This window comes from Mastacembelus armatus, chromosome 22 (assembly GCF_900324485.2).
Source record: "Mastacembelus armatus chromosome 22, fMasArm1.2, whole genome shotgun sequence".
Classification (NCBI taxonomy): domain Eukaryota; kingdom Metazoa; phylum Chordata; class Actinopteri; order Synbranchiformes; family Mastacembelidae; genus Mastacembelus; species Mastacembelus armatus.
The window spans coordinates 4988159-5543308 of record NC_046654.1 but is presented as its reverse complement, the minus strand read 5'-3'; the positions used below and the strand labels follow the sequence as shown (position 1 = coordinate 5543308).

The window sequence follows — 555150 nt, the reverse complement described above, 5'->3', positions numbered from 1 at the left end:
AGTGTTGTCCAGATGTTTCTTTGGGTAACTGGTGGTCTTTAACCATAGGCCTGTCAGTATCCAGAGGTTTTTTTTTTTTTTGGTTGTGGTTGCCAAAAAAGGCAGGATAGGAGAAATTATATATTTTAGTTTAGAGGTTTAGGCCTCAGAAAAATGCAAAGTAAAGCTTGATTTAATTTTTCTATGCTTGTTTCTTTTGGCTATGTTATGTTATCTTCAAAACTTAGCTTTCTGGCTTGATTATTAGTCTGGCCTCAAACTGCAGGGCTCAGTTGTCCAACGATCCATCCATCCACCTGCTATGCCACCTATCCTGTGGAAAGTTGCTGCAGGGCGGACTGGACCTGATCCCAGCTGTCACTGAGCGAGAGGCGAGGTACACTCTGGACAGGTCACCGGTCTGTCACAGGGTTGGGTTCAATCGGTTCTCGAATCCTCTACCTGTTGATCATCTGGGTAAGTGTGTCCAAACCTTTCACTTGTAGCCGGAATAGGAAGATTTAGGCTGAACTTTAGAGATAAGTGGGACTTGCAGTATATCAACCAGAGTAAACTAATAAATACAGTTTTCAGAATCAATATTCATATTTATAGCATGTATGCCCAAAAAAAATGTCCAATTAATCGTGTATATACAAGAAGCATACATTGAAGCCATGGTAATACTTTAAATTGTCAACCAAAGCAGTGGATACTGTAGGTAGATATATGTCAAATACTAAGGGGTCACAGTCAGTCAACTTTCAGGAAACTGAAAATGTGTCATTAAGGGCTTTGCCTCAGCTGCTCAGTAGGTGGCAGTGAAGCGTCACATATAATAGTTTAACTTTGAAGTCTGTCTTTGATCTTTCTGTCAAATGTTGGACATCTAATTTTACAAACATTTCAATATATATAATAAAGTGAAAATGTGGAACTCTACATGTATTTTATTAGAGGGGTGACTACTTAGACACAGGTAATATTTTTGACTGTTAAAATGTCAAAATATTCGTTTTCAAATAAGCCCACGTCCGTAAAGGCTTATTGCTTTCAAGATATACAAATAATTTGCATTGGAAAATAGGTTTTTAGAGGAAAAACTACATACACTGCACCACAGGAATCACTTTGCAGTTCTGGGAGACAACAAAATCCATTAAGCCATCTGCCTGGCCCCTGCAGACCAGCCTCCAGTGCTTCCGAGTTATTTACTGAGATTTTCTGAACTTTTTAAGGCTTGGTGTAAAGCTCAAACCAGGAGGATTGGCAGTTTTATGGGTCATTCCACAGCATTTCAAACTTGTTTATCCAGACGGTGAAGCTGTTGGATTCCTAGCTGATGTTTGGAGTAGATGGATGATTTTGGAATGATTTGGTGGTTTTGGAATGGTTTAAGGGTAGAGGGCTTCTCTTGTCAGTGAGGAAAAACACTACTCTAAACACACATGCATGTAGGCTACATGGTGGGGGACTGAGTGTAAGTGTGTAAGTGCAGTACATTTATCTTTAGATAGTATGGGAGAAGAGATCAAAGTAATAAATGTGGTCTGGGTGCCTATTACATACAACAGAAACATTATTGTAGCCATTATATAATTACTAACCGCCACAATTGTCAAAGCGCAGGAATGAATCCCTGAACAGTAGCTGTACATTGGACAAAAGCTTTTAAAATCACATGTTGCCCACCACCATGTCTGCATGTTTAAAATGGACAGGAAATGCAAATATGATCACTCATCAGTGTTGCACAGAAACATAGGTTCTGTATGTAGTTTGGAACTGAGACGCCAACGAAAGAGACGGGCCTGAATGAATGAAGTGAAAGAAAAGAAGTGTTCAGGTCTGTGTTGCTTGTTTACTTTTTAGTGGTTAGTCCTAGGACTAACCAGTAACAGGACTAACAGGACTAAGTTCTGTATTAGCTGTAATCCATTCTGTCTTAATGGACTAACATCATACTAGTCCATTAGTATGACGAATGATTCCGTCTGTATTGTGTAACCATTTAGGGTGGGTGTCTGTCTATGTAGCCTACGTATGTGAATTTTTGTGCATGCATGTGTGCAGGGGGTGCTCGGCATGTTTTTGAAGATCTGTGGAGTTATTGAATCCAGATTTTTGAAGTTAAAAAAGTGGAGAGAAAGAGCACTTCATCCTCAGCCCCTGACAGGATTTGGAGGACTGATGGAGGACAGAAGGATGTTTTTTTTTTTTTTCCTTTCATGTGCTCAGTCGCACTGAGAGCAGAACAGTAGGGAAGGTTTCTCTGTGTGTGGTGAGGTGTTTATGTGTGTAGTGGGGCCGGATGAATATTGATAATACATTCAGCAGCCATTCAATGGTTATGAAGTATTAATATGTTGTACCATCAGTGTGACTCTGGGATTGCAAAGTCTTTTGGTCGGTCCACGTCTTGGTGTGGATTTAAGTCTGCTAACATTTGAACTCTTAGTTTCAGTTCCCTTTTTAGATGTGAAATTGTTGCACATACTGTAAAACAACAGCGAAATGTTTGCCGTCATTTTTAACAACTAAAATTGTGTCTATGTTGCCGGGAAAAAACAGGAACATTGTGCACGCCTGTCTCAGGGTGAGTCTTTGTATTTGTGCGTTTGTACAAGACCGTGATCAAGACCAGAAGGCCAGGGGAGTGTTCTGACTTTACAAAAAGTTATGCTAACAGATGTGTTCATTTGAGAATGAGGCTCACAGCATGCACTTTCTATTTTAAACGACAACCTTCTGTACAGTCATACTGCTGGGAATACTCTCTTGTCTTTGGGAAAAAGAAGCCCTCCCTGAAAGAATTAATGAGTTCACAAGAAAACAAACTAGACTACACTGGTATTGGCTGTTTTAGAGTCAGACAGAACAAAAACAGTTTTTTGTTGTTTTTTTTTTGTGTAGAACCACTTAAGTGATTGTACATTAAGCATGTACATGTACACTTCCTCACAAACTGACAAAATAATGAAAAACCGAAATGGTTTTCATGGTGCTAAATGTAAAACAATGACATGTTAATTTGAATATCTCTGAATAACTGGACTTGTGAATTACAAGAAGTGTGCATGTAATCCAGTAAATGAATAAGGGGTAGCTATGCAGCTTCTATTTCCCTGTCTGTTCTCTGAATGAATGGACTGTGAGCAATTGAGGCTGTAGCCTCTGATAGACCTCTGGTCAAATGCAGTATGTTGTTTCTGGCCACCTGCTCCCCTCTGGCACAGCTTTGAACTTCCTTGTGTGTGTATGTTACTCAGAGCAGTTAGTAGACTAGTAGTTGGAATGTGGAAAGGTTGTGTCCAACATCTGGAGGTTGACTTCAGCAGGTCGTGTGGAGCACATGGGTGGGGAGACCCTAAAGAAGAGCTGATGGGAGGTGGGTTGGTGGTATGGTCGTTATTCAAACCAGATGAGGGTAACTTCTCATAGCTGAGGAATAAAAACACTCCAGTCTGTACTTTATTTGATTTATATTTCTTTGACTTTACCAGAAAGGCATTGCTCAGTAATTCACCTAAAATGATTTCATCTTTGAACCATCTCTTTAACAAGGTTGTTGTTAGATTCAGAATTCAACAGTCACTCCTCTTGTGGCATTGTAATGACTGTACATGCAGTGGGCTTTTTTTCCTGACGGATGTGGGTTCAAAATTGAGTGCACTCTAAGGAAATGTCATAATCAGGCAGCAAGATGTAAGGTGAGAAAATGACGCAAAATGACAACAAACGTACTCAAAAGTACTACACATTGATCATAGATGCAAAAAGATCACAAAGGGCACATGGCATGATTTTGTACACAAACCACTAGTTGTTACCTGTCACGGTCTTATAGATGGCTAAACACCTTAATGTTTATTCAAACATATACATCAGATATTATTTAGTTATTTAGTGTCTGAGGTAAGTCATCTCAGGTTGTACAAAACTCATTTGCCATATTACTAATGAATACTAATGAACTACTACTGATGTACTTAGATGTTGCTGGTTGGAGGTTTTGGGAGTGGTGGAGGAATGCTGAGGCGATGGTGTCACGCTAGGTATCTGTCCACTTTCCTCCCACTCCTGTTGATTTGCAGAACCTAGCTGGAAACTCTGGACTTGTGTTCCAAGAAACAAACACTCATGAATTGTTTGCTTCCAGTGATGCTGGGATAGACGTGGTTTGTGTGTAGAGATTGTCTTGTGACCTGAGAGTGTCAGGTGTAGTCACACATAAGTAGAAGAAATAGTGAATCTATACTGGGTGCTCTAAGGTATTGCATCCTGCCCTCCAGTGCTGAAACTTTTCAACATAATTTTTGACCTGTGAATAAAATGAATTCTGTTTTTAGAACAGCCTCAGTTCCAGTTTATGCCTGAATGTGTAGGAGTGGATTCTTCCACAAGCATCTATTGTTTAAAGTATTCTGACAACAATCTCAAGGACATCCTGTGAGAGACACTTGCTGATGATGTGGGGTCTTATCACTCTTTGTGGAAATGAAACAACACTGACTTACACTGTGTAGTCACCCAATTTAAATAATCAGTAACCTTAGATTGCACACTTGCTGAACTGACTTAACCCTCCTCTTGTCTTTGGGTCAGCTTGACCGATTTTTGAAAGTTAATATCTGATAACTTTGGTTTTCTTCCGTATAATTAACTAAAAATGACATGGATGGTTCCATACTATAAGTGTAAAATATATGGTAATATGTTGAAAACAAGTTCACTAAAAAAAGTTGAAACAAAAAAACTGGTGATCATTATACCCTATGCTTTATAAGCTGTCAAAACAGAAAAAAAATGAACTCGGCAGGACAAAAGGTGTGTAGTCAATTTGAAGACAATACGACATTTGATTCTGAATTTCTAAATTTCACCCATGGGGGATGAGTAAAATATCTATTTACTAACTTTTGAAAATGGGTCAAATTGACCCGAAGACAACAGGAGGGTTAAACTATGAAGAATAATGATAAAGAAAGAAAAATTACTCAAAAACGGCTTCAGTACTTCATATAGCCACACACTTTGAGTGTTGTATAACACACTGTGTGTGGTAGTTTGGATTATTTGTCTGCCTAGGCTTGTTTAGATTGCCTAGAATTAATATCGGTATGCATAGGAACGAAGTGGTCTGTGTGTGTATCTGAATTACTATAATTATTGGAACCGTGCTTATTTCTGGAATGACATTTGAGAAGCTTTTTTTTTTTTTTAAAGTGTATTAAATAGCACTAACTTAGAAAAACAGTCATTTAAAGTTTCATTTTTGAGTAATACTTTAGTGTGTTTTTGTGTGTGTATATGCATGAGTGAGGCGATCAGTGCATAATGTGGTACATATGTTCTGTGGTTTTTTTGTGTTTGTGAACCAAGGACTGGGAGCGGTTATAAAAACAACGTTACCCAGAGTACAGTTCTCCTGGATCACAGATTACAACCCCAGGGGATTGTGGGATAGGCTGGGCCACTGTGGGGAGCGGAAAAACCTGACAGCAACGTGTGTGTGTGTATGTTTAAGTGCTTTATTGACCTCAAAAGAGCAGGAAGTAGAGACTGATGTGACATCATAGTAAATCAGAACAAAGCTGTTTTCACCCTGTTGCTATAATCACCTCTAACGGCCCTATTTGAATGTGTCTGTCTAAAACCATATGTGGAGGATGGAGTCACAGCTGCATCCCTTCATAATGCTGTAGTTCAAATGTAGGAAGCTGTGACCAAATGTTATAAATATAAATTTCAAGATGTTAGTTCCAGGAGAGTAGTTGGCTTAAAAGCTGATCTGTTAAGAGGATAGTGGATATGTGTGCAATATGGTTTCCATACAGCAGGTGGAGCCACAATCACTCAAAAACATGGGCAACATTGACCATAAGTATGGCACTAAAAAGCATAACAAAAAGACATCTGTTTTACCTATTCTTCAAAGAGAACCTGGAGCTTGAGAATACTGTCTGGGCTGCAGAAACAGTAGCAGCAATGATACAAATGGACCTTTAGTTGAAATATCAAAAATCCACCTGATTTAGTATATTATTGTCTATATGCTAATTATGCTAATGTTATATGATAGAAATAAATAATTCAAAACAGTTTCACAATTTCATCACTATTGCATATGTCAGCATTTGTAAAGCAAATTAACATAATTCACTATTTGCTCTCAGTGTTTCCCCGTATGAGTCCATCCTAACTTCTGCACCTTACACTTTCATTTCTGGTCTATCTTCATTTCCAGTTGATAATCATCCATGATACTCGTAATCCCCTCCTGCTTTTAGTCGTTATCTTTCTAAATCCCTAATACTCTGCCTCATTGTATTTCTAATGCTCTATGTGTCTTTTGTGTTCTCTTTTCCCTACAGCCTTCTAGTAATGTTTTAGCTCTTCACATCTGGGATACACCTGTGTGGTGAGAAATCAGTTTTCCTATGAGGCTCTAGTCCATGTAAAGATAAAAAACAACAAATCTAAATCTTTACCAGCATCACTCATAATGTGGACGTTTTTGAGTTATCTTTTGGAATCACCTCATTCTTAAACTTTATCACACAATACAGCGTTCCGATCTGACAGCACTATGGTTGTTTTGTTGCAATTGTGTTCTGGAAGATGGGCAGTATAGTACACACAACTGCAAAGCAGTCAGAGACACTACAAGGCAAGGTAACATACAAGATTATTGGTCAAGAACCATAGCTTTGGAAATTCCTGATCTTTACTAAATTGACATGAGACTTAATTTATTGTTCGATTTCTTGTCCATGGCCAAAAAAGTTAGTTTTTGTTTGTTTGTGTGAAAACAATAAGTTTGTCTAATGTGTTCCAGTGTATGTACTGGAGTCCTGGGTGTTTTTATGTGATAGGCTGGATCATCCTCAGTGCTGCTCTGAACTATTGTTTCCAAAGCCTGTTGCCGTGGCAGCAAGAGGACTAAAGGATCTGACCAAAATATAACCACATAAATCTGCACTTAAAAGGGAACTTGACTGTGTGTGTCTGTGTGTTTTGTGTGTGTGTTTGTGTGCGCGTGCGTGCGAGCGTTTACTCCAACTCCAGTTGCAATGGTGAATCATAGTATCAGAGTTTCATTGATGATAGTTTTTTTTAGTCTTCGTGTTTTATTAACTCAGAGTGAACTCACTGACTAAGATCAGTTGTTCTGGAGATGATAACTTAGAGTTTACCGTCTCAGGGCTGGTCAGCTCAGAGTTCAGGGTTAAGTTTATAGTTTGTTGATCCTGCTCTCTGCTACCTCGATGTTTGAGCCGCCAATCTGTCTGCATCTAATAACAAACATCAGCTCGTGCATGTGTCTCTATGTGAACTGAAGTTCACTAAGCAGCCCTTCCTTTTCCCTGTGTTCAATAATAAACATTAAGGAGGTTGTTGTAACATCTAAGACACAAACATACATGTTCTCACATGTTCAGTCAAGTCGGCCTCCTGATGAAGTGTGTGCCACTTTGCCTTTTTCCCACAGTGGAAAGAGACAGGAATCGCTGATTAAATATACAGACACACCCACCTTAACACACAGTTATATTTCTTAACTATCTTGTACCTCGTTCTTCAGCATCAGTGATGCCATTCCTTAACAATTGTTGACTGGGACTATATGTGCAATATATATTTTGATTGCACTGTATTTGCTAAATTTCTACTGTCATAGATTATGTGAAAAACACTTTGTTTCATCAATAAATCAGCACATCTTCTTAATTAACCCTGTAAAGCCCAAACCATTAAATAATTGACAGAAAATTCTAATTCTTTGAAACTGGAGCCTTTATTGGTCATTCTGAACAAAAAAAAATTCAAATATCAATTTCTGTACATGAGTTTCAATTTGTATCATATGTGATACATCGGGTCACAATGCAATTTTTTACTAATTTTGGCGTTATAGGGTTAAACATACCCTTGCTGACTCTATATATGACATGATGTTAAAAGCCCAATACTATGGTTGCAGGTAAAAAGTGAGCGTTGATTGGGCGGTGATGATCCATGGACTTGTGTTACTGTGTAGAGATCGGATTTTATAGTATTAGAAAGGCAAGAAAACATAAGATCAGACTTTTATTTCCTTCTAACATTGGCCTCTTTAGCTTATTAGCTCGCAGGGATATAGAGGTTAGATTTCTGCTTTATTTATTGTATTTCTCCAACAGTATGTTTCACTTTAACTTCACAAAGAAAAAGACTTTTAGGATGAGGACAGACCAGTGAGTTTAGTGAATGTGATGCTATCTGTATTAAGTTTGGCTGAGTTTGTTGGAGGGTAAACTTCGCAGAGAGCCACTAATGTTGGCCTGTTCTGCTTTGATGTAGTAGCTACACAGTGGAAGTCGTGAACAGAGCCAATTACAAAATGTGTTGAATGGCTGTTGCTGAAAAATACCAGCCATAAATAGAACCAATATTGATGCAATAAAAATCTTACAGCATTAAAAGCTTTGTCATTAGATTATGTTTCCATTTTGATTAAACACAGTTAAACCAATCGTTAACTTTATGGTTGTTAAATTTATCATCTCCTTCTTTGACAGTAGTTTAGTGAGAGTTCAGAGTTCTCATGCTGGGCCAACAAAGAACCCACTGAATTGAAGTGAGAGATGTGCATGAGAGAAGGCCATGTTGCAGACAGTGTAAGGGATTTGGCAAGCTGGTGTGAGTATGAGGATGAAAGAGAGCACTGAGATGTGAGAACAGGATTGATGGGAAAGACTGGAGAATGTCAAGGGGCTAGACTTCTGGTGTGTGAGAGACCTAATTGAGTTAACTAGAAAATGTAAGGGATGTTAGCACATTGACTTTCCAACACAAGAGAATTGGTATTAGCCGCACGTATTTTTAGAAAACACATTGTATCGGAAAATATTTTATTTCATATCTGCTAATTTGCAAGAAGATGCTATTCTAAATAGAACGAGCGGATGAGCTGCTTGTTCCTGGGATGTTGGTAAAGTGTTTCTCTAATGGATGTACTCCAATGTGCTGTTGTAATGCAAACACAAAGCTTGCTGGCTCGAGATTTTTATGTCGTCAGAAATGGGTGAATTCAATTCTGTTTATTGCTAAGGTCAAGTTGGTATTGTATTGCACTCCATTATACAAGATAGATATTTCTAAATGTTTTACTCCACATTTAGATGTGTAGAGACTCTACTGCCACTGTTCAATGAATGCAGCAAATGAATTAGTAATCTTAAAATTACTTATGGTAAACTTTTTTATTATTATTATTAAACTATTGGAATTAATGCGAGAAGAAAAAAATAATAGGTTGTTGGTATTAACATTGGGCTGTTTTTGTCCATTGCTTACATACTGCTTTAGGTGCAATTGTTACAAATGTGAATGATTGTGAAGGGGAGGAAGAGATGAAAGAGTACAGCCTACACTGCAGTGAAGAGAGTAAAGTGGCTGAACTCTCGGCAAACCAATTTGGCAAATCGGTGATTGTTTAAAAGGTCATAATGTTTCCTGTAACAGAGGAAGTGCTGTCCATGGTGTTGAGCAACCAATAAACCTTTCCCTCCACCTCTCTCTATTATTATAAGCCCTTTTGGATCACAACAGTTGGATTCCTGCAGTGTAGATCTTAGTAAACTCTTGAGGGCAGTACTAGTTTACATCTGTGCTTTGGTCACTATTGACTTCTAAGGCACAAAACACTTAACTACCTTCACCAGCTAGTCTCCTCACTAACTGTCTGGCATTTATTCCAAACTTTATATTTCAGTTGACCCTTTAATATAGAAATATTGATCAAAACCTTTTTTTCAGCCCAACAACGGGCCCCGAAGAACAAACAACCAACCAAAAAACAGACACAGCATTACATTTGTTTTTTTGAAACTTACAGGCCAAGCCATTAAAACGGTTCATAAAACTAAGCATTTGGTTATAGATCATCGCTATTATAAAAACATTTTGCTTCTGAAGAACATAAAGTTGCACTGAGTCATGATTTGGAGCCGAGAGATCATTCCATGCCGAGCATCCGTTGCAGGAATTTTATTTGTGGATCAGCGGCTTTCTGTGTGTGCGTGTGTTTGTAGAACAGCGTGTGCGTATGTGTGTGTGTATGCTTATCTCAACATGCTCACTATGAACATTACACTCAAATCCAAAACATGTTTTCAACTACTGTAGGCTGGGCACACATGAGAGAGAGAGAGAGTGGGACAGAGAGCACTGACACAAACATACACTCACACTATGGTTGTTGGTTAAATAATATAATCCACCAGTGGTCTTGCTTACTTTGGCCCCCGTGTCTCTTTCTTTGTTATTCCTCTCTCATTTCATCCTCTCTTCTTACCCAATGTCTTTTTATACATGATCAAAGGCTGAACCTCTCCCTGTGAACACACATTTTCAGAAGTACATGCAGTATTCTCAAAGCTTTTTGTGTTATGCACACACTAAGGCACAAGAACGTGCACGAACACTTCCTTGGAAATGTTCTTTAAGCTGATTTGCTGTATTATTCATACATTCCCAGACCAAACATTTGTAATAATGTAGACACAGGCCATTTGGAGGGTGGGTATGTTTTGAGGTGTGGTGATGGATTTGATCAATACCTTGTTTTAGCAGACAAAGTGATGACTCTCTGGAGACTGTGAAGACAGTCAACCAACATCATTTTCAAATTCCTTCTTGATTCCATTTTTACTCTCCACTCTCCTTCTCAGTAGTCAGCCCTGTGCTTAAACCAGTTTCTGGCTTGCTTTATAAAAACAAAACCTTTTGACTAATCAAATCCTCACCATCTGTTCTGCAATCCCTTCAAGCCTTCTTGCCATTTTCAGCAGTCCCTGTGCTCTCACTCAGTCGTTTCTGTAGCAGCATTTTGAATTTAAAACTGACAGGACGTTCAAAACCTTATAAAGGCAATTTGATGACAGACCATTCCTGATATGAAAAACAATTCTCTTTAAAGAACATAACATACATGCATAATGTTGAGCCAGGATTTGGGGCTGCGAGGTCATTTCATGCAGAGCGTCCAGTGCAGTGATTTGTTGAGCAGAAATTCCTCTTCCTTTATTTTTTACCTTCTCACCTTTTCTGTCCTTTCTCTCTCACTTATGGCACATTCTATGAGAATAGATCCTTTTGTCAGATCCTCTCAATTGTCCCATGGTCCCATGGTTCTGGTCCTTGTCTGGTCTGGTTGATTTTGTGAGGGCTACAAAGTGGTATTTTCATCTTAAGAAGCTGCAAAATAAGAATGCTGCACTTCCTTCCCAAGTTTAAATAAACCAACCACTTTCTAATCAGATTGGGCAACCACAGCACTGAGGCATGCAGGTATGTGCACATTCAGCACTGAGACTGCACATTCAGCATTGTTGAATTATGCTGTATTACAGTTACAAATACTCACAGGATCATTTAAACATATTTTAAAAAATGAATAAAAACATTATGCAACTCAAAACTTATGCAGGTGAGGACACTGTATTGCTTTATATGAATTCCCTAGAGTCTTCTGCTAACCCTACCCACAACTGCAAGTCTAAGACCACTATCTTAACTCTAACCTGAAAACACACACCAAATGTCAGTGGTATGGGTTTGCCATGCAGATTTGAAGCAGAAACACATTGCAGTTGATTCCCTTACAAGTTCTTATAACAGAAGGAGTAATTGAGCCAACAATTTTAGCTAATACAATAAATTATACTATGATTCTGATAAGCAATCATGGTTTCCAGGCCTTTGCTGCAGTTTAATAATACTCCTTTGTCTGATGAGTGTGTGTTATTGAGAGAGAGAAATTTAGTGCTTATCAGTGGCGATAGCGTCTGAATTTGGCAGGCTTTATTTTATTCTTGTCTAATGCTTCTGTGTGTGTTTTTTGTCTATTTATACATTTACATACATACATACATATATATAAGTCTCTGATTCTGGTCTAAGAGACCATATGAATAATGGGTAATTGTGTACATTTTCTGATCTTTTCTGTGGTGTGTGCTCTGATGTGTGGGTACATTGGCAGGGTGTGTGTTGTGCTAGTCTGGCCCCAGTGGTTTTATGATGTATATCAGGCAGCTGCTTGGTCTGGCATTTAGAAGATCAGAAATGGTGCTGTTATTCTAGTTTTACACATGTAAACCTACATGCCAGTGTGCTGTATATACACAAGTATACTATGTGTGTATACACGCACGCACGCACGCACGCACGCACGCACGCACACACACACACACACACACACACACACACACACACATACATGCATACATAGCCTGTGGCTTCTGTTTCCAGTTCTCTGTCCTTGCATTCTTCAGTCTGCATTGACCTTTCAACTGAGAGGTCAGATAACATCTTTGGGGATGTACAGTGCTCTACCAATTGAGTTTCTTTGAATTGTTAACTTAGTAACAGTAATTAGTTAGAATTCAACTTCATGTAAGCATTTCATAGAAAGGTATTTGCTGCTAATATTTCAGACTTTGGTTTGGGGGATTTTGCTCCCCAATATTTTTAGTTTTATTCCCTGCCTCAGGCTGTTTAAAGGAGGAATGCACGTATAACTGCACACAACTCATTTATGTGTGTGGAGTGCTTATATGTTTTGAAGGATAAATGTAGTTTTTATCCAAAAGTAGAAATATTTGTGTGCACAGTGCATAGATAGGTACACACACATGCATGGACACATTTGCACTGATGTCTCAACTGATGTAAGGTGATCCTTGTCATCTGGTTTTGGTTTAGATAGAGCCCATTTCAAGACTGATTTGATCTAAGTTCATCCTGTGGTGTTGCTATTCTTCCAAGGCCTTTATGACTCACTCAGACACTGCTTTTCTAGCTGTACATTACATACACACAGGCGCTCGAGAAATTTCCTGCACACTGAAGTCACTTGACCCTGTGTCCCAATATGTTAATCATTTCCTGCTGTATAATCCAATGAGACGGTTGAATTCACAAACTTATTAGATTAGTCAGAATGGTGTCTGTTCTGAGGAAGCAACAGCAGAACTGGGTCTGGACTCAATTCAATGGAAGAGTGCTTCCATTACAAAATCTTCCTCCTCACTTTCTTCAGGTTATGACATGTAGGTAAATAATCTCCTCCAACTTAAATCCTAGTGACAGTGTTTTCAAAATCATCTATCTGCATTAAGAGGAACAATTTAGAAAAACATACTTTGCCGTTGGGTGGGGGTCTAAATAGTCCCATTTACTTAGTGAAGAAATGCAGCGAGAAATGTGTCTGTACAATTTCATTGATGTAAGATAGTTTGAATCTTTAATAATGCTTGTTGAAAAATGATATATTGCAATAGGCCTGTAAGGTCATATAGAAAATCATGGCTAATTAATATATAAATGGAAACATTTTACAGCAACTATAGTGTGCAGAACGGACGATGGAGATTATTATGAGTGCCCAGTCAATGAATTAACAGCTAACCATGATTAGTAGATTGCTTGTGAGGACTAAGAAAATCCATGCAAATATTTTGTGCTGATTTTAACTTTGATGTGTGCATTGACCGACAGCACAGCTAAACACTGAGGGTACAGAAAGCCTTTGTTGCATTATCCATCTTTATTTTTAAGCCCTTTGTGTTGGAATATAAACTGCTCCACTAAAGTGTTTGGAGACACTTACATGTAAGACAAGAATTGATGGTATTGTTGCAATCAAGCTACAAAGCCTGCTAACTGAGACGTATTTGCCTAAGAGCACAGACAGCTTTTATCTCCCTCTTTACTAACTGCTTATTGAATGAAATGTTATCCAATCCTGAGATTGGTTTGTCAGGAGAGAATCAGCAGAGAGGAGACCGGGGTCACCAATGGTCTTTGAGTGAGCAGAGGAGTGGTATGCAGCACATCCACATTAAGATGTTCACATTTAACTTTGACCCCCTACGTTCACTTCACCTCAGGGATGTCTTCTTCCTGTCTACTTGTATTTTAAGAGGAAATGGGGCCATGGTTCAGGTGACCTGCATCACTCAGGAAAACAATAAGGACATGTGGTCATGCTTCATAGCATTAGATGTGATGAGGAACAATTCTTGAGTTAGCCTTCATAGCATGGGAAACTGAAACTTAGGCACCCAGCTCGATATGAATGTAATGGACAGAAATAACCTTGCTATAATGGGGTAGGAATGCACACATCTCACATTTTCTCTGCAGTAAATTCTCCACTTTCACTTCTCCTTTTTCCTTTTGTCTCTGAGTTATAGCTCTCTAGCTTCAGTCAAAGCGCTCCATGGCATCATTTATTCATGACCTGTTTGCGGCACTTGTCCCTTCTCCGCCTGGTTGTTAAGCTCCATCAGGTCTCCGAGGGCCTCAGCGTACACTTCTATTTGTTGTGTTTTGTGTGTATGTCTGTGTGTCTATGGATCTACATAAAGCAATACATTAAAAGTTGATGTGAGCAAGTGAAAGAGGTTATAAAACAGAGGATGACACGTAACCAGCGGAGGAAAATAAAAAAAACTGAGGAAGAAATAGTCAAGAGTGGGTGAAACAGAAATAGAGAAAAGAGATGTTTGCTGTCTGGCTCTGTTCTTTGTAATGGGATCCTGACAGCTCTTTGTTTGTCCTCCTGCACCTGGCTTATGGGGGTGGGTGGGTGTGGAACAGTAGCGGTAGACGTGAGCGGCAGATGTTGAACAAGCATTTCTCTTTGTATCACAGTGTTTTAGAGTATGAATGTGTGTGCTTGAAAAGGTCCTTGAACCTTGTTGAGCCTGTGTAGTATTTTAAGAGCAGTGCAACAATATTGTAATTCATATGTTAAAATAAAGTGTGTGTGTGTGTGTGTGTGTCTGCACATTTGGAGTGCCATTAGGTTTAGGCTGGAGTTATGGTTTGAGTAAGGACTGGGGTTAGACATTTAATTCTGATGATTAATTTAGAGAATGCATTAAGTGTCCTCACAAAGATAGCTGTACAACTATGTGTGTGGAGTTGTACAAATGTGTAGGTGTGTTTGCTTGAGTCTCAGGCCTCTCATTAGCTCCCCATTGTGTGTTTGACTGAATTATACAATCAAAGTGAACAGAAGACAGACTCACAGCAGCACTCAGCATCAACATTTACTGCTGTTATGCTGAGGCGAACAGAAACATTTTTATTACTTTTAATTATCTAGATTTCATTGCTCTTTCATGTTAATACAACTAAGGTATAATTGGAATTTTGATTGGTCATGGCACAAAAGCTCCAAATATGTTATAGCTACATACATATGTCAGGATTTTTTCCAGGCCAACTATCAGGCTGCACTGGATACACACATACAGAACTTTCCACTGTAGCAGTCAGAGATTAAGTTAGTTGCCTTGCTCAGAGACAACTGGTCACTAAGGGTATTTATTTACAAATTTTCCAAAGACCATTTCAGTATTAAAAGGGCCACAATCCAGTAAATGATTGTATATGCAAAAAAACTAAAGGCAAAACTGGAGCATGAAGACAAAACAAGACAGGTTTCGAGAACCAGCAGACACAAATTCATAAGTGCTGAAGAAATGTTCTTTAAAAATCCTGGTTGTCTTTCGTCTGAATGAATGGGGATTCACAAGATAACACTTCACTCGCAGCACTAATCCACCATATTTTACTGCAGTCAGAATTTCAGTTTGCATGTGAAGAATATAACTTAAGGAATGTACCTGTGCAGAGCGGTCAGCTTTGAAGATTAAGTCCTGAAGTCATGCTCACATAAATCATATTTTAATTTACAGTGCATATGAAGTACTGAAACTTGATGTGTGCTTGCTTAGTAGGCTGAACTGACTTTAATAATCTGCATTGCTACCTATTTTGCAATATAGATTAACACAACCTGTTCCATCTAATGTGCCACAACACTGATTGGACTGCTAAGACTGATTAAATTTGACGATCCCCAATTTCTGTGACTCAAACAGGTGAGCATGTTTCCTCAGTGTTGAGGTAAACAACATTAAAGCTGTGCACCAGTCAGACAGCTGGGAACTGGAACAAATGAAATAGGTACATTTGGTACAGGTTTTTAATCAAACAGATATGTATTCAAAGTAACCCTTAATAATCCTATTACCACCCACCTGTGAGTTATGTCTCTAGGTCTGTGTGTTGCATCTTTGTGTGTGTAGCGGATGTAGAGGAAACTGTGTCATCACCCGGAGCAGACACTGAATGAGTCATGGCTGGCCTTTGGCCGGATTGTATTAATGAGTGAACAGTGTCTATTTCAACAATCTTAAAATGAGATGAAGGAACAGATACTGCACGAGTTATGAAAGAGACTTAATGATGTCGAATGTATTAACATGGCAGCTCAAAGTTGTGCAGACAGAGTAATGAAAATTTTGTGGAGAGACATGGAGATAATTAAATTGAGAAGATAGGAAGGGTGGTATTTTGTCTGCATTTTATTAAGTCCTCTCCCTCCATCTTCCATCTCCATGGTGATCTGTATGTTTGTGTGTGTATATGGGGGCAGAGGGGCAAACATAGCAACGACAGCAAATCCGAGGTTAAATATTAAGGGAAAGAGTGCATGAGAGCTGAATGGCCATCTTCCCCAAGGTAGAGGTGGTAAATTGTCTCCTTTCTTTGACAGAACTCTGCCTGCTGCAGTACGCACATTATTGCCAACCACACACACACACAGATACACATATTGGACCATAGTCTCTCATACCCTGCAGCTTAATTTAAATACAGTTCTCCAGAAATCTTTTTACTCTGATATTAAACATTGTTTGCCCTCATTTTCCATTCATTTTCTTTCTTTCTCGCATTGGTGCATGAGCCAAACTGTCACCCTCAAAGCAGTAATGAGTTTGCTGTAAATTAATTACACTGTTTTGGAGGAAGCTGTGCTGTACTGGACCTTTGTTGTCATGGTAACAGTGAGTTTATTTGCATGCACCCTAGTATCCTGGATATGACCAGCTTTTCAGAGTAACCTAGATATTTTTTGTGCACATAATATATCCCAATGTCTCAAACTGGGATATACTACCTAAAGTTCCCTAATAGAAAACAGGATAATAGTATAAACAAATTATCCTGGTTTCCGGACTTTGTTTATTGGTGCAGACTTTAGTGGTTCAGATGCTGAGAAATGAAGATACAATTGCAGATGGTCAAAGACCTGGTTACTGTTAGATTTGTGGAAATTGATTCATCTATAAAATTAAATCCCATCGTTAGGGAAAAGAGTCACTCTGCTTTTAAGCTGTGTAGCTCTGTTGCGCTTGTTGTTTTTGTTAAAAAATTCCATTTCTACCTACCATCTATCACTAGTTAGGAAAATATATGGGTTTAGGATGACAAAGGTTACATAACAAGCTAACCTGAGAATCTTTTGTCTTTGAAAATATCTTCTTGACTTCTTGGCAGTTGTCACTTCATATTCTGTCATGAGAAATACTTAATACACACCCCCTATATACTCGCTATACTAATTTCTACATAATTTGTTTAAATTAAAGCTATCATTATACCCACTTACATTTTTTTAATGATGTCAAGACTGCACCAAACTATATCCCTTAAGAGAAATGTTTCTGTTGCACAAGCTCACAGATGCCCACAAGGCTATAAGCATAAAACATCCACTCTGAAAATAGGACAGCGTATATTTCCTACACTAAGGATATATACTGTGCCTTTACCTCTTCACACGTGATTATGAATGTGCTATTTCTCTACACACACATACACTATGTAATGCATGTGATCAATGAGTGAATGTTATTAGGTTATTATACATTTTGTGCTCCTCACATGGACAAGCAAGTGGCTGGTTTGTACAAACCTGTGCAATGCCAGCACACACACACACACACACACACACACACCATGGTTACCATGGATACCTCCTCAGTGTGCTCCTTAGATGTTTGTAGGATAACTGAACATCTTCATTGTACATCTCTCTCTCTCTCTCATGCTCAAACACACTCTAGCTGAACCACTTAAAATGTTTATTTTATTATTTTAGTTTGCACTTTAAAACCCAGTACAAGCTAAATTTCCAGAACTCAGCAACGTCTGTCAGAAAATGAGGTCAGTCTTCTCACCTCTTAAAAAAACTGATTTCATGGAGATACAAGGTTTTCATCCGCAAGCTGTGAACTTGTTTTAGAAATTCACACACAAATACACACAGGCTCTATGTCTGAGCTGCATTTGAAGCTGAACCCAGTGTACAGGAATAGATCTGTGATATCTTCATGTGGGAAATGTACAAAGTTGATTGTAGGTTTTGTTTTTGTACACTTGTGGGGACCAGGAGCCCACTTACAATCTGGAAACCGGTGCGACTTCCTACAACATATGTAATTGAATTTTAGTCCAAAAACTTGATTGTAGAGGTAGGTTAGGGGTTGGCAAGTAGTGGTCACAGTTAAGGTTAGGGTAAGTGTCCAGGAAATAAAACAAAATTATTTTAAATCCCTTACGAGGAATGAAAATAAATATGTATGTGTGTGTGTGTGTGTGTGTGAAAGAGATGGAGAATGTTAGAGACTACAAAAGAAAACAGAAGAATGTGAAACAGAGCAGCTGCAATATGGAAAGTCTGTTCATCTAGCGCCTTAGATGATGTAGCTGTAGTGATGATTCTTATTATGCTGTGCTATCCTTTAATGTAAGACAAATATTAGACGACATTTCAAAATGATCACTTATCTTATATGTTTGCTTGTGGTTTTGCCTCCACCCACAGTCTTTTCTGACATTTCTGGCATTTTAGGGAGTGAACAGTTTCCTGTTGGCTGAGTTATGGCCGTACGGGGAGACGTTTGTCAGTTTAAAATGCAGCTTGCTTGCTTGCTCCATAGGTGGGAGCAGTCTATGGTGTTAATCACGCCTGAAACAAATCAACACACTCATACAGACATACATCAGATACCAGTCGATACATATTCGCAGAACAGAGACACACGTGCACTCAGTATTATACTAGCCCCGGGTCCATCTGTAGTGTTGTTTGTCTGCTTCGGCTGTGTTGCAGAAGCTATTTATTGGGCCTGTTTTGTGTGTTTGTGTGTGTGTGTACAGCTGCTGTGCCAAAGCCCTGGTGGAGGCTGTCGCTAATTACCAACCATGGAGCAAAAACCGGTAGGGAATAGTCAACCACAAAAGAGCTGCAGAGGATCACAGGACAAGACCCGCCATGACTCAAAGAGACTCAGGAAACCATGGCATTAACTCACAGCATTGCCAGTTAGTGGTGTGAGCCTCCCTGGGTTTTGCCTTTTGCAGAACAGGTTTGTGTCAAATTATATTCAGCAAGACTCTACAAGGTTTGTCTCAGCTTGTTTAGTTACCAGTTGAGAAGGGATGGCCAGAGATACAAGGTGCACATTAGAAGCATTCTTAGAGATCCATGCATAAGGTATTTTAAGACATTTAAAGTTTTTTAATGGCAGAACTTCTGAGATTTAATCTAATCTAAAGCTTGCTTAATCTTCATGTTTGCATGTAAAAGTTTGTTTGCAACAGAAAACAATTTGCTGTTTTTACAAGGCAAGCCTTCTTATATTCTTTTTCCTGGATTCTTAAGGCTTTAAAAACAGAACCTAGATCTTATCTAACTTGTTCTCCAAGTCCAGTTCAGCCTTTAGGATACAGGTAGACATTTATTATTTTCGAAAGCAGGCCCTGAAGACAGAAAAAATACATAATTAGGGATCAGAGAAAGACAGGACCACAATGTCTTTAACTCCACAACCGATGTATTCAAAATATAAACAAAAGCATTTTGCTCAGTTTACCTGTTTTTTTCCAACTCACTCATTGCTCGTATATTGCTCTCTTTATCTCTAACATCTATCCACTTCTATCTTTCTATCCTTATTGCTGTCCTTTGCTCTCATTTTCATTTGACCTTTGCTTTCCCTCTGTCTTGATTCCCGTCTTCAAAAGCCCCTCTCTTCTCAGTGTCCCTATCCAACTTTCTCTACCACCAGTGTGGCAGAGGGAGGAAGGCTGCTTTTGGAGATTGTGCTGAATAATACATGCCTGTTAGAGCGCAGCTGAGAAGGATGACATGGATGGAGGAGAGACTATTGAGCTGGATATAGAGTTTTTATAGCATGTGGATATGGAGCATTTATTATGATGAGATATGAACAGGCAGATCAGTTACAGAGTGGAGATATGAGATTCTATAAATCTATTAGATTCACACATGCAACAAGAAAAAGTGCAGTAGCAGCACACATTTATTTTATGATACACAGTGCATTCCTGAATGTGCACACAGCTAGACACAACCACTGATGTATTACCAGGCAGGGCATTGAGTAATGGTTAAATCTTACTTTGACATATATGGAGAATGTCCTGATCCTGCTCTAATCTGACATACGATGAAGCAGGGTGTGTGTGTGTGTGTGTGGGTGTGTGTGTGTCTCTATTCCTGTAGGTTCACATCTGACATATGAGGGGTCACTCCTGCCCTGTAGCCTAGTGACCTCATCAGACAGTGTTGAATTATGGGTAGTGGCAGTCAGGTCTCACAGCTGTCTATTTGCTTAGGGCACAGTGATAGTGAGTCATCTCTCAGTCACACACACACACAGAAACTCCCACACTCACACTGCAGCTGGACTGCAGGGTAGCTGACATTTAGCAGTGGATGAAAAAACATGGAGTGTGAGCTGGAAAAAAACAACATATATGCAGCCATGATGGCATTAAACACCTCAGTGCAGCCTAATGTAGATTAGATGTATTTGTATTTATAGTGATCAAATGGTATTTGCCAGTTAGTCTGTCCTTACTGACCCTTAGTTATGTTTAATGACAGAATTAATTCCTTGTCAGATGACCATTTGCTCAACTCTGTCCCCTGTAGTCACTGTTGTTACACACAGTGAACTTTCTGTTCAGGTCCCTGTGTTTGAGGATGCAAAATTGTATTGATGAGGGCATTTCTAAATATCAGCTTCCCTGCACCACTTCCCACCTCACAGTGGAGACTATGCAGTTACTGTGGTAGTCCTGGCCAGGTCCACCCCAAAAATGCTCAACCCCCTTTTTCCCTCCTTCTGAGCAAAAGAAGTTATAGCTAAAATAAGTGGGTGTTAGGGGCACAGAAAGGATTGCATTAACACATACAATAGTGTTTCTTCCAGAAATATGTGTTGCTGTGATGGAAGTACCATTTGGGCCTGTGAACCTCCAAAACACATGCAGAAGTAAAGATGTCAGGATGATGATTCCTCTAGTTATTCCTCTAGGTGAGTTGAATAACTGCATTCACTGGTAATGCTGATTGATGTTGTAAATTCTAACACATGCACTGTACAACCTGTACAGCCTCTTTTTACCTGTCAGTCAGACACACAATGCAGCTAAAATAAATCAGCTATCTATGACAAATAACATGGCCATCTGCTGAATATTTGATCAGAGACCAACTCAGGCTTAATAATTTAACAACAGGCCTTTAAATGACTCACTGCCACTGTTTTTGGAAACGAATGGTGGATGATAGGGATCCACTTCATTTCATGACAATGTCGATGCAGTGCTCTCAGACCCCCTTAGGTCACTGCATCACTGGACAATGCCACATGTCAAATCACCTGACATCATTCGGTTTGACACAGCTGTCATATGTGACCTATAGCACCCACTTTGCACTAATTATTGATTTGTTGCTGCACCACTGTGTCAATTTCACAACCCACTGATCTCCTATAGGACTGTAAAACTATTGGCAGGTAGAGGTTATAGGTTAGGGAGGAGAATAACACTTCTAGTGAAGCAAGCTGTCATTCACAATAATATCTCTAGTAACTAAAGACAAATGAAATGATGTGATGTTATGGTAAATACTCAAAATATTTGACATTCATTTGGCCCCATCAGCTCCAGATATTTGATGCAGGCTGCTCTTTAACTGAGTTTCATGGATCAAAACAAAAACTTGAGGGTTTATGAAGCTGAAATGTCCCTTTGACTCCTGGATGGATGGTTTCTGACAATAAAATGCGTCATCTTGTGCAGTGCCAGCAATAAAGCAATAATAAAACTACATACAACTAATTATACAAAGCACTAAATGGATGACCCATTATATAACAAGCGTGAATTATAGCGACACTGTGGACGTACGGTGATTATCCTCGGTGTAAATGACGGGTTGGACAATGACATCCGGTCAGCTCGGTGTCTCCTGGCCTGTCGAGGGCGATCAGGAAACAAACCGGATGAATACACCGTGTCCACGGTCACATGTCGTGCAGCGGGTTCCTGAATGATTTAAAGCATTTTACATCATCAGCCTCACCCTCCCTTATTCCTTCTCTCCCTCCCTCCCTCCCTCCCGCTGATGTACCGCGCAGCCCGGAGATGCTGCTGCTGATGCTGGTGACCGACTGCAGCATCCGACATGGGCATCCTTTAATCCGACCGTGCCACAGTGAGTGTTTTTCCACCACTTTTCTCTTCCTCTCAACCCCTCGTTATCTCCAACCATCACCCTTTCACTTTTCTACCACGTCCCCGTCCCCTCCCAACTCCCCCCTCACTCCTCCTCCTCTCGTTTTTTCTTCTTTTCCTTTGTTCTTTTTTTTTCTTCTTTCATGAGCGATGGCGCATAACGCGGCGGAAATCGTGCGTCCTCACAGAGGTCGGGCAATAGTCCCATCCTGTAGCCTATGCACACCTCACTTTAACGGCGTGCGTCCTTGCGTGAGAAAAGGGAAGAGAGACTTTAGGGCGGGTGTCGCTTCTCCCACCGGACTAGAGCTGCAGCAGGCTGTTTGGACAAGAAAAGTACCTTGTAGTGATAGAGGGGCGACTGGGATCCGAATCAAAGAGGGTGGGACGTTTACCTAAGCGTTTTGTGCAGGTGAGAGCATGTGGTTATTGATTATATGGAATGTGTTTAGGTGTAGCCGAGAGAAATGGGAGACAAACAAAAATGCCCTGGTGAGAGTTATTGCCTTTATGCTCAATAAAGGAGATCAATAGGCGATTAGTAGTTAGATGTAAAGAAGCCTGAATCATAGTCTTTTCTAAATGATCATATAGGCTACATCATTCCTTTATGTAAGAGATGATCAGATCAGATGTGCAGAAATAATTTGATTAATCACAGCCTGGCTGTCTCTTTGTTATGGCACACATTCAGATCTGTCAAGCAAAACAGTGACTTCTGTCTGTCTGTCTGTCTGTCTGTCTATCTATCTATCTATCTATCTGTCTGTCTATCTATCTATCTATCTATCTATATATCTATCTATCTGTCTATCTGTCAATCTGTCTATCTATCTATCTGTTGGCACCACACAAACATAGTGAGCCGCTAGATGCATGTCTCTGTCTACGAGAGGACAAGAGCACTGTGAAAGCCTCAAGCTGTGGAACTGGGCTAATCCCTAATGACATGGCCAGATCACTCTTTCCCTTTCTCTCTCTCTCTTTCTCTCTGCCATAAGGTCTTGTTTGTCTTTTTTTTTCCTCCTTAATTCCTTTTTCTCGTCCCTCATGCTCAGTCGTGATCACGTGCTGTCCCTGGTGCTGAAAACAGTCATCAGCAGATTGCTTGATAATATGCTGAAGCTTCATGGTCCTGTCAGCACTCAACAGGTGCTTATTACTTAGTTACCATAAGGGACAGCTGCAGAGAAATAAAGAAAGTTGATTTCAATTTGAATGAACTTACTTTAAGAAGATGATGAGATTGCTAGGAGGGTGGGCCAATGGCATATTCACTGCACAGAAGTGATTACATTGTCAACATAAATTACTGATAGCACAAAACTAAAACAAGAAATACTTCTTAAAGCTTAGCAAGAAAAATAGTTCTAGTTTAGTGGGCAAAAGAACTCAGTTTCCCAATGAGTCATCAACATATTTTTAATGTCATTGTTAAATTCAGCTGGTAATTATTCTCAATGTGACCCATTGGGAAAACTAGAGAAATAAGAACATGAACATTTTAGTGGGCATGAATACTGCTGTAGTTTTGACGTTACATGAGGGAGAAGATTTACAATAGGTTAAATTCTCTGCTCCCCGTTATAGTACCAAACAGAAAGTCCATATAAGAAGATGAAGATGATGATGATGATGATGATGATGCAGACAAGGAGGGTGAAAACAACTAGAGGATTATGTAACTGACCAATTTGGCAACTGCAGTTTGTCTTCTTGCATAGCCCTCACACACACCCCCAGGACATCCAAAACCACAACATTAAAGCAAAAAATGCTTATTTATATTGGCTCTTTCACATGATAACATCTTACTAAAAATTATTACTTTTTTCTATTTTGAGATAATGATAGTTGAGAGGTGAGGGAAAGGGAGGGAGAGAGGTCCTCTAGGGTTGTAGACACTGAGTCATGCAGGCATAGCAAAAAAATACAGTTTTGTGTTCTAACTAAGTTAGCAAATAATAGCAAACTCTAAAATTTAGCCTTACAATAGTGCATGTGTGGATGTGTTATGAGGTAAAAAACCGTGAGTTCTTTAATACAGCAATATCTGTTTTCTTTGTTCTGAAATGAGCTAAAATTAGCCACCATAAGCTAATGTGCCAGACAGTGATGTTAATGCTTTTGAATTGATTTATTTGTAAAAGAATGACTGTGCTATTTCTAATTTCAAATGTCACATACTGTACATTTAAAAGTCACCGGCCAAAACAGAAAGCAGAAAATCCACAGAGGGAAATTGTTACTGTAGGGTTTATGAAACACCACTGCTTCCTCATTCATCTTTATTAGGGATAAAGGATGTGTGTGAGAGTGTGTGTGTGGACTAGTAGTGCTATACAGTATATTGTGAGGACCATGTTAAGGTCCAATGACGTTAGGAAAGTGAGGACAGTTTGCCCAGTGATGAACTCATCAAAGGATAGTCTGAAGATTAAGACTTAAGATGGGGTAGTATTAGGCTTGGTTAGGTTTAGGTTAGGGTAAGAGTTGGGGTTAGGCAGTTAGTGATGATATACGTTCTGTAGATAAATAAAAGATTTTTTTAAAAACATTGATTTCTATATGCCTGTTGGGTTGAATCGGACATGACAGATTTTTTTATGGCAGATGCTTTACATCTACTGATGTCATCAGCCAACTCTTAATGTAAAATATAGTTGTGTGTCATTCACAGACACACACACACACACACACACACGTTAAGTTTTTATGAATGTCTGACTGGCTCCCACCACCTTTCTCCATCAGTTTCTGCTCAGCACTGACGTCAGTAAACCTGCCTGCGCATAAAGGCTAATAGAATCAGAACCTCACAGACATAGGCACACATTGCATGCTTTCTTTTGTCTCTGTCAGCTGCTCACGCACACACACACACACACGCACACACACGCACACACATGCACACGCTAGTTACTGGTTCAACAGGCACTAAAGAGAGAAAAGAGAGGGAGAGGCAAAGAAAAGGACAGAAAGAGAATGTGTAGTGTGTCCAATGTGTAGGAGGTGGGTGGCCTTGATCATTATCATTACAGCATAATCTGGTTTTAAATTTCTGACTGTAGTTGCTTCCCTACAGGTATACAATACCTTTTCCTATATAGACAGTTCTTTTCTCCTTTTTATCTTCACTTTTGTTATTTTGAACACTTTCTCTAAATAAGATGTACCAACCTTGAAGCTGTTGCATTTTAAGCAAATATTTTTTAAAGATTAGACCAATGATATGAATAACTGTTATTTATTTGTATGAAGTCTGTGGCATTTAATGTATTTTCTGTTTTTAAAACCACCTACTATCTATTTTACTTAAGATCTGCCTTTCAAAAATAATAGGATTGAAAACCAATAAATTCTGTTGCACTGACAGCACAGTCAAACATTTTGCAGGCACATAGTACAAGTACTGCAGTTCCAATCTGTAAAAATCATTGCATGTTTCTAAGGTGTTTTCCCAATGATTCCTTGCAATAATCTTGTTTCCTCTTATTTTCAGTGTCTGGAGAGTCCTTTAGTGCCCTTGAAAAAGAAAGGCATAAGGTTTGGTAAACTCCTTTATACCCTAACAGAGAAACAAAAGCACAAGCTTGTGGTCTTGGTGATTCATTATGGTGCCCACTATGCTAAACTTGAAGGTCAAACTTGTTTTTGGACCAAAGAACTTGGTGGTGGACCATTATTTATCTGGTTTCCATAGTTAAGCACTCCAGGACCAGCCTCTGAGAAGAGACAGAGAAAAAGAAAAAGGGAAACGGCAGCCTGAGAGAGAAGAAGAGGAGATACACTTGGGAATCTAGAAAGGGTAACAGGTGAAGGTAGAATTGGTGAAATAAAAAAGACCATCAACTGTCAGCGGATTCTTTGGACACAGTGAGCAGTGTACACAACAGGCATTACGATAATTTGCTGGCATGAAGTATAAGCTTATAAGTGTATTGAGCGGATAAATTAAAGAGTGAGGTTAAAGATTTAGATGTTGTTTGTGGCTCTGGTCTGTAACAAATGCATTTTCCTCAAGTCTGAAACAGTTAAAGATCAGGAATATACTGCATGTTTTAGTATAGTGACTGCACAGAAAGTTGTCCAAGGTCCTACAGGACAAGATCAATCACTGCAGGAATAAGGATTAGCGAATTCCATCAACAGAGCCAATACTGTGTGGAAATATGTGTTTCTGCAACCACTGGCAATATATCCTATCTCCATTATCTGTAAGTGTTGCCCACATTTCTTTGTACTCGAGTTCCTTGTTGAATAATTAGTCAGTGGGATCTGCTTCCCTGTCTGGAACCAGAATCAATGAACCAGTTTTAGGGCCATGTTATAAGCCTTGTTTTAGACTAAATGTCTTCAGATGAAGGTTTATACTCAAGCATCAAGTTAGTGTACGACTGCCCTGAGTGTGTAAAATGACCCTGTTGTTTTTATAGAGCTTAAGGCCAAACAGACTGAGATGTCATCAATATGGCTGGTTTGTCAGGGAGCTAGAGGGAGTGACACTGTTGCTTTTATTTATCTGGCAGTCTGAAGCTGGATCCAGTGTGCTTCGAGCTCCAGGCTCCCAGAGTGCTGCATTAGGATAAGATAGATGGGTACAGACATGGCAGGCCGAATTGTGAGTGAACTGGGTTGGCTGACAGGTCAGTCATGCAGAGATATTTGTGTGCCCTGGCACCAGAGCCAGTGGGTTGAGAAGTTTTTCATAGATAGTGATGATGTACCTTAAGCAAACCCACTTATTTTGTTTAGTCTTTCTTTACAGATCAACATGTCTTGGCTTAACGTTATCACTGGAAGTGAATCAGACCCATTAGCAAGCCAGAAAATGAGCAAGCTGGTCAGACAGCCAACTAATTAAAGCAGTGGGACATCCCTGTTTGTCTTTATATTTATCTAATGCCAGTTCAAGTACTGTCTGTCAATGAAACATTACACTCGATGGAAAGGAGTGACAGAATGTTGTTTAATGCATGCAACCATTTATTTGTTTATACTCTATATCAAATTTAGACTTTACCAACTTTTGAACTTTGCACATGAAGAGGACACACAGCCTTCTCAGTGAAAGCAATAAGATCACAGTTCTCACTTAAGTCAGTCTATGAAAAGTCAGATGGACAGGTATAGTCGAAGTGTGACTGATAAGTTAGGCAAGAAAATCAAACTGGCAGGAGGTAATTTCTTTTTAGTGTCAAGTGCAAAATCAGATTCATTAGGCTTGTCAGAGAGGGACACTGTGATCAGTCAGCCACGGCACTGACTTTGTCAGATAGTCACCAGAATATCAGTCAAGCAGAAAGAAATGGTTAGTGACTTCACATCTCCATTTTATAACCAGCCAATTACTGCTGATCTGTAACAGTCCTCAACAGGAGCTTATACTTTAATAGATATTTCTGTGTATATATGGCATTTAATTAATTGTATACATAAAGTTGATGGGTCATGTTTTTGTTTTCCATTCAGGGCACCTAGGGCATCTAGGCAGAGACATAAGGCATATAAATATTCTGTTTAGTGGTTGAGATTTTTCACTCAAAACCAAAAGGTGCTGATAAAAAACAAAAGTCAGTTGGACCATCAGGTTTTTATAAAAGTTTGTGCAAATCCATCAAGTTGATGGGATATTTCAGCTTGAACCAAAGTAGTAAACCGACAGACAAACTGACTATTGCAACATCCAATAACTTGTTCCTCAAAAGCAGTATGGCAAAACAGCGGCTCGATTTGAGCAGAGAAATATGGTGAGATGTGGATGAAAAAAAGAAAATAAAGTCACATATCAGTATGACAAGTTTTCCTGACTCAGGTATCCTACTAAATGATGATGAGTTAGCTCCTTCCTGTTCTTTCTGCAGGCTATGAGAACGGGGCCAGGGTTCCTTGCCAGCTCTGATTTCTGTAGGGCCCAGGGCCATGCGATGTAGGCCGGTTGCCAGGTTGGATTTGAGTGAATCAGAAGGCCCTCAGATCTATTAAGCCGATGCAACACTTACTGTAAAGGCAATGAGAGCTCAATCAGGTTATTCATCCAGTAATTCAGGCACAGGCAGGGGCGGACACAGAGACAGGCTTAGTCATGGCTGATTAGACGTGAGGATGGATGTTCTGACAGCTTTCTTAGCTGGAGTAGAAATGCTCTGATGCTAAGATGTTTGAGCTGGTGATGATGATCATGATGGCAGGGTTTCAGCTATTGATCTTAAAAGTAGCACTTTGAGCAGATAATGGGTGTTTATTTAGTGCTGTAATATTGGAAAAGTCTTGTCTGAAATTCAGTTATACTGGGAGATGTTTCTAATCTTTCTTTAATCATCTGATTTTTTTTCCCCCTCTTCATGCTGTTTTATTCATATACTGTATATATTAGTGTTCCCAATAACACTTACTCTTTTTATGAATTTTCATAATCAATATGATTAATTCAATGGCTAAGTTTAAAATGTTTTTGGCCCAATGCTTTTTTTTTAACAATTCAGTTTAGTTTCTTGTTCCCAGAGTCAGGGGAAGGTGTGCTATGCAGAGGTTGTCACTGGAGAAGTACCACCTGGCACTGCATACACTGTCTGTAGTGTAATGAATTATTAGTGCTGAGGGTTTTTTCTTTCTCTTGCAGTGAAATAATCTGGCATTCATCTGATGCCTTTTATTGTACAACAGTTACAATCACTGGACAAATCACTTTGTTAGCTACAGCAAGAAAAAGTCATGAGAGTCAGATAACATGATGCACATCTCATATCTGTGTATAACACGTATGTAAGGTTTCTCACCTGGAAAACTTAACATACTATATATCTTATTCACACTGAGCACACTGACTCAGTGTACAATGTACACACAATGTACACTTTCAAGTGACAGTAAGATCTAAATGTGCCTTTGGTTATGCTCTTGTTGTGACAGCTCTCACTTATGGGCATATCTTTTAGGCAGCCTACCCATCAGGTTTAACTATTGCACCCCTTTAATTATATTTGCAGTGAAATAAAATACATAAAATTTGCATGAATTAGATACAATGTTTATGCTATTCCAAACTGTTTGGTCAATTTGATGTTCTCACACTGACATTTGATGTTCTCACACTGACGGACTCTGTTTCTAGAAGAGTTAACCCTTTCCCCAGTGAGGACTGTTAGTAAACTGGATTCAGTTTTCCAGCAGAGTATGTGCAGCACCTGCTGCCGCAGCTTTTTGTGCCACGGCATTTGGTTGATCCATGACTGTTCAAATAGTTCATACTCAACAGAGGGCAAGTAGTGGTCACTGTCAGTGAAACTCGCTGGAGAATATTAAAATGTAATAGGTTTTTGTAAGACAAGCTGCTTGCATGGTTTGATCTGTGATATGGCGTGATGAGAGGCAGTGTGTGTGTAGTGCTTACACACAAGCTCAAAGAAAGCATATTTTTATTTTTACTGAAAGTGACTGGATTCGTGCGTAGATATCAGGTGTGTACAATTAAAGCTCTTAGGGTTTGCCTGGTGTTCCAGACACTCCTTCTCTTACACAGATACACACATTTATTGACAACTCCCGAACAAGAGGATCAAAGCTTGGTGCTCTAATGAAATGTTGTTTTTCAGTCTGCTCATCATCTTCATTTTTTTTCTTCTTAATCTGTTTATCTGTCCTTTTCTCTCTCTCTCTCTCTCTCTCTCTCTCACACACACACACACACACACACACACACACACACACACACCACCTACATCCATACACACTAATGCTCCAGTCAAAGTAGCAGGTGTTGGCCAGTGCTGATGACAGTGCGGACTTGAGTTTCCAGTCTTCATTACCATAGCAAGATGCATATCTGTGTGTAGCATGTTTGTAATAGTTGGCTACTGTATATTTGTGTTTTTAGTGATGAGTTAGTATGTATATGTCATTACTGTGATTTATCAGTTGTGTGAAATGTTATAGATATTTAATTTTTGGTTAAAGGTTTTCATTCTTTGCTGTCATAAGTTATTTGGAAACATATTCTATAGTATAGTAGTAGAGTATAAAATGTACTGCTCTTCTGGGGCTGTAATTTTAGGAAATGTGCTAAACCATCCATTCAGTCCACTCAATTGCAATGTGAAACATACCTGTCAGTTTAGAAGCGCAAAGCAAAGTGCTATAATTTTTTGGAAACATGATGTAGTTCTCTGCCAGTATCAGAAAAATGAAAGTCTCCTGTAGTGAGCAAGACTACTGTCTACAACGTGTAGGTATGGTGGATATTGCTAACTTTATTCTCTAGGTAATTGTGTTAACTCTACTTTTGTGCTAACTCTTTTAATCCTGATGAAGGTTCATATTTTCATATAATCACCATATATGTGCACTGCCGCCCCCAGCTTTCTCTCATATACTGATTAAATCACTCTTTGAGCTTTTTCTAAAGCTGTATGTGCTTGTATTTCCACTAAGTGCAGCGACAATGGCAGCCCAGGGCCACTCTGCTTTAACAACTGGGTAATTGCAGTCATCATTTGAGTGGCTCATATTATAGCTGTGAGTGGGGATGTGGGTGAATGTGTGTTTGTTCAGTAACTTACTGAATGCTTGTTGTTTAAATGGGATGAATGGAAAGTGTTAGTTCAATTCTTTTAAGAGATAAAGAGGAAAAGGTGTACTGGGTTACAATAGATGATTCTTATCACAAAATCATTCATGTGAGATCATCATTGAAAAGCTGTGGAAAAGTGTATTAAAGCCTCAAAAGTTTGAAGAGGCTCTATCATTGTACTACATACAATGTAGTACAATTGTACTGCTTCATGTATTACATAGTTGTTCTAATTAGTATTATATATCAGATTTTTTGTTTTCTAAAAAAATCAGTTTTGTTTCTAAACATAATGAAACATTAATAATTATCCACAGTTGTTGTTTAAATAAAAGTGGCAATTCCACATTGATAAAATACTCCTCAAAGCATCAAAAGTCATTTATTAATTTACCACACGTGTATGCGGCTCCATGTGTATTAATTAATATACGTTAAGTTGTACTTAAGTACCATATTATTTTTGCACTGATTCTACAAATAGAAATCTGTAATTTGAGCAGTGTGGAAAAAACTGATCACTTGTCAAAGATCATATTATGAAGCAGTGCTATGGATGCATACCATGAACCTGCGGTATAACATCCACACACCCACAAAATGAAATGATGGTGCCTCTGTTTGGGTCTTTGTTTGGTCAAAAACCTGTTAAATGGAATTCTATACACATGCACATTTCTTGTATGCCCTGCATAAAAACAAGTGAAGATGAGTGTGTCATTCTACATCACTAATGAGATTGGTTACTATATGAACATGTACGAACATGTAATGCATCTCTATCACTGGCTGCTTGTGTCTTGGCATGTTTACTCAAAAAGCGTTGTGTTAGATGAATAAAATAAGGCAATGTGCTGTGAAATGCTGTGAAAATAAATCATCCCACCGTTGTTTTTCAGATAACTGTCTCTCTTACCATGTGAGGAAAGTCTGAGATGGCACTCAACTAACCCAGGACGAGAGAGGTAGCAGAAAACGTAGTCACAGGCAGCAAGATCTTCTATTATACATTTGAATTGGGAATAATTGTTTTTTTCTCAGTGCTCTACACAGTTGTTTGTTCAAGAAACTGTGAAAGAGCAAAAATAAACACATCAGAGAATCACAGGCTTCCCACTTTTTCCCTTCGACCCTTGACCATTGGCCCTCAAGATGAGCAGTCTAGTAGGAAAGCTGGACCCTCGCAGGATACAGTGGGGCTCAACATGGAACACTTTTGCATCTCGTGTCCTGAGGACCAAGCCTGTGGAGTCTATGTTGGATTCGGCCATGTCGGGCACTGGATCCCACGGGACCAGGCTGGCTCGGGTGTTGTCGACAGTGGACCTGGTGTCACTGGGTGTGGGAAGTTGCGTAGGGACAGGGATGTATGTGGTCTCAGGGCTTGTTGCCAAGGAGATGGCTGGTCCAGGGGTCATTGTCTCCTTCATTATTGCTGCTGTGGCCTCCATACTGTCAGGTGAGACTGAAGCAAATGTGGATGAACATACCCATTTACGAACTCAGGTTTTAAATAGTGTGTTACTGTATCTCTCTCATTCACACAGACACAGTACATGATATTGATTTTAACATACTATGGGTAAAGTAAAGGTTACCTTAAATTAATAGTATTTATATGTCGAGCCATTTGTTGACCATGCTGTTATTACAAAGGCAAACACATTATATGGAGAAAGCTATATTACTAAATGCACTCAAGGGATGCTTAGTACTTCCCTAATGCTCCTGTTCATAAATTCTACTCAGCCTTTCACTTGAAACATTATGTAATCAAATCAGTGATATTTATTTCTGAATGTATGTGCGTCCATATCCGTCTCTCCCTCTGTCCCACAGGAGTGTGTTATGCAGAGTTTGGCGTACGCGTGCCCAAGACCACAGGTTCGGCCTACACATACAGCTACGTGACTGTGGGCGAGTGTGTGGCATTTTTCATTGGGTGGAACTTAATTCTGGAGTATCTGATTGGCACGGCAGCTGGGGCCTCAGCTCTGAGCAGCATGGCTGACTCACTGGCCAATCACAGCATCAGCAACTTTATGATCTCACGAATCGGGACGCTCAATGGCTTGGGTGAGTGAAACAAAGATGTGTGTCTGTAAAGAACAATTTTAATTTCCTGATTGCTTCTAATGTTGAAATAGTCATTTTAAGCTTCAATGACACAGTAAAGGGGGTTTAAGTAATTTGTTCAGTAATAACAGGAACTGTAAAGTAGGAAAAATCTAAAGGAAGTTTATTTCTTATACCACTTAGTCCAATTCAGGGTTGTGGTGGGCTGGTGCCAATCCCAGCTGGCATTGGGCACAGATCACCAGTCTATCACATGGCTGACACATAGAGACAGTGTGACACTCATAATTACAGTCACACCTATGGGCAATTTAGAGTCACCAATTTAGCCCAAACTTCATGTCTTAGGGTGTGGGTGAACAATGACGTAGACAAAGAAAACTCACGCAGAGGATATATACTAACTACACACAGAAAGGCCCCATGTTCGAACAGGATTTGAACCCAGAACCTTGCTGTTGTGAGGCGACAGTGCTAACCACTTCTGTGGCGCTGTAGCCTGTTCTCACAAACATTTTATTTTTTGTCTGATTACACTAGAATAGTTTGAGTCTGTTGCTCAGTTTATCAGCAGTGCCCTAGTGAACTGTCAAGCAAAGATTGCTTTTAAAACTATTAAGAGACATTCAGCCAAGCGACCACTGCAGAGAAATTATCCCTTTTCCTTCTCACTCTGCACAAGAAGGTCAGAGTCAGCTGAGTCAGTACTGTAGTTGTATAATGCCAATATTCCTTGTTATTGTGGGTTGAACTTGATTTTTCCTGAATTAAGTGACAGTTATGTTATCTGTTGAGCCAAGGAAGAAAGTGTTTTTGTGGTAACACTGCTTGTTATGTAGAGTCATGAATCACAGAAGTACAATATCTTAGTAATTGCAGGCAACAAACAAAAATACTTGCGAAGAGGCAATTTGGAAGTAGTGTGCAGCCCAGACACTGCCTACAATTATTAATACGTCTTTTGCAGTTCTGCACACTTCCCTACAATTTTGGGCCTATTAGCTACACAATATAAGCTCAGTGTTGTCTGAGTTAAATATATTGTATGACACTGTGATATAATGCCATCTGAGAAACCAGCCAACCCATACCTGTTGTTTTCCAGCTTAACTTGGAAATCATGGCATTATGGAAAGTAACATCTTAGGTTTCTAAATGATTCATGCACCACAGTCTTCCAGGTCACAGACTGGACGATGAGGGGAATACCTGCTGATCTGGTGTAATACAATAGTTGACATGTGTGCCAGCTGTGTTCCTATCTGGGTGACAACACCCTGACAGTCTCTTCCTGTTAGGCACTGACAAAGCAGTGGTCGTGGTCACATGCCAAGTAGTATGACCAGCTGGTCCACATCATAATGGAACGTTAATGTTTCCTTTTCCTGCAGGAGAAAAAAATTTAGTTTATCCACACCCTCAAGCAAAAGTAGAAATTAGCTTAATATACTGTATCTTGCAACATGTACTACGGAGCTTTTTTACTGTGCTGAGTGTCTAGATGGGACAACTGTAAAACTGCAGTGTGATTGATAGTTTACCTGACGAAAACTGTTTTGTTGATGTTGCAAATATAAATGTGTGTCCACCTGTGTCATTTTGATGTTTTACTTCAGGAAATATTACCACTTCCCAAAAAAGAAATGCTTCTCAGAAGTAGCCTGATGATGATCCACATGTTTTAAAGAAACTGTGCTAAGTACTAACATTGTTTAAAGTAACTTCTTTAAATAAAACAAAGGCCGTGATTTGTAAGGGTAGTGGCTAGTCTACTTATGCTTGAGCAGCCCTAGAATATCTTACTTGTTGCTCCCATTGTTTTAATTTTGTGGCTTTTATGGCTTAGTATACCTGCTCTACCATCTCAATGAGGATTCATTCACTGATAAAGGACATAAAATGTGAAATTCTTGGTGCACCTAGAGTGTTTATATATTTTTTTTCAGTACTTTTACAACAACTTTAATAACCGATTACTTAAAAAATAATTTATAGTTTAATAATAATGAAAATAAATGTTCATTTAATCCCTGTGCAACAGATCAGCAAATGTATCTGGGTTGTTTTTCATCACATTCTGCCAAAGTGACTGGATGATTGCTCTCTGTCTTTCTGCTGTATGTATTTCAGCCTGTGTGTGTGTGTGTGTGTCTTTTCCCTCTAGGTAAAGGGGAGCAGTCGTACCCAGACCTGCTGGCGCTGGTGATAGCCCTGCTGGTCACAGTGATAGTGGCTTTGGGAGTGAAGAACTCCGTGGGCTTCAACAACGTTCTGAACGTCATCAACCTCATAGTGTGGGTGTTCATGATGATCGCTGGGCTGTTCTTTGTCAATGGAGAGAACTGGGACGAGGGGAGATTCCTGCCCTTTGGCTGGTCAGGGGTACGTGCACGTATGCAAACCCACAGTCTTATTAAACTGCCATAAAATAAAACACTAGGACTGGTAGATAGACTAAGCCAGCTGCTTTTTCTTCATGTAAGCCATCATTTCTCTTGCTTCTTTGTTCCAGGTGATGCAGGGAGCAGCCACATGTTTCTATGCCTTTATTGGATTTGACATCATTGCTACAACAGGAGAAGAGGCCAAGAGTCCCAACACCTCCATCCCCTATGCCATCACTGCGTCACTCATTACCTGCCTCACTGCCTACGTCTCTGTGAGTTACCTCTGAGACCACAGACAGAGTCCGTACATATATTAGTAATAAATGCTTCATTTGTTTTTAGCACTTTAGAGGTAAGGTTGCAAAACAGCAGCAACTAAACACAATTTTTCTGGCTGATTTGAACCAGTGGTGGTGTGGATGTGAAATTATTTAATTCACTGGCTCTAGTGATAAAAAATACATTTTTGACAAATATTTTCATAAATAAATGTGATCACATTGATTGTGAGAAGATGGATGATAATCACAGCTCCTAATTAATACACCTATGAAGTTTTATTAGCAGTGTGACATTAAAAAACAACTATTTAATGTAAGGGATCACTGTGAGGAAAACAAGCAAATTGTAGTGATTTCCGATTAAGGTTGTGTTTATTGTTTTACAGATTTTTTTTCCAGTTTCAACTTCAACTTTTAAAAGAGCTACCACTGCTTAATTATCATTTTTCAGCTTAACACCCTGAGCTTCACCCTCAGCTGATCTTTGAGCTCTAATCACCTTTCACAGTCAGAAAGTGTTACCCCAAATTTAGAGAAGTGTCAGACACAAAGTTGGAAAGATCAAACATCACGATGCCTCCCTGGCACTCCTGTTGTGCGGGTGTGTTATTTCATCTCTGATCAGTATTCATTTTACGTCTTGAGTTTGCACATCCTAACAGATTCTAACTTTCTTTGCACTGGATAGGTGTTGCTATGGGTACCCTGACCTGCAGCCAATCAGGAAGCAGAATTTTTTGGGATTGCCTGGAGCAAAGATTACATCAACTTCAGAAATCAGCTATTCTTTGAATATCTTGTCTTTTTTCTCTGTGTATCTACCAGCAGCAGCTACTGCATCATCTCAGCCCTCTCCTGTACTCCAGCCTTTCTTAATCTCGCTCAATCTGTAGGTCTGTTCTGAAACTTTCAGTTATTATATGATTGTCATCAACAAATGGAGTTCTCCTGGTTGTCTCACAACTTTATTCAAATTTTCATTTTTTGGGAGAAACCAATTACAACATGCTACATTTAGCAGCTGTTCTAAGCTTCTAAACATATCACATGGTCTTTATAAGCTTTTTCTTATGGAAATTGTTGGTGACCATTGGTATCTACCAACGTGGGACCACCAGAATCAGAAATTACAAATGAAGCAACATAAAAATGTAAATATTGTACTTAGAGATAGAAGTGACCATTTAACAAACTATGTTTGTAGGCTAGCTCCTTTCTCTGTTAGCTATATTTCACAATGAATAACGGTTTTGCTTTTTTCTCCAAGACCTGAATACACTGAATTTCTAAATGACCAACTCGTGTGTTTGTGTTTTTATTTAATCCATCCAGGTTTCTGTAATCCTGACCCTGATGGTACCATACAATGAGATTGATGCAGATGCCCCACTGATGGAGATGTTTGCCATGCATGGCTGTATGTTTGCAAAGTATATCGTGGCAGTAGGATCTATAGCTGGGCTCACTGTCTCCCTCCTGGGGTCCTTGTTCCCCATGCCCAGGGTCATCTACGCCATGGCAGGGGACGGCCTGCTGTTTAAGTCAGTCCACAAGTTATTTCATTGTTTTATTTTTAGCACAACAGTCTTGATGGCCTGTGGAAGTGTCTCAACCTATTAACTGTGTGTGTTTAGGTTCTTGGCCAATGTGTCTTCCTACACGGAGACCCCTGCTGTTGCGTGTGTGGTGTCAGGCTTTCTGGCTGCCCTGCTGTCCCTCCTGGTCAGCCTCAGAGACCTCATAGAGATGATGTCTATTGGAACCCTGCTGGCCTATACACTGGTGAGCTGTGGATAATTATGGTGGACACATGCATACACCTTCAGGTTGCTGTGACCTGAATACAGTGCTACAGTGCTCTGTATTATCAGATTTGCTTTTAGTACTTTTTGAGATGGGAGGTGAAACGCTACACTTTTTTGAAGGAGCTCTTAAAGATACTTTTATTTTATATTTATATTTTTTATATATTTTATTTTATATTATTATATTATAGACAATTCTGAGATATCCATAACTTGTTTGCTTTAAACAATGACTACCAAAAGAAAAACACTTTTTGTGACATTGACGTCTTCTTTTAAATTAAACAAATTGTTTGTTTATTACTCAAATTGCAGGTGAGTCTGTGTGTCCTCCTGTTACGTTATCAACCTGAGGGTGACATCCATGGCTTCGTGAACTTCCTCTCTCAGGAGCAGAACAACAAGAGGAAGGAAGGTGTTCTGGCTGAGTGCGAGAAAGAGGCCTGCTCACCAACAAGTGAGGCTGATGAATATGGAGGTCCACCCACTAACACGTGTGGAGCCAAAAACCTGCCTTCGCTCGGTGACAACGAGATGCTGATTGGCAAACCAGATAAAAATGCTTACACTGCCAGTCACCCTAACTATGGCACGGTGGATATGACCACTGGCATTGAAGCAGAGGAATCAGAGGGTGGCATGTCCCGGCGGTTGAAGAAGCTGATTGGACCACGCTACTACACCTTGAGGATCAGACTGGGTCTCCCAGGAAAGATGGATAGGCCAACTCCAGCCACAGGAAAAACTGTCACAGTGTGTGTGTTGCTACTCTTTATCTTCATCTTCGGTTTCTGCTCCTTTATCATTTTTGGTGAGGACACGTTAACGAAGTTTACACCCACACACACACACACATACATATATATTTACAGTGTAGTGTGGACACATATTAATTGTGCATTTCTTTTTTCTTTCTTTTTGTAGGAGCAAGCTGTATAGGGGAGGGACGCTGGTGGGCTTTGCTGCTATTAATCTTCCTTATCATTACCATTGCCCTACTCATCGTCATTATCCTCCAGCAGCCTGAGAACCCTAAACGGCTGCCCTACATGGCACCTTGTGTGCCCTTTGTACCTGCTTCAGCCATGCTGGTTAACATCTACCTCATGCTTAAACTGTCTGCCATCACCTGGATACGATTTTCAATCTGGTGTCTCGTAGGTAAGCAACTAATTCACTAAAAGGTAGTTTGTCTTTCTTTTAAGTGTTAAAGGCAGGATTTATGTTATTTCTACCTGTAAAAACCTTCCATGTTTGGATGAAGTATGAACTGATGCTTTTCAATCCAAAGAAGTCTAATCATAACTGTTTTTAAAAGCTCTTCCAATCTTGTCAGTATTTTTGTGGTCATGTATGTATTGAAGTGTATCTATTTCCTCATAGGTGTGCTCATCTACTTTGGTTATGGCATGTGGAATAGTACTCTGGAGATCACTGCCAGAGAAAACGAGGTGCATGCGTCCACCTACCAGCGCTATGATCAAGGTGTAGACGAAGGCTTCTGTGGCTTTGATGATGATTTTTACCCGCCCACCACTGACCCTTGGGGTGCACCTCAAGCGGGATCAGGTCTCATCCCAGCCCCTGAGGCAAAACCTGAGAGTGATGGGACACCAACAAAAGGTGGTGGCAGGACTGTTTCCAGTCATGGTCTGGCTGAAGAAGATCCAATGGATTTCTGAAGGGACTGACTCTGTGTTACCCAGAATGTACTGCCTTGTCTGCTGCCTGGGGGAAGGGAGGGGAATAGTAGTGTGAGTGCATGAATGATTGTGGGTTAGTATATGTGTGCGTGTGTGTTTCTGCATGTGTGTCTAACCCTTGGGCTAGATTGTTTATTGGTAGTGGAACTGCTTTTCTTTCACCTTACTTTACGACGCTTGGTTTCCCTGCTCACACAGCAAATGTGGACATCAGGGTCATGAGTATCCTGTCACAGTCACTTGTTATTCACTTACCAGAGTCCACATCCCACACGGAGAAAGACCAGATAGATAAGTGCGGATGCAGCATGAGATAAAATATAATGTGGTTCACTGTACTGTAAACCATGTGACATTGTGTGCAATCAGTTAACTGTTAACATCTAAGAATTTACGGGATATAGGAGAGGAGATGGGGATGGTCATGGGACAGATGAATCAGCACCTCTCTTCCTGCTTCAGCATAGACAGACAGGAAAGTTAGATGACAGCATGCCAAGCCCAAGGTATTTCCTATGTCCAAGTTGGAATTTGTTTAATTTTCAGCAGACAGACAAACATGAGAAAAACACATTGAAAAACCTTCTAAAAACTCAAATCTCTTGGTGTCTATAAATATTTGCCCTGATTCCTAACATCTAGCCCAAGGGACTCATGAGTGGGAGAGGAAAGGGGTATTGATGTTTTCTGTCACAAGTAGTACTTGGACTTTGCTTGCAATAGTGCCTTCATCTTCTGTATCTGTATGTGAGTTTCTGATTTTGTCTGTTTTCTACTATAATTTTCCTTGCATTTGTGTGAGGGTATATGTTCAATCAAGCTCCCTCTTTTACATTGATTCTTATGTCTGTGTGTGTGTGTAGATGTAAAGTGTGTTTTTCGCATTGTTTTATGTCGGTATTTGTTTTGTTTTATTCCTCCCACTCTTTGCCCCAGCATGAGGCTCAAAATCAATCACTGGCAACAACACAGTTCATGGTGCAAAATAAAACATGCTTGTCAGCTCATCAGTGTACTGAAACAGAGAAAACAGAAGAGAGGATATTGCAGAGTGAAGGAAAAGATTGAATCCTAACTGACAACCTGCATGCTTTATTGTGATGAATATCATATTTTCTATTGGGTCTTTTCTGTGTGCTTGTCTCTTGTTAATGCATTTCCTGTTATTTAGGAGGGATGGGAAGGAATTAATTTTCAGTTCATTCAATTCAAAAAATATCTCCTTGAGACGAAAACAAATTTAGGAACAATAAATATTAGACTGAGGGGAGCTATATTTTATTTCAGTATTTGTTGTAGATTCAATTGTAAAACAAAAAAAAAGAAGAACAGAACAATTATTTTGATATATTGTGGCAGGTTATGGCATTTTGATTCTATTCAAAGTCAAGAAGAAAGTCCATCTGAAATACTAATAATGCTGTAGGGAGACCTTTTTTTTTTTTTAAAGTGGGTGTTCAAACCTACGCAAAATAAGTTTACTTTCATACAGAGTGAACTGATATCTATTCCCTCTCCCATTTCTCTCCATTTCTCCTCCTTTCCTGTTTTTTACTCCTTTCCCTCTTTCTATCATACATTTTTGCACTACTTCAACCCACTCCTTTGCTCTTCCAGCCTAACTCTTCCTTAATCTATTTGCCAGCTCACCTACCTTTTGATATCCATCTGGCCATGTCAGCAGGGATTTACCACTCTAAATCACAAGTGATACTGCTGGAATGAGTTTCTAGTGAGGTTTTTTGCCATCAATCCATTAGCTCCTCACCTCAGGGTGCCTGCTGTCACTTTTCTGAGTCCCTCTTGGAGCAGTTACCCTCCCTGTGGTTCTGCTCTGATCCAGGCTGATTCTGGTCTTATTGAAAATCCTTGTGGCCCCTTCCTCTTCTGTTTTCATGCATATACTGTAACTAGAGTCCCAATCTACGTGTTACAGTCCCACACTTCACGTTACACTACACCTCACCTCAAAGAGGTTTTGTGAAAATCAATCAAATTCAGTCATGTTTCTGTATAGCCCAGTGTGTAGGACATGTAAGCTAAATGCTGCCAAGGTTCGTGGTTTGATTCCTAAGAATGTATGCACTCATGGCACTGTAGGGGGTTTAGGCATACACCAAATAGCATACATAGGTTATGTAATTAAATTAAGTGTGGGCACATTTCTATAAAAACTGCTGCTGTTTGCTCTGATTGTCCTTTTTCCTTGTGCCCCTGTTGCTGCATCTGTCCCTTCCAGGGAAGCCTTATTTGTATAATGCACTAAATCTAAGGATGCCACGCTAAATCCCCACCCTACCTCTGCACCTCTGCCATTCGTCCCCACTCAAAAAATGTTTCCTGTAGGAAAAGGCCCTTTGGTGTCATCCAGTGATAACAATTGTGATGCCGGTAACACAAAACAGCTCAGTGTCCCAGGGAATAATTCTCATATTAGATGATTCTGTGATTTGCAAATGCAAGAGTTAGTGTATTTTATCTATAGTGTAGTCGAGCACTGAACATAATCTGAGGTTTTGCAGAATCTTCCAATATCAACATTCCATCTGGCACCAGGGCTGTTAAGAAAATCATATTCTAAAATGTGTTCACACTATATTTCACCCGCATCTAAACATATATTCATAAGATTCAGCCAAATAACCATCCCCACCCAGATCACCTCCCAACTCAGCCAAAAAAATCCAGTTGCTTTGCATTCATAGCTCAGCCAAAACCAGAAGTCAAACTGAGGTGGTGCCATTGCTCTGGCACTGAACCGTGCAGTGAACTTTCTATATTATCTGCTCTGTGTGTATGCATTAAGCATGTGTGAGTACATGTGATGTATGTGTGTGGGCTTGTGGTCTAACTGGCGCCTCAATGTGACTGTCCGTTGAATGTGTAGCATGCCCTCATGCACGAGGCACAGACTGTAAATGTTGTACTTGCATGTGGTGACTACAACGAGACATAATAGAGCACTAAACTAAACCAAACGGAGGCTTTGTTCTTGTACCTGGGAACCATGGCTTCTGTGCACTGAGATTATTTACCGAGTATATTACAACTCAGTCGGCAACAAAAACCCTCATTGTTCAGGTCTGTTACCAGTGCACTGAACTAAAAATACTAAATACTTTATTCACTACACAGTGAATACATTTGTCAGAATTAAACCCAAACCATTCTTTCACTTTACAGCTCAATATTATGTTAATTGAGAAATTAATACTATGAGCTAAAAGAATATTGTGATGGATTGAGTTTTAATCTTCAAACATGCTCTCCTGTGTTTCCAAGCTCATTCAGTAATCTTCACACCCAGGTATTGAAACCAAGGCTCCGTTTGAATAGTGAGTAGAACATGTAGCAAACGTGCAGGAGTTGGGATGACTTATCTCTTCCCCTCAACCACTTAGAAAATACCTGCTTTTTTGTAAATCCCTCTTCTCAACCACAACCTCTGCAAGCCAAAGTCCACAGTGTGTGTTTACTTTTCACGCTGAGGAGACTAACCTCTTCAACAAGATCACTTAAGATTTAACAGAGCTAATATTGCTAATAAGCTACTAATGTCAGTTTATCACAAGAGACTGATATTTTTTTTTCACTTTGACTGTAGTCAACAGTGCAATTTTAAAAATCCTAGTTGTAAGTTGAGTCCAAGTATTTCATTAAACGATTGAAAGTATTAGTTTTGATTCAAAGGACTAGCAAATGCATTCATCTAGCATTGGCATGATGCAATGCAAAAGTACAACACTAAAGGTCAAGTGAACTAAAAGAAAAGTATTTTTCTACAGCTGTTTCCCATCCACTGGCCCTCTTTGGGTAGGTGTGCACAAAGAGCTGGGAGCTGTTATCAGCCTTCGCTTTCTGTATTTTTATTTAATGACACGGAGGCCTGGGAGAACTGCTAAAAATATATTTTTAACAACCGTAGTTTCTCTAGAAACAAAGCTCATTTATAAACCTTAATCCTTTTCCTTTGAAGGATTTTGGAATGGTTGCTCTAGACACCAATAGCACTGTAGAAGGTTTAGGAGAAAGAATACTACAGAAAACATGCAGAAACTATTTTGCTACAATTCTATAAAGTGTAAACTACAAGAATAATCAAATATTGCCACTAATGGTTTTAAAAGCAGCTACTGTTTGTTTATTTTGTCTCGGAGAAGGTGTGCCATGTTCTTCCCGTGCTCTGTGTTTGCTGTGGCCAAGTGTCCAGTCAGTGTGTGTTGGACTTGTTGAGATTGGCTTCTCTTGCAAAAACTAGATATTCCTTTATTCTTCTGTATATTTTGGCACAAAGCTGTATAATGGAGTTGTTTCTTATGTTAAAATTTGAATGGTTTCTTCCATATGTGTAGTTATTTTGCTCCTGGGTGCACTGTTTTTGCTGAGTTGTTGATATTGCTTCCATGCAACAATGAAAGTTATTCATTGCAAATACCAAACAGAGGCTTGCTCATTTGTTTGCACATAAGACAAGTATGCACATAGCGTTATATTCATATACAATTATGCAGAGGTACGATGAAGGGTTGAATTCATATGGCCCAGATGTCAGTGAGTTTTACAGGTGGTAGTACAGTAGGTGGTCAGTTGTTTGCAGAGAACTGCTGTTCCCAGCGACTCCAGTATTAAGCTAAAGTAAACATCACTCCACCCTAAGTGTTACTTCTCATTAAGGAAGAGGATGGATACACGTCCCAAAAACTGTTGCTTAAACCAGGCCCTTTGGTGACAGTCAGGCATTGTACAGCCTGGTAATAATTGGAAATTTTGAATATATCAGTTGTTATCAGGAATTTTAGTGTCTGTCACTCACAGTCAAAGAACGGAGCAACATCTTGAAACAACAAACTCATTAAGCCAGAGGCAGAAATACCACAAAGAGGGAGAAAAGAAAAATAAAAGACCTCCACCAGCGGTGTAGCTTCAATAACTGTTGAGATAATAGGATTTTACTTTCACTCCCTCTTCACTGGGAAACTGGCTGTTGTAACATTATTGCTATTATTTTTGCTGTATCCAGCTACACAGAAATACACAGTGGAAGATGAAAGTTCATGGATGTTCTCTGAATGTTGTATTCTGGGCAGAAGTAAAAATAGACAAACCACATTGATGGACAGTGGGTATGTGAAAGTACAAGAAAATCAAATAATCAGATAATTATTGCTTGAAAAGATTGAATATCGCACAGTAATAAGAAGAGTTTCAGTTTAAATTTCTTAGACAACTTTTTTGATGTTGTTGTTGGTAGACACTGACTTTAGATAACATCAGTCTAGCTTAATATCATGCAATCATTTTCAGCAATACAGGACAGCTTGGTTGTCCACCACCCTCCTACTGGCCTCCTGTGGACCAGATGGCTCTATGCCTGGAATAGCATCATGACTGAGGGAATACACACACCTGCACACATACAGTACAGGCATACCAGGAAATGCATAAATACATGCTAAAATAATCTGTAGAAACACAGTAAATGAGTGGAGATCAGTGTGTAGGAAGGGCAGATGATTGTGTGTGACTGTGTGTGTGTCTGAAGATAAGTTGAGAACAATGAGAGCAAGAGTGCACATTGTTTCCAAAGTATCATGTGTTATCTGTGACTGACTGACCTTGATGTGGACACAGGCACACACACAGTTAGCTGCACACTGGACACAGTTATCTTTTTTCATTGCATGTGAGGCTGTGGAGGGGGTTGTTGTCAGCAGGGGAGGACTGGTACTGTCTGTGGCTTTCAGAATCTTAGGAACAGGCTCTTCTGTGCTGACCTAACTCAAGGTCACTGAGTCACATTTGAGATTACTGACAATTCATGTTTTCTTATTGTTCTCGCAAACACTGCGATACAGCACATCCACACATTAGTCAATAATCCATCTCACAATTTGCTTCAAACAACATAATGGGCAGCTTGTTCCAATACAATGATTAACACTGCTCAAACACACACACACACACACACACACACATCATCATCACATACTGTACACAAACATTCATTCACCTTCTGTCTTTCTGTTTGTATCAAGTCCAAATTTAACAGAGGAAGAAAAGTGATGTTTAAGATGAAATCATTAAAACTGACTCCAGACAAAGGCATTTTTTATTTTTGTGCCTTTATTATAGAAAATCAAACAATAGCACATCAGTGAAACAATAAATAATCAGTTAATACTGCACCTGTATGGATATGAGTTTGCAAGATTACGTTCTTTCAGCTTGGGAATATGAGGTTCTGTCTCTGAGATATTGAGCATTCCAGTCATCACAATCCTTTAAGATATCTAATCTACATTATACTGTTTTTTGTGCACACAAGTGATTTTTCCACAACTACGGGATAAACTACTTTTTGTTAATCAGTTATTCAAACCTTACAAAGAGTCAAGTTATACAAATAAACAAATTACTCTTAAACTAACATATGATGAAATATCACATCAGACATTACTGACTATAGATGAAATTTTGAAGTTATTCATGCTAAATCAATGCATACAGTAAGGATCTAAAACACAAACTGTAATACCGCTGGCTAAAGCGCTTCTGTTAAATTTATGTTCCCATCATTCTACAGTCGGGCAATAGGAATAAATGTGTTTTTTTAAACCAAGCCTATCACTCAAGAAGCAAATGCCCTAGAGTGTTGTATAATACTGTCAAGGAAAAACCTATATACATAAACAATGTTAACATTTTTTCAATTTCAAGCACAGTACTTTCATACCCTGCTTTTATACAAACAATTTATTATATTATATGGTATAAAAACACATCAATGCAGACACTTATATGATTTCATTTCTAGGTACGTGATAAAAACCAGAAGTAACATAGGACATCAATATTTTGGTCCACAAGGCCCCAGGTGTTTAGGACCTCAGGCTTCAGTTACTCAGGAGCTTGTACAATTATGTAACAAAGTGGGAGAGTCCACACCACACCCAACATGAGGAAGCTTGAAGATGAGCTCTGTGATACAAAAGGAATCCACTGGGAAATCAAGAGCTCCAATGTGCTCCAGATGTGTGAATGTCTCTTTTACAGTATGTTTGTGTGTTCATTCAAGAATTTGTGTATTTTCCTTCACATACATCAACATGAATAAGTATGTTTATGTCTCCTCCTTTTCCCGCTTGTGTGTAATTGCAGTGAATGTGTGTGTCTGTGTGTGTGTTCTCATGTATATGTCTTTATATGCAAGCTGACCACAGTCTTCTATATGTCCATGTGGGATTCAGAATCTGTCCCATTTCAGACGTGGGCGCTCTTGGCATGATTGGTGGAGGAGGTGGCTGGCGGGTTGCCACCTCCCTGTTTGGAATAGTAGAAGCGATTGTTGTCCTGGTAGGAGTGGGAGGACTCTGAGGAGCAACAGGTGAGAATAGACCCACCCAGCAGGCAGAAGATAGTGCCCACCCAGCCAGTGTAGAGAGAAAAGCCAAATGACATGAGGCCATGCTCCTGATGGGCCCCAATGGGAAACCAGACTGTAGATACCACACCACACAATCCTGAGGTGAAACAGAAGGAAAAAGTTAAATGGGGAATATAAAGAAGAAGTAGCAATATGGTAAAATACATACTAACACTATGGATGGAAAACAGCAGCTAATACGCAAACAAAAGTATAAATCAGCAGACAGACTGAATGTATAATTAGACTGAGAATAAAAAATGTTGATTAATAGAATGAATATACAGTATATGCATGTGTTTATTCTTTCTATATAATGAGACAAAATATATTTGAAAAGATAGATGTGCATAGAACTGCAAATGCTTCCATTTTATTATTCCTATATTCCTCCAATTGATAAATACACATTTTGTTGACTTTTTAAAATAGTTTTGTTGTTTTGGTTCCTCACAGTGGACACAAGCGACTTGACTGGAAGAAATACTAGGCACAATAACATTAACTCTGCTTTACCTTGAACTAAAGAAGGGACCTTATCTAAGACCAATATAAATAATATAAATATTCAGTTTTTCAGTCTTCAGTTTTCTCACAACTTGCTACTTAGTAATATTATTAATTTGACTTTAGGAAAAAATTCATTACATTCAGAAACATCCATCCATTTTCTATACCCGCTTACTTAAACAATAGTTTTAAAATGTCCATGTCTTAGTAACTAGCAATAAGTCTTCCGGACAAACTGAATGTCCTTAAACGTCTCATCGGTTTTTAATGATCAGACACACCTCCAGTTGTTTTTTTAGTACCGCCCACTTTTCACCCGCGTTTTTCAAACGCAGGTGTTGTCGGTGTTTCCAACTTGTTGCAGAAAGGAGCTAAATCCAAGTGTAAAGCACAATTATTGCCAAGTCTGAAAGTTTCTTTGTAGAGCTAAAAAAATACCACGGACGGTCTGAAGAAGCACTAGACGCTAATGAGCGTCCTGGGGCTTGTTGTGCTACCGAGTTGGAGTCTGACAATTAGACACCACAAGAGCAACGTGTCCGAGCTAAGCAGCAAAAGTCGGATATGCTAGACTGTGTTCACCAAATCAGGCTAAAGCTGTTAGCTCATTAGCCACGTCCATGCCAACTGGAAGCATTGACAGGTGAGTTCTTATTAATTTACACTTAAACTCTTGGACAGGTGATTTTCTTCACAGGTGCATCTGGTTCAGCTTAAGGCCCTGTGAGTTTTTGAGAGTGGATTTTGCTCTTACAGTCATAAAAATCATGAAATGTCTTTTGGTTTTGCAGATGTTTTGCCTTGGGATTGAAACATATTACTTTTAGTAAGCGTCAGTGTTGGGTCATTTCTAATACATTGCCTTTGAAGTAGCTAATTAACAACAATCAATATGCACCAGAGGCTAAAACAAAAAGACACCGTTAAATAATTTTTGCCAAGAGTCAAAACTGTTGATAAAACAAGATGATATTTCAGAGTAAACCTAAATAATTATTGGACTCAAGCTAATTGTTGTTGGGGCATTTTTTTTTTTTTTTTTGCTCCCAGCATCGAGTTAGTAATTGGCAAAATGACATTTGCATTTTGATTCTGCTGTTCATTTTTGCAAACAATCAGACAACTACACAAACATCTCTGATGTAAAAATGTTCCCCAGAACAAAATATCCTGACTCAGCCTGGGCTTTTAAAATCACGCTGTGCTTACAGGAAATTATTTATGATCAAGGCACATGCTGCACATGTTGGAAATACTTTTATGAACTTATGGAGTGTGGAAAAAGTCAAACACTGAAACGCATGAAATTTTCATTTAAGGGACTCTAGAAAATGCTGGAACACCAGTCAAATATTTATAGCATGGTAAACTGCACAATTCAGGGAGTGAGTTTCCATGTTGTTTGTGTAGTTTGGGACAAAGGCAGGGTGTGGATGAGAGTAGGTGTAGGGGAGGGATTTGATGGGATCTGAGGGGGACAGATTAGAGGAACAGAAAGACATATATGTGTGTGTGCTTGCGTGTGTGTGTGTCCACCCACTGAGGAAAAAACCACAGTATCCAACATCCTCTTCTCTGAGCAGCTTGTAACCATTTGAGGTGGGGTTAAAAAAGGTTATCAGGAAGGCTAAACTTGGCGTGTGTGTGTGTCGGTGCACAACAGTCTGACCTGTTATAAATTATCATTGGTCTGACCATGACATTTAGCTTTTGCCCATGATTTTTGACTTTATTTTTTTGCCCTATGTAAATGAAATAAAGTTGTCTCTTACCGACTATGAGTATAAGTACTCCTCCCAGGATGGTCCGTTTGTTCTTGGAACTCTGTGGTTCATTGCCAAGGCTGATGCAGGGCATGGACATGAGGAGCATTCCCACTGCTGGCAGACCCAGGATTGAACCTGTGATCATGAGGGCACGAGTTGTCTGGATGTAGGCTATAGAAACACATGTAACATGAAACATATGATGACACTGTCCACAAAATCAAAGAAAAACAAAAACTTCTATTGTTACTTTACTTATGTGGAAAATGTTTATCGACAATAGGAATAAATGGCATCAGAGAAGCAACTATTTTGATCAGTGATTTTAAAAAAAAAAAAAAAATGTTAATGTTTAATTCTATGTTTTGAAATAACAAATGGCAGCATCTGGAAAAAGAATTGGTGTAAATAAAACAGTATCATACAATGTATAACGTGGATCAAATGTATCTACATATTTAAAACCACAGGGATATATAGAAGAGTATCTACCTGGTAGGTCCAGGATCTGTGTTAGAGAGACACAGTGGTAGAGTCCTGTGGAGATGACACATTCCGCCCAGGGTCCCTTGGCTCCCAGCTCATCCATCTTCTTGCAGGTGTTCAAACCATATTTACACATAGTCACCCAGTCGTTGGTAGCTGTAGCAATCATGATGCCCAGCCAGCCCAGACAGCTGACAAGAAAGCCACTTAGTTGGAGACAAGAGTTCGCCATTGGGAAAACTGTACGTAAAAACTCCTTGTTCTAAGTTCAGAGCTCTTTGAAATCTTTTAAAAAGAAGAAGGCTGAGTATAATTAACAATGAACACTAAACATTGACAATGAACCAAAGTGTCAATTATTCAGCATTAATTCTAAAGTTAGAACTGATAGTCCACCATGCAAGTAAATCCAGTGTTAAAGTTTTCTTTTCCTTTCCAACTGTGTTACTCCAATTGAGCACTGTTGCCTGCATCAAAAGAATGAAGCTTTCACATCATATTGTGGGTTTTATAGGGGAAAGTTTAGTAAAGGGGGGAAAAACTACTCTAAAATGTTCAGCCAATCAGATGCTTGACTGATATGGACAAAAAAACAAAAAACAATCCACCCACTTTTATTGTCCCTCCAAAATGTTGGAGTGCACTGCCCCTTTCTTGTGTTAAGTGATGCAGCCTGTTGACCGATAGCTGGATGAATTGAGCTGAGAAAATGTAACAAGAAGTCTACTGCCATCTACTGGCCACATTGCTTTTTCTCCAGGAACATGTTGTACATCTACACTGATTCCACTAAGATGCAGTACCTCATTTATATTTAGATTTATTTTTAAATAAACGATAATATCAAAGAGTAAAAGTAACTTTTTTTACATAAAAGTATGCTATTATCTGCAAAATATATATTAAATATTCCAAGTAAAGTACTCCATATACCAAATGTCCCCTTCTTGTGGGTTACATATATTATATACTAGATTACTGCTGTAATTGATGTGTTAATGTTGATATATCGTTTTAAATGCTTCGTGTACTGTTGTCTATATCCAAAGTTATTCTACATATTTATTCTTACTATAGCAGTCTAATAAGTACATTTTTTCTGACTGTAATGTGGTAACATAGAAGTCTGGTTTTATTTGTGGAAAATGTAAACTGAATTATCTTTTACCAGTTGGGACAAAAGCAAAACTGAGAAGAAATAACGTGCTTGATGTACAGTAGGCAAAACCTCTCTCTAAAATCTTCTTTATGACCTTTAAGGATTACTCATAAATACATAGATCACTTTAAAGCACATTACACCGACTTACTTTAATTTCCTACATTGTTATTCAAACCTTAATCATCACCACTATTTAACCTAAACTTAACTGTACCTTAACCCATAAGTAAGTCATCATTTTAAGATTTAATCATTTAAATATATATACACTTGCTTTTTGTGTCCAGAAGGCAGGGGAATTCCCACACTGTGCCTGTGTAAACAAATTAATTCCATACATGAGTAACACCTATGCACACACATGAAGCTGCTGTATGTAGCACATGGGTCCCTGGCAATTAATTAGTCACAAAGCAGCTTGCACAGCAACGATAAATGACCTTGAATATTTATTGATATTTTGGTTTTGTTTACTATCGTCCCATATGGCATCTTATCCAGTGTGTCAGCACTAATTACACAGCTCCAATTGTTTGCAGTAGTTCCAGTCACCTAAGTTATGATGTATGAGCATATGTTATGTTATGAGCATATGCACTGATGTAGACACTGAGCAACTGTTAGGTCTTGTTGGAGATCCCAACTTTTTGGTACCGCTGTTCTGTACTCCAAATCACCAACAGAGGGTGATACAGCACAGCAATGGTCTACTGTTGACATGTTCCATGTATGGTAGGACGTTGTGTTTGCTTCCTGCTGGCTTTGCTTGATGGAATTAAGTCCGTCCACTGTTTTTGACATCAGTCCAGTGTGGTGGTAGCACCATCCTCTAGCAATTTTAAAAGCAAGGCAGAGATAGATTGAAGATGCTTCAGATGGTTGCACTAGGTCAGTGACTCCAATAGCACTGACTGGTTTGCCCATTGATCTTGTGGTGTTGTCTTGTTTGTACGATCATATATAAAGCTGTCCTTACACTGCCTGTGTTGCAATTATGTTTTCTCTTTTTTTTCTTTAACCACATATGATTCAGATCAGGTATGTCTTATGAATATCTTGGCAGGTAGAAGAATATAATCTGATATTGAGTTTTCTTATGTTACTTGGCCAAGAACAATTTAAAAAAAAACAAACAAACAAAGCAAACAGACTTGTTTATATTGCTTTAAAAAAATCTTCATTATAGTTTAAAATAAACTACTTTATTCTAAATTAATATTATGCATTATGCTTTTTCACTGCATTTTTGACATGAGATGAGTTTCACTCAGGTCATTTGTTTAGATGTAGAGCTGCAGGCACTAACTGGATTTTAGGCAATTAGAAATCTACAAGCCCCTGACACTGCTCTGATCAGCCCTCCAGCATTTACAACAACCCCAATTGATATTCTAGCATGTGCGATTATGTTTCTTTTTGTGGTCATTGCAAATGGAAATTAGGCTGGGTTTTCACTGAACATTAGGCTTCAAATTATTCATGTACACATGTCGGGTGGATTTACAAAAAGTAGAACATCAAGAAAATGAAAATTGAAAACTCTCATGATCGGTGGCAGAGCTTTTCTCAAATAGCTGTGTGTGTGTGTGTGTGTGTGTGTGTGTGTGTGTGTGTGTGTGTGTGTGTGTGTGTGTGTGTGTGTGTGTGTGTGTGTGTGTGTGTGTGTGTGTGTGTGTGCGCGCGCGCGCGCGTGTGCGCGCGTGTGTAAAACATAGAGTAAATGTGATACAAACACATTATAGATCATTGTAGTAAGTGGATTGAGCCAGTCAGCCGTGCAAATAGACAGTATCACACTTCATCTCTCCCACCATTACTCTATCTACTTCAAATTTCTCTCCTGTTCATTATAACTTGATCCCTCTAGTGGAGTTGTCCACTCATACAGCGAGACAGACAGATTATTGTCCATATGTTGACAGCAAAACATATGGACAATAAAAAGAAAAAACATATCCCAATATGATTCCCAGAGCAGTTTGTCTGAAACACAAGGACTGTGGTGGCAAGGGAATGGGAATATTATGCAAATAGGGTGAGGATTGCCACAGAGACCCTGACACAGAGAGATGATGGGATTTCAGCCTTGCTGGGGAGGGAATGAGGCGGCAGCAGTGCATGTAGACAGTGTATGTGCGTGGGTAGATGGGACATGTGAACACAGTGGAAAGTTTAAAACACAGTGGAGCAGGAAGGAGAAGAAGCACAACAGAGTAACTCCTCTTCTACCCTTCATGCTGTCAGTGCTGTCACTCAGGCGTTTGAAAGAGATGAGAAGCAATAACACACTCTTTGTCTTGGCAAAGCAAGACTAGTGGTCCAGTTCAGAGGTGGGGGTGCAGTCAAAGAGAATTAGAGTTATGAGGCGGGGGGGGGGGGGGGTTGAAGGGGAGTAATGATAGAGTGATTGGAGAAAGAAGGGAACCTTTTTAGGCCATCCTTCTGTGATGGAGAGGCAGCCACACTGGCTGACTCATCCTGGCAGAGAGGAATGATAGGCACTTTTTCAAATAGTTGTCAAGTCACATTCTGTGATTAACAGGAGGTAGAAGCTGAGGAGAAGAGGATCGGTTTATGCTACACTGACTTGACTTGAACAGATGAGGTTTCTGTCAAAATGCCACACAGCTGATGTGTTGGAAGAAAATAAAGCTTTGTATTCATCTGGTTTGCAGATCGAGTAGCAGGTTGCTTTTGTAAATACTTGGTGTCTTTTAGGAACAAAACTTGTTGAACCTGCAGTTATTTCGTCACATGCCTTTTGCATTAGTGAGAAACAGAAACACTTACTGAATCCATAGTGTTTAGGTTTTGTTGAGTAAAACTGAAAGCAACAAATGATCGGAATTTTTGTACAGTATTTCAGTTTTTACTGGCATTTCGATGTAAGGCATTGTCATAAAATCATTTCTTGCAAATCTACTTTAGCTCAGAGCTCCTTCCAAAGTTATACTGGTAAATGATTTTAGATCTCTGGCTCTATGTCTTGTATTAATGTGCATCTCTTGTCTGGATTTTGCGCAGATGCAATTAAGATGGATTATGCCTACATCTCTCATGTAATATGCATATCCATTGTTCATATCAACTCCTGTCTTTATTTTGTGGTATGAGCTGTATACCACCCGTTTGGCATGCATGGCACACATTCTAGTTGATTTTTGTATGCAAACATTTGTGCCTCATTTTACATGAGAGAAGCTCTTTTTTGTTAATTTGTTTTACTTTTGGAATGTGCTATGTCCTTACAGACGTAAAACTCAACATCTAACTCTAATTGAAAACCAGCAGTCATTATTTAGCATCTTAGTTGTAAAACTGTGAATGTCACATGTCACTAGTGGCCGAAGTCCTGCTTAACATCCGTCTTAATGTTTCATACTGAACGCTGTAGATGGCAGAACAGGCGGTACATGTTGCTGCAGTGGGAACCCAGTCACAACTTGATTTGTGTCTAATCCTCCAGTGTGTCTGCAGCGTAGCAGCCATCACTCACCGCTAACTGTGTTAGCCATTAGCATCAATTAATCTCAACAAACGCTTTTGGCCATTACACTCAATACATCACCCCAGGCTCTGCTAACTATGTACTGCGCAGAACAGTGCGGTACAGCCCCGTTTCTCTGTGGGAGAAGATGAGAGATACATGTGTCATTCAGCATATGGCTAAGTGGAAGACAAAGAGAGCTACAGCTAGAAACAGGGAAAAGGACAGAGGCAGGAGAAGAAGAGTGGGGGGAAAAAATATATATAATATATACTGGGACCTGAGGAGGGCAGCCTCTGTCAGTGCAGTAAATATACTCTCAGTATTTGTCATAATAGTTCATTAGTGCTGAGAAGAGATTTACGTAGGTAGCAGGGGTGAAGAGAGAGGATTAGGAAAGGGGCGTTTTGTTTTATAAAATGCATGTTCTGAAACTCTCATATATATATATATAAACATACTTTAAAACTCCTCGACAGTTGGCACTTTACCACATGAACTTATTACCATTAAGCTTTAACTCCCTCCTTTCCCTTCGCTCATTCTGTCTCTCTCCAGCATTTTCAAACTGCTTAAATTAGCCTCCTCATCATTCTGCTCTTTATAATCCTCCTCCCTTCCCCCTTTCTCCTCTGTTGTCACCAGGAATAGAATAATCTATTGCTCTTTACACGGTGGACTGTGCATTATCTAATATAGAAGATGGCAATGTGTTGGGCAGTGAGACAGAAAGAAAGAGGGAGACATGTCATGACTCGTATATCATTTTGATGAGGGGCTCTGCAGTCCTGGACTGAGTTGAAGTTGGGCCATATGTGGACTATAGATTATATTATTTTACTTAAGGAGATAGTTCAACATCTTGGGAAATATATTTGTTCTCTTTCTTTTCAAGAGTTGAGTCATAAGATTGATGTCTACCATAAAGACTTTAGCTGGGATAAACACTTGGTCTTAAACAAAATGTTTATACCCTAAACTCTAAAGCTGACATATTTAAAATATTTATGAATCTTGTTTGTTTAAGGGATATGTCAAACAAAAATTATCATTCAGTTCTACAGGTCTTCTCAGATTCTTTTTTGCATCTTTCAGCTCATCATGACTTCACTGTTTGTCTTTCATAACCCGTGTTTCCAGCCACAGCAGCTGCTCACATAGATCAGTTCAGCTAAATGCTCAGCACCAAACAGGTAGAAACTAGCATCCAGTAGCTAAAAAGCTAGATGTTTCCCCTCTGTAATTGGTTGAGACCAAAATGGTGCAGGTCCCCACAGCACACATTCATAATTAATATGAACAAAAAACCAAAAACATAGCCAATTATATTATAAGATCCCTTGGTCAGTCTGGCACTGTGGCTGATTGACTGACTTTTGCTGCCTTTTACAAAGGCAGAAACTGGCCCTCCTAAATATTCTGTGGTACTGCTGAGGCACTGTCATGAGGATTGTCTAAGTGAAATTCATTATTTATTTTTCAGATTAGATTAACTATAAGAGACGGGGTCAATGATTCAAGAAGATCATTACTTAACCACTGACTGAGGCACCGGCCTATACCTTGCTATTCCTCAATTACCTGCTGACGGACAGGCATGTGGAAACAGGGTCATGCCAAAGCCCTAAGCTCTGTACGTATATTAGACTAAATCTCCTTCCTCTCGCCCTGCCACCCCTCTCTGGCACTCTCCAGGGAACATGGAAGGGATTGAGCGCTCCATTGTTTCTGCTAATGTGGTTTAGCTGCCTGTCAAAGTGGCAGTTGGGAACGGCTCCTGTCTTAACCACCAGCTTTTCTTTGACAGTTACTGCATGTGAATGTATGTGCTCATGCACTGGAATGTGCTAATATGCACTTATGCATTATGTAGATGTGTGCGTACAGTGCATGCAGCAGTTAATGTTAAATTAGTGTCAAATGTTTATTTCATCACCCATTTCCTTATCAGTGTTTTCTCATTGCTTTGCTATGTCCTCTGTTAGACTGCTGCTATCCTTAAAAACATGTATTTATCACTTTCTCTCTGGCTTGTCTCCCTCCCATTCCATGTGAATGCTTAACCATACAAATGCATTTAAATGTATTTACCTCCTATCAGCTTCGCTCCCTGACTGCCAACCTTGCTTCCCCCCTCTTAAATAAACCAATTTAATCATGGAGGCTTCTTTGCCCTTGTGCATTTCTGTGTGTTTGTGTGTGCGTGCGCTCGTTTGTGCTTAGAAGATCTCCACAGACTTGTACAGACTTGTACGTGTTCTTGCAACTGTGCATGTGCACCCTTCTCTTAACTGTGTCAGTGTTGGGTTCAGTGATGCCCAACATACTCATCCAAAATCTGCGTGACCTTGCCAGTCAGCTAGTCAGTCAGCCATGGCAGGGCATCTAGTACACCTGTCCTCTTTAGCTTGTATGTTTGTGTGTGTGCGTTTGTAGGTGTGCATAACTTATGTGCGTGTCTGAGTATTTCCTCCGCTTTCCTGTCTTATGTCGTGCAGCTTTATATGTAACAGGCAAACAAGGCCCCATTTTGTCCCACTAGATCAGATTATTAGCATCTGATTGGCCATTTAATCCTAATGACTTTTTCGACCACACACTTTAAGATCTCACTGGCTTTATTACCCATTTCCAGCCAATAAAACAAGCTCCCTTCAGGCCTGTCCTGTAGTGACAGATTGTTTGTCACATTTGGAATGTATTTAATTTTTGGAAAGTCACCACTTGAGATCGCAAGACAAACTGGGAATACTGAGGGAGGAAAAAAAAATAAAAAAGTAAAGGCTCTCCCTCTCCAACAGCTACTATCAAAATGTCCGAAGGCATTTGTCAGGAGCTTATTTTGTATTTGTTTCATTAAAACTGGTCAGCAGCTGACACTTTAACTGTAATTGTTCTTGAAATCGCCTGAAGGTGAATGTTTTTAACTAGCTGTAAAAATGCGACTTAGGGTGTTACTGCAAAAAGAGCTGAGTAAACCTTCCCTGGATAAATGGAGATTAGAAACACACACACACACAGACAAACACATACACAGTTGCCAGCCAGGTCTTTGTTGAAATAGATCAGGCTCAGGGCAAATACCAAACAATGCAGCAAGGAGCTGTAATTTCAGGACTGGTCTGAGAAATTCTGCGCAAGGAAACCCTGATCTTGCATCTCATCAATCATTTCTGTACGAACAGCAGCACCCGCATGTGTGTTGTTCTCATTCTGTTCAGTCCTGTAAACTTTCTGTCCCCCATGGGGGGACATTGAGCTTAATTCATTTCTCCAAAGAAGCAATCTGGCTCTGGGCCCTTCACTGGTAACCAGAGCAGTGTCTCCATCATCCTAATATTAAAATGGCCTGCATCCCTCCTACTGCCCCTCATCTGCTGTGGCTGGCACGCTCCGCGGCCGTTTGTCACACAAACAGCATCTCATATGAGAGTGGGCCTGACATGGGTCCACGAGGAAAGGCGAATGACACATTTCACTACACCTTTCTGCAGTTGCAGAGGCTTTTCCGTCAAACTGCTGCAGAGAAGAGGAGTGTGTGAAAACCCAGTGGGCCAAGGCAAAAATGAAAGGAATATTGGTTCTGATCCTTCAATAAGTCTTTTCTGTTCTTAACTCAGCTGCTACTTTCCTTCATCTCTTATTTTTCTCTGTAATAGCATATGGAAACCCAGCATAACCACTTCACTCAAAAGCCATTACATGTAGAGACTTGATGTGTTCTTAGTTAAAAGATCAGTTTGTAATTTTAAGATGGCAGTTGCCAGGACACAGTAGATTTAAAACAAATACACTGAACACTAGTGGCTGGCGCACCACTGGTCTTTATCATTTAGCAGGCTTGTCAGATGCTGTGGGTCTGTACTTTTGAGAGCCTGTGCCATCTTGTTGTATAGCTTTAATGGATAATATTATATACAATAAACAAAATTACATTTTGTTTAATTGAAAAAAACTAAATGAGGCAGAACAACAAACATACGTGTGGAAACCTGAAGACTTTGAAATCAGAATTATTCTCACTATTTTGCAGCTTTCATGATTTTGTTTCTTTTTTTCTTTCTTTTCTTCACCTTCCTGTAGAAAACTGTTGGAGGTGATTTAGTTTCAGAAGAGCTGGTGAGGAGGAAGGAATTGGGCAGCGGGGGAGTTGTCTGAAGGGAGTAATAAGTAGACGGACAGGGATCATAAGGGGAGGCAGGAGAGCCGTGGAACTGCCAACAAATTGTCTTAATCAGGGTTTCTCAAGGACTTTTATAATTCAGTTAGAATTTGACCTGAGGGATCACTGGGAGACGAATGGAGCAAAGGTGGAAAGAGACACTGAAAGGATTCGGAGAAAAAGAAATAAGGGAGAGGTTCTTGCTGGGGCTGAATAAATTGAGAGAACAGGAAGGTGAGATGGATTGGTAACTGATACAGTGCAACTCTAAGGACAAATAAGCTCTGTTGCTTTTCAGAATCTCAGAAAGCAGCTCAGGTGGTAGTTGGTGCTCCTCTGTTATCAAAGTGTGTGGCGAGTGCTGACAATTAATGAGACCCAGGAGGCTGTCAACAGAGGAGATTAATGCCAGATATTAAAGCTATTGCAGTGGACAAATCATGCCTCAAGGTGTAACTTTGAACATAGACTCCTAAAAGGCAGTAGAATACATTGGTCAATTGTTCTTTGGCACACCTGCTAGAAAAGCACTTCTGTAAGTGGCCACAGTTACAAGTGACCCATCATCATTTTAATTCAGTAGTGCTCCCTGTTCTAACTGTGTTGCAGTAACTTTATTGACTGTTAAAACAACAAAGCTCTAATCGTCTCTTGAATTTGTAGTGTGTTTAAGTCTTGAGAGGATCACATCCTTATCAGTACTAAAACAGGCGCTGGAGTCTCGCACCAAATCACACTGCGATGGTTATATATGCACACATAAATATGCAGGCACAATGTTCACATATCAATATGTCTCTGTATAGAGACATGAAACACAGAGGCCTACCTGTGAGTGGAGCACCCAGAGGCTCCTACGGTTGTCCAGTCATGTATGTGTGTGACTTTGAATACCTTAAAGACTTGTGCCATAGCATGCAACTCCACTCGCTCTGCAGCCTTAAGCTGTGAGAGGCAAAAGATTTACCACAGGCTGCTGAAATGACTGCGATGCTTTGGCGAGTTCTGCTCATGTGGGATTGAAGTGATTGAGAAATTCGAGGACAGTTTTTACTCCACTGAGTCATCTGTCTTTGGCAAATTTAATACACAAATGCAGGATTTAAAACCTTGGGGGCAAGAGAAGCTCTTAACTACTTCCTTTTCAGCCAGTTGTAGTGAAAAGTGTCATTGTGAGCTAAAGTACCATCCATAGCCCTGTTGGTGCACTTTACAATATATTTGTAGCATATATCATAAACCGTGCATACACAGCTCATAGACTGACTTAAGTCACAAATGTTTATCAATGTGTTTGAGGTAAATATATAGCATATTGTGAAATAGCACTGTTAATCGCTTATGGTTGCAGATATTCTACTGTACAGTTTTTTCCTAAATCTATCCAATGTGTCAGTTCCACTGGGTTCCCTTTGCTTATCCTTAAGCCAGGACAGGCTTAGACTGATAAGAGAAGCTAGCTGAGGGTGAACAGCTGCCTAGCCTGTAAAGGCTTCTGCATGTGTCTATATATGAATGTGTGTATCTCTGCATTATGTGCAGGTTTGGTTGTGTGCATGTGTATGTGTATGTAGGCACACTGTTATTATGTGCCAGCTTATGCCCAAGCTTTGTGGTGCTTTGTCACCACTTTAAGGGGTCAATCTTCTATACCTCCGATTTACTTGTAACTGTATGATCATACAGATAAATACCATGGATGTTTCAGGATGTTGAAATGTAGTGCTGTGTGCATTCCTCTATATTAATGTAACTGTTTTCTGTGCAGTGCGATATAGTCCTTAACTGTATTAAGCTTTAAATTTGACTGACTTTCCACATACTGCTTCATTTAAATATACTATAATTAGTTCTGTATTCTAATTCTCTCTTGTAGTATTCTTTATTCTACTTTAGTCAACACTGTATCTCTTTCATGTCCCGTCCCCCCCCCCCCCATGTTCCCCAGTCTACCAAATTAGATTATGTGGATAACAAGATGAAGAGGACATAGAAATGGTGAACAGAGTAATGAGAAATTATAGAACAAGTTGCACAGCCCAGACTACACATATGGTGGCAGTTAAGGGCTGTGTCACTTCTTTTTGGCCCCGAACATGTTTGCTTATGAAGCGACACCAAGTCTGGTTTTTCTTTTTAGTAGTGCTGGAGAAAATTAAGGACAAAAGTTTCAGTTGGTGATTTTGATTCCACACCAGTAACACTGAACCAGGAAGAACTGTACTCAATAGACATAGTACAGTAAAACTAGCAATAAGTGCAGTTTTCAGCAGTCAAGTAGCCTGCTGAAACTCACAGGAAAATAAATGGCTGCATTAACAGGGCTCATTATACGCTTTGTTTACCTAAGATCTACTTCTTTTCATCTACTGTGTAGTTGAATATATTCGTTGTTAATCATTAGGCATAATTCTCCGACTTAATTAATATTTAATGCCGTGATGCAAGGAAAAGAGGCTGAGATGTTGACCAGTGTGCACGCTGTGATGCAGATACAAAGTTGCACTGTACTCTTTTCAATTCTTAATAATCTGAGCTGATTTACACCAGTCTTTTTTTTTTTATTCTACTCTGGTGCCACCCATGTCATTTAGTATTGAACATAACCCAAGCTAACGTTTATGTTCCCTCCAAAACATATTTTCTGCTGCACTTGTATAGAAACATGATTTTTAGGTTTGGCAAACAGCTGCTGTGCAGCAACCTTAATAGAAGAGATGATGATGACCAGGCTTGCAGGCAGGTAATGGGTAGCAAAATAGAGGTAGCAGAAATGGTGGCAACAACCCAAGTCCCCAACATCGACAGCATAAAGTGAGGCAAACTGGGACACACTCAACAATCTGGCAGCGAGCAGCCAGAATTGGCTTCCAGGTGCCTGGAACTGGACGGAAAGTAGGTGGACATCTGGTGGTTGGATCAAGAATGGCAGTTCTGGAAAATTTCATAAAAATACTGGAACCCTGGGGCAGTGAGAATGTGTCTGCTGAGGACATACTGGGTGGAGCATGCTGGGCAAATTAAATAGAACTGGGGTAGGAATCATGACAACTATAGAGATTTTAGTATAACGTTTTGTACTATTAGATGGAGAGAGGGAAAGGTCTTCATAATCTAATGGAGAGCAGGGACTGCAGAAGAAAGAAGCATCAATGGCAGTAAGAAAATTATATGGCTTTTAGCTGATTTAGAGTGTGCCTTTTGTGCTATTTCAAGACAATCGGATTTTGTGTAAAAGTTGTTTATGGCATACTTGTAAATCTTGTTCCTTGTATTCTCCGAATATTTGCTTTGGATTCATCAAAGACAAGTGTCATTATTTTGGAGGGATTATTATCTAAGGTATTATAAGCTCTGAACTAACTATGCTGCATGCAGCATCGTAACACTGGACATAAATTACATCTAGTGCCGCTTCAGGGAGCACTGCACCGCTGAGCAACACAACTTTATGGAGCAACGAGCATCATCGGATATAAGGGTTTAATATTGGAAATTTATGCCTGTGGTTAATAAATCAAGTGTCAAAGTGGCTTTAACTATTTCTTAACAGTGGAAATTAAATGGATTGGTGTAAAATAGTTAAAATACATGTCAGCCAGATATCTACTTTATATTCTTTATAATTAGAGAGATTTCTGTCTTTGATGTCAGAATTTCCATGCCAGGATTATTGATTCCCTTTAACTCCAACTGTGAATGGGATCCAGCTGGAAGAGACTCATTAATAAAATAAGAACTTTTGAATACATACAACTCAATCTCTCGTTCAGTTATTATATACAGCTCCCCATTTCTCTCTCTGTTCTATTTAGATGACAAACACTTTCTCCAATGACATTCCCAGATTAGATTTACCAGGACGGAACCACGTTTCTCATTAGATGCTACTTTTATCCTTTGGGATCAGTATTTTTCCTGTCTGCCTGACTGAGTGAGTTCACATCAGCCGATCAATATATGACTCTGTTTACTATGTGAAACAAACATACCCAGCAGGCCATTATTCTGTCTCTGAGTGTGATAGGAAGAATTCATCATAAACATCCAACTGGCTCCATGCCTGGAAATTGATTATGGCTTTATTGATACAAATGTATGATATGAGGTATATTATGCCAGTGACTGCACAATTTTCCACTGGTTTTCAAAATGTTGACCTTGCCTTATGTGTGGACAGTGGAACACATTAAAGTGAGTCATGGTTTCACTCTCAGAAATAAGTGTGATATATCTGTGTTGGTCATGTGTTGGATGGAGGTGTTGACTGTTTTTTTTTCTCCTGAGAGATCAATATTCATTACTTGACTTTAAGAGCTCAATTATGGATGTTTCTAATTAATACTCTGCTTGTATGATGAATGATTTCCATTGTCCTGGTGGCACCTTGTGCCAGCAGCGACAACAGTTTACAATATCTTTTCTCCTCTTAGCCCTTGGTGAGTTCATACCTTGTGACCCTGTCATCTTCATACATTTTCTGCCTCTGCAGACTGACTGCTAATCAATCAGCTAAATTGTCTTATACATAAAAAATGATACAGTACTGCCTGAAACTAATGCATCACAAATGGAGTCAATGAAAATGATGTATCTTTTTTAAAATTCTCTCACATTTTTTGTATCGGCAGGACCAGAACAGAGTTGCAAAGATCCAAGAGAAATTTAGGTTGTCCAGTACATTACGTAGGCTCGGATGTAGTCCTAGCTGTATTATTAGTTTTTTTTTTTTTAGAGATTTAAAACTGTATGGTATTGGATAAAAAGTTTGACAAAAAGGTTCATGTCCTGGAAATGCTGTAAAGATTTTAGCTGCATCTTGTGGCTTCAAATGAAGATGCTATGATGTGACCTTATTGAATTTTAGTCGCACGTCAATGGGTCGATGGATATGGGTGCAGGGGGATCTAAAAGTCAAGATACAAGCTTGTTTACATGAATCCATATAGTTTGAAGTCTGGGAGTCATACTTGACCTCTGTCTTTACAAGACATCCAATCACAGTGCACGGTCTTCACTAACAGCAAGTGGGAGATATAGATTATACAGATACAGCTACAGTATTTATATCACTTCACTTTCAGATCAGAGTTGGTCAGTTTTACGAATGATGGAAACCATAATTGCAGTGTTTAGAGCATGGAATGTGTATATGAATAAAACCCGATGGCCATAATATAAACTTACATTATAGTATCTTTGAGATTCCTGCAATATGCCAAAGCAGTTTGTGCAAGGTTTACATTTCTGTAATAGTAAATATAGAGAAAGATGTATATAAAGAGGAGAAGTGAGACTGTACACTACAGTTTACAGTAGATATTTGTCCCGCTTGAGTTTCTGTTTCAAGTGCTTCAGGATGTCTAATGGCCAAGTATTTGGAAGGCAGACTGTAAATTTGTGAGAGGTAAACAAGTTAATGGGGTGACATGGGACCACTACCCAGTGGTGTTGGTTCAGTTCAGGTATGCTGTGTTTTCTTATTGCACTGCTTTAACATTGGCTCACAACATTTCCTGAAGGCTGAGTAAAGGGACCAGAAAGCCTTTTTTGTCACTTATACTTGTACTGTATATACACAACATATAGTGCTGAGAAGAAAGCACAACTCTGTTTCTTTGAATAGAAAAATATCTTGTGTCATTTCTAACAGGGAACTTCATTTAGGATTGCTTGAGAAATTTCAGAAGGTCTTAAGATTCAAGGGAAGAAATGGTCTCCAAATGAGCACTGACAGTTTGGTTTATTCTTCTGCCTCAGTGATTTATCAGTCATCAGCTGCCCTGAGAGCACTAGGGGGCTGGAAAGGTCTTGTTGGGTGTGCGTGTGTGCGTGTGTGTGTGTGCGTGCGTGCGTGTGTGTGTGTGCGTGTGCGAGATTATTGACACCAGCAGAAGGACAGAAACACCCTGAGGTTAAAAGAGGATGAAGCATTCTCTGATTTATTTTCATTTTTACGCCATACCCCATAGGGGTACCTTACAAACTATTATATTCGTTTACAAAGACGGCCACACAGACACGGTGTACACAGTAAATATATATGCACAGCATCACTGGAATCCAAGGATTAAAAGCTTCTGTTTGGTCACAAATTAAATGTGTGTGTCTGTATGCATGTGCTTGAGAGTGTGTGTCACTGGTGTGATGGAAAAAGTGAGGGGGGATTTTTGGCAGTGTGCTGAGAAGGTTCAAAGCTGCAGGCTTTTTTTTTTTTTCCTTCCCTGCTTCAGCATGTGCACCACCAATGACCTCAATTAGCTCAGCGTCTGATACACACACACACAGGGCATCCTTAGATCACACACACATACATCACACATATAGTGGGGTATAGCATAAAAAGAAAGGGGAGAAATATAAAGTGATCATAGGATTACAGCTACACCTTGCCTTCCCCTGTCTTGCTCCCTATTGGCCAGAAAGAGGAGTGTGGTAGAGTGAGTAAATGACTGAAAAAGCAAAAGTGAGAGAATCGCAGACCTTACCAGCAATTGAGACAGGTGAATGAGACAGTGAGTAGATGTTGGGTTTTGAATCAGAGAGATGAGGGAAAGAGAGGAGAAAGACACAGAGCCAGCAAAAGAAAAGTAGGAAGCGAAGGGAGGTCAGCAACAAATGGGAGGATGAATAGGACAGAAAAAGATGAAAGAGAACTTAAAGGGAAATATGAATGAATGAAAAGCAAAGAAAGTGAAAAGATGGAGAGGAAGAAGTGAACTGTACAGTGCACACAGATGTTGATGGAGGAAGCAGGGCTCTGTCAAATGGCAAGCACACTGAGAAACAGTGTTTTGACCTTCACGGGACAAGCTACCACTGACAAGAATTTATGCACGCTTTCACTTTGTATTATTGGTTTTCCTTACAGTAAGTGTATATGTGTGCCCAGCCATGCATGCATATGCGATAGTGTATGTGCTTTTGTGTGCAAAGCCATTTCTGTGTGTCAGTAAATGTGGAAGAATACACAGGACTATGTGTGCACAATGTGCAGTGTGTGGGCGATTGCCAGCCACAGCGTGAGTAAGGTAAAGATTGAGAGGGGTTCCCTTCATCTCCCACAGTCAACGTCCTTCTCTTTCATTTCTGTTCTGTCTCTCTCTGCAGCCCCATCTCCCTCAGCTCTCCACAGGAACTACATTAGACCTTGCACTTTATCTTATCCTGGAAAAATAACCAAACCACCTACAGCTCAGAGCAATTACTGTACGCCACATTTGAGATGTTACTAATTAAACATGGCTTGGGTCATGCATGTTTAGCTCTAAGCAACAACACACAAGCAGTTGTTCATCTTGCTGTGTCACAGGTAATAATCAGATGCACACACCTTAAAATTGTTTTAATTGGTTATACTAATAGGAATTTGACAGTACCTGGACAAGTGTTATATAAGAAGAGGTCACCTTATAATGTTAATGGAATTTCAAAAACCCAGTAATCAATCAATAACCCAGCAAAGAATAACGTTAAGTGCAAGCAAGGGGTTAATATGTGTGGCATTGGTGGCTCCAGAAAAATGCTAGTAAATGAATAATTCTATAAAAATTTAAAACCTCTGAAGCATTTAGTAGAAAAATAATAGCATTTTGCCCAAGAAGTGGGTGTGATGGGGAAGGTACTGTAGCTAAATGAATTGTGATCTAGTAGAAGTCTTAGATCCTTCTCTACTAGAACCAAGACGTGAGGCAGCGGCTCATCAAGACTTTGATTTTAACAATGCTGAACACATACAATTAGTCATGCAATGTGAACATTTGTCCTTCTGCATGTGAAACTGTGCAATTTTTTTGTACTTGTGAAATTCTATCAATTCATTCTACTTTATTTCTAATGCGTTTTGAGGTTTGTGGGCAGTTTCTCTGCAGCTCAACATTACATAAGTGAATTAACTGCAGCCCATTGGGGATGAATACGGATGGACTGGAGACGACATATTTTAGACATTTTTCGCACCACTGCTGTACTTACGGGGAATACTGTAACCAAAACAAATTGCCTCCTTGTAGCCATTTTGCAGGGCTAATGCAGGATAGCTGCATGCAGGGTATAATTTGTACATAGCCACCACTGCAGGTTCATTTTCAGTGAATTTAATAAATATCTGCTGTGCAGCTCAAAATGTCAAGGATCTTAAAAAATGTTCACCAAGGGAACAGAAACCCAGTTTGCAGACTCTGCTTTTTTTTGTTCTTTATTTCCTCACTGGTATCTATTCTGATCCGAGTCTGCATACACACACACACACACACACACACACACACACACACACGTCAGGGTCTGAGTATGTATCATGGCTTGGAAATGGTGTGTCTTTGCGAGCCTGCATGTTATTGTGAATGCCTGAATCTCACAATCTGGCTACTTGAGAGGCATCTGCATCTGTGCAGTCGTCCACCTGTTGTGCAAGCCACCATTACAGGAGGCTTTCAAGAGCTTGGAAAGAAGTGGGAAATTATCACAAACACAGACTGATAGCTTCTGATTTCTAGCCATGAAACAGTTGGAGAGTGGGCACCACACCCCAACATGGGATTAGAAAAACTAGAGGGCACAGTTTTTATTCTTTTAGTTTCTTCTTAGCCACATAACACACAATAGCTACTTGATGGCCTCAAATGAATGCACTAATATCTAGAGTCATTTAGCAGGGTGTTTTCTCTTGCATAGAAGTAATACACAAACACAGGTCAGAGACTGTTTCCTGACATGTGACTTGTGATGATTCCTAAAAGTTCAAGTGGCCTCAGACACAGATGCACACATGAACACACACACACACACACACACACTGTATGCACAGACACGTGGGTAAGTTGAAGAGGTTTTCTGCCCAGTAGTTGTCCTTGGGCAATATCATCACAGAGAGAATCAATAGAGCCATCGCTCAGAGTGAATGGAAAGAAGGAGAGAGACGGAGACATTGAGGAATATATGGGGTGGGGGGGTGTACAGACAGATTGGGGGTAGAGGGAGAATAATAGATGTGAGGCAGGAGAAAGAAGAAGGGGGGGGAGAAGAGCTGCAGTGAGGAGAGGGAAAAGAAAAAAAACAGAAAAGTGAGTAAAAGTGTACCATTAGAGGGAGTGAGTAGTAGTAATAATTGGAGGAGTGGAGTTAGGAGCTGGCAAGAGCCTTTGAGGTAAAGGAGTACAAAAAGAAGCCAGAGACAATGTGACAAGGATGAATGAAGGAAGTAAGTAAAATAAGAACAGATGGAGAAAAGGAGGGAGAAAAACAGAGAGTGAACAAGTAGAAAAGCGGAAATAAAAATGATGGAGAGGATGTGGGAAGTACAAAAGTGCCATAAATGTTTGAGGTTCAGTAAAGAAAGGGGTGAAAAGGAAAAGATGATGGATAAAGGAGGAATGGAGTAGTGAAGAATGAAAGGGGAGAGAAAGTTAAGAGAATGGATGATATAGAAGAAAGGAGAAGTTAAATGTTTAAGTGAGTGAGTGATTTAAGTTGGAGAAAAGTGACCCTGCAATCAAGTGTTGTCAGATTTATGGTTCACTGTACCTGAGTGACACTATTATGTTTGAGGATCAAGCTGTGATGTAATTGCTCTTGTGAACATGGCTGATCATAGTGGGGATTTCTGTTGGAGCGGTAATAAATTCCCTACAGTAAAGCTGAACATAAAGCACAGCTACATATAAATTTGGTGCACAAACCCAAGGCATTCATTGATAGGTGAAGTCATAAAACATACATCATGTAGTATAATGTGCAAGGAGTTTTTTTGTGGTGGCACTCCTGCAGAGGATTGTCACCTGAATTCCCCTTTTAGCATCTTTCAGTATCATTTTGTTTTTAGTTTTACTACAACTTTACTGTTCATTTGTCCCCCCCCCCCCAAGTCAGTTAAAACTGGCTGGCTCTGCTGCATGTGGTTGGGTAAGGCCATAAATGTGCCCTGCTGCACCTTTAACCTCAACCAACTGTGTCTGTAGTTTGGACATGGAAAATCTATGACTGAGGTGTGTTAAAAAGAGAAAGGTGGTGTAGGAGCAGGAACAAGAGGTGGACAGAGCGTATGTGCTTATGTGAGGGTGTAATTACATTGGAGTGGTCTCGGCCAGGAAGGCAGCCTGTCGTCAACTTCATTAGCAGGTCCCATGTTAATGCAGTGACAAATGGCTTACACAGGAAAGAGGCTGATTAGATTAGAATAGATCATAGAAGACGCAGATTAGCTGATGTTAGTCTCATGCAGGACCTCTTATCCAGCTGGCCTGAGCTGCTCTAAGGGTGAGCTTGAGTTCCCCAGCCCTGCTCTTCACTGCCACTCTGCACTCAGCAAAGTGCAGGGAATACTTGGAGAAAGGCATAGTGGGTTATATTAATGTAATCCTTTGCACCTCGCTCTGCCAGCTCAGCACAGTACAGCCTCCCTTACAACAAATAGCAGTAATGGGCACAGCCCTTATCTATTATCAGAGCTCACTATTAGCCAGGGGGACATTAACCTGTGGAACTCAACAAGTGCATCTTCCTCACCATGATAGCCTGCTGCAGTCTGATTTTCCCCCCCTTACCACACCACCACCCTCGACACGGCGTGACGAAACAGATCCAAGAATATTTAATGTCAGTTGCATCTATATTGCTGTTCCAAGGGATTCTCTCTCGGAGACCGAGCACTGGGAACATTTATTGCTCTGCAGCTAAGAAAACTGCAGTTGAAAAATAGTTGCCAGGTACAGCTAATCTTTTTACCCCGTATTCACAAAAAATGTAATCATTCCACACATTCTTCAGGCATGAAATGAAAAATGCACACACTTAGTTCGCATATATCAGGTTGTTCGAAGACAATTTTCTTGATATTTGTTCAGATCTTAAAGACACAAATTCTCTGCTGAAACAGTCCTAAACATTTAGCTCACTCCGTCTACAGAGAGTATATGGAAATGGGCAAATATTATGGATCAAAGCCTTGAATGAGATGATGAAATGAGACGCGTGATGATGAAATGAAGAAATTAAACTTGAGAAATATAAGGCAATAACTCAGCCAGACTTTTATTTTCAAAGACTAAACTTAAATTTAGACCAAAAAGACAAAAAGACTGTGCAAATTGTGTAAAAAGATGTAATTGAGTGATATGATGGGTAATAATATCTTCAGATTGGCTCCTATATATTTTACCTATTCTGCATAAACGGAGGTACAAATTAATTAGTCTGAATCCCAGCAGCAATAACCCAAGACAAATACAGAGTTCATTGGTATACCCACAATAGCATGCTGGTAGTCTTGCTACTGTAATGCTTTTGCTTATCTAAATTAATATCCTCCACCTACATAGTTTTATCTGTGCATATTTTAAATGTTTTGTGTAAGAGGTTAATAATGTTCAAGAAATTCTTAAGATTTTCTTTCCACCATGTGAGGTCATATGAAAACTTTAATTCAGCTTCAGGCTCTTCCTTTTATATATAAAAGTTTCGTGCCAGTCTGACCTGAAGACTTGTCGTTTATGAGTCTATACACACATATATATATATATATATATATTACTGAATATCTCAGTAAAGGATATTTGTGTATGAGTATCAGTATATGAGACTGTTGTGATTTGCAGGCCCATTATTTTTTAGAAACATCAGTATGTCTTGTACAGTACACGCCTGAGCATTAATATGATTGCGTCCATTTCAGACTTGTGCCATATTAAAAGTGATACATAACTGTGAATAGGTCTGGCTTCATCAGACAACCACTGTGCATGGTCACTTTTACAAAGAAGTGACCAGAATGCTCTTACAGATGAGTGGAAACAAATGCATGTATGAAGTCAGCTTCAGAGTAACATTAGCGTCTATGTTTCGGGCCACCTTATGAAATATTATTTATAAAGTTTTTTTTTATATATATATATTATTGTTTATCACAACTGTTGTCCATTGTTTGGTGGGATGAAGGTCATGTACAGTCAAACTATAAGTGCTTCTTTGCTGAAAACAGATGCTGCAGCTGTAGGTTCATGAGAGCAGTACGACTGAATCAACACTAAAGTTGCAGCATGAAGAAACCGAAGCAATAAACTAAAACTCTGTAGAAGGTAACTGCAGAGTTGGGTGATAAATTTTTTTTTTGTAGGTTTGTTGCTATAGGCGATCCCTTTCATATTACAGTGAGTTGGACTGTTTAAAAACTCTTAGTGCACTTTTAAGTCTCATTAAATGAAAATTCCATTGATAATGTAAATAAATCACTATTACTAAAACCATATTTGTTTGAATTTGCTACAGTTGCAGGTTAAGTGAATAATTCACTTTCATGTCATGAGTAAATAATACATTTCATTTGAACTGAGTCATTTCATAATACAGTGCTATGAAACTGTCAAACTGGAGTCACCATGGGATTTTCCAGTAGCTAATAAAATCGAATTTGTGAGAATGTAAGAAGGAATCTCAAATGTCAAAAGGAATCTCTCATTACTGATGACAGAAAACTTCTTTGCTCTGACAAGCAGCTTAGATTTTCATCACAATGACAGATTATATAATCATTTACAGTAAGTTAAATTCTACTATGCATGGCTTATAGTAATTCACCATTTCCATCATTTTGGCATGTATTTCTTTCTCATGTGAAAATGACAAACCCCAACAAGATGTTCAAATGTTGATCCACCCCAATCTGCATTTTTTTCAGTCCCATCTTTAGTGTGTGCATCAGTAACAGGTACTTATGTGCATGCATCAACTGAGATAAAATAAGCAATGGAGAATCATAGATGTCACTTGTGCGTGTTATCTTTGTTGTTAAAGATTAGAACGAGCCTAATGTGTTTGGGGCCTTATGTTGAACATTGTGATAATCAAAAGCAAAAAAATAACATAACACTCAAAACAGCAAAAGAGCTTCAGGCAAGCCCAAAGTTTTCATTGGGAGAGTTTAAATGATTAGAAAGCTCACAGTATCACCCTTTCCACCATCCTGCTGCTCATTATGCAATGTGTTCTACTATTGGACCTTATCATTTTCTATAATTGCCCCCATTTGTTGGACTTCTATCTGGTCTATTTTGTCCTGTTGTATTGAGAAATGAAGGCATTCCTCTAGCGACCCTGACCTGTCCCAGGCCTTGTCATTTGACTGACAGCCCATTAGCAGATCATTGATTGGTTGAATCTTGGAATGTGCGAGCCAACTTAATTAGGTCTGAGTCCCTCCTCTCTGAATGTCAATTTCAGATGTTTGGAACTAACAAAAATGCAGGCAAATTAGGCCTTTCTAATCGTCTGGTAGGAGATTACTGTTTTTAAACAGTATCAGTTTACAGAGCATTTAAAAACAAGCGTGTTTAAAGATTCAAATGCACACAATCTTGGAGAATGTTATCTAAAGTACAATGTGGTAGGCATATATTAATCAGTTGTGCAAATATTCAACTATGCAAACACACACACACACACACACACACTTGGGTGTTGAGTGTGTCTTCCCCTCTGTTTCACTCCAGTCACCTGCACAAACCCTCAATGGGAGGTAATTGAGCAGACACACACAAATGTACATTTGCATACACAGGAAAAACACAGCTTCCTATAGCCAATTTCTGTTGCAAACAGATGCTCATTGTAAGTGCGCTTTACACACTCACATGTACATGTGCTAAGAGGCTCATTGGCTCACTGAGATGTGTGCGTACATGTTTTTCTAGGATCTGGTATTGCCTACAGCACGTTTGGAGACTGTTTGAGCTAATCAGTGCGGTGGTCCACCACAGATGGCCCTTGACTGAATCTCCTACTCTCCTATCATTAGTCATCTCGCCTCCTCTTCTCTGTTTATGCAGTAACAACAATGTATTCCCCACAAAACTTACCTTGACAGTTTGGATTTTAATGGGTTTGTGAATTCAGTCATGAAAGTAGAACCACTTAGACATGCTAATGATGTTTCTGTTATGAAAAATTAGCTCCATTGTAGATGACAGTTTTCGTGCTTTCTTGGGATAAGATATTAGATGCTTATGTGCCAATTGTGAGAATGATCTGTTAAAAAAACTAATATGAACCTGCTCTATAGTGTTAGTATCTATTTCTAGTATTGACTGTATATTTCTTCAGGGAAATTTATTTGTGGAGCAGCTCTTTGTGTGGAGCCAGGCAGTGCTCCATCAGAGTCAAGTTTTGGGTATGTGAGTCCTTTTAAGGACATCAACCAAACTTGAATTGGTGGTCAGCAACAGTTCTCTCCAGAAACCCAAGAACAGAGTAGTGAGACAGCCAATTAGGAAGCACACTGACCACTGCATTCACTTCATTCACAAGTAACATATAAAACATTGAGGCCCTATTTCAAAAATCCATAAAAACTCTGCAGTGCAACATTAACCAGCCTTATGCTGCTACTTTTGAATCTGCAATATGCATTTGTTAAAAGCTTTGTGGGAAATAATTTAAGACTGAAAGCATTTCTTTGTTTTGAATGTTACGTAAGGGTTTTAGAACTCCCTTGTCCAAAAGTGTTTATCAAACTTTTTTGTCTGTAAAAACAGATAATCAAGACACTTGTTGAGTCTGTTGATTGAATATGGAGACCAGGTGAAACTAGAACTTCTGGGTTTTGTTCTGGAACAAGAAAAAAAAAAAATAAAAATTTGCTCAAAATCCCACTTATGTTTTCTAAACTTTAATAACGAAATCCAGCACAAGTATTTTTTATTTATTATGTTTTGTAGCAGGTAATTAACACCCTTAAAGCCTGGGATATTTGCAGTCTAAACATCATGGCTTGACAGAGGAGGCGGGTCCATGAGCGAGTCAAGGGGTCATAGTTAGTTCAGATACAGTATGTGTGTAATAACAGAAGGACATGGATGACTGAATGCTGGTGAAGTTGTTAGACAGTATGAAAGAAATGCTAATGAGAAATTGTAATGAGTATTGATGTCATGTCTTCAGGCTTAGTGTTTTATTTTCTTTACACATTAAATGTTAATTAGATGTTCGTGCACTGATTTAAAAGACGTACAGTTTTTCTATAGCAGAACTTCAGCTGCTTAACATCCAAGAAGAGCAAGTTGACACATCAGAAAGCCCTGATCAACTTTTTCATATTCAAGACAGTTTGCAGTGATTATCATTATATTATGTTTTAATTACATTTTTCTTAACCGTGGTTGTGGATATGAGGTCAGCTTCTACTGACAGTAAAATTAAATTGTATTACCAAGTGATAAAATCTTGTATTAATTACACTGTGAAAGCATAAATCTGTTCTCACAGTCACATAATGGAGACCCATGTCCCATTTGGGGACCATTATATTTTATGGGTTAAGATTGGGTTGTGGTTAGAATTAGGCATGTAGAGATGCTAGTGCTAATTAGCACTAAATGCAAATAACAGCTGAGGCTGAAGATAATGTCACAGGTTTTGCAGGTATGTGGTGATAAAGCAAAATAATGAGTTTGTGCCTGGTGAACACGGATGGAACGTTTAGATTTAACAAATTAATACAATTCTTTCTGAAGAGGATGTGAATATTTGTACCCAATTTCACTCTGAATCGCAAATGTGAACCTTGTTGTACTATAAAGGAAAGTCAGACACAAATCATTAGGATACATAATTGAGATCCATGAGAAAATCCAGGCATGCAACATTTAGATTATACATCCATGTAGGCCTATAATATAATTTTGCAAATGCCTGCACAATCAAGTATTATTAAATTATCTAGCATCGGTAAAACACCACTGTAACAAAAATGTCAGTCTTGGTTTAAAGAAAAGAGATCTTGGCACATAATGGAACACCCACACTAGCCCTCATAATGCATGACCTTTGCCCCACATGCATATCACCAATGCACAGTGCACATGTACATTCAGAGATACACACAAACCAACAACCACCAAACAACAGAGGCAGACATACATATACTTGCACACAGACACACATACACATGCAGAGCGCTGCTGTTGTTTCCAGATAAGTCTCTCTCCACAGACCAGTGTCTTTGTACATCAGGGGAAGCAAACTGAGAGGAATGAACTCATGTTAACTCCAAAGACACAGCGTACACCAACACCAAATCTGCCCTAAACATTCCCATTTCTCCACACTTGTGTTCCGTCTCATGCTCCATACAAGCCTTTCCAGCTTTGTTACACTTATTTGTCTTTTTGTCTTTCTTTTCTGCCCCTCTGTCATTCTGTTCCTGTTGCTCTGTCTTGCTTCTTGTTAGTAAGCATTGTGCTAAAAGGTGATATTAGTGCCTTTAGTGCTGTGCCAGGAATGCTAACACAACTCCCTGGCATTTCAACAACCTCTGTGCTACCTGGGTCTGTACTGCCAGATTACTTAGGATTATATTTACACACACACATGCATAGACAAATTATTCCCCCTCACAGAAGAGCACTCACCCTTACTCAAATTGGCAGTTGTTGTTGGCTCGTCCGTCAGCTGAACCTCTGTGTTCTCCAGCAGTCTTTTACCAGTGTAATTGCAGTTTCGGTTTTGGGATGAATCATTGATGTGGTTTAATGGTGTGGGTTGTGTGTTTGGGGCTAAATAGCAAATTTTCTGTCTACCTCAAAAAGACACAAAATATGAAAAGCAGAGTGAGGGAGTGGGAGGAAAAGATCACAGGAAAAAGCGATGAAGGCAGAAGGAAATAGGTGGAGCTGCATAGATAAACGAAAGGGAAACGGATAAAGAGAGGTTGTGCACATGTTTGAAATGCAAAGACAGAGGGCAGGTGGGAGGAGATGTGGAACAAACAGAGGGCATGAAGGTGCTGAGTGAACAGGAGAAGGAATCTCACAGTGAAAAAGAGACCTGGCCTTCAGTAGCAAAGATGAAGGACTACTTTAATTAGGTTTCTGATGCCTACTTAATCCTGTTCTCCATAATAATCCTTTACAATGTACATAATCAAAACAAATACATCCTTGGGGGAGAAGCTGTTCTAATACAGTAATACAGATAAAGTATCCATGTGGGACACCTGCATTCAATTTTTGGGAGCACACTAAGGACCCCATTGCTTGTCATCACTCTCTGTCCAGTAATTTGACACTAAAGTGGGTTTGCTATCAAACCTAAGACCCTTAATAAGAATCTACCCCTGGAATGTGTTGTGCTCCTGAAATTTCATTGTATCATCATCCTGTTTTGAGGTTTATTTGAAATTTAAAATGTCACCCCAAAATAAACTAATTAAATTTGCATGTCATGTCTGTACTTACCAATGCATGTCATTTATTTCACTGTTCTTTCTTTTTATTGTCATGGTAAATATATACTGAAATATATACTGCTTTTTATATAATGTTAAGCCTTGCTCTGTCATTTCTCAAGTGACTTTAAATATGTGTATTTTAGTGCCAATGGGGGAAGAAGAGAACAGTGACAACAGAAAATGAAAATGAGGGAGTGTTATGATTTGTGCTCTGCCGCCTCTGGGCCTGGACAGCATGCCATCTTCAAGGGGTAAATGAATTTCCAGGTTTATCAAGATATCTTACAGGATATTGTCAGGGTGGCTGTCCACCAGTTAAAGCTCAGAAGTTGGGTGATGCAACAAGGCAATGAACCTAAGGACGGATGAAAATCTAGTACAGACTTGAACCAAATAAAATCCACCTACTGGAGTAGCCCAGTCAAAGCTCAGACCATAACTCTGTAGTGTTGTTGTGAAATGACATTAGATGAAGCAGTTCTGTAAGAAACCGTGGTCCAAAATTCCTTCGAATTGGTCTGATCTGTAGGTGCAGGAAACATTGGTTACATTGGAAACATTTGGTTATTTTTTTCCAAAAAAGGTTGTCCAGTTATGAACTTGACTTATTTTCTCCACCAGACCTGTAAATGTTTAATGCTGTATTGAGTACAGACAGGGTGTGTTACTGACATAAGCATGTTATGTTTGTCTATGCAGTAAATCAGATTTAAAAATTAAAATTAGATCAGATTTTATAATTTAAATTATGAGTGCACTATAAGTGAGGGCATTGTTTTTATTGATTTGTAATTTACCCTGAGTAAACCAACTTCTTGGTAGAGGGCCAAATGACTTTAAACAGGCTTTTTTAATGATGAAACAATACAAATAATTGGTGTATATGTAGATTGTGGTTTATTTTTTATTTATTTAATTTAAAATTGTAGGTAACAGGTTTTTGTTGTAAGTAAAGAGCTAGTAGCATTATCAGAGTATGACTGTCCTTTCATGGAGAAATGAGTCAGTGTTTTAGGGGATTATATTTTATGAAAACCAACAGTTGCACAGGAGAGATACTATTACAGGTAATATATAGTAGACATTAGTAAACATTCTTTACCCTGTTCTCTCATTCTCTTTGCCTTGTTGTTGACAGGGTGTGTAGTCTGTCTATTTATAAAAGACAACTTGGTTTAAAGTTGAAGTTACTTAGGTTAGGGGTTAGACCGCCGATGGCTGTGGTTAAGGTTAGGGCATGTGTGCGTGTGTGTGTGTATGTGTGTATGATGTTTGGCTTTCCTGAGAGCAGGGATTTAGGTTGTGGAGTCTGATAGCAGCAAAGACCAGCAGTAGCACTCTTTTACTCACTGCAGGTGGAGCAGCGTGTCACTGAAGGTGCTGCCCAGTGCACTCGGGGTGACCTGCGTGGGGCTTGAGGTGTCAATTATGAACAACAGCTTGGCCAGCATCCCTCCCTCTCCCTTTTCCTCTGCCAAGTCCATAGAGCAGCTTAGGACAGAGCTGGCCTTCTTTTATCAGTTTGTCTCTTTCTGTCTGCTGCTGTGGTGCCACCCTCCCAACAGACCACAGCATAAGAGATGGGTCACGCCACCACAGAGTCATAGAATAGTTTGAGGTGTACCTTTTAGCTTTGTCTATCCTGATCACTAATCATCTCTTCACAATAAAAATAGACAGAAATATGTTGGAGAACAGTTTGTACTCAGCTCTACCCAGCTTCAACAGGTACCTGAGGGAGAGTGTGTGAAAAAACATGCAAGTTTAATGCTGCTGGTTTCTACAGCAGAACAAAGATCACAGTGTAGGTTTTCATCTTTTCTCTATATTGAGCAAGTGGAGCATGACGAGGAGGAGGAAAGGTAAGAAAACACTTTTTGCCCAACTGTCTCAGATTTGTCAGTAAACTGCACCGGTATCACATCAGGTCACCCAGCAGGCTGTGAAATGACTTGTTGATCCCTGGAATGTGTGTGTTAGGTAGACAGAGAGAGGCAGTGATACATCTATCTGCAGGTTTGCCAGAGAAACCTTTTTACGTCAGACCTCACGCTCAAACGGCCCGGAGGCTTCACCCCATGCCAAAACCGCAGAGGGTGTTTAAAGCAAAAAAAAAAAAAAACAGGAAAGCAAAGGCAGAAAAACAGGAGGAGTTAGTCATTTGAAGGATCTGCTATGTCTGACAACAAGGCATTTTCAGAAAAGAAGACATGGAGACCCAAAGAACCACACAACACTGGCCAGACTTCACTTGGTGGCTGTAGAGATTTACTAAATGTTCTGCTCTGATAAAGGCAAATTAGATCAGGGGTAAGAGAAGTGAGTGCAGAATGACTGGAGGACTGAGTGCTGTCCCTTGCATGAAGCCAAATTAGCATGCACAGTAGATCTCTTTTATGGTATTGGCGCTGTCCGTGGTGCTGAAAAGATGTGGTTACACAACGTGTAATGTTCTACTTGGACGGCAGGAAAGAAGTGGGAATAAATCTCTGAGGAAAACTGAGATTTCAGCAAGCTATTAGCTTTGTGTTGGCCTGGCACATCGGTGGTGCAAAGGTGTTTCAAATTGGCCTCTTACCTCACAAAACAAACGATGCAGACGCATTTAATGGAAAAATGCTAATAATAAATAAATCCTTTTTTTTTTACTAATCTGTCTGAACCTTATAGTTACAGTAAATGTGTGTTTTTAGAGGTTTAGTCTGTGGGTTAAGTGTTGAGGTGGGTTTTATTCTCCACTCAAATGTAGAAATACAAGAGTAAACACTGATCTAGGAGGCACAAACTAATTTCTGTTTCAGATTGAATCTTAATCGAATCATAAATTAATTAAAAGGAAACATCTTCGATTGCTTGTAGTTTCAAATTTAAATGAAAACATTAAGTGCAGATTCGCTCCGGGACCCGGCAGAGCGGAAGGAAATGTTACCCGACGAATTTTCATTAAAATTCAACAAGAGGCAGGCTCCGTGAGAGGTTAGATTATTGGCGGGCAGGCGCATGGACACACACACACACACACACACAGACCGAGACACACTCACATACACACTTCACAGCTGGTATGCCTTCCTCCAGCAGAGACTGACAGAAGCGGGGCGACTGCTCTAAGCTGCGAGCGCTCACCTCTCCTCCACCGGTGCGTCTTTTACTGTTGACATAAAAACTTTGAAGAGGTGAAAGGCGAAACGTCAAAACGTCGACACATCACCGTGGACAGCGCGAGTCAACAAAGAGAAGGGGGAAAGAAAAGAACCATCAAGTCCGGGGTGAAGCGGTGGAGCCGGAAGAAAGAGGGAGCTATGCCATCTCCCGCCGAGCAGAGCCCAGTCCTCCTCTGTTGCGTGTCGGAGCTGCAGCATGGTGTCTCTCTCTGGACTCTGGACCTACTGCCTCGCCCCCGGGAGACCTCATCTCCTCTTCCTTACTGCAAGACCGCTTCTGCTGCTTCTCTTATTAACCGTCTTCTCCTCCCCCGAGCCCTGTTTCCCTCACCCGCAGCCTTGCCACATCCTCGCCCGGATAGGACACACCATGCGCCTCGGTGCGCTCCTGCCGACCCGCCAGCCGGCACGGATACAAAACGCGCTCAACCGCGCCCTGGCTAGCCTCCGACACCAAAGCGGAGGAGCCGACCCCTCCACGACTACCTCCCAAACACCCCCTCTGTTGCCCTATAACCTGAGTCTCGAGATGGTGGCTCGATCACCCGCAGGAGGGGACCCGGAGTCGTTGTCCCGTACCGCCTGCCAGGACCTGGTGGTCAGGGGGGTGTCCGCAGTGCTCGCCTTTCCCCGCTCCAGAGAGGAGCTGATCCAGGTGGAGTTCCTCTCCTCTTTTCTGGAAATCCCCTTCATCTCTATCCTGGAGGACACAGAACCTCTTGTGACCAAGGTATTAATCTATTTTGTGTGTGTGTGTGTGTGTGCTGTGATATGCACCTGTAACAGTCATCTTTAAGAAGCACTGAAACAAAATACTGAAGGTTATTTGGATATATTTGGTTGTTGTACTGTATTCTGTACAGTGTATCTCAATAAGCAGCAACTCATAGACATATTTCAATCTGGACCTTTATCAGAGAGTTGATACTCAAGGATGAACCTTTGACTGACTGTTAGCCTGTGGCAAGGATTTTGCTTTCTGAGCTTGTGCAGATCTGTTCTCACTGGCCAGATCTTCAAGCTGTCTAAGGACTCCCAAACAGTGTGATAAAAATACAATCTAACAGAATAATAAGAGCAGATATTCCTAAACTTTATCTGAAAAATATTAAAACAATAGTGTCTGGGACATATGTAGTAAAAGTAATGTGAATAATAGTGATGTTTAAGACCGTTTAGTGTTTTAGTTTCTTCAGTTGCACCACTAAATGCCTTCCTTTGGCAAAGTCTGATGTCAGATCAATCTGAGATGAGCTTTGCTGGTGAACCTGCAGGCCTTTCACATACAAGTTTAATATCTGATAGCTCTGTCTTGGTATACCCTAAAGCCCTCCAGCAACGTAGACTCAAAGTGAAAATCCTTTTTCGTCATGTGGGCGATAAGAGTCTGACTCTGTAGCTGTGTGTGTGTGTGTGTGTGTGTGTGTGTGTGTGTGTGTGTCGGAGTGTGTGTGTGTGTGTCGGAGTGTGTGCATGTATGGCTGAAGATGGCTGTTTTGGCACCTTTCAGAGTGAACCATGCAAACATCTGAGCTCCTGATAGAAGGAAGCTGTGGAGAAATGTAGTGTCTAAAACTCATACCATTTGTGTCATTGCCTTCGTGTGTGTGTGTGTGTGTGTGTGTGTGTTTGGGTTGGCATTAAACTATTTGAGTGTGCCATGTTAGTATTTCCAGAAACAATCAAGCTGCTTGCAAGTCAGTCAATCTCCAGTCACATTCCACCTCTGTTTAACTGAGCAGCCAAATGCATCTCACACACATGCATACATCTGAGTGTACACACTCTTGCTTAGGGGCAAACAAGACACCATACACACAGAAAGGCTTGCACACATAATGAGGACTTTCAACTTTTATACAGGTTCATCTGTGGCACACACACACAGATCTTGAACTAAGAGGAAGAATTTGGGAGATAGGAAGGAGAGAAAGATGTGTAATTTAAGACAAATCTTTGTCCTGTTGCATCTCTTTGCCAACAATGGATTGGGTATTCATTTTCAATAAAGCATGCATGAATAAAGGGTCACACCATTTGATGAATGTGTCGCCAGTACAAGGAGATAAGCAGTAGAGAGAGAGGGAGGGAGATGAGGTTGAGAGACAGAAGAAGGGGTGGGTTGGAAAGGAGGAGAGGGGGTTTTTTTGTGTAGCTGTGGGAGGCCTTTCACTTCTTCAGAACTGTGCCAAACAGTCACTGGGCAAGAGAAAAACAACCATCACTCTCATCATTCTCAGTGTCTCTTTGCTTTTCAGTGTCTTTAGGAATAATTTCAAGCAGCATTTTCATGTAAATAGATGCCTGTTTTGGTTAGTTTTGGGGCTTTCTGCTACACAGAAATGGCTTTGCCTTATATTAAATTCATGAGATCTTTTTTCCATTATCAGCACAGTCTTTCTTGGTTTATTGAAGGTGATGTGTTCTAAATATTTGGCTAGCAGTGGTGTCTCTGTTTGCAAACAGACACAGCATTGCTCCGAGTAACAGCCAACAGACTAATGAATGAATGACTCAGGCCAGAAAGCTCAGCATTGTGAAACAACGTGTGACCAGGGAGTGATTTCCAGGAATTTACAAAATAATAAAAAAGCGTTGCCATTTGAAACAAAAAGTCAGTAAAATAATATATAAAGAATCAATAAGCTTCTTTTTTGCTGTTGTAATAATACATTTTAATGGGTGATAGTGCTGAAGTGACAAACATTTCATCATTTATCTGCAAAGTACGTCCAACTTTCATTTGTTTTCAGCTTCTCAAATTTGAGGAGGTGCTGCCTTTCCCTGTCATTACTGTAAATTGAACATCTTTGTGACTGATGTTTTTTTGGGCTGTGGTTGAACAGAACTAGCAATTTGAGGTAATTGTCTTTCTTTAAAGGCATTTTTTCTTTACAGTTCTGTCATGTTTTACACATTAAAACATTGACTGACACTATATTGCTTTATTGATATGAACAATAATCATTACTTGCAGCTGTAACCCATTGTGAATTTCTGTACATGGTCAGTGAACGATTGTATAGTGCATTCTCTTTCTCAAGCTCCCTAGGGTGCATGTCAACAGAAAGGGAGAAATAAAATAAAAAAGGTCAGTAGGAGGTGGGGCAGGTTCTTAAACACATACAGAGAGGGCAGTGACAAGTGGTTTAGGTCAACAGGGAGGCAAATTGTTACTCTGTACAAACAGGGAATGGTACACCGGTTTCTCTGCTGATAGCGAAATACACAAATACAAGATATATTTCTAATTAAAAATACGATTTACATTTTCGAAGGGGGTGCTCCTGAGAGGTGTAAGGAGGGTTGGAGAAATGCAGAGACAAAGCAAATGCCTTTGCCAAAAAATTTGCCAGATCCGTCACAGATTGATTCAGAAAGAGGCGGGTGTTTTTTTTTGTTTGTTTGTTTTTATTTTTTTGTTTGTTTTTGGAAAAAGAATCTTCCCCCTTGAGTTTTTGAAATTGTGCAGATTTTTTTCCAGGTTATTGGGAACTGTGCCCATGTTTTCCCCGGTTGAACAGATCTCTTCCCTGGACATCAGAGAGATGCAGAGAGAGAGATGCAATTGCATATTCAGGAAGAGACACTGCTTCCTCCCAGCTGTCAAGTAAATTTTTACACAAATGTTAATATACCACAAAAAATGAAATGTGACTTGTTGAGTGTTTCCATCACAGGCTAAATAGACTTCCTCAAGGTCAAAGAACATGTCCATGAAAAAAAAAAACTTTAAAGAATTAATTAGTATGTGGCACTGTATCATTCTTCTTCACTGTCAGCTATTTTTGCTGTATTTCACATTTCATCTGAGAAAAAAAAACAAAGAAATGTACTTGGCAGTGCCAGGATGGGGGCGTCATACATACAGCGTGTGTGACATTTCTTGGAGGTTGTGATGATAGATTTTTCCAGTCTACCTTTCAGTATACCCAAAACCCTCTGCTGAAGGGTTGTCATCATTATGTACCTGATGAGTGAACTTCTCCCATAAATTACCATGATAGTTGTCTATTGTCAAAAAAGTCACAAGAATGGGGAAATTGTCAGCACCAGTGTAGACAGACACAAAAGGACTTGGACAGAGAGGCAGACAGAGACATAGGTCAGCTGTCCGGTTGCATTCTCCTCTCTCTGCTTAGTCAGACAAAGCTGTGGGACTGATGTGTCTCAGCAATGAAATGTTTATTTCTCCCAACCTACTTAAGCTAATTAGAACCACCGTGTGATCCCTAAATGTAAATCTCTCCTGTCCATCTATGGCAGGGATGATGGGAGGAGAGGAGAAAGGACACAAAGGGAGGAGGGACAAGAAAAATGAAATGAGCTTCTAATTCCCATCAGGGTTATTATGGGCATTTAGGAAGGTGATTTGTTCATCAGCAGCATTTCGATGGAATGAGGCTAAGAAATGAAATTGAGGATATTTGATGTTTAAGAAAGGGAATCCAAAAATAACCCTAATTAACCTGAAAAATGAATGGAATTAGTTTTGGAATTGGTATTCTACTAGTGTGTTAGGGTGTGTTGGCAAAAGTAACATAGTCATTATAGAATAAATTAATTCGGTTGCTCAATTGCCAAAAGATGTAATTGAAAGGAACACCACACATGCAATCTAAGTCCATTTTTAATGCGCCCAGCCTTTAAAAGTGCAGTCTTACCAAACAATTCCAGTTTCACTGATAACATCGAAGAAATTATTTTGTGGATCATGATTTCTATTCCGGAAATGTATTAGCTGGGAGAGCTGAAGGAAATAGTTTTGCTGATTCCTGAATGTGATTAGGTGAGAGGGGTGGTATGGTGTGAATTCATTATTTTTTATGCTTCACAGTGGAAGCTGCACTTCACTTTACTCTAAGCTGCACTTAATACTATTGAAATACATCCTGAAATCCTTCCATAAAGCCCAATGTACAGGACTACATTTCACAGAGTCTAATATTGAATGCTATTCATATTTTCTCCCTCTTTGTAGTTAGGTTACCTCTATCATTCCACATTAAATGTTATATTATAATGTTTCCTACAATATAGAAAAGCACTTTATTTGTATTTAAGAGTCTAGTTTCTGCCTCTTTTTTTTTTCTTTTTTAAATCATACCTTGATCATAAATATATATATACTCCAGTGCAAAGGCATATTTGTTTGGATCCTTGTTCTCCGATCCATTTACACTTGTTACTGCAGTTTTTTGTTTTTTGTTTTTTTTTGGCATTGGTAATTTTTTACTAACATGATTTGTAATTTAGTTTACTATACTGAGCAGTTTCAGTTTAGGTCCCTCTGAATCGCAGCATTAGTTGAAGGCAAATGTTGATGGCATTGTCGTTATCCCTAAAACATAATCACTGCAATCCACTCTCAATATAGTTGTGCAGTGTATTATTCATGAGCTTATCACTGTTTACGATTCGGAACAACCTTTATGGTTCTGGTGGGGAACTACTTGTCCCTCTGCAATCTATCCATCCTGCATTCTTTCATTAAGTCACTTTTTCTTTTAATGACATACCTCATTCTGCTTAGTAAAATGAAGATTAGTACAGTAAAAAACCCAATTTGCGACTTTGAATGAAATTACATTTTAATCCAGGGACCCTGCTGAATAAGACACATTGTGGCTCCGAGCTAGCCCTGCTCTCAACGGACCCACACATTGCACACTCATTTACACACCTGCACACACATCTATGCACTCAAATATGCAGGGAAGCGCGTGCACACACCCCACACAAATGTATGCCTGCATATATGAGATTCACACGCATGCAGTGTCTGCTCTGTGCTCACTAAAGGTTATTAAGCCTAATGAGGCTTTACAAGGCCATGCTGCCTTTAGTATTTTCTTTGAGATGATGAGGGGATTTGCGCCCAGACCACAGTGGAATAAATGAGTGGCAAGAGAGGGACAAAACTTGTGCCGAGCTAGAGCCGCAGGCAAACTGACAGTTTGAGACAAGCAGGGCCAGTTAATGCAAACAGCTCAAAGCTTTTTCTTTATTAGTACTATGATGACAGTACAGCGCGGTCTTGACTGAGCCAGATTAATTGAGCGGAGCAGAAACAGCAGTGTATGTATTACCAAAAGGACTGTTGGCCTGTTTGAGCTGTTCACTATGGCATTTGAGTTAGTGTTCTTGTGTTTGGCTCATGTTTTTGCCTCTGGTGAAACAAATGTCTCCAGTAGCTCCACACCAGTCCAATAATCCTCTAAAGAGCTAAATAAATAAAGCTGGCCACTGATGGATAGAGGCCAGAAGGAAAGGAAATACTATCTGTATCAGTAAGGAATCAAGAAGCAAAGGCTTCAAAGCAAAGAAAGAGGGAATCAGGTGATAGGAAATGGAGGATAAGGTGTGGAACAGGGGAAGGAGTGATCACTAGGGGAAAGAAGAATCAGGTAGCAGGAAAAGAGGAAAAAGTGAGGAGGTAAATCATGAAGGAGGGATTAAGGCATAGAGGAAGGACTAAGGAATCAGGATATGAGAAAAGGAGAGATCAAGAAAAGAAAGGGGACATGGGTATAAGAGAGGAAATAGATCAGGTGGGAAATGAGAGGCAATGAGGAAAAATGAAGAGAAGAAATAAGGGGGAATGAGTGAAGGAGTAATCAAAGAAGAAAAAAATATTAGTGGAAAGAGGGAAGAAAGAATCGAGGGTGAAGGAGGAATTAGGTGGCACAGGACAGGGATTGGAGCAATCAAGATAAAATGATGAAATCAGTGTGGTAGAACGACTGGAGGGATTGAGTAAAAATTAAGGAATTAGCTGGTAGGGAAAGAGGGAAGAACGGCTTGAAAAAAGGAATAATAGATCAAGAAAGAAAAAAACCCCTTGGGAAATAGGTAAAGGTTAGATTAGAAAAGGGAGAGGCATCAAAAACTTGGGAGGGATCAGGATGTATGGAAAATAATGACAGGAAAAAGACAGCAAGCACTATGTAAACAAGCAGGGATGAATGGAGGAATCAGGATTAGGAAGGGATCATGAAAGAAATGGAACTAGGGAAAGAGATGGAGTGATCAACAGAGGAAGACAGATCGAAGAAGCAGGGATTGATGGAGGTAGGGAGGGTATCGAAAAAATGCAGGGAAGGATGACAGGAGGTCTGATTCTTCTGCTTTCTCTTCCATTGAAGGGGTTGATGGAGGCAGTTTTATCTAAACTGTGCCGGTTCATTAGAGGATTACTGAGTGATAACTTTGCACTATCTGTGATTGAAAAACACTCACACCAACATGTGCACACCCAGAGAGAGAAGTGACTGCGCACATAGAACACACACTAACTTCCACAGACAGTGCAGACACAGATTGTACTCAAAACACACAAGGAAAAATAGACATACTTCCAAACTTTCCTCATCTTTCTGAAGTGGGTTCCATTTTCCTCTACCATAGAGCTAATGTTTGTGCATGTGTGTATACAGTAGGTGCCGACTGAGGCAGAATATCAGAAATTTAGACCAGGTGGGCCTTGGTGATAAGAATGACACATATGTGGCCCTGCAGAGGTTTTCAAAGGTCACAGGTTAAAGACAAGCAGACGCGAGAGGTAGACAGGAAACAGGTGAGAGAAGGTGAAAGACGTGCTGATGTGAGATGAAGCAGATGCTGACAGATGGCTGCGGGAGACGGCTGAGCGAGTGCCAAAGTGACAGGTTAGCCAAATACCCTGGGGTGAAGATGAGAAAGTGGGGTAAATGTCCAGAAATAGGGAAGGCAATATTCAAATAACAAGGGGCAGAGATTGAGCAAGAGAAAGAGATGCAAAATGAAAGTGACTTAGACAATGAGCGATTCAGACAGTTGAGAGGGGGAAAGACAGATCTAAAAAAAAATGAAAGCATTAGGCTGCAAATGTAAAGTGAGCAAGCCAGTAAGAGAACAGAAGGAAGAGAGACCATGAGGTGACAGAAAATGTGACAAAGTAGAAAGCTGTCAGAGCTGAAGTTACTTGAGAGGCGGGCAAGGTGTAGACAGGGGATTGAAAGATGGTAGACCCCTAGGTAACTTCTGTGTCGCTTCTGGGATATTTATGTTGGGAGTTGGCAAGAAAACAGGCATGATTTAGAGCCCATCTGGATTGGCTTCAACTCCTCCTGCCCACAGAGAAAACGCTGTAAGGAGGCACACAACAGTGCATCAGTGGCGCTCACTTACACACACACACAAATACGCATCATTACTTCAGTTACGTCAGTTACATGTGTAGAAATGCAGCTGTTTCCTCCATTTGGCTTCATTCCAGTTTACTGGAGATGAAATTAAATAATCAGTATGAGGTTAAATACTGGCTTTTGGGACAACTCGCTCGGCTGGTGGTCTTAAACATAAACACAAGGAAGCCAAGGACTTTTTTATGCCAGTCTCTTATTATTATCTTGTTTATTCAATATTCTGACCTCAGTCCTCTGTATTATTTATTTCATGTTGTGAAGGCAAGAAAACCCATAGCCACCAAAACACTGCAGTACAGGGCTGGCAGAGCTTCAGGAGAAACCAGGTGTCTGCTGGAATATAGATAATTTAAAGTCCTTACATCTTGTCTAAGGAAGCTTATACTGTAATGAAAGCCAAGTAACAGTTACAGCAAGTTTCCATGTTTTAAAACCATTTTCTTTTATACATTTTCAGAAACAGTCTAAGCCTTAAACTACTTGGTCAGCATGTCAAATAGGCTTGGTTCAGAGGTGGCTTTGCAAGGAGACCCACTATTACCTTCCCATAGTGCGTAAGCAAGTAGTGTACATCAGTGTATACCCTCCAAACACTAATAAAGACATACAGTAGAGTGAGCCATTAGGAATGGAATATCTGTCCTTTTACAACATTGAAGTGTAAAGCAGTGCTTGTCTTGCATTATAAAGGAGGATGTCCAGCAGGTGTTGCCTGTCTTTGTATTTTCCACACATGGCGCTGGATAATGAGCGGCCTGTCCAGACTGTCATTCTCAGCAATGGGTAGTCCTGTGACATCAGCAGGTTACAACACAGGGAGTGCAATATGGTGTAAGGCAATGGAGTAATATAAAGACTGCTGTAAGGTCACGATGGAAGCAGTGGATAATAATGTAGACCCCCTGGCAAGATGGCTGGATGTGGGAATTAAAGTGATATAAGTAGATTTAAGATCCTGCACCAGTCAAATTGCAGCACAGACCTTTGTCAGTGATACAAAAATGTGTGACTGCTGGAGAATGTTCAAGGCTCGCAAAATCTGGTAACCCGACAGGTTATCTGATGGTCCAACGGGCAGGGGTGGTGATACATCGCAAAATCTGATAGCCCGACGGGCAGGGTGGAGATAAATTCTGGTAGTCCGGGTGGAAGACACAATGTCCCCGGGACGTCGGGCTAGTAATTTTGCGAGCCCTGATGTTATTAACTTATAAAAACAAGTATCATTTACATTAATTCATTTTTGTAGTTTTGAGAACAGGCCATATTACTGTTTTTAGCAAAAAAATTTCATTTACATCAGAGGTGGGTAATTACAGACTATTGCTGCCTTACCCACTGCTGGTTACCTGGATCAGGTGTTCGTCAGTCGGAAGCTGGAAGATACCATCTCTGATGAGGGTGGTGTGGGTGAAGACAGTGTGACTTGGTATCTTCAAGCTTCAGATTGAATGAACACATCTGATCCAGTGGGTAGGGCAGGGGTGGAAAACAAGCAGGACAGTGGCCCCAGAGGACCAGAACTTCCCATCCCTGGGCTACAATTTCTAAACTGTTGATGTAGATTAAATCTCAGTAGTTAAACTTCACTGTATAATTTCAAATCCTGTGTGCTTGAGGACAGAGCCAAAACCACAAATTTATCAACACCCACTTTCTGACTCCAGTGAAATTCCTCATCCTCACACAGATAAATGCACACTGCACAATGTGGAAACACACACCTCTTTATTCATCCCCCTCTGGAGATGAATAAAGTTTATCTTATTTTATCATATCTTATCTGTAACAATCATCTATACTGCAACACTCACCTAACCTCCATATACTACATGGACATGATGCTGTAGATGTAAGTGTATAGGCACATGTCTGACACACTCAGACATGACAGTTCCAGGTCTGCCCCACACATGCATGGATATACACACTGTCAGATTTTATCGGGGAGCATCCATCCTTCACATGAGCAGTTGTCATTTCCAAAGTCTTGTTTTGTCCCCACCCCCTGTTTCCCCCCTTCTCTCTCTCTCTCTCGCTCTCTCACTCTCTCTCTCTCTCTCTCTCTCTCTGTATTGACCTCTGTTCAAGCTACCTCCATAAAGTAGAGCAGAGCGGAACAGCAGATAAATCCTGAGTGATATCCCAGGCTGGCTGGTGGTGCAGGGGAAACATCAAGACGATCTGATATTCATATGCACAACATCTTAACACATAAACACTATTTATGGATCATAAGGAGACATGCAGACATGGTATGGAGACATGGAGAGATTCACAGTGAGAGACTGGGTAGCAAAGAAATTATTTGAGAGGCAGAGGACTGAAGGCACTGGATGAGTGAATGATGCAAAGAGACAACAAATGAGAGCTTAAGGGTAGGGGTGACACAAAAAACAAAGAAGAGAGAGAAATAAAGGGTAAAATTAAGTGTCAAAGGGAGAAAAGAAACAGGATGTGATCAATTTTTCTTCCTCATTGCCCTTCACAACAAAGGACAGACTGTCCTCCAGATAGTGCTAAAGCAGCCTCCCTGTCGCACTTATCTCATGCCAAGACGCACTAGAGAACTGAGCAATATTTCACTCTAATTCAGGTCAGGAGCGTGCATATATCTTGCATCTGTTCTGCAATCACACTGCCTTGTTTTTTTAAGGAAGAACTGAAGAAAAACCACAAAAGTACACTTTTTTTGGACAGTTTTGGAGATTTATTCCATGCCAGAGATATAGAAAAAAGGGACATATAGTCAGATAAAATGACAAATGGCATCAAATATAAACAAATCAATAGTGTATGATAACTTTATGGCTCAATGCCATGTTTTAATGAGAGCAAACTCCACCAATCTAGGCTGTCACTTGAGTGAACTAATTTAAGTTGGATTTTCTGATACAGTATTGGATGAGAAACATAAATGATTTGTTTTCTTCCTGTAACGAGTTTGACTAGGAAACGGTACAGAATTGGCTAGAATCAATAAGTTCAGAACTACTTCAGGCAAGGAAAACAAAGCGTGAACATTTTTTAATTGAGGAAAAAGGAATGGACAAGCATAGAATAAAACAGTGAGACAGTGTTTATGAGCAGAGTGGGCTAACATGAAGTTATGTCAGGTTGAGTTTTTTTTTTTTTATGAAGGAAAGTTATTTATTTTCTAGGCACAAGAGTGAACTGGTATTAAGGCAATCAGGTGGAATGGCTTGGTTGAAAGCATCTTTTCAGACAGGACAGCAAGGCAGAATGGTTGGATAGAGATATCGTTTCCTTGCAGCTCACTGGTAAGTTCTGCTGTAGAGAATTGTCAGGTGTAAAATTGGACAGGGGAAGAAATGTCAATTTTGGTTGAGGTGCTTCAGAAGACTGGATCAAATCATACACCTTATGATAATGTAACACATAGTAAGAACTACAGAAACTACACAGGTAACTCAACCCATATGGCTTTTGGGTAAAGCCCTGTGTGTTGACTTCCACTGAGCTGTTTACATCAAGAAAATGAATTAAAACATTTGTGAAGAAAGTATAAAGCTAAAGTTTTATACTCAGCTTTGAATGGATTCTTCTTCACACATTTTGGTTGTAGAGTAATGTCCTTACAAGTGAATAAAATTCACACCTCCAGGCCACTATGGTGGAATATCATTACCCATCAATAACTATAAATCAGTTGCAGGTTTGAATTTGCCAAAGTACTTAAATCCTTGTGATACTGCCTAGAGCTGTATAATAAATATATTACTCTGGAACTACCTAGATTGAATTCCCAACCTACAGTTTCCCTATGAGCAGTCAAAAAAATTAGGGTACATTTTCCATAAGAAATGAAACATGAAAATTATAATTTCAAGTTTTGAGTTTCCATTAACCCTGCGATGGACTGGTGGCCTGTCCAAAGAGAGCTGGGAAAGGTTCCAGCAGATTCCCTTGACCCTAAATAGGAATAAGCAGGTATAGATGATGGATGGAGTTTCTATTAAATTTTTGCGCCAACAAAATAAGTAGTTGGCTTTCACATGTAAGCAAACTGGGAGACGCAGGACTTTTCATGTGGTCACTGGTGCACATGATTATCCTGTTATAGTGTGATTCTTTTGTTTTGTTTTTTTGTTTGTTTGTTTTTTGTGTTGTTTGTCTGCTTGGTTTTTGGCAGAACAATCAAAGCAAAGCTTGTGACTCAGCAAGGCAATCATTGCATTGGACATTCCAGCAGCAATCACTCCCAGACTTTGTTTAACAGGGCTAATTTTCAAAATGGCACTGTAGAACAATTGCAGCATTCATTGACAGGCTTGTCAGTACTGGTTAAAGGATGTCTGATAGACCTGGAGGTTGCACAGTGTGTACTTTCTGTTCATCCAGTGTTGGTCTCAATCAGACCATCATGACTGCAGCAGCACTGAGCTACAGGTTGGCTGCCAAAGCTATTCCAACAGTGACAACGCTCTGTCAGTGTTACTGTTTGTGTGTATATCATTGTCATGTTGCCTGATGGGAGAATGTTTTATGTGCCTTGTGTGTTGTTATGAGTGCTAACATGTCCAACTGGATCTGGTTCTAAGTTAGTGAGTGACTTTGACTCTTTAAAATTCTTGAGTGTCATTTCAAATGTGAAAACCTGAAAAATTCTTTCAGTGTAAATTTTGAGTTTTATTTGTAAAAGCTGTGTCAAAGGATTTGTGGCTACTTGGGTGGAGCGTGGAACGAGCTGAAAAATTGCCTCACCTTATCAGGTCTTTGGAGAAAATGTATTTTAACATTAGGGTTTATGGTTTTCTGGCTGATGAGAAAATACAAGATCATTGTTCACAAATGTTTATTCTTGGTGATCACTCTTTCAGCACTCTCTTCACCAACCCCTGAGAACCGACTCTTTACTCTCTGTAGATGTTACTTGATGCTGGACAGGTGGTGTACAGTGGAGCGTACAGTTAATGCTAATTTAAACAAGGTTGATGAGCTAAAAATGCTAATGGCAAATGCTTAAGAAAAAGTGCTTGGAGGGGACCAGTTATAAGTGATAATGCTCTGTGGTGTTGTCACTCACATTAACACATTAAGTTGTAACAGCTTAGTTGATAACCAAACCTAAATATATATCACGTGGGATTTCAGACATGTCAGGTTTAATAAAACAGTTTTGTTCAGATGAGTTGAAAATACTTTGTAACCTGGTCTCATTGTGCATTAACAATAGCATACATGTATGTATGAGTTACCTGTATATACAGTAGATCATACAGTATGAGGACCGCTGGTCTGCTGTAATTCTTTGCTAGCACTTAAAGGATGAGATATTGATCACAGCACACACACTTATTTTCCTGCTTTACATAAATCAGTCAGTGATTGACAGGTCCTGGACCTGGAGCTGTTCATCAACTTGACTTGATTTTATCAGTATACCTACCTCCATTCATCAGGCAGCCAGTGGGTTAACCATGCTTTTTAAATCAGCATCACCTGCATCTCCAAGAACATTCATCAACACTGGATATTTTCCAAAACCAAATAATATAGCTTTTTTTTCTATAAAGCAGACCTGATTTTGCACAAGCCTAAGTGATTAGTTTTGCAGTGGCACAAATTGTTTGGGGGTAGATTGTTAGCAGAGAATGCACTGGGTCCTCAGGAGGAAAGCATTCAGTCCTCCAGCTATTTAATTATGAGGGTGGCAGACCCCTGGGTGCGTGGCTTCATTCTCCCACAACAGTGGCTCACTAACAAACTCCACTGAGCGCGTTTGATTGATTTGAAGCAATTTGAAATGGCCATGAAAAGACAAAGGCAGTGACAAAGAAGATAAGGGAAAGGGGGGAAGGTGGGAAGAGAGGAATGCAGAGACAGGAGGGACAAACGATGGAAGAATGAAGAAGGAGACAGCATGTGGGATGTCAGGAGGGAGGAAGACGGTTTGAGGGATGAAGGGGAGCAAGGCCTGGATACATGGCTGGAGGGCTGGGCAGACTGGGAGCTGGGGATGGTGGCATCTTTCTTGGCACAGCCATTTCCTGCACACACAACATCCACACAACTACACACAGAGCCAGGAGGCACATTTACACACAAGCCCACACAAAACACACTTTGTTAAACTGTTGTTGGGCCTTTCACAGTATCAGAGGAGCAGAGATGTGGATATATTTGCATAAATGGGTATTACACTCTGAGCCAATGGACAGTAGCGATGGCTAAAGTAGATAAGATAAAGCTTTCATTCTTCCTTTCTATCCCCCACTGTTACCACACACAAACTCTCCATTTATTGCTTATTCTCCTTTTTTTCCTCATTTTCGCTCAGGACAAAAACCTTCTCTTTTCCTCCTTTTCCTACTCCATCTCCCAGCAACCTCACCCACTCAACCCATTCATTCTATACATTTGTTGTGCAGCTAGCATTTGTCGCTTCCAACTTCTGCTCTTATCTGCTTTACTTAACTCCCACTGTGAGAAGTTTTTCAATTATCCCTGCCTCCACCGCTGAGGGTTAGGGGCGAAGGCACTGTTTTGGCAGAATAAAGAGTCCGCAGAGGAGAGAGGGAGAGGGAAAAAGAGGTGGATGGAGGGGAGAGATGGATGAGAAGTTGAGGGAGAGATTCCGCAGTGACTCCGTTCCAACAAGTCATCTTTCATTTTTATGACTTCAATCAAGTGTCCTTGAAGCCTAAATATACTCAGATCATGCACTTTTATGCTGGCTGGAAGGCTGGGATACCTTTGAACAGAATACCTGTGCTGCCCATTGTGTGCACAAATTATAATGACTGTCACTATAATGCTGTCATCTATTAGTGTCCTGCTCCTGCTCTACCTTGGCATACAAACAAAAATACACATTACCTCCTTTTTTCCCTCTGGGCCATTGTTTGTCAGTGTGTTTCTCTCCCCGTCTGCCCCTCCCACACTGTTTTATTCCCCACTTCCACCTCTGTCTTTCTTCCATTCACATGCACACACAGTCTCTTTCCCTTGGCAGGAGACCACTGCAGTTTGTCACACACTGTGCAATATGTTACAGACTGGCGTCACTAAAACTGTATTTCTCTGTTTCTGTCTCTCTGCTTCTCTCTCTCGCTCTGTGTGTGTGTGTGTGTGTGTGTGTGTGTGTGTGTACATGTGTACGTGTGTGTGTGTGTGTGTGTGTGTACATGTAAGTATATGTGTGTGTGCGTGAGGGTGAGAGGGACAGAGTGTGAACTTGCTGAGGATGTAACCTTGCCCAGAGAAATCTCACTTCAGAAAGTCTGTCACCTTTGTGTGTGTGTGTGTGTGTGTGTGTGTGTGTGTGTGTGTGAGGGTGTGTGTGTGAGGGTGTGTGTGTGTGTGTGTGTGTTCCAGGACAGTTACAGAGTTATATAGTGTATAATTCCATCTGTCAGAGTCTACCTCACTGGGATGCAGTGTGTGTGTGTGTGTGTGTGTGTGTGTGTGTGTGTCACACACAGTTGGAATGCCTGCTGTTCCTTTAGCTATTCCAATTCCTTGTCCCATTTCCATCCTTCATGTTTTTTTTTTTATTGAGACTTGTCTTCTCCCTTCTGTATCTCCATCTTGCCCCTGTTTCCCATTATTTAATTATGCCTTTCCTTGTCTCTTTTTCCTCACTTCTTCGCCCCTCACCACCTTGATATAATTCTTGGCATATCCATCTCCTCCACTCTCCATTTTTGTTTTACCTCTCTCCCTTTTGCTCCCTCTTATCACTTTCCTTCCCCCTCTTCTCCTCCTAGTTATTTCCCACCTGCATGGGATTGCTGTTCAGAGCCATTGAGCTCAGGGCTTGTAATACCCTGACCAGAGTTATTTAGCTACGCTATGACAGGTAGGGAAATGAAATCACCACTGGCCGTGTGTGTGTTTTTCTTTTTGTTCCCTGTTACTGTTTCTCCTTCCCATTTATGAGACCCTGCTGCTGGGTTATTTTTAGTCAGTTGCCACCTTTTCACTGGCCTGTAAAAACCAACCACCAGACATTCATTTAGGCAGAAATTCTCTATCATGATTGCACAATTGATGAATGATAGTGTGGTGTGCAGTTATGTTTTGGCATGAATAAAGGGTTATACCCTTGCATGGCCATTTTTTCATAACTGCTTTGGAGAAGCAGAATCTAAGCAGAACTTGTGCTTCAATTTATCCATTTTTCAGCTGCCACTCACTCAGTTTATCATCTCTGTGACCTGACCTGAGTGTGGCTGCTGCTGCAACTGTTTATCTTATTGTCTACGGTTCGATGTCCACATGCTCCAGGGTGTTTTTTGTTTAACTCAGTTTTCAGTGTGTTCCCACTCTGGGACTGCTTATAAAGCCAACAAGCACTAACACTTAGTGTTTGATAGCAGCATAGTTAAAGTGCCAAATACTGCTCCTGACGCTACTAATCAGTGAAAGTTTTCCCACTTTCTTGCACACAACCATGTCTAAATACCCAATACTCATCTACTGCTGAGATGCACTGTTGTCCCTTCAGTCTGTTGGAAACCCTCCTGCACACCCTTGTGTTTACTGAAACCTGTAAGCCCCAGAGGTCCCAGCTCACTGGCTGAACTGGAGGGGCTCTGTCTGATTCATGCAGAGAGGACCCTTCAGGCAAGAGCAGCAGTGGAGGGTGTATGTTAATCTCAAATTCAAATACATTACACAGTGAGCGAGATAACATAGACCACGGATATTGAACTGCTGTGCTTATCTCTAAGACCCTTTTACCTTCCAAGGGAGTTTGGCAGTATCCTTATTTGTGCAGTCACCATTATGCCAAGTGCAAATGCTTCTAAGGTGGCAAAGTGTGCCCACCAGCAATTATAACAGGCTCCAGGTGCCTTTTCATTCTTGGTCGTTTTAATCATTGTAAACCTTAGCAGTTTGTTAATTACTTATTGGTATCTCTCAGCAGGTCAGAGTAAACAATTCATGTTCTGTGGTCAGGCAGACCAGCTCAGGCTCTACACAGATGACTGTCAAGCACCCACTAAGATCTCAAACAATCCTGCAGTTCTTGTTTTGCTTTAGAAAGACACCAGTCATTCTGTATACCACTGAGGAAAGCTTGTGAAGTGGTGCGGCTTCAAGCACTTTACTGTCACTCTGGAAAAAACAAAGAAATAGTCTTCGATCTCCGGGCAGTGGGTGATCACAAGCCAGTGCTCATCCATGACATAGGCTACTCATTACACAAGTCACCACACACAAATAGTTGGCAGTGTGTTCGGTTTGATAATCTCTCTGCACATCTTAAATCACAGCTGGCCTGTACCGTGCACATCTCCATGAACTTCACTGTGGGACAAGAACATCAGTCCTTCCAAACCCTGTATGAACTGTCAGCTATTAAAGATGCACACAAAATTCCATCTGCTTCAATACACATTCTCCACTCAGAGCACGAGCTCCTCCCCTCAGGCAGAATTTAAAGTGTCTCACAGTGCAAATCTGATCGCCTCAAACTGTCACTCATCCTAACCTCTGTTAGACTATTAAACAGCACCAAGACACAGATATTAATGTACCGTATAGACTTTTAAATTATTGCATTTAATCTTTCATTCTCTTCAGCAGCATGATGTGACAATGTTTTAACAGGCACATGTGGAATATCCCTCTGCTCCTAGTGTTTATGTATATTTATTATTTATACTGTACATCTTCTTGTGTTACCTTTGTATTATCGGTTTCTTTTACACTGAAGCGCTGGTTCCCAGAGTGAGGTGCATGGAGCTATTGCTGGGGGGTCACGAGGCATGCTTGAGTTCTGATAGCATAACATAGACAAGTTTGTGAGAGGGCTCCCTGCTAAACATAATGCTACAACAGAGGCTGATGAGTCTTCACCAACTCGAAGCACAACTTCCAAAGCAAAGACAAGAGAATATGACAGGACCTATATCGCCCTTGGCTCAAAAATATGCTTACCCTAAAAGTGGAGATCGTGCAGAATAAGTTCACGAACCACTGCACTAGAGACAGACATAAGCTGCTCTCATTGGCCAGGATATATTTTCTTTTGGGGAGACTAAATATGTTCTTACTCACATGCACATGTTGTTCTTAGCCATCCTGGAGACTGGGTTCTAGAGAACCCTTGAGTTTTCATCTAACGACACTATGTTGACATTTGTGGTTTTGAGTGAAATATTTTTACAGTAATTGAATGGAATGCTATAAAATCTAGAGATGGCCCATCAAGCTACATTATAAATATGTTCATACCTTAATTTTGATGATGTAATTTTCATGATAAAATACCTGCAAAGTGCAGCCACAGCTTTGTCTTTAGTGCTAATTAGCACATATTAGCATGTTAAACTGCTAAACAGCAGCATGTTAGCGTTGTCATTGAGCAGCTTATCATTGTGTTGCCTAATGTGGCCTAATGTGCGTCTGTGCGTGCTGCCAAAGGCTGTCATTTATGCTCTTGCTTGCTTCCTCTGCTGATTCTCCTTTCTCATGTGCATTAAGCATGTCATTTTGCATGTGTAACAGGCAAGTTGGCCGCCCCACTTCACAAGCAGAAAATGTTCGATTATGTTCTCTGTAAGGCCCTGTTTTGTGTCCAAACAGAACATGAACCAGAGGTGTCAATTCCAGAGTTCTTGTATTTCATGCAAAACATTTCAACACTCTCCCGAACCGATCCCTAGTACCATGTAGATCGATTTGCTCATGCTTCTGTAGAGAATTGGGTGTTGTTGCCTAGAGGCCAGAGAAACTGGTTTGGATTGCATTATAGCTGCAAGGAAAATGTGAGAATTGTACAGTATAAGGTCCTTTTTAAGAAACTTGGTGGAGGACTGTAAAGGACTGGTGTGAAAGTACCAAACCCTGAATGAAAGTAAGGTGAATATAACAAAACTTGTGCATGGTTGGTTGATACTTTTTGGGAAAATTTACAGTTGGAAAAACTCAAAAAAGTGATATAGTGTAGAACCTTTTTTCCTTCACGGCATACTCTTTCAATCTGCATACTTTTTTTCAAGCTTAGGGGCCCAACTGAGGTGACAAATTGGTCCCAGGGAAAGGAGAGACTGCCTGATGTTCAAGAATGGAAGATGTGTGAAGTTCTGATCCGTAAATGTCATTTTATCTCTTGGCTATCTTTCAAAAAAATCATTTTCTATCTCTCTTAAGGGTGTAATTTTCAACACACACACATACACTGACACTCCCTCTCTCTTCCAGCATCTCGTTCTCATCTGTCATATGCTTAATCTGATATTAAACTCCCAAATGCTACAGCATCCTTCTGAGCTCTGATTTAACTTTGAGACACATGCATACCTGCCAGAGACACACACTCTCTTGTGTCTCATTGTTGTCTCATCTCTCATGCTCTTAAATATGGAGACAAACCTGCCAAAGACATTGATTTCTTCCCCTCCTTCTCTCTCTCTCCTTCTCATACTCACTGACCTGCCAGTGCCACAAAACACCTTCTCCCTTTGAGCAGCCTCCCTACAAATGTCTGCTTGGGCATTGAGGGGTGAAGGAAGAGGAAGGGTGGATGCTGGGGGAAGATGGGGATTGGGTAAGAGATACACACATCAGACACAAGGAGGATTTCACTTTTGCGTGAAATCACGTTATCAGACTGGCACAGAGTATGCCAGCTGGGAGTGGAGAGCAGGAGGATGAGAGGCTGAGCGGCAGTTGTTTTAGACACTGTAGACTTTCATAACCTGGTTACAAAATATTATACACAGAAGAGCTGAGATTTTGTTAATGAAATATTACTCGACAGGCTCACGTTTTGTACCCAGAACTGTTTAAGTTGTTAATTTGGATGTGGTGTGGTCCAGTCTACAGAATTGGGTGTCAATTTCATGGTTACTTTGTCTTGTACACCAACCTAAGCTTCAAAGAAACGGCTTAGATAAAAAGAGGAGCATATAATCACTAACAATACACGCTCACACATACTCATGCATACTATACAATGCATTGGCATAATCTTCCCTGCTTTGGCATGTGAATGCACATTCAAGTGTGCACACACATTTATTGTATATACAACATACTAGGTGCAGTATATAGCAGAAAATGCCTTTAAGTAGTAAGCACACACACACACACAACACCTTGCTATATACTATTCATTATTTTGTTATTCTTCATTTTGTTTGGGTTATATTAATTATTCATCGCATCTAGCAGCCTGCAAATATCATCCCAGGAGATTAATATAAAATGTATCTGTCCCACTTCCTCACCAGCATGCTCACTTATGCCCATGCTGTACCTGACAGTGAGCAAGAAGCCTATTTGCTATGCAGGGAAACCTCTGACAAGCCGAAGACCTAAAGCTGAGTTAATTAAACATTAAGCATTAATCATAATGAAATCGTTAATCTCAACACGATTATCTGTGATATTTTGTATATTATGTCTTCCTCCTCAGGCATACTGAGTGTGCGGGGACACACACTCCGGCACGCACACAAGCTCATAGACGTAGAGACAGAGTGAAGATAATTTGCCTAACCTAATGTGTTTGCACATGTGCGTGTGGGCTGACGAGTCAGCTCTCATTGCTCTTTGATGCCCTTTACATGTTTCAATCAACATCAATCAACACTTGGAATACAGCTCTTCATATTAATTGAGACTAAGGAGTGAAACAGCAGAGAAACAATGAGGGACAACATTCACAGATCAGTGGATATTGCTTATTAGTGATTTTTTTTACGTTATAGGGTCAAATGTCATTGTAGACCACAGTAACTTCACAAACCTGGGTGCACACATACACACACACACACACACTCACTCACGCACTCACGCACTCAGAGAAGTCGTACAAGCTCACAGCTGCTCTCTCTAATTGAAAGATCACACATATCCAAGGTGTTTGCCAACTAAGGAAATTAAGTTTGGATTCTAAAAGTCCCATTACTTAGAAAGATCTGATGCATGTAATCTTACTTATGAATCTAAATTGGAGGTGACTTTGTAGAGTGTTAAACTCTGAGCTGCATTTACAAAGATTATGCTTTCTCTTTTCTTCTTTACTTTTCTGCTCTTCAGCTTTGAGGAGAAGAGCTGCAGTTATCACTTTGTCAAGACACAGACTAGGTTTGTGGTTCTGAGGCGAGTCTGGGTCTTATCACTGGCTGATTTTGTTTCTGAATATGTCTGTTTCCTTTTGGCACGGACACAAGAAAAGACTACACACTTTCTTCTACATAAAATGTTGATTCTGTGTCATACACTCACACAAACATAAAAGATCTGTGTTTTCTTGTACATGCATGGTCACCTAAGCCCATTTCACACAGTTACATACACATATTCAGTGTTCAGCTCCAGAGAAGTTACCATCTAATCCCTTAATTTGTCTCCAAACTGACAAGAGTTACTTTGCTCTAAGTGGCCCACCCTTGCGCCTTTGTTGATGATAGCATCAAGTTATTTTCCATAACTACGCACTGCTTCAATTATACCCCCTGGCAAGAAGCGCTAATGGCAGATAAGTGATTAGGATGTAGTGCAGAGATTTGGCCCATTTATTTGATGTAGTTGTTAATACTGAAACTGAGGTAGCATAGATTAGCCAGATTAGTGATGTATTTTCTTCTGTAGCCCAAAGGGAAGAGGCCATATGGCCAACACTGGTATTGTGATTACATTTCTACATAAATAAAAGGTTTTAAAAGTCTGTTGGCTTAGGGTCAAGTGGATTGTGCCAGAACTTTCTTCACAAACTCACAATCAACATGTCTAAAACATCAGTCACAGATCATGAACGAATGAAGCCTGATGAAGGCTGGAAGAAAATACTGAAAATACTTTTATTGGTTAATTTGATATTGTGCTTATATGGTGCATGTTCGTACAGAATATCTGTGGTTAGTCAAATGACTAAAACTGATTAGGGATATGGAAACATTGTGGTTGGAGTTAAAGTTACTACTTTGTTAAAGGCACTCTGGAGTTTTTGACATCTGTGTCTTATGAATTTATGTACTATACTTAGCAATGTGTCAACAAAGACTAGAAGGAAAAAGATTGTATTGAAAGTATTGATATAAATAAGGCAGATTTGAAAATGTAAAAAAAAATCTGCTTTATAAATGTTTTATAAGGAAGGAAAGTCATTCATCACATTTGTTACCCCTTGAGGATATACAGAATATGTTGTGGTGTGAAAGACATTGAGCACAAAAACTCCACAGGGCACTTTATAAGGATGGGAGACTTTACAGTATGATTAAGGTAACTATTGGCAGGAAATGCAAAGTAGACCACAGTCTTCCATGTTAAGCTGTAACCCATGAAACCACCTTGACTTCCACCTTGTGCAGGCTTCAAAAGGTTTTGTCACGTGAATACATATTTCATTTTTGGGGTGTTTTCTGAAAGAGCTGATGATGTTTTTCTGTGGAGGACAACCTCTCTGTCATGTGCTTGGAACATGTGGAGCAAAATAAGACCACAGCTATTTTATTAAGCCAGAGACTCCCTAGCGGATTAATTAGCTCTGTCAATGATATGTGCATGAGTTAACAAAATGCCTGTAAACAGGGTGGAATTTTAGTAATGGTGAAAATTTAAATGGCAGCATTGACATATTTTTGCATGGTTTCAGTTACAGGCAGCCTTGTGTATATGTGTTTGATGCTGGTGTTTTTAATAGGAACTGAACAATAGTATGTTTTTGTCTTGTAAATAAACCCATGCACATGCCTCTTGCTTAAAGGTCACATCTGAAGGGAGAGGTTGCAGCAAAAAATGAGACTTCTGTATGCAGGATGAATTATTAAATTGACTAATGCTACATCTACAAGGAAATAAAGGCTCTTGGGCTTTGTTAAGTGCAAGTTCTTGTAATATTACTTGCATTTTTTTAAAATCTGTATCATCCCCCTCGAGTATGTTAAGTATACCATTTACTGTAAGCTCAGAAGAAATCCTTGTTTATCTAATGGGTTCCTTAAGTGAACAGAGTGACAGCTTATTATCTTGTTGAACAAATCTGTTACATTCCCCATTTATGCAATTAGATCATGTACAAAACTGGTGTGACTTACTATAAAAACCTGTAAATAACTCAGTGCTTTGCCTTTGAAAGGAATAAAGATAATGTACAGGAAACTGTGTTTGCATAAGTTTGAGATTTTGTATTTTGGTTATCTGATATCTGTAATGTAGTACAATGCCTATTTCTTAACATCACAAGGTTTCCAATGGCATTTTGTATGCAGGTGAATCTTTTGCTGAGATTTGACCCTGAGATCAACATAAGTCGTGAGTGAACTATGTTCCTCCCTCTGTTTGGATGAATAATCAAACAAGCTGCAAAAATGACTGTTTACTATTATCCAAGGAAGTAAACGGGGCAAAATATCTTCCCCCTGAGAGACATTTACTACATTCGAAATCTGCATTTGACAGCTGCAGTGCTGTTGTTTATGTTTTGTAGTTTAGGCTCTGATGAAAAACATAGTGTGAGGAATGCGTAATCATAATGGAGCAGCTTACAGGGCACACAGCTGGCAGTCAAGGTCACTAGTTTGAACCCCCCCCAATGCCTTATGTTGGTGTGAAAACTGAATGTGTTCTGACCCTTATAAATGTTAACTGTGCTGTTTTACTCGTGCTTTTACTTACTCGTGCTCACTCGTCAAGATTAGGATGTGCTTGTGCTGTGCCACTCCGAATATGACGAAATGTATAAAGTGTTAACGGGTGGATTGCTATAAAAAAAAAAAAACATGCATGCTCAGCATACACAGCAAATCATCCCAGGCTAAATCAAGGTTTAGAAAAATGTCCACATCTGTCTTGAATTACTGATACTGCAGCCAGTGCAAATAATCTTTTTTAGTCAGTAGAACATTAGCACCGTTTATTCACATTTTATTGGCAGACTGAGCTAATGACAGGCCCAGATGCACAAAATTTATGTGAGCATGTACCTTATGTTTACCAATGTGTTTGGTTGGGAAACATCAGTCAAGAACATCCTCGTCTTAAAGGAAGATTCTGGTTTAATATACCCTGAGTCAAACATACTGGTTTTCAATAAATGATTAGGTTAGTAAAACGTATTTGTAAGAAAAAGCACACTATATAAATATCTTTCACTATTTATACATTAACTTATCTAACTTCCCATGTAGTGAGGCCTTATTAGCAGTTAACTATGCTCTCTTTAGTTTCTACCACAAAATAAGAGGGTATATAGTCTTGTTAAAGCTGTTGGTTTGGTTATGAGCTGTCTGATTGTCAGACCACTTACTTGTTGCCCCAGACTTCGTTGCAGTGATGCCACTGTTCTTCCACGTCAGCCTTTTCTTTGGGTAGTTTGCTTGAATAATTCGGTGAAATGATGTGCAAAACTCCAAAAACAAAACCTGAGGTGTAATAAACCGTAATATGCCTTTAAAATTTCTCCTGTGCTTTGTCAGTGTCAGGGATTTCAGTGTAGTGATACTTTGCTAAATATTCATCAAGTAGCCAGAAAGATTTCTAAGAAACTGGATTTAGATGAGAAACATTTATAATAATGTTAATCTTAAATGTGTCTCACACTAATTCTCAGTGTTTTTTTTATTCTTTGGATTGAAACCGATTTCACCGTTCATTTGTGCAGTGGCTACTTCTGCAGGCTTGACGTTGCATATTTGATCACCCAAAGTGGACTGAGACCAAACAACATTACCCAACTGTGTCCCAAATCACCTTACCCCACATGGCCCCTCAGTCACCTGGAACTCACATTAGAGAGGCACTTGTGTGTAGGTGTCTTTTGTCATACATATTATCGCAGATTCAGATTGGAGTCTAATTGTCTTTTTGTTCACTTCTTCTGTCAGCATCACTCTTGCTCCCAAAATTTTCTCTCTTCACTAATTATCTCCTTTGTGCTCGCTCTTGCACTTGAAATCATTCACTCTGTTCTGGTCATATTCATCTTCTGAGTCTCTCTCCCTCTGCCTCTCCATCTCTCCGTCATCTCTCTCTTATAGAGATGGATGAAAGAGGATATCAGGGAGTCTGGGTGGAGAGCTCAGCTGATAGGCTGAATCAAGGCAGGTCATTTACTAACGGCAAGCCCATCCATCCTGGGAAGCCCTCACCCCCTCCCACTCACTCACACACACACACACACACACACACACACATACATCCTTGACTCAACATACCCTCTTGCACAAACACACTGCTCCTAAATGACTTCCATCTCTCTGGGTATATTGTTTAACTCCAGGGAAGTCTGGCCTGAGTTTCAGTATTCAACCTAACCAAAGCAAAGGGATCTTTTCCATTAGGAACTTGTTCTGTCACACATCCAAGTATGCACACTCGCCAAACTAAACACACACAAAATTGCACACTCTTAAGACTAAGACGTATCACACATACTCAGAAATGCACCCAGTACCCAAAGCTCTAGACACCTCATTACTGGCATGGCATGCTTTCACTACTGGGTCCTGTTAATAAAAGTGCCCCCCCCAAGGTTTTTGCTGTTTGCTGCCATGCTCCCTGTGGGTCGACTGTTAATGACATCATGCCATTCTGCATCTGTACTTGGGGAGCTGTTGGTATCATTCACCCAGTAACTAAATAATGTTGCCACCTCATTGGTCCAGCTGCCTGATGGTCAAATTACAACCCAACAGGAGACTGTTTTCTACCCTGACAGCCGCTGCACCGGCCCAGACCACTTATTTTACCCCCCACATTATAGGATGATTACTGCAAATGGTTGATGCCACCTCTAACAGGTTAGCAAGTCAGTGAGAGAGGAAGCTAAAACTGGGCTAGTGCAAGGGAGAGAGAGTTATGATCTAAAAAATCGTGGTGTTGGAAAACCAGAGGAAAGTGTTCTGAAAAGAGCAAGGCCATGTTGCCACTCCATCATGCTGTGGTTATTGACAGATGTGTGGCATAATCAGAATACAGCATGTATGCGTTACTGTAAAGCGGATAGATGAGTCGGGGGAGAAAATGCGATTATGGTGGCAATCAGAACTCAGATTAGCCTTCCTCTGTACCTCTCTCCACTGTTCAACATAGGAATCAATCACCACACATTCACTACGCCTCCCCACATCACACACAGGGTTGCATGAAAAGGACAAATATTATTCTCTCCGCTAGGGAAAACAACATTGTCTATAGAGTAAGGACAACAATCATTCTCTTTAATAAATAGCGGCAGCTATTATGATCATAAATAGTGAGGGGGGCCAGAGGCGGTTTGTAAGGGGGGAGGATGATACACAAATCCATTCAGCATATTTCTGCTGTGGGCTTGTATCTCTGGAACTAAGGGGATCAAAGGAACTCCTGACAAAAGAGGCGCCGATGCAGCGTGCTGAGATGACAGCCTTCACCAATGCTAGGAGTGCACTCAGCACTAACATTGGCTGACTAGAGACCTGACTAACCAGTCCAAAACAGCACATTCAGTGCCCCTACTGTTTCATCTGTCAGATCATTATTGATGACATCAGGACATTTGCTGGCCTGTGGAGACTCATTAAATTAAGAAGACAACTGGTCAAGAAAGTGAGCAGTCTGCACAGGATTACTTCATTTACTCGACACTACAGACTAGCAGGGAATCATTTGCATACTTTGATGTGCACTTGCATTTTAGTTATTCCCTCTGGATCACCATTTGTTTAAACTGTGTGACTTGGAATCATGTAGCAAAAAACTACTTCATGGATATGTACAAGGCCCAAAGCACTTGGCTGGTTTGAGTATGTGATCACTTTGTGTTTGTGTCCTAATGTGAGTGTGTACGTGTCTGTGTTTGTGTCCAGGAGCAGTAGACATCTTGTTGTCTCAGTTCTACAGAAGCTTGCGGTGCTTTGGGGTGAAATTCTGATGTGCTCTGTGTCTTGATCATTCAAATTAATTTGGAGCCATGCTGAGAACAATATTCTATCAAATGGTTTGTAAATCACAGGCGTTCACATTTATACGCACACACATACACAGTCAGCACTTTGTGTATGCATACACATGTGCAACTTCTTACTCACACAACTACAGAAACACATTCACCTCGCTATGGTTGGTTTGGCGCCAGTCTACACAATGACTGAATCCCATTTTCTCTCAGCTTCTCTCATTTGGAATGATCTCAATAAAGTCAGAGCCTGGAGGAAAAGAGAAGACATGGCCCGTCAAGACTTTTATGGCTTTTCCCACACTTGCGCAGGACTACAATGGTGTTTTACGATGTTACTGTATAACCCATCCCCTTCTAGCCTACCTCACTACCAAGGAAACTAACAAGGTCCTTATGTTTAATGGACTCAACACACTCACATCTCCAGCAGTTGCCAAATTGTGAGTGTGATACGAGGAGCCTAAACGACAAGCACCAATTTTGATCTAATCAAATCTAATCCCAAGTGTGCTTTACACGTTCACCTCCTGTGTCCCTGTGCACGTGCCACAATCTCCCACGTACTTTTCCAGTAGATCACTTTAAGGCGGTGGTGACTGGAATTGGACTGAGTTAAGGTATATATTTGCATATGTAATTTAGTGGTGGCAACTGTAGAGACATGGCAGCAACTCCATCAACTATTAACTGTGAAACAAGATTTAGCCCCTCTTTCAATCTGTGGTCAGTCCTGTGCTGCCGCCTAATAGTGTGTATCTTACTGCTTATCACTGTGTTTCTCTGAGCCAACAGACTGTTATGCTTAGATAACCATAGTCATTTTCTGTGGTAAGTGCCCAATAGCTTAACAGTTGTTTTGTGCGCATGTGTAAGTGTGTGGCAGAGTGTCATGCACATGTAAGCACATAAATGTAATTTGCTGCCCCTGCCTCTGTGTGTGTGTGTGTGTGTGTGTGTGTGTGTGTGTGTGTGTGTGTGTGTGTGTGTGTGTGTGTGTGTGTGTGTGTGTGTGCGTGTGTGTGCGTGCGTGCGCGTGTGTGAGAGAGCGAGAGTGTGAGTGCACTTGCATCTGCATGTGCCTGTGCTGCATATAAGAACGCCAGCCTCTTTGCACCACCAAGTTTGGTTCCAGTCCCCAGCAGCATGGCTGGGTAAGATTAAAGTCACCTCTATTACAGTAGTAGTGCCAGGAGACATAAGGACATCAGGAGAAAATTAAACAATGCTATTTGCATACAGTTACACAACAGCACAACAAACTGCCCCGTTACCCACAGTCTGGTCAACTAAAGAGCGTTGGTAAGTGTTTCATTAACTATGTGAACAGCTTTGGTTGCACTTATTTAATCAAGGATGTTCATCTGGACTGTAAGAAAAATAAAAAATTTAATATATTCAACAGTTTATTATAAATGATCTGATGCAAGCACATGATGCTAGTTGCCTCGGATATGAAACGAATTCTGCAGTGCAGGTTAAATCAAATGATTTAAATTGGATTTAAATGATTTTACACATTGACATTTAACTTTGGCTCTGAGGCTACAACATGCTCAGTTTTCATCTCGTGTTTGAAATAGAGGAACTACATTACAAACATATTGAGGGAAATCTCTCTTCCCTGAGACACAAGCATACTGTCATCTCTGTCTTGTTTAAACTGCTCTGCTAGACATGCATTCAGATGCAAAACCATCACTTTTTAGCGCCTTTCACAAATATGGGTATTGAACCAAATGTGAATTTCTCTTCCATCTTTCATCTCAAACATATATTCACATCCACCTCACTGATCTCTGCCTCTTTTCCTATCTCTCCTTCATCCTCTCTCCATACAGACAACTCACCTGGTGACAGTGCTGGTGAAATATTAATGTGTTCAGTGAAGTGTTGTTGTTTGGAGTGCTGCCCTGATCCATAGCTTTGTTTCTGGACAGAGGAGGAAGCTAAGCAGCCATTCAGAGGCTCAGGCAGAGGTCGGCACAGCTGCATGAACTCTAACAGTGAGGACAGGTCCAAGTACTAGCTTGCTGTCTCCAATAGCACATTGCTTGATGCAAATCATTCAGGACTGCAATGTTAAGCCCAACTGGGGCTACAGTGATAAGTCAAGCTGCAGCAAGTTAAAGAGATCCCTTGCCTGGAGACAGGACTAGGGGAGATACCCAGTTTTAAGAGCTTCAGCTCACATCTTTAGTCTCCCTCAGCCACTCAAACACTCACACACACACACACACAGAAACATTCGTGCCCCAAAGTCCCACCTCATTGCCTTTTTCTCCAACTTGCTTTTAATAAGCTCTGAAACTAGTGGTGTTGCTATTTCTTCTGTGTTTCTCTTTTATTATAATTTTTTTTTTGGAATTGTGCATTTGATTGCACACCTCCCAAGTGTTGATATTTATCTTAGCGAGACCTAAATAAGGAATGAGCTTAGTAACTGGGAACTCCTCCCTCCTGTTCTGATTCAAACCACATTCCTGTCAGTTTGCTTACTCCACATTGCCCATAGATTACTCTGGATTTATGCTCAAGTATCCACACCGTTGTGTGTTTGTACTGTGTATGTGTTTCTTTGCAGTAATGCCTGTGTGTGTCTGTTTGTTTTTGCCTGCTGCATGTGTGCTGGTTTGCTGTCTGTGCGCGAGGGTTTCAATGCATATATTTGTGCAAATGCTTTTTTTTTGTTTGACGAGCTGAAAATCTTTGGGCAAAGGCATTACACAGCACTCAAACAGAATTTATTTAGTCGAGGCAGAGGTTCAGGCCAAGCCTCTTAATTTGCAGATGTGTGAAAAGGTGTATGGATTTTATATTTGATACTGGAATAATGCTGACATTCCTTTTAGCTATGCTTATCTCGCATCCTTAGAGCGTCTTGGAGCTTTTACCTGAGAATAGAAAAAAAGATAAGACTGTACACACAAAAATACACACCCACACTCATACTGGAGATTCTTACCGGTCAAAAATGTGTAGCTGCTTAGATAAAACATCCATTATGTTTCTATCCCAGCCTAAAAAAGACCTATGTGCTTCAGAAAAAAGATCAGGTATGACCTGTGCAGTAGAGCTGGACAGGATCAAGCCTAATTTTGTCTATTTGGTCCCTGCACACCGAAGCAAATCCAAAAAAAAAATTATTGTCATACTTCTGTCATTCAAAAGAAGCTGCCAATACCCTGCAAACCTTCTAGTTCCAGACAGTACAGCCGTCTTTTATCTTGTCTAGACTGTGACATCACAGGAAGTAAACTGCCTGCATTTCTCTGTAGATCAAAATGTGACTCTGATTCCCTTGGGTCTGTTTAAAAAATGACATTTTAAATTCAAATGTCCGATAAGCGCAGCAGCAAAGTTGACCCCATCTCAAGACAATAAAGCACAGGATGTCAAAAACAAACACAGATTCATGCAGGCAGCCTCGAGTAGCTTGAAAATTTGTCGTTCACCTACAAGAATGCAGACATATATGCATAAATTACACACCCATACATTAAATCTGGTGTGTCACAGGGAGAAACACAGATGCTGCCAGCTTGTTTAAGATAAAACTGGATTAAACTGGAGTCTTGACAGGGAGGGATTACATTGTTTAGAATACAGTGCAATACTTAAAGGTGCTGCATGTAGAACTGTCACTGCTTGGCTAAAGATAATTTCGGTCTGTTCTGAAAGTAGAAGGCAAACGGCTCTTTATTGGTGTTTTATTAGTGTCATTAAAGAACAAAGTGTGTGAGAGAGAGAGAGAACAGATTAACAACTAAGACTGGTTCACTGTCAGTTGCTGCAGCTAATCATGAGTTACTTCAGATTCTAGCTAAAAGCTGCACCCAGTGCTGTTCAGTCAGAGGTGTCATATTTGAATTTTGTTTGTGTTGCATTACTTCAAACAAAACTGTGTGGACAGTGCCGTGCATCACATTTTACCTTGAGCACAGCACAGAATGCTGTCTAGAATACTCTTAATATATCACTTGAATTATCACAGTATTCAAATGTAGGCAAGAAGTGACTGCAGTTGTAATAGGCAATAGCTCTGGTGATGTGGGTTTTTTTTTTTAAGTTTCATTGGGTCCACTTTGGTGCTTGTCACGTTTGATAGCCCACCGATTTTTTTTTTTTTTTTTTTTTTTTTTTTAAGTCCTTTCTCCTACAGTCAAAGCAGCTAACTGCTTCCCCGTCGTATGGGCTGGAACTCATGCTTTCATAAAAAGGCTCATCACCTTATCTCTTCAGAATCACATCACAGCTCCTGCATCTGCCTCCTCTCCTCACTCTCATTTGCTTTCTGTCCTAACAGCAGCCACCACAACTTCTACCATGCTCCGGTTAGCTGTTATTATAATTCTCACATCCCTGCTCTAAATGTAATTCTGCTGTTTGGCTCATTGTGAGTTGCTCTGGATGAGAGTCCCTTCAATGTAAATTACATTCTAAAAGAATCTCTTTAAAAGTCAACCATGTTATTCATTATTGTTAGTTAGAGAAATGCAAGAGAGAATAAAATAGTTGGCACAGACAATGATATATTCACCAGAGGCCATCTCTGGTTTCCTAACAAGCTATATTCACTAGGAGTGTGATTTATAGCTTTTTGTACATGATGCTTATTTGCCATAACATAGCCTTGCATTAACGTTTAGCCATACATTTAAATAAAGGGATAAATGGCTTAGATGGATCATACCAAGAGCAAACCCACAATGAGAACAGAAGATTTACATACTAATTTCTCCAGCTGCCTCCAGGCTCAGTTTTGATCTTCTATCATCACAGTTTGGGCTTGAGTCTTTTGATAACACATGTCTTGACGTTAGTTTCAAGATTCTAAACAATTCTCACACCTGTAGCAGGCACCTCCTTCCTATTTTCATTCTTTTGTGCCACCTACTAACCTTTTTCCACCAATCTCAACCACCCACTCCAACCACCTTCCTGGCCCTCCTGTGAGTTCAGATGTAGAGGTCTATCTTCACTTGTCCCAGTCACGTACACAGCCTCTCCCAGGACGATAAATACATATGCTGCATTAATTCATCCATGTCTTTCCAGACTTCAATCAAATTTTTTTTTCTTTTTTTTTCTCCCTTTATCTTTTTCTTCCTCTCTTTAGGGACTCAAGGACTTTGAGCAGAGGGTCACACTGTTTACTCTGTACTCCCGTGTGGGATATTTCCATTTGAATGAATGTGTGTGGATATATAAATATATATACATATATATATATATATATATATATATATATATATCTCATCTTCAGACACACGGGTGTGCATGTGTGTATTCCATAAGTGTGCATGTTCTATGGACCCGCAACAGTACAGATTTATTGAAGTTATGCAGTATGTGAGTCTTTTTGATTTGTGGGTGGGCACATGCACTTCTGCATATGCTGGAACTATGAATGCTTTTTTGCCACAGGTTGTTTATGATAGTCTGTATTGCACAACTCTCAGTTCAATGAGTATTGCCATCCAAAGTAAATCCTAAGTCATGTTAAGTTAAACTTCAGGCTCTCTATATACAAAAGCCTCCTCCACTTCCCCCAACCTTGCCTGGAGTACTAACTGGATGAAAAGGGGATAGAAGCCCCTAAGGAAGGAGGGATAAGGTCCATCTGTGAGCTTCATTCAAGGACAACAGTGTTATCCACTTTGGAACAGTATGAAACAAGCTAGTGTTTTCAGCGGGGTTTTGGAAATGCGGGCTTCTGGATGAACTGTGGATGCTGCTGTTGTCTTGCCAAGCCAAATGTGATGCTGCAGATTAGATGCGAATCATTGACTCCTTGTTTATATCAGTGCAACTCTTCTCATTCCGAGTGAGAGATAATGAACAAATGTGACTGATTGTTTCTGATCAGTGTTGTGGTGAATTATTGCTGCAACGTGGATTGTTTTGCAGTACTCTGGTGCTCAGAAAAGCTGTGTTTATCGTGATTTTATGGTATTCCTCTCTGACGTGTTGGGGTTTGGCTGTATCTATTAATCTGTGTGTTATCTTGTTTTCTCTCCTTCCTTTCTTCTCTCCCTCTTTGCTCTCTTCCCCATTATCATTAACTTTGTCCCTTTTTTCTCCTTCTTTATGTCCTTTTCAACCTTTTTATTTCTGTCCTCTCTGACAGAACCGATTCCACCTGCAGATGTCAGCCCGTGTCCCTCCATCCACCCTGGGCAGCCTGCTTCTAGCAGTCTTGCAGGGGGAAGAAGGGGACAGGGACAGAGGAAGCCGCAAGGAAGACAACTTAGGAGGAGCAGCTGTTATCTGCCCTGGGTGGGAGGAAGGTGGTGATGGCTTACTGTCTCGCCTGCAGAGACACAATGGCTCTACCTGGCATTTGTGGGACATTATCAACCTGACCCACATCACAGTGGGTGGGGATAGAAAGGCAGAGGCCAGCGAAGAAAGGAGGGAGGATCAGATGGAAGAGGAGGCTTTGAAGATTCTCTCCACCCGTTTCCTGCGCTCCCCCTCTCCTATTTCCTCTGTTCTTCTCCTGGGCTCTGACCCCGAATGTCTTTCCTCTGTCCTGCGGGCCGCACAGCGCCTCGCTCAATCACTACCAGCACTGCAATGGATCATGGGATACCCCTTATCCCCAGATTCCCTGCACACTCTAGGAGGTCCCCTTGGACTGCTAGCCTATGGGGAGGTTGGCCGCAAGCCAATCAGCTTCTACATCCGGGATGCTTTGCAGTTGATTGGCCGAGCGGTCACTGCGGCAACCATGGTGAGGCCGGACTTGGCTCTGATTCAGAACATGGTGAATTGTTATGATAAACCAAACCGACATGAGCTGCCATCTTCAGGACAGTATCTAGCCAGGTAAATGCACACATACACTATGCACATAATACATACTATGTGTTGTTAAAATATGTTTTTGTTTGTCAGGTGTGAATGATAGAGAAATTTCTAAACATGGGCTGGACTGGGCTTTATAAAGTCTCTATAACCCCTACAATCTACCAGTCCAACTTTTATTTATTTATATATATATATATATATATATATATATATATATTTTTTTTTTTTTTTTTTTTTTTTAACAACTCCTGGATACTTAAAAATTCTTGGACAAGGCCCCAGAAGTGTAAATCCCAAAATGATGTATGGAAGACACAAACTGCAGTGTTATTTCTCTAGTCACACCACTAAATATCTCTGAGCTTGTTAGCTTTCTGAGTGATGCTTTGGCATTTCTGTGAGGAGTTTCTGGCTCCACTTGTGGTACTGTCTGCTCCAGTTGCTGCCCTTGTCTGTCCTCTGCACCATGGGGGTGGTAACTTCTGAATAACACTGTCATACTGGGGGTTGGGGAGGAGGTCTTTATGGCATACAGATTTGCAGAGAGTGAATCTGTCCCTGCAGCTTTTAAAAAGGCCTCTGGCAGCTTTTGAGGGTTCTGTAAAGGTACAGTACAGTCTGTGGCAACCAAGCACACACCACACCTGACGTACAGAAAAAAGGCAATATGAAATACATATTAAACCATAAACATTTTCACTTAAAGCAGAAAAGACTAAATCCTTGTGTTTGTACACATAAAAAAATCCACACTCATATACTTTACAACCCCTCTTAAGCCATTTGTGGCTGAGTGATGCACTGAAGCATTGTGCCATAAACTCGCTCCAAAGTTAAATATTTCTGCCCTGCCACCCTGTTGACATGGCTATTTTTCAAACAGTGCAATGGATAAAAACAGCATGTATCCAACTTCTGTAGTCACATGGTACTGGTAAGAGAAGGATTTGTGATTCGAGATGGGCTCACAGCAAATATTGAACACACACAGTGCTTGCCAGCTGAGAGTGATCATAAACAACACCCACATAATCAAAAGCTGGATTCTCAGTGTTCCCTCCTTCTGCAGTTTAGTTGAGCACTGGGACACCAGAACCATTTGGCACAGCGAGCCAGAGGCTAAAACAATTGGGGTGGGATTTGTGTTACAAAGCAATATTATTGGACATTCATTATTAGAGTTAAGAACAAGTTTATTAGGTTTAATGTTTGCCACTCTAACAATGTGGCTTGATGGATGTCAGTCAGTTCACTACAGACTGAAATGAAAATTGATTGCTATAAAATTTAGTATTCATGTACCACTTTGGATGATTTGTAACTACACTGCTGATCCTTTGCAAAACAGCACTGTGTGTATGTGCAGACTCACAGAGCTGTGAGCACGGCTGTAGAGTCCTAGTGTTGTTACACTTAAGACAATAAAGAAAATAAGCACTACTTTTAAACTGACTCAGGCCAGGACACCAGGGATAGCCACAATCTTTCTGTGGAAGGCCAATTAGGACACATTCTACACTATCAAAAATGACTATTTATATAAAAGAGTCTTGCACAATATAGTGTTAGTGACCTTTGTTCCTGGCCTGTGAGAGACTGATAAAAGAGGTTGTTTTATCACACTATTCACTCTGGTCCAGTTAGACTCCTTAGCCTTCAGTGCACTCCGTGATTCATATCCCTCCCCTGCAACAGCCAGACATGCCATTGCTCTGGAGAACCCTAACAAAGCTGAAAAAAGTAAGAGGCTTCCACAAGGAAAAGGCAATTAACAGCTCAATGCCCAAGGGACAGAGTGAGGAAGTCAGGGAGGGAGGGAGAGAGGATGTCTGGAGATACAAACGCATAAGGAAGGTATAAGGGAATACAAGAGGGGGAAAAAAAGTACAATGACTGTTTTTGATTCAATGCAGTGCCACAATGAGGATAAAGCAGAAATAAAAAATTTTAAAAAACTGGCCACTTTTGATGTAGTTCTTCCAAATGTCCAGAAAAAGAAGATCCCTGGGTGCTTATTCCAAAAAATACATTAGAGAGAAAACAGAAAGTCAAAGACAGACAGATGAAAGACAAGGGAAGGAAACAGCTAAAGGAAAATAGAAATAAAGTCAAAGAAAAGGAAGGGGAACCATGGGAAAAGAGGGGAGGGAGGAGAAAAAGAGAAGGAAATGGAGGGTTGTTGTTATCAGAGTGAGATCTGCCAGTCAGTGCCATCTCACTCGACACGGCTGCCACACTGATTCTATCTCTGCTGAAGAGATTAAACCCACTGAAACAAGTAAGCCTCATATGCTCCCCAGCAGATAGACAATGACAGAGGGAGTAAACTTTCCTCCAAACTAAAGGAGATAGTGGATAAGACAGTGAGACACATGCCTGGGACTTTTTATAGAGTCATCATTTACTGGCCACTGCACTGACATTTCCTCAGTGTGTGTAAACTTGGGCCAGGTGTTAGTCAGAGGAAGCCATCGCTCTCTGACACTGCTTGCTGACTTATCAACCTGCCATGACATCCACAGTCATTCTTTAAATGCAGCCGCTGGCCTGATGCAACACAACAACACACAGAAGCCATAACTAAGAGGTGATACTGCTTGAAAGCACTTTTCACACCTTTATCAGCGTTTTATCTCACACTATCTCACATCCTTATCGCTCGGCATGAATCCAAAAATGTCACCACCTGTGAATGGAGGCTTTACACCTCTCTGCTCTGATAACACATGTGAAGTGAAGTCTTTGGTTAATTTTTCTGTGGCCAGTCATACCCACTGCAGTCTAGAGTGTTTTGGCAAAATGAATGTGCTGTCTGCAGTATATGATGATTCAGCCACACTATTACCATGAGTGATTTCAGCTCAAGGCAGGGCTAGCACTTCCGCTTATTGTCGCAGAGACTGAGGGAGCTGCTGACGGGGAAACATAAGTTAATGTTTAATGGGATCACAATGACTTTCAAATATGAGCCATTGTTAATCAGGTTGTTGAATTATGGCGCAAGGAATTGATTTATAAATTAATATTGTGCCCTTAAATTAAATCACATTGTGAAATGACAGTGAGTGAACGCACAAATAGAATACCTTTCATATATTCACATGTTGTACATTCTGTGTGGTGCCTACAGGCTTTAAAGTGAGGTTAATGACTCTTAAAAAATAAATTTCGTCTTTTAATTTTCCTTTACGTATCCCATATTTAATTGAGAAACTTTTCCAACAACCGCTACAATGTTTGCTCATCATTTCATACAAGTTGAAGATCAGAGTGGGAGAAAAACAGTGAAGAGAACAAAGCAAAGAGTGACAGAGAAAAGTTATTTCTGAGTTGAAAAAGGAAAAAGCGAAGGCTTGACCAACCTTTTCCATTAACAGGAACAAAAACTTGCCATTTCTAGCCCTGAACCCAGACATGATCAACAGTCCTGGCACGGTTCCTTAGCCACAACAAATGCAGTGATCCAGGCATGCTTTAACATTTAAACAACCACCCTTAAGCTTTTTAATGACCTGCTGACAATCGCCCACTAATCAAGACATTCTCCAACAGTACTTGTGTCACCTGACTGTTCACATGCTAAGACATGAGCTAACAATCCCTGCATGGCTCTAGAGACCAGGGCAGATTTATGTGCAACAGGGATTGCTCTTCCTAATGTATTCTGTCTTAAAGACCAATGAGGGGCCACCAGGCAAGTGAGACGAATAGCAATGACTGTATGGACTGGTAGACAGGAGGAGACCATCATTGCACTGCATTAACTTTTAATTATGACTTTCTGGGAGATGCAATTACCCTTCTGAGACTAGATTTGCTAAAGTTCTACAACCAGAGCATGACCATGTGCAGCAGCATTTGTACCTATTTTTTTTCCCATCTTGGTAGTTTAATATTATGTATTAATATGGGCTACATTTTAAAGCAGCGATATTCTGGCATTTCTTTTCAGTTTTATTGTCCCCTGCTTATGGCCTACTTGTCTCTCTCTGTCCCTTGAGGTTTCTCTCCAACACCTCCTTCACTGGGGCAACAGGCCTGATCCAGGTGGATGCTGGCCTTTCTCGGGTCCTCTCATCCCAGCTATTCCATGTATGGAGTTTGAAAAAGGGTGCTTTGGGCCAACCAGCCTGGGTTACTGTAGGCCAGTGGACCCGAGGCAGACTGGAGTTAGAGGGAGGGATCCCAGGGCTGGTGGGAGGGTTCACAAGCAGCCAAGGCCAAGGTCTTGGGGCTGGGGTGAGGGGAAGCGACGGCCAGGGGGACAGTAACATTGGAGGACGTTGGAGACCAGGACTTTCTGTCGAGGGACACCGCCTGAGGGTGGTGACACTGGTGGAACATCCATTTGTCTTTACAAGGGAGGTGGATGAGGATGGATTGTGTCCAGCTGGTCAGCTCTGTCTGGACCCCAGAACCAACCGGTCAGATATAATCCAGGGTCTCTTTAACCAGCTGCACAGCCCAAACACTACAACTGCTGACTGGGAAGGCATTGGTGAGTTTCGGTTGTGTATTTACTGTGAATCCCTGGTGCTCTGTGGCACTACTGTAATACTAACCTGTTGGAATATAAGTACACATTCTAATTAATGTTAAATGAAAGATTGTCATGGAAACTGTTGGCTTTCATTGCTGTCACTGGCCACAATGCTCCTGCTGCTTTTAAAAGATTGAGGTGGATTTTAGAAGTAAAATCAATAAAGGATCATGGCTGGTCAGTCCAGTTCAAAAATATACCTGTTTGTTGTCGAGACCTGAGCTCTGCACATACAGCACATCTTCATTTCATGAATGAAGAGCATTAATGGTGTTAAATCAATAAAAGATCAAGACTTCTATGTCTGACAAGTCCACTGTGTAGAAGTAAAATATAAAGAACCCTGTCTTTGACTTAAATTAGCTGATGAAGAGAACAAAATAAGATAATGGGAAATTACATTTTGTTGAGGATGATTCAGGAATTAAGGAAAGTGAGAATTTTTATTCACTAGCCCGATTGTAAAATACATAGGGGTGGTGTTCCTTACGCTAATTAAGAATATATTTGTCCACAGAATCCCATATGCTCGTTTGAGTCAATAGTTGTCTACTGCTGAATTTTATTAACTTGAGTTTGCAAAAAAAGTTTGCCAAAAAGTGGTAGAAAGTGTAAAAATTGATTTTGTAACTTATTCATCTTGCTTCCACCATTTTTTGTTAAATGGTGGGTAAACTTTCGTAGCTCAGGATTTAATGGGACTAAATGTAGTTTTATCCTGGATGGTCATTAAAACAACATAAGTTGAAGTGTCTTGAGAGGATCCAAACATTTTCCATGGTCTATAATAAAAAGTTGTGGAAGAATTCCCAGAAGTGCAACCCCTGCACTTTTAGAGCGTGCTTATGTATTTCCAAATTTCACATCATCATCACTTATTTCCTCTCAGAACTACCAGAAGACCTCAGGAAGTGCTGCTATGGGTACTGCATTGACTTGTTGGAAAAACTGGCAGAAGACATGGGCTTCACCTTTGACCTCTATATTGTGGGAGATGGAAAGTATGGGGCATTGAGCGGGACAGGACGCTGGACCGGGCTGGTCGGGGACCTGCTGAGCGGAGCCGCTGACATGGCTGTCACGTCTTTTTCCATCAATTCTGCCAGGAGCAGGGTCATTGATTTCACATCGCCCTTCTACTCCACCAGCCTGGGCATTCTGGTATAATTGCTTGAAGTCATCATTAGTCTCTTTCAGTTTTGAGTGTGCATTTTAATCATTGTAGAAGGCACAGGGCATGCCCTGAAGATATACTGCATTTTGAGTCAGTGGCAGCAGTGTTATTTTGATTTGTCAGTCTCTCTCTCTTTCACTGAGGCTGACAGTATTTTACTGTGGTTCCAGGATGGTCTGAAACTACTTAATTTTCCCCTGGTATCCCACTCTCTTAGTCTTCTGGTGAATAAGAGATCATTATTTGTTTGCTGATTTTTCAGTGGGCATGTTGATTATGAGCGATCAAATTGAGAGGCATTTTAAAAGTGTATAATGACTCTGGGAGGCAGTTTGAGAAGCCATTTTAGCAGTCCTCAAACATGCTGCACTTACTCTTTGATTTGTTAACATCTCCCTCTGTGGCTGACAAACTGTAATGTGTGATATGATCTGACAACACGGTTCAATTTGAAAATGAGAACATCATCATTTCAAAACGTTTTTTTTTTTTTGTTTTGTTTTTTTTGCCCTTTTAAAATGACGAAGAGCACAAAATAAAAACAATGCATAGTTTTTCAAATCAAACTATGCCTAGGAGCATTTAAGTAAAGTTTACTAGCAAGATGCTACAGACTGGTGCCTGAATTCTAATCAATATTTTGTAAATAAAATAGAAATACGCTGTATGTCATTTGTGTAGACAGGAACTGTGTCTCTTCACAATTGTTTGTTTTTGACTTACTCTACCAGGTACGTAGCCGGGACACTGCAGCTCCCATCGGTGCCTTCATGTGGCCTCTCCACTGGTCCATGTGGGTAGGGATCTTTGTCACGCTGCATCTCACCGCACTCTTCCTCACCTTGTACGAGTGGAACAGCCCTTTTGGCATGACACCCCATGGCAGGAACAGGCTGCGTGTGTTCTCGTACTCCTCTGCCCTCAATCTCTGCTACGCCATTCTATTTGGACGCACTGTCGCTACCAAGGTAAATTTGCTCTCCTGTTCGTGAAAAATAGGCATCATGTAGGGACAAGCAGTGAATAGAAATTGTACAGAAAGGGAGGAGGGGATGTGCATTATGGGAAAGAGTGCAAGTCAAAAGAGGAGGTGAGAGAAAGATGATAGAATTGGCCAGAGATGGGAAAAGATGGATAGGGGAGAGGTTAAAAATGTAGGCAGTGATGAAGTACAGGTACAGGGAGGATAATGCACATACGGGGAGAGAGAGGGGAAAGGGTAAGTGGGCCGACAGAGATTGAAGGAGTTATGGTGAGGGTAATAGGGATGGGTGGAGGTAAAAAAAAAAAGGGGGAGAGAGTAAAGGCTAAATCTAGCCAGCCAGACACAAAGTTGAAAATAAAAAAGCATGGGGAAGAGGGCCAACAGGGGGGAGGAAGGTGAGAGTGCAAATCAGAAAATGGGTTTCAAAAAGAATGTAATAGGGCAGTTGACAGAAAGATTGTGAGATAGGGCTGAAAGGGTAAGTGGATCAACAGAGATGAGAAAAGCAGCAGAATGAGGGCAACATAGTGGTGGGCAGGATGATTTAAAGGGGAGAGGACAAGGGAGTGGGCAAAGCCGGAGAATCAGGCAACAAAGGTTAGTATGAGGGAGACAGGCTGTAGACAAACTGAAGTCAAATCCTCACATTTAAGCAAGTCCCCTTATAAATACTTACCAATCTAAAAACCTGTTTCCCTTGCAGATAAAAAATGACCTTGTTTTCATCTAATTTCTTTCCTAAGTACATGCTGTAAAGATAATGTATTTTTGCAGTAAAAGCATTCTTCTTGCCAGATTTGAATGATCATGTCACATCCACAGCCACACTACTGGCTCCTCAGATTTTCATGCTGTGCATTCAGATAAATATCTGAAACATGATTTGCTTAAATGATTCCTGTCTATCCATCCTGTGCCACTCAGTGAGCATGCGCCCTATTAGACATTTTCTTTAAATACATAATCACACTTTGTCCCTGATACAAGCAGTCCAAATGATTTGGGTGGAACAGAGGTCAAGTGATTAGACAGACCTTCCTATAAATAAAAGGTCACAGCTTTGATCCTTCCAACTGGCAATGTGTCATTTAACAGGTTGTGTTCATTAGCAGTCTTATGATCTGTTAAAATGTCCTCCAGCAACACTCTGAACCTCTGTGATGGGTCAGTGATGTTTGTTTAGACTCTAGGGAAGATGCTGGGTAAACTGACTGCTGAAAATGTCTTGTAGAGTTTGGTTTTGTTGATATTTAAGCAATTAAAACTTTAAACTCCAAAACCAGAAACATGAAATCTAACAGTGTTTCAGTGGAAATGCAAACTTGTGCTGCACCATAAAAGAAGTTTCAGCAATAGCACATATGTAGTATTTCTGCACTGGTCTACAACTAGTCCTGGAGGCTCAAGCAAACAATGCAGCCCACTGATTGGAAAATATATAATGGTTCACAGCAAATCTTAATGCAATACAATAAACAATACAACATATTAAGGCATTGTAGTGGTGCATTCAGGTGTACAGTTATGCTAACTTTTTTATTTTTTAAAATACTCACAATCGACTCACCACCTCTGTAAGTCTACCCCAGTTATGGGTGTAAACTGCATATAGAGCAGAAAGCTTGACAGGTGTAACAACATTAACTGAAGCGAACAGGAGCATTCAATTACATTCTGTGTGTTACTGGCATTTCCATTAAATAGATAGATGTAAGCACAATGGGAGATTTTGGAGAAAACACATAGGCCTACATGGGAGCACATTCACTTAATGTTCAACTATGCACCATAATCAACAAAGAACATTTACAACGTCCCTTAGTTCAGCTCTTCCCAGCAATAATGAAAAATTTGATCTTTGTAGTGCGTGCCCTCCTCCTTTTCTCCTTTTAAATTCAGCAATTAATTGTGCTAGACGCTGAAAACATTCCAACCACCTTCGCAAGAATGGGTTACAACCTTGTTGGTATAATTAATGTCTCATTTATCACAAGCTTTTAAAACGCTAGGAATTCATGTTTTCTTCTGTTAAGTGAGTTTTAATTTGTTGAATGAATAAATGATCACAATGCCAAATCAAATTGTTGGTTTTGTGGTCTGTTTTGATTCATTTCATTACCTTCATATGAGGGTTAAATTTGGATTTTTTGAGATGAGGAGGAAAAGGTGAGAATTTCAGGAGAGATGTGCACTTACTGTACGGCAACACCTGAAAGCATTTGTATTTTTAATTGTTTTAACCCCATCCCTTATTTCATATATACTTTTTTATCTTTGTTGTTGTGTGTCAGATATTTTTAGTTTCCTTTATCCTTAAAATCTGCTATTTATTCTCTTTGTTCTGTTTCATTATTTTTTTTTTGCTAATAATTACACAAAAACAGAACCAAACCAAACAAAAAAATAATTTCACTTAGTATACATCTCCCCTCTGCAGACTCCTAAATGCTGGACTGGGCGATTCCTGATGAACCTTTGGGCCATCTTCTGCTTACTGGTGCTGTCCAGCTATACCGCCAACCTGGCTGCAGTCATGGTCGGGGAGAAGACCTTTGAGCAGGTCTCAGGAATCCATGATGACAAGGTTAGGCTGCACACAGGGACACAAAGTTACAACTGCATGCATGTTAGCACCCTGCACACACATACAGATACACCACAACATAAACACACAAGCTAATCTTACTCAAGGACAGGCTAATGAGTAAAGAGCGGAATTGTTTGTGAAGGATTATCGCTTTCCATATCCCTAAACCCTGTGGGAAGTTCAGGGCTACAGTGAATTTTATATGAGCTCCATCATCATATCTACCCCCCTCTTTCTCGTTATTGTCTCTACCACCTTCTCCACCCCCTCATCTATTCATGCCTTCCTGTGTCACTTCCCCAGCTACAGCATCCCTCCCTGGGCTTTCGTTTTGGCACGGTGAGGGAGAGCAGCGCAGAGGATTACATGAAGAAGAGTTTCCCAGAGATGCACAACTACATGAGACGCTTTAACCAGCCCACCACACCGGAAGGCGTACAGATGTTAAAGTAAGAACAAACACACACATGCATGTGTACATTTGTAAAAAGGACTGATTTACGCTTGGCACTAAAATGCAATGCAGACCCCAAAAATCCACCTGTAAATATGTCGTTGTCTGTATTTTGTGCATTTAGTTTTCATATGAACTGTGCGTAAGAGTTCTGGGTTATGACAAACGGAGCATAAATGGCAGAGACAGAATACAGAACCAACTGTGCAATTCAAAATAATCCATTAAATCTTAAATATTAAAATGAAAGAGTTTTATCAGGTAGAGACAAATCCTGGAGCCCTTCCATACAGTGAATAATGGAACAAGTCCTTGCATATGTGCACAGTTTCTCCATCTGTACAACCTACATTCAGATGTGAATTTAATATCTCAGTCATAACTTCTACAAACCATTCATTAATAATCGATTGTCCATGTACCAACTGTAAAATGTGTCACCTGATGACATCATCCATGCAAATTATGGATGCTCTAATCATCTGGCTGAGAGAGACGGCTGTTTATGGTCATATGTACTCACCTTTACTATCCTAAATCACAGAGACAGTTCAATTCAGTTCTGCTTTGATTTTTATGGGTTTTTTTTCTCCCAACCAGCAGTGATGTTGTGTCTCACCCATCGGTGGATGGTTTCTATTATAGCAAACATTCGCTTTGCTTTTGCATCTGACAGATACAATCAAATACTCATCACTTTGTGAGTTGCATATATTTACACCCTGCATTAGAATGAGCTTTCACCTATCCAGAGACACTACATTTTAGCACAAAGTGTAAGTGAAGGGGAAAGCATGTGAATACCTTTGGAGGAGGCTTGGAGAACAAATTCCATTAACAGGTTGTTTTTGGAAATGAGGCATTGAATGTAGGAATGACTGAGTGTGAGGGACAAGGGGGGGGCAAGGACAAATGGCTGAATTGGATGTTGAACGGCGAAAGTGAGCAGATGAAAGCAAAGAGGCAAGTTTATTTTTATACTACATTTAATTTATTAGGTAGCTTTAATAATTTAACTTTAATTTAAAAACACATGCACATCAATTTAGCAGTGGTGGAAAAATATTGTACTCATGTACTTAATTAAAAATAGTAATACTGCAATATTATAATACCTAATTACAAAATGTGAAAAGTGAGAATATATATTGTACTTCATAAGTAAAACTATCCATAATACAGAAAAACCCTTTCTGTGTTATCCTCCTATTTAATTGGATTATTTTTTCTGAAGGATTTATATGTAGCAGGGACTTCACCGTTATACTGGTTTAGGTGGAACTAATTTGAACTATTTTAAATACTTTTGGGATGGTTGAGTAAATAACAATCCATCACATTGTATAAGTTGTTTTGTATGAAAAGGTTTAAGCGTATTCTAAAGCTATCAAATAAATTTACTAAAATCAAAGTTACATTATTTCCCTCTGGAAATGGAACTACTCGAGTAAAGTAAAAGTACTTAAATATGTAATTACTGTAAGTACCGTTCTGAAGTAAATGTACTCTGTTAAATTTCACAACTGAAACTCAGTCATGCTATGTAAATGGAAAACCACACACACACACACACACACACACAAACACACACAGACACACAGACAGACAGAGAGAGAGAGAGCAAACACTATCGCGAATATATACAAAGCCTACTCCATAGAGCACCAGCAGAGATGCTGAGATAGTGCATGTGCTGACTTCGTGATACAAGTGGGAAGATACAAAGCGCTGGTTCAGAGAAAGAGGATGAGAACAGGGAAGATGAAGGCGGTGTTGTTTGCAAGCGAGGCAAAGCAGAAGTGTAAGTCACAGCAGAGCAGAGTATGAGGCAATAAAATACTGCGTTGGCAGAACTACTGACCCCAATACTGCACTCAAATCATAGAAGAAAAAACTCACAAGACCTTCGTCTGCAGAGAGAATGGGCTGCACAAGGACTACATGCAACTGCATGCAAATGTGTAGGCACAGAGGAAAATATGCATGCTCAGAGATGGATGCACACACACACATTGTGTTATTGTGCGCTAGGTATGGGATAACTTTCGCCCTTCTTTACTTCTAGCAGCCTCATGCCTCTCTCTTCTCTCTTCTGCCTGTGCCTCATATTTGACAGATGTAGACAGAGAAAAACAGACTTTCCTGCTTTGCCAGCACAGCAAAGACTTTATGAAGTCAGCCTTTTGTTTAACAGTAAATGACCTGAATAACAAGAAGTTGCAGGTAATTTGATCAGTCTGGTCTGGTTTTCCCATTAGACTGACTGTGTGTGCGTGTGCTTTTCAAAATACATGCGTTTATACTTGTTTATGTGTCTGCCATTTAAATTAGGTGTATGTGTATTTATGTGCGTGTAAATTGTGAGTTTATGTGTAGATTTGGATTGCTGGATGTTTAGTCAACAAAAGGGTAGCTGTGCTTCTTTATCAGTTTGTGTGGAGGTGTATTATTCCAATCCTGTATGTGGTGCTTTGCATCCTGAAACTCATCTCCCGTGAGCCGCGCTCAGCAACAGAGGCTACACACAGAGGAACGCTCTATAATTAGAGGTCAATTAGGGTCAACTGGATCGATATTGCCAGAGTAGGAAAGTCTTCAGCAGTGTGTATAATGCCTTATCAGTCCGCCACAGAGGCTATTGGTTTAGGTAATGATATATGTGTTTACACTGTGTATTAGAATGCAGTTAATCTCATCCTCTGTATAAATGACAAAGTGGGATGACAACCCCAAATATAGGGTTCCTGCACTGGTCTCTGGAAACTGAACAAATTTAAGAAAGCAAATCTGATTTACAGGTCATCAAATGCTGGAGGTCATGTCTTTAATTAATGTCTCTTTCCCCTTTGTGGTGTGTGCGTGTGCGTGTGTGTGTGCGTGTGCGTGTGCGTGCGTGTGTGCGTGTGCACATGTTGGTGATGAAGGACAGATCCTCCTGCCCTGGATGCGTTCATCATGGACAAAGCCCTGTTGGACTTTGAGGTCTCTATTGATGCTGACTGTAAACTGCTTACTGTGGGGAAGCCTTTTGCCATTGAAGGTACACACAAGAAGACACTTGCTTTTATCACTTGAGGACTCTGTATTGACTTAAAGTCATTCCCTGGAGTTTTTTTTTTTTGTTGTTTTGTTTTGTTTTGTTTTTTTAAAGCATCTTAAAACTTATTTGGTTATTTTTTGTTGATCTTATAATATATTTTGTAGTTTTTTGCATTTTGTGCCTCTGTTAAGCACTTTGAAGTACTAATTTGAAAAGTACTGTAAAAATCTGATTTGCTTTCTTTCTTGTTTTGGATTTCAAAATGTTTTTCAGACAAACATTGCTACCTGTCTAACCCAGACTAAACTAAGCTACATACACTAAACATAACTGTATTCTCCACCATAAAACATCTTAAGTCTTAATGTCCTAAAATAAATTGATCCTGTGGGGCCCTTTGATTTATGTTCTCATATGGAAAGTGGTGCCCTACATGATTAAGTATAAATACAATATACAAGATGCACATTCAGCAAAAAATCCAAATACACACATGTATACACCTGAAAACATGCACATCTGCACCTTCAAACACACATATACAGATGCACATGGCAACATAGCATGTACATATTCAGTAAGGAGGTTAGCTACCGTACATGACTGACAGAAAATAATGATTCCCTGAATGAGCTTATTATGCTGCAGGGCAGTGGTACTCAATCACTGCCCAGCCAGAACATTTTTGGACTCAACACTCACAGATCAGACTAAGTGCAACACAGTAATGAACCATAAAGACTGTTCCACTGCCAGTCAAAAAACAGCTAATGACCCATACAGGGGGTGTCATGTTCACGTTCTTGTACATTGTTACATGAATTCTATTCTTGAAGGAAAGTGATTTCCTTTTAGCCTTTCAGAGAATAGACTTTTTTTAAAGTAAGGTTTGTACTTTTTGTTTCATCTGAAAATCACTATATGAACCATGGTGGACAAGGAAGAAGCACAAAATTGAACCACAAACCACATTATACACTGCTGTCATGCTTTCATGTTTAACTAAGTTGAATTGTCCACTTTATCAACCTTCTATATGAATCTATATATGTCCTGTGCAACCTTTCATTGAGATGAAAAAAAGGTTCAAGCCATTGAAGGTTTGAGAGTGTTCCAGTCACAGGCTGCCTGCACATGTATGCCTTCTGAAGGTGACTTTGAAGTGAGATTTCCACTGGCAGAACACATTTATTGGATATATCAAGCATTTAACCTCTAACCCAACTCAACTTAGGCTCTAACAGGTTTTACACAATTAGCACGTATTATGCAATCAAGTCTACCCACTCACTGTTTTACTACTATATACATACGTGCATTTGTGTGTGTGTGTGTGTGTGTTTGCACTTTCTTGTGCATTTCAGTTCGGTCTTGTCTCCTTCCATCTCAGAGACAGGCACTCACCGATATACAGACAGTACCCTATTCCCACCTTTTCTCTGTACCACTCTTGATTATCTACCTCTTTATTCACTGCATAAGACAAAATGCAGAAAGACTTCACAGTGGCATTACTCATGATCATGATGACAAGAAGCAGGGCTCATTGGTATGTAGGCTGGGCCAGTTTGATGACTACTTGATTCATTATCTACATGAAAAGGCAAGCCAAGAATGTGCACTGCCTTTGGTAACTGTTCACCCCTTGATTTTATATGTGGTCAAGCAGGATGGGAGTGAATAACTTAGTGAGTCTAAATGACAGAGGAAGAAAGAGCAGACAGGAAATGTGAGTGAGGAAAAACACAGTGAGGAGGAGAAAAGGCTGAATATAAGATGGAAAAAAAATAAGTAAGAGAAAGAACAACAAAGGTAAACACGGGGAGGGCCAGTGAGGGTGTGAGCGAGGTGGGAGTTGAGCACAAGAAGGAGATAGAAGGCTTTCATTTGCCCAATGCCAGTTTGCTCCTTTCTGCACAACGAGTGATAAAAGAGTCAGCCAACAGAGTTCCCTAATCAAGACAAACCTTCAACTCAAACAGATGGAGTGAGGGAAGGGTGAAAGGACAGAGAGAGAGAAACAGTGGAGGTAAGAAATAGAGGATGTGTTATTTGGTCTATATGAGGATGCAAGCAGGATTTATAGAGGGATTTGTGGTTAGGAGATACCGAAGAATGGAGAAATTGGGAGCGTGGAGTCGCTGCCGACAAGGTGCTCTGCTGAAATCTTCAGTATACTTGAGTGGAGAGAGGTGTGGGGGTGTCGCTGTGTGTCTGTTTCCACAGAGTGCTGTTGGGAGATGTTTACGACAGCCTAGGCACACCCCATTAATAATTCTGCTACTGAACATGGAGCTGGTCGCTGCCTTTGTGTGTGTGTGTGTGTGTGTGTGTGTGTGTGTGTGTGTGTGTGTGTGGTCTACACATGCTCAGTCAAGCAGGACAGAGCACATCTGAAGATCAAAATGAAGCTGGCAGAAGATTTTGTTGCCTGTGTGAAACTGTTGTTGGAAGGGCAGGTCACGTCTGGCAGGAATGACGTACAGTCACCTTATGGTTTATTTCACAGGCTTATGGTTTGTTTGTGTGTGTGTGTGTGTGTGTGTGTGTGTGTGTGTGTGTGTGTGTGAGAGAGAGAGAGAGCAAGAGAGAGTTTCATATCAAAGCAAGACAGTATCATTTAAAAATATATATTTGTGTCTATTCTTACACTATGCACTGAAAATAAAACAATGTAGAACTGAACTGACTGATCGATTGACAGTAGTTGAAAACAACTTTGATAAGCAACGAACCATTTAAAGCCATTTTTATTAGCAATTAATCATGAGAATATAATGCAGTTTTCTGTCTTCTATGTGATAATAAACTGCATATCTTGGCTTTTAGGCTGTCAGCTGGACAAAATAAGCATAATAAAGATGTCACTTTGTCCAAAGTGGGTGGGTGGGTGGATGGATGGATGGATGGATGGACAGATAGCGAGAGAGAGAGATAGAGAGATAGTATAAGATCAAATAATACTGACCATGTTAGTGCAGTATTACAAAGACAGGAATTTTAAAGTTATGTAAGCTCATAAGATCCTTGCTTGCAGAACAGTTATATTTTTTATCTGTATTGTCAAAATAAGGAAGTAAAATGTTTTACAAACTCATATATAGTATTTTGGATCAACCCCTCAAGTGTATGGGTGTGTACTATATGTGAGTGAGTAGGTGTGTGGGAGACTTGAGTGACAGCTTTGGGACTTGAGGCTTGGGATGGAATATGCGGATGTCTCAGGGAAAGAATCAAAACAAATAACAAGTGACTGCCCACTTCTATTTCACAATCTGACTGAGTGCTCTGAAGAAATGTGGATGGAGATAAGCTGATGACAGAAAAATGGTGTCTGTCTGTTGAAGGAAAAAGAAAGGGCAGGGTGACATACAAAGACAAAGAAATGAACTTGAGAGAGGAGCCGAGAGATAAAGACAAGAATGGAGTGAAGAAGAAAATGAACGAAGGTGAAGGGATGACAGAGATAAGGAGCTGGCTAACTAAGGAAAGGGCTAGCGGCAATGGTTAGAGACAGATTACCTCAAACAGAGAAAGTGGAAGGATGACAGGGAGGACTGAGGGCAACGAACAAAGCAAAAAATGAGGAGAGAAGGGAGGGTGGCTTAGACAGTCTACGTCATGTAGGGGGCAGAGTGTGACAGTTACACGAGCCTTCACTATTTTTTGTTTCTGTCCACAATCCCCACCAGGTTCACACACCTTGACAACCAACATACACACCCAAATAGCTGCCAGGCCTGAGACAGTCACACTAACGCTGTTGGCATGACTACTTTAGACTGCAGTACAGATGAAATGAAACAAATCCCCAGGCGGTCTTGTACAACAACAAATCTCTAAAGGAGTCTTTTGATTCTAAGCTTTTATTTTGTACCTGCAGACATATGGGCTGTAATGCAAAACAGATGCAATTTCAAAGTCTGAGCAGAGCAACGTCCGTCTGTACTGTAGTTTCCAACTTGTGTGATCTTAAATCTGACACTATTACATTAAAACAATGAATAGTGGTGGAAAAATGATGGTTAAAATATTATAGTTATAATAGGATATATTTTATTGCTGTGTCTGGTCTGCACATGATGTTTTTCCTTTAACAACAAGGAAATGAGGAATTCTTAAGCAATTCCAATCAAGTAATGATGAAATGAATTCCACAAATCAAGCAGAGGTGAATATATTATACATTGTACTAATGGTTAGCATTAGGAACTGAAAAATTAAAACATTTCTGCAGGTATTATATCAATATTGTTCATACCTGCAAGATCGAAATCTCATTTCAACTGATTTGAACTCATTTTCCTCTAAAATTAGGTGTTGAAAGTTCTCTCAAAAATAATCCTGTCTTAAATATAGTCTGAGCACTACCTAAAAACTGTGGCTGTTATTTACAAAAATACAACAATAAAAATATTTACTATATATAATACATACATAGGTACAGATGAATCTATTAACTTTAGTGTATTCATTTCAAGGTGATTTTTTTCCTCAGTCAGAGCAGTGTAATTGAAACCTTAGATGCAGACACAGTCAATGCAGTCACGAAACAGCCACAATCACCACCTGCAGTAAAACACTGCAACAACAAATAGAAAGGATCAAGGACAGCACAATCCACAAAAGACCTATAATGGCCACATATTGTCAACTTACTGTGACCATTGAGTGTAACTGGCCTTTGTTTGGCCTTTCTACAAAACAGGATATTATGTCCGTAACCAGAGGGGATGAGTGTGAAGTGTGCATGGAGTGGATCATCTGCGTCATGGACTGTGAAAAGTGTTTCGCTAGTAAATGCTTCAATGGTTTAGGTCAGGATAGGTAAAAGGTAGCAGGACAAATCATTTTTATGAGTCTCCAAGTGTTGTCACAAAACAGATTTAACAGCTGTAAATTGACTGTACTCTTTCTTAGCATATTCAGATTTTTGTCATAGTGTGTGTCATAAAGCCGTGGATAAAAATGGATTAAAACATATATCACAGGTGCAGGGTTGAACTTGTATAAAGTGCCATGTACTGTTTCATATTCTTCAGGCAAGCTTAAGCGAGACCTGTCTGAAAACACTGAGGAAAATGAAGTCCGACAAAATTAAAACAATAAAGCATGGCAGAAACATTAATTAAGGGTGACAAGGGAAAGGGAGTCTTGTGTGCAGGTGAGAAAGGAGTAACAAAAGTCTTCTTTATAGAAGGCTGCATAACATAAAAAACAACTTTATCATTTTTACAGCTAAATTTTGTCTTACTACTCAAAGCAGAGTTTAAGGTCCAGGTGTTGGTCTTTGACCAGCTCCTCCAACATAGTATTTTAATGTAAACATGAGTGAACTACGACACAGTAATAAATTGTCACAAGCAGAGCATAGCCATAAGACTGTACCCTAAGAAATGTGACTACCTGTAGGTGCACAGTCTGCTAAAATATGAGCATATTTTCACCCCATCTGCTGAAGGGAGTGTAGAGAGTGACATCAGGCTGGAGCACACTCCAGCCTTTAAGCCGGAATCAGGCTCCCTGATATTAGCTTAGAAATGGCCTGTCCTGACAGATGGTAGACATTTGGGAAAGGAAATAAATATCATGCACAACATTTCACTTTTTCGTGTAATGTTTCACGGTGGAAGAAAAGTCTAGGATGCCTCACAAGGCACTGATGGAAAGACTAGCATGTCCAAAATGTTTTGCTCTCTCACACCAGTTTACATTTACATCATATGGCACATCTGTGTTTCTGTGCTGGAGTGTCACAGCGTCACCATAATCACTTAATCTGCTGAAATATAGGGATGATTTGGAAATACCTCACTGTCTTTTAGTTAACATCATATTTGCCAACTTTTTTGTAGCGGGCAACTTCTTAATACCAGAATTTGATCCTGAATGTGTTTTGTACCATAAGACATCCCTCCACCAGTTTTAACGGGTTAGTGCTTTGTTTCCCTACACAAATACTACACCATAGACAAAGCCCAGGACAGTGTATTTGCACTGTGCTTGGTACAACACATGGTTGACTGATTCCAGTTGAAGCCTGTAAACCCATAAATCTCTTTCTTCTAGGGGGCATCTCCCCTTTGGCTAAATACAACTGTGGGGCTGTGGTTTCCTATATAGAAATACCAACATAGCTCTGGTCTCTTTCTCAGGTATGTGTTGCTCTCAGCTTTGTCACTTATTCAGTATGTATTTACATCTGTATGTGTGTCTCCTTTCAGGTTACGGTATAGGCCTGCCCCAGGGATCTCCTCTAACCCGTAATGTGTCAGAGTTCGTAAGTCGCTACAAGTCTGATGGCTTCATGGACATGCTACATGACAAATGGTATAAGGTTGTGCCCTGCGGGAAGCGAGTCTTTGCAGTCACTGAGGTAAGTCATTGGTGAGAGAGTGTGTTCATGTACTGTGTACGTGTATTGTGTGTAAAGCAAAGCCTTCTGCCGCTGTACTCCTATAAATGAGTCTCCTTCTGGGACATTGACAGGATTGCCTGCCAGCTAAGCACACATACAGTGAAAGTCATATACACACACAGACAAAGGCATACAATCACATAAACTCAGGCCAATTTACTGACCTTAACCAGAGTTACGCGCTCGTACTGTCTGGGTGTCTATACTTATTTGTATCTGGTGTGTGCTACGGAAGAGTGCTCAGTTCCTGCCTTCCCTATTCTTTTCACTGTTTTTAAGAACCTGTGAATCTCTAGATAATCTACACTGGATCTCTTGTTTGTGAACAAAGAAGTTATTCAAGTCCCTTTGGCCATCGCTTTTAAATCCCACTTCAAAGTTGAATCATATTATAGCAACAGAAACAATTACACAGTCATAGGTTCCAGCAATGAAATGAAAACCTTACGTTCACTGTGCGTCAGGAAGTTATTACTGCTCATCCTATTTGAAGACCAGACACTGGGCTACTTTCAAACAGTGTGGGCGTTCATGCGATCTTGCCCTCTGGATTGGGAGCAAAAGGAGGTCAGTCCTGTTGCTGATAAATTTGTGGAGTCAGCATGGGGCTAATTGCCATCAGAGGAAGTGCAGAAATGTGCCGGGTGGAAACAACATGATTAGAGACTATGGGAAAAGCTCGCGACTGCCTCTTCCACTTCATCCAGACCCATGAAAGACTCATAAGAGATAGACAATATGTCAAAGATTATGTGGGTGAACCAAATGGGAGCGAGCTGCACTTCTAATAACCATAGTCTCTTTTTACAATCACTCTGCTACCTGTTGTTTCTTAATATTACTCTCACTTTGCATCCCCCTCCCCCAAAGCTCTTTATACCTGTTTCGTCCCCTGCCTTAGTTCTCCACATCCTTTTCTTCCTCAAAATGTCTTCTCTGCTGTTGCTCTACCTTCACTTTGTTTCTATTCTTCTGGGCTAAGCTAGATATACAACAGCAGAATGTCAAATGCATTTTCACAAAAGTGGCCTAAATGGTAATTATGTAAATACAAATCATCAATCTCTGTATTTTTCTCTCTATTGACTTAAGTCTTTACTAATCTGTGTCACACCCCCAACCTCTCTCTCTCGCTCTCGTTCTCTTTCTATCACCACCCCCTCAGACTCTACAGATGGGGATCCAGCATTTTTCTGGCCTGTTTGTGCTGCTGTGTATGGGGGTGGGTGGAGCCTTGCTGACCTTGGCAGGTGAACACACCTTTTATCACCTGGTCATCCCTCGCCTTCGGCGCACACACACACTGCAGTACTGGCTGCACACCAGCCAGGTGAGTAAACGCACTGTTGATGTAGTGGCATGAATACTGACACGCACTCTCACACACAAACACACACACACACACACATATGTGCACAGTCACCACCAGCATACTGCTGTTGGCAACATGCCCTCACCCCCCCCCAGGGTTAACTTTTTTTTTGCAGGTACCCTACACCCTCTACTGTTGGAAATGGATAATAACAACCTAGAATAACACTGTATTTAAAGCTAAATCATATTATGTTTTATCGTATGAAATAGTTTGGCTTTAAGCTGTGTTAGATGAAGTACTTTTTAATTAGCTAATGAATGCTTTCACTGTGCTATATAAATGAGCATTTTAAATTAATTTGTTAATATAGTCAAGGTTATGTGTTCCCATTGACAGTGCTGTATCAATTGGTTCATGACCACACATTATGTCCTTGCCTTCTCTTTACTGAGGCAATTGATTTATAAATCACTAGCACAAATTATTTAATGTACCTCTTCATTCACATTCCTGTCTCACCACTTTGAGCTATATCCAAAAAAGCTGTGTCCTTTTTTGAGCTAAAATTTTGAATTCTGTTATTTTTCAACCTAGTTAAGTTACAAAAGTATGCAAAGTAGCATGTTTAGAACAATATACATCAAAAGAAGCACAAATTGGGATTTTAAAGGTCATATTTTGCTTTGCTACCAAATGAGGTGCCAGTGGCAATACGTTTGAGTGAATAATGGAACAAGCTGTGTGAATAGCAAGAGTGCTCAGATTTGTTTGCTGCATCCCTCTGAAAAGGCAATAACTCCTGGGCAGCTTCAATTCCTCATATATGTACAACCTGGTAGAATAATGGCTTTTTAGAAATTCAGATTCATCATCTCATCACTAATCAGTAGTTCTCTTATGTCTTCTGTTTTCTTCTTTGCTTTCAGAAAATTCACCGTGCCCTCCACACCACATATGAGGATGTAGGGAAGGAGCTGACCGGCCTCGACCAAAAGTAATGAAGTCACTGATTTATTTACCTAAACCCTTAATTGTCATATTCAGTCTGTGTTAACCAGAATAATCCTTACATCCATAAACATATTGCTCTGAGTTATTACATTTAAATGAGTTACACTGTTTGTCTGGCAATCACTTTGCAGGTGAATCTCCATTTTGTTGAATTGCTTATTCATGAAGCTATAGGTTAACAGGCTGTTAATTATTGAGCTGTAGATGTGCTGCTGGGTGTATTTTGTTCATTTTGAGTGGTTCCCCCACTACCTCCAGGCTGGCATGAACACCTTATGTAGTGTACAACATAGTAATGCAACCATAGGGGGGCACAATACAGTGTCTTCATGTGCCGGTCCCAAGTCTGGGCAAATGCAGAGGGTTGTATCAGGAAGGGCATCCGACGAAGAAGGAGAGGAGGAAGGCGTGTTCGTAGGCAAAGAGAGAAGAGGAAGGGCAGGAGTGTAGGACTTAGAGTAGGGACTTTGTCAGGGAAAACTAGAGTTGGCTGATATGATGGAGAGAAGAAAGGTGGATATCTTGTGTGTTCAGGAGACCAGATGGAAAGGTGGCAAGGCCTATAGATTAGGAGCAGGATTCAAGCTGTTTTATCATGGTGTGATGGAAAGAGGAATGGAGTAGGAGTTATCCTGAACGAGGATTTTGCTTGGAATGTTCTGGAGGTGAAGAGAGTGTCAGATAGGGGGATGAGTCTGAAGCTGGAAGTTGAAGGTGTGATGTTGAATGTTGTCAGTGGTTATGCTCCACAGGTAGGATGTGAGTTAGAAGAGAAGGAGAAATTCTGGAGGGAGATGGATGAGGTGATTCAGGGTATCCCTAGTGGTGAGAGAGTGGTGATTGGGGCAGACTTTGACGGACATGTTGGTTAGGGAAACAGAGGTGACAAGGAAGTGATGGGTAAGTTTGGTATGCAGGACAGGAATGCAGAAGGACAGATGGTGGTAGACTTCGCAAAAAGGATGGAAATGGCTGTGGTTTTTATTTAGTTTTATTTTTCCAGAAAAGGGAGGAGCATAGGGAGACATATAAGAGTGAAGGCAGGAGCACACAAGTTGATTACATCTCGTGCAGACGTTTCAAACTGAAAGAGATCAGTGACTGCAAAGTAGTGACTGGGGAGAGTGTAGCCAGACAGCATAGGATGGTGGTGTGTAGGATGACTCTGGTGAGGAAGATGAAGAGGACAAGGGCAGAGCAGAGGACCAAGTGGTGGAAGTTGAAAAAGGAAGAGTGTTGTGTGGCTTTCAGGGAGAAGCTGAAACAGGCTCTGGGAGGTCAGGAGGTTCTTCCAGATGACTGGACACCTATAGCTAAAGTGATCAGGGAGACAGGTAGGAGGGTAAAGGAGGAAAAGGTTAGCTAAGAAGAAGTGGGACACTGAGAGTACAGAAGAGAACAGACAGGAGTACAGGGAGATGCAGCGTAAAGTGAAGGTAGAGGTGGCAAAGGCCAAACAAAGGGCACATGAGGATTTGTATGACAGGTTGGACACTAAGGAGGGAGAGGTGGATTTGTACAGGTTGGCGAGGCAGAGAAACAGAGATGGGAAGGATGTGCAGCAGGTTAGTGTGATTAAGGACAGGGATGGAAATGTGTTGACAGGTGGCACAAGTGGGATGGAAAGATGGAAGGAATACTTTGAAGAGTTGATGAAGGAAAATGTCAGAGAGCACAGAGTAGAAGAGGGGACTGTTGTGGAGCAGGAAGTAGCAAAGATCAGTGAGGATGAAGTGAGAAAGGTGTTGAAGAGGATGAAGAGTGGAAAGGCAGTTGGTCCTGACGACATACCTGTGGAGGTATGGAAGTGTTTAGGAGAGGTGGCAGTAGAGTTTTTGACTGGGCTACTTAACAAGATCTTGGAGAGTGAGAGGATGCCTGAGGACTGGAGGAGAAGTGTACTGGTGCCCATCTTTAAGAACAAGGGAGACAAGCAGAGTTATAGAAACTACAGAGGAATAAAGCTGATGAGTCACACAATGAAGTTAAGGGAAAGAGTAGTGGAGGCTAGGCTGAGGTCAGAAGTGAGCATTTGTGAGCAGCAGTATAGTTTCATGCCAAGAAAGAGAAAAACAGATGCAGTATTTGCTTTGAGAATGATGGAGAAGTACAGAGGAGGCCAGAAGGAGCTGCATTGTGTCTTTGTAGATTTGGAAAAAGCGTATGACAGCGTGCCGAGAGATTGAGATGGTTTGGACATGTTCAGAGGAGGGACAGTGAATACATTGGTAAAAGGATGCTGAGGTCAGAGCTGCCAGGAAGGAGGCCTAGAGGAAGACCAAAGAGGAGGTTCTTGGATGTAGTGAAGGAGGACATGAGGACAGTTGGTGAGGGTGAGGAGGATACAGAGGATAGGGTTAAATGGAGGCAGATGATTCGCTGTGGCGACCCCTGAAGGGAGCAGCCAAAAGGAAAAGAATCAAGAAAGTAGAGTACAACATAGTATTGATCTGTGTATTTATTTAAATGTAATTATAACACTTACATACTGATGTACTGTATTATATTGTGTTTGGAATTTTGTATCAAGTGTCCATGTACTGCTGTACAGTATATCTTATTAGATATGTCTTTTCCTGTGATCTTCCTCTCTTTCACTAGCCCCTCCTCTTGTATCTCAGAGAACTGCACCCTACACAGGAAACAGCATCAGCCTCCCCCTCCATCTCCTCCCACATCCCTCCTGGCTTCCACTACAGCTGGAGACACCAGCAACTCCTCACCATCCCATGAGCCCAAGGAGAAACGTGTACACTTTGACCTTGAGACCACCCACAGTTACCGCCTGCGCACACACACCGCCTCGGTGCGTGGCAGACCCGGGATGGTCGGCCGTCCTGGGCTCGGACTAGGAGGGTTGGGGCTAGGCAACCTGGAGAGTTTTACCTCCCGACCACAGATTAGCCTCCATGCCAATGGGGGTCCTGTTTCGGCACTGGCTTCCGCAGGCCTATTGCTCTCTCCTCTGGGTGGCAGGGCCACTCAGAGCAGCCTGTGGGAGGGAGAGCTTCAGGAGCTGCAGGGTAAAATTGAGACGTTCCGCAACCAGCTGAGAGAAGCTCTGGCCAGGAGGGCAGAGATCCAGAGCAGCCTGGAGCGAGAGAGGAGCGGCCATGTACGCAGAGATATCAGTCTGGAAAGGGAACGGGACAGACAGAGCATACAAACTATTAACACAGACAGAAGTAGCTCCACTCATTCTAAACTCCCTGAGAGGGACAGGACCAGCCCACTGCAAACCCTGAATAATCAACAGACAGGTAGGGCTAATCAATCAGGCAGTCCTGTGACTTTGGAGCATGCAAAAAGCAGCCAGTTAAATACAGTTAACAGTTTGGACAGAGGGAGAGCCAACCAATTACGCTCCGTTAATACTTTGACGGGAGAAAGGACTGTCCATTCACGTACCTCCACTAGTTTGGAACGGAGTCGAGTCAACCAACCAGGTGCTGGAAATGTAATTGTCCAATCACGGAACACTTCTAGCCTGGATAGACAGAATGCTAACCTATCACGTGCTCTGAACACTTTGGAGAGGACAAAAGCCAACCAATCAAGTGTAAGCAGTGGGACTTAATTGTCTTTCTGAATCCCCAGATGTGTTAAGGTTGCAGAGGGCCAGATGTGTAAGGCTGTGGAGGGAACAGTGTGCTTCTTGCATAGCTTTGGGAAGATGTCTTTGTTGGAACATATTAAGTCTGGGGGGAGGTTTGCTGAAAAATTCTAATATGTTATCACCATTACTTACTGCAACCTAATTTTTACACACAGTTATTTCCACGCTCGCTTAAAATTACAGCTAAAAACCATTAACTGCAACATAAGAGCTGATGAAATGTCTGCATTACCCATGAAATAATGAATAGGCTGTTTAGTCTTGTTAAATGAAACGTAAAAGTTATTCCTAAAACCTCTCAGTATACTTTCACAAGGACCAGATAAGACAAATCAGAATGGTAATGCTAAAATCACTGTGCTTATTGTGGAGACCAGTGGTTCATTTCAAGAACCATCCACAACAGCCGTCTACTCACAAACCTATCAGCTGAATTAAATTACAGCCTGTTACACTGGCTGAAGAGGTCTGCAAGCACTGTCACGGCATCGACAAGAGCACAAGCCCACTGCGGAGAAAAAATAAATAAATAACAGAATCAGACAGAATCCGTTAAAAATGCACATACAGTCTCTGCATTATCTGAATTCCAGCTGTAGGAGACAAAGATGCAAACGATAAAACACATTTAAGTTTCCCAAAAATGTGAATTATAAAGGAAGAATCTAAGTAAAAGAACAATCAAAACAAAATCTTCTTAATATCCCCATGAATATTTTAAACCAGTTGTTTTGATACCTTGAAACATTATATTGTCTTATTGTCACATACCAAAAATATGCATTTTCCCACATTTTTATAGCTAAGTTCCACCCTTGTCTCTTCATAAAATGTGTCAAAATGAAAAGGTGTCTTGTACACTCAGCCATTCCCAAACTGATGCTTTGAGATGGTAATTTCCTTCTGTAATGTGAAAGGTTCCACATGAAAAAGGCTGCAAAGGCAGATCTTTTTGGAAATTCATGTTAATGGAAAAGAAATTGCTAAACTATGTGTAGATAAAAATATTTAAACCTCTAGACCCAAGCACATATTTTTAAACAGCAACTTCAACAGTTTTACATGTTTAATGGTCTGCATTAAAACTAAGGAAAATCTAACAAAAAATGTAGAAAAAATGTAGCGTTCATTGTTTTTATACTAGACTTAAGACTACAGTGAAAGTCAGGATATCTCATGATCTGGTGCTTTTAGTTTTAACCACACTGTTTTTACAATCTGTCCCTTGCGACTTTCAACTTTATGAAGTTTAGTACTTAATCACTGCACTATCCCTATAATTATAATTCTGTGTTTTCGGGGTTAAACACAGCTAACCCACCCCATTATTTATAATGTTAATATTTAATATGTCCATCACTAGCTGCCGCAGCATGGGTGATAGCTGTAGTTTAAAAAATGTTTTCATTTTCCAACATTGTGTTTATAAGGAGACATGCAAAAATACAGAGTAAAATTACAATCTCAAAGTTGTTTCACAAACATGTAACTGTCAGATCATCCCAAATTTCCGAACTGTTGCTTATCTGCTTGGATTGTGATGAACAGTGTCATCAAACTGCAATAAATTTGTCCACCATATTTATTATTGAAGTAACCCAATGCTACAAGTCTGGCAACAATTTTGCACTTAGTGACTGTGCTGCGCATGAATTCATAAAATGAGGAAGATTAAAGTATTAATAATTAAAATAGATGTATACTTTTTTATTGTTTCCACTCAGAGCATATTTTTGCTTTTAGCTAAAACATAGTATGTCTCATGCTTAATGCCATTAATTTGGAAAAAGACAGGGTTCTTCAGCGGCTGGCTGTACTGAGACACTCCCTCAGTCAGCCAGCAGAGGGAGCTGCAGTCCTGCTTCCCGTGGCTTTCAAGGCTGGAGAGTGTGTTAATTATGGTTTTGTTCCAAGAAAATCACAAATAACTAAATTTAAGTTATTGAAGAAATAGTGACAGATGGAAGCTGCATTTTTTTCCTGCTGTTCTTATGCAGCTTCAGAGGATCTGGAGAAATAAGGCCTTTATGAAATCGCTCCACCTGAATATAATGCAATACCACCTGACTGTAGAGAGATACTTGATGTTTTGGTCTCTCTGAACACTTTAAGCAGGTGCCGGAGATCTCACTGGCCCACAGATCTGAGATACGGGCAGTGATGTCACTAAAACAAAACTTTAGGCTGTCATGATGGTACTGATACACATTTAAATGTTTCAAACTTTTCTGTGGTGTGAAGTGGTTGTGTTCACATGCCATGGTGTCTACAAGGAAAAAAAATGTAGGTCTTTATTGAGGAAGAGCTTGTGGTACATGATATTTAAAGAAACACTTTTAAATTTACCCCTTATAAAAACTGTATCAGCATATTATTGAATTTTATCATAAATGATCATTCTCATGATTTGAAATAAACATTTATATACTAATTTACTTGCAGTTTCTCTCATATTTTCAGTGTAAAGTAAATGTTTAAAAGAACAGTAAGACTGATATTTTTAAAATACACGCTAACTGAACGCCCGTAGTGTTGGAATCATTTTGATTAATTACAGCCCCATTAAACTCATGAAAAATTCAATAGTCCACTGATTTTTATTTTTTTTTCGCCTGTGCATGGTTAGAAAACCAAGCTTTTTAGTGCTTTTTGCAGACGCAGGGTTTCATCCAATTTGTTGAGGCCACGTTTTTCATGAATTTCCCACACCTGATATTAGGATGAAACCCCCTACAATCAAATATACTAATGTAAAATTGTTGTCAGAAAATATTAAGGGGTGTAAAACTGTAGCTTTACCACTTGTGAGGACTACGAGAACATGCTGTAGTGCTAAAGCAGATTTAAAAACCTGTGACTATCTCTGGCAATTTTAGGTAAAAGACAGGTGAACACTGACAAAACAGCACTACACATTCAAATACTGCTGCAAAGTAAAAAAAAAAAAAACATGATGCAAACCAAATGGCATCTCTTTTATAAAGTTGGTATTACCTTGAATGAGTAGATCCACAGTACACCCACTGTAACACCCACCATAACAGTGTTGCCATGGAGCACTGAAGCTGTTGACCTAAGAGAGTCTTGTGGGTGATTGTGATATTCGTCTTGTCAGAGAAATGATAAAACTTGAATGCTCTGACAGCCCTTAATCTATTACCTCCACACTGTAACTCAGGCGGCAGACACAGTCTTGTCAAAAGGAAGTGGAGGGATGCGGCACAAAATGTGACGAAGGGAATCAAAAGTAGCACAGTTGCAGTAAATTGTCTAAGCAATGCCCAAGGCCACTTGAGAGGAGGTTTATGCACATACTCTAACAGATGGTAGTTATAATGGTATTGTTTAACTTGTCATGCAATGACAGCTTTCAGCCACGCAGCGGCACTTGAACCTGTGCCTAAGCAGATGGATGTAGTGTGGAATGTTGGTACTTGCAGAGAATGATTTCAAATTATTTCACTGAGGGGGTGATGGAGATGTGCACTTGTTTCCAGTGGTTTTATCTAAAAGATGTGCTTTTGGAGGTGTTACGTGTGTGTGTGTGTGTGTGTGTGTGTGTGTGTGTGTGTGTGTGTGTGTGTGTGTGTGTGTGTGTGTGTGTGTGTGTGTCTGGACCGTCATGTATACCTACTAGTCAGTCACACTTCAGTCAACCCATGAGGTGGTGGCCTAGATAACATGGCAGATCAAATCACTGTTACACATTTAATCTGTATTGATTGAATTTCATGTTCCTGGGGAACACTGTCTTAACCACATGATTATAGTAACATTAATATTCTTTTAAAATCCCGTTTTACACACTGAAAACTGAGTGCTTAAATGAAACCTGACAGTTTGTGAAGAGAGAATTGAAATTGATATCACAAAATATAATTCTGCAGTACAGATGAGAGCTAACAGCTTGTGGGCTGTTTGAAGAGCGAGAGAGAGAGAGAGAGAGAGAGATAGAGATGGGAGGTAGAAAGCTGATGATTTAGTGCTGGTGCATCGACCAGACTGTATAAAGTGAAGATAATCACACAGTGATAAAACCAATCAATCATGCATCTCTGCACTCGTACATGGTTGGAATCTCCTTGTTGTGAAAAAATAAACAATGGGCTCTGTGTCACGTGTCCTCAGAGCGGTGTGGGTGCTCCGAGTGGGTTGTAAAAAATAATCAATCAGAATCTAGTCGCTGAATTGAGGGCTTTCATAGATAGATAAGTGGCATGTGATGTGTGCGCTTAGTTTACATGGCGTCAACCCGGAATCCTAAGCATGGGTTTCCTCACACTGCTGCATGTGTGAATGTCTTGCATGTGGGTTGCATGGGAATGGAGATTGCCGGGCTTTTGCTCAGACGAAGTAATTGGGTCACATGTGTGAACAGCAGTCAAAAAGAATTTTAATCAAACTTAAGAATCCCAAATGTATATCCCCTTCAGCAATTACCATCCAACCGGAGTTTAATGGCTGAGTGATGATAACACACTAACTCTCTATTAATGAAAATACAGTTGTGGTGATGTCTCTATTTCACAGGTGCTTTAACTGTGTTAATGACCAAAAAGCACCAAGTTGAGGAGTGTGTGAGTGGCCTGTGGGAAGCATAAAGGAGTGTTCCACCACTTCCACCTCACATGTGTCTCTCCCTGTCTTTCTAGGCTATACTGCTTTGTCTAGTGGGTAAATAGGAGCCAGGGACTGTGAGTGATGAGTTTATTAGCTCCTGCCAGCTGTGACCAACCCTTGGGTATTATTGGCGGGGTCGCTGTCTCAGTGTGTGTGTGATGTTGTCGGGCTGGGGGCTCTAGGCTGCATAGAGGGAATGAGGCGGGGAACAGGAGGGAGTCAGTGAGGAGGGAGTACCCCATGAGAACCAGTGAAACTCCCTGGCAACTGGAGACAGGATCAACATTAAATGGGGCTCCCCCATTCATCTAGCACCGAGCAGTGATATAGCCAAATGGCAGATTCAAAGAAAGGAGAAGGAAAAGAGGGTCTGGAGTGCAGATACTCCTGTCTGCAAATATCTGAATGAGTATTTAAAAAAAACCCACTGGGGTCTGGTCAGTAGGCGACTTCCTGCTTTGCACTTTCTCAAATTGGGTTCTTGCACAGATATGAACATACAGGCTGAAAGTGTCCCTGAATGTGTCCCAATAGTTCTAACAATGACTGAAGAGAGAGAATAAAACGCAAACATGCATGTTCATGCTCAGTTTTAAGATGCATTAGGGATGAATGGGGAGCGCGTATGTTGAGCAGATTCCTTGTAGAGAACATCTTCAGTAACCATGTGCACGTACGTCTGTGATGGTAATTGCGCCAATGTCACTCATGATGAGTCAGTGAATCACAGAGGTGTCTGTTGGGCTTGTTACACGGGGACGTGCGTGCGCTCGCTTGTGTCCGCGAGCCCCACACCGGGTCCTCAGGGGGCAATCCAAATGCACCACAGTGGCCAGACACCTGCCACACCCTCAGTAGTAAACAAAGGAGCGGACATCTGAGCCGCTGCTCCTCCAGAGATGAAGAAGTTCGGGGTCGGACAATGAATGTGACGGTATTTACAGCGGCACTGGGCGTTTCTGATGGCGAGCCTAATATTATAATTACAGAGAAACTGCCTCTTGCTTAGGCTACAGATGAGAGGTTCTCTCCGAACCCGCCCCCTCGCTTTTACGCACACATGCGCAGGCCGCGTTTACTTCACGCACACATACACACATTCCTAACTCTGCCCCTTTGTCTTGGTTGCCTCACGGCGGTAGCCCCGAAACGAATTCAGCATGGAAAGGAAGGGACAAGTGTGTATGTGCGTGTGGACCAGACTGTCTCCTCCCCCCACAATAAGCGCACACAACACACTCTCCTCCCCCTGTAACCCCCTCCTCCACATCCCTGCTCCTCACCGCCCCCCAGCCCCCCATGCCTTTGTGTGTGTGTATGTTTGCTGTGAAGCCGACTGCGTACCCGAAAACCGTGTGACGGATACCTTTCATATAGAATAAGCTTTTCTAGAGATTCAAATTGATCTCTCCTAGATTCTAGAGAAATGAGGAAAATCTGTAGGTGCAGATAAAGGCGAGGAACCGGGGGGACGCACGTGAATCTCTCACTTTATCTGAAGCCAGGAAATAGAAAGGAGAGAAACGCTGTACCAGCAAGTGCCGCAAATTGGACTTTCCACCATCAGCAACGCTCCACTCTCTCCTCTCCTCTTCTCTCTCTCGCCATCCCTGCTCCTCCTCTGTAGGTCTCCCCACTTACTCCCATCCAACCTCATTCTCCCAGTCTCCTTCAGTGATCCCAGAATAGGCTCACACCGGAGCGCTCTCTAAATACCCACAAGGGGGGTTTTGGATTTTTCGGGGTGACTTGGAAGAAGCTGGAGATGGATTAAAGGGACGGTGCACCGCAAAACTGGAGCAGCACGCACGACCGCGCCGGGGAGGAAGGGGGCGACGGGAGTCGGTGAATTCACGGAGCACCCGGGACAGAGGTGAGTGCTCAGGCTGCCCGGTACTATTGCAGCTCTCACCCCCGCATGCAGCCCCCAGCAACCTGCCGCTCCTCCTGGCACGAGCTGAGAGGCGAGCGAGGAAAAATCAGCACATGGTTTTCACGTTTCCATAATTGATGATCTCATGCGCAATCTGCTGATTTCTACTTGTGGTGGAGTAACATCCATATTAATATTCGCCTATATGTTTCTCCTCTGATAGGAACTAACTAAATGTGTAGTCTAAACACTGAGAAAACAGTCATTAAAGCAAAGTGCATGTTATGAAAACTGTTTCAGATCTTTTTTAATTCATATTGTTAGAATACATGTCATCTCACAATGATGTTTAAACTCCCCTCTTCATTATAAAGGCAGCAGAGTTAAGTTGGGCAAACCTTCCTCCATAAGGCCACAATATGGCCCTTTATGTCTCTCTGGCTGTTCAGGGCCCTGCAGTGGCTATGGCTTTGCACCAACCTTCTTAGTGACTGGATGGACGAGTGAATGGAAACAGGATGAGCTGTACTTTATGTTCATCACCATCAATTCATTTTCAAGTTCCTATTCTTATATACTGTCCTGAATGGTTTGCTTAATGTCACATGTACCTGTGATAAATAAGTGGATTAATAACTTATTTGACAAACTTTAAATTGATACTAATGATAGAAAATATCACTTAATGCTTATGTATGAAAAGAATCTATACATCATCTTAAGATGTTAATTAGATCCATGACAAACTCCAATTGATATTTCACAAAGAGTAAAGTCAAAGAGAGATCTGTGGGATAGAAAAATCATCTTCCCTCTCTTTGAATCATCTCATGGATCCTACAGTCACTAAGCTAGAGTGTGCTACAGTGTAGTACTGAAATGAACAGTCAATTAATTGATGAGAAAATTGATTACCCCTGGGAAGACTGTGTGAAATTGTGATGATGTTTTCACTACTAAATTTTCTAACAATTTATAAACAAAAAGAGAGAAAATATTCATTAGTGAGGAAAAATATAAGAAAAATTGAATTAAAAGAGCAGAGAAACCTAATGAATGGTTCCTACCAAAGTCACTGAATGGTCTGAGTATGAATATAATGAGGATAATAAGCTATGGCCTTCACCGTCACTAGATCTCAACCCTAGCTGAACATCTAGTAGACATCATTTTCAAATACCTTCATAAAAACACCAAATAAGAGAATGTTTTTAGAAGAAGGTTGAAAAATCTGCAGTAGCATGTAGAATTCTAGGAACAGTGACTGAAGCTGTTTGGAGACTTGTGGTTGCCCAAGATATTTTAAATTTGAGTTTCCTTTAACTTGCCATCCATCTGTATCGATTAGAGTATATGCATTAATGCCTCCAACACCCCCACCCTGCCCCTATGCTGGTGGTCACTGACTCTTGTATCTTCATCGCTGCCTGACAGATTGTTTCTGTCCACCTCAGGCTATACAACCCACCTTATTGTTGTGCGCATGCACACACAGATGAGATGTACACAAACTGCTAAAACTATAGTCTTCACAATTTTTGCAAGCACAAGCATACAGCAGCAGGCAATACAAACATTTTGCAGTCTCGCAAACACACGCACATATATATGATGTGCCCCGGAGGATAAATGCCAGTGTGATAGATAAACAGGCCCCTTTTTCTATTAAACACACTCATTCTGTGTGTGTCTTATGTGAGTTGGGGTGGGGGAAACTGGGAGACTGAGACCCAGGACCCAGCATCCTCCTAAGCTGCTCTCAGCTAAACTGGAATCCATCCATCCTAGTATCCTACCTCGTCTCAGATCCTCAACCTTACACCCACAACCCCCCTCTACCAACAGAAATACACATATACACACACAAACTTCACACTTTAATGCATTTTGTTATTTATCATCTCTTTTTTAAATATTTCTTCCTCCTTATGTCTTTGATCTCCATTTATCTTGTCCCTAGCTCTCTATTTTCCTCTCTCTCCTCTTGAATACATTTCTAGCAGTCATGGAAATTAGACTGTAGAATTCTTTGGTTTTCTGTGCCTTACGCCGCCTCAGGGTCAGGCCCTCTTATCTCAAAAAGAAAGGGATAGACAGAAACAGAGACTGAAAGAACGACAGATGCAAAAAAAAATAGAAGAGGCTGAAAGAGGTGTAAAGGAGGAGAAAGTGGTGAAGAGAAGAGAAAATGGAAAATGAGTGAAAAAGCAGAGACAGGGATTTGTTTTCAGATATACTGCAAAAAAACAACAGTGAGTAGAAGGCATAGAAAAGGTCAGTGTGAGTGGAAATAAGCAGACTTAAGCAAAAACTACATAAGACAATAAAATGGAGAGACAGAACTACAGAACTATGACTTGACAGCATATATGAGTTTCTTGAAGGGTAGTGTTTTTGGATTGGAGACTCAGATCAGCTGACTCAATGCTCATATTCAATCTGCTTTAAATTTGACCATTTTGTCAAATGAGATAAGCTGTAATTAGAAAGTTGTATATCTACAATCAATAGTGAGGGGACCAAACCTGTCCACCGAAACTCATTCCAAACAGTGTAAATCATTTTATTTGGGCTGTGATTCAAGGTTGTGCAGGTTTCATTGCATGCTTTATAGAAGGACACCCCTGAGGCTTTTGAGCAAAAGCTTATTCTCACTTTCATCTCATCGACCAGTATGCAATTTAGATTAAAAAGTCAATATTGACCCTGCATCAAGATATCACAAAAGCCTTAGTTGGATGCTGGCAGAAAGCAAGAGAAGGAAAACAGATGTGGATAAAGTGACGTAAGACTGGTAGGAAGAGAGAGGAGTAGATGAAAGATGATCGAGAAAGAACGATAAGCAAAATAGGACACAGATGTAGGTGGAAGAGGTAGAGACCGTAAGATGAGAAAGAAGGAGGGGAATAGGGAGAGGACACAGATACAGAGATGGAAGGACAATTAGAGATGGGGAGAAATAGGGAGCTATGAATATCAAACTGTGTTTTGGCCCTTGGCTCTTATTGCTCTCCAAGGCTTTTTGAAGGCCAGAAGTTTACCAGTGACAGGTGATGTCTCCATGTGAGCATCTCTGAATGTGTGGGAATGATGAGTTTTGGTGTATAAACATCCCTCTGTAGGTTTTAAACCCTCCATTTGAATGAGTTTTAAATCTTTTTGTCTTTGTAGATTTAACCATCAACTAACCTTCACGTTTCAGCGTATTAATGACCTAGTGTTTTTTATCTGAATGCATGCATATTTGCACATGAGTGTGGGTATTGAATGCGCATATGCAGATTTATAGGCCTAATCATTAAAGATGTCTGTGTATAAGGGTGTGCAAAAACTGATAATGCAGCGCATTACCAAGCAACACTATAGCAAAACTGTCTAACAGGGTCTCATTCTTCACACTAATGCATTTTAATTTGTGCAGTAAAACCATTCAGCCTTAACCAGCCTTTGGAAACTTTTTGAGCTTATGTATCATTCATCACAAAAGTCCAATCCTGGCAGAAGCATGAACATCTTGATTCCTTCAGAAATATTGATGGTGGAAATCCATGAAAGTGCTCACAACCCACCTCACCCCCCTTCTGACATCTCGCAATCTGTTATCCCAACAGGCTGTGACTGGTCCCACCCCAAGATGACATCCCCCAAAAACAAAGCCAAGAAGAAACCACCCAAAGACAGCATGACGCTGCTGCCATGCTTTTATTTTGTAGAGGTATGTGTGAATAGATTGGATGTATTGATGAATCAGCTTTTTCATATACCAGCACTTGGTCAGCACTTGAGTCATTACATTTACTGAATTCATTCGAATCACTTTTTATTGTTCACACTTACTACTAGGGAGAGTTTTGTGTTGCATCTGATTCTTATTTTTAAAACAGAGATTGATGATTTTTCACAGGCAAATATTAGTGTCATCACTTTCTTCTTTGCTATTGTGTGTATGTGTGTGTTTAAGGGTATGTAGTGGTTTTTATGGTGAGGAAATATTAAATGCTAGTCACTCTTTGCTTTGTCCTTGTGCGTGCGTGCGTGCGTGCGTGCGTGCGTGCGTGCGTGCGTGCGTGCGTGCGTGTGTGTGTGTGTGTGTGTGTGTGTGTGTGTGTGTGTGTGTGTGTGTTTATTTGTGTGTGCGCGCCTGTCTAGCTCCCCATTGTTCTGTCTTCCTTGGTGTCCCTGTACTTCCTGGAGCTGACAGATGTGTTGTCCCCGGCGATGGTGGGCTTCCGCTGCCATGATCGTGACCTGTCCATGCCCTACGTGGAGACAGGCGATGAACTCATCCCACTGTTGATGCTGTTGAGTTTGGCCTTCGCTGGTCCTGCAGCATCTGTAAGTTTATTAAACACATGAGGTCACTGATAGGAATTGACACAAGTCCTCTGAAAAATCACGGAATGTTTAATACCTCTGTTTTTGGGCAGATGTGCACTCACATCTCTGCATGTAGTTTGATCATATATTGAATAGTACTGTCAAAATAACAGAGTCCAGTTCATGGATGTCTGTGGGATCAAAATCTCTCACTAGTTATCCCCCAAGTGATATCGTATATCTCTAAAGACACGTAGTGGATCTTAAAGGGCCATAATGCATCTATATACAAATTCACAAATGAAGAAAAGAAGTGATATCAAACCAATAGACTTCCTATTGACATGATACCACAACAAAATGGAAAATGAGAAATAGAAAGAAATATGAGTATGAATGAATCTAGTAGTAGGAACTTGATCCAAGAGATAATCACTTGGGTTTCGGTTGGGTAAGCTCACTCTTTAGCATCCTTTAGCATGTCATTTTTACCATTGTATAATTTTAAGAGAAATTATTCCATTTAAGACTAATGACAAATAAAAGGTTATAGAGCAGTACATATTGCCTTAAAAAGCTAATTTACCCAGTGCAGCTACCTGCAATTACAAAGGAATCTTACCATTTGTATTGTATTTCTGGCCACCTTAGGAATAAAAATTTACTGTCAGCTATTCATTTAGCTCTCCTGTTATTGTAATCTGTAGCTCGTTAGATGTTTTGTTCTTTGCAAGCTTGTCACCAACACTGCTATTCAGTGCTGGGCAGTTATTCTGCAACTGGGCTTATCAGATGTTTTTTTTTTTCTTACTAACAACAGCTACCACTGCTGGAAACTGGACTAATGAGAGTAGAATGTGCCAGCGGTCAGAAAATGAAGCTAAAAAAATCCATGTAGCTGCAGATTTGAGTCATTATTTTCTGTGGTTTTTTTACATGTAGTCATTTACTGCAGTATTCATATAAAATATTTACACGTACAACTCTTTAAGATCTTCCCAGATTACATTCATTTGAAGAAAGTGTTATCACAAAGGATCAGTGATCATGCAGAAACATTTGTGTCCAAACAATCACACAAATATGCAGGTGTATGGCTTCTCAAATGCTCACAAGGCAAATTCAACCTTCCCACAGAAATGCAGAATCAGTGGACACACTGATGAATACACACCTGACATTCCAATACACACCATCAAATACCCCCACCCCCTCCTGGTCCACACACACGCGCACACACACACACACACACACATACACACACACACACACACTAATCCATCAGCAGTGGGGAAATGAGCAGACACATCTTTAGCACATCTATCACTCTGATTGGAAGTGATCACTATTCAATAGCACTGATAAAGCGAGCATTACCTGCACTCGCTCTCTGTAGCTCACTCTCTCTACAGATCACAAACACACATCTGGGTAGCTGACATTAATAACCATTTTCCTCTATCTTTTTTTTTTTGTTTGTTTTGTCTCTATCTTAATTTGTTCTTTCAGTGGTTTATCGTGTGGACTCTATGACAGAAAATAATATATTTCAAGATTGTGTTTCTTCCATTCTTTTCTTTACAATTTCTGTCTCGCTTTTTATCTACTTCTCTCCCATTATCTGTAGATAATGATGGGGGAAGGCCTGATGTACTGTATGCAATCCAAGCTCAAGACTTGTCCCAAGTCAGAGAGCAGCATTAACGCTGGAGGCTGCAGCTTCAACTCCTTCCTACGCAGAACTGTGCGCTTTGTCGGTATGTCTAACTTCCATATCTTTGGGGTTTTTTTTTTGAAAGTGGAGAAAGTAGTCAAGATTGCATTGTAATCGAAATGAACAGTTGTGAACAGGGTTAAGGATTTGCTCAAGAAACCTAGGGCAGGGCACAGTGCTGGTGTGGGGGCATCTTTCATAGTCTTATTAATCACATAGTTTGTCAAACAGCATTATTTTCACATAGATGCTTATCCAGCTGGATGCAGAGTGTACCTAAGTTAATTGGTATTTTGGCATTGCAACAGGCTCAAATATGTTTTCTCTGACAAATAGGTTTCAGTTCAGGTTCTTAGTAATTAGGAATAGAATGCTGTTGTTTTTAAGATGGAAATCAGACAAATTATTGTACTTACTGACTGAGCCCCCAACTTTATTTCACTTTTTAGAGTAGGGAAATAAGCTAATTGCATGCATTAAATGGAGGCTGAATTAAAATGAAATAGGCATGATATAATGCTCCATGGGAAATATCTCAAGGCAGCCTTTGTGCTTTGAAGTGAAAAGAGCAATTAATTCACCTTGCCAAATTTCACTGTCTGCAGAAAAGCTTCCTAATGCAACAAACTGAAGGCTGGCAGTGTAACTTCAGGTTGTTGGACCAAATTCGACCCTGTTTTTGACTGCAGGTGTTCATAAATGTACACTTTAGTATAAGGAAACCACCAGGGCCTTTTAGTGTGTTTACCAAGGCTCCCGTACCATCTCGTGTTACCTCTGTCTCCCTCAGGTGTTCATGTATTCGGTCTCCTGGCAACAGCCCTGGTGACAGATGTCATCCAGTTAGCTACTGGTTACCACGCCCCTTTCTTTCTCACTGTCTGCCAGCCCAATTACACAGCCCCCGGAGTGTCATGTGACAACAATGCCTACATCACACAAGACATTTGTATGGGGAAAGACCAGTATGCCATCATGTCAGCTCGGTAAGACATGCAAAATCCAGATTTACATCTCAGTAGAAAACATATGAAGATGCATATATATATATATCTATATATATATTATATATATTTCACTAAGGTGCTGGTATCACTTGAGGCAGCTTGGCTTAATAATTTATGCCCAGAACCATTCATATATATATACACACACCTCAGGGGCTCTGCCTTATACAAACATAGGTTTTATCGCAGAACATTTTGAGCTACATTTTACTACACATTGCTATACATTACTATTTTACAGCAGTGTATACAAACTACAAGACAAGAAGTCAACAATAGGGTTACACAAGATAATTAGTGAAATTGTTCTTATTACAGTTTGTAAAATGATGCATCATTTGCGTATTAATAAACTGCTTCTTAGTAAAGTTAAGTGTTTGTTTGGACAAGACTACCAGTGCCCTTACAGATTATCACTGTCAAGTGCACTTGTCGGTATAACAGCTGAGTTTGACTTTTGCCGAGACCTTTTAGCTGTAAAATGTGAAACAAACAAACAAGCTGCAGCGTGTGGGTATTAGACAGGCATAATAAACACATACAGACAGCAGAGATTACAGCTAAATATAGCTGATACAGGCATAATCCTAGAAGTATTAATGCTCATGTTTGTACTGCTATTCTTGTGAGGACTCACATTGATAATAATGCATCCCCTAGTTCTAAGCCATAGACTTAAATGAATAGTTTGGCACTTTGGATGATTTGCTTATTAATTTTCTGGCATAGAGAAAAGAAAAGCAAGAAAAAGCATATCATATTCACACTGTACATGTGTGTTATATGTACACCTGCACCCAGCAGTTTGTTAATCTGGATAGAAAGAACTGGCCATGTGTACGAGGCTTTATGCCCTGGACTTTATGATTTGGGAGCTGTTGTTATACAGTCATAATTTTTCTCACGTTTTTTTTCATGTACTTAAAAATGGCCAGGCTGTAAACGTACCAGTCTCTGTGCTAAACTAACTTATATTTAAGAGATGGATGAGGATGTTATCAATCTTTCATTCTCAGGTTAAACCCTGAAAGGTGTTGTGACATAAGGATAAACACACTTACATACTCACACAACTGCTTTAACATGGCATGTTTCTCAAAAGGCAAATTAAGTGAGATTTATGTTTCAGTTTTCTGAACTCTTGTGGCTTTGACCTCCACCCACGCACTTACACTCCCTTAATGTTCCCACTGTTGCCCCATGGTGTTCTGTTTGTCTTTATTAATAATCATATCCAAGGACACACACTCGATTTGACAAACACACAGTGGAGGTAGGCAAACAGGTTTTAATGACAAACACAAAGATCACAAATAAGAGTAGCTGTGACAGTTTTATTTAAGTGTATTCATGATGCAGTAAATAAACTCATAATTGACACAACTTTTTATGACAACATGAATCTCCTACCACTCTTCCCCATTCTCCTTTCAGGAAAACATTTCCATCTCAGCATGCAACGCTCTCTGGCTTCGCTGCTGTCTATATCTCCGTAAGCACTTCCTGTTTCTTATTTGCCTCCTGTGTCTATGGACCAGGAGTATGTTGTATTTGCATCATATACGGTTGCATAATGCTTATGTGGTTTCATGATTTTAATATGCTTCTGAATATGGGTGTGGTTTATTGGTTGTAGATTTCTCATCTATTCTATTTTCTAATGTATGTAGGTTACCTTTAGCGTAGTAACCAGTGAAACCAGTTTACTGTTTTTCTCATGGAGATTTTCTTTATCGTTCTCTGTTTAAATATTCCAGCTGCTGCTCTTATTATTAGCACATAAGCTGCTGGCAGCATAAAATTTGTTCCTGTAGATGAGAAGATTTTTGCTGGGATGAAATTAGCATCATTTCATAAATAAATCACTGTTGCATTACACTGCTTACTGAAAAATATCACTTCTGCAGCCTGTCCTCAGGCCAGAGAAGCATTTAATCTGACAGTGAATGTATTATTTGAGGTCAGATTTCAGTGTTACTTCCTACTGTAATGTGTAGCTTTCTGCCATTCTCCAGTCCAGTGCTGACAGCAGCAGCATGTGAACTGTACAGCAAAGCTTTACTGTCATTTTTCCACAAGATAACACACACACACACATGCACACACACACACACACTTCCTCACCATATATATGTTGAGCTACAGCCAATATCAATGCTGCCTCTCTGAGCCCAGTGTGTGCTCGTTAAAGCTTAGTAGACAGATTTGAAATGAGGGAGAACAGAGAAAAGGAGAGGAAAAGGAAATCATTTGTTAGAGTCTAATAATCTTTACAAATTACAATTAAATTTGATCAATTTCACAACTTTTTTTTTTTTTAGAAATTTACTGAAAGTAGGCAAGTAAGGCAGAGTATTTCACAAAGAAGACACTTTACAAGTAATGAGTAATATTGAATTGCGCTGAAAAAAGTTGCAGCGTCACCCTGCTGACAGGTTTTCCTCCCGCTTGCTTCAAGAAAAGTCTGATTTTTATGCTTAGTACAAGATGGACAAGCTTGTTAAAATGTACATTTTTGCAAAGCCTGCTTTTCTGTCACTCAGCTGTCCTCTACTTTATGTAATCGAAACATGGTTTGCATGCAATGAATGTGAATGTAACTGTAAGTATATTCTTTTTCCCTTCCTCTGTCTCCTGTTCTCACTCCTCCATTCTGTTTTCCCGTCAAATAATATTCATGTTAATGACCCAATTAACCTCATATGCAGACTAAATGGGAAAACAGCCTATCAAGGTGCTGATATTTTCATTCAGAAATTTTTTGGAAAAAGCAAAAGCTTATTTGCTCACTTGAGAGTTAAATTAGAAAGCTGATGTCGCTCTCATATCTGTTAAATATGAAATCTAAGACCAGCAGCTGCTTAGCTTAAAATAAAGACTGGGAGCAGGGAAATCTAACTCAATCCAAAAATTACAAAACCCATCAAAATCACTGCCTCAAAGGCTCACTCAATAACACACTATATCTTGGTTGTTGGCTGCTTGGAGTCTTTCTATCACTGTACATCACGGTTACCAGGATTTAAGTAGAAACTTCAGGAAGTCATTGAACTGCACCAATTAATAGCCCAGATTGCAACCTGCCCTTTTCCCATGTCAGTTTATGTGCAAAAAAAAGGTGCTGGTCAGAGGATTTATTGTATTTTTTCAAACAGGCCATGTGGTTGGCCTGGTTTCCTCCTGCTTCCTGTCTTTATGCTAATCTAAGCTGTTCTCTGACCATAGCCCGATGTTTACTTTATAAACATGAGAGTATAATCGAAATTCTAAGTACTCTGAAAAATGACACAGTTAATTTGAGAGCAAAATATGGGATGTGTAGGATGACATTTACAATATATTTACTTCACCCTTTAAACTGTAATTGTCTTTGTGCAATGTAGGTGAAACTTTTGCTGCAGTTTGTGACAATGCTAAAATGATGTCATGCTGAATTTATATTTATGTCTGTCTCCTCAGATGTATTTTAATGCCAGCATCAGTAGCACGACCAAGCTACTGAAGCCACTCCTTGTGTTTGCTTTCTGCATGGCGGCGGGCCTTGCTGGGCTGACACAGATAACTCAGCACCGCAGTCACCCTATAGACGTCTACGTGGGATACCTCATCGGAGCCGGCATTGGCGTTTACCTGGTCAGTTAAACAAAGTGTATAACAAGCATAGCAACAGATTGATCAGCATTATCAAGCTGTGTGCTAAAATATGTAGGCAAATAAGTTGAAGACCTTATTTTGCATGTTTCCCACAATTGTAGAATAATGAAAATCTATTTGCTGTAAGAGATTTGATCAAGTAAAATTTGTCCTCAACTGGATGTCCTATTTCAGGCTTTAGTTTGGCAAATGTGTTTTGCACCAATGTTTGTACACATCTATAGGATTTGATTTGTCCCCTGAGAGTAGTTAACAGCCATTCACCGTGAGAATGACAGACTATACATACAATTTTTATTATATAAAGCGCTTTAGTGACTGAATTGTCTCATTGTATTATTCTAAGACTATCAAATGCTACTTTTTTTCCTCACCTTTCCTCTCTGTGTGGCTTCCATACTTTTCTCTCCCAGCAGTTTTTGGCAGGCTATAAATAGCCTTTTCTATTACAGAGGGCGGAGAGAGAATGAATAATCCAATAAGAATCCTCTGGAACAATTTCACAGTTCATTTTAAGAAAACTTGTCGTTGCCATTTTCCACGGTTCCCCCCTCCTCTCACTTTCTTTCTGTCTCGTCTTTCACTTTTTAAGAGGGGGAGCATTTCCCTCTGTCATTAAAGGATGAATTCTGAGAAATGGGGAAGAAAGAGATTCATGCTGACCTCAGACTAAAGAAAAGGAAGAAGGACAGTTGCATATTCATTTAATTGCTTCCTATTAATATGAATATCAATTTTTTTCCCTCCCAAGGATTAAAGAAAATACATTTTCACACTTCAGTCTTTTTTTAACATCCTGGGTACTTCTATCTTCTCATTTATTTCTCCACATCCCTCCCTCTCTCCTTCTGTGCCCTGTTAGGCTGTGTATGCAGTGGGAAACTTTAAAGCATCAGAAGAAGATGCTTCCTCTTTACAGGGGTTGACCCCAGCTCAGCAAAAGGACAGCCTGAGGGTGCTGAGCCAGCGCAGTCATGACTCCCTGTACAGGAAGACTCCCAGGGTGTCGGAGAGCAGAGAGGAGCTGGGCGCAGGTCTGGGGTCTGGGGCCCGCAGTAAGGTGAGGAGGGAGAAGGCATCCCTGGCCTCCCTCAAACGAGCAAGCGCTGATGTGGAGCTTCTGGCAACACGAGGTCCCATGGGCAAGGAAACCATGGTAACCTTCAGCAACACCTTGCCCCGAGTTGCAAATGGCAACAGCCCCATCTCCCCCTCAGAGGAGCCTGTTACCACACAGCGCCACATGACCTTCCACGTGCCCTTTGACCCGCAGAGGTCTCGGCAGCTGGTGTCAGAGTGGAAGCAGCGTTCACTGGAGCTCCGCAGCCAGAGCTCACGAGACAAGGAGGAGGGAACGGATGAGAGAAATGGAGGAGAAGAAGTGGGAGCAGCAGCAGCAGCAGGAGAAGAAGGAGACCAAGGCATGCCTTCCTCTCTTTATCCCACAGTGCAAGCCAACAAGGGAACTGCCACACCAACTGCATCCAGGATGGTAGTGGCACCCCCACTAGTTCACATCCCTGAGGAGGCTACTAGGCCACCACCTGTCTCTCCCAAGAGTGCTAAAACCCGTGCCAAGTGGCTGTCACTCACTGAGGGAGGAGGGGTGAAGGAGCCGGGAACAGGGCCCATTGCAGTGTCAACTCCCCGTGTGCCCAACATGCAGCCCAATCAACTGCCAAGCCAGCAAAGCATCGTTCAGGTGAGGTCAAAATTAGAAAATGTATACTAATATTATTACTATTACTATATACTCATAAAAACTTTATTTTGTGCACTAATTTTTCCCAGTTTAATTTCTGGTGGCACAAAGCCAGTTCAGAAATATATAGTTCAGACGGGAGAAGATGTAACTGCTGCCAGACTCTGTGTACGCCAAACACCTCTGATTTATTATGTTGGTAAAATCAAAACAGAACAACATGGGTGGAGGCAATTTCACTGATTAGTTTTCAATATAAAATACTTGCACAAGGGTTCAAACACTACTTATAATTGAAGGTAAATCTTATTAAAATGTCCTTGATGAATATTATATATGTTACTAGTACACTTTTCAGTTTTGGCTGTAATAAAAGTCCTTGATCTCTTGGATCACATTGCCACATTGTGCAACAGTTTTATGATTTAGATGTTCGCTGCTTACTGATATGATTTTCCTGCAGGTGATAGCTGTGTCTAAGCACCAGGGTCATGGGCCCATCACCTCATCCACTAAAACATTGGAGGGTGGCTCATCCTCTGGTGGAGGATCCAACTGCTCTGAGTCTCCCTATTATCGGATCCAGTCCGATCGAGACAGCTGCACTGGCAGCAACCCCGGAAGCATTGCCGGAAGTGGGAGCATTGTCACGATCGATGCTCATGCCCCTCATCATCCAGTGGTGCGTGTGTCGGCCACTAACGGAAAGCCATGGGAGTGGAGAAACACAATCAGCGGTAACATGATGACCTCTGACACAGCGGGGGAGAAACACCGCGCGGCACTGCAGCGACAGGACAATGTCAGTCACTACCGGGATTACCGGACACTCCCAGTGAAAACAGACTCTCTCTGCTCCTCCTCAGCCAGCGGCAGCACAGAGGGAGGAGCAGAGCTGCCTCCCCCACCTCTCCCCACCTCCTCCTCCCCTCTGCCTCCCCCACCTCTCCCTAGTTCCTCCTCCCCTTTGCCTCCACCACCCCAATTGTCATCATCCCCACTTCCACCACCACCTCCTCACTCATCTTCCCCACTGCCGCCCCCTCCGCACCCAAGCTCTTCCCCAATGCCTCCTCTTCTCCCTCAACCTACCTCCTGCCATATGCCTCCACCTCCTCACCCATCCTCTCAGATGTCCTCACCTCCTCACCCATCTTCCTCTCAAATGCCCCCACCTCCTCACCTATCAACCTGTCAAATGCCTCTACCACATCACCCCTCTTCCACCATGCTGCCTCCTCCTCATCCATCCTGCTCCAGCATTCTTCCCCCTCCGCCCCACCCCGACTTACTGATGGACAGCCACAGTCAGGCGCTGTCCCGCTCCTCCACCCTGCCTCGTCAGCCTTCCGTCTCAGCCCGCAGCCATGCTGAGCAGGAGCACTACTACAAGGCCATGCAGAATGAGAGGATGTTATAGTAAAGGCGAAAGAATGGACATCATTGTGATAGCAATGATTGTACTTTTTTAAAATACTTAGCTGAAAGAGACAATGAAACAAAGTAGGTTGTGGCAGGTGAATAAATAGGTATGACTTGTAAAAATGACAAACAGATTTTGAAGCACTGAACTCAGAACAACATCTTTAGTCAAAACACTGGAAGCTTAGAGGCAGCAGAGTGGAGGTCTATGGAGAGGTCTGGCAGCTCACACAGTCAGCAGGGGATCTGGTTTTTCCCTGCTGGGGCTGCCTAACACTGGCTCTGTGGCCCTGAAGAAAGGGGGAGTTGAGGAGCACGGGATGCAGGAATAAAGTCCCTAGTTCATTCAGAACACACATTATCTGTGTTTCTTTAAGACAGTCAAAGAAAGAATAGAAGAGGCTGCAGCTGAGAGAGAGATATCACAATCCATGGTCTGGGATTTGCTAAATCAGGTTTCCCTTGAGAGGGGGGATAAGAAGGCGAAAACAAAACAACTACAGGCAATACTAGCTCTCCATAAAATAGCACAGCTGTTTGAGGATACCAACATTTACACACAGAGAATTTGCTCTTATAACCAGCTGAGAAATTCATTCTTTGCCCAAAAGCTATGAATAAAAGTAAGAATGCAGGAATGTCAGGATCAACTACAGGTTCAAGAGGATTAGCAACAACTCACAAAAGCATGGCAGTCTTTTTACCCCTCTGAATAAACAAACCAAAAGGGGAAATTTATGTTTGACTCTAGAGCTCCAAAGCTGTGGGTATCCACCAGACAGAGCCAGCTTAGAGTAGGATCTGTGTAGGATATGTTGCCTATGAATAGGGTATGAGAATGACCAAGGGGACAGGTATAAGGAGGATCACGGGCAGTTGGGCACCCCTATAAAGACGTCACTGAATGGATTACTGTTGTAAACATGAAAGGGGGAGGAATGGAAAGAATATTGTTCCTAAAGTGAAGAGAGTGGCTGGACCGCACAGTACAGGAAGCCAGGCAGCCAGTCTGTCTTTGCTGTGTGCAAAACTTGCCATGGAGCCAGTAGCAGCGCTAGGGGGATTAATGTTTGTTTATGAAACCATGCTAGCACACACTTTTCACTGCATCACCCTCTGCATTTGACTCTGATTAAATCACAATGGGGATGGGAATGTTAATGGAAAGCTGCCCAGCCACTGGTGCAGTCTGCCATCACCACTAGCATACACACTGGCTCCAGAAGATGCTGGTTCAATGCCACTAACTGCTGGGATTGTACCTATAAGCATTTTAAAGATTTTGCTATCACTTTCTGACAATGCATTCTTTATAATAGGTGTATATGTTTTTTTATTAATGATAATTTATATATGTTTCATATAGCAACTTTTGGGTTGTCAGGTTGTAAAACGGTTTTACCCTATTAAGTATGTCTTATTAGAAAGTGATACCATGAAATAAATGTCAGGTTTGCTGAACAAAAAATACTATAAACAGCCATCGAACACCATGACAGGCCTGCAGAATATTTTTAAAAACACTCTCAAGTCAAGCTTTACATGTTTATTTGCTTTTGAGCTTTCAACTGCATCACAAGGTCTTTACCAGCAGCTGTAGATTGCTCGTTTGCCATGTAACTGTGTAAGTGGATCTTGAGTTCATGTTGTTCGGTCAACTGCAGTTTAACAGGTCAAAAATGAGCTGGTAACATTTAATTAGCCCAATTATTATTTTAGTCCTAAGTCATTTATCAAGTAAAAATGACAAACTAACCTTAATGCAATTTGAATGTTTAGGGATTTTCTACTGGTGGTCAGACAAAACAAGTTATTTAAGCTGTGGAAAATTGTAATGGACATTTTTCACAAATTTCTGATGTTTAAAATTAAATAATTCTTCATTTAATCAAAAAATTGTAGCCAGTTATCACGCAGTTAAATAAATAAAAAAAAAAATCTACAGTATGTTTTCAGCTGTGAAACATACTGTACACTTATTAAAGAGTTATCTATAGGTATGCTGGACACATATTACCTGCTGGTGTTCTTCTAGCTCACTTCTGCCTCTTGTGTATATTTATACTCTGTTGTATAAAGTCACTACCTGGTATTCACCATTTCATACATCCAAGTTTTTTTCTGTCAGAAAACCAGTCCACTGCCAGGTGCTTTATTTTATATTATACTTTGATCATTTTAATGAAGAATAGAGACATAAACACACAGATGAAGAATTTGGTTTCCATCCATGTACCTCATCTGAACATCTGAAGCATACTATATGTGGACCAAGTTTGTAAAAGTTGTGCTAGGAAGAGGCTGCGTTAAATGGACCAAGTTGTATCGTGTAGTGGCGTTCCTCAGATGAGGAGCTGGTAGGTAACGTGGCTCATCGGTTTGTGCTGCATGTGTGTATGAGCGTGTTTATTTTTTGTTTTTAAATACCTTTACTTCTGTGCTTCAGATCTGTTCTGTTACCTTTGACAGAGAGACATGCTGCATTTTTTCAGTGCTGGTGATTATCGTACTACTTTCCCCCATTTCACTGTAAATACTTGATATTGCTAATATTAATACTATTATTATTCTGCCGTCCTTTTTTAGGGCTAATGTTTTTTATCTGTGGTAACGTGTAACATTATTAACCTTACTGAATAAAAAAGTTAAGAATTCGTAATTAAGCGTTTATATATTGTGAAACCACAGTAGCATGCGCACAGCTAAAAACAGAGAGAGGGTCAATGCTGGAGCAGCATTTACCATCACTCTAATGAAAAGGATCTTCTTCATTGATTCCTGGGTTATGAGTATTTTACACTATTGTACACTCGCACACTGAGATACACACTCACCCAAACACCAAGTACACATAGCCAGACGGATAAGGCACATACACACTTGTAGTGCAACATTTCCTCCTTTCCTGTGGGCTAGTGTCAGGTTTCCATAATGAATTCTGGTAGAATGTTGGTAAATCCCAGATGACCTGCAGGGATGCAGCAAGCACAGTCTGAGACCTATATATGTGTGAAAAGAATTGTGGAAATGTGTGCTTTTCTACAAAAATATACTTTTGGATGCTGGAGTATGTGCACATTCTGTGTTTTCAGGTAGTCATGAGCCCATTTGTTGAGTCAGATATACATTTTTGCAGGATTCATATGTATTAAGGTGAATGATTATGCAGATATGAATTGAGATTTTTGTGTGGATTTGTGATTTATTTTTATTATTTGTGTTTATTTGTGTATTTATGTAGTACATGACCCAGATGTTGTAAGGTTGAGTGTCCATTACACATTTTTCAGCATGTATGTTTGAGGGTTTGTTTCTGCTTGTATGCATATGTGTGTGTGAGTGTATCAAGCGCTGCAGAGCACTGAGCTGTGTGATGAGGCCATGGAGGCAGTGGGGGTGCAGATGGTGTACCGAGGCCTGAGGACAGTCAGCCTGTCCATGACTCACACCCAGCAAGCCAACAGCTCTCTTTCTCTCTCTCCTCGGTAGCACAGAAGGCACAAGACAACAAGTATGTATTTGTGTGTGTGACTGTTGCAGGAGCCAACAGAAAATGCGGACTGAGCTGTCTGTATGCATATCTATTTTTACGACTGTCTGTGTATATGCCTATATCTGTGTGTGCGTGACTGTAAAGACGTCTGTCCAGGGAAAGCTACTGACATCCTTTTCAGGACTGATTTACCACAACAGCATAGCACTAAAGCCTTTTGTTCCCAGCTCCACTTCTGTCTTCTTCACTTTGTCACTGTTATTGTGCCTACTGCCATCCCAACCAGCTCCTTGTGAATCTTTCCTCATAGAAAGGGATTTGGAGTTATTGCTCTCATATCCTGATTTTCCTTCAGCCTTCAGTTTCTTGAACGAGGAATTAGGATTCAAAAGAGTCATAGAATTAATTTTGCTCTCTGTCTGATCAATATATGAAGTGATTTTTCCCCAAAATCAAGTCAAAACAAATTTCGCCTTTTGGTTATAATCTTAATGGGTTTACTTTATGGACATAGCACAGCACACATTGGAAAGTATTAATTCCTTAACAGGGTTCATTGCTGAAATAGTTGAAGAGCCCCTATATACCAATGCCCTTAAAGGGCTTTACCTATAATTAAAAGGAAATTAAAGTGATGGTTTCATATTCCCATGGTGCAATGGTTGTAAAAACCTTCAGCCTGGGATCCATAGGAAATTAAATTTAGCCTTACAAGGGTTTATTTGACCATTTTAGAAATCCTGTCATTTGCAGATCCACCAGGCACATCCCTAGCAGTGAGCTTTTTTAGATCCCGAATGATAACCAGGTTTAATGCCAGCCAGTCGTCTACCGCCACAGCTAGGGGCTAAGACTGACATTTCTAGGAGGGTGGCTTCACTGAGTCAGTATTTCCAAAGCTGGTTTCTACCTAAGAGTTGAGAAAAACAAAGAAATTTTTTTTTCAACAGTTCTTTGCATGCCAAACAATCTGACAACCTCCCAAAGTAAGAATCCGCCAATATTTTACTGGTTGGAGGAATTATTTCCCTCCATGAATAGAGTCCTGGAGTTGAGAATATAGGCTAGCTTGCCTTTTATAGCCTGCGTAAGTAGCAGGCTATAAAAGGCAACAAATGTCTTACTAGGCTAACAGACACACTGATACAGCTCAACTGGGAGCGAGCCTCATAGTTTTTATGCTATCAGTTGCTAATTAACAAATTTCATGAGTCTGTCCCATAATTGTTCAGAATTCAAGCAGAATCACAAATGCCAACCTTCAAGTGGCACAATGGAAAAATCAACATTAGTACAATGAGGACCACAAATATCTGTGCAAAGTTTCATGGCAATCCATGTAATTGTTATGATATTTCAGTCTGGACCAAAGTGGTGGATCAACCAATCTACAAAGAAATAGATGACTAACAATTTTTAAATCCAACTGTGTTAAAATATTTTTCAAAATCTGATTTTGCAAAGCTGTTAAGTGTCCATTCAACAGCTTAAAGAAACATTCTACTTTGCAGATAATGTATGCAAGTCTGCCTGTCCCCCTCTGCTTGCTTCTCCAGTTATACTAGCTTGGCTGTCTTCTCATGCTTCACTGTGGGACTTGAGATAAAGATGGACACAAGAAAACCTCTTCCCTTTTCCTCACAAGTATGGATGCACACTTACTTTTGCTTCTTTAACCCTGCCTACAACTAAAGCCAGAAGAGGGGTATTGGTGTGTGTGTTTGAGCATGAGTGGGCTGATATGGCTGTGGCCTTACATGCATGAATAAGACTGTACTGTACATGACTTCAGTGCCCTACAGGCTTTGCTATGGGTAGTAACACACTGGCACAGTTATCTGACCAGCATAAAAGGGTCTGGGACTGTTTGTGTGTGTGTGTGTGTGTGTGTGTGTGTGTGTGTGAGAGAGAGAGAGAGAGAGAGAGACCCTTAAATGCTGTCTGGTAACCCTAGAAACAATATTTTATGTCTGCTCTATTTCACCATCTTCGCACCTTAAAAAAAAAACCCAAATGTGGGTGAATGTGAATGAATGTCCCTCCTCCTGAGTGCATTGTCCCTTTATAAATCTGCAATGACTGAATATGTGACACCGTCTACTGCCGTATATCTACTCAATTTTGTAAATATCATTGTCCTCCCAGGAAAGGCTGTTTGAAGAGTTTTCTATGGAAATTTTTGGCAGAGGATTATGCACCCTTACAACTGTCTGACCCAGTTTCCATCCTCACATCCCCATGGTTAAGATGCTCAGGGATATCATGCATTATATGCAAAAACACATATGCAAACACAAATATTTAGCCCCCTTTGCAGCATGGCACACTATGTCCCCAGTCTAATTGTATGCTGCTCCAACTCTGCCAAAACATGCAGATGAAATTAAAAAAGACGGTCCCATCATTAATCCAGCTTAAATCTGTCAATCTGGGAGCAACAGTTTAATGAGTAAATTGGAGAATTAGAGCACTGCAGCAGTACACTCATCCCTACTCATGCCTGTGATCCATTGTTTTTACATATCAGCTACCAGCAGGAGAGTAGAGACAAATACCACATCTGAATGTATCCGACTCAGGCTAAATGTACTGTTTTTATTGTTTCTGAGTATTTTCTAAACTGGAAGTAGTGCTGTCATTATGTTTTATTTTAGGGGTGGTAGGTGATAAAGACAATAACTGAAAGATCCAAGGAGGGAAAATGGGAAGGACTGAGGAAAGAATAGAAGATAGGGATGGCAGCTGTGAAAAAGAAGGAATGTTGAAAGAACATTAAGGAATTAAGAAATTAGCACAAGTGTGATGAAATGAGGCATGAAAGAAATTAAGCAAAATGAGGAATGGTTGAAGGAGTAAAGGTGAGGTATAAAAAAAGGCAAAGAGGGTAATTAACAGGATGGCAGGGATTGATGGATCAAACAGGAAACGAATGGAACAATGTAGTAGAGGATTGTGCATAAGGAAAAGAAAGAATAATAAAAAACAGAGAAATTACTACGTGACGGAGAGAGAAAAAAGATCCTTGTTAAGTTTTATGGTGACTATATTGATGAAAGACCGGAATATAAGAGCTGTCACTCCACTGTGACTCCCAGTTGAGCCTATGAATGGGTCTGTGGCTTCCCCACGATACTCACTGACCTGCATAACAGCCTCCGATTAACACATTGTCACATCTGATGCCAATTTGATCCAGCACCAAAGGGAGGGATAAATCTTAGTGATGGTGTGTGTACGAGAGAGAGGCAGATCCTGAGAAAGCTAGAAGAAGGAAATAGATCTAGTAAGCCAAACATATGTCTGTGTGGGTGGAAGCAGTGACAGGACAGTGACACTAGGTGTGCAGCTAATGATGCTGCCTTACAATGAGGCCAACACATCCATTCACATTCACATATTTCCACTGCATGGCCACCATTTTCCCCCTGGGGGTTCACCAATCCAAAGTAATGCAAATTTGTGTGCATATTCAGAAGGACAGCTGGTTTAGGAGAACACTATTAAAAAAGGATTTTGACGTAGACCAAACACTTGTTTTTCATTATTCATGTCTGGTTTAATGGCAGTAATCTGCCGCCATGAAGAGAATAAAGCTGGAAGGAGAGAGGAGTGAGAAGAATGACAAAATGACACATAAGGGAAAGAGGAGAATTAAACAGAGACGATGTAAAAAGGGTCAGAGAGAAACATTATTTTTGATGTACTGCAGTGAAACAGCTCATTACAGACCAGAGCAACAGAAGAAAGTAAATTCTCCAGCTCCCCCACACAAACCCACATACACAGGCGCTATACTGAGGAGAATACAAAACAATCTACTAGTCCACAGAGGCACGTTTGACATTAGAAAACATACAGTGAGAGACAGAGATGAAGCAGGTAGAAGGAAAAGAAAAAGACAAAAAAGAGTGAAACATTTTGGGATATTTCTGGCCCAGTGCACTGAGGGTATTCCAGGAAGGAGGAAACTCTTTATCTTTTCCCAGGCCTCAAGCTGCCTTTCAGCTGCCTCTCTCAATACTTTGAGTCTCTCCCTCTCTCTTATCCATTCACTTTCTCATCAACCCTCCCTCCCCTGCTGTGGATTTACACCCGCCTCCTCCAAATTCCACATTTTGGGTAAATTTTTTTCCAGCAATGTTTATTCATGACCAAGGTTTTGAGAGTGAAAGATAAGAAGCCAAGTACTGAGCTGGCCCCGAGGGCTGTGAGGGCTCCAAGTCAGTCTGCATACACAAAACTCACATATACATAAACACATTAAAAAGCACCTACTGTGTGACAGATGCGAGTTCACATGAAAGCACACACACACACATACATACATCAATCAACCCTCCCACAAACACACACTGTTTCTCGTTACAGGTCATGTAACTTCACTATCGCAATTAGAGTTAAACTGAGCTGGCTCCTCCTTTTGCTGTTTCCGTTTGTTGATTAGAGAATCTTTTTTTAGAGATGTCACTACAAACCATGCCTGACCCTCATCTGTCAGCAATGTTTATCATGATGTCATGACAAACACACACACGCACACAAGGGAAGCTGTGTTTCTTTTCCAAAACTCTCCTCCTACGCAGAGTTACATTTGCATGTTGCCTATTTGTTTCTTCTGTGTATGCAAGTGTGTGAAATGGCTAGAGGGAGTGACAGACAGGAGACATGGTGTACACAAAGTGCGTAAGAGACAGACAAAATTAGGCGTTTGTTTCTCAGAGTGGGCTGAAACCCCTCTTATGTGCTTTCACTGGCCCCCAGAGCTGCTCAATCCATCTCTTATGTACATCTTCTCTAAGTCCCCAGATTAAACGCACCAATCTCTTCCTTTTCTCTTCTTCTCTTCGCCACCTTTTCAAATTCTGAGGAACCAGGGGCTGAGTCTGAGCTTGTGTCAAGCATTACAGTGTTTGCTGGTTTGATCACAACAGTGGAGATTCCTGAACTATCCTTGTCTGAATTCAGTGTAGGTTGTAAGAAATCACCATATTTTCTACTTTACTGTGCAGTAATGCAAGAAATGTAGACGGATAATGTCCAGCCAGTCCCCTTATTAGTGTATATGAGACACTATACTGTGCTATTAGAAACTACTGTGTAGTTATTTGTAAGTGAAAACACATTTGAGATAAATTTAACTGAAAAGTTAGTTTTCATTATTAAACTATAGGTGCAATGCAAAGCAGGCCCCAACTTTTATTATACAGAAATAATATAGTCAATGTAGTCAGTTCTGTTGCAAATAGTTATATGTAACCTAGATGTTCAAAAAAACTTCACTTTTAAGTCAAATTTCATCTAGTTTTGACCTGGACATGTGCAGTACAGACAGTACAGACAGTATATGTTGACCACCAAATCATGACATCTTTGCATGCTGGGAGGTCATAGGCCCTGAAAATCTGATTCCCCCATCACTGTCCTACTCAGAGAAATTGGGTCCTGCATGAATATATGATTTTGTGTCAGAACAGCTTTGGTTATGTCACATGAGCAGGTTTTCTGTTTTTGTCTGTGCTCTTCTCACCAAGGCAAGTGATGCTCAGTTAGAAAAAGAGGTGATGTCAATTACAGTTTAGCAAAATCTGATCTGATTTGAAAATGACAAAAATCAGATCAAAACACACGCACATGGTCCGGATGAACTAGTGTTTGTGTGTTCAACTCTTCATAAATAATATCTAAGAATCACTTTTTAAACTTTACTTTGGATGTTTCTTATTTAGCTTATTTATTTTACAATTAATGTGAACATGGAACATAATGGAAGACTGCGTGTAGCCAGAATTAATAATATGTCATTTTTCTGTGACATTCTGTTGCTTGTTGCTTGTTAACCTGTGGAAACGTGTTACCACCTGTGTTTGTGTTCTTCTCACCTGAGTTAACGTCACTGTGTGACATGTTTGTATTTCTTGGTCCAACCAGCAACACTCAATAGAAGACTTTCAGAGCCTTGGAATGAAAAATGAACATGACTGCAACACGAGCACCACCCTCTGGATTTTGGCTGCAAGTGCAACATGGTCTGAGGATGCAGATGTGAAATAATTTGGGTCAGACGAGTCAATCAAAAAGCGACTGTAAGATATATTTTTTCATTGTGAGTCGGTAGGTGTAGCCTATTTCTAACATGAAAAAGTAACAGGAATCTGAAGAAGCCCAGCTCAGCTTGAGGCAGTTCAGCCTCGGAGCCTGAGGTTATTTATGTAACAGAATGAAAGCACATCTTCAGGAGTCTTGCCCTTGAGCCTTTTCACCACTAGATGGAGAAGTGGGGCAACAGAATTGGAAAAATTGATCTTTTTTTGTGGAAGGAGAACTAATCCCAGTTTTAATCTACACCTACTGATCTTCTGAAGCCCCGCAGCAGACAGCCTGGTTCCTTGGACGTCATATGATACGACTGGAGGAGAGCCAGCAGGGCCCCAGTTTGGAGAGGAGGACCCATATCTCAGTCAACGCGCGCAGTCTGGGCCCCCCTTTATCTCCAGCAGGCAGGGAGGCGTATCCCTTTCCCCTCTGCACTCCTCTTCACATACCACTCATACACTAACTAGACTACAACCTGCCTCAGACGACGCCCCGCTGCCCATGAGGTTTCCACCAAGAGCGGAGCCAAGTCCGTCGTGCGTTTGTTTGTTTCGCTCGAGAGGAAACTGCTGGGGTCTTATTAGAGTCGGGTTGTGCGCGCCAGCTGCCCACGGCATCACCTCAGCAATAACACAAGGGGTGCCAGCTAGAAGAAGAAGAGGAGGAGGAATAGGGGAGGAAGGGGTGTCAGAGTCTTCTGAATTGACGCTCAGAAATAAACAAGGAGACACCCCGTTTGGAAGACGTGCGCGGCGGGAGGAGAAAGGGATCCGCAACTAAGTAAGTCGTGATTTAACGTTACTGTGCGTGGTGGCCGTGTTTTCTTGACCTCCTTGTCCAGCGGCTCGTTGCACAGCGGTGCAATATTTAAGCTTGCAGCCCAGCAGCATCCTTTGAGTCGGGAAGGAGGGATGACAGAGCTGGGCAGAGGGGTGGGAAAGGGGAAAAAGGAAAAGGAGAAAAATAGTGGCGCTGTGTTTCTGTGCTAGTGAAATTCCTCACTGTAAACACTGTGACGGTCGTTGCATTAATATGAGGTTACAACTCGCAGTCACAGGAGGCGCAGCATACTTCAAGGAGCATACATGCCCAGTGAAAACAAGCTGACAGTGAAGTCAGGCGAAGATGAAATATACAGAGAATCCTGCATTTCTGTGTCATGTCAACATCCTCTATTACATGACCAGAGGGCCGCTCTGCTGTATTGGAGGCTACTATCGAGCCTCGGTACAGCCAAAGCCGACAGGTGTAACAGTACGACATGTTTACGCGGGTGCCTCTGATGGTCCATCATGTAATATCGATCTGTTTGCGAGGAGAGTGATTCTCGTTTTTGCCTCGACGGTGAATCTCCAGTGGCGCCAGCCGTGCATGGCCGTCACTGCATGGGTGAGGGATGCTGAGCGGCTGCAGCCTGTGGAGGAGAGGACAGGATGGTAACAGGGTATCTTATGGTGTGTTGTGATGTGAGCAGTCTGCTCCAACATGGCGCGCATGAGCTGATAAACCAAGGCCATTACATACTCATGTCTGGAATTTCCACTGTGCAATGGACCAGGCAGTTGGCTTTAGGATGGCAGAAAATGGGACAGACAGTGCAGCGCTGAGTTTTCCCTCTAATTAAATTCAGCTCAGGTAGAGAAGAGTCTGGCTCCACTAGAACATCACATAGGCTTGTGTTTATATCGTGGATCACTTTCTATTTCTGTCTCTGAATAGAACAAAGTCAATTGGAACAAATCCATTAATTTTGCTCTGTTTTTGTAATTATGTTTGATCACAGCAGGTATATGCACAAAGAGACAAAGGGTATGTTTATGTTTGGTCTTGTGTCCATTGGTCCATTGTTTCTCTATGGGTTTCTGCTGTGGCTGTTGGAGACAACATCTTTGTTGAGCAGTAAGTGGGTGATGATATTAACAAAACAAAACACACCCATTAAATTTACGACAGGGGATTCATGTGAGGCTTCGAAGTAGTCAAGTTTTTGTTTTATGTGTCTAAATAAGCTGAAGTGACACCTGTTTGATTCTTGTAAATGCTGGGAAAGTAAGAAAGCGGTTCTTCTTTAATGACAGTTGTTTTATGAGGTAACTCGTTTTCTCATGTCATCCCAGTGTGATAATGTTGAAAAAAACAGCTAGAGACTAAATGTCACCTCCTTAGTGTGTTTTAAAGGTCAAGGCAAATGCAATGAATGACATGTTGAGGTGTAACAACTCAATGGAAAAGTGTCCACACTGGCAGCAACTCTGGGCTCTGTGTTCCCATATTCTGTGTTGTGTCACAGCTAAACTTAAACCTGATAGATTTAGTAAAACTCTACAGGGTGGGATCATATGTTTTCATCATAAACATTTTTTTTTTAGGTAGTATAACAGTACAAATAAAAATCTGGGAGCTCTGGTTCACATCTTCTTCTTGTTCAGACTGATAATGATAATGATAATACACAATAACAAAATGCAGATCTCTGTTCACATAATTTAAATTAACAAATGAACATATAAGTTGAAACAACACCATCACTGAAGACCGTATCTTTGTACTATTACAAAAGTGGTGGGAAAACTTACAATAACAATGTTCCGTCTCTGGCGCAGTTTCATTGTCTGTTCATTTTACCATAGAAGTGAGACATGTTGATTCCACAATAGTCCTCAGCTTCTCCATGTGTGAGCTGAGGGTCTATATCCGGTTGGTTGTTCTGTGTTGTGTCAGCAGTTCGCAGTAGAGTTGACAGCATTTTTCTTGTCCAGCCAATCATCACCCAACATCTTTGCTTTGAACAGCTACATTTCTGTGCCCGTGTATGTTTGCAGCTTTGTGTGGGTTTTAGACTGCATGTATGAGAGAAACAAAAAGAATAATGGTTTGTGTACGTCTGTGTGTGTTGATGAGTGTCTCCTGGCCTGGCAGGCGGGGTAAAGGGTTGGGTCTGGTTTCATCTATTTAGAAAGGGGAAATGGACTGGCAATCTTGGAGCATGAGTGAAAAATGAGGTGAAATGCAAACAACACTTCGTACTACCAGCTACATTTAGTGTGCCCGCTAAGCTCTGAAATCATGATTCCTCCAAAGTAAATGTCCATATTGAGCAGCCCATCATTAAAGCATCTACCATCAACATGCCTGCTTGTATGTACAAGGGGTTGTTTGCAGTGACAAAGAATCATCACCCAGCTCAGCAGTTCCTCTCACATCTACAGAGCATTGTAGCAACTTCGGTGTTTTGGTTCTCTCTCACTGCTCCAATCAACATTGTTTCCAGACCTGGCAGGCAGTTTTTTTTCAGCTCTGATAAACCCTTTGTGTGCTACCTGCTCAACACCAACTGACAGACAGACACATTTAGCAACTAGCTGGTAAACATGTTGGAACATTTAGCAGCTGTAAGCCAGAAATTTCACTTGTAACAGAGAGCAGAAACAGAACTAACAGAGGACCAGAAATGGGAAATTACGTTGATAATGTGTTTCTCCAAATACCAAAGGCTCTCTGTATGTATGAAGAAATACAAAGGTGTTTAACTTAAAAGGTGATAGTATTGTCAGTGTTGTTCAGATCTTTTGTCACTGGCCCCAAATCAAAACCAGTTAATGTAGGCTGAATGAAAATGCTGGAGCAGAGCATTAAAAGTGACATCAGTGAGGCCAATATTTGAATTTTTGTTGTAGTAATGTGTTGTTGTGTTGCTGTTGCATAATGGCAATTTCCTAGCATTTCTGTGGTATAACTGGCTGATACAACATCATTATGAAATGACACCAGGCCTTGCAAATTCATATCCTGTCCTGAGCAAGCAGCCCCAGAGTGATGGATATTGCTAATTACCCTCACTGACCTTGTTGATATTAAGAAACCATTTATGCAGTGGTTAGAAAATCAGATCAGTAAGCTACTTGTGGCAGATGAATAACATGCATTACAGCAGCCCTTACAGTTACTGTTTTGTGCTGAGAGATGGTATTGTAAAGTAAAAGAGGAAGTGGAAGTGAACGCTTGCTCAGCAAGCATATATAGAGATAAGGAGTAACAGCTGGGCAGATGATAGAGATGTCAGATATTATTAGATAATGTGATGCAATCCACCTAGCACTTTCTGTTTTCTCTCGTTCTATTAATCTCTGCCTCCTCTTTTCCTCCTAGATAGTCACCTTTTCGTTTTTTTGTTTCTCACCACAAACTGCCCTTTTTCCTGCTTTATCATGACAGATAAGGGGAGAGGATTTGTTTTTTCACTCTCCTCCCAGCAAAGAGTCTGTCTTCTGGTTTTTAGCTACTGAGTTGTTTTAATCTCAAAGGGAAATGTGTTTAGCAGTGCATCTTTGTTGGTGTGTGTGTGTGTCTTATTCACCCCACCCAAAGCACACCCACACACTCATATGACGATCATCAGTGTTGTTGCAAAGATTATATCAAAAGCACTATTGATAAGGAACACAGTGCAATCATCCATACACACTCACTTTCACGCATAAACATCTATTTTGTGGAAGTGGGAGAATGAATATGAGGTCTTATAAAAAAAAAATGTTTTTTATAATCACAGAAGACACTGGACAGGCTGATATTGGACAAACGCATAAAAGCAAAAACAATTCCTGAGCAACTTGAGGTCCTTAAGTGGAGATTGGGATATTGCCATAAGGGAAGGCACTTATATTTGGCCTAATGGTTTCTGTTAACATTGAAAGGCTGCTCCAATAATGCAAGTCCATAGGCTTCCTATGTCTGGAGTTTGCTGATTGACCAGAGAGACAGACCCCACACCAGGACATAGCAGACAGTACGCTATAGAAATCGACTGTCTGTTAACGTAAAAGCAGGGCTGTCAGCAGTTCATGATGATACTAATACTTTTACATTGCTTTCACAAAAATATGCAGACCGAGGTAAAAGTAAATGGTTAGAGCCGGGGCCCTTTTCTTTACTCTTTCCATCACAGGAAAAGCATTAAATACGCACATTTGAGAACCTGGAACCAGTGAGTAGTTGTTATTTTAGCCTGAAAAAAAGGGAGAAGGATCCTGCAGGAGTGTCATTTGACTCAAGTTTGACCAGCGTCATTCTGTTTGCCTGAATGAGCTATCAGAAAGCCCTTATCATTCTTAACCCTGCTGCCCAAATATAGATTTTCTAAATCTAGCAGTGAACCAATTGCGAGCTACAAACCATCACATCTGATGGAAACACAAGTATCAGTAAAGTATCACAAGAGCTCTTTGCTCAGTTCGCATTCCCTGGATATATAAATATAATAAATAAGAATGAAAATGAAAGCAAAGATCACCAGTAAACAGATACACAGCGTAAAGATTTATTGTGGAAATAATGAAAGTCGAGCGTGGTCAGGTGAAGAAATTTGGGCACCCAGTGTAGAAGAGGCACAAGCTGAAGATGTTATGGGTCTGTCTGTGAGGAGACAGAACAAGAAAGGTGGTTTCTGGGAGATGTGACAACTGAAAGATTTCAGTGATTTTAGGATGGTAGGTAAAGGCAGAAATATACTCTGAAGTCACTCCATCAAATATTGCACAGTGTTGGTGTGCTTCATACATCATTAAAATGTCAAACAGCATCTCCCCTCCCTCTACACCTCTCTCTCTCTAAAGGTTAAATAGGACTTTTTCACTTGTTTGAAACTGTCCACACAACACTCTGAAGAAATACACAGAATCCTGGACATCAAGGGGTTTTGTATTGATCTAACACATCCAAAGCTATTCAGTGGACAGTCAGCTGGTGGACACAGCTGTGTGATGTGGTCTGTTGCTCAGGAGATTTGTCAAATCAGAGGAAAAAAAATCCTAATGATGTCACCAGGTTTTTTTGTAGGTTGGACTCAAAAACCTGGCATTTTAGGGTTACCTCAGAAGGACACAGTGGGATCTAATGAAAATATTCTATTTAGTGCCGTTATAGTACCAATGGAGCTTGACTAATGCTAGGGAGTAGGGTAATGTTGTAGTAAATGTCTGGGTATTTCAGGCTCTGCTTCTTTATTCTGTCTGGAGCAAGCCCCTTAGTAATAAGCAAGTGCAATACTAAATCACAGAGGTACTTTTAATGGTTGTTCTCTTTTAACTTGCATTAAGTGAACTTGCACAGTTCATTAACTTGTTGTGGCCCCTTTACAGGAGGACAAGTATGACATCAGAACTGACTCTGGTGTGCTGTCTATGTGGCTTCTCATTTGGCTTCTGGACATGGTTGTTGTGCAGTATTTCACTCACGTCTGTACTGACTGAGCTGTTATTTATGGACAACCTGGGGGGAAAAGAGTGTTGCCCCTCTGACCCTTGGAATATTAACATGTGACCTCTGCTGATGTCTTCCCATTTTTTTTGGCAGTGTATTATTTATGTTTGGCGGAATGTGTGTTGTGCCTCAGATAGAAGAAGAAGGATGGAGTGTGTGCAGTGGTGGAAAAGGGTTGTTGTGGATCCTGCTCTGGGACGTGTGTGTCTGTGTCGGGGGGTAGGGCAGAAAGGCAGGCAGGAGTATTGTTGTCCCTGTATTCTTTTGGCCTGAAGGAAGGAAGCTGTGGAAGTGGGGAGAAGAGAGAAGGAGAGAGAAATAGCACTCCAACGCACTGAGTGTGAAGGGGATTTGAGATTAGTTTCCTCTTCCAGAGTCTCTCGGTTTCCTAATGCAGGGCTTGGGTCGTTAAGCTCAAGAGTCATTTTCACATCATCATTCTTTCTGAAGAGGAAACATTTATGTGCCAAATAGTCTATGTAGTAGTGTGTGTGTGTGTGTGTGTGTGTGTGTGTACACACACTTTGTCATTCAAGAATAATCAAAAATGATCTGGTTCACATCTGGGATCTTAAGAGTAAGTAATATAAAGAATAGTAATTAGTAATTTTCTGATTTTTTGTGTTTTTTAACCATAGTCTCCATGTTCATCATTGTAGCATATCATCCAGTAACATAATGAAGTTTAACAACACAAATGCTACTTTTTAGTAGAATTGATCAGGTGTTGGTTTGGGTCTTTTAATGGGTCTTGTTGACAGTAAGAAAACTGTAGAACAACTAATCCTTATACAGAGAGTTTAGTCCGCTTATACAATGATAGTATTTTGTTTGCCATTTGCCATATGTGATTGATTTTAATTAAGATAAGGGACATCCCAGATTCTTGTAATGTTGTAGGTGGTGGATCAGCATTGTGTATTGAGGTGTTTACTATCTAATGATGCACAGATGCTATAAAACAAGCTATAAAAAAAGCTGTTCATCTGAGTATGTGTAAGCGTGGGAGGCAGGATCAGAATCAGTATGCTGCAGTGTCCAGCTCCAGGTTGTTGTAGTGTTTGTTTAAAATAATCCCAGATTACTGGTGGTGAGACCTGGTGTAATCAGCCACTATTGTCAACTATTATCATGGCGACCCCAGAGTCACACAGTGTGACTAGTCATGTACAGATCAGTACAGCATCTTACTTTCAAACCTTTTTATTCACAGATCATGTAGCATTAAAAATTAGTTTCTTAACCGACATTTCACTGCATACTCATGCAATTGGCTGTACGAAACGTACAAGAAACAGTTTTCAAATGTTTCAAAAGTGATGTTTTTATTACAGAGAGGACAATGAAAGGTGAAATTGCGGTGCCATAATTAACCAGTATGTAGCAGGAAAGGCTGCCTCTTTGTTCCTCCCTGTAAATTCTTTGCAAGGAAAACCATTTCTTCTCACTTTGGAAAGGAGAGTTTTAAATCCTATTTGGACTTCAGTTCAACATGATACCCATAAACAAAGATGCTCAGCAGGATTATTATTCATTTAGCTCCATAGACATTAAGGTAATCACTTTTAGGGTATTTTAGTGCAGATAGAGTGTGTGTAAATTGCCAGAGGACCATGAGCACAATGCTATTAGAAGAGGATGCTGGTGCTGTATGCAGGCAGTTAATGTGTTCCTGGAATCGTACTCAACAGGGAATAGGGCTGATCATTTGTCCATTTTCTTGACTTCTTCTGCCATGCACCTAACTTCACATATTGTCAAAAACATCCCTAGTTTTAGTGTGCTGTTTGTTTGTAATTCTGCTGGCTAAGAGCACTTCCTCTCTCAGTCCTGCCTGACTGATATTGTTGATCTATTACATTTATTTGGCTTAATATGTCTTTGCTGTCCAGTCTGTGAGCGAGTGCCACCCTCCCTGGAGGTCTTCCTTTCTACATCATAAACGTAATTACTATTTTAACTGCATGCTTATATGTCTGCTTTCTTTTATCCCTGGTTGTCTATAATTTATGAGAGAGGCAGCAGGACAAAGGCCTACAAAGAAGAGGGACATATTTCTTGCAATAAATCTTAAAAATTAATCACAACTGTAGCCTTGAGGTCACAACAATTAAAATTATGGTTTAAACAGTAGGACAACAAGGGAAAATCTAAACACTTAATTGCCAGTTGGTCCAGTGGACCTGTGCTGTTAACAATGGCATGAGCTACATATCAGAGCCACACAGTAAACTTCCCACAGATAGAAAATGTTTGTTTTTTTTATCAGATTGTGTCAAGTGTAGAAATGGGTATTTCACTTTTGTAGAACCAAAGCTGACACTTGTGAGATAATCAGGAAAATAAATCCCAATTTAAATCATACTTCTGATTAGACATTGATGTACTCATATAGTCCATGTTTATGTTAAAAAAAAAAAACATTACATAACAAAACAATGATTTCATTGTGTGATTAAAAATGTTCTCTTCCCTTCAGCTGAAACTTCCAGTCAGATGAGGGCCATGTGACACATTTGGATCAGATGATTTTGTATTCCTATACCGGGAGGAGCTGTGTACAAGTTGTTTCCATTATATATTACATATGAGTAAAGTGTGCAAAGTGGGATTGAAGGTGTGTGCTGGTTTATTCAGGGAATACAAGTGTCCTTTATTTTTAACAACCAATGTCTCTAATAGAGGTAACTGACATTAATAGAATAACATGTGGCTCTGTCCATCCTTGCCAGTCTCTGTGCAGTTCCTGGCTGCCACAGCTAAACTGGGGGTGAGTGTTGGATTGTCTCTGCTCATGCTCAGGGTGACCTTCCCCAGGTCAGAATGGTCAGCCATTTAATAACAGAGTTCAGCCAGTGCTTCCAGGCTTCCTTCATACCACTGATGAACTGATCCAGATGAGTTCTCAGATGCTCAGTCAGCATAATCCATCGTAACCTGAGGGCTGGGAAGGGAAGGAGACTTAGGAGAAATAGGCTATAAAACAGTCAGTGTACATCAAAAACAGACGGTCTCTGAATTAAGATCAAGCATTATTTTGTTAATAATATTAGTCAAGGTATGTATTATTTTTGAATGGTTTTTCTTATTCTGTCTAGTTTTACACATATAGACAGTGTTTTTCTTGTTTGTTCTGGATCAGTGAGGAAGGTGAAAATTAGAAAGAATGTGTCTAGACAGCATGTGTGTCTGTTTATGTGTGTACTTGGTGTTTTGATCAGATGATTGCGGTTTTACTTTTTCTCCGAAGGGTCTCCATGTGATGCTGATGTGGGTTTGTGATAGAGCCATGGGCAGTGTGGTGCATGTTACAAATTTATAATAATACACTCCTGAGGTTTTTATAAGTCATATAACCTCGAAGGATTGGAAAGGGAGGCAACAAGCATGAAAAAAACATATGCTTTTTGAGTTTAGAAGGACCAGTGTTTTCTGACTGCATGTCTTTGTGAGGGACATAAAAGGTGTAGAAATAAAACCAACCCTGCACTGAGGGCAAGTTAGGAGAGATGTGATTTATTAATATGCTGAGTTTTGTCTCACAATACAGCCTTGTTGAGTATTTAGTTGGTAAATAATTCAAGTGAATTCAAATGGTGAGAGTGGGGGGTCCTGGCCACTCATCAGAAGGAGTGACAAAGTCAAACAGTTTTAACACATTTTACTGGCATTGGAGAGGAGTGGGTGGGGACTGATATAGAGATAGCCCTTTTGTAAAAGTTTAGCTTGGACCTGCACAGAGAAATGAGGATCCCAAATGTGTTGTGATACTGTTTTGGTTTGGCTGGAAAAGACACACTGCTCCTAAGATTTTGTGGCTACTCTTTGTGCTTCACACAACATTTCTCATCTCTTTGTATTTTTCATGCACTCACAAGTGACCTGAGAGACTAGTGAGAGTTAGAGGGTAAAAGTAAGTTCCTTCATTTTAGGCTCACATTACTCATCATATTCAAACAAGGCTATGTTTCCAAAGGTTCTTGCTATTATATAGAAGTAATTAGATCTCTGCTTAAATATGGAGATTGGGACAGGTTTCCCCTAATGTGAATCATCTGTTCCCCTCAGTTGTACCTGTGACTCCTCATATACAAATTAAAATTAAAAATTCTATTTATTATTACAATTATATTCATTACTGATTTTTCTGCATTTTATTCTAGAGCAATTGATTCACTTTATCCCAACTGACTCCTTTAAAGATCGTGTCGTCTGACCAACAGTCCAAAACCCAGAGATATTATGTTTGCATTTTTCATTGATGGCTAATCAGAATATATGCCACTCCATTTACTGTCAATCACTTAATATATTAATCAACTAAACTAAACTAAATTACACGTCTCCATATCTACACTCACATACAAAATAGGTTTGAATTAGTTGGCATTCATCTTAGCATTTTATATATTCACTTAAGATGGTATTCCATTTCCTGTTAGAACTACAGTTCTTTCTTTGTTACAACTGTTTGATTTGGGATCATTCTATGGATAAAATCAGCAAATAACTACAGAAACATTTAATGTGAAATATTTGACTTATTTGGAAGCATGATAGTGGGAGCTTTGTTTTGTCACAGTCAAGCCACAGCCCCTCTGGCTTCAGCTCTGCTTCTGTCCATCTTCCATCCTGGACTTCTGGTCTGGAAACTATTAGAGCAGGAATCTCCAGCAGTGCCGTGCTTGCACATTACCAAGCGTTCTCTGACTGCTGGACAGGAAAGAGACATTGATTTAGTGCAAACAGACAGATATTTAACCTCAGTCACTGGGAAGGTAAACATTGAGCTAATGCTACCATGAAGAAAAGCTGTTTGTCTGATGCATAATGTCGTGTAGCTGTAATCCTGTCTTTCTTTGTCACTCTCTTTATTAGGATGGCTGAGGTGTCACAAGAGGAGAGACTCCAGGCCATCGCTGTAAGTTATTTCTGTAAACGTCACACACACAATCTGTTGCTTCCTTTCTCTCGTGTACAGTACACACACGCTTATAGATTGTACATCAGGCCACATTGATGGCTGGAGAAGCAACAAATCATTGCTTCTTGTCAGGCTGTGACCACCTATCTTAATGACCCAACCATTTAGATCCCATCTCCTTCACCCATTAAAGGGCATGGAAAGCTAATGCAGAACCGACAGCTGTCTTTTTCTGTCTGTCCTTGTGTCTCCATCTCTGCTGGACTTTCATCGTTGCATTTGGTTTTATCTCCTTATCTACCTTTTCTGACACGATGTCTAGTATAATTATGTATATTATGATAGAGCACATTAAAAACAGACTGAAACACATATGAAATTTGTTTGGTGTGAGTAGTTGTGCTACCTAAGACTTGCACAGCCATTCAAAATTTACTGCAGCACAGTCTTCAAAATCAGATGCTTTCTTATCATTTCAAACATTTTTCTAAAATTAATTTGATGTTTGAATGGGATCATGTGGCCCTGTCAATATACTGTAACCAAACACCATATTGTCTCTTCATTACTGTATGTCTCTTGTGTATGCAGTTACATTGAGGTAAAAAATAGTGTGCTTTAATCATCAGCATGACCATTAAAGACTAAAACTGGATATTGTTCAAAATGTTTTGCTATTGATGGCCAATAACATGCCTGACTTCCAGTATTAAGTACCCAGCCTTGCTAAAGATATGCTATGAGAAAAACACTGGAATGATTATGTTTTTGGTCCTGTTGTTTTGATTGTGAGATGAATTCAGAGATATCAGAGTGTTTATGTGGTTACAGGAGAAAAGGAAGAAGCAGACAGAGATTGAAAACAAGAGGAGGCAGCTGGATGATGACCGACGGCAACTCCAGCATCTTAAGGTACACACAGGAATAATGCCAACAAATGGTGGAGGTGGACAGTAAGTGCGTAAGTTGGAGAATTACTATACTTCTGAAATTAAGCAGGGAGTATACTATACACAAATTATACACAAGTCACAGTCGGAGTCTGAGTATTTGCACAATCATGCTTTCTGCTTTCCATTGCACTAACACCTTCACTTGCTCTCCGCTTTTTTGTGCTCAGCTGTGGCTGCTGGACACGTTTCCACTTTTATCACTCTGTTCCATGGAAAAAAATCCATTATTGAAACCATTGAATCATATCCTTAAATGAAAAAGAAAGTGGTATTTTCCAGATTTTACAGCTTCAGTTTCATTCTTAACACCCAAGAACATTGTAGCAATGTTACAGTGCCTGTACTATATCTACTCATCATAACTGTACTAAAACATACACTGATTCAGAAAAGAACACTAAAAGACAGCTGGAAGGTAGATGTTCTTATCACCTTTCAAGTAAACGCAGGAAGACTGGATTCCTCATTATTGACCACACACAGTGGGAAGGTTGTGATGGATAGACAGATGGATGAATCGTTCTTAGTATACATACAGTTTCTCACTTATACACTCATCTGTTGCTTAACAGATCTCCACTATAAAAACAAGGTTAAATCATCTTAAATGTAAATGCTTGAACTATCTTAGTTTTGTATGTTTATTTCATTATCACACTCACTTTAACAGGATTCTCCCAAACACCCACCAAAGCTTGTAACAAGCTGACGGGCAGAGCTGTGTTTTCAGAAATCAAGCTCTGTGAGCAGTGTTTGACACCCACACAACAATATCAACAATATCAATATTCCTTTCAAAAATATCAGTCCACCATAGTGAGATACTCCTAACTGCTGCTGTCATGGAATGTTCAGAATGGACAGCAGATAACACCAGCACCTCCTCCACTTACTGTTTATATACACACACACTCCCTAAAACATACACGTTTAAATCTACATGCGTACGGACCCACACTCGTTATATCAGTGCCAAGGCTTTTGTCAGCGTATGTGTCAGCACTATCAAAGCTATTTCAGCCACGGACAATTCAGCAGGTCACAGATAAGCGCAAAGGTTGTGGTGCGTATGCGCCTGTGCAGACAAGTGTCCGTTTGTGGCATGAGTGCCTGTGACCTGTGCTACTGCCCTTGTGTGCTCCCACTTTTTCTATTTTCAGAACGAATCATTGTAAGTGTGGGCCTGTATGTGTGTGTGGTTGTTATTGTGTGCGCTGCTTCATAAAGGAACACAGAAGCCTCAGACAATGCAGAGGGCTTTGGCAGAGGAAACAGATTTTTGTCCCACTCCCACCAACAGGAAACAGCCCTTACACCCACCGCACCCCGCTTTCGTCTCACACGCAAACACGCACAGAAACACAGAGGGGAAGTGTAATCACGCTGCACAGGAGCATTAGAAGGGTCTTTTGTGAGAACCACAACAAGTATTCATGTTCCAGAGGCAGTGTTTATGTGGAAAACCCAATAAATGTCTCTATTTACACATCGAAATTTTAAAACGATGTACCTCCCACACTCCTACAGCGGGTATGATGAGGTAATACAATGTTGTTAACACAGAAAGCATTGATAGGAGTTCTGCATGGCAGATATGATTATGCAAGCAGCAGTCAGCAGGCCCTTTAATTAAAGTCTGAATATCAACAGCCTATTTATCAGAAAATTAAAACACACAGTTGATATAGCAACATAATGAAAAGTAATCTTGCAAAATGAATCTGGAGCCAGCAGCAGGTTAGCTTAGTTTAGCACACCAACACTGAAAACAGAGGGGAAACTGATATTTAAAACTTTTTTTAAAAAGTAAATGCTGTGGTTAGCAAAATTTGTATGGACTGGATAAACTTTATTTTGTAAGAAAGAGGTTTGGGATGTCACTTTGTAGAAGGAGAGATGCTAAATGAAATTGTCTCCCAACAGCTGTTCAGTACATTTGGATATGTGTGTGTGGACATGAGTGTATGTGTCTCTATCACAGTTCCGCCCTTTGTCTGCTACATTAGCAGTTTTTACTCCATAGAACAATGGAGAGAGATGTAACTTAAGCACACCAGCTTTACAACTGTCTGTGCAGACTGGTGTGTGTGTGCGTGTGTGTGTGTGTGTATGCGCGCGGGTTTGCATACACATGAATGAGTACATAAAGTGATGTCAGGCATTGGGGTAGTAGGGTGTGGCGAGAAAGTGAGCAAAACTGAGAGTAGACAGCTGGGTTATATTCAGTGCCCAAGAGACCATGCAGGGTTGGGGTATGAAGAGTGTTGAGTTACACCATGTGAGGGTGTGCGGTAAGGCTCTGTGCAACTATGGAGCTAAATTACTCAAAGGAGAAACGAAGAGATAAACCAGAACCAAAGGCGACGTAATAGATAAAAACTGATAAACATAAGAGAAATGAAGACAACATGACATTTACAACCTTCTTTAAGTTCATGAACTTCATGATGGATAGAAATCTGTATAAGCAATAGGAAGGGGTGGGGGTCAAATAAGAGAAGAAAAAAACTGGGGAAGTTTTGTTGCATCACTGGTGAGGAATTCACAAGCATAGGTCCAGAGTTTTAGTCCAACTTGTGAAAACAAGAGCTTTTTCTTGCACATTTTCATATGGCAGGGCTGTCTTTCACTGCATGGTCTAACAGCTGTGAGAAAGACACACTGTTATATTTATCTCAAAGCATGCCAAGTATTTGCTTTGATATTAGCTTATCTACAGGAGGGAATGTGGATGGAGAGTAGAGATAAGGATACAGCTGAGGTTGTAAATTGATAGAGGAAATAGTAAACATAAAAAATACACCTTAGATCATACACCTGCTTTTGTTTAATTAATAATTGGGAATATTTAATTATCTGGTCTTGAATGAACTTTATCTATTAAATATAATAATAAGAACTTACAATTAGTCTAGTATTTACTCTTAACTTGTGTGTAATGTTATTCCTGTCATTGGCAAGCTTCAGGAAATGCTTTATGTGGTTTAAGATTAGAACAATTTTGTTTTTATTTTTCTGTGATTTATCTTGAATTCTAAATCTTATGCTAAAGTGATTATAATAGGATAATTATATCTTAGTTTAGACTTTTTCACTTCAACGCCAGAAGCCTCTGGCTGGGAGCCATAGTCCACTTGGCAAGAGCCAGTTGGCAGCAGTTGGTGTATGTGACAGAATCACTGAGTGGCAGTGGTCACCAGAGAAGTGTTGGACATGCTGACTGATTTTTTTTTTTTTTTTTTTGGTAGATTAGCCAAAGGGCTTGTCATTATTTCTTAGTGAAAGTGTTACTAATCTCCATCCATGTGAGAAAGAGGGATGACATTTGGAGAGGCTGAAGCTCTGCTGACTAATTAATCAAGAAGTATGGGTAAAGTTCCTCTGTAACATCCTTGGATTATAGCAAACACACTCATACACCAAGTACAATGAGGTTTCGGGAGAAGTTACAATGAAAAGTCATCTCCTTTTTACAATTTTTACCAAAATGTGTACAGAAAAGCAAAAACAACTTAACTTTTAACTTAACCTCCTTATCTTTACCCATATTCATTCATTCACCAATAATGTGTTTTTGTTTATAATGTCCACTTGCAGTCGAAGGCACTGAGGGAGCGCTGGTTGTTAGATGGAGCTCCAGCTGAAGAGGAGACTCAGAAGCGTCTGCAGGAGGATGAAATAAAGACCAAACTTCTGGAGCAGGTCATCCTCAGGTCAGTGTCTTAAAACTTAAAATTTGTGGTTGTTATGGTCAAAATGTAGGCATACGTCCATTTGCTCTCTCTTTTCAGTGCTATGAAAAATGAAAACCTTTGAACAGCAGGGAAAATAAAAATATACTTTCTCCTTCTTCAAGCAACATCTTGAGTAGAACTCTGGTGTTGCATTAGATGACATTAGTGACACCTATGTTTGGTGCGGCAGTCACTTATATTTTTGATATTAGGTGAGGATTATGCATTGCATTACAAGTGATGTAATCCAACTGAAGTGTCCAGACTGAAACAAATTTCAAGAGATTTCATAGGGATATTATAACCCTCAATAAATCAGTTTAATTTCTTTATTTGTATGGTGTATGATAATGATGATAACATGATCTGATTTTGATGAGTTTGTACATGAATGGCAAATCCATGCAACATTTTTCATACATTTTAATATTGTGTTTTTTAATAGAAATAGGATTTCCTAATGGCTTAGGTACATTGTGGACAACATGGTTAGCTTGATAAGTTATTTACACGACACATCTTGGTCACAGTCTTGGTCAAATACTGATATACTGATATACTGTTTGTATATCTTTATTACAATATACTCTGTGTGGTAAAAGAATCACATATTCATTTTAAAAACTAATCTTCATGTGTTCCTGTGTCAGGCTGGAGCAAGAGATTGAAGAACTGGAGACAGGCGTGCCAGCCAGTAAGGGCGTGGCTAAAGAAAATGGAGGTATGTTCACTACCCATGGCAACATATGATCACACACAAAACCATGGCAACACAGCCTGAACACCTGTGTCAGAAAGAGAAAGTGAGCTCATAATAGCCTCTTCATTTGCTCTATTAAGCTGTTCCTCAATGCCCGGAGGTCATTAAAACAATATTTCCTTTCTTTCTTTGTTTCTCTGACTCACCCTGACCACCCTTTTATTTTCTTCACTTTCCTAACATCTCAATGATACTCTGGTGCCCTCTATAGGTGAAAATGGAGTAGTGCAGAACTCTGGTCAGACCCCTAAGAGGGAAGTGACAGGAATTGAGGCCAAGCTGCTGGGTCCCAGTCCTGACCAAGCTAGTGCAGACAACCCTGTCACTCTGGTGTTTATGGGCTACAAGACCGTTGAAGAGGAGCAGGAGACCCGTACAGCTCTGGGAATGGAAGGGGTGGATGGCAACGTTAAGGCTGAGTTTGTGGTGATTGAGGATGGGGAGGGTAAAGCAGGTGCAGATGCAGCCACAGAAGACCAGGCTCCACCCAATGGGAGCATGGTGGAGAAAGAAAAGGCTAATGGAGGTGGGGATGAAGGAGATAAGGAAAAGGAGAAGAAACAGACCTGCAAATGCTGCACGGTCATGTAACTTTGTGTGTACAGTTGCACCTGTGCAGACACGTGTGCCATTGCATGTGTCTGTAATTGCAGATGTGTGTAACTCTGTGTGTGTGTGTGTGTGTGTGTGTGTGTGCGTGCGTGTGTGCGGGTGTGGGTGTGGGTGTGTATGGGTGTGGGTGTGTGTGTGTCAGGACTGGGAAAACACAAAAAGCTGAAGTACAGTAACATAGCCAATATTCCAACAATGAGAGCCAATACAAGCTCCAGCTACAAATAGAACCACAAAGACTCATTAAGTACACTTTACTCTGTATACCTGTATTTGACTTTTGATTTCTATTGATATTTTTCTATTTTTCTGTCTTGGCATTTATATTGTATTCAGTACGTATATCTTTATTATGGGACTGTGTACTGTAAGTTCATTGTTATTATTGTTGGGGGAAAAAAAGAAAATGTATTAGCTCTCTGGATTATACTGCTTCTCACTGGGGAAAATCTGGAAACATTAAATCATTTAAGTCAAAACAGCAAACTATGAAGGACACAGATACTTAAATATATATATTTGTCTCTTTAGGCCTACCAACTATTTATCTGTCAATTTCATATTGCAATATTGTCTAAGATATTATTTTAAATAGTATTTTAATATATTGATATGAAATTATGTTTTATACAATGTATTTATTGTTTTTGGTTTTCTGTATCATCTCCAACCATTAACTGCATGTAAGCACTACCAGATTCTCATTACGATCATTACAAGTGTCTGTGCTTTCTTAGACTCATATGTGCTCATATCTTTAGTCACACAAGTCTTTCTATCAGTAATAAATATAACTGGCAGTGTTAGAGATATGCGTTATGTTTTAAAAGAAATCTACAGCACAGACAAAGAGGCAAACACTGACCATGTTGCAGACCACGTTAGCTTCTCATAGATATTGTATGTGACACGAACATAAAGATCACAGCTTTTGTATTTTTAAATAAGATAAATACATTTACTTTATGACTTACAACAAACCATTGCACAATGATTAGAAATGCTTAATTAATTTTATTCTCTCAACATTAGAATCAATGTAAATCTTATGAGGTAGCACTGCATGAAGCCTTGCAACTTTTTGACTGTCTTGTCACTTGTTAGGTCTTTATTATATGCTATCACGTTCACTTGAATGTAAATCCAGGGGTTAAATTGGGATTTGTTCTAATATAGGGAGAGGAGGCGGGCTTGCTCAGCATTAAAAAAAAAAAAAAGCTTTTTGTGTCTCTATGAACCAAATAAAATCTGATGATACTGTAATTTCACTGTGTTGGTTGGCTGCTGGTTTCTGTCCTGCTTGCTCCCAGTTTAACCCCTGACACTCTGTCTGTAGACCTGGGTCCAGTGGTACTTGTTAGTAATAGATTTTCAAAAAGATAAAAACATTTGGGGCATATGAATAATTTTTCTCACAAATAATACTAATTTATGGGGAACATCAGTTTGATGTAGTTGAGTGGAGCTACTCAAGTTCTTAAGTAATCATTAGATTTGAAAAATTCCATATTCTAAATAAAGTCAAACAAGTCTAACGATTTTAAACTGTGGGTGCTAAAAAGACAGATTGTGCATATACACTGTAAGCCCTGGGAAAGCCCTGGGAGCTAAATGAAATACATTTTGACCATACTCACCTTATTTATCTGGCAAACAACAGAGGCTATTAGTGACGCTATGTAAACAATGCTTCCACTCCCCCCAGGCTGATCCATGTCTGAGTCACCTACATCATCATCATCATCATCTCATTATCACAATGTTAGATTCTCATTGTCAGACACACTGCCCCACCTTCTATTCTTGGAGACAAAAACCTCGGAAGTTGGTGCTAATCCTCAGTCTCATTAACATCCTCCATTCACCAACTATTGTTCAGTTTCTTCACTCTGTCTCAATCAATCACTGGTGAGGGGGATTGTGGGAATCTACTGCCTCCTGCATAAACTTGATGAATATGAAAGTTTTTGCAACCTTCAGTGCCAGATGCATTCTTTCGAGTCCTGCCTACCTTTACCATCAGAGCAGTGATCCCTTTTAGCACTCCAAAGGGAGGTCAACAGAAGTGGGTGGGTGAACTTCAGTCTATGCTTTTCATATGTACAGTTTCACTGTAATTGTACAACTTGCAACTTTGTTTCTCATATTGACTCATGTTTTTTTTTTTCCTACGGCCTCTTTGCAAGGCAGTATATTGTATTTGATGTGTGTGTTTTTAAAAAAAAAAAAAATAGATGACTACATCTGTGTAGTGTTGGTGCCTTTGTCAGGTTCAGTTGGTTGGACTTGTCTGTCTGCTGCCATTTTCAGCCCAGGGGTTTTTCTTGCTCTGCTCCTGGTCTTGACGCCCCACTGGAAACACTGCCTTCCAATCTGATGGGTCACTACACAAGTATAATAGAATATTACAGTCAATTTTCACACAATTACTAGAAATAAATTCAAGTTAGATAAAAGGTGGTATGACTACTGTTGGTGTCTTGAAAAAACTTTGTGTCCTCCACCATATTTTAATATTTTTGAATTGTTTCATCGGTTTTATTCCACATATACAATAAACTTCCAAAAAACAACCTACAGTCAATGCTTTTTCCACATTTTGGGGGATACAAACTTTATCCATGAGGCCAACTGTGTACATACAGTTAATATGTGTGTGCATATCTACAGGAATATGCACACATACGTATATAGAAACATAAAAATATGTATACTTGTTTATCTAAAGCTTTGCTTAAATGTGGGATGCTGAGACAGCAGCAGAAAAAGCAACCTTGTGTTAGACCAATGCCTGCTCATCTATTCTGTGGTCGTCTAAATGTTTAATCTTGAATAAAACTACTGTTTGTTTACAGCAAGCCAGATAACTGTGTATGTAATTAAACAAATGTACACATGCTGTAGACAGAACAGTACACATAATCCATGGCTAATGATGTGTGTGATTTTGGTATCTTAGCTGATAGAGTCACAGATGGGCAAGACACCCTTCTGGCAGACAAGTACACAATTATAAACACATAATCCATCCATTTGTTATAAGACTAATTGGCTAGTAAACATATGAAGAAAATGACACAGAATTGAATACCCATCATAGTAGTGAAGTAAAACAGTAAGGTAAGAAGTTTGGTTAGAAAGAGGACAACATGAAAACATGCAAGAGAGGTTCAGTGAGCAGTTAAAGCAGTATATATATATATTGAGTATATATGGAATTTCAGCTTCAAGCTTGGGGTCAATATTTTGTGAAGTGCACTTGCAAATCAAACCACTAGAGAGCATACATCCACTGTTTTGTAAGTTAATTCTGTTACACTATCATCAAACATACTATAAGGCGTGTGTGTAAGAGAGAGGGTGAATTAGGGAGACAAAGAAGGATAAGTACTGAAACAGGGCATTCATCCGAGGGAGGACAGGTATACTATTCAACACAAAAGCTACAGTATAATTATATGGCTTCCAAGCTGCTGCAGTACTTCCCCTGATAAACTGCAATTTAAAAACTCTTCAGTCTAGTCGGAATGTGTAAGCATCATCTCTGTGATGAGATAGATTTTACCATCTAATAGAATCAGCAGACTTATTCCATATCTTGACACAGATGTGTTGTTGTTTTCTTTTGAGGTCACGCACATGACAATGTGTTTTCACACAATCACAAATGAAAAACGTGAATGCAATATAAAAAATGAAATATAAAAAATTATAGGGACTAGAAAGGAGATAGGAATTTTGACTTTTAATGAATTTGAAATTAAAAAAAAAAGAAATGGAATGAAGTTAGAATCCCCAACACAGACATCTGGTGAAAGATGGTAGGCATAAATCATCCAACTCAGACCTATGAAGGCAAAATCGATTCTAATTGCTGCTATGGTAACAAGTACCGGTAATTACCTTTCCTCTGTTATTAGTTTGTTAAATTAGGATGGGCACACAAACATAATGTAATAAAATAAAAGTCCTTTTTTTCTAAAATCCAACCTCACTCACCCCCCAGTCTAGGCTACCTTCTGAAATCTACATACAGTTCCTGATGTTGCATCAGTGTTTCAGTATCAGCTACCATCTGTAGCCCATATTTTCCAAAAATGCCACCTGAGAAGTCTAAAAACTGCAGAAATGTTTTTTGTTTATCTTGCTTCCTTTTGGTATGATATCACTTCATTACTTTTTAACAACATGCTCAACTGGTTCTGGTTAATTACACCGTGTACATGCCCCTGTTGGGTGTTTACTACTTTAACTGGTGTAACTGATCTGTGAATGCTCTATGTTATGTTTGTTTCCTTCTGAGCCCTACCCTACCTTCTCCCAGTAGTAACATGCTCTTCTGTTTCTCATTCCAGTATTCTTGACTTTTACATTCAACACGTGTGTGGGTATTACGCTTAGCTTTACTTAATGATTATTGATTTGTAAATTGATTGTGTTATTTTTTAAATATATATTGTTATATGTCTACACAGTATTTCACACCTGACTGATTTTACTAACATAACACTTGTGTTCACAGATTGCAGTATCAGGGCAATTATCATCTCACTGTCTTCTTTCCCACCACACCAGTTCCGCTGCACACACATTACAGTAAGTGAATGATTGGATATTCCAAACAACTGAATAGGCCCTCAAAGTGTTGGTCATTACAACTTTGCATCATCCTGTATGTAGATAGTGTCACCTTTAAATTTTTGTGGTTGGTTTAGATCTACATTGTGAATAACACGAATAAGTAGGCTACTGTGAGACTGCACTGTAAAAAAGACCTGTGTATTTGTGGCTTTGAAACTATTTTCAGCTGAAATACGTAAAACAGCATGGTGGTTTAGTGGTTAGCACTGTTGCCTCACAGCTAGAAGGTTCCAGGTTTGAAACCTGGCAGGGACCTTTCTGTGTGGAGTTTGCATGTTCTCCCTGTGCTTGCATGGGTTTTCTCCAGGTACTCTGGTTTCCTCCCACAGTCCAAAAACATGTATGTCAGGTTGATTGGTGACTCTAAATTGCCCATAGGAGTGAGTGTGAGTGTGTGAGGTTGTTTGTCTCTATGTGGCCCTGTGATGGACTGGTGACCTGTCCAGGGTGTACCCCTGCCTTTCACCCAAAGAGAGCTGGGATAGGCTACAGTAGATCTGCGTGAGACTCAATAAGAATAAGCAGGTGTAGATAATGGATAGGTGGATATGTAAAACAGAATCCTCCAACTCTGGTGGGCTGGCCTGTGTGGGATGAAGTTTAACCTATTATCAAAATATATATATAGTCTCACTCTTCCAGACCTTAGGGATTTTTTCTTTAACTCACAGTAGTAAAAATCAATAAAGCCTAGTGTATTTAATGAAGCAGCCCACTGTACAATGAGGCAGATGGACTTCACTTTAGTATGTTTCAGTTCAGTTTACTTAATCCTTAGTCCAGTTTATATATATATATATTCACATTTTTAAGTTTGTATAAAGTCTAATGAGAGTACATACATTTAACTATGACTCCCTATTTTACCTGGTTCCTGCCCTTCCCCTTCTTTTTTATAAACTTTGTGCTAATAAACTCACATAACTCCATCAACACTAACCCTGGGTATGATGTACTGGAAAATTGCCGCGGCCCCCCTTTTTCCACAAAATGATGGTGGTCTTGTCCAATCACGACTCGAGTTGAAGTTTGTCCCCGCCTCTTTTTGGCTCTCGGGAGCGCCTGGACTAATCAGCGCTCGACTCCGCGTGTTCAGCCATTTTGTAAGAAAATCAAGCAAGTCTGCCGCCCTACCTTCGCCTCAGACCTGCAGTTTTTTTCTTGTGCAATGGACGGGTAAGTGAAAAAGAACCACACTAAAGACTTATTTTTTCGGACAAACCGAATGTTTTGAGGCTTCTTTTTATATATCGGTTACTTCTTAAACTAGTCTGGTTGCGATGGGTGTTTCTTTTTTTCGTTAGACCAGGAAAGTTTACTTGAAACTGTTTTTTTTTTCATCAAAACATGCAACAGTTAGCAGGAGCGTAAGCTAACTAGCAGCTGCTAGCCGTCGCTAGCTAACAAACGTTAGTTATGTGCACCGTTATCGTTTTATGTAAACGGCACTTGACGCGGAGCAAACGTAACTTATTGAGAGTTTCGACGTGGATACACTTTTTCGTGATAGGAACATAGTGGCGACAGTCTGTCCCTTGCTAACGTAGACCTTAGTTAACTCTGGCTAACTGTGCCTTAGTAACTTGGTTTCATGGGAACTAGCTAAAGCAACGTGTCTCATTTCCGCATTCATTTGTCTGCCGACTGCCAGGGCCATGTTGAAGATATCTGGCCTGGACATTTCATGTTGATTGAATCACAGATCTCGATACCTGGTTATCTAACATAACAGCGCAAGTTTATTTTAACCTAAGTTTTTTTTATCACCTTGCTAAATTTAACAATTCAGAGGACTTCGAGAACAATGTGAATTTCGCTTGAGCTCGATACGCTTAACGCGAACGTGTTATTAGATTTTCGTTGCACTGCTATTATTTGTAAAAAAGTAGACACTGAAGTTTTCTTTTATGTTTTGCCAACTCCGTACAGCCGCCTAGACGCTGACTTGTACCCTCTGGGATCCGGCTACGTCCCTGAAATTGAGTAAGTATTCTGTATATTTTTGCGTTAACGGCTTCGACTCAAATTGTTTAGGTTTCTCTGGTGCTTTCTGAATTTCAGGCTTCGTAAATGTAATTACATCTGAATGAGGAAGTCGATTTCGTTTGAGTGTAAGGGTACTTTAGCTTTCATTTTGTCTGGATGTGAGTTTCACAGTATAGGATGGCCTGTTGTGTTGAACTTTAAACAAGATCTCGTGATACTGTAGATGTTTTTGATTTCCTGTCTAATTAAAAACTCTTTTCTCTTTCACAGGAGTGTTCATGACATATCAGTTGGCACGAAGGTAGGCAGTTTTCGAGTCATCTCTTTTTTGCAGCTCATTTTCGCTTTCCCTTATTTCACTGCCAAAAATTGAAATTAAGTAAAGTTATGTTTAACTGTCAACATGGCCTTTGCAACTGTAGTGCTCTGTGAGTTGTGTTGATTGTGGTACCCCTATTTAATCTTTTACTGCTGTAGAGTCCCATTAGGTTTTGTATCTAAGAAGCTCCTATTTTGTCATTTCTACCCATATATGTAAATTTCTCCTGTAATGTATATGGCATCAAACAGCCTTCAATCCAAGGAACTTTTTAGACATTAGTGGAAATAGAAAGGAACTGTACCAACAATGGGGACTCGGGACACGTAGTCTGTCAGTTTGTGAGAGCTTCCTCTATAATTACAGAACTGCTGTCTAAAGCCATTTCTCATGTGAAATGAGTTTGCAGTTGCAGCCTGGCTTTTCTTTTAAAGATTTATGAATTACCCCTGAGCGATCAGCACGTAGAGGTTGCAGCCACTCAGAAGAATGTGGACCTGGAATATCCGATAATTCCAGTAGAATATCTAATAATCATCTAAGGTGGGGTTTATGTTTTCCTGTCTGGTGGATTGTGTGGCTGCAGGGAAATGAAACTTCCTGTTTTATTTAGTATGTTCCTTAATAGCCTGTTTGTCTTACTGGAATGTTAAGAAAGCAATTGAATCTGCTCCAACATTTGATATTTCTCTCTCTTCTTTCTTGTTTCTGTCAGGAATAGTTACAGGTCTTAGTAAAACTAACTTTTTTGTGCATTAATTAGCCTTTGCATTTGCAGGGATGAGAAATTGGTTGTATGTTTATCTAAAATATCTTTTGTGTGTGTGTGTGTGTCGACTTGTGAAGAACAAACACACCTGTTTGGCACACTGTTGGTTGCTAACTTGTGTACCCAGTAAAAATGACTGACTGTGTAGTAATCCTTAGTAACACAGCCTAGGGCCGTTGTGTGTAGGTGGAGTAATTTAACTCAGAGCTGTAACCATCCTTCTGCAACCGTCCTCATCCTCCTGGCCAAAGGTCTTTATACTGTTTAAACAAGCACTTTGATACACACGCCTGTAACACAGACACAGCTCACCCCCTCTGTTAATTTCAATAATGTCTGTTGTTTTTCAGCTTGATTAACCATGCACCTTTCTTGTTTTCTGGATTGAATGTGATATGGTAATGAGTCCGATGATACTAAGTTATGGAGAGCTGCCCTGCTGGAATCTGTAATTATTCTGTCTGGGCAGAGAGTCTGGCATTCCGCGGTCACATTCCAATCTCCCCCCTCCAGCCCCCTGGTGAGGCACAGTACCCTGCCCCCTTCACTGGGGAAGATCACAGTGAACAAACATGTCTCTACCTGTGCTCCATTCCTTTGTTCTTGTAATCACCCACCAACCCCCTGTAGAGTTGAAAATAAGGTTGCTTGCAGACATAAGTAATCACTGATCTTAAATTTAGTTTCCTTGTAATGTCTTAATGTATTTTCACTGTTTTCTCTCGATGTTCCTTTTTACTCTTTCTTTGAAGCAGTTCACACTAGGTGTTGTGAATGGAGCTGGGAAATTGCAGTACAGGCTCTCTTTTAAAATTAAGTTCAAGGTGCAGCCATTGTTGGTGAGAAGATTCTGCTTCAGTTTCAGTATTTCGGCCAGTAATGTGTCATTGTCTCCTGAAGGTTATTGTTACACTGCTCACATCTGAGCAAAGAAAGAATGTGAAAGTGTCAGTAGATGTTTAGTGGGTTTGTGTTAAAAATGGATTTTCCTTTGTGCTGCTCTGTATTCTCAGTTGCATTCCCTCCAAAAAGCAGTAGAAGCATTCTTCATACAATTGTAACACAATCCCCTGTTTTGTATGTGACTTGATGTTCCTGCATTAAATGTAGACTTAGTCTTAGCTTTGTGGTTATTATTAGAAAGAGGAAGTAGGGTGAGAGAGAGTCCTGCCATTGAGCAGTCACCATGAGTCCCCAGGAGGAAATTTTTCTAAAGCCTGGAAGCGGGCCTGCTCTTCCTGTTTGGAGTTGGCCTGCTGACTGATAATATGATGCTGCCCGCCCACAACCACTGAGTCAGACTGGAGCCACTTCCTTCATTTTGCACAGTTTGCATCTAACCTTGGCCCAGTTGTGAAGTAAAAACATTTTTTTTTTTGTCCTCACAAAGGAGAACATGACACTAATCATTCATTATCTTTGCTGTGAGCTTCCTTTTTGTGTGTTCTTAGATATGAGTTCTAGTCAACAAAATGCTGACTTAATGAGTAATTGCAGCTTTTCCCTATTCTTCTTTTGATTGCGCATAACTCCTATATAGTTATTCACTCATTCTACAATTTTGAGTCTTATCAGAGGCTGCCTTGAAGTCTGTTTTTTGTCTTGTAATCTTCATGTATGCAATGTATTCAACATTTAAACATTAGCCAAAGGAGGAGATCCTAAAGGCAAAGCAAAAAAGGCATGGGAATTTCAGTTGTTTTTAAGTTCACAAATTGAGATAGCAGACCTCTGTGTGGGCCTCTTCCATCTGTAAGTCAAAGGGTAGTTTACAGTACTGCTCCCGGTGTTGTGCTCTAGCAACAGTACTCCTCACTACCCCTTTATTGTTTTGAAGCACTACCAAATTGTAATATCTCACATGACATTATTCATGCATTCTGTGAACTGAATTTTCAGTCTTACTAGGAAACCGTCCACCAATTACCAGCTTGTGTATTTACAGACACGATTCACAAGGTGGAAAAGAATCCTAGCAAACCTGCATGACTGGATGTTGTTAAAACGCTGTGGGACTCTTCAACCCTCAGTGTCCTTGGGGCTGTGTGTGTGTGCGCACGCGTGCGTGCGCGCACCGCATAACAATGCCCCTAGTCTTAGCCTGAACAGGACCTTTATTGTAGAGTGTTGTAGAGCTTAGGCTGCTGAGCCACTTCTTGTGACTGCTATACTTCATTTCACACAACCACAAACACACACAGCCACAAGAACAGCCCTGAAACAGCACTTTATATCTACTCCAGAGAGAGAGCGAGAGGATGAACAAGGCTGTCTCAGCAGACAGTAAACTACTGTGTGCTGGTAGTATCTCCATCTTGTCTTCCAGTCCAGAGGACTTCAATGTGTTTTCCTTCCTCCTAATACTGAATTATGAGAAGATGGGTTGTGCTGACTGACAGCTGCTGTTACACTAAGCAGTTGTGACTCTCTTGTGTGCTTCAAGCTGAATTGTAAGTGATCCTCCTTAAGTGTGATTGGCATTAAACCATGATAATTTGGCACATTACCCAAAGGAAGAAATAATGGCCCATCCTATTGTGACTAAGGGTTTTAACTAGGCAGTACTGGGAAGACAAATATCCATGCCGACAAGCAGGGTCCCTGACTTCTTTCTTGTCAGGAAGGTGGAATACTTCTCAGCCATGTTTACCCGATCCTCTTCTGGTTATCAGATTACTTCCTGCTTTATCACACTATGGCTAGGTAATATGAGAGCTGTTCTCTCCACCTGCCCTGCTGAGCCCTCATTGGAGAATGCACTGAAGTGAACCATTGTTTTCTCTCCTTCTGTAGAGGGGATCTGACGAACTCTTTTCTTCCTGCATATCCAACGGGCCCTATATCATGAACTCAGGTAAGGGGGTTGCCATGGAGGGGAATCCTTTTTATTGAAGTGGTTGTCGTGTCTGTGTTTGTGTTGCCATGACGATCAGTCCATTATTCACGAAGAAACAGACCCTTCTGTTCCCTCCCTGATCGTATATGCCTCTGTTTTCGCTTGCAGCCAATGGCAACGACAGCAAAAAATTCAAAGGTGACGTCCGCAGTCCTGGTGTTCCGTCACGTGTGGTCCATGTACGCAAGCTTCCCAATGACATAAATGAGGCTGAGGTTATTGGCCTGGGGCTGCCTTTTGGAAAAGTCACCAATCTGCTGATGCTAAAAGGGAAAAACCAGGTAAGTAAAGAAATGTTTAGTACTGCTCACCTGTGCTGTACAGGGTGAGTGAAATTTCTGTTTAGTTCTTTGACAAAGGATCAGCTTTCTAGCCTTCTGTCCTGACTTGAAAATGAAGCCTTTGTTCCATCTTTATGGCTGAGTATGGAGGCAATTCTTCATGCTGACACTTTCTGGAGAATGATAGTCTTCATTATTCCCTCTGTTATCCAGTTCTGTTACCGCAGCAGTTCTGTGTCAAACCCAATAAACATAAAATAGAAAAAACTATCATGCTGTTAATTAGAAATGTTTACACCAGATGTGCAAATTATTAGGAATGCTTTAATAACATTGCCTCCGACTAGCACCCTTATTGTATGTAATAGGAGAAATAAATACCTTTTCTTCATCTGCTTCTGCCATTTCAGGCATTCTTGGAACTGAACAGTGAGGAGTGTGCACAAACTATGGTGAGCTACTACTCCTCTGTCACTCCTGTCATCAGAAACCACCCCATTTACATGCAATACTCAACCCATAAAGAACTCAAGACGGACAACTCCCCTAACCAAGTGGTAAGAGCTTGCTCTCACATTTGCACACATGGACTTGCTTGTCATATTAATTGACTTGCTTTGAAGCTTAAATTGTGGTGTACACACAAGATACTGAAAATTAAAGTGTTTGCTGAATGCAGGAAACTGATGTTTAATGTTGAAGTATTGTAGAACCTTTTATCTTTCTTTAAAAAAAAATCTGATCTGTGCAAAAATAATGTAATGATGTTAATTCCCCAAATTTATTTTGTCAGAGACAAATCACAGAAAAAGCAGGCTATGATATTGTACTTCCTTGCACCCATTCACTTAATGCATGTTTCTGTCGATCAATGTTAAGGCTTTCCTGTTAAGTTGTACCTTTTACTCTTAGCGGGCCCAGGCAGCTCTGCAGGCAGTCAATGCACTGCATGGTGGTGGGATGGGAAGCATGGCCATTTCCACAGATGCAAGCAGCATGGGAGGAGCCACGACCCAAAGCCCTGTACTCAGAGTCATAGTGGAGAATCTCTTCTATCCTGTCACCTTGGATGTACTGCACCAGGTACAAAGAACCTATGCAGTTTTGACACTGGAGAGAGATGAATATATATATGATGGCATAATTTTTATTTTTAGATTTTATGAAATTAAAGTACTAAAGTTTTGTTGTAGATGTAATACCTGAGCTGCAAAAATTACCTAGTTAATTGATCTAATTTAGTTTTACCTTTCCATATCATGTGCTTGCCAGATCATTTATAATTACCTGATTGTCAGCTCTGTAATCTCTGAACAACCCTTTAAAAACCCTTTGAGTTGGGGTGGCTGGGTTCAATGGATTGTTTTCAGGCTTCTCATTGATCCTGAAGGTTAAAGTCATTTGTATTTACATTTTAATTGCAAATAGTTAAACACACCTACTGTTCATTACTAAAGCTATCTTACCAGTTTGTCTTTGTCTCACTCAGGTAACTGTACCTAACCTATAAATAGCTTGCCATTGTTGTTACACCTGTCTCTTCTTTGCTTTTCTCAAGATTGTGTTACTGACTAGTGGTGTCTGTGACTCACATTTGACATTTTCTGCAAGATACACTGTAAATCTCGCAGTGCTACATAAAAAAAAATATGTACATGTGACTCTGGAACTCTTGAAACACATTCAATTTTGCTTTGTTTATTCCCCAGTAGTAATGAAAATGTTACGTTTATGTTATCCCTAATCATGCTGTATCCATTCTCCAGATTTTCTCCAAGTTCGGCACTGTGCTAAAGATCATTACTTTCACCAAGAACAACCAGTTCCAGGCTCTGATCCAATATGCAGATGGCATGACAGCCCAGCACGCTAAACTGGTAAGACTGGTACAACTTTGTCATGATGTTTCAGTTTGAGGCTGATACCACTGGGTAACAGATCACTGGGTGGTTTTTTTTTTTTTTGTTGTTGTTTTGTTTTTTGTTTTTATTTAGCAGGGTTGGTAATGACAATTAAACCAAACTGTTGCAGTGCAGAGTGTACACTGTGGGGCACTAATCAAATATGAAACTGTAGTTAGAATCACAAGTGTGTAAAGCATACCAGACACATTATTTTAATGTTCCAACATCTGTCTTAGTCTCTGGATGGACAGAACATCTACAATGCATGCTGTACCCTGAGAATCAGCTTCTCCAAGCTCACTAGCCTCAATGTCAAGTACAACAACGACAAGAGCAGGGACTACACCCGGCCAGACCTTCCCACTGCAGATTCACAGCCCTCCATCGATCCCCAGACTATGGCTGCTGCATTTGGTAAGTTTGAGACATGATTTAAAGAGGCATCTATGTTGGGTTCTTATCACATCAACTGATAATAAACGTATTCTTTTTTTTTTTTTTTTCTTCATCCTTTGTCATTAATCATTGGAGAAGTTTGTGCTCTAATTCTTTTCTTGTTTCTTGTCCTAGCTGCACCAGGCATAATCTCAGCCTCTCCCTATGGTGGAGCTCATGCCTTCCCCCCAACCTTTGCTATCCAGCAGGCAGCAGGTCAGTACACATACTTTGTTTAAACTATACTGTTTCTTTTACAATGTTGTATACATCCCTTCTACAGACTTTGTTAGCTGATGTGCACGCTTTCTAATTGGTCTTGATAATGAAATACTTAGTTTTTAAATTCTTCTTACAGGGTCCTTCAGTATATTGGCAAAGTAGTACAAATTCAAAGTAATCAATATTTTGTTCCTTATAGGTCTGTCAGTGCCTGGTATTCCCAGCGCCCTGGCGTCTCTGGGTGTAGGCCCTGGTGGTATGGCTGCTGCAGCAGCAGCTGCCACTCGGCTTGGGCTGTCGGGGCTTGCTGCTTCTGGGGGACACAATGTCTTGTTGGTCAGCAATCTGAACCCTGAGGTGAGTAGACTTCTAGGTTTTACAGATTTACTTTCTGCCTTTGTCAGTGTAGTGCTGAACATCATTTAAATAATAGTACCTTTTTGTTTACACTATGGTTCATAGACCTGGATCCATTTGTTTGAGACCAACTAGTATTTTTGCCCCAGACGACTTCGCCTCCATATGATTGCACTAGCTGGAGTACCCTTAGCACTATTTTTATGTAAAAAGGGTTCATTGAGTCAAAACCTCTTCTCTTTCAGGACCTCTCTGTGTTTGACCAAACCTGCTGCATTTCTGACCTGCCACTTTGCTCACTGTGAATTTTAAGTTTATTTAAAACACTAACTTCTTTTTTGTTTTTTGTTTTTTTTTATAATAAAAACTTACCATTTCATATCTTCATTTTTGTCCATTTAGTTGAAATCATTCTTGAGTTGTTGGGGAGACAATATTACTTTATATTTTTTTAAAGAAACACATCATGTGGAGTATTTGTCCCTTTTGTTTTACATATATATAGTGTGTAGAATGCATTGTCACACTCATTACTTTTACCATACTTACATAGTCATCACATTAAGATCAGTTTTTAGGCTTAATTGCTACTCAGGTTTAAGTTTTATTGTTTTAAATAATCTATACAAACACATCATGTAATTTAAAAGTAAATATTGTCTCTGCCTTTTTCTGTATTTCATTGTTAATCTTTTTTCTCTTCTTTTCTTCTAGTGTTCCCATAGTGACAGTGTATTTTAATTTAGCCAGTTCTACTGTCTGAAGCACTACATTTCTTTGTGTATACTGACCTTGTTTTTTTACTCCTTTTTCTCTCTCTTCTTTATCTGTACCCACTCTCCCTCTTTTTTGTTTGAACCCCCCCCCTCCCCAACTCTTGCCAACTGACTGCACACCCCATGACCAATTGTTCCCTCTGTCATCCCCTCCCCTCTGCCACTCCTGTTACTACTACAACCACTTCTCCTTCTACCTACCCAACTCTTTTTCCTCCCTACTCATTATTCTCAATTTGGACACCACCCACAAATTGAAAACACAAAAACACAACATTGGCACCTCTTTGCTCCTACCTTGATTTTTCCCTTATTTGTCCTCCCACCCTCTTTCTTTCCTCCATCCCATCTTCATCTTTGTCCTCTCTTCCTCCTCTTTCACGCTGTGTAAATCCTTTCCTCCTCTTGTCCTCTCTTCATTCTCTTCGTCTCTCATGCCTCTCCTTCCTCCATGGTACTGTGGCCTTCCTGTGGACCTCGCTGCCTGTGGCCTGCGGACATGTCCCGACTCCACTCCACTGTCCTCCACTCCGCTCCGTCTCTTTTCCCCTCTCCCCGTTCCCTCTCCCCCTTTGGCCCCCTGCCCCGCTGCTCCCCCTGCTGTCTCTAAAGAGCGTTACGCCACACTGCCTCTTTATTCTTTTCGGTACGTTATCATCCTTTCATCTCCTTTTTTATTACTACTGTTACCTGGCAAGGTGGGCATGTCTTGTCTCATGTTGGCTTTATTTTGTAACCACTGATGGCTCGTCATCAGGCTACAGGCCTATGAAGGGTGGGGGTGTCTGTTCGTATTGGGGTTTGTATGACTTGTTTTGGTTGTCGTGGGTTTGTGTAAGGAAACTTAAGGTGAGAACACCACACAAAGCGGCAGCATTTCATTTAATTTTTAGCAGCCATGGTTTGCTGCCCATGGGCAAAAAGCATTTGTGGTTTTCATCTTCAAAGCACACAACCCCAGTATTGCCCCACTAAATAGAAACGTGGGGATCATTTTGTTCAGGAATAAGGCGGGAAGCTGATCTGAATTCTAAAGCATCACTCTCTGGAAAGGGATAAAAGTCAACACTTTATTTGGTTCTGCACAGTCCAATTTTAAGCCATGAAAATTAATCAAGTTTCATATTTAAGTTGGTTTTTCTGTGGTTGCCTTGAGCCACTCAGCAACAGTACATGGAAAGGAATACTGAAATGCTGCTGCTTTTTAGTGATTGAGAGTTGACATATCCTCGGATTATGTCACCATATCATTCTTTTGCAGTTTGTTATTCTAATGTAGGTATGTGCATGTATAGTTATTCCTGCATGTCTCTACCAAACCCTTTAATTTGGTCAGTTAATTAACTCTCTTCACTGTAGCGTTCAAACTGATCAGAACCACTCATTTACTATTCTTTGATTTATGCCTTCAAACCACTGCCTCCGTCTTCACAAGCATAACCATTTTAGCTGTTTGCATCTATGCATACAAAGAGGATTTACATAGGATTAGGTAGATTCCAAAGAATTGAACAGAAAATTATTAGAATAGCGTGACAATTGCTCATTAATCAGACAGTGTTTGTTTAGTAACTGTATGAATATTTCTTCGTCTGATTTGATCGTTTAAATTGTTTTGTTGCTGTGATTGGCAGTTTTGGCTCCTGTTAAGGTTCTGTTGGTCGTGTCTTATATTGTGACACCTGCCTCTCCGTCCCTAGGTGTGTATGGCGATGTAATGAGAGTGAAGATCCTGTTTAATAAAAAGGAGAATGCTCTGATCCAGATGTCTGATGGCACCCAGGCTCAGCTAGGTAACTACACTCCAGCTCTGCAACACAATCTTTCTTTTATTTGATGTAGCTTTTTCTTTTGTTTTTCCTCATATTTTGTCATGCATTGTTTTGAGGCTTAAGTTAAAATGATCTAGACATTTAAAAAAAAAAAAAAAAAAAGAAAAAAGTAAAGGTTCAAAATGATTTCTAATCATTTAGCCAAAGGAAAATGTGTAAAGGTTTGTATGTTGTATGTTGAAACCAGGTTTGCATTTGTGCTATTTTTTAAAAACAAAAAAGCAAAACAGGTTTTGACTTTCTTTGTCAACAATATTTCTCAGCTATGAGCCACCTGAATGGCCAGCGGCTTCATGGCAGGGCCATGCGAGTGACATTGTCGAAACACACGACAGTGCAGTTGCCCAGAGAGGGCCATGAGGACCAGGGCCTCACAAAAGACTACAGCAACTCACCACTGCACCGTTTCAAGAAGCCTGGCTCCAAAAACTACTCCAACATCTTCCCACCCTCTGCAACACTCCACCTCTCCAACATACCGTGAGCCTCGTTTTTCTTTTTCTTTTTTTCTGTATTTAATCCTTTGGAATAAATGGTTACATTCAGTTGCGCCGTGTATACGTTGTTTTACCATACCAGCAAATAAAGGAAAAAGTACAGTTAAGTAAAAGGAACATTAACCCACTTAAATGCTTTGGGTTGATTAATTCTTTTTTCCCTTCTGCCTTTAGACCTTCTGTGGTAGAGGATGACCTCAGGAGGCTGTTTACCAGCTCAGGAGCCACAGTCAAGGCCTTCAAATTTTTTCAGTAAGTCTCAAATCAGTTATTCAGTTTTCTGGAATACCCTGACTGATTGGTGCCCGTCTTCTGCCAGTTTCCTTTAGGGCCAAGCTAACTTAAGTAAAATTTGCTATGAGGTTTTAATCATTGTGTGGAGTCTGAGATGTCTTGTCTTGTCCCCCCCACCCCAAGTACAACATAGCAAATAGCAAGAAACAAATGTGTGTGGCATGTTGACACTTTCATACCTTCCTCTTATTAAACAGAAAAGACCGCAAGATGGCCCTGATCCAGATGGGCTCAGTCGAGGAAGCAATTGAGTCCCTCATCGAATTCCACAACCACGATCTGGGAGAGAACCACCACCTCCGAGTGTCTTTTTCAAAGTCCACCATTTGAGTGCCTTTTCTTCCACCCTCCAAGTGTATTTCCATCTGAATGCCACTTTTCTCAAGGTTGCTTTCAGTGGTAATGGCCACCATTTACAGATACACAACTTTGTTTCTTTGTAGAATGTTGCTCCTTCAACCCCTTCTTCTAGTCGTTCCCAATAGTTGTGGGATTACTTGATTTTGCTTTTTGATTCTCTTCGATTCCTCTGTCCAATTTCTGTGGCGCAAAAATATGAACAAATATATTTTAATTTGATTCATAAATTGCAAGTTAGCATAAAAATAGGAGGTATTTTAAATTTAAATGTGGGCTCGCACAAAATGATAGTTTGTTTTACATTTGTTTGTAGCTGATCTAGATTTGCTAACATTAGCTGAATTTGTGGCATTATGACATTGTGGTTACCAAACCCTGCATTTGTTTTCCATGCCACAGAAAGTTATACAGACTTCTTCCATTGTAGGAAACTTTTTTTTGTTCAATGATTACAATGTCCTGTATCACCAATACAATGTCCCTGTCTTTGTTTGGTTTATTTGGTAAAGGGGCAATGTTCTGCATTGAAACATTATATTGGAGGTGAAGTAAGGGCAGCTGAACTGACACTTTAGACCAAATCGCTTAAAAAAAAAAAAAAAACAAAACAAAAAAAAAAAACTTTTACCACAGATGTTTGTTTATGTGGATTAATCCTGTCCACACCAGACACACTTCAGCATTCCTTTTACTATGATAGTCATGTGGATTATAGCTGTGTGCCTTTTTGAAATGCCACTTTGAACCTATTTGGCCAGTCAGAAATGGTTTGAGAATGAGGCTTTTGTTTTGGCTCACCAACTTATTTCCCAGTATTTTTTTTTTGTTTGTTTGTTTGTTTTTTTCCCCCCATTATAACTACCAACCTCTTTGTTCCAGGGTAATCCATGCCACTGATACTCAATAAGGACACATTTTTCTTTATCTACAGTCTTGTGCCTTACTGTGCCCCAGCCAGATTGCCTTAAGCATTGCTGTGGCTTCATTTGAAAATGCCTTTTTCATGCCGTTTGGTGTGTACCAGCATTGTTAAAATGGGGGAAAGTGGCGCATTCAGTCTTCTCTTTCTTCTTATCTAATTATTTGTATGCATATATCCCCATTATATGTATGTAGAAACTATGAATGTAAGTTAGTTAGATGCCTAATAGTCTTGCTTGGTGATGTAGCTATTAGGTGTATTGTGGCAGGACACGAGCTTTATTCAGCCTTCCTGTCAGTCGCCATCATTTAGTCCTCTCCACAGAGATAATGTTTGGCATGTCATTTAACCATATTATGTTCATTTGTATGTGGACACCTATATATTCATTTATCAATTTCTTTTTAATGTTAGCATTTACATGCGTATCACTTCTTAGCTTAACTTGTACCTATGTGTAGAGGCTGGGTTTGATCATTATCACAGTGCCTTGACTCCTTGAGCTTGTAATCTGAGGCTGAAATACTATCTGGCCTGTTCAGTTGACTTTGTTTACCACCCATTCAGGTGTTTTATCTTACCTGTCTGCAAATATGCCACCCCATTATATTCAGGTAATTCTACCTGTGAGAGGGCAGCTTGGAGGCATTTGTCAGTTGATAGCATCCCCACTGTCTCTAAAAACCCAGTGTTTTAGTTTTTTTTTTTTTTTGTTTTGTTTTTTTTTTGTTTTGTTTTGTTTTGTTTTTTTTTCATAAATTCAGGATAACATTACAGGGTGACATAGCCCTCACCCATTCCCTGTCTGTGTTCACTTAAGTCACAGTCAGATTCTTTAGTGCACTTTTCCTTACAAGTCCAAGTTGGCACCATCACACTGAAGTCTTAAATGTTGTCACATTCCTGTGTGCCTCATGCACCAGTTTCCACAGCCTCAACCACTGTAGTCTTGGACCAGATGCAGATGCGCTCTGTCTCTATTTTTGTAAAAGATTATTATGCATGGTTTAACGAAGCTTCATGTAGCTGCAGACGGTTATTGCAGTTAAGGACCAAAGTATCTTCTACCCCTTGCTGATTTGTAGTGTTGTGATTACTTAAGGGTTTTTTTTCCACATTCATACTATTCCATATAAATACAAGGTTTGTAGTTTCCTTTTTTCAGTTTCTCAGATGCCTTGGATAAAAGTCAGATGAAGTTAAAATATGTTTTAGGTAACAGCGTATACTGTATATTGTACTCCTTCTGTTTGATTTTTCTGAAACCTGCTTTGGTAGAGATCACTTTAGAATGGATACTTAACTGATCCACAGTCTTAGCTGTGATGTTGACAGTGTAGGTTATATGCGTTTCAGTTTTGTTAAAAGCTTTTATTTTTTCCTCTCCTTTTTTATATGGGGGCGGTGTGGAGTTATTGTATGAAGCGGGGTTGATGGTTGTATATATTCATGTTTTTGTACCACAATCATTTGGATTATATCCAATTTACATTCAAAACATGTATATTTTGATAAAACAATACAGACCTATTGAGCTCTCAGGAGCTGTGAAAACAAAAAAATCTTTTGTAACACAAAGACATTAAACCTATCTGAACACAGAAGTGTCTCTGTATGTGCCCCGGTCCGCCCCTTGCCATTCTGTTCTTGTCTCGTGCATCTTCTGCTGCCTTCAATAAATCTTTAGTTTGTTCTTTCTTTCATCTGGCCTCATTTGGTTTCTGTCTCTTCCTCTCTATCCTGTGGACCTACTGCTCTGTATCGGTTAACATCTTGTAACATTTTCCACATTTCCCAGCCTGTTTACTACTGGTGGGTTTTTTTTTTTTTTTAATCTTTTACTGTATTTCTAACTTCGTACTCATCCCATCTAAACTTGACTGACTGCTCATATGGGCTCAGCTCAATCCCTCGATGAAACGACTACAGTGATGATGGCAGGGTGGAGAATTAATTTGATATACAACACTAGAAACTTGCTATTTTTAATGATTTTCAGTAATCCTCTCTGCCTGTGCTCTGCTTTGACCTTCTCAGTTAAGCATATCTGTGTGACTCAGGAGAGAACCCGGGTTACTGTAGAAACAAAGTAGCTACATGAAATCGAATCACATACATTGAAAAAATCTGGATGAAACACCAGTATGACTATCGGACATATTTGATATCTCTTTATCACCAGGCTCCTCTGATGTGAAAGATGAGCCTTGGAGGGAAAAATACTGGTGACAAACTGGTTGTACACATCGGAGGCCACTAGGGGGAGGTCTTGCTCTCTGCTGGTAATCAGGCTGCGGAGTAGAGATGACTTTACCTGCCACTCTCACAATGTCAATAGTTAGTGGCTTAATCTGAAGTGCCTCCTTGGGTTTTCTGGCATTATGCTCTTTTTCTCCCCCAATTCAACTACCTTACAGAATGAAGGGGAGGATTAAGCTCAGATCTTCCCTACATTTTGAGAGTGGGATAAATGAGGAAAAAAGAGAATTGAATCCAATGGTGTCTGTGTTTGTAGCTGAGGAGAGTTAGATTTTCTTATATGCTACCAACAGCTTGAGAAGTGTGGTCTTAAACACAGTGAGCCTCAAATTAGAGTGAATTCCACAGCAAGAGCACTCTTTTCTCTACTGTTATTTTACATAAAGCATGTTTGAAGGTCATAGTAAAGACGGATAGCAACCTGAAGATGCTTGCTGGGTGTAACCAACCAGACACAAATCTCTGCAGTGTTTTCTAAAGATGTAAAATACGGCATCTTAATGATACCCTGAAGTCTTGAGAGCATGTTCACGTTTTCCAAAAAGGTGTAAGTGGTCTATCACCGGCCCATATTCAGGTGTATTTTTTTTTTAACATCTTTACAGTTTAGTGTGTCCCTGCCAGTCAGGAAACTGACAGCAGCCTGATGCTTTGATTCTTCACACCCTTGTTTACTTGTATGTTGGCATTTCACTCTGTACCAAGAGTAGAATTTAGAGCAGAGCAGCCTTCACAGAATCCTCTTTAGACTATATTGAAATGCAAAGAGATTGCATAATTGGGTGGAAGGGTAGCTCAAAGTAAACTGACCCAAACATAGATCTGTGGTGTGTTTAAGTTATCAAATTCACTGGCTCTGAAAACGCGGTATCTAATATAATTTTAATCTGTCAGGATGTATTTAAAAGCTGAAATTGGAAGCAAGGGCAAACATTTATTTCTGAAAATCACTCGGATCCAAAAGTTATTTGACACTAAAGAAAGAAGCCAAACTATATACTTCATGCTCTGTTACAACACCAAAAATGTCTCCACGTTTGTTCCTTTAACTAGTCCAGTGAGTCATTTGTGTAAATGTAACTTAGCTCTCCATTTGTTTGCCCATTTCAGACCCTTGGGATGTTCCTGGCCCCACCCAGCACTGTGTGAGCAGGACTAAATGAAACCATGTGGAGTAGTGATCCCACCACATCTGGCAACACTTATTTGCATTAGTACTACAGTCTCTAATCAAGCAAATACTGGTAAACATCAGGGCCACACACAAATGCAATAAGGGTAGGGCGGACAAGTGCTTTGAGACTGTGGTGCATATAATTTGTGACATGTTTAATCGCAGTAACAGCTAGTTGGTGTATTGAGAATATGCTAAAAGTCTGATGTGTGTGACTTAAGTTTCTGAAGGTGAATAGGTGCTACAAAAGACATACATTTAAGTTATAGGTTTGCAAGATCGAAAAAAAAAAAGTCAAAATTAAGCAACAAGGAAATCGCAGACTTAACTGGCTATAAATTCCAGGATTGAAAACCCCTTTAAGGAGACATGTAGCCTTTACATGCTGACTCCAGGACCCATAATCATTTAGATTTAGGATCACTTAAAAGACCTTCACATCTGAATCCACCCAATGCTGTTTAGTCTGTGCAGCTTAGATGAGATTTAGACTTTCAGAGTGACACAGCAGAGGAGGAAAAAGCCTGGAGCTGAGGTGAGTAATGTCTTTGGTCTATAGTGGCTCCCCTTAAAGAAACACCGGGAGACTATTCACCTGTTTATATATGCACGCCTCAGACAGATGTTGAATAATTCATCCACAGAGGCGGACAACATGCAGCTGTATTTGGGTTATGGGGGTGCATGGGTTCTCTCCCTGCCTGAATTATAGGCATTACTTTGCAGGCAGAGCAGGGCAAAGCAAAACTAGGACACTTTGCATAAAGGATCTAACTGAGAGGCTCAATAAGATGTGAAAGATGGAACTGCAGAAAGATTCAGTGCAGAATTATGACACAGGCCTATTAGGATTGGCAACACTGGGACAAGTCAGTCAGTTTGATTTAGAAAAGTTTCTTTTGCAGGGGTCTGATAGAGTTTGCACAAAACCCTTTGGGTTACTTTGCTTTTCTATTGAGTCTGTAAGTTGTATTTCCCTGCGGTGATGCCCTTTTAAAGAATGTGAATGAACTTGTTGCAAATACTTTTTTCTTGAATCAATTCTCATCTTGTTGAGAATGGACTGATACTCACTAGAGCTCATTCAGCCAAGTTATCGACACATGTTAGAAAAACCATGAAGCCCTTTGTGGAGCCAATGCAGTTATTATATCTTGCTCTACGGGCCCTGAGACTAAATGCCTAAGATGGATCTGTTTTTGCTGAGGAGCGTGAGCGCACACGCAGGACAGCGGCAGCAGGGGAGGCAGCGCACTGTCGGACGGAACTATCAGGAGGTTTATAGCTCACGGGCTTTAGACACGACGCTGCCTCCGCTTGCCCTTTGGGTCTAATGGACACTGATGGAAAATGACTCCACTGTTCCAGCGATCCATAAGACGCCTTCCTTCTCGCTCTCTGAGACCATCCATCAGGCCGCAGCTTTCAAACAGATAGTAAACTTTATGGGTGTTTTACATGTCCAGATGTCAACCGCCCTCAGCCAAGCACATGGTTGTGGTGGAGATTTGTAAGAAGTTAATAATCACAAAGGTCTCTTGAGTTTCAGTTTCTCTCTGGAGAACTATAATATAGTCTGTGCGCATTGGTCTGTTTACACACGCTCCTATTTCTTGGCATCATAAAAGGTCCAGTTAACTTGAAATAACGATGTTTAACTGAGTTAAGGGTTTTCTCTTTACAGTCCCTGATGTATATCATTAGGGCGCAGTGAGTCAGCCAGCTCCGAGTCCCCAGAGGGAGCGCGCCACGGCTAGAGACCCCGCCCGCGCAGAAAGAGAGCGAGATGTAGAGAGGGGGGTGGGGGTTACTTACACCGAACCAGGGTGCCGGTGAGTGTTGTTGCCGCCATAGGTGGAGGTTGCGCGGAAGCATGTTCGGATTGAAGCTGCGATCATCGGATGCTCCCTGGCTGCGCCGGTCTGCGTGACGCACAGAAAGTGAAACTGGAGTCACACTGGATTAGAAGCGGTGACAGCGGAAGGATCACCAAGTTAAGATGCTGTAAGAGCTTGTGGTCGTTTGAGGAGGATGCTCCTGCCTCGCAGTTGTTATGGTGTGATAGGTTTGGACTGAACATAATTAATAAGAACGTGATCGTCTAAATGGGATTTATTTCCTTGATATGCAATAAGAGAAAAGATAAAGTGCGCGCAGTTTCATCCTGTGAAGAGATCTGTGTTTTGAGAGGAGTGAACAAAGCGTGCGCCAGGCTCAGTATAAATCTGGGTAAACAAATATGACTGCTGATTTTGACGTTGACTTCTGTCTGCTGATGAGCAACGATATCGCTGATAGAATTACAAATCTCGGATAATTTCTGGAGTGTAATTCATTGTCATTTTTGGAGGAAAGGGCGATCTAATCCAAGTGGCGCATCTATCTCCCCGGCTGCGCGTAATGGGAGAAAAGTTTCGGACCTTGCAGCGGAGTCGCACTCGCAGCATCCTGCCGACGACGCGCTTGTAAATAATATGTGAACCCTGCGCTACTGTCCACGGTCAACCAAGTTTCAAAGTGAATTTTTATCATCCAGTATGACTTCAAATACCCGTGAGATTATCGGAACTCACATCAAGCCAGCTAACGATCCATGAACCACGGACCCGATTTGTCTAAAGACGCGTAGACGGACATTAATGATCTAGAGAGGATTTTTGCAGCGGCAGCGCAGTGAAAGCCTGATCCCGGTTAAAGAGAGAAAGTGACCCCCCCCCTCCCCGGATGCCTATGATGTTGTGCCAGCTCGGGCAGAGGTGTGTGATGGAGGTGGTGGTGCTGACCATCCTGTCGTGGGTGTCCGTCTGGGCAGAGGAGAAGATCATATTTGACAGACACGCTGTCTACTGGAACAGCTCCAATCCCAAGTGAGTTTTAGGAGAGTTGGGCCTAAATGTGCGTGTGTGTTTGAAGCATTGTTTTTACTAGAATCTCAGAATAATTCCAAACATTCTCAGCATGACTCTTTGCATCTGATAGGAACTGCACATTTTGAACATGCTGCCTGAACACATCTATTTCCCCCCCAAATTTTTTCTCTTTCCTACTGTTTCAGCAATGTTTGGGATGAATATTTCATGATTTGTACAATGAGCAAGCAAGATGTACTCACAGTGAAAGTGTGTGGGCATGTGTACACACACACTCACACACACTCACTGGATATTTTGTTCGGTGGCACAGGGAGCTCCTTTTGTCTTAGACAATGAGGGCATCCTGCCTCCTCTCCTCAGTGTCTAGAGATTTGCTCTCTCTCACTCACACTCACACACACACACACACACACACACACACACACACACACCATTGTGCAGCTAATTTCAAAGATTTGTGCCATCATTTAAAAGTGCACATTACTTCTGTCAATTCCACACACACACACACACACAAACCTCATCCATAAACAAACATATGAATGTATGCGCATTAACACACACACACACACACACACGGTTGTCTTTAGCCCGGCCTCTCTCATTGACATGGGGCAGAGCACACTGGCTTCGTCTGTCTAATGGTTTGTGACAACCTGGCCAGCCTCTTTCTCTTGCTCTTTCTTTCTCACCCTTTACTCTTCCTCTCTGTCTGTTCTTTTTTTATCCTTCCTCTTTCTCTCAGGTAGATAAATAAACAGTGAAAGTGCTCCCCTCGCTTGCTCACGGCTGAATTAGTCTAAACTAACGGGCCTGTCTCTCTCTGCATCAGCCAAATACACACACACACACACACACACACACACAACACAGGGATGCATACTCACACACACTGAGCTAACAGGCCTGTGTCTGACTGCATCACTTTTCCACAGAAGGCTTCTCAAATATTTAACAGGCAAGGGGGAACATTTTCTCTCTTTCTCGCTGTCTTCCCCTTTCTTTGTGTCTTTCTTCTCTTCTCTCTGTGCTTCGACTTTCTCATCACAGACACACACCCACACACAGAAACACCTACACGTTGAAAACGTCACATGGTAAATGTAAGCTATATGGACGGTTGCTGGGGGCGCTGTTATTCCATCAGGGTTGTACAAAAAAAGTAGAAGCAGAAAGGGGACACATCAAAAATGCATTGCTGCTAAAGCAATGAATCTAAACTCTGGAGCCCTAGTGAGGTTGGTTCTCGCTGTTAGACCCTTGCACTGTCATTGCTCATGCTGCACCTTTTTCTGAACACCCACACAGCTCTGTCCCACTGTACCTCACATTCAGTCCTCAACTTTCTTCTAAAGCTAAGTCTCTTTCTAAACTTGAGGATACTGGCAAGATTTTGAGACTAGAGACTGGCAAAAAGAGATAAGGAGGCACTGAAATCACACCAGCTCATACAAAATTTACAGGATCGTTCTAGATTATTACAATTTGGGCTTTATTTACAAAATTTGGACTTTACTGTAATAGTAAGTACTACTTCCTGTGATCTGGGAAGGCTGTAATGCAGATAAATAGTCTAATGGAGAAAAAAAAACACACCAGTGATTCGCATTTGTGGAAGATTTTAATTAAAAATCTTAACTTGAGGAAAAACTAGTAACTGTTTTGACATAACTGTATCATACAGTAGCATCGGTAGTCAAATCAAGTCCTTGAGTAAATATATTTTAAGCTGCTGCCAAACAGTCCACTGTAAAAATCCATCACAGTTTATAGACTGACTACCTGGTTCAACTTTTAACTACTGTGCTTGGATCAGCTGAGCACGTGCACATTTTTCCTTTGAAATAAGGGAATATTTTCAAAATACTTTATCAGATCTAACTAATTGCTTTAGTGAGTGAAATGTTATGAGAAAGTTTTACTAAGTTGGGGTTCTCCTATTAGTGAGTATGAGTGTGTGTGGTTGTTTGTCTTTGTGTGTCTCTATGTGGCCCTGTGATGGACTGGTGACCTGTCCAGGGTGTACCCCTGCCTTCCACCTAAAAGAGAACTGGGATAGGCTGCAGCAGATCCCTGTGACCCTGGTTAAGGAATAAGTGGGTATAGAAAATGGATGGATGGGTTCTCCTATTAAAACTACATATATTTAATTCAGCTTTCTTAAATCTATCATAGCACATTTTAGAAAGTTAACATTATTACATTTGCTGATTATTCAGATTCCCATTATTTTGTATATTTTGCTTGTTGAAATAACTGATATAAAACAGTCACAATAATTTTACTTAAACTGTGTAATGGCCCCTCAAAATATTTAAGTATTGGCTTGCTGCTTCTGATTGGATTACTTGGTCACATGTCGGAGAAAAAGCAGGAAGTGTGATGAAAGTCTGCTGGTTAATTAAAAGTGTTTCAAGGATATCTGTTCCCACCCAGCATGGTTGTCAAGGTAAGAACAATTTAAAACCCATATTTCAAACCCAGAATTGACCATTTAACACATTTAAGTCATATTGTTGCCGAGTAATGGAGGAGTAAAAAACATAAAATTTAAATTCAGTGCATGGATAGCGTGCAGCCTTCCATGACAGATTTGGTGTAGGGAATATCTCACAGATGAAGTAATATTCCCAGCACAAAAATGCAAAAAGTCTCACTTGTCACCTGTTAATATACAGGATGGTGATTTAGTTGTGTAGGACTGATGCTCAGAGAAGAAGTCAGAGAATAATGCCTCACATCCAAACAGCAGCTATTGTCAGAGCCACTAAAATGACACAAACAGCTGGGAAAATGAACAGCTGTGTGTCTTAATTGATCACACAACATCGAGCACGCTGCTTGTATTAAGCTATCAGGATGTGTTGTCTCTTCTTGTGTTCATCAAAAGTTTGCTTCCACTAGAACAGCTTGAGAAGGGCATTTGCTGCAAGGTCACAAGTACTGAAATTTGCAGAATTGATAATCCCTTTTTTTTTTTTTTTTTTTTACGACGAGATAAACTTTATGTGTTTCCAGAAGAAAGGGGAGTGTGGAAAACTGCAAGAAGTGATAAGTCACAACACAGTGAATATGTGCAAACCTTCCTGCAGTATTTCAAAAAATAGTGTTGGCTCCACACTGTGCTTCCAGTTTCACTCCAATTTTCTCTGAGCACAACTGAATCATTTGGTGTCTTTTCGTTTAAGAATTACTTGATTATTCAGCAGAACTGTTGTGAACATAGACCCCAACACTTGCCTTCTACTTTCCAGGTGCTATAATCAGTGTTTTTTAATTAACAATAGATCAAATCTCTCTGTGTAATGTGCAAGTGGTCCCTCGAAGTGATAAACAACCAGAGAATTATAACAACTCTGTCGTTTCCTTTGGTGTGTTTTAGCAGCTTTCAGCTCATATGTTTTGGTTTTCTGGCCAGTATCTTAAAAAGTGTTGTTCCTGCTCCACCTAAGTGACCCAAGATAGTTTTTTTTTTTTGTTTGTTTTTTTTGTTTTTTTTTTTTATGAGAAATAAATTCAGTTTGCAGCAGGCATGTTAGCTGGAGAGAACTGTCTGTACTTGCTGTCAGGTATAATGTATGTACTTCTGGGCTTGCAGATTATTAAAGCTTACAGTAAGTTGATCTAAAAATATAGTTGTCTACTGGGCCATAGTTCTATATATTTATATATGTTGTGACACTTGGCGCACTGAAAATGTAAATGTGACAGAGATTTCAACAGCAACATGTTTTTCGTGAGACAGTGTTTCTGTTTACACTAAAAAAAATCAGTACTAAGTTTTTCTTGAAAACCTGGAAACACCACATTAAAACGACATTTACCCACATTGTATTGAAGTGGAAGTAGAAGCTTCATAAGCTGATATCTCAGAATTTCTGCCTAAAAGGCTGAAATTTTCAGTATGTTGGCAGACACCACACACAGGATCAGCAGACAAATGTTTCATGTAATTTGGGTGAACTGACCACAAATTGGCAATTTGCTGTGGCTGTGGATGCTGTCGCTCCATATTTCCCCGTACTGGGAAATATACTGAATAGTTTCAGTTGTTTGTCTGTTTTCTCTTTGTCTACCTCAGTCTTTCTTGCTCTACCTCCCTCACATCTGCTTTTCTGGGACTGATCACAGCCACAGTAGCACATACAGTATGAATTGTTTTTACGTGCTAATTAATTGTGCTGCCGTTATGTTGGCCCGGTCTGTTTAGTAACACCATGATCACAACGAACTAACCTGGATAAATCAAAAGAAATAAGATGAGTAAAACATATGTTCCTATGTGAGAAAGGAGGCATGCTGCAAATTGGCCAAACCTTTTATATCAAGGGCTCCGGCTCTCAGCAGGCCTATCTCTTTCAAGGTCTTGCTGGATAATAGAAAATGTATGAGATAATCCAATTCAAACAGCTCCGGCCACTTTTGGTCACGGCGGGGAGCAGCACTCACACACAATCAGCCACACATTTTCTTGTTTTGATGAGATATGTGGTACTGAACAGTAACAAAGTACCATAACACACATTACCATAACATTACTGAACACTGGAAATCTCCCAGACAAAGGAATTCACGCCACATTCAGGAAAGGAATATAGGAGAAACACACATAGGAATATTTGCACCACATCAATGGCAACTAGATTTAGGTCACTAACTCTCACACACAATCAGCATGGCCATCCACTGAATACAAGGTTAGGCAGTCTTCTTTTTTTCCATTTAGTTGCTGCACACACTCACACAGTCAGTGGAAGCGATATATGGGACACACATGCACACATTCAAATGCACATATACTCAAACTGGCTTTCAATTGGGGAAAAAAAACATCCTTTTTCCTCTTGCTGGCTGACACGCAAACATTAATGCGCACACACACACTCACACACTGAGCCCCCTCCTGGCTCCCAGGCCCATATTATAAAGCTTGCAGGTGAGGGCCTTTGTTCACCCCAAGCAGCTAATGTGCTCAGAGCAATGGACTCTCCTCCACACACACATATACAGGCTCAATGGTCCAGAAGGAGCACCTTATCTAATCCCATGGTTTATCCTTCAAAAGACTTTCTTTTCCTTTTCTTCTTTGTTCCTCCTTTCTCTTCATCTCTGTGTCTTTGAGGAACTCCGTGTCAGTGAGAAGCGCTGATGGTTGACGACACACTCATGCTATGGGACAGAATCTATCTCCTTGGAGACACACGCACAGGCACACGCACATGCGCCCACATAGCCTTTGAGGAAAAAGTGTCTTATGCGCCAAGCACCCACACACTCAAGTATATACTGCACACAGAAAGTTTAATATGCACGCACACGTACATGCACTCACATAACAAACACACTGTCCATATACACAGTCAGCACATTGCATGTCCTTGCACATAAACACACATATTTCTGCTGTGTCCCCTGTGGCGCCCAGTGATATGTGTAGTCACTAGCACTTCCTCAACCCTACCACACGCATGCAGACACACACGCACACAGATTTGCATCCAATTTACATGTAGACTGGTAGTCACCCCCGCTCGGTTACTGACAGTTTGTCAGACTCAAACCTGCCCCTGGGTTAAATCCATCCAACACCACCACCCACTCCACCTCTTTTTCTCTCCACCCTCTTCCTTTTCATCTTTCTGTCTTTTCTGTCTGTTTCTGTCTCATCTTCCACTCTCCCATCTCTCCACTCCCTCTGTCATCCCAGTGGGATGTGGTTAGCATGTTTTTGTACAGGACGCTGCACCATCCACACTGCCTCAGGCAACCTCTCTCTATACATACACACATAAAGCTGCACTACATCAGGTTAGCCGTTCATGCTGTGACCTACAAGATAGGACCATGTATGTTTTTGTTTAAGTGTCAGCACTGCAGTGGTTCATGTTGAGAGGAACCAGACTTGATAGTTATCTGTAGGATCCAGCGCCTCTCACACCAAGCTAAAAATGATACTTAGAGTAATTAATGTCTGAGCTCCTACCCTGCAAATTATTTCTCCTGGCTCAGCAGAAGATTCGGTTACATAACAAGATATAGTGTAGCTAGATCTTAGTCATCAGCACATTCAATCAGTGATTGGCAGCAGGAGGTCATGTACATTTTCGGGGGCATTAGAGTGGAACAGTTTGTCTGCCGATGCTAAATGAACTGCCAGTTCCTTTAGTTACAGTATGAAAATCAAAATGTGGATGCCAGACAAAACACTTCTGTGATTCTTGACCACAGAGATTTTGTTTCTGTTGAGTCAAGATAACTGTGAATTTAATCATCTGAGCCGAGAGAACGGAAACATTCAGTGTTATGATATGGATCTTCTGAAGAGGAGCTAAGACAGGCCACATTTATATAGAGTAGTAAATAAGGTACACTGGCATGTATAATGAAATACTCTGACCTTTACAATGAGGAGGTTGCACCAGCAGTTTTGATATGGGGACAGTCTGAAGATTCTTATGACAGGCAATGCTGATTTTGATAAAAGCTTATTTGTCATGTTTTCAAAAAGACGTCTGGTTCTCAGCATGTTCACACCAAATAAGATATGAACTGGGAATATGTCACTTTAAATTTCCATTGTACTTTCATTCTGAAGGGCGCAGTTTATATATAGTCAAATCAGGCCAGTTTTATTTATATAGCCCATTTTCCTCCAGAAGCTTTACAATCTGCACATCATACAACACCCTAAAGCCACACAGGAAATAAATCCTGTATTTTATTAGGGCTGCAGCTATTAGTCATTTAATCCAGAATTTCTCAGTTGGCTTTGTAAGTAATGAATCTGTCAGCAATAGTAATAATCTACAATTCCAGAGGCCTCTGGGATGTTGTACAGTGATACTATGCACCATATGCTTACATCCTCACCCTGTCCTCTTTCTGATGAAGCTGACATTATATAGTGATCACCATGGTCACCGTCTTATGTGAGCATGGCGGCACGCTAACGTTTGCACAAAAAGCACAAACTACATGTTTTTGCAGCTATTGTCAAAAATCAATTGAGTTTTGAGCTGATACTACTTGAAAAGTTAAGGGATCACCATGGTTATTACAATCCATCCCGTGGGTCACCAAACTCAACAAGGTTCATCTGTGACTGTCAGTACAAATTTCCATGGCAATCCACCAAAGAGTTGATGAGATATTTCATTCTAGACCAAAGTGGTGGAGCAGCCAAACAGCAGACCATCAGTCCCATCCCAGCAGCCAAGGCACTAGCTAACAGCATTCACTAGATTATTTTTTACAGCAGATGTGTTGATTTTTCACACTCAGCTGTAGCTGATCACATTCATGGGGGATGCATTCCTTTCAGGTGCTGTAGAGGTTGGCTCACTGCGTGTTGGCTCACTGGCACAGCATTGTTAATGTGATTAATTACACCTGTGCTTTTCCTGCTGTGGTAAGCCAAAATGTTTGCTGTGTCATCTTGGTTTCCAGGTAAATGTGATGGACCTATTTTCTGTCATTTTATAAGCGAAATGATTAATCAATGAAATTTTAAAAAAATGTATTAGTAGTGGCCCTAAACTTTATTGCTTTATCTCTGAGAGAATAGTTGAGATATAAATCTTGCTCTATACTGCCAGCCACACTAAAATAAACTAAACCGAATGATAATTTGTTTAATGATTTGCATTCACAGTAAAAATGTAGCTTCAGGAGTTAGTTGTAGTTGGATTCAGGATATTAGGGAGGACAAGGACTTTTGAAGCCTGTAATTTTAAAACCAAAAAAAAAAAGAAATGAAGCTAAATGTTGTATTTATAATGAGCTTGGTTGATTGATTGCATTACATGTGCTGGAAAAATCTGGCTTGCACACTGGTGATGTATTCTATAATTTTTAGTAAAATACCTTTGGTTTTCCTTCTATTTCTGTGTGACACTTGATCTTCCGCTCTTCATGACAAGCTGATGGCAAAACAGGCCTCCTGTGCTAATTTGCACTGCAGTCAGGTGTCAGACAGTGTCAATTAGAACTGAAAATCAATGTGAGAGTGAGAAATACCTGCAGCCTGCTGCAGATTTTATTTTTCTGTAGTGGCAGTATATTTGCTTTAGGATTAAGGATTTAATTCTTTGTTAATAAGGTAGTGGCTTCGAATCATTATCCTTGTCTTAGAAAACATTTAGTTTCAAAGTAAGTTTCCTCTTACAAAAATATCTTTCCCCAGAACGAATGAAACCAGACCACTTCCATGCATTTTTTAGAGACAGGTGCCCTTTTTCAGATTTTCCATCCTGCCCCAGAGTGGGTCTGTGCATGCTGCAAAATATCCTCATTTGATCTGCCCATAGGAGTGTAATGATCTGTTTAGTATGTCAGACGCATGGCACTGAATCTGTAACGTGATCTGAAATGTTTACTTAACTTCCTCCTCCACATTTGATTGTTCATGCAGATGAGCAGGTTCAAAGATTGAGTAAAGATATTACGCTGCAGTGCTGCTGTTGCTACCTTCTGCTAATGAGCTTTGTTGATGATAATGACTATGGCAGTGATGGTGATGATGATGTAAGCTCTCCGAAACAACCTGGGGAGATCCCAGGAGTTGTTGTTTTAATGGAGCATGTGAGAGAGAAACAGCTCGAGCCAGCACATAAAGAAAATCAGTGAGCGGGGGCTTTTAAGAAGAGATAGAGCCCATCAGACAGGATGAAAGAATGAAAGCATCAATAAAAGAGGACAAAATAGGGAGATACTAGCCCAGAATATGAAAGATGCCAGGCTGCACTCAATAACGAACAATGGGCATTGTCATTCCTGCTCCATCCTTGTTTCTGCTCCCCTCTAATACTTCTCCTCAGGTCCCGGCTGGTTGTGTTGATTGTGTTAGCCAAGTGAAAGAATAGGACTCTTTCATTTCTCTCTGCCTGATACTCTGATGGGACCTCAGCTGTGTCTTCGTATAGACCGGCTGGAGGCCGATAATAACATATACACTGCTGTCTGCTGGCTATGGACTGGCCCTGAGAGACAAAAAAGACAAAAATGTGAAATGGAGAGATCTGCTTGAAGGATTAGGGACACTCAGAGCATGAATATGAAGAAGGTCAAAAAGTTGAGTGGATAACAAAGACATGGCAACTTCAGTTTTTCTTATGAAAAGGAAATGAGATGAGAACTGGAGGCAAGAGAATCCAGGCACAGGGAAATGCAGCGGAAAGAGAAATTAAGTGTAAAAAGAGAGGAAAAGTGGTGGAAATTTTAAGAAAGATGGAGGCAAAGGGAGATTACTTCTGGAAGTATGACTCAGGCGTATAGCAATGCAGCAGCTATAAACACATGGTTTAATGGGCCCAGCAGGTGAGTTTCCAGGGACTGGTATTACAAGAGAAACTCTGGCCTTTAGCATGGAGCATCGCCTAGTGTTAAACATGCCCTCCAGCACATAAAGATGTTAGAATGAGAGAGTTGGCATTTAAAATAGAGGAAGATAAGATGTGTTTTAAGATAGATGCTTCCCTGTTTCCCACATGGCATCTGTGTAGGTGAAGCTACACTCAATGAAGAATTGGCCCCCATAATTTTCATGCTAATAATCCCCTAGATGTCTTTTTTAACAAAACAGTTCAGCAACTGTTCAACCTCAAAATATTTAAACTAGAAATTTATGAACAGGGTTTTTTTTCTTTTCAGATTATACAGCAGCATCACGAGACTCTTGGCTTGTAAGTGTGTTTGTGCACATACCGTATCTCTATGTTGGCACAATCATGAAAACCAGGTTTTCATCCTTGTCCAAAAAAAAAAAAACCCAGTAGATTTTCTAACAGTAGGAGTGGAAAGTCAAACAATAGAAGGAATGAGGGAATCATTTGCATTATAATCCATCAGAAAGGCATGGAGAAATCATCTAATTCCCAGCCAGCAATGGATTCCCTGCTACCTTGGTTTCATCCAGAATGGGGGCACCATAAACAAACCTCTCATTTTACACTACGCTAGTGGGACATAATAAGGCAGAACCAACAGATGTTCCAACACTCTCATGATTTTGTTGCTATTTAATTCTTCTTGGTGCTGAGGCTGTTAACTAACTCAGCCCGCTGAATCCTATACAACTCTCCAAGGTGTCCGTATTTATGCTGTGTGTGTGTGTGTGTGTGTGTGTGTGTGTGTGTGTGTGTGCGCGTGTGCGCGTGTGCGTGTTTGCTTGTTTGTTTGTTTTAGCTGCAGTTTACCTTCTAACCTGCAGAATAATCCTCACCTCAGGTCTAATCCTGAACTAATTCTAAGCAAGACTCTCCAGGCTTTATATTAGAAGACTGGCCTGTAATTTGATCTGCCTGCAGACAGGGAGAATGAGAGCAGGTGATGATGATGATAGTGATGGCACTAGTGATAATGGACATAAGTATATGGGCGACAGCAGAGGTGCTGATGATGATAGTTGTCCTCATTGTCAAGGTGGAAATTCATCTTTAATCTCTGCTCAGAAACAGTAAACACATAAATTCAAACTCTACACTCAATACATTACAGATCCAAAAGATGTACACATTCATTCAGTACAATGCAGTTGTAATAGTTCATCTAGTGTGGTCGGGGACACTGACAACCTCAGGGACAGAAGACCTTTTACAAAGGCTGTTTTTAGCCATCTGCATTTTAAACCTGCAGGCTGAAGAGAAGATCTCAAACTCATGCAGGGGCAGCTATTTTCAGAGCTTTTCAACACCTAAGCTGTACTCAGTTATTTTAGTTGTGTTATTATTCCCCCTAGACTAATTTAAAATGCTGTTTGTTGTCTGCTTGTGGAATTTAAGTGTCCAAACCAGCTAGTATTCTGTGTACCAGAGTAATGAATCTCTCTCCCATGCATGAATGTCTATCTCAAAAACATCAGTGTCCTAACTTCTAAAAAAAAAAAAAAAAAATCCTGTTTGACATTTATTTACATAAATAAAATCAGTGTTGATTATGGTGATGATGCTAATCATGTTTATGAATTTGATGATGATAATAAGGTTAATGAAAACAGCAGGAGACCCAACAGTTGAGGGTGATGACAGCAATAACGACGGGGATGGTGACGGACACGGTTCATGTTTTTATGTGATGCTGATTATGTTAATACTAATGATGGTGATGTGATGATGATGATGGTGTTGAGCAGAATAAATTAGAATAAACTTAATCTCAACAATTAACACAGTAAAAGCAGTAACTATAACATGCTAATGATAGTAGCATGCATCACCAGAAATACAGTAATATATCTACAGATGTGGGTACAATATCCTAAAACAGGGATGAGCAATCCGTGTTTTCCCCAACTATCCCTGCCCTGCCCACTGCTGATTAACAGAATCCTGTGTTCAGCCAATCACAAGTCCTAAAATCTGTCATTGGGATATTTGATTTTACATGGCAAAATCTCAAATGATAAAGGTCAGAAAAATGATTATCATGCAATGATGAGGACAGTGATAATTTTATTGATGATTTCAGCTGTGATGCTTATGATGAGAATGCTGATGAGCATAGCAATTGCTCTGCTATGATTAAGAAAGTGATGTTTTTTTAGATGGTGATGAGTATGAGAAGGACAGAGGTGAAAAAGATAAATCATATGACGATTGTCATAGTATGACAATTGTGAGTTGTGGTGATAAAATGAATACTAGATATGACACTGATAGTGATTGCACTGGTATGATGCTTAAAGAGATAATTATTGTACAGTTATTCTAAGGAGGATAATGATGATAATTTTCATGGCTCAAAGATGACAGCTTAAGCACAACGATCAAGTTGTTTTTTTAATAAAAGTAATAGTGATGATTATGCTATTTTCTTAATGATGTTGGCATTGATGGTAATATGAATATATTAATTATAATGATTGCACTGCTATGTGAAAAGAGGATTATGGTGAGGTGTCAGCAATGATGATGAGGTCCACAGAGATTAAAATGATACAAATGATAAAACCTAATGTTGATTGAATGTTGATAATGTTTGTTATATGAATAGTAAGTAATACTAAAGATGATCACCTTGATGTTACCACGTGATATTGGTTATTATAGTGATTGCAGTGATATGATGAAGATAATGATTGTGATGATAGTAGTGACTGAAGGAGAGGAGGATAAATGTAAAAAGAGAATGGGATGGGGTGATGGTGCTGATGTCGTTGATAGTAACACTCCTGATACTACTACACTATATTTGTAATAGTGAATGCACTGCTGTGATGAAAATGAGGCGGATAGAGCAAACTATGATAAAAATCTAAAAAGTCATTATCAGGCTATGGCAATGATTGATTGTTGGTAGCCATGTGGTTGATGGAAACAATAATGATTGCATTCATCGTAGTAGAAATAACAGGTTTACTAATATTAGGATGACGAACATGCTGACGACAGCATTGATGGTTGTGGTTTTGGAAGCATAATAACACTGATGCTAAAAGGGATGATATTGTTGATAACAGTCATTGCACTGGTATGATGAATGTGATGATGATGATGTCAAAGACAGTATGATTGGTAATGTGTGAAGATACTGACAAAGATGAAAGGACCATGATGAGTCACCTCCTCTGTGCCGTTCTCACCCTCCTCTAACCCAATTCCCCATCTTCCCCCAATCCTCTCTCTGTTTGTGAAGACAGTCTGTGCACTCCATTAAGATTCTTCTTTTTCCCCCTCTGTTGCCACTCTATGGAAAATGAACAAGGAGAGGGGAGATGTGAGAACATTATTAGTTTTTTTTTTTTGTTGGCACTTCTGTCTTTTCTTTGAACGGAAATAGAAAATGAGGAGATTCTCCGCTGATGAGATTGCTTTATTCTTTGAGGCGTCACCTCTTAACTCACTCGCTCAGCCACATATATTTTGTCACAAACGTGGGGGATGTTGTTCATATCTTCTTTTCTGTCCACCCGTTTTTATATTCTGGGTTTATGTATGTGCAAGTGTGTGTGACTATACAGTATGTGTGCCTTTGTGTTTCCTTGCCCATTTTATGTGGATATTTAGGTGTGGTTCAGGACTGTGTAAGTGTTGGCTTCGGAAAAAAAAGATCCTTACACCAGTTTGAAGAGCCTAATCAAAGCCTGGCAAATTTTCTTTGCCTCTTGTGTAGTTCTGAGGCGACTGCTGGGCTCCTCTCGGCTTCCCCCTTTTTGCTCCCTCCCTTCCCACCTCCTCTCATCCCTGATTACTGAAGGGGCTGCAGGAGGGCTCTGTTCTTCACCGGGCTTTGTGTTGACATCCTTCATAGCTGTTGCATTAGAAGAACGTGCTTCCTTGTAGGAGCTATCAGCCACTGAACAAACAGAACTTCTGCTGTAGCTGCAACTGTCTGTATTACTTATTTCCTATGCTGGATGTGTGGACACAAGTGGGTGACATGAAACTCACTGTGGTACCAATCATCCAAAGCCTGAGGTGAGGCCAAAGACAGGAGAGAAGGAAGGAAGGAAGAGATAGTAATGGATATATTTGTAGTTTATGCAGTGGTGAATTATATTTGCCAAGGAATATGGCTCTGAGGAGTTTCCTTGTTTTATTTGAGATAAGAATAGTATAAAATAGGAGGAGAAAAGAATTGGTCCAAATCAAATGAACTTAAAAAAAAAGCTGTCAGCCATGTATCTTAATGAGATTAGTGTCTGAAGCAATTACTGAGAGATTTGTTAAGGCAATGAACACAAAAATGTTTTAAGCCAATCCCAAATTAAAAAAAAGGGAGAAGACGGATGACATGAACACAGAACTGTAGGAAAAAGAGAAAAAAGTGAGATGAGGATGAAGAGGAGGGTGTGAGAGATGGAGAGAAAGAGAGAAAATTGACAGGAGGCATGTATTGCTGTCTCTGCGTGCAGTGAGGAGTATAGGCTGTGGCATCCACTGGTGGTGCTGCATACTCTGTGTTTGATCAAACACACTTCAAACACCCTTGCTGACTTCCTCTCGAGGAGAGTTTGGGAGACAAGCGTGTGTTTATGGCTGCGTGTGCGTGAATGCATGCGCGGCTGCGTGTTTGCTGAGGAAAGCGTTATTGATGTTTTGTTTATGTAAAATGGGTCAAGATAAACAGAACAAAAACAGTGTATACAGTGTCTGCGATGTTGATCGCTGTAAACTGCGGCTCCCAGATCAGTGAATAATGTAGATAAATGACCCAGAGTGTTTATTTGTGTGGTTGGACTTGTGTGAGCTTATGTAGTTTTGCTATTATCATTCCCCTGCCACTCTTTTCTCCTCTATTAAGTTATCTGCCATTAATCGCTCTTTACATCTACTTCATTTCATGTCTTCATTCTCTGTTTGCCCCCAATGTCTTTAAGAGCTGTGACTCCAGAGATCTCATTAAAGCCATTAGCAGAGGAGTCACAGAATAGTTAGGCTCACTCTCCATAGTCAGCTCTCACGACGCTAACTGCTCTGCACAGAAACAACAACCTTTGACTCATCTAGCTATCTGCTTGCCCTTCATCTCGAACAGGTCACCTCCTCATGCATGTTGTATTAAGTGCATACACTGACTTCTTTAATTTTCCTCTATTAAAATCATCCCCAACACAGTGATCCTGTCACATGAAAGTTTGATTAAGAACATTATTGAAGATTAGATTGATGAATTATTGATCAGCAAGGTTAAAAATAGATTAGACAGGAGCCAGGTAGTGCACTTGTGGGTGTATGTGGTTAATACATATGCATGGGACTACATATGCATGTGTGTGTATGCGTGATTCACTATATATATCTATATGTATATGTGAGTGATCAAGTGTATCATGTAGTAGTTGTAGTTTGTATATGTTGTTGAGTTTGTATTCAAGGACATGAGTGAGCATGCTGCACACGTTAAGAAACAAAACCTGCATACTTATTAGCATGACTTGAAATGATAGCTCAGCCTGGAGCTGATAATAAGTTAGTAACAATTCTGTTCCAGAAGATCATTTAGCATGCTCTCTGATGTTACAGTAGATACCTTAACCTCACACAAACACTTAACAACTCTGCATAGGCAAAATAAATCTGCTGACACTTGTTTTCACTTTTCAGACTACACAAGACCATGTAAGGGTTTGAGTTTTGCTTGGGATGCAAGAGTTTGTGGGTTCAAATCCCAGACAAGGCTTGAATTGTCACAAGGAAATCAGTGTATAGTATTTACTTTAAAACTGCTAAAAGAGCATACTAACTGTAGTTGTGTAATGAGTAGTCAGTTTAGTCATTTGTGGGTGGAGGTGTGAATGTTGTGTTGGATAGGTGTTAGATGATGTGAAAATAAAATGGTGTACAGGGGGAGAGTCAGAAAGAGGGTGCATCTGTGGTTTTGGGTTGGTGCATTCAGTTGTACTAATTTGCAGTCTGCCTACCAGGATCTACAAGGGCAAACACATGTCCCAGCAGAGTAAAAAGGCCATCAAGACTAGGAAAACATTGATGTAGTGCCTCTAATGTCACACACAGGCCTCTGATTGGATGTTTTAAAACTCTCATCAGGACCAATATGTCAGGAAAAATAAAAACAGGGCTTGGGGGAAACAGCTAAGAATTATAGATGAGCAATACAGTTTACTGTATATAATATAGTGTAAGTCTTAAAGCACTTAGTTTAGATCATAAGGCACATCAGCTCAGCAGATGTTATTTGTTTCTGTATGATATGAGAGTACGTTAGAGCAAACAATGCATGCCACATACAAGCTTCTTCAAATGCCATAAAATGATGCAATGTAATCCCATTACCATCACTGAGCAGAGTTTACAAAAATTAAGTTCAAATCAACATCTATAAAGATCACCCAACCGGCATCCTATGGGGAAAAATCTCTCTGTAGGAATAAATGAATGTTATACCATACAAACTCTGAGGCTTCTTAATGAGCCAAGAATTTAAATAATACCTACAATCAAGACTCATGTTAGAAGCTGGGAAATATAGTCATTTTCAGGCTAAGCAGTAGGGCTGCAACGAATCCTCGAGGAAATCGATTACAAAAAATCCTCGAAGCAAATTCTTTGCCTCAAGATTTTATTTCTATCACTGGCATTATGGGACCTGCTCCGCTTAGAGATCGTTGTTTCACACGGACCGTAATCACTATCGGACAGCGCATTTCTGTATCAACAGTTGGCGCAATGGCAGAGAGCGAAACCGTCTGTAAAAGACAGAAAGTTTGGGATCATTTCAAACTTTGTCACTATGTTGTCATTTGTCTTTCAAACAAAGATGACAACATGGTGCAATGTGTGTATTGTAAAGTAGAAGTGACAAACCACGACAACACTTCGTCAATTCTTCAACATCTGGACAGAAAACATCCGGTTGTGGACCAGACCGGCTCACCCAGCGGAACCAACACGATGTAACGTCATTTTAAGGTAATCCGTCATTTCTCTCATTAATTACACAATAGTATTATTGTTTAAAAGGTCTAGTTTATCTGATTACTCGAGTAGTTGCTGGAATATTCGGTAGAATAGTCCAAACATCATCGATAGCTGCAGCTCTACTGAGCACTGCCCTTCAATGATTTTACTTTGCATGCACGTTGTGCTCAGCTGTGGTGCGATGTCACATATGTGACCGTTTTATACGTGGCAGTAAACTCCTGGTATCACAGGTAGAAATCAAACTGGTAAATTTCACTTCACTAGAAAAAAAGTTAGCAAACTTTCTGTAAGTATAAGTAGGTTTTTGTGGTGACAGGATAATAAATCCAAAGACATTGCTGTTCACCTCTTCTCTGTGGAGAGGAAACAAATAGACCTTAAGTGTCACTTACTGATCTTTTGTTTAGAAGCCCTCCTTGTCACCTGGCCCTAAACACACTCTTACTGAAGCATCTTGGGAACTATTTAGCAAACAGCTCTGAGTCACTAATGAGGAAGGTGGTTTCAGCAGAGCGTCTCCCTTTTCCTCAAACCCAGCCTCCTGTTTGTTGATGGCCTTGTCGTGTCTCGGCTGTGACACCAACTGCCACCGTCTGCATCCAAATGATTTGCCCATGGAAATCTCACTTTCTGAGCAGAATCTGAACTCATATGCCTACCAGGAAAATTCTGGGATAATCCAATCCAAATAACTCTGGGCAGTCACTGCAGATTGAATTCTTCTTGGGTAGGTCCTGCTTGCCTGGTATACACCCTAAGGCTGTGCTCATGGGCTTGTTTTAAGCTTCCTTCCAAAGATATATGTGATGAAAGGAAAGGACACACACTTGGAAAGTTACTGTTTGTCATTACATGCAATTCACGTGAGAGAGGAGAGGACAAGGTGATTTTTTTTGTGCCCTTTTCAGTGATGGGGAATATAGAGATGTTTTTGTTTAGGGCTCTTTTAACACAGAATTTCATGTTTTTATTCTCTAATGTGACTACTTTTCCACTTTTTACAGTATGTTCAACCTTTTAAACCACCTCCATTCTCAATTATAGCAGTATTATAGCACTCTGTGAAAATGTGGAAGTAAGGAAGTTATTCAAATCCTTATGATTCATCATGCATGATAGAATAACTGCTTAAATCACATGGTAAACCCATGATCATTCTGTAATGTTGATTTATAAATCGAACTAAATTTATTGTAGAAAATTAGCTTCTCTTCCTTTGTAGATGAACCATGCAGCTTTACCAAGAGGCCAAGCTGCATGCATCCAGGAGATATTTTGTCTTAGACTTAGGATGGTTATAGAGCTGCTATAGTTTGATGTCGGTATATAAACCAAAATAAGAAGATTTACAAAAAGTCAAAATTAAAAAAAAAAAAAAAAACAAAAACACTAAAGCTTAAATACTACGTGAGAATCTCTTAGCCTCTGTTTTGGTCGTCCACTCTGCAGTTTCACTGATGTATTAATTTACTCCTTTTTACTCAAATCCCATGAAAGCTGTTCAAACTCTTTGTGTTCTCCAATCAGGGCAGTGTTAACAGCATTAAAAACAAACAAGGACAGAGAAAATCCATGATTAAAGATTAACTTCCGAAAGATGCTGTGTCAAACAAATCTTATCCCAAACCAGAAAGGAAAAAATCAAGCAATAAGATGACTGAATAGGGTAGAGGAAGCTGAGGGAGGAAAATGGAGGAGGCAAATGTAAATGAAGCTTTAACAGAATGGAACCCTGATAAAGTGAGTTACCGGGCAGATCAAATGGCCTAAATTTGTGGTAGTTTAATAAAGCTTACTTTAACATGCATGGTGCTTTTGTCTGCTGTCTATGTTATACTTTATGCAGTGAGTGAATTTCATCTCCCTGATGAAACATTGATGTGAGAACAGAAAATAACCAATTTGGTCGACTCAGATATAAAAAAAAAAACAAAAGAACAAGAAGCTGATAAAAGCCCCTCTCATCTATCAAAACAATTTAATAAAGCAAACATGAGCTGAACAAAAAATGAAATCAAAAGACAAACTGAATTAGAAAACAATGGTCTAAACTGTAAAACAAAAAAACACACAAAAAAAAATCAGACAGCATCACAGCATCTGCCAGCAAATACTCGACAGCTCTCAATCTGAAAATATGTGAATTTATTTTTATTCCCAAGAAGCTGACTCTTCAAAGATGTGAGGAATTTCTTCTGACAGCAGTGACAGGCAGGAAGTCCACCCTGCATTTTCACCACAGTTGATTTGGTTGGCATCTCTGGTGAATACAGGTTTCTCTCTCACATCCCTGAAGCACTTTAGCTTAAAACTGCTTCCATTTTTTTCACCAAATGGACAAATCTGAAACTAGGCTGGTGCTTTTGGGAAGTATGAAAAAAAAAGAAATTTTAAATGATGCCTAAATCAGATGTGTGTGTGTGTGTGTGTGTGTGCGTGCGTGCGTGTGTGTGTGCGCGCACGAATTTCCCTTTCTCGCATCCCCATTCTGCAGAGGAAAGAACTCTTTGAACTGTGAACCAATGAGCATCACAGCAGCAGAAAGATGTTGCTACAAGCAATTCCTACAATTCCAGCTGTGGGCCTGTACATAACACACTCTCACGCACACACACACACATACATACATAAAACACACACCCCCTACACACCCAAACCAAATGCAAGAGTCTGTCTTAAGGCCATGCTGTTGAGGTGATAGACAGTTTAAGGATGTAACCTCCGCCTTCTCGTCTTCATCACAAAGTGGCATGTATCAGGAACATGTTATCTCATACTGTTTGTTTTGCCATTGTTGCCATTTCTTTTTCTCTTTCTCTGCATTTCTCCTCCTCCCCATCCATCTCTCCTTTTTTCTGTCTAATGCATAGAGACAGGGTGGATGTATAATTCATTCCCTCTCTGCCAGCCGTGCTCCTTTTGGTGTGTATGTGTGCTGTCACCATTACACATTCAGGCCAAAGAAACAGACTTTACTCAAAGAATCAACATTGAAACAGGTTATCCAAGTGTGTGTGTTCATATATTGATAGAAATCATGTACAGGCGTGGGAACACTCTTGCTGACTTTTTTTTTTTTATCTGTTTCATTACATGGCTTAGGGTTAAAAGAAGTGAACGTGGGCAAAATGTTTGACGTCTATTTTCTTTTGGCGTATTTATTGGGTTGGGGATTCGTATTTATCTCTGTGCGGCGTGCGATCCCGCTTTGCTTATGAAACTGTAAAAGCAGGCCAGCATTTGCTCTCTGAAGGCAGACATGCTTCTCTGAGCTCGAGTTTCTCTGAAATAGAATTTGGGAGGGCAAGACCCACCTCTCTTCTCCACTCAACCATACACTTACTCATTCCCTCTGGGGAGGAGAGAGGGAGAGAGAACAAGGTACAGGAGTGGGAAGAAGGAGAGAGAGACAGAGGGATGAAAGAGGGGCGTAAAGTGCAAAGGATGGAAAAGGAGAAGAGGGAAATGGCCAGAGAAAGAAGGAAATGAAGAACAGCAAGGCAATAAAAAAAGGATGGCTGAGAAAGGGTGACTTCTGTACAGTAGAAGAAAGTACTGCATTTAAATATCATACTGAGGTAGTCATACTTTCCTGAAATAGTTCCAGTGGATGCTGGTTTACTTCCACTTCAGGACATTTCAGAGGGAAATATTGTATTTTTAATCCTTTCAGCTGGTTACAGCTGGTTAAAAAAGTTTACTGTCAATGTTGAATATTATTCTTGATGTCAACAAATCCCATATTATTGAAACCAAAAATGAAAACCAAAAACTTCATAAGCTTCATAAGAGGCTAAAACAATACATAAACCATTGACAAAGAACATAGTTCATTTTGAAAACCACATTTTCATTTTTATAAAATTCAATACCAATTTTAATTATTTTTAGTTTTTATTAATAAGTGCTTAAAAAAAACCCAAAACTGCAGTCCCATGTTATAGAAAGCCAGTTAGCCTTCCATCCATCCATCCATCCATCCATCCATCCGTATGTGCTTTTGTATTAAAACTAATGTGAGTTAAAGTTTTAAAAGTATATTTAAGTGATGGTGTTGCTACTTTTTCTTAAGTAAATGAACTGAGTAGTTTTTCCACCACTGCTGATGCAGATACAAAAAGAGAGAGAAGAAATAGAGACAGAACACAGGGGAGCTATAGGGGCAGAGAGCAAAGTAATGGAGAGGACATGTAGAGCAGCAAAAAAAAAAAAAAAAGATGGAGATGGAAAAGAGAAGCGTTATAAGCCACCAAGAGCATGTAGAGGGAACAAGAACAAGGCAGAGTGAGGCAGTGCAAAAATACACGTACTGGTGTAAAAAAAAAAAAAAATCCAAATGGCAAAAGGGAAACGCTACAGGCACAAGCCGAGAAGAGAATATCTAGAGACAAAAAGAGAACCAGAGAGGCACAGAGGGTGAGGGAGAATCTACTCGTTCCCTCTAATGGATGAGTGAGCATTGGGAACAGTCAGCTGAGTCCATGTCAAGAGGCAAACAACCTTAAAGAGAGCGGAGCTTTACATCCACAGTTTAGCCTGCCACCACCCCACTGTAGACAGCTGCCACACTAATGGACAGCAAGCGGAGCAGTGAGGAAAGATAGACGAGGTAGAAAAGAGACTTGGGGAGATGTTTCAATTGAAAAAGGGAAAAAGCAGCTTCACAGGGTTACTGTATGTCTTAGTACAGCTGGATTCAGTCGTGGATTTGCCTGGCTCACTATCTGATAAACTGCAAACAGAGCAGGAAGAAGACAGACGCATGGGAGATGCTTTGATTAAAAAATTCTCAAAACCCATTTAGGGTAACTTACTGCTGCTGCTACAGCTCTGTTTAATAGATGGCAGGGAGGAGAGGAGAGGGAAAGTTACATCAAAGTGCTGGTGGTGGTAGAAATGCATTAGATATAAGCACTTTCCTGATGTTTGGAATTTCAAAGCTTCAACATTTTTGCTTCATATCCTGGGATCTTGGTGTTTTTATTACTTTGAGAGTGTTTTTACGCTAAGGAAGGCGGGTGACCGTAGCTTATTTTATTCAATAAAGCAAATGACACATGCTCTACAAGTGCCTAGTTTCTCTGTTTAATGGACAGCTAAGCGAGGAGAGACAGAAGTGGGAGAAAGTGTCTCCAAGCTAATTTACTGTTTTCACTGGCTGCAGCTGGTTACTGCTCACTTCAGCGGACAGGAGGCGGGGAGGGGGGGACAGAGAGGAATCGAGTTTTAAATATTGTACCTACACAACATATTGGCAGATTGTCTTGCAAGAGCAAGTTTAATAAAAGTAAGAGTAGGTCTGTCAGTAGGGTGTGGGAGATGAATTACCAGTGGCACACAGTGTCAAATGCATTTAAAATGGCTGCAAAATCTTTTTGAGATTATTTTCCATAGTTAGTGCAACATGACCAGTTAGACAAACTAAACGTGCCTGTCAGGGCCTTATTTTTATATATGAGATCTTGATCAAGCTCAACGTGGTGTTAAATCTTTTCACGGTGTCCGACATCTCAACAGGAAAACATTTTCTCCATTTCTCTTTGAAACAAGGAGCATGTTGCAGTCAAACATCAGCAAACATCTGCACACATGTTTAGGTCTCACACGTAGGTCTCTAAGTACCTGGCAGGAAGCAGATGGCAGGTAGGTACAAAAAAGATGTCCCCCTGACAGTTTATAGTTTCCTTGTCAATGTAACTAAATAGGCTCTATTTAACGGACAGCAAACAGAGGGGCGAAAGGGAAGAAAAAGATATTTCAAAATAGGGCTGGATGTTGAAAAATGATACCTTGTACTGTGCCACTCGCTGTACGGCATCTCTCTATATCACAGAAAGTAGAGGGTGTGAGAGAGAGGTGGAGAGGGATACACACTAGATGCTTAAAAAGTGTCTCCAAGTCAATTTAGTGTTCCCATGCCACTGTAACTAAATAGCTCTCTATTTTATTGACAAAAAGTGTAGGAGAGGAGCGAGGGAGAAGGATGCAAGAGTGATGAGTCGAATGAAAAACAAGTCGCTGGAGACGTAGGAATCCTCTCAACCTCATTTGTGAGCTCTGGTATTTACTGCCGCTATCAGATGTGGATTAGAGGTGGATCACAGAGGCAAGTCGCTTTATCTCATTCACTTACTATGTGTTATTAAATCATCGCTGTCCTGGTGAAAGCTTCTGTCTTTGTAGTTTGACATTTTACTACGACTAATTAGGTTGTTGAAAACAGCAATTTGTCTCCAATACATCGTCCTTTCTAGATTCTAACAAGAAAACATTTTTAGGTGCATATTAGTCATACGTTTCAGACAAATGTCGGTGCATTGGTATATGTCCGACAGTACATGACATATGCTAATGCTGTATATTTTATAGTGATCAAGGTTGTTTCACCTTAAAACTTACCAGTGAATTGTCATTATTATTATTATTATTATTAATAATATTATTATTGTTGTTATACTGTATTTATTTCATTTACTGACAGAGTCTAGTTTACACTACAGAACTATGACCACTGGCTTGGGCTTCCCTATACTGCAGTTCTTTCACAGAAGCTTACTTGGAAATTATTGGGAAGTTACGGACCCGTAAAATTAAACGTTACTGATGCGACAGATGTGCATGGTCAACATAGCAGTACATTCATTAAATTATCATTTAATTACCTTGAACAAAGAACTTTGGCTGACGTGAGGCAATTATATTTGTTTGCTTTTTCAGGCACCATTAACAATGTCTCCTAGAAATTAGTTACGAGGAAGAGTGCAGTTTTGGTTAAATGTTGAAGTAAACACGTCCTCTCTTATTCTCCAAGTCATTTTAGATCATAGTCATTCCTAAACCATAACCAAGTACTATGAGGGCCTAAATCTGGCCATAAAAATTGTTAATCATGGAAGTGTGCTATGTACATTGTTTTCCTCTGAAAACACTGGCTTCTCAAAATTATTGCCATCTAACCTTTTTAGAAAAATCTGAGGGAGATGGATGCCAACAGAAAGTTTGTAGTTTCAAACTCACATATAATGAACTTCACAGAAGTAGTAATGTGGGTACACCGGCCTAATAGTTGATGTGGAATTTCTCAGTTTCCCTCAACACTTTGAAAAGTTGGGGATGTTTTCAGGAGACACCAGGACACTGCAGGACTGTCTGATGTATTTACTTGAGTTTAGAATCAATAAGGCAAAACAAACAAAGCTGTGATTATACTGTATTAGAAACCACTAGAGCACATCTGCAGTGCAGCAAGGTTACCAAGTTCAAACCAGCCTGATCCTGTCAGTCTGCACAAACACACACAAGGAGCAGGGAAGGAAAATCAGTCAATGAAAACACTCACAGGAGAGCACAACATGTTGGTCAGGGAGCGATGTGGTGTGAGATAAATGGAGGAGGTAGGAGAAGGGAGGGGGGGAGCATGGTAGCGAAGTAAAGGGAAGACAACAGAGGAAGAAGGGGATCCATGCATTGGCCCGCTGGGAAACACAACTCCAGCCTTCCTCCAGACCTTCAAGTGAGTTGTGTACCACTTCAGAGAAAACACTGCCTCACCCACACACACACACACTCCCCACACCGCTGTCACTCAGTGCCCAAAACAGCTGTCAGCTACCTCTGAACATCTCTGCAGGGAACATGACTGTGTGTATGTAGTGGAGCTGCATGTCATGCATCTACAGTGTCTACCTAAGCATGCCTGAGCCCCTTTGAGTCTGTGTGTAAATATATATGTGTGTCTGTGAAATTTAGATGACGACAGGTTCATTAGTTTTGGTTTTTAGATTTAGTTGGAATTCCACAATTATACTGAATATTAAAAACTGATAGTAAATAGCATTTTTCAAAAGCAGTAATATCTAAATTCAGGTCAAAATTGGATTTTTAAAATACATTTTGCAACACAAATGTGAGCCATTCCTCTCTTTTCCTTACTTGGAGGGACACTGCATAATCAGGAGCTCATTTGCATGTTCTTTCCATTTTCCTCTTCACTTCCTGAGCTTTCCCTGCCAGTTTAAAGAAATTACTATTTTAGATGCACAGAAATATAAAATCTGGGTGAAAAAGAAACAGAAAAACCAATTAATACTTCAACATCTGGGTATTTTTTGTGGGGTGAAATTGAACAGAAACAGAAGTGAGTTGGGGTGAAACTTCGTCAGCCTGTAAATCTATACGTGTGTCTTGCATTGATCTTTCTAGCAGCAAGTGTGTATGTGCATGCACAAGTGTGTGTATATATGCATCATTTAAATGAGACTGGTTAACAAGGCATTAGTGGTCATACTGTGCTTCTGTCACTTTGAGTCTTGTTAATGGCTCTTTTAGCACTGCTAAGCTAAATCAATACACGATAGCTTTTGACTTGGACACCAACACATACGCACTGAGGCTGTGACAGAAAGTGCCCAGTCAGCAACAATATCCAATCAAGACCTGATTAACAAGACAGAACTGTTAGGTGTGTGTTTGTGTCTGTATATGTGTGTGTCTGTGCGCGCACACGCACACATAGCGTTACTGACACTGTGGGAACCAAAACCTGCTTATACACTCACATTGAGAGGACTCTGCCTTCCTGATGGAGACCAGCTGCTGGTCCCACCAAAGCTAAAGCTGAAAACAAACTTTCATGCATATATGGGGTCCTTTGTTTGACCAAATGTTCTTAGACCCATGTCACATTCTCAAACAAAACACTTCATATTTCTCATATTATCAAACAGGTTATGTGTAAAATTCTGACTAACTTACCAGTGTGGACAGGTAGTGTTCAGGAGGCGCCAGATATGACAGCAATTAAAAATGCATACACTGCTATTTAAAGAACTGAAATTTCTGTATTATGCAAGGGCTGACTGCATGGTACTTTATACCCACCATAACACTCGTGTGTCTGTGTGTGTGTGTGTGCGCGCGTGTGTGTGTTTTGCAGTGAGCATTTGACTGCTAAAGACCAGAAAAGCCATGAATCAATGTTGCTAATGAGAGTCTTAGAGCCAAGGAGAGGAGGGATAGAAACCCTCTCACCCTGTTCTTTCAATTTGTCTTTCCCTCCTCCTTTCCCACCTTACTACCTCCCTTTTCCCTCCTCCATTTCCCCTTGTGTCACTCTTCTGTTTCTTTCTCAGTTCATATGTTGCTTAGGTCTTGTTCCGCCTCTCATTTGTGCCTTGCACCGTTTTGCCACTTTCACTACCCCCCAACCCCCACCCCCCCCCCCCTCCTCTTTCCTTCCATTTCTTAGACCTACAAGTAGGCGTCAGGTGGTGGTAAACCATACCATCATCTCCTCTCAAATGCACTTTGCTCCGCTCCTCCACTCTGACAAATTGAACATTCCTTCTAAACACTTTTTCCAGGAGTGGAGGCATCTCATGTTCTACTTGCAGGGTTCTACAAGCAGCCTGTTAGCCACACAGACATATCGTGCAGCATCAAAATCTTCATTATTAAAGAAACAAACCACAGAGGGTTTGCAAGTTTCAGCTCCGTACGTATAAAGCATTTTGTTTGGTTTTGTAATTTTACAATAATTTGAGGCAGCGACTTTATTCATTTATTTCTGTGCAACATAAGAAATGTATGTGTTGTAATCTGTTACTATCATGTATAAATTAATATTTGTCGGTGCTAACAGTGCATGGTAAAGCAGTTTTGACCACAGACATAGCACAGAATTAGTTTCAGTAATAAAATAAGCATATGTGATCCGTGCATGAGTATGTGAGAGCCTGTAGAACTCAGAAATGTATCTTCAGTTGCCTAGCACAAGTTATTGGTCAAGGCCCAAACACAGAAACCTCTCCGTCTTTGAAATTTTCCATCCATCTATTATCTGTATGGCTTATTCTGTGGAGGGCTGTGGGTGGGCTGGGCTACACCCTCGACAGATCACCAGCTTTCTTTGAAAACTAGTATACAGTTTTTAACACAGACTTTCTTTTGAACATTTGTAGTCTCCAAAACCAAACAGTAATTACTCAAGTGATGTCTAACTTTCTTAACTTTAAGTGCTTGAGGAAATGAACATGATTTCCTCCATCACTGGATGGCAATCATATAACAAATGTCTACTATTGGATTTTCATATTGTATGGAAATTGAAGGAAATGTGCAATGAATGTGTGGAATAGTACACAGTTTTATGATTTAATATGTTAGCTGATGAAATGTTTTGTATGTAAATAAGTGATAACAATGGATTTTAGATAACTGTTGGATTAAAATGAAACTCTGCATATTGCACGCATGGAAATATACATGTAAAGTACTTCAAAATAGTAATCGAGTAAATGCTGAATTACTTTCTAACAGTCAATGACAATAATATGACTTACCATCCACTAGTGTGCAGAAACCTGTGTAATGTATCAGACTACCAGTAGGTTTTGTATGGAACTGGATGGAAACCACTGCACGCCTGCAAATTTCTTGATCACATCTCTGTGGTTTGCAGATTACCCATCTAATGAAGAAGTGAAGGACTTGCCAATAAACAGAGTCTGAGGGGAAAAAGTGCAGAGAAATGATAGTTTAGAGACGGGGCTGCATGAAGGTGAGGTGCATTTGATAAATGGCTGACTGGGCTCTGCATCGTTTGGAGTTATTAATAAAACACAGACTCAGTATCGATCCATGACACAGGCGGGGCTCAGCGCCGGGAGATATGCTCTCTCTGATATAGATTTACATATGGCCCCTCTTCTCCCATATGGATTTAGTGGCAAAGCTCAGAGTGTTTGTGAGGCTTTGACTGATTAGGGCTGTCCAACCTGTTAAAGGTGGAACAAGAGATAGAAATGTGCAAGAGAGGATGAGAAAGGATGCATTTGTTGTATATGAAGAGAGGGCAGCAGAGGTCATAAGGGATACGCCCTCATTCCCGAATCAACCTAGTACATGTGGAGAGCTAAGTGGACCAGACAGGTGTCAGGGCATCGTGACGTTTTCCTCCCTGTGAAGCTTTCAAGGGGTAGAGCTGTCAGAATTTAGTTAAAACTCTTAATCATTTCCTCTGACTCCAACAGCTTAGAGACCGTTGTTGCTATTCATCATCTTCTGCGAGACATCTCAGAAAGAAGTTCTTAATTTAAATTGATTATGACACTGTTTGCATATAAATTGCTGGTAACAACTGGAGCTGTAATTTGGAGGGAGGAGAAACTTTTTTTTCTGTTTATCTTTGTCTTGAGGAGGAGGAAGAAGAAAAAGAAGAAGAAAAAGATCCCACGGCTTAAGTTTCACACATGCATCACCCATTTTCTATTCCCCCCATGAAGGCACGTGCAGGGGTCCAGGGATCACCCAGAATGCTTTGCCCTGCATTGTTGAGTTGCTCCTTTCAGTGCATTAGAGGGGGGTGAGAGACTCTTCTTTGCCAGAAGATGGGTCAGGCCCTTTCACTGCCAGCATCCTTCTTTCACCCAGGCCTCTGTCTCCTAGGGCAACTCGCTTTTTTGTTCTCTACATGTGTGTATATCTCTGAATGTGTGTGTGTGTGTGTGTATGTGTAATGAAGAGTACAAGTGAAAGAGGAACATGAAAGGGGTAAGCAGGCTTGATGACCTGCTGCCAAACCCTCTCCAATTTCCTCTCCACAACTAATCTGATTGGCTCCTCTGATGCTCTGACGGTGAATGGAGAGCAGGATTGGATGATGCCGACAGGAATTGAGCAGGCAGTGGGCCGGACTTGGCTGGGAATGTTTGGGATGAGGCAGGAATTTGGGCAAATTTCCCCCTATAGAACTCTTTTGGGAAATCATTATGTGTAAATTGATGCGTCTGCATTGTATATTTGTATAGAGCAGCGTCCTTCTACTGAGAGGGTGCATTTGCAGCTTTGCATTAGTGTCCTGTAGGACTGAAGGGCAGAGGAAGCTTTAGATTTGGGGGAAATGAAAGACAGAAAGGCCAGGGGAGTGAATGAGAAAACTCTATCTCTGTTCACCCGATTTAGGATTACCAAGAAAAGCAGAGGGGCTGTCAGAAAAAGGGGGTGGTGGAGGGTGGCAGAGGGACAGAAAGAAATAAACAATGGGAATTAGAGCTATAGAGAAAAGCAATGAGGTCTGTATGAATCAGTTTGAGCAAACCTAATTGAAGTGGGTGTTGGTATCTGAATCAGGTTAATCGGCAGGTACGTGACCAGACAAAAATCACAACTTCACTTTATTCCCACTTTGGCTCATAGTGTAACTGTGACTAAGAGTCTTCAGCCATGCTAGTGGCTATGTAAGTCTCTGCTCTGTGAAGCTGTCTTTTCAACTAACTTATAACTCTAGTGTGTGCATAATGACAATGCTGACATGCTGATAGTGGGTTTAATGTTCACCTGTTAACATTCTTAGTTTTGCATCATAGCATACAGGGATTTACTAATTAACAGTAAACACAAAAAATAGCTCAGACTGGTGGTCATATGTTTTTCAGGTCATAATCCAAAGTTTACTGAGGGGAACAAGAATGCCTGTGCCACATTTCACAACAATCCATCCAATAATTGTTGAGGCATCATCTAGATTTTAGATATTTAAGTGAATGAGTGAAAGTTTTGACCTGCAGGGGGCATAAGATGTAAGTGGTCATTAGGGTTTAACTTCTGGGAACCACGAATGTTTGTTTGATCCATCAGATATTAGTCAGGACCAAAGTGATGGACTGAACTTTGAAAATAACATGGCTAATTCTACAGCCACAGCATCTCTTTCAGAGCATTAATGAAGCTGAGCAATGAAGTTGAGGAGTGAATCTGCATTTCAGTTTATCCCAGAAACTGTTCAGTGGGGCTGTGGACAGGTCAGTCCGGTTCTTCTACACTAAAGTTGGAAAACATGGAAAACAGACCTTTTTTTTTTTTTTTTTTTTGCATGTTGTGTTGAAACAGCAAGTAAATACATTTTATATGCTATACATTAAATCAGAATTTAGCCTAGTGAGACTCGGTACATAATAATTGCAGCAAAGTAAACAGTCATTAACTGACAGTCTGCACTACACAGAATAAGCAACAAGATGTTTTACACTGCAAACAGTCCAAATCCAAACAACAATACAGTACAAAGCACAGATGAACTGAAAGAGGGAGAGAGAAAGAGAGGTGGGATGAAGCAGCAGAAAGGTGAGAAAAAGAAGAGAGGATAAAGGAAAAGGAGGTGAGAAGCAAATGAATAAATAAAAAAGATGCTCACCAATTCAGCGGAAGAAAGGAGCAAAGATTAGGTGTACAGATGCGGGAAAAAAAAGTAGGAAAGAAAGAATGATGGAGGGAGAATTGGGGGGAGGAAATGAGAGAAACAAAGACCTCACAGTGTTAGGAGTGCTGCTGGGCATCCTCAGAGGAAAACAGAGCAGACTCCTTTGTAGTTGGAAAGGAAGCTCCAGGTCTTCATGGATGTGTGCATTAGCTAGTCCTTGAATTAGTGGCTCCCAGAGGTCCCTCTTTCTCTCTGTGTACCCTGCGTCTATCACTTTCCCCATCTTTCCAGCTCTCTAAAGCCATCTATTCCCATCACTTTATCTCTCTGGCTCTTCACCTTTCTCTATATCTGTCCATCTCCACCTCCTTCACTGTCTCTCAATTTCTCTTTCCCGATCTCCCACACAAACTTTATCTCCAACACACTCAAAGAAAATACCAAAATAGAAACATTTACACACACACACACACACACACACACACACACACAGCAATGGACATGTTACACAAGCATATGTACACACACACATACACACATACAATACAACAGAGTGTTTTCTCTCTTACAGGCTTTCTCTCACACTCAAACAGGCTTTCCAAACCTGGCTTCCTCCGCAGGTCCCCAGGTGCAGAACTCCTTATCAAAGACTGTCTTCATCTGCTTCTTCCCTTTTCTTTGTCTGGAAGAAGCAGAAACTAAAAGTTCACAAACTGAATGTGACAAATTACAGCATGATTTACCCATTCTCTACTCTGCCACTTTCTTCTTCTCTTTTTCACTCCATCTTTATCCTTATCACTTATTTTCTATTTCCTTCTGTCTTTGTCAGGTTTTATTTCACAGTCGTCCTCTTTCTGCTTCTGTCTTTACTGGTAGAGATGAAGCTTCAAACCAGACTTTGCCCTATTAAAATGTCTTGTGTGTGTTTCATTTGGGTGTTTGGTGAAAAATGTTTCTGAGGAAATTCTTTTAACACTGTTTGTTAAAGCAGACCTACTTTTTAGTGTTTATGTTTTGCTCAAATATACTTAAGCATGACTATGAAAAAAACTTGAGTGTCGTCACTATTGTTTATGTAGTGTGTTCATGTTTTTTTTTTAAGCTAAGTAATTTCTTGCCAGTGTATACCTACGTACATTACATGTAAGCAACTTTGCTCTTGATTTCTACTAAACTTCAGTCTGGTGCTTGTTTGAACACGGTATGAGGTTAATGAGGCCGTCAACCACCTATCTGCGACACAGTTAATGCTGCGTGATTGTTTCTTTGGCTTTTAAGGTCTTTCAGTAAACTATTATCCACAGTGTCGGGCTGCAACTTAGGGTGTGAGTATTTCAGGCTATTTGCTGGATGATCAAACCACATCTGAAGCCCTGCCCCTACCACCTTTCAGATGAACTGCTTCTGACCATTTCTTAAAAAGCCCTTTAAATGGCTACAGCCATTTTACATAGGGATTGACCAGTATTCAAGGTTTGAGCTTCTACTTCAAGCTCTCTTTTTTTCATTTTTCACACAAAAAGGTCTGTCACTTTTTATGTGTACAAGAAGGGGTAACTCTATGAATCCCTCTGATAAAAGACTGTCTGAAAACGTGTGCCGTTATTTCCATTTGAACAATTGGCCATTCCTGTGGCCTCTCAGAACAGATAAAAACACTTCAGCCTCCAGAGGTGATCAGACAATATGTCAGATGAGATGGTTTTAAAGACAGACATATTAATAGTTAGTTTCATTATCTTTCTTCTCATTTTGTATTCAGAGTCCATCTACCCAAGAGATTTCATTTAAATCGAAGTCAAGCAAGATAAACAAGTGGATGTCAGTTTTGCTTTGTGAGGTAATTAAGTTGTTAATCAATTATCCAAACTTAATTTATTTCATCATCAATTAAATAAATCGATTAATAGACTAACCACTTCAGCCCCACCAGGACATAGCTCACTGTATCTCATGACTGAGCTTCTAGATGCTGCTCTGAAATTCACTTGGTTTCTCTACTGAAGTCCTTTACTAAACACTTGAATCTCAGCCATAGGAAAACTTAACTTAACAGATATTGTAAATTATTTCAGCATCCACTAGTAACATTACATGCAGGAGATCTAGCATACTTTCAGCGTTGCAACAACTATACTTTGGTTTTACTCTTCTAAGGTATGTTCTCTCGCTACAGTACCTGTCCTGTTTGCAAATGACCGGTCCCTTCTAATTTCTAACAAATGTGGGTCAGCTGCAGACTTGTAAGTTTCTTATTGACATGCATTTCTTGTAAAGCCTGTCGAAAGGTAACTCTGAGATGGAGGCTGTCTGAGACACTTGTTCAGGGAGAAAATGTTCCACCAGTCAATGCTGTGTGTATTTTTCTCAGCTGGCATATTGAATGGAACCCTCTCCACAAACCTCCAACCCCCTCAAACCTCACTCGCCTCCTCCTGCTCCCTTTTCACTGCTTTGGCTGCATCCTTCACCGCCTACCATTGAACAGAGTTGGCAAGGAGACAAGAAGTGAGAAGAGAGGGGGAACAGTGGGAAGATGAGGGGGGAGGTAGCTGGTGGAGGAATTTAGAGGAAGAAAGCGTATTGGTTGCACCTACAGAGAGAGCAGAGGGGCAGCAGGCAGAATTGGTTTTTTTTAGTGAGAGGCTACAGTTGGAAAGTGTGCAGAAGCCACTGAGCTGGAACAGTAGACAATAAGAGCATGCTCATTCTGAGAAAGAGCTCCCTGTTGAGTTATCAGTCTATGAGGGTTTGACTTCTCAGGTTTTGTTTCGGGATGTGTTGGATGTTTATTTGCACATGTGAAAGCTGTCTGTCTGGGTTCTTTGTGTGTGTGTGTGTGTGTGTGTATGGGTGTGTGGATCATTTCTGCTGATGTTCTAGCTTGGTCATGCAGTTTCGCCGTATTCGCTTGCATGTGTGTGTATTCCTGTACATGACAAAAAAAAAAATCGAAGGTCTCTGCATGTCTGTCAAATGTCAGTATGTGTGTGGCCTGCACCACATCTGTTTATCTCATTGTATCAGTCCCAGCAATAAGGGCATGTCTTCAGTGGGTCCCAGTCGGCCCATGTGCCTGCCGTGATCCGTGAATAACTCTGCCTGCCAGTCTCAGACAGGGCTGGCCCTCTGCTCCACACTGCACTCCTCTCTGACACACAAACACACTCAGAAGCAGATACATAGATGCTAACACTTACCCACTCTTATTTATGCACACAGGTATTCACACATCCTCTGATGCATGCACTCAGATATCCACACAAAAATATACACAGATGTGTGCGGGCACAAATTCTGCTCAGGTAGATAATTGAGTGAGGAACACAAGCGTATGCTACTACCCACACCTGCACAGGCACAAAAAATCCAGTAGCTCACAGATTGGTAATTGATGCAGGAACAGGCAAATATACATATAAAAGCTTTAGACACACACACACCCACACACACTGCAGCCCTTTTAGCATCACTTTCATTTTCTCCAGGTTAGAGGACACTCAGGTTTTTGGCACTGAACACAGTGGCAGGAAGTAGTTTATAAGCTTTAATAAAGCCAGATAATAAGGGGTAAGGTAAATAGGAGTAAGGTTAATAAGCTCTGGGTGAAAAGTTGTGTTAGAACACAGAGCTGAAAAAGTGAGCAGACCCAGGTTCAGAGAGATCAAAGTCTTACATCAAGATTACTGCTCTTGGAAAATAAACCACAACAAATTGGCGGCAGCTGAGGACTTCTCTCTGATTCTAACTATGATAGCATCAATTAGCACTTCAAAGCAGCATAAGGGTTTTCTCAAGCTATCTTTAGATGCCAGTAGGCGTCTTTCTCCCTTTCTGTCAATAACACTCAATGTTGCAGTCGAAGGAGAAACAGAGGGGGAGTTTGTTGGAGAATCAGCAGGGAGATGTTTCCAATAGGATCTGTACAGGTCAGTATCACTTCCTTAATTGGCATCATTAGAAAGGTGAACCATATTGTATCTAAAATATCAGACTGAACATAGGCAAGAATCTTGGCTGAATAAATTGGTGTGAGATGAATTTGTGCACATGGGACTTTTTGTTATATATTTCGAACATCAGGCTTTGTTTTAGGAGGACATTATGATGATGTGCATGAAATCATCAAGGCTTTGCACCCTTGTCACAGTCCTCACTATCATACTCAGCATTTTGGAGTCAGAAAAAATTATCAATAAACAGCGGCATGTATTATGTCATCAGTCATCAGTATTGCTACAGTCAGCTTCAGACTGGAGCTGTACACTCAGGATTGCTGTGTCTTATGCGGTAGGAGGGCAGTGTGACCCTAATATTTTGGCCTAGACAGTCTGATTGCACCGATTGAGATGAGACCGCAATAAAGCACCGCTTGCAATTGAAGCCTTATGATTTCTTCCTGTGCTTTGTCAGCTGTACAGATTGAGCTGCTGTTCATTATCATGGAGAGGCTGTCGACTGTTTGGGGAATCCTGGGGGAGGCTGGAGGGAGGAGACAAGGAAGAGGAGGGAAGGGGGGAAGGAGGGGGTAAATCAAAGCAAAGTTTGGTAAACTTTCCTGAAGGTCGTCCGAGAGCGTGGCTGGTACGGGCCCATGGGAGGGCCAATCAAAAGACAGCTTTGTCAACCAATCAAACGGCAGGCACTGTATCATCTTCAATCGACAAAACGCGCCTGCGGAATAAAAGAAAGGAAATGTGAGTAAGTGTGCTTTGCTCTCTCAGAAGGTGGGTACAGAGAAATCCTAACCTTTAACTGTATGCTTCATCAGCAACTTGAGCGACTTTGTCCTCCACAGCTATTAACAGGCATTTCTGACACACACACACACAGATAACATGTGATGCGACACACATACAAATGCACACAGTCCCTGTCTTTGTTTTTCTTTTCACAAGCACACATAGTAGGAAATTTAACGCTCCCTCTCACACGCATGTGCGCACACACACACACACACGCACACACACTGCTTGGTGCTATGGGGCTGTTTACATAAGGCCTTGCCCTGGGAAAGCACTGTCATGCTGCCAATGCTGCCAGCAGCGAAAGAGCGAGTGAAAGAGATGGAGAGTGTGGGGGGGTGGGAGGGAGATGGCGGGTGATGGAAGATAGAGCTTTGCCAGTCTGATGTACTCACAGCCTCAGGGACCAGCGGTCACTCAGAATGAGGGATGAGGATGGACGGAAGGAGGGATGCAGAAAAAGGAATGCGAGATGAAAGGACAAGTGTAGTTGACGAAAATCTAAGCTGGGGAAGGATGGATTTGGATGGATGAGAAGATACAGGGGGGTGGGGTGGCGGGTTGTGAGAGATAGATTTAAGCGGAGTGAAGCAGGCCAAACTAAGCAGGGCAGAAGAATGAACCGACAAGCAGAGAACAAAGGAGGTTAGGGAGAGATTGGCAGGATGGAAAGACAAAAGAATGAAGCAAAAGAGGAAAAAAAGAGGAGAAAGAGATGGAGATGGAGAGAGAGGGGAGGAAGAATCCCAAAGTCCCCTCGGTTTGATGCTGCTTCTCTTTGAGGCTCTTAATCTATATGAACAAGCGCATCAGCTTCATGTTCACACACACACAGTCTGAACCTTCATGTCCACACTTAAGGCTCGAAATAAAATTTATTTATTTGGCCTATGAGGAGGTGGGTGGGGGGCAATGGTGTGTGGGGGTGGGAGATGTACCCAAGGTCAAAACCACTTAAGTGTGTCCCTCATTCTTCTTATGTAATCTCTCTCTCTCTCTCTCTCCCCCTCTCCCCCTCTCTCCCTCCATCTCTCCATATCTGAGCTGCATACTAAGACACACACGCAAGCTCACACACACAAACACACAGAGAGGCATACTAAAGCAGGCAGGAGTGTATCGATTTAGCATGGTGTGCAGATTCCCACCACTGGCCCTATACGCAGATTAAAGGGAAAGGAGAAGAACACACACTTGCTCCCTCATACACATGCACACCTACACACATACACACACAGTGAGGCGGCTGCTGCTCTCCAAGTTTTTTTCCTTTATCAGTGCAAATGGGGTATAGTCATTATGCATATTCATTTTACGCATATTTATAATTAGTTCTCAGGCGTTAAGTGGTTGTGACAGTATTTTCCAAACATGCAAGTTTAGTGGTGCTGCTTTTAAGATTTAATTTAACAGGAACGTGCAGGAGTGTGTGTGTGTAGGTGTGTGTTTGCAGGCGAGTGTGTTTGCATATTGATTCCTCTATGTCACAGCTTCTTGGGGTTCTCAGCTTGCCAGATGTTATCCCCTGCTGAGGAAGTGCACACACACACTCTCACACACACACCTACGTTTTCACGTGTCACACCCTCTGTGTCTCAACATTATCAGTCAGCGGTGTGCGTCTGTGTCTTCCTGCAGGGCCTTCTCAAAGTGATGTGTGTGTGGCTCAAGGAAAGCCTGTTTGATGGTGTGTTAGTGGTGACAGAGTGTGAGCCCTGTGTGATCTCTGTGTTCTCTCCCCTGTTATACGCTCTCTTCCCAAGCCACACCATTAGCAGCACACTGGACCCTCAGAAATACTCCAAAAGGAGCTTTTACTGCAATCACCAAAGGGATACAGCACACTCTGCTCCATTTAAAGCATTTAAACTTATTTTTGTGAGCTTGATAACTTTTTTGAGAAGGTCTCCTTACAGCCCTTCCACGCATTGAGTGGGTTATTTCCCATTCTTGCTCTGCATATAGAGGTGTGCAGAGCAGTCCTCGGTTCTCACAAACTGTAGGTTATAACACAACTCACCTGCCCATTTTTTTTCCCCACACATGAACAGTGATAACAATTCATGAACCTCAGTGTTTAATCATATGTTTCTGTATGATTTTGAGACTTGTGATTGACAGCAAGAAGAGTGAAATGTGATGAAGCACTGACAAATGAAATGAAATGAAATTACTACAGTAACAGCAGAATTGACAAAAATAATTTAGGGCATCGCTGTGGAGGATTATTCAACTCAGGCAATTGTCAAGTCTGTTCAAGTTGCTTTTCATACTGTACAAGAATGAATGGCCACAAACAGCTTTTTATAGAGGTACTACAAGGACTGTATACTGTAGGTAGGTTGTGTGCAGAAGGAACAGAAATCACATAAATACAAAGGTCAAAAGGCCAAATTCCTCTGGCCTTTGACAAAAAAAAAAATGAAAACATGGACTATTTTGTTATGTAGCAGTCAGATGTTAACCAGCAGCTAAGCCACATCCGCTGACCACCTGTAGCTGAAGACACTTTCTCAGAGTGTTCAGATCATAACTGCTGTTACATGCAATTAGGTGTAACCATAAATCCTGGTACAAAAAGTTATTGTAAGATTTTGTTTTTTAATGAAAATAATACCAACATTTCTCCCAGCTTTTCCACAGTGATATAACAGGCACTGGGCTTTGAGATCATTGTGTTATGGTCAAAATAAAACCAGTGATGCAATGTGCAAAGTAAAGCAGATATGTACTGCACAGAACAAATCATCATCAAGATTACATCACATCAAAATAACCAATTGGCTGACTCACTTTTTTGTCAGAGTAAAAATTGGCTGCCACTGTGAGGCTTTCACACAGGCATCATGAGAATGGATTGACCATTTGGAAATTAAAATCAAATCATAAGAGTTCAGACGATTACACAGTCAGTTTTTAGATTAAGTAGAGCTAATGGTTGCAATGTTGGAGCTGCATTTTAAACTTGGGGTAGATGCTGCTTAGTATTCCGCCCTACTTTCTTTCATATCAGGTACTTAGGCATTGAAAAAATATATAATTTAACAATGGCTTTGTGTCTGATAAATTTGTATTTGTTCAGAGACTGTTCCTGGTTATGCAGCTTTTAAAGTTTTTTCAAACAACACGATAGATGAGGCAGACCTGCTAAAATAAAGCCATTTCATATACCTTAGACAGACTCATTCAGAGAGTTGATTTAATTAGGACGATTGAACTACTTATTTGGCTGCAACATAAGGAATTGCTTCCCATGATGTATTCATAAAGCGTTTACTCCTTGTTAGAAATGCTGCAGGTGAGATTCAGTTTAAAATGGGCAAATATTTTCTTTCTTTCTTCCTCTCATCTTCCTTTCTTTACTTTTGTCTCTCCACTCATGGGGCAATTATTGGCCAAGATAAATGAGACCTTCACTGTGAGACCTTTACCTTTTTGCAAATTATGAAGGCAGAGGCAAAAGTTTGCTATCTTTCTTTCATAGAATTTTTCTTTCAGCTTTTTGTCCACATCTTATTATAGCACTAAGCTGTATGTAACAAGGATACTGATGGAATCGGGGAGGCTCATGCCATCATGCTCAGATCAATATAACATGACAGGGTGCTTTTTGGCCAGGTATTTATAGACTACAGCATTATGGCCTCTCGCTCTATCTCTCTGCCAGTCACCTTATTATCAGGAACAAATCAAATCGTTGTTACACTGTGTGTGTGTGTCTGTGTGTGCGCTTGCGTGTGTGCGTGCACATGCATGCATGTGCAGTCATGCATATATGTGTTAAGGGATGTGCAGGAGCCAGTCAAGGAAAGTGAAAAAGAATGTCACTGTCTCTCACTTGCTTTTTCATGCTGTCGTTAGTCACACTGAGCATGTACTAAGGTGTGCGTGTGCGTGTGTGTGTGTGTGTGTGTGTGTGTGTGTGTGTGTCAGCCATTAATATCTTCTTTGTTCTCTGTATACTGTAGTACCAACCCATCTCTGCAAAAAAAAAAAACCCTCCATATTCATATTTTTTAAAGAGATAATTTAAGCATTTCTAAGTTAACTTAGCAGACACCTGGCTTAAAGTTGCTCTTTGATTTAGCTTGACCTACTCACTGCTATTAAGTGTCATTAAAGGAGCAAATTTGAGGAAAAGACTGCTGGAAGAACAAGTAAGATTCCAGTCAGCTAAACTCTATTTATAAACCTCAGGGTGCTGATTGGATGGTGCATAGTTGCTCTTGTCTTCATTGGTTAAAAACACATGAAAGAGTCAGAGCATGCATACTCACACACATGCGCACACACACACACACACACACACACACATTTGAAAATACGCACACATCCTAAAACCTGCATAGATACCACCACTAACTTAGGCGTTCTAATTAACATCCAACCTTCAAGCTGTAACGTACAGTACAGATTTTAACAATAAATTCATCCTCCCCTCACACACACATCCAAATACAACCTTTCACACAGACACCTTCACTAATCCGCTATGTGTTTGCTGAGAGGCATTCCCCTTTCTTGCTTCCCTGTTCTTCTCTCCCTCACATTTCTCTTTCCCTTCATCACTCCCCCTCCCTGCACACACACAAACACATACACACCTCCCAAACTGCCATAAAAGAAAAGACTTTTAAGACTTACGAATCTTAACACTTTTTTTGGGCTGGCTTAAGGGTGTTAGAGGTTTTGTGTATATGTGAGTGTGTGTGTGTGTGTGTGTGTGTGTGTAACTGCAAGAAACACTGTAAACGTGTGTGTTGCAGAGACAGTGCATACAAGCAGTTGTTTGTGTTTGTGTGTATTCCTGTGTGTATGAATGTGTGTGAATATGTTGGAGGGTGCAGAAAGGGGGGCTGCTAAGGCTTTAGGGTTTAGAGGGATAGAGGCGAGGGAGAAAAGGAAGAGTGGGAGAAGCTGCAGTGTGTTTGTGTACGTGCACAGTGTCTACATGTGAGAGGCAGCAACTGCGGAGAAACAGCAGTGCTAGCACTGCTTAATTAATCAACATCAAAAGACAGCATTAAAAATGAATGGAACCCGAAGCAACAGTTTGGCTAAAGTGAATTATTCAGGCATGGAGCTTACCCCGCTGCCCAACATTCTATTAAGAACGAAAATCTTGATTTTTTTTTTTTTTTTTCTCTCCTCATGCCCCCATTTAGTCTCTGTTTGTACCAGGGCTGCAGCAGAGTTTGCAGCTGAGGATCAATGCCTGCTTTACCAAGGGAATTTTAGGCAAACAACTCTGAGTCCACTTTTGAGGCACAGAATGCCATTAGTCTCACTGCTGACCACAGTTACGGGCCCTTAGTTCCAAATTAAGGTTCTATTCCTTTTTCAATTAATTGTATTCAAGGAAGTGGTTTTCAATTAAATGAAAAAGTCGCTGAACTCTGAGATGAGGAGATCTTTAACCTAAGTGAAAATCCATTCTCTTTTCCATTATTTAACTGTAATTTAATATCTGTCCCAATCACAGTGAATTAAAACAGAGATAATACACATTTTAATCATTCATTAACTACTGTGTACTGTCCATCATGAGTCATGATTAAGTCTGAGGAAGATTGCCATCAGGCGTCTATCCAGCTCTTAATTTGCGCCTAAGCTCTGAACTTATGCAGTATCCCATTTTCATAACAGTGTCATAAAATAGAACTCAAGAGACATGCTGCATCTAAAAATTGTACATGTTGCCAAAGCTCACAGTATTTCTTCAGACAACTAAAAACAGAGCAAAATTTTAATTTTACTACCACCTCCTCTTGGGGGCCAAAACAACTGTTGTATTTCATTCTATGCATGAAATGAAGGCAGTAAAAAGTTGAGACCTTTATTCAGGCTCCATCTTTGTGTAGCTGGTAAACACAGATGTCACAGCTCCTGGTGTGCAGCTGTTCATACACCTACAGTACAGCCACCAAGCCGCACAGGAGTCGTAAACTCCATCGACCAGCCAGAGGCAGTCTGGCACATTCTGGACTCAGTTATGTCGGCCTGAAGCACAGCATGTGTGTTCACATCACTGTCAAGGGGATAGCAAAGGAGAAAACAAGATGGAGAAGTGAGCTAGAAAGGGAGATTTAGGGGAGATGAAGTGGAGGAATATGAGGAACTGGCCATGAGCTAAAGCAGCAGGACTTTGTTTGCATACATTTAGAAGTCCGAGTGCCATTCTCATCCAAACCAGATTGTTGCGTGAATCATAGTTTTTACAGAATGGGCTTACTGCCTGTAGCTAAAGCAATATTTGTGCTTTCATTTTTTCAGTTGAAGATATACCAAAGCATCTCTGCTATGCGGCATTTTAGTTGTTAATGTTTTATTAACCCAATCCTGGGTCATGTAGCTGCAGGAGAGAGGCTACGTTGATGGATGACATTGGAACCAAACTGAGATGGTCTGAAAGACTGCTCAGTGTGTTTTATGTTTATCTTCATGCATGTGTATTACATTGATTTTAAAACAAAAAATCCAGCTTATAACTTTTTTTTTTATCCTCTGCATTGTGAGGTTTGTTTTTGATTTAAAAGTAGACTCAAATAAAACCACACTATACTGTAAGACACAGAAGTATACAGGGAAAAACAGCATAGTGGTAAGTGAGGTATAAACTCATGTGTACACAGAAGTGCAGTTTCTTTTCAAAATTTTTGCCCCATGAATCAATCTCCTGGGACATACTCTGGTTAAAAAAAGGAAAAAGAGACATCTGGAACAGCAGTCTGGGTCTATATCTATGGGGTCTTTGTGCATTTGTTGTGTGTGTGTGCCTGCACTAGTCTATGTGTGCTTGTGTATTGCTGTGAGTATTCTCTCCTGTGTTTTACTCAGCAGTCGACAATATGAGTTCACCTTCTCCCCAGAGTGAAAAGTGGAAAACCATGCTGGTGTCTCTGTGTGTGTGTATACACATTTTAGATGTCTGTGTGTGTCTGTGCACCATACACATCTACGCTCAGTCAGTGGGAAGTGTGTGTGTGTGTGTGGTGAAAGGAAAGGCTGGAGGCTTTATGTGTGTGAGTGTGTTTCTTTTTCTCCCTTAGCGAAGGCCTATTTCTAGATCAGTTTGAGGGTCAAGGTTTGGCCACCGGTGGAGAAAAGCTGTGTTCCCATTTAAAAGGGAAGAAAAAGCTCTCGCTATTGCTGCACAATGAAAAGAAGACCGAACACACATCATCCTCTTAAAGCCTTAACCCTTGCTTTGCCATATATCTTCTCGCAGCACAGGTCCTGCAAGACCAATGTGCTGCAAAGCTAACATATCCTGGATAAAATAAAGCCATCAAATTCTGCCATTCTACTAACCACTGAGTCAAATTATTAAAAATCCAATTTAAACACCTCTTACTTTGCACAGGCCAGCGGCAGCTGAACAAATGTAGAAACTGGTGTTCCTGTGATTTCATCAAAGATAAGACTTTGGTGCCTTAACCTTTCACCTGCTTTGTAACTTCAAACAGCAACACAGCAAAGATTTCTCAAGACCAGTGTGCCCGTCTTAAAGCGCAGCTGCTTATTGGTAGAATATTTAATTGTGGAATTTGATTAAACAGAAAATAGTTTTTGAAGCACGTCAATGTGGGCAATTTTAATGAAATAACTAAAAAAAAAAACTACAATAGTTAGTGTCTATAGGCAATTCTGAAAGCCTCTGCCTGTATTTATCAAATGTATAAGAATTAGACTTGTCTAATGTTCTAAATAAATAATATAGGAACAATCCTTCAAAGCTGTTTCTAAATAACATAAACTCGATTTAAAAACATAAACTCCCATCTTTCTTGTTTTTTATATTTGTCAGGACCAAAAACCAGCAGCCCACTCACACTGTGGGGGCCTGTCTTCCTTGTGGTCCCCATGCAATGAATAATTTAATCTTCAGTTGACAACTTTGTTTAAGGTTAGGATTAGACCTATCCAAATCAATGTAAGTTAAGGTAATGTCCCCACAAGGAATGAAAACAAGTGTGTGTACTTGTGTGTGAAGAAATAAATAGCTGAAATTACAAACAATCTTATATTTTTATAATTTATAAATATATAAGACATTGTGAGACATTGATGTATTTTTTAAATAATTGCATTGAAGGAAAATTCTGTTTCTGGAAGACAAGCCGCACCAGAATGCTCTTAAATTTCAAAGCAATCTTAATTCATAAGAAATTTGATATGTGGTTCTTATTATCAAGTTTGTGAGTAGGTGTAAAAGCGAAGATTTCTACTACTGTCTTTTTTTTGTTTCAAATTTTCACTTTTAGAAATTTGATATACACAGGCCCTGGAGTCTTAACATCTCACTGATCTTGTCATCTGTTTGGCACCAGATAAAACTAATTTGGCAATGTGTGGGAGCCTGGTTCAAGCTGATGTGGGGTGAGTAAGTAGATAAGCGTGATAGTTGGAGACTTTTGTCAATTTAAATTCTATATCTCTAAGCCATGTTGAATAAACAACATTTTAAAAAATAATAGTGATTTAAAAATCTGCACCTTAATGTGCTCTGGCAGTGGATTCAGCTCTGTCATAGTGATTTCCACTTAGTGTTGAGAATATGAACATTAATTCTGCAGAGCAATGGAAAGTTCTTTCTACAGAGATAAATGTGCACTTCCACCATGAGTCCAGGACAATAGATCTGTGAGATGGACAGAAAGTACTTTTATTACTATCAGTTTAAAACCAGTGTTTTACCAGCCAAATAGCCTATACAAGCTATGAAGTAGGAAATAACCTCAAATTATGGCTGTTAAAATGCTAAACAAATCACTGAGTAAGCAGAATTTATATGGATGGTACAAACTTTCCAACTCTGTTTGTGACATTGTGTATAGTGTGCAAAGTAATTGTTCCATCCTTCTCACTGCCATCATCTGGCAGAAGTTTTCAACAGAAATAATTGTGGGTGGCATGTCAAAAAAAAAAAAAAGTCTGAAATCCTGCAAATGGAAAAGTCACACTACTGCAGTTTCATGCCCCATAAAACTGAGCTGGGTTGGTTTGTACTATTTGATTGGCTTGTATTTCCTGGTCTTAGTACTGGATATTTTTCAGTTCTAATTAAAATAATGGTTCTTAGTCCTCTCTTTTATCTCGTCATTTCAATTACCTGTGGTTTGTTTTTCTCTTACTTCATTTGAATTCTAATAAATGAATGAGTTTACGCTTGCAACTCCTTTACAAATAGTACATAGTAAGTGCGTGAATTGAACCAAGAATGTGAGGAAAAGCAAAAGCATGGATACAGGTTTGTCAGTGATACACTTCCAAGCTGATCACCTATATTTCTAGATCTGTAGAATGAAAAACAAAAATGATGGAACCTTTTCTATAGAATCAAATATAAGTAGTGATCAACCTGAAAACAGTAGAAATAAGCATTCATTTTTAAACATATCCTGTTCCTTTCATTGTTACACTATGTAGAATTTTGCATTGCTTTTCCCAAACATAATGCAATAGTTTATTGGTCTTAGCCACATCATCCAAAACAGGAATGTACTCAACAACAAGCTGAATGCTAAAAGAACACATCTATGTTTGCAGTATGCCCAGGGATTCACAGAATCCAGATGTGATCCCAACTGTGAATGTTAATGGCATATTCAGCTGCAGCCTGCATCATGGCAGAGCCTGCTGCTACCAAAGAAGATTGAGGGCCCATTTGATAACGCAAATTCATAGCTCAGCTAGTGATTTGCATTGACTGTAGTGATGGATGGACCCGAGACAACTGTATGAAAAAACATTACCCCAGGACATTTTTGCACAATTTGTCCCCCCATAGTTTGAGCGTGCTCTGTGAAAATCAGCTCTCTGCACACAACAGTAAGTTTTGAGATGGATGAAAGACTTCTACCATCACAACCAAAGTAGCTTCAGGCCAGGTTGAAATCATAACCAAGACTGACTAATGTTTATGGATTTTTAGTGTGTGTGTGTGTGTGTGTGTGTGTGTGTGTAGTGGGTGGGGGCTATCTGTGACTATTTGAGAAAAAAATGAGCCATACTGAGGAAGGGAGACTCAGAGAGAGAAGAAGCGAGTCTCTGTGGAGTTGTTTTGGTCATGGTGCTTGAGCACTCTGATTAACGTTCATAGAGAGACACCAGATGGAAGCGAGGAGAAAAAGAGAGAGAATGAAAGGGTAGAGAGGGAAATTTGGGGAGAATAGCACCATGGAAGAAGGTGATCACTAGGGGGAGAGGGAAAGAAAAAAGGGTTGGGTAAGTGGGTTGTGGTTGGTTGACAGGGAAGCCGATAAGAAGAAGGAGAGACGAGCAGTAGATTTCATTATACTTTAAAATCCAGGTTACTCTAAGAAATCAGGTTACATAGGAAAATGTAGAATGTTTTTACAAGCACTGTAATAATGTATTTACTGTACTGTAAATCTGTAAAGATGCAGCAGGTCAGTTCTCCCTTACAAATGTAGGAACTGACTTCTCAACTTTTAGTTTCACTTTTAGTGTTTTAGTACTTTAAATGGAATTATTTCAAATATGAGATTGCAATGCTGCATGTAATGATTTCAGTCATATACATATAACTGCATATATTTAAAAAGGCATTCAGACCAAGAAATTAGCTCCATCTCCAGGGAAATTTACCTGTGGAATTCAAGTTTCTCTAATCCCCTACCTGTAAGGCATCTTCAGCCCAGCTCAGAAACAAACAAAAATTGTGTTTAAAATTTAATGTTTTGCACCAATATGCATATTGAGATCTAACAAATATTTTACATTTTCTTCCTGCTTAAGGTCATAGTTTCTATAATATTTTAAATTACATCAAAGTTTGCTTACCATCTTGTTTATTTGTATCATGCTTGTGCATCCTTGTGCACAATCCAAACAACAGATAAAATTACCCTCTGGTGCCATTAATACACAAATACTCCACAGGGAACCTTTAAGTGCATGTAAACCCACTGAATATAAACAAACTTACCAGACTAGGACAGACAGTGCTTTGTTAGCAGCATAAGGACTGCACTATTTTGCTAAAATCATTTTATGCAGGTACATTCTTTAAGCTGTCTGGTAGGTTATAACCAACATCTGGTAGCTATCCAGCATGCAATATGGTGTTAGCAATGGCACTTTTCAGTGGATGTTTATGTGGTTGCTTGTTTAATAAGCTGAGGTCCAAGACACAACATGTTGTGGAAATATTATGGGGTTACAGTTAAAGTCACGGCTCCTGTTGTCTTCTGCGGCTGCTGTTTGGGCTGATAATGTGACTGTTTTAGTTTATGACAAAAATAGTGGCATTATTTTTTTATGCAAATAGAGTGAAATGCAGTGTCTTTATTGGCCACATGCAGAGAAGCAAACCAGGGGCACTCCTAGTTGCACAGAAAGAAGGCACTGCAATGAAGCCAACACACAGTATAAATGATACATTCTCCCCTTTTTCTTTTTACACAAAAGAGGCCAACAGTTATGTTTGCAGAACCGATCTGTGGGCTGCATTAGAAGAACAACATGCATTTCAACTTCAGTTGGACTTTCAAATAACAAGAACAGTGAATAAGAAGCTAATGCTTTAAAATGTGGTTATACAGCCCTGGTATTTCAATTTTTTAAGACTTTTGACGATTCTGTAAAGAGCCTATGCAAATTATTTGAGCATGATTTGACAAAAAGTATCTGCAGAAGTGTTCATTATCTCACTAAGATGGGGTACATGTCTAAAGAATCTTTTTTTTTGTAAGAGTGTAGTTGGAGATGTAACATTTGCAGAGGCGAGAATTTTGAAGGAGAGAAAGAAGAGAGGAAGGGTGGGGGTGGAATTTTGGGAGATCAGTGGCAGGGAAGAAGATGAGAAAAGCGGGTTTGGGCACAGTGGGATTACTCCCAGATGTGATGAGTCGGAGACAGAAATACAGAAAGACAGAGAGACAGCAGCATTTCTTTTTGATTTGTAGTCAAAATTATGAAGCAAGACACTTCCTGATATTTGATATGTAGCAAATTAGAAGACATTTTCCCAAATGATGAATGCGACCAAAGACAATGTTTGCCCTATATTTCTTCTCCTTCAGTGTAACTGATTGATAGATGTAGCTGAAATCAAGCTACCACAAATGTAATAACTGTCACAAAAACATTTGTATACCAGTAAGCCTCTTTTTAACCTGTCTTCTCAGAGACAGAGGTTGTCAGCAATTAAAATAACGATAAAGAAATGATTGTGGCCATAGTTTAGAAACTACCTGTATATGCACAGGAGTTAAGACAACTACATTTAACATGCTTGGTTGAGAGAGGTGAAGAGAAACCAACACTGACTGTTGGTAGTAGATGGCTGGAAGTCAAATGCACTGTTGATCTCAACACCCACCTAGCTTTCTCCTTAAGAGGTTTTGCTGTTCAACAGAGGCATCTATACAGTAGTCAGATCATCAAACAGCTCTGAAACTCATATCTACTCAACCTTTTTTTGAATTAGGGGCTTTCTCCTTTAGTTTTGTTACTTTCTAAAAAAAACAAGTCCAAAACTGTGTTGAAAACTCCTTTCACTTTACAAAAACTGACAATCTGATGAGCACCCCCACTTCACCCAGCATTGTTCAGGTGAACAAATGTGAAACAGTAGTCAGAGTTTCAAACTTTATCTACTGCTGTCTTTATTTATTTTTCACACAACTACTTTTGTCACTTTTCTGTTACAACAGAATGCAACACTGTGAATGCACTCAGGAAGAGACTATCCAAAAGTATGCTCCTTTGTCTCTGTTTGATAGCTGCTTTTGCATCTCGCCCTTTCTTTTGTCTCTATACCTTCAAATGTCAACATTAAGAGCAGCTAGAAACAGTTTTGCATTTAGATGATCCTTTGTAAGAACTGTTTTCAGGCATACCTGGGCCTAAGCTCATTATAATTCGCAGGTTAACATAAATATGTCATTTTAAATCTTTGAACACAAATTAATTTGTCAGTAGAGGACAATTTCAGTTTCCTTTTTTTTTCTTCTTTTGGACAGGGGTTATCTTTTGCAGTTGGGAATTGGCACTAAGATTGAATCGAAATTGAGTGACAGAAAGAAAGATTGACACAAAGAGCCATGGGACGGAGGGAGAAAAAACAAAGATGGAAGGAAATGGAGAAGGAGATGAAGAGACAAACACAGACAGCAAAGAACAAGAGAACGAGACAAAGAAAGAGAGAAGGGGAAGATGCAGATGCATTGACCTTCACTCTCTTCAGATCCTCGAACACTATTTAGCACATGTGGCTCCACATAGCATGGCAAGAATTCTGTGTGTGTGTGTGTGTGTGTGTGTGTGTGTGTGTGTGTGTGTGTGTGTGTGTTTCTAGTCCTGATTTACCCGTTGGACTGTGACTATTAGTATGAGCTTCCATGCTTCCCTATGTGTGTCTTTGATTTTGTTTACATCCTGATGTTTACTTGTGCATTTCCACGTGGTAATGTGTGTGTGGTTGTGTGTGCGTGCCTGCAAACACAGTGTGTATCTTAATTGGACTCCATTCAAGTGTTTAATTACTCATTAGAGATGCTGCAAAGCAATCTATACACCAGCTTTCCCCTGTTCACTCCCTCTGCCCTCTGTGACTTCCAACCCACGGAGGCTCAAACGCTTTGACCCAAACTACATGGATTAGTTCACCTCGTCAATCTGGATCAACCCATCTATATATCAGATGAAGATCCTTAAGCCAGAGGATGATGCAGACAGTTAATAAGTCAGTCATTCAGTCAGTTTGACACTCAGTGGGTTTGGTCATGTGCAGTCAGTTATTCTGGTAGTCAGTTAAAGCTACAGTATACAAGTTGTGGAAATCAAGCTAGCTTTAGCAAGAGAGTTGATTTTAAAAAAAAAACAACAACAAAAACACCCCACTCCTCTCTTCTTCCTCTCTCTCTGATCCATTATGCTCCAGCCAGCCCATCGCCTGCATCCTCATCATGTACACTCTCAGCTAATGCAGGAGTAGGGAGCTTGCTAGCCTGTGAGTCAGCTGTAGCAACATCTGCCAGGAGCTAATACTAGCCTGAAGCCTTCGTGTTCACATATTGATTTACAGTTGTCAGCCCCTGCACCTGAATTCTTCCTTCGCTGACTGGTTAGAAGCCTTAGCAAACAACATAACGCTACTGGAGTAATAAATAATAAAGTAGATTTTTTCACAAAGTTTGAGCTAAAACAGAAAAGAATAATCCTGTTTGTGCTGGGCCAGGACCACGAAACTGTTAAAAGTATTGGGTTTTGGGCTCTTCTTGTAGAAGACAGTTTCTGGCCTGATGTCGGCTGGACATTTTGTGAAAGCATGAAAAGAATGAAATGAAATAATCTAGCCTTCATAAAATACTGTTGGGTGTGTTGATTGACAGCAAAAAGCACCTCAATCTGTGAAAAAAAACAAACATTAAAACTGCATCATGAAATCTGGAGGGTTCATATGTAATGGTGAAATGAAAAATAAATCAGGTGGTTCTCCTTTCTTTAAACATTGACTCTTTGAATATGTGACATTTCTGCAGGACACTGACACCCCCCCTCACCCCTCACACCACCACACCCTTTTTTGTATGGAGAGATTCCTATTGGTGTACTTGGACACCAGCCATCAACTCCTTCTCACTCTGCTTTGGGCCAACCTTGTCGATACCAATAAGCCCCACTGCTGTTTGTGCTGTCGACAGTGCCAAAGCCAGTGCTGCATCATGGTGAATCCCCCTCAGAAAACAGGGCGACTGATATAGGCATATCATGCACTCTGTCTGTCAGCTTGTCAGATGCACTGCATGTGCCTGAGCTCTCATCTTGCCTGTCTGACTAACTTGTCTTGCTTGTCCATCCATCAGTGGCTTAGTAAGTCTATCTGCCTGACTTTAGGTCTATTCTCTCTCAACTTTTGTATTTATATTTTACAGCACTACCAAGGTGTGATTATCCATCCAGGGGTGGAGAGTTTTTTTTTTGTTTGTTTGTTTATTTGCTTTTTTAGGTTTTTTTTGACAAGGTTTGTTATGTTAATTCAGTCCATTGGTGTCAGGCTATATGTGTCTGTATGCATAATGGTGAGCATGTTGTGTGCAAATGTGCGTGATATTGCCAGGGACTGACACAGGCGATGCTAAATCTGGAGGGGGACCATGTTCCTCCGTCTTGAAGAAATACATAATAACCTTTCAGATGTGCAGAATGTCACCATGATGATCTATGGGTGACGTTATTCAGAGTGACAGATGTGGGACTTGTCAAAACAGCAACTTGAGCTTGGGAATGTGAGTGTGTACTTGTGGGTTTTTCCTTTTTGTGAGGTTTATGTTCATGGATGCTGCATACAGTACAGTATAACACATGTTGTGTCTGCTTCTTGTTGTTCGCATCTGCATGTGTTGATGTAAAAGGGAGGATCAAAAGCTAACTTACAAATTAATTAAACATGTGCATCTGTGTTCTCAATTTTCTGTCAGAATGTCTTATATTTGAATATGGCTCAGTGTACATGTACATGTGCAGTATGTTTATGTACAGAAATGTGTAGGTGTGTTTGTGTAGAGGGAGGCAGTATATTAGTTTTGCCCCACATACATAAGCATCAGCAGCAATGCAGTGGGAATGGCAGGCAGAGAAGACAGCATGAGAAAGGAACACCTCATGCTGAGAGAAAAGCAGCTAAAGAGACTTAGCAAGAGAAGTGTGTGTGTGTGTGTGTGTCAGGGATTCAGTTTAAACATTTCAAAAAGAATGAGCAGGAAGCGGAAGGATGCAGGGTGGGGGAATAAAAATACACTAACGGGTGGGAGAAAGTTAAGGCAGAGAAGAGAACAAGAAATAGAAGACAGGGGGGAATGAGAGTCATGATGACTGAAAAGAGGAGACAGTAACAATGTCAGAAGCTGCTGCTGTGCTTCTAAAGAGAAAGTGAGAGAAGAAATAGTGATGGAGAGCAAGAACACGGAGTTCAGATGAATAGAGATGAAGATTGAGTAAAAGAAAGGAAAAAAAGACAGAATGAAGACAAGAGCAGATGTAGATGGAGAGGTTGAAATGGAGAGTAATGTGGAGTTAATTGGAGAGAGAGTGAGAGGGACTGAAGCTGCAGCTCAGCAGACTGAGACAGTAATGTAACTTATAGACACACACTTTGTGAAATAGCCTGCAGTTTCTTCCTGCCAAAAAGCCAAATGAGGTGGAATTGTGCACATTTTAGGTGATGAATATGAAATCTTACATTCAAAAGATTCCACATTTTCACAGTGCGTGGAATTGGCCATGTTTAGGCAACAAATAATGTTGCAATTGTTTTATGATAGACTGCGCTACAGAACAAACTGGATGTTCATTACTGTCAATAAGAGAATGATGATAAACTGGGTGCTGGCTGAAAGTATCACCCTTTGTTCGTGTAAATGGAAGTTGGCAAAAAATGCTGAACTTTTGCCGTCTACTGGAGAAGTGAAGATGAATCAGATGTTTAAAATTGAAAATCGATCCACATCTGATTCGTCCACCTGTTCTTCCTGACTCCTCTTCCAAAGAACATGGAGTGCTGTGTTGAACAGGCAGCAGATTTTTTTTGACTCTGCAGAATGAGAACTTTTATTTGATTATCCAAATGCTTGTCTTCTTTTTCCTTTACCCTAAAATCTTAGTTAAATATTCTGTGTGAAATTTTCCTCAAACAGAAATTATGATTTGATTCAGCATTTTTTACCCTAAAAAAGTCTTCTAAAGAAAAAAAAAAAGTGCGGTCTTATATATTTTCAATCATACTTTGTTTACAATGATATTACAGTAGGTGAAGCTTTTGTGAGTAAATACTGTGTAACCTGCTTATTTGTTTACACGGTGGTTTGCCTGGTGAAAATGGAGAAACTTTAAGTTTAAGTAATACAGTCTAAGGGTGGAGAGACAGCCTCTTCTATTCCGCTGAACCATCTTTTTAACCAAAATCTCAGCAGCGACTTGAAAGCATTTTCACTGACTGACATCACACACCCATAGTAGTGTTTTTCCATCCACAGTGTGAATGCTGCATTAGCAAGAGTGACAGGGAGAGATCAAATGAAGCTGGAGGAAAGGGGAAAGTTATGGATGGAGAGAGGGATGACAGTGAGAGTCAGAGAAAGAGAGAGAATGGTGGAGAGTGTGTAGCATCCTTTGATGTTTGTTGGTTGATCCAGCCTGCTGTTTAGGACGCAGGCAGGTATGGTAAACATCCAAGGCTTCTCCAACCAGAGGCTTTGATCACAGCCATGCTGAGAGATGATGTTGATGACTCCGTTGCCAGAATACTAAGTGTCCACTGCACACAAATTCACACACATTTATTACTTAACACTCTAAATTATATGTTGATTCTTTTTGTGCTTTTCAATTTTTCATTCAACTCTTAAAAGCCTCATCCTAATATATACTCACCAATCCATAAAACCCTTTTACACAGACTCTTCTTCACTGACTGTGGTCCAAGTCTCAAAATGAGCCTTTAACATCCTGATGAGAGCTAGCAGCCAAAAGCTGAGTCCGTCAGCTCCATCCTGCTAACCTCACCAGACAATTCAATCGCGCTGAGAGAGTGAGAAGAATCTGTGAGACATCAGGGGATTAGGATCGAAGTAAAACCATCATATCGTGTTGCACAGGTTTATGCACAGACAATATTAAAAGAAATGGCTTCAAGCAGCGGAACAAAACACTGAAAAGACCATGCACTGAACAGCATGCACGTCAACAGCAAGATGTTTTACAGGCATTTTTAACAGTCTTTTTCATGAAGACACTACTGAGTGTGATAACACTTTGAAGATCTATCTTTCCATCCCTCCTGAACCTATAATTATATTATTAGTTTTTTAGAAGTTTCAAGTGTGGCAATTATATTGACTGTCAGTATACCAGAAATAATTCTATCTTACTATCTCACTGGAAATGAATAGTAATCAGGTTTTATCACCCAGTACATAAGGAATACAGCATATACACTGTTTGTTGTCCCAGTGAGAGGAGTATACAAAGACTGAGTTAAAGGATTAGTGGAACCTTGTAATTTGCCACTGTACTTTGCTGTAAGCTACCTTAAAGCCCCATTGTGTAGAATTTTATATTGCTGTATTACAGCATCTGTTGAGGGGATACGTTTTAGAGAGAGCCCTGTTTGTCATAAACTAAGACAATCAGAATAAAAACTGGTGCAGTCTGTATGTCATATGATGATGTCTGCCACCGTGAAAGTGTCAACATACCAGCAGGGACTTTAACAAAGTAACAAAAGTAATAACACAGGCATAACTACTCATGAACACTGGCACTTATTAATTCCACATTGACTGTGTTGGAGTAGGTGGAGTAGGAATCTCAGACATGTTTTTAGGCCTGAAAATAAGATGATAAATGCTGCATCTTAAGCTAAGCAAGCTGAGCAAGGAAATTATTCATAACATAGAGTACACATAAGCAGGGGTTTTCTGCTCCAGCTAGTAATGACATGTAGTCACCAGGATGTGGTTGAGGTGGTTGGCAGGCATATAAAACACAAAACAAGTTTGCCTCCACAATCCTGTCTTTGGTTAAGGTTATTTAAATGTAAATCAACACATTGTGTCACTGTTAACTGTATTTAGACAGACCAGTCTTTCCTTCACCTTAACAAATCAGTCAGAATCCGGCATTAGTCCAAATATGCAAATCCACATATTATTAGATATTTATTTCTGAGAAATATATGAAATATCATGCAAATAATTTACATCAATGTATTTGCAACTTGCCAATTGTGTGAATTAAAATCTAATTTCCTTAATAGAAAATTATATCCAGTTGCAGTTAAGTTTCTTTTACGTATCTGCTGTTGCAAATTAGTTGTAATTTAGGAGACACACTGCATATGCACAATAGTTCCTGCACCACTAACACACACACACACACACACACACAAGTTCTGTAAGTAAGAGACGTGCCATCAGAGTGAGTGCATTCCCATGTCTTTTTGGCCAGTGGAGTGTGTGTGTTTTATTTCAAAAGGCACACAGCCTAATAGGAGACAATGCAGGGACACACACACTCATCCATACACAACTACACCCCGGTATGTACTTGCTTGGAGTGGAGTGGTACACACCTGCACACACAATTTCCTCCGGCTTGGGTGTATTAGGAATGCAGACAGTGTCACGGGGCAGGGCAGGGTACTGAGTAGCTTAATTCAACCTAATGTATCCTGGCACATTAGCCTTTTCTCGTATTGAACATCCTCACTCATCAAGACCCACTTTATCACCACCACTATCAGCTACCATTCACCCAACCACACACACACTTACATCTTACATCTAGGTACACAAACACATTATATACACAAAAGTACTAATGCTCAGATGGTAGTCATCCATAAATATATTAGTGCACAATCAATAGGCAAAGCACAGTTGTCTCAGATGGAAAACTGAAATGAAAGACTGAAAAACTCCTCTTCCATCTGTTCTCCCTCCAGCAGGCCTGCTCCTGCTCTTCTGCTCTTTCTTTCCTCATTGTCTTTCCCTTTTGACTTTTTTTTGCTCTAATTTCATGCAATCTCATTATCCTGTGCCATCCTCCCTCTGCCTCTCTCTTTCTTTTGTCCTCATTCTGCATGTATATTCATTCTTACACTACCTTTTTTCACTCTCACTTCCTCTGTTCTTTACTTTTAGTCCTTTTATTCTCATTTCTTGCATCTCTCCCTCTGTTCCTCTCTCTGCCTTTCCCCTTTAGTTGTTAATCAGAGTTGATTGCAAGCAGAGAGAGCCGAGAGGAGCTCCCCAGTGGATCAATGCCTCTAAATGATCTGTTCAAGGATCCCTTTAGAACCTGCAAAACTCACTCTGATAGCGCACCGAACCATGAAGGCGCTCATTTCACATCTAACTCACTTCCTGATTTGCCCTCTGGGAGGGAGAGAGGACTGCTGTTATAGGGATAATTTGTCCCAAAGCTAAATATCCCACTAACCAAAAGTGCTTAGACCAAAATGTCTTCATTCCAGGCAATCAATTACTGCCAAGGAGAGAGGGAAAATGATGAATTTGTTTAAAAAGCTCAATTTGCGTGTGTGCGTGCCATCTGAGATGACAAGATCGCCCGACAACTGGCTTTGTTTATGCTCATTTGATTGAAGACATTTTCCTGCGTCTCAAATTTACTGAGCTTCGAGAAACAAGATTTGATCATGTGCAGCAGCTGAATTTTAAATGTATTTGACGAAGGCACACTTGAAATTGAATTGATTGTAGCCATGGTGAGCATTGCTGTTAATGTTCAGTGCTGCAGACACAGACTTATCACACTCTTATCACATCCTTTAGCTTGTTGGATGGTTTACTAAAGAATATCTTATAGTGAAACTTGAGATATAAATTACTAGGGGGTGTCAAGAATGGAGAAACAAAAAGATTTTCTAGTCACAGCCTTGGAACATATTATTTATGGAGTGCTAGTAAATAAAATATCTGATATATCAAATATTTTTTAATACGAAATACTGAAGCATTTTCCTACAGAAGAGGGCTGATAAAAAAGCAAAATCATACATGTAACAAAGTTATTATGTATTTTCGCACTTGTGGTTAAATAAATCCTATATTATTTAGTATTGATTTACTGCCAGATGGAAAATTTTTATTGATTCATTTTAGATTCAATTACTTTTAATAACAGAGACTATAAATTTAAAACAGCAGTTCATATTGGTAAATGAATGACTGAAAAAATATTGTTTTTGGAACGATATTTGCTAAGGTGTACTGTATGAGTTCGACACCATCTTTAAGACAACACCAGTGGGATTTGGACTGGGTGTTACAGAAAGCGTAGGGAAGTCAAAAAGTATTGAGAGGTAGTGAAACACAAAGTTGATTTTTGTCTTTGAATTGTTTGGTTCACAGTAACAATAATATAGAATATCACTAGCCTTCTGCTTTTAAAGAGATTTTCATTACAGTGACTTCAAGACTGTAAACAGAAGTTGCCTGTAAACAACACTGTAACAAAACATAAACAGCTCTGTATCAAAATGCAACCATGTGTTTTAATGTGTTATCACAGACTAGAAGAGGGTGCCAACTGAACTAAAATCCTCTACCATCCTATGCATTGTTACGTATTACCAGCATTTATTTCTTTGAGCACTACCAGGAGGAGGAACATAGTATGGAGAATTGCCACACATAATGTGCGTGTATACTATTTCTTCTGCTCCCTCTGTTCATAATGCCAGCCTCAGCTTAAACTAAGGGTTGAACTAAGTGAGCATTCACCACAGCCATCTCTATACACTGCTTAATGTGTGCTCTCTAAGATCTAAGATCTCTCGAGTGTCATATGAGAAGGCTCATTCAGTCTCTGACTGGAAAGAAAGACTGTGTTCCAAACACGGTAATATTTTTTCCATGAAGCCTAGCTTGTCAAGCGTTATTAAAATAAAATTAGTTTCTATGCAAACTTTAGCTGTAACCAGAGGGAATATTATCGATTTTCCTGCCTGTTTTTTGATGGTGGGTCTTTAAACCGCCATCAGAGCGTTTGTTGACGTGTCCTTGAGCAACACATTGAGTCTTTATGGGTTGCTGTTTTGTGGCTGACTGTGGAGATGTGCTAACACAAGGATATCCTAATGGCAAACATGCAATTCCATATAATTAAACTACACAGCAGGACTACACTAAATGGAGACACACCACAGTTTCCTTTATGTTGCACAATCACACAGAAAAGCAATATAGGTGGCAAAATAGTTTTGTATGAATTTATCAGTTTTCATTTTACCCCAGTAATTTGTTCCCATAGCCCATCACCTCTGCTCACTGATTCTATTCATAGCCCTGAGCCTGTTTTTGATTGTTTATATTCATGAAGAAATTTTAATTCATTGTTTCCACTGTCTTGCAGGTTTTGGCATGGAGAGTACAGGGTGGCAGTGAACATCAATGACTATCTGGACATCTACTGTCCTTACTACGAGGGTCCTCCAGCCCACGGCCGTATGGAGCGCTACATCCTCTTCATGGTTAACCATGAGGGCTACACTTCATGTCAGCACAGGATGCGTGGCTTCAAACGCTGGGAGTGCAACCGTCCCACCGGTCCTGATGGGCCCCTGCGCTTCTCAGAGAAGTTCCAGCTCTTCACTCCTTTCTCCCTGGGTTTTGAGTTCAGGCCCGGACACGAATACTACTACATCTGTAGGTTATCAGCTAAGCTGTATGTGTTTCTGCATGTGTGGTGGAAGATTGTGGGTGCTGATTAAGGATGTTTGTTTGTTTTGTTGTGTGCATACAAGCATGCATGTGTCTGTGTTTGTGTGTCATCCTCACTCTTTCTCAATATGCATTTATAAACATTATGTAAATATGCAATCAACAGAAGTTGATTGAGAGAGTTCTCAAACACAGCGCAGTGTGTCGCTCCCACAGACATAGGCGTGCATAAATACACCTCACATTTCTCACTTGCTCCCCTACTCTCTCTCTCACTCTATTTATTTCTTGATGTTTCTCTCTGCTTCTGTCGAGATCATAAGTGGTATGCTCAGCAAAGTGGTAAAGATGTCACCAGGCGTAGTTTGTAATCATTTTTATATTAGCTGTATTGATGTTTTTCCTCACTTCAACAAGTGATGTATTAGTATCACAGATAGGCCTTGCCCCTCTGAGATTGTTTTTCTGAACACAGTTAAAAAGCTATCATTCCACTGCCAGACATGGGACAAATAGTAGCTTCAAATTACTCTTAAACATCGTTTTCAGCTACGTGGTGTGCCAAATGGGTTGGATAGATTTACCACATCCGGACGGTTTAGTTCAAGATCAGCCGGTAATCACAGAAAAGCATGTTAAATTGACTTTCAAAATCTTTGCTGGCCATATCCAAACTTTCTATCAACGCACAGAAAAGTGACACTTTTTCTGCAGGAGTATGCTGGTTTATGACACGAAGTCTGACTGTTAGAATTCACAGGCCAGTCAGAGAAATATTTGAAAAAAATATATTCTTTTTAAGACAGGACAATATTTCACAAAAAGTCACTCATGAGGAAAATGCATGTATGGGATGTTTTAACCATTTGAACCAATGACCTATTCTGCTGTTTTTGTGGTGAGTGAGAGTTTTGGCCTGCCAATGTAATGACAAGTTGAAGTGCGCAAACTCAGCAATATAAAAAGTACACAGTTGTCAATAGTGTTGGGGAAATTGCTTTGAAAGATCAATCCTGTTGTAATTACTCATTACTCTCCTAAAGCTGTAATTACTGACTGTATTTTATTTTATAGTGATCAAAGTTATCACATTAGCCCATTAGTCACTTTACTTTCATACCAAACCTTGCCTGTCACTGGTATATTGGCACTATGCAGCTTGGCACAGGTCTTTCAACATCTTCAGAGTGCCTTAACCTTTTTAATAGAATATATTTTCTTACCATGACACAAAATGAGGGTTTTCCACCACTTTTTTCATGTCAGTATGTAAGTGCAACAGCTTTCTTTTGCCCTTGAAACATGACTCATGAATGTAACTGCTGAAAATAAAAAACTAATGTGCTTGAAAATTACTTGGAAAGATAATGAGATTGAAGCAACTCAATTTGTTGATAAATTCACTTTAAAAAATTTGCATCAGTGTAGAGTTTTCAAATCTTTTTTCCTCAGTCTTGTATACCCTGTCACAAAGACACAGCAGGCAAGCGTCAGTGAGCTAAAGAGGCAGATAACAGCCACCCGATGTGATACTGCACTTTTCCCAGTCGACACAAACGCACGCTTTTGTTTTCAGCCTCATGTAAGGCTGGACAGGGCCCCTCCAGAGCTGTATAGTTGCTGACTTTAGTATTGTGCTTCTGGGACCCCTGAGGGTAGTGTGTATTCCACAGGATTGGAGTGTGTGGGTCAACACATGTGTATGTACTTTGGGGGTAGGGCTGGTTGTGAGGTCAGTTGTCAAGTGATTGTGAGTCCGTGAAAAGCCATGTCCATCATCTTGACAGACAACTACACACACATTTTTGCCTTTCCCTGTCGCTCACATGCACAAAGAAACACACTCACACACACACACAGATCAGTGCTGGTGTGGAACGTCGACAGCATGTTTAAAATTTTTAACCACCGAGCCCTTTTGATGACTGCGTGCTATTGTGTGTGTGTGTATGTGTATGTGTGTGTGTGTGTGTGTGTGTGTGTGTGTCTCCTCTCTGCAGAGAGTCCACAGCGTAAACCATCAATCTTTGATGGTGATTTGTGGCCAAACCTGTGTGAATGTGTGCCCATGTGTACACGTTGGTGTGTGTATTTGTCATGTGGTTGACATGTTGACAGGTCTGCACCACCCTTTACTTCTCCCAGCTGCCATCTGATGAGGTTGAGTGATTTTCAATGGGTTTTCAGGAGACGTTGGATTGTGGATGTGCTAGGAAACAGAGATGCTGGAAGTGGAGATAAGACTTTTAAAACACTGAAAATGACAAAAGAGAAAATACTTGCAGGACACAAAGAAAATAAAAGGGGGGAAGAGCTTGCGGTATATATCTATCTACTTCTATCACCTTCTCCCCTATTGTTGCCATTTTTCAGTAAAACAGTAGGGAAGCCAAAACAAAGACATACAACAGGAGATAAAACTCGATAACAGACCAGCAGTGCTTTATAGGGGACCACAGTACACTTTCTTTAGGCACTGTAAGGGGGATAGGTGGATGGCATGGAGAAATTTGAGGCAATGTAAGCTGGCTATAGGGAAGGCATAAAGGGAGAAGGTGAAGGGCAGAGAAAAGGATAGAGGAGGGAGCTGTGGGCAGAAGGAGAGGGAGGAGAGGGCAGAGGAAGGGTCAGATTTATTTCCTGTGTACTGTGGATCTTGATGATGGTACTCTCTGGGGTCACTGTGGGCTCTGACTATGCAGACTTCCTCAAGGGATAAGGCCAATAGGTCTCCACGCACACTTCTACAGCCATCAATGTATGTGTGCATTCTTGTACACATCTGTATGTGTGTACGAACATCTGCAGGCGGTCAGAGCCGGTCACCTCTCTCCTCCTCATCTCCTTTAAGGTCTCCAGTTCTATTTCACATCGGAGTGAGGTGGGACTAAAAACCCAGATTCAATTTCATTTACTCCACTTTGAAGTTTGAATCACAGTAACTTTTTCACATTTTTCTCAAATTTTTTTTGGCATTCAGTCAGGTCAGCATGGTGGCTCAATGGTTAGCACTGTCACCTCATGGCAAGAAGGACCTGTGCCTGTGGGCATTTGCATGGATTTCCTTCCCCATTCCAAAGACATGCAAGTCAGGTTGACTTGACAGTCGGTTAATTCCCTGAGGTACAGATGTGAATGTGACTGGATCCCGGCTGATTCCTCACAGACTTGTTTACATTGCCTGAAGTGGTTTGTATATTTACAGGAGTTCACAAGCTTGGGAGCATGGGTGTAAGACAACTTAAAATTACTTAATATAAGGAACTCTCCAACTGCCTGAAGCAATATGTCTCATCACCAAAGTAATAGGCTGCATTAATGACTCCATTAACATCCAATTATAACGAATTATTGTGTAACTTACACAGAAAATAACTTCCTTGCTTTCCGCCCTTGTTTGACCATTTCTGACATAGTTCTATCAACTTGATTAGATTTTGTAGGTAGGTCTTACTTACTTTACATTACCCAGAGGAGAAAAACAAATGTCTGCACCATGGAAAAATAACTCAGCGCAAAAGCCATCACAGACTTGCAAATTTCTAGCAAAGGATAATTAATTCCACTGTGTCTGTGTTATTACCTCATTATGTATTGTCCAGTGTGTCTCCCTGCCAGCCCATAAATGGGGACAGGGAGTTGGGCTGGATTATGCTGAGGTTTGTGTCTTCCCTAGTATTGCTAGTGACTCCTCTAGGCATCGAGTGCTGCATTATTGACTGGGATAAGTGGGCAGCTGCCCGAGCACCCCAAAACCCCAGGGGGAATGAAAGACTCAGGTTTACATTGTCTCAGCTGGTTAGTAATATTTTAAATAATTGTAAATTTGTTTGAAAATAGATGTAACTAAATTGCAGAACTGAAGGGAGAAGAAGTCAGAAATATACAATTTCATCTTGAAAAGTTTTTAAATATTAACTGTTGCTCAAGTGTGTATTTACATCAGCAGGGCCCCTATAGGCACATTTCCCTTTCAGTGCAAGTTAATTTGTATAACACATTTTTGTATACAAAATCAAATCAATAGTGCTTTACATATTGCAAGAAAGAAGACATAATAAGGGAACCACCATAAAAACAAAGTGAATTTTAAAAGAATAAATTAAAATTATTAATAGGATAGATAAAATAATAATATCAGCAATAATAAATGAATACATTTAAAAAATCAATTAATTTAAATTCAAGATAAAATACAAAAAAAGTATAGAAAAGATTTAATATGACACTGCAAATTTGATTTTCAAGAAGTTTTCATTTTTTTTATTTTTATATACTGTAAGTGATTCTATGCATTTGTCAAGATGTATGCAGCTTAGACTTAATAGTAAAATATCATTAGTATATTTAAATACTGAGGTCTTGTCTTTTTGAAGAGCTAAATATTGGTCAGAGCAACTCCTAAGCCAGCCAACCGCCTGATGATAAACATAAATACACCTCAGTAAAATAACAAGATAAATGTCCTCATTTGTTTTCTAAGTGTTATCACCAACAAAAGTCACTTCATCTCTCAACTAATCTCCTCTTTTATTCTCCTTACAGCATCTCCTCATCCAAACCATGTGGGGCGGGCTTGTCTAAAGCTGAAGGTGTATGTCAGACCTCCAGGTAAGTCACGCTCTAACTACACACACGTATTCACACACAAAAACACATACACACAAAGGGCCAGATTGGCTATCAAAGTAAAATTACGGGCGAATAAAGGTCTGATAGAATGCCCTGGCAACACTCTGCTCTGATTCACAGACCAGTCAGGCAACGCTCTAACACCTTTACACACTGAAAACACACACAGAGACACACAGTTTCTGACACATTCGCACATACAAACATGCACAGGCACAAACACATGCACACAGAGAAGTACGTGCATTCACACAGGCACAAAGTGGCATACGCACTTCACATCACGTCACATCACATCACACTGAATGTGAGGGGGACCTTCTGTCCTTGTAGAAAGAGAACAGAGCAGGCTGTAAGTGCTCTCTGAAAAATGTTAGTCCCAACATCACTCTACTAGCTAGATTTGCTCTTAAGAAACAAGGAAGGAATCTAATAATAAACCCATCACATCCTGAAGAAGTCTAATATAATAATAGACACTTCATATTTTTTAATAAAATTCTGTATGTATCAGCCTTGTGGTAAAAAATGAAGTATGACTTTCTTGCCACATAGCCCGGAATCTTTTTTCCAAACAGTGTGGAACCTAATGGTTTTTTGCAAATATCTCCTCCATGGATTGGAGCAGACAGAGCACAGTGCTGACACAAGCGTGCCATGCAGGCCTATAATAGTGCCTTTTAAAAATAACTCAACAGAAATTTGGTAGACATGGGGATCAGATTGCAGCAGGCATTACACTACAGTTGCATTATCTGGAAAATCTACCTGTACATCTTTTCAAAGGAGGATTCTACCTCATGAGTTTTTAGCCAAACTAAAGAACTAAAGAATCAAACCTGGGTAGTAACACGTCTCCCCAGATAATGACACATCTTTGAAGATCTTTGTAAAAGAATGAGAGCCAGCTTTCACAGCTTTCCAGGCTCAGATTCTTCCATCTTTTGCTAAGGGGAAAGGAAATTCTCGCCTCCTCCATAATTACTGAAACAACATACACACTATTATTCTGTCATTGCTGCAGCTGAGATTCAGCTTTTTTGTGCTGTTAAAGTAATCTGTCTGACATTGCAACTTCCATCTCATCTGTAAAATATTGTCACTAGAGTGAGATGTGAGCAGTTGTGTGCAGTGTGTGTGTGTGTGTGTGTGTGTGTGTGTGTGTGTGTGTGTGTGTGTGTGTGTGTGTGTGTGTGTGTCAGCTGCTCCAGATTTTGAGTCTCTGTGATTAAACTGTAATTAGGTTGGTTAAACCCCCTGCAGAGCTCAGTTGCTGTTGTCGTCTCCTCCACTCTCTTTCCTCTCCTCATCCCTTCCTGCCATCTCTCTGCCTTTCCTTGGCTCTTGAAGGGTGAGACTTTTGTGGTTTATCACTCATTTTTCACAGTCCCCTCCCCAGTAGTTCCACATGTCTACGCTTTGCCTCTAAATCATTGTTCTTACACTTTATTTTAAATTGTCTTGTCATTGTATCTGTCTATGTGTCCTTCTCAGTTCAGATGTTTTGTCGTTTTTCTGTTCTCTCTTTTTTCTGTTTCAGATGGGTCAGGATATGATTCTCCAGAACCCTTCCTGACTGATGGAGGTCCAAGCTGGAGGCCAGGGTCCAAGGCACTGTTAGCTGCTCTGGCCTCTCTGCTCCTGGGAGTCGTCTCCTGGCTGTGACCCCTCTCCCCGCCTTCTTGGAGCTCCCACCCAGGGTTCGCTGGGCTGGGCTGGCTGTCCCTCTAAATCCACCACCCCTCAGGGAAGCCCTCTGTCTCCATCCTGCCCTCTCCCACCTCCACCTCTACATGACCACCAACCACCCCCACTGCCAGCCCCCCTTCATGGCCCAGTCACGGACACCTTTTCTAGGCCTGACTAACAGAGTTGGGTCTTGAGCTGTCTGGGAAGCTGCCCTTCAACTCTGATCCCTAAATTCTGAGTGGAACAGCACCTCTAAGCTGAAAAACACAAGGGAAATCTCTCTGCACTCATATCAGGGGGTCCTTTTGATTTGACTATTGACTCTTGACCACTGATGGGGTATAGGTAGACATGGCTATGATTAAACTTGTCATTCTAATGCAATTCTTATCATCCAATCATAGCAGGATGCATTAAGTGATAGGCCTGGATGCACAACAATTGGATTTTGCTCACATTGCGGTCCAGTGCTCAAACCAAGAATTGGGAACGGCAAAGCTTGCATTGTAATTGGAATTCTATACTATCTGGATGAATTCCAGCTGCAATGAGAATAAGAGTAAATGTTCAGAGATGGAGAGAGATACAGAGAGATGCTGCGACCTGTGCAGAAAACCAAATGGAAAACAATGCAGGCACAGATTTAAATAATTGTGGTCATATGGGAAATGTAATATTATATGTGTTGATATTTTCAGACCCAGTGCAGCTTCACAGCAATTTGATATAAAAATCTGTTTTTTGTTTTTTTGTTTTATGAGAAGCTCAGATATCATATCATAATGACAAGTATAACCATAGCCTGTTTCACTGGGAGAGTTGGGTGTCTGCTGGGTGGGTTTTGCAAGGTGTATGTTTTCAGGTGGGATGTGTTTTGTCTTATTCATGTTTCTAAACAAAGCATTTATCACAGCCTGGCCAGCACAGGCATCTTCAGCACTATCTAATGTTGACTGGGTCGGGTGACTTTTGGAAGCATGACTTCCCATGTATGAATGTACCACTGGTCACCCACCTCTTTGTCTTTCTGTATTATTATGACTGTGGTCACATACGGTACCTTCTCTCAGACTGGCTGGTCGAACGGATTGGGAATTTTGGAGGAATGATAGGTAAGGGGGGTGCGTGGGGGCGGGGGCGTTGAAGTGAGAATGACCGGAGGCTGGTGGGAAAAGGAGGCGACACTCAAGTTGCATGACCACTGTGAAACCTTGAGATCAATCTTGTTTGTAATGATGATATATTTTTTCATGGGGAAAATCAGAAACACCCTGCTACCGCTCTCTTGCTCTCCCTAAGACTTTTTCAAATATCAAAAGGAAAATTCAACCTCCCTCCTCATGCGGCTTCTCCTGTCTGATTTTTGGTCAATGATGGATTAGCTTGGGCTGGGAGATAAATGAACTCACAGTGTGGATCTGACTGGAAATCAGCCGTCGCAGCCCAGGCCAGATCACAATGGACATAAACACTGACTGACTGGTCCTGGGTCTGAAGGTTAAACCAATAAAGGAAGCGCATAGACTATGGCAAATGAGGTGAGGTGTGTGGTAGCACCCATATGCGCATGCACACACACAGACACACATACACACACACACACACATACGCATACACACACAGTCTTTGATAATGAGGCTAAGAGGTGATGGGAGCATTCACGGACATGACTATAACAGGAACAGCACAAAGAGAGTGAGCAGAGGAGCGAGGTGGGGGGAGAGAAAGTGTGTGAGTATCATGGGACCGAGACTTCTTTAATGTTGGGAAGTGAACATAAGTAAGCACTGTGAACACACACAGACATACACATGATGATCCATGTACAGATACACCAACACACAGACATGTAGAAAAACACATGCAGATCTAGACATTTACAAAGACATGGCATGCACATACACACATGTAGAAAGACACACACAAGAAAACACAAACAAGGGGAATCACCTCCTTCCTTGTTTCTTCTTATTTTTGTAGCATTTAAAATCACTGTTAATTACTCCTGTGTGGGATGCAGTGATGGGGTATAGCCTGTGGAAGATTTTAAAAATTGTGTATTCTCTTCTTCTATTCCACTGATGCTGTCCTTCTATCGTTCTTCTTCTCTGGTTTGTGATCCATGGTCGGTAGTGGTAGGATGCCTCCAGGTTTGAGCGTCATGTATGAGTTTGTCTCCTTTTCTGTTTGTGGTGTTTTTGTGGAAGCTGACCTCAGTCATCAAAGTCAGTGAGTCAAAAGTAAACACAGAAGTCAGAGCAAGGAGAGAAACACACAAATAAAGATTGTCTTTTTGTCTACTCGAAAAACAAGCCAAGTGAGTGGAGTTTCTTCCGCGGAAATGTGAATTAATTTTCATTTGGTGTTTTTTTTGTTTTTTTTTTTCCCAAAGGGCAGATGAATTGATTGATTTCATGTATTAAACTGCACCTGGGCTTTTATTTTTCTCAGTCTGCCTTCCTCTGACGTCAGAGTCTTGGATGATGAGCACTGAGGTCTGCCAGTCAAAGCATGAAATTATTCAGATGAAATCACCCTCTCCAATCTTTAGCTGTTTCTCCCTCAGTGAAATGACAGTTAATCTGAACCTCTGACAACATGGAGACTGAATAGCTTGACAGCCTTTCTTCTCTTGTTTCCATCAGATTTCCAGCAGGGTGGCCTGATGGCCAACTATTGTACAGTTTTGAGGCAGATGTACTTCAGCTGAGTATTTTCACATTCTGCTATTTTATACTTACTACACCACTATACTTCAAAGGAAAATACTGCAGCAGTACAATTATTTTATAGCTTTAGTTACTAGTTATAAAACACAGGGGGGTTAACTAGGGCGTTTCAACCTTTTTGGATTGTCGCACCTAGTTGGAGCCCCCTTGTTACACTTCAGGAGAAATTAACATTCGTTAAACACACAAACACTGGTGCTGTTTCACTAACTTCATCTCACTGTGCCCCCCTCGTCTGCAAACTGCAGAATATGCTCCTAATATCAGAATTTTAGTAGGAGAAAAAGAGAGAAAGTGCATTCATTTGCATATTTCCTTGCCGACTTTCTGGAAATTTGGGTAAAAATTGTCTTACATTTGGATGGGAGCTTGGCCAACGTCTCACATGCTCTGATTTAAATAACAAGCCATAAAATACATTTGCGGCCCAAAGAGATAAAATGATATTTCAGAACAAAATGAAAACAAATGTTGCAGAGCTTGTTTTTATTCTTTCATATCTAATGAATCCTCTCACAATCCCTCAGATTTATGTTTGGAATGGCCAGACTGAGTTTGGTAACAACTTGAGTAGACTCAATTAATAATGTTATATTAATTGAGTCTACTAATGTTATAGTAGCTGAAACTGGCTCCACTCCTGGAGTAGTTAAAAACTACTCACGCACTGATACATCAGTCTTAATAACTTATGATTGTAATATATAATAATATACCGTTTTTCTGTAGAGTGATGACATTTTCCTGATATTTTTGTGTTTTTATTTTTGAATGCAGAACTTTTACTTTTAATGGAGTATGTTTATATTGTGGTGCTTGTATTTGATGTGAAAGCTTTTTCCAATACTGTGGCACACTGGTTAGACAGCGTGCCCTGACACTAAAAACTCACAGATCTAATCTCTGCCACAGTTGCTATGCAGATCAAAAGTCAGATGTCTTGAAGAAAACATGCACGCATTACATGCTGGTGTTGCCTTAACGCTTAATGTCTAATAAGGTGCATATGAAATGCCTCCTCTCCTCTTTGTGCTCAATAGGTTTTCACCAGTTTCAGACATAAATAGACAGATAGGCAATAGACACTTTACCCCATTGGGGCTTATAAGGGCCAGTACTAGCTTGAAACATATATCAACCCTGTTTTAAAAGCGTTATTTGAAACTACTGAGTCGTCTCTTTTGGCAGTGTAATGCAAAAAGAATATCAGAAACATTGTTTTGGGGGAAAACTGAGGTACATGAATAATAGATGAGCCTTGGCTTGCCATGTTTGGCCCTCCTGTGCAAAGCGGGCTAATGGCTATCGATGTCTCAAGTTTCCATCAAATTGCTTCATATGAGAGCTCAATTCAAACGGAGGAAGAGTACATTCCAGTGAGAAGGGAATGAAATTACCTCTGAATATTGAGACACATGCTTGGTCAGCCAGTTCTTTGTCCTGACAAGTATCAGGTACCAGGGGAATTAGTCTAAAGTAAAATTAAGCCCAATCAAGCAAGGCCCCAAAACCTTCCCATGTCCCAACCCGTGTTAGAGGAAAAATGGATGTGTGATACAACTGGAACAGAGCCAGAAGTTAACAGATGTGGTCCTTGAAATCATGAGAAACCAGTGATCTGGGTTGTGTCACAGACACACATGCACGTACACACGCTAATCTATCCCCATGTACTGTCTTCCAGATCTAATTAATCACTAGATTATTTTAGCTATTTTCACTGGCGGGCATACACGTGGGGCAATAATTGGCAAGAATAAATTTGGCCTATATGATGTTGGTTTTGGCAACAACCAAAAAGCAAAGCCAGGAAATACAGATGGCAACCTCTCTGTTCTTTTCCTCTTTTTTGTTGCTTTTTCTGTTGCTTTCCCTCTCTCACAGACATGTTATTAGGCTATAGACTAATCTATTCACCTCTCTTCCCTGTACTTTTGTCTCCTCGTATTCAACTTACTGGCATGATTTAGGAATTATGGAATTAGGGCAGCGCTCCCATCTCTATTAATGAGGAACAGCATGATGAAAGAGCCTGATCCTGAACGTGCCATCTGTAGTCACTATTACACATTCACTTAATCTATCTCTCATTGTCTCCCTACTTTCTATTCTGTCTCTTCTCCGCGTCCTTCTTTTCTCTCTATCTCATACACGTATGCTCTGTCAAACACACACACACACATTATACCTTAGTGGTAATTACAGAGGAAATACTAATTCTCTGCTCTTCAAGCACTGTTGGTTGTGGCGTGAAATGGCACGACAGGAAAGTTAACTGTGGACCACACATCCATACATAGACACACACGCACAGACACTCACAGAAGTCCAGATGGGCCATGTGTTATTGCTAAATAATGCATGCTATGTAGACTCTATAAAAGAAACATGGGCAGAGAAAGCTGGGCACCATTCAGACACCATGAGCAGTTTGGTGAGGGCAGCGCTGGAGCATCCTTTGAGCAAATCTTTAGCTGCTACACAATGTTCACCCTAGTAGGTCTTTTTTTTTGTAGGTGACCCAACAGGGGAAAATATTTAGCTGCAGTTAAAAAGGAAAAAACACTCGCCTTTCAGACATTGCCAGTTGATATGTTGGCTGGCACTCTGCCCAGTGTCTTTGCAGTCACCTTGAACAGGCTTTTGTGGTTTAAACCATAAAACGTAGGGAATTACACAGCAGATTCACTGCTAGAGGCTCAGATTACAGAGCATCTCTCAGAAAGGCTATGAAAAATATCCAGCAGTCTGTCTTCGTGTAAAATAGTGAGACGGAGGTGGAGGGGTCGAGGGGGAGGTCTGGGTGAAGGGTAAATGCTGCACTCATGTGGGGAAAATGAGCAGCGCCACTTTTTTCTCTCTCTCTAGAGTCATATGACAGGACATGCGCACCATCATGTGTTGCGTTCATGTTCTCTTCGAAAGATCATGCCATTGAGAAGTAGAATTTAATTTACAACCCATTGATATTATTTTCGCCTTCAGTTGTAGATTTTAGTAGAAGCACGCTGTTCTGGATTAAGTATTTTCTTAACTAAGCTAGTGCCAAACATAATTTTAAAAAAGGGGAAAAATCATGTTGTATTAATGCATTAAAATAATTTATCAATATCATAGAGAATGGTAGAATAACAGTTAGCTGGGCATTTTACTGCAATGAGTACTTTTAATATTTCAGAATCAGAATCAAAATCTGTTTTATTGTCCATTGTGTTGGGCGCATAAATACATTTTTCTTATTAAACGTAAATACTTCTAAGTAGCATTTTCAAAACAGCATGGAGGAGAATGTTTTACAACGTGGCATTAGTACTTTTACCTAAATGAAGGATCAAAATGGATCCTCCATCACCACCGATATCCGATGCCAATAACTTATTTATACTGGTTCCACTTTAGAGTAGCGATACTTCCGACGGCACTTAAAGGCACCAGCCGACACTGTTCGCCCTGACGGTTGAACCACTGAAGGAATCCAGAAGTTGGTCGTGCCAAGTCTACCTACCCCGAAGAAGGAGGAGTTGCCGAGTTATTTTTTTTTTAACCAAGTGTTACCTGTAAGTACTGACTCCTTAGATAAATATCTCTCTCCCCTGTCTACATGTTACATAGCTGTTTGACCGGTGGCGTTGTTAAGTTGTTGTTTGGAAAGCGGAACTAGCAAGCTAGCCGAAAGTTAGCTAACATTGGGTTAACGAGTAGCTCGTCGGATTCTACGATACTTTGAGCACAACAGAAACTTTTCCGACAATGTAAGAAACCTCCATTCTGCTTTGGCAAACTATCGGTCACTGTTTTCTCTTTGTTTGTTTAACTTTGTATTTAGTTTTAAAGTGGTTGGGGGACTTTGCAGTAACAACTGGGTGTAAACGTTAATGGGCGTGGGAGACTGGTCGGTTTTTGGTTCCTTTTAGTTCATGTTTCTCATTCAGCCTAATGTTTGTCAGATGACCCACGTTGAATAATTCCTCAGCACTTAACTTTATTCCTCTACTTGGTAGATAAGCAAGGTCGGGTGTGTGGGCACAACATTGCGCCTGTTTAAATGTGACGACGGAAATGATTAACCATCTGTCCTGTATTTTCTCTTGTGTTTTCAATTGTGAGTGGCAGCTGTTGTGAAAGATGCTGACATTTGTGTGTCCTCTATAAATGATTCCCTTGTATAAATAAAATAGCATGGCTTAGGTTTTGTCTGTGCAGCATCGTGTCATTGGTCCTCATGGTGTTTGTTATTGTACATATTGTTAACATCAGGAGTCAGCCACTCACTCTCTCCAGAACATATTACACTTAAGCCAAATAAGTATGCCATCACGGAGGACAGGCTGCTGGAAAATTAGGTGGGGGAAAAAAAACCATGGTCTCTGTGTTTAAATGTAGAAATAGATCTGGAAGTTGGACGTGACCAACATGATGGGATTAAGAAAAACATGAGTGTGTGGATCCACAGATCTGGAGAAACAGGTTTGGGTAGAAGAACAAGTAATGTGTTTCCCTGTAGGGGCTGTTGTGTTGGCCATATGCTCTTGGTGCTGTGAATAAACTATGACATCAGTGGGTATGTCTTTTAGGCTTGTTAAATAAATTTTGTGGTTGTGAACACATGTAGTGTGATGTCGAAGGCTATTGTTTTTGAGTGTGAGATATGAAAACATGAGGCTTTCTATTTAACAGGGGAACAAGTATTTACCCTTTGCTGTGCCTCTTGCGTTACTGAATCATGAGAATAAATCAATACCCAACTAAACAGAGATCTCACTGACACATATAATTGAACGTTTACTGTTGGCATGTTCATCTGCTCTTGCTGCTGCTTGGCATATCAGAACAGCACAATATGTATGAATAAGTCTTCCAGTGTTACAGTTGTAAACTCAATATCTTGCCAAGTCCAATAATCGGTTTGAAAAAGCAGCGAGGCCTGTGGGAACAAAATGCCCTCTTGTCCAAAAAAGGAAAAAAAAAATGCAGAGTCAACAACACTAAATCCTCAGAACTGTCTTCCAAGTGGACAATCCATTTTCCCTGTCTTTTTTCTCAGGATGTTTACATTTGATGTAGGTTTTAAAGGGAATTTGTTCAGTTCAGTTCATTTTTCTTTGTTTTTTTTTTTTTTTTTTTTTTTAAAGACAGGAAACTGTCACTTGAACTTCAATGGAAATGCCGAGGACAGGAGCGCGTGAAAAGGAAAAAGGAATTGAGCCATGTTTCCTGAATATTAGTATCTGTCTGTTTTTTTTAAAACACCAAATTTTGTACTTATGATTAAGAGAGTTCTCTTTCACAGCGCCACACAGAAAACAGTTATTTCTGTACTTATGATGATCTCGATCTTGTGCTACTTTGTGTACTAAAGTCTGCCTGACTACTTGAAGGTCACTTGATGCAAAAATCAGATTGTTTGGATTGGATCTTTTAAACTACACAGCAAGGTAGCCTAGTTCATGTTGTGATCAGACTTATGATTTTAAAGTACAGTGTCTCCCCAAATGGATTGTAAAGAAAACCTAACCATATTGTGTCTGAAGTCTAATGAACTCAATTCAACCTAATGTAATATTTTAAACTATAAACTTTAAAATAACTTTTAGTTCCTGCTTTTAGTTCACAGTAAGACTCTCATTGACGTTTCCTTCCCTCATGACCGTCTTTCTGCTTTCTATGTTGTGCAATGTATATGATGCTGTAATGCTGTTTAAATCATGAAATGTGAATCTCTGAACACAGACCCAGCCTTCAAATATGGGGGCATATTGGACACGGTGTATGTCACTATGTTGTGATTAGGGTATTCAAATTCCAGATATCACAGGAGATGCGTAGTATAACTAGACTACCTGTGCTGTAATTGTAGTGATTCAGTAACAAACCAAGACGCAGTCTTTAATGTTAAGAAACATCTGTGGCATTTTAACATAATGTAGTTAACCTTTTTTACAGTTACCTTCCACAATGCTTTCAGCCAATTAAGTAGGTGTACTATATCAGCATTGCTGTAAGGTAATCCCTTTGTCCAGTCCATAAAGACACAAGTGAGCATGTAGCTTCTATTATTATGGTTACTTAGAGAATCACATTAGATTATATTGGTTTTTATGATAAATGATAACAGGTTATTGTCGAGGATATATCATTATTATGCTCTGTGACTCCTCTATTTATATCATAGATAATATGTAAGCAGCTCATTTCCCCATGGTATTTCTTGTCATCCAAAGTAGTTTTGATATTACCATGAGATGTAGAGACTGCAAATTATAAATCAATATTTATTAAAGGCCTATATTGGTTTCTTTATAGCTTTTATGCTGAGTCCATTTTATAAAGGAAGATTAAAGTTAAGTGCCTTATGTGCTATATATATATTGGAGCTCATTTTTGGTGCGTTCAGAATATATTTAGAAACCAAATTCCAAAGAAGAGTATCATTACTAATGTTGATAATTGTGCCATTTGCTGTTCAGTAAAGCATACAACACTAAATATAGGATGCATCATTTAACTGACATTTTAAAAACTTGTATTACATTATTGTATTTTATGTCAACACTTTTATAACATAATTGCTTTCCCCTGACTTTAACCAGTTACATGTTTTATTTTAATCATAATAAATGAATTATATATATATTCATAACATTAGTTGTTTGTTTTTATGTTACTATTTTGTAAGGAGAGAACTGAGTTCTAGTATAGTTGTAAACCTTGTTAATGTTTTGTCTATTTCTGGCAATTTCGAACAATTACTCTCATGATTCTGACTTCCCTGTCACAGCCTCCTTATCTTAATTCCCTCATTTTTAGGATGCATGATTCTACTGACCACACTGCAGCTAAGCTTTACATCCACAAAGGACTGCTGTTGGCTCATAAAACTTTAGCTTTTTGCCTGCTATAGATTTTTGTTTCCTTTATGAGCAAGTGCCATATGTGTTCAGACTCCTAACAATTCTTCAGGTGCAGAAAAAGAGCTTCATTTGTTTAGGTTTTGCATCTTCCTGAATTTTTAAGAACTTGTAAGGCTTTGTTGTCGTTTCCATTTGTATTCACTGTTTGGAAGTGAGTAGAGCCCAGATCAGTTGAGACCCTAAATATTGAAAGAAATTATCAATGCTGCCAGTATTGTTATACAAATGATTGACACAAAACTAAAATTATTGGCTTGATAAATTAGTTAAGCAGGTTTGATTTTTTTTTTTTTTGAGTCAATATGATGCAAATCTCTTGATGTTTTTATAGCAGGCTACAGTAAAATCAGGTCTAATGTGTTGTGAAGCACAAAACTTTATAATTGCTAAATGCTGTCATGATTAATCTTTGAACTCTGCCCCTCTTTTAGGCCACAAAATATCGAGCTTGGTGCCAAAGGAGGAGCCTTCAAAACAGACAGCAGCAAAATGGATGACATGACTGTGGAACAGATGACCATGAGGGCCAACCAAGTGACTGATGAGGTACTGAGTCACACAAACAATACACAGAAGCTTTCTCCCCTCATTGTAGGAGCAAGTATGAAACTGCAGTGATAGTCTCACCAGTATAAAGTACTCCAATCCATATCTGACACCCAAACTGAGAGGTAGAAATCAAAACCACAGTAAAACTGAGTGTAACATATTGAGCATGTGGACTGACTGCAGAAAAATGGATAATTTTGTAGTTTTTAGAAGTGTCTTCTTTTTCAGTAACACTTCATTTTACAGGTCAGTAATTTCCTAATAATCCTTTTGAACATTACTATAAAGAATAATGTATTCTGGTACTAATTGATTCAATTTCAATTAATAGTTTCAGGTTTAATCTTCTAGTCAATATAAAGCAGTTCAGCTGAGCAGGCTGAACATCATTATTTCAAATGTAGCTATTTCTTTAAAGAAAAAAATACACAATCCTCCAGAAAACCCCTTTGGAAATTATTCTGAAATTACTGACTGCTTTAATAAAGTCTTACCATGTTTTTTTTATTTTTGTTATGTAAATTGCCACTGGGATTCATTCTGACTAAATTTAAACTGCCCAGCAAACTGCTCTCTATGAAAGATAAAACAGGTAGATTTTACCTTTAACCTTTCTACATTTGATACTAAAAAAAAGATGCCGTGGGTAGAGTGTTACTTTTTATTATGACAAAAAGGGTAAGACACATAATTAGCCACAATCAAGCAACCAGGTCGGTTCATTTGTCTCAAAGTTGTTAAAATGGAAACAAACCAATTGAAATGCTGCAGGAGCTCAGAACATAGTGGTAAAAGAGTATGACATTTAGCTTAGCTCTGTGTAAATACTGATAGTGGGAGAGAACAGCGAGCTTGGTCTGGTTAAACTCGAAAACAAAAAAAATCCACTTACAGCACCTCTGAAGCTCACTAATTAACCTGTCATATCTTGTTTGTTTAATCTGTGCAATAACAGAAGATACTAAGCTAATTGCCTGCTTGCTATAACTTCATATTTAGCATAAATACCTTGGATAGTTTGATCTTCTAATTTCACTCTCCTTGATAAAGTAAGCAAGTTTATTTCCCAGTTTGCCAGACTTTTTCTTTAATAACCAAAGTACAAATACTCATGTAAAACAATCAAAGCTCTGACAGTGCAGACAATTAAATAAATGTTCAGTTAAATGTGTAATTGATCCATCAGCAGCATATTACTGAAATGTTCAATTTAGCCATTTACAGCATTATTTGAAATAATCAAGATTTATCATTATCATTATCATTATGAAATAATCATTTTAACCATAACCGTGGTGAAGAAAGCAAATTTTGCCATAGTTGAAATCAGTAGGGGAAAAAAATAACACACAAGTAATCTGGAGGTTGCTGCAATAAAGCGTTGAAAGAGCAGGGGGTGGGTAATTGGATTCATTGCATTCACAGTTGATTATTAAGCCAAGCATTAATAAGACGTGTGTGAGGCTGTATGTCTAATTTAGCCTGATAGCTCCCTTACCCCTCTGGTTTTGACAGTTTGAATGTTGTCAGCTATATCGAAGTGTTTTATCAAGAAGATAATTGTTTAATCAGCACTCCAGGGCCTAGTATGATCAGCCATCTGATTCAAATTAACTTCGTCTAGCTGGCCCTGTAGCTGTGCACTTCACCTTCCTGTAATTTTGACTGTACTAATTGTCTGTGGGGCTGTTTCCTCTTTTTGCTAAGTGTTTTTTTTTTCCTCTCTGTTTTCTGCCTTAACCTGTTCATTTCTTTTTCTCTTTCTTATTTCTGCTGCTGCTTGGTTAACTTAGGAGATCATAGAAGGGACAGGACATGGGAGACATCTTTTGCTAATGCTATTCACTACTCTGGCTTTAGGTAACGACTCATAAACCCTGAGGGCTGGCAGTGTATCAGGACAGCATCAGAATTTGTTAGAATAATAAAACTATAGTCTTTGGGAAGTCTAACAAGAGCTGTCTCATAATTTTAGGACATTGGCATTGGTTAAGATGACTTCCACACTTATTACCATTGAGTCAAAGTTATTTAAAAACATTGCATGTATGTTATTTACTAATAGTCCTGATATGTTGCAGCTAGCTAAAATCTGTCTAATGTGGTTTTGTGCTACTATAATACTTGATTTTTATTTATTTATTTATTTATTTTCATTTGTTGAAATCTGCATCCTGAACTGTATTTCCATTTAGGCCATCCCAAACAAATGATTAAAAAATACCATGCCATTGTCTCCATCTCAAAGATTTGTCACAGCACACCAATCTGGAAAATTTGGCTGGGACAGCAATTTTGGGCTTAATTAGCCAAGTTCAAGGATTTTAGGAGACATAATGTAATGTTTTCCACCTAAGTGATATAAGCCAACAAAAACCTGGCTGAGCTCAACACATCCCTCTTGCCAATTTTTATGTTTCTCTGTTTCTCAACTCGCTGATTAATGTATTCAGTGCAAACATAACAGAGAGAATGAGGAATCTGCTCCCCACTCTCTATGGTGAACAGTTCATTAGTAACAATGGAGTCATGCTCTCAGTTGCTTCTGTGCTTCGCTTCTTTGGATGTGCTGCTCTCTGTTATTAATAGAGACACAAAGACATAGCTCACCTGAACTTGCTGCATTCCAGTTCGACATCAGCACTTTTTGTCTGTGTGCTGTATGTGCATGTGTGTTTATCTACGTCTTGCTTGTTGACGTCTGTGTCAGCTGTACCTATGTCATCTGATCTAGGAGGGTCTAGACACACAGTATCTTATGTTAATGGAATAATAATTTCTATTACGTTTGCTTAATAATAGAAAGTCATCAGTAATAACTATATCATGAGAAATATACAGCATTTCTCTAAGCTTTCACAATTCAAGGAGCTCTAGAGATGAAATGATTGCACAAATGTGAGAAAATTTCAATTATTTGAGTTTAAGATATTTGATTTCACTGAATGTTTCATATTTGTGGTCCACTGTCAAAACAAAACAATTTGGGATTTATTTTAAAAAGTTAAAGAAAAAATGAATATGGAATATATTAATATCAATTGATAGTTAAAACAACCATTAGCCCAGCTGCAGCACTAATAAGCTCAGAATGTTAGTGTTTTTCTGTACTGCAACCCTCCTGACCGCAAAACAAAATTTACCCTGAATTATGATACATAATAGTTTAAATATATATTCTTGGATGATATTCAGTCCACTACATGGAAGTGTTTTTATAGATATGTTGCTGTCTAATTTCAATGAATATTAATGGTGTAGCTCCCTGCATGCTTTTTTATCTTGTGCATCTTGCCATTGTCTTTATCTCTTACCTTGTTCTTTTCCTTCTTTTCTCTTTTTTAATTACCTTCTATTGTTCTGTCCTTTTCTGTCCCCTCTGTCTCTTAAGGCTGCATGTACAACAATTAACTGGTTCGTTCAAATTAATTAAGCGAAATAGAGGTAAAATGCTGTCTGAGTTTGGCATCAGGTGCATCTTTCCCAATCTGGAGAATATGAACTTTGCCAACTCCTGGAAGAAATATTTATACAAACAATACAGAACTCAGAATATGAATAACAACTTAGAATATAAAGTAGAAAAAAACAGTCCTGTTGGAATATGAGCTATCAAAATATTAAAAAGTAAATGTGAGTCAATTTTATTTGCAAGATCTTGTTGGTTGCATTTGGGAGGTTCACACAAATATGCATCAGACCTTCTGAGAACAGAACAATGTGAGGCATGACTGCAGATCAGTTATGTGTACATTGCTTTTACTTAAGCAAATTCCACACTTCTCATTATTTTCTAACACTTGTTTTTTTTCCCCCCCCCTACAGTCACTGGAAAGCACACGGAGGATGCTACAGATGGCAGAGGAGGTGAGACTGACAGTTTGTCTTACTGCCACAAAGCACATCATATTCAGTGTAGTGCTGTTTTAATGGCCAGAAAGTTTTTTTGGCTCAAAATTTCAGATCACTGAATGACGATTTTAATCCCTAAAAAAAGCTTGAAATTATATCCTGTCTTTTAGTGACTTTTACATGAATGGAGTAAAAAAATATATAAATTGAAAACGGTCTTTTTAAACTGTGAGTATTAGGACCACTGTTAGCACCATGGGGGGAAAAACATATCAGATTTTGACAAGTTTGAAAATTACAAAACATTGGTTGTTTCTGGAAGTCATAGTGTTATAACAAAAAGGTTTTCCAGTTTTTAAATTCATTGTTCATGGACAAAATATTTCCATTGCTCATAATGCATACATCTGTAAACTTTTCATTGGTTCTGAAATCTGAATTTGTTTTGAACTTGTAACATTTGTATTTCTAGAGCAGACAGACTGGCGCCAACACCATGGACATGTTAAATCACCAAGGAGGTAGATGCACAACATGAATACAGCTTGTTTTGATGACCATAGATGCAAAACAGGAGTCTGACGTTGTGTGGTGTGCCTGTTTGTGTTTCAGAGCAGTTGAATCGGGTGGAGGACGGCATGGACCAGATCAACCAGGACATGAAACAGGCTGAGAAAAACCTGACTGATCTTTCCAAGTGCTGCGGCCTCTGTGTCTGCCCCTGTGACAGGTACGCTGTACACACAGAGCTGCTGAATGCTCCAAGTAACTGATTTTTGGATGCAGAACTCTGTTATATTGCAAGTTAGTAGATAACATTTGTCATGCTTCTCGTTACTTTTTGTACGCCTTGCTATTGTGTATTTTGATTACACACAGAAGAGTGTGCGACTCAGAACATTATAGTGGTGGCCTTAGCAGACAAGGAAGTAGCATAAAGCAGCTGAAGACTGATTCTTACTCTTTTAGTTTTTTTTTTTTTTTTGTCTTGTATGGAGTTGCAAAGTGGGACAAGTTATTTCAGGCACCCCTCGTTCCTGAAATAACTCTTGCCAAAAAGTGTTAACTTTTTAAAAAAATGTTAACTGCAGCTCCTTATGAGCATTTTGCCAAGAAGGATACATTCAGCCAGATAAAAATTCTTAGTGCTGCTGACAGGTGCTGGAAACTAGTGTTGAGACGACTAATAATACAGAAATTCCCAACTGCAGCACTGAGCATTTTAAATTTGCTGCACCTCTGACTTCTTCTCTATGGCAACAATAGCCAGTTTTAATAACATTGTAGTATTTAGAGCTGTCTGCCATGCAAAACTGATGGACTGACAAGGGACAAGACTGCGCACTACCAAGGTCACATGACGGGTACAGGGCTCTGTGCTAAACACACTTAAAACTCTCTGTCAAACTATGTCAGTGTCACTGTGTGTGCAATAAGAACATGTTTGGTTCTAAATATAAAAAACAATTTTCCCAAAATGCTTACACCTGGAGAAGAGGATTCTCTGGTGATTACCAAAAGATAAGGTAGGAAAGCTTTAATTTAGTGATTTCTGTAATGATAGTAGTGAACCTTTTGTGGATGTTTTTATTTAGATTTCTATGTGCTTGTATGTATGTTTACATTCCTCTCCACCTGCAGATTTCCTACTATGTTCTGATTGCATTTTTTTATTTTTTCCTTTAGGGTTACATCCATTGAGCATGACTCGCGATACAAGAATACCTGGGCAATTGGAGGAGGTGATAGCGCAGGTGATGGTAGTGGCTCAAATGTAGTCTCAAAGCAGCCCTCAGTTGTTCACAATGGCCAAAGTGGCCAAATGAACGCCTCAGCGACTTCAGGCCCGTACATCAAGAGGTCCTGCTCATTTTGCTTTTCAAAAAGTCTTTTTCTGCATGATGTAATTTAGAAAATGTTGGGACATATTTCACAGACCCTTTGTCAACAAAAGACTTATTCTACACCTGTGGTACAGAATAACCAATGATGCGCGTGAGGATGAGATGGAAGAGAATCTGGATGCAGTTGGCAGCATTATTGGAAACCTGAAAACAATGGCTGTGGACATGGGCAGTGAGATTGACAAACAGAACAAACAGATTGACCGCATCACTGATAAGGTAAGAGTTTTAACACAACAAAACAATTTACATGAAGGTATACTTTTTTTCCTTTTATAACAGGAGTTAATTTACTAATTCTTCAGACAGAATTTCTTTTTTTTTTCCTGTTTTGAAAAGGAAGTTTTCTTAGGAAAACTGTTTTTCCCATAAAATATATTTTATTTTTTTCCTCTGGTATTTGTCACATCAAGTTTGATGTCTAAATTAAAGGTACCCTGTGGAGTACCAATAGTAGCAATGTTAATACAAGTGGGTCCCCATTTTGTTTATTTGACATGCATAAAAGGACTCCATGCATACTGCCACAATACACATTTTCCCAATGGTTTCAGACTTTTCCTGTGATGGTCAGGAGGCTGAGAGCCAGAAGGAGCAAGACTGTTAGCAAGGAGTCTGAATTTGAAATGGTTTTCAAAATTTACATTGCAAATGTTTTATGGGAAAAGAAATTAACTCAATACTTTTGCTAGGCCTCAAGGATACACAAATTTCATTATGGTGAAAAGCATCTTTTCAGGATGCCAAATATAAGAAACTCCAAAGGGTACCTTTTAAAGAATTAATGCATGTGCTGGGTTTGGGTGTTTTAAAGAAACAATATATAGTATTTAGAACAGGGGTCACCAACCCTGCTCCTCGAGGGCCACTATCCCCAAGCAGGCAATGCTGTATGTGAGCAGTGCTCAGCTTTTTTTAATGCATTTAAAGTCAGTAGTGAATTGCTAAGTGACAAAAAACTGTGAATGTTTGTGTAATTGGCCTTTTTCAACCCTCTTTCTTTCTTTCAGGCGGAGATTAACAGACTTCGCATTGATGAAGCAAACCAGAGAGCCAACAAGCTCATCAAATAGACAAAGAATCTCCTTTTGTCAGTTTCATCTTTCAACCTTGAATCTCTGTCGTCACACATATACACACACTCTTTGATGATAAAAAGAAATTCAGTCTGGAGGTATGTTTTTGGTTTTTTTTTCCCCACAAGTGTGTTTGCCTTTAGTGTACTAAAATGTAAATAGAACCCACACACACACATTTTCTGCCACCATATACCCTTAAACATAAGCATTCATAGTCATGCTGGACTTGGAGAATCAGTGTGGGCATCAGAAACTGCACAAAAAGTGAATTAGCTAAGTGCCCAACACTGCTGTTTGATACCAAATATATACCAGGCTTGTATCATATCGCAGCATCCACATGGAGGGATGTAGCACAGGTCATCTGCTTTTATTTATTTATTTTATTTTTTTTGTAAAATCAAGAACTACGAACTGCCTCTGTTTCTGTCTCTGTTTTGTATGGATAAGTCCAATGATCCATACTGATTAGCAGTCATTGAATGATATACAGCACATTAATTTATGTATCACCCTTCAATTGGACTATTGCGATAGCTGCATGTATTTTAAACATAAAACATAGACCTTAGTCAGAAAATTTATTGTATCCAGTTTATTTTGAGATTGTTTATTTAATTATTCTTTATTGAGCAGAAATGACTTGTGAATAAAGTTGTTTTTTAAACACTTTGTTCCAATGGCATTTCATATGTAAAAGCAATTTAAAAAAAAAAAAAAAAAATTAAAAACTGTAGGGCTCTGACCTAGTGTAATAAATTTTGAAATACAGCAGTAATTTTTCCTTCAAATATGAGGGAGGGTCAGTAAGGACTGTGAGGAGTGTTCATTACATCCTCCTAATTTTTACTTTTTATCACTGAGTATGGGAAAAATAATAGATTTTGCCATCAGACGATCAACTGCTGTTCTTCATATTTAGTGTCGAGGTTTTTTGCTGACTGCAGTGTCGAAGTAAATACTGAACCATAGTGACGCTGTTAAGTTCCTATAGTCCTTCTGTTAGTCTATCTTTCTTTGTTACCTCCTTGTTAATAGGGATTTGTAGCACCCAAGAGGAGGTTTAAAAGCCAACATAGGGTTTCTATACAATGTCCTGGTAATATGCAGAAAACTAATTTGATAATTGCAGAGTCTGTAAAAATATCCTTACAAATATGATGCATGGCTGTGCATTGTTAAATCTAGTAACATTTCTCTCATATTAGCTCATTTGGTATGTGCACCAGTTTTGTCAAATTAACTGAAATCTTAAAAATTTGTCTGGAAAAATAGTGGAATTTCAAAATGTGCAGCAACCCTGACAATTCATTTTAAATTATCCATGGTTGCGTTCTAACAACCATTGTATCACAACCAGTTCCATAGCTCCTTTTTTCTGTTGCATCAGTAAATACCCAGTTTTCACAGTAGAGCTGCAGTAAAATAATATCTGATGATGGAAAGCATAATTTGCTTTGTCAAAGCTGTAGCCAGACTGAGAAATTAGTGCTGGCAGCAAGATGCAGAAGTATACATGTAAATGAATGTTGTTTAAGGAGTAAATGCAGAGGCAGAATAAGTCCTGACAGGCTTTGTTAAGGCTTAGCTGTGGAAAATTGGCTAATGATAAAGTAATGCAGTATGTTGAAAACATCTCTCATATGCATCTTCTGGCTTATTTGTTTTGAAGAAAAATGATAATTTGTATGCTTTCCTGCAGGTGTACACCTATTGAGTTTGTAAAGATTGAAATGAACAGTTATTCAGGGCTTTGTGTTTCTATAAGTGATCATCCTCAGCCTATTACTTGTCAGCTGAGATCTAATTAGTCAAGCCTAAGGCTGCCATGCTGTTTTGAGGCTGTTTATTCATTGTTTTACCAACAGCCATTGGAATGTAAATATAAGTGATGTCTGTTTTGAATTCATATGTTCATATGTGGCTTGTTTTCTCTGAAATTAGCTTGGTGAACAGATGACAAAGTAAGAAGTTTTTGTTTCCATCCTGGTCCTGTTAAATTCTTTTATCTCAATAAATCTGTTCTCAAATGCATTTTATTGCACTTTGTGAGTGACTTAATAGCTAGTCTGGAACCAGTTTTCAATAAAATTGCTAAAGGTACAGCAGTCAACATAAATTTCAAATTTTAGCACAAAGAGAGTAAGAGGTCAATAAATAAACCCAATCTTGATAGTTTTAGGAGTTTATTTTAAATTTTATTCTCGCAAAACGTATTTGATATTTCCTCTCAACATTTTTGTATTTTTTTTTTTTTTTTTACATAGCTAGAGTACAAAATGCAGGTTAAAAACCCCTGAACAGAAAAGGCAGGTTGGGAACAAGTGGAGGAATAAATGTGGTTGGAGGTGATAGAGTAGGAAGTGCAAGAACGTCTGTTACTGTAGATGCAGTGAACATTAACAAGACTGAAAACATATGATGCAGGTTTCCCAAACCATTTCGAAGTGTGTTAAACCAAAAGAAATTTGATTACTGGTTTTAGTACCATATCCATAATGTTATGCTGGCCTTGTTATGCTCTCTTTACAAGAGAAGATCCCAGATTTAACTATTTTGTTCCATTGTAAATGTAAATAATCTACAGAATAATATTATGATGCCACTACATTTTCTAGAAAACTCTGAAAAACCTTTAAACTCAATAGTCTCATGCTTACTACACGTGACTTCTCTTTTCACTGAGGTCACTTGAGTTCGATCATAGTTCAGGGACACAGCCCACAGTACAAGGCAAAGATGGCAGTGGGAGATAGTGTCTGTGTGTGTGAGAGCCACTGTCCTGGTGACACATTATTTATAAATGCAGTTTCTTATACTGTACATACTCTTATGTTCCCTGTATGCATATTTCAATTAAAATGTAATATTCTACTTTACTTCACTGTACTGTGCTTTACTGTTAAAATTTCTAAATGTACTAAGTTCTCACTTCATTATTTCATCCCTTACAGGTATATTCATAGTAACGATAAATTTCCTTTGCTCCATGCTGCTACTGTATAATCCACGTGTTAGAGAGCATGCCTGGTCCTGTTTTGTGGTTTGTAAAAAGCGTTCAAGATTCATCTGACCTACAGCTTGTCCTAAATTTTGGTTGGTATTGTGGTCCAGAAGTTTGTCCCTACCCCCCACTACTACATATAGAAATGATAGCACCTGGTTTGAATTTTCCTTGTCTGTAATTTGACATTAATTCTAATTTGTTGTTAGTAAAATCTAGACTGACAGACCACAGGAGTATTTCATGAAACAGTTATTTCAGCAAGTTTAGCCTCTTTCTATTTTTCTTCATAACGTGGATTTAATAAGGATGGATAAATAAGACAATGGGCACAGAGATGTAATGTGGATCTTTTGTTTTTCTGTTGTTATTCTGTGGTCTTTTTGTCTTTGGGGGTGTTTGTCTGCACATTTTGCAGTGTTTTTTGTTTATTTTGTGTTTCTTTGTAGTTCTTTAGTGGTTGTTTAGGTTCTCTGTGCTTGCTTTGCATTGCTTTATGGTTGGTTTGTGTTACACTATATTTTTTTTGTGTTACTTTGTAGTTGATGATTTCTCCATGGTTATGTTGTGGCTGTTCTGCATATTTTTGTGGTCCTTTTATTTCTCTGCAATTGTTTTGTTGGCATCCTGTGTGTGGGTGTTTTTTGGGTTTTTTTTTTTTTTTTTTTTGTTTGTTTGTTTTTTTGGCTGTCCTGCATATTTGTGGTCATTGTGTGTCTTTTAATGGTCACTTTACATCTTTTTGTAGTTGTGACTTTCAAATAAGAAATGTGACCTGTCACTTTAGAGGCTCTTCCCTATGAGAAACCTGACCCCTTGGGCCTTAGACCAATGCCCGGTTGACCTGTTTATTAATGTAAACAAGGCTGGTCTAAGTTACCATGGAAACGCATCCCTCTAATTTAGTCTGGTTATGGTTGTGCTAGTTTTCGTCCTTAACTTTACTTCAGGATTAGAACTTCAAATTTCAAAATGCTAATTGTCTTGTTTCCTTGCTATAAAATCAGTTAGCCAGTCTGGGGCCCTGTTGAATATTTTAAAGTTGCTTAATGATAAAGCATCAATCTAAATGTTATTTTTGGCACTCATTATACAAAGTTGGCAGCACTTACACAGGACTTGTCCAAGTTTTTTGTCAGAGCTTGCGCAAAGCACTGACCAACAACATTATGCCAAAAGTTTTTGTTTATGGCATTTCTGATTTATTTTTTTTTCTATGAAGTATGGTGTCATTGTTAATATATGCTGCTCTGTGGCTGTGGACACCACAGTTTTTGCCTTCCTTTCTTGTCAGTTGCTGTGATCAGTGCATGATATTTTAGTCCTGTGTTTTAAAACCACGACTTAAACCAGAATTGACATTTGGAAATAGATTTTCTCTGCCTTTCCTAGCCATTTTTACGAAACTCCCCTTAGATACAAATTTGTGTGTCACTGCAAGCCAAAGTTGAAGACAAATATGGCAGGTCAAATTGGTCTTGATTGGTTCAAGCGTATTACAATAGCACCATATTAAGCTAATGTAAAACATACTTCATGCATTTGTAGATAGACAGCGGGTAAAATAAGTATTGAACATGACACAATTTTTCTCAGTAAATATATTTCTAAAGGTGCTATTGACATGAAATTTTCAGAAGATGTTGGCAACGATTCATCCAATACACACGTAAAGAAAACAAACCATAGATGTACATGAATTTAGTTGTGTGTAATAATGTGAAATGACATAGGGAAAAAGTATTGAACATGCTTACTGAGATTTATTTAATACTTCGTACAAAAGCCTTTGTTGGTAAAAAGCTTCAAGACGCCTCCTGTCCAGAATAAGACTAACTACAATCAAGAATAAGACTAACTACAATCAAGACTAAGACTAACTAAAACCAAGACTACCTAAACCAAGACAAACTAAGACTAACTATTACAAAGACTAACTAACTAGTCTTACTTACAGCTAGTCTTGTTCTTAGTTAGTCTTAGTTTTAGTTGATCTTAGTCTTGATTTGTAGTTAGTCTTAGTCTTGGTTTTAGTTTATCTTAGTCTTGGTTTTAGTTTATCTTATGCTGGACAGGAGGTGTCTTGAAGCTGTCATTACCAACAAAGGCTTTTGTACGAAGTATTAAATAAATTTCAGTAAACACGTTCAATACTTTTTCCCTATGTCATTTCACATTATCACACATAACTGAATTTATGGACATCTATGGCTTGATTTCTTTGCATGTGTGGATTGCATTGGTTGTTGGTAGCACCTTTAGAAATACATTTACTGAGAAACATGGTGACGTGTTCAATACTTATTTTACCCGCTGTATACATACTGTAGGTTGTACTATATGTTAACACAGATATGAAATTTAGGATTCAGGTACACAAGTGTTAAATATATTTCAAGTTCACAGAAATACCTACTGCCACAGCTCAATGGAGAATATAGACTATATTAAAAACAGACTGATTGTGGTGTCACATGACTCAATAGTTAGCCCCTTCTCAGTGCATAGAGCATGTAGTTTGCATACTTGCAGTTACACGTGTGTGCACTGCACTATGGTCTGCCCATCAGTAAGTGTTTACGCTACTTTTACAAAGTTTTTTAAGTGTTAAACTTTCTCTAATTCTGAGTAGCAGTTAGTGCTCCAAATTCAAACAGCACAGTATTACAGTTCACAACCATTTTATAAGGCAGATTAAGTACTCTTAAGTCACAGACCTTCATATCGTACATAGCTATGTCAAAGCATGCCTTACTAAAGCAAATATTTCAGCAAAAGTAACAAAAAGTTTTACAAACATTCTTTGGTTGAGTGTGAAAGGAGCATTCCTGTGCTTTAATTTAATGCTTTGAATTTGGCATTTGTTAAAAAGAACTGAGAAAAAAGTGGACATCTGCAATAATACACTAGCTTAAATACAGGCAAACGAGTGATTGCTTTAACCTAAACTACAATATTTAATTCTCTCAAAATAATATTAAAAAAATCTAGTGATTAAAAAGCTTGCGCTGATTGATTGTACACAAATACTTTCTCTTTCCAGGTTGCCTTGGCAACCTCCTCTACTGATGGCCTTCATCTCCTTTCACTTCTTCTTGGCAAAGCGGCTAAACTTCTTCTCCTTGTCTTTCTTGGCAGAGCTGGGCTCAGGGAGGGCAGCTGAGGAGGAGGGAGGGGGCAGGCTTTGGGCTTTGGCCCCTGAGGGCCCCAACTCCTCCTCTGCTGCCAGGGGCTGAACGGCCTTCTCCATGGCCTGACTCCAGCGCTGGAGATCCTCCTAAAATGAAACAAAAAAAACACACACCACAGTGGTTTACAATGGGGGAAGTCCATGTCCATTGGGACAGTGTGTTTTTGTGTTTTAACCATTTTAACAGTGAATCTTTTTGTGAGGCTAAAACAGGGCAATTTATTTAAAAGACAAGCTAGCTGTGAATAGTTTTATTTTGTAAAAGTTAAGAATCACTGGTGAGATGATGGAATATTAATGACTCAAAACTATAACTCTTTACAGGTTGGAAATATTTTGAGGATTTATTTATAAAAGGTGTGAGGCTAAAAAAATGGCATGTGTGTGAATGTGTTTACAGATTTTGGAGACATTTACTACATGGACAAGAGCTTTGTGAAAGAGTCACATGATCTGAAAGAGATGAGGACACCCCAGCTGAACGACAAACTTCACAAAACCAGGTAAAACAGTCACTTCAACACCTAATGTATTCATCTTTATAAACCTGGGGACAGGTGAGGTGAGGTGAAGGCAGACAGACCTCTGGTTAAGCTAATATGTCAAACTCATCAGTGTTAGTATAATGTTAGCGTTAGCTAGCCGTGGGCTGAAACCCAACTGAAGTTTGTTTGAAAAGGATTTTACAATGTAGATATCTGCAATGCATTTAACATTATGCCTGGTCAAAACAGTAATTTAAGATATCTGCAATTCAGTTTTAATTCAGTTCTACAATGTAATATTCAAAAGCCAGATTAAAAATCCTGGATAACTACAAGTTTTACTAGGGGAAAAAAAGCTCCCATTTCAAGTATATACAATCCTTTTGTTACTAGTTATCATTTTAATTTCAGATATCTAAAAGTTGTTATCCACAATACATTTTTGGATATATCAAATTGCATTTTTACTAGTTATAAGTTATGAATGTCATTACTGACAATTTTATAGTTAGAATGTACTTTGGATATTCAAATTTATATATGTCCATTTAGAAGGGCATTGACATTTGGATATCTGGAATAGCAATAATGAATAGTAACAATTTGATTGCAACTACCCGAAATGGGATTTCTAAGAACGTTTATTCTGAGTATCAAAAAAATACATTGTGGATATCTGAAATTTGATTGTGGATAGGAAGAATGTCATTCTGGATATCTGAAATGTTCTTTTGACTAGAAAACATCTGTAATACATAGATACGTATAGTGATTAAATGTTTATGGGTTTCCTTTCTGTCCCCAGGCTTATAGACAATACATTAGTGACTGTTTTACTTGCTTCTGTGAAGCCTGTGCTTCTCCTAGGATGTGACATGACTGACAGAAGAAGGTAGCCAATTGCATGGGCTGTCACAGCTCCAAAGATCCTGATTGGAACTCTCACCTTGTACAGATTATTTTTCAAAAAGCTCTGCTCACAAACCTTAGCCAGGTATTAAGTGTCTCACAAACACATACTCAGGTATATACACAACTTTTTTTTTTGGCTCACATCTTGTCAAAATAAGATTGTAAGACAAAATTAGAATGTATAAACCTGTAAACAAGAGTTTGCAGGCACAAACCTAAATGTACAAGCTTACGGAATTAAGTCTACACATGCAAACCTGTTTCCAAGCACACCTTTTTGAGCCATTAATATTCCATACATTTGTGTCAGCTACTAGTAAAATTATGTAGATCTGGGCAGAAATCTCAAACTGTGATGTAAACCTGTATACTGCTTTATCAGGATGGGGCCAGGGATTATTTCTAAGCTTTTAGTGCAGCCACGTCCAGAACATTAAATTTCATGCAATTTGGTATTAAAAAAAAAAAAAAAAAAAGCTAAAATCTCTTATCACTCCTTTGGCTAAAAACTTACCTCGTCTTTACACTGGAACAAATACTCACTGCCATCTCCAAGACTGTGAAAGGAAAGGGAAAGAAAACTTTTTAATACCACGATTACAAGGAGAAACAAGCTTAAACCTTTAAAGAAAAATAGAATAGTTTGCCCAGAACAGCTGTCACTAATTGTGCAGCTTGTAACTGTTTAAAGGAATTGTTTTTGTGCTCAGCTGATTTGTACTAACATCAGTCAGCACAAACAAGATGCTCCAGCTCAAAGAAAAATCTCTTGAGATTAGACTCGAACACTAAAGCAATCCATTACTGCTAAAAATATCTTTGTTTCTTGAGAGGAGCAAATTCCAGAAAGTATTTACCTAAATTTAACATGTGATCCAAAACAACATTAGAAAGTTTGCATTATGCTCCTATCTTATGTATATGCCATCAATTTGAAAGAATAACTTGCAATTGTGGGAAATATGCTTATTTAGATTATTGCTTAGAGTTAGATGACCTATTAGCGCTGTAATATTTCTGTTAAATATGAATTTAAAGAGTCGTCTGTTGACTTAGGTTACCATAAACACCAAAAACTAAAGCAACCAATGGAGACTCCAGGATGTTTTTCAAAAAAAAAAAAAAAAAATGTCTTGCTAAGAGCACCTTTAAAGCTAAAGCATGCTGCATCATCTGTTTACTCCATACAAGAACCAGAAACAGCAGGTGTTGGTTTTACACTGAATCACATTCAGGACTATTTCTTGGCTGTGAGCAGTGACTTCCTGGAGTCTGCATTAGTTGCTTGGAAACATTAGAGGAGTCATTGCACCTGGTAAATAATGATAGTAAACTTTATCTATATAGCAGCAAAAAAATGCAAGTACTATATATTTCAAAAAAAAAACAAAAAAAAAACCCTGTCACACTCCATCTAACTCTTGGTAAAGAAAATGAATAAGCATATTTCCCAAATTATCAACCCATTCTTTAAATGAAAGAAAAACTGAAGGTGGAAAATACAGCTCCTCACCGTAGTTTAAAGACGTGCTTCTTTTTCTTGTAGTTTGTCAGGATCTCCCAGCTGGCATTACTGAGGAACAGGGGGTCCTCACCGTGATATGTCACACTATGGCCAAAGCTTTTGGCATCCTTGTAGGCTGAGAGCTGACCTGGCTTCAGTACACAGTACAAGTTGTTCCACGACCTGAGAGGAGGAGCAGGAAAAAGACAGACTTTAATGCTAATCAATTCAAGAGGCTAATTTGGGGCCACAATGTAACATCGTTTTAATTTAATCCCAATTAAGAGAGTCACAATACCACCACTCCATTAAGATTTTTTTAGAGTTAATTAGAAGTAAGGAAAGCAGTTGGAGCAGCTCACTGCTTTGTAACAACCATATCTGTTTTTTAGATAGAGGGGCACCACATGTTAGGTGTGTTTTATCGGAGGATTGTTGCCCATGGCCTCAAAGAACAGTAAAGACCTGAATCACCTAATAACTGTGTCACAGAGACCAGTCCAGTGTTCAAGTCTGTCCAGCAGAATATTATGGCCTAGAGTGCCAAAGGCTGCACTAAGATCTAAGAGGATGACGATAGAGGGCTTTTGGTAATGTTCATTCTAAGATCATTCACAACGTATATGCCCTGAAAACTAAACTGTGATAATTATTATCTACCTGTTTGAAGCCTTCTTTCCTGAGCCTTCCATGTCATGTTTCCGGCCCAGCACACCCTCTTGCAGCACAGTCTGGGCTCTGAGAGGCTCCAGGGACATGGTGGCAGCCCTCTCTGGTTCTTTCGGGGTTACTACTAAGACAGAGGGCTCTGGCTCTAGAGATCCACTCTCTCTCATCTCTGACACAATAGGCAGTGTGGAGTCACCGGCCGCGCCCTCTAGAGGAACTGAACTGGGTTCAGCTACACCAGAACCAGACTGGAGGAGGACATGTAGATAGAAATCAGCACAGACAGAATTGGACGAGAGAAATCATAGATAACAAAACAACCTGCAACTTTACCGAGGCGAGCAGACTGTGCCCTTGATTTATGTATGTAATTATTTTAAGATGTGCTCAAATAAGATAAGATTAGCAGGTAATGTTTGTTTTAGAGTAAAAAAAGTCAAGTAGCACTTTTTAATTCAAGAGTTGGTAACAAGAAAACCAGTGGAATTTCATTTTAAAGCTTTGAGTGTGCTTAAACAGAGGTTAGAGTATAATAGAGTACAGAGGACAGGAGCTGAGTGTGTGTAGTTACTAACCAGAGTCTGTTCCTCTATAGTGTAAAGCTGTGAAGATTCTTCTACAAAGCCTGTGTCTTCTCTCCTGGAGAACAGAGGGCAGCATGGAGTCAACATGAGAGACTTAAGAGCAGAGGGTGAAGGTGGTTGAGTGTGTAAAAGAGTGAGAAACTGTGACTGCTCAAAAGTTTAAAGCATAAGGCTAATCATATTCTGTGTTTTTGTTACTGTCAGCTTTTCCCTAAAAAAACAAAAACAGCACAATGTTTGTCTTCCTCTCAGTACTGTTTGGCTTTCCCAGTCTTTCTGTTCTGCTCTATGCACCAAACCTATTTGTTTCTATGGTATGACTCTTTAAAATGGATCGTGAATGTACACTGATACGTTTCTAAAACAACTGGGCACTGTGAAACTATTTTCAGTAGCAGATCAGATGCTGCAGCCAGCACTGATGGTAAATAAACCAGTGCCATGTTAATGGTAGTGAAGGATGTCACCCTTTGCCACTCTGTGCCTCACTGATGTGGTGCTAAAGGTTTGTATGGCACTGAGAAATAAGCTACTTGAGGCTCTAGGTACACAGACTGTGTGTTAAGGCCAATTCATTGTTGGTTTTGGTCTTGTCACGCTAAAGCAAATAGAGGTCCTCAAATAAGTTATGTATGTGTGTGTGTCTGTGCTTGTAGGTGCATTTATGCATGTATATAACTGAATGCCTGTTTTTCTGCATGTGTGTACCTGCTGTCCTTATCTGAGCGTTGTTGTTCTTTACTCATCTGTTCTATTTCCAATTGCTGCTTCCTTAGCTCCAACAACTCCAGCTGAAACACATTAGTGGACTAGAATAAGTACCTTATTGATTCTTTCCTTCAATTTGATAACAGAAGTAGATCTGCAGTAATTAGTTAATTGATTCATTAGCTGATTGCTAGGCAATTAATTGAAAATATAAACAGTAATTTGTAATCTGATTCTTTTTAACATTAACATTAATTTTTCCATACCGTGGTGAGGCGCTCCAGTGCAGAGAAGCGCTCCTCCCAAGTGGCGGTGGATTTCTCGAAGGCCTCGTGTCTCTTGAGGAGTTTTTCAACCTCATCCACAGTGTGGCCCAGGTCTTTACTGGTAACGTAAGGCTCCTGAGCAATCAGCCAGGCCTCCGCCACCGAGGCGTCCCGTGCAAACTGGCACACCTCCAGCACTGTAAACAGGGAGAGAGAGGTCATTATCAGTGTTTTTAAAATGTAGTGTGTAGTTTTTGACATGGAACCATTAGAAGGACAATAGTTTATATTTGAGAATTTACAGTAATTATTGAAATTCCCTCCTATTTGCAGACAAAATACTGGATCCCCTCAAAGTCATCAAAAAAATGGGCAGAACTTAGAAAAACAATAGCTTTAAGGTTTACATTAGATTTAGGTTATGTTAAGTTTAGTGGCTGGGGACAGCATTGTCAATTCTGTTAAGTCGGTACATTTTTAGAAAGGGGGGACATTTATTTTGGAAAATAAGCACATTTTTAACAGAACTTCTAGAAAATAAACTTTTTAGACAGGATATTTGTGGAAAGTGAAGACATGTTTACAAAGAACATTTTTGGCAGTTGTGGATGTTTTTAGAAAGTGGGACATTTTTGAAACCTGGATATTTCAAGAAAGTTAAGATATTTCGAATTTTTGGAAGGTGAGGTATGTTTTTAGGAGTAAAGGAGTAAATATTTTGGAAGGTAAATAAAATTTTGGGCAGTGATGTTTTCACAAAGAACTTTTTTTTTTTTTTTTAATCTGAAGTGACATACAGTGTACAGTAAAGAGAAAGAGAACATTTTGGAAAGTGAGAAACTTGGAAAGCAAGAGCATTTTTTGAAAAATTACAACTTCTTCTGTGATTGTAAAGTACGTCTTGTATAAAACTTCCACCAAAGCAGAGGGCTCTATATGACAAATATTAATATGATGCTTTATAAAACAGGCGTTTCTTAGTTTAGTTGGAGGAATTGCCTGGTGTTAGAGCAAACACATTTTTATTGTACATAAGCAAAATAACATCTTTGCTTTTGTCTTGAGACTATTTTTTTTAAAGCTGCCACAAAAGATGTTTATTTTAAGGAACAAAAGCTAAGGTGCTGTTTCATATGCAAAGGTGTGCACATAGATTAACTTTCACATCGGTTAGTCATATAGTCTTTGGCAGTTAAGTATGTACAGGATTTGTGCAAGGAATCTGCCGTGTGTAATGAACAGTATTTACAAGTCAGGTTTTCATCTTGGAGAATATACCAATAAGGTATGTGTAGTTCTACTCACAGAGTCTTAGCCAGTCCCATCTGTCGTCCCACTTCAACATCATCTCCTTCCTTTTCTCCATCAGCTGCACCAGCTTCTCTTTGATCTGACAAAAGCCATTAAACAGCCTCAGTTACATATCAGCATTATTAAACAACTCAGCCCCTAGACTGGCTATTATGCTCTAAGAATTAGTATTGTGAAGTAATTAACCAAATGTTAAATTCAAGCTGGGGTCAATTGCTCATTTAAATTCTTTTGGCTTTTCCATTTCTAATTAGTGTTTGCTTTATAGTCTCCCTGATGAGTATGAGATGAGTGGAATTTTTTCTTTCGTGGCAATCCAATTCGTTCCATTGTGCCAGACAAGAACAATCACTCCCAGAAAAGTAATTAAATCTAATGAAAGCAGCAATTTGAGGCCCAGCTGAGGATGAAAAGAAGCTGTCTTTGCTGCTGAAGTCTCACCTCAGCAGAGTCTCGGTGCTTGCGTGTCAGCAGGGCCTTGCCGAGGTCTATGCAGTCAGTGAATTTTGCTCCCCTGGCTTCAATCTCTGAGCGGATCCCCTGATGGTACTTCTGCAGGAGCTCCACGGATGAGACATCCCTAATGCAGAGGAGGGCAGGAATATAAAGTGATAACAGGTAACACATGAAGTTTATCTACCTCTGTTGGTAAGGCCTGGAACTACAGCAGCATTGACCAGGATGTGGTACATTTACTGTCATTCATCTAATACAAAAAAAACTATACTGTACTATGTCATAATGTACAATATACCACATGTCAAAATAGTACATTTTTCTGCAATGGGGTAATATTATTCTTATTATTATTAAGGGCTTTCACTGCCCTTAATAACCTGAATATTTTTCATTAACATTCATGTTACATCTGATTTATGTTGACTACAAACAAACCAATTTGAGCCTACTGGGGAAAACTGCTTCATAAGAACTGCATGTAAAAATGGGAGATCTTTTTAAAATTGAATTGTTCCTTGCAAAACAAAGTTAAAACTGTACTTCAAAAAATCTAATTTGTTCTCTATAGAGAGGCCTTCAAAATGAAAAAATATTCTCATTATATATGGCATGGTTTTCACATGATATATGCACAACTATAAAGCTGTGTAGAGATTAAAGGTAAAACATATATATATATAAAGAGTAAAACACGCTCAGAGGTCAAGATTGCAAGTCAGTTTTCTGTTGTCACCTCAGTAAAAAGAAATACAGTTTGCTACTCATGCAAAAAGTTTGAAATTTGCTGCCTCTTTAAACTCATGGTTGATATTTTAATAATGGAGAAGTATGATTTATTAAATCAAATACTGTAGAAGTTCCTGACCAAAGGGTACTCACCTGGGTTTCTCCTGAGTCTCTATCTGCTGGATGATGCTCTCCATCCAGGCCATCAGGTCTCTCACCATGGTGAAAAAGCGGAACTTGTCAGCTGTGTCTACCAGTTGTGCCCTGCGTCCATCACAGGCGTCCAGCAGACCCTTCCAGGCTTCCACCACTTCTCTCTCTGTGGCCTGGATGGCGTCTGCCCTCTCTCCTGCATACTGGGCATGAAGCCTTGTCGCTGTCTCCTGAAACTGTTGGACCTGAAGAAGAAAGAAAAAAAGAAAATATTTGTTCACTTAGCATTCCTGTCATTTTTATCTACTTACTTCACTCACTTTTTTTTTTAAATTTCAGTTAAAGTGGTAATTATTGAGGTGATTAAAAAAGACGCTAAAATGTTCTGTAAATCTGGAGGAAACTGTAAATGTGATATTTCATCACTAAGACTGATCATTTTCACATTACATATATTAATTTCCCATTGGTCATATAAAAAGTTTGATTAATGCAGCTTTAATTTTTATAATCTTATTAACTGGATGAATTGGGTCTTTGGTTAATGTACTGTAAATTTAAGAATCCCTTTAGTGTACAATGTATAGGTCTTCCTTCAAGAAAAAAACTGAAATTGTAGTCTTTCTTTCTCTCGATAAGAATTTTAACTTTGCCTCTTGGCCATAGCCTGCTGTGTTCCTTCACAGTTGGTGTGTTGTACCTGTTTGCCTAGAGCGGTGATGTCTCTCTCAAAGGCAGCATGCATTCTGTGGAAGGACTCTGCTTTGCTGAAATCCTCGCCCACATCATCAGGCAGCTCTTTCTGCTTCTCATGGATCTGAGCCACCAGCTCCTTCCCATCATCAAAGTACCTTAGAGAAAAGAGATTGATCTCTGAGTCTCTTGGGCCAAGAGTGTATTAGCACATTTATCATTCTGTTCACTATCAAAGTTCAAGTTGAAATCTTTCATGACATTGTTATTGCACATAGATATTTTCTGGTTTACTGTCATTAGTCATGCCCCAGCACAAATACTCCAGATATCAAAATGATTGTAATTTCTTTTGGATACACTGAGCTGTGATACAGGACATGAAATCGTAATAACATCAATTCAGTTAATTGACTGTCTCTACACTCACGGTAACATCAATAATGTTTCCTTACTTAAGTAGCTCATAAGATGCTGTGAGAAGCTGAGTGCGAGTGTCGATGAGCTCCAGCAGATCAGCCCAGCTCTCATTGATGCTGTCTTTCCACTCAGCCATGGTGGCTGCCTCACTGTGGCCTCCTTCAATCAGCTCGTCTATCGTCTGGTTGACCATGTCCACTCGCTCCTGTCCCACCATCCCTGTCTCCCGGGAAAAATCTCTAAACTTGTCTCTTAGAAGCTGAAGGGAAAAAGGTAGATATGTTCTTAAAAACAGCATCAACATCAACAGCATCAGATTTTTTGGTTTGTTTTGCTTGAAAGTTGAGATTTCGCTTTAGATCTAAAGCTGTACAGGACAGTTTACAGGCCACGTGACAGCAAAAAATACTTACTTGTAAATACCTAAGAAATGATGTTATACTTGCTAATAGGTAATAATGAAACAAGGTAATAGATTACATTAACAGCAAAACTGTTCTACAGCACACAGCAAAAGTCTAAAATATGAGAAAGAGCTTCACATGCTTTTCTCTTTATGAGATTTACGCTTGAACACCCTCCATTATGAGATTCATGATTTTTGTGTCTGTAATACCGTGACATGGTCCAGGTCCTGCCCCATCTCCTGAGAGGAGGCTATCACGTCTCTCTCTGCAATCCAGTGCTCCAGGTCCTCTACTTCACGACTCAGCAGGAAGTGGTGGTAGGTGTGGTCCAGCTTCTTCCTGCGGTCCTCCGCCAACTCCTTCAGCCCTGCATACTGCTTATCCACCTGGCCCTGTCGCCAGATAATCTCCTCACTAGACAACGCAGTGGAAGAGGATGGAGTGAAAGGAGATCTTATTGACCCTAAACCACAACTGACTGGGGACATCGTGAGTAAATTAGCACCCTAAGAAGCAATGTCGTTTTTGAATGTGCACACCAAATTATCATGCACCAACCCATCAGGACGATCCTCTGCAAACATCTTTTGGGCACGATTAGCCAGTTTCTGGATGGAGTCAGCATAGTCATCCACTGCCTGCTTGAGGATCATATGGCGCTTCAGCATCAACATGGCGCTTTGCTCATCCTGGAGAGATGGAAGATGAGGAGGCAAATGAAAAACAGCTGAGATTTTTGTGAGAAAGTGACAGGACATCAAAGCAAAGCAAAGCCCTACAAACTGAGCTCTCAATAGAGGGTTCCAGTTATAGAGATAATGTCAACAGAAACCCTGAACCCAGAATGTAGTCATGTTAATGCATGAAGTGTCAATTGCTATTTGCACAACACAATATACCTTGCTTTGATTTAAACAATAAGATGTGTTGACTGACATCAGCAGACACTTTGCTGAACCACCTAGTTTCTGCTCCTTACCTTGGCCTGTTCATCAGCGATCATGTAAAGCTCCTGCTCCCCAATCCAGGCTTCGGCCTCATCTGCATCGTTGTAGTACTGCTGGGCCAAGTTGGACCTGTTCAGCCTCTCCCTGCGTTTGGCCATCTCATCCTGCAGCCGGGCCCATGCCTCCTCCAGGTCCTTCAGCTGATCTGTGATTTGTTCTGCCTCCAGTCTGTCCTCAGTACTAGTGGCAGCCGCCATCCTCCTTCCTCTCTCAAGTACTTCATCAATACGAGGCTGATGGCCCTCAATCTCCCTCTGCAAGGTCTGAAGAACATAAAAATATTGTCATACAGACAGTAAGACCATCCAAGTGGCTCTATAACATGTAGTCCCTAAGAGGTCATAGTACAGTATGTAGTCCAAAAAGTGCTCACACTAGGATATGGGGTTCACAAAGTGGACATAGTATTAGTATAGTAGTATAGTCTAAACATGGTCATTGTATAGTAGGAGTGTCAGCTCCAGTCCACTGCCCTGGTTGTTTTCCAACTATTTTTTCTCTACCCACTACTGAATACCTGAATCAGGTGTGTCCAGTCAGAAGCTGGAAGATACCAACATGTACACATTTTGTTTTCTCCCACTATTTTTTAACATTTCACATCAGTTAATAAAAAAAAGAAGTTAAATGCAGCCACATGATGTATTTATATCACACGTTTTACATGACACCTGTGACGTGTCATGACCCATGACATGATATGACCTGGGATTTGAGGTGACGGGATGTAATCTACAGCTAGCCACTGCTCTTTGTCTACAGGGGAACCCTACCTGGTTCTTTTTCAACAGCATTTGCACAGTTTGAAGATTGTGGCCATGTTCTTGTGACATTGCCAGGTGCATCCTCTCCTCTATCCAGAGCTGAGAGAGAAGATGAAGAAAAATTAGATTATGATGATTATGAAAGAAAAAAATAGAAAGTGCCTTACAGAGTTGTGATGTACACTGAGTATAAGAAATGTTAAGATGATCTTTCTTAAATTTCACCCCTGACAAAAAGTCAAATCCTTTTTAAAGCTGCCTCCTCCACCTGATTAAAGTGTTTCTAACCAGTAAAACCAATAAGGGATTAAAGCTTTTACCTAGATTCACCCGCTGAGCCAATTTTATCAAGAGAGCTGGCTGTCTTATTATTTTGCATATTGAGTGTACATATTGTAATGGAAAACTTCATTTCAGAATTTCTAAAAAAAATATTCAGAATTAAATATTTCTAACATTTAAATCCCAAAAGGTGTTATCTTGCTGTCATTCAAAAGCCTGCATTAATCCTGCTCCTTAAAAATGTAACACCTTTTATTCTAATTTTGCACTTTCAACCATTTGTAAGAGCAAAGAGTTTCAGAATACTTACAAGCTCATCAGCCAGGTCTCTGTAGAACTGATGGACCGCCTTGGCAGCTTCCAGTTTGCCCTTGCGCTGTGCTAGTGGAGTGAGGAGCTGCTGGAAGTCCCTCTGGAGGGCCTGCTGCTCAGCCTCAAGCTCCAGCTGGTCCTCTCTGCCTCCGCCGTGCTTCCTGACGGCATCCTGGAGCTCCTCCAGCTCCCGCGCCCGGTCACGCACTTGGCTCTCCGTCATCTGGGACAGCGAGATATGATTTGAGAAAAAAGAAACATTCTTTCAAGAGCCCAAACAGGTTGTAGTGGAAGGTAAATCCACCAAAGATTTGTTTGAGTTGTTTATGTGTGAAAATGTTTTCATATAGTGTAAAATTTTTAATATAAATTCATAGAACTCAACCCACTGATTTACCAATGCAACTGTAACATAATTATCTATAACTTGTCGTGTTCTAGTTTTTCTTCCTGACAAATATTTTTTCCATATAAAGATTTAGATTTATACAATTTTGTTTGTTGTGTATGTGAACTAAGACTGTGGGATTGTGGGTTTTAACTTAATATAATTAAAGAAAAACATGTAGCAAGATGATCTGCAGGCACAAGCATGAAACTCTGAAGTCTATACTGTACTATGCTACACAGACCTGATGCTTCTTGAGCAGGATGTTGGCATTCGTCAGGTCTTTAACATCCTCATCTCCACTCTGCAGCTGCTGTTGCAGCTCACCAAGCCACTTCTTCATGTCTGTCAGGCTCTGGTCGAAAAGCTCAGAGCGGTTTGCATCAAACAGCAGCCGAGCCTTCTCCTGGGTGGTGGACTCCAGTTTGTCCCACAGCTCGTGGAGCTTGGCCAGGCGCTCTGTCACAATGGGCTCAAACTCGGGCTTGGAGTCCATGAGCTCCTGGCCCTCCTGTTTCCACATAAATATGGAGAAAATGTATTATTGAGGGTGAGCATAACTAAAGGTGTGAAGAATATGCTGAAATCTAGTGTAACATGCCTCACAAATGCAATCACTGTTGAACTGTTTTGCTAATTTTTCTATATTTATTGTAGTAGCAACAGTATATTAGTGTATGTGTAAATAAACACCACAACTCTTGACAGACCTGATCTACTTTGTTGAGCCAGTCTTTGTTAGAGGCCAGCTCAGCCATGAAGGCCTGATGTTTCAGCCACTTGCTGTGGAGGTTCCTGGCCTCATCGTACGACGTGTCCTGAGCTGTCAGCATCTTCTCATTGATCCACACAGTCAGCTGATGGATCGAGAGAAGGAAAGTATTAGATATTATCCAAACAGGGTAAAATCATGGTCTCATATGTGGGAAACTGTACAAGTAGATCCATACCAGAATAGCTACAGAACTTTGGAAAATCACCTAAACATCAAAATTTAAAGTTTGTGCACTGATGAGTTGAGGCAAATGTCTTGATTTTTTGAAAAGAATGCATTTACCAAATATTCAAGACACAAATTCAATCTAATAAGATCACACCAAGTGTTATAATAAACAAAACAGGGTGTGTTTGCCAAGTTTCCCACAACACTCAAGAGACACTGAGAAAAAACACTGTGATGCCAAGTCTCATTGAAAGAATAATGAAGCTAACAAAGGATGCACTAATTAATGCTACCCAGCGATTACATGAAGAGCAAACTAATGGTGAACTCACATCTTGAGTGTTTTGCAGGAAGTGCTGCAGGTCGCGGTTATCCCAGAGATTTTCAGACACCTCCAGGGCTCTTCTTTTATTCTTGTCATGCCTGATGATCAAACACAAAGACAAAGGAAATGCGTTAAATATACAGCTGCAGATACAGTATATATTTTGTTTTCTACAAGACGTCTGTTAGTGACATAATACTAGGCAGTGAGTCAGTCCATATGAGCTCCTCCCCCTCCACAGAAAAATACCTGAGACAGTAACCTAAAACAGTTTTCTGCTACACTGAAGAATAACTCTCACTTAAAAATCAATATCCATTATTGCATGCGCCTGTCTACGGAGCTGAACTGTGGGAGGTAATGGGAAAAGCTCCCATGCCCTCTCTATAGCCTCTTGTTGACACTAATGATACAGTGAGAAGAACATTGTTTCACTGCTGTACAGGCTGAAACTCCGAAGAAAAATTACTTCAAATTAGTGGATCTATTTTTATACATAAGTACAGAGCCCATGCAGTATTGATTGGACAAGTGAAGTGAAATTTTGCACTTCAGTAAAAGACAAAATACTTACACAAAAAATTACACTCACAAATTGAGAAGAAAAACTGCTTATCAAATTTGTAAAAACACACACTGCACTAAAGCAAATATCAAGCTGCAGGCCCAGAGCTTTGACATCTGATCAACCAGCATAAGAAGATGATGGGACTCCATCAACTGATCATCATATTCCTGTACACTATCCAGCACTGAAAGACTATTTATTCTATAACAAGCAGATCTATTCTTCAGAGATCAGACTGAGTAGAAATTTAACCAAAATAAAATGAAAATATGTAATTAGATTTTTCTGTATTAGTGATTTTTAACATACATTACATTTTACTGCTCTTGCTGTTTATGTTGCATCTACTAAATAAAGTACATTAACTATACTCAGAGTGTCTTTTCCTTTGTTATAAATGGAAATTAGGTTTCTTTAACATGATGTGTGTGTGACTCCATCATACCTATACTAGATGAAAGTTTGCACTGGCTGGTCTGGACTTTATATTACATTCCAATAACATTCTAATAAGCTGTTGTTAACCAGAGTAGTCTTGCTTAGTATATTTAGTTCAGGCCAGTAAAGGTGAGAAAGGCTTTAGGAAGACGGTGGTTAATAGCTGAATGAATTTGTCCACCTCAGCCTGATAAAATACACCATTTTCATGTGAAAGCTGAGCCTCCACCAGAGTGCTAACTGTGAATTGAAATCTCATGATCAAAACCAAATGTCAGAAGTATTGCAGTATAATTTTTCTACTATTCACTGACCCTCTTTAAAAACACATTTTCAAATCCCATTGACCAGAAACATAACGGCTGACCTGTCTTGGATGGAGTCCATTTTATCCTGAACTTTTCCAGAGTACAGGTTGTTACTATCCACTAGATGCCGTCCTCCCTGCAGAGCACCATCAATCTTGTCCTCGTTGGCATCCATCGTGCTCACAAAGTCCTCGTGCTTCTTCAAAGCCTTTTCTGCTCCAGCCAAGGTGTCAGCCTTGTCTATGTGGGCCAGTGTGTACTCCTGCAGCAAGGTGGCATCAGTCCAAAGACAAAAATTAAAACTGTACACTGTAACACTGCATTCTTCCACACCACCATCTTTTAATTACCTGTATCACTAACACCATCATTAACAAGCTACTCTAACTCTGTGGTGACTGTTTTCTTTCTCTCAAAGAACATCATGATATGAATGCAGCACAGTACCTGGTTATTGAGGATGGCCTCGACAGCCTTGCCATCTCTCATGAACTGCTGGAAGCCCAGACTCTGCTCCAGGAAGTTTTTGCGGCTGTCCCACATCTTCTGAAGTTCATACCAACCACGGTCCAGGCCCTTCAGCCTCTGGTCCAGCTGCTGGTACTGAGGATCGTCCTCCTGAGCCTGAGTGACCTGAGCACCGGTGTCCCTCACACGATGATAGTCTTCCTCATGGTTGTTTATGTCTTCACGCACTGCGTCGTGAAGGTTGAGCTGCTCCTCCGCCTCTGGCAGCGTGGCAGGCATTTCCTCTGATGCCACAGCCTTCTGGGTCTTAAAAAGCCAGGACTGAAAGTCATCCAGGTCTTGAAGGAAGGTCTGTAATTTGCTGACCTCACCCAAAGAGTCCTCCCTGTCTTTCAGGGTCTTTCTAAGCATGTCCCAGGCTGTATCCAGCTCTGCTCTGCGGGCTAAGATGTCAGCTGCATTCTCTGGGTGGTCTGTAGCCAGCTGGTCGGCCTCTTTACTGAGGAAAATAAGTTTTGCATCAATGGCAGCCAAATCTCTCTCTATGCCAAACAGTTTCCTCTGGATGGTCATGACAGCTGCCAGGTCATTGCCCAGGTCCTGTGTGGACTCAATCACTCGTGTCTTGTCTTTAATCCAGGCCCCTGTCTCGTCACACTCCAGCCCATAGTTGTGCAGACTAACAGCAGAATCCACTTTCCTCTTCTTCTGCTCCACCATGGCTTTGAAGGCATCCCACCTGAAACAAAAGTGTTTATTAAAGGTTTAAATGCCTTTAATGGCATATGAGGGCATGAGTCCTACAATAAGCTATATATTAGTACTAACTACAGGGAATTGTAATTTCTTGAAGTCTTATCCTCCGTACATGTTGACTTGTATATTTTCCTGTTTACAACTCATGTTTTTGCATGTTCAACTGACCTGCTGGGCAAATACTAAAACAACTGACTCATAAAATATGATTATAGGATTTATCTGAATTCACAGACCCATAAAATAATTCAGAACATTTTTCATACACCTCTGGGAACAGAGTAAACATAAAAATACTAATCTTTATATTTTATTTCAGCCAGAACACTGAATGATTTATTGGAAGTGCAGATGCAAAAATAAAGAGTCAAATTTAAGACACCTATAGTCTAGAGATAATACATTTAAAGCACCTTTTATTCAGTCGCGCCTGAGTTTCCTTGACCTCTTTGGTGCGAGGGTGTCTGCTGTCCTCCAGCTGTTTTGCAGCTTTGTTGACTTCATCAACTCTCAACTGTACATTTGCCATATCTTGAGCTAGAATGCTCAACCTGAAAGGCAGAAAAGTAACATAGTTAAAGTAATGAAAATAAAATCAATACAATCTACAAACACGTCATTGGACCTGGACCAAACAATATTGACGACTGATGTTACCTGTCAAAATGCATGCGTTCATCTTCTGCTATGATTTTTAATTTTTGTTAATTACAATTTTTACATCTAGACAGATAATTCAGGCACGCATAATAATAATAGTTTGTCCTGTGTACCTATTCTGTACTACTTCCAGATCCTCCAGCCTCTCTGGCACCTCTAATCCGACCAACCACGTCTCTTTCTGGCCCATCCAGAGCTCACATGCATCTGTCTCACTGAAGATGGTGTACAGGGCCATGGTGTCATCCAGCTTCTTCTGTCTCAGATCAGCCAGAGACATTAGCTCCATGTACAGGTCCTTAATGTCTCTCAGACGCCTCTGGATATCTGGGGTGCTCTGTAGCTCCTCTGGCAGAGCATTGGCCTGTTTGGACAAAGCATCAATGGTGGCTCCATTTTTCACTGCTTCATTCTTCAAGTCGCTGTGCTTTTTGAGTAGCCGCTGCGTGGTGTACTCATCATGGCCTACATCTTCGCTGCTCATCTGCCTTTTGGCATCCAGCAACCAGGCTTTGAGTTCATCAGCATCTCCCTGAAACTGGAAGAACTTCTGGGTGTCCTGCAGGTTCTGTTTCCGAAATGCTGCCAACTCCTCCAGCTGCTGCCATTGTCTCCTAAGGTCGTCCATACATTCTTGAACCTTTGGAGAACCAAAGTGCTTAGCCTGAATCATCTTTTCTCCCTCAGCCAAGACCTGTTCGAGGTTGGTGCGGCGCGCTCCAAGCTCATCCTCGAAGGCGCTGTGTTTGCTCTGGAGCACTAGCACACTCGTCAGGTCCTTTCCATAATCCAGGGAGGAGAAAATGTGCTCCTTCTCCCTAATCCAGCTCTCCAGCTCAGATACCTCCCACAGGAAGTTCCAAAAGAGGCGGGACTGCTCCAGGCGAGCCCGTCGCTGGGCTGCCAGAGCACAAAGCTCCTGATAGCAGAGTTCCAGGTGCTGTACCCTGTCACGGATCACCTGAGGATCACATGGCTTATAGCCTGGGAAAAGAATGAAGGACAATTTAACAGATATACTCTGTAAATTCAATCAGTTAATTTCTCTACTTGCTTAATTCTTCTCATGGTTCTGAGATGCTGGCCGGGACTCTTTTCATGTTTTCACTTACTATCACCATTGGCAAACTTGAGAGCAGCAGCACTGGCGTTCTGTACCCTCTCTTCCTGCAGAGCGATGTCGTTCTCTACCAAAGCATGTTTCTGTAACAGGTCTTCAACCTCTAGCAAATGCTTCCCAAAGTCCGGAGACAACAGTCGAGCCTAGAAAAGAGCAAAAAAAATGATCAGCTTAGCAGCTAGAAAAAACACTGAATGAAATTAGATTAGCTTTAGCGCCTTCTATTCAGTACTTTCATGTCATCCATCCAGCTGATGATGTGCAGCATCTCTTGGAAGATCCTCTGCAGGGTCAGGTTCTTATCCAGGCGCCCTCTGCGAGCCCTCAGCAGCTCCTGCAAATAGTCCCAGAGACGCAGGATGTTGTCTTTGCGCACATCGATCCGTTTGGCATCATGGTAATGCTCAGACTCCAGCTCCTGTGAGATGTTCACAAGGGCCTGAACACGTTCCTCATATGCAGCAATGTCCGTCTCGATGGCATCATGCTTCTTCTTGGCTGCCTCCACATCTGACAGCTCATAACCAAAGTTATCCTGAGGAGAGGGGAGCAGAGAGGAGATGTGAAGGACTTAACTTCAGCATTTACATTCCTGCTCGTTTTGTATTTCATTAAATTATAGGGAATATATTTAAGTCTTTACCTGCTGTTTGTGACTTGCACTATTTTGTTGGTGTATGTTTTCAAGGCAACTTAGTTCTGCTGTTTGCTCCTAATAATCAACTCAGGCCACAAACAACCTTTTTAATTATCTATTTTAATTCATTAATTAGCACAAATACTTTTAAAGTGTAAAGTTATTTATACAATGTCATTTATTAGCTATTCTCACTTAGTCAAGGTCTTTCTCAAGTGAAACCCCAGAGCAGGTTTTACATAATAACATTATATAATACTAATATTTACCTGGGCGACTAGTCTCTGGTTCTCCATGAGCCAGGTCTCCCTCATGGCAGCCTTCCTGTCAAACCTTCTGGCCATCTGTTCCAGCTTCTCCTGTCTGATCAGCTCGTCTCTCAGGACGCGTTCCCGCTCGTGCTCCGCCCTTTCCAGACGCTCCCAGGCCTGCACACAGACGATGAGATGAATCATTTGGATTTGTTTTTTTTGTTGTTTTTTTTTTTTTAGCTGGCTACTCTAGTTAACATATCAGTAACAGAAGCATTACCATGTCTCAAGGAGCTTACACTTCATAATGCAAGTATTATTTTCTGAACTGATTTATTCATCTGTGTTTTATTCTTTTATTATGTGTGTATGTGCTTCAAACGACAGACTTTTTGTTTATGTGATTTTCCCAATAGTGGAGTGAACATCTGGAGACATTTTTAATAAGACACTAAGTTGTTGCTTTTCTCTGGTTCTATTCATGTGCTGCTCAGCCATCTCACCCTGTTGATATCTGAGACCAGGGCTCCCTCTTTAGGCGTGTACACCTTCTGGTTGTTGGCCCTCATACGACTCTGGATGGTGAACAGCAGCACCTCGAGGTTACCCTTCTCCTGGAACCTGAAAGAAAACAAGCACCAGGCACAGGAAAAGATAAACAAGTCTAAAAAGAAGTTTGGGTTGTACTGAACATAGCAGGGAGCAAAAACACAACAAGACCATCCCAGAAATATTTGAATGTGAAGTGTTCAGTGAGCTGAAAACAGTGACTGGTTTGAATTAGGTTTAAATGAACTAGAACATACAAAGTCAGAAGAGAAGTTAGCACAATAGAATAGATTACTTACTCTTTACTAATCAGTAATCAATACCTGATTATATCAGTGTGTTTTAACGACTCACTTGGGGGGCTTCTCTACAGTGCGATAGATGTTGAAGGACTGAAGCTGCTGCTGAACTCCACTTAGAGAGTTGGCAAGTTTCCGGTTGTTCAGCACGATGATGGTCTGTTCGATCCACGTCAGCAGGTCTGATGCCAGCGTCTCATATTTATTAATCATCTTCTCTGTCTCAATGGCATGATCCAGAACCTGAAGAAAAAGGTCAAAGACAATCTGGGAAGTAGACTCAAGAAACTCATGTTACCAAGTATGTGTTATCTTTCCATCTCACCTTTCCAACTCTCTTTCCCTCAACAGCGAGCTGCTTCATCTTCGAGAAGTAGTGGTAAAATGCCACAACGTACGTGATGATGGACTTCTCATCTGGGTTCTCTGTGAACACATCTACAAAACAAAACGGCAGACTAGTCAGTCACAGCCAAACCAGAGAGAACATCACTGGTCCCGAGGTTTTTCCACCAGGCATAAAACTCATAAACATTTATTTCTGCCTGAAGGCACAGCCTCCATCAGTCACTCGCCTTCAGGGTCTAACAGTTTGGTCACACCAAGCTTCTGCTCTGCCACACTGAAGGCGCTCTGGAGGTTGTGGGTCGGGTTGGACCTCTTCAGGGTGTTATAGTCCACCAGGTCTGGCCTGGGAGAGAAATACAGAGCACAGAAGAGGAAAAAGACAGATATAGAGAAGAAGAGAGAATGAGGGGGAGAGACACTGAGCAGACGGATTTCAGGTATGTTTACATTTCAGGGATGGTGAGAGTGGATTTGGCCATTCATCTTGCCTTACCGGTGTTTGTGTATGAGAGCATTGAAGGCCATGCCGTCTTTCCAGCTGGTAGTGAAGTTTGTGATATTGACATTGGGATATCTGCAAGACAACAGCCAGGGGTTGTCACTGACTGAACATAAGGGACATTGCTCAGGAGTTCTTGTTTTAAATCAATATCTGGGACCTGTTCTGCTTCTCAACATCTGTAGTTGAATTAAATAAATCACTTATTTCTTTAGCCTGAGGCCTGAGCAGATAAAGTATTTTTTCAGAATGCTGGCATACAAGATCACAACATTTAGTGGATTCATATTTATTAGATTAGATTTATTAGATAGAAACAAAAATATGTTTGTTTTTTTTTTTACCTTGGTCAGTAAGCTTTATTGAGTGGACTGATGTGAAACTGGTAGACCAATTTTACATATATGAAAAAATTAAATTTTTTTTAATTGTTAAACTTGGAAAATTGCCTAAACCTGAGTGAATATAATCAAAGTAAAAAATCCAGTGGTAAGGAACTACTTTAATTGCATTTACTCCAGCTCCAGTGCTGCACTGTATAATTTTGACATAATTAAGTATTTGCATTTCCTGCAACTTATTCTTTACTTCACTACATTTTTTGATAACTTCAACTATTTTGCTGAGTCGACTTAAAAAAATAAAAATATAATTCAACTTCAACATTTTTTAATTTGAGGAAACAAAAAAACAATTTTAACCATAAAAACTTGAATAAACTTTAAAAAAAAAAAAAAAAAAAGCTACAGTTGTGCACGAGACTGGATCCACATTTACATACCATGCTAAAGGTCACACATCTCACATACCCTGCAGTTTTCATCTGACACCACAGAAGAAGAGCGTCTTTGGCTGAGCGTGTCTCCTTCTGGTCGGCCTGGCCCGTTTCCACAATAATGTCCTGGATCTGATGAAGAACAACAAGCACAGCTGGATGATAAATAATGAAGCGTAACTAATGACTAGGACGTTTGCAATCAAACAACAACAATTCACAGCTGACAACAAAAACATAACAGACAGAAACTTGTCGTGGATAACATGCACCAGAAGGGAACATGTTGGCTAAGTTGACACACATCATTTATCATAGCTTGAAGTAAAACAAAAGGTTTTTATTGGTGTAAAACAAAAATAATCTGATTGATGCCGTATATCACAAATATTATTAACCATCTGGATTCTCACACATCTAAACCTGGGGCCTCATTGATAGAACAACGGTTGGTAATTATTAAAGTTCTTATTTTCCTACACACTGGGTCAGTAATTAGAGCAGTGATGTGATCAGAGAGACAGGTCCTGAGAGAGAGCTAAAATTAGCCAGTATTAGTTCTTATTGGTTTATACAGACTGAAAAGCTATAGACAGGACCAAGACAACGCCTTTCTTCTGTTTCTAACGTGTTTAAAAATAACAATGTTGCGGTCAAATTAAAAATAAATACATGCCCACTCCAAGAAGATAAAAGAGTCCAGCAGACGCGTTGTGATGTTCTGGATGTGCTTCTAACTGCAGATAATAATGGCTGAAGCTTGAAGGCATCTCATTTGAGAATAAAGTCAAAAACATCCCCAGGCTACCAGCCGAAACTGTGCTACATCCATACACACCCAAGTGAGACTTAATAATTGAAAATCAGACACTGGTCTATTAAACACAGCAGCTCATATACTATTATTGGATTCTATCCATATCAAAATATGATTGTAATGTAATTAAGGCAATAATACATGCAAGCAGAGAGAGTATAATATAGTCATACTGTTTAGCGGCATGTGCATCTAGAAGGTTAATGATGTGGTTTTCAGACAGAAACACAGAATTGGTCATATTTAAGATTAAAGAAAATTCAAAGAAATGCTGAGAATCAATCTGCTGTGAAGAAAATAATTATTGAAAATGGACCAAGCTGCACTAAACTTGTCCTCCTGCTGTAATTTTTACCTGTGACCTAAAGTTACTTGTTAGTACCCAGCATTACACTAGTTTTAAGTTAACATTTTTAGCAATCTAAATAAGTGACAATCTAAAAACCTCAAAGAAAAACATAAGCCAAATAAATTCAGGAGAAAGTAAATACTGGTGATTATGGGCTTTCAGCCAGGGCCCAAGTTTACCTGGAAGCGAAGGATGATGGTCCAGATGAGGCCGAGGATGAGGCGATGGTTACCATCGACGATGTCGTGAGAACCCATGTTCTCCAGGTGAACCCTCTGCTCTTTGAGGAACTGCAGAGCCTTGTCCACATTCTCCAAACAGTGGATACGCATCCGGCCTTTAGTGGGTTTTGGCTACAGACATGGAGAAGAATGAAAAGCAAAAGAAAGATAGAAGAATTTTAAAGACGAGAGTGACCACAAGAGGGATCAGAAGATACAAATAAAAAGGAGAAAAAACAAAAAATTCTCAGGTTTGACAAGAGAGCTTCATACCAGCTTTTCACCGGACAGCACCTCCAGCAGTTTAATGAGCATGCGTCCGTCCCGCAGGTCCAGGTAGAGATCAGAGATGCGACATCCGACCCGGGACAGGATTGAGTTGACCCATTTAGTAAAGGTCTTCTTCTGAACTGCCTCACGCTCATCTGATGACAGCACAAAGTTGAGAAAGTGAATGAGCTGAATGAATAATGCTAAATCTTCACAGCTACAGAGCAGCACCCCTGAAGCTGCTAAGGATTTACTGCCTTACACAAGAGCCCTTCATCCAGATGAATGTCTGCTGGACTGAAGAAATGACCTAACTGGAGTTTCAATAATTTTCTGTAGAATTTTGCTCCAGCACAGAGTTATTGGTTAAATAAATCCTCAGTGCAAACTTAAACTGTGCACTTTTACTACTCCAGTGTGGATATGTGAGGTAATCTATGTTAGCAAAAAGAGCTTTGTCTTGTTAGCCAACATCTGCTCAGATATTATTCTTTTTGCTCCACTAATTGAATCCAACTCTCAGTAACATTATTTCGACTTTTATACCAGCTTTGCTTCCAAGAAATATTTGTTTTGCATAACAACAGACCAAGAGGCCCTGTGACCTGTGCCAGGTAGGTGAGTTCAGTGACACATCCATCCATCCATCAGTATGTCAATCAGCAGGAGCCATCATCAGACACTCCTCTCCCATGCTTGACGTGATTCCAACAAAATACACGCAGTGGAAAAGCTCAGTGTCTTCTCATCCCCTTAGCAGAGTAAATGAAGAAGTGATGCTGCATACTAACACTGCATAAAAAGTATTAAACACAAACAAGTAGTTAAGCAAAGGAGTACAGTGTTGATGCTGAAATTCCTTGACTGTATATTTTAGAGATCACAGAGTGAAGAGATGCTCAGAGTACAAGCATCAGACAAGTATTTGGGAAGTTGAGCACAGCCCACATGCTGACACATCTCACACATTAAGTCATAGCTCAACACACGACAGATGTGCCTCCCACTCTGCAGCAAAAATAAAGCTAATGTTGATGGTACCATATGGCAGCATGACCTAGTGTACGATCCTCTGCGTATTTTGTTTGGAGACACACTTCAAGTGAATGGGGATGGGGGTTGTGTGAGTAGCTGTGGGCTGGTGACTGGTGGATAGAACTGCATTTAGTACACACATAAAACACCAAAAAATCTATCTGAATAACCTCATAACCTGACATTCCTCTTTGCACATGGATGATTTGGAGCAAGATTGACAGGAGGACAATACATGTTGATTACCATTACCTGGACTGTACCCATAAAATCCAGCAGATACACACTCTGTCTTATACACACACACCCGCACACACAACCTTTTAAAATTTAGCAGGTCAACCACCGGCAATAAGACACATTCTCCTCTCCGACGTCCCATCTCAAATCACATGACTTCCCTTTAGTTTGCCTGTTACTGTTTGCCCTGTGTGTTCCCAAACCCAAATATGACTGCAGGAGTGCAAAGGACTGCATCCTTAATGACTTATGTAATAAATGATTCAGACTCCAAGGCTGTGGAGAACAAGCATGGAAACAGCAAAGAGGAGGAACAGAAGAGACAAGAGGTTAAAGATACTGGAGACAAAAGAAGGAGACAATAAAACAGTGAGAGGAGAAGATGAAATGAAGAGCCTGGAGTAAAGGTAAACTAGTTAAAGAGGAGGGGAAAAGAAGAGGGCAAGTGATGGAGGGCATGATGGATCAGACAGAAAGTAAATGAGAGAGATGTAGGCTTTCAGGTTTAGTTTACGCAGACCCAACCAGGAAAATAAAAATATTGTTACCTACAGTATGTTTCTACAAAAATGACCCAGTAATCACCTAAATAGCTCCAGCTCCATTCTTAGCATCATCAAAGAGAAGAAATCATTAAAGTATGTAAAAGATATTGTGCAGCAGAGTGTAGTAAATAAATCATGCTTCACTCTGCTCTCCTCAGCAGAACAACAGCACACACTGCTACGCTACATCCACACAAATAACCACGCCATGAAAAAGTAATGGCAATCAAAACATGCAAATTACTGAAAGCTACACACTGATTTAGCACAGACAATCACACCCTAATCTTTCAGCACAAATAGAGACAAAGAAGGTTCAGCAGGACTGTCATATGTGCAATAAAACCTGTGAGAAATCCTTTCTGAACTATTTGGGGTACTGCCTCCAGAGAACTGCACGGTGGAGGACAATTAACATACACCCCTGGAACATGCACATGGTTCTCCCATATCATCTCACATCACCTTGAGAGGAGACAGAGTGCACAGTGATGCTCCTGGCCATTTAGGAAGCATGGGACAATGCTGGGGGAGGAGAAGAGGTGGAGAGAGGAAGGTTGTCGCCTGCATACATCCACAGATAAGTAGATCAGCTCACTGCTGAACAAAGCCTTCAGCATTTGTCTGAAAACTAACCACAGAATTGCTGTTGAGGTTTGTAGGGTTGCATGGAAAATCTAAAATATAATGTTTATACTGCAGGATTCAGGATGCATCTCTGTGAAATATGTTGTGTAAACTATAGAATATCACTGAAATGTGTATGTCACATGCTAAAACAACACAGCAGTAACATAAACAGTCAGAAAACTGACTCAGTACCATCAGTCACACAACATGTAGCTAAAGTTTTCTGGCTTTAGTTAAGATCAGCCCCAAAAAATTATCTATGTGTTACTGCAGCTGCAAAAGTCTCTGATTGTATTAAAAATGCTGTGTTTTAATGGTGACGAGTTCAATTTTAAATTAATTTCCATTTCATATTTGGTGCTAATGTGTAAATGCAACAAACTTCACTACTATCAGGGCAGGACTGTACATGTTGGCTTGGCTTATTTTTTAATAGAAATGAGACCTACAATTCAGACTATGTATGTATGTATGTATGTATGTATGTATGTATACTATGTATACTATGTATACATGCATGCAGGAAAGCAGCTGCAGTTCATATGCTTTACCCAAATTTCTCCTGCAGCACAAATCTTACAAAATATTCCTGTTTCACATGATTTTACTTGGTAATCTCTCACCCAGTCTTTGACTCCAGTGAAAGCCCCATGACTTATTCATGCTGATGGATTTTCCCTGTATACAGCCTGATCTGTCTTTTCCCACAGTCAGCTCTTACTGTACACTGCCCAGTGGTCCCACAGCAGACCAGTGGTCCCACAGCAGCCCAGTGGTCCCACAGCAGCCCAGTGGTCCCACAGCAGACCAGTGGTCCCACAGCAGACCAGTGGTCCCACAGCAGCCCGGCTACATGTCTGAGTCATGCCACTGCCACCTGTCCAGAAGTAGATCAAGGTCCTCCACTGTCGACTGTTTGTTTACATGCTCCCATAAGACATGCTTTCATTCTAAGATGAATTGTCCTAGATGCACTTGCATTCTGCTGCATCAGATGAAAACACTTTTGAGTTTTTAAGGTTTCTTGACATACAGAGCAAAAGAGATAAGTCTTCAACTATAATGATCAGGAGAAGATGAATTTGTGTTTAAGAACAAAAGTTTATATGTTCACAATTGAACACAAACACATTTAAAGGACCCAGAGACACAACTGAAGAAAGCAAAAATGTTAAAGATCAATATGTTACAGGAAACAACCAGAGCAGCAGAAACACCAACGAGCACATCAGCTTCCAAGAAAGACATAAGACAATGCATGAATGCTTGAAATCATTCAATTTTCTCACTTTCCCTATTTATTACTTGTTTTTTTGTTTGTGTTGTTTTCTCCAGCTTCATTCTACTGCAAGCTTGACCAGATCTTCCTAATAGCGTGTAAATAAAAAGTAAATAACGTTTCATGAAATGCATTGGGTGGATCAATACACTTGGCTCCAAATACCTCCCTGATTTAGGAGAGCTTCAAAAGTTTACCGCTTCACGTATCAGTTGCCTCTGCAGTCTTCAGAATCAGTCAATACTTGAAATCTAGCAGAGGCAGAAAAAAAAGCATGTTTCCCTCCCTGTTCCTGCATCTCCTCCATTTTCCTCCTCTCACTAATGCACTCCTGTCATCAGGGAGTTGGACAGCATAGTGCAAGCCAACACAAATCCACAGTGATGGCAAACCTCTCTCTTAAATCCTTAATAAAACAGGCAAGGAGAAGTTAAACCATCAGAGAAATTGATTATTTTTTACACTGCCAACATAATCACTGAGCGAAGAAAGGAGGATAGAAAGAAAAGGCACCTTGTTCTGTGAAATAGTTTGTGAGGGGTAATGGCCATATGGAAAAGAGATAGCAAGCTAAAATGATGAAAATGTTTGTTATTTTAAGGAAAATAGAACATTTAGGAGAACATAAGGCTACCTAACAATGAATGGCTAAAACATATCAACCTTTTCCTATGAATTATTCACGACCAAGTCAGTGAACAACTGGGGCAGAGCTGCAGCTTCCTGGAAATAAATAAATTTACACATTTAATAAAGGGCCACTATGGAAACTAACTTTTTTGTTGCTCCCTTTTCCGAGTTCTCACAACAAGATGACAAACCAACCTCACACTTGCTCACATCACAGCCCGACCTCCCTGTGATCCCATCTTGGCCTTACACACAAACCGAAGTTGGTGAAAAGAGGGTCATGGCTGGAAAAGTGTCATCTGCCATCTGTGAGGCAGGAGAGGATGGACAAACTCTTCCTTTCAAACAACGACAGATGCACATACATACACAGCTCCATCAGCAGGACTCTATACCTTGCAACTGCCTGAAGCGTCCATCCAGGATGGAGTTGAAACAGATGTTGGAGGTGCTGTAACTCAGCCAGCGCGCTCGCTTCATACTCTTGGCTGAGGAGGAAGAGGAGGAGGAGGAGAGGAGGGGGGTGGGTGGAGGGTGAGGGTGAGAGGGCCGTTGACGTCGGGGGGTACAGGAGGAGGATGAGGAAGAGGACGAGGAGAAGGGCGAGAGTCCCGCGGGCGCCTCAGTGTGTGGGACGTGCAGGAGGGTGCCGTTCCTCTCCGGGTGGTGATCAGGCTCCTGCTGCTTGGTGCTGCTCCCCCTCGCTGTCTTCTTGATTTCGGGTTTCTGAGCCCGGTGAACTGGTGGGGTGCTCCTGCTCCGGCTGCTGCTTAAACCAACCCGCACAGGGGCCTCCTTCTCCATCGGGGCATAGGGTCGGCCGGCAGCCTCCTTAGTCCCTCCGCTGATGCTCCGGATGGCTGTGGTCTCCCTGCTGCCGGCCTTCAGGCTGATCTTGACCTCTCTGAGCCGGGGCTGGCTTATAGGGGCAGCACGCAGCAGGCATGGGCTGCTCATCTTGACCCCTAAACAATAACAACACACAGCCTGGAGCCGGCAGAGGAGCTTGGCACTCCACGTCTCTCCTCTTCTCTGTCTCTTGGCTCTCTGTCCTCCTTTCTAGATCCCTCTCGTGCTCACTCCTGTTCCCCCCCCCCCCCCCCCCTTCTTCTTTTTCCTCTTTCTTTCTCACTCTCTCCTCAACGCTGCCATAATGATGTTGTGTCTCCACTCTCAGGCAGCACAAGGGGCTCAGGCACCCTTTGGCTCAGTTCAGAGAGGTTTCTCCAGCCCCATCCATGCATACAATATGTTTCAAAACATCCACGTGTTCCCACAACTCACTCTCTCTACCCAACACTCCCACACAGCTGTGACATCGCTGAATTAAAGTGCACCACTGGTACTGTTATGATATCATGTGCCAATAATCCAAAATAACTATTTCAAAGGAATGTGCAGTGTAAATGTAGAGTATATTTAACATGTTCTGCTGCTTTGCAGACGTGCTGGGTGAATATTTGTGAGTTAACAGAAGCTGTAAATCAGCAGCCAGTGTCATTCAGAGCCTCTCTCATCTCCTGCCTCTCTCTTTACTTTCCTCCCTCTCTCCCTCTGACAGGAAACAGTGATTGCATTACAGAAACATCAGTACAGCAGCTCTCTAACACAATATCACCAACACCCACACAGAAGCCTTCATCATTTAAAGAGACAGAAAGAAAAGTGCTGAGAGCACTGCCTGCTGGGACTGGGTATGTGGGCAACATCATAGCTTTTACAGTACCTTGCATAAAATAATGTGCTATTTATAACAAATGATAATACAGTTAAATTCAGCAGGATAAGGTGCTCTACTGTACTTCCCCCTATGCAAACACAAATATGAAACTGAGGTCTTGTAAAGGCAAAAATATTTGGCTAAGCTATAACAGCAGCTCTGTAAATGATGTAGATATGGTTGGATGGTAACAACCAGCTAGTACTGAGCTGCAGAATTAGTCAAATAAAAGCTAAAGTTGCTAAAGTCTCTGCTGAGTGTCTGAAAAACACAGTAGGTCTGTTTGATTCCATTAAATGGTGCAGTCGTTTCAAAATGACGAATCAATGCACATTTAAAACACACTTTATTATGCATTATCAATAACTTTGGTAACAACATCAAAGCCCAGGGATCATATCTGATCTGCTATTGAAAGATTTTAAATAATGCCGTGTACTTTTCCCACCTTGTGGCTGACCTTTCCTGTGTCTGCAGCTTTACAGACATGAATATGATGTGAGCCCTCAACCCCCCGATTCTGTTACGCTCCCCTCCAGAGCAGAAGCAGAGCTATTTTAGAACCCACAGGTGGGTCATGGCTTACCAGCTCAGTCAGAAATGCCAGAGATCTGTGCTATGGAAGACAGAGGAACAGGGCAGCTGTCCAGATCGGTCAAATGAGGAACATTCTGGGAATGTGCAAGTGATCCTACTTACTTTCAAAGGGTGTGGAGCCGTGTCAAGGCTCAGCTGCTGGGGATGTGTTACACCATGAGGAACATGCACACACAAACACACACACTCACATGACAACACCTGCAGAACTCTAGCTGGGAGCTTTGAAGGCAAAATCAAAGACTGACTGCGGTTTGAGTTTGTCTTTTTTTGACTGAATTTGAATGAAGGTCAGTGTTTTATTGAAGTCTATTCACCCCTGCCAAAGTTAAACAGACACTCATTAGAGCTTATACAATCTGCCCTTCCCATGCTCTTAAAAAAAAAAGACACTGTCATCTCAGAAATCTGTCACATGAATACCTCAGCAGGGACAGGACACAGCCTGTTTACTATGCAGGCACTCACCTGCAAGGGCTTTGATGCGCGAACGCTCAAACAGCCTGGCAGTGCTGTTGTCATTGTCTAGTTCCTCGTCAGGGAGGTCAAAGCGGGTGTTTATGTGGCTGTATTGCTGCGTGATCTCCACATTGTCAAAGTCTGTGGTGGAAGTCATGGCGGTAGCCAGCGTTGCAAACAGGCAGGGGGGCGGCGGCCAGTGTCCTCAGGTGGTCTCGGTGAGGAGGGAGATGCGAGAGGTGAAACTGCAGGACCTCAAATATTGTAGATTGTCTGAAACAGACAGGACACACATACAGTAGAGGTGTCATTATGATTGATTATGATGATTAACTGAGGTTGAGTATATACAGACTGGAAATGATAAAACCTCAGTACCAACAATACATCATAAATCAATACAGAATCACAGGGAACACAGGTTTAAAATTCCTCTTAGTCAAAAATGTGTTGGCTGTTTGACCTTCACTGTGCAGAATGATGTATGTGCACTTTTACACTATAAAAGGTTGTCCTCCCATTCTTCAGCTGAACATCTGTGCTCGGCTTAAATCTTAACACAAGACGTGAGTGTGTGAAGATTTTACGTGGTGGTGTTTAAACTTTGACCTTTCAAGTGCACATAAACTGAATATTAATAGAGTCTGAATTTTTCCAATGACACAAAAGGATTGGATGTCATTTTGAAAAAGAAATGTACTTGCAAAAAGACAGAGTAGTGTGTGTAAATTGTCTACAGGGAGTTCTTAAGTATAATTGTGATGGAGCAGAAGGTTTGAACTCACCTTTAACTCTCAGAAATAATATATAATAAAATATGTACTAACCCAGGTGGGTCTGTGATCCTCTATTGTAAAGGACAGTGTATGGTAGGACAGCAATAACAGTCAAGTCAGTCAGTCAGTCGATCCAAAGAAAATTAAATGATTAATTGTTTAATGTGGAAAATAATCTGCTGTTTCATCAGTAATGAAAATAAGTGTAGACTGTCACTGTGGGGCCAACAACAGGCTGATTGGAGTAAGCAGCACTGTCTCGATGTAGCTCGGTTTGTATTTTGCCTTTAAGTTTCAATTTATCAATCCCACTGTGACAGACTCCATCTAAACCTGCCACCAGAACTTAACTTTGGTACATTAATGTGATCTCAGATGTGATACAGGTATATTTTTACATATAAATCATGTAAACTGGCCCCACAACCTCTTCTGGCCCTCATGATCTCCATTTTGTGTGTCACTTTGCTCAACTGTCACCCTGCAATGTGTCAGAGTATTCTTTGTGTGGAATGGCGGGTGAAGGGTAGCTGCTCTGATAGCTCTATCTGGGTGCAGCATAGCTCCCTTATCATGTCACACAGTGGGAGGGCAACCCCTCTGTACTGTAGAACATGACGAATCCGCCTTCTTTTGAATGATGCCGCTCACGTAATTTGAACCGACTATCTGCACATTTCCGCCAGGGGACATTTGTGAGAATAAGCACATGAGGTGAAGCAGGGAGTCTAAGTTAATTCAAAGAATAGAAATAAAGTAACAAGCTGGAATGATACTGCAAATACAAATATCACATTTAAAAACATATTGTTACATCAGAAGTAGCACAAACAATGGTGGGAAGTACATTTATGTGATAAGTAATATATAAAGTACAATTCTGTGGTACTTAAAAGTACACGACTTACATTTTTGAATACTAATTTATACTTCTACACCACTACAATATAAGCTCAATATTTGCCTTTGAAACATACTGCAGTAGAGGAATAGAATAAAAATTTAAAAAAAATAAAATAAGTACAAGTACATTAAAATTGTACTACAGTAGCAAATGTACTTAATTTCATTCCACCACTACTGGCATGAATTCACAATGTGGCCACAGAGGAGGTTAGTCTGGTGCAGTCAGAGCAGAGGCTCTCATGATGCACGATGATGACATCCTACAGGTCTCCCTCCTCCTCCTCCTCAGTTATCAGTCCTGAGCAGACAGCTGTTATCAGCACAGGGATGCTCCACCCACCACTGGGGATCCCTTTATCACTTCACACACAACCTAGACCAGCTACGCACCACACGCTCAACTGCACAAACCCTCTTTACACACAGTACAAACCCATATCCACAAACTGTCAGCTGTATACAAAACCTATAAGACTCTAATCGTGTCTGAGGACTGGCTGCTCAGACTTCGCTGCCAAACACAAACTGCAGCAAATTAAGTGTGCTAGCTGAGACAAACACTGTATGATACTGTACCAGACTCCATTTAAAACTTGATAAAGACATGATGACCTCCTGTTTCTGTGCACTACAGTGACAGAAAAGTCATAATTCACAGCCTCCCACAGCAAATGTGTGTCAGTAGGGAGGTGTCATCTTGTGGTGTCCTTGAGCAAGCAGCAGATCTCCTACATACCTCCTCTCTCAGTGGAACTCACCTCGCCAGCTAAGTCACTGCAAGGTGATCTAAAAGTCTAGACAACAAAAATAAGATGAAACGACTGATATTAAGTGCTGGGCAAGGTGACAGCACCCAAACACCACCAGTACGTGATTACATTTGAGAGTTTCTTAATTACACTGTAAACAACAACAATAAAAATAATAATAATATAAAAAGACTGGGCAGGGTCTGTACTAAAAACCATATTAAAATTTTGATTATTTTCACAATTACTCTGCTAACTATTGAGTCTCAAACCAAGGTCAGCCAACTCTACTCCACGAGGGCCACTGCTCTGCTTATGTCCCAACTATAAAAGCATGTCCAACTATTCCTACCCACTGCTGATTTCCTGGATCAAAGTCAACAGGCTGTATCCTCTGCAGTCCACAAATCTGCACAAAAATCAGTTTAAGAGCTGATATTTCCACTGACCGTTAGCAGCTCTAACCCACTACTCAATTAAGGATTTAGGCGTTTCAGCACTAATTCAGATGTGTCTGTTTTTATGTCTCAGCTAACATCACAGACATAAATTATGCAATAACATTATCAGACATTGTGAGGTACCAGGCATACATTTTATGAGGTTGAAACAGAAAACTTATTCTTAAGCTATTAGGCCTCCACTGATAAGACAAATGATTTAATGCTTTAGATAAATATCTCAGCACATGGTCCAGTAACGGCAACATTTTCATGTGCTGGATAATTTCTCAAAAGTACTAAAATGTCAAAAGGGATGATAAAAAGATCAGCTGGAATCTCTCCAAATATCCAAGTGTTGCTTGACCTACGGGGAAAATGTATTACATTTCTTCTGCTGGAAATTACAATAATGCAACATGAATTTTGATATCTTCAGATGCAGCTCTGCATATAATTGCCTTTGGAGCTCTTGGAACAATGGGTAAAACGTGTGAATGAGATTTTTTTCCTTCTTAACAGTTGCTGAGTTGAAATTCTCTAAAGCCAACACAATGCCTTGTTTATGAGGTGCGAAAAAAAAAAAACTTTTTTGATGATGCTTGTGATTTTAATTGACTGTGCCCATTCCCTGTCTTTGTCATTACTGCAAAAGTACATTGTAAACAAATACAGACAATAAAACATCACATCAGCACCTGAGATGAGGAATAACTCCAAGCTCCCAGCTGTAAGTAAACTCCACACTGATGCCTGCACTACACTCTGAGCAGCACAACACATTAGCTGGCTGGAAAGTGAGCACATTATTCTGAGTAGCATGGAGTCAGATGGTGAGGATGAAATTAGAGACGGGTGGGGCAAAGATGTGTGTCTGAACCTGAAGCAGAAGCTGGACTGAGGAGTGGGAGGCCCCTGGTCCAGCACAGAATAAATCTGAGGCATAAACAGAAAAGATCAATATGGACACAGAGGATGATGGAGGTGGGTTAATGGACTAACTGACCAGCAAAGACTCCAGTGTTTCCTCCAACTGACAAAATTAAGATCAAACTCAACATTGCTCAGGATTTTGTAACAAGATTTAACAAGACATAACAGGATGAACATTGGGTGTAAAAACACTATTTAGCATAATCTATAATGTCCATTGATTATGTAGACAAGTGTCTAAAAAACTTCCTCTGCTGTGGTCGATAATGTTTTGACTGCAACAATACAGAGCCTGATATTGTAAGAGGGTATAAGGAGTCGATAGTAAACTATTCCTGGAGTGTGTTTACACAAAGGTCCTTGCTCGTCCAGACACAGGGACACTCTTACTTGTCCTTTTAAGGGGAATAAAGGAGAAGGTCTGTTTTGCGTAGGGAACTCAGGGGCCAGTGCGCTGTTTTCAAAAAGTCCTCATTAGATGATTTTAGAGACAGAAAGAGATCATAATTAGTAGAGACAGAAAGAGTTCGTATTTAGTAGAGACAGAAAGAGATCATATTTAGTAGAAGGTGCTGTGTCTTAGGTGATGGAATAAAATGTAGTACTGAGTATTTCCATTTCATTCTTCTCTGTAGACCACTTTGACTTTACATTTCAAAATAAATGATTCTACTTTTTATTTCCTCTTTTTACTTGACTGCTTCATTAGTCACTTTGCAGATAAAGGTTTTTACAAGCAAAGGGATTTAAAATATATATGAACTATATAAGGTAATCACAATTATATCCACCTTCACCAGCTCGACAATAAAATGCAACTTACACATTAAAGCAGGTTAGAACAACCCAACAGTCTAACACAGTTACAACTTTCTAAAGTTGAGTGCAGTTTACAAAAACACTAAATGAAATAATAAAATCTAAAGACTTGTTCTTCAGTCACATTCTCTAACTTAGTTAAGTGCATGATCTGCGCTGGTTAACGTTACAGTCTAAACAATTTTTTTGAAAGCGCACTTTTCCACGCGCAAACACGCACAGTGGCGTCATTGTGCGCAATTGCAGTAACTCCTCCTGCGCCCTTCAAGATCACCTGATAACATAGGAATTTATAAAGGCATATAACTCCGTTAAAACAAACAGCTACTAGTTTTCATAGTAGAGCGCATTAGTTTGAAATGATTACTATACAGCTTTGAAAACTACGTCATTATTTACCGTGACAGCCTGGTTCAACAGGTGGTTGTGAGGAAACTTGTCACTTCATTACAAACAACGGCAAACAATAATAGTGTAAATGGAATGAGCGTCCTTCACTGCGCGGTGACAGAAACTATTTGGCCAAACATCAATAGTTTCATTTAACAATGGCACATTAGCTCTGCCTTCAATTTACACTTACTTGCTTCTGGATGTTGTCCTGTCCGAAAGTGTTTATCTTGAGTCTTCTCCCTGCCAGTAAACCAATTATAATCCCATTGACGCTGTGGGTCTTGGTGACAGAGGACGGAGGTCTCCACAGCGCGAGGAGGACACGGTCCTGCACGGGGGACGAGGGAAAGGGGTTGAAGGCGCCGCGCGCTCCACGGTCATTCCCGAAAGCCAGCGACTGACCCACCCTGCGGGTTAAAAATAAAGTGGGTGCATCCAGTACATGATCTGTGCGCGCAGGGGACGGACATTCCTGACAAGAGCTGGTGACTCTAAATGGCAGAGACACTTCTGATCTCCTGTGCACTCCCCACCCCAACGCTGCTCCACCCCGCCCCGACCGGGCTCTAATCGCACAAATAATAACACCCAAGACCCTCTGACAAATGTCACCTCCACCGCTCCATGTCGTCAGGAGCACAGGGGCCTCCATGGCTGTGAAGTGACAAGACTTTTCTAGTTGGACATCCGGCCAAACTAAACAAGGCTCGAAAACATTCTATACATAGGGGTCCTTACAGAAAACCTGTGCCAGAGGGAACACAGCCTAAGAGTGGACTACAAAGACAAAAACAAAGCTCGAGCGGCTGTCCAGCGGGTCCAGCCAAAGCCCAGACTTAAGCCCAAAAGAACACCTGTGCAGAGACCAGAAAGTGGCACATCACTAACAATTTCCCATCCAGTCTGATGGAGCTTTAGATGATCTGACAGGAAGAATAGGAAAAACTTCACAAACCCAGTGGTGTAAAACTTGTACACACTTACCCAAGAAGAACAGAAGCTGCATTTTCTCCTGAAGGTGCTTCTGTAAAGTAGCCTACTGAATTAATGGTGTGATTACTTGTGTAAATGTCAGTTTGTGACTTGTATTAACTTTGTCATTGGGATTACTGAGTGTAGACCAATGGGCAGAAATGTCAATTTTATTGGTTAAAAACCAATAAAAAGTATGTTTTGGTTGAACATATGGTATTAAAGTGACCCTTGTCTAAAAACTGATTCCATCAAACATAATATTGATCAGAAAAACCTGACATAATATCAGTGGTTCAATAAAAAAGCCTGAAACTGGCAAAATCATAAACCACCAAAGAACAAGTCAACTAATATTCACATATCTATCATGTATATATTCACAAACTGATGTTCGATGCTACGAAGACTTGTAATCCAACAAGGCAACTGCAAATTAGTTATCAAAGACTCTCAAAAGAGGAAAACAACAATACACTTAAACATGTAGGGTATTCATTAACAAAATGGCCACATGGGAGATAAAACATTTAAAAGCAACAACAAGCAGGATGTTTTTAATAAAATACATTAACATTCATTTACACTCAAAACATAAATAATGTTTCTTACAAAAGGAAATGAAAGTTTAAAATACATGGATATACATAAAAAAGAAATCAGTACAAAGGTTGTTTTCCTTCACCAAGCGTCTTCACTATTTTTGTCTTTTTTTGTTTGGTTCCCCTAGGAACGTCTTAAGACACAAACTTGGCTCCGTAGCTGCAGCAGTCTGCAAAACAGCCTGCAAAAATGTCTGAACTTTCAGTTACTGTAAATAATATGGCTTCAAACCTGGAGACAGCTGACCCAGCTGTGACTGAGGGCAGTCCCGCCTTTAATCAGCTTCTGCATAGTTTCAACACTGTACAAACAAAAGCAAAATTACTTTTAAATATAAAAACATTAATAAATGCATAAACAATTCTGTGCAAGCACCTGTAAACACAGCACTGCCCTTTGCTCATAAAAAACCACCAGTATAAAAATTATGAAATAGAAAAAACTGCAACAGACTTCAGGAAGAGGTGAGAAGAAAAGCTCCTATAACTCAGCTTATGCAGATTTGGATCACCCAAAAGAGGTCTGGGCCAACTACTGACCATCATTCTTGGACTTTGGGGTGGGGGGGGGGGGACAATGCCAAGGATTTGCTCAAGGACATGGCAGCAGGTCAGATGTTTGACACAGGAGCCTGAACCAAAGAACATGTCTGCCTACATCAGTCCTGTCAAAATCAAAAGCTCCTGACTTTTCGACTTCCTCCTAGTGTTTTGCTACAAAATTGCTGTTTTCTGCAGGAGGGTGATACAAAGTGGTTAAAATCTTAATGACTTCTTTTAATCTTCCACTTGACTTAAAAATAACCTGCAAGACCTTTTCCATAATAAGTCAAAATAATCTAACAGTGCCCAGTGTATGACAAAGTACACCTTCATAAAATATGATGCAGCCTGTTTTTTAACTTTTAGCTAAACTTCAAACAAACAAAATTAAAATGTTTAAAATGTTTTCCTGCTGGCCCACAAAAAGTCAGCCTACACTACGTTCAGTCAAAACAAAAATGATATATTTTTACTGACCCTCCCATTTTTTTCTGAGCCCCCACTCCTCCCTAATAATTTACAGAGTATATTTACCTTTCCCCCTTCTGCTGCAGAACTGTTCAGGTACATCTGAAGTTCATTCTCTGTAGACTTAAGGTAACTAAGTGATTATAATATGCAGTCCCTGGGGAAATAAATACATGTCTGCAAAGCTAGTTGCATTTACTTGTTTACATAGAACAAAACATTTCCACATCACGATTTAGTAGGACACAAATGACACTATATTGCTAATGGACATTAAGGGAGCTAAATGGATTGTAATGTACCAATCAGTTTAAAACAGAATTATTAAGCTGTTCATTTTAAACATCAACTAAATGAATGGACTGCAGGGAAACGTTTCCACCCTGAATATACTGAATAAGCCTAAACCTAAACAGAAAACACAAAATGTGTCAAACCAAATCATTCCCTGACACTTCTAATTAATCTTTGGTAAAATGGAATTATGATTGTTAAGAGCATTCATGTATATGTACAAATATAAAAATACAGTATTGATTATTATATAAAAAAACACTTTCACACAAAAACCTGATTTGACCATGCAACAGAAAATGAATATAACAGTGCTTTTAAAATATAAAAAGTCAAGTAAATAAATTTCAGGTGCAAATTTTAAGACAGACTGACTCCATGTTTGACAGAGTTTGGTTTAAGTGCTCACTGCTAATGTGTCTTCATTTGTCTGTTGAATTCACGAAGCGAGGAAAATGTCAAGGTCGGCGATGATGGCCGCCTGTCTTCTGGCAATAGTGGTCAGTGCTCGGTGAGAAAAGGTAGTTCCAAGGTCCACCTTTAGAAGACAAAAATAGTTAAGCATCAATATAATACAACAAACAAACGTAAATCAGATCTAGTGTCACATATCGACAAACTATATGATGGTAACAACATGATGCATGTAGATTTAACCTTTTAACCACTTATGACAAAATATATGTCCAGAAAATCCTGTAAAACCTTTTCAATAAAGTTTTGATAAACTTCAATATCGAAATAAAATACAGAAAGTGAAAAATACACTACACATAGTCACGTCAGTTTCAGTAAGACCAAAAGCCTGCCAATGATGGGCCATAAAGTCATCCTACTGCAGAGCAGCAGAGCAAAGTCAGACGGCCGCCTGCAGAGTGCTGGCTGGGCACTCTGAACCACTTAGAGCACAAGAAATCATGAACTGAAGGTTCTTAAAACTAGAGGTCCTGTACTGGAAGTACTGAAACTATCAGGCAACACCAGCTGAGTTTAATTCAATAATGTTATAAGTCTGTGTCAAAAGCACTTCACCCAAGTGTTGAGAGGTTGACTGTGACACAGGCTACCTTTATTCATGAGAGGGGCCTTTTTCTGTCCATGACCAAAACATCATTTAGTGGCAGATCAAATGTGGTGGGTGATGCTGGTGAGCACAACAAACAGCTACTGGATTAGTTTCTACAGCAGCTGCTGTATCTCACCTGCAGCATGTAGACGACTCTGGTGACTTCTTGTCCACTATGCGTAATTGGCTGCAGGACCCAACAACTTGGCATCATTTCACCTCGCACGGCATCCACACTGGGACGAGGCAGAGACTCCTCGAACACTGACTGCATTGCCAGTACACACAGGCCACCCTGGGGCACACAGAGAGAGAATTCATCAATAAAACAGGCAGCACAGCCTTTTGATCAGCCGAGAGGCAACTACACAGACACTGGTAACCAACAGCTGACATGGCTTCTTCCCCACCCACTGCCTCTGGGGCAGTGTTGTTTATGCTCAGTGTTATTTCTCTGAGCCTGAACAGTATTTAGATTCCATGTTGTACATTTTGTAGATGAAAAAACTTGATGTTAAACTGTTTGATGTTACACTGGTTTTCATTTCAAAAAACAGCATGTACTGATCGCATCTTCATGCCACCCTGTTTTGGAATTGTCCCCTTCAAACCAAAGAATGATTTTGTGCTTAGTTAAGCAGCCAGGCAGTAAATGCTTACTGGACCTTATACATGGGTGACTAGCAGTAATCAGCTGTGCTGCAGCAGCTGCAGCTGTGCGTACCTGTTTGGACTCCGTGCTGATGCAGCAGAAGTCCCGTGGCTGGCTGAGGTGACAGGTGGACGGATCTGTTAATATGTAGACTAAACAAAAACACAGAGAATGCGGATTAAACAAAATGGCTCATTAACACCTGGAAATAACAAAAAATAAAGAGGAACCAAGGCAATGGAGCAAATCTTTACTGCTTAACAAGACTGGAAAGCCACATTCTTATTCCCACCATCAGGGGGAAAAAAATACAAAATCTTCATGTCTAAAACATGTCCTAATAAATGAGTCATCTCTGTCTACAACAGACTGAACAAACAGATAAATTAAACTAAAGCTTTGGATGGAGCAGTGTACATGATGAAACAGAAGATATTAAATGTAACATACAGCAGGTGTAAGAATGGAAAACAACATATTTGTCAGTGATGAATGGCTGTACTGTGGTGATGAGAGTACAGCACTGAAGATAGCCAATACATGCATTTGTTTGGTCAGTGTATGCCTTGCAAAAATACAAAAAGTTATGTAAAAGTATATGAGAGTTATAAATATATATATATATATATATATATATATATATATATATATATATATGGAATTACTTTTACTAAGGGGAAAACAGTAGATTTTAACTTCTGCAGTTGGTTGAGATGCTATCTGATAAATGTGGAATTGTGGTACAACTATAAGGAATAAAAACAAAACTAAAGTACATATAACCTAAATATATATTTACATGTAGTGCTTGAGTAAAAATACTGTGTTATATTCCACCACCAATATAAATTATAATTTGTGGAAACCAACTGAGGATACAGACTAAACACAGAAGTGAGCTCACCAAGCTGAGTGCTGTCATCTAGTGGTCGTGTCCAGACAGAACGGACTGACTGATTATACATGTGAATCTTAGACAGCTGGCAGATCATATTCCACAGGCTGTCCAGAGGTCTGTCCAGCTCCCCGGCCCCCAGAAAACAGTGGACAGATGGGCTGGAGGAGGTTTTATAGTAAGCCTGGATACCACGTTCTTCTCCTTGGTGCCTAAATAGAGGCAGACACATACATGAGTGTGAATATTTGTGATTTTAAGCAACTGAAGTAAAGCTTTCAATATGCAGTTATGTATTCTTATCTTCTTAAAGTAGACTAGGAGAAAGTTCTGAATGTCAAATGTCAATGTGTAGGACTGAAAGAAGCTAATTGACACAGAAAAAGATTATGTTTTGGATGAAATGACTGAGCATACCTCCAACCTGCCATGGCTTTGCCCATCACCAGATTACTCAAATCCCCAGAGCAAGATAATCGCACCTGCGCAAAGAAAACTATTACCAATAATCCTGATAAAAAAGTCTGAAAGGCAGAGATTACAAACAACAAGAAACATGATGATGATGAACACTTAGCAAGGATAATTTACATCATGGCAGGATATTTTGACCTTTTACAGGTTTTTCTCAGGTGAACTCTCAACTCGGGTCAGTACTACCTCAGCCATAGCTCGCCCAAGGAGAGTGGATGTTATATCCTGATAGGTTGTAGATATGGATGAAGCAGAGCCAGCAGAGGTGGTGCGCTGACGTGCACAAGTAGGGAGGGATGGCGATGAAGTCATCAGGGGCTCAAACTCAGTAACTGGAGGCTCAAGCTGGACATCTATGAAAGCGAATGGATGTTAACACGTAAAGGGAGATTAGGGGACACATCAGTTGCAGGTCTGGGTAATATCTGTTTGGAAATAACTTTCAAAATGATCTGGAATAATGTACTATTAGTTTACAATTTTCAGTGACTCTTTAAAGCTGAAGGTTGTATATTTAAAAGGAGCATACGTTTGATTGTTTTGCCCATGTCTGCTTGGTTTTTCTGAATCACAGCCCTGTCATTACCCTGGGCAGACAGCCAGACTCTGTGTGTCTTCACACTTTGAGGACCACATATAGGAGGGCGTGTCCTGATCTTCAGCCCTTCATCCTGAAACACTGAAGTCTGGAAAAAAAAAGAAAAGAAATGGCAACATTGATTCTAGTAGCATTTACTGGTACACAGAAATATTATTTTTGTAGCCATTAATTTGTGTGTGAAAAACAATCTAACAATCTATGTATTTGATATAACCTCTCTAAATTCTACTGTAATATTTAACATTAGCGCACCCACCTGATCAGTCAGAGCTGGCCTGCTGCCGTGTTGGAGCTGCATAGTGTTGCCACTGTTGTACCCTGATGTGGGTCCGGACGATAGACTCAGGCTGGATCCTGTACACAAGGTGCTATTGCTGATTCTTGTGCGATGCCTCAGGTCATCCTGCCATACACAGGAGATGCTGTCACAAATGTTATTTTACATTAACAAGATTTTTTTAGATACCATTGTTATTTGATGTCAGTATCAAGAAACCCCTGGCAAGAATTAACAGAAAATTAAGTAATCGACAATTTTAATAATAACTGATCCATTATTTTTTTTTAGTAATGAAAAGTCACTAGTTAACTATGCATTAAGCAACTTGACACAAGCACAGACAATTTAAACATAAGTGTCCTGTCTGATATTAGTCTGAACTAAAACATCACGCTGTGACAATTGAAGGAAATTAGCTATGATCCTGCAAAGACACACGAACTGACATTCACTTCTTGAGACAGGGTCTGCTGCTGAAGCCTCCTCTTCTCCTGCTCAGTCCTCTCTCGCAATCGTTCTCGTGCCTTAGCAATCTCTGTCCTGGCCTCTTCCCGAGCTCGGCTGTAGTCACGTAACAACTGTTCAATGTCAGATGGACATTGAGCCTCTCCTCTTGGGAGGCTTGGTTTTCTGTATTAAATAATTTGATGAGATTTCAGTCAATAGTCACAAAACAGGAACATTTTTCATAATTATATTTAGACATTTTACATTGTATGAAGTGACTTGAGCTTTGATTTGGTTTGAAACTTATTGTCTTACCTGGTGCTGTCTATGACCTCTTGGCGGAGCTGTTGCAGGTACTCTTTACGTGGACTGGGCATGGCAGTCTTGGAGGAGGACACAGATTCTTGAGGACAGGAGCAAGGATGTTTGTTAGGACTCAGACTACGAGCTCTCTGGTAAGTCTGGAGCTGTTCCTCTCTTTCCTGCCTGAAACCCTCAATACTCCTACGGTGCCTGAGGGATCACAGAAAAATAAAATACAATTAAAGCAGCAAGGTCAAAGTGCAAACTTCAAGTAAATTTTACAATATATTTAAACCACAATGTGGAGCAAAGACTGCACTGGATTAAAGATACAAACGTGATCAGAGGAAACCTTGTTTGATTTTTCAGGTACTGAAAGTTGGCATTAAACACTGGCCAGATTTAGCTTTGATTACTTATTCATTGATCTTTCTTGTTGAAAACAGCTACCAGCTGCAGCCTAAAACAACACTATTACACCTGTGAGCTAAACTTATGGGCCAGACTACTAAACAATGAGCTGGAACTCAGTAGAACTGAGAGGAGCTTCAGACTCTGGTGATAATTCTCTTGCTTCATCACCACAAATGACTGTTTTTGTCTTTTGTTACACAAAATCTCTTCACAAAAACATTTTCTTACACTGACAACTGAACAATAAAAATCATACAACTTAAACTTAATTATTTAAAGCTCTCATTTAAAGTTATTGGAAAACATGAAGTTATCAAACGGAGCTAGCACATTATATTGGCAAGAGGAGCAGAATTTTTCCAAAGCCCTAATCAGTGTAAGGTATTTGTATTATGTCAAAATAAAGGATTTTTGGATCATGACGTGCTTCCTTACCGATCATACAGCTGCTGTTTAGTAGGAGCACAGGAGGGCGGCTCTAGTGCTTCTCTGGATTTCGGCGACAGCATGTTTAACAGCGTATCAGTCTCTCCCAGTCCGTAATGTAGCTTGGCCTCTGTCAGCTCAACAGTCAGTGGTGTTGGGTTTATGTTGAGGTTGACTGTTGCCATCACTTGCTCTCTCTCACGTCTCAGCCTCTCTATCTCTCTCACTCTCTTGTCACTTTGCACCACAGCCTCAACATTTGAACTCTTCATCACACCCCAATCAGCACTGTTTCTGCTCTTACCACGGTCAGTGTGAAGGAAAGAGGTCAGTTTGTTAGGGTGTTTTGATTGTTGATTTGTGATGCCCGACCAGTTGGTGAACTTATTGTGCATGGGCAGGTCGTCTGGGACTATCCCGTGGTCTTGACATGGGGACACACTGGTGACAGGTTTAATGCTCACAAGGACGTCTGTGTTGCACTCACTGGGTGCCAGTGACACTATGTCATCCTCCTGCAGCTGAACAGTTTTGTCACTGACTGACTGATTGCACGAAGCAATACAAAAATCCACAGAGTCAAGTGCAGGTGTTGTGTATCCTAATTGTTTTCCATGTCTAGCTTTAGTCTGTTCTGTGTGTACATCTGGTGTTCTTAATATAGGAGAGATCTCATCGTGCATAGTTAAACCTGTTGTAGAAGCAGAAGTTTTCAACTGTGGAAAGGTCGTCTGCCATTTTGAACAGGTCTGATGGTTGTCCTTGACTTCATAGGTGACTGTTCTCTTGTCTGTATATTTATCCAGTGATGAAATAAGGCTTGTAGAGCATTTATCAGAACCATTAGGACTCAAACTCATTTCACTGACAACTTCAAGTGATGCAAATTCTGAATTACTAGAAGAAACGTTACAGTCTGGTCTGGGAAGTTGATGCAAAACAGGTGTGCAGACTGACGGTTTGCTAGAAGACACAGTTAGACTGTCTTCCTCAGCAGCTTTGTTTCTTTCTCCATCCTTATATTTTGGAAGACATAGTGTTGATTGTTTTCCCTGATGTTTCAAATGTAGTTTCGCTCCCACAGTAACTATGGGAGATGATGCACGGTCTGCGTATGTAGCCTGTTTTTTTGACCCAGATAGTTTATTTTCTATAAAAGAGCTAGGATTTTCTTGGTAGCCATTTTTTGATGATCTGCGAGTGACTTCAGAGGTTCCCAGACTTTTGAGGCGCAGTGCTTCAGGCATGCTTTGCTTGGAGTCTCTAGAAGGAGCAGATTTTACGCGTCTTTGATGTTCAGTTGTCTTTAGAGCAGGTGGTTTCAATGCAGAAGAGCTGTCAAACCTTAGGTCAGGCATGCTTTGCATCTTTTCAGCTGTGTTTGCTTTAGCTTTCATCACACAATGTACATTCTTGTCTTGAGCCACACTGACACTTTCAGAACCAATCACTTTAAGTATCACATTGATTTCATGAAATCTGGACATCTGACTGGGTGCTTGATGAACAGCTACATCCTCCCTTACTGGCCTTTCTGTCTGGATCCCAACATCTTTTGCTGTTTGAGTTGAGCAGTCTCTCCTAGTGTAGACACTAGACTCACTATAAGAAATGCTCAGATTTGACAAGTTCACACTCCTCTTCAGACTGGACCTACTGACTTCACCTGACCTCATGTCCTGGACATCGCACAGCAGGTCGGAGGTGCTATCAATGAGCTTGGAAAGCTGAGCTGACATGTTTTCCATGCTAGCCCACGTAGGGCATTCTTTAATATTCACTTTGGTTTTCTGTGTTGCAGGCACATCAGTCTTACTTCTTTTGTGACGATCTTTCTTCTCACGACTGGTACTATTGTTTACTATGTGAAGCCCACACTCAGTTTGTGTGCTGTGTTCACATGTCCTCCTCCTTTGTACATGCATTTTGCTCTCCTGGGACTCCTGCTCAGATGAGTAGACAAACATAATTTCATCTACATGACTGGAATTATTACCAAAACTGCTAGGAAGATCATTATTTGAAGAACTGCTGTTCACTGTCCGACTGACAAGGTGACTGTGAACATCAGTGGGTGTCTGTTGACACGCTGTAGCCTGCGCTGCTTTCGCTTGTTCCTTATAATCCTCTATACTGCTAAGAGTACTAGAAAGCCCTTTTTTGGTGGCATAAGTGCTCAAATGGGAGTTGAAAGGCGAGTTTGGCCCATTTAAACCATTGTCGACACTGCAGCATCTTGTAATACGTTTTTCAGCATTGTTCAAAAGTGGAGATTTGCAGGATAGGTCAGCGGCACTGCCAAATGCTGGGTTCTTATAAAGGTGTTGGTTAGAGTCGTCTTGCCATTGGTGAACAAAAGGGTTGATGTCACTGGAGGCAAAATGCATTGGGGAGTCCTGGGACATCAGTGAATGTTGTGGTTCTCTTTTCTTGGCATTTGAGATATTATCTAAATGTGTCTTTAGTGGCACTAGGTGAGGGGGTAAAGAGTGTCTTTTTTGGATGTAATCTCCACTAAAATTTATTCCATGTTTTCCTTGAGTTCCAGAAGAACAACTATTTATTTTACATTTACTCACTGAAACTGAAGCAGAACTATCCGCGTCATTACTGTGAGCCTGTGTGCCTTCTTGTTTGCCATTACTCTGAGTGCCAAGCTTTACCCATTTTGAACAAAGCCTGCTGTGATGCATTCTAGACATTTTCTTATCCTCCTCATCCTCGTCTGCTGACTTAAGAGAGGATTCAGAGGAAGAAGTGGGAAGAGTCTGGATCTTAGATCTTCTGAACCTCTTAGATTTAGCTTTTTTAGGTATAATAGCACAATTACTCTGTTTACCACCAGAAGTGTTTATATCGCTCTCCTTTGACATGAAAGGTCTATTGCAACTTGCATTTCTCAGCAAATCTCCATGTTGAAATTTGTGTTGCAGTGGCATAATACCCGATTCACATTTGGCCTCTGTAATTATCTTTGGAACCTGCTCTTCAGATGTGCAGGTCAAAGTCTCTTCTTTGCTGTCACCTTGAGTGCCTTCATCAAATTTATTCTGGGAATTTGATACATTTTGGCATTTAGTCTGAGCTAACTTGTCTGGTGGACAGTTGAAGTGATCCTGTGCTGTGATACAAGGTTTATCTCCTGGTACATCTCTTTCAACATCACTATCATGTCCAGCAGTAACAGCAAACCCATTTGTTGGGTCACTGTCATCAGTGGATGTATTCTGACTCCTGTGACGATTGAAGACATCAGAACAGGTCTGTTTTTCCACTGTGTATGAGCAAGCATTGTTGATGGGACAACTGAGATGGAATGTTAGTTTTTGTTTATCTATGTCATTCATTTCTTGAGGTAGAGCTTTTTTCTCTGCAGCATTTCCAACACATTTTCTTGCTGAAGAGGAATCAGTCAGTGAGGACAAACTACCTGGTTGAAGAGTGGAATTGCCATGGTCCTTAGACTCTCCATGGCTTGGTTTGAATGTTATGTTTTCAGCACAGGAGGACTGGAAAACACAAATATTGTTCACTAGTTTGCTCGAGGTCCTGTCAGAAAAGTTACAAGCATGATCAACCCTTTGTGTTTCTTGTTCAAACATTTTGCTCTTGTGGCTGGTCCTCAGCTCAGCTGTCTTATCTGCTGCCAGGTGCTCACTTTTGTTAATTACAGTCTTCCCTGCCACCCTTTCCAGTGAAGCATGTCCACTGAGGTTTGTCCCGTCTTTCACCTGATCTTTACTTTGATCTCCCTGCAGTTTTTCTTTCCCTGTGCATTTATCGATACTACAGCCAAAATGGCATGTAGATGATGCTAAGGAATTTAGGCTTTGACTCCTGCTCTTCCTGTATTCAATGCCAGTCACTGACAAATTCATATGTTCTTTCACCACTTCTGAGATTCTCAGGTCAATGGCACTACAAATAGCTTCTGACTTGCTTATGTGCTTTGTAATTTCATTATGTTTTCTGTGGTTATCAATTTGGGATTCTCCTTCTTTTGTTACTGCAGCTACTTCCGTTGTTGTTACATCTCTCTTCCCAACTACCTTCCTATTACCCACAAAGGTACTATTCTGAAAACTTTCGTCACCACATTCATTTTCCTCAAAGACCTGCCCCAGTTTCTTGCTCATGGGATCAGAAGCCACTGTATCTTCTCTAACACTACCATCACTACAAGCAGGGTCAAAACCACAGCAATAAGTTTGCACAGCAAATGGCTCCTCTTTAGTGTCACTCATGTTGTTATTGTCATCCAGCCCAACATCTTCCTGTCTGGCAACTGGTGTCGAACAGAAAGTGACCCTCCCTCTGTTATTGCTCCTTTTTGGAATTTTCAGGCTGCCCATGAAAGCATCCTGGTCTTTGTTCCTCTTCCTGGAATTTTTACAAGCAGATTTAATAAGCTCCTCCTCCAGTGCAGTGCAGTGCTCAGTGCCTTTGGTTTCATCCATTGTAAGTGATACATCTTTGGTATTCCCTAAATGACACTGTTGTACATCTGTAAACTTTTCTGTTGACCTATCTAGATTGCACAGTATAACACCTTCAGTGGACAGTTCTAAGGCACTCTTAGTGTTCGATATCTCCTGAAATACTGGATTTTGGTTAGAAGGATTTGTAGAGATGCACATTAGTGACCGACAACCTGATGTGCATATTTCAGAGTCGGAGGACATAGATACATCACCAGCTACCACATCAGGTGCATCTGTAACCACCTGAAGCAAGCTAGATGCTGCTTGTGCAGTTTCAGAAATCCCACTGAGTGGCACTGAAATGATATGATCTGAGGTGGAGGCTGGACATTTGTTGCTGCTGTAGTCTGCAGTATCTACAGCTTTCTTTTCTGCATCTTCTGACTGTCGTTCTAACTGTGGTAGAACTTTAACATCTTTTCTAATACCATCTTCTGGTGTTAAAATCTGAGATTCCCTTAAAATCTCAAGGCTCTGTTCCTGCACTGTAACATTTCCACCCTCAGTGCATCTACATCTACTTTGAGCATCTGACAGGTACATACTGGTTGGACTGGGGCTACTGGTACTCACATCTCTGAACATCAATTTTCTTTGGAAAGGTATGGAATCTCTGTGATTCTTGGGACTGTCTGCTGCGTCGGTAGAGGACCAGGCATCAGTGAGTACCAGTAAATTTTCTTGCTCTCTCGTGCTGCAGCTGCTTAGGGAGTTTGAGCTGCTGGTCGAAGTAGTCTGCGTTATCCCAAGGTCAGCCAATTTGTGCACAGTATCTTTGTCTTTGGAACCTTCCACTACTGAGCTCTGAAACAGAGGACTCTGTGTTGCACCAATTTCCCTTTTTTGGCTTGATTTTGGGAAGACCTGCTGATTCCAAAATATTTCTGCTGGGATTATCTGAGACTTCTGACAGCTGCCCCAGTCCAATCCACTCTCTGCTCTCCCATTCTGTCCAATGGACGAATGACAGGAATCTGTCACCAGTGAGTAAGTCGGTACAACTGTTCGGCTAAATCTCTCCACTGTAGAATATTTTCCACTGCTCTCCAGAGCCAAGGAATCTTTAGACATCTCACTCTCTTCACTTTCTGCTTCACTCTGAGCTGCTTCCTCATGTCTCAACTGCTCTGTTAAAGCTGTCACATAAGCAGAGGACAGGGAATCAAGAGAGAAAAGGCTCTCACAGTCTGATGGTCCATCATCCCTCTCCTCTGGCTCTTCTTCCCATCCAACCAATCCCTGCTGCCTCTCAACCCATCTGCTTGTCTTTTTCATCAGAGCCTCAGTGCTATGCCACCGTCTCTTACTAAAGTCCTCAAACAGAGTTCTTTGGTCAAGCTCCTCACATGAGACTGCTGTTTTAAGACCATATTTACTTCGGCTGTTATTGGCGTCTTTCAGATTCCTGTCTCTTTTTTGTCTCCAGTGAAATTTACTTGCTATTGTCCTCAGAGGTTTGAGCTTTTGTCCTCCTTTCGTACCGGAGGGTGGTTTTCTAAACACTTTAGACAGAGCTGTTTTTAACCTGGGACCGACCGAACAAGAAAAAGTTTTCCCAATTGTTTGGATTTTACCGTTAATGGCAGGTGATGAGGTTGTCATACTCATACAAGGGACAGTCTGAGTACTAGGTTTGTCTGTTGTAGATCCTTGTTTATTTTCTTTGCTGACTAGTTGGACAGCACCTCCAATCAGCGCCTTCAGAGAGTTCTGATCTGATCTGTTTTTGAAAGACAGATCTCGATTTGGTAACAGTGGCTTTCTTTCAGGCCGTTCTCGACAGGGCTGAGCCTGTGACTCCTCTCTACAAATCTGTCTGATGTTTTCAGAGGAGATTACTCTACTCTGGCAGGACTGACTTTGACCTGAGAAGACCGTCCCAGAACAACTTTGTGTCCTTTTGCGAGGAAGACACTCATCTGAAACCCACTTCCTGCTGCCAACAGAATCAGGAGCAAATGAATTGGAAGTCAGTTCTGTGGATCTGTTTCTTTTCAGAAAATGTCTGTTGAAAAGAGAAAAAGCAACAAATAAATTCAGTTTATAAATTAAAAAACTACATAAGGGAAGGTAAAAAAAATAATTTTGGACTTTATTAACCATTATTAGTTACATAAAGAAGTTCACAACTAACCCTCAGGGTTTACATTTGACTCCATGAGCTTACCTAAAGATGGGGGTGTGCTGTGGGTAGAGTCGAGACAGAATGTCTGCTGAGAAAGAGTGTCTACGAGAAACAAAGGGTTGTCCTTTGTGCCTCGAAGAGGACCCCAACTCTGGAGAATCAGGGCTGTCTGGTCCTGGAGGCAACTCCTTTTCCAGCTGCTGTAACTCCCTCTTAGCTTCCAACAAATGCCTCTTACGCCCAATTCTCTCCAGCTGGTAATGAAGCTTTTTCCGACGGATACGGCTTTCAGCACGACAAAGGGCGTGATGCTTTAGTAGCTCCTCCTGCACCACCTTCTTCCTGGCCCTTACCATCTGGGAGTGACAATCCACTTTAAGATCTTCCTGATTCCTTGTCAGTCGCTCCAGGAGGGATGCAGGGATAACATCTGTTTGAACTCCAGCCTCCTGTGTGATTGTCTGCTCTACAGTTGTCAAGCGTTGTTTCTCCTGCAGAATCCACTGCTGGACTGTTGGGTAAAGATTTGATTTACATTTGTTTGTCAAATGACATAATTTATGCACTTTTTCAACTTTGAAAGGTGACAGATATCTACATGAGCAGCAATGACACTATTGACTGCATGGCAAGTGTGTGGAAACTTACTCTCAGTGTGTTGTTGTCGAAGGTGGGCCTGCTCTCTTTCCAGCTCTCTCTCAGCTTGTCTTTGTGCAGCCTGGATCTCCTGACGCAAACTCTCCACATAGCGCTGCTGCTCTTCTACACGCTGTGTAATAGGCTCTTCACTGGGGCAGACACAGGCACTTGGCTGCCCTTGGAGCTTTGCTTCTTTGACACTATCAAAAAGGTGCACAAATGTAGTATGATACACAGACTGAGAAACTGTAACTAAATAATAGAATAAAAGACAATCAGAAAAAAGTAAAGCAGTAATTTTACCTCCGTAATATATGATTAGATCTAGAATTGTGTGGTTTGGTAGTATAGTGGCAGGTAAAGCAAACGGTACTGTTGTTGGTTTTCTGTTCAGCGTCTTTACAGTAACTAAGCAACACTTAGTGTAAATAGCTAATTGGGAGTGCTCACAAAGGTGGGGGCTTAAAGAAATACATGCCGTCTCCACCACCAACAAGAAAAACTGCCCTATTTCTATAGCATTAACATTTGTACCTTATCAATTACTTAGGCTTAAAGTTTGCAGAAAAAAAATCTCCACATCACAAAAATACAGTGTTGAAAACTGTCTTAAAATACTGTTGTGTTACTTTCTGGAGACAGTATTTACCTGTTGTCAGGGGTGAATGGACAAAAGTCAATGTAGGTGCAGGCCATGCCACCTTCACTAGCCTGAGAAAAGAGAAGATCAAATTTGATATTTACCAAGATTAAACAATTACCATTATTGATACTGTCAGAACAGAAAGAAAATTATGATAAACAGTTTTTTAAAATCACAAACATTATTGTATGTCACCTGCATATAGATGTTTATGAAGTGACTCATCATGAATATATCATGACGGCCAAATGAACCAGCAGCAAGATAGTCATTTTCAGCTGAACAGCACCTACCCGTCTGCGTTCCCGGAGGACAGCCGCCTCTGCTGGATGGTTGAAACGGAACTTATGCACGCCTCCCAAGGTGATCACCATCCCTGGGGACAGAGAGACATATCCTTCAACACAAGCTGTGCTCATTCTGTAGCACTGTGTTTATGTAAACTGCACAGGTGTGTGCGCTACATTTTATGAGTGATGCTGAATGTGTGCATGTGAGCATGTCTGTACTTATCCTTGGGATGACGCTTCATCTTTAAGTGTGTATACATATTATTTAAAACTTTACATTGACCTTGAATATTGAATCTATGTATCTTTAAGTGTGCACTGATAAACAGCAAAAAATATTTTCAGTTAAAAAAAGATGATGCAATTTTAATAAAAAAGATGCAATTTTCAAAATGGTCATTAGGAAAATAAGAAAAGCCTCTGAAGGCCATGAGTTTCCTGCTGTTATGTTATTCTGAATTAAACTTTGGGGCTTACTACAACTTAAATATCATTAAGACATTCTCAGGATTACCCTCAGTATTATCACATGCTGCTAATTCAACCAAAACCTAAATTTATGGATTACAACCTTCTCATTCTACTCCGTTCCCAAGTGTCATACCAAACTAATCTTCTGTTGGTATAAAAAGAATTTTCTTGGAATATTAAAATAAGAATTAGTATTTACTGAAGTCAGAATGGCATGATCTGGAAGTCTCTTCGGAAATTAAAACTAACAATTGCAGTTTTTACTGATCACTAAGAAATATCCAATTTGTCTTGCAGTTAAAAAGAAAGCAGTAACAACTGCGTTGCTGTTGTCATGAGCTGACCTTGAGCCAGCCTGCAGGGCTCAGTGACCTCTCTGTCATTGAGAAGGCAGACACAGCCTGGCAGCGGTTTGAGTGTTACCACACCTCCGTGGTTTTCAATCTCACAGCTGGCACTGCCCTGTAGAACTTGAAACAGAAAGCAGAAACACTGTCACACATAATGATTCATAAAGCTATGCTGATGTACTGCCGAATACGTTTAGCGCTCAATGCAGCATTTAATGAAAAGTTAACAGTCCATGATAGGACATATACTGCTCATTTAATAGTTACAATGGACTGTATACCATGGGTGTGATTCCCTAGTCAATGAACTGGTTCTTTTCAGTCTTTTACTGCATGTACTATCTAGAAGTGCCAGTCTGTTGTATGCTTAGCCTGCAATAATACATGGTTGTAAAAGCCTTTGAGGATTTCCACTGTTGTGATGTACAACAGCCAAGAAAAAAAATCTATTACATAGTTTGAAAAGGAGGCTGGATGAGGGAACTTGGAGACCATATTAAACACTGGTACCTATTTGTGGTTCTTCAAACTGATCCTGAGGTCCAATGTGGGTTATGCCTTCCTGCACATAAACAAAACGCAATATAAACTCAAAATCGACATAAACATCAAAACAAATCATGTGTATTCTAGTGATTAAATGGATAGGCTCAAATCCAAAGTAATAGTACATATACACACTATTCTTTGGTGAACCATTTTCCCTTCACTTCTAATCTTTCACTTAGCTGACAATATATAATTTGTTTACTCTGAAGTCTCATTTAATGGGATTAAAATCTTTCTCATATAGTGTCAGGGACACATGTGCTCCCAGGTGGCCTCAGCTCTTTACATGCAGGAAACAGTGTAATTGTCAGGCCTAAGGGTATGCTTGTCATTGTCAGAATCAGGACAGCTTAAACTCCCCCGAGTCTTAGCCTCAGAACTAAGAGCCTCTTATTCAACTGAGCTCTATGCATTATGGAAGAATTCACAGAGAGACGAGAGATCGACAGGACAGTTGGAGGGTAGAGTGAAAAGAAAAGACAGAGACGCACCTTTTCTCAAGGGCTTTTTTTTCTAGCAGAACAGAGAAAAATAGCAGAGAGAGGAGGAGGGGAAGCATCTAGTAAAAAAAAATAAAAATAAAACATTATTTTAGTCAAGACACCTGGCAAAAACAGTAACTTCAGAGATGGAAAAAGAGGAAATGCAAAAATATGAGTTTGTGGGACGTTGTTCGTCATGTTTTTCATGCAAATGTGTATTTTTACTGTTGTAGCAGCATGTGAGCAATGAGTGATGTGAGTCTCTGGGGATGAAATAATAACTACATTATTGATTAAATATTAATCTAAATTCTACCAATTTCACTTGTAACTCTAATACCTACTACTAGGTAACACCAAATTAAATAATAGTACTGTTTAGACATGGACACAATATATCTAAATGACTTTTTTATAATCTTACTCTGAGGTGATAGAAGACGACCCCGGTGCTGAGAACATCTCTATCGAGGGTAACCAGGTGTGGCTGAAGGGAGTTGATGAGGAAGCCGGCCCGGTCTCTGTTGATGTCTACGCTGTACTGCTGCAACAGCTTCTTCTTGTCTCCCCAGCTCTCTGACCAGTCCTTCGTCAGTTGCTCCACCTGAGAAGACAATCAGGGAACGTCAAAGTGAGGACAATAACAGAGAAAGGCATGAACACCAGTGGTCATAATGATGGTTTGCTATATTTAGATTTGTTTTATATATGAATGGTATCCTCTTGACCTACAGTTCCTTTTAAGTATTGTAATGTTATCAATCATTTGCTTCTATGTTTGGCCAAATAAAAGTGCGAACACTGCAATTGTGCCTAACCACACACACTGTGCCCAGTGTCTCAGAATATGCTGTATGTAACACTGTCAAAGAGTGACTTCACTCCTATATTGAAAGAAACATTTGTCCATGTAGCCCTTGTGGTATTCAATCATATAGATTATTTAGGTTATATTTGATTTTAAGATATTCACCAATGTGGCCTGCTGCCAGCATCCTGATACAATTAAAGTAAATGTAAATAAATGTGTGCAGCTTAATTCAAATAATAAATTACATCACACAGTGTTACTGATGTTACTGAATAATTTATTGTTATGCAAGGTAGTTCCTAATAAAGTGTCTGTAGAAATCAGAAATCATAGGTGTAGATATCTCTAAAACGGGGAGAAAAAAAAAAGCCTATGTGAATGGTTAGATACAACCAGAGTTTGAAAAACGTTTATACAATTTTTGTTGAGGTCTATATGTCAACTTCTATCTTTGCATTTTATCTATACTCTAATATAAGAGTTTGACAAGAGTTGTACTTTTAAAACATGTTTGGCAGTTCAACAGGTGATAATGAATCCGCCTGTCAAAGGCTGATGCAACATTTTACATGGTTTTCCAAATTTCATGTTTGTGAAGTTTATGTCAGACATCCAGCTATATATGAAAGCATGCTGGTTTGATGTGTCAAGAATTACTGTTATCTGTCATGCAGATGTAACTATGTGTGTTACCTTTAGTTCATTCTGTAGCACAATGTCAGAAAGATTTCCATCTCTCTCATCACTCAGGGATGGACTGGGATTACGCTGCTGTCAGCCAAGAGTGTAAAAAAAAAAAATGATAGTCAACATACTGTGCAAAAAGAAAATGTCACATATATTACAATTCAGTTCAGTCTTTACCACCCAGGGGATTAAAAATGTCACAAAGACATAAAGCCTTTGGTACAAAAAACTTGTAATGTGGTAATCTTTTATTCAAAGCCTCACAGTACTAAGGGGGCTTATTTTGGGGGTAAACCCAGCGGGGAGTATCTGTTGGAGCATTAGAACTATGCTCATACAATGAAAGGTCACCATACCATTTCAAAGCTGAGCAGCATGCTCTTCAATCTGTCAATCTCCTCTCTTAGTTCCCTGATCAGTCGAACATTGGCATCCTGCGCAGGAATCAAAATACACAGATTAGCCTACATTTAGATCAAACATTACATCTTGGCATGACACTTAAAACAGCCACTGACCTCATTAACCCGAGGCTTGTTGACAATATTTCTGGCATGGGCAGCATATCGCAGTGTGCTAAGGGTCTCGTTGTAACTGTTAGCAGAGGGTGAGACCGCTGCAACACAGACAAAACACAATTAGCGTCACAAGACTGACTGAATGATACCTGTGGTTTTCAAAAGCATGACTATTACTTTTTATTAATTTCATAACTTCCAGTCAGCCATTCAAGACCACTTTAAAACTTACAGGCTAAGTTAAAGTAAATATTCTCCAAACACATTCAGAAATAACAATACAATGCATGAATACCATTCAGCAACAAGCTTTACACTTACAGTTAAAGCTTGTTAAGCAAATATAACTTATAGATAGTGTACAAACAAAATCACCACCCCAGTCATGTAACAGTAATGATGACAACTGAAGACATTTACTTGCAATCATAATAGTCTTGGAGTTGCCACCCAAGCTGTCTTTCAGCAACCACGTTAGGACTGAGTCCCTGTAGGGGATAAAGCAGTGCCTCCTCCCTCCTCCTCCTCCAGACAGGGAGCTGCTGTGACTCCCCACTGTGCTGCCCTCACCCTCAGAGGCCATGCTATTGATACTCTGGCAACTGCTGGACATCTGGCAGTTCTGGGCTATGGAGCAGTGGTATGAAGGATGTTCAGAGAAAGTAAAATGGGCAGAGGGGAATATGGAATATAGATAAATACAAAAATACAAAAAACTGGCAATTTGCAGAGGTGCAGGCAAGATTTAACTCTAAACACAAAGAACGTTCTTGGACATGATCATTTGACATTCAATAAAACAACATCTACCAAGAGCAGAAATGACGATTCCCAAAGTGACTAGTGACTTGTTGATGTTGGAGCCCTCTGTCAGTCTATCCCTGCAGTAGTGGGGGTCTGCTCGCTCACTGTCAAACACATGGTTCATGTCAATAACAATAATTAAAACATGAAGATAACGTAATCTAGAGAATGTTGAAGAAAGGACTTTAAAGGGTAGAAGCCAAGCTCCACTAGGGGGCAGTTTTGTCATGATTTTAACTAAAGAGATTTCAACCAAAAAACAAACAAGAAAAAGCAGTTTCACCTTCCGGCCAAGTCCACCAGGTTAATCTTGCTGACAATTTCTGAAGGGAGGTTATTTTCTAGGATTGCCTATGGAGAAAAGATATGAATAAAAAATATGAAAATAGGCCCTAAGAATATTAAGAGCAATCCAAGGATGAATTATTGAGAATAAATATAAAGAAATCAACAGCACATTAGGATGACTGTAAGCTATTAAAGGGCTGAGAGTGATGATGACCTGTGTGTACTGGATGGTAAAGATGGCGTGGGATCTGCTACTCGCATCATGGTTGTGTGTTGCTGCTGTCATGCGGTTGGCAATGCCCTCCTCTAAAAGGTCCATGGCCTGCTTGCAGTCAGAGACCACATGCTGGGACAGGTCTACAGAAACAAGCAGAGAAACAAATCGTTGACTAAATTGAGCAAAAACTAAAACAGACATTTGTCTAAAAATCTGCAGTAAGAGAGGCAGACGTGCAAAAGACAAGGAAATATGTCTCATTAATACTTGCTGACATATGATTTGTAATATTTTCCCCACAGCATTTATGTACATATCCCACAGAAATCACATCAACTAAAAGGACTGTTAAACACTGATTACCTCAAAGGTTAATACAAAAAACATTATAGGATACATTTCAAACAATGTGAGCAACAGTAAAACACTGCTGGATGGGCATATGAATGGAGAAGTAAAATGTGAAGTCCTAAATAAATGTGTTCTGTGTCTCAGAGCGTTAGCCTTGGAACCACAAGGAAATGACTTCACTTCCTCTGGTCAACTGAGATTTCTCCAGATACAGACAATGAGTGGATGTGGGGCTTTAAACACACAGAGGTGGGTGTAAGAGAATGAAAGAAAGAAGCAGAGGATAAGGAGATGGAGGGAGAAAGGTAAAAAAACAAGTCTGAATTAGAGCCAGGGCAGCAATTCTGGCCCTGGTGAAAAATTTAATATAGATGCCTTTCAAATTCAAACAGAGCTTAGCTTTAGGGTCTGTATCTTGGCTATCTACTACTTTACAATGTACAGACAGCTTTCCCAAACTCTCACCCTGTACATAGGGTCCTTTCTCAGGGTGTTCTCTGACTCTTAGTGAGGCTCTTTTCTTCTGCTCTCCTCCTCTCAGCAGGTCTCTCACACGCTCATTATAGATCTCCAGAAAGCTGCAGAGACAGATGTAACACTCATATGAAGATAAACCCTTGTCATACTTGAGCGTTTCTATACCCATTTTACCCCATTAGATGCTGAAGTTGTTTCAGGTCAATTAACTGCAAATAACAAATCTTTGTTCAGGGTTACCTTTCTGGCATGTTGCTTTCACTGGAAAGTTAACATTACAGAAAAACAGAAGAGGGGTATTATGTGACAGTGGACCCTGCTTGGATTTGAAGTCATGGTTATGTTTTTTTTTGTTTTGTTTTTTTTTTACAGTCCATTCTTGATGCTGCAAAAAACATTTTGCTTGTGTTAATGTGGCAAAGCATAATTTCAATTCAAGTTATGTTAATCTTACCTATCACAATGTTGGGGAACTCCAACAATGAAAAAATAAGTCCAGTGTTTTTATTTGCATTGTACTGCCTGTAGCTTTGCAGCACCTTAGTTCCATAAGGACTGAATTTCAATATCAGGAAAGGCTCAATTCAAGGAAAGACACAGAGAATGAACAATGAAGTACCTGATCTCAACTCTACTTGAATTATGCCCATCAGGAAAGGTGTCTTCTGACCTAAAAAGGCCCTGTGAGGAGGGGAGAAACACAATTTACTTCACAGACGACAGCAGGTAAATCATCAGTGTGCTCACCTTACTTTGCCACCAGCAAGAAATTTAATCGACTGTCTTACCTGACAGATGCGAGGTGTCAAGCCAATGGAGTCCTGACATCATACAAAACAAACAAAAAGAGTAAGGGCCAAGAAGCTATGATTTGACAGTCCTTCAGACTTTACTTAAAGTACTCTTTACTTTATTTACTTATTTGCAGTGCAGCATGAATGGGCTCTGTGTCTCATGAGATAAATGGATGTTTAAAAAAACATATCAAATGCCATGCAGTGATCCCAGTGCCAACTCCACCCTTTCTCCTCACCGGTGTTCCCATCATGGTGTACGTCTTTCCAGATCCTGTTTGACCATAAGCAAACAGACACACATTGTAGCCCTCAGAAGATCCAGACAGCACTGACACTCCTAGGTCCTGGAACACCTGAGTAGATTAACAGATCAATCACCAATACACAAAGAAAGCCAGTTAGGAGATAAATAACTGGGTGGAGGAAACAACTTAGATTTCCTTGCTATTTTTTTCTAAACGTGTAATCATTAAACAGAGTGTGGATTTGAGACAAAAAACTGTTTATAGATGTGAAATAACTGATATATGCCATGTATGTCAAGAATGAGTTTGCAGTTTCGCTAAAAAATAGTGGGTTTATGATGGTTACGGTCTAAGTCCATGTCCTTGATCTTAATAGCACTGTGTTTTTAAATGAGTGTAGATTTACACCAAGGTTTTATGATCACAATTCAATGGCACCAGGCTGATGGGTGGGGGGTTAATGTTGCTTCTTACTGAGGGACAAGGGAGGTTAGTTAAGACTCTAAATAAACAAACTGGCAGAATGTGTATGTAAGAGAAATAAATGTGAGGGTAAAAAAGTGTCTGACTCAGGAAAAGAAACCTGGAAAGACAGGGATCCAGATCCAGTAGAGCCCTACGGAAAATAATCAGTTGAGGCCTCTTTTTTTTCTTCTCTGTACATCTGAGAGCCAGAGCTTAGAATTTGGCCAAAGGCCAAATTACACCAGATGAGATGAAAAAACTGACATATCTCTGCAAATGACAGTTACTTAATGTCTCAGCAGGTTAACTTATTCATGACTATGAGTTCAATGTTACATGATGACAATTTTTAAAAGTGGTGTTTTGCAATGGAAGGTTTTGGAGCATTGCAGTACTACATGTCATATTTAATATGAATTATAGAGATTTTCAAAAGACGATATTGTAATATAATATTTGGTATATAAAAGATATACAATAATAGAAAAAGCTGTGTGAGAGTGAGACATCACACTGACTGAATGTTTTTCCATGGAATCACAGGCGCAGAATTTGCACATATTTATATCTGATTGCTATCAAAGTCAAACATGATAGCAGCTGACTTTGCAGCACATGACACAGTGTAAACAGTGAACACTGTGGGTGTTTACCAGTACCACTAAGTATTATGTGTTATACATTAGGCTACATCTACTTTTGTAGACACACCTCTAGTCAGAGGCAGGGCAAGTGGAAAAATGATCAATCTCTTTTATCATTATCGTTTCTTTGTTCATTACTGATAAGCAAAAAGAAACTCACTTGGCCTCAACACCAACCCAAAAGCTCAATCCAAATGCAACACATCTTAGGGCACAGCAACTTGATACAGACCAGACCTGAGCCCAGTACACTCCCAGAGACCATAACATACTGTGGGATCAGTGAGGGGTTATCCTCCCAGGGCCGCTAGGCTCAGGGTTGGACTATGAACACCGGAGGGTTTGCAGAGGAAACAGTAGGAATGCTCTCAAAGATACTACTATTTGTCAAGATGAAACAGTAATACTTCCAACATATCCCCCATGTGTCTGACTACCAACCACTGTCAAGTGAGAACCTGGAGCTAAGCCTGTGTATACTCTAGGCTTACAAAACAGTGGGAATATGTTTAGGCTGGATGTGGTTGAAAGCTCTTGTGAACGGGCCAGGCCTTGTGAAAGCATCCTGAACAGACTCACTGGTCATCTGGTTGTTCTTAGCAGCGTGTGAATTTGTGTTTGTTAATATTCAATGACCTCGAGTTTTCTCCGAGAAGTAAAATGTTTAGCACTGACATGGCGGTGTGAAGCTTACACCAATATCTTTTAACCACAGTGACTGACTGTAAGCCAGTGAGTAAACCAACACTTAAGGATTGGACATGGAAGTTTAAAAACAGTACACAAAATACAGATTGCCTTCTTGAAATGATAATCAACACCATAAGAACTATATAGATTGATCAGTCAAGAAAACAGTTGCTAGCTGCTAAAATCCTTCAATAACCCATTTTTATGTTGAAATATTACTCTTTAATCTAACTAACTATATGCAGGCAACAGGCAACATGTGCAAGAAATAAAAGTGCTGTTCCAACAGCTGTCTTACTCAGTGGCCTTATAAATCACCCAACAGATGCTGGGGTAGAAACTTATATGCGTAGAAACCTATTTTACCCCATTTAAGTAAATTTCTAGGCTCCAGTTTGTGTTATAAAAACCCTTTCCAAAGGAGATCAAAAAGTATCATTTGTAGCAGGAATTACAGTTGTATAAAATATACTGTATACAGCAGATGTAAGTCCAGATGCAAATACTGCAGAGCCAAAACAGAACCTAAGATTTTGTTTTTTTTTCCCCAAGAAGAAGAATGAGAGCACCTTATGCAAATGCTGCTCAACCAACTGTATCACAGCTATAATGTCCAAGTGTATAGTCCACTGGAGTCTAGACCACCAAGTGTTGCCTCTGACTTTTGGCTGAATGGAGGCTTAAACATGAAGACAAAAAGCAGCACTACTCCTGTCTTGTCTTCATCCGACTAAACAGAAACACACAGACACAGACACAGACACACTCCCCCTTCAAACAAAAAGAATCAATATAGCTCTTGTTAAAGTTGACCCTCTTAAATTCACTCTATAGGGGTGACAACAGGGCTGAGGGTCCCTACAGGCTTAGCACAAAGAGCAAAAACTTCCCCTCCACCTTCAAACCCAACTCTATATGTGTGCACACTCCTCCTATTATCATCAGTTTCTAGTATGTTTAGCAAAATTGATTTATTTAAAGCCTGCTAAAAACTTTAAATGATCTCTGAACAAAACTACAACAGGAGGCATAAATTTGTTTCAGCATTTTGCATAAATTACAACTGTGTGTATGAGTTTGTCTGGACAGACGGCAACACTGTCTTGGAAAATGAAAATCAGTAGATAGTAAACTGTGCCATTATATCCAGGCTGCTTAAACTGACACAATGGCCCTCTGTCACAACATGCTTCCACACCTTGTAACTTGGTGCAGCATGGGGAGGTATTCTGGGTTAATAAAGCAGGTGAGGTAAGAGAGAGGTTTGCATTGTGGGAATAGAAAAGCCTGAAGATAAACTGAATCTGCAAGAGCCACAACAAGCGTGCCTACTGGTTGGTCGACTCAAAACACACAGAAGATAGACTAAATGCTGCCATTAACAGGAAGGCAGTTGTCATCAGCGGGTTGCTGCACGTGTGTGTATGTATGTTAAGTGATTGAGAGGAATGTGCATCCACAACAATGACAAAAGCTTGAGAGTTTGTTTTTTTTTTCCTTCTCTGAAGAAAAAAGAAAATCAGCCAACAATGAAAGAGGAAGAGCAAAATATAGATTTCATTCTTGTGCAGGTCATATTCATTGCATCAAACCAGAGAGCAAGGAAGGAAAAACAAAACAAGTAATTGGATTTTTTTTTTTTGGTAAAAGGTTCCAGATGGTGCAGAAAAGGAGGGTCTGACATATATACATACATATTTTCTTAAAATAAAATCCAACTCTTTTGGACTTTTTGTCCACTTGGACACCATCTCTTTGAAATAAATTATCTAATACATTTTTTAAAAGTACCAAGAAACAGCCTTCAGAGACAAGCAGTTGTCATTGTGATTACATGTCACATGCTACAATATCTTTTTATTGCAAATGTTATTATCTGGTCACACTGGGATGGATTAAATGAGATATTTGCCTACACAATACTCTCATTTGCAAACACCACAATCATACTACACCATTAGCTCCTAATAAAATGCATGACCAAGTTCAGGCTGAGATTTGAATTTCAAGCAAAGCAATGTCAAGAGAAAGAAAGAGAAAGCACGTTTGAATATTTTGATTTGAATCCTTACAGTTTTTATGACAGCTACTTTAAAATTTAGAGATGATATACAAAGAGATGTTATCTTCTAAAATCCTACTTTAGCAAAAGGTCTTAAAAGAAAAGTTGAAATGTCAAGTGTTTCACCAGACCTCTTAGAAGAAAGCAAGGTCTTCTGAAAAACAAGGAAGCTGCTGGGTCCATGCCAGAGATCTAAACCTTGATAAATACTGTGTTCCATGTTTGTTTTGAAACATAGCAAGCACTGATTTGCAAAGACAAAGCCTAGTTTGTGGCCTGGTAACATAGAAAAAAATGGAGGAAGGTGGAAAAGAAATGACAGCAAATGTAAAAGAGAAAAACAGTGATAAAGACTAGCTGACAAGAGTGAAACAGTAATGGTGCAATGCCTCTGTAATGAGTTAAGTTGTGTAATCACTGGAAAATGCCAACTGTTGGTCCAGTTTTATGTGGTCTGTGCTACACTAAAGCCTGGAAAAGTATTTATATGACGTGCACATGTGCACGCCTGTAAATGTGTGTAAGATGTTGTCAATGGTGATGGCAAAAGGCCATCCAAGTAAATTGAAGCACTGCACCACATTTAAAAACTTTTGCTCCTCAAAACGTTTGCCAGGTTTGATGCAACCAAGATTAATTTTCCCTCCGCAAACACTCACTGGGAGGGCGTCACTGAGTGCAAAGCAAAGTCAGAAGACTTCCAAAAATAATAATAATAAAAAAAAAAAAGACCTACATCTTTCTCAAAAGATGTAGGTTTCTTTCAAAATCAGTCACTCAAAGATAACAAAAAACAAAAAAAACTCCCAGCCATCTGGACATCTGCAGAAGAAGCAGAGGCCACTTGGATTGTTCCATGCTTTCCAACTGGGTTACACAAACACAACAGCTGGACCCTGTGCAAAACTAAATGCTTTTGTTTAGACAGGAAAAAATGTCGCTGGTGAGCCTTGTACTGACTTCCTACGAGCAATTTTAGTTGGAGAATCAAAGGTGAAAAAGGGAGAAATGTGTACAACAGGGAAGATGGAGATAGGGACACAGAATCACATGCAGCAAAAAGAGAGAGGAAACTGTTTGGCTGGAGTTCAACAACCCTCTCATTTGTCACACTAGGACAGAATTTGTAGGTCAAATTAACATGGTAGGGCAGAGAGGCTACAAGGGGGAGGAGGGATGGACAGAGATTTGCAGGCCAAACAGATAGTCTCCTCTTCGTTATTGTTACTCTGGCCTCCCTACACATGGGAGTGAGGATCAGTGGGAAAAAGAGAAACAGAGGACGGGGAAGTGAAAAAACTGAATGCAGGGGGACACTCTGGCCCTAAAACCATAAATGGACAAAATCTGAGCAATCTGAATGACATTGATTCCCTTTGCCAGTTATACTGTCTAAACACAAATAAAGTTTCTGACCCTTTATTAGTCACACAGTGAGCAGGCTCTTCTTTTTAAGATGTTTACTGCCCCTTTTGTGATGTTCTTTCGCCCTTGTAAAAATCCATCTGCTGCCAACAAATGATAGAAAGCATAAATCTATGCATAAAATCACAGGTACCTTTTCACAGATTTTCCTGTATCGCTATGGTCCAGATTTCAAATATTATTTGTGAAAGCATCTGGTTTATTCGATGCCTTGTTTGTATTTAATTCAAATGAAGCTGAACTGGACTTTTCCCTCTCGCTCCAGCCATGTGAGTAAATACTCATGTGCATGGAGGACTCTTCCCATACACAGAGAAACTATTCTTCTGCCAGTCTGCAGCACCACTGACACACAGACCTAGAAACACTGCAAGCATAATCAAATCTTGCACAGTATCGACAGAGGGAAAGAGAGACACAAGAAGAAGGGGAGGAGGAGGAAAATCCCCAGCAAGCTGACTCCATCTGGCCATAAAAAAACAGCACTGTGCTCTGAGCTGAATTCTCAGCAGAGACATTTTTGCATTGATATTTAACTGTGAAAAATGACTTAGTGAGGCAGCTGTGAGTTTGGCAAGCGAGAGCTGGGCTGCAGAGGCACAGTGGACCCCCTGCCCATTTCCCCTCCTGTCCTCCCCTCCTTCCCTGCCTTGAAAGTGGAATTCACATTTCTACTTTTTCTAATCAGTTTCTCTTGCCATTCTCTCCACCGTTTCTTTTCCACGTTCCACTCCCATACTTCTTACTGTCAGAAAAAACAAATAGTAGGGAAATCTATTTATTAGCTCGGAATTTTGGCCCGAAACAAAGGCAGCATTCAGACAGACAGTCCTAGTTCTCTACTGCATTAACTCAACAGCTGGCTCCAATTATGGATTAGGGTTTACTTCCAAAGTCCTACACTCCTCACCTGTAAGAGTCATTCTCCGTGCTTTCTACTCAACATTCTTCTTAAAACTCTTTATACACAAAGAAACAACTTGAAAATTGAGTCTCTCACCCTGAGAGACAAACTTTTTCTCTTGTGGCAAACCCTCAGCGACAAGAACGCAACCATGTCTGTGCCCCAACATATAGTTTGAGTTACCACATTTCTGTCTTCACTCTGCTGCACAGAAGACAAGAATGTAGACAGTGCAGAGCAGGAGTGGGCAAGGAGGTACAAGGGCTGGGAGCCAGTCTCTAAGGGGTGTATAGTACAGGACTGGAAAGCAAGGGTTAAGATTCAGTTTCCCCTTGTTTCAGTCTCATGGGGACTAGAGAGTAAGATGAATACAGAGCAAGTCCCTCTTCCTGTTTTTTTGGGTTTTTTTTTTTTTAAACACACACACGCACGCACGCACACACACACACACAGGAAGAAGTAAAGTATGCTGAAGCATATATTTAAAAAGGAAACCATGAGAAAATCTATTGCTGCCAAATGTAGCATAAACTTATTAAGCTGGGGAATGTGTAAACAACAATAGCAACAATAAAAGGGAAACAATAGCTATAGCTTCACTATATCAATGGGGCAAAACAGCAAAGCATTGCTGCAAAATTTTGGTTGTGGATAATAAATCTGACTACACAACCCAGCCTCTTCACAATTCTAAAAAACTATTTATCTTGGCTTTTAAATTATGGAGTCCACCTGCCCCCCCTGTGTTTCATTAATATGGGCTCCTGTCAGACACAGAGTCATCAGATCGACCAGAGAAATGCTTAATTTGAATATTCTCACTCTGACGTGATCAGAAAACGGCTGGTGTGGGCATCAGAGAGATTTTGTTAAAGAGACGATTCTTTGGACTCTCACGACAGAAAAGAGGTCAGATTTAAATTCAGCGACTTGATCCTTCACTGGTGTCCTTTCGCCCACCCTGGGTCAACAGAGGAATGTCTTGTGGCAACCATGCTACTGTGACTGGACACAATTCTGCTGAGGACAGAGGAGACGAGAGCCAAGGAAAGGGGGGGAAAAAAGCAGAGAGGAAGAAGTGCTCTGTGTAGCATGTAGGCCATCATCACAGACCCATCTTTCTCAAACACATACAAAGGCAGCTCTGACAAGAAGAGAGACAGGCAGTGAGGAGCGGCAGAGGAGAGAACCCCCATAGACAAAGAAAAGAAAAAGTGAATCAACTGCAGTTATTGTTCACTAGATGGAAATCCAAATAATTAACTTGACAAACTATGTAAAGAAAGAACTATATATGAATAGATTTGGAGATATTTCCTGTAATGGAATCAGCAACCATTTCCTCTTGCTCTAGAGCCCCTCTCAGGTTCCAGCAACACCCTCCAATCAAAGCAACACAAAGATATCTAATCGCCCAATCACAGTCAGCACATGAAACGCGAGCTAACTCTGGCCATACCACGTCTCAGGCAAAAAGACTTCTGGGTAGCAGATGGAGCTGATATCATATCCCGTGAGTGACCATCTGTGTAAGAACATTCAACACAACACACCCATGTCTTGTTGTGGTTTGTCTACAAGGACGACGTTTCCTCTGGGCTCTTTAGTGTGTTTGTTGGGCTGTGTTTGCCCAGTGTCAACCTGCGCCCAAAGCCTGGCTCGACATGCACATTCTCCAACCACAGCATGGCATATAGCAGGACACAGAAACAAAAAGCTTAGTGCAGCACAAATGAATACATGTCAAACCAGATCCTACTAAACTTACAATGGCACAAATATTCATCTACTACAAAGGGCAAACTGTTGACAAATGTCACCTTATATTACAGATAATGTGAAAAATAATGGCATATTCAGGACAACCTTTAAAAAACAGCTATTATACCAAACAAATATGGTGATTAGTCTTTCCCCAAATGAAACCTCTTTGTACAGGTTCCTAAATCTGACTCCACTCTCATTTACACTGTGCGTATCTGAAAGAGAAACTGTCAAAGCACTATTCATTTTGCTAAAGGTAAACACATGGTTGAACCACAGTAGCAGCTTCATAGAAAAGCAGAGACTGGCTGAATACTGACTCTGAAGTTGTGACATGACATGCAGGGGTCCCATCAGCCATTTAAGGAAATGCGACAGTGCATTTATTGGGATATTATAGGACTATATGTAGTAGTCAGGTGAAATAATAGTAATAATAGTTAGTTCAACTAAACTGAAATAATATCTTATTTTGAGTAATATTAATTGTTGGATTTTACAATTCATGTAAAGACAATCGTTTAAAGAGTAATGTAATTACCTCCTCCTGAGAGGCATAATGAGGGTCTGCTGGGTCCACCGACCAGTAGCAATAGTCAAAACAAAACTCCAGAAGCTTCTCCCTGGAATCAACGACCCCATCAGCACGTCCATCCAGCTTTGAAGAGGAAACAAGGGTATAAGGAAGATTATTATTACTTCTTTTAATTACTTATTTGACCTGAATGCTTATCAAACAACCACAAGGTCAGTAATATTGTTACTTAATGGACTAGGAACATAGAGACAAATTTGTTGTACAGTTATTTATTAACAGTTAATAGGAGTAGTACAGTGCTTACAGACAGAAAACATGCATGCAATTAGTGATAACTGAAGTAAAAAGAAATAGGATCTGTTGTTAATGGGACTGCTATGGTGTGGAATTGCAAACAAGCTGTTTCCATTCATTAACAGTGCACTCACTCCTCTTCATGTCCTTTATTCACCTCACTGCATTAACACAAAACAAATTTCTGCTTACTGTGAGAGAATCCTTAGCTGAGGAAGGAGAAACAGCAGCATTTGGTCTTGTCTAGGCATAACAGCTACAGCATCTAAGCGTTTCTTCTAAATCACTGCATTCAGTCTTCAGAATATTTGAGTTCTGTGTATTCCAGGATTAATTTTGGGAGTAAATTTTTAAAATCTCTTCAACTACTTTATCTTTACCTATTTATTACAGAGGAAATAATTACATAAGTTTGTAATTGCTGGTGTTTGTATGTAACTGACCAAATGCCCTGACCAGGTTTTAGACCATGTATTTCTTCTGCAGAGAATCTTGGTCTACTGAGGTAAAATTAAGTAGAGAAACTGGCACCTGTGGTTGATCTATTGTATATAGAATACCTAACTTTGATTGTATATATGGTATCATCCATCCATCATCTTTACCTCGCTTATTCCTATTGTAGAGTCACAGGGATCTGCTAGAGCCTATCTCAGCCCTTTGGGCGAAAGGCAGGGGTACACCCTGGACAGGTCACCAGTCCATCACAGAGCCACATATAGATGAACAACCACTCACACTCACTCCTATGGGCAATTTAGAGTCACCAACCTCACATATATGTTTTTGGACTGTGGGAGGAAACTGGAGTATCCAGAGAAAACCCATGCAAGCACAGGGAGAGCATGCAAACTCCACAAAGAAAGGCCCCTGACAGGTTTCAAACCAGGAACCTTCTTTCTGTGAGGCAACTGTGCTAACCACCAAGCCATCGTGCTGCCCATAAGGTATCGTGGGCTACATTTTGTGAGTTTAGCGTCAGTTGCAAAAACAGCAACATCTGGGCTGCTGAGATGTAAATGCCTTACTACTAGGTCAGCTACCTATAGTTATAGTACGCTATATGAACGATGATGATTACACTTTTTCATCATTAAAATATTTCCTTTCACCGCCTGCAGTATTAGACAACATTAGGTATTAATCAGCAATTGCCTCATCTAAAAGAGTGCTTGTTTAACTGCTCAGCACTTTTATTAAATTCAACAATGGCCTTATAGTGTGAGGGATTAGCTAAAGGCAACACCAGCCACAGGCAAATCTTCTAGCCAACAGATCTGTAAGCTCTGATAAAAGATAACCCTTTATCTTTTACTCACTTCACGCTTTTTAATTTAGTTTACTGGCACAATAGAGGTTGCACAAGCACTTTGTAAGCGTTACATTTTTAAAACACTCTTCCTCTTCCTGTCTTGGATCTTCCAAAACTGTCCCACTTTCCATAAATAATTATTCCCATGAGATCTAAAAGGGTCTTAAAGTCTTGTTGCTTAGCCATGACAGATGGAAGCCATATGTGGTTTGTCTCCATCACATCATTTGTAACAAATTCTCTCTGTCCCCACCCAACTTTTTTCTATATGTCTGCTAAAAAAGTCCAAATGTAAACAAAATGGGCATTTCTACATGTATGTCATTTACACATGACTAAGTTGCAGCTCAATGTACAGTTTGAAATTAGTTTAATCTTTTTATACATTTGCATCATTTGTAAACACTGAAGATTTTGATATGATCTTCAAGGAGGATTGTGCTTGTTCAAGCAAAATACTCATGAAACTCATGAAAAACAGGTGTAACATGTTCTGCAATGCTAAAACAGCAAAACACTGTCTGCACAGCAAGTTGGTAACTTGATGAAGTCTTATAGGAGTTCATAGCTGATATAGTTATTTCCAAATGTGCAGAACCTTTTGAAACAAATACTAAGAAAAAACTAAAAAAAACATCATTTTAAACCAAATACAGTATAAAACAATATTAGAACTTTATTTTATTCACTATAGTTTATTGTAGAATAGAATTAAGATGTTCAAATTTCAACCTAACAGCTATTCCATGTTGAGATTTATGTGCAGAGTGTCAGACTACATGTGCTTCACAGGCAGGGTCTCATATTCCATGTATGTGTGCACACAACACATATAACAGTGACGACAGACAGGAAAAGGCTGATCCAAAATTGTAAACATCCTGTTGCTGTTGATACAGTCTCTACTCTAAATTCAAGTAGTGAAACACATCAGAGGATACACAAATACAGGAGCAATATTCTGCAGCAGTTCATATAGTTTAGGAACAAAATACTGACCTTAATATTTTGGATCCTCACGCTTTTGTCCTCCACCTGCACTGCTAGCCTTCCTCCATCTGCTTTCTCCCTGCAGACAAGAAGAGATCAACTGGTTTTGCTTCTGTCAACTCTGAACATCCATATCTGGAGGATGAGAAAGAAATCAGGCAAAACATATTTGCACTAAAGAGAAATAGATATAAAAGACATCATCAGTATGGATCAGTGCTTCCCACTCTAAATACAAAGCTGACAGAGATTTAATTTTGGATCATCACCTACAGACTGCCTTAAACCCTCTTTCACTGTTGCCAATATAATTAAGAGTGTCCCTATAAATTCAGTCTAGTTCCATTTGACTGCAGGCAATCACATGCCAGTCATAACAGTGAATCTGTGTGTGCATGTAGCCCATGGAATTGCCATGCAAGGGCTGGGAATATCACTGACCACTTTCAGATTCAAATATAAAACAGATCCTCACACTATCTAGAGACTTCCTCTGGTGAGGCAGCTTGGGCTGCTTCCTCAAAATCAAGAGTATGCAAAATTTGTGAGCGGACAACTGTGAAATTCGTGCATGTGTGTAAAACAAGGTCAGCTCAGCTGTGTGTGCTTCAGCAGCTGGACCAAACACATCTGATGCAACACATGTGAAATTGGAGGCAATCACAGCATGGAGCTCAGAGAATTTTGAACTCCAGGAGTGATAATGATGATGTACGCTGCCTGTAGTACAAACGCTCTATCTCTGTGGTGGGTTAGGGGCACACGAGGAGACTGTTCTGATCGTCGGCTCCCCTGGTGCTTCGCCACGTGGGACTCATTTTGCCAACCCCAGCAGTGGTGACCCAACCCAAAACCACCAACCTTCAATCTCAAATTCTAACCAGCATGAAGGAGAGGAGGCTAGGGGTAGAAAATAGTAAACCTCATAAATATTGTTTTTTCATAGAAACCTAAGATGAGCAATTTCACAGCGCAGGAGGGTGGGACACTGAATCTCATTGGTCCACGACAATAGATAAAGCACAACACACTTACATGTCCAACAAAATCAGGAATGTTGCTGGCCAGGCTGGCGTTAATGTTATCTCTGTCACACAGCATACTTTTATTCAAATACATAAGTAAGGAAACACATTGTTTAAAAAAAAAAAAAAAAAAAAAAGATCAGAGGACAGTAAGATTGTCAGAACCAGAAATTGGGAAGGACAGATTTGCATGACAGTGAACATCATGTATAAGTAATTCTTTTGTTATGCAAAACACCAGGAAGACTGGTTAAAAGAATCATTGTCCATCCCTTCATAGCCCGAATAATGCTTTGTTATGGTACTCGAATGGAATTTACAACAAGCATCCCTGCATCAGCTCAATGTAATTTAGTGTACTACATTAAAACTAAAAGTATGCACTAAATCTCCAGACCCCAGAGGCTGTTTATTCAACATGTTGTAGCAATTTGCCAGTTAATGTAAAGGGTTGCTCCAGTGAAACAAAACAGCTTTACAACCTCTCTGTGCTGCTTAGCTATTTCAACAGCAAATTTCGTAGCTCTGTAATTTAAGGAGAAACTTTTTAAGTAATCATCTCTGACTAAATAATGAGAACAATAAGTTATAAGTAAGTCAAGCATTTGTGGATTCTGCTTTCTTTTCTTCATTTGTTATTGTGAAATTAAACTCTTAGCAGCAGTACCAATGTTATTTCCACTAAAGATGCCAAACTTTCCAGTCAAATAGAATCTATCAAACTCAATTTTGATACATGTGGATAATGTACAGTATATCCAATTAATGGAAAGGTGCAATTATGGAAAAAATGTCTCCGGTTGAACATTTTACAGAGAAAATACAAAACTGGAACAAGCAAATACAACACTGTCAGGCAGTATTAAAGACAACTATTATTTTGAAGACTAACTTTTTGTCTGTACAAACTATCATCCAGAACCAAAGACAACATGTTCAAATTTCTCCTTTGTCTGACCAAAAAGTCTAAAAATATTTAATTACCTGTCATACGAGAGCACAAAAACCAGCAGATACAGTGAAGCACAAATCAGCAAATGACAAAAAAATCAAAAAAGGTGGTGGATTATTTTTTTGTTGTACTAACGAGTCATCTTTAAAGCTATTCATGGAGAAAAACAAGGGTCAGTGGATCAGTGGGTTGATATCTGGGGTTACTGAGCAGGTCGTTAAACTTTAGGCTCGGGAAAATGGTGCTTGTGTTATGTTTTGTTATTCAAACGCTGCTCATACACAGCAATAAAAACTCACTTCTCATTACAAAACATTACTACTGTTGTAGTAAAACTAAGCGCCTACAATCAACACAACACTTCAGATCTAATCTCGCTGCACTTTTTCGCACATTACTTTTACGCGCTCTGCTGACAGTTGTCATTATCCACCATGTGCAGGACTTTTCTCTAACTTATGGGCACAAAGTTGTAGCTAACTTAGCTATCCTGCTAGCTTAACGTTTCTGTTAGGTGGACAACGACGCTAAAACAAACAGCAACATGAGAAGCATGTTTTGTATGTTTGGACCATTAACCAGTCACAACACTGGCAGAAATCATTCACACGTGTGAGAGATAAAGGAAGCTGTAATAAAGAAGTTAGCGCTATTAATGTTGGTTTAATACGAGCTTTAAATTGGCGTTATATTAGCTAGCAGAGTAACTTAAAGTAAGCTAACGTTAAACTTACTTTGCGTTGAGAGGACGGACTCGAATGGCAACTTTGACGTTTGCCATGATGCCTTACGAAGATTTTACGCACAAATCAGCAGCTGGCTAACTCGGAGCTGGTGTATGATAACGGTTCCCATGAGAGCACACCGTGTCTTCTTGCATATTATCCAGATAAAAGCTGGTGGAAACCGTCCTGCCGTGCCCCCCTGTTCAAGTCATTGTACCGGGTCCAACCTGCCCGCCCCGTCTCCCCCGAAAGTCTCGGCACAAGTGAAACTTCCTGCAGGACAGAGGGAGGAGAAGCGCAGCTGCATACCACTCCTACTCACCACATTCAAATCTTTTTTTGCATGTCTGTTATTATTTAAAACCCCCAGGTCCCAAACTGGGGATTGTATTTATACACTGACTAATAATTTTCTGATTTGCTTGGAAGAGAAGTTAATCCAAAATGTTGGCCTACTGGGAAAATACTGAGAGAAAAAAGTAGCCTCGATTTGTATTAAATCAGAATTATGATTTAAAAATGTTGACTATGTTGAAGTTTTTCTACTTATGCCAAACGTCTCACATGAAGTATTTGTATTTTACCATCACTAACCTCACCAATGGAAATGAGTTTCTGTAGATTTTGCATCTCTTTACTGATATCAGATCTTGAGTTTTATCCTGAGGCAATGATTTTTCAGTTACATGAGTACATAATAAACAAAACAGAATACATCTTTATTATATTTTTTGTTTTAGCAACATAAAAAATATCTAAATTTAAAAGCCACAGGGGATTCAGTCTTTGTTCAACATGAACAAATCACTCACAAATGCAATCTTGCATTCATGAAATAAACATGCATTTCACTAGTAGTGGTGGTCAAAGGCAATGTGCAAAAGTGCTATACTGAAGTAAGGACATGTATATTCTCTGGTGGAGCTAAAAACTAACAAGACTACATATCTCAGTTCATTTTTCGAAACTCAACTTGTGGCTTGTCTGGTTGTATTTCATGTATGAGAATTTGTTGTACATTGTAGCTGTCAACAAAGTTATCAGTCTGCATTCTTGGCTGCAAAACCTAAAAACGGACATCTTCAGGCTAACCTTTCGTCAGCCTTTGCTAATAATCAGAAATCTGCTGTTTGAAATGTTTGATCTACTAGTATTTCTCCATGGACACTTTATAGTTATCATAGGCACCTTAGCGAAAGAGCAATACTGCAATAACTTCACAGGTGAAGAACAACCAGGTGAAGGTTGCAAAGTTTGTGCATAGGAACATCTTTGATGAGCCTTGTAGAATCATTAACTGACTAACATTAACAAAAACGATCCACACACTGTCACGCCCATAAAAAACATTGTGAGGACACAAAAGAAGCTGTGAGCTATTTGAGCAATATTCCTGTTGTGGTCATGTAGCACCCTCTACTGTCTGAGGTGACACCTGCAGCATGTCTATACGACTTGGTAACCCAGACAAAGGTGAGGAGGGCCTTATGCTCTGTGACTGCATCTGAAACTTCTCTATCAGCTCCTGAAAATGAGAAAGAAACAGGAGAACAAATTAAATGGCAAAGAGAAGAAAAGAGTTAAAGAGGTTAAATAATGAATAAAATTCAATATTAATAAGTATTGCATGATCATAAACGCAGTGAATCCTCACCGCTAGCAAGGCCAAGTTTGTTAGTTTCTTCCAGTAAGATTTGACCTCTTCCTCACCCAGGAGTCCTCTGTCAACCAGGTTTCTAACAAGGAATAGGTAGTTGTTCCCCTAAAAAAATAATAATAATAATTTTGTGTAAACATACCATATTTCAAATGACTTTCTGGAGAGAGCTAAATATCTTTGCAAAAACGTTCAGGTTCATATTATTGTATTTTGTACACAAAAAATATCTAATTATTTAAGTATTTTGCGGTTTTAAAGGTTTGCCATCTGGCACACCTATGTATGCACATGCAGGACAACATCTTTAAACAAGATGAGGTAGTTCTAGTAGCATCATTAATACTTCCCAATCAATCATGGCAGTACTAGCTTAAGTACCTCAGTGTCACTTGCATTTAGCACAGCATTGACAGTGAGTGGGGTGAAGAGCAGGTGGAGGGGAGCGGAGGAGCAGCAGTCTCTCTCCCATAGCTCAATAAGCTGCTCCAGCAGCACTCTGACAGGAGGCTCTGACCCAGAACCAGAAACCACAACCTCACCACCTCCACTGCACCCTGACGAAGAGAGCACTGGTAGCTCTGCAGACACTGAACAAATACACACAATAGACACTCAAGTCTTCATCAGTTTACAGTTAAACACCTAAAATCTAATATATGAAGGTTGCTTTCCTGTAATTAAGAGTTTGTTATTAAAAGCCTGGAGCCTCTTACCGAGTTTACAGGCTAGTAGGACAGTAGAGTTCAGTAGCATCTGCTCTGATACCACTGTTGAAAACTAAGTGAGGAGATAAGAACACCATGAGATAAATACTGGCAAAAATCAGTAAATGCAGTATTGTTTTGTTGCACTTGCAGTACGTCTCATGTACCTTTCTGCAGGCCAATGTGTCTCCCACTCTCTGTAGCAGTGTTTGGAGCTGGGAGCCAGTTGGCATCTCTCCATCATCCCTGGGTCCTACTGCAATGCTCAGCAACTCCTGTATTAAAAAAAATATAAATCCAAGAAAAATATCAGAATTTCTTCCTTTCCAACATTTGCTTCAAGCAAACCAGTGACATAAAACTAACCTGCAAGAAATTCTAACACCAATACTAAATAAAAAATAAGGTACAACCACATGGTTTCTTCTTGCACAGGAAAAATCCATGTGTTGTAGCATTTAAAGAGATTTCATCTGCAAAATAAAAATCACAACTGCCCCACACATTACTAAAATGGTCAAATGTAGTAAAACAAGTATACCTTGATCTCAATGAGAATTTCTGAGGGCAGTAAAGCACTGTGGGTGCAATGTGGAGGGCAGGACATCACTTTCTCAGCTCCCTGTTTTCTCTTGGGAGTAGATGATTGCTCCTGGGTGACCAACTCAACCACAGCCCGTTCCACATCCCCAGAGTCGGAAGCCACTGGGCTACCAAGAGCCTTCATCACACGATCATACCTGCTCTTCCATTCTCGCCTTATGAGTGCTTGCATTGAGAAAGCATAAAGAACATCTTAGTTAAAGAGTCTTCTTTACTTTGAGTCTACAACTGAATAATTTTTAAGAAAACCCAGCTTTTATTTTCTACTCTAAAGAAATAGAAAAGAAAACCAAAATACTGGCCTGTGCTCCAACATGGCTAGAATCGAAGTAAAATGTACATCACATGCACTTATGAAAAAAATGCAAAAAAATGCACTACCTGTAATGTTGGCAGAGAGCCAGCTGCAGGCTTTTTCTGTTGCAAGACGTTTGGTGATGTTTTCAGATGTGGTCAGGACCTGCAGTGATTTAGTATGTTAAAACATGGGGAAAAACACACACACAAGTTCCTAGTGTGTTTTCTTTGCTGCAAATCTGCAATTATAGATTTTGTAAAGAAAAGACTCCATGACAAAATGGGGTAAAAACTCTATTAAAAGTTTTACCATTTTTAACATGAGCTAATATAATAATATTATTAATAATAATAATAATATTTTTGCATAGTGGTTTTAACAGGCCTTACAGCAGGGGAGGTCTCATCAGGAAGCAGAATCTTTATGGCTTCAGGACTCTTTTCACAGCAAAACCTGCAGATAACAAAATCACCATGACAACAAGATTATCAGAGTGAAATACAGTGTAATACACGACACACAACCTCAAAACAAAGAGAAACAATTAAATGATCATTCAAATATATAAATCTATGGATTTTTACAAAGACCGTTTTATTGGTTGTTTGTAAAAGAGGCTGTTGTACCTGGTGGCTCTTGCCAAGGCCTCCAATCCTGCATCACACAGCTGAGCACAGATGGAGTCATTCAGTTTTGAAGGATTTGAGTTTGGTGACTCGAGGCCATTTCTCAGCATCTTCTCTCCTTTCTCCACCAGCTCACTAACTAATGTAGCCCTGTTCAAGATCCCCCCCAAAAAAATCACACATCTGAGTCATCTTCGACTCTAAACTGCAATTTGGTGAAAATCTGGTCAAAGTGAAGTCAAGAAATTTGTGACATGGAAATTCAGAAATCTCTGACTACCTATGTGCAGTACTCATTACCCCCTCACTCTGTGATACTCACTTCATATGCTTGACGGCATTGGATCCAACACGCTCAGCTACAAACTCCACAGTGCGACGCAATGATGGAGGCTGGTTGTGAAAGAAGGCTTGCTCAAGGTCCACCTTTATGAAAAAAATGGACACATTTAAGGGATTGGTTTTAATAATAACCCACAGGTACTGTAATTCAGTGATTTCATAACAGGTTTGTATATACTACATCCCATTCACCTGTAGTTTCTGCTGCAACCTGTTGGCTGTTGGCATGTCCCTGGGCTCAGCGGAAGTGGGAGTGATCTTGCGGATAATTCCTCCACTCTTGGCTGTGCTTCCCGAGACAAAGGCAGCTAAGAGCTTACGAAATTCACCTAAAAACAAGGCATCGACCTGAGACTTAAACAAGTGTCTGCTACACAATGCTTCATTTATGGTGAGCATATATAGACCAAATGTGTTCAAAACGTTCTCTTCTATTGTATCGGACTGACAGCCTGTTACCTTTTCTATAGATAAAACAAAATACATATTTTAATAAATGTGCCTCTAAAAAACATCCACTCACCCAGAAACGGACAACATGTGTAGAGAAGCTGCTGATCCACCAGGGGAAGGCAGTCCTGAAGATAACAAGATAAACCACAGTATAAATGAAAAATCAGCAGTGGGCCTTTTATGCACCCACCAGAATGAATATTTACTTACAAGACCTGCACCACTTGTGTTGCTGTCCTCCAACTTAGCCACTTCAGTGAACTCATTAGTGAAGAAAATGTCCTCAGGAATCACTGGGATCTGCATGTGTTTAGCACGACCAATTTGATTACATGTAACAGTAATATAAATTTAACATAATTCTGAGACAAAGTAAGAGTCTGCAGGTTTTTAAATACCAGTTGTGTTCTACTACTCACAATATACAAAGAAATATATATATCTACAAGCCGTTCCTCACCTGGAAAAGCCATCCCAACACAGACACCATCAATAGCTTGTTGAGATAACACATCTCTCCACATTTGTTAAGCAGCATTCTCCTACAAGTATGCAAAATTGATTTTTAACCAAATTTTCCAAGTCGGGCAAGAAGACAAACAAAAAGAAAGAAGAAATTGCTTGTTGGGATGGGGTTGTTTAGATAAATGTTACAGTTTTTAATAGTATTAGGTATCAGGTTATTTATTTTTCTACAATTCTTCAAAAATACATTAACAGCCGATGTAACACAAAATGAGACTATTGAGATGTAATAACAATAACAAAACACAATGTGGTGGGTAAAATATGCCTTAAAAACACTATTTTGATTTTGCTACTCAGAGCAGACATAACACATCCAAAGTCATGTTCATCATAAGTGTTACAATGGCTCTGTTAAAAATGGCAGATCTGAGATCAACGAATATTAAAGTTGTAAATACGAAGGATAGAAAACTAAAGACAAACCTGTACAGGAGAAGCAGCGTGCCTAACACAGTCCTGTAGCAGAGCAGCATGGGGCCAATAAAGTCCAGCATGGAGAGGAACTCCACAAGCCATGGCACAGTCAGGATGGTGCGCCTCCTCCTTATACTGCTCCTCAGCACAGCACACACATCCACCACAGGGACACTCTGACCCACCAAGAGAAGAAGAGGATTTATAATGAAATTAAACACCTGGAACCACATATACATTTGCATTTGTCCAACTGCTCTCTCCCTACCTAGAGAAATAATCCTTCATTACATTTTCCCGCTGTACGGAAACCAGACCAGAAGAACTCACTGTAGAGTCATTATTCTTCCTACCTTGCTTCGTACTGTTATAGCTGCCTCTTGTATCTCTCTGGATGGTCTCTCAGATGTTTGGTAGGGCAGAAAAGAAATGAATCCCAGAAACTTAGCCAGAAGACGAGCAAGGAGCAGAACCGAGGTGAACCGCTGCTTCTCATCCTAACAAAGTTATATAAGAACAGATGATCAGTTAGTCTGAATGTTTGTAATTTCATGTACTATACATGCTGAAATCCACTACTTAAGCTTGAATTAAAACTAACTGGTTATAAAAGCAGCTTGATCCAAGCTGACATGCAATCTATGACACTGATACTTCAATCTCTCTTTATACCTGCTGTTCCATGTCCCCATCTCCCTCCTCCTCTCCCTCCCCAATTGAAGGAGGAGGGCTCAGGATGGACACCTCATCCAGCTGGAGGAGCTGCTGGCATAGACTGTCCTGCAGGTGCTGGTTCAGCTGGCAGCTGGTGCACAATATGTAAGACATGTTAGAGCACAGAGAGACAGCCGATTCTGTATAATAGAGATAGTTGGATGACACTCCAAAGCTTGCTTTGCTTCTGTGAAAAGCAGTTTCTAGCTCACTCTGTTGAAGCTTGTATCGAAGGCAGAATACCATATGACTGATGATTTCAAAAACGGCTTCTTACACTTTGACAGTTTTTCACCTTAACAATCTAATGCGATGAACATCAGTGTGATAAGAGAGAATATTGGTGTTGCACATTAGAGGGACATATTAAAATATAAGAGCATTTCCACATGATACCAAGTAACCAGTTTTATAATTGGCTAATTTAATGAATATGATTCTCCAGTCACGTTGAACTGCAATTCTCATGAAATGTTAAATACATATCGACCACAAAGCTAAAACACATGACTCCACAGTTAAAATAAGTGAAGTATTGAAGTGCTTCAACCACACTCTTGAAGTTAGGAATCTTTTTTTCAAAAGAAAGCCCCCAATGCTTCCTCCACCCATCCCCACTGTATGAATCCAAAAAGCTTTTATCTTTCAAGAAGAAGGTCTAATTTGGCTTGAACACTGCAACATGAAAAACTATTTCTGAAAATTTAAAAAAAATATATTGCTGTGATGAAAAGGACATAAATAATTATCAATGCAATTTTTCCAATTTATAAAGACATCCTGATTTAAATATTACACAACTGGAAAACTCAGAAGATATAAATACTATCTTATATTTAATGATACTGTGTATTTGCAGTATTTGCTTGTATGGTTTATCTCACCAACTAGCTGTTTGCAGAAAGTCCCTGAAGAATTCTTGGTGGCCAGGGAAGGATGGAGGAGGACAGGGACCAATGACTCCATAAGGCTGAATAAGACGCTCCTCAAGCCGCTTCAGACGGCCTAAACTGTCAGCTCCCAGCATGCCTAGCAGGTCATCAGGGGTGTCTCCAGGAGAGCTGTTCACACGGGGCCCTTTACACATCTACAGAAAATGCCAAGTTGGAAAACTTATTTGGCCAACAGCAACATGGCAAGCTTCAGTTTAAAAACGCTTCTTTGCAGCTAAAAGTCCAAAGGACATGACAAATATTACTTGTGCTACACCACCCTCTACCTGAACAAGCTGCTTCAGAAACAAACGGGCAAAATGGGAATGGCTTCCTGCTGATGTCAATTGACTCATCATTCCTCTAAAAAAACAACAAAAAAACAAAAAAAAAAGAGACAGAAGGCTTAAAACACTAACCAAAAGGGGACCAGATAGATTAATGAGATAAAAACATTTTAATAATTTCACTAGCCTTATCCTGCTTCCGACAGCAGTCTCGAAGTTCCACCCAGGTTCCTTGTGAAAGTCCTCCCATTCTCGCAGCACTTCATAAAAAATATCTCTGACAAAAGGGACAAAACATCAAGTGCAAAAGTGTGACTGATGATGAAGTAGTTTTATTAGACACGTAGAGAGAGAACAGTTTCATAAAAGAATAAAGTGAGATATACCTCTGTTTTTTAAAGGTGTGGAAAGCCTTGTCACTACCAAAGTTGGACCTGTTGTCAGTAGCAGGCTGGAATGGGACTGAGTGGATTAAAGTGGAAACTGAAGGAGAGAGCTGGAGCAGAAAGTAACACAAAAATGTTAACCTAATAAATAGTGCACAGCAGTTTAGGTTGTCTGAAATTTTTAAGGGAAGATTGTTAACATGTTTGATAAGGCAATAAAACAAGAATCCTAACCCAATTTAATCTTCTATAAATATATTCAAAAATAAAAATGTATTTAAAAAAATACATATTTTATAACTGGTACTGTCTTAAACACACCATCAAACATTGGGTTAACTATTTACATGGTTTCAGTAGCACACTAACATATTACAGCACTTAAAATTGTACTATAAATAATGTGTGTTACTTTGGCTGTGCTTCGGTCCTGGGCTTGAGTGAGAAGCGCCCTTAGATCCGGAGAGAAAGACGCCACCCTTTCATTCTCTGCCAGCAGACGCAATGTGCACTTGTCTAAATAAGATACCAACCTTACACATGATAAAAGAAGGGGTTTATTAATCAACTCAGAAATCAACTAGAGGGGCAATGTCACTTAATTAGGGCAAAACTCTGAGCTGAGATATTTCTGGTAGTGAATAAGGGAAAACTGAGAAAACCACAAGAAACTCACTGAAATTGATTTTCCAGAACTTTTACTGCAAAATACACACAGTTGTGTACTTGTCTCAGGTAACATCTCACCAGAATATCTGAAAATGTGAAAATGTAGTTAAATGTAGTGAAAATAGTTAAAAAGGTTGATAAATTATCAAAGTTTAAAGAAGTAAATGTAAAGAAATAAAAACTACTGAAGTACCTGAATTTACTGTGCACAAACTTCCCTGCTCTTCATCATCATGGTTGTGAGGAGATCGAGATGTCAGCAACTGCATCACAAAGAACAGCTCCAGGAAAATGTTTGGCACTAGGTTTTCTGTATGACATAAAAAACACACAAATGTGCATTTCTTTATCTTTAGACAACTTAAAAATCACTTTGAAAACTGTTTGACTGTTTGTAAACTGGTATTTATATACTCTTTTGTCATATATCTTAGGTCTGATTCTTAATAATAAGTTTTACTTATGTCTGGTTTTGTAAATGTATTTTATAAAGAGGTAACATAAAAACACATCTTATTTATTTTTCCCCCAGTTGCTTTAGTTAGTGTAATACTGTCCCCTTGTGGTTATTTACCAGAAATGCAGGTACAATACAGCTCTGCCAAAAGAGCCAGTTCCCAGGAGAAGGTGACCTTGGATGGCTCAGGACACGGTGTTTGCTGGTCTGGTGTAACTTTAGAAACCGACCTGAGCCCCGACTTTGTAGGGGTGCAAGGGTCCAGAGAAGACAGCAGAGGAGGGCTAACCTCCTGGGCACGCTTTGTCCTTTACAAGAAGGAAAGAAAGAAAGAAAAAAAAAAACAGTGTTACTTATATTAATGCGAAAATAATTCAGCTATCTCTAATGACATATAGAAAACTATGAAAAAATACAGCTGTCATGTAAAGTAGTAACTACTAAATATATTTTGCTTATCATGTAATACCTGTATAATACATAAATGCACTACCAATCTATAATATACTATACAATCTATAATTCTGTCACCCTTTTACCACTACTCTAGGGTATAGTAAAACTTTTGAGAATAAGTAAAATAATTCTGCATGTCTTACTTCTCCTTCTTAAGTAGTTCCCTCTCTTCCTGCAGGCTTAAAGGACTGCCCACTGTCATCAACCCTTCAAGTGGCTCTACCCCTGATAGGGGACTAGATGGTTTACTGAATGGGGTGGAGGTGAAGCATGTCTTTGGTTTGGAGTGTGGCCGCTCTGAACTCACTGGTGTTGGGTTTATTCGTCTAGATGGTTTGGTTGCCCTGGAGAACAATGGAAATTAGATCATTAAATAGATAGAGATTATCAAATCAAGGTAAGATTCTGTTTCATAGAGGGTTTTGCCAACTTACGCAGGTGAAACCAGTGATGACCCAACAGGAGGAAAATCTTCAAGATTGTTGAAGTTGAGCTTCCCCACAGATGGAGGTGAAACCTGCTCACCTATCCTACTGCATACTCCTCCTCCTTTATTGGACCTCCTCCCCCCACTCTCCCACCGTCCATTCTCATCACTGTGATGGCCTCCACGCCCCCCTCCATGTCTGCCTTGTCCCCCAACTCCCAGGCTACCGCCACCACTCCTTCTGCGGCCCTTGTGTGAGAGGAAGCTGGGGCTGTGCTGGTGGTCTGGAGGAGTAACCAGGTATTCCCCTAGATTGATCCTCTGGCCAAGTCGGCGCTCAGAGCCTGAGGGCCTCGGAGCGGGACTATATCCTGTAGTAAAGGAGGGGCTGCTGAAGGCGCTGACCCCACTCAAACAGTGGGACCCTGACTGACCAATGGCATCACACTCACTTCCAGGTGAAACAGATGTGGCTGGAGAAAACAGCTGAACCCGGCTGGCACTCCTAGATCCAGCTGCTCCACCAGCAACAGACCTGCTACCCCTCCTGTCAGTGAAGTCTTGTGTCTGTTTAGCTGTCCTGGAACGACTGGGAGTTTTGGCTGGGGTGGCAGGGCCATGGGTTAGTGCTTGACTGCTCTGCTCTCTCAGGAAGTTCAAAAGAAACGGGACAAATTCTTGCTTGTGAATTGACACCTCAGACTCACTGAATGACAGTTTCTCACCCTCCTGTTGAAAACACGTAAGCATAGGAAAAAACTGTGACAGCTGCAGCGTTTATAAATTTGCTACAGCTCAGATGATCAAAGACATTTACACCATGATGAAACCAAAGCCAAGGAAGGGAGCAACTAGGTCAACAAACGAATTTTTGGACAGCTTAAAAACATTTCTGCAGAAACTAGCCAGTTAACCTAGCCAACAATGAGCTGGCTACCACCTGCTAAACTTCACAGACCTCTTGATAGTACCAGTAATTTCAGTAGCAAGCGGCTATGCTAGGCTACGATCTTTTTTAAGGACAAATATTCTTCTGACTGTTCGGAAAGTTGACAACGTAGCGTCTCGTCTGGTCCATCTCATCCGGGCTAAATTATTAGCTTGCTAGCGCGCCAGCTAAAAGTTTTGTTTACAATCACTTGTGAGCACTGTCATCTCATCTCATACGCCATACAAATACAACAGCATAACAAATTTTGCTCTCATATGGGTTTTATTGAATTCAGACCCACCTGAGCATTCTTTAGCCAATCCAAGACCGTGTTATTATCCACTTTCTTCAACAGAAGAGATTCCAAAAGAGCCGCCATTCTGGCCAGGCGCCGTGCGGCTGCAGGACTAAGGCGAGGGGGCGGGGCCAGCACTACGTATGCACGTATTGCGAGTGACGTTCCCCAAACACGTGTGCTGAGTGAAAGAGCTGTATCTACGGCCTTCAACCCAAACCATATTATCGATTATCACATTGCTCTCACCTACGTGAGATTCCGATTCCTTAGTACAAAGGTTGGAAAATACTTTTTTTCATATGTACATTACATATGTACATATGTACATATAAAAAAACATTTCATATGAAACACATGTTGCTCTAAAAGTATATTCCTGCAGGTGGTGTCATATCCTCTACAGTCCTTTGAGGCAAATGTGTGATTTGGGGCTAAATAAATACAATTTGACTTTGTATCTCTGATTGTGTGTGTCTGGGGCTGTGATACCGTTCAGTGTCCATGCAACTGATAAATGAGAAGTATAAAGAATTTTATTTTCAATAACAGTTTTGACTTGTGTTTTCCAAATAACTGTATAGGCGGTTTTCATGCAAATTTACACCAAATTGGTAAGCTGTGTATATAGAAGTATACAGTACAGTGCTTTATATAAAGAGAAATCAGTTAATGTAAAATTATATGTTGAAAGTGGTTTATGAAACTCTTAAAATGTAATTGGGTTTTCGTCTTACCCACATCTTCTATTACTATTTTATGTGAATAATGAATCTCGGTTCCAACGCCACGTATCATCAGTATTTTCGCTAGTGGAAAGAGCTGACTACTTCTGCAACTTCCTCAGCCAGGAGGTGCATGTTATAATTTCTGTTATCATCCTTTGAGATGAAAAACAAATACCCGTCATAATTGTCTGCCTGCATGCGGAATGAGTATTTTATTTATAACCAGTTTATAAAAATAAAATACAAAATTATTTTAAAAACAAAAAAGAAAAAACACATTGATATGATACAAATTATAGAATAAACATAAATAATTACAGTTATATACAATGCAACACTTCAACCTGTTACATTCTTTCCTTGACTGTACAGTTAATGTTTCAAAATCATGACAGACATTACAACACAAAAATATCAACCATTAAAAAACCTCAATTGAAGTCAAAATGCTGGATGGGCAAATTAGCAAATGTCACTCACAATAAATAATTTCTGTATTTATAAGTTACTAACAAGTAATCTGATATTATGCCATGAGAAGTGTACAAGTGCAGACCAAAGCTTTCATTAGTTTTCATCTCACCTTTCAAAATAAAACAAAAGTGTTTGTTCTCATATGGGTATCTGTAACCACACATACCTGCAATCTACTCTATAAATATGAGACCTTTCTAACAGCAGGTCACTTTAAAAAGTGACAAAGTCTCATCTGGAAGATAACACGAGCACTACAACTACACACCACAAATGTGCAATAATATTAAAAAAAGCATGAGAAGAAATCTGATTATCTTTTAAAACCAGCAGCAGTGTTTAGTGTCTGTTTCACTCTTTTACTGAAGCTTATTATTATAATTTATGGTGTTACAATGATGATTTTCTTTAAATAATTACTTTGAATATTTCACATGTATATATTAAAAGTCTGGACAACTACGTTCTGAATTGGAAAAGCTTGAAATATCTTGAAATCTGTGAGTTGAAAGAAGGAGAATTCTAAGATTGATTGCTGGCGCCTTGTAGAAATTGCACACCCCTGTTTGAGAGCATACAGTTATCACACAAACAAACACACCTTGTATACTTCACCCAGATACGTTTTCATTTCATTTAGTCATGATATACTGACCACGCTGACAGACATGGCAGCGCAAGCCATTTACAGACAAGAGATAAGTGACAGGAAGGCTTGGCTTGGCCCTAATAGTGGAATGATCTCCAGTACAGACAAGGTTCAGTCATCCCTCACTATGCACAGAGGGGCAGAGAAGAGACATTAAGGCGGCTGACTGACTGAACGCTGTCTGCCTTTGGGATGAGTCATCATAGCTGCTCTGTGAGGCTAGCATAAGTACCTGCGAGATCTGCATGAATCAGATGAACTGCACATTTTTTATCCACAAAGCACTGCGCCCATTCTCTATACACTTTATCATTATCTCAAGTCAAACCATAACTGCAAAATTTATCAAAACATTTGGCCATGTGATTTTTTTCTTTGCTCATATGTGCATCTTATATAAGTTATGACTGTCAGTCTTTCAACTCAAAGCACAGCAAAGTCTATTCTTCTTCTTATGTTCCGGTAATCATTCTGTGCATCATGTCAGGTAGTTAAACTGATAAAAATACAGTGCATCTTTATCCAGCAACACAATCATCCCAAGTCAGTGCAAGAAGCACAGAAAACTAGTGTCAGACATCAGATGGGAAGAGGAAAATGAATACTGAGATAGGGCAAAGAAGACATACAGATTTACAGAAGTTACATTTGCTCACCCAACAGGTAATGAAGTTTCTGCTGGGTTAAAACGTCACAAGGTTAATGACATGGAATGAGAAGAGGTACAGCTTTTGACTCAGTAGCTGACTGAGTAGATTTTTCTTTTCTCTTTTCTCATGCAAAGAGTAGCACTGAAAGGACGTTGGAGATATTTTACAGTATCTTACAAGCAGAGGAGTAGGAAGAGGTTGTGGAGGAGAGTTTCAATGAGGAATCCTAAAGAAATGAAACACAAACAATACTATGATTCCTTTGCCTTGTGCACAAGCATACCATAGGTCATTATATAAAAAAACATTCTCCAGCACAGAACAAACAACAAAAACATTCTTGTACATGGAGGCATGAAAAATCACTCTGCTCTGAGAATTATATTTACACATGGCCCCTATTTTCACTAACATTTCACAAAATGTTGTTTGAGGTCTGAAATTCACATTTGTTCAAAGTTCTATGTTTAACATTACCTGGGACATGAGGGACAGCTAAAATGAGTTTCATTAAATATTTCCTTTAGTCATTACAAATAGTAGCTACTCTGTCCTCAAGTAAACTGCTGCTCAAATTGTATTTCATTTACAAATATTTGTGTTGCTACCTTTTCTACGTAAAAGAATACTGCTGAAAAGGGTCGTCTTCTAACCACTGGCACAAGTCTCTTTTTGGCTCCTTTTTTTCTAATTATAAACTTGAGTGAATTGTCAAGCTGCCCAAAGTGCCAAGGCACACGCTGAGACAAACATCTGTGTCTGAACATTACTCATCAGTAATGTACCATGTGTTGCTTAAGCATACTAATGCTACTACAACTACTACTACTACTGGAAACACATGTTCCATTAATGCCCTCAGATCTAAAAAGAGTTTATCTATTCTAACCTGTAATTCCTTCATTCAGTATGACATTTAAATTTCCTCTTTGCAACACAGTAGGCACGGAAAGGTGTGTGTCCTCACACACTTTACATGATTGACTGTATAAAGGATCACTTTGGAGTAACCCCTTTATTTATTTGTTTCAAACTAATTTTAGAGACACAAAACCACACATCCAAGATCACACAGTAGGGTAGGACCCAAAATAAATATCTCAATAAATACAAGTGCACACAGATTCTGCCTATGCATTCACATATAGCTCAAAGTAAATATTATACCCTGCCTACAATCTCCAAATGCAGAGGAGATAAATGATTCAACCCTAAGCCAATATTTAATTAAGATGTAATCAGCTACATATTCAATCAGTATAATCCAAGTGCATTAGCGTTAGGAATAAACACGTAACTATCTATTGTAGTGCTGGGTGGTTTAAAGCTAAGGAATAAGCAGGAAACAGATTTATTTATGTGCATACTGGCTCAACTAACTATAATGTATTAAATACTTCCTGTATTGTGAAAGCAATTGTGCAGCTACACTATTTTGCCTAACAGCATGTTGATAAATATAAAATGAGGATCCTGACATAAGCAGTATCGCTTGATAAGTTTACAAAAGGGACACTCCAATGATTTAACACATTGTATTGAGAGTCATCAGGGTTGTCTCAGCTTGGGCTTGAAACATTTTTTTAACAGAGAGCATTCAGCACAAACTGGAGGTGTGGGTAATTGAAAATAGTTTAATATTACTAGACTGGATGGTGTGATGAAATACACCACTGAACTGTATTACGGGGAATGTAAGAAGCTTATTGTCAGGATATCTATTTCCACTGCACTGCTTCTAGCCATTCTTTTTCAGATCTCTCTCACAAGTCCCATGATAAAAGTAAAATAGTAAATCACTGGAGGACCCCTTTGAAGCTGGGTACAGAAATTAATGACAAATCCTGTGTCCATAGAAAAGGAGTGAGGAGAACAATGGGAAGTGGCAAGACAAGTGTAAGGTTCAGACTGCCAACAAAAAACAAAACAAGACTTTTTGTTGTAATTATTAAGGAAGACTCAGGCTTTTATCCTGACTGGTGTCTACCCTATCATAATTAGAGTCTTCCCATTCTCTGCTGTGGCACCACAGGCTGGTGGGAAACTATCTGCTCAGCTTGGTTGAACATTTTCCCTCTCGGCTGCAGCCTTTACCCCTGGACAGGTGGAAGGGACTTGTGCGCGCCTGGCGGCTGCAGCAAGTCTCCTGGTGGTGGGGATAGAAGCGGCGGGGAGGCGGGGAGCCAGAAAAGCTGGGAGGTGAGCGGCTGCGGCCAAGGCAGCCCCCTCCCACACTGCCACGGTGCTCCTGCCGAGAAGGCGAGGAGCTGACAGAGCGCTGCAGGGAAGAGGAGCTGCGCGGGGAGGCGCTAGAGCTGCGATGGTGGTGCGGAGAGCTTGTCAGGCTGCAGATACCCATCCTGGAGCCCCCATGCTGGGCTAAGGAGCGGTGGTGAAGGGGGGAGCCACGGGAACCATGCATCAGCTGAGCAAGGCATGTCAGGAGGTCTGAGTCACTGGTACTGCCAGCTCGGATGCGATAACGCCTAAGCCTAAGTGGGTATAACACAAACAAAAGTTTTGTTTTGCAAACAAAAAAGCAGGGCAGGAAATGAATAATTGCCAAGACATATATTTTATATAACACAAAGAAGCAGCATGATAAATTGCATTTCTTGCCAAAAGACAGATAAAAGGTTCAGTATCTCTCTCATATCTAATTAAAATATTAAAGCCTAGCTTAGCAGAAATAAAATAAATGTAAACAAGAGGAAATATCTAGTCTTATTCCGTCCAAACTTCTGATTTAACCATTGTCTCTGGCTCCAGTAATACGTTCAATACTAACCTAAAAACCTAATGTTCAATGTAGCTTTTATTAGTTCTTAAAGCCTTTTTGCATTCTGATCTGATTATTTTGATTATATATAGTGATTATATTTCTGAAATGTTGCTACCAGCAATCAAGTAAATAAGTAAATTAAATACTTCATTAATTTGTGTGTTGTCCTCATCACACGAATTAGAATAAAGAGCAAGTTAAAATGACTTTTATGTTTTATCTTTTTCTACCATGCTGATCATATTGAATGCTTATGTCCCTGAATATGTCCCAGAATACAGGGATTCAGATCAACAGATTACCTGCCCTCCACTGTTGGCCGACAAGGTGGCTTTCCGGGGGGTGGGCGTGGCAGATATTGGGCAGCCAGCTGCTCAGCTGAAGAGGCTGAATGAACGGGACGAGGAATCCTGCTTTTGCGGGAAAGAGGGCTGGAGGAGGAGGAGAGGGATGGAGCATCATCTCCCTGGCGGTCAGAATTGGAGCCCATAAGAGAGTCCTCATCCTGGGAGCGGTCAGAGGTGGAGGACAGTGGGTCTCTAGCGAGAGAGGCCAGGATAGGGCCACGTCGGTCAGAAAGGGATGGTGAGGCAGTGGGAGAGGGGACAGAACCCTGGTGGCTGGCTTTCTTCTGCAGGAGTCTCTCTTTGGCAGACCCTGTTGGTGGGAGTTCCAGCAGGCTGGAGGGCTCTAGTACAGGGATTCTACTTTGCCTGCGGCTAAGGTCCTTACGGGGGGCAGCCGGAGAAGAAGAGGCTGGGGCACTAGTTGGAACTGGGGCTGAGTTCACTCCTCCACTCTCCTCTGCTCTTAGCTGAAGCTCTGCGGCAGAGAGTGTGGGGCCAGGATCATTCTCAGGGTCTTTCAGCTTGGGGAAAACTCCATTACTTAAATCCCTTTGGCCATTAACAGGAGGGGAGAGGTGGCCATTGGCAAAAATGGGACTGTGAGGGGAGTGAGGTGAGCGAGGAGAGCAAGGTGAACGTGGAGAAGCTGGTGAACAGGGAGGAGGTGATCGTGGTGATCGTGGTGATCGGGGGGAGCGTGGGGAAGATGCGCGGCTTGGAACAGGATTTTGAGCTTTGTTGTGGCTGTCTCCACTGACCAATGTCTCAGCCAGGGGGTCTGTTGGTGTCCCTAGATGAGTGGGCACATGATCCTGTGGGGAGCTGATGTCCACTGTGTGCTCCCGGACCTGCTGAGCCTCAGCATCAACTTCACCACGCCTCTCCAGCAGGAGGCACTGTGGAACACTGTCAGATCCTGACTGGGAGGACAGCCCAGAGGGACGCTGAGCTGTCAACTGGAGGGGAGAGGAAGGTGGAGACATAAAAAGAGAAAACATACACATGTTATTAAAAAAATAAAGCACACTAAAATGAGAATAAATTTCTAAATGTCAAAGGTCTGTTGCTTATAGACTACAACATGTCGAGTTGTGCTGTAGTTCTGTAGCAAGAGCCTGATGCAGATTTGTGAAAAGAGAAGAATTTTATAATATAGGGTAATAAATGGTGATTAGTTTGGCAACAGCATGCAATACCATAGCTACCATTATTAGACCAAAACACACAAGTGCTATGGCAGTGTCAGTCAAGCTGTGAGTACTAAACCGGCAAGTAGGACAGGAAATGTTCACGCAACTTCGCAGGGGGCTTCAGCGAAGAGAGGGTGAGGAACAAATACAGGGAGAGAGAGAGAAAGAGAAAGATAGAGAGGACAAAGACGATCTGAAACAAAAGAGATCATGCAACCTGTAATTATGACTCGACATTCCAAACACACATGCCACAATCAGACAAACATACACCCCTATTCAGATCACAAGAACACATGTCCAGACACAGGGACACATCTGATCCATGCTATGTCTGGCCTGCACATTGCCCTTCATGGTATCTGGAGAGATCTGCCTGACAGCAACACAAAAACAAGCCAACTGAAGGAAAAAGCCAAAACGAGCAACTTAAAACAAAAAACATGAGAAAGAAAGAAAGTGATGACAGCCGGTTTATTGCAACTGATGTAGAGGTATGAATGGAGGTCTATTTTTGTGGGGTTGTGATGGGCTCATCACCTGTTGAAGCTGGGCACGGGTGATTCGTATGACAGAGGGAAACTTGGTGGTGGCAGCACCTGCCGGAATGGCCGGCAGTTTCCTGCGATTGGGTGAGCGGGTGCCGGGGGCAGGGTTTGGTGGTAGTGGAAGGGAGGAGTGGCAGGAGGAAGAAGAGGAGGGGCGTTCCTGCTGTTGCTGGTCGACAGACTGGCTACGCCTCATGCCCAGTGACTGGCGCTGGTGCAGTGGGTCCGACAAAGTGGTCAGGAGGGTGTGAGGGCTGGGAGAGCGCAGTGGGATGGGGCTGGATGTCCGGATCGCAACTTCCTCAGGTAGAGACGGAGGAGAGGTAGGGAGCTAGGAGAGGGGAAGGAGAGAAGTGGGAGGTGAAGACAGGAAGGGTTGTGAGATTGGTGATGGAGTGAGAAGATGGAGGAAGGATGGTGGGGGGACTCTAAGTCAGGACAAGCAAGTTACACCAGCGGCGAACACAACAAAGTGGTGTTTTTGACGCATAAGGGGGCAGCAGGATCACAAAGATACAACCAGGGGTGAGCTTATGCTAAGGAAGGAAAAGGAGGCACAGGAGATAGATGTGGGGAAGGCAGCGTGTAATTCCAGCTTGGAGGCAGTAGTTCTGGTTGTATGAGAGTGAGTGAACAGATATTCCTCTTGGAATAAGACACGCTGCTCTGCTCTACAGTCTTCGTTAACGTAGTTACACTGAGTGCGTAGATCGGAGTATCTCAATAGCCAAACAGCTGATGGAAGGTTATGAATAGCAAAGCAGCAAAGTAATATATAATATAAATATAAAAAGTAATATAAGCAACTAAAGCATATTCTGGAATAAATCAATGATTTGTGAGGTAAATAAAACCAACCAAACACAAATAAGATTAAAGTATACATGATATCTGATGTAAACAAAAGTGCATTTCAAAGCCATGAGCTCTGTTTTCTCCATGCTGTAATGTTATTAAAGCTCTGCAGCTGTGTAACAGATGTCTTCTGATATACACAAGTGAAGAAGCAAGCAAACACAAAGCAGTAACATTTAGCTTAAAGCTACAGCAAGATGCAGCTGGTGGAAGTCTGCTGTATGATACTAGCACTGACGTTCTATGGCTAGAACTCTGACTCTGTGCAGCTTTTTAACTTTTTAAAATGCTGACTACAGTCAGTATCACGTGTATCATGTTGTGAAATGGTCTTCATACGAAAGGGCTCACCTGAGTGAGGACTCCCTCGGCCAGAGCTTCAGCTGGGCTGGTTGGAGTGACAGGAGGGAGTGTCCCTACAGGGCCTACACTTAGCTCCAGCTTGTCAACTCTTGCACTTCCCTTTGAGGAAGCCATGCTTTCTTGTTTAGCTTTGCCAGAGGTAGGGCTTTTGCTGTCTTTTTCCCATCCAGGAGACTGTTCCCCAGGCTGGAGCACCTCTGGCTCCTCATCCTCTTCTGAAGGGCTGGTAGTAACCTTGGCCCCTGGTGAGCCACTAGGTCGCTCCACCATTACCCACTCCCTTGAGTCAATGTCCTGCCTCCCAGAGCTTAGATTGAGGGCCACAAAGCCCCCACTGCTGGCTGCCCCCTCTCCCTGCTCTAGTGATCCAGGGGATGGAGGTTTAGGAGAACCACCACCAGACAGGAACTCCTCATCGTAGTGCCAGACCCTCTCGGGACGCTCCCCAGCAGGTACAGCTTGACCCTGAGTCACTGGGATGATTGCAACTCTGTCAGCCCCCTCCTGGCGCTGGGTTCCTGTATGCTGCTTGGCTGAGCTTAACAGGCACAAGACAAATGCAAACAATTAAGTCTTTACTGTATCCTAAGAAAAATGTAGGGAAAAAAATGATGTTAACAAAGATGGATTGGTTATTTGCTGGACCTACCAGGACTCCAGAAGGCGTTCTGGACTGGGCTTGGACTCTAGGCCAAGCCTCCTCTCCAATTCAAAGCTGTGGATGTTGCGAAGCTTCCTCAGCAGGGGTCCATCCCTGTCTGAGGCCCCCACCTCAGAGTGCAGTTTGACTGGGGAACCCAGACTTGCCCCAACATAGGGGCTTTGGTGTCCCTGGCTGCCTTGCTTGTTGCCCTGCTCCTCCTCTGTCGCTGCCTGTGGAAATAAGTCAGATTTTGTTACTTATTTAACAAAGAAATATTCCAATTTTAACTGAGGTATTGACTCTCTTTAGAGCACACAAGGTGGTGAAACTTCCTTATCAAATTTACAGAAACTGTGTGTTCATATGGAGTCTACCTTCCAGACTGCAGTCCTAATGCGGTTACGGTTGCGGTCTAGCTCCTCCCAGACATCAGCCTCCTGGTTGCGGTGCGGGTGGAGAGGAGAGCCTTGCAGGCGCTCAGGGGCGGGATTGTTCTCCACATCACTAAGCTGCTCATCCTGCAAAACCTCGTCCGTGTTTTCCCTCAGCAGGTCACCAGGGATGAGAGAGGCATTTGCCATGCTAGGACAACAAAAGGATCAGACAAATTAATTTTATGTTTGAGACTATAAAAGAACAGAATAAATCATTATGATGCAAGAGGATGTTAGTCAATTGTATTCAAAAAATATATAAACAATGAAATAGGTAGGAATATAAAATAAATCTTCCAATATTCACTCCTAAATCAAACATACCCCATATGTGCTGGAGTAAGGCGGGTGTGATGTTGGGGTGTTGTGGCACTGGCACTGATCATCAAAGTGCCATCTGTGCCAGTCCGCTCCCAGTCATAAGGATCATTCTCCACTACATTGTAGGTTTTCATGCTATTGTCAAACACTGACATTAGCAGCTGTAACGACACAACAGCAGAGCATCTTTTGTGAGTTTTTTAATCCTTGGAGATTTAACAGATTTTTACATATTTTTACCAATTAAACGCAAGATAAGGTACTTAAAAAGCAACCACATTGTGTGTGTGTGTGTGTGTGTGTGTGTGTGTGTGTGTGTGTGTGTGTGTGTGTGTGTGTTGGGTTGTTTGGATGGATGGGTTGTATTAACTTGATCAGCCCTTTCTAAGTCATGTGCCATTTCGGTTTTAAACCAGAATATTTGAGAATGAATAAGTAATCACACACTGAAACCAGCACATCTGTCTAATATGAGAAGCTTTTACTCTTTATTAATCTTGAATTACCTGGTAGTCGGGTTTGGTGAAATAGTCTAGATTGGAGATATGATCCAAAAACACACCAAACTCTGCCGGCAGATGTTTGAGCATCAGACGATGGTCATAAGTCTCCTTCAGCTTACCCACATGTTCCTGGGAATGAACAAACACACGAAAACACACACCTCTGTCATCTCTCATCACTTGCAGCTACCTAGACATGGCTGTTTACTTTCCAGGAAGGACAGCTATGCCTGGTTGTCCTTACTTTGTCCTTGATCTTCCTCCATGGCAACTGACCGACCAGAAACTCCACCAGCATGTAGAAGAGAGACCATAGGTCATCGTGACGACCCATCTCCTGCAGGTTTGAGTTACCATTAATCAATAATGTTTGACTGACTACAAATCATGACAAAAAGTTCCACACCTAAATACCCAATGGGGTATTACCATCATATATTACTGAAGCACTCGAGCAGAGAGACACAGACGGATACTGACCTTATTCTTGTGTGCATTGACAGATGCATAACGGACTGTTCCCCTGAACCCTGCCACTGGACGAGGCTGATAAACAACAACAGACACAGGAATTAAATGCTAACACAGTACTGATATAAATTAAACATGTTTATGTCTAATTCCAAACCACATCTGTAGAATGTCTACAGAATCATTTCAGCCAAAAATAAAACATACTAAAAAAAAATACTATTTCTACATTTCTCTTTATCTTACTTCCAATCCTAAAACTACATTATTAGATTACATTAAAGCTACATTAATTGTTTTTAAAGTTCAACCAAGGGCATATTTTTACACTTTCACCATTAGGATTCAATAAGAGTCTACTTTACCTCGCAAAGTGAAATACTCACTGTATTTTTGGTTTTAATTAATATGAGTGACACCTTTCACTTCATACTTAGTAATTTGACTGTCTGTCAGCATATAAAAAATGCACTTACAGGTCGAACCTCCTGGCAAGAATTGGTGAACTGCCGAGCTAAACCAAAGTCCAGCATGTAGCAGGTACGGCAGGTACTGGGGAAGCGGCCCATGGCGAAATTGGACTGAAGCAGAGTAAGGAGAGAGTTAAAGAGGCAAAAGTTAAAAAAGGGAAAATAATTTAACACAGCAGCTCAGATGGTATTCATTTTCTCTTGTACGTTGGGGATTTAACCAACACTCATTATGAGCCAATGTTCTCTGATATCCTTCTTTTCCTTTCGGCTGCTCCCTTCAGGGGTCGCCACAACGAATCATCTGCCTCCATTTAACCCAAATCTCTGTACCCTTTTCACTTCTTTTCCACACTCTCCGTTGCTCTGGACTGTTGACCCTAGGTACTTAAAATCCTCCACCTTCTTCACCTCTATTCCCTGTAACCTCACCGTTCTACTTGAGTCCCTCTCATTTACACACATGTACTCTGTTTTACTGCGGCTAACCTTCATTCCTCTCCTTTCCAGAGCAAACCTCCACCTCTCGAGATTTTCCTCCACCTGCTCCCTGCTCTCAGTACAGATGACAATGTCATCTGCAAACATCATGGTCCACGGAGATTCCTGTCTAACCTCATCTGTCAGCTAGTCCATCACCACAGCAAACAGGAAGGGGCTCAAAGCTGATCCTTGGTGCAGTCCCACCTCCACCTTGAACTCCTCTGTGACCCCTACAGCACACCTCACCACTGTCTTACAGCTCTCATACATGTCCTGCACCACTCGAACATACTTCTCTGCCACTCCAGACTTCCTCATACAAAACCAATGTTCTCTAATAGTAACAGTCAAAAAGAAATAATACCAGGAGACAGTAATAAAAAGTATAAGAGTCAAAAATGCTACCCAGACAGAAGTAATGCAAATATTTCCATGTGCCAGAAATATACAGATGGAACACAAGCCTCCTAATAGGAGCCAAGCAGAAAGCCACCATCCTGTGACTCACCGGTTTGATGTCACGATGCAGGAAGCCGACAGAGTGGATGCTCTCTATGGCTTCCAGGATCTGCCGACCCAGCCGCAGAGTGGTGCTGATGCTGAAGGTTCCCCGGGTCATACTCCTCCTGAGGTCAGCCAGGTTACGACCCTGTGGGAACATGTACAAGTCCAAAGAATGAGTTGTCTGATAAACTCCCCTTTTGAGACCAGAGCAAGACCTGTAACTCAACAAACAGGCTAAAAAGAAAAATATGTATTACTATTATTTAATGTATAGTCTAGTTCTTTTTTTATTATTGCAAACCTGTGATATATGTTAAGTGGACAGAACAGTTTGAAATATATATATATATATAAAATTAAATATATATATATTAAATTAAATATATATAAATTTAAATTAATGCTTGTGATGTATTCAGTTTTCTGCATTTAGACCAACCTGGAGTTCCATCACCACGTAGTTAAAGCGGTCATTCCGACCACACCCCACAAAGCGACACACATGATCTTTACCTAGGAGATAAAGGAGATGAGAGTTTCAGGGCACTTTCGCATTAACTTGATATCAGTTCCATCATTTCACAGTAAAGCACAGCACAGTGTGTGAATCATGGTGCCCTCCCCTCACCGTCTTCTCTGTATGACTTCCCTGCTGATTTATAGGTTATAACAACTCCAGGGTCCACACATGCATGAATGGTTTGTGTGTTTCTGCATGTGTCTGTACATGAGTGTGTGCATGCTCTGGTTTAAAAGGGAACTGCTGTAACAGTAGGCTGACTGGAGCCACACCCCATATCCGTTCACCGAACAGTGAATGTGGTTACACTAACAAAAGCTCCAGTGAAAATGCTGTTTAGATTGTTTATATTCACTAAAATATTAAACTATCAATCAAAATAATCCAAACTACAAGGATGCAAATCAAAAACAAAACCCACATAACCCCTTAGTCTTCTTGCAAGGCTGTGGGAAGATGTTTACTTTTAAAGCTGGGCGGGTCAGCAATGTCTGGGGGCTGGAGTTCAATCCATCTCAAATTACATGTTGGTTTGCTCAGGAAAAAACATAAGCACGATGCCCCAGGCCATAGCCATTAGACAGCAAACATGATCTCAGCCCATTGATTTTCCCCTCAGAGGGGAGAAAGAAAAAAGTCATAGTGGGTAAAAAGGAAGAAGGGTAGGAAAAGACAGTTAATAAAGGAGAGAACGAAATAACACTATCCAACCTACTGAAGGAACTCTTTTGTGCTGGTCCTATTTCTATGCTATGAAAGACTGGCAGTGTCCAAACACACAAACATACACTTCCTCTCGTATGACTACAGTGTCACTCGGTGAAACTTTTGCATTCAAACTTTTTCCTCCTAAACCACCATGTCAGCTCAAGATGTGAAGTAAAGAATTTATCTGCTGTTCATGCTGAACGATGGGGTGCACCGCACTGCAGACCCTGAAGCAAACTGTGCTGAACCCTGTACCAAACTGCTTTCAAATGAGTCAGATAATCTATATCTGGTCTCAGGGGGAGAGATTTTTCTGTCCTGCTACTTATGGACACCAGCTATTCCTGCATTTTCAACAAACAGTGTTGTCTCCTTCTTTGCATATTTTTATCCTTACCAATCCAAATTATTGATAGAAATGTTTTACTTCATCTAAGCATTTCCTGCCAAGAATCCTAAGCATACAAAGAGCATCCTCACTGGGGGAAGCTCATTAGGTCACTGTACCAGGGAAGATCAATCAATTTCAGAAATGTAACCTATTCCTCTGAATCCATTTGATCTCACCCTGAAGCTTCTTGAGCACGGCGACCTCCATCTTGAGCACTTGTTTGGGCTGCTGAGCCGACTCCACCTTGAGGGCTACACTGCCGCGTGTCAGCAGGTCCAACGCCTCGTAGATCTCCCCAAACCCACCACCCCCAATCTTCTTCACCTAGAGGAAAATGACGACACACTGCTTAGAAACTTTATATAAAAGAAATTCTACATTTACAGACTGTATGAAAAGTATTCTACACAAACAGTGAAGTGAATGTAAGTTGTTGGAAGGTACTTCAGCAAAGAAGCTTTCCACAGTGATGACTAAACTCTCTTAGAGGGTCTGACTGCAGAGTCTGTGGATCCCAGGTCTGTGAGGTCTGTGAGGTCTGTGAGGTCTGTGAGGTAGGTTCCTCTGGCATCAAGAGTCGCACTTACCTGTCTGTTTTCCAATCTGCCATGAAACAGTTTCTTTTTCCTCTGCGCCAGATTTTAATTAGTGGTGATGTAATCTTTGCCAGTAAAAGATACTGCCTACTTATTCTGCCTCAGGTGATACGTGTAAAACAAAATACCATCCTAAATTACCTAAAAGAAACGGGTTGTTACATCAAGCGTGGGTGATGTTAGCCACAACAATCACAATAAAGAAAGCAGATATTGTAAGGTAGGGTTTGACATTTTTGCAAGAGAACTCAAAGGATTATCAAATAAATAAAGGTAGTTGCTGATTGTTTTTTTCTGATTAACTGATTCATTAATCATCAATCATTTTTTAGTTTAACCTAAAGGAAATGTGACTGTAATTTGCTCACATGTAAATAGCTACAGTACTTTGTGGTGTGAGCGTGCACTGATGAAGACCTAAGGGAGGCTCAAATGTTGACTTTATTTCATGTCTTCAAATTGCCCCCAGCAGTTCCACCTGCTCACTTTCACCGCTCAGTAATACTGCAGCTTTATTTTCCCTAAGCTCCCACGTGTCCTTCACTGTCCTCCATGCACACACACTCATTTGTGTGTCGCACTAGTAGATAAATCGTGGGATTAGCTGCATTCTTATGTAAGTCATCTCCTCAGAAGACAGGAAGTGGTGCCCGGCTGCCAGTTCAGTGTAAGAGCCTCACATGGCACCCAAGTAGGCACAGCACTGAGAGCCATGGTCCATTGGAGGACACTGCTGCCGCTGCCTACAGCACACTGCACTGCCACAAATAGCTATACAGTCTATTTTTGGATCTCCCATAATGCAGCAGCACTATATGAACAAAGAGACATGACCCTAAACTGTTCATGTCATAGGTGATATAGTTTAAAAGAAAAGAAGGGCTCGTGAGCAGCTGAAACTATTGTTCAATGAACAAAGAGTTGTTATCTGTGGGACAGAGGGAGTTCTAGGGACAGGCAGTGACAGGGCTAGAAAACACACTGCCTATTGTTGCTGAAAAACACGCCACTTACCACTTTCCATCGCTCCTTGACCAGGGAGAGCACGCTTAGGATGTCAGCTTGCTCCGCTCCCCCGCTCATCCCGTCTGTGGACCAGGGACGTTGTCCTCACTGCTTCCCCCTCGACTAGCAACCTCAGACTGGACCAGGCATTTGGAACTTGATGGAAAGCCTTGCAAAAGTCCAAGAGAGATACAAATATGTCAGAAATGAATGAAGGAAATCAGTTGCTTATTTTGAAGTTTGTTTGCCAAAAAAATATCTTGAGCTAATGTTCTTTGGAATAATATTATTTCACAGTTTTAATATGCAAGAGATCTGTTGTTTTAAGCTGATAAAGTTAGAAAGTCTCACTAGTTGAGTGACCAAGTTAAAATAAAAGCTCAAAGGCTGGACCTTTCTGACGTTTGACCATTGCTGCAGCTGCCACACCTGCTGCTGGCAGCTGTCTTTCTAGACAAAACTTACCCCCAAACTTGCAGTCAAAAATCTTGCATCTTAAATTACAAAACACTTTGTGCTATGATTTTCCCCAGTCTTCTATCTTCTATTTACAACAGCCATGATGCAGGTCTTGTATATTAAGTACTCTCATCAGATATAATGATGCTCTTTAATCTGTCTAACTTCACATTCTGATGCCTCATTACTCAGCTCTTCTTGTGTATAATGCTGGACAAAATAGGTATCATGACAATTAAAAAACATTATTTTAAAATCAAACAATCTTATCACCTACAATACCACAGGTTTATGTCAACTGCATAACAGTTTATTTAACTTCATTTGATGTTTCTCCTGGACAAGGTGTATCGTACCACTATATGATACATCCTTGTCATAGATCAGCAATCCCCAGCAGAACACACACCAGTTAACTTCCTTGAGCTTCCCTCTAAACAAACTCAGTAAACTCGACCTCAAGTCATCATCTATGGTTATGCAACAAACTCTGAAAACACTATTTGCTTACTGGGTATGAGCTAAACATGAAGGAGGCAATCAATCCCAATATGCACCAGGATGAGAGTGGGAGAGGGAAGAGACTAGATAACAGTGGCACGACGCATTAAGACCCAGGGATAAGACTCAAGTGTAGGGTGCTGCTCCAACACACAGATGACACAACTGGATGAGATGTTTCAATATAATAAATCTCATACTTGACATAGACATTGTAGATAGAGAAAGAAAGATAACACTTTATTGATTTCTTGCCCGGGATATTCAGGTGATTTAGCAGTAAAGCAAAATATTGCAATAAAAATAGCAAAATATTCTATGAAAAAAAACTACACAATAATAATAATGATGATAGTTACTATAATAGTAATAATTACAAGCGTGTATAAGTGAGAAATGAAATCGTAAGATGAGTCAGGATAAACATAAATATAGAGGTAAACAATAACAAATTTAATGGCAGCTGTGTCTGTGTACCTGAGCAGCAGTCCTTCACACACCATCAATACAATATGATGGTATTGATGGTGTGTCCTTCCGTATAAACTATAAAATCCTCCTTCTCACCTACAAAGCCCTCCACTCTATTGCCCCACCATACATCACTGAACTACTTCATATCTATTCTCCGCCTCGTCCTCTCCGCTCCTCCAGTTCCACTCTCCTCTGCACCCCTACAGCGCGCCTGGCCACCATGGGCGCTAGATCCTTCAGCCACACTGCGCCCCGCCTTTGGAACATTCTCCCTCATCGCATCCGGTCGTCTCCGGACTTATCAACTTTTAAATCATCACTCAAAACATATCTGTTCCGTATAGCGTTTTCCACCTAACTCTCTTAACTTCTCAAAGCAGCCCGTGATGTCCTACCACCCTCTGCCTATTTCATATTGTCTCATACTGTTTCATATTTGTTGTTCTGTCATCTGGGTTTCTGTATTTCAATTTACTTTTACTGTACTTCGCCCACTTCCTAGATAATCCACGCTTTTGCCTTTACATTCTCTCCCGCCGTTTATGCATTCTTGTTACTGTTGTTTTAATGCACTCTATGTATATCATGCTGTATGCTTCCTTTTCTATCTGTAAGGTGACCTTGAGACTTTGAAAGGCGCCATGAAATAAAATGTATTATTATTATTTATTATTATTATATCATTACTATATGATGTTCAGCAGGTATAATGTTATGCAGTATTATTAGTGTGCTATAAGTTACTAACTACCATTAAACACAGAGTACAGCTGAAGATGATGGGAAGCATGTCATTAGTTTATAAAGCATATTAGAACTTTTAATGGCGCTAGATAAAGAGGGATCACCAAAATCATTAGGGCACATCTTCGAGAGAGAATGACTGAAAGAAAGAGTAAAATCAGAAATAGATAGAAAGACCTTACTTTGGTCCAACACCTCTCAATAAATCCATACTGACAAAAGCTGAGCCAAACTTCTCCAAAACTGTCTTTTACACAATTTGAGGCAGTGTTGGGCACTAAAATCTGGATTTTTCCTCATGTAGGATCTGAGAGTCTGCAATCTTTGTAGACTCTCTAAAGTGAGAGCTGCTCTATGTAAACATCATTGGAATTCTTGATATTATGCTATTTGTGACCATGCTGTACAAAATGCTTCATCTCAAAGGACGGGCAGTTGCTGTGAACGCTGTGATCAAATAACCTCTGCTGTGTCTGAACTTCAAGGTCACCCCATGTCCTGGTGCTTTCCTTCAGGAAAAACACTTTTTCTGAAACGTCTGCTCTTTCATGCATGACATATCCTTTCTGATAACAGCAGAGTGAGGAAGTCATTTGTTCATCAAGGAATAGATATTGTTTTCTACACTCAACTGCATGTGAATGTGAGAAAAACATCTGACAGAAAATTGAAGGGCAGAAGAAAAGATGAATGTTTGGGCGAGGTCTTCGTCACCTGACCTGTACTTATAGGTCGAAGAGCCTGGAAGTGTCTGAGGCATCTTTTCTCCTTCGTAAACAGTCAGAGTAAGAAGAGCAGACAACATGCTCTACTACTATCTGCCAGTCATGCCATAAACTGTATGTAAAGCTTAAGCTATTTCTCCAACATATGCACATACGCATATTGCATAAGCACACACACGCCTGTGCACGAGGCTGCCACACACTGTGACTAATCTCACACCTCACAGAGGCACCACTGTGCTCTTCCTCATCCTCCTCCTCCTCCTCCTCCTCCATACGAATCACCATCAATGAAGAAAAACAGCCCGGGAGGAGCAGACTTTGAAGCAAAACATTACAACCAAAGTACGATAGCTAACTCATGCCTCATGATAACCCCGGCATCTCCATGGAGATGGTGGTGCAGTGGCATTTTCATTTGCTGACTGCAGCTTGTCATCTCCTCTGCCCTTTTGGTCTGCTGGAAGGTGCACGTTTACAGCTACAGAAAGCATCATGAAATGTCAGCGAGGGATCCCCGCACATCAGATTCCTCCTGCTCCTCGTCCTAATTCAGGAGAGTTTGACAATAAATACTCACAAAAAGCAAACAGGCAGCAACTCTAAAAGCCAACTCAGTATGCATGGGCAGTAACATGCTGCTCACACGACAATAACTGGAGTGACAGTCAAGTGTCTGCTTAACATTCTGTATAATCTGAGTTCAGGAGCAGGAGAGGGAGACTTGCTGGGCTGCTGCTGGATGGAACCAGAGTCTGGCCTGACAACTGGAGAAGAGCCAACATGGGGAGGCCCTATGTTCTCGGGTTCCTTTTAAGTCACAGCATGGATGCAACTGATCCAGACTGAAGAAACCATAAAGGTCGAGTCCTGGAAACTTGTGTTCATATGGTAGGATTGCTCAGCTGAAGCTTTTACTATCAAGGATGCATTCACTTTAAGAACAGAACTGGATTGGTATAATTAGTTTCAGTTAACAGCCTTAAATCTCAGAGCACTTCGTGCAAAATCAGATGCACAAACCTGAAAAGACAATCGCATATACCTCTGCTGGACATGGCTGTTTTCAAAGGAATGACAGGACGCAGGCTGCAGCAAAAATTACACGTATCCACCACTTATCCTCCTTACAGCGGAATGACTGGCTTTGCTGTGGAGAGCTGTTGCATAGCGAGTTGGTTGCCACAGCAGATTTACTCAGGCGCGTCCACGCAAACTGGCTGTCCACAGGCCACTCAGATCATCCTGCCTGGCTCTGGCAACATGCAGGATAACCAGCTCAATGAATGCAGCTGCAGGCGAAAAAGGACGAGGCTGAACGGGCTGAACCGAAGAGGCGACGTATGACACGGCCTCCGGATTCTGGATCCTTACCTCGGGTATTTGCTGCCAATCCTTGATCCAAAGAAGCGCCGGGTGTGGTTAGAAAAAATCCTCTAGGTTTGGTGGCGGCGGGGACACGTCGAGAGGAATCCCATAGCGAACTCAGCGTCCATAGGAAACGGCGGAGGCGGTCGCTGATTAGAAATAAACAAACGCAGGGGAAATTTGTCTGAGTGTGATCGTCCCTTTTCTCCTTCTGCCTGTCACCTCAGCATCTCTCGGTCGCTGCGGATCCGTGACGTGACGACTCTGTGATGACCATCAACCTTCCTGCGCGCGCGGCCCCGCTTCGATCGCTACCTCGCAACAGCTCGGGCGCGCGCGACGGGGTCTTTAAAGCTCGTTCGCGGTTTTGTTGTGTTGCCAGATTGGATAGTTTCCGCCAAGCTGAGCTGCGTTTAACATTTTTGGGTTGCTATTATAATTTGGTCTATTTTAATTTGTGCCACTAGTTAATTACGCTATTATAGTTTGGTCAACCGCTGCAGCACACGCGATAAAAATATACAATTTAGTAAACTTACTTTAACGACACGTAAAAATCTAAAACTTCTAGTCACGGATTTGACTGTTTCTTTGTGAGTCAGACCTGGCAACACAATAAATTAGCAGTCGACGTGCTACACAGAAACCAAATCATTGTTTGTTTTTACTGCTGTAACGTTTTTTCGCATATCACAACCTACTATGTGCACGTCGTGCAATAAAAAACACAAAATAATCTAAATATGAAATTAAACGTCACATTTTTGGGATTAATTAGTTTAAAAAGCCATTTTCCTCACACACCACCGGGAGGCGACATTAGGCAAAAAAGCTGTATAACTTTAAAGTATCACGATGAAAACACTCAAAAGTCAACATATTTTTCAAGTCAACCTTCAAATAATAGAGCAAAAACTGTTTTTTTCTATCTATCTATCTATCTATCTATCTATCTATCTATCTATCTATCTATCTATCTATCTATCTATCATTTTAGTGACGTATAATATTGAAAAATAATCCGATTGTTTAAAGGACAAAATAAAAAACTCAGAAAACCAGGCTGCCACTCTCCCTTTATTCTCGAAATTCCTCGCGATGGCAGTAGTATTGCAGCCGGCTGCAATACCCGGAAAACAGTGTCAGAGTGAGAGCTCATTCTTTCACAGCTGGTCTGTGCTGTGTTGGTAGCCGGTGGGTAGCTAGCTACCAGCTAACCTGCCCAGCTACCCCCCTCTGCCTCTGGAGGCAGTTGAGCGGATCTGTGAATGAAACCCGCACCACAGTGCAGCTCCTGTGTCCGCGATGGCAGCGACGAAACGGTCTGAGTCTTCGCTCGTAGCCATGTAGCTGAATGCTCCTCTAGTTATTTAGATGATCTCAGTGTGATTCGTGCCCTTAGCTGTTTTCATCAGTAGCTAGCTTTTTTTCTGCCCGGGACAGACGGCGGCAGCTAGCCCCCTCTCTCGCCACCGCAGGAGGATGCTGAGGCTGTTCGGTGCACTGGTTATCCTCGGTATGGCCCTGGCGTTCATCACCTCCTGGGTGCTGGACAGCTATGACACGACTTGGCACCCTAAACGGAGCGTTCAGCACCCGACTGTAGGTGATGGAGATCAGTCTAAGGGGAGTTCTCCACCGTTTCCCGGCGGCGAGTTGAACAATATATTCTGGTTTATACAGGTGGGCTATTATTATTCTGCCTCTGCTCGTTGGGTTGTTTAGGAAAGGATGCTGCAGCAGTGTTTCATTTTTTTAAATAATTTCTTAACATGAGTGGAAAGTGTCTACCTCTGGCTGTGGTGGTTGACCCTCTGAGCTCTCTGAATGATTGACTGAAAGGGGTCACTGACCACAGACCTGTGTTACTGTCACATAAAAACGTACTCCAGCAGCAAAGGAAGTTGTACTCAGACTTTGCAGTTTTTGTGTTTTCAAACTGTCATGCTACTGTGTTAAAAAGTTACACACAACACAGGTCTGACACCAGGTCTAATCATTTTCTTTATACCTGGTTCTGGTTTTTATGTCTGGTTTAAGGTGTCTGACATTCACATTAGCCGATTTCATGACCCCAGACGAATTCCTGATTTTGAGAAGTTCTGCACTGACACCATTGAGGCGATCAGACCTGCTCTGGTGCTTGCAACAGGTAACCGAATTACATGGGAAGTCTTTGTTTTGTAGTGAGACTTACTGGGTGTGGTCCTCATGTTAGTACAGTCCAAAAAAGATGACAGTTCAGATTCACATGCTTATTCCCAGCTGTCATGCTGAATCTTGTATTTTTCTTTTCCTCCCCACAGGTGATCTGACCGATGCTAAAACAGAGAGTAAAGTGGGCTCCCTCCAGCATGAGGTGGAGTGGCAGGCCTACCACAATATCCTGAAGAGGTCTCGTGTGATGGAGCGGACACGCTGGATAGACATCCGTGGAAATCATGGTGATGAACAGCAGTACTTTATTATCCTAATGTCCTGTCATAGCTCAGTGCTTCAAGTTAAAAATTCTAGAGTAGGGAATGTACTATTAAGATTTTCTGAAGAATCTCTTAACTGTTAAGAATCTCTTAACACAATGATTTGTGTTTCGGCGTCACATGGGAAGTCATCCCACCCCCAACTCTTTACAGCTTTCTTCTCTGTTATTGAATCTCAAGCTATTAGACATGAAATAAGATATCCTTACTTTCTAATTGTCAAAAAAAGAAAGCGTGTTATTGGATCTGCAGTGTCTCTGACAGCTATTCTGCTGTTATTGATTACAATTGGGAATGTGTGTCCTGTCACTTTATCTGTCAGTAGTTTTTATCACATAGATTGTGTTCAATATCTTCTGTATAAGGAAATCTGATGCTTGGATTAATGTGCCCCCTTAGGAATTTCTTCATTAGACATTTGAAAGCTCGTATGATGCTCACCGGTATTTCATTTCTTCTAACAGATGCATTCAACATTATGTCACTGGACAGCGTCAACAATTATTACCGGTCAGTATGAAACCATCAATATCACAGTAAATGCCTGATTTACATCCAGCCCACACTTATTCCAGCATGTGTTACCTCAGCATGCAAATTGTGAAGTCGAACACAGTATGTTGTGAGTTCAGTTCCTCTTAAAGCTAAGTGGTTACAGGCCTATTTATCAACAAAAATCCAAGCCTGAACTTCCTGAGGTTCAAAATAGAAGCAGAGTCTAAATGAACAGAGAGACTCTCATGTCTTTTGACAGAAATAGTGTTTTATGTGATGTTCCTGCATCTGTTAATGAGGATTGATCTTTTATCTTCATAATATTCCTAATGTAGTGGTTATTCTCCACGAGACAGAGTCTGTCTCCTAGGCAAGCCTAATGTATTTATTTAAAATGCATTAAATTATTTCATGGCTCTATTAGGAGTAGCTTCTGGCTCCATCCCAGACTCCTGTACAGTGTCTTATTGCTCATGTTGGCTTTTCTCCATTTTCTCTAGGAAATACTCAGCTAATCAGAAAGTAGGTTCGTTCCACTATGTGCACAAAGCTCCCTTTGGCAACTACTCCTTTGTCTGTGCGGATGCCACTCTGACCCCAGGACCCAAGAGACCATACAATTTCTTTGGTATTCTCAACCAGGTACTATTTCCTCTACACCTCTGCTTTATTTGTGACAAAAAATACACTGGCTCTTTTATCCTCTTGGATTTGATGAAGATTAGGAATTACTTACTGGCAAATAATTTAATGACATGTTTTCTATTTAGAAACTGTAACGACTTTAAGTTTGTAAGTTAAGGTTGTAAGTTATCATCATAGACTAGTAAATGACACTGTCAAATACTAGGTAGTGTAAATATAATGTTTCCTGGATATTATGCACTCAATTTTTCCATCTAATCAATAAAGCGCTTATACACAGTAGATAATGAATGTAATGAAACAAATGCTCTCAGTAATATAATGTTTTTTATCTCAATGTAACAGACTCAGATGGACTTGCTGGACACGTTCAGAGCTGAGAGTCTGAAAAGCAACCAGTCAGTCTGGTTTGGCCACTATACAACTTCTACCATAGTTTCCCCTTCTCCAGGAATTCGGGACATGATGAAGTAAGAAAGGACTGGATGTGAAACCAGTTTTCTGTCAAGAAATACATTTTTTTCACTAAGTCATTGTGCAAAAGTTCAGTAGCCTCCTTTTCTAATTGCATGCTAAAATTTTACTCGATCCAAGAATGGTTAGTGTGTGTTTAGCTGACAGCTGGATTTAATTACAAGTGATTGTTTTTTATTGCTACATGTGACGTAATGAAAATTTTTTTAGAATCCTCTTTTTTGCTTTATCAGGTATATCTGGAATACTTGATATTTGTTGGCATATTAAGAGAGTGTAATTATATCTGTGTTTAGATCTGCTGTTGCATATTTGTGTGGCCATCTGCACACACTGGGAGGCCTGATGCCCATCCTCCACAGTCGACATCCCCAAGGCACCCTGGAGCTAGAGCTGGGTGACTGGATGGACAACCGCAGGTATGGAATATGGCACAATCACATTTTTAAATTATTATTGTGATTGCTTGGTTTATCAGAACACATACCCATTTCTATCCAGGTATAGAGTTCTGGCGTTTGACCATGACCTGCTGAGTTTCTCTGACTTGAAGTTTGAGCAGTGGCCTGCAGTGCTCATCACCAACCCTAAGGATGCACAGTATCTGCATCCAGGAGTGGAGCCACTGGGTCGGATCCGGAGATCATCACACATCAGGTGTCCTTTCGTGTTTGTGTTGATCATAAACCTCTTCCACTGGCTTCACTTTACCTGGTTGTACTATAGTGCTATCCTTTTTAATATACCCAGTCTGCATTTTCATTTAGTAGTCTGTCCCTCTGTTTTTTAAACTGCTGTTAGCTCCACTAAGAAGATTGTGTTTTGGTCTGGTATATTAATTAGCTGACAGATTTGAACCCATGTTTGATGCAAAAAAATCTAGGAAGGTTTCCAAACATATTTATTTTCTTTTGAACCTGTACATTTGATATAATGGTTTGTGAATTGTGTTATCTTTACAAAATATTTGACACTGGCTTGGTAACATTTCCAGTATTAGAACCAGTATTAAAACATTTCTTTAATTGGTTCTTGATAGGATCTTGGCCTTCTCAGAGGCTCCAATCACAGCAGTGCATGTAAGTGTAGATGGGGAACCTCTGGGGAAAGGCCGTTCTGCTGGAGGTCCTCTGTATGTTTTGCTATGGAATCCATCTCTCTACCTCACTGGACTACACACAATCAGAGTTAAAGTGGAGGTAAGTACAGCATTTATTTATTGTCTACTTAAAGCAAAAATTGTTCTGAAGCTTCTAGTCAGTGTGACTTTGATAAGTAACTATATTTAAAGACATTACTATTCCTTTATTACCTTTTTCTGTCTGTCCTGCGAGTCAGGACTCAGCAGGCCGGTCAACAGTCCGGGAGCAGCACTTCACTCTGGAGAACGAGCTGACTCCCAGCTTTGGTTTTCTGCAGTCCTTCATCCTCCTCACAGACCACTACATCCTGGGCCGAGTGGCCTTCATTTTTACAATGCTGCTGAACGTTGGTGTGCTGCTGGCCTTCAGGTTCCTGCGTGTTCCTGCTGGCAGAGGTGAAATATGTCAACACAGTTTTTCTTACATGCAGCCGAAGTGTACTTATGCTGATAGGATATTGTACAGAGCCTAATTGTGAAAAGAAGCAAGATAGTAATTTTTCTACATTGTATATATTTATATATTTGTCCCTATCATATACAGGACTGTCCTCTCAAGCATGGATGTCACTCCATCTTGTCAGTAAAATTGACACCTTCTACTATTCTCTGCTGCTGTTCAACCTGTGTACAGCCTTAGGTGGGTCAGCTGCGTTACCTTATTACTCTACCTTAGAATAAACATGCCTGTACTTTCCAAATGTAATTACAATTGCAAATGTATATGTCTGAGAATTTAAGAATCTAATATACAACATAGAGTCATTCTTTTTGGTTGTTATATTCAAAGTATGTGTGTGTCACACAAGTAACATAAACTTTAAAAATGTAAAGAATGTAAAAATGCTAGGTTTACCAAGTGTCCCTGTCATCATGTTGTTGTTAGCATAACTCATCCATTGTGTTCATGGTCCTGTGTTGTTTCCCCATCTCTGTCTACAGGCCCGTGGTTTATAGGAGAGTTGATAGATGGCCACAGTGGTGCCTGCTTTGCCTTTGGAGTGTTCATTGATGGACACTTCCTGGAGGGCAGCCTCACTTATGTTGTTGGAGTTGTTCAAGTAAGAGCACTACTTTGATTTAACACATTCACCAAAGGTAGTGGACAGAAAATTAACAACAGTTAACAAAATCACCATGCAACTATTTTGATCGTTCATTAGTTTTTTAGAAAACAGGCACAAAAACCTCGTCAACATCACAAGTTAAACACATTGGAAACCACTGCCTTATATTTCATTACTTTATACTTAACATGTCATGTAATCCTTTAAACTGTTCGCACATTTTCTGTTGCCACCCTGTTGTATTATTTTCTCCATCCACATCTATTTTGAAAACTTCAAAACTGCACTAATGACATATAACAACTAATTTCCAGCTGCTGTTTTTCAACATGCCGCTCACCTCTTACCTCTGCTGGAGCCTCTACCACCGTTGCCGTGGCAACACCTTCCGATCCCACTTCTGGCGGCCAGGCTGCCACTGGCGGACTCTGGCGGTTCACATCTTCATGCTGCTGCTGCTCACTTGGCAGGCCCACTCCTGCTACTTCCTCCTGGAGACCTACGGCCCCATGGCCTTTTTTCTTTCTCCTGTCCGCACATGGGCATTAGGGCTAAGTCTGCTATTGGTCTATCGTGCCTGGACAGGCCCCGCCCCCCTTATTCGTGGCAACAGCTAAAGCATCTCTCCCTCTTGACAGTAATTGCACTGAACCACCACAATCTCCCTGGAGCCTGACTCACAGATATATTTTGCTGTCTCTATCCACCCTCAAAGCTTCAATTTTCCCCACACAGCAGTCCCATCTTCCCTTCCTTTCTTTCTCTCTTCCTTCTAAAGCCACTACCCAGAACATCACTCACTACCCTGTTTCTAGATAGTATTGTTTACTTATTATGCATGTTATTGTAAAGCACCAGTGAGCACACTTCTGGCCATATTCATAACAATGCATATATTGTAAAAAAACAAACATCATGGACACACTGTGGCCCATTGGAGCTGTGTGAGGACTAATGTATGCTGCATTTGACAGTATACTGCATCAGAGATGTAATCTGCTGTGGTTTAGGCTGACTCATTTACTTGAGCTTTAGCACTTTTTTGGAAGTGTTGCCTTGGCCAAATGCCACTTCACCACTGCCAAAGGATGAATAAGAAACATTTCAGCGTTTACTCTTCCCTCTGAATACCATTTTCATTCATTAATGAAGGCTAGACGTGCCAAACCGATCCTTGTCTTTACCTTCTGACACACAAATCATGTGAATAAGAAAGGCATTATTTTTGTACACTAAGCCTTTCCTAACTTCCCATGGCTGACAAGGCTGGTATTTGTTGTACCTTTGGTGAAGATCACACAGGTAATGCAAGCTAGACGACCAGGTTTTCAAGATTATTCTACATAGAATTACAGGAAATCATTAGAAGGAAAACACAAACCAACCAAGTACTGCATACAAGTCAATAATTAAAAGTGTTCAATTAAAATAACTTCACTGAACACAACTGCCACTAAACAACTTTTCATATCAAAGCTTCAATGCCAGTTTCCACCAACACAGAGAGAAGCTGTCTGGATTCGTCAGGCTCCTTCAGATGTGACTAGAGAAAGCAACTGTTTGTTTCTCAGGAATGTGAGCACTTGAATATTAGGCTAGTCCCGGTAGTATTTCAGGACATTGTTTTATACTCCATAGTAGCTCAGAGAACCTAAAACCCATGTTAAATAAGCCAGATGTGTGGTGGCTAAAAAAAACAAAGTGAATGTGTTGATCAATGTGAAATGAGATTTACTAGTACTATGCTGTTTTTATGTTTATTTTTTATTTAAAGTGAGTTTTTATTTCCTCCTCATGTTGTAATTCTGTAATGGAAGTGGGCATTTTTCACCAGCCCCATGGTGAGTGTGATAAGGAAAGCTACAAGAGCCTCGTCTGCACTGGAACTTATTTTTGACAGCTTTGCGTGAAATGTGTTTGTCTATATTGTTCAGATTGTTCCTTTTTTGTGAAGGTGTGACAGCAGTAAACTGTGTCAGTTGCACTCTAATTCAGTCCTATCTGGTCAATAGTAGCAGGTACCTGGATTTTACAAGAGACTAATCTAAGAAAGTACATAAATAGGATAAAGATCACATTTATCAAATCTTTTAATAGAAGCAATGTTCCAGCAGAGTTGGAGGGTGTATTTTTTTTAAACCATACCCAGCTTGAGTGCAGAATAATTGCTCAGTGCTATGATAAGATATGCAGTTTAATATTAGAACACTTTCTAGAAAATTAAATGATGTGCTCTCTTGCTGACAGTGGTTTAATAACTTTCCCCTCTCTACATAGAAATTTATTTTTCATTTGTGTGAGAGCACTACCAAGTGTATAATTCCAGCATAAAAACTGATACTTTTGACTTTATTGACTTTTATTGTTGGAAAATTCTTCTCCAATGGTCTTCAGTACTGCCTACAAACTATAATCTGTCCACAAGGAGGCAGTATTGAATGTATTTGGAACATAATTGCTGCATTTCACTTTCATCTCCCAATTATGGATGGGACTTTTTTTTCCTTGATAAGACAAGTTTGATAGTTTTCTGACACTCTGACGCTGCTGCTGATGGTTAACCATCAATCTGATTGTTCTGTACTTTACACTGATTTGACCTTTCACACAAAAAAAAGATCCTAGACACCAACTTACCACCTTCACGAGAAGAATACAGTTGCAAGAAAAAGTATGTGAACTCTTTGGGATTACTTGGATTTCTGCATAAATTGGTCATAAAATGTGTTCTGAGCTTCATCTAAGTGACTACAATAGAAAAACACAGTCTGCTTAAACTAATACTGCGCAAACATATGTTTTCATGTTCTTATTGGACACGTAAACATTCACAGTGCAGGGTGCAATGTGAATGTTTGGGTTTAATAACTGGTTGACCCTCCTTTGGCAGCAATAACCTCAACAAGACTCTCCAGAAGGCGTGTTTTCTTCTGTTGAAGCCATTCTGTTGTTGATTTACTTCTGTGCTTTGGGTCGTTGTCCTGTTGCATCACCCATCATCTGTTGAGCTTCCGTTGGCAGATAGATGGTCTTAAGTTTTCCTGCAAAATGTCTTGATAAACTTTGGAATTCATTTTTCCGTTGATGACAGTAATCTGTCCAGGCCCTGAGGCAGCAAAGCAGCCCCTTCCACCATATTTCACAGTTGGGATGAGGTTTTGACGTTGGTGTGCTGTGCCTTTTTTTTCTCCACCCATAGCCTTGTGTGTTCTTTCCAAACAACTCAATTTTGGTTTCGTCTGTCCACAGAATATTTTGCCAGTAGTGCTCTGGAACATCCAGGTGCTCTTTTGCAAACTTCAAACATGCTGCAATGTTTTTCTTGGACAGCAGTTGCTTCCTCCGTGCTGTCCTCCCATGAACTCCATTCTTGTTTAATGTTTTAGTTATTGTAGATTTGTCAACAGAAATGTCAGCATCTGCCAGAGATTTCTGTAAGTCTTTAGCTGACACCCTAGGATCCTTCTTCACCTCATTGAGCATTCTGCACTGTTCTCTTGCAGTCATCCTTACAGGACGACCACGCCCAGGGAGAGTAGCAACAGTGCTGAACTTTCTCCATTTGTAGACGGCCTGTCTTACCATGGATACATGAACATCTAGGCTTTTAGAGATACTTTTGTAACCCTTTCCAGCTTCACGCAAGTCAACAATTCTTGATCGTAGGTCTTCTGAGAGCTCTTTTGTGCGAGGCATGGTTCACATCAGGCAATGCTTCTTGAGAACAGCAAACTGGAGAAGGCACTGTGAATGTTTACATGTTGTGTTCAAAAAGAACATGAAAACATACAATGTCTGTGCAGTATTAGTTTAAGCAGAATGTGTTTTTCTATTGTTGTGACTTAGATGAAGATCAGAACACATTTTATGACCAATTTATGCAGAAATCCAAGTAATCCCAAAGGGTTCACATGCTTTTTCTTGCAACTGTATGCTCTAGGTGATGTATTGGTGTTCACATGACTTGTTCTGCATCTCCGCCTATGTTCACTAAAAAAATATATGAATGAACATGATGATTTTACACCTGCCACATATTTTTCTTGTGACAACTAAACTTATAGTCTTAGAGTAAACCACTATTTTATTTTATGAATGGTTTATAGTGCTGTGGAATAAAAATGTTCATTAAATTAAATCATATATTTTGTGCTTCTCTTCTTTGTTGTATGATGTAACACAGGAGTGAACAAGAATATGGAGACCCAACATTGACAAAATGCAAGAAAAAAAATTACAATGCTTTTCTCTTTTTGACAAATTTATTGGCTGTCAAGAATATATTATTTCTATTTTTTGTTTAAAGTCCATTTGAATTGTTTAACAGGATGATGTATTTAGCTTGCTTGATAACCTTTTACTGCCTTTTGTCAGTTTAGGAATTACAAGCACATATCTTCTGATGTCTTATAATGGTACAATGAGCTTTCTACACTTAAAACCATAACATAGTGTTGCAATTTAAAATGTGTATTACGTAGATTAATATTATGAGGGATTATGTTGAAGTTTAGAATTGTAATCAACTGGCATCAACTAATCTGTAATCTCTAAGTGTTAAATGGCAGTGGTAGAAAGGCAAGTAGAGGTTAGGTTCCCAAGGTGTCTGCTGATAGCAGCCTCTACTGGAAACTACAGTGATTTTTTTTCACTCTGATATCTTTATAATTTGCTTGCCAATGTTTCCCCCTTTCATCATAGAGCAAAATGCATCTGCAAGAAAATGTTTAAAAATTATTCACACCCTGCCAAATAAAATATATATATATATATTTATATATAATAGTGACTGACATACAACTCACATACCTCCCATATTTTCAATTCCATTCACCACAGTTTCCAGCACCTGCAAAATGAAAGAACATTTGCAACATAACACTGGAAGAGACAAATGGGGAAGAGCATGCATTTTGCAAACAAACGAGGACACCCACACAGCCAACCACACATTATTATCATTTCCTCCTTACCTTGATTTGGCCTGATTTAACGTGCCGGCTGAGCTCACAGAGGGCAGCATCTGCTTTGCTCATGTAGCTAAGCACCATAAATCGCTCTCGAGTAATGTTCTTTATTTGCAGGGCTTTCTGTGTCTCCTCACTTAAAGGTGGAGGATAGGGCACATCCTTGTTGTACTGAGAGATCTGCCCACACAAAATCACATGGCTGCCATTGTTCATCTAGAGATAAACAAAGAGGCAAAGGTAATCTACATGTCAGATTGAGATTATAATACACTCTGTTAAAAATCTGGAGAAAGCGCTTCAAGACAACATTAAATTAAAATATGATTATACTTTTAAAATGGAGACACAACCCAAGCAGTACCTGTGCTATTACAGCATCACTGATGACACCACCAACGTTGTCAAAGTAAACGTCTATACCATCAGGGCAACACTCCTTGAGCCTCTTTGGGATGTCCTCGTAGTAATAGTTGATGGCAGCAGAGAAACCGAGATCTTCCACTAAAGCTCTGCACTTCTCGTCAGTGCCACAGATCCCAACAACCCTCACACAACCGTCTAGCTTGCCTATCTAAAAAAAAAAAACAGGGCAAAATTGTACGATCACCGCCTTACTTTCTTTTTTCCTGCAGCATTGTCTGTGGCCATCTGTGGTTAGCAAGATTGATCGGCTACCCCTGAGTATGAATTCTCAGATATTGCAGTTCCCAACAAACATCTTGCCTTCTTTTGAAAGTTAAAACCTATTACAAATCAGAAATATTTCAACACCCTCCAATTATTGTTATATTTTCAGACATTCACAGCTGAAAACTGAGTAAGTGTAAATGTGTAGAAACCCCACAAGTTGAACAATAATTCGCCAGTATTTCAGATTTCATCTGTATATACAATACATTAAAGCTTTACTACACCAAAATCTGGAATTTGTTGTATTTACCTGTCCAGCTATGGAGCCACAGGCCCCAGCTGCACCACTCAGCCATTGATGAATCTCTCTGCAAGACAAAATATTGACCTAAACTACCTTTCACTGCTAATATGCCACTGAAACACAGTAATACATCACACCTTCTGTAAGCTGCTTCCTTTCAGAACAGCATGAGTCTGCCAAGGCCAGTTGAATGAAGTGACCACACTTCCCTCCGTGCAAGTGCTGCAGCGGCTGGACTCCACCACACCGACACCTCCACCATCCACACACTCAAACAGCTGCCATGGAGTCAGGTAATCAGCACCTGTGTCTTCATTCATTCTGCATCGCTGTGCAGCAAAGAGAGAAAGAGAAACAAAGATTCTCTCTTGGCACTTGCACTGCAGGACTGAACCTGCTTTTCACCTTTTGTTTAAAAGGGATACACTCTTGAGCCTATGTGGGTTAAATGCACTTACTGTAAGTTGCTTTTCACAAAGTGCAAAGAGTCTGTATGAACCTTGGTTGTATAATTGCAGTGACAAGAAGAAATGTGAGTCCTTAATTTGTCACTGAAATGCATTTTATGAAGGGAAAACATCTGTTCTGTTGAGTTTATTTATACTAGACAGTCTGGGATCGTATTATACAGAAAAACATTTAAAAAATGTTAGATATTCTGTATCAATACCATATAAGGGTCCACTGAAAGGTACAGTGTCCGGACAAGCACCTCTCCATCTTGCAGGTCAGGTGCTAAAGTTGTCTTCTCCACACGGAAATTTTCAGGAACTGGCGCCCCGTTTTTACCTTTAAGTCAATAGGCATTTGGATAAACGCTAACCACGTGAGTGCGGTATACTGTTGAAGCACAGGGGAAGAATAAATTTCTGTTACAGCTGCTTACCTGGTTGTGAGTTCAGAACGACTCTTTGCACCTGCATTGTCGAAAAGTAACTGGCCCTGAAATCGAAGAAGTGCTTGTTTTGGTAAGAAGACCTGGCAACAAACGTCAGGCGTGAATATAAATCGGGATCACAGCGTTTAAACTGTATCAAATGCTTCGAAGCAGTTTGTCGTTTTCAGGCCAGTTGTCTCAAAGTGGTTCAGTGTTTCACAAAGCTTCGATTTCGCCATCACTACAAATCTTACTCTGAACTCTGTTTACTTTAGTGAATCGGTAACTTATTGTGTCTGTAAACTAACGTTAGCAATAACGTCCTTACACCAAGAGCTTATATTGTACAAAGCAAGATGTTTCCATGTTTACGCCTGTGATCGCCGCGCAAATCGCGCGATATTTTAGATCGGCGCCTATAAGCATCTTACATTTGATTCCGAATCTATTTTAAAACATATGTAATAAGAAACGCCTCATATAGTGAGGTGCCCATTGTTGACACGTTTTCTATTATCTAAAAGCTAATGTGAGGGGGTTCGTTTTACACAATGGCGCCCCCACTATCCCCTCCAGAGAAGCTCCACTCTTTTAATAAATCATATTCAGTGCATACAAACCATACAGTCATTTTCAATCAAGACATAAATGCAAAGCCTAAATGAATAAATAAATAAATGGTAACAACAAATCCAACCTCCACCTGTGGGGGGCGATAATGTCCCAAAAGGCGTTTAGTGCTTCAACAGAAGAAGAAGCAGCCAGCAGAACAAGCATTGCGTCCGACATCCATTAGGTACATTAATTACAACGCACACTTTTTTGTAATCTGTAACAAATTAACTTAGCCGCCTCACACATTTTCACTCTAATTTGTGATGAGTCAATTTACAGACACAAACAGCTACAACAAATCAAGCTGTTTAAAAAAATTATGAAATGTGTTTTTTCAAAATGTTTGAGTGTTTCTCAAAGTTGAGGTAAAAGTGTTTGATGTATATTGTTTTTTAATGGAAAAGAGTCAAGGAGCGTGCATCGACAGCCACGAGCTGAACTCAATCTGACGTACCACTTAGAGGCCTAATTTGGTGTGCCACCCCAAGAGTTTCTCTGGCCACCCCTGTGAAAATTTTCTGGGGGCGCCACTGGTGCGACATGATTTCCCCAAAGTTCCGGTTTAGTAGGTGTTTACTATCTTGCCATACATCTTGGTCTTGTGCTGTTGAGCCGTTAAGGCATCTTTAGTGAATCGGTAACTTATTGTGTCTGTAAACTAACGTTAGCAATAACGTCCTTACACCAAGAGCTTATATTGTATAAAGCAAGATGGTTCCATGTTAACGCCTGTGATCGTCGCGCAAATCGCGCGATATTTTAGATCGGCGCCTATAAGCATCTTACATTTGATTCCGAATCTATTTTAAAACATATGTAATAAGAAACGCCTCATATAGTGAGGTGCCCATTGTTGACACATGTTTTCTGTTATCTAAAAGCTAATGTGAGGGGGTTCGTTTTATGAAAGTGCGACGTGAATTCCCCAAAGTTCCGGTTTAGTAGGTGTTTACTATCTTGCCATACATCTTGGTCTCGTGCTGTTGTGCCGTTAAGGCATCTACAGCACGTTAAAAACGTCCTCAACAAGCCATTTAATTTTACCAACCAACGCTTCAGTTACTCAACATATTAATTACACTTTCCATTACACTCGGCGCTGCCAGTGCAATGGGCTCCGCTTCTCATCATCGAGGGATGTGGAGGAGTGTAGGTCCCATAGATAGGCTGCAGTGTGGACTCTTGCTAGCTAAAAATGTTTCAGAGTGGGACTGGGAAGTGACGCGTTGTGGGGGAATCTGAAAAAATCCTAAAGTTTCTAGGGATTTCGTTGTTGGGCTACACCACCTCACCGTGAACTGTAGCTTTAGCTGGCCGCCGTCAGAAATCAGGGAAATGAAGGCTTGTGTGGCATGGACAGACAGAGTTTAATGTAAGTACTGCAAGGATATTCGCTTATGCATGCAAAGTCATGCTAAGAGTTAACTAGGTGTTTAGTCATTTGGCTCCTTTGTGGTTTAACTTAGTGTAGTACTGTAATAGTAGTGTATTGTTTCTGACAGGCTAGCTGCAAGTAGCACTGGTGAGTAGCTTCCCCTGACCTGATCGCCCCCATCCTGTCACACACACCCACGGAACGTCGAAAGACCCAGAAAGTCCCAGAGGGGAAGCACCCAGTTATTTATACTACTCAGACTGAGTGTGGCCAGTGGTGCAAAGAAGGTGCAGCTGCTTTTACATATGAGCTGCGTTACCTTATTACTCTACCTTAGAATAAACATGCCTGTACTTTCCAAATGTAATTACAATTGCAAATGTATATGTCTGAGAATTTAAGAATCTAATATACAACATAGAGTCATTCTTTTTGGTTGTTATATTCAAAGTATGTGTGTGTCACACAAGTAACATAAACTTTAAAAATGTAAAGAATGTAAAAATGCTAGGTTTACCAAGTGTCCCTGTCATCATGTTGTTGTTAGCATAACTCATCCATTGTGTTCATGGTCCTGTGTTGTTTCCCCATCTCTGTCTACAGGCCCGTGGTTTATAGGAGAGTTGATAGATGGCCACAGTGGTGCCTGCTTTGCCTTTGGAGTGTTCATTGATGGACACTTCCTGGAGGGCAGCCTCACTTATGTTGTTGGAGTTGTTCAAGTAAGAGCACTACTTTGATTTAACACATTCACCAAAGGTAGTGGACAGAAAATTAACAACAGTTAACAAAATCACCATGCAACTATTTTGATCGTTCATTAGTTTTTTAGAAAACAGGCACAAAAACCTCGTCAACATCACAAGTTAAACACATTGGAAACCACTGCCTTATATTTCATTACTTTATACTTAACATGTCATGTAATCCTTTAAACTGTTCGCACATTTTCTGTTGCCACCCTGTTGTATTATTTTCTCCATCCACATCTATTTTGAAAACTTCAAAACTGCACTAATGACATATAACAACTAATTTCCAGCTGCTGTTTTTCAACATGCCGCTCACCTCTTACCTCTGCTGGAGCCTCTACCACCGTTGCCGTGGCAACACCTTCCGATCCCACTTCTGGCGGCCAGGCTGCCACTGGCGGACTCTGGCGGTTCACATCTTCATGCTGCTGCTGCTCACTTGGCAGGCCCACTCCTGCTACTTCCTCCTGGAGACCTACGGCCCCATGGCCTTTTTTCTTTCTCCTGTCCGCACATGGGCATTAGGGCTAAGTCTGCTATTGGTCTATCGTGCCTGGACAGGCCCCGCCCCCCTTATTCGTGGCAACAGCTAAAGCATCTCTCCCTCTTGACAGTAATTGCACTGAACCACCACAATCTCCCTGGAGCCTGACTCACAGATATATTTTGCTGTCTCTATCCACCCTCAAAGCTTCAATTTTCCCCACACAGCAGTCCCATCTTCCCTTCCTTTCTTTCTCTCTTCCTTCTAAAGCCACTACCCAGAACATCACTCACTACCCTGTTTCTAGATAGTATTGTTTACTTATTATGCATGTTATTGTAAAGCACCAGTGAGCACACTTCTGGCCATATTCATAACAATGCATATATTGTAAAAAAACAAACATCATGGACACACTGTGGCCCATTGGAGCTGTGTGAGGACTAATGTATGCTGCATTTGACAGTATACTGCATCAGAGATGTAATCTGCTGTGGTTTAGGCTGACTCATTTACTTGAGCTTTAGCACTTTTTTGGAAGTGTTGCCTTGGCCAAATGCCACTTCACCACTGCCAAAGGATGAATAAGAAACATTTCAGCGTTTACTCTTCCCTCTGAATACCATTTTCATTCATTAATGAAGGCTAGACGTGCCAAACCGATCCTTGTCTTTACCTTCTGACACACAAATCATGTGAATAAGAAAGGCATTATTTTTGTACACTAAGCCTTTCCTAACTTCCCATGGCTGACAAGGCTGGTATTTGTTGTACCTTTGGTGAAGATCACACAGGTAATGCAAGCTAGACGACCAGGTTTTCAAGATTATTCTACATAGAATTACAGGAAATCATTAGAAGGAAAACACAAACCAACCAAGTACTGCATACAAGTCAATAATTAAAAGTGTTCAATTAAAATAACTTCACTGCACACAACTGCCACTAAACAACTTTTCATATCAAAGCTTCAATGCCAGTTTCCACCAACACAGAGAGAAGCTGTCTGGATTCGCCAGGCTCCTTCAGATGTGACTAGAGAAAGCAACTGTTTGTTTCTCAGGAATGTGAGCACTTGAATATTAGGCTAGTCCCGGTAGTATTTCAGGACATTGTTTTATACTCCATAGTAGCTCAGAGAACCTAAAACCCATGTTAAATAAGCCAGATGTGTGGTGGCTAAAAAAAACAAAGTGAATGTGTTGATCAATGTGAAATGAGATTTACTAGTACTATGCTGTTTTTATGTTTATTTTTTATTTAAAGTGAGTTTTTATTTCCTCCTCATGTTGTAATTCTGTAATGGAAGTGGGCATTTTTCACCAGCCCCATGGTGAGTGTGATAAGGAAAGCTACAAGAGCCTCGTCTGCACTGGAACTTATTTTTGACAGCTTTGCGTGAAATGTGTTTGTCTATATTGTTCAGATTGTTCCTTTTTTGTGAAGGTGTGACAGCAGTAAACTGTGTCAGTTGCACTCTAATTCAGTCCTATCTGGTCAATAGTAGCAGGTACCTGGATTTTACAAGAGACTAATCTAAGAAAGTACATAAATAGGATAAAGATCACATTTATCAAATCTTTTAATAGAAGCAATGTTCCAGCAGAGTTGGAGGGTGTATTTTTTTTAAACCATACCCAGCTTGAGTGCAGAATAATTGCTCAGTGCTATGATAAGATATGCAGTTTAATATTAGAACACTTTCTAGAAAATTAAATGATGTGCTCTCTTGCTGACAGTGGTTTAATAACTTTCCCTTCTCTACATAGAAATGTATTTTTCATTTGTGTGAGAGCACTACCAAGTGTATAATTCCAGCATAAAAACTGATACTTTTGACTTTATTGACTTTTATTGTTGGAAAATTCTTCTCCAATGGTCTTCAGTACTGCCTACAAACTATAATCTGTCCACAAGGAGGCAGTATTGAATGTATTTGGAACATAATTGCTGCATTTCACTTTCATCTCCCAATTATGGATGGGACTTTTTTTTCCTTGATAAGACGAGTTTGATAGTTTTCTGACACTCTGACGCTGCTGCTGATGGTTAACCATCAATCTGATTGTTCTGTACTTTACACTGATTTGACCTTTCACACAAAAAAAGAATTTAGACACCAACTTACCACCTTTACGAGAAGAATATGCTCTAGGTGATGTATTGGTGTTCACGTGACTTGTTCTGCATCTCCGCCTATGTTCACTAAAAAAATATATGAATGAACATGATGATTTTACACCTGCCACATATTTTTCTTGTGACAACTAAACTTATAGTCTTAGAGTAAACCACTATTTTATTTTATGAATGGTTTATAGTGCTGTGGAATAAAAATGTTCATTAAATTAAATCATATATTTTGTGCTTCTCTTCTTTGTTGTATGATGCAACACAGGACTGAACAAGAATATGGAGACCCAACATTGACAAAATGCAAGAAAAAAAAATTACAATGCTTTTCTCTTTTTGACAAATTTATTGGCTGTCAAGAATATATTATTTCTATTTTTTGTTTAAAGTCCATTTGAATTGTTTAACAGGATGATGTATTTAGCTTGCTTGATAACCTTTTACTGCCTTTTGTCAGTTTAGGAATTACAAGCACATATCTTCTGATGTCTTATAATGGTACAATGAGCTTTCTACACTTAAAACCATAACATAGTGTTGCAATTTAAAATGTGTATTACGTAGATTAATATTATGAGGGATTATGTTGAAGTTTAGAATTGTAATCAACTGGCATCAACTAATCTGTAATCTCTAAGTGTTAAATGGCAGTGGTAGAAAGGCAAGTAGAGGTTAGGTTCCCAAGGTGTCTGCTGATAGCAGCCTCTACTGGAAACTACAGTGATTTTTTTTCACTCTGATATCTTTATAATTTGCTTGCCAATGTTTCCCCCTTTCATCATAGAGCAAAATGCATCTGCAAGAAAATGTTTAAAAATTATTCAGACCCTGCCAAATAAAATATATATATATATATATATATATATATATATATATATATATATATTTATATATAATAGTGACTGACAATACAACTCACATACCTCCCATATTTTCAATTCCATTCACCACAGTTTCCAGCACCTGCAAAATGAAAGAACATTTGCAACATGACATTGCAAGAGACAAATGGGGAAGAGCATGCATTTTGCAAACAAATGAGGACACCCACACAGCCAACCACACATTATTATCATTTCCTCCTTACCTTGATTTGGCCTGATTTAACGTGCCGGCTGAGCTCACAGAGGGCAGCATCTGCTTTGCTCATGTAGCTAAGCACCATAAATCGCTCTCGAGTAATGTTCTTTATTTGCAGGGCTTTCTGTGTCTCCTCACTTAAAGGTGGAGGATAGGGCACATCCTTGTTGTACTGAGAGATCTGCCCACACAAAATCACATGGCTGCCATTGTTCATCTAGAGATAAACAAAGAGGCAAAGGTAATCTACATGTCAGATTGAGATTATAATACACTCTGTTAAAAATCTGGAGAAAGTGCTTCAAGACAACATTAAATTAAAATATGATTATACTTTTAAAATGGAGACACAACCCAAGCAGTACCTGTGCTATTACAGCATCACTGATGACACCACCAACGTTGTCAAAGTAAACGTCTATACCATCAGGGCAACACTCCTTGAGCCTCTTTGGGATGTCCTCGTAGTAATAGTTGATGGCAGCAGAGAAACCGAGATCTTCCACTAAAGCTCTGCACTTCTCCTCAGTACCACAGATCCCAACAACCCTCACACAACCGTCTAGCTTGCCTATCTAAAAAGAAAAAAACAGGGCAAAATTGTACGATCACCGCCTTACTTTCTTTTTTCCTGCAGCATTGTCTGTGGCCATCTGTGGTTAGCAAGATTGATCGGCTACCCCTGAGTATGAATTCTCAGATATTGCAGTTCCCAACAAACATCTTGCCTTCTTTTGAAAGTTAAAACCTATTACAAATCAGAAATATTTCAACACCCTCCAATTATTGTTATATTTTCAGACATTCACAGCTGAAAACTGAGTAAGTGTAAATGTGTAGAAACCCCACAAGTTGAACAATAATTCGCCAGTATTTCAGATTTCATCTGTATATACAATACATTAAAGCTTTACTACACCAAAATCTGGAATTTGTTGTATTTACCTGTCCAGCTATGGAGCCACAGGCCCCAGCTGCACCACTCACCACCATAGTCTGATTGGCACCTTTGACCACATGACCCTTCTCTCTTACACCCAGCAGTGCAGTGAGGCCTGTCATGCCAATTACACCCAAAAAGTAGGACAAGTGTCCATCAGCCATTGATGAATCAACCTGCAACAGACAGTAGGTAATATTCACATCACGTCAACAGTTTTCCTCATACTTTCAGTTAGTGCATGACTTTGTTGCAGGAACATATCAAGTACACCATTAAACGTTGCATAACACAGTTTAATTTTTTCACATCCCCCACAGTAATTCTTCTCTCTGCAAGACAAAATATTGACCTAAACTACCTTTCACTGCTAATATGCCACTGAAACACAGTAATACATCACACCTTCTGTAAGCTGCTTCCTTTCAGAACAGCATGAGTCTGCCAAGGCCAGTTGAATGAAGTGACCACACTTCCCTCCGTGCAAGTGCTGCAGCGGCTGGACTCCACCACACCGACACCTCCACCATCCACACACTCAAACAGCTGCCATGGAGTCAGGTAATCAGCACCTGTGTCTTCATTCATTCTGCATCGCTGTGCAGCAAAGAGAGAAAGAGAAACAAAGATTCTCTCTTGGCACTTGCACTGCAGGACTGAACCTGCTTTTCACCTTTTGTTTAAAAGGGATACACTCTTGAGCCTATGTGGGTTAAATGCACTTACTGTAAGTTGCTTTTCACAAAGTGCAAAGAGTCTGTATGAACCTTGGTTGTATAATTGCAGTGACAAGAAGAAATGTGAGTCCTTAATTTGTCACTGAAATGCATTTTATGAAGGGAAAACATCTGTTCTGTTGAGTTTATTTATACTAGACAGTCTGGGATCGTATTATACAGAAAAACATTTAAAAAATGTTAGATATTCTGTATCAATACCATATAAGGGTCCACTGAAAGGTACAGTGTCCGGACAAGCACCTCTCCATCTTGCAGGTCAGGTGCTAAAGTTGTCTTCTCCACACGGAAATTTTCAGGAACTGGCGCCCCGTTTTTACCTTTAAGTCAATAGGCATTTGGATAAACGTTAACCACGTGAGTGCGGTATACTGTTGAAGCACAGGGGAAGAATACATTTCTGTTACAGCTGCTTACCTGGTTGTGAGTTCAGAACGACTCTTTGCACCTGCATTGTCGAAAAGTAACTGGCCCTGAAATCGAAGAAGTGCTTGTTTTGGTAAGAAGACCTGGCAACAAACGTCAGGCGTGTGTATAAATCAGGATCACAGCGTTTAAAAAAATGGAGCTACAGTCTTTCTACACGAATAGCAACACGCTTCTACTTACAAATCTTACTCTGAACTCTGTTTACTTTAGTGAATCGGTAACTTATTGTGTCTGTAAACTAACGTTAGCAATAACGTCCTTACACCAAGAGCTTATATTGTACAAAGCAAGATGGTTCCGTGTTAACGCCTGTGATCGTCGTGCAAATCGCGCGATATTTTAGATCGGCGCCTATAAGCATCTTACATTTGATTCCGAATCTATTTTAAAACATATGTAATAAGAAACGCCTCATATAGTGAGGTGCCCATTGTTGACACATGTTTTCTGTTATCTAAAAGCTAATGTGAGGGGGTTCGTTTTATGAAAGTGCGACGTGAATTCCCCAAAGTTCCGGTTTAGTAGGTGTTTACTATCTTGCCATACATCTTGGTCTCGTGCTGTTGTGCCGTTAAGGCATCTACAGCACGTTAAAAACGTCCTCAACAAGCCATTTAATTTTACCAACCAACGCTTCAGTTACTCAACATATTAATTACACTTTCCATTACACTCGGCGCTGCCAGTGCAATGGGCTCCGCTTCTCATCATCGAGGGATGTGGAGGAGTGTAGGTCCCATAGATAGGCTGCAGTGTGGACTCTTGCTAGCTAAAAGTGTTTCAGAGTGGGACTGGGAAGTGACGCGTTGTGGGGGAATCTGAAAAAATCCTAAAGTTTCTAGGGATTTCGTTGTTGGGCTACACCACCTCACCGTGAACTGTAGCTTTAGCTGGCCGCCGTCAGAAATCAGGGAAATGAAGGCTTGTGTGGCATGGACAGACAGAGTTTAATGTAAGTACTGCAAGGCTATTCGCTTATGCATGCAAAGTCATGCTAAGAGTTAACTAGGTGTTTAGTCATTTGGCTCCTTTGTGGTTTAACTTAGTGTAGTACTGTAATAGTAGTGTATTGTTTCTGACAGGCTAGCTGCAAGTAGCACTGGTGAGTAGCTTCCCCTGACCTGATCGCCCCCATCCTGTCACACACACCCACGGAACGTCAAAAGACCCAGAAAGTCCCAGAGGGGAAGCACCCAGTCATTTATACTACTCAGACTGAGTGTGGCCAGTGGTGCAAAGAAGGTGCAGCTGCAGCTGCTTTTACATATAATGATCGTAAAAATCTATAATATCATCTGCAGCTGACTTTTTCAAATAGCAGATAAAACATGGTTATATGTAATATACTGAAAATATTAGCAGCATCAGTGTTGGTCTAGTATTATATTATCTAGTATATATTACTGTGAAAACAGTGCCAGGGACACTGTGCTTTAGCATTGTTTAAAAAAGATCACCCCATGTAGGAAAGATTTGAAAAAGTCCACATATTATTTCTGTTCATGTTCAATTCATTTCTTGAATTAAAATAAATAGAAGAAAGGGCCCGTCTGCATTTCCCATCTTGTGTTTGACAAACTGTCAAAACCTAAAACATTCCATTAACAGATATTTTGAACATAGAAAAGCAGTACTCTGAAATGTTTGGTATATTTGCTTGAAGTAATTTTCTGCCAGTGGACAAAATGATCAATTATTTTAAAACTATTGTAAAAAGACTGTTTTACACAACCAGGACACACTCACACCACAATTCCCAGTTCAATGACAGTGTCACTGGAATCAGTCTGACTCGACTTCTCCGCTGCATCTGTGAATGTTCTCAGGCTTTGCACATTATTTTAAGAGCCAGAGAAAAACTGAGAAATACTACAGCCTTTAACAGTCTGGCTGTCACATGCTTGCTCATCTCCATTTCTATGATATTACAGTATTTCTGACATCATTTGCAGGCAAACTGGAAGTTTGCTTTTCCATTATAATATGACATTTTGACTTGTCACAGTAGGAAAAGCAAATTAACTATTTGTTCTGTTGAAATTTCCTATTAAGCCATGACTTTGTGTGTGTGTGTGAGACAGAGAAAGAGTGAGCCAGCATGCACAATACAAGGACTCTTGATACTGAAACAAAGTTAAATGGAAGTAATTGTATTCCCTGCTTGTGTGCTGCTTTATATAGATGGTTGTTCAGGATGATCAGGGTTACACTTTATCTGGGCCATCATTTTATTTGTTACATCATTGGCCACAGATCACCTTGCAACATTTTGGGCTGGTTAAGCAGTCGCTATATATTTTTATTTCCTCCTGACACTTATAAAAACACAAGTACACACACCAAACAACTGACACTGATAACAAAGGCGAGCTAAACTATGCTGTTTATCTTGAAACAGACATTTTCACTTGTCAAAGCTGGAGAAGCATTTACTACTGGGTAACTAACAACATTAATGAATGCCTCATTGAGTGCACCATTAAGCTGGATTCTAGTACCAGCTCTGAACCTGGCACACCGGAATGAAACACATTTATTATTATTATTAATAATAATAATAATAATAATATATTTCTCCTGCCATGAGATGTCAGAATGTCTGCTATGAAAAATGAAACTGAACCAATTCAGCACTAAGAAAACAGCTTTTAACTCTGACACTGAATGAGACTAAATTTGTCAAATGCCGGACACTGGTTTCATTCTGGCTTCCAGTAGATTTGCTTATTCTCTGTTTTCTGTCATGTGAAGTCTTTTTACATTTCTAAGATTACCATTTGCACCGAATATTTGGAATGACACCAGTATTTTCTGACTTTCTGACACGGTTATAAATTGAGAAACTAATCACTAGGTGAATGGATTTTCAGATCTTTTCTTTCACACGCATAAGTGGCTTTTCTGCAGCTATATGACTAATAAGACCGTTTGATGTCATTTAAAAAGACTTTTTATAACTAAAAGAAAAAAGATCGTGACTTTGAAAAGTGAATCTGATGCGCAACCTTGTGTGTAGCTGCAGAGTACGCCTTTCCCCTCGGTCCCCCCGGTCCTCCCATGTGTTGGAATTTCCCGCATGGACTGAGAGGGATCTTGCTCCGTAAATGACACCGCCTTGCATGTCAGAGGAAGGCCTTTTTTGGGCATGGAAGTAGGTGTGGCCAGTAAGCTGGTGGCGCTGGAGGGGGGCTATCACAAGACAAGCAGAGACAGGGAGAGACTGGATGTACGGCGAAAGGCCTCTTTCCCAGTGTGAGTTATTTTGCGTGCAATCCTTGTGCAATAATGTGCAACAGACAGCGGCGGCATTGCGCCCGCGTTTCTGCAGATTAGCGCTCCGTTTCCGAGCGGGAAGGACTGCGTTTACGCACTGACGTCGACCCCCTTTTTCCTCTTGACTTTGTAGCGGGGGGTGAAAGGAAGAAAAGTACCAACGAGTGAGGTCAGCAGTATAGCATGAGTCAACCTTGGGGATGTGTGCCGTCATCATCGCTGGTCTGTATTGTGCGGGCCTGCTGCCGCTGCTGGCCGCACGGAGCTGCGAGTGTGCGATCCTGCGTGCTGAGCAGCCGTCTGTAGCAGCTTTCCTCACAGACACAGTAAGTATCGGGGCACACGGGGCTGCGCTCTCGATGACTATGGCGTTGTTGTTGTGATCGACAGTGGGTGTTTTTGTGACACAGCACACTGACAAAGTTTTGTTTACGTTGGGTGGAAGGACTGGGCGCGCTGCTGCTGCTCAGACCTCCAGGCGGACTCGTCGCTCGCCTCTGGGTGTTTTAATGTCTCAACCACGGCGGGTTTTCTGCACGGAAAGAGACGTGACGTATTAACCTTATTGACAAGTTGAATCGAGCCGTTTGTTTGTTAGCGCTGTGACCAAACTGCATTGTTAGCTCGGCTTGTTGCAACATTAGTGACTGGATAATCCTTTTTATGCAACAAAGGGTTTCTCGTGAATCGCGCTGAGCTGGCTGTCCACAGAAAGTGATGTGGAAGGGGAAGGGGTGGGGGCGTCTAGGACGAGTCCAGTTGTGGAAGTACTCAGCATGTTTTTCTTTGATTTGATCTGTTCTCGCCTCTTGCACGGTGCAGGCCGCATATGTCCGCTGGTGTGCGAGCCGTGCACGCTGATTTAAATTAGGAAACTGCGATGGATTAGGGCGGCTAAGGGTGCTTGACATTTCTTTTAAGCCAATTTAACGTGTTAGTTTGTTTATTGGGCTAAACCTCAGACCTTGTGTAAGGTTGCACTTGTGATGCGTCACGATGATCCCTCGCCTCATGGAGTTTGCGCCTGTTCGATGCACAGGGGCTGCTCACACAGCACGGCCGCCCTGTAATCAGCAGGTTTTTATTCTGATTCAGGGTCACGCTGCAGGAAAAACGCTCTGTTCGTGTGCACCTTTTCACAGAGGATGCTTTATGGGATTTGACAACTTGGCTATAGGCATGTGTAACGTCACATGACATTGTTGATGCGCACAGTTTGGTGGTCATTCAGCTTCCTTAGTCAGTGGTGCCCCTGAGCCACTGCAAGATCTGAACAGCTGCGTCTGTCTATTTTAAGAAGTGTGTGTTGTACTAGGCCACCAGAGTAAAGGGTGACAATTGTCAGTCATTTCCTATGTTGTGGAGATTCTAGGTTTATTGTAGGAAATTGGTTTGACAAGTTGTTTTGTGTAACATGAGTCCTGCTGCAGACCAGTGCTTTCATTCTCTCCGTGATTTTAAAAAGTCTTCATGGTTTTCTGTTTGGATTAACAACTGTGCAGGGGTGTCCAGGTTTTATTGTATACAGGTTGAGCAAGGATTGAAATTTTAAGAGGGGGGGGTCAGGATCCATGTGTATAAAGATATTTTGTCAACGAGCTCTGCATGCTACAAGCTGTCAAAGCCTGTAAAGCCATTTTGACTTTTCACTTGCATAGATCGGTTTATCATGAGTCATACTTGCTTGCTTTCAGTTGTCGTTCCTTTTTGAGTCTGCAGCCGTGGCTCAAAGGGCACACGTTCCTTTCCCCCCAGTGAGTCACACGTTTGTAAAACAAGTGGTTTCTGTCACATGCAGCCTGTTCAGGTAGTTTGGCGGGAAAGACAGATTCATTCCTGATATGGGTCAGTTGAGCTGTGAGAATGTTTGATAGAAAGAGGTAAAAAGTTACAAGTTATCCTCTGACAATCATTTTTTAGTGTGTGCTTCACTGTTGATGTCATGGCCCATCATCAAACATGGTGTACTAATCTCTAGGAACCACTGATCTGCCTCTATTATCTCCCATTGTAAGAAATAATATGTGCAGGTCTGTTAGAAAGTGTGTTTGTCTCCATGCAGGATCTTATCCCTGTGTCATGTGAGCATAGCGAATAATGACACAGTTCAGACCTACCCCTCCCTTTCTCTGTTCTCACACCTGATATCTTTTAGTCGAGTCTGTTGTTGAAAAGACTAACAACAGGCTTTTACATGGCTGGGGCAGGAACAATAATTGCCCCCCCCCCCCCCCCCCCCCGTGAGGACCCCTTTAGTCTCATGACTCAATGCTTGACCTCTCATCCATTTTCTTTATACAGGGTGTTGTCCATGAATGAGAAAAACACAGAGACTTCTTCAGATCTGTTCACCCCTGGCTGACCACCTCTGAGTGGGTCACAGAGAACTTTAGAGGTGAAGAAAAGATATCTTGGTTGACCATGTTCTTGCACACACTGATGTCAATGTAGATTCACATCTTTAACTGTGGGCCCCCTTTTATTTTTGGATTGACTCATACAGGGTCACCCAGTGGATCATTAAGAGTTTGGCTGCAAATATTCAACTGGATCGGCTCATTCATGCCCGTCATGAGTGTACCTACCCAGCAGAAACCCAGCACCAAAAGAACAGGCAAACGTATCACGTTTTTCAACGATCAAAGCGTAGCAATGAAGGAGACTTCTCAGCACCTCGAAGGGTCATACTATGTCCCAGGTGGCAATCCCTCAAATCCAGGACAGAGTGAAGCGGCAAGTACTGTGACCTCAAATCCAGAAGGCCCTCACATGTACCTCAACTCTGTCATCTTCAGCCCCGATAAGGGTGACCAGAGCAGGGGTCATTATCAGCAGACGGTTCCTATGAAGTGGGCCCACCAGGAGCCCAGTCAGCAGCAGCCTTCACTGTCCCAGCAGCAGAGAGCTGCTTCCTGGACCATCATGACGAACTGGGAACAAAACCTTGCTAATTACATTGGAGGAGTTAATGTAACAGACTCAAGGACACAAAATGCATTTGTCAAGTCAATGCACGAGACTTCTGGCTTACAGCCACATCAACAACCCCATAACAGAGCTGCAGACAAGCTGCCTCTGGGGGCCAACCCTGCATCTGAAACATTCAGGGATGCAGTTAAAGCTCGCGGCCTGGAGTGGGAGCAACAGCAGCAGCAGTCCCAGGCCTTTCAGGAGACCCTAAAACCTGGAGCACTGAATGCCCAGCAACACAGCACATCACACCCAGGAGGAAGCTCAGTCTTGCAGCCTTTCCAGTTGGCTTTTGGTCAGCCAAAGCAGCACTTGCCAGCTTACTACCAGACCTTCCAAGGCAACAGGACAACCCTACCTAACCCACCTAACTATTCATCACAAGCAAAACCCTCACACCAGTTACAACAGCTGCAGAAGCAAGAGCAAATGCAACGCCAGCAACATCAAATAATTCAGCAGCAAATACAACAACAACAAATCATTCAGCATCAACAGCATGTACAGCAACAGCTACAACAGCAGCAACAGCTACAACAGCAGCAGCAGATACGACATGAGCAGCAGCAACAAAAGATACAGCAACAACAACAACAGCAGCAGCAGCAACAACAGCTCCAAATTCAGCAGCAAATGCAACATCAGCAATTGCAACAACAAAACCCCCATGTGCTTGACTATTACCCCAGTGCACAAAATACACACCCTCACCAACATCCACAGCCTGTGGTGGTACACTCCCAGGAGTCCTCTCCTGCAGCCCCCCCAAAGATCCAGGAGCCAATCATCCAGGACATCACCCCAGAACCTCAGCAGCCATCAGATCCACTGCAACCCCCTCTCCAGTCAGAGCCGCTGTCCCAGACGCAGCTCCAATCCCAAACGCAGCTTCGCAGATCACGACGGCTCTCCAAGGAAGGTGGGGCGCCATCCGACAACCCTTTTCTCTCTATCTCATCACATCAGGCAGGTCCAGCACAGGGTTCCCACAACGGGGCCCTTGACATCCAGGCAGCACCAACAGGCGTCATCCAGAGCACACGCAGGAAACGCAGGGCATCCCAGGAGGTCAACCTGGAGACACTTGCTCAGAAGGCTTCTGAAATGGAGTTTCTCCCACATGTTGTCAAGGTAAAGGCTCATTTTCATTTGGAAATGTTCATCCATTTTTATTTCTTCATCTTCCTTTCTTTTTTTTCTTTTTTTTTTGTTACTTTTTCTTCGTCTGTCCTTTTGGTGTCTGCTTTCCTTTTTCTTTTGCTCACTCATCTGTTTCTCAGCTGTGTGTGAACCACAGAAATAACCTTCAATGGAAAAGGACTAAATGTTCTCAAATGTGAGCATAGCGTTGCAGTTTATAGCTAAATTGTCACTGAGAGCTGGAAGTAATTGCAAATATCTCATCAAGGGCTAAAATCTATTTTTCTAGTCTTATCCCCTGGCATAATTGTAGTGGGACGCTCCCTGAACAAGAGTAGGAACAAATGGCCTAATACAACTGCCAGAAAAACTGTGCCAAAACTTGTGTTGTTTGTGATTAGCATGTTGCTGGAAGAGATGCCGAGTGTAATCAACGCCCTATGAAATGTGCACCACAGAATCATGCTGTTCAGCTGTGGAAAATCTAGCAAAACAAGACTTTACATTGTGAAAATTGGCAGGGAATAAACCTATACTTTATAAACAGCTTTATGTGTGACTTCTCAGCTCTCATAAAACGTTTTAAATAAACCATGGTTCAGTTAGGGGAGTTTAACCCTAAGTGTACCACATTAAGTTTTACAGTTATCTGTGTTTATCTACTGAATGCCTTGATTGTGCAAGAGGTCCTGTTGCCAAACAGCACTGAGTCAGTGTGTCTGTAGTTCAGCATGGCCGTGCTCTGGATTCGCCTCACAGTTAGCTGATCATACAGACTGTTTGCTTACATGCCTGCACACCTCCCCCATTCCATCAAAGGAGAGAAACTCCAGCCTGGTGTTGCCTGCTCTCCCTCCCTTTTTAAAGAGAGGGGTGCAGGGTTGCCCTGCCTGCAGTGCTCAGCAGAATATCTCTCCACCACTCTGGTGTAAAGGCTGGAGTTTTCCACCAGCAATAATGAGCACAGATCCAGCTCAGCCTCGCTGTTGCATGCCTCTCTGCCCATGAAGATGCGGTGTGCAGTGACAGATTGCATCTGTCTTCGGCTGCTCTGTGATGTGGTAGTGTAGATGCTGCAGTGTTGATCATTGCTCTAAAGCGCACACTGTTCATGCCCACTCATTATGGTTTCTGAAAGAAAAAATGTGACGAATGTTTTTGCGGACTTGACATGCGAGGCCTGTCATTTAAGTGGTGCACCTAACAATACAGCATCAGGCCAAAATGTGGTTAATTTTTTGAATTGTCATTTGTTTATTTTGAGTTGCTTTTCACAGCACTTTGTGTTATGATCCTTTAGGCATATGTCTCTGTCTTGTTTAATGTTGATCTGTGAGGTAACTAACAAGGTTTATTTACTGTGTTGATTCTAGTTTGACCGTTAACAGCCAGTACATGTTAGTTTCCCATTTGTTGTGTTGTGGTTTGTTGTTAATTGTTCTATTTGAAAATGTGTTGCCTGAAAAATGATGAGCCTGTGAGATAGTCGGTCAGGTCACTGAGGACTTCATAGCAGGCGAACAACAGGATGAAGCTCTCTTTGATTTTCTCCTCATATCAGTCTTCAATTATCACACCAGCTTGTTTCCCCTCAGCCACATACTGTTGTTTTTTAATGTAGGGCTGGTACTAAACAGTATCTTTATTTTTGCACAGGCTATTGCTTTTTGGATGAAACAATGATTTATGTTGTCTGTGAAACACAAGAAAATGGTGAAAGGGTCCATTATCATTTCTTTAAGACCAAACTAACATATTCAAATAACTTATTTTGTCTGACCAGCAGCTCAACACAAAAAGCTTTTCAGTTTTCAGTCATAAAAGCTGGAAAAATCCAGTAAATACTGACATTTAACTGACACTAGTGAATCTTTTGAAATTTTCCATAGAAATTAACTAATCAAAGCTGCTATGACACATTTTATGTGGATCATCTTCCTGGTTTATTCTATTAATGTTGTGGTTCTAGTTGTTCTCTGCCAATGCATTTACACTTGATGTTTTATGTCAAGAAGAAATCCATTTATTAACAGCAGTCTGACACCTCATCCACCATCTTTACTAGGAGCCTCACAGGCCGTGGAGTCCCACAAATTCAGATGGTCCGAATACCAAGCGTCCTCGAGATGACAGCCTTCTTCCACTCGTCATCCCCGTCTCTGTTCCAGTGCGGAGACAGGAGCCCTCCTCCCCTGACCGGGATGAAGAAACCCTGGCCTGCAGCTGGCCTCCCAGGCACGCAAACCCCCAGGACCTGGGCCGAGCAGACCACAAGCCTTCGGTCATTGTCACACGGAGACGTTCACTCAGGAACTCCTTGTCGGAGAGCTCTGATCAGGTGCACTTTATTTTTAACTAGTCCATTTTCATATATTCACGGACCTAATAAACCGTCAGAGTTAGAGAATTAAGTTTAACTGGTCATTGCCCCACTGTTTTCTTCAGTCTGTTTTCTGCCTGTCTAAATTCCAGCTATTAAATCCTTGCATTTATGCCACATCGTCCTGCAAATGCGTTCTCCCTTCCCCCACCATGACTCCCCTGCCCTCATTTCGGTCATCCACACTTTTCTCCTTTCCCTGTTTCATTTGGGGGGAGATTTGTTGAACCGGTTGCCATGTCCCAAATCCAGCAGATTATCAAGGTTTAGCGTTGCCATACTGTACATTATGTGCCATACAGTTGAAGACTGGGGTGCCTTGTTTTTTTCTCTTTAGGATGCCCTGCATAAACATAGAATAAACTAGTGTCATGTTTTTTTGTGGGTTGAAATTATGCATCACCGTGCACACAGTCACTCATACAATAAATTTACCTGTTAAAATAAACTTTTCTTTCCAGAACGGTGGCGCTGAGGGGGAGAAAGACGACGATGGCAAAAAATCCAAACGGCGTCCCCGGCCCGAGCCCCTCTTCATCCCACCACCCAAACCTGGTTTATTCATCGCCCCACCTGTCTACTCCAGCATCACACCCTACCAGAGCCACCTACGCTCCCCTGTTCGCCTCGCAGACAACCCCCTCACCATGCCCCCCTACACACCTCCACCAATCCTCAGTCCCGTTCGTGAAGGCTCGGGCCTCTACTTCTCCACTTTCCTGTCTTCTGCTGCAGCTGCTGCAGCCAGTGGCCAAGGTCTGCCTCCTCCAGCCACACCTAAGTCGGCCACACGTAGCCTGTTGCGTTCAAGTAAGTTGGAGACTGAGTTAATAAGACTTTCCTGAATTATTCACAGGATCTGCCCTGGACTCTTTCAATAAGCCTCTGGCAATGTATTTCCCCATACTCTAATATCAGGTTGTAAGGGTATTTAGAAAAGTGATTTAGGATAGTTAATGATTATTAGCATAAAGATCCACTTGCATTAAATATTCAGTGATTCCTGTGATGAAGCAAATTCCTCTGATAATGTCACTGAGTGGATTTTGTGTTGCTACTCCTTTAGACAGCTGCGACATCACACCACCAGTTCTGTCTGCAATGAGCGAGGCCACTCCAGTCAGCATTGAGCCGTAAGTATTTCCCTCCCCACATCCCAAATCGTCACCCTCCATTATGGAAAGGGTGGGTTTGGGGGTTGTGTGTTATTTTCAGATAAACTATATGGGGTAATCCAAAGCATGCATTATCATGAAGCAGTAGTTCTGCAATCAATTATTCAAGCCCTAACACTGAGTTGAATCATGAAATGTCTTTAAAGAGAGCACAGACGTCTTGAAATTCTAAACCTATCGTTTAAAGCAGCCCTCTCCTCCAACATTGTTACCACTGGAGTATTTTGCCCTGTCATCCACAGCTAGTGTTAGAGCCAGCATTTGCCCTCTGCAGCCAAATGTATCTCCCAGTAAAAGTGCATTGTTCCCATACAAACAAAAGCCTTAAAGCCATTTAATAACTTGCAGCAGTAAATACACCAGTGGTCTGTGCCTGTGTTTTTTAGCATGCATTATAGGATGGCACATATCTGAAGTTTAGCAATATACAATATGTGGATTGTGATGATATTAAAGTTGTAATCCCTGAGATTTCTGTTACGGGTAAGTTATGGACACCCATGGTTACTATGGCAACAGCAAATGCACTTTAATACTACAGCAAACACTAGTTAAGCAGCCACTTTGTCAGAAACACAACAGCAGAAGAGACTGGAATATCTGGTAACAACGCAGCCAAACAGACTCACACTGTTTACTCCAAAAGTTTAAATTGATCAGCGATCAAAAAGGGCTGAACATTACCACTTGTCTTGTATTCTTGAATACGACGCAGCCTCAGCAGATACTGGTTTACATTAGCAGTAACTTAGCGCTGTGGTAGTATAAAGAAAGTAGATCGTGAGAGTGATATAAATGAAATGAAATTATGGCAAAATAAATGCTGCGTCTTTTTTGTTTTTTCTGAAGCGCCTGTACTTAAATAGGCAGGTGGACTTCACCACTAACAGTAAAAGCTCCTATATATGATGTAATTGCTGAATGGGAAAACATTAAGGACACTTGGTCTGGGTGTTTAACACTTAAACTGCCAGTCAAGGATTCTCTTATGTACTTTTGTGTAGTTGCATTGACAGTGACATGCAGTTTATGGGCTTGCATTGTGCAAGTTGTTGCCTGACCGGTGCCAGCTGCTCAGCAGTTAGTCAAAGACGAGCCAGTTAGGCTTCCCATAAATCATGCTTTCAGCTGGGTCTGGTGTGCACCCAACCACATGCACCATCTCACTTTAACACTGAGCAGCCCACCTTCCCTGAGGGAGGCTGCTAGAACACACACACTTTTCTGGAATTACTGCAGGCCCAATGGAAATGCAAAGGAGGCACGGGGCTTGCTCCAATGGGATAGCGTGTTAATGTAGCAGAGCATGATTTTCATAACTATAGCACTGTCATATCTGGATTCAGCCTGTTGAGGTTTGGTTGGATATGGCATTTGATGCTGCTTTAGTCAATTTAAAACATGCAATCTATTTAAAATGCAAAATCTGACAGATTGCATTTTATTCAATATGCTGAGAGTACAAGAGAGCTGCGTGATGAACCTGAGTTCAGAACAGTACAAGAATTGTAGTGCTCATATTCTGAGATCTACAATCTCCCTGTGACTATGATTGTGGCAGAAAGAGAAGCTAGGAAGTTAAAATATGATTTCAGAAATACAATACGAGTCTTACTCGTAAAAGAAATTTGATACTGATGTATGATATCTTGTCTTGAATATGGATTGGATTCAGATTGAGATGTCTGGTGTCCTGTTCACAGACGAATAAATATTGGGGCACGGTACCAGGCTGAAGTGCCAGAGCTGAGGCAGCGGTCAGTTGCAGAGCTGGATCATCATCAAGCAGAGTTGGTCTGGACTCCACTAAATGAGCTGGAGGAAAAACCTGATTTCCAGCAAAAAGGTAAGACCAGGTGCCTTAGACAGTTGTTTGTTTTACATCACGTGAAACCCAACAGGCAGGTTTTTGGTGCAGGAGTGAACTTATGCTTACTGTAACCCTGACTTTCTGTTCCTCAGAGTTTTGATTGATATTTTATTTTAACATCATCATCAGGACTGACTTTTTCTTCATTGTTGAAGCTTTTTATTCAGCCTGAGATTAGTCTGTCATTCCCTTCCCTCAAAATACAGAAGTAACTTTCTGTTGTCACTTCCAAGATGGTGTTTACAACTATACATGGCCACGTTATTGCAATATGGAGAGGTTTTGCAATTAGGTTTAACTCTTCAGATACCGATGTATGTGATACGATGTATTATGGTAAAGTATATGTAACTGTGACAGTAGGGAAGTTGTGCACTGCTGATACTCTGTAATTAAACAAAACTACTAGTCCTGTAGTGTCATATTTTAATTAATATATCTTTATTATCTAATTACAGCTTTTTAACAGGTTCTACTTTACAAAATAATGAAAATATCAACAAAAGTGTACATTTTCCCTGTGGAAAATAAAAAAGCATTCACTGTCTCTTTTAGTGGAAGACTTCATGCGCCTGGCCTGTTCCAGTGTTTTGTCTGGAGGGGGCACCAACCAGGAGTTAGCCCACCACTGTCTGTATGAATGCAAAGGGGACATAATGGTGAGTGAACACAGAACAATCCTTATTGATGGACTGAGCAGGAATTTCCATTGTTAACTGACAAATGGCTGGGAGCTGTGTTCTACAATAAACAGACTGTGTGTTTATTCAGATTTTCTTCTAACCCACACATGCACACCAACTGTCTCTTTATTCTTGAAGATTAAAACACTCACGTCTGTATTCCTATTAAATGATCTTGTGTGGTGAAGAATAGTTACAAGATTTTAAACAGCTATTATTTTAGACACATCATGTGTTTACTTTAGTTACAGCACCTTTAGAGAGTAATGTAATTGGTATTTCTTTTGAAACTTTATTAGAGTTCATTACTACTCTTTGTAACCAGCCTGAAGCCACTATCTGCAATATAACACATTATTGTTAGTTTTTTTTTTCATGAACCTGAAGTATCATGTAGATAAGAACACTATAAACTGCACTTCTATAATCAGGCTAATTTCTGTTGTTTTCTTAGTCTTGTAAACCATTTATCTCGTTCTAATAAGGAAAGAAAGGATTTATAGCAGTAAAGCCTTGCATCCAATAGCATTTATTCCAAAATCCAACCAGGACAACCACATATTGAGATGTGGCATCTTATCTCACCAATACTCTCAACATATGCAAGATGCAGCTCAGAAATGTCAGACAGCTGCATGTAAGTGCAACATTTGGAGTATTCAGGTTGATGCACTACATGTACACATCCTTTGACATCCTGCCTTGACCTGCCACTGTATTTCCCAATTACTTGTTTTCTTGTGTGCATGTAACTGTACTAATAGTGTGCCTTCACTTGGTAATTTCTGAACGGAAGTGACTGATCTGTAGAATATCTCTTTGCTGTGTACTGAAACTCTGATGTGGCCTGAGATGACTGTTATAGTGAAACGGATTGGTTATTTAGCCAGAAGCAGAGTGATGCCGCTGTGAAGAGCAACAGAGAAGCACAAACTGTCAGAGAGAAATGACACACAGGGTTGATTGTAGAGATGAAACAGTCAGAACCTCAGAAAATGAACCCTGCAACTGTTTTGATAATTGTTTAATAGTTCAATTGATTTTCCAAACATAAATAAAAAAAAAAAACATTTTAGCTGTGGATTGTCAGACAAAACAAAATTCTGGAAATCAATGGTCAGGGCTACACTGAACATGATGGAGGAGGAAGACTTCTACCTTCACGATGCTAGGAGAAATATATGGTATTCTAGAGTATATTGTAATAGCATTAGGTTTTCATGCATGTGGGTGGCTTACAAGTATTTCTTAGCTGTACATGGAAACAACCCGCCAGACAAAACATGATAAATTTGCCTTAAGAAGGTCAGAAATAGTGATGAGTGTTTATAATCTTGCAGTCACCCGTAGTAGTCCCCTGTGGGTTTTCTACCTGTACCAGTGATACATCCTGTGTCTCATAACAATTACATCACTATCAGAGCATATCACGGGGGTCAGTTCACTTTGCATAGTAGATATCCAAGGATGTAATCCTACAAACACACCTTGAACATGACCACTGATTAAAACAGCTACAAACCATTTAAACACACTCAAAGTCTCATGATGATGAGTCACACTGTGCAGCTGATTAAATTTATCAGAAAAAAGAACAACGTGCTCTGTGCTGGCAGTGGTAATGAGGCCAAATAGCAGCCACTGATAAATGGAATGAGGCATCTTCACACATGGCTCTTTCCAGGTCACCACCACTGAAATACCAACAGCAGAGAATGCTGTCATAATAATGGCATTTTCTAAACAAAAATACATAGTGGGCCAGGTTGTATGTAAAAATGAAAATGTACTAGCTGGAGTTGGCTCGATGCATGTGGCAGAGTTGTCGAAGTGCTTAGTGCTAGTAAACTGGAAGAGATTTCAGGCCCTAGTGACCAGCACTGGTCCAATGTTGTCAAGGAAACTACGAGGGGGTGGGAGGTGGGTAGGGTGGCTGCCAAAGCACCCACTCTCTACAGCAGCCTGTCTTTCAGCACACATGCACAGTCAGGCTGTTTCACCTGAAATACCACAAAGTTGATTGTTATTTTGACAATGCCAGCACATGTATAATTATGATATAACACACTCAGGTACTTAGTTGCAGGAAAAATGAGGTGGTTTTCTCACTCCCCAGTTACCTGTAAGGAACTGATTCATTGTTTGGCTCTGTGTGTTTTTGCAGCTTTATAAAACACAATTGATACACCTTATGGCGCAAGAGTCCGCTTGCTTGGCAGGAGTGACCTGCTGTATAAAGGCTCATAACAATCGCTGTGGTGCAGCAAATGTGCCATGTTTGTTCACGTTCACTAATGTTAAAATGCTATTTGCTTTTCAGACTGCTCTGTCACTGCTAATGCTGAGGAATCCAATTTTCCCCAAGTCTCATCATCTGTCGAGCTACCACTACTCAGGTTAGTCAGTGCTTTCTATTAGTATTTGATATTCTGATTCTCAGAACTTTATAATGTTCAAACAAATGCTCATAATTAGGTCAAAATCCTCATTTAAACCAAATTTTCTGTATTTCTGTAGGTTCATATTTGTGCAATAAGATGTTCTTTCCCCATTTCTGTCCTATTACCAATAAACACAGATGGACTTTCTAAGCCCCGCCCCCGCCTCTGAGCAATGGCAGCTGCAGTAGCAAGAGTGTGGAGGTGGTGATGGTGGGGGTAGTGGGTGACTGTGGAGGATTGTCAGGGTCAACGTGATGAGGGAAGGAGGGGAAGTGGGGAACAGGGAGGGGGATTACAGCATGTGGTTAATCCCAAACAGACAGGAGAGCCTTTGTTTTCCTAAGTGTTAGGAGTGACCGTGTGGCGCGGTTTAAGGGTGGGGGTAGTGTCTTGTCAGGGTCCTCACACTCACTGTGAAAGCAGATACTTGTTAACAATGTTTTCAACTGGTCATTAAAACTCTGTACTGCTTTTTTTCATCTTTTTCTATGTCTGCCTCTGCCCCTCTCCCTCAGGATCAGACAGCTGGACAGCAGCTGAGAGACGCCAGTTTAACAAAGGCATCACTGCATACAAGAAGGACTTCTTCATGGTGCAGAAACAGGTATGTGTTTGTGTGGTTTCAAACAAAAGGACAGGAAAATGAAAACTCTAGTAGCTATATAGTAGCTGTGCTGGCAACAACCCTTCCAAAATAAACAGCATGCACGTGATATAGGTTTCTCCCAATAGGTGGGCAGGGAAAGGGAAATACAGTCACTCTGGAACATTGTTTCCTTCTTATTTAATTATTTGTACTGTCACAGTCAATTATTGCTTTCCAACAGAGTGGGAAACTGTTTAATTTCCTTGTCTGAACTAATTCAGTGATTAATGGCAAAGCTGCATTACATCAGTTTTACAGATCCACAATGTTCATTGCGCAGTCAACCGAGTTATAGCTTTGACCTTTGAAATAGCTTTGTTGTTGTTGTTGTTATTGACACTGTCTTTGCTGTATTGAGGAACTGCAGAGTTTTACTAAACAATTTGATCAACAGCAACTATTTTACTGATCTAACTGTTTTGGTCATTTTGTTTGAAAAACACCTTGGAAAATAACATTGTAGTAACATACAGTGACATTTACAGTGAAAACTCTATTAACAAGAAATACTTTGGTTTTACAGGTGACCACTAAGACAGTGGCGCAGTGTGTGGAGTTTTACTACACTTACAAAAAACATGTTAAGATCGGCCGCAACGGGACGCTGATATTTGGCGAGGCAGAGCCTCTGGACAGCAAGACCACTGAGGAGGAGATGGACCACAAGGTCGGTTATATGTCTTGTTTAATACATGTGTTATAGAAATGGATGTAAAAATAGTGCAAATCAAGATGCTGACATAAAGCAGACCAATGCTATATCACACAACCAACCATAGGATAGACTGAATAGTTTCCATGCTTCTGCAAGTGTACAGGAGCACAGTGTGCAGTAAGCAGGGACTAATGAGCCAGCTGTCACAAGTTTATCTGCTTCACATCAACAGAAGGAACATGGTGATCTGACAAGAGGAAAGATACGAGCAGGCATAAAAAGGCAGCATTTGATTTAGACTGTCACTTTTGAGTTTTTTTTTTTATTTTTATAAAGTGTAAAGGTTGCAGCCCATTCCACTACTGATGCGTTTATTTACTTGTTTAGTATAGATTTCTTTTAGTCATGGAAATATTGCAGGTGCAGATTTCCTGGTTGTTATAGTAACTGTGAAAGCCATGTGAATATAAACCGATGGCTTTGAAACTTGCTAATGATCTTAATCAAGCCACATGTATTTACTGTAACACTCCACTACAGAGCTGTAAATGAGCACTGAGGCTTGAGTCTTACAAACACCACGTCTTTGTGCCAGCAGGGCTCTAACAAGCTGGAGCCACAGCGGGAGGAGGACACCAGGAAGTGGGAAGAGTCAGCTGACAGGAAACAGGATGTCGGTCCCACCAGGGTGACACACACACTGCAGTCCACTGAGAATGTGAGTGTGAAATTGATCATCGGTTCTGGGAAATGAGTCTAAAATAAGTAGATGCCAGAACAGTTTACAAAATGTCACAGTGAGGAACAGTTGATGTATCATGTCCCTCAGTGAGGACATTAAAAAGATTAAACTGCACTATTTTGTGCCTTCCCACATTAGCTCACTCTAAGTGTGTGAAGACACAATCAGCTTCACTGTTTACTGAGTTTCTGTGCAGGCTTGACTGGAATATCACCTTCCTGTTTAGCAACAGTTGTTTTTGGAAAAGGTCTTTGAAGATGTAAAACACTTTGAGACTCGCCCTGTTAGGAAGCTTGAGACACTGATCATTTAAGGATCAAATAATCCTATTTTCAAGCTTTTCCTTTTGTAGAAGTGAAAGATTTATGCCCATTAGAACATAACGTGTAGCGTGTCAGGGTTTTCAGGCACAGCCTCAAACTTCATTGGGTTTATCAGCTAGATAAGCCCTTTCTTAGATACAGAAGAACTCTGGCTTATTGTTATTCAGACATATGCATCTTTTATATGAACATTCACACCTACATAACATTAGTTTAAAGTAAACAAAAGCCTGTTCACTAGAGGTGTAAAGATAAAACCCAACCCTCACAGCAAGATACACAAACTAAACATGATTTTGGGCAAACCTCCAAATGTTCCCAGTTACAAATCTCAACTGGCCTCAGCTGACGTGTTTGTCCTTTTGAACTCTGCCAATTTGGCTCGGTGAACAGGTGTTGGATTTGCTGCCCCCTGCTGGATGTTTAGACCAGACAACTTGGCTGGATTGTCCCTGGATGTTGTAACCCCATTGTGTGTGTCAGCAATAACGCCACCAATGCATTTCACTAATACACAGTGGTTGTTTGACAAACCAGCCAAGCTTCCTTTTATTGCTGTTTGTACAAACTTTGTGTCCATATGTTTGCTGACTAGCACAATTTGCATGATATTGTAACACTATCCTACATAAAAGGTGCTCAGACTGTAGTTATTTTCTTTGTTTATGGCTCTCAGTGACTGTGTTAAATGTCTTTCATGTTAACTACACCTTTCTCTTTTGTTGTGTGTGCAGCCTGGAACCGTCCTGATCATGAAAGGCCAAGAGGACATGGGAAAGGACCAGCCACTGTCCCGGGTCATCCACCCCCCTCATCCACCCGCTCCCAGCTCCAAACCGCGCTACGATAGCAACGCACGCCGGGCCAGTCCTTCAACAGGCAGCAAAGGCTCATCCGGTCAGGAGGGAGAGTTTCCCTGCAAGAAATGTGGCAGGTAAGTGATGGAAGATAAGCTGCACTTGTGATGGAAACATTGGCATTGACGTTGTTTAGCTCTGCTAAGCTCACAACGTATGCTACAGAAGTGTCCCTAGGCTGAATCAGATATATCTAAAATCCAATATTTCTGCAGGAAATATGGCTGATGCCTTTGCCCACTTGGAAATATATATTGATAAATAGAGGCAAGCGTCTCATGGTCTCTGAAAAAATCACATCGTCCTCTCATGCTTTGATTAAGTAACAGCTCGTCCTCTGGCAACACCGGGTCTGTTATTGCCAACTGTGTCCTAGCAACTGAAACACAGAATAGATACGGCACATCGCACCTCTTGCAGCTCTACCCAGCGACTTGCTCACTCTTTAACTACTTACCCTGCTCAAAGTGTGCTCATCATAGATTATCTACCAATAAATAATGTTAGAGGAAATCCAACCCAATGTATCAATCAGATACATCACTGAAAGATTAACATAGGCTTCTAATACATAACTGGAAGCTGGTTGCTGATTCATACAGGCTGATGTTGTGTGCAGATGTGGTTAGAAATTCATTAGCTCTTTTGCACTGCTCTTAGCAGCATCTTCACAGAGAATATGTCTCTGACCTTCCTGTCCTCTTTCCCTTAGGATTTTCTACAAAGTGAAGAGCCGTAGTGCGCACATGAAGAGCCACGCCGAGCAGGAGAAGAAGGCTGCAGCACTGCGCCAGAAAGAGGCCGAGGAACGAGCGGCGGCAAAGGCAGCAGCAGAGGCCGCAGCCATCCTGGCTGCTCGTCAGCAGAATGGGACACGGCAGGCGAGCGGGGACAGCACCAATGATGACACATCAGATGGGGAGGACGACGATGATGAGGATTGGCAGTAGGAGGAAGGCCGCACACTGTAGGTGGCTTGCTCTCCGAGAAGGAAGGAGGAAATTTACAAAAAAAAAAAGAAAAGGAAAACTGAAAAACCCCTCCTGTGAACTTCATGTACATTTTGTGGAACAAGAAGACTTTTGTTGCTTGGCACATTCAGGGACAATGTTACTCCCGTGTATGTGTTTGAGTGTGAATGTATGTGCTGAGAGTGTGTGTTTGTGCTTTCCAGTGCACCTATACCCCTTTACTCTGCTTGAAAAGCTTTTCATGAGTTACAGTACCTCTCTTGGTCACAGGGCTCAGACAAATCAAAGCCATGCCGCTCCTCTCGGCACTGTCCTACTCTCCACGCCAGACTGCGGCCTTCCTCAGCACTTTGAGTCTCACCCTGCTTCATTTGATGGACGTCGAAGTTGCTGGACCCTTTTTTTTTTTTTTTTCCTGTGTTGATGAGCCACATCATGCACTTGCTTAAGCTGCATCCCGACCGTCCGGCATCAGGTGAAGTTTTGGCGATATGAACACTGAAATCTGACATCTGGGGGGAGTGGGACAAGGCGAATGAGCCCAGGCGCATGCTGTTAGGTTTTCTGCTCTAAGAGGGATAAACTGTTGCCTCTCTTTCGACTGCTCTTCTGCACTCAAGTCTGCCAAAAGCTTTCTCAGACGCATGATGTGCAAAAATGGATTCCTTCTCTCTGAGCATTTTCATTTGGGCTTTAGTTCTGTGAATCCACCCCTTTAGCCCTCATCACTTACTTTTTATAGTTCCCTGTTTGTTCGTCACGGTTGATGCCTTGGATGTTTTGATGCTTTTTATCTTAAAATGACAATCAATTTTACACTTTTTTTTTTTTTTTGTTTTGTTTGTTTTTTTAAATATATATATATATACAGGTAATTGTTACTTTTTCTGCCTGTATAACTATATATGGTTATTGTTGTTGTTTTTGTGAATGTTCTTGTTGATGATTATTAATTAATATTATTATATCCTGGTTTTGGCTGCGGTTTGAGCGCTTTTTTCCTGTACTTGTCCATAGTATTTTTTTTTTTTTTTTAATTTAAAAAAAGAAAAAAAAAGAAAAATAATGCTATTTGCTGCCTGTTTATAACTGTGAGATTTTTTTGTAAGCCAGAAATGAAGAAAAGGCAGGAACGTATGTGCAATAGTACAAGACGACCCATGTTACCAGATCATCCATGCCCTTCCTCCAGCCCCCTCTTTGTGCCATGATGTCGAGCGGCTGCTCTGGATGTTGCACCGTCAACCCTGTAACTGATAGGAGGCACTGACTCAGACTGTCGAACCTGCAGGTCTCTATAGATACCCATAACACAGCAAGAAAAACTACATACAGCACAAAGTACTGCATTTTAGAAGTATGTATCCCTTACTACCCTGAAATTTTAGCTAGTTGAATATTTTCTAAAATGTCAACAGGAAGTTTTGAACTGACATTTTCTCCTGTTTATGCTTCTTGCACTGGCTTTTTCTGTATTTTAGAAGCAGAGATCAAGTGTATAACATTTCCTCTCCACCCTGACTTTTCAGCCACTGTTGTACATTTATCACTCAGACAGATATTAAGAGAGGAGGAAACATTCTTTACTGCAAAGCATAATTAGCTCAAAAATCACAGGTTTTTACAGGGAATTGAAAGAATCTTTCAGCAGGTTTTGAACTTACCTTTACTCCCGTTTACTCCTCCTGGACATTTGCTTTGCTTTCTAGAACCAGATATCAGAGTTGACTATCATTTCTTTTTATTACATTTTTATGACATTTCATTCAGTTTACTGTTGATGGTAGTAAATAGTATACTGATAAAAACTACTTAAAGATATTAAGAGAAGACATGGCATACCATACATACCTCCGGTTTTACAGGTTTTTCTGAGATTCAGAATTTCTTTAGTCTTATATTTTCTTTGCTTTTCAATAACTCAGTTGTGTTTTATACTTTTTACAAACAAAATCTTCTGGGTAATTATTTAATGCCTGTTTGTAATCAGTAAATTCAGTGAAACAAAATGATTGGTAGGCCTACAAAAATGGTTTTGCACTCCAAACCACCCTAACCCATGTTTTACAGGTTTAAGTAAGAAATTTTAAAAGTCGACATAATATTTCTTCTAATTTACAAACCAGATATTGACCCATATAACAAATGCTCTGTACTATGCTTTAGCCAGAGTTTACTTTTGACACTTTCTGCAGACTGTTGATAGTAAGTTATTTACTAAGACAGTAAAGAAATTAAAGCCTTTTGTTATATTTTGCTCAGATTTAGCAATTTGGCAAGAGTTTGAATGTTCATAAAGATGTTGTCTTTTTCTTCTTTCTTTGCATTTAGAGCTAAAATATCAAATATGTTTAACACATGTTCAGTAGTTCACTTTGTACTTATTACCAGTTGTAAATTATATACTATCATCAACAAACGGATATGAAGAGAGGCAGGTTCTTTTCTGCAAACCACACTTAGTTTAAATTTTGCAGGTTTTTACAGGGGATTCTTAATGTCATTATCACTCATACTTCCTCACTAAAGCCACTGCCGATATTTGGTGTCTCAATTGAAACCTTTTATGTCCTTTACCTCCAGCGAAAAGTGTCTGAAATTGCATTTAGGTCATCGTGACACTAATGCTTTATTGAAGCTGTTTGGTTTAGCAGATGCTGATGGGCAGCATGACACTGTGTATTTATGTGTAGAGGAACTCAACGGTGTGCAAATACAGTGAATTCAAATGCTGATTTGACTGTCTACTTATATGTAGTAGAAGTTTGGAAATAATTCATAACATCTTAAATTGACTGTTATGAAAAACCAGTATTGCCTCTATACCTTCATCAGTCTAACCCTACAGTGTGTATCTATGGTCTTTTTTCTGTTTACCTTGTTGCTGATGAATTGGACTATGGAAACAGCATGTTTTGATCTATCTCTCTAAATATCTCTGAGTTAAACCCTTGATCCCGGAGCCAGTTTCTGTTGCTGTAGCAGCAAATGGGTTAAAGGGTTATTTTCCTTTAAAGGACAAACCACAGTGGGAAGAAACAGCTCCAGTTACCGTACCAGTAACTCCACAAGTTAAACCTGGGTCTATGCACAGACTGTGTGTGTGTGTGTGTGTGTGTGTGTGTGTGTGTGTGTGTGTGTGTGTGTGTGTGTGTGAGTGTGTTTGAATGGATGTCCTGTTAAGTGTGTAAGTGCTTTAAGGTCAAATGTTTGTATGCCAGTCAGTGAGGGGGGAAAACGTTTTGCAGACTGTTCACGTTTGGTATGTTAATTTATATTTCCTTTTTATTTGGGCTTGTCTTGAGGTTCTCTTGGGGGGAAGTTGTCATGAAAAAGATTTTCAAGCTGTTTAAAAGTAGAATTATGGATGAAATCGAGACCACAACAAACACGCAACTGTAAACTTTCTCCATTTCATCCAGTTGGCTAAGGGAATTTTAAGGGGACAAAAGGTTTATTTAGCTAAAAATTAGAAAATATATATGAATGAAATTCTATGTTTGCATACTTTCTATGCTATTTTCATATGGGGTTCACACTAATGATGACAATGGAAAGGAATCTCAAGTGCTTTTTACTACAGTGTAACTTATTTGTTTTGATTTGATTTTTACCACCTGTGTTTTTAGTAATGATTTATGAAGCACTGTATATTAAAGTTTTAAAATAATCAGGAAACTTTCAACTGTTCTTTTTTTTTTTTTTTTTCTTTCAGTGATATAACACTAAACACTGTCAACATGATAATGGTGTTAAAATTTCATAATTTTTGTTGCACAAGGGGGCAGCATTGTTGCAGCACTTCGTGCACTCGGAAGCATAGAGGAGGGCGCTTTTAACACCAGCTGAGAGCCAAGTTCTGCTGTGTTGTGTTGCATAAGTGGCCGATGGCCCTAACAGCATCATATTCAGATGTGTTGTGGTTCTCATATGGTGATCTGATCGATTTAAGGTGTCAGATCAGATTTCGTCATGTAGCATAAAATCACAGGGTTTTACAATCTGTACAGTACACCACGACTCTTTCTGTTACTGTACTTCTGTAATTTCACAAGGCTAATTTGTGGTTCATGCAGCAGCAGTACTTCAGTGCGTGTTGTGTCTTAGTACCTTGCGATGATTTCAGTCATACTGCCCATGACCATGAATCCAGTCCTTTGTTTTATTTTCTCTGCATGGAAGAGCATTTCATTTTTGTAATATTTAACACATATTTGTGAAGCAGATAAACTGTAGTGCAGCAAGATCTGACACTGAAGATAAGATGATGAGGGGAACTGCGAACTCCCACTAGCAGCAGGGCAATCTGGGAAAGGCAGACGAGAACAGCATGCAGCTCAGATGTGTCCTCGAATACTCTTTTTGCCTGTTCCAACCCGTGGGAGGAGGAGGAGGAGAAGGAAGACATATAGGAGGGATGGAAGTTGAAGAAGTGAAGAAAAGGCATCTTGAGTGCAAAAACTCAGCTTTATGTGACTTACAGCTGGAGAAAATCAGATCAGAGCGAAGCCTTAGAAGATTTCACTGGGAAACACTTAAGTACAAAATTGCATAAAGACTCATTCACATCTCTTCTGAGAAATGTCATGAACTTAATGGTAACTAATGTTTGAGCTGATACTTCAGCACATCCACCACATGAACACAGAGAGACCACATGTTTATTTATTGATTATTTATTTATTTATTATTTATCACAACCCTTGTACAATCAAACCATCTCCAACTACCTTGGAGACTCAGACCCAGCAAACGTGTCCAGGTGCTCTCCCACTGTAGGTGTGTGAACAAGAGCATATGTAGGAGTTAGTGGGAGGAAATGAATGTGGGTATTTTTTGCTCTTGCTCTCAAACATTCATCTTCTCCATCATAATGCTCAAATTCAATATGTGTCTGGCTATGACAACAGGATGTGATATGAGGACCCCATACACTGTCACATCCTGGAGGAATCTGCCACAAAGATGGATGAGATTTCTGTGAAATATGGCTGCTAAAATCTGCAGTGGTTAAACTTTTAGGTTTTAAATCAAACTGCAACTAAGGATTATTTTCAGTTGATTGATAAAAGTTCAGTCTATAAAATGTCAGAAAATGATGAATGGTAGAATAATAGAATACACAATTATCATAACTGTTGATTAAATTTCACCAAAAGTTTGTAGAAGAAGAAACAGACTAAACTGATGAAGGTCCACAGATTAATTGCACTCTAGTAGGGAAGTTGTTGTTACTGAAGCTGTTAGAAGCCTAATTGGAAGAGAGGCATGTTTGCCAGACTCTTAGTGTTGGCTTAAATGAGGAAAAAATACATGACTGATGCACCAAAATATTTTCATCTGAGATCCAGACTGAGGCTCAGAGGCCAAGCCACCTCATTATCTACCCCAGCACAGAGACTTCCTCCTGGGCTCGGAGTCAGTGATGAATCACCTCTGTGTGTGTGTTGATGGGGAGCTGGCTGCCATACAAATCTGTAGCTCCACTTTTCTGCACACACACACTGGATCCTTATTAGCAATTACATCGCTAGAGGGCCTATTTATACACATCTGCTGAGACGGGACACTGGAAACAGATACATCCAGCAGCACTAATCAACTGCAGAACAATCCTGTTAAATGAGAGGTGAGGAAGGTTGGAAGGAGTTAGGGAGTAGTGGAAGGAGGGAGAGGGGGTTGCTGGAGGGTGGTAAGACAAAACAAGGCAGCAGTGAGTGAAGGATGGAGGGAGAATGGAGAAATTAAGGAGAGGGAAGGAAGGAAAGGAGTCAAGGAGTGAAAGAGGGAGTATCTGAGACAGCCATGGTGATTTGCTCAGTAACAACCACAGCTCTCAGCCCTGCAACACCTGACTGGTCATCCCCCACTAATACAGCAGCCTCTGGATTGTTACATTCAGCCAGACTCCAACAGGAACCATGGGATGCTTCACATGGCTGTGGGTGATCCCTGAGTTTCCACGTCTCACACGCACACGGCAAGTTTCACAGTTTTCACACACTGCACTTTATTTAGTCCAAACAAGACCAATGAGGCTGGTGGCAGGGTCAGGGTGCTGGACTGTGGTTTGATGGACTACATGTTGTCATAAGACCTTTAGAAACTGACTATTTAAGAGAATAGTTCGCTATTTTGTCAGATACACAAATGCTGAACATACCAGTATGCTTTGTCCTCTGTATGGGAGTATCAGGTGGTGTCGACCAGCTCTGCTCTGATTGGTCCATTCTGAGGGTGGATTGACTCAGTCAGCACAGATCACCATCACCTGAGTGATGAATGTGTTAGTGTTCATACATTGTTTGTGACTGGGTGAGAAGTGTGTTTGACAGACTCTTATCAGGAGCTCTGCTAGATCAAACTGCTGCTTTGTTCAATTTAATTTGCTTGGTGCTGTTGGTGGTTCTGTTTTGGTTCTCTCTCTTTCTAAAACTAGTCTGATCCACCACATTTATACTGTGTTTCCCTTTAGACTGGAAGCCCCTGGTTTAAAGAAGCAATTTAAAAGGAAATGCTAATTTTTTCTGTAATTTTTCACCACAACTTTTTTTTTTATCCATCTTTGCAGTGTCCAATTCAAGCATGGAAGCATTTATGCATTTTTGATTTAGCACTTCAACAATCTTGTTGAACATAACACAAATCCATCATACTAATGAGAAAAAGACTGCTGACATTTGTGTTAACAGTTTAGGATTTTTTTAACATAAGGACTGGCTTTTAGTATCACATCTTTCTTTAATGCTTTGAGCTCACACAAACTCAGCCACTGAAATATAGTTTGAATTCAGTAAAGTCCAGTCTTGTAATAACAGCCTGCTGGGAGAGGTGTGTATGTGCTCACTGGTCCATGTTAAAACTGGCAGGAATGGTTTTTATGACTTCCATTGCATCACGACATCTGATACAGTTTAATGCGTTCACTGCTGCTGTGCTCAGGGATATGCAATACTCCTCCTGTTCTTTTACGAGCTTTTACTGAGAGGAGCATATGAAATATCCTGTAATAAAACCAGGATGATCAGACATGCTGTGATAATCTCGCTGGGAGATATTTTAAAGGGGGCTGTACTTTTACTTAGGAAAAGTAACTGAATATTTCTTCTGTCGCGGTGTACTGTGCTGTACTGCCTCTAGGAGGCACCAGAGTCAGTAAGTTTTAAATCCTACACAGGAGCTTTAAAGAAGATGTCTGTGGAGGATTTTTTAAATGTAAGACTCTTACAAACATTGTGATTAATCTAATTCATCCTAGTTTGGTGTTTTTTATATGGTGGATATTGATTTTATTGGTTTCCTTGTCATTTGTGGTTTAATTGTCTAGCTACTCTGTAGTCTCTTCAAATCAAGTATTCTTTGTCTTCCTTCAGATTTGTAGTTGTGTTTTCTTTTACTCGGACTTCTTAATTACAACCTAATGTCCACACCATCACTGTCCATGAGACTCTTTCAGAGAATTAATTTCTAAAATTGTCTTGAGAAACCATGACCACCCAGGTTTACACGCATGAGGTATGAGAGCTGTGAGACAGACTTTTTTCCTCAGTCTTTAATGGGCCTATAGGTCTACAGTCATTTTACAGCTTCATCACAGGGAACGTCTGGTTCATGCTGACACAGCAGGTTGGCAAATTACTCCAGGTTCCCTCTCCAGCTTCTTGACACAAGAACAAAAAAAAAAAAAACAAACAAACTTTAAGTGCAATGTAAGTCAACATGAGTGCTTTAGAAATGGGGTTACTTTCCCACATGATGCTTTTATTATGATCATGTCGGAAAATTATCATCAGTTTATTGTGACAGGCCTCAGCATCATGAATCAAGTGTGTGCTGTGAGACATTTGCCTGAAGTCTGCTTCTTCTTAGTCATTTGTATGTTAACAGACAGTTTTGTTGGGTTTACACTGTGCTTAGTACAGTGATGGTTGCTATTCATGCACTGGGGCTTCTTATCAGGTCCACCATCAAACTGTGAACTACTGCTGCAGGTTTCACACAAACATCTGGATGCATCACCATGACTACCCAGTATTTCCTATGCAAAAGCCTGCCTGATACTGAGATATTTGCATAGCAGAATGAGAACTCTTATTAAGGCTGAGCCCACAGCTTGTAATGCCTGAATGACCTTTCCTTTGAGAAACAGCTGAAATGTGCTGCATGTTTTCACCAGTGGCCTCAGTGTTTGTGGCCTTGGTTGAGATTTTCCTGTGACAGTGAGCGTCTTTGTTGCAGAGAAAAGGCTGACGGCCAGACGAACGGGCACGCCGTCTGTCTGTTGGGGCTTGTTTGGGTCTGTTACCATAGCAACTGTCAGGTCTCATGGCAGAGGCATGGAGGAGGTGGTGGCTGCCATGTGATTCATGAACAGATAGGGCCACACAGAGGAAAAGCTTGACCACGGGGCTCAGAAGAGCTAGAGAAGAAGCTGGAGTGTCTGTTACTCACAATGGACCAGCATGAGCAAGGCTGTTTTAAATCCACTAGAAAACATTAGTTATCAACAACAACATGCCAATACAATTTATACATCTACAACTACATGACAACTTAGCAAACACTATCTGTTGAGGAGGATCATGGGATGTTTTTAAAAGCTCCAAGACGAGCAAATAAATTGATCTCGTGAAAGTGACAATAAAGGCTTGTGAAATGACTGAAAGCTCCAGATTCTGAACCTTATTTCTGCTTACAGTGCAGGTGAAAATCCTGTAACACAATCTATCAAAGATTGTGTTACAGGACATTTGTCTCAAGGTTTTAAGTGTCTAAAACTGTATTTTGGCAGACACTGGCAAATATTTGAATGTAGAGCTCAAATTGAAATGTTTTTTTCAGACAGAGGCTTTGCAAAGAAACTGGAAAATGACAAAAGTTTTATGTTTTTAATCAGAGAGTCCATATTAAGAACAGGAAGAGAAATAGAACAACCATGTTGTTATTATATCATGTGAATACACAATTATCTTCAGAAAACAGAAACTAGAAAAGCAGTAAATAAAAACACATGCACCAAAATGTTTCCTCTAAATCAGAGCACAGTTTGTTTGCTGGTTTTTATCAGGACTGCTGACTTCGATCCAGTTTCCAGGCGTCATTTTTAGTGCAGGGCCTGAAAATGAACCTGACAATGAAATGGAGAAAACACGTCATAGGGTGCAAAGTCAAAGATAGATTTGCTTAAAGTCAAGGTTTAGGTTTCCCTTAACAAATATCATGAAAATCTATGACATTAACAAAACAAATGAGTCGATGAATGAATCATGTATGTGTGCACAGTACCTCTTTATTTATATGAGTGGCTCTCAGTTCCACCACGTCCAAATCCTGAAAGCAAAAAGACAGAGGAAGAATTAATAGTTGCTCTAAGAGTTAAGCTTAAAGAGGAAATGAAAGTATTGGCCTAGTTTGGAAGAAAACACTTTGCTGCTATTGTGACTTCAGCTTCAACACTATCACATACAAACTTTTCCTCACACAGAGGCTTTCTGAAGTCTTACGCCCAAAGGTGATTAAACCTTCATAGCTGCCAGGGTCACTTTGACACATCCTGGCTGGTTATTAATACAGTGTGAAAAAGATTACGAGCAGAACATGCTTACCTTTAGGTCCAAACATTGAACTGTAGCAGGGGTTGTTACAGTATGGCTTGCCATCATGCTGTAAGAAGCAGAGTTGTGCAAACACTAGGTTTTAATGCAAAGGACATATCATTTTAAATTTAAATTCATGGGTTTCTGTATGTCTCTTGTTTTGATCCTTCTACAAGACAAGTAAAGCAAAGAAGTTAATTGTTAGCCATAGTTACAGTCTAATACTTTATCACTGTATTGACTCTGACACTACATTGACAGGTCAGGGTTTCAACAGCCAGTTAACATTTGTCAGAATACTTGGCTTCTTTAGTCTACCACCATTTTCTAGGCCAGGAATACATTTTCAACTTGACTTTTAAGCCAACACACAGAAAAAGTCCTTAAGCACTGTGAAAAGTGAAAACATCTACAGCGCTATAATAATCTAAAGCCCATGAATAGTTACTAAATAGACCTTGTGGTGAATGTTGTTCTAAATATATAATCTAGGTGAATCTGAGTCTGTGAGTTGTAGATATTTAACTTTTGTCTTCTAATCCTGTTGAAAGCCTATATAAGTACTGAACATTTTACAGGATTTGGGTTACGTAAGGAGATTTAATACTCAGGTGTAATAAAACCTTGTTATTTCAAAGACACAGAAGAGATGCGAGTCACGTGATGCAGGCGTCTCACCTCTGCATGTGAGCCTGCTGACAGAGTCTTGTTGCACTTCTCACACTTAAGGCAGGGCCTGTGCCAGTCCTTGCCCAGGGATGACACCCTCTCAGCTGCCAAACACGTCAAAAGACAAAATTAAAAACACAGGCAGCTACTGTCGGGTACAGAGGACACGCGATATTAGTTTTAGACCAACAAAATGTACTCTGCAGATAAGTTTGGGAACATTGTTTGGGCGTGGTTATCGAGGGGAGAAAGGACAGAGTGTCCCTGAGGAATCTGTCCTCCCTTTGCCTCATAAACTCTGATAAAGCCTGTCTGTATCTGCTGGGCTGATCTGCATAAACACTCATCAGCATCACAGTAAATGTGGGGAGATGGACAAGGGTTTAAACGACTTTTGGGACTTGTCACACGATTACAAGAGAGAATCCGCATGCAAAGATGAAATACAGTATGTTTCAGTCAGAGGGGACGACTGTCAACACCAAGCGCAGGAAACGATCAAAATGGAGAAGTGTTTTCATGAGTTCAGAGCATTTCTACAACCATATAATTTGGTTAGCATCTCAGCGTTTTTAAAAACATAAGTTGAAGTCAGGAAAGAACTTCTGAATGAACAAATGCAAATAAGTGGTTTCAGATGATACCATCAGCTCCAAACTTCCCAGTCTGTTGGAAATCAGCATATTTCCTTCCTGCAAATAGCCTGATATAGCCTGAGATTATGCAACTGGCAACGGAAAGAGAGAAAGTACTTTAGGGTGGGGTCAAGCTCTCAGGCCAGCTCCATGAAAACATTTCATCAAACTTTGGTGGGCCTTGGAATGCAAGTCTGACCCAAAATAATTACTGCACTTAACTTCAAATAACAAACCAGCAGACTGAGAAAACAGTGAGCTGTCCAAGCAGTAATGGAAAGGAGTGTCAGTGAAAGCAGAGCTCAGAGTGCATCTTGATCAGTTGCAATCACACCCATGTATGTTGTTTTACTCATGATCCAATAGCCAACTGATAAAGCTTACTTTTGGCCATGGACTATTTATTCTACCTGATGATGTGACATGAAATTGGGTGTGATCGACAGAAGAACAATCCAATCTGCTCTCTGCATCAACTCACACTCAACAGAGTATTATGAATGCAGTCCAATGTACACACACACAAACATGTATGGAAAACCGCACAGTGAGAAAGGCTGTTCATCTCTTCACTGTATCCCAAAAAAGCTTCATGGAGAGGTTGTATAGCACTTTGTCATGCTAAAACTGAGGCAGAGCAGCCAGTTAGAATAGCTCAGGATAAGTGAAGAGAAACATCTAACATGGCTCTGTCCAAACTGAACCAAATCTGCCTCATAGTGTCCCTAAATCCTCCTAAACGTAGTTTTACATTTTGGGAAATAAGATGTTTATTTGCTTTCTTGTTATAGGCCATATGAGGAAGTCAACATCAATATGAAAAAGTTTTGTTTTTCTTTGGAACAGGACCAGATTCCTCCTCCATCAGACAGGCAGTCAGCGGTAATCTGATTATTTCCATGCGGGAGATTAGCAATATTAAGACGAATGAGCAAAAAAGAGACGGAGAAAGAAGGGAGGACAAGGGGAGCGGAGTAGTGAGGTGTGATGGAGACGATCACAGCCTACACACTGTACGACTGAGAAATGGGGCGAGTTTATACAGGAGGTTTGGTGGGAAATTGATGCAAACGTTTCATAATGATGACAAGACTGTTCAACCACAAAAGAATACAAGGCTTTCTTTCAGGCTGCTTCTCCCTCAGCTGTATTTTATGAACAAGCATTTTCTCTCTTCCTTCACGGAAGAGACAAAGATCGGTCTGCTTGTTCTAGCCGAAACAAATTGGCTTGTTTGCTTTGGCCACAGGACGATGATTTATCCATGAAAGGAAGAATGGAAAGGATGGCTCCCTAGTCACACAGTCAATTCATCTGACTGACACTCCAAAGGCTTGGATTAGTATTTTGTGTTGGCCTCTGCCTGTGTGTCTCCCTGAAAAAGATTTACTCTGTAACACTACAGAGCCAGAGACAATGTGGTAAATGGATTAAGACACAAATAAAACGGAGGTGTCCCTCTTTCCTCCACATTCAGCAGTTAATTCCTGCTTTGATGGTATTCTCATGAGACAGACCGACTAGATCTCAGGATTTCAGCAGGAAAGAAAGCTGCTTCCTCCGCTCCATCCAGTCAGTATTTTTACATCAGTTTTACCAAGAAGGACAACTCAGGTTCTGTCAGAGCATAGACTGTAAACTCTAACTTGAAATAAAGTTAGTAAGGAAAACTGTCATGAAACTGCAGTAAGGAAAGTTCTCAAATACTGTACTTTCCATGAATATTTCCATTTTCTGCTGCTTTCTACAGTGAAATACTGGATATTTTTACTCTGATATACATACTTTTCAGATTACAATTTTGCAAAATTTGATGCATTATACTTAAACTTTTTAAACTAGTACCCAAAAGTACATGGAGATGTTAGAGCTGCTGTAGCTGTACCTTGATGTACTAACATAGAGGTACAGCTTACATGTCATTGCATCTATAGCAATCAGGGATGGACATAGCATTCAGTATTTATAGTAGCAGTGCCTCTATGTAAATAAATAAATAAATAAATAAATAAAGTACACATTTACTTATGTAAAAGTACTTCCAAAAGTAAAACTCCTCATCATGCACAGCTCGTGTAAGTGCTGCATCATTTTTGATGGAAAATGCCATTTGCTGCTACTTTCCTCTTTGAGTATTCAGAAGTAAACAGTGTACTTTTTACTGAACTACATTTATTTTACAACCACAGTTACTGATTACTTTGAAATCATGACTCTCCAAACAATATGCCAAGACGTATTGTTGGATAAATTATAACTATGAACATACTGCCTGTATGCCCATGCACAATATGTACTTTTACTAGAAACAGGCTACTTTAAGTACATTTTGTTGAAGGTATTTTTCGTCCTTGTACTAATGTTAAACTGTAGCTGCTGTTCATTATGACTTTTATTTTGTGCTTCTAACATTTAGACTGAAAAAGCCTGCTGGGTACAACATGTGCTTGTCAGTTTCCTGTTTCCTCATTTGTACAGATAAGCTGCTACATTTCATTAAGCAGGAAATGTTTATGCAAAAACGCGACACATGTCAGCAAGTAAAATCAAATTGAAATGAAGGAAAATCAAAGTAAAGGCGTCAGTCTTACCGAAGTACACTTCGCCCTTGCACTTTGGACACTTTGGCATTTTGTTGCAGTTGTTGTGTGTTACTCTAGCGGAGGTATCCTGTGGGTGAAGTGTTTCTGCAGCTGTATCGACTCTCCCACCTGTCAGCGCTGACTGACCACGCCTCGCCCGGAGCTGCAGATGTGCCTCTCAGTCCTGTATTTATAGCGCCGAGGAAATAGTTCCTATCTCTCTTTTCTTTTTTTCTACCAGGGGGAGAGGCTTGTGTTTAGTCTCTATGGCTGTAGATGCAATTTAACTATCGCACTTGAACTCTCCCTGTGTATCATTTATGTTATTACTAATTATAAAAATGATACTAAGGTTTGTAAAAGGGTAAGTAGGTTTTTGATGAATCCTATAGGGCAGTGCAGTGTTTCCCTCTATTATAAGATCAATTTATGGATAAGATGTTATGGTCACATGTTTCAATCTAACTTTTATAAGCTTATTTTGTTTTACAGCCACTGAAATTGGTTACATGTCTTTTTCAGATTTGTGTTGTCTTTGCTCTTATCTGTGAAATACAAGATAGTTTTACCTCAAGGTTCTACTTTGCAGAAAACATAATCATTTTTTGCTTAAAATGCACATAATGCAAATAAAATACATGCCAAGTCAAAAAGACTGGGAGCCACAGGGATACAGGTACAAGATGAGCTAGGCCTCAAACAATGTTACATGATTATAATATTGGAACAAAATAAAAATAACCTACAGTGGCATTTATTAGTTGGGTTTCATCACCGCAGAGTCAGAATGTCATCACCTGGACCTGATTTGTAATCAGATAATTACTGAGATTCATTTCATACTTGGATTATTAAACTTTACAACTACTGCTGAATGTGACATATGGATGCTCCTCCTGTTCAGGCCCAGTTTCATTTTGATAACTTTATTCCACATGGTGCTCAACAAGGAGACCTCTCTATGTGAACAATGATTATATGATTTAGCACAAGTATTATTATACATGATCCCGAGGTCACATGAAGTCATCATTTCAGGTTCTGGTCTCAGAAATTAGATATGCCAAGAAAATTCACAAAGTAGAATTGCTCAGATGATGAAAATTGCAGTGCTGATTCACCCAATGCTGATTACAGAATATTTTAAATGCATAGCCATAAAAGAAAATCATGATGAACAATCCAAGTCAAGGTGCATCAGCTGAAGACAAACACACAAAACTGTTTTGCTTTGGGAAATCAGCACCCTGATCACACAGATGCCAACTTTCCAACTGGAAGTTGCCCAGTACAACCACAGTCTGCAGACCTGCTGGTCACTGAGTAGCTGCAATGGATCAAACCCTAAGCAGTGACAGTTCAATTGTATGATGAACATCTGTAACAATATCCACTTTCATATTGTTTACAATGTTAAACACCATCACGTGCAAAACATTTCTAACTTGGAACATGGCAGCAGATCAGTTGAGGTTGTTTTCAGTAATGCAGTGCTGCAGGGTGGTTTATGATTGCACCATGAGGATGATGTTGATGAGGATGATTATGATTTCAGACTTTTCTTCTTGAGCTCACAGAGTCCTGGGTATAAACAACAGATGCAGGTCACACCCCATTCCAGGGTGACCTTTAACCTGAACAGTAGGGTTGAAAAGACATTTATGATCTGTGTGTTTGTGTGCATGCAGTGTGTGTGTATGAGGGTTTGCTGTATTGTTGTGCCTGCTTTTATGTGGTGTATACACATGCTGCATATAAGGGGCACACCTTCCCAGTGAAGTGTGTTTTTGTCTGCTTCTTAACATAGCTGAGTGACGTCTGAGCGATAACACACCCTCTGAGCTTACTTTTAAAGAAATCTCCATGGCAACCAAATAAAACCTGATGCTGTCAACCTGACTATAACACAGACCTCTGCAACTTTTATTGCGTGGTTAGGACATTTTAAGATGCCCTGTTCAATCAGGATGACATTCCTAGTCTCTCTTCATCTTTGATTGAGGGTGGATGAAGGTTAAATCACAATAAACACATAGCCAACATCATTTAAGGAGGGATTACATGTTTACCTCCCGGACATCAGCCAACAGTGTCTTATTAGGGAGATGAAATGTTAATTGAATAGCAGTACCCAACGTGCCCAAACAAGAGAAGACTAAGACAAAACAAGTCGAACTTGTTTTAATATCTAACATGACCTAGCAGCTTGACTGATCCAATCCCTAATACTGGAATTCCTGGGTAGAAATTTAACAACTAAAATTCAGCATAATGAAATATCCCAAAACCTTTTTCAGAGCTGATAAATTTATTTATTTGCATGTTTTGGTGATAAGGAGACTCTCCAGAGTCCCTGGGCTGAGCTTTGCCTTGTAATTTTCTTCTTAGGATGGTTTCCATTAAATCTAAGATGCCAGGCCACCCTGCTCTGCCACCCGCAGATTAATCAAAGACCTAATCTCTGCCACCCAGGTAGCTGAGGGCCGCACCTCAATGGCCTGGACTCTGCACTGGGCTCTCGTCCAGCCTGTGAGGCTGATGTTCCCCTGATGTGTCTGTTTCTGCCTTATAATTACATCTCACAGTGATCAGTTGTCCTCCCTTAAATTAGACAAGATTAACATGGATGATTCATGTTGTGCGTCACTGATAAAGTACAGTGAACACACCAAACTGCTACCACATGAAGACACATGAAGTGTGTGCAGAGTGCATGCAGTAGTCTACAGCAGAGAAATGCACCATATGTCACAACTGTGACCCTGCCCAGGTTCTTTCTGTTTTCACCTACTTCCTTTTGTTGTTTTCTGGACCAGGGGTGGCCGACTCCAGTCCTCGTGAGCCACTGCCCTGCTTGTTTTGCCACTACCCTACCCACTGCTGATTACCTGGACCAGGTGTGTTCAGCCAATCAGAAGCTTAAGGGGAGTGTTTGTTGGAAAACAAGCAGGGCAGTGGCTCTTGAAGATTGGACATGGTCACACCTGTTCTGGACATTTTTTTAAACTACATTTCCCCTTCCAGCCTCCAGATGTCTCCAGACTTATCCTATGCCCTTACCTCTGCTCACCTGCACACCTGTTTCCCATTTAATAGCCAGCCTGTTTCCCATCATCCTTTGCTAGAAGGCCTTGTATCATTTCTCAGCCATACCTGCCTATTTTTGTTCTCTACGTGTTTGACCTGTTTTGGATTAATTTTTTGGATTCTACCTGTCTTTTGGACTTTCTTGGTTCCCCTGGACTTCTCATTCTTTTGGAATTATTTGTCTGCCAACTTCTGACCTCAGCATGTTCACAAATTTGCCTCCTGTTATCCCTGACTGATGTTGGCTGCCTGCAGTTTGTGTAAGTCTATGTTTGCTTCTTACATATAATACATTGTGTCTGCATTTTGGGCTAGATTATTTTGTCTCTCCTAGTATGAAACGACACAGTACTATAAGGTACTGCAAACATGTACTTATTGAGCTGTACAGACAGATGGAAGCTTTGGTTTTGCAGAGTTGGAGCTGATTTTGCGTTTGCTGCCATCAAATAAATGACTTCTGCTCCTGTGAGCCCCTAATGTTATAGCATGAAATCACTGCCTATATTCATATTTGCTGCAGCAGTGTCTGCTCTCTCTAAAATACTTAATCAGTTTCCAAAATTAATTTCACAGCTACAAAATGAGGACAATAAATTTCCTGTCATGGATCTGAAACTAGCCCCTTGCTTTGTTTTAATTGTACCAATGTTTAGTGGAATTTGAATTCTTACACTTAGATCGATAGATCAGGACCCATGCAGAGCACAACACAAGCAAATATGATCTGATACAGGAAATCAGGGAGGGAAGAAAAACACACCATAATAGTGCGTCAGCCATCGCTCTCAAAAATCTGTCAGATGGCAAGAACACCATGACAGGGAGTAGCACAGTTTGTTGCAGGACGACATGTGCTTCACATGTAGTGAAGAGTATATTCTATTTTTCTTTCTCTCCCACACACAGACATACTCCAGGTTTTTCCAGGGTCATTGTCTGTGCGTTTTATCTCAGCTCAGCTTTGATGCTCCCATTACGTCATGCGCCACATAGTTTCCTGTGATCTGGGATGAATGGGGAAACACTGAAACATTAGAACCTGCACTTTACTGTGGTTGCTGGATTGATTATTTATCGCTACATCAGGGGTAAAAGTCTTGATTGGGTCTGTGTTGTTATGATGGCATCTAATCAGAGGAGGAAAACGGAGCACTGTTAAGTGGTGATGTGGTGAAATATTGCAAACCTATCCAGCTTGAAACGATTCCTAAAAGTGCAAGTTAAATTGAGTATTTTTTCATCCAAGTTAGAAATTTCATGTGCAATGTTGAAGTCCATGCAACAACACTATATGCTGTCAAAGGTTTTTTTTCCCCTGTCATGATCACTCAGTTCTCAGTCATTTGTCTTGCATCGCATCATCTTCATTCCTTCTTTTTCAACACGTTCACCTTCTGCTACTTATTAAAACATGTTCACTGGCGACTGCTGCGACCAGTGTGATGTCCTTAGCGTCTTCCTGGCTCGAAACATTTTTGTCTGCGTTTGCCTTTTGTTAAATTCCAGTAAATTGGGACTAATCATTTATGTTTCACTGCACTGAAGCTGTTCCTCTCTCTCTTTAAGATTTCAGTTCTGCTTGATTTGGTTACTTAGTTAACAGTAAAGGTTTGTGCTGTCTGCTGCCTGCAGCTCGTCTAACAGCTGCTTCCTTGAGAACTGTTTCTGACACTATTGCACTCTTATGAAAAATTTAAATGATTTTTTTTTTTTATATTTGTTGTAAAGCACTTTGACTCGCCTTGTGTTTAAAAGCTGATAAATAACTTTGCCCTAACTAGCATTTCCTTAAACACAGTTCCATAGAAAATCCAGCCGCCTCGTGCTCATGAGTCTGTAGCCAGATTTTTGAATTCTTCTTTTCTTCCCATAGTTGTAAAGTGTTACTGAAATATTCACACACTGTGCAAGAAGCCAGAGATTGCAGTGAAATTCAAGCCATGTTTGTCTTGGATTTCTATCAGTTGTAGCCCCTCAATCAAAATAAATGCGCTCATGTAACTGTGCGCATGGACGTTGTTGTTTGGGGTGAGCACAGGTCAAGCATTTAAATCTTCATGGGAACTGTCAAGGAAGGAAAGCCAAAACTGGGCATCAAGGGAAAACACGGCTGCAGACGCTTCGATAAAAATAATCCCACAAACTGCAGTAAGATTGTACAAATTCAAAACAGTCATTTAACTCAGTGTGTGATGGTAAAACATTACCATTAAGGTTCATTTATTGCTGGGACCTGGCACAAGCTCAAGTATTTACTATAAAAAGAAAGGTCAAACAAATAAACACTTTGGTAAGCTGCAATTTCCTTAGCAACTTTAATTGTAATGGTTTGTCAGGGGAGGTTGTGTCCGTTGCTATAGCAACTGCAAGTTGCTCAATAACAGGAAATAAAGAGGCTGTGTGTTTCTGAGGACACTATGTGATCATTTCCTTTTGAGATAGTAAAGACAGTAAGTAATTACTAATAAAATAAGAACAAACATATACAGTCATAAATCTACTGTGCAAAATCTCACATTATTTACCAAATATACGCATATACACACATTTAATAATGTTAAGATATTCCATATTGTACTTCTAATAGTAGGACTGCAATAAAAAACATTGCTGTTTCCTTATTTTCATGTCCTATTAAAGGATCAGCAGCTGTAATGCAGACCTTTTGTCTGTGAGCTTGTCTTTATGCAAGATATGTTTATATCCTTCTTTTTTATAGTTTGAAACATAAAAAATCAGCCTGAAAGTGTTTTTAACCAAAACATGGAGTGAAAATTAACATAACTAGATAGTTACAGTTTATAAATTCTGCTGGTGACAGTTGAATGTTGCCAGCTTTGAGTAAATATCTTGCTTTTATCGCCATTTTGTTACAAAACAAGGGTCTATTGTTAACAAATGTACTGTATAAGCAAGAAATCAGGAATATGAGGGAAATCCAAGTAAAAATGCAAAGTGGTGATACATAGAATATATCATCTGTCATGAATCTGTGCATTACAAATTTGCATGTGTGCTATAATAAAACAAACCTGCTGCTTGGATGTTTTAGATGATGTATTTTACCCAGGAGTGTCTGTATATCGTCGACATCTGGTTCTGCCACTGCAGTATTTAGCATCCCAAGATTTGTTGCACATATTTCATTGCACTGTAAACTGCCTCACATAATTTGTTTTATACTAATAGAGAAACATCGTATTTCACTCTTAACAATGAGAGTTTGCTTTCTGAATTGCAGCTCCAGATTTTCATCTAAAGTCAGATATTTTGCATGTTGATGTAAGTTGTCTGAAAAGCTGCCTTTATGCTCGCTGTCAGCAAACGTGTAGCTTTGGATGCTTCTGTGTCTTTGCTTTTATTAGAACCACAGGTTTACAATATCACCTCAAATTTACTGTCAATAACTGCTTCACTGGAACTCATTAGCTGAAAGGTAACCAGCAGAAAGGCATGCTGGTTATAATTAAGGGGTATTTTATTCTACAAAGCATGACTCAAATGTTCCATAATCAAATAATTGCTTTATGTTTAAAAAAAAAAAAAAAGCCCAGGGAATGTAGATTGGATATTATTTTGAATGAAAACACAGCATAGAACAGCTTAGACTCACTAAGATCCACATTTTTCTTGCTCTTAGTGAATTCAAGTCTGTCCTGCTTCATGTCATGCCTTTGGACTTTTGATTCACTCCGACTGATATAAAACCACAGTGCACAACCTGCCCTACAGCAGACAAACTAAGCTCACAACTAGCAAGTGAACATAATGGAGCATTTAACAAATAAAGAGCTAAATATTTCCCCCTAGAGTTGTTTATTGAGTCTTGGTTTTAACAGCCTCTCATGAAGACACTAAGACCATTCATACCCACCCAGTAACTGATGTTTAACATTACAAAGGTTTCAGCTTCTTTACAGCAGCTGCTGTATTGGACTGCAGTTTGGCTTCAAACATGGACAGTAAACTCAACTCTGGGAATATGTTTTTAGAAAGACAAACAAAAGCTGAATTAGAAATCGCATGAAGAGGCGTAGCCTGAAGAATTTGGCTTTCTATAAATGAAATGTTTTCATTCCATGTTTTTTTTGGAAAAAGAACATGCAACAGTTGCTGTTCTCTTTCCGATCTGCCATTTTATTTGTACTGAACAGTATAAAAAAAAAAAAAAAAAAAAAAAAAAAAATCAGCTAAGCTGCTATGGCCATATTTCTGGTCTGTAAATGTCACAGAAATTTAACATCAAGTCACTGACTCATGATTCACAAGGTGCATGAAATTACAAGCAAGTCAAGCTATAGGAAGGCAGCAGAAACACTGACCAGTGACAGACTTGACATTTTATAATCAAGAACTGAGATAGGTTGGGGAGATTTAAAAAATATATATATTAACCTCATATTAATGCAGGAATAAAGTTCACATCACAGGAAAAGGAGAATATTCAGATAGATGGCTGCTGTCTATGCAGTGACACCAAAGCCATTAACTGTACTTAAAACAATGAAATTTCACTCTCTGACATGTTGTATCTCATGGGCCTCAAACTCATATTTTCCCATGTGCCATTTTTAGATCATTAATGAGCCAAAATGGCTGCATATTAGGGAAAAAAAACTCTGTATGGTGTGCTCTCTCCAACTGGAAAGTTAATTGAGTGAATGGGGGGAAAAAAAAAAAAAGATCTCAGGATATTTATGCCTCAGCGCTGCCGGAAAACCAATCACCTTTTCCTTCAGACAGTCTGTGAAACATGTCGACTTGCAGTCAGAAAACCATTAATCATCCATGTGTGTGTTTGTCTGTATTTCCATGAAGTTGGTTCAACAACTGATAAATACTGTACTGTAGACAGCTGGCAGGAGCTGCAAGTATGTCATTACCCAAATGCAATATTACATTATATAAAGAGAAAACCATGTAATTTGAAATCCATTCGATCCAGTGTGGCAGTTTTTATATAACTGTAACTCAACTCTGGCTATTTATTTTGACACTGCTGCCGCTTCCAGATTTGTTTCCACAAGTATGGCGGGTGCATCTTTGTGGTTTTCTGTTTATGATTGAAAACAGTGGACTAATAAATCATTGGAATGATTTACAATATGAAACTGTGATTTAATGCAGCAATTCAAAACATGCAAATGAGAATCTGAGGTTTACATTAATGATTACACAGAGTTGCCTGTGAATATGCTTTTTCCACTTTATATTGTCATCAAGGCTTCAATCCTGACAGTATGCAGACCAGAAGGGCTCGCCTCTTAAAAAAAAAAAACCACTCCCTCTTCTGACTCTATTTCTTTCACTCCATCTGGGTAAGGATGGCCCCATTTCCACAGTGGTGCTATAGCTCTTAGAGCTGCTGTGTGTGATGTGGTTTGGTTCTGGCAGGTCTGAGAGTCCCCTGAGTGAGTTTCATCTCAGTGAGGGATCTAGAGGTTGCATTGAACAGAGCACCAGATACTGAAATGTGTTTTGAAGTGATTGTGGATGTAAATGCATTCTGACAAAGCTGAACATGCAAATGGATCCACTGTGGTGTGTTTTCAACCTTTAATGGTCCAGGAAAGTTTGACTATGCATTTGTGCTTTTTTTTTTTTTTTTTTCCAAGCACATTTACATCTGGAAGCTCTATCTTTTTAGAACCTGTGTTTTTGGCTGTTCTAGTGGAGAAATTGGCAGAAGAATACCTTTCCTAAGGGCACATTATCGACTATTGTTAGGGAAGAGGAGCGTTAATAGTTTCCGTTCAATATTGGACTGACTGACCACTGTCAGTCTAAATGACAGTTTTCATTCCTTTTACAACCCACTATAAAATAACTTATTAAACACCAAGCATCTTTGCTAATCTCATCTCTTCTTGTTGCTACATATGAAAGGTTTTTTGTTCTTGCACAGCAGTTATGTACTTCTCATTAGTCTAAGTTCTTTGATAGCATCCTTTGGGAATTGACTGGACCTTTGGGAAAATACTGTGCATTCAGTGTGCTAGTTGTGAATCAGTGCTCTTTGGCCCTGGAGCAGCACTAATAATATAAGCAGGAAGTCAGACATATGGATAAATACACTGTTTAGTCAATTCCTTATCCTGGTTTTCTTGTATGTTTGGTTTGGAAAGGCTAAAAACAGACACCATCCTCTAAAATCTTTCTATACTAACTTTTATCTAAATTGTTTACTAAATGTGGAGAAATCTAAATCTTAGCAGCCTTGAGATTGCTCGACTGCTTCTCAGCTACAACACACAGTACAACAAAGGAAATATATTAAATGCAAATATACAACATGACAAGAAACTGAATCACACATCTTCTAGAGATGAAGACATTTTCCTAAACCCTACAGAAAGTAATTTAATTTTTTTTTTTTTTTTTTTTAGGGTAAACCAGTTTTTTCCTTTTGAATCTAACCGTAAAAATCTTGTGGTTTTCCTTATAGTGTTCTTAGTGTACCATGTCAAATAAAAGGTTCTTGTGGTTAGGGGATTTTTCAACCACTTTTTACCAATGTTGTCCAGCCACAGACCAATGAATAATCAAGTCCTAATAACATGTTATTGAAGATGAATCTTCTGGAGTAGGAGAGCCTTGTACTTCCTAAATGTCATCTACCACTGAGGATGAAAGGGAGTTATTTTTAAATCTAATTTCCACTTCATTCTTTCAGGCTTTTCAAATCATACAGAAAGTGAGAGATGTTAGAAATAACCTGGAATGCTGCTTGTCTGAGAAACCCAGGTCTCCTTGGTGACCGCCTCCCTACAACAAAAACAGGCCTCCATTCCCCCATCAGGAAAAAAAGGAAAATGCAGAGAAATGTTTTCCCAAGTGATAGGATATGGAGGATCCTGTGGTGGGATTTCACAATGTGGGAACACTGCGACAGCCGAAGAAGTCAGTGAAATAATATCAGAACAACAGCTGGGAAAGTGTGCAGAATTGAGATCCTGTCAGTGCCCGCTGTTTTGACATTTGCTCTGGTTAATGTTCCATCTGGCGTTTCATCTATTTACAGTTAGACTGGCACAGAGTGCAGATGTTAAACAGCTGGCACACCTGGAACAAATACACCAACTAGTCTCTTATAAAGCTGAACTAGAATTTTGTTTAATCACAAATGATCGAGGCCTAGTTAACTTTAGCTGTCTGTCTCTCAGGGACAGGATGTGGATGGAACTGAAAAAAACTGGAAACCAGATGCCAAAATGATTGCACTCACAAGCCAAATTACTTTTTTACACAAATTACAAGTTTTAAAATTGCTTTTCTAGACTATGGGAATGTTTTACAAACATAAAACCTTCATGGATTAAAAATTCATAGTCCAAAGTGTAAAAATGTCTGTCAAACATTTTACATAAACAGCCAGGTTGAGTGCTGAGATTGTATCCAGATTTCTTTATGTATCCAGAAAAAAAACTGAAAACTTGTAGCCCGTACACTACTCACTGATTTAAAAACTAACAATGGCAGTTCCCAGCTGGTTAACTCCCTGTGTGACTGCTGAAACTCTGATGTTAAAAACTATTTTTAGTCCTGGTCTGCACAGATAAAGGAGCCAGAAAATTACAATAGCAACATCATCACAGCCAAAACCCTGAAGGACACTAACGTAGGTACTATGACCGACTTCTTTTGATAATTAACGCTTTGACCAAATAAGTTGACAAGTCACAGCAATGACCAAAGAAACTGTACATATTACACGCAGAACACGATCACTTTAAGAACATTATCACTCGTCTGTCAAGAAAAATGAGTCTAGCCAGAGACCTTGTCAAGTCTTCACATTTTTTGTCATCTCTGACATTGTCGTCTTTCTACCTATCATCTTCTCTCATTATCATTCCAGTCATCTCTCATCCTCCTCCACAAGCAACTACCAACTGAAGCAGTGCTTTAGTTCACCACCCCTCCTCCCTTGTTTTCCATGGCAGTCTGGCAGCTTGCACACTGGGTCCATTGTACGCAGAAAGACTTTGCCCATTTTATCAGATACTAACTAATGATGTGACATCAGTCTTTATTCAAGACTGCACACTATCACTGTCTGAAATGGAGGATGAAGGACCTGTAAACTGAAAATAGTTGTACAAAAAATCTTGAAGGACCCAGAAGAAGGTTTATATTTATAGCTAAATATTTGCCCTCTAGTGCATCTTATAATAATAATAATAATAATAATGATGATGATAAATTTATTTATAGAGCACTTTTCTAACCATATGTTACAAAGTGCTTCACAGTAAAAGACAGAAAGAGAACAACAATCACAAACCCATGAAATAAAATAAAAACCTATGCAACTGATAACAGGTTTCTGAGCAGTAAGTGTGATCAGTAGTTTCAGGCCCAATGTTAGGTCATTGTTTTCATATCTGAGCTCAATTAGAGAATAAGGTGGAGTTACTGGTGCATTCAAATACATTCAGTCATCAGTACTTCATTGACCATTTTCCCACTTCTTTTGTTTTATGTACGGTGTTCTGTGGGACAAGGTGCCAATAATTTAGCGCAGTCTCATCATATTCATCATCAAGTTGGAGCACATATTTATATGTCCACAATAAGGATGTTTTTGTATCAGTATCGTGTGTATTACGTCCACATTGGGCCTCGGTGGTGTAGAGGGGAGTCACTTGGTAAAGAGACTGGCTGTGGGTAGACAAGATCGGGTTGTGTGGCCACTAAACGTTCCATCTTCATTTTTAATTTTAAGATCTATTTTCTTTCTGTCATTGACTTTAGGCCCTGGGAGTAAATAAACCACCTGTGGGGCCTGTAGGTATTCATGCTGAATTAAATATGCTCAGTGGAAACCTGCAGTATAGAACAGAAAAACAGGAAAAGATGACAAAAGCGGGAAAAGACTTGGGACAGATGTGACGATGAGGAACCAACTACTCCATGTGATCGGTTTAGCAGCTGCTTCCTGGCTGTCTGAAGGGCGTGGCAGAAAATGATGTAACCAATTTGACGTTGGTAAACAAACAAAGACACAATGTCAGAAGTGAGAATGGGCAGTTCACATGACTTCAGTGCTTTTAGGAACCTTACAGTATCAGGACAAACCCTCTTTCTAATGTTTATATATTCTAGTTTTCCTTTTATCTGTCCTTTTTGCCTGACTGAATAAATGATAGCAGAAAGCCCTGCTGTTGCCCTTGGAGTAACAACCAAAGGACTGTCTTTGCTTACCCTGTTAACTAATCTGAAATGTTTTGGCTGTCTCAACCAGGGCTGAGCCAAAACACATCTTGTCTCTGCCTGTAGCCCCCAATTAACCCTGCAATCACAGATACAGTAGGTGTGAGATAACCTGGAAGGGAGCTGGTGTCTTTGTCTCTGGTGTTTGTGCAAAGTACAGATCACTTTACCAAAAGCATGATAAAAATCCCTTCATCGTGGGCTGGGCAGGCCCTGAGGGACCAGTGGGAGAGAGAGATACAGAGGATTGAGAGTGTACAACGCAAGAATGAGGGAGGGAAGGCCTTGGCTTCAGGCCTGGACAGTGGCAGCTTGCCATGGTTTCATGTGTCTCCACTGCTGCTCTCATCGGTGTAAAACAGCAGACAGCCCACCTGTGTTGAGTGATTGTTCTTGTAGGTAGTACTAAAACAAAGAGCTTGGACCGTCAGGGTAGCAAGGAGGTTCTGGGGTTCAGCATTGCTGCCTTTATTGATGGGGGGGGGGGCGTGGTTGCTGCAACAGTATCTTTGTCACATTTTAAATGCAGGTCCATCTGGCTGTGTTCAGACAGGCCCAAGCTGTCGCAGCCATAGGGAGGATGTTATGTGCAGAAGGAGGGAGAGGTTGACTGGCTGTTCTGATTAAAGTCTTAACATCTGCTTCTCTGCAATAACATCAGTGACTCTACAAACAGATCATCAACACAAGAGTACAAAAGAAGCATGCTGGGATTTACTGTAGTGTTTGGAAAACCATCAGGGACAGTGGAAGGCACTGTGATAATTGATCCACAGCCTCTGATGTAATTGTTAGTTACACCAAGTTTCCTTATGCAAAAATTAGACATATTTCTGATTGGTGTTATGGGGGGGGGGGGCGTGGCTCCCATCACATGTTTTGCTGTATGACTTGGCCAGAACAATGATTATTAGAAAGATCATAAGAATAACTCCAATGCAAATGTGTCATCATTATCTACTTTATATAATCACTGTAGATTAATAAGTGTTATGAAATCTAATTACCAAAAGGAGCCTCAGTAATTCATCCAGCCTGCTTAACTACATGGGAAACAAAGCATTGATTACAGACAAGTCTGGCGCCCATCTGACTCGAGCTGTTAATCTAACATGGTTGAGATCCAGGGAGATCAGTACAGCTGCTTTATAGCGTCAAAATCAGACACCTGGCTTCTAAGAACTGGGTGTTATAAAAATATTTTCATGTGTTACACCCAGTGCCTGCTAGAATAGTCACACAATGTCTGTAAAGGCCCTGAAACTCTATTTTTCATCAACTTCTTATTGTAAGAGAAGGGATTTTACATGTACATAATATTTCATGTGAATATAACAGTTTTGGTCGTTTCCATTGAGAGATGCTTTGTCTAAGATCTAAAATTGAATTCAAGTCAGTGTATTATATTTTATTATATGTGTTCATTTTGGCAGGTTAGTAGGCAAGTTTCCATCCACATTTAGCACAAATTATAAATGCATTTCAGATAATCTGCAAAAGGAAATGATTTTGACAACCTGATGGAGAGTTGACATTTATGTTTGATTTATCTCTCCAGTGTAACTGTAAGTCATGAGCTTCATATACTTAGTACCATCTACCAAGTTGATATGAACAGTAGCTTATTTACACATCCAGCAGTGACAGAACAACATTATCTCTCATTTAGAGTCATGTTTCTAACCATCTGATGAATGTTAAGTCCAATATTCAGGCTTTTCGCTCGGTTTTTGGTCTCTACCAAGTCCTGAGGAGATTGTCTGACTCTTCACCAGCTAGCATCCAACAGTGTTTGTCTGCACTAAATTCTATACATATAACACAGGCAAACTTAAATCACTATTTTTGGTCATGTGAAGCACGTTTTAAATTTGCAGGATCAGACTGCCAGGGAAAGTGACAGAGGGATCCCCAGAGTCTTATCCTTGTTCCATTAGCATGACCCCTTGGTCACTTCACTGAAGCATTTGGACATCTGTTCAATGGGTTAAGTCCATGGAACGTTCACTGGTCAGTATGTAAGATCTATTTAGGGAATAACTGTAGCTGGTGGAAATACTGTTTTATGATATGAGACACGTCTTGCTCTCCTCAATAAGAGGCAATGTTCCAAAAGCAAAGACAGACACAAGGAGAAATTAATATCCCCTAACTGGAAAACCAGTTATGAACGACATTACATAAATATATTATATCTGACACTTCCAATGTAGAACTGCTTTATTTGCTGAATGCTATGGAGGCCTGTGTACCTAATTTTGTCTGCCACAGATGTTTTATTATGCACTTCTCATCACAAGGTCACAGTCAGTCCAACCTGCGTGCAAGTCAGTCATCACTGATCTGAAAACAAAGAGTTCACATGTAGGCGGTGGCTCCATATATATTGACATCTGTTTGGTATCCAGGCAAACACAGTTTCCTGGGTGTGGTCCAGTACAACTGTACAAAGATGTTTTCACGATGTAACTGAAAATGACTAAACGTGTGAAATATGGTAGCTCATATTTAGATTTTTTTGACTAAATTGTTGACATTGTGTAACTGTGCAGCCTGCATGAGAGCGAGTGAATGCAGCAGCAATGCTGTACATACTGGTATTTCAGCAATGCTGTGAGGCTGAAACTGTGCAGTAAGGTGAAGCCGTGCATTTTTCCTGCTATCAGTTATCATGTTTGGATATGAGTCAAGTGTTACCTCACTAACACCCTCTGACATCTTTAGAAAATAGTTTTACACTCAGTTTTCAGGAGTTTACACCTGATTTTGTATAACCTCTAAGTTTACCTACATGTTGCACAGGTTATTTAATAATGTTTTTCTGCACCGTAAATCATGATTCACTACAGTTGTGCCAGTAAATAAGTTTACTTAACCCAGTGATTCATTCAGGGAAAGCTGGCTGAGCGCACTTGCTCTGCTTTTGTAACATCTAACGTTTGTGGCTTCATACATTCATTCTTGTCTTGTTGACCAGAGCAGCTACAAATTTGTACATAGGATATTTTTCTAAAATGTGTCTGTATATTGTGCACAGATCGGGTTAGTTATTTTTACTGCTTATTCTGAGAGCCTGTGGACAACATATAACAAGCATCATTATTTGAAGCATTTTATATTAAAGATAGGTTTGACTGAGAGTGGTTGAGAGATTAATTCATCTTCAGTGCCACTCTGTTGATGCTGGTTATGAATTCTTACTTTTCATGTAGACAGATCTTGAAAAAAGATCATTTATAACCTTAAACTTACACCATGTGCTGTGTTTCCTTATTGCAATTCAAAGACAGAAGGATAAATAATTGAAGTAACGCAGATAAGGACTGAAATATTTATTTGAGGGATTAAAAAGACAAATGCAGCAGGGCTGAAGTGCAGTGTTTCAGTTCTACAGTGAGTCCTGCAGTGTCTAAAGCCCTACAATGTACAACAAGTAATAAACAAACAGTAACAGTCATACAATTATACTAGAATGCACATTCTTATCTCTGTCTCAAGCTACACTACTATTTTCTGCTAATGGCAAAAAATAGAATACTTCAAATAGCGCATCACCTCTTAGAAAATAACAGCAGGGTTATTTATTCAAAATAACAATAAAAGTCTTGATCGCAGAGAACTATACAGCTTACATCATCTCATTTTACCTCCTTCATAATCAGCCTCATAAAGGGTAGTAGCACAATGCCCAATGAAATTTAAAAGAAATAAATACATGTTTCTCCCTTGGCAAATCACAGCCCTCCCAACCCATAATTTCACCCACATTCTGCCTCACTTTGAAAAATAGTATTATGTAAAAATCAGATGTTTGTGTTTTCAACACATTTTATAGACCAGATTGTGACATAAAACATAAGTAAAAAGTCTCAGTACAGCCTTCTGGATGTTGAAGAGATCCATGATTTTACAATATGTTCAGACTGTTTTTAAAAAACAAAATCACTTCTATTACATAAGGACTGTTGATAGGCAGTCTAACTGTAAATATGGCATTTGTTATATATAGATGAATTTTACTGGCAATGTGCTCCTGAACATCAGACGCCTCTGAGGGGAAATTCCTCTGGCTTTCAACACATTGCACTTCTCTCTACCCACAATGCATCCTTCCACACCTGAGAGTCACTTTTCCTCTCATCTGTTTTTAAACATACATCATGTCAAAACATCTTTACGCTGTTCTCTTGGTGCAAAATTAAAATATAAGATAAATAAATATTTTCTATAGTGACATTTAATTTGAGTACACGTACATTTGTGTGTACATGGAAAAGAAATGTTGGAATTACCCAAAGAATGTGAGTCAGTCGTGGGAATGCTCGATGTGGTTGTGCAGAGAGACTTCCTGGAGCAAACATAACAAATGCTGCACTAGACGTGTTGTATATATGAGTGAATCTGATCCCGGGCTGCTGGGAGTGGGTCAGAGTAAAGGAGAAAATGAGCTGGAGCAGAAGGCCGATCGTCTCAGGTATGAACACACAAGTGAGGGAAAGAAAAAAGGCTACGAATAATACTGTGGCTGATGGTCAGTGTTAAGTTGAGAAGAGGGGTGAGGCTGAGGGGACAGAGGTTCAAGGCTGGGTCACTGCACTGGGCTCCTTGTCATAGATGTAGCTGCCCACACCACCAGTGTTCACACCTGGAAAAACCACAGGGACAGAAGTGGGTCAGAGGGTCAGAAAGAGGGCAAGAGCATGTAGAACATGAGGAAGAGAGGCTGCAAAACATATGGCTACTGTCAATACAATATTATGACTGCTGAGTTAACACTTTTTGTGCACTGTGTGCAGCATGGATCAACATAAGACACTCAGTTTCAAGTGCAGTTGATAATTGGTGGGTTGACAGCACCCCCTAGCGGTTACCTTTGGGCCCGAAAAGAACAGCATAACATGGTTTGTGGCAGTAGGGCTGGCCGCCATGCTGAAAGAAAGAAAACACAAAGGTAAAGATTACTAATGTTATGCTCAATGAAGTTCTTCCCAACACTGTATGTTTGTGTGATTTAATTAGTGGAAATCCCCCCCCCCCCAACACCTCTTTCTCTCACCTCTGCGTGGCCGCCAGCAGATAGAGTCTTGCCGCACCTCTCACAGCGCAGGCAGGGTCGATGCCAGTCCTTACCCAGCGATGTCACCTTCTCAGCTTAAAAGACACATGCACATAAAACACACCTGTGAGAAACATTTAGCAGGTTCACACTTAAACATTTTTCCTCACTCCTGCTTCCTGGAAGGGTGGAACTATTGTACCTACCAAAATACACCTTCTTGTTGCAACGGGGACACAGGTTGGCCTCTCCGGAAAAAGTGGTGATGCTGCCAGCTGTCGACACATAACACACACATTATAATGCTGGAAGGAGAGGGAATATGGTTAAATAAATGATCATTAATCTTTCAAGCTACGTGTGAAATTTAATGCATTAATAATGTGGACATTAAATAAAATTGAGCCAATTACTAAGCAGATTTTCTGTCTGTCAATTACTGACTGAAGGTTGTGGCAGGCAGATTTAAATGTAGTAGTGTTATACATAATATAAATTATATTAAGTGCTTTCATATATTTCACATTGTTATCATTTGAATAAATAAAATGTTTTAATGAATTACAAAGATCTCATGGCATCTAGTAAGGTCTTCAAGAATTTCATTCCATACATTGACATTCAGATCCAGAAAGCAAAGAAAATCCTAAATGGGGGGCTTTAAGAACCAAGTGGGTGGAAAATGGCCACTACCTGGGAACTAACAGAAAGCTACACATCAGAGATAAAGTGGCAAAAACATAGATTGGCATGATTTTGTTTTTACATTTTTGTTTTCTATCCCGAGAAATCGAACATGGCTGAGAGAGCCCCCTCAAGAGACTTTGTGTGTTGATGTTCTTATCGAGTCAGCTTTCATTCTGACCTACAACTTCTTGAAAATGCCAAAATCTTAGGGAGAAAAACACAGAGCAGCTTTATTTTCCAAATAATACTTATTGCTGTATTTCTAATTTACCTTTTGATGGTGCCTTGGGTGCATACACCCGCTTCTCTTCAGCTTTGGGTGCTGAATCCACAGCAGTGGGAGATGAGTTATTGTTGGCCGGAGTATCATAGACATAAGAGCCTGCTCCACCGATGTTCACACCTAAAAAATAAAGGAAAGCAGAAAAATAATGAAATTAACATACAAACAAACATAGAAATAAGTAAATATTTGAATAAAGAAAAAGCTCAAATGAATACATATTTAACTACCTTTTTGTAGAAAGGTATAAATAATACAATAAAAACTGTATAAATAATACATTTTTCAAATAAAAAGGTCATTTGTTTACTAACATTTAATACATTAAATATTTATGTATTTGTTTTAGCTTTCATTCATTCTAGTCTCCTTTTGTGTTGTCTGGATTTTGTCATGAATATAGTTTATGCTGGTTTCATGTCATACATGTGATCCCAAAATAGTCTGAGCTGAGTAAAACTACTTCACCTTTTGGCCCAAAGAGGGCAGCATAGCATGGTTTGTGGCAGTAGGGCCTTCCATCGTGCTGTGGGAGAGACAGAAAAACACTAAGACATACGGATAAAAACGAAATGACTCAACTGACATTTAAGGTTAAAATCGTTTGATGACGCAGAATGGAAAATTATATAATAACATCCATGATAAGTCACATTTTTCACACATTGTCCTGACATCATATATTTTGGTTTTGATCTTTTTTTGTGGTAAGATGTGAAGGCAGAGAAGGTGTCCAGGAATGGATTTGAACCTTTTTCCATATCACAGCTGCCTAATAATGATGTCATTGTCACAGGTTCCTCACAGTATCCAAGAAACAGGACTGTGTTAATGAATTGAGCACCACGCTTCAGCGCAGCCTGTGTGTCTGCACACCCATGACCGTCTGCCAGAAAACCCAGTCTAAGACATAGATGGTCCGTTACTGATGCATGCTGGGAATGTGGTGGTTATTGTGGGAGCATGTGACCAACTTGGGTAGGGGATCAGGGCTAAGGGCCAGAGTGGCCACTGGTCCAGAGCCCAATGCCCATAGATGACCAAATGCAGTGGGCATGAATTCCAGGCCCTGGGTGGCATGAAAAGACTAGAAGTTAAACAAAAGATTTTACCCATGATCCCTTCTGCTTTGGCCACATGAGCCACCTTTCCCTCAGAAGAGGGTGCAGCAAAAAAAATGTGGCTCCCTCACCATTAAAAATGCATTAACCAGAGGATCAGCTACTGTTAAAGTAGCCATGCACTCTGTTCACACTTCCTGTTTGACACTGGTGAGACCCATGAAGCTTTGGACGCTGAGCAGTGACTAAAAACTGATGACTTTCTCAGGACAGGACACACAGGCCTCCATTGTCAAGAGAACTGAGTAGTCGCTTACAGTCTGCTGTAAAGTATCCCCGTGTCTCTGAATGTGAAACGTCAAGAGACAGGGCAGACCTGAAAATGGATTATCCATCACTGCTGCACAGCCCACTCTCTTCCCACATCCTGATCCTGAAATCTATATTCTGAATATGTTCTTCTTTCTTTTCTTTCTTTACCTGCCCACCTTCCTCATCCTCAGTTTTAGTCTCCATCACCCATTACATGAACATCATATGATTCGACACCAGAATTAGCATGAATTCACTTTCAACCTCTGGCTGCTTTGTTCTACTTTTCACTTCTAGTATTTACAGACTTATTGGAAGTCATTGCATGTCTTAGCTGGGGAACAGATAGAGATGCTATTGTGTGGCACTATAAATGTTCTGTGGACAGTGGTTCTGTCTTTTTTAGCTTGGGACCCACAATATCAAGCAATATCTCAGTATGTCCTCACAGGAAGTGAGCTGTGTAGTTTGCTCCTCATTTCTGCTTGAGGCTGCAGGGCACAGTCGCCACTAATGACATAAATGGTTGAGTTGCGTTGTGTTTTAATTCAATTCAACAGAATTTACCTCCATTTGAAATTGTGCAGATTCTTTAAATATCAGTATATCAATGAACATAGATTACAGGGTAAACTGCGCATTTCAGCCTTAAATGCCAAAAAGACGTAACTATAATGTAATTCAAAAATGTACCAAGAATTTTTTGTTCTGTTTCTCAGATGGAGGGGTGTGAATTTTTTTTTTTTTTTTTTTTTTTTTTTTTTTTTGGAGGCACATTGTGGTAACTGGGTACTATCAGTTAGGCATTATTTGGGTCAACAGTTTTTAAGAAGCAGTCAGTGTTGCTCTGAGTTCATAACCTCCTGCATACCGAGCCTGAGATCCTTCCTCCCCTTCACAACAAAATCACAGTCCTTTTAGATTTTTCTCTCTTTTTTTTTTTTAATACGTAATGTCCCTCTGCCTCACTATGTTTCCATGATGATCAAGCATCAAGTTTTTCGACGACAGAAGGCAGGTTTATGGCATGGCCCTGTAGCCCGGCCAGGATTTGGATGCTGTCCATGGAGATAGAGGATGGAGCAGGATAAGGGGACATAGGGCTGCCAGAGTGAGAGAGCAGCCCCCAGAAAGACTTTGTGACTACAATGCTGTAATCACACAGAGATTAAACGGCATGAGCAGCATCCTTTGGGGTCTGCAGGGAATTTGATTTTGTGTACAAAAATGCTGAGATCATATCCTTCTCTTCAGAGGAAAGATGCAGTAGACCCAGAAAAGTCTGTTTATGTGAGATATTCACACATGTAAAGAGGGCGAGAGGGTGAAAATTGAATCGGTGGCTGGATCAGTGAGGGCACAGGAAAAAGGGACATGATAAAAAATCCTCAGGGTGAAGGAGGCCGATAGTGAGCAGTAGTTTTTCAAGGGGTCACAATTGGGGGCATCGATTAGACGTGTTGTGCTCCGATTATTTAACAGAGGAAAAGGATCTGAAACAGCTCATCCTCTAATACTAAGGGGATTAAAATTCCCACAAGGGCGAACTATATTGACCGATACAACCTGGCAGAAAAATAGAACATGCACATGCAGTTTCCCATCTGTGAAATGAAATAACCCAGTAAAGAATTTGAAAAGACCCTTTTCTACTGTGATACTGTGTCCTCCCTTTGTACTGATGAACATTACATGTGTGCCATGATATGTATCGGAGCTTACATGCTGTCATCATGGCAACATTGTGTGTAGCAATTTATCATTTTTTATAAATAACAGCTGTTTTAAGTCAGGATTCACTTTAGAGAAAGTATGTCAATAAGTCAATACATAAACAGGAAGCACTGGCTTCCTATTGTTGGATTTCACAATAAAGTCAATGAACCATGAAACTATGGAAGAGTTTGTTGGCTTTTGAACTTGTGAGATCAGCATTACTATACTGATAATTTGTGAAGAAAGAAAAAACAACATAAGCTGAAATAAAGCACTGACAACATAATATGTTGTCAGTGGTATAGTATATAGTATACTATACTATATATTAGTATGAATGGCCTTAATGCAAAATAAACTCCTACAGTACCTCAGTATTAGTGATATGTTCCATACACACACACACACACACATATATATATATATATATATATATATATATATATATATATATAAAAAATTAGGAGACATTTCAGTGCTCCAACCATTTGTTGTTTCCTTTAAATGTTCACAGTTTAACCTCATTGTAAATACAGGCAATGCTTTCTCCCTTTCAATGACAAACCTGCCAAAGTGCATTTGGAGGAGCTAAAAGTGCAGTTTCTTACTTGGATCAAAAGTGTTGACATGATTAGTCCAAACTAATTTGATGAATCATTTTATTGAGTATTTTCCATCCTTTTTGGCACGTGGCATCTTCAAACAAAGCTTTGTGTTTTTGTTTTGTTTGTTTTGTTTTTGGCATAGACAGGACAGACATTTGTGCTATTGTGGGGATCATTAAAAAAAAAAATCAGACATAAACAATCTCACTTGAGGCGATTTTCAAACCTTGTGCAGCTCCCTGTGGAACAAACTGCTTTATTAACTGTCAGATTTTGCATTAAGAAAATATATTTTAGGTACATAAAAGTATTTTTCACAACTTTTCTGCAGTAGAGAAATTGGCAGAGTTCCTCTGTAAACATCTCACAACCCCTCCAATTTGTCCTGTGACTACCATACTGTTACTAGTAGTGTTGTACTGACCTCAGCGTGGCCTCCAGCGTTCAGAAGCTTGTTGCAGCGGTCACACTTGAGGCACAACTTGTGCCAGTCTTTCCCCAGTGATGACACCTTCTCAGCTACACATGAAAAACAAAAGACATAGACATAAGGACGGGGGTTGAGTACAAACACTCACATAAAGCAGCAGTAGTCTTGAACAACAGCCTTTATTTTCTCCATCACTTGTGTTGGGCTTTGTATGTGTTATAATGTGCTGTTCAATCACTTGTCACAAAGAGGAATGACGTCCCCTCACTGCTTCACTCTACACAATAATGATTAACACTGATAACGCTGCGCCTCAATAGAAATCTTGTCATCATGCCAACTGAGTGATTGTTTTAAATGGCGGGTGGGGATACTGGGAATGTCTGTGTACTACACAGGATCCTGTGATGATGTCAGTGTGGGACAGGCAGCCAGTGGCGTGAGTCTCAGTGCAGCTGGAGCAGCGGGGGGTGGCCACATCTAACCCAGATCCTTTGTGTTACCACTCTTCAAACACACACACCCAATCCCCAGTTTACAGTACACTACTCCTCTAGACAACCCCTCAACCCCATTTCCACCCCCTTGTTTCCAGTCTGCTAGAATGACCAACCCCCCAAACAAGCCCTATTATACCTTTTCCAATAATAAATCTCTGCTGCTTCCACACAATGGGTCCCAAGGAGTCGTGCAGGCAGCAGAGGAAACACCTTCTCTTATCAAGGCAGGGCACGACTAACCGGATGCTGGAGTCTGTTTCCTATATATCCTCAGGCATAAAGACAAAAATACACCTTATATGCAGACATATAGACGATTGCTTCCTCCTGTTCTTCCTCTCTTTAGCAGCTTTCCTGCCTGTACATAACCTGTTAATGGAAATGCTGTCAAATTCCTGCATTAATGTCATGTCAGGACAGAACAAACCTTCAGGCAGGTAGGCACATACATACAATACCACAAAGTCGCACCAAACCAGGAGGCTTCAAAACCATTCCTCAGTCTTTGCTTTAACGTCGTAGGAGATGTGACTACCCTCTCTGCCTAGGTTTTTGTTTACTCTCCAATTGGTTTCACTGTCAGTTCTCCTTGTCAGTTAAACAAGAAGACAAATGGCCAACAACAAGGCCCTGGAGAGTAGCTGAGGATGGGGTGTGGGGTGAAAGGTGAGTGTGGGGTGGGGGGGGGGGGGGGGGGTACATCAACAAACAAGACCAGAGGAATGCTGACTTGGCCAGAAGTGTTAAATCACTGTTATACAGATACTGTTATTCAGACTAAAAAGTATGCAATAAATCACTCTAACTCAATAATCTCCTCTAATACTAAACCTCAAGATGGCCACAAAACCTCCAGAAAGCACCAGAGCTGAAGCTAAACGCTTGTATGTTCGTCACATTTCTATCTAAACCTGTAATTTGCTGTTTCGTGCAGATGCTGTTACAGCTTACACACCAACTGCTGCAGAGATTAACACAACAAATCACTCTAGCTTCTCTTAAACTGGAAAAACACTGCAAACCTTTTAACACCTCAGACTACGTTTGAAGAGAGTTTTAAAGAAACCAGCAGGGCTAAACCTTCTGCTCCGAGAGTGTTTGTGTTTTATTTCCTCCTAAATCTCAGCATACCCATAACCCTCCTGACACCCCTACAGTGTTAAAAATAGACTGCATTAATGGAGTACAGAATCCCTGGTAGGGTGTTCTCAGTGTTGTGTATATCTGTTATTGACTGACCCATCCGTAGACATACCTCCAAACAGATTTGACAAGTCAAGATATGAATGCAAACAGACGTCAGGGACTAGTATGTCCTTGTTTATGTGGATGTGTCTGTGCATAGTAATAAAGTGCTTGTTTAACAGCTCCCTATTTTAAATGGCAGTTATGACTGTAACGGGGGTGAGCCTTTCTGTCTCCATTATGTGTTGTAGGAGTTATAGTGTGGGGGAGGTGGATGAGAACTGCATCTGGCCCACATGTTTATACCCGCAGCTCTCATCCAGCCTCCATCCTTATTATGTTTCATATATCCTCAACTGCTGCGATAAAGCTTGAAAGTATGTATCCGGGTTGAGATTTGGCATAGATGCAAAATAGAAAAAATCTAAAATAAAAAAAAGAAAGCAGATAATTAAAATGATGTAATGACTGCACTACCAACCCAAAGAGAGACCGTTCACACTATCCTGAAATGGTTATCGTATGGACACAAATGCCACCACATCTTCCCCTGCCTCGTTACAGCAACAATGTGAGGGTAAATGCACCCACTTGTGTAAACACAACAGCTCCTATTCACAGGAAGTCTCTCCGGAAATTCACATTTACATTGTCAACACTGATGAGGATGTGCCAAATCCCTTTAGCCAGTCTGTTCTCTCTCAAGGCAACCTGCTATTTTCCTCACCCTCAAACACCCAAAACTAAGGCTTCCCTGTGATTTTGTGTATTTTGCAGCACATTTCACATTCTCCCACAATTTGAATAATATAGTATGTTGCTCTGTGTTTAATAGTAGACCTGGGAAACCTTGCCTCAAACGTTATGAAGAACCTTTCAGGAAAAAGGGCAGAGAACTTTACTTTAGAAACTAAACTGATCACGAGATATGTCAGAATATGAGTTATCATCTGAGACAAACAATATTCCAGGCAAAACTATGTAACTGCAATACATTTCAGTAAATACATGGTAAAATTCAGAGATGCAGAAGAATTGACACTCTCTTCTGAAGCACCCATTGATTAGCTCCATTCATTGGAGATAAAATGAGCTCCCACAACAAATGACTTTAACAGGCCCAGATGTCTGACTTTATTGTTAAAGGGAAAAACATGTACCTGTGTATACATTATTTACTGTGGGCGTGATGGAATTTTCTCCCAAGGCTAGAACAGTTTTGGTTATTTCTGTATTCGAAGTATGAAATATTGATTTGACAAGCAGGTGATGATCCTGCAGGAACACTGATCTCCAGGCAAAAAGATAAGAAATACAGAAACAGAGTCCTGGTCAGAGGTCATCGCTATAACCATATGATACCTGCATCACTGTAAGCTGCTTAACTTCATTTGTGAATTCCTGGTTTAAGCTCTTCAGTCTGTGGTCAGCCTCTGATTGCATTGTCAATATGGGCTAAATCATAGAGACAGCCTGCTGCTGACTCCTCTTCTCACTGATTCAGTCTCAGTGTTGGCAGCTGCTTGGTGTCACTGTCAATGAGTATCAATCAACATAAACAAAGCAAAGCACAGTTGCTTAAGCCACATAAATTTCTGTACGTGCTTGTGTTAGTAACAAAATGTGATGTGAACAGAAATAAGTGCATTTTCATATAGAAACGAATGACAAAACTGTGCACAGCAAACACAAGGGCGCTCCACCCAGCAGCACAGCTGAGCCAGGAAATTACAAAATAGGCTCAAGGAAAACAAAATGGAATTTAAAAACATTACATTAACATTAAAATTATTACTGACTTTACATGTCATGAAATTAAGGAGACACGTCAACTAAAACGCAGCACTTTATGCCACTCAAAACTCAAAAGCATGTGATTTTTTTTTTCTGCTTCATGCTTAAAATTTAATGTTGAGACATATTTAGACCTTATACACTGAATTCAACTATGATGTAAATAAAGTCATAGAGTGCTTTGAACCTATGTAACAGACTATGAGTAATGAGAACGCAGTTTCTCACCTGGTCACATTAATTTCTGAGAAATTTTGCCTTTCTACTGTTCCAGTGGCATTCACGATATGTCCATAAAACAAAGCATTCAATAGGGAAGGCATGTTCTCTGCTGAAAAGAGGTTATTAATTAAAGCGAACTTTCTGGAGAAATTTGAGTCTTAAGGTGACTAATTAGAAACTAATTAGAAAGATAAAGACAACAATTTAACATCAATTTAAAACAAATTACTGCTGATATTGCAGAATCGGTTCTCTTTGCAAGGAGAGAGGCATCGGAGAACTTAAACAACCTATAATTCAATTTATTTTGTTTCTTCTGTTACATGATGCACCTACATTTCAGATCATTTTAAGAGTGAAACCAATTAGACAGTCACTGAGCCTGAGCAGGCCTACGGCAAATGGTCGAAAAACACACTGTAATTGGAAAGAACATTAAGCAACAGAACTTTAACAAGGGCTCTTGAGAGGGAAAACATTAATGGACCATTTCTCCAAATGACCCAATTAAGGTTGCAGCTGCACCCAAACACCAGAGTGGATGATTTTTCACCCTGGGTCAGGACGACATTTGTCCTTTGTCTTTTTCAAGTTATGACAGATGAACAAGCACTAGTACAAGTAGTACTGAACGACATTTACACAGCTGAACTCCCAGCATGCAATGGGCCTAAGAATGTCGGCCAAAGGGTTGGGCTCTGAAATCTCATATGGGTGCTCTCTTATCGCTCAATAATTCGATCAGGGTGCAGAGGGGAGAAATCAAATGCGGTTGACAAAGCAGAGGACACCATGCGCTGCAGGAGCTCGTCTCTACAACTAGATAAAATCTAACAGGATTTAAAGAAGCAGCCATCCAAGGCCTTGTTGCTCTGCAATAATGTAGTTTATAGCTATATTCTCAGTTGTCTGAGGCTGATGATAACTCATTGGATTTTAAACAAATGTTATGAACATTTTTGCACAAAATTAAGCTCTTAAGTCTTCATAATGTTCATGATGTAACCAGTGTTATTGTAAATATGTCCAAATCATGGTTGGCTGGATTCGATTCTGTTGCACCCTCGGGTAACGTGGACCCATCTGTTCAGTTTTTCCTACAATCAACTCGCCCAAAACACACTTATACTAAAACACACACACAGTCATACACGCTGTCCACTATCCACACTGTTTCTCATTCCATTCCATCAGTGGCACATGAGTCCACGCAGGTGCTTTGCTTTTTGGATTTTCTCATTGCAGTGTAATAACTGCATGTCCTAATAACCACCACACACCTGACTGACTGGCTGGGAGGTGCATTTAATACAAAAAATGTCTGGTTGTATCTCAAAAACAGAAGGAAGGAAAAAACAAGCAACATGTTTCCTTCTCTGCAGAGAGTTATTCTGCTGTCTGGTGTACAAACACCCTCAAGGACTTTTACTGAACTTCAGTTTAATTTAAAGACAATGGCCATTCACTTTGGCAGCACAACAGGGGTGTTCAATTCACCAAAAGGAAGTGACTTTGAAGGAGTCTGTCTGTGTTTCCTTAGTACATTTTTGAAATTCTTTAAGTAAAGTGTACAAACTTAATGAAAAGCAGTAGTTGCAAAGGATTGTCTTCTGTTGGCTCTGTGCAAACTAAGTGAGTTGACCTCAACAGTGGCGTGCTGTGCATTAGAATTGATTTGTTCAGGGCCAGTGTCTGCGTGCAGCTCCCTGTTGTGCTCACTGTGTCCATGCCGGGTAGAGACTGATGCTAAAAAGCCTCTAGGAAACACATATTTGGATCCGTCTCTCCCTGTGGCTGATGCAACCCTGTGGCAAAACTTAGCTCTGGAGGTCGTCTGTCGCCTCGACCAAGGCGAGGTTTCCTCCCCAGGCTTTCTCCCTTCTCCCCACCCTCCCTCTCTCTCTGAAAAAAAGGAGGCTGATCTTATGAATCCTGCTGGCTGACGTAAATGGGCTGCAGTTAACTCACATCCTGTCTGAGTTGGTCAGACTGCTCCACAGTGCCTGGCTCAGTGACTTGGTTGCCCACCCTAAATCCCTGAGCCTGCTAACTCTGATCCACATCGCTGCTCTAAATGGTCAGGACACCGTGGCCTGGCTAAAATGAGTTCAAAAAGCTCTAGTCTGCAAGGCTTGACATGGTCCACTACATAGTGGACCATGTCTTCAAAGAGGAAGCAGGACTGTATCAGTAGAACTGTGATTTCTGATCTAGCCTGTGGTATAATTGGATAATCAGCCCTTGATGTGTCATATGACAGAGGCATAAAATGTAGCTGTGCTCGACTCCTTTGAGTGAAATCATCTGAGTACTGTGTGATATTTTATAGATTACCACTGAGGAGCTGTAACAGCTGACAGCAATGACACAAAATTACAATGATTAAGCATTTGAAATTTACTGCTCACTAGAGTCAACTACTTTGTGTCTGTGGGGAGCAGTTTGGGAGAAATTTCAGACACAGCCCAGCTGTCTGAGGCTGATGTGTTGGTTATACCACATTGTACATAACTGTTAATTTAATGTTGAATGCTCTATACTAACTAGATGAATGACTTTGTTGTAGTGTCTATAATCACTGGTGATCCTTGTGTCTTCCTGGCACAAGCGACTATGTGACTAATTTGACAGTTAAGGTGTGCTCCAACTATAATCTTTGCCACAAACAGCAGATCAACTGACGTTGTTAACTATAAAATAACAGAACTGAATATGTGTGTGTTCATATATCAGCTCACTCAGAACTTGGCATGAACATTTTTTTCATTTTTCACCAGACTTTCTCCTTTTTCGTCCTGTCTCTGTTTATAGAGGCACAAAGCCAGAGGACAAGTCCAAATACACTCCAGTTAAAAACTTTTATGGATTGGATTGGATTCATGTCTTCACCTCAGGTGAATTTGTGTCTTTCCGTGTGATCTCCGAATTCCTGTATTTATGCTTCTCTACTCAAGCTCAAAAAGCTCAAGCACAGCAGAACATACTGCAGAGGACAGGGATGCCAGGTTAGGAAATTAACATTTTAAGTGTTCACAATTCAGTCGTGTTCCATCCCAGTTAGCTGCAATTTGAGATTTTGTGTTTTTCAGTCTACACTCTACCTCACACAACTGCAATGGTTTTCTGCTTTCTTTATAAATATATACATTTGCCACAATTCTGTCTAACCTTTTTCTGATTTGTAATCTGGTTTAGTTTCTAGTGTGATTTGGTGATTTTTGTGTGTGTATTTTATCAAGGACATTTCTGGTAAAAATCTTAAAAGCCAGTCTGTAGCATTTATTGGAAATGTGTCTAGCTCACTGCTTACCTACATATTTAGTGAGGGCAGAAAACTAAATCAGAAATGGGCTTTGGATAATGAAAATGTGAAGATTTGTAACATGTACCATGCAAATCATTTGGATGAACAGTAACTCTGTTCCTCTGCACTGTTGTGTAACAGGTCACATCGCTGGAAGGTGGAGGAGTTCACCTGTGCTGGGGGGAGAGCAACCTGACTTTCAGCACCAAGCTTAATGCCATCTCCATTAGGGGGATCATATTTGTGCCTCAAAAAAGCAGGGAAAAAGAACCCCCATTGACTGCCGCACAGTAGCTGGCACGTTATGCAATGGCACCAAGCAGAAGGCAACGACTCAAGAAATTATGTTACATAACAGACAAGGCACATTCACACAGCCTGCTGGGCAGCCAAGTGGAAAACAGGGTACTCTAGTGTTGACAGGAAAGAGGAGAGGAAAAAGGGGTATTGTGTGGATGTTCAGGGTAAAAGTGAGATTAAAAAAAGAGGTGTGGGAAACAGTGCTCTGGTCCTCATCAGGCAGACAGGACCAAGGTATTCTACCTCACTGGGAGGACAAACGTGCAAAGAGACAGAAAGAGCCTTGTGTGAATAGAGATGTCGTTTCTCATTATAATGCATGAGGCACTTTGGGAGTCTCCGTTTAAATAAAGGCGATCTATCTCACCCCATTTCCCTCAGTCCTCGTAGTTAAAAAAAAAAAAATCAGGGGAAGGGGAATTCAGGGCCTGAGGCAACACCAAGCGACTGAAAAAGAGGAAAGATAGCCAAGTGAGAGGAACTGCTGAATTAAACAGAGAAACTCATAGCAAGGCCCCACTGGTTCCCATTAAGTTATCATTTATTCACTTAACTGCATAAAGACATCATGCACAAGAGTTGGATCACTGAATTTGGGTTTGTAGTTAGAGACTTAGTGAGCCACGGACTCTATCACACACAAATGTATTTCCACTGGGCCCGGTCACATATTGGCCAGTAGTCCCCCATGTATTCAAGGCATCTTTGTACCACAGGAACTAACAGATGCGAGACCACAATGTGGATGATAGGAATTTGATTTCAACCCGTGACTTGAGTTGGTCACATTCTTTTAATGCCAGAAACAAGCTAAGGTTTCCCATTTTGTTGCCCTTTAATTTAATTTCTGAAAAAATAAACCTGCGCTTTGCACTAAAATTCAGCCATCACCATAGAAAAAAGCAGTCAATTGAGTCCCAAACAGAAAATAATAAAAAAAAAAGATTTCCCCCAAAACCAAAAGAATTTCCAACCCAGACTGTGGCTCACCGCTGCAATTTGAGATGACGTTTTGTGCAGAAGTAAAGAGGAGAGTCGAGTTTGAACGCCATCCCTGCTAAATCCAATACTGGGCAACACCAGCTGGAGGATCAGGTGAGTAACTGCAGGGTGGGCCAATCTCCATACCTCATAGATCAGCACAAACCACCACCACAAGTAAAGTGGTAGCACAAATGAGACAGGAAACAGATCATTTTCTCTATCAATAACACATGTACTGGTGCAGATCAGAAGCAGGGTATTATTATGAACATAATTTTCTCTAATACCTCATTCGCCTCTGTTTTCTCGCTTTAACTGTTCCACCACAGATCTGAAAATTCACATCAGATCTCTTGCGCCTCTGGAGAGTTAAGCGGCTGAGTGTAGGTTGTATGTAGGCGCAGCTGCTGAGCTCATTCTATAATATCTAAAATTCACTACTAACATCATGGCGATGTTTCAGGCTGTGAGCAGTAGCACAGGACCAAATTTTTTCCCATCCCATAGACTTCAAAGCCTCCCTTGAAATGACTGAAACATTAATTTTGTCATAAACACCTTGCTTCACTTTCTCCATCCTCCCTAGTTTTATGTGTATGGCAAATTCCAGCCATGCTGGTCAGTAGCAGTTAATCATCACCCTCGTCATCTTTACAGTCGACTCTGCCCAGAAAGCTCTCCACCCAACAGGACACACCCCAACTAAAAATAACTCCTCGAGACTGAATCTCAGTATGTTAGGTTAAAAAAACATCCATCACTGAGGAGCTGTGACTCACTCGCTGCAATGAATTAGAGCTACCGCACAAATGAATACTCAGACGAGCGTAATTCTGTATTGAGGGAAAAATGCATCTTATTTGTGCAGATATTATTCCATGCCAGTGACTCTCAGGACCCAGAGGATGAGCAGCAGCTGTGATGTTTGCTGCCGCTCCTGTTATGTAAGAGGACTTCCATCCACTCACATAATTGATTTTGACCCCCATGACAGCTCTGATGTGTGCTGTGAAGTGTAGAAAAGATCAGCACTAAGGAACTTTTTTTTTTTGTTTTTTTTGTTCACAGCATGCGACCAAACATAAACACTGAATTACTTATGGTTCAGCAGCATGTTCCCTCAAATAAGGTTAGATATCAGGTTTAAGGTTTAAAATGTTTATCTTCACAACCTAAGCTCCAGTAATCTTCAGCTTTGCTCTTTCAATCACTATAAACATCTGTTATAGTGGATACAAGGTGCCATTCTGCTCACTGTGACTAGGTGTGAGTCAACACTCTTTGTGGGTGTTTTGTTTTCCCATCTTTGTTTACAGGGATGCAAAAGATGCATGTTTACACGTTTTCGACCCACTGACGCAGCATGATGTTGCTGTGCTCCTCTGTGAGTGTGCAATCTCAGCATATGGCATTTCTGCACTCTTGGCAATGGCTCTCATCAGCAACCCTGCCTCCAAAGCCAACTGCCAAGCCTGGATGTTTACCAAACACAACAAATTAAAAATGGCACACATCAGTGTCAAAATAAGATAAATTATTTATCCACTTTTGTGAAGACAGTGCAGAAAGCCCATGTTTTACCTCACAGTGTTGAAATATTTGCTTTTTTTTTTTTTTTTTTTCGCGTTTGTTTGACCCTTCACTTCTCCAGGTTTCAGTTTTTTCCAGCTTGTCTCTGTGAATCATTTACAGCAGCAACTTTTTCCCTAAAGAATCTCTAACATAAGGAATGATCTGAATATTAGCTAATATTAAGTAATATTAAGGTATATAGAGCCAATACCAGGCTACTTTGAAATATACTCCATAAAAATACTTTTCATAAACCACTGTACTGCACTGACATACTGTTCAAAACACAGGAGTAGCCAAGGTATATGTGTAACGTTAGCTACATTCAGAACTTCATTCAAAAAAATAGGTATTTTTCGTTTATGTAAACGATGTAATTCAATATACTTTAATTATAACTGTGTAATTGATTTTTTTTTTCAATAAATGGGACAGAAAATCCTTAAATACGATTAGACACATTAGACTTTCACTAATCTTTGGTGTCTGTAAATGAAGGATCCATAGTATAACGATGTAAAACAAGTTGCCCCATAATGAACCACCCCCCTGTCTGGAGTAACTATATTTTGGTTAACGAGTAGAATCACCATCATGAGCCATAGGTCATTTTAGCAGGCAGGATCAAATAAAGCGGGCATCGCTTACCGAAATATACCGTCTTGTCACACTTGGGGCACTTTGAAGCCATTCTGGGATTCTGTGGCTCGACTGAAAACGATCTGTTTGCTTTGTCTGCAGCAGCGTCCACTCTCTCTCCGTCCTCTGGGTCTCCTCTTCACAGCCAAGTGTCCCGCTCCGCTCACTGAAGCTCCGAGCGTCAACGGCTCCTCATTAGCGTAGCCCCGCCCCCAGCAAATACGCCCCCTTCAAGTGTCGTGGGAAATCTCGCTCCTTCACTGCAAATAAGGAGACAACACAATTGAGGGTGTATATTCCAAAGGTCTTTATTTTGCATTGTGGAGTATCCAGGTTTCATTAGTGAATTTCTCTTTCATACATGATTTCAGTGTGTGAAAAGTCTTATCTATGGCTAAGATGCTTCAAACCAAACTCCACTTTTCTAACATTGTGACTTTCTGAAACAATTCAGTTTTATGGACTTGCCTAGTTGTATGGGGTTGGGAACATATGCAGAAAATTAACTTCTTTTTTCAAGTCTTTTCATTCTTCACAATTGCTTCTGTCACTTTTCTTGTGTACTACCAAGCACAGGGTGACAAGTGGCTGTAAGAAGATGCTGTCCACAACTATTCCTGTATGTGAAATTTATCATGTTCCTCTCTGTGCCCCCTGACATTATATCCTACCTGTGGGTGGTTATTCAGATCACTAAATAAACCTTCTAACCTTTAAATGTGGTTATTTTTTACCTTTTTTTTTTCAAGCATAACTCAGCCTTTCGACTCTTCAAAGCTGTGTTGCAAAATTTCTGTCTTATGAGAAGCCCTAGAAGGCAGCATTTCTTACTCTATGGGCCAGCCTGTGGTCTGTCACACAGCCCAAGCCAGGCGGGAAAACATTTGTGCAAGTGGTGGGCAGGCCTTTAGACACATGCACTCCCAATTCTCTTTTCCCCTTTTCCAGAAGAGGAGTAGGCAGTGACTGATTGAATCACAATGCTCCCTTTCAGAGTCAGTGCTTCATAGGAATTTGTTAGAAATAGGAAGACTCTGAAACGTGGCTCGGGTAGATCAGCTTTCTGAAAGGAGGGCTGCTGGCTTCATGACAAATTAGGGCTACCGAAGGAGACAACCAAAGCTGGAAAACAGGATGACACAAAAATGTTGTATTCACTTATGGTGACTAATTACAATAGATTATCAGTTTCTCCAGCAGAGTGTCTGTCACTTTCCATTCAGGACTCTTGAGAATGACTGAGTTCATCTCTCTCACCCATAAGTGCTGCCTGGTGTGCCTGCCCGGTGACACTGTGCAGGTCCTGGTGCAGGAACAGACATTTGGAGATTTCCCACATCTGTGACTCGGCTGATTAGCTCCCGTCAGCATGCCTGTAACCGGTTCCACCTTATCTTTAGTTTTAAAAAGAACTCAGACTAACGGTCATCTTCAGACTCATAAGGGTGGAAAAACTGTCCAATATTTTCCAGTTTGATCATTTTCTATGAGCGTACACTAAATGTCTGAATTTTGGACTGGTGCTGAGCTAAATGAATATTTTATACACAGAATAATAAAAGTCAGTCAGTCAGTTATAAAAGAAAATATTTTTCAAGTGTATTGACAATGAAAATAGTTGTTCTAAACTTCTCCTAAGATTGACTATTATTACAGTGTCCAAGGTTTGTGATGTGTTAAATACTTGAGAAACAAAGAAAATAACTTGATAATCTACGTCTTTAAAATGAAGGAACTAAAATAATTTCACATTAAAACAGGATAAGATGTTTCAGTTGGAGTAGAGGGTCTTCTTGCATCAGCACTCACTGCGTGTCTCACAGAGGACACAAATTCATTACTGTTCACCTCTCGTTGTTTGCTGTGGTTGCAGGTTTGTTGCCAGTTCAGCGGTGACGTACAGTCAGCAGAGAGGAGGTCAGATATGCTACAGAGCGAAATGGACACAGAGTGGAGGTAAGAGATTCAAACTGAAGGGCCAATGTTCTTTGATTTCCTTGGCTCACTGAACACATGTGATAAAAATGAAAGGATAGTTTTATTACTCCAACTATATTTAGTAGCCTATAAAACATTTATGTGAGGATTAAAAGGAGAATGTTCAATCAGCAAACCTTCCCTTGAAAGGGGAGTTTAAGAATTAAATTTTAGTTATTACAAGGTTCAAAATATATAGAACAAAAGTGAATGATAAGTGAGGGAATAGATGCTTCTGACAGGCTTGCTCTCTGAGGCAGGGTGATTTGACACTTTTGAGGAATGGGTAATCCCAGGGAGACCAGAGTGGACAGATCCAGGCCACTAGTTTTACTTTTAACTTGTTTCTGATCTAGTGCTTGGTTCAAACCTGCACTGTTTCCTCGGAGCAGATCAAGCATCCAGCCCCCAGGGAAGAAAGACAGAAATAGACAAAAAAGAAGTAGAGAGATGACTGAGGTGGTCCTAAGGGCCTTAAAGCATGTTCGCACTTTACTCTTAGGATAAAGCAAACAAAATGAAAAATGTTCATGAAAATGTGAAACAGAAAAGGATATTCCACTGATTTTACCCATGAAGATCAGTTTACTTTTCAAAAGCAGCACTACTTGGCTTGTGAAAACAGTTGTATAATATATTTTCTGTCTTGGATTCAGCCAGTAATTTTAAAAAAATAGACCAAAAAAACTATATGAAGAACTGGTGCTCAGAAAAATAGAATAAAGAATAAAAGCCAACATATCTCACACACAGAAACACACACACAGTGTGTTAGTGCAACAGAAGGGTGTCTATGTATTCTAGCTGCCCACCTGTCCTAAAATACTATTCACCCCAACATGCCCCATGCCCTGAGGGAAACAGGTGCCAAAGCCCCAGACAGTGAAAATCTGGCTTTGCCTTCAGTTCCTTCCTTTCTTTCTATCCCCCACGCAAACTAACACATTCAGTCTCCACGGATGCAAATGGAGGCATAATCCACATGAGCCACGTGACATGTTATTTGCTTTGAGGAGACCACAAAATGGACAACCGGAGCCCAGCCCAAGACATCAGGCTGTTTCTTTCAGCTAGTGGGCACAAGATCAATATAGATGCAGCCAGATGATTTAGGCCAAATTAAGGGGTTCTGATGCCTCTGTTCACATGGTACAGGCACAAAGCACATCATTTAAATAAACTTCAGACAGTTGTGGAATTTCTGAAAAGAGCACACTGTTTGGATGGATGACACGTGATCTGTTGTCTGAGCATGTGTACATCTTTGAGTAAGAGAGAGAAAAAAGAGCTTGAATTAATTATTGAAATGTTCCCACAGCACATGGTCTAGAGTGACAATTATTTTAGAAACAGGAGCCTATGTTTAGCTTTGCCTGGAGACAGGAGTAAGATTAAGCATTCTCAGCAGATGATAAGCTATATGTTGGGTGTCAGGAGTGGTCGGTGAGATTTTATTGGTCAGATACTGTATCTTCTGGATAAGACTGAAGGATGGTTTATCTCTCTGTCTGGAAATGTCATGGATCTTGTTTCCTTAAATATTAATAATAATAATAATAATAATATTAATACCTGAAATAATAATAGACTTAATGGTGCACATTATGTTTTAAAATATGTTCTTAACTAAATGTTCTATAGGTTCTTGGCTATCAATTACAAATCACAATAAGCTGTTAGAAACTGATTTAGCATGGTATTTATCAATATCTCACCATGTGACTAAATGAGACCTACTGTGTGTTAGAATATGGCCTGAGGTCTTCACATCATCTCCAGCCAAATCTTAGTCACAGTCTCCATGACCTATTTAACCCTCACCCAGCACATATGTACTCACTGGGACTGTAGAACCAGCCTTTTTACAGACAAAACAATAGTCCATTTGTTGCTCCATTTCAGTAATTTATCAGAGCAGAGAGAGGATCTATGTTTTCCTTATATGTGGACATTGAATTCTGAAGTATTTTACTCCCACTGCGACTGCAACGGGTTTAGATTCCACTGAATGCCATTTCCAGTGATGTGGGTGTATTGTTTTACTTGGCAAATGTCTTTACTAGCCACTGCTGGTCGACGTTACATTGCATACACTTTCACTGCTCCTTTATCTAATCTGACAGTCTATTTTTAACCTGTGTATACAGTATATCTTCAATAAATCTGTCAGTTCATTTTCTGTGTTTGTTTACAGTATAACTGAAGGGTTTGAGGGGCACATGTGCTGTTCTAGGGGCTGTAATTGATGCATGGCACCCATGTTGAATCCCAGCGAGAGCCTCTGTGGATGGAGGGTGTGGTAGAGGCAGCTGGCAGAAGTTTTGGAGGTTTTGATCTCTCTATCTACTGTACATGTCCTGTGATCCTCCCTCTCACAGAGCTCCCTGTCATTTCCGTGGGATAGTCTCTGATTGTAAATGCAAAAAACCTGCACAACTCCATGTTCTTTTCTACTTTTCATTGTAATATGATCATGACAAGGATAAATAACAGATAAAACACTCACTTAAAGGTATTTAAGGGTTTTACTGAACCACTTTTAGTAACCTATTTAATTTCATTCTTACTGGTTAACATAGTGTATTGCTTCCTACCATTCTGCCCAATGGTGTGGTCAGTTTTGTGTCTGCCTAATGAAGGCTTATGTTTGTGTGCCAGGATATTGATGAGGTGTAACTGATTAACCATCAATATTGGAGACTTCATCTTATTCAGTAGATGTGTCAGTGGTGAAAAATGCTGTGCGAGCTTCATTCATCAAGCATCAATCAGCAGAAAAGTCATTTAACAGCTACAGACTGACACCTGGGCAGCCATACAAATCGTGCAGTTTTCATGTATATTGGATAAGAGTTTAACACAAACATTAAAGGAAGTTTTGTTGCAGCAATTTAGATAATACTCCACTCCACGGAGGTTGATCTAGCAGCTGATAAACATAGCTCACATGTAGTAGTGTGTTTAAATAATGTATTTTATATTCTTGATAATCCCCTAGAGAAACTGTCTCTTCGTTCACATGTCCTCAGTCTGACAGGCACTCCCATGCCAGCCCATGCTCAGTCTGTCCACAAGCAATATCAGTCAATGTGACAAGGTCTTGCTTGCTTGAGCCCTTTTGAGCCCAAATACAAAAAAAAAAAAAAAAAAAAAAGCCCTAGAGATTTTTCTTTACTTCAGCATTAAACAAAGCCTGTCTATTTCTTCCACATATTTTATCCTCTATGTAGCTTCGGACGCAGTCAAACTGACTTGGCAAATTTAGCGCATAAAACATTTTGTTCCACTTGATATAAAGAAACCTGTTGTGAGCTCTGAGTTAAGCTCTTGCTGTGTATAATTAGACCCTTGTCAGCATGGGTGGTGCTATGGAAAACAGCATGCTCCACTAGTTCCCATCCTGCTCCAGGTGTTTGTAAGGGTCTTTAAGCCTTCATTGTTTCCTTGCCCTGTTCTCTGCAAGAAAAAAGAGGTGGGCAGTGCCTTTCTCTTCTCTTTGACATCGCTCAGCAGGAAAAAAAAGGAACCTTTGTGTAATGAAAGGTATATCAAGCATATCCAATGTATGTAATAGATGTTTAGATTAACGTGTAACTCTATTACATTGTGGAACTACAGACGTGTCAGTCTATTAGGCCTATGCATTGATCTCATGAAACAGTAATTACAGTGTTACTGATCCCTCTGAAGAGGTTTTCTACTTATGTCATGGGGTCTACTGAAGAATATCATCAGGGTAAATAGGGAAAAAACAACTGTATATTGTTTTGACATTCCAAAAGTATGAAAGAATAGCTGCTTATAACAACCACAAGACAACTAAAAGTGTAAACAACTGAAAAACTGAAAGTTTATTATATTATACATTTAATTAGGTGCTTTGGAGGCTCAAGCGGAATTAGAAACGACATAACCACCAACTCACAATCTACCACATTAATGGGTGAAATCAGCAATTTTAGTGTTTGGCTGAATAAAACCATCTTATCCTGGCTGCACTCAGACTTGCAAATGATTGACAACTCAATTGACACACCTTTCAAGTTACTGTGCGCACATAAATGTTCATCTGTATCTTTACACCTGGCTTTTCCTGTGTGTGTACAGGTCTGTCAGTTAAAGACCATAAAACATTAAATCATATATTTATTTTAATGAGAACACGAGTTGCATTTTAATTATTAGTTATATCCTTTAAAGTAGCACCTGTCGCCATCTTTGATTGTTCAGTGATTGGTGTCACTGGTGTACAATATCTCATAGGTCGTGCTTAACTAGATATAAAAGGGGCATGTGTATATTTTTAGCTGTTAGACATTATAAAAAAAAGCATTTAACATGTAAGTAGCTTGACATCAGCTGGTGCAGTTTGATGGTCTGCACTAATAAAATGACAAGCATTCTTACTGGAAAGAGACTGAAATTCAATATGTGGCTTTCTAACACCATTTGCCATTCCAATGATTCCTTTTTGGTGTCTGAGTTTTGTGGGTGCAGTCATCTCACTAACTGCCAGCGTCTGTCTCAGAAGATAGAGACACATTTGGTGCTTCACCAGTTGTTTCACAAAAAATATCCTGCTCTTGTCTTGCAACTCCTTGCATTTGGCATGTGGACACTTAGTGGCAGGATTCCCTTGCAAGGTGCGGCCTGCGACCTACCAAGGGAGCCTTTTTGGACGCCACATATCACACTGTCTGCATCAATATCCCACACAATCTTTTTTAACCGCCTCGCTCATACTGTGAAGGCCATAGTGTCAAATACACACAAGGCCAATATGGTTAATCCTTTTGCATTAGGACCAGGGTTTCTTGTGGGCCCTAAAAAACATGGCTGACTGTTTCCAGCCAAACCACGTCTACAGAAACAGATGCCAGATTAAATTCACAAACCGAAGGATGTATTCCAAAAGCAACTCACGTTATAAACCAGCTTTGTTCCACATGGAAAGTAATAAGGATATAATGACAGCATTTGCTTTATGTTGTTCTTGAGTTCTGCAGTAATTGCTGTGTGTCACCCCCAATGCTACTCACTGGCATCATCCCAGAATTCATAATAACTCACTGAAGTGTAATTTCTGCTCCGGGTGGCTGCATTACTGCTTTGATAGGGGGCAACTGAGGACAAAAGAAAAAGCTGTGTGAGTGATGACATCTGCTGGTGATCTGTGGTAACTGTGACTTACTTGGCATATCATGTTTTCAAATGTCATTAGATAATCCTGACGTTATTTTGTGTGCATGTGTGTGTTTGTGTGTGTTTCAAATAAGCTAAAAAATATGTCAACTGTGCATAGTCTTAAAGTGTCTCTCCTGTTATATTTACTCCCCACTTTGCCAAAAGTAAGGCAATAGCTCCTCCTGTGGTTTGATATATATAAATACAAGCTGTAGGCAAGATTCTGTGTAAGGTACTGTATTGCCTCAGTTCTAAATATTTTAGCTGTGAAATCTATCCTACAACAAAGATTCAGATTAGGAGAATCAGTGTTTGGCCTCTGCCAAAGGTGTCAGACCAGTGGAAAAATGGTAAGTCACGAGGTGGTATATTAAGGATTTATAGTCAATAAAGTCAGAAAATCCAAAATTGTAGTTGATTAGACATAACACTTTTTACATGAGACTTCAATGGCAGTGATGCTTCTGGCGATGAGCAATTTTATGTATGTATTTCTCTGTGGGGTTACTGTAGATTGCTGTCAGTATACATGACTCAGAGCAGGGTTGGTACACCTTGTCTTTACCAGACAATGACAGTGGTGTGGCTTGAAACATCACTGCTACTAATCTATGGTGTTTCTGAGGAGTGTGGCCACCATGCATTTTCAAAAAACACTGTCAGGTATTATTTGTGATTAAAGATATTTGGGTAATATTTTGTAATATTCTACTGTAAATGCAAAACAAACCTATGCACAAGTTGACAGGTATAGAGGAGACTGTTCTAACAATAGTCCCTTTATTGCTGTACCTCCCTCTGGATCCAAGCATAACCCCCAGTGAGAGAACAAATGAGGAAGCACAATCAAAGATATGGGATGGTTTCTGCCAGGAAACTGGCTTAATTGATTTCCTCTGTCTTTGTCTTTCCCGTGCATCTATCTGCTACATGAAAGACTGGAGCAAAGAAAGAAGATGTGAGGGCATGACAAAGAGAGAAAGAGAGGGCATCAGAGGTCATCCTCCATGAAAGCCCAAACCATGGGGACTTACTGCAGACACTGTGTCTTGTGCCAATCCTTCTCCACAGACTAAGATTCATCAGGGAGAACACCTGTGCTATGTAGGGTTCTGCCTACATGCTTGCCTGCCTGTCGTTCTGACTACAGTAACATCTGGCAGAACAAGTGGATTCTAAAAGAACATCTGCACAGCAGCAACCAGCCAAGTAAACAAATAGTCCTAATGAAAGTAGTCAGTTCCCAAAGACAAGGTAACATTGTTGACCACCTATTTTCCTTTAATTAAGAACATATTAAGTATTGGCACACTTTAATCCCAATTTTAATGGGGAATAGCTCAGCTGTTGTATAATATGTAACACACACATTTTGCAGGGTATATGCTGCATTATACTGCAATACTGTACATATTTATCACTGGGAAACTCTATTAGTGATGTAAGCATATGGATTTAAGTGCACTACAGCGAGAAAAATTTAAAACAAGAAGCATTCAGTAAATAATGGCTGTATTTCATACATACATTCATACATTGTGTGTTGCACATGTTGCAAAAAGCATACTGTAAATTTGGTAATAAATAGATAATATGCAAAAATGTCCATTAGACAAACATGCTCACATCTCATACATATAATTACATACACAAACAAACACACACTATCTGTCTCTTCTTCTCTTTTTAAAGAGCCCTGAGACACAATGCAGGATCCCTCTAGTGCAGCACATTTCCAACACTGAGACTGCAAATTTGAGCAGAAATGTGCACTGTAAGCACACACGATTGGCTTATAATGATCATGTGACTGCAGACTGTAGTCCCCTGTGTTAGGCCACAGTAGGTTTCCATATGGTATAGATCAGATGTATTCTTCACCACAGCATTCCTCCGGCTCTACAGTACACTTATTTCCACTATGAAAGCTGGGACTACATCATATAGTCTCTCTGCTGTCATACAGTACCTTACCCATTACATATCTTCCACTATACACTCTGGTTTATGGAAAACAAATCCTGTTCTCTTGTGTTTTTAGAAGCAATTACATATTAATGATATACTGCAGTATAATATCCAAAAAAAATGTTTGTAGTAGGTGTTAAGAAAAAAAAAGAAATGAGAGTCAAAATATCTCAGTTTCCTACAGCAGATTATACCAGTTATTATTTGGCCACACACAAGTAGTTCCATTCCTAACTAAGACGGTGGTTGTTATAAGCTTGATAGTTCTAACCCACTATGTCATGCTGCTAGAATTCAGTGTATCCCATTAGATCAAACCATCACTCACTGTGCACAGTGTCAACCAGCACTGCAACGACTGTATTTCGAAAAAACTACAAAATATCTGAATATGATTTGTATAGAAAACTGAATGAATTAATTAACCTGCACTACTACTTCTTTTCCTTTCGGCTGCTCCCAACCTGCACTGTAGTATTCAAATAAAAGACGCAGCTTGATTTACAATTTAACTAAGCAGAAACAGTGTCATTTTATTTATGTACAAAAGAAAATGTTTATACAAGAAAATGAAGACAAAAACAGAACTTAATTTGATTTGGGTTTATAATTAATCCAATTAAACGACTCACCATGTCACCTAATAATTAGTCCAGGTAGGTATCATTATCACAAATTTTATCATTTATGTAGTTACAGTCATTGCAGTTAGGGATAAAGCTATGGGTTTAGTAACCATTCTTACATCTTATGTTAATTAAATTTAACTAAGCCTGATCCCCTTCGCAACTAACCCCCACAGGGCTCTCCGCTGGTGGTTCAAAAACCTCTTGACATCACTGAGCAAGGGGATTTAGGATCACAGTATTAGCTTTAAGACCGGAAGAGGGATGCTTAATTTTCTGGAGCATCAAGTACCAGGTAAATACATTTTAATATTTGAAATATTCCTGTCTCACACCTACTTCCTAGTCTAAAGTGTGTCATTATCTCTTCAAATGTTTTTAATTTAAGCTTCACCATAACATATGGCAATATTTTCTCTACTTACTTTTACTAATGAATAAATATAGAGAGAATTTTCACTCAAATAAAGTGTTATTTTCAATTCTGGGAAAACTTCTGAGCTAGAGTCACATTGGACAAGAAGCAGTGTACACTCTGGACAGATCAACAGTCTCTCACAGGGCTGACCCTCAGACTTGCATTCACACCCATGAGCAATGTTGTCAGCAATTAATTCTGCTTTAATTCCTTTTATTTTTTTCATGCTTATTTTTGACAATCATAGTTAACATTCTAATTAATCATAATTTGCTCCTGTGATGTATTGCTCCTCTGGTCCCCTGTGGGTTAGGGGCCCATGGGCCTGATCCTGTTTGAAGTGACTTTTAACATTTCTTCTTGTAAACTCAAGGATATGACTATAACAAGAAGCAAAATAACCACCAAGAGACACAAAAACAGTCTCAAAATAACCACAAAAACACACAACATCGCAAAATGACCACAGAGACACAAAACAACCACGAGGAGACATAAAACAACTACAAAGACATTTAAAAAAACAGACTCAAAACGACCACAAATAGACTCAAAATAACCAGAGACACAAAACTATCACAAAATCACAAATATTAGACTTTCAATAGAGCAGCCATGTAAGTAAAATTAGCGGGAAAGGATAGCCGTTGGCTTTGGACGAGCCAGTGACGTCACGCGGCAGCAAATAATGGCGTAGTTGGATTTGGAAAACGTTAATAGCTAAAGGTAGCAACAACTGACAGAATTAAAGAAGTAATTTGTTGAATAACTTCTTCTCACATGCTGCCGTTAAACTTCGGGTTTGGAAATGATCATTTAAAAAAAAAAGTGCACTGTCTCTTTAAGGTCTCTCAGCTTGTCTGTTTCGTATTGATCAATCCACCATTTTCCAACACACAGCGGCGGCAGTGCTAACACAGCTCCGGCAGCGAGAGAGAGCAGAGAGCCACCCCTCTACCTGGAGAGGAAGCCAGGGACCGGGGGCAGTCATGGCAGCGAACATGTACCGGGTTGGAGGTAAGGCGGTGTAGGGACAACATTTTAGGACGTTCGCGTAATTTGTTTTATGGCGGACTCGCCACGATTCGCCGCGAGTCTTTTATGTATTTACAGAGCGTGGTCCGTCTTTTCCTTCTCTTCTTTTATTTCCCTAAAGCTAAAGAGCCGTGTGCTTCACAGATGATGATGGTGACTGTGAAGAGGAGGCTGGTGATGAAGAGTAGTGCTTCGGTTACTAAACAGCCCCCAGATTCCTTCGTTTCTTTTGTGTTTTTGGTAACTTAGCATGGACCCAAACAACAACTTCAGCGTAAATATACATCTGAAGTGACATGCACTGTTTCTGTATATTTAAGATACCCTGGCGAACTAAAAGTTTTGCGTGCCATTCAACTGCTGTCCGGACTACTCTTTAATAATAGTAATAATAAGTAATATTAGTATTTAATTGACCTGCAGAAAGCCCTTAAGACGTGCAGTGAAACTGCAAGGAGTAGATGCTTTTTAAGAGAAAGGATCTGGGGTAAAAAGTTAAAGGCTGCTTCTTACTTACAAGGACTCAGGTGGGGAGATTGAAATAAATACATATCAAAGGAGGCTCAAACACGTATTTTCACATCTTTAACAAATGTTCATTTTCCTTTTTTGCACAGGCAACTCTAGTTAATACCTAATTAAGAGTCTTCTTTTCCCCTCCCACTAATTTGTGCTGATGCTGCTCTGATTCACATCCTGGAGATATTGTGTAAAAATAAGCAAATGGAAGTTTCTGATGCTATAACAGAGTTGAACATAGGGGTATTTTTGGGGACTTGTTTACCTGGATTGCTGAATATGAGAACAGACTGGGAAACAAGTCTGGAGGCTTCACACAAAAAAAAAAAAAAAAGCATTAGCAGATTTTTGGCAGTTTGAGATTTTATTATGCTATTGCTTAAATTTTCAGTATCTGTCAAGACCATCATAAAATGCCATCTCCTGACAGGTATACATGTGTACATTACAGGTGTAGCTACTCCTCCATTCACCAGATTTTTTTCATTCATATTTTTTCAGCATGACTAAAGCCCCTTGTTTTCCTGTAATAGTTAAATAGCCGAATTACGGTAAAGAGCGAGAATAAGCCTGAGTGATTGATTACATTTTGAAGATATATTTACATGTAGTGACTTACAATTGTGTAGCTAAATAGGAATGCTGTGACTCCTTGGCTTAGTACTGCATCAAAAATAGCCTGTAGTGATCGTCACAGCTCTCCTATTTAGTCAAATGAAGCATGGCCTACCTGAGTTAGACAGGATTATGTCCAGAGCAGGACAGAAAGTTAACACTTCACCAGCCATATGTTGCTGAATTTGATAAGTCTCTCACTCTGTCAGCCTCTTACACTGAGATGCAATCCAGCTAAGCTTGAATGTCATGTCTCTAGAAAGTGTATTTGCTTAAAATGAGTGATATTTATTTCAACATGGTTTATTTTGGCTGTCACTCTCTGTAGTTTGAAAGAGAATTTTATTAATCAAAATTAGCTGAACTGTTAACATTATTATTACTACAGAGTTGTTCTTTGTGAGCATGATCATCATATAGTATGTGTTTTTATTTGCTTTGGAAGGGAAAATTTGATACATTATAAATAGACCTAATTGTGCAATAACCTAAACTGATTTAAAACCACAAAGCATAGACATCATATCACTGAATAAACATACTATTAAACCGTTTTCCCACAGTCACAACAATAATTTAATTAAAAATCAAGCACAATTTAGGCCAAAAATAAGCCCCATAATTGAGTGAAGCTTCCCCTGAGACCAATTCAACCTAACATCAGAACAAAGCAGAACCCTTGGAAAGATGGCCGCTGCTTTGCAAGACAATGCAGGATCATCTTGGAAAAGCAATGACTTCCCTTATGAGTGAACCATGGACAAAAGCTGGCTCAGTAGGCCTTGATGTCTTTGTTTTTACCGTGCAGGCCACAAGCCACTCTTCCGCCGCCTGCACCGCTTCTTTCTCATGCTTTCCCCTATACACAGGAAAGTGCTGGTGACTAAGTACAGGCTACAGTAAACCATATTGATATCCCAGAGCCATAGAAATGTTAGTCTCAACTTGAAAACAAGAGGGATTTGACTTACTTCAGATTAATTGTTAAGACAAGTCTCACGTGACAGGGAGAACCCTGATTTTAATGCTTTAGAGGACAGGTTCACAGATTTTCAAGTCTCTTAAAACAATGGGTAGTTAAACATAAAACTGTTGAAGCAGGTTTTGCTTACCGTAGTTGTTCCTGTTGTTTGTATTGGCCATAAAAACTCCCTTCCTAAAACTGATGTAAGTGAAAGTGGCTGAAACTCTACAGTACTCGGTCTGTGGAAAATGTATTCCTCAGTTTAATTGAAACTAACATGAGTCTTCAGCAGCCTAAGCATGAATGAATTCAACAGGAATCTGTTTGCAAGTATTGGATTGCTGGACAACATTGCTTGACATCAGCAGTTAAGCCGGTTTTTTGTCAGAGCCCTCTGCATTTACACCTTTTCCACAGCTGCCAGTCTGCTTCTGTTCAGATGAATGAGAGGGCTGCTTTTTTCATATGTGAATGCATTATTTCAACAGTGTGGGCATCTTTTAAAGATAGAATCTTCTTAAGACAAAATTTCACCAGTGTTTCATGCTAAGCTGCAGTAGAGGGACAGTAACACAAAGAGAAAATTCTGTACTAAAAGATTTTGGAAGATACCCGCATGACTGGATCTATTGCTCCTAATCTATTGCTTCAGAGAATCTTTCTAATATATTTATGCACAGAACAAAGTTAAAGGTAGATTTTGTTTTCCTTGATTTAGTGAACGCACATTAAGAAAGGATCAGCCAGTGGCCAGTTGGCATAGGAGAAATGATCCCAGCAGGCAAAAGTTTCTTCAATCCTAATATGCATACCTGTCTCGAAAATCTGTGAAGCTGTCCTTTTTAAATAAGTACTTGCACTAAAGTGTGAAAACTCTTGTACAGATTGTGCTAAATGTGTTGCAGTGTTTACTAACTTGAAAAATGATAAACTTTGGTGTCAATGCCCACATTTCTTTTGGCTGAAGACTGGTGAGGTCTTTCTCCATGTTGCCTGTTATGATTCAGAAGCTGCTATAAAGGTGTTTTGGTGTTTACTAATCGACAAACTGACTAACTTATAAACTTTGACAGTGCCCACACTTGTTTGGCTGGTGGCAGGTGTTAATTTCCCATGTTGGCAGTTGTCTCTCTTGCAGGTCTGGTGGGTGTACCGCAGAGTGAAGGTCTGAGGCTTGTTTCGCTGCCATCCTTAAAACCTACACACATTTGCTGATTAATCACATTTGAATAAGAACAAGCTGCGGTAGCTGCTGCAGCACAAGCACGGAACACATACGTGATTGGAGTTAAATTGCTGTTACTTTTTATGATATCGAATCCATCTCTGTTTAAACATCACTAAACATAATGGCTGGTATTGATGGAATATTTTGTTTTGTATCGTGTTTAATGTTAAATATATCTCAGGTCAGAAGAGAGACCATGTTAAGTGAAAGACACGTTTTTGCTGTCAGGAAGTAGCTGTTCAGCTTCTTCAGCTTGGAGCCACTAGTAGAAGTAGTAACCCCAGCAGACTGATAATTGCCTACATCTCAGTCTAAACAAATGTGTACAGCTGTGTCTAGGCTGATAATGTGAGGGATATCAAAGTGTAAAAATGAGATGCAAGATTGATTGAGAAGACTAAATTACCATAGAAACATCCATCCATACTATGACATTCTGAGCCATAGTCTCTTCCACGGTTGCTGCTCATGATGGCAGACACTCAGTGTGAGGATATGTGAGTAAGCACTGGATGGGGTGTGGGCTGTGGAGGAGGTGTGTGCACATGGAGAAGCGTGGGCGGATGTTCGCGTTCTCCATTTCCTGCCTCTCTGTCTCCCTTCCCAGCTGTAGCCAAGCCCTTTATATTTTGCATTATACTGTTTGTAGGCACCACATCTGTATTCTGTAGTTTTTGTCTGAGTAGAAACAGCGGCCCCTCATGGACCAGTTGTTTTGTCATTTTGTAAATTAAACTATTTTTTTTTTTAAAAAAGGCCCAAAAAAACAGGTATAGCATCAGGAGTATGATGGATTACGCCTTCTGTCCCTCTGTCATTGTGGGTATCATTATCATTTAGATTAGACATTCAGTTTCATTTTCGACAACTACCACTTGTTGGGAGAGACAATAAAATCTATTTTCCACGGTGAGCCATACAAAGATGTGTGTTTTTATAACCTCAGTTGTGCATTTATATTGCAAGTAGGTGCAGGTGACATTTAACATTTTCTGTACTGAATTTAAGTTTATAGCTAAGGTAGGAATCCTTGAGTAGGTTTTGACTATGTATCATGCCAGTAGCAGTGCAAGTTATTTTTCTTATCGAATTATCTGCAGTTTTCTTCATTGTTTTGTTTAAAAATATATAGAGTATAGTGAAAAGTCCAAGCTGATATAGGTGAATTGGTAATTTTATTTGAGCAACTTTACAAAACTCTGAAATTTTTAGTTTACGGCAAACAGAAAACAGCTTATACTCAGTTTTGAGAAGCTTTTACCAGGATATTTTTGGAATTGTGGCTTGAAACAAGACTAAAATCAAATTAAATCAGAAAGGGTTTCCGTTAATTTACTGTTGGTTAATTACTTGACAAAATTCTACATGTCTTTTTATATAAATGATGTTCTGTGTTTATTTCAGATCGTTGCTCCTATTTCAACAGCCTTAACTCAATTGCCCAGTATCATATCTGTTTGGCTGCGTTTTGTCTCCAGTCTCTCTTTCTGTCCAGGTATCTCTTTCTGACTCCATCAACTGTCTCATGTTTTTCCTCTCATCACTGCATCTCTCTGACTGTCTGTCTCTCTCTGGCTTGCTTTGAATCAGCCCTGCAGACTTTCTCTTTTGGGGCTCGGTAACATTCCTTGATTGGCTTGCACAAAATTTGACTGCACTGTGACATCACCAGCACTGGCGCTTACTGATTGGCTGGCACTGGGAGTGGGGGATGGCGAGTATGGGGACTGGTGGTGGGGTATTACGCGGGTTGAGGCGGAGGGAGGACTGATGGGAAATGGAGAGACTGAACGACGCTGCTCAGTGCCTACAGGCCCTCTCTCTCTTTCTCCCCGTCTCGCTGTCGTTCTCATTTTGAGTTCTTCTCTAGCTCGCTCCTCTACCAGGCTTCACTTCTCACACTGTGGAAATCTCCAACACTTAAAACATCCCACCCTTGACTGTCACTTAACTATTCTCTTCCCATTTTTTCTTAATGCAGTGGACACAGGTTGAACTTAAAAGGGATTCCATTCTTGGTAACCAAAGTTCCCGAGCCAGGAAAATGGAAGACATCAAGCTGTGACCGTTATCCCACCTTCAGTTACTGTAAATGTACCAAGACATTTGCCGTCACTAGCCTGAAAAGTTTTTAATGTGTGGTGGCAATTCACACCAAACCCCACACCAAAACTGAATGTTCGACAAGGTTCTGCTTCAGTTTGAAATGGTCATGACACATTTTGGCTCTTGATTAATGGGTCCCTCAGAGCTGACGGGCATTAAAGGGCACCATTGAACATCAAAATTTCACTCTGTGGTTTGTCATGAGACCTGTTCCTGTTTTTCAGGAGGAAACAACCTTTAGATGGGGCTTTTCCTCTTAAGCGCCAACTGTTTTATTTATCTTTATATCTCCAGGGAATGTTTTTCTCTTTTAGCAGAACATCCCAATATCCCAGTTACAGTACACAGTCACATTAATGTCGAATTCAATCCCACAGAGTTTTGAGAATCGATTAAATAATTTCATGTCAGCACAAGCTCTTGAACGTTGTCACGGTAATTTTTCATTATTTTTAACTTGTTATAGGTTAATAAAATTTGAAGACATTCCATGGGATTTTTATGGACCGAACAAATTTTTTTTTTTTCTCAAATCGGCAGATTTAAGTCTAGAACCCAGAGATAGTCAGTTTACTATTTAATACAAAGCAAGGAAGCAAATATTAGCAGTTGAGAAGAATCAAATATTTTCTAAAACACAATAATTAAGTGGTGATCAAAATAGTTGCAGATTATGTGTTTAATGGATGCTTAAATGACTTTTGTGTCTCTGTATTAACGTTAAAAAAAAAAAATTCAGTGCCTTAAAAAAGGGGAAAAAATTGCAATTAACTTTCTTGTGATCAACTTATGAATTGATCAACTACTAGTTTTGCTCTAATCAAGGCAGCTCCTTGACCTGCTCCCCCACTGCATGTTTACACCCAGTCTGTTGATCACAACTAGTCACAAGCCAGTTTCTCTAACGTCTGAGTTCCAGGCTATTGCTTTCCCCGTGTGTTAAAAAGCGGCCAGTCAGATATTGTGTATTCATCTTCAGCCTCGGTGTCGCTCAATTTCAAGTTGCCTGTTTGATATTCAGCAGTTGGATGACGGTGTCACAGTGGCAGTGGAGTCTCGTAACAAGCTGTTACAGGGTGAAGAGTAGACGGGCGTGATGTGACGATCTCTCCCCATCTTGCAGTGATGTTGAGAAGTGAATTTGTGTTTGCGACTGCCAAGAAAAAGCTGTCATAGAAATTACACTCAGCATGATTTCTGAAGTGCTGCTGTTACTTTGGTTAACCCACAGGAGAAAGTTCTTATCTCTTTTATGCACATGATCATTCAGTGGTTCAATGCATACAAAATTAGATCATTGAGTTTATATGGAACCTTACTACTGTCCATTTTTAGCTACTTTGGTGTGTAGTGCATATGTAGGTGTCTTAAAAAGCCTTGAATTTACTTTTATTTTAAAAAGGTTTTATTTACAAATGTCTAGCATACTTTTTTTTTTCTTGCCAGCTGTGGATAGTTGTATTAGTTATTACTTTTCATAACTGAATTGTAGGCTACACTCTCTAGCCACTTGACAATGAAAGAGGTATGGCAGCCTATTGAAAAAGCCCTAAAAAGTCTAACATTTAACTTGGTGGACACTGCAGAAACATTGAATGTGATTTTTTAAATTTAAAGTTTCATTTGGAAAGCTCTAGATAAGGGTGTGGGCCTGTTCTGTTAAGCTGTGTGTGTGTATTTGGGTTTGGTGGGTGGAAAGAAGACAGAAATATGGAACCAAAAGGTTTTCCATTGGAGAGGTTGGTTGTGCCCCTTACTCATCAGCAAACCTTGTGGCTGCTCTGCATTGTGATCTGTGTGGGTGGTGAGATTAATATATCTGCCTCTTCTGCCTCAGAGATACTACCTTAAAGTTGGGCTGTTGAACAGATTGTCGATGTTCACATAATTTTTACTCTTTAAAGTTGCCAGTTAATAATCTGAAATGTGATGGGAGCAAAAAACAATTAGCAACCATTCAGGTTATTGATTAATTGGTTTTGGTAATTTTCCTAGATCCAGCTTCTCTTTAGTGAGGATATGATGATTTCCTTTGTCATATGATAGTAAACTTAATGTCTTTAGGGTTTGGACTGATTGACAAAGCAAGATGTTTGAAGACATCATCTTGTGCTGTTTAAGTGTTTTCTCTTTTATAGAACAGTAATTGATCAATCAAGAAAGATGGATATTGAAAATAATGTTTAGCTGTTGAGAGAGAAGCTGGAATGTTTGACATGTTAACTATTAAACAGTTGCTGAATAATTTTCTGTAAGGCTATGAATTGGTTAATTATCTAATTGTGTTAGTACTATATTATAATTCAAGTATGTAAACAATAAATTATAGAGAGGTTTTAACAGTGTTTGTAGGTGGATTTCTTTTCCCTCTGGTAGGATAGATTTGGATATCAGGGCACATATGTGTGCTAGCATTTTGGGTGCATGCCTAAACCAGTTAGTATTGTATACAGGGCATGCACGAAAGAAAAATAAGAGTCAGTGTGTGTTGCAGTTGTGTTGATGGAATTTTGGGCAATCTCTGGCCTACTTGGTCAAGTTGATGTGGGCCTGGGGGAGTGTGGGGGTTGGGGAGTGAGGAGGTTTAGGGTGAGGGAGGATAGCTCTGGCTCCAGGCAGCCTACCAAATGTGGGGTATAATCTGACAGCACTCAGCCAAGACACATGCGGGGCTAAGACCAGGCACCCTACCAAGACTGGGGCCTATGGGGACATCCTGGTGAGAGCTAAGCCTCCAATGGGCCTGGAGTGATGCCAGGAGCCACACACATACTTGAATGCATAGCAAAGTCACATATGTGTGGTAAAGCTTGTGCAGTCTCTCATACACACCCACGCAAATGCAAACACACCACGCATGCAAACAGCAAAACGCAGGGGAAAGGAATGGAGAAATACAGCATCAGGGCTGAGAAAGACTACAATCTGAATGGATGGTTTGGAGAGCCACATTTTGTTGTGTGTGTCAGACCTCCCAACTACATCTGCAACTCTTATGTATGAAATGTGCGTAATTGAGTTAAACCAACATTTTGTGGATGTGTGTTGCATTTTCCTGTTGTCTAATTAAGCTGTCATGGTGTGGTCTAACTGGAAGTCACCCTGAATGTTTGGATCACCTTGAAATGCTGACTGACATGCCTTATTTTTTCCCCCTATTTCTTTCTTTTTCCACTCTCCACTCCCGCTTTCCTCCCTCTCTGTTCTTTCTTCTTCCTCTGTTCCTCTGCAGATTATGTTTATTTTGAGAACTCGTCCAGTAACCCACTGCTGATCAGGAGGATAGAAGAGTTGAACAAGGTGAGTGCGTGTTTGCAACTGAACTTTCCTCTTGAATGCAGCAACCACTGTACATTAGATTTCATCTCTCTGTCCTAATCCTACAAACTCTCTCATGGACATCGAACAGATCTGATTGGTTTTATTCTGGACCTTAGAACTCTTTGTGTGTTCACCGCTAATGCAGCTATAAATAAAAATCTAGATTTAGCTGGTGTAGTGTAATTGCTGTTTTTATACTGAATATCTTTCAATTATCGTATCTGCTTTTCTCACCCTTTTGGTTTAGCTTTTGTGATAAACGAAGGCTACTTTACATTTTTTACATCAGAACCAAACCCTTCCTACTGATTTAAAGGAAAAATGTTAGCGTTATATAATACTAATTTTTCCAGTTATTACATCTCTGTTATTATACTCAGGATCATTATATAATATATATATTTGCAGGGCACTGACATCATTATTCACAACAGTATTATTTGCTTAAATTATTGAACTGCTTTTTGCAAGATAATTCCATCATTTATGATCAGCCAAAATTGTTGGAATACCAATAGGAAAATCATAGTTACCTTACTGCAAGCAGTAAAAAATCTGTTGTATTATCATGTCAAAAGTATGACTGTAGTGTTGGTGGGGAAGGTGTCTGCTAAATCCCAACCTGCCATCTCGTACATTGCTCAGTTAAAGAAGCAGAAAAAGAGGCCTGTCTCTGTAGACTAGTTACAGGTGCCCGCTGTCTGTTCCCTGTCCCAGGCCTGCGCTGGATAATATGGAGACTGTTTAATGTGATCGACACAGAGCTCAGAGTGAGCCCTCTATTCTGCCTGTCACTGTCATTCTTTCTGCTCCTCAGGGATCTTTGGGTTTCTTTCTCATAAGGTTTGAGATACACATCTAGAAAGTATAGAACAGTGTAGGGAACAATCCTGACAACAGCCAGCTGCTCAAAACAATAGAAAAAGACTTATGCCCAAGCTGAAAGTGTTTTTTGCATTATGCCACAATTGTAGGAATTTTTACAAACTACATACAAATGGTTTTATTTAAACGTTAAGGAATATAGGGCTTCTTAAAGTTATTTTATTATTATTACCCTGCTGATTATTTCCTATTTTCATTTCATTTTTCATTTATAAAGTGGAACAAAATACTAAAAAGTGTGCGTTGTAATTTCCTAAAACGTATGGTGATATTTATTTCATTTTGTCATTGGCCATAGCTTTTATGTGTTTTAACCTAAATTGTTCATAATTTACTTACTCAAATTAGCCAAAGAATGCTCATCAAAAATTCATTAGCCACATGTGTACAGTAAATTATATCTTGATGCATCCATGTGATCATACCAGATATGTCTTTACATGTTCTTTGTTTTTCTCATGTCCAGTGCGCATGTCATCTCCCTGCTTGTATATCTTTTTGACCCTTCCAGTTATTTTCGTACTGCCCTCTGTTATGTTCTGGTTCACTGAAGTTCCAGAACAAGTTAGGTTTACAGTTTTAACTTGCATGAATATATAAATATTTATGAATCTGTAATGTAAAGTGAAGCATGCTCTTTAGTCTGTTTTACTATGACTTGCTTTTTGTTGCTGACCTGGACTGAAATGTAAAAGACATGAATTTACTTAAACTGTAATGGTAGCTAGGGTATAGGCAGTGGTTCTAGTTTACTCCAAAAAACCCTTAAAGGGATTAAAATATCTTAATAAAAGAATTTACTATGATAATATTTTTTAACCTTACCAATTTTAGTTGATATCCTTAAAACCAGTATGACTGTGAAATGCTTCGTAAAATGCATTATAACCTAAAAGATCCCAGAGGAGCAAAATACTTAAAAGGTCTATAAAGTTCTTTCTTTTGCTGCTTGACTTCCACATTTAAATTGCCTTCTATTTTTCTTACATCCATACTCATGTCTTAGCGCTGACCGTAAATGATTTTACCTTAGTCTGCTCCTTTCTTATGATCCTGTCATGTCGCACTTTACTTGACCTGTACACCAAAGTGTTTTTTTCACAGCTTTTCCTTACTTTCACAAGGAAAGAGAATCTCTCTGTACATTTTCATATTAACTTCAGTTGTACTTCTCTAAAAATGCAACAGAAGAGCTAAAGAAAAATTGGGAGCACAAGTCGGTTTGGAAGTTATCCATCATTTGTAAGAGAAAGTGTTTGCTCTCTAAATTAATATAAATGATAAAACCAGTCTTTTTTTCAAATGTTGAACTGGTGATTGACTAAGTACAAAATTGGCATATATGAAGTATCCACAGAACGTGAAGAAATATGATGTGTTCACTGTTTGCTAATTCTCCATCATCGCTTCATCAATCTCCCTATCACATTTTATCTCACTGGTAGGATTCATGAGAGAGTTCCTAATAGAATCTACTTGGCCTATATTAGGATACAAATGTGACTGTCAATGATATGTAACGCTTTGCTGAAGCGCAGTATATCAATACTGCAATTTATTCCATTTTCTTTTATGTTCTAAAGAGTTAAATGCTGCAAATCAATTTCTAATTTGTCCTTATTGCTTTTTAGACTTTTATTTTATTTTACCCACAGTGGTAGTTTTTCCCCCCTAATTTAAAAACATTGTTATATCAATCAGTCAGTGTAGTGACACAAGGAAGAAATTGATCTGTACAGACCCCCCCCACCACACACACACACACACACACAAACACAACCCCCACCCTGTCCTGATAACTGCAATACTCATTGTGATTTTTGGAGTTGCTTTAGTCTCATGCTGCATTTTCAGCCAAAGTTAAACTCATTTATGGGTTTTCATCTCTGTGTGTGTGTGTGTGTGTGTGTGTGTGTGTGTGTGTGTGTGTGTGTGTGTGTGGGTGCTCTGTGTGTGGCACCACTTGTTGCCGTGGTAACGCCGATTGTCTCTGGTTTGCAGACAGCCAATGGGAATGTGGAGGCCAAAGTGGTGTGTTTTTACCGGCGCAGGGACATCTCCAGCACACTCATCGCCCTGGCAGACAAACATGCAAGTGAGTGACCGACCATAACCCAGTCAACAAACATCAGGCATCAAAAACATGCTATCCAAAATGGTTCTTTTGGCAACCCGCTGCAGTTATTTTCCACTGCAAAGTTGTAGTATCTTCACATCCAATTGAACGGGGTTTCCCTGATCTGAAAAATACAATGATGCTCGATTGTAAGGCATGTTTGCACACCAGATTTTTATCAAGGGCTGATTCAAAATTGGACTGAGTTTGTGTGAGCTGAGAGAAACAGTCCAGACTGCAGCCCCTCCTCTGATAGGCCTGACTGCAGACAGCTTTCGATCTGCTTAGTGTATCAATAAGACGACACCTGTATGTGTGTCTATGCATATGTACTCTGGCTGTTACAGCGTGGGTGTGTGGCGTGTTGAATGTGGTGCTGTTCTCCAGAGTTTGAAGAAGGCTTTGCAGTTTGTGAACAGCTGGCAGACTTTGAATGTGCTCTACCTCAAGCGGTATTGTGTGGCTTTCTTAATGTTCTTGGTACCAGGATGTTTTGCAGAGAGAAAAACAGTGATTCAGAAAATGGTGATTGGAAAGAAAGAAAGGGAAATGCAGAAGCCTAGGAGGAACGATGAATTTACAATGGTTAGTAGAAGATATAGTACGGAAAAAGACTGAGTTGTACATAATGAAAGTGTGTCATTTAAATGCCAGTGCCATTCTTGACTGTCCAGGTCGCCTCCCCAGTGGTCAGTTAAAAATGATGCCTTCAGGGCATAGCTCCACAGTGCCTAAATTCAAAGAGTAAAGAAGCAGGAAGGGATACAGGATTTATACCCACTGTGGGATATTCACTTTTTCCTGAACATGACACGATAACACCTCTTTTGACTGTAAAAAGTGTCTAGTTTGACACTGTATGGAGCCAGACTTCTCAGCTTTGCATCAGAAGTTTGTTAGTAGGCTGGAGTGTAAACGTTGTCTGCAAGTCAAACTTGCCTTTGAAGATGACACAGAATTTTAAAATGAATAAATCTAAATTGAGGATTTGTATAGACTGTGTTTCTCATTATAAAGACTGTTGGTAGGATTCATTCTTGTGGCTTAACTGATGTTATCTACATCCTCCATTTTCAGTATAATCTTAAAAGGAAAATAGCACCACCTTCTACATACAAGCTGGACAGTTTTGGCTGTAGTTGATAATTTAGTCATCCTTTACTAGTGATATTTAATTTTTTTATTATCCTGAAATCCATGAGAGGAAGTGGGGGACAAAGATAACCAGTCTTGAGAGGATCATGATTTATGAGGCTTCATAAGTTCCACTTTTGACAGAATCTCATTTGTACCCATTTAGGACTAAAAGAATGAATAATTGATGTATTTAGATGCATTGGATTTCTTCCTATGTGTGGTAGCCGTAGAATCACAGATCACTTGCAGATGTTTCCACTTGCTTTAAGGAAAATTAGATTTGAAGGGTTGCATTGGTAGATCTGATTTGCTATCTACAAGTTATGAGTATGTATTTCAGGGTTGATATTTCCATTTTTTTAATAATTAAACATGAAATATTGTTTTTATATTCCAATACAACTATCCATAATCATTAGTGTAGTTGTATTAAAAAGTGAGGGCTTAGGGAAAAGGCAGACATGTGAGTAGCCACACTCAGGTGGGGTGAAAACACATCAGCAGCTCCAACTGCAGCCTCCAAAATGATAATCACCTGAGTGTACATTGCAATATAAACATGTTTCTACTTCATTGTGTAGTGTTAGAAGTCCACAGGTGCAAAAGAAAGAAAAGGTAATGCTGTTTTGGTAAAACACATAATCCAGTACACAGTGACACAGCTGAGTGGGCTGTTTCACATCTGGTCTGAGTTGACCTACTGTATGTGTCTCTATGTCTGTGATGTGGTACAGCATAGTTAGTCAACAAAGCTTGTAGACACAAGTTATGGTTACAGTATGTAACTCTTCGTAGCCCAGTGCTGTCTGGTCTCCTGCTACTGCACATGCTTGCTGGAAATACACCCACACAGACTCAAGTTCACACTAAACACACTCACAAACTTAAAAGAAAAAAAGTGACTATAATCATAAAATAAATCACATCAATGTAACAAAAAGATTGGTTTAGCACATTTGCAGTTCCACCATTCATACAGTAGCGTGTAGAAACACTTCCATCCTGCAGCCCAGGCTCACAGCACTAGGCACTAGACTTTGACAGGGTGTGGCAGAAAATGTTGGTTGCTGGGTGTGAAAGTGTATGTGTATGCATATACTTGTTATATACTTGTTTATGTGTGTGTGTGAGTGAGAGCTACCAAGTATCCTGTTTGGGTGAGTGCACATGTACAGCGTGTATTTGTGTGTATGTGTGACTCTTAGCCACCACCTGGGGGGTGTATCTGTGGCAGGAGAATAGTGTTTGTTCTTCTGGACCACACAGCAGTTTGTCGCTCACATGTGAATGTCCCTGATTATTTTTGAGTTTATATGCACTTATAGCCCACACATGCCGCTTAACCAGTACAGTTGTTTTTATGCATGATTTATGGTTATTTATTTATTTATTTATTTATTTATTAAGAAAATAGATATAAAGGGTTTTTTCTATCATTTTAGCATATGGGGTTTTTTTTAGGTTGGTGTTGGCTCTGCTCTGCCAGATGCAGTTCAGTAAGGGGCTGCCAGACATTTGCAATATTTAAAAAATGCATGGCAGGAATGGCTGCACACCACATGGGTGTGGGCTTTATCCTGTCTACATTTCTATAGCTGTGGCCACACTGTATGTTCCTTTCTGCATGTGTGTTTGTGTGTGTGTTGGACTTTTGCTCTGGGCCCTTTCACAGAAATAGCTAAAGGGGTACATTTAATTCAGTTCGTTATGGATCAGTGGAGAATTGCAATTGTGTGTGCATGAGCCTGTGTGTCTTCATGTGTGTCTGCTGTGAGTCATTGATCAAATATTTTGCTTGCAGAGAATCTGAGCACTCCCTCAATGGGGCCTCCAACTCCAGCATTAGCTCCTCCCCTCTCAGTGCAGGAGCCTCCTGAGTGGTCAGGTTCTGTGGCGGACTTGGCATTTTACCTCGCTGGCCCCTCCCTTCAGACATTTGAATTTGCCATGACTCAAACCTTTTCCTTTTTCCCCCATAAACAATAGACAACAGTGTTACCAGTGAATAAATGTAGAACCAGTTTAACTGAAGTGAGACTTGGTCATAGGCTAAATTTTGCCACTGGTTTCTTTGTGGTTGGGTACATCCCTCTGTCACATCCCTTTTATTTCTACTGTTCTATAAGTGAACTCATTCACAAATACAGTAGTACCTATGTGGAAACAACACCTTACCCTGGCAGGTGTACTGCCATGCTGCACCCCTTGAGTTACACAACCACTCAGTATCTGACAAGAGTCATGACATGTAATAATGGCTTTTACAGTGAGAAGATGCATTTCTCATCTGATCTCTGGTTGCAAAGCTTTGTGAACTGCAGCTTTACCAGGTGTGATGATTACAAAGTCAAGGTGACATCCCCTCCTGGTGTCAACACAGTTTTTGTTCCTGTTAGGTGCACCTGGAGATATTATGTTGTAGCTGTTTATGAATCTTATTAGTTTCAAAATTATGAGAAATTAATTGTGGTTTGTCAGGAAGGACCGTGAATAAATTTGGCCCATAATTATGTTTGTGGGCTCCATTTTTTTTTTTTTTTGCAAACAAAGAAAATCATGCTCAAAAATACATTTGTGTTCCTGGAGTTTTGGGACTTTTTTGACTTTTGTCTAGTAAAGTGAAACTGTTGCCAACTGTTTTGATTAGTTTTGCATGCACTTGAGGAACCAGATTGCAAATGCACATGCACTGCAACAACGTGATTAATCTAAAACATGTTTACGTGCAATTAGTTTGGTACTCCCCACCTCCCTATCACAAAGCTGGCATTGCCTGTATTAAGTTTAATGTCCTACACAGAAAGACTGTTCTGGGTCCTTTTAAAACCCTCTGGCAGAAACCAGATTGCATGTTGTTCTTATGCATGGATAAAATCTTCAGTCCAGATTGGACTTAGATTTTTTGTTTACATGACCTTTAAGAAATTTGGCTCTGGTTTCCTAAAGGGGAGTTTCAGCGTTCAGTTTTCTAATGTCAATTAGTTCTTAAATCAGTTCTGTTGTGTCACAAAAATAATTAGTAAGTCTGTAAATATCTGTATAATCGTCTGTGGTTCTAGAACAAGCTTTGTTTTGTCTGGGAAAATATCCCTTGTAATGTCTAAACAGTTGTTTGGGATTGGAAACCACATATTTTTAATATGTAATATGTATTTAAAGATAATGCCATGAAATGTATTTATTTATTAAAATACTGTTAAGAGTTTTTAAGTTCGAAGAACTTGCCACAGCTTTTTTTGTGTCTGTCTTCGTGGATTCTCTCTCCTCAAGTAATGTCAGACTGACTCGATCATGTTGAGATCATGGCTCTGTGGGGGCCATACCATCTGTTGCAGGACTGCTTGTTGTTGTTTCTGAAGCTACTTCTTTATGACTCTGGCTGTGTGTTTGGACTTGTTGTCATGCTGTTGGATAACATCGCTCAACAATCAAACCTTCCTCATGGTGTTACATGATAGATAAGAAGCTAAATATATGAAGTGACTAAAACTTTTGCACAGTCCTGTACGTGAGAGTCTGGCAGTTTGTGTTTGTAGTTCCAACGCTGCATAGTAGACCTGATGTCCCACAGTAACCTTTCTTTTTTTTTTTTTTTAGACACAAAAATGATCTGCACTACAGCACTACATTGTGTCGTTGCACTGTTTTTGTTTTCGACTGACTGTGCTGTTCTTGTTCTTACTCTTGTTTGGAATGTGCTGAGAATGAAGAACACTGTTCACATTGCACTTGTGTGAGGTGGCATGACATTAACATTGAAATACCTTTTCTGTTGTAAACTTGTCCTTCATTGAGCAAACAGGCTGTCTGGTGTGTCTTGCCTACAGATCTGAAGACACAATCGCCTCATTAGAGGTTAGAGCTCGATGGTATCGACTAAAGCATTTTCTCATTGATTCTGTGGTGATGTTTTGGGTATGTTCATTTGAATAGGAGTGGGTAATTTAGTCACTGAGAAGAGATGCTGTTGACACAACTGTAATGCATCCTTTAAGACCAATATTAAAGTTACATGATGTCAAGATATTATTGTACTCATTGTCTTTTCATTGTCTTGATTTATTATTTACTCATCTCCCAATTTTATTAGGACTGTTAGCACACTGTTATTTTCCACTTGACCAATCATTTTTAAGGAGATGCCACATGTCTGTAGCTGACTTCTTGTGTTTCCAGTTCCTCACATAAACATCACATAAACACATACTCTATCATAGAGGTGCAGTCAGTTTGTTAAGGTAATAACAGTCTGCTGTGCTCGCCTCAACTCCTCTTCTTGCCCTCAGGACTCCTCTTTCCCCTTCTTTCCCTCCCCTTGCTGTCTCTCAGCCCGGTAAGGTGACCCATTCATCAATAATTGATAATTGGCTGGGACAGGTGAGATGGAGAGGCAATTTGTAGAGAGTATGGTGTGGGTACACTGCCAGGAGATTGGCCAGGAGGAGGAGAGGAGAAGGACTGAGGCTGAGGAGTTGAGTTGCTACTAAAGGACGCACAGCCAGGGGCCTGTTGGAAGGACCTGGCTGCTGATGGACCACTACATAATCCTGTGTGTGTATGTGTATGCATGTCTGAGTGTGTGAAAAAGCGTGGGTATGTACATACAGAAGCAGAGTAACACATTCAAGCACACAAACCTCTATACGGAAACTCAGCTCAGAAATCATGTCAATATTATTCAGTTTGCCTCTGTGAGCTTTACTAGCTGTACAGCATATCTTTAGACCCTTGATTTGCTTTGAGAAAAACTCCACAAAAAGACATTAGATACAATATGACAGAAGTAACATTTCAGCCTCCAACAGAAAATGTTCATTCTTCTTATTCACTAGAGAGTAATCAATGCTAGGAATCATATCCTCATGCTCATTGCTCTGATATGGTCTTTTTGGAAGTAAAAAACAATAGCCTGTCATCTTGGTTTTTTTTTTTTTTGTTATTCAGAGGTTCCATTTTGAAGGCTTGTTCTGACTGGTGGCACTGATGCTAGGTTTCCTGCAGTTATAATAGTGGAGGTACTGCATGGAAACAATTTGAATTTTAAATTTTTATGAAATACAAATTTTTCTTCTTATGTTTCAGGTATAAAGAGCAGAGGTGGTACATCACATAGCAAAGCAAAGTCGACATGTTTGAGTGAAGCGTTTAAATGGGCATCATGTATCAGTCCCCTGATTTCCTGTCAAATCTAATATTAGCTGCCAATTAATGCATAAATAATAAACAAAAGGTAGTCTACCAGCTACGTACATGAGATCAAAGCTGTCAGTATTTAGCTTAGCATGTTTCACAAATCTTAAAATAATACAAGGAATCTAGAACAAGATTGATTATGTGTTTATGTTTATATTCTTCATGTTAAAAATACTATTGGTTGATGTATGGTTAATTTCTACAAATTTATATTTTTATGCTAATGCAGTGCTGTAGAGGGGTAATACTATGAGTGCTACAAGTTTTGAGCTCTATATGAGCTAGAACATTAGTAAATGTCTTAAAATGTAAGCACATTTTTGTCATGCGACACCCGAAGCCTCTATGTACACATTTTGTCTCTGTATTTATAAGTTACTACTTACTTCTTATTCTCTTTAGTCTTGTTTTTTCCCTGTTATTAATAATCTCTCTGTATATATTTGGCTGTTTTTACATGGCAGAAGATGGAGTGAGGCTCCTGGTGTGTGTGTGTGTGTGTGTGCGTGCGTGCGTGCGTGCGTGCGTGCGTGCGTGCGTGCGTGCGTGCGTGTGTGCGTGCGCGCGCGCGTGTGCGTGCGCGCGTGTGTGTGTGTGTGCGTGTGTGTGTGCGCGCCTGCCTGGACATTGATAGTGTGTCTGCTGAGTGCTGAGCGGAGTGAGGGACTGAAGGAGTACTTATTGATTTTGGCCACACATCTCTTCTCCTGAAAATCCCTTGATTGCTTTTGTTCTGCTCCCCGTCTCCCTCTTTCTGTCTCGCTTCCTCTAATGAAACTCCAAATGAATTGGAGCACGTACTGACTTCTCTCTCTCTCCACTTTTCACTTCTGGCTTTTTCACTGTCCTTCATGCTCTCTCCACCACTTTCCTCTCTCTCTCTTTCTCTCAGCCTGTCTTTGTCTCTCTTTCTCCTGCTCTCCCTGATGATTTCTCTATTGCTCCCTTTCCTGCTCTCCCTTTCTCCACATCGCTGTCTTTGCTTCACTCTGTTTTCATCTTATGCTCCCTTGCTTTTTATCACTTTTGTCACACTTTCTCCCCCTGTGCTCTTCTTGCCTATTTTATGCGTCTCTCTGTTTATCTATTTTCCTGTCCATCTCATCTCATCTTTCCTGTTCTCCCAGCACCCCTTTCTCTTTCCACAGATGAGTAAGAGTATGTGCAGTTTATACAATGACTCAGACACATGACTTACCAAAAGGGTCTTCAGCAGCTACTGTGCCCATTCATTCTTAAGAAATTCTACCTAATATTTCCCCTTTATCCAAAGCCCCCATGGTTAAACACTGGACTAAAAGAAAAATGTCATAACAGTCTGCTTAACATCTGAGGTGTAATGCCAAACCTGCACAAACTCACCTGAGAGAAAATAGCTCAGTCGACACAAACCTATAGGTACACTCCACCAGTTTCACACACAACGGTCAATTTACTAGTCAAGTGGAGCATTACCGACAGTTGCATTTGTGGCTCTGGAGCAGCTTTGTCATATGTTTCAAACTGAGTGTAAGTAAACTGGTTGGTAGAAAAATCTCATTGGTTGGCATATCGTCTTTAGAGCATACACAGTTAAAAAGTTTTAACATTTTTACATGTATATCGTAGATATCTTTTCATAGAACTATACTAAGGATACAATTAAAAAATGGAAAATGGGTTTTCATAATCATTTTCTCAGTTTTCTATAAAAAAAAGAAAAAGAAAAATGTGTTTTATTTTCCCATAGCCCAAACTAACATATTTGCTTTGTACAACCAACAGTTTACAATGATAAAGACGAGCATTACATTTGCACATTTGGAAAGCTGAAACCAGCAACTTTTTTGACATTTCTTCTAGAAAAAAATAATTAATCATTACCTAAATGATTAATCAATTATTAAAATACTTGATTAATTATCAGCTCTGTCCTTTTATCTCCCATTCACCCCATTCCCATGCAACATTGACAGAGAGGAAACTATAGCCTGATGTTGGATTCATACTGTGTAGTTCATGTGAAAATAATCTGTATACACATAATCTGAGTTTATGTAAAACGCCTGTATCCACAAGTCTCTCTCTCCCAGGGGACTTTGTTGTTCTAGCTCATCAAGTGTGCATCCTAGTGCTTTATATCTGCTTATTTTACACCTGGGACTGTGTATTTTGCTGCAGCAGATACATTTTCACTGTTTTCCCAGTGGACACTATTGTTCCACCTCATCGAACTTACATGTGTTTGTCCTTTGCCCTCTTTCACCACACAGAGGAACTGGAGGAGGAGATGGAGAATCCAGAGATGGCAGACCTCCCCGAGAAACAGAAACACCAGCTCAGACATAGAGAGCTCTTTTTGTCTCGACAACTGGAGTCTTTACCTGCCACACACATCAGGTAAAATGCAGTACACCTCATTGGTACATTATTATACTGCTAATTTATATGGTCTAGTCTTGGAGTTTTCTTTTCTATTGCTACTTTGTTTTTGTGCATCTCTTTCTACCAGGAATTTTGTTTGCTCTCAGCACATTCATTTGACATTAAATACCAATCCCAGGCTCTGAAGAAAGCCTCATACAATCCTTTTGGCCTATTGTGTCTAAAAATCCCAATTTTCTCCAAAGAAGAAAAACACTCCCTTGGAATTGATTATATATGTGGAATGCACCTTAACCATTCAATCACTCAACCTATCAAAACACCCCAGTAAATAATTCTTGTTGTAATCCTTAAGCTTTCAGTCCCGGTTGATGTGGCAACACATGTGGTTACTGTGGTAACAGCAAGTGTGGTATAATACTACGGCAAACACTTGCTGTGCAGCTACTTCATCAGAAACACAACAGAGGAGAAACCAGTCAAAAATAATTGCACACAATACAAAGAGTTTTCCACACAACAGCAGGACACAGTAAGAGGAGCTGGAGGTGTGCAGCCTAGTAAAATGTACACCGAGTATATAACTTTAACCAATGTATTCAATGTGCAATAAATTATTTAGAGCAGCAAATGCTGCAAAAATGGTAGCATTGAATCCTGGTTCTGCTCATAGTTGTTTTAATAAATCTAGAGGTTTGACAATTTAACACATTTCTCTTTCTGTTTTCTTGCTCCTGTAAGCAAGAAAATATTGAAGGTGAAATAGTCAAACTGCATTGTACTATTCTAGTTGTTATAGGCAAACGTTTGTAAAAGAAATTTCTATCTTTTGGATTTTGTGCACGTGGTTGTAAATCTGAAAGTCTCTGGCCAATTTGGGGAATGTTGATGCTGTGATCATTTATTGGTTCTTTCACTCATATTTATCAGCTTTCAATTGGGTCTCATAAATATGGGCCCAAAATAATCCAGTTATACGCAGTCTCAAGGTTGAGCACTAAATATCAACAGAAAGCAGTTTCTACATATAGAACTGCCTTTGCTTATCAGTATGCTCCAGGCAAACCCATCAAGTTGTTACCACATTATTACCTGGCGTTTCTAAACAGTGGTAGGAAAAGCAAATCTGCTAGAGTAAAAATACTTCGTTGATCTGTTTGTTTAATGCAAATCCAAGCTTGATTAAATTTTCTAAATTAACATCAAACCCAGTAAGGTTACATCAGGTAGTGTAACCTTACTGCACAGTTGCCAAACTGTATTTGCTCCAGGCTGAAGAGGTATGACTAAATTAGCTGGTAAATGATTTGAATTCAGAGTTGCATTTGGGGACAGTTGAAACACTGGACCATGATTTGTCAAATAACAGACTGGCCCACCTGGACAAAAATCATTACCGTCATTCCATATTTTGAAATGCATTCAAATCCTCTTAGACAGTTTGTCTTACATAGGGGAGCTTGGTCCAGGTTTTCAGCTGCCATCTTATGTAACCAGATAAAACATGGATTTTTTTCTCTGCTCTGTGTTTCATGTTGTATGTTCTTGCATGCTTTTTCTGTGTTCTCTCCCACCTGTCTTTCCTTCTTTACTGTCGCTGCACCAATTATTTATTCTTCTGTACCTTCCTTTCTTTACGTCTCGTCTTTTTTGCTGGACTATAGGGGGAAGTGCTGTGTGACACTGCTGAATGAGACAGAAGCCCTGAAGTCCTACCTGGACCGAGAGGTATGTACAGCAGCTCCAACAACGTGATGGGGCCTCTTAAACTGTGATTAGGTGTGTGTTGGACTTCAGGAAGTATCTAACTGTGTGTGTGTGTGTGTGTGTGTGTGTGTGTGTGTGTGTGTGTGTGTGTGTGTGTGTGTGTGTGTGTGTGTGGTGTGGTGTGGTGTGGTGTGGTGTGGTGTGTGTGTGTGTGTGTGTGTGTGTGTGTGTGTGTGTGTTAGAGAGGGAGAGACTTATGAGTTCTTGTTTCCAGATGAATTATTCAGCATGTTGACCCAGAATGTTCATTTCACATACAGTAATGAGGAGACGAGAGATTAGCAGCAGATAAATGCACGCATTCACACACATTCAGATAGAGATACACTCTTATTTCAGCTTTCCGTTAGCCTGTCTTGCTTCCTGTTGCTTTCATTCTACCCTCACGCTATCCTGCAATCTGTATTTCCCAGGATGCCTTCTTCTACTCACTGGTGTATGACCCTCAGCAGAAGACTCTGCTGGCTGATAAAGGGGAGATTCGTGTAGGGAACAAGTACCAGGCTGACATCACTGACCTCCTGAAAGAAGGTACATCATATTTAAATTTTGGCCATTTTAATTGGCACAGTTTTTAAAAAAAAGTTTTTAGCACATTAACATTTTATTGCAAGGTACTTTTTACAATGGTGTGTACTCTACTTTTTTAAAGCAAATTTTCACTATTAATAGGACAGCCTGAACCATTTTGAACCGTTCAAATTTCAGTACTTTAGTTTTGATCTTTAAGGAGACTTTTCTGCCACAATCCAGCAGTTATTTCAGTTTTCTACAAGTAAAGTTGTAAAAACCCAACTAACCCAGGTTTCCATGGCAATTATACTGTGGTTGCATAATTATACATAATCAAAAGATTTAAAATAACGGATTATTGTCTCTGCGCTGCAGAACTAACGATTTTCAAGTTGCCCATAGAAGATGGAAAAAATGGGGTGCATGATGTTACTTGACAAAAACACAACCTTAAGTTACAGACAACTGCTTTATGAGAACAGCCATGTTTGTGTTCAGCATGTCACGGCAACAATGACAATAGAAGATCACATTTCATTATAATACAGGGTAATGTGTACACTCACTCACATACAGTAATTGGAGCAAGATAATGTGTGTTATGTAAAGTGACCTGTACAAAACAAGTGTGAACATGTGCATGCAAGAATATTTAGAAGCTAACACATGACAGTTCTGTTTCTGTAAAGCTGCATTAACTTATACTGTATGTTTCAATATTACCATTATTTAATAGTTTTGTCATTTTCAACAAAAAGACCAAAAGCTGCAGACAAGCAGAGGTTTGCTCCTCTTTTACATTAGTAGGATAGTGTTTGTGGGGTTTACCTAAGCTACACTGCCCATGTTCATTGTAATGTAGGAACAAATTTTAATTGCAGATTTTTACAGAAATTAGTGGTTTGATCAATCTTTGTTGCTTTTGGACTTTTCTTGGACAATAAGAAAAATATGAACCTGTAAACCCTGTTAATTTCATTTTCGACATTTTACCTTGCACAAATATTAAAATGCTTAATTTCTACATTTTCTGTGACAGTGTGTTGTGCAGATATTCATCATGCTCAAATGTGACCCTTTTCTGCCACATTAGGGTTCAGTGTTGTGGCACGTTTTTTTCTTAGCAGGTGGGAAATTGCAATTAGGACACCATGGGATGCTAATCTCTCCAATTAAACCCATGTTAATGAAATTCTTTTACACTTTTGGGTAGCATGTGGTAGAGGCTCAGACAGGTTGGCTGGTTTGTGGCATGCTGGCAGACTACATATATTCATTTCTGAGATTCATTAACACTATACATAAGGGAGTAATTTTAAAAAAAAAAAGAAGGAAAAAACCAGGAACATACTGTATATGGGAAATTAGGAACAAGATTTGGGCAACTTTGTAAAATTAACTGTTTGTGTGCCTGTCTTTTTTTTTTTTTTTGGGTCCATGTAGGTGAAGATGATGGCAGAGAATTGGAGAAACTAGAAGAGAAGGTGTGGGACCCCAACAGCTCACTGACGGAAAAACAGATCGACCAGTTCTTAGTAGTAGCTCGGTAAGTTGGCACAGAAGAGCAAAAACATACTGTACATATGAGAATAAAAGGTGAAAAATAGATTTTAACTTATTTGCTTGCTGAGAGTGAGGTTGTAAGATTGATATCGCTGTCATGTCTGTATGCTAAATATGAAGCCAGCATATGGTTTTACTTAGTGAATACACTGGAAATGTGAAATCTCCCAGGAGGACAGAGCAGTACACTGCAAATAGCTCCCATTAAAACCAAAACATATAGTTTTTATACTTTTTAGTTTTGGACAGGTTAAACTAATAAGGTGACAAGTATTAATTAGGGAACTTTAAAGGTAGTGGTAGACAATTTTTACCTTATAATAGCACCAGGCTAGCTGCATCCCCCCCCTTTTCAGTATTTATGATAATTGAAGATAACCATCACTTTAACTAATTCTTCCCTAAAAGTGGAAATAATCAAACAAAAATGAGCCAAATTTTGGCAAAATTTGTCAGAATGTTTTCCCCCCATAAATAGTTTAAAGACCAGATAGAACGATATCTACACAAAATCTAAATTTTCTTCAATTTTCATTTTATATGTAGGTCAGTAGGTACATTCGCCAGAGCCTTGGACTGCAGTAGTTCTGTCCGGCAGCCCAGCCTTCATATGAGTGCTGCTGCAGCCTCCAGAGATATCACCTTGGTGAGATATACACTTCCATGTTCACGCATGAAAGCAGTCTTGAGTTAAATCAGCATCACACCAGTGTAACACAGAGGCAGCACCGTTAATCAGAGCAAACACCTGTAGTGCACATGTGTCTTTGTAGGTGTATGTGTGTTTGCGTCTGTTAGTGATTGTTGAGACCTGAGTCTGGTTATCCTTAACAAGCACTTGGCCCCAGAAGCCTGGTTCTGTTCTGCCCTAGATCTTATCCTTATATATAAAACATGTTGTAGATGAGAGGCCTCCTAGCTACCTGCACTCACACAGACTGACTTGCACAAGGGGCTGCACATAAACTCTATGGACCAAACAAATTGTCATCCCAAGAAGTCAGCTGTACGTCATTGCATAATTGATCCAAACAGCATCCAGAACAACATGACAAAGACCTGAGAATAACACTTACTTATATTTTAGTTTCACGCCATGGACACCCTCCATGCCACCGGCTATGACATGACTCGAGCCATCGCAGCACTGGTGCCTCAGGGTGGGCCTGTCCTCTGCAGGGATGAAATGGAGGAGTGGAGCGCCTCAGAGGCCAACCTGTTCGAGGAGGCACTAGAGAAATATGGCAAAGATTTCACCGATATCCAGCAGGATTTTGTGAGTAGCAATGAAAAGGAAGTGGGTGGTTAGCTTAGTTTAGCTTTGGACTGGAGACTGGAAACAAGTGGAAGCGGTTAATCACTGATAAACAGTCCATTCAATATGGAGAGGCATTACCATTATATTTTATTAAATGTGGTTGAGTTCTCTTTTTTTCAGAATATTTTAAAGGTATTTGTCTGTTGAAATAGAGTTCAGTAGTACAGGGAAGATGTAGTTTTTAAAAAACAAACAAACTTTGGTGTAGTGCTCATCAGCCTGTATGTGGGATGCTCAAATTTAATTTCAAGTGTACAGTAGGTATTCAGTGCACCCATAATTGCTGCCTCTCACTACAGGAAGCACAGAATTAGAGCTGCAGATTTGTATCAGACATTTGGACTTCATTTAAGGATTTAGCTTACTTAACTTTTATTCAGCTTTCAAGCATAACAGTAGTCGTGTAAGCCAACAGTGGAGCCACTTCATACTAAAGAGTGAAAGTGTTAAAGCTGAGAACAATGCCCATTTATCCCTTTCCCTCAAAGCCTTCAAAGGGAATCTTTTTAAGAAAACTAAGTGTGAGTGTCAGTTGTAAACGAGGAGAAAGCTGCGTTTCTGCTGCAGCTACACGCAGAACTGGTGCAAATCGGTGCTTTCAGCCTGAGAAGAATGGTGCAGCCGTTTTCAGACTTCTCTACTTTCTACTACACTGTGTGCTGAGCTCTCACTGTGTGCATCACTCTGCCACCTGGTGGGTGGCTGCTGTCAGTGCTACTCAATCTCGTTTCCACCCAGACCTTCTCTCCAACAACAGGACTACACCACCATTATGGGTGGGGCCACTACTTGACAACTGGTTTTCCTTTCAGACTTTTTAGAGGGAACTTTGCAGACCAGCTTTAGTAGAGTCAAAAGGATTTTGTGGTCACTGGGGCGTCTCAGTTATTTACAAAAGAACCCTTTTTTGTCTCCATATTTTAAAAGAACTTTTAAGTACAATCTGCCTGACTTGCTCAGATTTATTACTTATGTTCAGGACTGTTTATTCAATAGAAATGTTAGTGCATTTGTATATAACTGCATTAACCTTCATCTGTAGTTTATCAGTAGGCTGAATAATGACGACTTAATATTATCTGGCCTGGTGGTATTAATTTATTTTTCATTAGTTTTGTGCAGCTGATGCTTGCAATAGAAATAGTGTTTGTGGTTTTGGAATGTGGTAGAACCCTTATGTGCATATTGTTGTTGATTGCTTTGTGTCATTTAATCATTCTTTTTACTGTCAGTAATTTTTTTTGTTTGTATACGCCCATATTGTTGTATGAGGTCCTCCTTGAAAACTTCAGTATTTAAAATTTTTGAAAAAATAATATATGGTGGTATTTTTGTCACTGATGAATAGGAGTTCGGTTCACATAATGTCTGTTTATGAAAGAGGCTTTTTAAAGGTTTTAGGTTGGTCACAGAGCTACTGACCATTTTCCAGGTGCTGAAACATGACCTGTCAAACTGAAATTAATATTATTTTGTCCTTTTCCCTCTTCTTTAGTTGCCCTGGAAGTCGCTGACGAGTATAATTGAGTATTACTACATGTGGAAGACCACAGACAGATATGTACAGCAGGTAAAAACACCCATTAAGGAGTTAAGACTTTTTGTGGCTAATTAAATAGGCATAATATATGGAAAGCTGTATAAATGTTATGGTTTCCTTTGTTTGTCCCAGTAACTGCTGGGTTTTTGTCTGTATTTTACATCCCTAATCAAAAAAGAATAAATCAACTTCGTTCATCTTAACTGTTTTGCACTTGACTTCAGAGACTTTCAGGCTGAAGAATTATCCTGTACATAGTTTAAAATTAAAACGATCAGAACCATATTTTTTTTAATGGAAACAATTGGAAAGGTTTAACGGTGTTTTGAGAGACCAAGTCTAACGTTTTGTTTTCTTTCCTCTTTAACCTCTGGTCCTGCTCCAGAAACGATTAAAAGCAGCAGAGGCAGAAAGCAAGTTGAAGCAGGTCTACATCCCAAACTAGTGAGTGCAGCTTTTTGTGTAACATATTGGGTTAATTGTATTAATCAGAGATCATGTGTGAAATACTCACTTTATTATAAGAATTTTAATACATAGAGTCTGTATAGTTTAGACTGTTCTGGCCTTTCAGCAACATTGATGTTTTTAAAACAGACATTTGCTGCTATTGTTGGAGAGCAAACCCATTTTTCACTGTATTATTATTCATGACAGCTCCCGGTACTGTATCAGTGTCTGGCAGCAGGCTGATGAATGTTATCTGTTCTTCTAGTGACTGTACACTCAGTAGACCCGTCTTATCTTTGCCCGTCTGACCCTGTCTTGGTTTCTTTCCCCCAACAGTAACAAACCAAACCCCAACCAGCTGAGCAACAATATAAAACCAACTCTGGTGAATGGAGCAGCAAGTGCTGGGGTCCCAGGACCTCTAGGCTCAGGGCAGACCCCCGGCCTTGGCAGAGCCTGTGAAAGCTGCTACAGTGAGTCATTCAAATATGTAACCTGTTATCATGTAGCTGCAGTATGTGCCGTTTCTTTGCTCCTTGAAATAAGAATGGTCTAATTTAATTAGATTCCAGGAAGTCTTGTGATATTGTACAAGATGAGTAATTGCTTTGGCATTCACAGATGCTATTACATTTAAAAGAGGGTGGTTGCCCATTCAATATGCAACATAGTCTTAAAAAGCATTAATTTGAAATGCCTTTTGAAAATCACTTCATAGATGAGTTTATTAATTCAAAAGCCTCTTCACTTTGAGCTGCAATCAAAGGTCTAAAGATGTGTTCAGACAGAAAACCAAGTGAATTACAGGGTGTCTGGTGGTTAAGGTATGTGCCACAAGACTGCTGTTTCCACAGACCTCTGTTGCATGTTACAGCCCTTGTTTTTGTTTTTAGAAAGGCATAGTGCTTGGAAATTAATTTAAAAAAAATTGAACAGGTTAATTTGGACTAGTGATGCTAGAGGCATATTTGCATCACCACTGTAAACACAAGAGTAAAGCAGGTCTACATCTTCAGTAGTCCATGTTTTTGTGCTTGAGGATCTATGTTTTCAGTATCTAGTCATTGTAACATTTCAGCCAACATCCTACAAAATGTTCCAACAACCAAACGTTGAACTGATCATTCAACTCTTCAAAGTGGAATCACCCTTTCTTGTGTTTTGGTAGACATACTGTTACAGTATAACAGACTACAAAACTGAACCAGCAAGGGGGTAAATTTAATTTAAAATCACTTAATTTAAAAAGCTCAAATCTACTTTCAGCATGTGGCACACATTTAATTGGATTTAGACAATGGAGAGGAGAGAGAATAGCATTGTCCTGCAGCAATGCATTGTTGTTGTTAGATTTTATTTTACTGTAGTTAATTCAGCAAAGAAAAAGGTCGTGATTTCTCTTACATGCACGAGCATGTGTTCATGATTATGTGTGGATTATGCGTCATCTTGTGTATACTCTGTATACATTAGAGTGTGTGTATCCATGCAACCGTGTGTGTGTGTGTGTGTGTGTGTGTGTGTGTGTGTGTGTGTGTGTGTTTAGCCAGCAGTTCCTACCAGTGGTACTCGTGGGGACCTCCCAGCATGCAGTGTCGCCTGTGTGCTTCATGCTGGACCTATTGGAAGAAGTATGGAGGTCTAAAGATGCCCACACGACTGGATGGGGAGAGACCTGGACCCAACCGCAACAACATGGTACAGACAGAGACAGACACCACTTTACTGGACATTGAGTTGACTTATTTTAAATTCTCTAGAGAAGATCCCTTTCTAGTCACTTTCATGTTGTGTTAACCACTCAATAAGTTTGATTTTGCAGTACATTAAGGCTGCAGCCAACAGTTATTTTCTTAATTAATAAATATTCTGTTTCAGTGATAAAATAGTGAAAAATACCAAGGTTATATATGTTATATATCAATCTTACCAGTGCTATGAAACCCAAAATGATTCTTTTTTCCATATCATAGAATAGTTAATGCAGAATCTCAGATTGTACCCTTGCCAAACAGTCCTCACAAGTGCACGCTAATGTCCAAACAGTGTAGTTGTGTGTGTGTGTGTGTGTGTATATTTGTGCACTACATAAATACAGCAGTACCACATATATTGAATATTTGCCAACCTGATGAAATGTACATTCTTCAGCAGTGACCCTCAAGTTAATTATTAGCTATGAAATGCGTTTGGTTGTCTGCATTAGTCAGGCCAGTTTGCTAAATTAAGCTGTTACTGCACTGAAGCCACAGCACACATCGATGTTGTTAATGGTATTCTACCTCCAGACCCCACATGGCCTGCCCCTGCGGCACAGTGGTAGCCCTAAGTTTGCAGTGAAGACCCGACAGGCTTTTTACCTGCAGACCACTGGGCTGACGCGGATGGCTCGCCGCATCTGCCAAGACATCATCAGGCCACGATATCTAGCCAGGCACCCCTACCTCCCTGTTAACACAGCAGCCATCAAGGCAGAATGTAAGGGGCTGATTAATCCTGGAGAAACATTTGTGCAGTTTTTATGAGAGCACCACACATATGGCACCTTCTGCTTGTTTCACTTTAGTGAAGGGATATGATGTTGATATTGTGACATTTGGCCAAAGAAATAGATTATTACTGTGCGTTTTTTGTTAAATAGTTCACCAAGAGGTTTTTGTTGAGTGTATTTTTGAATCTCAACAGGTGCCCTGCGGTTGCCTGATAGGCCAAAAAAACCTTTGCCTCTGAAACCTGTGGAACGTAAACCTCTGGAGTCTGTGGTTCGATATTTAGGTAAAGAGCTTTTCACCCAGTGTGTTGAAGTTTACATTTGAGTTTCTATTTTACTTCCAGTTTTAGCTATTTGTGAACTATTTGTTAGCTGTTTGTTAGCTATTTTGTGAGCATCCCTCTTTATGTTTCAGAAGCACATCCTCGTCCAGCCAAACCCGACCCCCCGGCACGGGGAGCGTCCATCTCTACTGGCAGCCTAACACCCATAAAATCCTCTCCCATCCTTAACAACGGCTCACCCACCATCCTGGGCAAACGTACCTATGAACAGCACAATGGACTAGATGGTGAGTGTGTGTATTTGTCTGGATTTGTATTGTTGTCTGGAAAGTGCCTTTGTTGAACTCAATCTGTTAGAGAGACACTATTTGGCTTCAGAACACCTTGACACTCTTATGATTTCATTGTACCAAACTCAAGGCACCATGTGACAGATGCAGCAAAGTGACTTAAACATAACACACTCCTGCATGACTCACAGTGGGAAAGTGTTCTTTTCTTTCCTTATTTATTTATTTTTAGTAAATATATTTTTAATATATTATAGAACTGATGTGACTCACCAAAACTCTAATCTGTTCAAATATGTTTGAAGCATTGTCAACGTGTCTTTAAGCAAAATCCAGTCCAGGCCAAGTGGCTTTTTCCCTGGTTTTCCTTGTTTCTTTTTCCACTGTTTAAAATCTACTTTACTGAGTGTGGATTCAATTTTCCTCTTGTGGCCACATCAATGGGGGTTGCCTACAGTCACAAGGATGTTAAACATCTCGATAATATTAGCAACAGTGGTCACAGAAGCTTTAAACTGCTTGGAGATGGTCTTGAAGCCTTTAATTGGACCATGCTTGCTGATTATTTTCCTTCCTCATCTACACAGACAACTGTTCTTTTCTTTTTCTTGTTCGTGTTGTGATACCAAACAGCACAATGAGGAATTTTCTTTTTCTGATTGAAAGATGGAAAACATCTGATGGAATACTAAACCATTAATAATAATTTTGTTCAGGACATTTTAGAAGATGCTCGGAAAATCATGGCATGTCCTCCTCCTCTCTCAAGTTGTCTGAATGCCGACACTCACCCTAAACTATATTTCAGCCTTTGAAGTCTGCTGTATAGAGGCATTTTCACCTCTGTTACACTAGGAGTTGTAGTTTAGCATGAACAAAAGCCTTTTTACTTTTTTGGCGGTACAGTATTATCTTAGTCAAGAATGCAATCTAACACTAGGGACTGTAAATCTACACACTGCAAGCCAGAGGAGTGAAATTCAGATTTTAGTTTCCACTTCTCAAAGAATGTTGGTAAACGCCGACATTAAGCTTCGTGCTGGTGTTGAGCATGCTAAGGCAGTTTTTTTTTTGTGTACATGAAATTCCTGTATGTAGCTGGCATCGTTAACTATATTAACACAAAAGCTACTGCATTATGTATAAATGTTAAACCTTTAATATTGTTGCTGAACAATAATTATTTAAATATTTAAAGAGAATATGAAGGCCAGATAAAGGTTCCATGGCTACATAACACAGTTAAGATCCACCGCCGAGGGGTTAAGAGTTTTGCAGGCCTCCTGTTTTTTTGGGTTATGTTCCACTTTCCCTCTCCCCTGTGAAACGAGAGGGGGAGAGACAGACTGAGAGATGAAGAGGGTGAGAGTATGCCAGAGAAAGACAGGGAGTAGAAAAGGAGAGAGGGATTGCGAGAGGATCAGATCGGCCTTGCTGCTTTAGCTGGAGGCTACAGTCTATGTTGTCATGGTAACAGCAGAGAGGAGAAGGAGGGAGGGGGGCGGGGGGGGGCTCAGTAAGTGTATCCAGAGGGAGAGCATCTCCACCGGTCTGTGAGCCCACCTCAGGCCCAACACACAAGGAGGAGATTTAGGTTGGAAGTCAGCCAAGCTCAAGGATTAGGGATTCATTTTTATTTCCTAATTTAACAGCAGTTTATCAACTTAGACATTCATATTATGGTAATTGTTCAGGAGATGAAAACGTTGCTACAAGCATGTTTAATTCTGTTATTTTTACATTAATAATCATAACAATCATACATTATTTCTGATGTTTTAGTAAGTCGGGAGCTGTGCAGTGCTGCAGCTAACGTTTCTTTTCATTATTGATTAATCAGATAATTTTGCAAATGTAGGTAATCACCAGGTCTTTCTTGGTTTTTATCTGCACCAGCTTTTTCTGAATCCATCTTGTTGTTTGCCATGTCAAACCTTGTAATTCAACCAAGCACAGATGGTTTTTACCACAAACGTCTTTTGATTTTGAGAAGTAAAAGTGTATTAGTTGTGTGAATGCCAAAAATAATTAATGAATTATGTTTCCTGTTTTAACTGTTGATAAAATGCACATGTGGGACTTGGGGAAAGAAATTACAGTGGTGCAAGTCTGAAGGTGCACAACGTTTTATATAATTTAAACCTGTTAATTAGTTACTGGAGTTATTTGTTAATATTTACTTCTTAAAGTTCTGCAAATGTGCTGAAAAACATGTAAAAGGAAGTGACATGTAGAAACCTGAAAGGTTTATGGATGTAAGGCACTAAAAAGCACCCACTAATGCCACTAGAGGGCAGAAGATTTTATCCTGGAACTTATCTAGTGCAAACAGTGGACTGAGGCAGAGTGAGAGTGCTTGTTTTCCAAACCATCTTATATTCTTCCTCCTCTATAGGCTCAAAATCCAAAGCCTTGGCTCCACAGTGGGACTTCATAGCCAAACGGGTGAGTGAGGCAGGCCGGCCCTCGGCCTCCCTGCAGGACGAGGTACATGAACTGGACTGAAATGCTCTGTAGGATTGACCTCTTCTGCAAACCCTAGAAGGTGAGTCACACTGCCAAGGGCCATGGGTCAAAGTTTGATTAATATAAGGTTTAAAACTGGTTTCTGTGTCAAAATTTCTATTTGTATGTTTACAGAGAAAGGTAAAAAAACAACAGAGTGCGGTCACCAAGTCTGTTATACATTTCTTCTGTTGACTTTGTGTTTACGTTGTTCTGCATTTTATCTAAACTGTGACATGACAGCACCTCCCCCTTTGTCAGGGAAATTTCAGTTTCATCACATATGTCCATCCAGTGTTTAATACAGGGATGTCCTTGATTATTTAGTGAAAGCTCCTTTGCAGGCACACAGTAGACTTTAGAACCACAGAGATAGTGTCACTTCCTCATCCAACTTCATCTGTTATGTATCCAAAATACAGTATCTCACATTCTAACACAGTCTGGATTCAAGTGTGTAAGAAGTCATTAAAAACTAATTAAAATGGTTCAGTTTCTCAGCCAAGATGATAACTTGACATTACTTGTTTTGTCTGACAAAGAGCCTGAAACCCAAAGATATTCATAATCACTTTATCTTGTGTGTTTCTCACAGCAGAGAGGGACTTGAAATGAAAAGGGCGTTTTTCAATAATCCACAACCAAGGGCAGCTGAGAGAGGCTGAACGGAGATGACAGCATTGGCCACCTTTCTTCAGTCAGTACGGGTCTCGATAGTCGATCAGTTTGGCTGTGGTCAATCAGAAGATGAGCCTGACTGTACAGGACTGTGTTTATTACTTCAATTTCTCGTTATTACTGTCATTGTTATTATATTGTTATTATAATTTTTTTTTTACCAACTATAACTCAGCTTATTGTTTGTCGATCAAACGATGGAACTTGTGAAGTTTCATGAAAAGTGCTTGCAAAAACCCTGTGGAAAGGGTGGAAGGACTGTAACATAAGCCACTTGCATCTTCTGTGTGTGTGTGCGTGTTTTTTTTTTTTTTTTTTTTTTTTTTTTTTTTTTTTAAACAAGTTAAACTCAGCGAGGAGATGCACTTTTATTTCAGCAACACGAGTTAACTCCTTGTCTTTTGTTTTCAATTAATTTGAATGCTTTACAGGAGATCTTTTGTTTTGTGAGCCGGCACCTGCTCTTCAGCCAGAGAGGTTTAACTTATTGAGAAAGACTTGTTTTTTCTACCTTTTTCACAAGTAATGCATCTATGCTTCAATAATGTAATTAAAAAAGATAATTGATTTTCCCTCTTCTTTGGTGTCTGTGCACAGATGTGAACAGTGTCAAAACTTGCACTCGTGTAAGTTTTCATGCTGGTATGCAAACAGGGTATATGCAAAATAACTAAAGATTTTTATTCCTAATTGATCTAAATACTTTGTGTGGTATAAACACCAGTATTTTAAAGTATTTAATGCAAAAACAAACATGTTTTGTAAGCAAAAATCAAAAAAACTACAAACAGCAGGAATGTGATTTGCTTTTCTGTTCAGTCATTTGTCAGTTTTTATTTTATGTTCTTCATAAAAACATCAGTCATAATGGATCAATCATTTTTTATGAGAAAATATATCAATATCTAACACACATGCTGCTGATATTTTCTTTTTATATTTTTAGATAATTCTTGACCTTGGAAACAACAAATTAATAATCATCACTATTGTCATCATTTAAGTGATTTACACAAATAAAATAATTATTCAGCGCAATAACTTTTAACACAATCTGACCCCAAAAATAGAATAAGAATAAAATACCCAGCTGAATTACACATTTAATGTTAGATCCACAACACAAATATACAAAAAATAACCAGGTCTGAATACTATCCTCAAGGAACTGAGTATATATGTTTACATTTGGGAAATGAGTCTGCCACATAGTGAGGGTGAGTATTTTGGCAAACACCTGAGGATTAAAACACTTGTGTGAACATTTTTAAGTTTGAGTGTGTGTGTACACAGTGAAATCTGGTTGAGAGTGGTTGTCTACATATACAGCCCAGATCACTTTGCACACACACAACAATCAGCAAGTCTGAACATGCCTAAAAAACCCATTAAGCTTAAACTGGTTTCTGAAAAAGTACACTACAAAAGATTACATTTAAATGTGTCTAATTTACTTTTAAGTCAGGAATAAATAACAGTACTTTGGATCTCATGCGTTCTGCAGAGTCATATTGTACTGAAAAGTCAAATATACCAATCAACTCTTAGAGTTTTAAATTTCAAATACGGTGGAGCTACAGTTTGATCTTCAGCCACTCGAGCTACATGTCTGTCTGAAGTTGTTTGTGTTGTGGAGAAACTCAATATTTATAATATCTGCAAACACAACTTGTACTTTCCATAGAAGAACGCTCATCTGTGGGACCAAGTCGATGTTGATTGCCAACATTATAATTTTAAATGAGAAGCCTTCTTGTCTTTATGAGGCCTTGTGGAAAATAGAGTCTGTATAGTATATTAGTGTCTGACATTAATGTCCATTTTAAATCATATCTGGTTAGTGATATGGCCTGAGCAAACATAACATTATTACAAAGCTCTTCAAATCACAGAGTGACCATTCATGTCTTCTTGTTGAAGGCTTTTCCCTTTAGAAAACCATTTAAAACTACAAATGATTAGAGTCTCTTTCAGTTACATCCTGTGTTACATTATCATATATCATCAGATTTAATGATTTGACATAATATGCCTGCTGCACGCGTCATCAGAATGGCCTACACAGAATCCATTACAGGTATAGACTGTTACCAAACAGACAGGAAATGTTGTGATTGTCTGTATTTAGACTAAATCTTGTACAGCTGATAGTCCTTGGACAGTGAAGTCCTCTGTAACTTAACCCACAAAAGACCTATCAAATCACCTACTACTGCTCTGTCCCTCTTCAAGTATCTTTACTCTAAACCAGCGTCTCCTAATTTCTCCATCACTGTATGTGAGTTACCTGTATATTAGTATATTAGTATACTAGTATATTATTAGTACAAGTGTTGCTGTGAGCCATGTACTCTCCATTAGGCTCTGAGTATTATCGTTTGAGCCAATGCTGTGATTAAATATTAACTCATTGAAGCCTGTAAGTGGATCCACGCAGACTGATTGAGGAGCCTTCCCCTCTGGTGACTACAGATCAATGTGGAGCTGCGGTGAAGAAATGGTTAATCAAAGATGCAAGTACAGCGTGAGTCTGTCTGAGCATGTGCTGCTGCTGCTGCTGCTGCTGCTGCTGCAGTGAAGTAAAATGTGTCAGTTTCCATCCGGGAGCAGAGACACCGTGGACAGGACGCCGGCGACAGCGGACGAGCAGCGGGCAGCCACCCAGGCATCCTGGACAAAGTCACCGGGTGATGGGGTTGATCCGCCGGCCTGTGTGCTGAGGGAGACGCCGCTGAGCTCAAGCTGAAGGTAAAAACAAACAGCAGCCGTGCACAGAGGATGGTTCATGTCCGTGTGTTGGAGCGACATGTAGCCAACATGTTAGGACACATGTGTAACTCGCCTACTCTTTGTTTTCAGGTTGGCAGCTGTGGTCCCCAGTTTAATGCGGTGCCAGTTGCATTGTGGGCATTTTCTTATAAAAAAATGATGAACCCTTTGACTTTATTCGGTGTGTTTTTATGCACAGCCGCTGTTGCACCTGTTCAAACACGGATATGTGTCGCTGCAGCCTTAGGTGAAGTCATTAGCAGGAGCCTCCGTGTCTCGCTGTGCGTTGTGGATTTCGATGGTCATGGTTATTTGGCTGTGTGAGCTGATCTAGGTTCAGTTGTAGGGGCTTTTAAAATGATTTGTAGAGCCCGAGGTGCCGCACTGCTCAGTGTGAAGGAGGCGTGATGCTGCTGCGGAGTCCCTTCAGCTGGGCCTGCGCACTGGCTCGGATAGTTTCCAGGGACAAAATAAAAAGGACTCTGGCAACATAGCGTAATTAAAACCCACAGAAAGTATCTACAGAAGCGATTCACGGCTGTGCCGATTGGACGTCTTCGGCTTTAACAGAGAAACCATGCTACAGAACATACAGGCTAAATCCCTCATCAGTGGATTCAATATAAAGCCTGCAGTTCGCTGTCATGTGGGCTGAGATAATCCCTGCTTCTCCCTCTGCAGCCTGTATCCCCATCACCCTCACACTGACTCTATTGACATGTTGGGCCTATTTCTAACTCACGCACTGGCCTTCACAGTAAGGAATCCCAAATGCACCGTGACTGAAACATTGATTAACATAACACCCAGCTCCCCTCAGTGCTGTGTAGACACTTAGTCCAGATTGTTATAGTCATGAGGCCCTTTGGAAGGTTTTCAGCTCCTTTATGCTTTAAGGCAACAGATTAAAGCGCAGAACGATTTTAAAAACGATTCTCTCACCGTGGAGGTTTTTCACAGTGTGTTGTTATGACACTGAATCAAAGTAGATTTCATCTTTTTATGTGCTCAACATAAGACCTGTGCTGCTGTTCAGTCAGAGTCAAGGCTATAAAACCTCACTGAGGTAGAGATATGTAGACTAAAGTATTCCTGTGTTTGAAAATTCAGTTCCCTGTCACAACTGATAAAACTGGAAGCGATAAAACGTCACTTCTCTCTGTAGCACTGTTCCTGTCCAGGGACCAAATTCCTCAAAAGTAAAACTAACTGCAGCCCTGTACACACAGACATATTCAGTGCATGAATTTGGGAAAACCAAATGTAAATTACCCTTATTAAGATATTTGTTATTGAGTTTAAAACCAATATTTTCCTATGCTGCATCCTCAAATATCCAAATCTGTGGCAATGACAATCCAGTGTCCTTCATGCAAGTATATAAAAGGAATTTAATGTTTTAGGCACCATTACACTTGAAAAAGCTCCCTGTTCCTATTTGCATTAACACACGAACATTAAAGAGCATGTTCATTTGTTCAAAGCAGGTGACAGTGTTGCTCCAAATTTCCTCTGTCTTTCAATGGTCTTTGTCCCTAAAACCTTTGCACACCCACCAACATCAATTATGTATTGACAGCGATTGATTATAAAGCTTCTTTGTCTTAAAAGAGATTAACATTCACCTGCATCCCTGCAGTAGAAGCATTGCTCTCCATGGCACCATGATGACCATGTCAGTAAATCTTCTTTCTCTGTAGCTGCTCCAAGATTTTCTAATCTATGGGGCATGACCCAAATGCTATTCAGGACAGCGTCTATGTCTTAGGGTCTTTTATTGCTGCAAAGAGCTCAAGAGATGTAATGAGTGTGTGGGGGTAAAGGGGGGAGGGGGGTGAGACATGGAAAAGAAGACACATCCAGAGAAGGTTTGAACTGTAAAGGCCATTATGTTTAAAAGTAATTTGAGGGATATTTATTGGGAGATTCAAAGAGACCATATGTTACTAAGAAGCAGAGGCACAAATGAAGACCATCCTCCAGCAGCTTAGTTAACCATCCATTTTCTACACCCACTTATTCCTAACCAGGGTCACGGGGACCTGCTGGAGCCTATCCCAGCTCTCTTTGGGTGGAAGACAGGGGTACACCCTGGACAGGTCACCAGTCCATCACAGGGCCACATAGAGACAGACAACCTCACACACTCACACTCACTCCTATGGGCAATTTAGAGTCACCAATCAACCTGACATACATGTTTTTGGACTGTGGGAGGAAACCAGTGTGTGTAATCTGAATGTCAAGAGGTTCACAACTGTGATACCAATCATCAGCACAAAGTGGCATTTTAATATTTTTTAACACACCTCCTTCAAGCCCAGTGCCTGATGGGGAATGTGGATATTGACCACTCCCATACCAAACTAATCTTTTCTTTACTTACCTCAGTCTGTGAAACTGATTCTTTAGTTTCTGTTTCTTACAACTTTGCTCTGAGAGGAAGAATATGTAACTTAAAGTTGGTGGTATGTCTTCCACAGTATATTTAATTATATGACATCACAGTAATATGTCTGTTTGATAAGAAAATTGAAAAGAGAATATGAGGAGGCGTATAGTATTTGATCTTTTCTAATAAAGATAATATCCCAGTGCAGATCCAGTATGTTGGATGGTCACATAAGTGACATGACAGTTATTTTGAAAAGTTATCTGGAAATATAAAAACCTTTGCATATGCTTTTTCTAAACTGTGTTGGAGACAAAGAGCCGTGAACCTCAGATACCCTCACATTTTATTTCTTCCAAATCAATAGAGCCTTTTGGATATTAATCTTTCAGAGCTCAGCTCCTACCTCTCTGTTTACATAGAGCCCTCTTCTCCCAGCACTCTGCTTGTTTTGTTCAGGCTTTCACCTTGCAGATATAGAAAGGATGCCTACTATAAAGTTATATGAGCCTCTGTTGACTGTGCTGTGTCTAGGCTTTTAGTCTCTTGGCGTCTCTCCAGCTCTATCAGAAACTGTACTTGTTTGTGATACCTAGATACTTTATGTGTCTCTGGGGGAATCACTGGATTTAGGATGGTATGAAGTGAGCAGGGAGAAATGTGCTAGTTTGAATCCCTTCAGTGTCTGAGAACGTGGTTGGGGAAATTACATAAAAGTTTGTGGTCTTTGTTATCTTATATTCTTGTTTTTTTAATCTCTGCAGTTTACATTGGGTGTGTTGGATCTCTCTCCTCTAACCTTATTGCAAGGAGTGTCCCTATCAAACCTGTTTATACGTGTAATTACAACAATTACTGTCACGAAGGGATTGAGTTGTGTCATGAAAACAAAAAGGAGCATCAACTCTTCTGATGTGAGACGAGTGGATCACAGAGTATTTAGCATCAATTGATGAATTATGTGATGTTCAACCAAGACAATTAGACAATAAAAATAACTGACTAATCATTTCAGCTCTACATGGGACTTTGCAGTAATATTTTTATTACAACCATACTCTGGCCTTTAGGGTATTACCAGGACCTATTTTTTCCAAGACTGTCTGTGTGTGTGTGTGGGGGGGGGGTGATGTTGTTTAGAGTGAGAGCCAGCTTTCTGTTTGAAAAGCTTTAGCCTTAACATTTTTGTTTGATAAATGACCTAAATAAAGTTTCACTAGTAGCTGTTAGTCTTGTCATATAATCATTATTTGGGCTTAAAACTTTCAGGTCACAAAGAGCAGAGCAGAAACATTAGCTTTAAAACTACAGCATATTCATGATGGTGAAGGCCACTACAAGAGCATTTACAAAGCAGCTGCTTTTTCCATCACCATGTTAAGGAGGTGGTTAGGTCACCTTGGTCACTGGCACTTAGCGGCATCCGATACCGCTGGTTTCTATACGCTGCACTGCCCCTCAAAGTGACCTTCCAAAAGTCTGCATAGGCCTGGGATCTGTGCTAGAGCCACAGCCAGAGAGCTGCAGTGCATGAACAGGGATTATACTATGATGTGAGGTCAACATGTGGTAGGTTTCTGATTAAATCTCAGTGTCAGAGTTCTCAGCTGTCATCATGCTGTCGGCACCTTTATTTTTTTTCCCATTTTTTATTCACCTTTGCCCGACTCTCATGTGGGTCTTGTTTCTTGATGCTTGTCTTTGTTTACCTGCTATCAGAGAAATGTCTACCTGACAGACGTGTCAGTGTTTTTAGCCAGAACCCTCAGCTGAAAGCTTGATCTGTCACATTCCTTCTTTCTGGCTCAATCTTTCAATCTTGCACTTTGAATTGCGTAGTGTATGAAAGGTGCTATACAAATAAATTTGCCTTTGCCTTTCCCTTTCCATTTCATTTAAAAATATACACACTGAGTTGGTGTCTTCCCTCTGTGTCCTTAGACAAACCCTTGGCGCTCTGGTTAGACTTCACTCCCTTCACTCCCTGCTTGCATTGTCTCCCCACGGGTATCGCGAGGTTTACTGAGCAGACAGCTCTATCACATCTGCCATTCTGATCACCATCGCACAGTGATGTCCTGTAGCAGGGTTCAATAGAGTGCAATGGCGAAGCGGGTCGCCGCAGTAGGAGCTGGCAGGAATCTTGCTGATCAATACTTAGGACCAATGAGAGAGCTAGTGGGGTGGTGGGCTGGTGGGTGATATCTTACAACAGCTGCAACAACAATTGCTGCAGAATCAACTAGCACGCAGTGTGTGAACCATCATGCTGAGGCAACGATAGTTCTCTCTATTGAGAGAGTCAATAGATATGGCTAAATACATGCATCAAAAGGGTAAACAGGGACATCATGACCGCCAAGTGTTTTAAGACACTATGTAATCACAGTAAATTTGGTTTGGATCTAGACCAAGATAAATGTTTTTCTCAGGTGGCTGCAGTATCAACTGCAGCTATGCTAATTAATACATATATAACTTATAGCTAGAGCTTTTAGCAGTTAGCATCTTTGCTTGCTGTTGAGTCTATTTATGTGGTTGAGATTAATAGGTTCTCTTTTATTGCATCTTCCTGTGCATTAAGTTTAGCTCTGCAGCAGTGAAGATCCTGCTCTTAGGAATCAAGTTCCCTATGTTCATTTTATTAAAGAACAAATGTGATAAAACCGAGAGTTTATTTCCTCTTTCTATTTACCTCACCAGTTATAAGCCATCTTTGTTTCATGATTTAAACAAATCTGTGTTTGGGCAGTAAAAGGAAATCAGGGATTTCCAGTATAATCTGAACTGTTTGGTCAAAATGCAGTGTAAAGACCAAGAAAGGCTGAAAAACATCTTAAGGAATCATTATGGTATAAAAAACATAAGTGAAACAAGAAGAGAAATACACCAAACAATACACAGGCTTACAGGAGAGAAATCACTCAAAGTTTGTCAATACCTGCAGCTATTTCTTTGTATTCAAATCTATTAAAAGTTTTACATTTCCATAAATAGCATGTATTCATATAACCATCATCCTGACAGATTTGTAAAATGTGGATATAAGTACAGCGAATGAGCCCTTTACCTCGCCAGCATTCTTCTTAAAGCTTTTCATCCAGCTCTGAGTATGCTCATGTATATGTGTGTGTGTGTGTGTGTGTAGATAGTTAGGAAGGCCATTTAGCAGGAGGGTGAGTGTTACAGGGCTGAGCTTTCCAAATTTTTCATTAGCAGCTTAGTGGACATGTGAGTGCTGAACGAAGCAGGCGATGGAGAAAGGGCCGAATGGAAAGAGAGCATGGGGAATTGAATTGTGAAAGAGGGAGAGAGAAAAGTGTGGCAGGAGAATGAAGATGTGTGATCCCTGGGTGAGGGATAGGAAGAAAAACATGTATGCAAAGAGCCCTAGTCACTGCCACTCATTATCTTCTAGACTGTTTTAAATATGTTTGATATTTACTACTAATTACAGATATACCATGGTTTTTTCACCAGGGAAGACATTCAGGTACCTGAAGTTTTTTTTTTTTTTTTTTTTTACCATACTAAATTCTCTCCAAAGCCTATACTGCTTATATCACACACATCTCTCCTCCTGCTGTCTGAGTTAAAATCTTAATCTTCTTACACTCTTCCCATCTTAACTCTAGCAAAAAGTAAGCATATTTCCCCAAGTACTGAACTATTCCTTGAAGCTTACTTGTATTGCTAATCTTATGATTGAGGTTTTTCAACGTAAAGTTAGCAGGAAAAGTCAATTTAACATGCTTTATTATAATAGGCAACTAATCTGAGATGTTCTGATGTAGTAAGCCCTGCGTCTGCATCTGGTTCTCTGAAGAAATATGGTTTGACCCAGGCTTGCTTGGATAGATGTAAGGACACAGTGAGTTTCCCAGGCTAGGAGTGAAAAGATGGTATGAGGGGTTTAGGGAGGTCAGTTGGTCCAGTGCTGTGGCCCAGTTCCTCACATGAAACCCTTGTTCCTTGTTTGAGAGAAATGTGCTAATCCCCATGGGCCCAGTTTGGGCCTAAGCCAGCCTTTGAAGAAAAAAAGAACAAAAAAAAAAGAGCTTTTGTTCTTTAAATAAGCTTTTGTACTCTGAATTTCTTTCTAAGCCTCTATTTTATGGAATGGCTCTGATCCATTGTGTAATGGTTGTTGTTATAGGACAGTTTCCCTTGTAGGCATTGTATAGTATAGATATACACTCAGTGGCCTTCTCAGCTATGTGGTCTTTGAGCTCCTTGGTATGATGCTGTTTCCTTCAGTGTTTTTATTAGACATGCAGTGTGATAAATAGAAGAGAGGAAGGATCCAACCCTGCGTGGGCCTCCTGACAACTGATACCAAAGACTGTGTGTCAAGCTGTGGGATTTGGAGGAAGAGCAGATGATGTAGGCAGTCAGTTGATAAAGCTATACCTTACATAACCCCCCCCCCAGTCAGGAAATAGCATAAAGTGATGGAAGGCCAGTGACTTCAAGTGCCCTGTAGCCCCACAGTTTCTAATTTTCTAATTTAATTATTCTGATTTCAATAAAGTGTTTTGTTGCCTTGTCTTTAATTTGGCATGGCATCATTTGCAACTAAAGTTGTAATCCCAAATATTTCAGTCCTGGTTGATTTGGTGACACTGTGCTTACTGTAGGGAGCAAATGTGGTTTAATGTTATATGTCCCAGAACTCAAGAGGCTGCAAACATTCATTGAGCAGCTCCTTTGTCAGAAACACAATGGAGAAGCAACTGGTGTATCTGTTTACAGTGCAGCCAAACAGACAAAAGTTGTTTTAATAAAGAAGTTTGTTCTGCTTTTTCCATTAGGTCATGAGTAAGCCTGATGATTTCATGCTGTGCACAGCACAAGTAGTTTTCCACACAGCAGCAGGGCACAGTAACTACTCCTTAAAGAACCTGTGAAGCACCTCCATACAGCTCTTCATCGAACAGGTCACTGTGACACCTATTTGTAAATGTATTGCTCCTTGCCATATTTATATATTTATCAGGATTAAATCAACCTTTTATTTCTCCAGTATGAACAAGAGATTTGATTTCATAAAAATCTTATGGTTTATAACTTTGAATGAAATATAATGTAGTTAATGATATTGTCCTGACTTGCCTTTATGTCACTTCCTTACACTTACAACTCCTCCTTACATTTTCTCTTTTCACCATTCTCCTCAGACCTGCATCTCGTTAGCACAGGTAGAAACATTGAATGAAAGAAAGAGGAGCAAGGATGGCGACCTCGGAAACCCCAGAGGTTCCAGTGCCACTGACGGCACTGTCACGCTGGTACCTCTACGCCATCCATGGCTACTTCTGTGAGGTTATGTTCACAGCTGCCTGGGAGTTTGTGGTCAACTGCAACTGGAAATTCCCTGGTGTAACCAGTGTGTGGGCACTTTTCATCTATGGCACCTGCATCCTCATCGTGGAGCAGATGTACCTAAAGCTCCGTGGCTGCTGCCCTGTCCTGCTACGCTGCATCATCTATACTTTATGGACGTACCTGTGGGAGTTTGGCACAGGGCTACTGCTGCGCCAGTTCAACGCCTGTCCCTGGGACTATTCTGAGTTCCGCTACAACTTCATGGGACTGATCACAGCTGAGTACGCAGTGCCCTGGTTCTGCGCCTCCTTTATTGTGGAGCGTTTGGTCATTCGTAAAACACTGCGGCTGCGTTTCCATGAGGGGCCTGAGGACGGTTGGTCAAACCATCAGTCTGATGCTGGAGGTGGTGGAGGGGCAGGAGGAACTTTGTGGAGTGGGAGAAGGAGAGAGAGGAGCAGAGGGTTGGGAAATAATGCTAATGGCTATCTCAAAGGGGAATGAATAAAGGAATAAAACTGACAATATGAAACCAGTCCAGCTGTTCTACTGTCCTCAGCCACTTTCATAAGCAGTCCACCCCACCACCTATATGGGGTGAAGACAGACTGACCGCTGTGTAGTCTGGGCTGGTGTACAGAGCATAAGAACTTTCAGAAAACAAAACCTATCTAGGGTTTCAAACGCCCAAATCACTGTGTGCCCTCTACTGACAACCAAGGGGCACAATAACTTCATGCTGCTGTGTTTGCTGACTCTCATAATGCACACACCCATTTCCATGTGGGAATGACTTTAAAAGAAATCAGGGTCTTGAATGACCAGAATTATACTTACAATCTCTATTGTCCCACAGACTGCTAAAAACTTGGGATAAAAAAACTACTGTGTTATCATGAGGAGGAACAAGTTCATGAACAAGGACACCATCAGTCTCTCTTGCTGCATAGAAAACAAAAGTAAAGTAGCTGTGGTTGGAACATGTCCTTTTTAAAATGTACATATTGTCCTTTAATATTATTCAGAGTACTGTAGTAATGTAGCTATAAACGGCTCTTTAAGAACATAATGTCCACCCTAAAGCATTGTGTGTTAGCTTACATTATGAGGAATGTTTTTTGGCAGTTTGTGAATACCCACAATGCCTAGAAAAATATGCATGTCTGCATGTCTTCCATTATACCATTTTACAGTACTCATTCAGCCGTCATGTTGTATATCTCCTGAGTCATTCTGCTGCTTGTGTGTGGGGGGGATGACAGGAGCTCAGGGGGTAGAGCCATTCAGCTTAGCTGTCAGCTATCATGGTCTGTTCCCAGTTTCCCCCTCCTGACAGCATGTTCAACTGTCCTTGAGCAAGACACAAAACCCCCAAACTGCTTCATGTGAGCAGGTCATGGCCTTGCATGGCAGCTTCTCAGCCATCAGTGTATAACTGGGTATGTGTGTTCACAGGCTACTATGAGACAGTGAAAAGCCACCAAGGAAAAACAGTCCATTCATTGTAATAGCAGTGACACCATAAAATTTTTCATTTTTACACTTTTCCAGAAAGACTTTTCAAGCCTTAATGCCTGCATGTCCACTGTGTGTGCTGAAAAATGTCCTGTCCAATCTGTCAGCATCACCTAAGCAAGTAGTCATTCCTGTCAAATCATGCAGTTTGCCTGTTTTTTTTATTGCCATGGACTGTGAAAGGGAATCTCGTAATCAAACATGTTTATTGATAAAATATTGTTGAATTTGCTGTGATACTGTAAGTGCGACCAGTTATATTTAAATAAGAAAATGAAATAATGCAAATGGAACATTAGTTTTTCATATTGTTGTTTTTTTTTTTTTGACTTGAATGTTTTATTATCTGCTCAAGCTCACTCATGAGCCCGAATGTTCCAGAATAACCGGTATGATGATGGACAGATGAAGATAAGGTAAAATGCAGTAACTTTTGGCATCTATGGTATTTATGAGGAAACCTCACATTGCACCTGACATAAGTATCAGAATTTGCTGCTCAGTTCTTTCTTATATGCCTGATTTGTGAAGTGAGAATATATTTGGTTTCCTTGGTGAACAATGACCTCACTGTTTTTGTACTGGACTTTGACATCTGAGACAGACTGCAGATGGCTTTAAAATGGAACTAAACCTTTTAACCACAATGTAATGGAAACCAATCTAAAATCATCAAAACAAACTTGCTCAGAAATTATACAGTTGAGGAAATATTAGATTAAATGTGGCTTGATGTTTGAATGGTCTTAATTTCATAGCATGTACATGTTACATTAAAAGATTCAGGCATCTGGTGCTTCAGGTAGTTCAAAATGCACAGAATAGCATTTATTTTTTCTGGTGGTGTTATTCTCTGTGTTTCTCCTGTGACTATTTCTACTCTGGAAGTAGACCAAGACTGTGCACTCCTGCATGCAGAAGCTGAAAGTAATGTTTTTAGCCTATAGAACAGGTTGGACACATCCCTTTTACAGTGATTCCAGGATACCAGGTTATTGGCAATATACATGAGATGGAACTGTTTCCTCAGGAGGACAATTTATGTTGTTGACACAATCACTACATTTTGTGCTGACAAAACAGGAACTCACCTTTTCACCATTTTAATTGTTAATAGGAAAGCTGCAAAAAACAAATTGAAATTCGTGTTTCCAATGAAAACACTGGACAAACGTGCAGGTGTGACCTTCAGTGTAGCTGCAGTGAAATGCAGTATTTCCCTGGCTGTCTCCCTGGGGATCCACAGGGTGGATGGCAGGAAGTGTTCAAAATCAACGGTGAAGTGCTGCCACCTACAGGACAATTTGAGAACAAGCTTGGACAAAGAATAATACGTGGACAATCCTTAAAATGAAGTAAAAAATCTGGTAATATTGTTTGTTTGATTGTCTCTTATAACATTTGTATTTACGTTTGTTTGGTATACATGTCTTTTCATACATGAACAGGCTTAAAAGCAATAGAAGCTTCTCACCCAGTAATTACTAATCAGCTCAAGGCCCTTAACATTTTCTCTAAAAATCTAATAAACTACATTATGAGAACTATTATGCAGCTAATATCTTTATACAATTTTACTGCTTTGATGAGACAAATCAAAAGAACATGCAAATAAAGTGTATTTGCTCTCTGCAATATGTGAATGGAAGAGTATTAGGTGAGTGTGTATAGTGTGCTTTGCAGACAGTCTGTATGTGTATGTGCATGTACAATATGTAAAACTGAACTGAATCTCTGGTATTTTTATCTTGAGGCTGCATGTCCAAACGTTTTAAATTTCTCCTCCAAACTCTTGATTTTATCCAAATAGATACACCCATGTACTGCAATTTTTATTTTTTAAATAAAATGTACAGGTTTTTAGTGACATGACTGTACTGTATATCACTCACTTTTATTATGTTAATGTATGCTTTATCAAAGTAAAATATATTTATTTGATCATAAAATCTGTTTTCCATTTGTCTTCTGACAAAACATAGATGCATATAAAGATAGAAAGCAGCACGTTCACAAAACCAAAACAAATACATAATTAAAATTCAAGGCTAAGTTAAATACACTGCAAAGAACAAGGATTAAAAGAACAACAACTATAATGTATTATCTGTCAGACATACAGCAGAATAGAAGTTGATATTCTTTTTTAAAAAGCTATACTGTGAGTTGTACATTGGTTGGTGGCTAATCTCGTGTTAGCGTTAAGCTACATCGGTTTCTATATAAGGGAACAAATCCAAAGGTGGCGGCCCATTGGTTTTTTACCTTGACAGACCCGCAACTTGGCAAAACCGTCGTTTCTTAGGATTTTGAAAGGTCAGGTCAGTGCAGTGCTAAATATCTTTATATTACCTTCGGTCTTTTATGAAAGCGGAGTTGGTGGTTATCCGTGTACTAAACCATGAAAAGCACAGACGTCCGCTAGCTATAATTAGGTCCCTAGCTGACATTAGTTCCCTATCTGACATTAGCTCCCTAGCTGACATTAGCTCCTTAGCTATCATTAGCTCCCTAGCTGACATTAGCTCCCTAGCTGACATTAGCTCCTTGGCTATCATTAGCTCCCTAGCTGACATTAGCTCCCTAGCTGACATTAGCTCCTTAGCTATCATTAGCTTCCTAGCTGACATTAGCTCCTTAGCTATCATTAGCTTCGTAGCTAACATCTTGTGGGCGAACTACATTGACTTACACTAGTAGCTTCGTTAGCTCAGTAGTTAAGTGGCATAAGTTAGAATTACTCTAACATTAATATTAGCAAAGTTAATGATTTGTATTTAATTTCAGGACATTATTATTTTGTGTAAAAATTATGAAAATAGCATTTATTATTAACAAACGAGGTCTGGATGTTAACAAATCTGGCAACAAGCTAAAAGTTAGTCATGGCTAACGTTATCTATGCAGAGTCATATAATGTCACACATTTGTAGGGCTTTAAAGAATTTACAAACAACAAAACATGTCAATAATGGTATTAAGAACTTTATCGTACTGTGCGTTTATCTGCTTAGTGTGTTAATAGAAAAAATAAAAGACAAATTATAAATAATAGAAAATAAATTGCACTAAATCAATTAGCTAAAATAGATAACGTTATATATTAACATCAATAGGTAATCATCTTAAATGATAGGTAAACGCATTCGCTTTAAAACACTACTATATAGTTTCTGGTGGCACTATAGGATTTATTGGACATCTGCACAAACGTTAAGGTTGATTATTTCAATTGAGAAAAAGTGGTGGAACCACAGACTTAAATTGCCATCCACCAAAACACGGATTACCTGCAGTGTGCATTTGCAGTGTAATGCTGCAGGTCATTTGACCCTTGATTCTTTGCATGTTAATATTCTTAGGTTACACAGAAATTCCATGTATAAAATTTAGTAAGATACACCAGATGAAACGATACCAAAGCGTCTCTGTTCAAGTTGTGCTTTATTTGGCAAAAACCTATCATGGGCTATTAACATAGAGTTTATCTCAAACTTTCTTCATTCCCATTTTTTGCATGATAAAAAGGACAAAATCAACATGAGCTGCTATCCAAAGTTGCAGTGCACTGATTCGGCCACATGGTGGCTCTTTTTGACCAAAAACAACAACCTAGCTGTGCTCATGTGGCTTGAGGTCACAGGTTGATCCTGAGTCATCTGTCTGCATTTGTGGATTAGTTTGTCGAGGAAGCTGCTCTCTAAGCAGCATAATATAACTTATACAGTGGCAATTGTAAGGTTTTATAGGATGTAATGTGCCATCTCATTTAGACAGTATAAAGTGTTCATGCCTTTTTGTTTTTAACCATGCGTTTATGAGAGGGTGTGAGTTCATCATTATATAATCAAAAGTAATCACTAATAAACTAATTAATGCATTTAAACAAACCTGTATTGACACATTTTAGTTTGCTTTTAATAAAGACCTCAAGCAAAAATGTCTGTCTTCTCCCTCTCTTGCTGGCACACCTGCATCAGGTAGCAAGAATTTGGGTCATTAACATGTTCTGGCAAATCCTTTAATTAGCTGTGAGCTCCCTGCGGCCACTGGGCCCCTCCACTAAAGCAATACCAACCTGCCTGTATGAGGGTGTGCCCGCTTCACAAAATCTGCTGCAATAATGGCATGAACCTGCCTTGGCCCTGCCTCATTTGGCACTCTTAACATATGGCTTCATCACGCCTCCTCCAATCAGTCACTTGCACTCCAAATATGGAGATTTACAACCTGGGATCAGTGTTGTAGATGAGAAGTTTCCTCCCTGAGGCACATTTTAGGGCCTGTTTTGTAAGCGTATTGTCTCCTATTGTATGTGTATACTGTAATGTGTATAAGGTTTCACTGGGCTTTTCTTGTGTGACTTCATTGTTCTCACTGTCTCGTTTAAAGTTTGTTTAACACAAATGGCTAAAAGGCAAAGTATTCATATATGTAAAGATTCCAGACACTGGCTGACAGATTTCCAAAACACACTAAGATTTTTAAGAAGTCTAATAATAGCCTTATCAAATGAACAACGTAAAAAAGTCAAGCTCAGCTGGAAGGAGACGATCGCTTATCATATTTCAGTAGGAAATGTTCATGTGCTTCACTGTGTAAATAGAAGCTGTAATAATGTTCAAAATAGGTATTAAAAGTTGACAGTAATAAATTTCTTCTTTACAATACTCACAATAAACAAACTACAAGGGTAGGTCTTAGTTTCATGTATTTGGTTTAAACTGCTGGAACCTGAACACATTTGTTATTTCTATTCAAGTGATGACATGAAACATTGTTTGGACTGAATATTTTAATTTGATCATGTGAGTTATTTCATGCATTTGTAATGTGATGTTTTCGTCAAACTGTAACTGTGTGTGCAGGTGCGAAGGGATGGTAGTGTGTTTTCAAGTCTGTTAGACAGCTGAATGTCAGGTCGGCATTGAAGAGAAGTGGGGCGAGTGACGGCGTCATGGTGCATTTGTTGAGCGTCAGTAAGGGTGTGTAATGGGGATGCAGAGGTTTGGCGGAGATGGCAAGCTGACAAAATGAATAGTTCCATCAAATCAGGGCAAAACCTTAACATTTGCATTTCCACTGAATCAGAGCGGTGAAGAAAAAGTTCTCCATTGAGGGGAAACTTGCTTGACGTGTGAATGAGCAAATGCGTCAGGCCTTTGCCGAAACACATTCATGCCTTCACAGCTTTGGACCGAAATCGGTGTCTTTTGCTTCGGTCCTGCTGGAAAAGTCAAACCTTTTTAGTCACTTTTTCCCTCCATGTAGACTGCTTGGCAGTCAGGCCAGCCTGCAGTCAGAATTGGACGAGCAGTAGAGGGAGAATTGCTCGTTGATCACAGATTTTGTCTTGCTTTTGACCTTACTGTTCTGTACTGTATGTCTTTACAGTGTTCTAGTGAGGCCATGGTCACTACGTGGCAAACAAATCTTTCCGCGTGGCTACCAAGCATGAAGTAGTTCAATGCTTCCAAACAGAGCTTGGGTCCTTTGAGGTTAAACCTACCCTAACTTTTTTACTGTCAATTACTGTCTATTTGCCTGATATGGGTCCTAAATCTATACTAGGTGTAGTATGAAACTAAGTACATTCAAATAAATAAGTCATCATCGTTAGTAAAAATGAATCATATTGATTATGCTGATGCCCTGACTTCTTCAGTACCACCAACAGTTTGACATTTTTGGTTTCTAGTGTAATGTCTTGACAACTGTTGGGTGGATGGCCATAAAGTTTGGCACAGATGTTTATAGTTGCTAGAGGATGAATTTGATGCTTTTAGTACCACCAAAAGGTCACAGGTTTTACCTATCCTGTGCAATATTTCAGTCACATGCCCATTACCTGCAGTACCTTGAGTTTGGTGCTAATTTCCATTTTGCCATGCTAAATTCAAAGAGTGAATTTGGTAAATATTATATTTGCCAAACATCAAAGTGTTAGCATTGTCACTGAGAGCTAATAGGCTAACAATAGCATTTATCTCAAAGCACTGCTGTACCTATGTACAACCTTAGTATGGCTGATGACTCTGCTTTAGTGTGTAACCCTAGACTTTTGAACAAACAAACTGTATTTGCATATTTAAGATTTTTGATAAAGTTTTATTTATGGTCATTTTTAACTATGTTGTAAATTGTCATTCATTAATATTTTATCCCTTTCTTTTAACAGCAACTGCAGAGCAATGACCAGAAATACCGTACTAGAAACTCCATGGCGCTGCAAGGTGCTTCATGATGATTTCTCCCTTTTTATACTCTGGTAAGTCTTTTATGTAACATAAAGACCGTACATCACCAAACCTTTAAAGTACAGGAATAGGACAGTACTTTTAGGTTCTTCAACAGGAACAGAAGGTAGCACAGTTTTTATACAGTACAGTAGGATAACAATTAATAGAAAAGTTCAAACCTTTTCTCAACTAAATATTTTCTTCTAACAAGCCTTTGTTTACTGTGTAATGTCTTCTGCATTGCTTGAAATACCACTGAGTAGAAGTGATTTATCTGTTGTCTACAATCTTAGAGAGCCTGTCTTCATTCCAGGTGTATTCCTTGAGGTAACTTTAAAAACACAGCTATTCATTGTCCTTAAGCCTTGTTGAATGAGATAATCTGAGTCTTGACGATGGAGTTCAGAGAGCTCTGAGATGACAGATGCTGAATTGAAATCATCCATATCTTTAACCTGACACTGGTCTTCACTCACGTCTCTTAACCTGTCAGTTAGTAAAATTACACTTCATATCTGGCAGGGCTCCTGTGTAAAGCCACAACAGGCAGACATCATGTTTGTGAACACGTTGACAGTTTGAACATGTGGCCAGCTGTAGTACTCTAGAAACCTACCGTTTTGTTATCGGTCACAGCTTATCTCTTGCAAGGTTTTGCATAACGAGGAAGAACACTGCTTTCCCACACTACTTTACATGTCTTTAATTTCAGGAATACATTTTGGACAAATAAGTGTATCATTGCTGTCTATATAATGTTATAAATATGCAGAGTAAACCACTGAAGGTAAAGTGCTTACCAAACCCTGATATTACTGAATATTAGGTTAAACTTGGAGTTGGGAAGGAAAGGGGAGGGATCTACAACATAACAACTTCAGAGCCACAAAGCCTTTTGTTGAACTTGTTGCAGGCAATCCAATTTGTGCAATATATCAGTGGTGAAAAGTGCTTTCATAACCAGGCAGCATTCGAGCCCAACAGATCTAGGCCTGAGGTCAACAGAGAACCTGCCAGGAAGAAGAAATGTTCCACTGCCCTGCCCTTTTTGTGCTCACTATTTTTCATGCATAGAAGTAGCTCAACCTTGACGTGACACCTTCTGGGTTTTGAATGCAGCCACTTTTATTATTGGTACTTTTACTTAAGTAAAAGAGTTGAGTACTTCTTCCCACCCTGATTACCCAGCCAGGTGGCTGTGGCTCAGGAGGTAGGGCAGGTCGGCCCTGAACCAAAGGGTTGGTGGCTGTTCCACCAGTGTGTGATTGTGTGAGTGATTGTTTGGATGGGTAAATGGGCAAATAGTGTAAAAAGTGCTTTGAGTGCACCTGAGTGTAGAAAAGCACTCTACAAGTATAAGATCATTTACCTTCCTATCCTTTTTTGGGGCTGATTATCTGGTAGAGGTGTCCAGAACTATTAACAGTAGCTCTGCTCTCCAGGTATTTTGCAGAGCAGGAAGAGTGGTAAATAAGAGAGAAAATAAGAGCAATTATTGAAATGAATGCACTACTGCTTCTCCGGCTATGGCTGCAGGTTGAGCCTGCATGCACTGGATCTGCATGCACTGGGGTCATTACACATCAATGTGTCTTCTGCTTCAGAGGGTGTTAGTGTGTTCTGTTGTACACACACTATTTTTGCTTCATATCAAGTTCAGCTTCATTTTATTTGGCCTTTTTGGATGCAGGTTTTTGGGCACTGATTAGTGTGTCTTATTTTTCCAGCATGGCCGATGCCAGCTTCGCTTCAGTCCAGAAGGCCTAAGGTTCCCAGTCTGTTCTGTGTCTTAACATGGTCCACCAAGCTTCAAACAGACGCTACACTGTAAAGGAGTCCAGGTTCATCCTCATTCCCTGCTTTGAAGTGGGAATCCTTGCACTTAGCAGCGTCATAGTTTGGTTTTGATGGGATCCAAATGCAGAGGTTGGCTCTGTTATGTTTGCTCCTTCCAGACTACACATTTTATTCCCACTGTTTTTTTGCCATAAACATGATTTTTGACATTCATTTGGCCACCATCTCTTTATGCATGTAAACATTTATGAAGTGAACAGTTAGTGCCAGTTAGTCCTCTGTTTTTCAATGTAGGAAGTACAACTTTAACATTATACTAATTTAGGAATTATATGGGGATTTAAGTGTTAAGTGTGCTAATTTAACTGTTTTTCAAGGGAGTTGATGAATTTTATACATATATAACGCTAGACTAGATTGGAGGAGATGTGCAGCTTACATGATTTTTCTGCTCATTCTACCTTCAGTGTGTAACTGAGTTCCTGCATAGGAGCGGGAACAAAATAGCTTCAGGTATAAACAAACTGCCATCCCCAAGTTAGGATATAACTGTATTTAACGGCATTGCTGTCACATCACCAGTGTGTTTACACTAATGACAGCTGCTTTGTTAACACACACACGTGTGTAAATGTCTGCTCTCACAATATTTCATAACTTAAACAGGCAAAGATAAGAATCTAACAGTGTTACTCTCCCTCCAAGTTGAGCTGCAGGAGCTTCTTGTTGCATAAGCCTCCCAGGTCACAATCATCTGCCCAATACTTCTCACAGTCATGTTTTCCGATTGTGGGAGAATGACTTGTCTGTAGAGGGAAGTGTTTGTGTTTTCCATGTGGGGCTTCCAAGCTGCTGGCAGAAGTGGTGGTGGAGTCTGACACGGGCCTCTTGAGGAACTCCAACTTGCTCAACCAACTCATTAGGTTGAGCGACTGGCTATGGCTGTGTATGTGTCAGCTGCTGTGTTTGGGTCTCTGTTTGTTCTCATTGCCTTGTTTCCTCTGTACCTACCACTCTGAGCAGCCATGGCCATTTTTACCCAGATGTAGCAACACCTGTGAGGCTTTTGATATAGAAATAGATTTATATGGAAGTTATTTCAAGTGTGGAGACAGTGCACAAAACAGTGGAAGGCAACTAAGTACAGCATATTGACTTAATAGTGGGGAAATAGATCTCAAGTCCTTCGTATTTGTAGTGTAGTAACACTACAATTTTAAAATACTCAATTACAGTCAAAAATCCCCACTTTCACATAGGTTAGGATTATGTCCCAGGAGTGACTAGATTTTGGGGAAACCAAAGTATGTTAGTACTTATACTTAAGTGTCAGAATACTTCTTTCACCAGATACACATGCAGTGTAACAGTAGATTTGTACTTCAACATTTTCAACCAGATCGCTCCTGCAGTTTCAGATAAAATACAAAGCTAGCTGAGTGAGCGATGCAACTTTTTTTCTATTATTTTTTTGTTTATCCTGTTTAATGTGCAGATGCACATTAGCTCAAACATGGTACAGCCTACAGTATGAACCAGCTGGGTGTGTACATGGAACCGTTTTACAGGAGGCTGTAGTGCGGCTGCTGTTTATGCAGGTGTGTTGCACTGTGATGTCTGATTATGAAACATGCCAGACTTTTGTAGCCTTTATTATTTCAACCATTTGCTCTGTTCAAAAACAGCCCCATTTGAGAACCAATGAAAACAGTATGATTTCCGGCCCAGGTCAGTTCTGCGGTATAGCCCCCAGCCACCCCATTTTCCACTCCGGCTCTCTTCACCCTCTCAAGCTGGTTAAGCTGAAAGCAGAGGGGCACAGTCAGCAGTTATTTACAGAGCCACTTTGGTGTGTGGACTTACAGCTGATATTTCCAAGACACAACATTTAGCTGTGGGCAACCTCTGAACTCTCTCTCCCTTCATGTGCTGTCTGGTTATTCATCTTCTCACAGTCATGGAGATGTGAAGAGGGAGCCTGTACTGTAGCTGGCACCAGGCCAGTCTGAGCTGCCAGTCTAAATGTTCATCACAGGGGCAGACATTTTTATTTCACGTGCTTCCTGTAACACTGTTGGGCTTATTGCTTTGTGTAATTACCTCCCTTCAGGAACCAAAACTGGTTGGAGACTGTTTACTGCTTTCTTGAGCTACAAAAAAGTGAAACTCTGTCTTAACCCACCAAAATTTAGCATTTACAAGCATATGAACAAATTAAATAATAAGAATGATAATAACAAAAAGAAAGACATTTTTAAGATGATTAATGAAATTGTTAAAACTAGTGTTACAATACCAAAACTAGGATGTCGATACCAATACCTGCCTAAGTATCTCAATACCAATACAGAAATGATACCACGGAAAAAACTAAACCATGAGGAAAAAGTAATGGATTTATCATTGACAGAAACTTAACACAAAACAAAGAAAAATATTTTGACAGATGTGGAGAATAGGAAAAGTGGCTATAAAAAGAGGCTAAAAAAAGTGAATTATGCTAATCGCAATTACAGCTAAAAAGTTACATTAAACAGATGATGAAAAGACTCCTTTGACTTGGGAAATGTTATCTATAACATTCACTAAGTGCTACCCTGTCGCTCTTTAAATTATTTATATGTATAAGTCAGCACCTCTGTCATGAGGTGCGTTGAAAAGTTAGACATGTTGGCTCCCTTGGTTTGTGTAGGTTTGGAACGTCTTTTCCTGATGGGTTTTACAGTGTCCATGGGCTTGGCCTGACTGTTTGCTACATAAGTGAAATAATGCTATATTTCACTTTGTGTATCTGCTTTGTTTACAGACTGTAGATGATCGCAAAGTTGCTGCCATGCCTTTTTTTTTTTACCATGAAAGCTGCCTGCAGCATACAGAGAGAA

The 555150-nt window shown here is 40.2% G+C and overlaps 19 protein-coding genes, 1 long non-coding RNA gene and 1 pseudogene across 36 annotated transcripts; 12 read left to right on the top strand and 9 right to left on the bottom strand.

Moving 5' to 3' along the window:
• The first annotated feature begins 31884 nt into the window (after window positions 1-31884).
• On the top strand, window positions 31885-43364 carry slc7a14a (solute carrier family 7 member 14a). The gene is made up of 10 exons (XM_026310289.1): window positions 31885-31974; window positions 32162-32468; window positions 32849-33085; window positions 35250-35467; window positions 35598-35744; window positions 37086-37294; window positions 37388-37535; window positions 37874-38369; window positions 38483-38719; window positions 38942-43364. The coding sequence occupies exons 2-10, from the start codon at window positions 32162-32164 to the stop codon at window positions 39238-39240; spliced, it is 2298 nt and encodes a 765-aa protein (XP_026166074.1). The 5' UTR covers window positions 31885-31974; the 3' UTR covers window positions 39241-43364.
• A 2000-nt stretch (window positions 43365-45364) lies between these two features.
• Window positions 45365-49678, bottom strand: cldn11a (claudin 11a). The gene is made up of 3 exons (XM_026310212.2): window positions 49453-49678; window positions 48967-49131; window positions 45365-46781 (listed from the first exon to the last, which is right to left on the bottom strand). The coding sequence occupies exons 1-3, from the start codon at window positions 49676-49678 to the stop codon at window positions 46522-46524; spliced, it is 651 nt and encodes a 216-aa protein (XP_026165997.1). The 3' UTR covers window positions 45365-46521.
• A 29154-nt stretch (window positions 49679-78832) lies between these two features.
• LOC113128977 (glutamate receptor ionotropic, NMDA 3B-like) lies at window positions 78833-137595 on the top strand. Its single transcript, XM_026304621.1, has 12 exons — window positions 78833-79366; window positions 111812-112512; window positions 116496-116992; window positions 117924-118195; window positions 118940-119176; window positions 121631-121777; window positions 122084-122229; window positions 125159-125274; window positions 131499-131650; window positions 132858-133022; window positions 133934-134001; window positions 136620-137595. The coding sequence occupies exons 1-12, from the start codon at window positions 78833-78835 to the stop codon at window positions 137593-137595; spliced, it is 4011 nt and encodes a 1336-aa protein (XP_026160406.1).
• A 6442-nt stretch (window positions 137596-144037) lies between these two features.
• On the top strand, window positions 144038-158134 carry plppr3a (phospholipid phosphatase related 3a). The gene is made up of 9 exons (XM_026305046.1): window positions 144038-144127; window positions 147739-147842; window positions 148277-148462; window positions 150072-150201; window positions 150949-151144; window positions 152600-152657; window positions 154625-154798; window positions 155682-156521; window positions 156985-158134. The coding sequence occupies exons 2-9, from the start codon at window positions 147762-147764 to the stop codon at window positions 157939-157941; spliced, it is 2622 nt and encodes an 873-aa protein (XP_026160831.1). The 5' UTR covers window positions 144038-144127; window positions 147739-147761; the 3' UTR covers window positions 157942-158134.
• A 9708-nt stretch (window positions 158135-167842) lies between these two features.
• On the top strand, window positions 167843-187694 carry palm1b (paralemmin 1b). Of its 2 annotated transcripts, none has more exons than XM_026302428.2 (6): window positions 167843-168309; window positions 178669-178711; window positions 179546-179626; window positions 183265-183380; window positions 184052-184122; window positions 184373-187694. In XM_026302428.2, exons 2-6 carry the CDS (start codon window positions 178670-178672, stop codon window positions 184750-184752), a joined length of 690 nt encoding a protein of 229 aa, XP_026158213.1. In that variant the 5' UTR covers window positions 167843-168309; window position 178669; the 3' UTR covers window positions 184753-187694. The 2 variants fall into 2 exon arrangements, with proteins under 2 accessions (XP_026158213.1, XP_026158222.1); XM_026302437.1 differs by lacking the exon at window positions 167843-168309 and adding an exon at window positions 178463-178568.
• A 2823-nt stretch (window positions 187695-190517) lies between these two features.
• On the top strand, window positions 190518-203167 carry ptbp1a (polypyrimidine tract binding protein 1a). The gene is made up of 16 exons (XM_026311601.1): window positions 190518-190590; window positions 191344-191397; window positions 191671-191701; window positions 195282-195342; window positions 195493-195665; window positions 196076-196222; window positions 196578-196748; window positions 197432-197542; window positions 197806-197983; window positions 198140-198220; window positions 198426-198583; window positions 199972-200005; window positions 201060-201152; window positions 201455-201671; window positions 201863-201940; window positions 202180-203167. Exons 1-16 carry the CDS (start codon window positions 190583-190585, stop codon window positions 202310-202312), a joined length of 1728 nt encoding a protein of 575 aa, XP_026167386.1. The 5' UTR covers window positions 190518-190582; the 3' UTR covers window positions 202313-203167.
• Window positions 203168-209421: 6254 nt separating this feature from the next.
• efna2a (ephrin-A2a) lies at window positions 209422-272691 on the top strand. The gene is made up of 4 exons (XM_026306451.1): window positions 209422-209564; window positions 265799-266091; window positions 270652-270717; window positions 272279-272691. Exons 1-4 carry the CDS (start codon window positions 209422-209424, stop codon window positions 272401-272403), a joined length of 627 nt encoding a protein of 208 aa, XP_026162236.1. The 3' UTR covers window positions 272404-272691.
• A 5865-nt stretch (window positions 272692-278556) lies between these two features.
• On the top strand, window positions 278557-292330 carry snap23.1 (synaptosome associated protein 23.1). 2 transcript variants are annotated; one of them, XM_026332939.2, is made up of 8 exons: window positions 278557-278713; window positions 282499-282613; window positions 286442-286483; window positions 286941-286989; window positions 287081-287198; window positions 288155-288328; window positions 288447-288591; window positions 289383-292330. In XM_026332939.2, the coding sequence occupies exons 2-8, from the start codon at window positions 282557-282559 to the stop codon at window positions 289443-289445; spliced, it is 648 nt and encodes a 215-aa protein (XP_026188724.1). In that variant the 5' UTR covers window positions 278557-278713; window positions 282499-282556; the 3' UTR covers window positions 289446-292330. The 2 variants fall into 2 exon arrangements, with proteins under 2 accessions (XP_026188724.1, XP_026188642.1); XM_026332857.2 differs by lacking the exon at window positions 278557-278713 and adding an exon at window positions 278754-278908.
• A 2789-nt stretch (window positions 292331-295119) lies between these two features.
• On the bottom strand, window positions 295120-330962 carry sptb (spectrin, beta, erythrocytic). Of its 3 annotated transcripts, XM_026332557.2 has the most exons (37): window positions 330638-330962; window positions 325441-325704; window positions 318300-318451; window positions 317985-318158; window positions 316674-316771; window positions 315859-315939; window positions 315593-315708; window positions 315343-315455; window positions 315073-315260; window positions 314673-314790; window positions 314188-314346; window positions 313514-313816; window positions 313274-313424; window positions 312275-313145; window positions 311915-312052; window positions 310725-311484; window positions 310337-310539; window positions 308971-309061; window positions 308406-308552; window positions 307940-308206; window positions 307306-307530; window positions 306723-306812; window positions 305922-306212; window positions 305501-305631; window positions 305152-305356; window positions 304571-304794; window positions 304123-304273; window positions 303423-303667; window positions 302526-302664; window positions 302079-302163; window positions 300774-300970; window positions 300508-300590; window positions 299791-299854; window positions 299207-299463; window positions 298556-298729; window positions 297557-297599; window positions 295120-295732 (listed from the first exon to the last, which is right to left on the bottom strand). In XM_026332557.2, the coding sequence occupies exons 2-37, from the start codon at window positions 325586-325588 to the stop codon at window positions 295541-295543; spliced, it is 7074 nt and encodes a 2357-aa protein (XP_026188342.1). In that variant the 5' UTR covers window positions 325589-325704; window positions 330638-330962; the 3' UTR covers window positions 295120-295540. The 3 variants fall into 3 exon arrangements, with proteins under 3 accessions (XP_026188342.1, XP_026188519.1, XP_026188430.1); XM_026332734.1 differs by lacking the exons at window positions 325441-325704; window positions 330638-330962 and adding an exon at window positions 323051-323667; XM_026332645.1 differs by lacking the exons at window positions 325441-325704; window positions 330638-330962 and adding an exon at window positions 318902-319036.
• A 1008-nt stretch (window positions 330963-331970) lies between these two features.
• On the bottom strand, window positions 331971-368183 carry stard9 (StAR-related lipid transfer (START) domain containing 9). Of its 4 annotated transcripts, XR_003295002.2 has the most exons (33): window positions 367909-368183; window positions 365207-365276; window positions 362605-362721; window positions 354101-354217; window positions 353856-353888; window positions 353687-353748; window positions 353056-353168; window positions 352237-352379; window positions 352018-352085; window positions 351741-351838; window positions 351351-351557; window positions 350931-351028; window positions 350769-350846; window positions 350419-350496; window positions 349339-349518; window positions 348394-348445; window positions 347878-348003; window positions 347066-347148; window positions 346779-346840; window positions 346139-346329; window positions 345533-346001; window positions 338894-345370; window positions 338057-338254; window positions 337741-337924; window positions 337271-337417; window positions 336943-337099; window positions 336600-336766; window positions 336357-336421; window positions 335949-336151; window positions 335117-335196; window positions 334529-334687; window positions 333099-333864; window positions 331971-332323 (listed from the first exon to the last, which is right to left on the bottom strand). XR_003295002.2 is itself a non-coding variant. In XM_026296522.2 (32 exons), exons 1-32 carry the CDS (start codon window positions 367953-367955, stop codon window positions 333766-333768), a joined length of 10428 nt encoding a protein of 3475 aa, XP_026152307.1. In that variant the 5' UTR covers window positions 367956-368183; the 3' UTR covers window positions 331971-333765. The 4 variants fall into 4 exon arrangements, 3 of the variants coding, with proteins under 3 accessions (XP_026152307.1, XP_026152487.1, XP_026152404.1); XM_026296522.2 differs by having other exon boundaries at window positions 331971-333864; XM_026296702.2 differs by having other exon boundaries at window positions 331971-333864; window positions 337000-337099.
• A 409-nt stretch (window positions 368184-368592) lies between these two features.
• cdan1 (codanin 1) lies at window positions 368593-379200 on the bottom strand. Its single transcript, XM_026309297.1, has 28 exons — window positions 379088-379200; window positions 377863-378584; window positions 377572-377772; window positions 377090-377280; window positions 376709-376825; window positions 376523-376601; window positions 376259-376379; window positions 375847-375956; window positions 375648-375737; window positions 375461-375536; window positions 375126-375328; window positions 374200-374332; window positions 373881-374024; window positions 373537-373703; window positions 373046-373127; window positions 372796-372885; window positions 372656-372710; window positions 372325-372461; window positions 372113-372216; window positions 371791-371940; window positions 371554-371617; window positions 371248-371326; window positions 370805-371031; window positions 370431-370538; window positions 370273-370336; window positions 369938-370146; window positions 369554-369661; window positions 368593-369424 (listed from the first exon to the last, which is right to left on the bottom strand). The coding sequence occupies exons 1-28, from the start codon at window positions 379163-379165 to the stop codon at window positions 369302-369304; spliced, it is 4032 nt and encodes a 1343-aa protein (XP_026165082.1). The 5' UTR covers window positions 379166-379200; the 3' UTR covers window positions 368593-369301.
• Window positions 379201-380049: 849 nt separating this feature from the next.
• ttbk2a (tau tubulin kinase 2a) lies at window positions 380050-399255 on the bottom strand. 2 transcript variants are annotated; one of them, XM_026310829.1, is made up of 16 exons: window positions 398994-399255; window positions 394726-394885; window positions 393292-393439; window positions 391936-392009; window positions 391501-391641; window positions 390516-390620; window positions 390049-390114; window positions 389813-389905; window positions 389572-389697; window positions 389069-389226; window positions 388685-388892; window positions 388317-388540; window positions 387656-388205; window positions 386442-386780; window positions 384667-385667; window positions 380050-384074 (listed from the first exon to the last, which is right to left on the bottom strand). In XM_026310829.1, exons 2-16 carry the CDS (start codon window positions 394792-394794, stop codon window positions 383627-383629), a joined length of 3750 nt encoding a protein of 1249 aa, XP_026166614.1. In that variant the 5' UTR covers window positions 394795-394885; window positions 398994-399255; the 3' UTR covers window positions 380050-383626. The 2 variants fall into 2 exon arrangements, with proteins under 2 accessions (XP_026166614.1, XP_033180890.1); XM_033324999.1 differs by lacking the exon at window positions 398994-399255 and adding an exon at window positions 398665-398760.
• An 897-nt stretch (window positions 399256-400152) lies between these two features.
• Window positions 400153-405941, top strand: tmem62 (transmembrane protein 62). Its single transcript, XM_026309111.2, has 13 exons — window positions 400153-400670; window positions 401028-401139; window positions 401294-401431; window positions 401932-401977; window positions 402463-402604; window positions 402953-403077; window positions 403378-403500; window positions 403583-403738; window positions 404121-404280; window positions 404420-404618; window positions 404767-404862; window positions 405165-405283; window positions 405604-405941. Exons 1-13 carry the CDS (start codon window positions 400470-400472, stop codon window positions 405904-405906), a joined length of 1920 nt encoding a protein of 639 aa, XP_026164896.1. The 5' UTR covers window positions 400153-400469; the 3' UTR covers window positions 405907-405941.
• A 3597-nt stretch (window positions 405942-409538) lies between these two features.
• Window positions 409539-414705, bottom strand: LOC113130403 (prostaglandin reductase 2-like; annotated as a pseudogene).
• On the top strand, window positions 413659-417650 carry LOC113130406 (uncharacterized). Of its 2 annotated transcripts, XR_003295696.2 has the most exons (4): window positions 413659-414057; window positions 414188-414347; window positions 414664-414782; window positions 415103-417650. It is a non-coding gene; the product is annotated as an uncharacterized LOC113130406 (long non-coding RNA). The 2 variants fall into 2 exon arrangements; XR_003295695.2 differs by lacking the exon at window positions 414188-414347.
• On the bottom strand, window positions 415181-421182 carry ptgr2 (prostaglandin reductase 2). Of its 4 annotated transcripts, none has more exons than XM_033325016.1 (9): window positions 420604-420659; window positions 420388-420506; window positions 419855-420046; window positions 419455-419625; window positions 418875-419084; window positions 418517-418726; window positions 418353-418392; window positions 417425-417501; window positions 415181-415316 (listed from the first exon to the last, which is right to left on the bottom strand). In XM_033325016.1, exons 1-8 carry the CDS (start codon window positions 420638-420640, stop codon window positions 417467-417469), a joined length of 1014 nt encoding a protein of 337 aa, XP_033180907.1. In that variant the 5' UTR covers window positions 420641-420659; the 3' UTR covers window positions 415181-415316; window positions 417425-417466. The 4 variants fall into 4 exon arrangements, with proteins under 4 accessions (XP_033180907.1, XP_026162760.1, XP_026162768.1 ...); XM_026306983.2 differs by lacking the exons at window positions 415181-415316; window positions 417425-417501 and adding exons at window positions 418126-418225; window positions 420796-421182 and having other exon boundaries at window positions 420604-420695; XM_026306991.2 differs by lacking the exons at window positions 415181-415316; window positions 417425-417501 and adding exons at window positions 418126-418225; window positions 420796-421182.
• A 2634-nt stretch (window positions 421183-423816) lies between these two features.
• mideasb (mitotic deacetylase associated SANT domain protein b) lies at window positions 423817-444419 on the top strand. Its single transcript, XM_026306953.1, has 14 exons — window positions 423817-424214; window positions 426190-426283; window positions 426392-427989; window positions 430064-430336; window positions 430840-431188; window positions 431445-431511; window positions 433257-433399; window positions 433979-434082; window positions 436427-436502; window positions 437063-437151; window positions 437717-437860; window positions 438447-438566; window positions 439648-439847; window positions 440483-444419. The coding sequence occupies exons 3-14, from the start codon at window positions 426451-426453 to the stop codon at window positions 440718-440720; spliced, it is 3342 nt and encodes a 1113-aa protein (XP_026162738.1). The 5' UTR covers window positions 423817-424214; window positions 426190-426283; window positions 426392-426450; the 3' UTR covers window positions 440721-444419.
• A 5196-nt stretch (window positions 444420-449615) lies between these two features.
• Window positions 449616-454398, bottom strand: crip1 (cysteine-rich protein 1). The gene is made up of 5 exons (XM_026304165.2): window positions 454233-454398; window positions 451016-451110; window positions 450347-450404; window positions 450027-450071; window positions 449616-449868 (listed from the first exon to the last, which is right to left on the bottom strand). The coding sequence occupies exons 1-4, from the start codon at window positions 454270-454272 to the stop codon at window positions 450031-450033; spliced, it is 234 nt and encodes a 77-aa protein (XP_026159950.1). The 5' UTR covers window positions 454273-454398; the 3' UTR covers window positions 449616-449868; window positions 450027-450030.
• Window positions 454399-469843: 15445 nt separating this feature from the next.
• crip2 (cysteine-rich protein 2) lies at window positions 469844-487330 on the bottom strand. The gene is made up of 8 exons (XM_026308026.1): window positions 487186-487330; window positions 476671-476765; window positions 473021-473078; window positions 472541-472672; window positions 471789-471857; window positions 471583-471677; window positions 471398-471455; window positions 469844-471171 (listed from the first exon to the last, which is right to left on the bottom strand). Exons 1-8 carry the CDS (start codon window positions 487226-487228, stop codon window positions 471104-471106), a joined length of 618 nt encoding a protein of 205 aa, XP_026163811.1. The 5' UTR covers window positions 487229-487330; the 3' UTR covers window positions 469844-471103.
• A 10916-nt stretch (window positions 487331-498246) lies between these two features.
• On the top strand, window positions 498247-532809 carry mta1 (metastasis associated 1). 4 transcript variants are annotated; one of them, XM_026300272.1, is made up of 19 exons: window positions 498247-498366; window positions 498506-498658; window positions 507049-507116; window positions 510024-510117; window positions 518721-518847; window positions 520497-520560; window positions 521013-521130; window positions 522556-522658; window positions 523222-523321; window positions 523763-523951; window positions 525489-525563; window positions 525919-525977; window positions 526320-526456; window positions 527530-527681; window positions 528272-528461; window positions 528669-528758; window positions 528890-529045; window positions 531444-531593; window positions 532149-532809. In XM_026300272.1, the coding sequence occupies exons 5-18, from the start codon at window positions 518738-518740 to the stop codon at window positions 531551-531553; spliced, it is 1653 nt and encodes a 550-aa protein (XP_026156057.1). In that variant the 5' UTR covers window positions 498247-498366; window positions 498506-498658; window positions 507049-507116; window positions 510024-510117; window positions 518721-518737; the 3' UTR covers window positions 531554-531593; window positions 532149-532809. The 4 variants fall into 4 exon arrangements, with proteins under 4 accessions (XP_026156057.1, XP_026156048.1, XP_026156040.1 ...); XM_026300263.1 differs by lacking the exon at window positions 498506-498658 and having other exon boundaries at window positions 498250-498366; window positions 532152-532809; XM_026300255.1 differs by lacking the exon at window positions 498506-498658 and having other exon boundaries at window positions 498250-498366.
• Window positions 532810-534842: 2033 nt separating this feature from the next.
• On the top strand, window positions 534843-544478 carry tmem229b (transmembrane protein 229B). Of its 2 annotated transcripts, XM_026306570.1 has the most exons (3): window positions 534843-534979; window positions 542204-542329; window positions 542570-544478. In XM_026306570.1, the coding sequence occupies exon 3, from the start codon at window positions 542604-542606 to the stop codon at window positions 543219-543221; it is 618 nt and encodes a 205-aa protein (XP_026162355.1). In that variant the 5' UTR covers window positions 534843-534979; window positions 542204-542329; window positions 542570-542603; the 3' UTR covers window positions 543222-544478. The 2 variants fall into 2 exon arrangements, with proteins under 2 accessions (XP_026162355.1, XP_026162365.1); XM_026306580.1 differs by lacking the exon at window positions 542204-542329 and having other exon boundaries at window positions 534868-534979.
• Window positions 544479-555150: the final 10672 nt, after the last annotated feature.

Coding starts and splice junctions, on each gene's coding strand:
- slc7a14a (XM_026310289.1), top strand. CDS start 32,162: ATGAGCAGTCTAGTAGGAAAGCTGGACCCTCGCAGGATACAGTGGGGC. Junction 33,086..35,249: donor CGGGACGCTCAATGGCTTGG/GTGAGTGAAACA, acceptor TTTTCCCTCTAG/GTAAAGGGGAGCAGTCGTAC. Junction 38,370..38,482: donor CTGCTCCTTTATCATTTTTG/GTGAGGACACGT, acceptor TTCTTTTTGTAG/GAGCAAGCTGTATAGGGGAG.
- cldn11a (XM_026310212.2), bottom strand. CDS start 49,678: ATGGCGAACTCTTGTCTCCAACTAAGTGGCTTTCTTGTCAGCTGTCTG. Junction 49,132..49,452: donor ACAGATCCTGGACCTACCAG/GTAGATACTCTT, acceptor GTGTTTCTATAG/CCTACATCCAGACAACTCGT. Junction 46,782..48,966: donor AGTACTTATACTCATAGTCG/GTAAGAGACAAC, acceptor GTTTCACCTCAG/GATTGTGTGGTGTGGTATCT.
- LOC113128977 (XM_026304621.1), top strand. CDS start 78,833: ATGGTGTCTCTCTCTGGACTCTGGACCTACTGCCTCGCCCCCGGGAGA. Junction 119,177..121,630: donor GACGCACTGTCGCTACCAAG/GTAAATTTGCTC, acceptor TCCCCTCTGCAG/ACTCCTAAATGCTGGACTGG. Junction 121,778..122,083: donor CAGGAATCCATGATGACAAG/GTTAGGCTGCAC, acceptor TCACTTCCCCAG/CTACAGCATCCCTCCCTGGG.
- plppr3a (XM_026305046.1), top strand. CDS start 147,762: ATGACATCCCCCAAAAACAAAGCCAAGAAGAAACCACCCAAAGACAGC. Junction 151,145..152,599: donor TATGCCATCATGTCAGCTCG/GTAAGACATGCA, acceptor TTCTCCTTTCAG/GAAAACATTTCCATCTCAGC. Junction 154,799..155,681: donor CCGGCATTGGCGTTTACCTG/GTCAGTTAAACA, acceptor GTGCCCTGTTAG/GCTGTGTATGCAGTGGGAAA.
- palm1b (XM_026302428.2), top strand. CDS start 178,670: ATGGCTGAGGTGTCACAAGAGGAGAGACTCCAGGCCATCGCT. Junction 178,712..179,545: donor AGAGACTCCAGGCCATCGCT/GTAAGTTATTTC, acceptor ATGTGGTTACAG/GAGAAAAGGAAGAAGCAGAC. Junction 179,627..183,264: donor GGCAACTCCAGCATCTTAAG/GTACACACAGGA, acceptor GTCCACTTGCAG/TCGAAGGCACTGAGGGAGCG.
- ptbp1a (XM_026311601.1), top strand. Junction 195,343..195,492: donor GCCCTATATCATGAACTCAG/GTAAGGGGGTTG, acceptor TTTCGCTTGCAG/CCAATGGCAACGACAGCAAA. Junction 201,153..201,454: donor TGGCACCCAGGCTCAGCTAG/GTAACTACACTC, acceptor AATATTTCTCAG/CTATGAGCCACCTGAATGGC.
- efna2a (XM_026306451.1), top strand. CDS start 209,422: ATGCCTATGATGTTGTGCCAGCTCGGGCAGAGGTGTGTGATGGAGGTG. Junction 209,565..265,798: donor TGGAACAGCTCCAATCCCAA/GTGAGTTTTAGG, acceptor ACTGTCTTGCAG/GTTTTGGCATGGAGAGTACA. Junction 270,718..272,278: donor GGTGTATGTCAGACCTCCAG/GTAAGTCACGCT, acceptor TTTCTGTTTCAG/ATGGGTCAGGATATGATTCT.
- snap23.1 (XM_026332857.2), top strand. Junction 288,329..288,446: donor TCAGGCCCGTACATCAAGAG/GTCCTGCTCATT, acceptor CCTGTGGTACAG/AATAACCAATGATGCGCGTG. Junction 288,592..289,382: donor TTGACCGCATCACTGATAAG/GTAAGAGTTTTA, acceptor TCTTTCTTTCAG/GCGGAGATTAACAGACTTCG.
- sptb (XM_026332734.1), bottom strand. CDS start 323,612: ATGAGCAGCCCATGCCTGCTGCGTGCTGCCCCTATAAGCCAGCCCCGG. Junction 315,456..315,592: donor CAAACTGTTAGACCCTGAAG/GCGAGTGACTGA, acceptor TTTGTTTTGTAG/ATGTGTTCACAGAGAACCCA. Junction 300,591..300,773: donor CACTGGAGCGCCTCACCACG/GTATGGAAAAAT, acceptor AATGTGTTTCAG/CTGGAGTTGTTGGAGCTAAG.
- stard9 (XM_026296522.2), bottom strand. CDS start 367,955: ATGGCAAACGTCAAAGTTGCCATTCGAGTCCGTCCTCTCAACGCAAA. Junction 350,847..350,930: donor ACAAGCCTCGGGTTAATGAG/GTCAGTGGCTGT, acceptor ATTCCTGCGCAG/GATGCCAATGTTCGACTGAT. Junction 348,004..348,393: donor GTTTGAAGAACCACAAATAG/GTACCAGTGTTT, acceptor TTCTGTTTCAAG/TTCTACAGGGCAGTGCCAGC.
- cdan1 (XM_026309297.1), bottom strand. CDS start 379,165: ATGGCGGCTCTTTTGGAATCTCTTCTGTTGAAGAAAGTGGATAATAAC. Junction 377,281..377,571: donor GAACTACTTAAGAAGGAGAA/GTAAGACATGCA, acceptor CTTCTTGTAAAG/GACAAAGCGTGCCCAGGAGG. Junction 373,704..373,880: donor CTATAACAGTACGAAGCAAG/GTAGGAAGAATA, acceptor TTGGTGGGTCAG/AGTGTCCCTGTGGTGGATGT.
- ttbk2a (XM_026310829.1), bottom strand. CDS start 394,794: ATGAGCGGGGGAGCGGAGCAAGCTGACATCCTAAGCGTGCTCTCCCTG. Junction 390,621..391,500: donor TGCATCGTGACATCAAACCG/GTGAGTCACAGG, acceptor ACTCTGCTTCAG/TCCAATTTCGCCATGGGCCG. Junction 386,781..387,655: donor CCGAGGGAGTCCTCACTCAG/GTGAGCCCTTTC, acceptor CCCCTCTCCTAG/CTCCCTACCTCTCCTCCGTC.
- tmem62 (XM_026309111.2), top strand. CDS start 400,470: ATGCTGAGGCTGTTCGGTGCACTGGTTATCCTCGGTATGGCCCTGGCG. Junction 401,432..401,931: donor AGACATCCGTGGAAATCATG/GTGATGAACAGC, acceptor TTCTTCTAACAG/ATGCATTCAACATTATGTCA. Junction 403,078..403,377: donor GGAATTCGGGACATGATGAA/GTAAGAAAGGAC, acceptor ATCTGTGTTTAG/ATCTGCTGTTGCATATTTGT.
- ptgr2 (XM_026306983.2), bottom strand. CDS start 420,640: ATGCAGGTGCAAAGAGTCGTTCTGAACTCACAACCAG. Junction 420,047..420,387: donor TTTCAGTGGACCCTTATATG/GTATTGATACAG, acceptor TTTGCTGCACAG/CGATGCAGAATGAATGAAGA. Junction 419,626..419,854: donor AAGGAAGCAGCTTACAGAAG/GTGTGATGTATT, acceptor TGTCTGTTGCAG/GTTGATTCATCAATGGCTGA.
- mideasb (XM_026306953.1), top strand. CDS start 426,451: ATGCCCGTCATGAGTGTACCTACCCAGCAGAAACCCAGCACCAAAAGA. Junction 436,503..437,062: donor GTCGAGCTACCACTACTCAG/GTTAGTCAGTGC, acceptor CCTCTCCCTCAG/GATCAGACAGCTGGACAGCA. Junction 438,567..439,647: donor CACTGCAGTCCACTGAGAAT/GTGAGTGTGAAA, acceptor TTGTGTGTGCAG/CCTGGAACCGTCCTGATCAT.
- crip1 (XM_026304165.2), bottom strand. CDS start 454,272: ATGCCAAAGTGTCCAAAGTGCAAGGGCGAAGTGTACTTCG. Junction 451,111..454,232: donor CAAGGGCGAAGTGTACTTCG/GTAAGACTGACG, acceptor CGTGTTTGGCAG/CTGAGAGGGTGTCATCCCTG. Junction 450,405..451,015: donor CAGCAGGCTCACATGCAGAG/GTGAGACGCCTG, acceptor TGCTTCTTACAG/CATGATGGCAAGCCATACTG.
- crip2 (XM_026308026.1), bottom strand. CDS start 487,228: ATGGCTTCAAAGTGCCCCAAGTGTGACAAGACGGTATATTTCG. Junction 471,678..471,788: donor CAACAAGAAGGTGTATTTTG/GTAGGTACAATA, acceptor GTGTCTTTTAAG/CTGAGAAGGTGACATCGCTG. Junction 471,456..471,582: donor CTGCTGGCGGCCACGCAGAG/GTGAGAGAAAGA, acceptor TCTTTCTTTCAG/CATGGCGGCCAGCCCTACTG.
- mta1 (XM_026300263.1), top strand. CDS start 498,339: ATGGCAGCGAACATGTACCGGGTTGGAG. Junction 507,117..510,023: donor GGATAGAAGAGTTGAACAAG/GTGAGTGCGTGT, acceptor TCTGGTTTGCAG/ACAGCCAATGGGAATGTGGA. Junction 523,322..523,762: donor CCTCCAGAGATATCACCTTG/GTGAGATATACA, acceptor CTTATATTTTAG/TTTCACGCCATGGACACCCT.
- tmem229b (XM_026306570.1), top strand. CDS start 542,604: ATGAAAGAAAGAGGAGCAAGGATGGCGACCTCGGAAACCCCAGAGGTT.